This window comes from Marmota monax, unplaced genomic scaffold (genome assembly GCF_021218885.2).
Source record: "Marmota monax isolate L192 unplaced genomic scaffold, Marmota_monax_Labrador192_F-V1.1 WCK01_AAM20220418_F8-fsc00228, whole genome shotgun sequence".
NCBI lineage: Eukaryota > Metazoa > Chordata > Mammalia > Rodentia > Sciuridae > Marmota > Marmota monax.
Genome location: NW_026695240.1, coordinates 1,834,903 through 2,408,697, shown reverse-complemented (window position 1 = coordinate 2,408,697; position 573,795 = coordinate 1,834,903). Strand labels below are relative to the sequence as shown.

At 46.1% G+C, this 573,795-nt stretch overlaps 11 protein-coding genes, 4 non-coding genes and 1 pseudogene across 69 annotated transcripts in view; 7 read left to right on the top strand and 9 right to left on the bottom strand.

The window, feature by feature from the left end:
* LOC124089953 (uncharacterized) overlaps positions 1-56,998 on the top strand; it is a 91,064-nt gene extending 34,066 nt beyond the window's left edge. For 22 of the 35 annotated variants that reach the window (XM_058577643.1, XM_058577647.1, XM_058577640.1 and 19 more), the window contains 4 exons: positions 18,956-19,030; positions 54,416-54,612; positions 55,631-55,773; positions 56,363-56,998. In XM_058577643.1, coding sequence (XP_058433626.1) covers positions 18,956-19,030; positions 54,416-54,612; positions 55,631-55,773; positions 56,363-56,602 — 655 coding nt within the window. In that variant the 3' untranslated portion in view covers positions 56,603-56,998. The other 13 variants (XM_058577664.1, XM_058577661.1, XM_058577660.1 and 10 more) reach the window with 13 other exon arrangements.
* Positions 22,239-22,345, bottom strand: LOC124089980 (U6 spliceosomal RNA). The gene has a single exon (XR_006850898.1). It is a non-coding gene; the product is annotated as a U6 spliceosomal RNA (small nuclear RNA).
* Positions 56,999-63,047: 6,049 nt separating the features above from the next.
* On the bottom strand, positions 63,048-73,383 carry LOC124089872 (ribosome biogenesis protein NOP53-like). The gene is given in 8 exon segments (XM_046440102.1): positions 63,048-63,158; positions 65,344-65,378; positions 69,102-69,213; positions 69,570-69,606; positions 69,608-69,885; positions 70,822-70,917; positions 72,637-72,707; positions 73,059-73,383. Coding segments are annotated over 8 exon segments (1,065 nt in total).
* Positions 73,384-74,824: 1,441 nt separating this feature from the next.
* LOC124089984 (small nucleolar RNA SNORA51) lies at positions 74,825-74,950 on the bottom strand. Its single transcript, XR_006850902.1, has one exon. It is a non-coding gene; the product is annotated as a small nucleolar RNA SNORA51 (small nucleolar RNA).
* A 13,340-nt stretch (positions 74,951-88,290) lies between these two features.
* On the bottom strand, positions 88,291-99,678 carry LOC124089871 (melanocortin-2 receptor accessory protein 2-like; annotated as a pseudogene).
* A 4,102-nt stretch (positions 99,679-103,780) lies between these two features.
* On the top strand, positions 103,781-176,108 carry LOC124089946 (zinc finger protein 573). Of its 3 annotated transcripts, XM_046440245.2 has the most exons (7): positions 103,781-103,845; positions 106,748-106,822; positions 120,056-120,142; positions 121,427-121,559; positions 123,126-123,221; positions 147,113-148,728; positions 173,906-176,108. In XM_046440245.2, the coding sequence occupies exons 3-7, from the start codon at positions 120,134-120,136 to the stop codon at positions 175,235-175,237; spliced, it is 3,186 nt and encodes a 1,061-aa protein (XP_046296201.1). In that variant the 5' UTR covers positions 103,781-103,845; positions 106,748-106,822; positions 120,056-120,133; the 3' UTR covers positions 175,238-176,108. The 3 variants fall into 3 exon arrangements, with proteins under 3 accessions (XP_046296201.1, XP_058433616.1, XP_046296200.1); XM_058577633.1 differs by lacking the exons at positions 106,748-106,822; positions 173,906-176,108 and having other exon boundaries at positions 103,814-103,845; positions 147,113-157,465; XM_046440244.2 differs by lacking the exons at positions 103,781-103,845; positions 106,748-106,822; positions 120,056-120,142; ... (1 more) ...; positions 123,126-123,221; positions 147,113-148,728 and adding exons at positions 164,640-165,363; positions 167,255-167,381; positions 169,784-169,879 and having other exon boundaries at positions 173,799-176,108.
* On the bottom strand, positions 133,292-133,396 carry LOC124089981 (U6 spliceosomal RNA). The gene has a single exon (XR_006850899.1). It is a non-coding gene; the product is annotated as a U6 spliceosomal RNA (small nuclear RNA).
* Positions 176,109-214,379: 38,271 nt separating the features above from the next.
* Wdr87 (WD repeat domain 87) lies at positions 214,380-237,044 on the bottom strand. Its single transcript, XM_046440262.2, has 6 exons — positions 236,555-237,044; positions 226,414-226,534; positions 225,019-225,186; positions 221,809-224,693; positions 220,910-221,175; positions 214,380-220,545 (listed from the first exon to the last, which is right to left on the bottom strand). Exons 2-6 carry the CDS (start codon positions 226,486-226,488, stop codon positions 214,976-214,978), a joined length of 8,964 nt encoding a protein of 2,987 aa, XP_046296218.1. The 5' UTR covers positions 226,489-226,534; positions 236,555-237,044; the 3' UTR covers positions 214,380-214,975.
* A 2,608-nt stretch (positions 237,045-239,652) lies between these two features.
* Sipa1l3 (signal induced proliferation associated 1 like 3) lies at positions 239,653-474,010 on the top strand. Of its 6 annotated transcripts, none has more exons than XM_058577612.1 (22): positions 239,653-239,705; positions 337,317-337,384; positions 376,551-378,362; positions 381,861-381,991; positions 389,106-389,294; positions 390,134-390,308; positions 393,018-393,121; positions 394,656-394,813; positions 401,418-401,994; positions 411,409-411,683; positions 419,641-419,892; positions 421,000-421,137; positions 430,447-430,574; positions 436,664-436,782; positions 438,438-438,865; positions 453,911-454,132; positions 460,462-460,627; positions 461,296-461,542; positions 465,174-465,317; positions 468,182-468,317; positions 469,883-469,964; positions 471,835-474,010. In XM_058577612.1, exons 3-22 carry the CDS (start codon positions 376,859-376,861, stop codon positions 471,976-471,978), a joined length of 5,319 nt encoding a protein of 1,772 aa, XP_058433595.1. In that variant the 5' UTR covers positions 239,653-239,705; positions 337,317-337,384; positions 376,551-376,858; the 3' UTR covers positions 471,979-474,010. The 6 variants fall into 6 exon arrangements, with proteins under 6 accessions (XP_058433595.1, XP_046296041.1, XP_046296037.1 ...); XM_046440085.2 differs by lacking the exon at positions 239,653-239,705 and adding an exon at positions 240,019-240,171 and having other exon boundaries at positions 461,299-461,542; XM_046440081.2 differs by lacking the exon at positions 239,653-239,705 and adding an exon at positions 240,019-240,171.
* Positions 474,011-476,192: 2,182 nt separating this feature from the next.
* On the bottom strand, positions 476,193-489,301 carry Dpf1 (double PHD fingers 1). Of its 11 annotated transcripts, none has more exons than XM_058577605.1 (12): positions 489,219-489,301; positions 483,535-483,695; positions 483,354-483,461; positions 481,793-481,920; positions 481,460-481,549; positions 480,862-480,940; positions 480,472-480,603; positions 479,490-479,540; positions 479,276-479,395; positions 478,041-478,153; positions 477,421-477,532; positions 476,193-477,287 (listed from the first exon to the last, which is right to left on the bottom strand). In XM_058577605.1, the coding sequence occupies exons 1-12, from the start codon at positions 489,248-489,250 to the stop codon at positions 477,217-477,219; spliced, it is 1,197 nt and encodes a 398-aa protein (XP_058433588.1). In that variant the 5' UTR covers positions 489,251-489,301; the 3' UTR covers positions 476,193-477,216. The 11 variants fall into 11 exon arrangements, with proteins under 11 accessions (XP_058433588.1, XP_058433590.1, XP_058433583.1 ...); XM_058577607.1 differs by having other exon boundaries at positions 477,421-477,502; XM_058577600.1 differs by lacking the exon at positions 489,219-489,301 and adding an exon at positions 485,037-485,169.
* On the top strand, positions 481,053-481,124 carry Trnaa-agc (transfer RNA alanine (anticodon AGC)). Its single transcript has one exon. It is a non-coding gene; the product is annotated as a tRNA-Ala (tRNA).
* A 10,626-nt stretch (positions 489,302-499,927) lies between the features above and the next one.
* On the bottom strand, positions 499,928-504,109 carry Ppp1r14a (protein phosphatase 1 regulatory inhibitor subunit 14A). The gene is made up of 4 exons (XM_046440269.2): positions 503,867-504,109; positions 501,458-501,538; positions 500,897-500,929; positions 499,928-500,172 (listed from the first exon to the last, which is right to left on the bottom strand). The coding sequence occupies exons 1-4, from the start codon at positions 504,065-504,067 to the stop codon at positions 500,044-500,046; spliced, it is 444 nt and encodes a 147-aa protein (XP_046296225.1). The 5' UTR covers positions 504,068-504,109; the 3' UTR covers positions 499,928-500,043.
* Positions 504,110-513,422: 9,313 nt separating this feature from the next.
* On the top strand, positions 513,423-540,690 carry Spint2 (serine peptidase inhibitor, Kunitz type 2). The gene is made up of 7 exons (XM_046440133.2): positions 513,423-513,916; positions 532,754-532,924; positions 536,040-536,099; positions 537,304-537,357; positions 538,291-538,452; positions 538,737-538,775; positions 540,113-540,690. Exons 1-7 carry the CDS (start codon positions 513,811-513,813, stop codon positions 540,277-540,279), a joined length of 759 nt encoding a protein of 252 aa, XP_046296089.1. The 5' UTR covers positions 513,423-513,810; the 3' UTR covers positions 540,280-540,690.
* A 9,710-nt stretch (positions 540,691-550,400) lies between these two features.
* Positions 550,401-551,227, top strand: CUNH19orf33 (chromosome unknown C19orf33 homolog). The gene is made up of 4 exons (XM_046440258.1): positions 550,401-550,537; positions 550,634-550,746; positions 550,895-550,969; positions 551,074-551,227. Exons 1-4 carry the CDS (start codon positions 550,516-550,518, stop codon positions 551,206-551,208), a joined length of 345 nt encoding a protein of 114 aa, XP_046296214.1. The 5' UTR covers positions 550,401-550,515; the 3' UTR covers positions 551,209-551,227.
* A 108-nt stretch (positions 551,228-551,335) lies between these two features.
* Yif1b (Yip1 interacting factor homolog B, membrane trafficking protein) lies at positions 551,336-559,512 on the bottom strand. 4 transcript variants are annotated; one of them, XM_046440254.1, is made up of 8 exons: positions 559,386-559,512; positions 554,632-554,870; positions 554,455-554,559; positions 554,262-554,340; positions 554,089-554,146; positions 553,036-553,191; positions 552,863-552,956; positions 551,336-551,661 (listed from the first exon to the last, which is right to left on the bottom strand). In XM_046440254.1, exons 1-8 carry the CDS (start codon positions 559,429-559,431, stop codon positions 551,506-551,508), a joined length of 933 nt encoding a protein of 310 aa, XP_046296210.1. In that variant the 5' UTR covers positions 559,432-559,512; the 3' UTR covers positions 551,336-551,505. The 4 variants fall into 4 exon arrangements, with proteins under 4 accessions (XP_046296210.1, XP_046296209.1, XP_046296211.1 ...); XM_046440253.2 differs by having other exon boundaries at positions 559,377-559,508; XM_046440255.2 differs by having other exon boundaries at positions 554,632-554,923; positions 559,386-559,471.
* Positions 559,513-563,177: 3,665 nt separating this feature from the next.
* Positions 563,178-573,795, top strand: part of Kcnk6 (potassium two pore domain channel subfamily K member 6) — a 12,635-nt gene continuing 2,017 nt past the window's right edge. The window contains exons 1-3 of the mRNA XM_046440166.2: positions 563,178-563,509; positions 571,642-572,037; positions 572,135-573,795. The exon at positions 572,135-573,795 is cut by the window's right edge and continues 2,017 nt beyond it. Coding sequence (XP_046296122.1) covers positions 563,188-563,509; positions 571,642-572,037; positions 572,135-572,358 — 942 coding nt within the window. The 5' untranslated portion in view covers positions 563,178-563,187 and the 3' untranslated portion in view covers positions 572,359-573,795. The remainder of the gene's footprint in view (positions 563,510-571,641; positions 572,038-572,134) is intronic.

The window sequence follows — 573,795 nt, the reverse complement described above, 5'->3', positions numbered from 1 at the left end:
GCCTTGAACTCCTGGTGTAGTTGCATAGATAACAGGAAGCACTTGCATCACAGTGGTCACCTGGGTACTGAGTCATGAGTCACTCAGGGTATGTGTCGAGCTCAAACCTCTATGGCAGTGTGCAGGTGCAGGTTATAGACATTGCAAAGGCACCTGGCTTTAGAATGTGCATTTTAGTGGGTCAAAGCAGGTGGTTGAGTTCAGGCCACAAAGGTGGGATTGGGAGCCTTGTTGGGTCTGGGTGTGGTTCCTAGCATTGGGACTGCATTGGGGATGTGCATGTGACTCTCTTTTGGGGAGTCTTCTTAGTGACTGCACATGTGCTTTGGGGCTGTTTTTCTCCCCGAAGTGATTTAGTGCTTGGGAAGACCCCAGAGCTCAAGGAGCTATGTGCCTAAGTACTGGGTGGGGCAAGTGCACTTCTTCTGGGCCTCAAATCTGTGGGCCTCTGGACCTTATCTGTTACTTCTTTTGCCTTGCAGCTGTGTATGTGATATTTTTTTTGGGGGGAGGGGGGTGTCACTGTACAGTGACAGTTTCCATCTATATCCTGAGTAACATCAGATTCTGGTTTGGCTGCTAGCTACTTCCTATGCACACCTTCTCTTCTGATTTCCGTTCTTGATTGAGGAGGCAGTGCCCAGCATAACTGGTACCCTGTTCAACCCCCTTCCTTTTTCTCTACAGTCTTCTACAGTTTTGTCTTTGGCCACCACCCATTTACTTCTTTCGGTTCTTTCTCTTTCTCTACCCTTTTTAGGGTTCTAAGTGCCTTTTCTTTTTCTTTTTACTTTCTTTTTTTGGTACTGGAGATTGAACCTAGGGATGCTTAACCACTGAGCCATATCCCCAGCCCTTTTTATTTAATTTTGAGACAGAGTCTGGCTAAGTTGCTTGGGCCTCACTAAGTTGCTAAGGCTGAGTCAGCTTTGAACTTGTAATCCTCCTGCCTCAGCCTCCTGAGCTACTGGGATTATAGGTGTGCATCAACACACCTGGCTCTAAGTACTTTTTTAAAAAATTAAATTTATTTTTATATTGCTAGGTGTTTTTTAAAAATTGGAGTCAGCTCTTCATTCTTTAATCTCTATATATTGCCTCTGAAATGTTCACCATCTCTTATCCTTCTAGGATCCCAGTTCCATGTGCTATAATTCATTACTATATACCTTATGCTTATACTTTCTCTTCACTATTTCTATTAATTTTTTCCTCATAAAATGACTGGATGTTATGTCTTCAATTCTAGTAGGTTAATTTACCCTTCAACTGTATTTAATATGTTCTTCAACATGTCTGTTTAATTCATTTTCTTTAAATTTATGTATATACCCTTTGTAGCCGCCGCCTTCCTCCTCCTCCTCCTCCTCCTCTTCTTCTAGGGATCAAACCCATGGCCTCACACTTGTTAAGCAGTCTACCACTGAGCTAAACCCCAAACCCCTGTATTTATTTTTCATAAGAGTTTCTATTCTTTACCAAAAGCATAATGTCTTTTAACATATAATTGTAGTTATTTTTGTATCCATCTGGTTTCTTTAAATCAGCTTTATTATGGTATATGTCAAATGATGCACATCACTTTTACACTTTTACACACATAAAGTTTTCATGTGTTTTGACAAAGGGACCTAAACATAGGGTACATTCACAATTGCTACCTCAAATGTGGAAGCAATGCTTTAGTCCTCAAACCCTTATTGTGAGTTGCCAAAGGTTCATTAGGAAATGATTCATACTGCTTTTTAAATTTAGAGAAGGAAGGGCCAGTGGTATTGGCTGAGGAAAGAGTGTATGTGCAATTTGGATGGAGAGCCCAAGGGCAAATTAGTAAACCTCAGCATAGGATAAGCTCAAGGACTTCTTGGGATTGTTCTAGCTGCAAAGGCGAAATAGTAATAATTAATAATAATAACAATTACAATAAGAGGAAACAAAGAAGGATCCTTTCAACATTATCTCTATAATACATGTAACAAAAACCTGAAGGGAAAGATACATGGGTAACACCAGTATTTCTCATTCACTAAATGATCTGAAGGTATCTGATTTGCATCTTACCCCGCAAGGTTACAATCAAGTCTTTTTTTTTTTTTTTTAAGAGAGAGAGAGAATGAATTTTTAATATTTATTTATTTTTTTTTTTTTTTAGTTTTTCGGCGAACACAACATCTTTGTTTTTTGTATGTGGTGCTAAGGATCGAAACCAGGCCACACGCATGCCAGGCGAGCGTGCTACCACTTGAGCCACATCCCCAGCCCCACAATCAAGTCTTTTAGATGGAAGCAATCAGTTCATTGTAGGAGCTCAGTTTAGTGAAACATAACCAGCCTTCACTGTTATCTTCTCATTCTACATACTAAGAAAACCACTTATCTGACTTAAGTTTCAACAGCCATTCCATACACCTGTTCCCCCCAACCTCCAAAGTATTCTCTCTCTCTCTCTCTCTCTTTCCTCACCTCCCCTCCTTTTTGTGTGTGTGTGTGTGTGTGTGTGGTGGGGGCAGTGGTACTGGGGATTGAACCCAGAGCCTTGTGCAAGCTAGGTAAGCATTGGAACTAGATCCCAGCCCTTTTTATTTTTTGAGACAGGGTTTGACTGAGTTGCCCACGCTAACCTCAAAATTGCACTCCTCCTGCCTTAGCCTTCTGAGTAAGTGGGATTACAGGTGTACCTACCATGCCTGCTCCTACTTTTATTTTCTTATAGAAATTAGAAAATAACTCTTATCAGAATTAATTCTGCTTCTTATCAGAATTAATTCTGCTTCAGTGATTTTTTTTTTTTAACTCTTACCCATTCATCACCTGCCAAGGCTGAATACAGACCAGGTTTACACTTTCTGAGCTAGCATGAGTTTACCAAAGATGAGAAATCCAAGTATTTCCCATATTGAGCTGTGCTTGGTGTTCTGTGCTGTCATGTCTTTGTCTGCTGTGCCTATGACCTATGAATTGGGAAGTAGATGGCAAGGGATATTTTATTCTGGGGAAACTATGCATAGAATTCAAGGTAGTTTTTGAACTCTGGAAGAAATCACAGATTTATTTTCATTCGGTTTTGAAATTTGACATGCTTTCTTTTATGAATGAGGACAACAAATCAGTTATTAGAAATACTTCATTGCAAGAAGAATCGTGTATCTTCATGTCACATTACAGTGTTAAAGATATCTTAAGATATCATTTATATTTCATTACCTTAAGACATCATTTATATTTCATTACTTTGAAACTTAGTAGTTAATAGATTTATTGCCATATTTTCTGTATGTTGATAAACACATAAATTGCAAGGCCTCAAATTTAAAAAAAATTTTTAGGAAAGATATTTAAATTGTTTAATTTTTAGTCATTTGTACATTACAGCATATATTTAAAAATATTCCTGTCTGGCATAATGGCATGTCGCAGTCCCAACTACTAGGAAGGCTAAGACTGGAGGATCACTTGAGCCCAGGAGTTTGACATCAGCCTGGGCAACTTAGCAAGACTCTGTCTCAAAAAAAAAAGACAACAACCACAAATTGCTGACTATCACAGGCTTCACCAGAATGCCAAAAAGAGTTCATTGCTGCAACCTGCATGGCCGAACCCTAGAGACAGGCAGAGGCAATGTGGGATTAAGAAAGACACACAAACATTTATAAAGAGAAAGCTGGGACCAGGTGGGATACCTTCCTTTGATGGAGGAATAGTGACCCAGAGCTGGCATAGCATGTTTATTATGTAGATTTTATTATCAAAAGGCTATTTGTGGGAAAGTTTCTGCAAAGTAGGGAGGCTTGAAGGCTATAGCACTTGCAAGTTATTTTGGTTATCTTGTTATGCTCAGAACTCTGTTCCTGGCAGCTGGTGTCTAAACTCAAGGTCAAGACTGTTATTGTTCCATGCTTTGCATGAAACATTCTGAACTTTTGCACAGAACTTCCTCAGGCAGGGTGCTACCATAGATCCTGGGCCATCTTATCCTGCACCTTTACACAGAATGTTCAGGGCAAAGTGCAGCCACAGCTCTGAGGCAGTCAAAGACCATGGTCCAAGTCTGCTTTCCACAGTTGGTGGAACAAATAAATTGAGATAGTACATGTATGAACAAATTATATAATGAATAAGTTGTGCTTAGCCTTGTACTTGGTGAATTTCTTTCTTGAGGACTATGAAAATGGTCATGACCTAATGAAAATTAAGAATTTATATGTGCTACTTGCTGATACATAATAGAAAAACATGCTGTGAGTTTGAGTGGCATGTTCCTTAGCAGTTTAAGTGGTAGACTATATTGATAATCTGAGATTTTACTTTTTTATGGATATAATGAGTTTAGTATAATCTATTTTATGAATATAACTGTTTAATGTAGGTTGCTTTAGGAGACGATCCTCTACTGCGGGGCGGCCAGCACCCTGCCAAATTTTGTAAGATTTTTCTATCCAAAGGCCTAGCAAGCCTTCCTGATTAGAAGGTGATGAGCCACCTGAGAAAATGAGAGAAAAGAAATAAGAGTCAGAGCCCAAAATTAGGTTCAAAGAGGAGCTGGAACAGAACAATTAGAAAATGGCTCCAGTACTTTATTTAAGGGAGAGTACATCAAAGGCAGAGATAAGGTTTCAGCGGGAGGAGTCTTGCTTCCAGGTGTGCCAGGGGACTTGCAGCAAACAGATTGATTGGCATCTTGGCAAGCCACACCCATCTGAGCTGTGTGGCTATGTAGCTTCAGCAGGTCCAGCGGGTCGCCCCAACTCCAGTGCAGTGCTGAACCTGGCAGAGCTAAGGAGGATATCACGTGTACTGGGCAGTGGCAAATCAGCAGGAGTACCCCTAGGAGTTCCCAGATCCCAGACTTTCCTAGTCAATGGCTTCCGTGTGGATTGGGTTCATGCACATTTCACAGATGGCTCCTAGCAATCCTCAGATACATTTATTGAGGCATATGATAGGAATTAATTTCATTTTTTTTCCAGTTTATACCTGTTTATTGAGTAGAGAAGTCAGCCAACAGGAATTCATTTCTTTGTAAGATTTCTCTATCCAAAGGCCTAGCAAGCTAACCTACTGGGATTTGTGAGCCTTTGATCCAGGGTCACTTAATTTTGGAATGCTGAGTTGTTTAAAATTTAATAATATTTAAGAATAAGAACAAAATTTTTAAAAATAATAGTTGTTCAGCACTTATATTCTAGAATACATATTAAGCACCTAACATTAATTTATGCTGTTTCCCTTCTTCAATTGTATTGACTACTGCTGCTTGGAAATTATAAGACAGTAGAAAGGCATTTAATGTGGAAGACTGGTAAGAAAAAATAGCCAGGAACATTCTGGAAAATTAATAAGAGTAATGCATGATGCTGGGTATGCTGGCTCATGCCTAATCCCAACAGCTCAGGAGGCTGAGGCAAGAGGATCACAAGTTCAAGGTCAGCCTCAACAACTTAGTGAGACCCTGTCTCTAAATAAAATATAAAAAGGGCTGGGGGGCTGGGGTTGTAGCGCAGTGATAGAGTGCTTGCCTAGCATGTGTAAGGCACTGGGTTCGATCTTCAGTGCCACATAAAAATAAACAAATTGAAAAAAAAAAAAAAGGAAGGGCCACACTGCCACTTAAAAATGTATATCTTTTTTTAAAAAAAAGGTAATGCATGGAGTGGAGCCTAGCCCTGCCAGCTATCAATGCATTTTATAATGTTGGGAGTCCAAAATAAATTTGATTATGATGCAGGAAGAAATTGGTAGATCAACAGGACAAAAGAATAGTCAAGAAACAGACCCAAATACATACTGGAACTCAGCCTATGATAAAGTCTGCATTTAAAATTGTTAGGACAAAGGTGGACATTTTTGTTTGTATGAGCTAGTGGGGATTGATGCCAGGGCTTTGTGCCTGTTAGGCAAATATGGATATATAAGTAGATAGTGCTGAGACAACAAGGTAGCTAACTATGAAAAATAATATTGTAAATACCTAAAACTCTGATTAATTAATTACATTTTAAAATCTGACCGTAAAAGAGGAAAACAAAAGATTTTAAAAAATATATTCAAGTGGAAAAAATGATCTCTAAATATAATACCAAAACAGATACCATCCAAGAACAAATTGATAAATTTATATATAATCCCCAATTTCTCAGTTCTAAGAAATCAAAATAAGATAAATAATAGACCAAAGTCTGGGGGGAAAGTTAATACCCCTCATATTCAGAAGTCTTAAGCAATTAGAAAAATAACCCAACACAAAATGACAACAAAAGACATTGTAATCACAGAAATTGTAAGTGGTATTTAAAAATAGGAAAACGTAGATAAAAATGGAAAATTAAAAATATAACATTTGCCACTTAACAGGCTGGCCAAAATAAGAGTTTTAAAAATTGTTTTGAAAAAAGTATGGGGAAATGGGCACTCTACTACATTGTAGAAAGGAATGTAAATCAGTGAAACTAAACAAAGGAAATTTGGCCTTTTATGTATTCATTTATTTATTTATTTTTGCTTTAGTATATTGAACATCTTTCTAATATAAATTATGAGAAAATAATTATAATTCAATGGAAGAGATGCTGAAAGATTCAAGATTAACATCCATTATTAGCATGTAAAACTGAGGGAAAGATCAATGACTTATGCTCGTAGAATCCTGCCTCCATGGGAGACAGGAGGGTCAAGCCTAAAGCCATCAGTGGGAAAGATGGGCTCTCAGAGCAGGGGTTTCTGGCTAGAAGCTGTTCCTTACTCACTAGGTCAATTTTTTCTCCTAGCCCCCCATCAGGCTGAGTCTCTAGGCTAAGATGGTGGAGATCATGTTAGCTGTAGTAGAGAAAGAGAGTGATGGGCTGAACCCAGTGGGAGTGCTGAAAAGCTTCCCGAGTCACATTTGGCTTAGGCTTCTCCAGGGAAGATGGACAGAGGGAAAGGAGGTGATGGAACCAAGTGAGGGCTTGGCACAGGGCTCTGGAAAGTTCAGAGGAGCCGGAGGCCCAGGTGGCAGGACAAGCCTGGATAGATAATGGCCATGAGAGTCTGCAATGCCCATACAATGGACAGCAGTCCAAACCCTATCATGCATAAGCAGATGGAGTCACATGGGGGATGACAAAGACTTGCCCTAACCTGTCTCCCATGTGGGACTGAAATTTGGCCTTTGAAAAACTGCACATATGCACTGACACAGCAATTCCACTTCATGAATATAGCTTTAATATATTTGCATATGGACATTAGCAATATATACAAAGATAGTCATCTCATTTTTATTTCAAGGGATAAAAATATTTATGTACCTCAATAAGGGACTGACTCAATTAACTAATAACACTATGCAGACAGAACACCAATGAGGAAGATGTTCTGTATTTTCTTTTTTAAATATTTATTATTTTGTTTTAGGTGGACACAATATTTTATTTTTATGTGGTGCTGAGGAGTGAACCCAGTGCCTCATAGTGCTAGGCGAGCACTCTACCGCTTGAGCCACAACCCCAGCCCCTGTATTTTCTTTTATACATTTCATTTTCAATAAAGATGTCCTCAAGGAAATCAGTTTTCAAGAATTATAAAATGTAGTTAATTTTTAAGAAAAATTTTTTAGTTGTTGATGGACCTGTATTTTATTTATTTTTATGTGGTGCTGAGGATCAAACTCAGTGCCTCATACATGCTAAGCAAGCACTCTGCCACTGTCTACAACCCCAGCCCAAATGTATGTTTTTTTTTAATCTTTGTTTTATTTTATGTGGTGCACCCACATGTGAGGCAAGCACTCAACTTGTCAACTCTTAATTTAACTAAGCTCTTAATTTAACTGAATTTTGCTTCCCACTTTATATTTGTGTTTAATCTATTATTTTCTTTTTTGAATTTTAAATTTTTCTATTATCAGATGATAAATGATGGGCTGGGGTTGTGGCTCAGAGGTAGAGTGCTCACCTAGCATGCATGAGGCACTGGGTTCGACCCTTAGCACCACATAAAAATTAAAAAATAAAGATACTGTGTGACCACCTAAAACACACCAAAAAAAGAAGATGATAGATGATTTCCTCATCGATTTCAGCTTCCTGGAAGCATTTCCTACTAGAGGGTACGATTGCATTCCATAGGTTTTCAAAGGTGAGATTTTTTTTTCATGAAAACTTCATTTCCTTTAGAATGTTTTCTTTAATCAGTGGTTATTCACAAGTATTATTTAAAAGTATATTTCCAGTATGGGGGATATAAAGCAATTGCCTAGCCCTGGGTTCAATCCTCAGTGCTGCCAAAAAAGAAAAAAGAAAGTATATTTCCAAACATATGGAGAGACTTCTAGGTCATATGTAAGAGATGTTTTGTATAATTTCAGTCATTTGATATTTGTTCAGACTTGCTTTATGGTTCAAGGTACAATAAATAATTTCTCATATAAAAGAATAGTTTGAAAGTTTGGGGAGGTCTATAAATATCCACTCTCTTTGCTTTTTATTTTTTTTTTATGGAGGCCATGTTAATAGTTATGTACAAATAGAGATTATCCATACTCACATTTTTATCTTTAAGTTCCCAGGATACAGGCCAGGAAGCAGCTGTTCTCCCATAAAGCTTCAGTCTCTATGGGTGGGTGACAGTCCCTGGCCAAGTAAATAAAGCTCTCATTGATTTTTTTAAAATATTTATTCTTAAGTTTTAGGTGGACACAATATCTTTATTTTACGTTTATGTGGTGCTCAGGCTTGAACCCAGTGCCTCGTGCATGCTAGGTGAGTACTCTACCACTGAGCCACAAGCACAGTCCCAGCTCTCATTGATTTGAATTCGGACTTAAGAGTGTTTTCTGAAGCGGCTCCCCATAACAGTACCAGGAACTCCCAGTAGTAAACCCCACCAATTTGAGAACGCCTGGTTCATGTGGTATCCTCCCTAGCTCCAGCTCAAGTTCAGCACAGCACCAGAGATGGGGTGACCCACTTGAGCCACATAGCCTCTCAGAGATGGGTGTGACTGGCCAAAATGCCAGTCACCCTGCTTACTGCAAGACCCCTGCCACACGGAGAAGCAAACACCAAACCAAGACTCCTCCTGCTGAAACCTTATCCCTGCCTTTGATGTACTCACTCTTAAATAATCAGCCATTTTTCAGTCATTCAGTTCCAGCTCCCATCAGGACTGGAAGACACTCCCCTTTTCATATCTAATTTCTGGCTCTGTTTTTATTTCTTACTGATTATTTCAGACTTTTTATTTCCTAGGCCGCTCACACCTCCTGAGCAAGAACCTTCCCTCTCGTGATGCTGGTCACCCAGTCAATCCCTTTCACCCACCTTGCAGAGAAGCAGTACTCCTGCTGCTTTCACCAGAGTCACAGAGCAACTAGAAATGCAGCCTTCCTCTAGACCAACATTTGAATTCTCTGCTTTTTCCTTTTTAAGTAATTATCTTTGACAAAATTTTTCAAAAAAAATTTTAAAGAGATATTGGCTTTATTCAAACTTTTTACTGGCCAGGGAATCAACCAGAAAACTTTACATTTTTTAATTTTTATTTTTTGTAGTTGTAGTTGGACACAATAACTTTATTTTATTTTATTTATTTTTTGTGGTGCTGAGGATCAAACCCAGGGCCTTGCATGTGTGAGGTGAGCAATCTACTGCTGAGCCATAACCCCAGCCTCTTCACATATTCTTATAAAATAGTTTATTCTAGATATTTCAAATTTAGTGGTAACTCCAAGGAGTTACAAATTTGCTGCCTGAAATTTTTCTACTTATTCGCATTGTTACATTTCTGTCATTTATTTGTCTTGTTCATACCTGCCAAAATCCAGTCTATATAATAGTTTCTTTGAAACAGCTTTTAGATAAAATTCATTATTTAACTGTTCAGTTTTTCTTTCTTTTCTTTTTTTTTGGTGGCATTTGGAATTTAACCCATGGTTGCTGTACCATTATTCCTCACAGCCCTTCATTCTCCAAGCCAGTTCCCAGGTTGTAACTACCAAATTTGTGGGAAATCTACAGATCTTCACTCACATAAATTACTATAATTCACTCTCATGAAAATTACCTTGTGTGCTATTCAATTAGACTATATAACAGATAGATTAAGGAATGAGGTATTTTTAAAAAACTTATAGCAGGGCTGGGGAATATAGCTCACTTCGTAGATTGCTTGCCTGGCATGTACAAGGCCCTGGGTTCAATCCCCAGCACCACACACACACACACACAAAAAAAAAAAATTATAGCAACTCAAGAGAGGCTGAGGCAGGAAGCTCACAAATTTGAGGCAACTTAGCAAGACCCTGTCCCAAATTAAAAATAAGGGCTGGGGATGCAGTTCAATGGTAGAGCTGGAAACACTGTTCCCCTTGTCTTCACTGACTAAATTTCCTTCCTGGCATTTACCATTTCCTTTTCCATTTGTTTTTGGGGGCGAGTGGCCATGAGCTAGGTATTTAGAATAAAGAGAGGGATATACTGAGTCTCAAAGGAAAAGCCCATGATCATCTGGGATGCAAAAAGTGCCCAAGAGCAACTAACTCTAAGGTGCATGTCCTTGACCCGTGTCCTTATAGAAAAAGGGAAATGTGCAAGCACAGGGAAAACTGGTGCAAAATTGTGCAGCTCCACCCTGGCTCCACCTCCAGTCCAGCCCCTGAAAACTGCCCCTCTGTAAATACTGGAGCTTCTACTCAGGGAGGTGGTGGTGGTGGGGTGCTTCTCACTCTTATGAAATCCCATATTGTCCCTTGAATGTGCATCTACTTCCTAAATGGCTATGCCTTTGACTGGCATGTGCTGAAATTCTTGTTTGTCATGTATATCAGGAACCCCACTGGTCCCCATTTTCTATGGGACCTCCTTGAACTCTTCTTCAGGGATATCTCTTCAAGTCCCATGACAGCTGCTCTGATTTTTTAGGATTCATCAAATTGGACTTCTGGCTAAGGACTCCAGTAACAGTTTTGTTTTTTCTAACATTTATTTTTTAGTTTTAGGTGGACACTATATTCTTCCTTTTGTTTTTATGTGGTTTTGAGACTCAAACCCAATGCCTCATGCATGCTAGGCGAGCACTCTACCACTGAGCCACAACCCTAGCCCCTCCAGTAACAGTTTCTATTTGCCAGTAACTCTTCCAAAATCTTTATCTGAATTAATTCATTTAATCTTCACAGTAAAAGTCAGTTATCTGAAGCACACAGAATTTATATATCTTGGAAATAAAACATAGGTAGCAAACCTTGAAAATACAAAGAAGCTGGAAATGATTCATATTGTAGGTAAAAGCTTTTCTACATTCATAAATCCAACATGGTTGTTTCCCATATATATTATTCTCTATAATTATGATGTAATCAAACAACTACATTTTTATTTTTTCATTTTTCTATGTAAATCCTGATACTGAACAAATTGTGAGTTATGAGGCAAAGGAAATTTACATAGTCACCTTCTCTTCTCTTACAAATTGTTCTATAACAGACAGCTGGAAAATTAATAGTTTCCTACATTAATCATATTATAAATTATATAATGTTGAGTTTGAGAATAGGTCTTTACACACACGTCACTTTAATAATGCTTCTCCCCAGTATACATTCTATTATATAAAAGGAGAGAGAAATTGAGCATGGTGGTGCACGCCTGTAATCCCAGTGGCTCAGGAGGCTGAGGCAGGAGGAAATGAGTTCAAAGCCAGCCTCAGCAACTTAGTGAAGCCCTATGCAACTCAGTGTGAAAGACCCCAGCCCAATAACTTTAGGCCTAGTAATAAATCACCAGGGCTTGCTTCCGCACCTGCACAGACGTCAGATGTATTTTTCAGAAAATCAGTTAAGTGTAACCGATTAAGAAAGGACAGGATGGTTGGGAAAGGAGCCGGCACGGTTGGGCAAATGGGATCATACAATGAAAAACCATACAATGAATAACAAATGGTTTTTATGTGGTTTTTCCAGGAACCTATAGTGAAAAACAAGTTTACCCTTTAAGTGACCTATATGCTGGATTCAAAAGAGCCAATGAGATACCTGTTACTGTGCTAGGAGGGAAACTGACCACTGTACCCTATAAAAGATCTGTACCCCAAAGCCCGGTGTGCCAGTTCACCGAAGCTCCGGCTGAGGTTTCGCTGAGCACCCGCAGGCGCCTGTGTATCAATAAATCGCCTCTTGCTTTTGCAGCCAGTGCCTCGTGCGTCTTTCTTGGACAGGGAATCGGCGGGTCTTTCAAGTGAGACCTTGTCTCTAAATAAAATACAAAATAGGGCTGGGGATGTGGCTCAGTGGTTAAGTGCTCCTAAGTACAATCCTTGGTACCAATAAATAAATAAACAAAAGGATAGCTGGATGCCAGATGAAAGTGTTTCTTACATTTCTGATACTTCTAATATTTCTATCCACAATGTATTTGTTGATGTTAAAAAAGGAGTGTTGAAGACAATATTTGAATACACAGAATTTCTTACTGTGTGTGTGTATTCTATGGTACTTTTTCACCTGTGAAAGACTACATTCCTTACATTCATATGGTTTCTCACCCGTGTGAATTCTCTGGTGTTGAGAACCATCAATAAAAGACTTCTTACATTCTTTACATTCATATGGTTTACCACCAGTGTGAATTCTTTTATTTTTAGTTGTAAATGGACACTATAACTTTATTATTTTTTTATGCAGTGCTAAGGATCGAACCCAGTGCCTCACATGTGCTAGGCAAGCACTCAACTACTGAGCCGCAACCCCTGCCCCACCTATGTGAATTTTTTGATGTTGTGTAAGATGTGCTCTCTATCTAAAGGCCTTCCTATTTTCCTGACATCCTAAGGTCTTTCCTTAGTATAAGTTCTCTGGTGTTGAATAAATGTCGATGAACAGAGAAAAGCCTTCTCACAGTCTTTACATTCATAGGATTTTTCCCCAGTGTGAATTTTCTGATGTTTGTTCAAATTTGAAAGCCAAGTAAAAGTCTTTCTACATTCATTACATTCCTAGGGTTTCTCACCACTGTAAATTCTTGAAAGTCTATTTAGATGTGCACTCTGCCTAAAGGCCTTTGCATTCCTAACATTCATAGGTCTTCTCATTAGTGTGTGTTCTCTGAGGTTGAAAAAATGTTGAACAAGAGATAAATGCCTTCCGCTCTGCCTGTGTTCATAGGGGCTTTCACCAGTGTGAATTCTATGATGTTGAATATGAGTTGAGAGATTATAAAAGGCCTTCCCACATTCTTTACATTCATAGGGTTTCCCACCAGTGTGTCTTCTCTGATGTCGGCTAAAGTCAGAAACACAAATGAAAGCCTTCCCACATTCTTTGCACCCATATAGTTTCTCATCAGTATATTATGTTCAGTAAGGTGGGGATATTTTCTAAAGATTTTTCCACACAGCTAGTATTTATAATTTATTTGATTTTTTTAAAATACAGGACAGCGGAATGCATTACAATTCTTATTACACATATAGAGCACAATTTTCATATCTTTGTATGTAAAGTATGTTCATGCCAATTCATGTCTTTATACATGTACTTTTTTGCATTACAATTCTTATTACACATATATACCACAAAATTTATTTGATTATTAAGTTGGAAGTTATACACAGATTCTCCATCATATATCTTAATATGCCAGTAAAACTGTTGATGTTTCATCTGATTTATGTAAGGTATAAAGGCCTTTTTACACATTTCATCAACTTTGCCACTGATGAATTCTTGCCTGTTGGGTGAGGTTTTCACATTTTTTCTGTGCAGTGTTTCTTTCCAGTGTGAACTGTTTGATTTAGAACAAGAGATGTAGGCTGAATGAATTTGGTTGCTACTTTTTCAAATGTGACTCTCACATGCCAGAAATAGTCTTCTTTAGATTCCTGTTTTTGCTCAAAGAATTCCCTGCATTTCCAATCGTCTCCAAGAAAAAAGTTCCTCAAGGCAAGAACTTCTCTTTCCATTATTTTGTATTTTAACAATTTATTTTTAAAAATGTCATTTTTTATAGATAATACCTTAGTTTCATAACTGGACAGCAAATCTGAAAGAAAATAAATATCCTGTTTTAGGAGAAATTAAATTTTATATTAGAAACAAAGAGAAAATAATGCTCTTAAGAGGTAAATGGATTTAGATAACTTTCAAATATTGACATTCACTTTGGAAAAAAATGGAATGGTTGGGGCTGGGATTGTGGCTCAGCAGTAGAGCACTCGCCTAGCACGGGTGGGACCCGGGTTCAATCCTCAGCACCACATAAAAATAAAGGCATTGTGTTGTGTCCATGTACACCTAAAAAATAAATATTTTTAAAAATGGAATGGTTATATTAATATCAGATAAACCAAACTTTAAGATAATCTATATGATCAAAGATAATCTTATCATAATGATAAATGGTCACTTCATCTGGAAGACAGTGATCAGAAATGTATAGGTTTATCATAGCAGAGACTCAAAATATACAAAGCAAAAATTGACATAAATCAAGAAATAGACAATTTCTACAATTCTACAACTCTGGTTGGAGCAATAACTTATAGAACAAACCAACCTCAGCCCCCAAAAAATGTCAGTAAAGAAATATAGAAAACATAAATAACACTGTCTAACAGTTTCAACTAGTAGATATTTATAAAACATAACATCCAAAACTCCAGAAAATGTGCATTCTGTTCAAGTGCACATATGCATTCAAAATAGACCATATGCTGATCCATTAAAGTTTTAATACACTAAAAAGGACCAAAATCATGCAGAATATGTTCTTTGATCACAATGAAGCTAAATTTGAAATAACTAAATATCTAGAAAAATCTCCCAATATTTCAAAATAAACAATATACTCAGGAAATAGAAGATATTTATAAATGAACCATAACAAATTTAGAGCATATTCAAATGTGTGTAATTTAGCTAAGGTAGTACTTAGACATCTATAATTTTAAATGTTTATATTAGAAAAACACAAAACAAATGATTTAAGTTCTGTAAGACAATAGAAAAAGAAACAGAGACTATATCCTGGGCAAATACTTCCATGGGACAGTTTGGTCAAGGTCTGTAATGTATATATGTCAGCATCTCTATTTCCAGAAATGGTATTGCAAAACATTTTTCAGAATATTTTCATTTTCTGCTTTTCAATTTCTATTTCAAATTGTTTTTTCCTCCTGCTTTCAGGGGTTAGCATGAAAAGCAAAATTAGATAATTTGCTGTTATATCTACTAAAATTTGGTTAATTAGATTTAATAGGCAATAAAATGTATGAAAGGAGGGGGAAATAATGTAACATATTTATCACCTGTGACTTGGTGACATACATCTAAATGTACACACTGCCAATTCTTAGATCTGCCAGAGCAACGAGTTTTCTCCACCAAAAAGGGATAAGAATGTGAGGTGATGGATTTAATTAGTTTGATTTAATCACAATGTAAATAAATATCAAAATATATTATACCCCATAGGTAGATAATATGTAGAATTGTTATTTGGGTCAATTTTTTAATAGTTACTTTCTTTAAAAATACCTATAGCAAGGCTGGACATACATCATGGGACATAAGTATAGGGTCCACGCCCTCAGGAGCTAAAATCCAGTCTTATTTTCTTATTGTAAGCAGATCTAAAAAAGACTTAGTCTCTTGGTAGCTCAGACCTGTAATCCTAGGGCGCTCGCCTTCGTGATCATACTAGTGACCCTTCCAGAGCCTGCTCTTCGCAATCAGGCCAGAAGCTTTGGGAAACTGGGTCCCCCGGCATTTTCTGGACCTCCTAGGACACATCGGACACGTGCTTTTCTCAAACGTCTGGGCCAGAGCAACACGTCTTTGCATCTGCGTAATGCTAGCATAGAGAGAACAAAAATCTCAGGGATCCGGCGCACGGTGGTCCTTACAACGGGCGTCGAATCCCGGGAGAATTTCGGGCGCGGGCTTACTTTTCCCACAAGCCACCGCGGCCAGCGTTAAGCGGACTTGAACTACATTTCCCAGCGGGCAATGGGCACGCTCAATCTATGGCTTCGCTTTCATTTTTGCTTGGTTTTTGTGCTTCTCAAGGTGAGGTGAATTCATCCCAGGATATTTATAGGCCAAGAGTGCTCTCGGTCAGGAGCCTGGGAAACCGGATTAAATTGGAGTCCGGCCTCAATCGGCCGGAGTGGCAGAGGAAGCCCTTAAAGCGTGCAAGTCCCTAACGTAGTTGGTCTGTTGCCGGAGTCTCAGGCCCGCGGGTGCGTGACGGCAAAGCAGCATGGTTGTCTGTGTGTCTTGATGCGGAATGTGTGAGCGCCTCTCTGTGTATGTGAGAGAGACTGCCTGGGAGGGAGATGGGACGTGCCACTTAACTGTAAGGACAGCCGAGAGGCCCCGACAGGTGCGTGGCTGCGCTCGCGTCACAGGCACGTGGGCGGCACGTCCCTCCGGTGTGCGTCACTAGCTGAGTTCTACGGGTTACTATGACCCGCCGGAGGTTCTCTTCGGCTTCCTCCGCCCCCTCTCCTCAGAGCTATTTGGGTCTGACACAGAAATGCCTCAGCGAGGGACATTGGATACTGAAACCTAAGCGAAGTTTTCCAGCAAGGAGGCTTTGACGTGCTCCTGGACTGGGGATGCCCGGGACGTTCTTTCTTTGGGATCTCTGAGGGTAGTTAGGGTGAGCAGGACAGGTGTGGACCTGGCGAGGAGTCACCTAAGTCATTCTGTGATCCTCAAAGGCCGGATAATCATGACTCCCTTGTCCCTCCCTGGCCCTGCCATTCCCCAAAAGGAGCCTGATGAGGTGTAAAGAATTGTTTCACTTCCAAAAATCAACGTTTAGACTAGTTTTTTTTTTCTTCTTAAAATTATTGGGTTTAGGGTATGCTTTCCTTATTCGGAAATATGTGGGAGGCATATTAATCTTGATCTATCCCCTCCCCCCAGTGGATATTGGGTGCCATTGAGATAAATATCGCAGACATTCTCACTTGGCATATCATTCTGATCCTTCCATGTTTTCTTATTGTAAGCAGATCTAAAAAAGAGTCTCTTGGTAGCTCAGACCTGTAATCCTAGAGGCTGGGGAGGCTGAGAGGCAGGAGAATCACAAGTTCAAAGCCAGCCTCAGCCATTTAGCAAGGTCTTAAGCAACTTAGTGAGACCCTATCTCAAAATAAAAGAAAAAGAGGGGATGCTGGGGTTGTGGCTTAGTGGTAGAGCTGCTTGCCTAGCACGCGTGTTGCACTAGGTTCGATCCTCAGCACCACATAAAAATAAATAAAATAAAGATATACACACACGCATATAAAGGGCTGGAGATGTGGTTCAGTGCTTAAGTGCCCCTGGATTCAACCCCTGATATCAAGAATGAATGAATGAATGAATAGAAATATAAAGGGTTGGGGATGTAGCTCAGTGGTTAAGCTCTTGGGTTCCATCCCCGCCAACTGTCCCCCCAAACAAAACAAAAAGGTTTAGACTCTTGTGATCTAGAGTCAAGGACAACAATTTTCTTGTTGTGATTATGTGCAAAATTTGTGCTTAGGATTATTTTAATGATTGATGATAAACCCATGTGGTTAAATATTATGCAGCTAGTAAATTTTATACAGCATTAGATGTATGAACGAAAATATATAGTACATAATGTTAAGCAATAGTCAAATTTATAAGTAATAGTACTCACAAATTAAAATTATATATCAATCCCATTTAATAAGGTGGTTTTGCAAGGATTGAATCCAAATCACATTTTTGGATTTAAATATTTTTTTCCAAATAACATTTTAATTATTTTATTAAAGTAGGGGAGTGATGTGGCTACATTTTATTACCCAAGTATTTTGTACTTCTGCTTTTCATACATTCTTTGATTCAATCTGAAAAAGCATGTTTAAAAAAATTTCTATACTGTTACCTTAAAATAAATTCCTAGAAGTAGAATTTGAATTAATATAATCAAACCTTTACTAATTGCCAGTCATACAGTCTTAATATTGGGAGTGATAAAGAGACTAAAATGATGTAGTTGCCCTTCTTTTGCTTCTAGTAAGAAAGGTCACACCTGAATGGGAATAAATGCATTAAAGCCATTATAGAGATTCAGGTAAAATGTAGGTTGTTTTAAAAAATAAACAATCCTTGGAGAGGCCTTAAGGGTTCAGTGGCACTCTGTAGGGCTGGATATATGGCTTAGTGGTTAAGCACCCCTGGGTTCAATCCTGGTATCAATCAATCAATCAATCAATGAACTTCCCACTTTCTTGGAGCAGCTTTCCCTTCACACACATTCACCTACATATATATTTTAAGTAAAGGCATGGACACTGCATGAGCAGACAAAAAAAAAAAAAAAAGATAAGTACTTTCAACTGTATGAGTGTATAACTTTTTAAAGCTTTTTAATCTGATGTCTGTCAGTTTTTCACATAGATGTTACAAATAGTATCATTTGTACATGTAGTTTTGTAACCTCATTTTCCCACTGACAGTATTCCTAGAATATTTCCGTGGTCCTTAATATTTTCCCTGCGTAACACTTCTTACATGAATATTTTGTAATTTATTAAGCATTTCTTCCAGAAGTAGAATGTGGAACACTGCCTGAACAATTTTGTGTCCTTTCTATTCTGCAACCTTGTTCAACTTCACCTGAAGTCAAGGCCATAAAGTAAGATGTGGTTTGGATGGTGTGGCTCCTTTTCAGCCCTGCAAAGTATGAATGAAAGGAGGAGGATCTGTTCAGGATAAGACTGAGCAGCCTAATCTCAGGCATAAAGCAGGTTCCCCCAAAGGAAGAACTCTAGAAAATTGCCTACTAGTTTTCCTGGGGATTAGGGAAGAATTTAGATTTAACTAAAACTCTTCTAATCCTTTCAAATTATGTGTTTATGGTGTGTAGTTGTATTCAAACTGGAATGAACAGCAAAACATTTAATTTTCTAGGTAGTAACACTAAACTGTGTCTATTTTCTTGGTGTCCTCTTCTGTTCACAGCTCTGGATGCTGTTTATTTTCCCACAGAGGAACTTCAGGAGGACCTACTAGTTTCAATGTGAAACCATGGCATGTGTAAGTTGGTGTTTCCTTCTCCATGAAATATGTTATGTAAAATCTTATCATTAATTATTTTGAAAAGTTCTACCTGTACCCATTTAATTATCAGTTCACCTGTTCCTCCTTTACCAGTGAACAGTGGATCCAAATAACCTAGGTACCCTTTGTGGCCCACTCTTCTCTAACCAGTGTTTATATATTTGACTGGATTATTCATTATCTCTTATGTACCAAATCATATATTAAGATCAATGATAGAACAGTGAAGAAGTCAAGTCCCAGAAAGAAAAGACTTGAACTTCCCTGTCCTTGGATGGATTGGAAAAGAGGATCCCATTTGGCCAAATAGGGGAAGACTGCAAAATTCTCTACATGTATGAGTTATTCTAGGTACATATGATAAAGCCTGGTAATGAATGGTCCTGATCTTAATGTAGGTCAAGATCTATTGCTTTGTGAGGCTTTTAGAATTGCAGAGCAGTAAACATAGGACTTTCAAAATATAGGAAACATGGGGCTGGGAGTGTGGCTCAGTGGTCGAGCATGAGGCTCTGGGTTCTGTCCCCAGATCTATCTATGTAAGTATAATCATTCTGTGGCAATTATATACGTATACATAGTCACCACATATATATGTTTCTTGGTAAGGATCCCTTAATGATGAGTGTCATGGTTATTTTATTTCTGACTAGGATTTACTGACATTAAATAACTCTGATATAATTCTGGATCATCCTACATTATTATCTTCTAACTTAGCAACTAGGAAAGTGTTCAGTGAGAGATTTATGATGACAATGAAAAGTCAATAAAATCATAAGTTGAAAGAAACCAAGAATTGAAAAGTGTTGTCAGAACCTAATATATATAAATCTAATTAGCTACAAATTATTAATTCTCCCAAAACAGGAAGTTGGAACATTATGTAGCCATTAAAAACTATTTTAGAGGAATAAGGTTGATCAAATTATGTTATATGAATGTATACATATGGCATAATGAATTCCATTATTATGTATAATACATTAATAAAAAATTTTAGAACTTCTTATGGTAACATTTACCGTAAAGACAGAAGATTGATGGCATTTCTTAGTTTTAGTCATACCTTGTATCTTCATGACAACCTCTGCCTTCAGTTCAAGTGTTTAGTATATTTACACTTACTGTAATTTTGTTTTTGGTGGGAGGCAGTTGCTGAGAATTGAACCCAAGGGCACTCTGACACTGAACTACACCCCCACCATTTTTATTTTGAAATGGGATTTTGCTAAGTTGCTAAGCCTAGCCTTGAACTTTCGATCCTCTAGCCTTGACTTTCTGAGTATTTGGGATTATAGGTGCTTATCCCCCCATTTTTTTTTTTTAACATCTGTTCATTGTTCCTCTGGTTCTTCTTTTGTTTCTTTTGAATTAAATATTTAAAATTTTACTTTAACTTGCTTTTTGGCTATACTTTTTGCATATTTTTAGTGATCTTTGTGTATTAAAATATATATTAAGGGGCTGGGGATGTGGCTAAAGCGGTAGCGTGCTCGTCTCGCATGCGTGCAGCCCGGGTTCGATCCTCAGCACCACATACAAATAAAGATGTTGTGTCTGCTGAAAACTAAAAAATAAATATTAAAAAAAATTCTCTCTCTCTCTCTCTTTAAAAAAATATATATTAACTATTCACAGTCCACTTAGAATTAATATTGCACATAAAATATAAGAACCTTGCAACTTTATGAGTCCATTTACATTTGTCAATTATAACTATATATATTTAAAACTATAACACGTTTATGGACATGTAGTATGTTGCACATATTTAAATTAAGTGTAACTTTGATGGTACATTTTGAAATGTTGTGTGCCCATGAAGCCATCACCACAACAAGACGAACAAATCCATTATTCCTAAAAGACTTTGTTTTTTTCTTTTTTTTATTAGTTGTTCAAAACATTACAAAGCTCTTGACATATCATATTTCATACATTTGACTCAAGCAGATTATGAACTCCCATTTTTACCCCGTATACAGATTGTAGAATCACATCGGTTACACATCCACTTTTTTATATACTGCCATACTAGTGTCTGTTGTATTCTGCTGCCTTTCCTATCCTCTACTATCCCCCCTCCCCTCCCCTCCCCTCTCCTCTCTCTACCCCATCTACTGTAATTGATTTCTCTCTCTTGTTTTTTTCCCCTTTCCCCTCACTTCCTCTTATATGTAATTTTGTATAACAATGAGGGTCTCCTTCCTTTACCATGCAATTTCCCTTCTCTCTCTCTTTCCCTCCCCCCTCTCGACCCTGTTTAATGGTGATCTTCTTCTCATGCTCTTCCTCCCTATTCTGTTCTTAGTTGCTCTCCTTATATCAAAGATGACATTTGGCATTTGTTTTTTAGGGATTGGCTAGCTTCACTTAGCATAATCTGCTCTCATGCCATCCATTTCCCTGCAAATTCCATGATTTTGTCATTTTTTAGTGCTGTGTAATACTCCATTGTGTATAAATGCCACATTTTTTTTTGTCCATTCATCTATTGAAGGGCATCTGGGTTGGTTCCACAGTCTAGCTATTGTGAATTGTGCTGCTATGAACATCGATGTGGCAGTATCCCTGTAGTACACTCTTTTAAGGTCTTCAGGGAATAGTCCGAGAAGGGCAATAGCTGGGTCAAATGGTGGTTCCATTCCCAGCTTTCCCAGGAATCTCCATACTGCTTTCCAAATTGACCGCACCAATTTGCAGTCCCACCAGCAATGTACAAGTGTACAGTGTCAATTGTTATAAGCAGTTATAGTATAAGTGGAAAGTAATTGAATTTTGTAAAATTTGGATTATACTGATGAACTTCTAGATCATTGTTGATCAAATGTTCTACTCAGACTTTGGATTGTATTGATGATTTGGTTTCTTTATTTCATGCCATTTTACTAAATGAATATAAAATTAATAACCCTGATTAAGAAATCCTCTATGTGTGTTAAAGTTCATTAGAAAATAGAGGTAAGTATGGAGCTGGGGTTGTGGTTCAGTGGTGGAGCACTTGCCCAGTATGTGTGAGGCACTAGGTTCGATCCTCAGCACCACATAAAAATAAATAAAATAAAAGTATTGTGTCCAACTACAACTAAAAAATATTTTTTAAAAAAAGAAAGAAAATATTTTTAAAATATTTTTAAAAAGGAAAAAAAGAAGTAAAATATTTTTATGATGGTTTATGTATAAAAATACAGAATGCTTCATGAATTTGTGTGTCATCCTTGCGCAGGGGCCATGCTCATCTTTTATGTATCATTCCAATTTTAGTATATGTGTTGCCGAAGTGAGCACAAGTAAACTATTTTTTAAAAATTAAAATCTCAAATCCCTACAACTTGTAATACCTTAGTACATAGAAACATAGATATTCTTGTTTTTCTTTTGACCAAAGTTTCACTGTTTTCTCAACTATTTTATAATCTGTCTTTGTCACTGATTTTTCTATTTCTCTTTCTAATGTATTTTAATTTTACTGCATCTTCAAAACCCAAACTGTCCTTGCATTACCCCTTTTGGCCCAGTTTAGTTTGTTCAAATCAGCATCCCAATGCAAGATTGTTCATTTCACCTGGTTACTGCAGTGACAAAATTCTCCTTAGTCTAACACATTCCCTTTATGACACAGACATTTTGAAGTGACAAAACCACTTATATTTTGACATTTGTTATCTTCTGAATGTATCTGGGTATTGTTGTCTGGAATAATTTATGTTTTTCTCTACTCTTTACATTCTTGTAAACTGGGAAGTATTTTTATTCTTAGGGGAATTCACATTAAAGTATTTGTTGCTGAGGTACATAATTGGTAATGCATATTCTGTCAAAAGACAAATCAGTGTTACAATCCAGTATATGTTATACTTTATTAGGATAACAATTGGGTTCCTCCATTGATGTTATCTTTTTCCTGTGATTACTGAAGTCTCCCTGATTTTGTTGGGTGTAACAGTAGAATTCAGTTCTGTTGCAGCTATTCTCACTCTTTATACTTATCTTTTTTTTTTTTCTACTTTGTATTTTTTGGTACCAGGGATTGAACTCAGGCATTTAACCACTGAGCCACATTCCCAGCTCATTCTTTCTTTCTTTTTTAAATATTTATTTATTTTTTGTTGTAGTTAGACACAATACCTTTATTTTACTCATTTATTTTTATGTGGTACTGAGGATTGAACCCAGGGCCTCGCACATGCTAGGTGAGCGCTCTACTGTAAGACCCTACGCTCTTAACAAGACCCTGTCTCAGAATGAAAAATTCAAAGAGCTGGGGATGTGGCCCAGTGGCAAAGTGTCCCTGGGTTCAGTCCTCAGCACACACATAGAAAAGAAGTCTTGGGGGAAGAAAGAATCTGGACAACTTGCACTACCTCAGACATCCTGTGATGCTAGAGTAATCAAGACAGTGTGATTCTGTGTACGGATTTTTAAAAATCTGGTCTGGTCTGAGAAGACGCTTCAGAAACTTTATGCTCAATTGAATTTTTTTTTCTTTTTTTACTTGAGATTTAACCCAGGCACTTAACCAGGAAGCCTCATCCCCAGTCCTTTTAATTTCTTATTTTAAGAGAGGCTTTCACTAAGATGCTAAGGCTGGCCTCAAATTTTTGATTCTCCTGCCTCAGCCTCCCAAGTCACTGGGATGACAATATGGGCCACCCGACCCAGCTTGGCACCTTCTTTTTTTCTGCTTTTGCCAGGACAGGTACCTGTTTTGTCCTCCACTGGATTCCCAGTGCCTGGGACAGCCCAGACACATGGTAAAGGCTCAGCCAACGTGAATGGAAGGTATGCAGGCAGCAGGCAGAGACACAGGTCTGGGGGCTCAGAAGTTTCGAGACCTGGTTTTGCCACACATCCCTTATGTGACCCTGGGAACCGACAGACCTCTCAACCCCTCTCCTCACTTGAGAAATGGGCCTCTGCGCCCTGGGAGATTGTGGAGGTTGTTCTAAAAGCCCTGTTGCTTGGAGGTCTGGACAGCCCAGCCCCAGGGGCAGAGGCCAGCTCAGCTCTGTGTCTGCCAATGGCCTGCTCAGTGGGGCTCCTTTGTAAGAGGGGATGACATGGGGACCCACATGGTGGGAAGCTTCCACTGGACTCTTGCTCCCTGAGATCTTGTTCCGGAGGCCCTCAGTGCAGTGTCTGAGCCGCCGGGAGTCCCCACAGCACCTTAGGGTCTGAGTTGCCTGACCCTGGGTGGCCACTTCCCCAGGGAGGCTCCATTCCCCAGCTTAGAATGGCCTCATCTTCAGGGACGGAGGTTGTGGCTCAGTGGTAGAGAGCTGGGTTCCATCCTCAGCACCACATAAAAGTAAACAAACAAAATGAAGATATTGCATCCATCTATAACTAGAATATATTTTTAAAATAAACAAAATAAAGGTATTGTGTCCATCTGCAACTAAAAAAAATATTTTTTTAAAAATGACATCATCTTCAAACCCACATAAATACAGTTATCTCCTACCCCCTACTGGCAAAGGCACCAAAAACATCTATTGGAGAAAAGATAGGCTCTTCAGCAAATGGTGCTGGGAGAGCTGGAAATCCATATGCAGCAAAATGAAATTAAACCCCCATCTCTCACCTCGCACAAAACTCTACTCAAAGTGGATCAAGGACCTAGGAATTAAACCAGAGACCCTGCAACTAATAGAAGAAAAAGTAGGCCCTAATCTACATCATATTGGATTAGGCCCCGACTTCCTTAACAAGACCCCTAAAGCACAAGAAATGAAATTAAGACTCAATAAATGGCATGGATTCAAATTGAGAAGCTTCTTCTCAGCAAAAGAAACAATCAATGAGGTGAACAGAGAGCCTACGGAATGGGAAAAATTTTTACCACATGCAAATCAGAGCACTAATCTCTAGGAGATATATATATATATCTCAAAAAACTTAACACCAAAAATTAAATAACCTGGGCTGGGGCTGTAGCTCAGTGGCAGAGTGCTTTCCTACCTTGCCTACTTTGCACTAGGTTTGATCCTCAGCATCACATAAAAATTAACAAATAAAATAAAGGCATTCTGACCATCTACAACTACAAAAAAAATTAAAAAATAGCCCAATCAATAAATGGGCTAAGGAGCTGAACAGACACTTCTCAGAAGAGGATATACAATCAATCAACAAGTATATGAAAAAGTGCTCAACATCTCTAGCAATAGAGAAATGCAAATCAAAACTACTGTAAGATTTCATCTCACTCCAGTCAGAATGACAGTTATCAAGAATCCAGACAACACTAAATTTTGGTGATGATGTGGGGAAAAGGCACACTCATACATTGCTGGTGGGACTGCAAGTTGGTGCAACCAATCTGGAGAGTGGTGTGGAGATTCCTTTAAAAACCCGGAATGGAACCACCATTTGACCCAGCTATCCCACTCCTGGGTTCATACCCAAAGGACTTAAAAACAGCATACTACAGGGACACAGCCACATCAATGTTTACAGCAGCACAATCCACAATAGCTAAACTGTGGAAGCAACCTAGATGCCCTTCACTAGATGAATAGATAAAGAAGCTGTGGCACTTATACACAATGGAATATTACTCAGCATTAAAAGAGAATAAAATCATGGCATCTGCAGGTAAGTGGATGGAGTTGGAGAATATCATACCAAGTAAAGTAAGCCAATCCCCAAAAACCAAAGGCCAAATGTTCTCTCTGATAAGTGGATGCTGATCTGTAATAGGGGTGGGGGGGGCATGGGAGGAATGGAGGCACTTTGGATAGAGCAAAGGGGAGGGAGAGAGCAGCGGGAAGGGGGTAGGAAAGATGGTGGAATGAGATGGACATCCTGACCCCAAGTACATGTATGAAGACACGAATGGTGTGGCTCTACATTGTGTACAACCAGAGAAGTGAGAATTGGGATCTATGTGTGTACTATGAACTGAACTGCATTCTCCTGTCAGGTATACCAAATTAGAATTAATTAATTGATTAATTTTAAAAATTAAAAAAAGAATGGGTTCATCTTCAGACGCAGCTCATTCCCCAGGTGGAAGAGCAGAGAAGGAGGGCAGGAGAGCAGCTGCTCAAGTGGGAACTGAGGCCGGGGAGCACGGAACACCAGGAGCTCAGGGAACCAGCCCCAGACCTCACAGGTTGGTGTCCTGGGCAGGGACTCAGATGCCCCTTGCTCTACCCTTGGGAAACGTGAACCATCGTTGCCTTGACTTTCAACCAGGTTGCAGAAAAGAAGGCATTTCAAAAGTGATTATAGCTGGCCGCGGCGGTGCACACCTGTCAACCCAGCAGCTCAGGAGGCTGAGGCAGGAGATTGCAGGTTCAAAGACAGCCTCAGCAACTTAGCGAGGCCCTAAGCAACTCAGTGAGAACCTGTCTCTAAATAAAATATAACAAAGGGCTGAGGATGGGGCTCAGTGGTTAAGCTCCTTGGGGTTCAGTTCACAGAGCCAAAAAAAATAGCCAAAGTGACAATTGCAAGCAGTCTATCAACTGTTTTCCTCACCAGGAAAACTAAAATGTCACCGTGAGGTGCTGGAGGTGTAGCTCCACGGTAGGTCACGTTTTTAGCAAGCTTGATCCTCAGCACCAAAAAGTAAAAATTCAAGAAAGCTCACAATATGTCCATGTTCTCCCTGGATGGCTAAAAGAAAGACTGACAATACCATGTGTTGACAGGGACGTGGGCAACAGAGCTCTCACACACTGCCGGGCAGTGCACAGGACTCTATTCCTTCACTCTAGATTCCACAGAAACTGGGTTAGCAGTATTTTCAAAGGCTGGATGCCTACTACACCACCCGTGCTTCCATTCCTCAGGACACACTCACAGAAACACACCCCAACCACAAAGATGAGAACAGAAGCTGGGGCTGGGGCTCAGCAGTAGAGCGCTCGTGTAGCACGTGCGAGGCCCTGGGTTTGATCCTCAGCACCACATCTCAATATATATATTCTTTCTTTTTTAAAAAAGATGAGAACAATAATGTTCTTTTTTTTTTTAAGAGAGAGGGAGAGAGAGAGAAAGAATTTTAATATTTATTTTTTAGTTATCGGTGGACACAACATCTTTGTATGTGGTGCTGAGGATTGAACCCGGGCCACACGCATGCCAGGCAAGCGCGCTACCGCTTGAGCCACATCCCAGCCCAATAATGTTCTTTTCCTTGGGATTGAACCCTGTGGCATTCATTCTATCATTGAATTACATTCCCACCCTTTTTATTTTGAGGCAGTGTCTCACTAAATTGCTGAGGCTAACCTTGAACTCACAATCCTCCTGCCTCAGCCTCTCAGGTCGCTGGGATTACAGACGTGAGCCACCATGCCTACCTACATGGCGTATTTTTGTTTAATATTTTATTTTTCCATTATAGGTGGACACAATGTCTTGATTTTACTTTATGTGGTGCTGAGGATCGAACCCAGTGCCTCACGCATGCTAAGTGAATGCTCTACCTCTGAGCCACAACCTAAGCCCCATGGCGTATTGTTTAATGAAAATAAACATGTGTTTTCCAGATGAAGTGGGTTGGTGAGGGGCCTGGCATTGCTCATAGTCTTGCCCACCCCTTCCATGTGGCGCTGGCTCTGTTGATGACCTCTCACACAGCTTCTGGAAAATTCCACTGTGACATGGGATGGAATGAAGCCAAAAAGAAGTATATTGTTTTAGCATTATTGTTATTTTTTTGTCCTTTTTTGCACTGGAGATTGAACCCAGGGCTGCTTAACCACCAAGCCACATCCCCAGCCTTTTTTATTTTGAGATAAGCGGGTCTCTCTGAACTGCTTAGGGCCTTTCTAAGTTGCTGAGGCTAGTCTCAAACTTGCGATCCTCATGCCTCAGCCTCCCAAATCACTGAGATTACAGGTGTGGGCCACCAGGCCTGGCACGTTTCAGCATTATTATGAAACTAGTCTTGGCCTCACAAGACTCCTGTGAAAGTCTCAGTGGTTCCCAGGGGACTCTGAGGATGGAGTTTAAGAACTTGGGACTGGGGTTGTGGCTCAGCACACAACCTAGCATGTGTGAGGCCCTGGGTTACAACCACAGCAGCACATAAAAATAAATAAAAGGTATTGTATCCAACTACAACTAAAAAATAAATAAATATATATAAAGGAACAGCTGTTTTGCTGGGCGCAGTAGTGCACACCTGTAATCCTAGTGGCTTGGGAGGCTGAGGCAGGAGGATCAAGTTCAAAGGCAGCCTCAGCAACAGCGAGGCCCTACACAACTGAGGGAGACCCTGTCTCTAAACAAAACACAAACTAGGGATGGGGCTCAGCGGTCAGGTGCCAATGAGTTCAATCCCTGGGACTTCCCTTCCCCCCCCCCCAAAAAAAAGGCTGTTTACAAAATGTGGAAGGAAAAAAAGAAGAAGGGTTTTTGCCATGTGAGGAAGAATCCTAACAACCAAGCGAAAGATGGCAGATGTATTAGTGTTGAAGTGCATACAGGGGGAGAGAGGAAGCGAGGGGAGGAAAACATGGTCCAATTCCATCCACACCAAGTAAAAGCACCCCCATTCCAGGCCTATGGTGTGGAAGCCCGGACAGTGGGGCGGGGGCAGCCAGTGCCTCGCAGTCCTCCCTGGGTGCTGGAGACCGGGAGTGTGGCTCTGTGGACGGACAGTCGTCAGGAGGTATTTTCTGCATAAATATATAGGAAGGGAAGGCAGAGGCCGAGACATGGACATGAGGAAGTGGGGACAGAGCCTGACATGCCCTTGGCCCGGTTCTAGGGACATTAACTGTGTTGTGACAGACCCTAGTGAAGTCACATGCAGGGTTCCCATAAGAAGGAGTTTTTGAGGACACAAGGGTGGGAAGGGTAACCAACCAGTTTTGGGGGGCTGTCCTGGTTTTAGCACTCAAGTCCCGGGTCCCAGGGAAACCAGAAAGTTGAACACATTAATTGGGGACAGAGCATGGACCAAAATTGGTAGCATGTCAATGGAACCTTTGTGGGTAAGAGGTGCCCTGACCCAGGGGTGAGCGGCAGAGATGAAGGCCATCAACTCCTGTCTAGGAGGAGGACGAGGGACCCCGCCACTCAGGAAGCCTGGTTTGCTTCTCCAGCTGCCTGCGTGGCGCAGGCCTGTAACCCCAGGGGCCCAGGAGCCTGAGGCCCAAGGGTCTCGAGTTCAAAGCCAGCCTCTGCAACTTAGTGGGTCCGAAGCAACTTAAGGAGACCCTGTCTCAAAATAAAAATTAAAAGCCTGGGGGTGGCTCAGGGGTAGAGCAACACAGAAACCTTCCCTCAATCGCTGCTTTCTATGACCAAATAAAATTTCCTCTAAAACAAGGGGACTCCACAGCCCTCCCCATTGTTTGTTTCTTTGTGCTTAAACACGAAGCCGCATCCCCTGCCCTTTCTGTTGGTTGATTGGTTGGTTTTTGAGACAGGGCCTCACCAGGTGGCTTACAGCCCTGCTGACTTGCTGAGCCTGGCTGAGAACCCTCCTGTTCAGCCTCCCAGAGCCACTGAGGTCTAGGCGGGCCACCAGGACCGCCCCTCCTCCCCAGGTCCTAAAATGCAGCCAATGAGAAACTAAAGAGCCTTAGTGGACATCAGTTATATCTACCGCTGTTTACCTGTGATCCCAGCTACTCAGGACGCTGAGGCAGGAGGATCACAAGTTCAAAGCCAGCCTCAGCAACGGAGCAAGATCCCTCTCAAAAATAAATTAAAAAATACAACAAAATAAAAAGAACCAGGGCTGTGGCAGGAGCCCCTGGATTCAGTCTCCAACACCCACATCCAGGGGCAGGGGCACAGCTGGGTGGTTAGTGGTTGCCCAGCATGTGTCCACCCTGTGTTCAACCCCCAGCCCAGAAAGAGAAAGAAATTAAACTGAGGAACTAATTTTTTAAAAATATTTTAAGGGCTGGGGATGTAGCTCTGCTGTAGAGCACTCAGCTCCCACCTGTGAGACCCTGGGTTCGCTCCTCAGCACCACATAAAAGTAAATAAATAGGCAAAATAAAGAGATCGTGTCCGCGTATAACTATAAATAAATAAATATTTAAAAATGTACTTAAAATGTGGTTTTAGTTCTGTGTTAATTTTCGAGACGGAGGGGTTGAGACACATCCCCAGCCCTTTTCATTTTTTATTTTGAAACAGGGTCTCGCTAAATTGCTTAGGGCTTCCCTAAATTGTTGAGGTTGACCTTGAATTTGCAATCCTCCTGCCACAGCCTCCTTGTTGTGCTCGAATTCGGGACCCCCCAAAAGACCACCAGAGACCAAGATCGATGTAAGCAGCAAAGAGGTGTTTATTGCGAGCTAGCTCGGTCCTCCATGCGCACACACAGCAACTGGTGACGCTGAGAGGCCCAAGCCCAGGGTTTGCAGCAGTTTTACACATTCTTTGGAGAAGGCAGGGACTTCACATACATCATAGCATCTCTTAGCAAATCATCACACACCGCGGGAAAATCAAATAACAACTCTAAAACATGATTAGCACATTCACTGGCGGGAACAAGTTGGGTAAGGGTGATTGGTCAGTACAAAAGGGGTATTCATTTGAACTGATTGGCTTAAGCCAAGAGGGGTGTTCGTGCTGAACTACAGGGTTTCTCAACACCATAAACTACTGGGAGGGTCATCTGGCATCCCAGGTATTTCCCTGTCTCATGCTGATTGGTGGCTGCTAGGGGATTGCTATGGGTCCCCACCTAGACTGACTGAGTCAGGGACACCTGGCACAGCAGATCTTTCCTGTTATTTGTAGATAAACAACTTAGCAGGGTGGGAATGTGCCTAGGAGCGCTCTGTGGGTCTTTCCAAGGATAAAGGTCATGTCCTTTCCTTGGACAGGCTTTGCTCTGAGATAGAGGCTGGTTTTTCATCCTGAGTCACTGGGATTATAGGCAGGTGGCACTACACCAGCCACTAATTGTTTTGGTGGGTGGGGAAGGGTACTAAGGATTGAACCCAGGTGCACTTACCCACTGGACCACATCCTCAGCCCTTTGTATATTTTATTTGGAGTCGGTCTCGCTAAATTGCTGAGACTGGCTCTGAACTTGTGATCCTCCTGCCTCAGCCTCTTGAGCTGCTGGGATTACAAGTGTGTGCCACTGCCCCCTGCCCGCCATGAATTTTGTGTTACTTTGGACAGCCCAGAGCTGCGAGATTCTTCCTGCCACAAGCAGATGCCAGGGTTCTGCATAGATTCTTGGTAGTAAACCCCTTCCAGAACGTTCCGGGGAATGCCCGGATCATCTCCTCCAAGGGCTCAGGTCAGACACCCTCTCAATAAACTTTTCCCCAGTTCCAAAAATTAATTGACGTGCTGGCACCTTCCTAGCCTTTAAATGCTCCCAAGCCCTGGGACAGTGTTGCTTCCCTGCCACTTCCCCGCCCCCGCTGCCTCCCGCAGGCTGGCTTCTTCTGCCGTCCCCTAGTGGTCGCAGTTCTCCCCAGAGCCAGTTCTCTGACCCTGTCAAGGTCCCATTTAGCAAATGCTCCAATCGTCTTAGGCCAGGCCAGCCCGGGCAGGGCAAAAGGCCATCTGATTTGCAGGGAGGTAGAGGGGGAGTGGGAGGGAGAGGGGAGGGGAGGAGAGGAGGAGGGGAGGGGAGGGGAGAGGAGGGGGAGTGGGAGGGGAAGAGACCAGCTGTAGATGGGAAGGGCGGCTCCCTGGTGCAAGGAAACCTCCTACTGGTCACTGACCCTGAGGGGGGTGTGCACAGAGAAGTTTGCACAACCTGGCTCCCACCTCCAGGTTGACCTTGTCCCCTGTTCCCCGCCCCCAGGCTCAGCAGTGGGCCTCTCCCCCAAGACTGGATGCACTGGAAGCCCTGGGACCTCCCGGATTCCAGGAACCTCAAGCTTCCAGAACTTATGGTTAAGGCACCTCAGGGCGAGAGAACAGGCTTCATCAGTCCCTCCAAATACTCCAAAAGGCAGGAAAACCGGGCACCATGGAGCACGCCCATAATCCCAGCAGTTTGGGAGGCTGAGGATCGCAAATTCAGAGCCAGCCTCAACAATTTAGGGGGACCCTAAGCAACTTAGTGAGACCTTGTCTCCAAATAAAATATTGAAAATAGGGCTGAGGATGTGGCTCAGACTTAAAGGCGGAAAGCTGTTCAGAGAACCATCACTGGGTGGGACTTCTGTTCTGAGCAGACCTTGTAGGTCATCTCTGAGCCCCAGCGGGGCCCAAATTAGATCAGAGGCTAAAACCTTTGTGCAGCCCAGCCCCAGCGGCTGGCAGGACAGATGGTTTTACCCTCTTGTGCAGTGATTGTGTGATTCTTTTTTTTTTTTTTGAGAGAGAATTTTTTTAATATTTATTTTTTAGTTTTCGGCGGACACAACATCTTTGTTTGTATGTGGTGCTGAGGATCAAACCGCGGCCATACGCATGCCAGGTGAGCACGCTACCGCTTGAGCCACATCCCCAGCCCTGTGTGATTCTTTGAGCACTGCTCACCTTCCTCCTTGACCTTAAGTTCTATGAGGAAGGCGCTGCTGTTTACTCTCTGGTTGGACCTCGCTGAGCCTCTGCTCCTGGGGAAATGCATGGTCAATCATCAACAGAGTGAGCCTGTGACCCTAGCAGCTGGGGAAGCTGAGGCAGGAGGATGGCAAACTGGAAGCCAGCTTCAGACATTTAGCCAGGCCTTCCCTCAGAATTAAAAAGGACTGGGAATATAGCACCCTGGTAGGGGTTCCCTGGGTTCAAGTCTCTACCAAAAAAACAAAAGTAAATCAACACATTGCCTGGGTCTCTAAGTTCCTGGGTAAAGAGCCCTCTGTTCTACATCCCTGGGTTCTGTCCTTGGCACTCACAGCCAGCAGCAGTAGCACAGAGCCAGGAAGGAAGGACCCACACTCCCTCCTCCCAGCACCTCAGGGTTTCACACTTGCAAACAGTAGGCGCCACTGTTAAGTGGAATTCAGGACCCCCAAAAGACCACCAGAGACCGAGATTGTGGTAAGCAGCAAAGAGGTGTTTATTGTGAGCTGGCTCGGTCCTCCCTGCATACACAGCAACTGGTGATTTGAACTGATTGGTTTAAACCACAAGGTGAGTAGTGCTGAACTACTACTGAACTACTCCCAACATGTTATCAACCACCATAAACTACTGGGAGGGTCATCTGGCATCCCAGGTATTTCCCTGTCTCATGCTGATTGGTGGCTGCTAGAAGATGGCTATGGGTCCCCACCTAGCCTGACTGAGTCAGGGACACCTGGCACAGCAGATCTCTCCTGTTATTTGTAGATAAACAACTCAGCAGGGTGGGTATGTGCCTAGGAGTGCTCTGTGGGTCTTTCCAAGGACAAAGGTCATGTCCCTTCCTTGGAGAGGCTTTGCTCTGAGGTAGAGGCTGGTTTTTCAACAACAGGGAGTGAGTGGGGTCCTCCTCAGCAGAGGCAGACATCTACTTAGGAAAGCAAGGAACACATGTTCAGGGGAGAATGTGGGCCATCGAGAGAAAGAGAGGGAGAGAGAGAGACACAGGTACAGTGGCACACGCCTGTAATTCCAGCAGCTTGGGAGGCTGAGGCAAGAGGATCGCAAGTTTGAGGCCACCTCTGCAATTTAGCAAGATCCTGTCTCAAAATAAAAAGGTCTGGTTCCTCAGGATCCTTGGGCTGATATGGTCTCTACTGTCTAACCCAGCAGAGATCCTGGGAAGTCCCTTAAATTGCAGGTCATTTAAAATGGCTTATGTCTCTTTACTTGATCTATTTATTGGTGGGCTCGTGGACAGCGCCCAGGGTAATTTTCATAAGTGGGTGATTTTACAGTAACTCTAAGGGTTACAGAGTTCCCAGAAATTGGCCAGTGACAGGCCTAAGGCAGGCAGCACCTCAGATTAAAATGACATTTCCTTGTCCTTCCCGTCTACCTATTTTCCCCACTTATCTCCAAAGCAAAACCAAAAGCAATCATATTACTCCTATGCTCACAAAAGCATCTTTTCTTTTATTGGGGATTGAACCCAGGGGCACTTAATAACTGGACACATCCCCAGTGCCCCCTCCTTTTTTTAAATTTGATTTAGAGACAGGGTCTCATGGAGTTGCTTAGGACCTCACTAAGTTGCTGAGGCTGGTTTCAAACCTGCGACCTCCTGCTCCAGCCTCCCAAACTTCTGGGATTTCAGGTGTGCGCCACCACACTGGGTTCATAGCAGCATTATGCATAAGACCAAAGGGTAGGGAAACCCCTGTGTTCACCCAGAGATGAATGGGGGTTCTGGTGTGGCTCAGTGGTAGAGCACTTTCCTGGCAGGTCCAGGGCCCTGGGCTCCATCCCCAGCGCCAACAAAAAAGTGCTGGGGGAGGGTGTGGAATAGACTTGACCTGGGCAGCCCTGCCCAGTGGCTCAGGCCTGTAATCCCAGCGGCTCTGGAGGCTGAGGCAGGAGGATTTTGGTGTTCAAAGGCAGCCTCAGCAAAGCGAGGCACTGAGTAACTCAGTGAGACCCCGTCTCTAAATAAAACACAAGCTAGGGCTGGGGATGGGCTCAGTGGGCGAGTGCCCCTGGGTTCAATCCCCAGTACCAAAAAAAGAGAGAAAAAAAAGAAGTCACCTGAACTGCTGGGGAGAAGGCACAGGCACCACTTATGCACACAGAACTTTGATGATGTCAACCAAGAATAAAATCAGCGAAGTCTAAAAGAATGGAAATTGCATTCCCTGGGGGCTAATTGGGATCCCAGTCTGGGAAACACAGAAGCTGCCTGGATGGCCCAGTGGCATTTTTACCCCACCAGCACCTGGCTTGTCTTTGAGGTCAAGCTGCCTGGGCCAGGAGTCCCTCTTCAGGTGTGCAGACTGAAGCCAGTCCTATCTGTGCCTGGCCAGTGACCCCAGGTGCCCACCTCATTAAAATAAAATGCAGATATTCCCCCCCTTTATTGCTTTCCCTCCCCCTTTGGCTACATCCTTCCCCCCTTCCCAGGGTGAGGGCTGATGACATGTTCATCTCCCACTCTCTTCTTAGCCAAGAAAGAAACACCCTTTCACTGATCAATCAGTGCGGGATCTTGCCCTTGGCTCTGAAAAGGAAAGAGAACCCAGCACCCCCTCCCCCCCAGTCACCCAAGACTGTCTCCAAAGGGTCCTGGGGATCCTGCAGAGAGCTCAGGCCCAGAGGGGTTCTTGGCAGGGAAGGTAGAACAGAATCTCAGCACACACCAGGCAAAGGCAGAGAGGGAGGTTTATCTGGGAAGTTCAGGTTCATTCAAGGGAGGATGGGGGCAATCTCAAGAGGGTTGCCTTTGGATAAAACAAGGAATGGGCTCTCAGGGGAGAAGGCGGGCCACCTCCAGGGAGAGGGGGCAGCCTGTGGTGTGGGTGTTCATATTTGCAGAGGCCAGTGCCAGGGGCTGGACCAAGGTGGAGGCGGGGTGGGGCTGCACAATTTTATACTGGTTTCCCTGAGTTTCACCTGCCCTCAGGTTCCAGGGGGAAGAAAGGGCTGGTCACTCAGGAGCTATAATGGCTCCTGGGTGCTTCCTGCATTTCAATGTCTTTGGGGTGTTTCCTTTAAGATGCAGCAGCTCTCTGGTTATCCCAAATCCCTATCTCCTTGGGCTCAAAATCAGAGACTGAAGCTGTTTGACAGCAATGCAGGAGGCTCTGGGGTTCAAGTTGCAGGCCAAGCTCAGCAATTTAGCAAGGCCCTAAGCAATTTAGAGAGACCCTGTCTCAAAGTAAAAAATAGGAAGGGCTGAGGATGCAGCTCAGTGGTAAAGCACCCCTGCGTTCAGGGCCCTGTAGCAAAAGAAAAAGAGAAAAAGGGTTAGTTGCTTCCTTCTGGCAACATTTCTGCCAACTTGGTTCTTACCTGTTTTGCTCCAGCAGATTCCAGCCAGAGGACCTCCCTCCATCCACTGGCATCTGGAAATGGGGCCAGGAGGAAGGATTTGAAGGAATCCCTCCCCCACCAGCTATTCCAAATGGTCTCTGACTCTCTGTGTTGCCGAGGGCCAGTCCTTGTCCCATGTCAATCCAATAACGAGGACAGTTTGGAGAAAAAGGGAAAAGAAGGTTTATTGCTTTGGGAGCAAAGAAACACAGGGGACACTCCTGTCCCAGAGGCTGGGATTCTGCCCATCCGCAGGAACAGGGGGCTTTTTAAGAGGTGACTCAAAGGCTCCATTCCAGGGGCTCCCTGTTGGAGCTGGGATTCACCTGTCAATGTGAGAGAGAGGCATTTCTGAGACCTTTCCCCAAAGTCTGCATTACTGGGTTCCTGTGGTGGGTGTGTGCTCAGAGAGAGATAAATGAGCCTCAAATGGAGAAGAAAGGTGATCCTGTTTCCCTGAGATTAGGGAGGGGAGAGATTAGGGAGGGGAGAGATTAGGGAGGAGCAGGGAGAGGGGAAGAGACAGAAACAGTCCATTTCAAAAAAACAGTTGTCAGGGCAGAGCAGCCAGGGCTGTATTGAAAGCATGAGGTGGAGCAGGCATACACAGGTGTCACCTCTTTTCTAAGAGTGTTTACTAAATGGGAGCAGTGTTCGGCTTCATAAGGTGTCTGAGACAGAAAAAAAAAAGATGCTGGCTCCAATTTAGACACAGCCTTAGTTAGCGTCCACAGCCTGAAAATCATTTTACTATCCCCTTATTTATAGACATGAATTAATTTAATTGTCTCAATAGATATTTCTAACAAATGCTATGATGAATGTCAAAATGCATTCATTCCTGTTCACAGGAGGAAAGCATTCTTCCCTGACAAATTTCTTTCTTTTTTTTTTTTAAGAGAGAGTGAGAGAGAATTTTAATATTTATTTTTTAGTTATCGGCGGACACAACATCTTTGTATGTGGTGCTGAGGATCGAACCCGGGCCGCACGCATGCCAGGCGAGCGCGCTACCGCTTGAGCCATATCCCCAGCCCGACAAATTTCTGACAATAAAACTATTCAGTTAGAGGGGATAATGCACGTTTTATCCTCCCACAAATGCCAACAAGTCAACCTCCAAAAATATGAACCAGTACAAAAGCCAGGTGACAGTGCACACCTGTCATCCCAGCAGCTCAGGAGGCTGAGGCAAGAGGACTGCAGCTTGAGGCCAGGCTCAGCAACTTTGAGACCCCATATGGAAACAAAATATAAGAGGGGCTAGGAAATCTGCAGTACTGGGGGTTTGCCGCAGTCTGGCTGGGCACAAATGCCGCAGTCTGGCTGGGCACACAATCACGAGCCACCACACAGCTTGTAGATTCAAACAGCAACTCTTTATTCCCGAGCTCACACCAGCCGTCTACAATCACGTTCTGGGGAAATCCACGTTCTCTGCCCAAAATCACGTTCTCTGCCCAAATTCACGTTCTCTGCCCAAATTCACCTCCACTGGGCTTCTATCTCCAAAATATACTGTCTAAATCCCGTGAGAACTCAAGGGGAACTCAGGCAGCAGGATACGCCCTATTCCCAGCAGGAATAATCTTAAACCTTAAACCTGGAACCTAAACTGGGAACGCCCTAAACAGGATTATCTTAAAACCGGGAACACCCTAATCTGCCTTGGTCCTTGAGCAAGGTCACGTACATTCAATGTCACTGCAACATGTCAGCAACATGGGGTACGCTGGCAAGGAAATTGTCATACCTACTTGGCTAATGGCTCCCAGCAGGGGTTGAGCCCAGGATGGTTCTCCCGCTGATCTGCACTCTTAGCCCTTTTCACTTGTTTAATTTTGAGATAGGACCCTGCTAAGTTGCCCAGACCAGCCTCAAACTTGTGACCCTCCCGCCTCAGCCTACCAGGTCACTGTCATGACAGACATGCCCACTGCATCCAGCATGGAATGTTTTGTTTTGTTTTGTAAGGACCTCAGCCCAGCCCCGTGGCGCACACACCTGTAGCCCAGGTCCTCTGGACACTGAGGCAGGAGGATCACAAGTTCACAGCCATCCTTGGCAACAGCGAGGTGCTCAGCAACTCAGTGAGCCCCTGTCTATACAAAATACAAAACAGAGCTGGGGCTGGGGCTCAGTGGCCAAGTGCCCCTGAGTTCAGTCCCCAGCACCCGCTCCCAAAAAGGAGAGAACTTTCTCTAATCGGCTATTTCATTTTCTCCATATAGAAAAGGCAGGAAGGTGTGTTCTTTTTTTTTTCTAAGTGACATTGGAGCCGACCTGTACCTGTTACAGTATGTGGCCATCCCAGATTCCATTCCTCTCATCACCTTGGAAACCAGGTAAGTTGGCCCAGAGATGATGCTGGTCTTTCCTGGATGTCCTCCCCGCCCCCCCCACCCCCGACTTCTTAACCTCTTTGATATTAAACACTCACACAACACTTCCGTGTTGTAAACATTTACATGCATTACTTCATTTAATGCTAGAAACTTAGTATCTCTCAAGGCACAGAGAAGTTGAGTGACTTACCCAAAGCCACACAAGAGTCGAAGAGTCCAGGATTAGATCCCAGGATCTCTGCAGGGGCCTCCCGGCTGGTCACTGCCCTATAGCACCTTTGACACACCTTCTCCATGCAAGATGCACATTTTACCCCTTTAGCAGAGGAGACCTGAAACCAGGCCCCCACCTCAAAAGCTAGGAGCCAAGAATAGCTTCAGATTCTACCTCGTGGTGGTGGGTGGGTAGAAGGCTCAGTCCAGGCTGACTTCCTGGAGGAGTAGGTCTAGATGTGGTCCCACTGGGACAGACAGCAGAGAGACTAGGGAAGGCAGTGGAGAGGAGGGGGGGGGCATCCGGGCGAATCTTAGACAAGCCTCGGGTTGTGTAGGAAACTGAGTTGTAATTGGCTTAAGCAGTGGCTTCCCATATCTGAAAAGTCCAAGGGAGGGCTTCAGGCACAGTGGGGTCCAGAAGCTCAGGTGGTTTTGCTTGTTGAGAATCACGTCCCACCGTCTCCTGGCTGTTTCCTCCAGGTCCCAACAGCTTCTCTAGACTCACAGGGCTAGAAGGCGGGAACCCCAGACCATCTTGGCTTTGGGACATGTGATACCCCGAGATTTCTTCCCTGGAGTTCACTGATGCCTGCCAGTCCCCAGGGGTTCTGGGTGAGGTGTCAGTCTGGCAATGGGGGAAGGGACAGGATGGGATGCTGTTGGGGCTGAGGCTTGAAAAATGACAAGGACCTGTACACACAGATTGTCCCACCAACTTCTGGCCCCACCCCACCAGTCCCTTCCCCAACTCCAGACCGCTGCCCACCCCCACTCCTCCACTCCCGGGGCTGAGTCCTGGTGGGGGCCAGAGGGGAGGGGGGTTCCTTACCAGATGGAAACAGGAGCGAGGTCTCACCCCCACCAGGAACCCAGAGACCCCCTGAAGGGACCTGTTCTCTCGTGGGAACCCCAGGGCCTTCAGGTTCCTGGCGCGGGTGCCCCCTAGCAGCCACTACCTCCAACAACTCGACCCTCCTTAACTTGGGAGACCCTGCTCTGGGTGGTCCCCCCCGCCTGCCCTTCTGATTGGGGCTCGCTAGCGCTAATGCTCTAGCAGGACCGCAGGTGGCGCCGCCAGCCGGCTCTCAGCAGGTCACTGGGGGCGTCTCCACCATGGACCCTGGGCACTTCTTAAGGATGAGCCCCCTCCTGCCTGGCCCTCCTCTCTGCTGGGACTGCCCTACCCTCTCCACCGCCTCAAAAGCCACCCAACCCACAACCTGACCTTCTCCTGCCGGGTCCCCTGAGTTCATTTACATCACTGACAAGCCCAGTGGTGGCTTGGGCTTAATCTGGAAAACAGGCTACACAAATTTCTCCGCCTGAGTTGTCCCCCCTCGGTTAACCTGTCGTGCGGTTTTGTTGTGGTTGCATTTGTGCATTTTTTGTTGGTGGGTGGATTTTGCCGTGCAAGGGATGAGCCCAGGGCCTTGTGCATGCTAGGCAAACTCTGCCCCCACTTCATCCCCGGTCTCCGGGCTCCTATTTAAAAGGGAAAAAAAAAAAAAATGTTTGCTCCTCCCTGGCCTGGTGGCACGACTGTAATCCCAGCGTGGAGGCTGAAGCAGGAGGATCGCCAGCCTCAAAAAGGTCTGGGGTGTGGCTCAGAGGTTAGGCGCCCCTGGGTTCAGTCCCCAGTAACGTTTATTAAGAGGCAGGGGCGGGGGGTGTTCTTTATAGAAAAAAAAGGAAACTCTGGAAAAAATAAGGAGTAGAACCCTGGGACACCCCGCCCACAGGACTTGGCAGGGGCTTGTTGGATGAAGGCCAGTGTGGACGGTGGAAGGCTCCCCCCACTGGTTCCCACAAAGCCTACTGCAGGGCTTCTGGCCCCTGGGCTGCTGGGCACAGGGGCCTCCCCGAGTGGTGGCGCCTGACCTGGGCTCCATTTCCTTCCATTCTCCGCACCCCGCTTTGCCTTAGGCCTACCCGAGTTCCTGGCGTTTCCTTACAACACTTCCCAGGGGTGAAATCAGCCTGTCAAAGGTCACAGCATTTGGGAGATGTCTCTGGCACAGATGGCAAGTTTCCACTTTATGTTTTCCCTAACCGTGGTTATGATAGCCAACACTCAGGGCTTAAGTGAGTGGGCCCAGCCCTGTCCTAAGCGCTCTCACGCACAGCCTGACTGCACCTTTGTCATAACCCAGCAAAATAGGCACTGCCATGACGTCCATGCTGCAGGTGGAGGCACAGAGAGGTTGAGTAACCTGCACATGCCACACAGCTGGGATTCAAAGTCAGGACTCAGGTCTCAAGTGCAAAGTCCTCATATCTGATGCTGCCATCAGGTGGGCTCCATCCTAACAGCCCAGTCAGGCCCATCGCGCAGCGCGGTGTATGATTTCTTCAGCCATTACCCTGGAGCCCTTCCAGGTAATATATATATTTAATTTTTAGTTGTAGATGAACACAATGCTTTTATTTTATTTATTTTTATGTGGTGCTGAGGACCGAACCCAGGGCCTCACACGTGCTAGGCAAGTGCTCTGCCACTGAGCCACAACCCCAGCCCCCTTCCAACATTTTAACATGACGGTCAGGCATATCCAGACTTGACAGTGCCTGAAGTTTTCCAAGACCCAAGACGGTTCTATTTAGGAGAGATAATACCATGTAGGAGATTCAAAAGGAGCAGGACCTTGGATGGGATTGGGAAGTGAGTGCCCAGAGGCCTTAGCTGCATCACAGCCTTACAGAAGATCCCAAGATTTCCCCCCCCCATGACTCCTGGGAATTTTAAATGTTTTCTGTGGTAATGGGGATTATCCCCATGACGCTCTACCACTGGGCCGCAGGACTCGTCCTTGAGTGTCTGTGGCCACCCCACCGCACCACCTCTGGCCAAGGGCTTCCTCCCCTTCCCGCAGGCTCATTCCCATGTGCATTTCCAGGTGAGAGGCCGCAATCCACCCCCAGCAGGGCCTGGAGGCTCTCCCTTCTGTGTGCTGCTGGGCGAGGGCTTGACCACGAGAGTACCCTCGGCCCCGAAGGCTTTCATTGTCACTTCCACCCACTACCCCTGCCACCTGTCCCACCCCACTCAAACACAGAGCTGTTTTCTTATCTGTAAAACATGTTTTTAAATTGTTTTTTAGGTATAGATGGACACAATATCTTTATTTTGTTTATTTATTTATTTTTCTCTGGTGCTGAGGATGGAACCCGGTGCCTCACACGTGCTAGGCAAACGCTCTGCCACTGAGCCACAGCCCTGGCCTCATATAACATTCCTCTTTATTGAAAATGGGAGAGGGGAAGCCCAGGACCGGATGGGTATACAGCAGAGTTTTACAAAACCTTTAAAGAGGAACTAATACCAATACTTTTCAAGCTACTTCAGGAAATAGAAAAAGAGGGAGAACTTCCAAATTCATTCTACGAGGCCAACATCACCCTGATACCTAAACCAGACAAAGACACTTCAAAGAAAGAAAACTACAGACCAATATCTCTAATGAACCTAGATGCAAAAATCCTCAATAAAATTCTGGCGAATCGGATACAAAAACATATTAAAAAAATTGTGCACCATGATCAAGTAGGATTCATCCTTGGGATGCAAGGCTGGTTCAATATACGGAAATCAATAAATGTTATTCACCACATCAATAGACTTAAAAATAAGAACCATATGATCATCTCGATAGATGCGGAAAAAGCATTCGACAAAGTACAGCATCCCTTTATGTTCAAAACTCTAGAAAAACTAGGGATAACAGGAACATACCTCAATATTGTAAAAGCAATCTATGCTAAGCCTCAGGCTAGCATCATTCTGAATGGAGAAAAATTGAAGGCATTCCCTCTAAATTCTGGAACAAGACAGGGATGCCCTCTCTCTCCACTTCTGTTCAACATAGTTCTCGAAACACTGGCCAGAGCAATTAGACAGACGAAAGAAATTAAAGGCATAAAAATAGGAAAAGAAGAACTTAAATTATCACTATTTGCAGATGACATGATTCTATATCTAGCAGACCCAAAAGGGTCTACAAAGAAACTATTAGAGCTAATAAATGAATTCAGCAAAGTGGCAGGATATAAAATCAACATGCATAAATCAAAGGCATTCCTGTATATCAGCGACAAATCCTCTGAAATGGAAATGAGGACAACCACTCCATTCACAATATCTTCAAAAAAAATAAAATACTTGGGAATCAACCTAACAAAAGAGGTGAAAGACTTATACAATGAAAACTACAGAACCCTAAAGAGAGAAATAGAAGAAGATCTTAGAAGATGGAAAAATATACCCTGTTCATGGATAGGCAGAACTAACATCATCAAAATGGCGATATTACCAAAAGTTCTCTATAGGTTTAATGCAATGCCAATCAAAATCCCAACGGCATTTCTTGTAGAAATAGAGAAAGCAATCATGAAATTCATATGGAAAAATAAAAGACCCAGAATAGCAAAAACAATGCTAAGCAGGAAGTGTGAATCAGGCGGTATAGCGATACCAGACTTCAAACTATACTACAGAGCAATAGTAACAAAAACAGCATGGTACTGGTACCAAAACAGGCGGGTGGACCAATGGTACAGAATAGAGGACACAGAAACCAATCCACAAAACTATAACTATCTTATATTTGATAAAGGGGCTAAAAGCATGCAATGGAGGAAGGATAGCATCTTCAACAAATGGTGCTGGGAAAACTGGAAATCCATATGCAACAAAATGAAACTGAATCCCTGTCTCTCGCCATGCACAAAAGTTAATTCAAAATGGATCAAGGAGCTTGATATCAAATCAGAGACACGCCATCTGATAGAAGAAAAAGTTGGCTACGATCTACATTCGGTGGGGTCGGGCTCCAAATTCCTCAATAGGACACCCATAGCACAAAAGTTAATAACTAGAATCAACAAATGGGACTTACTCAAACTAAAAAGTTTTTTCTCAGCAAAAGAAACAATAAGAGAGGTAAATAGGGAGCCTACACCCTGGGAACAAATCTTTACTCCTCACACTTCAGATAGAGCCCTAATATCCAGAGTATACAAAGAACTCAAAAAATTAGACAATAAGAGAACAAACAACCCAATCAACAAATGGGCCAAGGACCTGGACACTTCTCAGAGGAGGACATACAGTCAATCAACAAGTACATGAAAAAATGCTCACCATCTCTAGCTGTCAGAGAAATGCAAATCAAAACCACCCTAAGATACCATCTCGCTCCAGTAAGATTGACAGCCATTATGAAGTCAAACAACAAGTGCTGGCGAGAATGTGGGGAAAAGGGTACACTTGTACATTGCTGGTGGGACTGCAAATTGGTGCAGCCAATTTGGAAAGCAGTATGGAGATTTCTTGGAAAGCTGGGAATGGAGCCACCATTTGACCCAGCTATTCCCCTTCTCGGTCTATTCCCTAAAGACCTAAAAAGAGCATGCTACAGGGACACTGCTACATTGATGTTCATAGCAGCACAATTCACAATAGCAAGACTGTGGAACCAACCTAGATGCCCTTCAATAGACGAATGGATAAAAAAAAAATGTGGCATTTATACACAATGGAGTATTACTCTGCATTAAAAAATGACAAAATCATAGAATTTGCAGGGAAATGGATGGCATTAGAGCAGATTATGCTAAGTGAAGCTAGCCAACCCCTAAAAAACAAATGCCAAATGTCTTCTTTGATATAAGGAGAGTAACTAAGAACAGAGTAAGGACGAAGAGCATGAGAAGAAGATTAACATTAAATAGGGATGAGAGGTGGGAGGGAAAGGGAGAGAGAAGGGAAATTGCATGGAAATGGAAGGAGACCCTCAGAGTTATACAAAAGTACATACAAGAGGAAGTGAGGGGAAAGGGAAAAATAATACAAGGGGGAGAAATGAATGACAGTAGAGGGGGTAGAGAGAGAGGAGGGGAGGGGAGGGGAGAGGTGGGGAGGGGGGAGGGTGGAGGATAGGAAAGGCAGCGGAGCACAACAGACACTAGTATGGCAATATGTAAATCAATGGATGTGTAACTGATGTAATTCTGCAATCTGTGTATGGGGTAAAAATGGGAGTTCATAACCCACTTGAATCAAAGTGTGAAATATGATATATCAAGAAATTTGTAATGTTTTGAACAACCAACAATAAAAAATTAAAAAAAAAAAAGAAAAGAAAATGGGAGAGGGGGAGGAACAGCAGAAATAGCCCCTTAAAGTCAGGATACTCTGTGGCATGTGGTAGAGGAAGGGGGAAGCCCTGCCTTCTTTCACCTCATCCATTTCTTTTATAAATTGCTTGTTCTTTTTTTATAAATATCTTGTCCTGGAGAAACCTTCTCAAAGACCGTAATAGAACAGGGAAAGACTAACAAAAAACACTGAACACTTCTGCTTGACAAAAGACACTACATACAAAGGAGGAAAAGCAGCCTGGGAGGAATGTTTGTAATATGTATGTTACTGTTCAGATCCACCACAAATAAACAGTTACTTCAAATAAACAAACGCAAACATCCCTGGAGGAAAATGGTCAAAAGGTCTGAACCAGCACAGAGGAGGAAATACAGATGGCCAGTGATGGTGAAGAAACACTCAACTTCATTGATAACCAGGCACAGCAAAGTCACACCGTAGGAAAACTGCCAGGATACACATGGGCTCTGTGCTGTTGGAGAGGAGGACTCCGGCCCAGCCTATCTGGAGAGCACTTGAGCCAAACTGAACAGCCTGTGGCCAACACACAGCAGCCCAGAGGTCCACTTCCAGGTAGTCTTCCTACGGCACAGAGAAAGGGCAGGACACCAAGGCTCACCCCAGCATCACAAGGAGCAGTGAGAGGGCCTGGCCCAGGTGAGTCATGTGCGCACCCCACAGGAGGGGATTCCAGGCAGTTGTGAGAAAGGACAAGGACGCCCTGCCATGTCCAGACACCGAGAGGCCTCCAGATGCACAGTGAGCTCGGGACACTTCCTGGAAACCGAAAGGTCACGTGCGGGTGACTAAATCAAACCCCAGCGAGCAGAATCTCCAGGCTCTGCAGCAGCAGGCACTCCAAGAAGGACAGTGGCAGGCAAAGGCCAGGTGACAGCAGCATTGTGACCGTGACTTAGAAACACAGAGTAGTCTGTCCTGCAGAATGCAGGGTTTAAACATCTCTCACAAGAATAGGAGCAGAGGTTGCACGGTGCCACATGCCGGTGACCCAGTGACTCCAGACTCGGAGGCAGGACACTTTTGTGGAACTATTTTTAGGATTTTTCTTGGGGGGCTGCACAGGGATCGAATCCAGGGTGCCTGACCACTGAGCACGCCTTTCCTGAGCACCACAGTGTCTGGCTGGCTCTGTAGGGAGAGCAGCAGTTGCACCCGGCAGCTGGGTCACCTGGACCCGGCCACACCCGGCTGGACGTGATCACACCTGCCCTGCTGCCCGCCGCCCTGGTCTCCCTCCTCCACCCCGCATGCCTTTCATCAGTGCCTCACACACAGCATGTGTCCTCCACCCTGCACTCTGCCTCCCTCCCCACTCCACCTCACTGACCACCCGTTTGCTTTGCCTCCACGTGAGAAGACATCTGGCCCTTGACTTGGCACTGTCCTGGCAAATGCCAGTTTCATTCTTCATGGCTGAGCCATACTCTACTGTGTACATGCACCACATGCCCTTGATCCACTCATCTACCGACAGCTACCTGGGTTGGCTCCATAGTTTAGCTGCTGTGCTGTGTCCATCTCTTCGCCTATGAAATGGAAATGCTTGTAGCCCCTTAACCAGCAGCAGTGACGCCTCACTATATGAATCTACCTGTTCAAGAACAGCGCAGGGCCCAGCAGCTCAGGAGGCTGAGACAGGAGAATCCGGAGTTCAAAGCCAGCCTCAGCAAGATCGAGACGCTAAGCAACTCACTGAGACCCTGTCTCTAATAATAAATACAAAAATTGGGTTGGGGATGTGGCTCAGTGGTCAAGTGCCCCTGAGTTCAATCCCTGGTACCACCACCCCCCCCAAGAGCACAGGGGCTCAGCCTCTGGCAGCCTCAGCCTCCCTCTCCCCAACAGCAGCTGAGCACCTCAGCACAGGCCCTAGCTCAGCACATCAGGAGTGGTCACCCGCAGCGCCAGCCACACCTGCAGCTTGGCCTGCCCCTCACCTCCCACCTGCAGTTTTCTGACTGCCACCAGCCACATGTGGCTGTCTGTCTGAGGCTCCACATCTTTTCTCTAATGGCTGATGGCCTGACAGAGCCTGAGTGTGCACCAGGCTTTGGTGGAAATTAACACTATGGACCCAACCCCCTGTGCGTGGGGGTGGGGGTGGAGGATGTGCAGAGCCTGCAGGGAGGGGAGCTCCGTGGTGGGGAGAAAGCCATGCAGCCCTGGGGCGGTTGGAGAGACTTCATTTTTTTCACGACTGGGGCCTGAACCCAGGAGCGCTTTCCCACTGAGCAGCATCCCCAGGTCTTCATTTTTTTGAGACAGTCTTGCTAAGTTGCTGAGGCTGGCTTAGAACTTGAGATCCTCCTTCTCAGCCTCCTGAGCCACTGGGATCACAGACAGGCGGGTATGTGTGGCTCAGAGGTGCTTCACCGAGGAGCAGGGCGCTGGCATCAGCCGCTATAACCTGCAGACAGAGGAGAGAGGCTGAGGGAAGATGGGGGGGGTCCCACATCCTTGCCCACTCGATGCACCTTTGGCGACCCACACCCCCACACTTGGAGTTCAGATGCTGGGCTGATCCTCTTTCAGGCCTGGCCAAGGGAGTCTGGGTTTGGCAAGGTCCCTGGGACTGGCAAACGCCCCAGGAAGAAAGGGCCCTTTGGGTTCAAGTAAATGAAAACTGTTTCCATCCCAGCCAGAGCCCAGCCTGCCCCCTCCTTCGGGAAAGGGAGCCACTCACTGGAGCTCGCGGAAAGCCCGCTTCTCCACCAGCTTCACTTTGTACTTGCTCTTGAACCTGGAGAAAGGATGGGGACGTTAGGGAAGATGAGGGACCAGCAACCTCACCATGATCGGGGTCCCACCCCCCGCCCCAGCAGCTGAGCCCGACTTGGCCCACTCCTGAGGCTCGATCATGTTCCTCCTCTGGAAGTTCTTGAAGCTGTCGTCCAGGATGTGGCCCTCCAGCTGCAGGAAGAGAGGGAGCCTGTGGAGTTCCTGGTGGACACAGGGGCTTCGGTGCCTGTGGCACCCCCTGGTGGACACACAGCCTTAGGTGCCTGTGGCGCCCCCTGGTGGACACACAGCCTTAGGTGCCTGTGGCGCCACCTGGTGGACACACTGGCTTCTATGCCTGTGACGCCCCCTAGTGGACACAGGGGCTTAGGTGCCTGCGGAGTTCCTGGTGGACATACGGGCTTAACTGCCTGTGGCGCCCCCTGGTGGACACACAGGCTTAGGTGCCTGTGGCGCCCCCTGGTGGACACACAGCCTTAGGTGCCTGTGGCGCTACCTGGTGGACACACAGTCTTAGGTGCCTGTGGCGCTCCCTGGTGGCCACATGGGCTTCGGTGCCTGTGGTGCTCCCTAGGGAGCTGTCTTCGGGCTGCGGAAGCTTGTGAGGCCCTCACAGTGGAATGTGGGCTTTTCACACAGCGTGGAGAGAAACTGCAAAACTGAAAGCACCAAACCTCTGCTCCCAGAGAGCACAGAGCTCCCAAAGCCACTCAGACTTTTTTTTCTTGATACCAGGGATTGAACCTGGGGTACCTAATCACTGGGCCACACCCCCAGCCCCGTTTTAATATTTTAAAATTCTGAGACAGTTCTCACCAAGTTAGCCTCACCGAGTTGCCTAGGGCCTGAGTTGGTGAGGCTGGCCTTGAACTTGCAATCCTCCTGCCTCAGCCTCCTAGGCCACTGCCACCACAGGTGTGTGCTACTTCTCCCGGATTACTCAGAAAATTGTGAAGCCGAAAGGAAAAGAGGAGAAAGGGAGCTTTGAAAAGAAACGTCTTTTCCAAAGAATGGTGGAAGGTCAGGATTTCATTTTTCAGAAAGACAAGGACAAGCTGACTTTCAGAAAGTCCCAATCAGGGAGAGCTGAGAGAACAGCGTGAGCAGAGGGTCAGTGCCGGGAACTCAGCGAGGAGGACAGCCAGGAGGTTCCCCACGGGCAGCGGGAGGGCTGGGCTGTGCTGGTGGGCAGCAGAGCAGGAACCTGGGCAGGTCTGGTTTCGGGGGTGATGGGCGGTGCATCCACAGGAGGCGAGATACAGGGCTGCCGGTTGGGGCCAAGTGAGGTCTGAATGGGGACCCTGTGCACCCCAGCTTCTGTGCATGGAGGACACTCACCATTTCCTTGGATGAACTGTTCAAAGAACTGTTCCAGTGAGTCTGGATTCTTAGCAAAGTTTGTCCTGCACCAGAAAAAATAGCCAGACACAAGAGCATCTCTGGGATTTCTGATGATATAAATCACCTTAAATGGAAACAGGAGAGAATGAACAGTTAATACCGTCATTTCCACCTTTTTTGATCTTTACCTTTATTTATTTATTTGGGTACCAGGGATTGAACTCAGGGGTGCTTAACCACGGAGCCACATCCCCAGAACCCCCCTGTTTGGTTTTTATTTAGAGACAGGGTCTCACTGAGTTGCTTAGTGTCTCACTAAGTTGCTGAGGCGGTGTCGAGACCCCTCGCCGGCAAGGGAAAACATGACACAGGATTCTTCTTTCAGCAGTTTATTCAGGCCTTGATTCAAGTATCATCTTCTAGTGACCCCCCGCCGAGCGCCCAAGCACAGCCTAATAAAGCCTCCCGCATACCAATCCCAAGCTGCCACATGGATCTCTCTCATAGGGTGGTAAGGGATTGCGCGCCAACTCTCCAAAAAAGGAGTTGTTTATCACAGGCCACAGTGGAAGCCGGCGCCATCTTCTAATGGCGGCCACGGTCTATAAGAATGGCTTACCACAAGGCGGGCTTTGAACTGGCGATCCTCCTACCTCAGCCTCCTGAGCTGCTGGGGTTACAGGTGTGCACTAACATGCCCAGATTTTACCTTTAATCTTGAGCTTTAATTTGCATTAAATGTCTCCTAAATATGAATGAAACATTTTCGTGTGTGTCTGGAAATTTAACACAGCGGTGTGCTGAGTGAAGCTACCTGCCATTTTTATTTTTATTTTGAGACAGGGTCTCCCAAGATTGCAGAGGCCGCCTTAAACCTGCAGTCTTCCTGCCTCCGTCCTGGGTTGCTGGGCTCACCAGTGTGTGCTCCTGTGCCTGGCTGATTGGATGGTCTCAGTGACCACAGTCATTAAAGGGACATGCAGGTTAGGGTTCCTAGGAAATATCACGGTGGCAGGATGGACAAAGGCAAGAGGAACCCCTGGTACGTTCCTTCTCACCATGAGAAGTCTGTGTGCTTTAAGGATCACCGACGGGGTGATGGATAAGTCATGGCATATTTATAGATGCATACAATATACACTCGTTTCCCACCCACGACACACATTCCATTGGGTGAATGAATCCAGATACCTAGGTGCTCACAGCCTGAGTCCATGTGCAGGAATAAAGAACAACCAGAAGTAGTCCACACCTGGGCGCGGTGTGCATCCTGCAGTCCCTGTGGCTTGGGGGCTTTAGGTAGGAAGATCACAAGTTTGAAGCCAGTCCGACCAATGTAGCGTGGCCCGAAGCAACTTAGCAAGACCCTGTCTCAAAATAAAAAATAAAAAGGGCTGTGGATGTGGCTCAGTGGTTAAGTGCCCTTGGGTTCAATCTCTTGCAGAAAAACACAGCAAAACAAAACTAATTTACAGCTGTAACTAAGCATGGTATTTGCCTTTGTGGGGGGGCACTGACTGAGTGGGCACGAGGGAACTTTCTGGAATGGTAGAACTTTCTGGAACAATGCTCATCTGGAAGATGGTTACTTGCTGCAACAGTAGACTTTCTGGAAAGTAGAAGTGTTCTCATCCTATCAGGAAGATAGTAACCCAGCTGTGTACGTATCATCCAGACAATTATTTTTGTAGATGGACATGGTGCCTTTATTTTTATGTGGTGCTGAGGATGGAACCCAGAGCCTCACATGTTAGGCAAGTGCTCTACCACTGAACCCCAGCCCCAGACCTGAGATAGTGTTTGAGATTCACACACACACACACACACACACACACACACACCCCACACACACTCGGGCAGGATCACTTGGAGTTTGAATATCAGAATTTTGCTTTCCGTTTTGCACCAATTCTCCTGTGCATTATTCAAGGCCTCCGTTTCCCAGCCAGTGATTTATTTGCCAGACTCACATAGACACCTGCAGATAGTTGTAAGGGGACAAATTCATTGTTGCTGCACCCACATGACATTTCCAAGAGAGGAGATGACAATGAGGATGATATTCATGCTGGGGATTTCCCTCAAGAGCACTGAGCCACATCCCCTTCCTTTTAATTTTTTTATTTTGAGATAAGTTCTCACTGAGTTGCTTAGGGCCTTGCTAGATCACTGAGAGTGGCCTTGAATTTGTGATCCTCCTGCCTCGGCCTCCCAAGCCGCTGAGATTACAGCTGAGAGTCACTGTGCCCAGCCAACAGAGGAGATTCTGAGGTGATGTTTCCAGATGTAGTTTAAGATAGAAATTAAAAAAAAAAAAATCATACACAAATGAACACCTTCCAGCAAACTGTTTCCAAAAACAGCACACAGTGGGTGGGACCCTGGCTCTCCCTGGTCCTTCTGATCAGCTCTAAGCCCCAGGGAGGCTCACCCGGCTGGTGGACTCAGGCCCCTGCTCTGTGCAGCAGGTGGCCATCCTTAGAGAGAGTGGCCAGGCCTCCAGAGCCACCTGGGCTCCTGCAGCTGATATGACCCAGCTGACTTCACTATCAGGCCAGGCAGGAGACTTACTATTCCTCTTTTAGGGCAGCAAAATCGGGGCAATCTAGAATATAATGCAGCTGTAAATTTAAGGTTGTACTTAAAATGTCATTTTCAAAGATTCTGTTTTTGTCCTTTTACATCAAGCATTTTTTTTTTTTTGTACCAGGGATTGAACCCAGAGGGACTTAACCCTGAGCCACATCCCCAGCCCTTTTTTACACTTGATTTAGACACAGGGTCTGGCTGAGTTGCTTAGGCCCTCACTAAGTTGCTGAAGCTGGCTTTGAACTCTTGATCCTCCTGCCTCAGCCTCCTGAGCTCTGGGGTTACAGACGTGAGCCACTGCACCTGGCTCCACCTTAACTCAGGCTCCAATAACCTGTGGGCCGTCCAGTCCTTGTCCTCAAGCATGGTTCTAGGTGTGGCAACATGGGCCTCACCGGATGCCCGCGGGTCCCAGTCCCTCTCTTCCTGCCCAACGAGAAGGCACCCCCAGCAGGATCTCTGGGGCTTTGGGGGCAGGTTAAAGTCTAAGAGGCATTTGTTAAGCATTTCTACAGCATCAGGCACTGACCGTGCCCTTGGAAGTGAAGAAGGACTTGGGGAAGAGGTGGAAAGGAAGGTGGGAGGTGAAGCAGCGCGGGCCCTCCGAGTCTCCGTCTAACTGCTCGGCGTCCCTTCTCTCTATCCAGGGCGAGCGCTTCCAGCAGGGCACTGATTGAACCCACTTGGGGTCCCCACGTGAGTGAATCAGGCAGAGAATTTCAATCAACCATAGGGTTCCGGGATAAAGAGGGAAAAGTGATGTTCACTCCTTTCAATGTGACCTTTGAAGTAAAAATTATGGTAAAATAGATGAGCTTTCTGCGATAACCATTTAACATTTTTTATATATTGACTTATTTTTTGCAGTATTAGGAATTTCACCCAGAGACGCTGTACCGCGGAGCCCCATTCCCAGCCGTCTTTATTTTTTTTATTTTGAGACAGGTTCTTGTTGGGTTGGTGGTGCAGCCTGTAATCCCAGCAGCTCAGGAGGCTGAGGCAGAGGGATGGCAAGTTTACGGCCAGCCTTAGCGAATCAGAGAATCCCTAAGCAACTTAGCAAGATCCTATCTCAAAACATCCTGGGGATGTAGCTCAGTGGTAAAGTTCCCCTGGGTTCAATCCCCAGTATCTAAAAACAAAACAACAAACAAACTACCCCCCAATCAAAAAAAAAAAAAAAAAAGCAAACAAGAGAAAGACCCTCCCTTCCCTCCCCCCAAAAAACCACAAAAAAACCTGGAGATAGATTCTCACTAAGTTGGCCTTATTTTTCTTGATTTTTTGGGTTTGGTTTACACTTGGTTTGGGATTCTGAGTGTGCGCCACATGTGTGTGTTTGGGTGCCTTGCTGGGGACAGAATCCAGGATTTCCCAGATGTTAACAAGTGCTCATGAGCTACATCCCCAGTCCCTTTGTATTATTTCATTTTTATTAGGAGACAGTTTTGCTAAATTGCCCCTGGTGACCTTGAACTCCTGACCCTCCTGCCTCTGACTCAAGTAGCTGGTGCTCTGCACCACTGCACAGGCCAGAGGAGCCATCTATTTTTGGGAGGGGTGATACTGATGAACCCCGGGGTGCTCAACCTCTGGGCCACATCCCCAGCCCTTTTGTGTATCTTATTTGGAGATGGGGTTTCCCTGGGTTGCAAAGGGTCTTGTGGAGCTGCTGAGGCTGGCTTTGAGCTCACAGTCCTCCAGCCTCACCCTCCTGAGTTCCAGAGATTACAGGCATGCCGCTGCACCTGGCCACAGTGTCCATCTTTGAGGGCCAGGACTTTGTTTTCATGGTCACCACTTTGTTCCCAGCAGGTCCATGAAGTGTGGAAAGGGGTGAGGCGAGGAGCAGTGGCAGTTTCTGTGCTGGGACTGAAGTGGGGACTCCAGCAGCTAGGCAGACACTCTACCTGGGTGGTGTCTCCAGCCTTGGGTGGGGCGTATCCCAGGCAGGACACTGAGCAGCAGTATTAGGTAAGGAGACAGACCTGTCCTAAGAATCTGTAAATGTTTCATGTCATTTTGAACTTGGCTGAGTTATTTTGAGGTCCCTGGTCTGTGACCCCCCTCATCAGTCCCCTTCATCTGAGGCCAGGAGGGACAAGGCCCACCAGCATGGTGATGAACCCAGCCTAATTCCCTCCTAGATTGGGAGCCACCTCGTCACAAAAGTTAATTTCTCTTTTACTATAAATTTCTGTGATTTCTAAACTTGCTTGGAATGCCAGCCCGTGCCTGGAACTCACCATGCCTGGTTTCCCCTGACCACATAAAACCCCCCTCTGAAACCTCAGCTGTGCCTCATAAATTCTGATGTTGGATTCCAGTTCACTCCCTAAGTGCTGAACCCTGTAGACCATTAACCTACTGCCTGCCTTTGGGTTATGCTTGTCAAAATCCTGTTCTCTGTAAGTTCTCAAGACACCCCTTTGCGACGTGTAGTGCTGTAAAGCTGTGCTCCTAGAGAGCTGGGGGGCTGTTCTCTAACCCACAGGTTTCTGGAGAGACAGTCCCGGATGGTTGGAATTACAAGCTTGCTTTAATTTATTTTAAATTGGAGTTGGAGGGTCTTGTCTTTCCGTGGTGGTTTAACGATGGCTGAATCAAACCCAGGGGTCCCTTCAGAATCCTGAAGCCCTCTTACTCCACTCCCAGGAGACCCCGGCAGCCCTCCCTAGGTGCACCCCTGAGCCTCCAGCCCCAGGGCAGAGCAGCCCAAGCCAAGGTCACAGCCTAGGCCTGCAGCCTGCAACTTGGAGAGTGGAGTGTGTCCTTGGGGGACCTGGGAGGAGGCTGGGGGCTCCCCAGGCTGGAGCAGTAGTGACTGGAGTGGGCTCAGGTAGGTGGGTGGTGGACCAATTCCCTGGCCCTAAAGAGATGGGGCTCTGGCCCGGGCGGGAAGGAGGACACCCCGGGAAGTGGCTGGTGAGCAGCTGAGGCTGTGTGGGTGGGTCCTGTTGTTCCCACACAGCAAGCCTCAGCTCCTGGGGGGAAGTTGGAATCCAGCCAGGAAACCCCTCCCAGGGCGGGCCCCAGGGGGCGGGGGAGGTGGGGCTGGGCCAGCCTGCAGGTGGGCTATTTAAGCCTGGGGTCTTGAGGGCTTCGTCCCACTCCTCTGAACAGAGCCTCTGCTGCCATGGGAGAGATGGAATTAGAGGTCGCTGTCCTGGAAGAGATGGAAAGAGAGATCGCTGCCTGGAATGAGGTAGAAACAGCCATTGCTGCCGCGTATGAGTTGGAAATGTGGATTGATGCCTGGGATGAGATGAAAACAGAGATGGAGGCCATGGATGAGATCGAAAGAATTCGCCATATGCTGGGTGAGCTAGTTGGGGGGCCGCGCGGGGCCTGTGCTTGGAGGGATGTCACAGGAGAAGGGCTGTATCTGAAGGGGGGTCCAAGGGGGAGTTCCTGGAGTAGGGGGCTCTGCTTGGGACGATCGGTTTTCTTGGCAAAAAACTCCAACATGCACCATTCAAAGCACAGGCTTCCTAAATGAAGGCTCATTATGTGAGGAACCCTCAGGGAGTTTGAGACAGACTCTAATTACCTTCAAACCAGCTTCACCTACCTCCAGCCTCCAGCTACCTATTAGAGGAGGGAGGTTTATTGAAGAGAGAGAGAGAGAACATATTCCAGGGAGTCGACTTTTTATTGGGGAACAAAACTCTGGGGAAAATCCCATCCAATGAAGATTAAGGGGGCAGTGTCCCAAAGTCAGGGGCGAAGATTGGGTCTTTGGGGTCCAAGTCCCGAGAAGGGTGGGGAAAGCTCTGGAACCAAGATGTGCCTAAGCGCCTCCCTCCCAGCCAGGGAGGTAACTCAAATCACGTGGGAGGATGGCCTCCCACAAGTAAAGAAGGAAGAATGGGGCCAGTCTCAAGCGGGAGACGCCCCTTGGGGGTTCCAAGCTCTTTTTACAGGAAACTTGGTAGCAGGGTTTGGTGACAGGGGCCTATAATCCCTTTGAGTCCTGGCAAGAGCCTCCTGGTTTCTGAGGCTGAGGGCAGTTTACCAAGGCTCTGTGACCTGGCTGGGGAGGGGGCAGTCTGTGGGGCTTGAGTGCTGTCAGACCATGAGTTAAAGCCCAGAGTGCATTTCCCTTTGGTCTCAGTGGTCTCAGACCACTTTTTGCTGAGGCTGGCTTTGAACTCGGATCCTCTTGCCTCAGCCTCCCGAGCCCCTGGGATTACAGGTGAAGGCCTGTAATCACTTCCTGTCCAAGGTGCTGCCGCCCACCTTGCCAGCTGAGTCCCTGTGGCCCAGGGGAGGGCAGTGTCAATGGCAGGTGGCTGGGGATGGTCTGTGGGGCTTCTCTGATTTTCCTTCTTCTCCCAGGTCCATTGGCCCACGATTGGTCTATTTTGATCCTCAGCAAGGAGCAGAGGGAGGAGCTGGAGGCGCACTTCCCTAAACACTGTTTTCTATTGCTGGATGAACTGAAGCCCTCCAGCATCCGCCTAGACCCTCAAAAGGTGGAGGTGAGACTCCACACCCCTACCTTGCCCTGGCTGGGCCACGTCCGTGCTCCCTCTGCAGAAGCCTGGGGCACACAGGGGCCCAAGCTACCCTGGGTCCTCCTGGGCTCTGGCTGGACCCCAAGCTCAGCTTCTGCCTTCTGTGCTACACAACTTTAATCAGCCCAGATGGCTACCCGGTGCCCTTCCAGGACCCAGAACCATGCACCTTCTAAACCCGAGGAGCCCCTGGCAGAGTCCCCCCATCCCTGGGCTCTGGGTCCTCTCCCTCTGGGTTTCTCCCCCTTGCCTTTCACCTCCAGAGCCCAAGGGACCTTTTTGTTTTGGTTCTCTTTTTGCAGAGCTGGGGACAGAACCCAGGGCCTTGGCTCCCAGTGTCAGACCAGCTCCCCACCACCAAGCTGGCACCCCGCCCTTTATTGGATGACCCAGGGTGGCCTTGAGCGCACCATCCTGTTTCAGCCACCCAAATGTCTGGATTAGAGGCCCATGCCCTGGGCCCAGCGCCCTCACCCACATGCACCTTCCCACCTGGGGCCCAGGCAGGTGTGAGAGTTCCTCTACATCTTTCTGTTTTGCCTTGTCTCCCCAGGATTGGCTTCGGATGATGCAGCAATGGATTAAATTCCGCCGCTCCTCCCAGCCCTCAGGCTCCTGCCTGGTGCACTCAACCAGGACAAGCCTGGCCTGGCAACCCCGCTACTGGCCTGACTCATTTTGCACATGTCCATCCACCGAAGGTGCCGGCTCCTGCAGCCCAAGAAACCCCGGAAGCGCTTGCGTTCAGTGCCAGCCCCGTGAGTGCCAGCCCCGTGAGTGCCCAGGAGAGTGAGCCTGCAGCAAAGCGTCCCAAGAGGCCCCGCATCCTGGGGGTACACGGTGACAAACCAGAAGCCACTTGAAGAGCCTTGCACATGACCTTCCAGACGTCCTTGAAGAGGAAGACAAATGAGATCCAAGAGATTTCTGAGTGGGTGGGGGTTCTGCACCTGCCCCATCCCACAGGTCCTCCCTCTGGCCACTCTCCATCTCTTGTTACCCCCACCTGTTTGAGTCACCGGGAGTGTGTCTGGGTCTCTAGGAGTGGAATGGGTGTTCCTGGGTGCACCTCCTTCCCTTCATGCTTCCCCGCACCCTGCCGGAGGTGAGGCTGTGACCACCTGCTGGCTTGTGTCCTAACCACGTTGTCCCTCATGAAGAAAGTCCCATAATAAAGGTTTTTCCCATTCGTGTTTGTTTTCATTTGTAGGATCTGGCTTTTCCAGTTACCTGTTGGAACCCTCTTGAGTGCTTTCTACCAGTGAGTACTCTAGGGATTTACTGGAAATCTCTAGAGGCTGACAGGACTGAGAAGCCTGGTTTTCAAGTGGCCGTGGACAATGTCTGCAGGCTGTTTCCGAGACCACATGGACGGCTCACAGTAGCAGTCAGCAGTGGGGCTTTGGGAGATGCTCGGCTTCCTCCTTTGGAAGTGCCTCAGTTTTTCTTTTGGGGTGGGGATTGAAGCCAGGGTGTTCTGTCACTAAGCTGCCTCCCCAGCCCTTATGTTTTTGACAGAGTGTCCCCAAGTTAAATAGAACCTCACTAAGTTGTTGAGGCTGGCCTCAAAAGGTGTTCCTGCCTCAGCCTCCAGAATCTCTGCCTGGCTGGTGTAGGGATTTTTCCTCCTGATGCAATGGTTTATGGAGAAGCTTATTCACGATAAGTCAAAGGCCCACTCACGCGTGGGTCAGTGTCTAGTAATTGGGCCCATGGTCTCTCTCATTGCATCAATGTGCTCCCTTTCTGTCTTCACCTCTCCCTTCCCCTTCCGTCCCCACGTGGCCACCCTGGTCCTCAAGTGTCCCCACAGCTGGTTCAATGACCCAGTTCTGGTCCCATTTACCAAATGCTCCAATCTTCTTAGGCCAGGCCAGCCTCAGCACAACACAGGAGAATTAGTGGGGATCTGGAGGGACGTGACAGGCTGGGGCTGGAAGTGGGGGTGTGGACATGGTGCCAGGACCCTGACACAAAATACTGAGACCCCACAAGGAGCCTTGAGGGCATGAGGGACAGAGGGGAGAACAGGTTCTCAAAACCAGGGTGGGCTTTCCCCTCCAGCATGTCACCTCCCATGTGACAGTGGGTGTCCCCTGTGCTCTGATATCTGTAAAAAAAAGGTCCTTTGAGGTCCACAGCCTTTAATCCCTTTGCCTGTGGGAGCCTTAGTGTGAGCGCCCTCCACTGTGGACAGGTGGCCCAGCTGGAGAGCCAGCCCACAGCCCCGCCAGCCAGAGTCCTGCAGAGTCCATCTGCTTCCTGGACTCTTTGGAGAAGGACAGAGCCGGACAGCCATGAGATTTTGGGTAACAACTGCTCCTTCTCCATGCCTGTGGGGAGCAGGAGAGAAGAGAATAAGATGGGCAGAAATGAAGCAGAAGAGGCAGAGAAGGGAATTAAGACACACGGACACCAGAGTGTAATAGGAAACAGCACGGAAAAAGAGGCAAGCCGGGCAAAGAGAGGAGAGGGAGGCCACACACGGGGGTGAGCAGATCACAATTATGTGGCCACATGAGGCGAGTAAGGCAACAGGGAAGGGATGGAGGGCACTGGGTTAGGACAAGAGCTGCATAAACAACTGCACCCTCGGCCGGGCACACGCCCAGAGCACTGAAGGAAGCCCTGTGGCTCCTGGAACCTGAACACCTTCAACACCCAGGATGCCAGTTCTGGCTGGAATCTGGTGCACAGGCCTCCTGGGAGCTCAAAATGTCAAGCGAGCTGTGCTTCTAACAGGCCATGGCATTCCCAAGACTAAGACCCACTGGATCCCGGGTGGGTTTCCCAGACATTGGGCCAGCCACCCAGGTTGGAGTGGCGCGCATCTGAGCCAGGACCTCGACCTACTGCATTCCCCTCTCCCTGCCCCGTAAAATGAAGCTAGAATACCCCTCCCTCAAAAGGCTCAGGAGGCAGAAAATTCATTGAACAGGTATTTATTAAGCACCTACTGCATGCCAGCATAGAATGAGGTGCCAGGGCAGATCCTCTGAGCAGAGGAAATAGGTTCAAAGGCAGTCGGGGGGTGGGGGGCGTGCAGTGCTCCCTGGGCAGGAGCTACTAAGTTCGCTCTCTTCTCACTACCGAGGGTCTCTGGATCTCCTGCACCAGGATTCCTGTCAGAGGGAGCAACATCTTCAATTACAGATTCTTTTTAAAAAAATATTGTTTTTTAGTTGTAGTTGGACACAATACTTTTATTTATTTATTTTTATGTGGTGCTGAAGATCGAACCTAGTGCTTCGCATGTGCTAAGCAAGTGCTCTACCGCTGAGCTACAATCCCAGCCCCCCAAATACAGATTCTTATCCCAACAACTTGGGAGGCTGAAGCAGGAGGATTACAATCCTCTTCCAATCTAGGCAACTTAATGAGAACGCTATCTTAAAATAAAATTTAAAAAGGACTGGTGATGTAGCTCAGTGGTAAAGCACCCCTGGATTCAAAAACAAAACAAAGAAAGAAACAAAACCGTAATGCAAATTCCTGGGCCCCTGTCTGAATCAGAACCATGAGGTAAAATCCAGGAAACTTCATCTGTAAAAAGCTCTCTAGGTAATTCTATTGACATTCAAGTCTTAACTACTGAAAGAGGAAGTAGAGGTAGGGGACACCAGGAATTAACAGCCCTACATAACAGGCTTCCCCAGGCTTGTGGCAGGAGGTAATAATTTGGTTTTTCCTTACCCGCCTCTCTTAAATCAGCAACAGCATTTATTTATTTATTTATTTATTTATTATTATTATTATTATTATTTTGTAATTGGCCACAAAACTTTATTTAATTTTATGTGGTGCTGAGGATCAAACCCAGTGCCTCACATGTGCTAGGTAAGTGCTCTACCACTGAGCCCCAGCCCCCATTCACGTAATAATTCCTTATAGAAGATAATCTGTTCATTGCCCGCTTCCCTGTTCACTTCTCTTTGACCATTGTGAGGACAAACTTCTATGTTTCACAGTTGGATTGTGAATAAATCTCACTTCTAACAATGCCTTCTGTCAAGCAGTTTGTCATACTGGTGTGACAATGGGTTTGCTTTTTTTCATTAGTGAAATGAATATACCAATCTTTAATACTTTGCAGAATGGGTGCAAAGATCAAATAAGATTACTCATGTAAAACCCCTTTAAATATACCCTGATGCAGAACAATGACAATTGCTGGTTTTAGGCTGACCTAGTCCTGAGACAGATGACTACTCATTTCCTTTCCTACTTTGTACTTTTCAGTTCCTCTGGAAACATAACAGCTGAGTTTATAGTCTAGCCAGCAGAGGGCAATGGAGGTCAACCTTGCCTGCTAGATCAAGAAAACATCAGCAGTTTAGAGAAATGATTCCTAAAGTGTGTTCCCTGGCCAGCAGCATCAGTATCACCTGAGTACTTGTTAGAAATACAAATTATTGAGCCAAACTCCAGAACTATTGAGTAGGGCCCAACAATCTGGGTTTCAACAAGCTCTGCTGCGGATCTTTTGCACCCTCACATGTGATGTTACTGTTTTTTAGTGTATTAAGAATTCTCAAGCCAATCCCTAAAAAACAAATGCCAAATGTCTTCTTTGATATAAGGAGAGCAACTAAGAACAGAGCAGGGAGGAAGAGCATGAGAAAAAGATTAACATTAAACAGGGACGAGAGGTGGGAGGGAAAGGGAGAGAGAAGGGAAATTGCATGGAAATGGAAGGAGACCCTCATTGTTATACAAAATTACATATAAGAGGATGTGAGGGGAAAGGGAAAAAAAAATCAAGGGAGAGAAATGAATTACAGTAGATGGGGTAGAGAGAGAAGATGGGAGGGGAGGGGAGGGGGGATAGTAGAGGATAGGAAAGGCAGCAGAATACAACAGACACTAGTATGGCAATATGTAAAAACGTGGATGTGTAACCGATGTGATTCTGCAATCTGTATACGGGGTAAAAAATGGGAGTTCATAACCCACTTAAATCAAATGTATGAAATATGATATGTCAAGAGCTTTGTAATGTTTTGAACAACCAATAAAAAAAAAAAAGAATTCTCAATCAGTATGGCCTGGGCCTCCCCAAGCAAGGTCAGTAGAACCCATCCCCCAGGATGACTTAAGTCTCGGTTTGTGTTGCACAGAGACTAGATGATGGGATTTGGGGGAAAGCAGCAAGCAAAGCTTACCATCAGGAGTGGGGGTGTGGCTCAGTGGTAGAGTGCTTGCCTGGCATGTGTAAGGCACTGGGTTCGATTCTTAGCACCACATATAAATAAATAATTAAAATAAAGGTCTATTGACCTTTACTTAAAAAATAAACTACTATCATCATCTTGCATGTATAGAGTGGTAGAGCCCACAAAAAAAAACTTCACATTTATTACATCATTGTTGTTATTATTTTGGTGGTACTGGTACTGGAGATTGAACCAGGGCCTTGAACATGCTAGACAAATGCTCTGCTACTGAGATATATCCCAGACATAGTCTTGCTAAATTCCTAAGGCTGGCTTTGAAGCCTCAGCTTCTTGAGTAACTGATTATGGGTGTACACCACCATGTGTGGTTCCTTAGTTGCTGTTTTTTTGTTGGTTTTTTTTTGGTACCAGGGATTGAACCCAGGGATACTTAATCACTGAGCGCTTTTTGTTTTTTATTTTGCAACACTAAGTTGCTTAGGGTCTTGCTAAGTTGCTGAGGCTGGGTTTGAACTTACAATCCTCCTGCCTCAGACTCCCAAGTTGCCAGGATTATAGGCATGCAATCACTGCACATGGCTTTCATTAGTTGAGGTAATTCTGAGTGGTTGATCTTCTTTTCATTGTACACATGAGCAACATGCACTTGGATGCATTTGATGCTACACAGGGACGATTCAAGACTAAGAGCCATTTCACAATTCTGGATTCTATATTAGAAGAGGACGAGGTTCTGCCAGAGGATACTAAGGAAGCTCTCTGACCCCCAAATCCACTCACAGTGGGAATTGGGGACTTTAGTGTTCCTTCTTTCTCTTTCCATTCTTCTAGGCTGAATGCTATGTTCCTATTTTCCCCCCATTTTCTTTCCCTTCATCTCTACATTCAATACTCATTTGGACGGTCTTTTTTTTTAATTATTTTTTTAGTTGTTGATGGACTTTCATATTTATGTATTTATATGCAGAACTGAGGATGGAACCCAATGTCCCACACGTGCTAAGCAAGTACTTCACCACTGAGCTACAACCCAGGCCCTCATTTAGACCATATTTAAGGAGACAGCATGATCTGCTTCGATCTTGAACATCAGTGGATGGCTATATGGGCCAGCCCAGCCCTATAGCTTGGGCTTACCTCACTAGTTCCTTCTGGAGGCCCCAGAGTTGAAAGTAGTCTTCTATAGCAAATTTGCAGTCACTACCTTTAGTTCTTGTTGTTCCATGTATCTTCTTTGGGTCCTACTTCTGGAACAGGGCTGGGGAGTGGGTTAGAAAAGGCCTTCAAAACCCAGGGGTTTGTGGGTTCAAGTGATTCTCCTGCTTCAGCCTCCAAATTGCTTGTGCCTGACTTGTATCTGTTTAAAAATACCAAGTACTGTGAGTACATATAACAAGAAAACTTGACCGTCCAAAAGGAGGGTGGTGTGTGCTCCACAATTTGAGGTAGGGCCATGCATGGTTTATACAGCCTTGCAGGTAATGTCTCACAGGGTGCAAAGTCCAGCTGACACCAGAATGACCCAATCACAGAAGCAAACTTGGCCTACTCTGTTCTTAAATGACATTATTGCTAAGGAGCCCAAGTTTGTCCCCAGGGCTTTCAAGCAATTTCATAGTTAGGGTTGGGGCCGCAATTAACTTAACCTTATGGAAGGAAACAATTTTCCAGGCTGACAAATACATTAACAGGGTTTGCTAGTTTCTTTTGGGTAGAAGAGTTACCCAGTATCTTTGGGAGTAATGGTAGCTAAATTATGGAATCATGTGAGGAGCCGAGTCCATAGTTAGCACTCAATGCAGGTAGTTGCGGTTATTAGATTATTTTGTGAAGCACTTTGGTTTGTGAAGCAGAGAGACTCAGATTCAGATTTAGCCCAGTGACCTTGGACAACTGACTTCACTTCTCAGTGCCTCGGTTTCTCTATCTATAAAATGGAGAGTTAAATAGCATCCACTTCATAAAGTTGCTTTGAAAATGTATTGAACATACCACGTTTGAAATGCTGAGCGCTGCAGCTGGTATATAGTACTGAGCGGATGGTATCATTTATTCAACGTTTTCCTAGTGGCCCATAAACCCTCTTAGCGTGGGGCTCTGGCTGTAGTCTTGGTTTTCCCAGCGGGTCAGACTTAACACTGGTCCAGTTGATTTCCCCTCCTGTGATCTCAGGTTCTGCGTTTATAAAAATGGACAATAACAGTATCACCCTGAGCAGGTTGTAAGGATTTGTGGAGATTGTATTCCCAGTCTGAGCCATCCCTCACTAAGTAGCAGCCCTTGTGTATTATAATTGTTCTACTTCAATATTCTCCATCTGGCCCAGAGATGCCTAACTGTGGGCTGTGACATGACAGCCCTGAGCTCCCCCTTTCTTTTTCTCCCAGCCTCAGTGTCCCATCTGTGAAATGGTAGTCATAGGACTTTTGTGCCAGGATTGTTCTGTTTTCCAGAAGATAATTCATCTTTGGTGTTTAGCACAGGGCCCAGCACATATTAAGTGCTTAACAAATGTATCGTTTTTCTTTTTTCCATAGTAGGCCCTTTCCTTTTCTGTTTGAACCTAGAGAGAGAGTGGAAATGAGGTCAGTGTTTCTTTCCCTTTCCCCCAAAGAATACTCACCAAGAACTAAATAATGGAACATTCTGTAGTATAAAGGCCCAAGAAGAGATCATGGCGATATGCTATCATCAGTCCCCTGCATATAGTCTTACCCTCCACCCCAGTATTTTCATTCCAGTGCCTTGTTATTTTTTGGTGTTGGGATGGAACCCAGGACTTTGTACATGCTAAGCATGCTATAGCTGAGCTATGCCTTCAGCTCCAGTGCTTATTGTCCCAGAGTGGCCAGCTCTTGACTGTGTCTCAAAGCCACCCTAATCCCTTGAACTCCAGCTGTGGAACCTGTGCTTCCTTGATGTCCACGATGACTGTACTTGGGCACCGTAAACTCAACATGACCAACCTGAACTCCTCCTCTTCTCAGATCCAGTAGTCAGTATCTAAATTAAACATAAAGCCAGGCGTGGTGGCGCAAGCCTGTAATCCCAGTGACTTGGGAGGCCTAGGCAGGAGTTCAAAGCCCACCTCAGCAACTTAGGGAGGCAGTTAGCAACTAAGGAAGACCCAGTCTCTAACAGAAAAAAAGGCTGAGGGTGTGGCTCTGTGGTTGAGCACCGCCATGGGTACTAAAAAAACAAGTGGAGGATGTAGCTCAGTGGTAGAGCACTTGCCCAGCAAGTGGCAGGCACAGGCCCCTGATTCAAACACACACACTCCCCTGTACAAAACCCAACCAAACCAAACCAGATGCCTCATTTAGCCAAGATATCTTTCCCTGAACATTTTCAAAGATAAACTAGATAAGAGAAGGAAATTGTTGGGGGATCAGGGCAAAGGACTCAAGACAAACCCTACCCCCTACACCTGAGCTACTTCCTCAGCCCTTTTTATTTTGAGACAGGGTCTGGCTAAGTTACCAGACTGGCCTTGAACTTGTGATTCTCCAGCCTCAGACCCCCCCAGTCGCTGAGATTACAGGTGTGCAAAGCCATACCCGTGTGTTCTCTTAACAGCTGCAGTGACCTTATTGTGGGGCAAACAGGGTTAAAAGGGATACAGCATCAACAGGACAGATGTAAAGTTGGGCTCTAAACTGACACTGACCAATTCTCAAAGTGATCACGTGGGGAAAAATTTTTTTTTTAAAAGATCTAAACTCCATTAAAATTTCTAAACACACTGGGCACCGTGGCCTTGGTCTCAGACGGCCAAGGTAGGGGGATCTAGAGTTTAAAGCCAGACTCAGCAACTCAGAGAGACCCTGTCTCTAAGTAAAAAATGTTTTTAAATGGCTGGGGATGTGGCTCAGTGATTCAGTGGCCCTGGGTTTGATTTCCAGAACAAAAAACATCCCAATCCCTAACCCACGTCCTATAACCTTACAGATAAGTAAAAAATAGCTTCTCGCTTTGTTTGGGGACCCAGCCTAATTCTATCAGTGTGGTGTCCCCTCTCCTTGAGGCTAAGCCACCCAATTAAAGCCTTACCTGTGTGCTCCTGCTCTCTGGCCCAATGTCATTGTGGTGCTCACTGGGTCAGAAGGTCCCATCTCTGGCATCAGATTTAAGGAGCAAGTGTAGGAGCAGCAATTAGGGGGCAGCGTGAAGTGTGAGTGCCTCATAAATAGAGCCAGTGCCCTCAGAACAACGACCCAAAGCGTAGCATGACCTACTTCTCCCTGGTCCCAGGGTGCCTCTCTGGCCCCTCCAATGCTGCCAAAACCCCAGCTCTACTGAGGTTTCATCAAGGACCTCACCCACAGCCCTGCCTCTGGGCCTTTGCACATTCTGTTCCTGCCCTCTGCCTCCTGCTGGATCTCTGGCGCTCCCTCCCTCCGTGGTTGCAGAGACCCCACCTGGTCTCACCTCGTGTTCACGGGCCATGTCCACGGGTGTCGGTGTCCACGTGCCCTGGTTTTTAACAACCATGTTGGAGCAGAGACCCGCTGTACTCCAATGTGACCTCACCTTAACTAATCATGTCCGTAATGACCCTATTTTCAAATAAGGTCATGTTCAGAGGTTAGGGGTTAGGATTTCACATAGGAATTTTGTGCAGGACACGGTTCAACCCATAACAGTACTGTTCAGAGGGCCCCAGGTGATCTCTCTGTGGCTCTATAGTGCATACCAGTGATGGAGGGGACAAGCAGTCCCTGGGCACGGCTCAGTGGCAGAGCACTGCCAGGACCTCACGAGAGGAGGGACATTCCTCTTCTGTCACTGAGAACAAAGGGGTCCTTGTTGCCCCGCAGGAGAGGTCAGAGAAATCAGTGGCCGCAGGCTGGCACTCATCCGTGCCCTTGTGTGTCTCACACAGCCCCCAGGAGGACACCAGCACCCCTTCCCCCGACTGCAGAACTGCACATTCGCCCAAACCCAGCACAACTGAGACACAGTCACATCAGCACCCGTCTTTATTCAGCCACAGGACACCACGATGGCCTGTCCGTATCCAGCCACATCACGACACATCCACAGGCGCAGCCATCGCCAGCCTGCTGCAGGGTGGGATGGGTGACAGTACCCAGCGCCCAACACACAACACACATGTATCCTCCCAGGAACACAAAGGCCACCCAAACAGCCAGCCCCTGGGACCCACAGTCAGGCACCAAGCACCATGCTGCACAGACTCGATCGCTAACGCCCATGACACACCAGCCCTGCAGAGACACAGCTGCTCAGTAACATGATAGGGCATGCTGTCATTCATCCAGGGACAAGACACACATTGCTGCACTTGGAGGCACACACACACACACACAACTCTCCGAACACACACTCACCCAGACACACTCCCAGACTTTCACATGGATCTCGAACACCGCAGCACAACACAGACCCGCAAACACCACACGGACATGCTCAATAGAGTCGCTGTCACTCAATACCACCATGCATAGGGTCCCCCACTTAGAGATGCATGGTAGCCCTTGGTTCCTGCCTCCTAGGTCTCTAAGTTTATCGAAAATAAATTTTATAAGCCAGTGGCCCACCTCCTGTAATCCCAGTGACTCCAGAGGCTGAGGCAGGAGAATCTCAAGTTGAAGGACAGCCTGGGAAATGTAGGGAGACCCTCAGCAATTTATCAAGAGCCGTCCTCAAGATAAAAATAAAAATAAGAAAGAGCTAGGGATGGAGCTCAGCGTTAAAGTACCCCTGGGTTCAGGACCATCAGGAGTTCCATGGGCCAGGGCAGAGCTTTGTGCCTAAGGTCCCAGCAATATGGGAGGCTGAGGCAGGAGGCTGACTTGAATTCAGGAGCTGGAGACCAGACTGGGCAAGATCCCATCTCAAAATAAATGAACAAATAACTGAAATTTTTGTTTGTTTTGTGGTGCTGCAGATTGAGCCCACAGCCTGGAGCATCCGGGCAAGCGCTCCACCACTGAGCTGCACCCCCAGCCCCTGGCTGTTCTTTTAGATCTTGATTTCCTCTCCAGATCTGATTTCTCTACCTTGTCTACAGCAATCATTGCCACATAATCCCTTGCAATGACGATTCATCTGCACATGGGACGGGGCGGGTGGGGGGGTTGTGGAATGCAAGAAGGAGTTCACATAGAAGTCTGGGGCTGCCGTCCTCATACAGCTCTGCTTGCAAGATCCACTCTGATCTGCTTGCCTCTGGGAAATTTGCTGGTACATGCATCCCTCCATGTCCTAATGATTAGAGTGGCTTGGGCTGGGGACATAGCTTAATTGCAGAGTGCTTTCCTGGCATGTGGGAGATCCTGGGTTCAATCCCTAGAACTGCAAAAAAAGGCGAGATGAGGGTAGGTCAGTGTACCTGGACTGCTCAGAACTGCACACACCTGCTCTCCTCTGGAACATCCAGACACAGGTGCATGGTGACTCCGCCAATGAAAACCTGGGGTACTGAGCTTCTGATGGGCTTCGCTGGGCAGAAATGCAACACACAGATTGCTGTCTTTTCACTGGGGCAGCTAAGCTGCTCTGAGCCACCCACTAGGTCATTTTCTCCTTTAGATCTAGTGCGTGTCTTTATTCTGATACAAATAAATCAACTACATACTGGCTCCCGTAGGCCCTTCTAGAAAATTTCCTAATTTGGAAATGGTTTTGGGGACAAGTAGTCACCCTGCTCAGAGAGGGAAGAATAGGAAGAAAAAGTTAATAAAACACAGCTGTTGCATGCACCTGTATTCTGAGAGCTCAGAAGGCTGAGGCAGGAGGATTGAGAGGTCCTAAGCAACTTAGTGAGACCCTGTCTCAAAATTAAAAAAAAAAAAAAATTAAAAGGACTGGGCATGTGGCTCAGTGGTTAAGCCCCGCTGGATTCAATCTCCTGTACAAAATAAAATAAAATAATAAAATAAATAAATCACAAATCACCCACATTGTTCCTTAAGGATAGAAAGACTCATTTTATAAAATAAAACTTGTATTTACATTAGGGAAAGAAGAATGGACAGTTTTCACAGGTTTGGAATGTAAGGCAAACTCCCATTTTAAAACTTTAGAATTCCAAATTCCTACAGCCTGCTCCCCCTTGGGAGCAGTTCCCACTCAGCCTCTCCAGCTCCATGGCTGAGCTCGCTCAGGAAATCCTGGTGCTAGCCGCTTGCCTGGAGCTCTGCAGAGTCTGCTGCATCTCTGGGATCCACCTATCCCCCTCCCTGTGCTCGGCTGCAGTGGGCTCCGTGCATTCTCTTGTGGGGACATAGCAAACACATTCCCTCAGATTTTCCTCCCATTAAAAATATTGAACTAAGCTGGGGATGTAGCTCAGTTGGTAGAGTGCTTGTTTTGCATGCACAAGGCCCTGGGTTCTAATCACCAGCACCATAAAAAAAAATTGAGTTAAGAATCATTTGGGGGCTGGGGATGTGGTTCAAGCGGTAGCGCGCTCGCCTGGCATGCGTGCGGCCCGGGTTCAATCCTCAGCACCACATACAAACAAAGATGTTGTGTCCGCCAATAACTAAAATAAATAAATAAATAAATATTTTAAAAAAAAAGAATCATTTGGCATAAAATCAGTACTTTTATTGGCGACGCAGTATAAGACATGCACAGAACTTCTCGGTTTTTGCTTTCACTGACCCTAAGTCTTTTTTTTTTTTTTTTAACTGGGGATTTAAGCCAGGGGCACTTCACCACTGAGCCACACCCCCAGCTTTTTTGTGTGTTTTATTTTGAGACAGGGTGTCGCTAAATTGCTTAGGACCTCCCTAAATTGCCGAGGCTGGCTTTGAACTTGCAATCCTCCTGCCTCAGCCTCCCGAGTTGCTGAGATTACTGATGTTTGCCACCACTCCCAGCAGTTTCTGAGGGTCATCTGTACCCACAAAAGAGGCACTGGATGGCGATCCTAAGGAATTCCTGGATCATTTCCATGGAGGGAACTCAACTCAGGACAAGTGGGGTCTTGGACTTTCATGACAGAAAAGAATTTCAGCAGCATCAGTAGAGGCACAGGACTTTATTTAGAAAAGCAAGGAGTACACTGGAAGGTCCATCTCAGAGTGAGAGATGTGTTTGGGATTCCCTGGCTCCACTTTTTCTTTGGGGGTATACCCAGGATTGGACTCAGGGAACTGAGCTCCACCAGCCGCTGGGCCACCTGTGCCTTGATCCCGCACAGCCTGAAGAACTCCTGGTGCCTGAGCCGGGCAGCCCACAGCGACGCCTGCTGCACCCTCTGAGGGCGGGGTGAGGGCTCAGACTCACCACGTGCCCCCCCCCGCCCCCCGCCCTCCAAGCCCACGGCCCAGCCTCTCCTGTCGCCTCCATGCCCATCAGTGTCCCTCACGTCCCTCACTAGTTGTGCTCCGGAATCACCTCCAAAGTCCTCTCTGGCCCTCAGTCCCCGCCATGAGCCCAGGCAGGGGCTGCACCCTGCTCACTGCCCTGCTGCCCCTCCCCAGGGTGGCTGGACGGTCCCAGCTGAGGCAGTGGGTGAGGCCCCAGACAGCAGAACCTGCAGCCCCAGGGCAGAGGAGGGGAGGCCGGGGCGGGAAAGCAGAGGAGTCCAGGAGGGGCCGGGGCAGGGCTCACCAGCCTCCGCGCGGCCTTCTCCCACCACCTCTGCTGCTGTTTCCTTCTCCATGGAGGGCAGGCGGCCAGGTGCCTGTGAGGTCTCCGCGCCACAGGGGGCAGGGGACAGGGGCGGGTGGGGCAGGGGGCTGGGTGTGGGAAGGGGACAGGGTGGGGAGCAGGGGCAGGGGACCAGGCGGGTGGGGCAGGGGGCGGGGCAGGCTGCGCTCTCCTGGGTGGCAGCCTGCTCTGTGGCGGGCAGGGCCACCAAGGGCTCCAGCTTTCCTGCCTCTTTCTTGCGCTGAAGCTCCTCTTCATGGGCCACCAAGAGCAGGGCCTGGAGAGAGTCGGGGGAAACATGAGGACCCAAGGCTCCTGCAAGTCCCAAGCCCCGCTCCAGCCCCGCCCCATGCTCAGGCCCCTGCCACTCCCGAGGGGCTCTAACCGACCCTCACACCTGCCCTGTCCCTTCTGTGGCTGCTACACACTAGAATTTCACCAAGATAAAATGTCCACAATAAACAGGCTCCTAGGCCAGGAAGACTGGGGTTGCCTGAGTCTAGGGGAGGCGGGGACACGGTGGCAACAGCAAATGGGCGGTCAGCTTCTTGCAGGGGTGATGGATGCACACACCCCCCCCCCCCCCCCCCCCCGCACATGCATTCCCACCCCCCACCCCCCCACCACCCCCCCCCCGACATCCTCTCCTCCTGATTGGTGGAGAGGCCGCCTGGCAACTGGACACTTCCCAGCACTGGATCTGCACCTGGGGCAGTGACCCTGAACTCTCTAGCACCCTGTCCCTGAGAGGTGCCCCTCCAGGGAGCACGAAAGGGGCTTTGTCACCTTGGCTCACAATATCTGTGCTCCAACAAATGACTGGGAAGTGAACCTGAACTCAGTCAGATCTCCCCGCTGCCACGCTGCCAGTCTTTGGATCTGAGGCCTTGGCATCTACATCAAGGACTTCCCTCCTGAAAGGGTGCTGGGGTCCCCACCTCAGGCCTTTGCACACACTGTTCCTTCCGCCTGGAAAGCCTACTCCCCTCCTCAGCCTTCTGAGTGCAGACACCCCCCCTTCCAGGCCGCCCCGGCTGGGCAAGTGCCACACTCCCAGCCCCAGGCATCCTGGGTCACTGCTGTCTAGGAACAGACCTCAGAGGGCTCTCAGTCTCATCTGAGTCCCCAGTGCCACCCAGCACAGGGCTGGCACAGCAAACTGACCAAGTAGCAGAGCTGGACCCAGAAGGGCCGGGCTGGGGCCTGCACCCACCTGGTGGTCCTCGAAGGTCAGGTTGTAGGAGGCTCCTGCAGGTGTCACCTCCACAGCAGGTGCCGGGGAAGGCTTGATGTGGAGACCAGGTGGCCACTGAAGGAAGGCAAGGCCGAGGCAGGCTGAGGCCTCAAGGTGTCCCTCAAAACTCACACTGAAGCCTAACTGCCCATGTGATGACATGAGGTGGCAGGGCCTCCAGAAGATGAGCGAGTCCCAGAGTGACTCCTCCTAGAGGGGCTTCACCAGCATCCCCCCTTCACCTTCCGCCTCCTGGGCCATGAAGGCTGGGCTTCAAGATTCCCCCAGGAGGCAGAGACCAGCCCCCACCAGACACCAGACCTGCTGCTGCCTCCATCCTGGGCTCTCAGCCTCTACACTGTGAGCAATAAACCTCTATCCCTTGTTCATCTCCCAGCCTCCGGGGTTCTGTCACAGCAGCACCAAGGGACCAGACAGCCTGGGAGGCCTGGCGCTTGCAACCTCACAACCCAAAGTGCTGGGCCCCAGGGCTGCAGCTGCCTGGCTCCATGGCCGGTGGGACCCAGCATCCCTCCAGTGGCAGACAGGTGTCCTGGGGGCAGGGGAGCTGCCCGCAGGCAGGAATGTCAGCTCTCCAGGTGACAGGCCACATGGTGTCGTCCCCTGCAGTGGGAGTGCTTAGTGGTAGTCACTGCACCTCCAGCTGTGCCACAGAGGCTTGAGCGCCCCCCTCTGGCAGAGCAAAGCATGATGGAAAAATGCTTTCTACAGTCTTGTTGCTCAGCTGGCCTGAGCACCCCAGGGGAGCCCGGAGCTCCTGGGAATGTGAGCCACCAGGACCTGCGTTTTCACAAGGCCACACGTGATTCAAGTGCCCACTGCACTCTCCAGGAGTGCTTGTCCCTCCTCCCCATTAGGTCTGTGTCCCAGCTAAGGTCACTGGTCACAAGAAAAGGGGTCACGAGGATGCCATGAGAGCTCTCTATACCCAGCCCCTGTGAGCCTGCTGCTTCTGTCCTGGAACTCTGTTCTGGTCCCCACCAGCCCATGCTGGCTCAGGAACCACCGAATAACTTTGGCTCCGGGTGAACCTGGCCCCTCGTGCCTGCCCAGTGCCCGCACTGCACTGCGTCCTGCAGGAAACCCTCTGGTGGCCTCCCCAACCCCAGTCACAACAACCCCACCACCTGGCCTGCAGCCCCCCGCTGCACTGGCCTCCTCCAGGCTCCTGCACAGTGCCTGTCCTGCCTGGTGGCCTGTGCACCTGCTGGCCAGCAGTCTCTGCTGGCGCCGCCCCCCTCCGCGTCCCTAGGCCGCTGGCACTGTTCCAGCAAGGCTTCCGGACTCCCACGCGTCGCCCGACCTCCCACCCCTCCCAAGTCTGTGCGTGGGCAGCCCACGCACAGAGACACCACCGGGGAGGAGGGTGCCGCACCCTCAGACTCTGCAGGCTCCCGTGCCTGCGCTGCCGCGCCCAGCAGGAAGCCGACACCCGTCACCTGAATGAAGCTGGACCCCAAGACCCTGGCTCCTAACACTCAGGGTCTCCTTCTCCAGTACAGACGGCCACAAATAAAAAATGCCTAATGTGCTGGCCACAGCGGCTCCATGTCACCTCTAAATTCCCCAACTGCCCTGTGAATTAAGTCCTTCTGCTGCCTGCAGGTGAGAAAGGACGCGGCACATCAGCCCGGCTGGAGCTGGGACAGCAGGCAGGAGCCTGGCCACCTGGATGGCAGGCACTGAGGCAGAGACAGAGACTGCCACCAGGAAGCAGAGGGCTCCTGCCACTCCCACCCCCGCCCCCGCCCCCAGCTGCCTTCCCCTCCTCACCCTCACTCCCTTCTTCTTGGTCGGCTCCAGGAAGAAGGCATCCTGGCCCTCCAGCGGCTTGTCCAGAGGGTCTGCAGAGACAGCGAGCAGCTCTGGGGCTTCTGGCATTGGGACCCCCAGGGCCTCCCTCCAACCCCTCCTCATTTCCAAAAAATGGCTCTGACGCTCAGGTGAGGAAGAGAGATTCACAAACACCAAGCCAGCCCACCGCCACACTGGGTTCAGGCAATGACCCTAACCCCAGGCTGAGGCGCGAGACCCCACAACTGCAGAAAGGGGAGCACAGGGGAGAGGGCACCACTTCAGGGTGCTCAACTCTGCTGGGGCAGCCCTTGGACGCAGTGCTCCCATGCAGCACGCAAACCACACAACTGTCCATGTCAGTCCCAGCCCTGTTTGCAGGTGACACCGAGAACACTCACTGTCCGGGGCCCAGAGGTCATAGAAGAGCTGCTGGATGGTGTCCTTGGGCCCAGGCTTGCTCTTGGCCACAGGAGGGTTGAGAAGCCGGGCCTGGGCCCTGCGCACGTCCCGGGGCAGCTCGCCCTGCTTCGCCAGCTTCTCCCATAGCTGCTCCTTCCGCTGGAGCTTCTTGGCATTGGGGACCTGGAGAGCGAGGATGCTGCAGGGGGCAGGAAGCCGCAGAGGGCAGCAGGTTGGAGGGGCTCCTGCCACCCAGGCAGCCCCTGCCCAGCCCTCCCCAGAGGCACTGCACCTCCCGCCCTTCAGAGGCCTCTTCCCAGCCATGCTCCTGAGCTCGACCCAACAATGCAAGGACCCTGCCCTGGACGTCCCCTGGCACCTCACACCTGCCGGGTTAAAACTCACCTCGGCATCACGTGTCCCCTCTGCAGTGCTGCCTGACCCGCCCCTAGCCAAGTTCCCAGACTCCCCCCAGCCCTGTCCCCTAGCCAAGTCCAGACTGCTCCCCACGGCATGGGCCCAGCAACCTAGCCAGCCTTGACAAGATGGCTCCTGACCTAGAGGGAATTGGGATGGGCTTATCACTAACAAACTTTGTCTTAATTTCTTTTCTTTGTGGTTCTGGGGGTTTGAGTCCAGCGCTTCCTGCATATCAAGGAGGAGTCCACCACTGAGCTGCATCTAAGACCCTGAAAATCCATTTTCTTTAAATCACTTCTCATCAGATTTGTTTCTGCTTCCTTTTACTGCTTGAAGCAAGTCCCTTTCTTTTTGTGGAAGAATAATAAGCATTTAAAGTAAGCGCTCTCCAAAAGGCCCCAGCTCCTTGGATGGTACTCAGCTGGCACGCCTTAGCCAGGATTTTAGTTGAAATGTCAACTCTTGAAGTTCTCATGCATTCCCTTGACACCACATCTCTGTGGAGTGGCCTCAAGCCAATTTCTAATTTTTCATTCTGTTTTACTTATCAAGATTGAAACATAGACATTATGTCCATTTCACAGTTCAGAAAACCAAGACTCACAGACTCACAGTCTAGCGACCCACAGCCATGTCCACGGCAGCACAGTGAGTGACAGCCAACCAAAGGGGCCAGCCTAGGTGTCTATCAGCAGATGAATGGGTGAAGAAAATGTGGCGTATGTACACGATGGAATGTTATTCATCCATAAAGAAAAATGATTATTGGGAATTCCAGTCCTCTTCCCTTAGTGTGTAGATATTGGTCTTTTCCTGTGTTTTCCTATTGTCTTCCTTTGAACATTTCCTCTTCTGTGGTTACCAGTCATTGTGAATTACAGCTAATCCAAAGGGTCATTTTAACCTATTTACCTCTGTAGAGTCTCTGCCTCCAAATAAATTTGCATTCTGAGGTCAACATATGATTTGGGGAAAGGTAATTCAGCCCATGCATCTTGGTTATGAAGATTTCTTTTAAAAAATTCTGTCAAGCACTAAATTACTTATGTCTTTAGGTGTACAAAATGTTCTTATCTAGGTTTCCAATTGCTTCTAAATACTGAAGCTGTAATGTTCTGTTGGCATCAAGTTTTGAATAAAGCTCATTAGAGATTATTCATCAATATATATGTTCACTATTCTGGTGTTAATATATTTCATATCTTTAATATTGTAATCTGAAGGACTGTGGTTGTGTTATAATTAGGTGTGCAAAGTGCCAGAACACTTGTTAATTATTGCACCTAAACTAAATTAGTAGTTTATTTATTTATTTTTTGTTCTTTCTTTCATTTTTTTTCCAACTCCATATTTCCCCATTCACAATGCAGACCAGGCACTGGGCTGAGGTATACATGGGGTAGACTTACTCTGCCTCCTCTTGCTATACAGTCAGTGTAAGAACAGAGCCTGTGGTAAGCATCAGGGGACCCAAATTCATAATTTAATAGAATTTATTTCATCACATTTTTTTTTCTGTTGATCCAGAAAACCAACATAGAAGGGCTCTTTTGTTCCAGGCACTGTCTTGTAAATTAAAAGTGGTCAACATTAGTAATAAGTCAAATGGCTGTAAAATAAGTAAATTGTTGTGATGGTTTTGAAGTGTTCACCAAAGCCCATGTATTAAGAGTTTGCTTCCCAGCCTTTAGGATTATGGGTATTTGTGGAGCATTTAGGTGATGGAGCCTAATGGAAAGAGGTTAAATCTCCTGGGATAAAGTTTTGAAGGTGATATGGAGACCTTTCCATTTGCTCTCTCTCTTTGCTTCCTGGTCACCATGACGTGCCTCTGAGTCAAAATAAACCTTTCCCTTTTAATTTGTTCACCTCAGGAATTTTGTCACAGACAGGCAACCTGACTAACATATATAATTGCTTTAATCTTAGAATCAGATACCTTACCACTAAGTGGGTGATTTTCATAGCTGCACTTCTCCTAAGTAGTCCATGAGGGGCCATTTGTCCTGAAAAGGTAAGGGCCCTACAGATCATGAAAATAGATCACTAGAATACCCTTGGATCAGGCCAGTCACTATTTAATACAGCTTTCCAGGACATAATGATTTTTATAATGCATTATCTAATTATAATTGATTCCATCAACTTAAAAATTAATCTCAGCCTCCTATGTATATTTTAGATGAAGCAAAGTGCACAGATCTTACCTGGGAATAAAGAGGCATGGTGTTATTGCTTTTTATCCTTTTCTTTCTTTTAAAAAAATCTAACCCATATACCCATTCTTAATTCACTCATGTTGTAGCATACTGAAGTAGTAAAACATGGTGATAAGTTTAGTCTCTAGTAACAGAGGCCTTGTTTTGAAAATTTATTTATTTATTTTGTGGTGCTGGTGATGGAACCCAGGACTTCACATGTGGTAGGCAAGTGCCCTACCACTGAGCTACTACACCCTGGCCCAGAGGCTGGGTTTTCTAAAGGAATTATGACGTTGGGGCCATGTAGATTGTCACACTTTGCTAAACAAATAATACCTCAAGATATAATCATACACGAACATGGAAAAAATGATACCACAAATTATTGTAAAGGTTTCTCTGATAAACTAGTTATAAATTCAGATCACCAGTTTAACAAAAATAATCACTCTGTAATTTTTAACTACCATTGTTACGGTTACTTCCCCTGATTCTGTAGGTCACACAACAAATGTCATGTGTAAATGGAGTGGACTAAAAATCTCATGTGGTTGCCCTTTGGAAGAATCATCCTAAAAAAGCAGATGTAAAGGCTATTTTCTTGGAATTATGCAGCAAAATTAGTAGCAACTGCACTAATTTCTCTGACAAAAAAACTTTGTGGTTAATTTTCAATGGCTTTCTTTGTTAAGCAATCCTCTCTCTCTCTCTTTTTTTTTTTTTTAGGCTTTTCACAGGCCTATATTCCAAAGCCATGCTTCTAATGCCCACTTCCTCCAGCCACACCCCTTTGCCTTCAGTTATCCTGCAATTAATCCCCTCAGATGATTAATTCACCAATTGGATAAAAGCTTGCTGAACACAATGATTTCATCTCTGAACCTTCTTGCATTGTTTCACACATAAGCTTTTGGGCGACACATCACATCCAATCCATACCATTTCCCCTTATATTGTCCCAGGGGGGACCACAACCTGGAAACGTATGCCTTCAAAACAAAAGTGTTTTCTGTCATGATGATGAGCTCTTGTGTGTGGTGTGATTTTTTTCCTGGTAGAAGATGCTGGGATATCAGATATTGTCATCAAGATGAAAGAATCATTGACTTTCCCTATTTGTTTTGCAGTGAACTAGGTGAGATTGAGAAATAGATATTGTGAACGATGGTCAACTGTTTGCTATTATTATGCCCTTTTGGTCCCATACAGAGAATTTCTGGCGGAGACCTGAGTAGCTCTTCCTGGACTGGAAACAAATTGAAAAACAAGCACAAGGACATAGAAATGTGAACATATTCAATGCATATTTTAAATATCATAATGCAAGAGAGAAAACATAGTCCAGTCTTCATTGAGTGTTTCCCAAATGTTCTCTCTTTGCTCCGAGATCCCACCCAGGGCACCACATCACAAAGAGTCATCATGTTTCCTTTGGCGCTTCTTAACTGTGATGTTTTATAATCAGTTTTTCTTCTTTCATGACATCAACATTTTTTAGGACTACCTGGTGGGGTGTTTTATTGAATGCCCTGCATTGGGATGGGAGATATATATATATATATATATTTTTTTAAAGTAGACTGGGATCACAGAATTAGAAGAGGAAGGTCATAGAGGTAAAATCCACAATATCTTCTATTATATCATGTGTTCTTACTATTAACATGACTTCCAAGTGATGATTGGAACTTGGTCCTTAGAGCATGAGTCTAATATTTCTGTTGTAAATTTACATTATCCCTCCTCCCTCCCTATATGTGTATAATTTATACATGAACTGAGACCCAAATTCATTTTTGGAACATATTATATAAAGTTCCTTCAGGGTTATTGTACAAAACAATGGGCCTGAATGTTTTAAAGTGTCAAATTGTTATGACAAAAAAATAAAGAGAAGCTGGCCAGATATTTTCTAGATGAAAGGAAAATATAAACTAAGTACAATGTGGATTCTGGATTGGATCCTGGAAAATATGCACACACACACACACACACATCACAATATAATCATATGATTGAGAAAATTGGCTAAGTTTGAGTGTTGATCACGAGTTAGATATAATATATTATTGCCATTCATTTCACTGATTTCTATGATTTTACTTTAACTTATAGGCTATAATATGGTTCTTAGAAAATATACACTGAATTATTTTCTGTGGTACTGGAGATTCATTCCTGGATCTCATGCATGCCAGGTGCTCTATCACTGATCTACATCCCCAGCTCTTTATAACTTCTTTCTTTTTTTTTTTTTTGAGGGAGTGTCTTGCTAAGTTGTCTGAACTTGCAATCCTCCTGAGTAGCTGGAGTTACAGGAAAATGACCTAGTAGATGTTGCAAATGTCAACAAAATTAAATTTGTGTGACCTGAACTGTTGTGTTTGTTACAGTGTTTTGCAAGAGTTTCCTAAGTATGAAGATATTTAAAAATAAAAGTTTACAGTGAAATCAACAGATGTACCCTAAGTATAATTAGTGGGAAGGAGACTGGGTAACCATGAACTGTGACCTCTTTGAGTGTTAAGGACAATAAGTTATGTGCTTTCAGTTTTTAGGGACTGAGGCAAGAGAATTCATATATCTTGTACACTGAAGATCCGTAACAGTGATGGTTTCATCTAACTTGTTTATTTTCCAGTGCAGGCTCGGAGGGTCAATGGCTTCACACATTCATGCAACATGTCAAAGGGAGAAGATGATCCAAGATGCTGGCAATGAGGTAGGATACAGATTTTTACTCCTTCACAGTTTGGAATGAAAGAAGTGAGAGAACAGCAGAACAGAGTGGTGGGTGACAGCTGAGCTTGGTGAAACATTGTTATTCTCTAACAAGAAACTTTCTTTATTTTCAGGAGCTGTCTGCCTGAGATCAAGATCCAGGCTGAGAGGACCCTAGCACATGGAGAACACTGCTAAAGCAGCTAGACATTCTATACCTTTGCACAGAAACTCTCCCAGCAGGTAAGCATGCCCCAACTATGAAGTCATCAGAGATCCCAATCCCAAACCCAAAACCCTTACAAAATCCTACACACAGAGTAAAACACAAACAAGAGGTTGGAAATGGATGAATTGCGATAGAGGAATGTTAAGCAAATGATGATTGTGACCAAATTAAACATCAGAAATAGATAAAATGGCAGGAAGTAATAAACATCTCTATTATAACACTGAATGTAAATGGTCTCGATTCTCCCATTGAAAGACCTAGACTGGCACAGCAGAATAAAAAACAGGATGGCACTAAGCGAAGTTAGCCAATCCCTAAAAAACAAATGCCGAATGTCTTCTCTGATATAAGGGAGGTGACTCAAAACAGAGTAGGAAGGAAGAGCATGAGAAGAAGATTACTACAAAACAAGGAAAAGAGGAGGGAGGGAAGGGAGGGAGAAGGGGAATTGAATGGAAGATGGAAGGAGACCCTCATGGGTACACAAAATACTTATATGATGGCATGAGGGGGAAGGGAAGAAAAAAAAGAGAGATAAGTGTCACAGTAGAATGGGTAGAGAATAGTGATGGGACGGGAGGGGAGGGGGTATAGGGAGGGCAGCAGAATACAACTGACACTAGGATTGCTGTATGTATACACATGGATGCATAACAAATGTGATCCTGCAATCTGTACACGTGGAAAAATGAGAATTCATACCCTATTTGAATCAAATGTATGTCAAGATAATTGTATTGTCTTGAGCAACTAATAAAAAAATAAATAAAATTGAAAAAAAAAAACCAGGACCCAAGTATATTTTGTCTGCAAGTCACTCACTTCATGGGCAAAGACAGCTACAGTTTGAAAGTGAAAGGATGGAAAGATTTTCCATGTACATGGAGACCCAAAGCCAGCAGGAGTTTCAGCTCTCATATTCAGGAAAGCAGATGTCAAACTAAAATCAACCAGAAGAGACAGGAGGATCACTTCATATTGGTAAAGGGACAATCCAACAAGAATATATAATGATAGTAATGATTTATGCTCGAACATTGGCATATCTTGCTCAGGGTGCAATGGAGTCAAAACATGCCAATGCGCTCTAAGAGTGGCATGAGACATGTCAGGGACATTTTATTATCTCTAGTTTAGAGTGAGAAAAATAGGGGTTCAGCATGGTTAAGGGTATTACCAAGTCATGCAACCTCTAAGTGACTCAGCTGGGATTAGAATCCAGAAAGTGTCATTCCAGGGTCTGTTTGTAGTGGGTGGGATTTGGTTCTCCACAAACATATGTCCATCTTCTGACCACTGAAGTTCAGAAATGTGAGCTTGTTTGGAAAGGAGTCTTTGCAGATGAAATTAAGTTAAAGAAAAAAAACTCAAGATGAGATAATTTTAGATTATGCGTTGGGCCCTCAACCCAATATCCAGGGTCTTGTTAGAGGCAGAAGAGGAGAAGACACACAGAGGAAGAAGCCCAGGTGAAGATGGAGGCAGACGTGGAAGGGATGCAGCCACAAGTGCAGAAACACATGCATCCACTGGTTCCTGGGAGAGGCGCAGATGGATTCTACCCTAGAGCGTCCTGTGGGAGTGTGGCCCACTTACACCTTGATTCTGGTCTCTGGCATCAAGAACCACGTGGGAGTAGGCTCCTGTTGTCAGCACCCCGAGTTTGTGGTCCTTTGTTACAGCAGCCACAGGAAGCTAATACAGTGAGCTTTAATCCAGGTTCAGGGCTTCTTCCCGAGCTTGTCAGTCTCCCCTCTTAGTTGACTCCCCCCTTTTCCATTGTTTCAAGCTGAAGTTTTCTAACAAGTTTCAGGACCTCATATTTCCTCAGGGCATCTCTGGGTTCTGGTCATCTTGTGTAGGGAGAATCAAGGACAGTCTCCAAAAAGGAGCACAGAACTCAGATCACCTCTCCTATTCCATTTGATCCTCATGTAGAAACACGAACGAACACACAGTGTGGCCTCTGAAGGAATTTGAGACTTTTCTAAACTTCTTCACACACCAGTCTTGCCCAGGAACCTGCAGAATGGACCCATGTTCCTCCTGGAGAGGCGGTGGTGAGTGCTGGGCAGGGAGGCAGAGGAGGCCTGAGGTCATCCTTGCCCCAGGGAAGCAGTGATGCTCATTTCATGGCACTGCCCAGTGGTGTCACATCTGTGCTCTCAACACAATGTTCAGTTGCCTGAGAAACTGAACAAAGTAGTGAGCTCTGCTTCTCATGTCATTCAACTTAATGGCATGCATGATTCTTATCAATAAACTATATTGTTTCTTTAGATTTTTAAGAGCCAAAAAAATTTTTATTATTGTCTTTCCAAATTTATAGGGACCCTTGCCTGCAACATTGTATGCAGCCAGGTGGATCTTTCAGGGATGACGGACCTCTGCTTTCTCTGGAGGATTTTCCCACAATGCTCTGATGATTCCCACAGCATAACCCCATCTCTGCACCTTTAAGTGGTTTTCTTTCAAGCAATATCCAATGCGGTTTCATCACTTTGAAATAGCTTTAAGCTTTGTCTTAATCTGGAATTCAACCTATTTCTGATGAAGTTATCACTAATCCTTAGGCTCTGTAGACTTTGGACCATGCTGTTTCCTCTTTGTTTATTCCTTGTTCTTATTTTATTTTTGTCTGTTTATTTGCTTGAGGTTAATTTTCTTTGTTCCTTCTTGAGTTTGTGCTGCTTGACCTCTACTGCATCTGAGGAATTTGGGACTGTTTCTAGTCTCTCTTTCATGTTGATCTCATATCCATTTTCTTTTTTAATTGATTTTAAAAATGACAGCAGAATGCATTACAATTCTTATTATACATATACAGCACAATTTTTCATATCTCTGGTTGTATATAAAGTATGTTGCCGCCAATTCGTGTCTTTATACATGCACTTTGGATAATGGTGGCTATCACATTCCACCATCCTTGCTAATCCCCCATGCCCTCCCTTTCCTGCCCACCTCTGAATCATATCCATTTTCTTTATTTCTTTCGTTTTCCTGTGGTGCAAGGGTTTAAACCCAGTGCCCCCCTAATGCTAGGCAAGTGCTCTAGCACTGAGCTATACCTTCCGCACTGAGAATCAGTTTTCTTTGTTATGCCTTCTTCTTCTTTCTCCTCTTCTTCGCCTCCTCTTCTTCTCCTCCTTCTCCTTCTTCTTATTTTTTTTCTTCATACTGGGGATTGAACCCAGGGCATTTAATACTGGACCACATTCCCAGTACCCTCACTCCTTTTAAATTTTAAAACAGGATCTCACTAGGTTGCTCACAGCATTGGAAAGTTGCTGAGGCTGGTTTTGAACCTACAATCCTCCTGCCTCAGCTTCCCGAGCTGCTGGGATTACTGGAGTGTATCACTGAGCCCAGCTTGTTGTCTTTAAGTTATTACTCATCAGTCTTTTTTTTTCCTGCCTTGTTGTACCATTCAAAACAGATCCATTTATTTGCATAGCAGCAAAAGAAGCATTTTAAATAAGCGAGTTCTTGAAAATGGTTTCCCCTCGTTTGATGTTTTATCCACTAACATGTCTTGTCCATAATTCTCGTGTAACCTGTAATTGTCCTTGAAGTGTCCAGTTTTCTTTGACAACAGGCAGTATGGAGTTATCTGAGTGTGGTTTCTAGTTTTCATTCTACTTCACTTATATCAAGATCAACTAGTAAACATTACTGCTCTTTTGCAATTAAGAAAACCAAGACTCACACCAAGGTGATTTGCCTGAACCAGAGACCTGTAAATTCAGGAGCTGGGAATTGCTGTCCTGCCTCAAAATCCAGGAGAGTCAATTCTGCATATGAGGTAGAGTTCAGGTGCTAGAAACTTTATCCTCAGGGTTATATACTGAGGCCTATTGATTTTGGGCTGTGTGATGATTGGCAGGTGATAGAACCCTTCTGTGCCCTGTTTCCCTTTTCTAGGGATGGGATGATGATGGTGTTCACTGCATAAAATTTTTGAAGGAATTAAATGAGCCACGCACAGGAGGTTCTAGGCTGTCCCCTTCCTTGTGGAAATGCAGCTGTTGGTTCTTGGTGTTCAGACTAAGCACCTTTTCTTTGAAGTCGATTTCCCATAATCTTGATAAAGATCCTCTAAATCCAAGGTATGGTCTAAACTCCTTTAATCAGATCTATTAGGTCCAAATTATTTTCATAAATTATTTTCAAATTATTTTCATAACAAGATGGTTTGCTCTTTCAGGTTTATTATTTTATGGATCTGCAATGGTGTTTTCAGGTGCTACGAGATACGTGATGACATAATCACTTAGGGGACTGATAAGACATGTGCTTGTGTATTCTTGTATTTTAAAATCTTCTTCGTTTAAATTTCTTCTTCTTTCCTTTTCTTTTTGCAGATGGCACATTACCAAGTTGCCAAGTCTGGCCTTGAATTTGCAATCCTCCTGTATCAGCCTCCCAAATAGCTGGGATGACTGCCCTTCTTGGTAAATAACATGGTAAATAATGATATATAACTCACATAAACAAAAGGTATTTGGGAACACTATTAGTCAAGATTCTCCGGGAAGCCATAAATAATAGAGTATGTGCATAGAAGTATGAATATACATCTGCATATACACACACAGAGATAGATAAAAGAGAGGTGGTGTATGGTCTAAAGCAAAGGGGGGCAGTAAAAACCCGTCAATTGAGGGGACCCTGAGATCATGCAGAAATCCAAATAAATACTGTCGAAGGGTGCTGGCTTCCTCTTGTGCATCCTGAGACTGCAAGCCAGTCTCATCTGTAGAAAGCTACTTTCTTGCATGTGCACTGGGACAGGCACTCCTTGGGATGCTGGCCACACAAGCACAGTAAACAGCCATTGCTGATGTTGTCACTGCTTCTGCAGCGTAACATGCAGAATCCGTCTTCGAGTGGGTTGGGCATGGAACTGAGGCCACTTTGGAAAGGATATATGTCACCTTCTCCAGGCAGCTACCACCAGACAGGGGCAGAGACACTGTTTGGCACATAGCTCTGTGAGGGAAGGAGTTTCTCTCCTGTCAGTCTGTCAGCACAGAATACTTCCCGAAACAGGGGAAAAAACTGTAGTAAACTTTCTCCAACAAACCACACATTTCCATGCTGTCTCCAGGCATATTCTTTTTCCTGTCTGCAACCTGCCCACTGCCCTGGCACAGCTTGCCTATGGGTGAGACAGGGGGATGACTAGGGGCATTGGCTTTCACATAATTAGGGGAATTCCTGCTCCAACCTTCTGCAAGTTGAAAACCTGGGATTCTGGTAGCATGGCTGCCTCCATGTCCAAAGACCTAATAAACTTGGAAACTGATGGCTCAGAACTCAATGCAAGTCTGACAATCTCAGATGCGTGGAAACTGATTGTGTAACTCTCAGGACATGTGCAAAGGGCTCAGATCCATTGACACTCATAGTGTAACTCTCAGTCCAAGGCCAGAGTCCTGAGACCTGGGCTGGGGATGGTGCAAGTCCTTGAGTCCAAAGACCAAGAACTTGGAGTTCTGATGTCCAGGCCAGGAAAAGTAGGGTGCCCAGCTCTATGAGAGAGAGAGAGCAAGAGGCCCTCTTCCTCTGCAGGTTGTTCTTTGTGGCCTCAGCTGACCAGCTGGTCCCCACCCACACCAAGGGCAGGTCTTCCCCACTCAGTCCACTGCTCAAATGCCAAGGTTTCCAGAAACACCATACATTGCTGGAAATAATTCTTGCAGCTACCGGTGTGCCCTCAGCCCAGTCAAGTTGACTCCTAATGTCAACCACCAAAGGGACGTCAATACAGTTTTTATTTTTATTGATTCTTTATAGTTATATGCAACATTAGGATGCATTGTGACATAATCACAAAAGCATGGAATATAGTTTGCTCTAATTCAGTCCCTGGGGCTCCCCCACCGCCCTCTCCTTCCCCCTTCCCCTGCCTCTGCTCTACTGATCTTTCTGCAATTTAGTTACAGTTTTTTGTTTTTGTTTTTTTAAATAGAGTCTTATGGATGCACTGGGTGCTGGACTAACTGTGGTATATTTGTGTATGTTACATATGAAACTCTGTCAGACTCAGGCCACTCTTTCCCCCTTTTCTGTCTGTCCTTCCTCCTCTATTTCCTTCACCCACTGTGTTGGTCTTTCCTCTATTTTGATGAAATTCCTCCCCTTTTATTCCCTTTCTTTCTTTTCCCTCCCTCCCATCGTTCCTTCCTTCCTCCCCCACCTCGTCTTCTTCTTGCTCTTCTTCTTTTTTTAGAGTCTGTGGGCATCCTGAGGTCAGCTGTCTGACACCTGCTTCACTCAACTAATGCTCCCCCGCAAGACCTGGAGATCCTCCCAGAATCTTCTGGCCACTTCTTCTGGCCTCTTCCCATTTCTTTTGAATCCCGTTGACAAAGTCAATTTTTTTGCCTCAACCGAACCCGTGCCCGCAGGTGCCCGCAGGTTCCCCAAAGCAATTGCAAAGGTGGAGTGGAGCTCCGAGCCGGCTGCCTCACCCTCCTGGGAGCAGTGAGAGACCTTCAGTCTCGCGTGTCCAGCGCCAGGGCTCAGTGAGGAGTCACGGACGGTTTCCTTGGGCTCAGAGCTGGGCCAATTTCTTTCAGCGCTTGGGGCAAGAACAGAAACAGCAGCTTGAGTGCCAGGGAATGTCTGTCTGTCTGTCCTGGCCTAGACTCAAGCCTGAGGAGACAACACGCAGCTGGCTGGTCACAGTGTGGCCCAGGCACTGCTGCTTCTCAGTTAGCAGAGAACCGAAAGATAGGGGCACTGGGGGACCCTAGAGCAGTTGTGCCTGGTGACACAGAAAACAATTCTCATTCTTGGCCAATCAATCTATTTTCAATCCGGAGTTTGCAATATGCTGTGATTCACCGCTGTCCCCTGGTGACCTGGGGTACTGGAGTGCTCTGGCCTCAGGTGGTCTTCCTTTCTGCTGGGCTGTGCTCTGTATTCGACTAGTTACCCCTTGCTGATGCTGAGGTTCTGCCCTGTGCTGGATTGGACCTGATCGGTTCCCGACCCCTGCCAGGCAGATGTGCCTCACTAAGCTGGGCCTGCAGAGCGTCTGCCCCAGTGCTGCACCCTGGTGTGAGTTAAGTGCAGTTACAGAATCTATATTGGTTTTGAGGAGATCCTGCCCTGTTGCCTGGGGTGACCTCAGATGCCTGCCCTATAATGACCCTCCTGCCTCAGCATTTGGCTTCTGTAGTCTTTCATAGAAAAGCATATTTATAGAAAATAAAATTCATTGTTTAGAAAAATATAATTTGTTTACAGCCTGTAGCGTGTGTGTGTGTGTGTGTGTGTATTTTTGCACTACTGGGGATTGAACACAGGAGAGCTGTATACAGAAGCCTTTTTAGTTTTTAGACAGAGTCTTGCTAAGTGGCTGAGGCTGGCCTTCATCTGTGATCTTCCTGCCAAGTCACTGGGATCACCAGCATAAGCCACCATGCCCGACTGCCATTATATAGTTTATTTCTATCATTTGGTGAGGTCATATGAAGGGTAACATTTCTAGTACCAATAGAGGTAAAATTCAAATCTTTTAGACTAGAATTGATGTAAATCATTTAAATATTAGTGCAGTTTGTTTAAGTCATTGCAATTAGGGTCACAATACAATATTAAGACAAATTATTGAGAAAGAAATTTTTATGGAAATATGTATATTTATGTGTAAGTGAAATTTATTTAACTGACAGTGGATGAAAGTTATCTGATCTTTGGCAAACATCTGATCTGGCATGCAAAAAAATGTTTTTGGAAAACTTTCTATAATTCATGGTCTGTGATCTGAATCATCTTAAACAGAAAATAATTCTCATTCTTGGTCAATCAATCTACTTGCAATTCGGGGTGTGCCAGCTCAGCAGAGGCACAGCTTACACAAAGTCTCAGGAGATCTCAGAGTTGTGTCAGAGCGAGTGCAAAGATGATCATCGGCCTCCTGTGCCTCTCCACAACCTCCCTGTACTCCCCTTGGTTAGCGTGGCCTCCTTCAGTGGTGCCATCAAAAGTTCCCCAGGGGGGCTGGGATGTGGCTCAAGCGGTAGCGCGCTCGCCTGGCATGCGTGCGGCCCGGGTTCGATCCTCAGCACCACATACAAACAAAGATGTTGTGTCTGCCAAATACTAAAAAATAAATATTAAAAAAAAAAAAAAAAAAAAAAAAAAAAAAAAAAAAAAAGTTCCCCAGGGAGGACTGATTTGCACTTCAGTGCTGGGAAACAGAGTTACTCAGTATGGAATGGGAGACCCTCCAAAAACTTCTCCCTGAGGTCCGAAATAAGACAAGGATTCCTGAATTTGCCATGACTAATCGGCCTTGTCCTGGAAGTGTAGCCACAGCAATCGGGTAAGAAAAAGAAATTAAAGGCATCCACAATGAAAGAACAGGGAAAACTGTTACTACTCATGGATCATGGTATTTTTTTTAAAAAAAAAATTCTAGACAATCTACACACACACACAAAACAACACAACACACAAAAAAACTGTTGCAGATGATATGAAAGTTGTCATATCCAAGGTAAAACACAAGGGTCGGTTTCATTTCCTTAAACTAGCAATGAGATTTGAAAATTAATTTAAGAAAACTATTACATTTGCAAGGGCATCAAAGAGAATAAGATGTTTAGGAATAAAGTTAACCAAGGAGGTATAAGACTTTCACACTGAAAACAATGAGATATTGTTGGAGCGGATTGAAGGAGACCTACATGAGGGGAGGACACGTCCTGTGTGTGGACTGGAAACACAGTTTTAAGCAGAGGGATCTGAAAGGAGCATGTCAGAAATGATTCCCAGGCTCAGCCAAAATCTAAAGGAAAACGTCAGTTGTAACTAAGGGAAAATACGGCAGAGCCAGCGGCTATGTGCAACCGTGTTACTCTAATAAAATAACTAAACTAAACTCAAATACACGTGTGTGACACAATTTATAAAACAGGAGGAAGGCAAGTTCTAGGCCAGCCTCAGCAATTTAGATGGCCCTAAGAATCTTAGCAAGACCCTGTCTCAAAATGAGAAATGAAAAATAAAAAAGGCTGGGAGGTAACTCAGTGGCAAAGCTGAGTTCGGTGTCCCAGTACCAATAAGTAAGTAAGTAAGTAAGTCAGTCAGTCAGTCAGTAAATAACGTGTCCTATATCATAGCTGACAAAGGACTTGTTCCCAAAATATGTAAAGAACTCTCAAAACTTCAGCAGTGAGAAAACAACCAATTTTCTTTCTGCCCCCCGCCACCTCCCCAGCACTGGGGTGGAACCCAGGCCTCTATGAAGTTAGGCTGGCACTCTACCACTGAGCTGCACCCCCAGAGTTTTTAATTTATTTTTGTTTTGAGACAAAGTCTCCCTAAGTTGCCCACCCTGGCAACAAACTCCCCATCCTCTTGCCTCAGTCTCCCAAGTGGCTGGGGTTATAGATGTGCACCACACCCAGCCCAATTTTTCTTCTTTTTGTTTGTTTTGTACTGGGAATTGAATCCAGGTGCACTTTACCAACAGAGTTACTTACCCAGTCCTTTATTTCTAGGGCTGGGGATGTGGCTGAGTTGTAGAGCACTTGCCTTGCATGCATGAGGCCCTGGGTTGGATCTCCAGCACCACAAAAAGAAAAATAAAAAATTCTGTTTTCTTTCTTTTTTTTAAAAAGGAAGATATAGAGCATATATTCAGTCGGGGTCTTTTTGGGAGGTCTGTGAAACTGGCTTATTTTCTAGAAAAACAGGTGGTTTAGAAATCAGAAGATCAAGCTGGACTTGGGGGCATGAACTTGTAATTCCCCAGTAACTTGGGAGGCTGAGGCAGGAGGATCTCAAATTTGAGGCTAGCCTCAGTGACTTACTGAGGACCTGTCTTAAAATTTAAAAGAAAAGAAAGGGCTGTGGGTGTGGCTCAGTGGTTAAGCATCCTGAGGTTCAATCCCTGTATTAAAAAACAAAACCCAGCAAAACAAAACAAAACAAAACTAACAACCCCCCTCCCCATTAGAAGGTCATCCTCTCCAAAGAAGTAGTTCTCATTCACAAAGCTGGGGATGTCAAACTGCATGAGCCTCTTCAGCTCCTCCTGTGGCCGCCCACTGCTCCTGATGGCTTCATCATTGCTGTTGATGGCAGTGGTGTGGTGACAAGATGCAGGCCTCTCCAAGTGTTCCATTGATGCAGCAGAGACAGACCTGCACTCCTTGAACCCCTGGTGAGAAAACACCTTGTCTGGCTCTGGAGTTTCCAACGTCTGACACAAAGTTGTTCCTTCCAAATCTTTTCTCTAAAGACTCTGTGTTGGGTTTCAGAGGTTAGGGCAGGGTCCACTGACTCCATGGTTCTGAGCCCCAGGTGAGGCAGGACATCATGGTGGATGAGTGTGTTGGGGGGAAGTGACTCGGGACATGGCAACCAGAAGCAGAGTTTTATTTTATTTTATTTTTTGGATACTGGGGATTGAACTCAGAGGCACTAAACCACTGAGCCACATCCCCAACCCTGTTTTGTATTTTATTTAGAGACAGGGTATCACTGAGTTGCTTAGTGCCTCTTGTTGCTGAAGCTGGCTTTGAACTTGTGATCCTCCTACCTCAGCCTCCTGAGCCATCAGCCATCAGGATTATAGGTATGCACCTCTGTGCCCAACTGAGATATATATATATATATATTTGTTGATGGACCTTTATTTTATTTATTTATATGTGTGGTGATGAGAATTGAACACAGTGCCTCATATGTGTGAGGCAAATGCTCTATCACTGAGCCACAACCTCAGCTCCAGAGTTTTATTTTTTGAGACAGCATCTTACTAAATGGCCCAGGGTCTAATGAATTTGCTGAGGCTGGCCTTGAACTTGCAATCCTCCTGCCTTAGCCTTCTGAGTTGCTGGGAATTACAAGGCATATACTCTGAGCCCAGCTTTACAGCCACATTTTCCCCTCACATGTAAAGAATTGGCACATTACAGATGTACATAATGATGGATTTTGTGGTTACATGGTCATGCAGGCTCACAATAGAACAATATAAATTGGCCAATTTTACTTCCAATGCTCCCTCTCCCCACCCTCCTCTCACACTCTGTTCCTTTCCTCTACTGGTCTCCCTCTGATTTTTATGAGATCCCCACCCCTCCCACCTTTCTTTTTCTTTTCGTCTCTAGCTTCCACATATGAAAAGAAAGTATGATCCTTTACCTTCTGTATCTGGCTTATTTACTTAAGGCAATGGTCTCAGTTCCATCCATTCCCCTACAAATGACATAATTTCAACTTTTTTTGCTGAATAAAATTTCTTTTGTAATAAACCCATCTTCTTTATCCATTTTTCTGTGGTTGGACACCTGGGCTGTATTTTGTGTCTGGCTTCCTTTACTCAGAAGGCTCATGGGATTCATGCTCTGTGTAGTATTTCATTGAATGAATTCATCAAAATTATCTTATTCTATATATATATATATATATATATATATATATATATATGTGCATTTGGGAAATCTCTGGTGTGGGTTTATAAATCTGTAGTGCGCCTTTAAGTGTGCCTTTCTGTGTAGAATTAAGTGTGCCTTTCTGTGTGTGTCTTGGTGGAGAATTCTACACCCTGGACTAGAATTTTTGGGTCATAAGATGTGTGTGCCTTTTTCCCAAAGGTGTTCCAATGTGCATTTCCATAAACCATGGTTCTCAATCCTAGTTGAATTGATATTTTCCTTTTAGCTTAACCTACAGTAATAAAAAGAAATATAATACTACTTCTGTGACTTTTCCCTGAGAATCTACCACCTACCCCTGGAAGGAGCCAGGACCAAGCCCTAGTTCGCTGACCCCTGGGACTGGGAAGGTGGGGTGTTGTTGCCTCCTTGTGACCATAGGACGTCTCCCTGAGAGGCATGTGGCTCTGAAGGTCCCTTCTGCCTGAGCCACTGAGAGTGCCTCCTCTTTGATCTGACTCTGCTAATCTTGTGACCTGGAAGTAACAATAAAGCCTTCACTATTAAGTTCTTTTCTGTTGGGAGTGGTGAATGAATGATTGCTTTGAACTGGACAGAGGTGACAGCACTCCTGGGAATTTCTCAGTGGGAAGGAGCTGATCGAAAACTGCCCTGTTGATGGTGACCCCTGTTAAAAGGGAGAACTCTGTGCTTGCCTTAGAATTCTTAAGCTCATAGCTTTGAGTTCAAGTGCCAGTCCTGGGGATACAGGCTCCTGAGCATAGCAAGGTAAGTACAATGTTAGTTTTCAAGCCTCCACTCTGGGCCTCCACTCTGGGCCTCTCTTCCTGGCAAGGTTGGAAAAGTGGGGGAGGGAGGGGGAGAGGAAGTCAAAGTGAGAAAAACGTAGACATGCCCCGTGGTGTGGTCTCTGTATCGGCTTGTCGAATCTAATTGACTTGTCTTTCTGCCCCTCTCTGAGGTGAGTCCAGTGACCATGGCCATCTTTATTTAATTTTTTATTGGTACAGTGTGGTTGTACATAACACGGGTTCATTTTGATAGAATCACCTCTAGATGTAGTTTTGATGTGCCTGTCCTGATTGCCAGAGAGGTGGAATCTTTTTTTTCCTGTTTGTTGGCTGTTGGTATTTCTTTTATATAAATATATATATATATATTGCTGTCAATGATCCTTTATTTTATTTATCTACATGTGGTGCTGAGAATCGAACCCAGTGCCTCACCCATGCTAGGCAAGTGCTCTGCCACTGAGCTATAGCCCCAGCCCTTCATATTTCTTATTTTGAGAAATATCTGTTTAGTTCTTTTGCTCTCTTATTGATTGGGTTTTTTTTTTGTGTGTATGTGTTAAGTTTTTTGAGTTTTTTACATGTTATGGATATTAATCCCCTGTTGGAGAAGTATCTGACAAAGATCTTCTCCCATTCCGTAGATTCTCTCTTCACACTCTAAATCATTTCCTTTGCTGTGCACAGAGTTTTTAATTTGATGCCTTCCCACTTATTGATTCTTGGTTTTATTTCTTGAGCTTTAGGGGTCTTGTTCAAACACTCAATGTCTGCACCAATATGATGGAGTGTTGAGCTATGTGTTTTCTTCTAGCAGTTGCCGAGTTTCTGGTCTAATTCTTAAGTCTTAGATTCGACTTTTGTGCCAGGCGAGAGGTAGGGATCTGGTTTTGTTCTTCTACATATTTGCACCAATCTTTATAACCACTATAACCAGAAATTAATTGGTCATGAATGCTTTCCTATAATATGTCCATTTTGTAGATGAGACAGTAGACTCCGAGAGGTGAAGTAAAGGGGGAGGCATAATTAGGGAGAGATAAGACCTCTGTTTTCTGAGAACCCATCCCGTGATGTTTAGTACCGGGAGCTGGATCACTATTGCACTGGCAACGGGGACCCCATCTCTGGTGGCAGGTGAGAACAGACACCCCCTCCCAGGTGTTGTTCAGTTAAAATTCTCTGCTCAGTCAGTGTGAGATGCTGTGTGTGAAGTACGTGGCATGGCATCCAGTGCAAACTGAGCACCCACTGAAACCCTCTGTATTTATATTTATAGGCGTCATTTGTTTTAGTGCATTTTGCTTTATTGAGGTCAGATTTTCTACTTTTTACAAATTGGGGGTTTGTGGGGGCCTGGGTTGAGCAAGGCTGTGAGTGCTGGGTTCCCAACAGCCCAGGTGAATGTTAACATTTCTTTTCATCAATAAGACACATTGTAATTAAGGTTTGTACATTTTAGACTCAATTCTATTGCACACTTAGTAGATCACAGTATAGTAGTCTACTTAACTTTTTTTTTTTTTTTTTGGTACTGGAGACTGAACTCAGGGGCACTGGACCACTGAGCCACGTCCCCAGCCCTATTTTGTATTTTATTTAGAGATAGGGTCTCACTGAGTTTCTTAGCGCCTCTTGTTGCTGAGGCTGGCTTTGAACTCGTGATCCTCCTGCCTCAGCCTCCTGAGCTGCGGGGATGACAGGCGTGTGCCACTGTGTGCCACCTCACCTGGGGACTTAATGTTTTCATGTACTGGGAGCCAGTAAGTTCTCCGACACCCTTTACTGCTGTGCTCGCTCTGTGGCAGGGTTTGGCATCCACCTGCAGAACCGCCATCCCTGTGCGCTGACTTGCTTTTCCTTTGATCGCTGACCTCGTTTAATCATCTGCCCGAGGTCAGGATGGGTCATCCAAGCCAGGCTCCTGCCAGCTAGGGCCGGGGTCCAGACCCAACCTGCCCCGTGTGCTGCGAGGGAACGTTTTCCCCTGTCCCAGGCCTCCTGCTGAGGTGCACCACATATTGGCACAATAGCTTTGTCTTCATTTCCTAGATACAGAAATGGAGACTGAGGGAACAAAATCGTGTGTCTGGGTTCAGATGTCTTCATGACCCCAGGGACCATTCCCGGGCAGAGGGTGGACCCATAGTGTGCAGCCACTAGGCTCCTTCTGCTCCTGGTGCCACTGTGCATGACAGTCATTTTAAGCTAAAGTCAAGGGGTTTTCTTTTTTAATTTTTTTTTTTTACTTTTATTTTTGGTGCTGGGATTGAACACAGAGGTGCTCCCAGAGCCTTATCTACAACTACTTTTTTTTTTAAATTTTGAGCCAAGGTCTCACTGAGTTGCTGAGGCTGGCCTTGAACTTGGGGTCCTCCTGCCTCGGCCTCCTGAGCTGCTGGGATTATAGGCGTGGGCCACTGCACCCGGCAAGGGTGCTCATACTTCACACGACAAAAACCCTTCCTCATCCCCTGCCGATGCTTTACATGTCTTGATGGCATCAATTATCTCGTCAAACATCACCCTTTCACCACTGAGTGAACCTCCTCCTCCTCCAACTGACCAAATGAGGGTGAGGGCGTAACACCGCCACCCTCTTTATCACGGCCACGATGTGACTGATGGTGTTCCAAGAAAGAGAAGAGAAGGGGCATCTGCGGATGTGGAGAGCCACCCAGAGAGCTGCCCAGTACGCCCAGATGTGGCCCTACCAAAGGACAAAAGCCTCGGGAAGGCTCCTCCGAGCTCATGGCACACCGTGCGCGACACCACAATGATCCCTCAGCGTTTCGTGCAAGCCCAGCCAAAACAAGGTCCCCCACAAATTCCCCAACTCTCCTGGCCCACGTGAATGACCTGATGACTGACAGGGAGAGCCAGGGGTTGATCCCAGGGCTTTCAGGTCCCCATTCCACACATGCGCTCTGAAGTATTGAAAACGCGGTGCACACCGGAGTCCACACCTTTCTCAGCCCTTCTTCCTCTGGACTCACCCTCACCAGCCTCTCGGCCTCACCAGCGTCCAGGCCACACATGCAGACAGCCAGCAGCACCCAGCCCAAACCATGCCTCGTGGCCTCCAAAGGCCTGCAGAGGACATGCACCTGGGCGAGCCTCACCTCCGAGTTTATATTCTGCCTTTCTGCGCCTCCTCCTCTGGTCACTCTCACCCCTACCCTACCACATTTTCTTCCTTGTCCTGAATCTCAGGGTGCTTAAAAATCAGGAACCACCCGTGTTAGGCTATTCTAGAGCTGCATCCTGAAAGCTGATCCCTGGAGCAGCACTGTCACCCTGGGTGGGGAGGGATGTTAACAATGCAGAGCCTCAGCCCCTCCTTGCACCTGCTGAACCTGGGTGGAGCAGCCTGGGTTCAGCAAGCCCTCCAGGGGGTCTGTTGTTGGCTTAAGTTGGAAACCACTGTTTTAGAGGGTGCTACCACGTCCACGTTCTTTCTTATCATTTTCTCCCTCGATGATTTCTACTTTTTAAAAATGAGAGCCTACACCTGTAATCCCAGCGGCTCAGGAGGCTGAGGCAGGAGGATCACGAGTTCAAAGCCAGTCTCAGCAACTCAGTGAGACCCTGTCTCTAAAGAAAATACAAAATAGGGCTGGGGATGTGCCTCAGTGGTCGAGTGCCCCTGAGTTCAGTCCCCGGTACCCCACCCTCCAAATGTTGTGTTGGGTGTTATAATTGTACACAGCAGGGGGTCCATCCTAACATGTTTGGACCTTCATACATGGGATCCAGCACGCCCCTTCCCTTCCCTTCCCTTCCCCTCCTCTCTGGGTCCCTCCTGAATCCCTCTCCTTTGCTCTACTCCTTTCCCTTCCATTCCCAAGATATTCCTTTTTTTAAATTCCTGTTTTGTTCTCCTTAGGTTTTGCATATAAAGGAAAACCCCACCCTTGACTCCTGGCCTGTCTGTTTCTCTGGGTGCTGTCCTTCTATTCCTTCTGTTCACCAGCACTTGCCATTCTTTCTCTCTTCTTAGGGCTGAGTAAAACTCCACTGTTCTGGTGTAGATAGGAGGTGACCCCCAGAGGCCAGTGTGTGAGCAGTGCGAGAGTGTCCAGCCTTTGCGTGACCGGACATCATCCTCTGATGGGATTTCCTTTTTCCTCTTCCTTGCCCTCTGCCATGATGTCTGCCTCCCCTCTGGCCCAGAGGAACAGAATCAGCCATCTATGGACCGAGACTTCTAAAACTGTGAACCTCAAATAAACTCCCCCCTATATTTTTGTCAGGATCGCATTTTCTTTCCCACTCATCTGCTGACAGACTCCCGGGCTGTTCCCAACTCGGCTCTTGGGCGTGGAACACTGTAGCGCGTTGGACAAACGCCAAGGAGTGGGCTCCCTGGGTCGGTTCCGTTCCTAGTGCTTAGATGAATCTCCTTAGCACCAGGTACTCTGCAGGGTGCCAGCCCTTATTTCTCAACATTGGGATCCTGGATGTAGTCAATGTTCAGCCTTAACTCCTGACAGACCCCTAGATAAGACTACTTGCTCACACCCTCACAACACACCTACGAGACAAGCATGACCCCTCAGACCCCAAGCCTTCAGTGTGGACACCTAAGACACGAGAATGACCTTGTAAGGGAAAAGCCATCGCTATTTAACAGCAGAAAACAAATTTGACAGCATTGTAAGATTTCTAGTTTTCCTGTAGCCTTCTAGACATTTGTAATATTACAAAGATTTTTTCAAAATCCGAGTGTGCCAGGAGGTGAATAGGGAACCTGGTACCTTTGAAAAACCAGGTGGTTAAAGAAGCAAAGATCTGTGAAAGCAAAACGAAAGAGAATACACAAAGAAAAAGAAATGGAGGTGACCTTGGCAGCCAGGGTCATTTTCAAGGGGAAGCTCGGCAGCCACAACGAGGGTCTGGGTCTATAGGGTTTTAGCAGAGTCAGGTCTTTGGGAGGAGGTAGCTACTCTTGGTGGGCTTTGGGTGGGCAGGGGGATGTGGGCTGAGTCATAGCAGGAGATTTTTTAGCTGCAGCAGGAGGGAGTCCTTGAGCAACCAGAGGAAGGATGATAGATAAGGGACATTATGATGGTTCAGAGTCCCCAGTTTCCTTTTTCCCTAGAGGGGCTATAAGTTTCCACCTCTTTAATTTGATAACTCGAGCCATAGGATTTATGCCATAAACCCCCATGAGGTACAGGTGCAGGGACAGGAGATCAAGCAGGGAACCAGGTGAGATCCCGAAGTTTCAGACATTATTCCCAGGGGAACAGCCCCTCAGGAAAACCTTTCATCTTCTTCTCGTACAACTTATCAAAGGCTTTGGCTTGGGCCACTGTGAAGTGATTCTTCCAGTCCCCACAGGAGCCTGGCAAACATGAAGCTGAGACTCAGATGAGAGCTACCCACAGGTCTGACCCCAGGACATCTCCCTGATGTGTCTTGCCATCACCTGGGAAGGACTCTGGGGCTAACAGCAGAACGTCCAGGGCTCACCAGGGAGCCGCCTGACCATCACACCCTTTCATACTTTACCCACCTGGAAATGATTTCCTGCCAGCCCTCTTGTCTCTCCTGGCCCAGCCCATACACTATGCACCCTTAATGATGGCAGCCACATCTTCTGATACATCTGGAACCTATCTGCTTCTCACTACTGCCATTTCCACCACCTTTGGCCAAGCCAACGGCATTTCCGACCTGGATGACCGCAGTAGATTGTGAGAGGTCCCTGGGCTCTGACTGCTCGCCTTTACAAGTTCTCCCCAGCATGGCAGCCACTGTGATCTCTCTCCAGATCCAGGGATCCAGCCCCTTCCTGCTCCGTCTCTCCCAACCTGGGTGTGACTCTAGGTGAGGGATCCCTTGTTGTTCCCTTCACTGTCCCTTGTGACTCTCCACTTGCCTTTCACCTGGTTCTCTGGATCAGCCTCATGTCTCCTCCCACCTCCCTTGGGCTCTCTGATAGACCCAACCTGATTTTCTCTCAAAATTGAGAGCCATCTCGCCACAAAGCCATGAAAAGCTAATTATGGCTTTACTATAAATTACTGCAAATTCTGAACCTGCTTGGAATGCCTGCCCATACCTGGAACTCACCCATGCCTGGCTCTCTGACCAGATAGCAGCCCTCTCTGAAACTTTAGTGACACCTCATAAATATTGGCCTTCCCTGGCCAGACAACGACCCTCTCTGAGGCTCTAATGATCCTCATAAATTCTGATGTTGGGGCCAGCACAAAAATGTAAACTACCATTCGTGTGATGCTGTCCGAGTTCTGTTATCTCTAACCCCCCCTTTGTGTAACTTTCTGGGCTATAAAGCTGGGCTGCAGGAAAGCTGCAGCTGCTGTCTTGTTCCCTCGGTTTTGGGTGGGAGATGCAGCCCAGCCGGTCAAAATAATAAGCTTGCTTTAATTTGATTTTAACTGGAGTCAGTGGTCTTTTCTTGCGTCATGGTCTAACATTTTGGAGTTCCCCAGCGAGATGACCCTGCTCGACCAGATCACAAGACCAGACTGCTGGAAATTCTACAGCCGGCCTTCACTCCAGGGCTCCGGGCTGGAGAGCCACTCTAGGGGGTGCGCACCTTGAGATGTTTCAAGGCCTTGGAGTGAGCCTCAGTCCCTGGAGCACTGCAGTGAACTGCCGCACTAAAACTATTAGCAAGCACCTGGTGGAGGAGGCCTCCATAGGTAAGTGGCGCCTTTATAACATCTGGTATCCGGTTAAGGGAGACCTCTTCTGAGGACAGAGAGGTGGCCTGGCGAGGCTCACATATACTCCTGTCCGGGACAGTAACGAGAAATCCTTCTGTCCTCTGTTCTGTTCTGTAGGGAATTCCTCTGGAAGGGTAGAGAGGTGCCGACGGGCATGCACGCGCTCCTACCCGGCAGCTTTAGCCAGACGTTGCATTGCTCCTCTTTTTTTCTGTTTTGGCGCCGGTTTTCTTCTGTGTTCTATGTTTTTTGTTTGTTTGTTTGTATTTGTGCCTTTTGTTGTGTGACTTCTGTGGTAAAAACTTAAGGATATTGGACATGAAAATGGGTAATAAAGCAAGTCAGCCTGACACGCCTTTGGACTGTGATGAACTTTACCCCCCTTTGTTAAGCAGGATGAGAGAAGCCCCTAGCTGGCTGCTGGAGCACACCCACTGCAGAGGGCAATGCCTGCTGGGGATCTAAGAACTGAGTATCTCCCAGATTAACAAGTGAAACTCCTTTAAAACCCCTTGTCCCTCTAGATCAAGAGAGTCACAACCTTTGGGCAGAGTCCCCTGTGTTTCTCCTTTGTTAGCAAAGCAATAAACCTCTCTTTTTCTTTTTCTCAAAACCCTGACCTCATTGTTAAATTGGCATTAATTTTTTTTCAAGTTCAGGAACCGAACTTTCAGTTACAAATTTTGATACCACCCCCCCACCCCCGGAACTTTTTGAGAGCTGACTACTGAAATGTTAGGAGATGGAGTGTGCCTGGGGTGGAACTGAACCAGAGGAATTAATCCTGTAAGTAAAAGTAGGGACTGAGGGACTCTCAGCAGCTGCAGATGCCCTGTTGCTTTGGGGAATTCTCTCCTTCCTTCCCTGCACTGTAAAGATTATGCCACCTCTGTGTTCTTAAAAAAAGAGAAAAAGAAAAAGGGGACACTAAATGCAGTAAAGTCACCATGGAGACCCTTGATTTTACATTTCAGGTTGCCCCTCTGTGAAAACACCTGGTCCCCTTGTGGGGACATCTATGGTGCCACTGGTGTAGGAGATTTTTCTCTTATCTGCCCTGTTTTAAACATTTCTGTCAGCCATAGTCTGGACCTCCTTTCTGTCTGTCCTGTGTCTTTGTTTCTGGCCCCTTAAGACATGTGCAATAGTGTGTTGATATTATAAATTGTTTCTTGGGAATGATCTTGGCTGAATGTGTGTCTAAAAGATGATATTTTATTGTAACAATCTGGTATCTGAATGGGTTTTTGAAGCATTGCACAATCTTGCAGTTAAAAGTTGGGTTTAGGGAATTGTTTAATTTATGATTTCAGATGATTATGCCAGAGAACTTAAATACTTAGGATGGAAAACTAAAGAACTCTACTTCCAAGTTGGCAAGTAACTTCCCAATCATTCAGTTTTTTTCCACCAATTTTGAATTGGGTAGCCTGGGAAAATGTCACTGTGGGTACCAGTGCATTAATTTGGACAAGGATAGTAAATCATAGTATGGTATCTGTTGACAAAACAAGTTGTAAAGATATAAAATTTTGTGAATTGTATCTTAAACTTGTATCATAATTTTCAACATCCGAACCTGAAAATTATGACTATGGTTAAAATGCCTTAGGCCTGAGGTGTCTGCTTAGAATAGCAGTTTTTCCCTGCTCCTTCCAGACCTCAGCCAGGACTTATGTTGAAATGCAAATGAAAGAAGTCTGCAAACTCAGTAGGAGACTGATCTGAGGCCTAAAAAAAAAAAAAAGTAAATTGTATGGCATTTACTAATTACTAGCCAGTCATGTTTTCTAGGACTCTTGTTTTTTTTCTTAGATTCTGAATTTTTTTTCAGCTCATGATTTTGATCCTACAGACCTGGGTTCATGTTTTTTGATCACTTCTATCTTTGACCAACTGTGGAGTTTTTGAAAGATTGCAATGGAGATTTCACCTGTGAAAAGCTACAAGGCCTTTTCTATTGTTATGTTTAATTTGATTTTAATTGGAGTCAGTGATCTTTTCTTGAGTCCTGTTCTAACACTCTCCCAGCAGAGACTCACATCTGGTCATCTCATCTGTCGCCTCATTCAAGTCCAACGCAACCTTCCAAGTGAGGTTTCTCATCACCAGTTTAGAGACGCTCGTCTCCATACTTATTTACTCATAGCAGTGATCAAGATGGACCTGCTCTTCGTGCGGCTCGTGTGTGCATATGGTATGGATTTCTAACATATCAGGAAATCAACATTCTTTAAAAATTGCCTAAGTCTTCATGTTTCAAAGAGTGACAGACATATTGTATATACTCAATAAATAATTACTGAAGGGATTTATGGAAAAACAAGGAGTGTACTAACAACATGGCCATTTTACAGGTGAGAAAAGAAAGTCCTGGGTGGGCTGCCCAGCGAGAAAGCGATGGACGCAGAAACTACGTCCCCCATGTTGATGGGGAAGTCATGAGCACAGCATTATTTTATGTATCCCATAAATTAATTTTGAAATGGTAGGGCAACATGTTAGTTAAATTAGTATGACCTTTAGACTGCATACTAGTCTATTAATTGATATAGATTATATAAATACAAATAGCATAACTCAACTCGAATGAATATAAGTAATAGAGCAGATTGTCTGGTATGTACCTGGTATCCTGTAGATGTTACTCTCATGTTCATCATTATCTTCCTGGTTAGAATAGTTGTTTTTTTTTAGTGGTCAATGGACTTTATTTTATTTATTCATATGCGGTGCTGAGAATGGAACCCAGTGCCTCCCACGTGCTAGGCAAGTGCTCTACCACGAGCCCCAGCTCCAGCCTTAGGTGAGTTTTTGTGGATTTTCTCTGCTCATGTGTTGCCCAGAACATGACTGGCTACTGATGATCCAGAAAGAGGTCCTCCTTCCTAGAATTTTGGTAAATTTAATGTATGGCTTCCCACCCTGAAGCATCAGACCCCGAGGACTTCACAAGCAAGGTGATTGCTGGGCGTGACTCCACCCTGGCTTGTACCTGTGAAAGCTTTTCCACGATAGACCTTGTGAGGAACAGGGTGAAGGAAAGTTCCAAACCACACGTGCTGCACACAGCCGGCGCTTATCTCAGTGCTGCAAACAGAACCTTCCAGGAAAGCTCTGACTCCAGGAGGGAAGTTGGACATCAGCAGGGGAAGCACCTGCGTGTTGTGGTGAGGCTCCTGCTTGCTGGACGCAGGGCGCCTGCTGATCCTGGAGCAGGATGAGGAGTGGGCTGCTGGGGTCGGCTGCTCGGGGTCTGCTCACTGGTGGTTTGACGACTCCGCGGGTTACTTTTCCTTTATCTCACTGTGCTGGTCAGTCAGAGGAGAACCCCGTATTTCACTTCCTGTGCCCCGTGTGTCTGACCAATGCTAATTTGAAATCCTGCGTATCCTGCACGCATCAATTTCTGTTTTTCCTCAATCCTCAGCTGTCAGAAGTCTTACTCCAAATTCTTGGGCGAGGGCTGCCATACCTACACCACCGACGGGGTGGCCGGCAGGGTGGGGTGCTCTTCAAGGAGTGGAGGCTGGAAGTCTGGACGAAGGTTCTGGAAACTTCCTTCTAAGGGTTTCTGGGAGGATTCGTTCCAGGCCTTTCTTCTTGGTGGGGAGATGGTCGTCTTCTTCCTGGGTCTTCAGATTGACCTCCTTCCATGTCTCTGTCCAAATGTCCTCTTCTGAAGGCACGAGTCACAGTGGACCATGGCCCAGTGTAATGGCCTCTTTTTGACCCAGACACCTGGGAAAGGCCCTGTCTCCAGAGGCAACCGCATTCTGAGGTCCTGGGGGCCGGAGCCGACTTTGACTGTGATGTGACAATGGTGTGATGTTTTCAGGAAAGCCCACCGAGCTAAGGGTCTTTTTATCATGTTTACTCTTCTGTGTTAACGACTTGAGCGATTTTGATATTCTGATCAACGGACGTTTGGATGTTATAATGCGGTGGGTAAAGTGTCTCTACCCATGTTCGTGACTGCACTTTAAACTATTTTTTTTAAAAAGTCAACATATGCTTTTATTGATGCCTTTCTGTTGATTTAGCAAAAAATTATTGTAACGTGCCTATTCTGTGATATGTAATAACCAGAGATAGGAATGTCCAGAAATACCCAATAATACAATGGTTCCAGGGTCAATAGTAATAACCAGAGATAATAATAACCACAATTGTCTGGGGAAAATAGGATAGCTGAGGTGTGGAAGTGTCCACCAAAGCCAGAGGTTGGCGACCTTGGCCACTGGGAGGAACCCTGGGTGAAGCCAGGAGGATGTGGATCTGGTGGGAGGGTTTGGGCCATGGGGAAGGCCCTGAGGGCCACATGGGTTCCTGAAGCTCCAGTCTCCCTCTCTGTACACCCAGACCACCAGGAGCGGAGCAGCCCCCAGCCCCAAACAAACTCTTCCTCCTGGAAAGTCGTCTCAGGTCCTTGGTGGCCCATGCCAAGCTGACTAATGGGACAATGATGGCTCCTGTCTACCAGGGTATCAGCACCAGGGGAGATTCTCCGGGGCTGGGCTTGGGATTGTGGTACTAGAAAGCCATGCTAAAGTTTGATGAAGTCTCCTAGTACAGGCATTTGGACAGTCCTTTCTGCCAAGTTTTTGCAATCCTCTTTCCATCATAATATGAAATAGTTAGCAAAGTAATTTTTCTTGATAAGGAAAAAATACGGCATCAGCTGATATGTTTCATAGCAAGAACCATTTTAAGTTATTTGTTGGGTGAAACTCTCCTGGCATTATAAAACGTTCAGCATCTGGCTCTTAGATGATAAATTTTGTTAGCACACAGTCATGTCTCTTTAAATTTTCACCCAGAAATTTTATTTATTTATTTTGTAATATTGGAGATTAAATACAGGAGCAGTTGACAACTGAGCTACACCCCTAACCCTTTTAAACTTTGAGACCGGACCTGGCTAAGTTGTCCAGGCTGGCCTCAAATTTTTGATCCTCCTGCCTTAGCCTCCCAGATTGCTGGGATTACAGAAGTGAACCACCATGCCCAGCCAGGTGGGAACTCTTTGCTACCCTCCCAGTCTGCCAAGGGTTCTCTTTCTGTCCAAGTAAATGCAAGATGCTGGCCTCTCAGAAAGCTAATGTTATCTCTATCCCTCTTCTTTCTCAGGGTCAAGTCTCTTCCCAGTCCTTCTTAGTATTCCCAACCCAGTTCAAAATGCGGAGGATACTAAATGGGTCTTCAAGCTCAGGGGTTGTAGGAGTGCTAGTGTGCCTGAAGACTCCATAAAGTTGCTAGCCCATTCATTTGCTCCTCACCTGTGGATTCTGGTAGCCTGAGAACCTGTACCAGTGAGTGTAGTTGGGTATGGATGGATGAATCCAGAGACTATATCCTGGGCAAATACTTCCATGGGACAGTTTGGTCAAAGTCTGTAATGTATATGTCAGCATTTCTGCAAAACATTTTTCAGAATATTTTCATTTTCTGCTTTTTAATTTCTATTTCAAATTGTTTTTTCCTCCTGCTTTCTGGGGTTAGCATGAAAAGCAAAATTAGATAATTTACTGGTAAATCGACTAAAATTTGGTTAATTAGATTTAATAGGCAATAAAATGTATGAAAGGAGGGGAAAAATGTAACATATTTATCACCTGACCCTTGGTGACTTAAATTAAGTGTCACACTGCCAATTCTTAGCTCTGCCAGAGCAAGGAGTTTTCACCACCAAAAAGGGATAAGAATGTGAGGTGATAGATTTAATTAGTTTGATTTAATCACAATGTAAATAAATATCAAAATATATTGTATCCCATACGTAGATAATATGTAGAATTGTTATTTGGATCAATTTTTTAATAGTTACTTTCTTTAAAAATACCGATAGCAAGGCTGGACATACATATTGGGACGTAAGTACAGGGTCCACGCCCTCAGGAGGTAAAATCCAGTCCTGGGAGCTCGCCTTCGCGATCATACCAGTGACCCTTCCAGAGCACCCTCTTCGCAATCAGGCCGGAAGCTTTGGGAAACTGGGTATTTTCTGGACCTCCTAGGACACATCGGACACGTGCTTTTCTCAAACGTCTGGGCCAGAGCAACACGTCTTTGCATCTGCGTAATGCTAGCATAGAGAGAACAAAAATCTCAGGGATCCGGTGCACGGTGGTCCTTACAACTGGCGTCGAATCCCGGGAGAATTTCGGGCGCGGGCCTACTTTTCCCACAAGCCACCACGGCCAGAGCTAAGCGGACTTGAACTACATTTCCCAGCGGGCAATGGGCACGCTCAATCTATGGCTTCGCTTCCGTTTTTGCTTGGTTCTTGTGCTTCGCAAGGTGAGTTGATTTCATCCCAGGATATTTATAGGCCAAGAGTGCTCTCGGTCAGGAGCCTGGGAAACCGGATTAAATTGGAGTCTGGCCTGAATCGGCCGGAGTGGCAGAGGAAGCCCTTAAAGCGTGCAAGTCCATAACGTAGTCGGCCTGTTGCCGGAGTCTCAGGCCCGCGGGTGCGTGACGGCAAAGCAGCATGGTTGTCTGTGTGTCTTGATGCGGAATGTGTGAGCGCCTCTCTGTGTATGTGAGAGAGACTGCCTGGGAGGGAGATGGGACGTGCCACTTAACTGTAAGGACGGCCGAGAGGCCCCGACAGGTGCGTGGCTGCGCTCGCGTCACAGGCACGTGGGCGGCACGTCCCTCCGGTGTGCGTCACTAGCTGAGTTCTACGGGTTACTATGACCCGCCGGAGGTTCTCTTCGGCTTCCTCCGCCCCCTCTCCTCAGAGCTATTTGGGTCTGACACAGAAATGCCTCAGCGAGGGACATTGGATACTGAAACCTAAGCGAAGTTTTCCAGCAAGGAGGCTTTGACGTGCTCCTGGACTGGGGATGCCCGGGACGTTCTTTCTTTGGGATCTCTGAGGGTAGTTAGGGTGAGCAGGACAGGTGTGGACCTGGCGAGGAGTCACCTAAGTCATTCTGTGATCCTCAAAGGCCGGATAATCATGACTCCCTTGTCCCTCCCTGGCCCTGCCATTCCCCAAAAGGAGCCTGATGAGGTGTAAAGAATTGTTTCACTTCCAAAAATCAACGTTTAGACTAGTTTTCTTTTTTTTCTTCTTAAAATTATTGGGTTTAGGGTATGCTTTCCTTATTCGGAAATATGTGGGAGGTATATTAATCTTGATCTATCCCCTCCCCCCAGTGGATATTGGGTGCCATTGAGATAAATATCGCAGACATTCTCACTTGGCATATCATTCTGATCCTTCCATGTTTTCTTATTGTAAGCAGATCTAAAAAAGACAGTCTCTTGGTAGCTCAGACCTGTAATCCTAGAGGCTCGGGAGGCTGAGAGGCAGGAGAATCACAAGTTCAAAGCCAGCCTCAGCCATTTAGCAAGGTCTTAAGCAACTTAGTGAGACCCTATCTCAAAATAAAAGAAAAAGAGGGGATTGCTGGGGTTGTGGCTTAGTGGTAGAGCTGCTTGCCTAGCACGCGTGTTGCACTAGGTTCGATCCTCAGCACCACATAAAAATAAATAAAATAAAGATATACACACACGCATATAAAGGGCTGGAGATGTGGTTCAGTGCTTAAGCGCCCCTGGATTCAACCCCTGATATCAAGAATGAATGAATGAATGAATAGAAATATAAAGGGTTGGGGATGTAGCTCAGTGGTTAAACTCTTGGGTTCCATCCCCGCCAACTGTCCCCCCAAACAAAACAAAAAGCTTTAGACTCTTGTGATCCAGAGTCAAGGACAACAATTTTCTTGTTGTGATTATGTGCAAAATTTGTGCTTAGGATTATTTTAATGATTAATGATAAACCCATGTGGTTAAGTATTATGCAGCTAGTAAATTTTATACAGCATTTAGATGTATGAAGGAAAATATATAGTACATAATGTTAAAAGCAATAGTCAAATTTATAAGTAATAGTACTCAAAAATTAAAATTATATATCAATCCCATTTAAAAAGGTGGTTTTGCAAGGATTGAATCCAAATCACATTTTTGGATTTAAATTTTTTTTTCCAAATAACATTTTAATTATTTTATTAAAGTAGGGGAGTGATGTGGCTACATTTTATTACCCAATTATTTTGTCCTTCTGCTTTTCATACATTCTTTGATTCAATCTGAAAAAGCATGTTTAAAAAAAATTTCTATACTATTACCTTAAAATAAATTCCTAGAAGTAGAATTTGAATTAATATAATCAAACCTTTACTAATTGCCAGTCATACAGTCTTAGTATTGGGGGTGATAAAGAGACTAAAATTGCCCTTCTTTTGCTTCTAGTAAGAAAGGTCACACCTGAATGGGAATAAATGCATTAAAGCCATTATAGAGATTCAGGTAAAATGTAGGTTGTTTTAAAAAAATAAACAATCCTTGGAGAGGCCTTAAGGGTTTAGTGGCACTCTGTAGGGCTGGATATGTGGCTTAGTGGTTAAGCACCCCTGGGTTCAATCCTGGTATCAATCAATCAATGAACTTCCCACTTTCTTGGAGCAGCTTTCCCTTCACACACATTCACCTACATATATATTTTAAGTAAAGGCATGGACACTGCATGAGCAGACAAAAAAAAAAAAGTACTTTCAACTGTATGAGCGTATAACTTTCTAAAGCTTTTTCATCTGATGTCTGTCAGTTTTTCACATAGATGTTACAAATAGTATCATTTGTACATGTAGTTTTGTAACCTCATTTTCCCACTGACAGTATTCCTAGAATATTTCCGTGGTCCTTAGTATTTTCCCTGCGTAACACTTCTTACATGAATATTTTATAATTTATTAAGCATTTCTTCCAGAAGTAGAATGTGGAACATTGCCTGAACAATTTTGTGTCCTTTCTATTCTGCAACCTTGTTCAACCTCATCTGAAGTCAAGGCCATAAAGTAAGATGTGGTTTGGATGGTGTGGCTCCTTTTCAGCCCTGCAAAGTATGAATGAAAGGAGGAGGATCTGTTCAGGATAAGACTGAGCAGCCTAATCTCAGGCATAAAGCAGGTTCCCCCAAAGGAAGAACTCTAGAAAATTGCCTACTAGTTTTCCTGGGGATTAGGGAAGAATTTAGATTTAACTAAAACTCTTCTAATCCTTTCAAATTATGTGTTTATGGTATGTAGTTGTATTCAAATTGGAATGAACAGCAAAACATTTAATTTTCTAGGTAGTAACACTAAACTGTGTCTATTTTCTTGGTGTCCTCTTCTGTTCACAGCTCTGGATGCTGTTTATTTTCCCACAGAGGAACTTCAGGAGGACTTACTAGTTTAAAAGTGAAACCATGGCATGTGTAAGTTGGTGTTTCCTTCTCAATGAAATATGTTATGTAAAATCTTTTCAATTAATTATTTTGAAAAGTTCTACCTGTACCCATTTAATTATCAATTCACCTGTTCCTCCTTTACCAGTGAACAGTGGATCCAAATAACCTAGGTACCCTTTGTGGCCCACTCTTCTCTAACCAGTGTTTATATATTTGAATGGATTATTCATTATCTCTTATGTACCAAATCATATATTAAGATCAATGATAGAACAGTGAAGAAGTCAAGTCCCAGAAAGAAAAGACTTGAACTTCCCTGTCCTTGGATGGATTGGAAAGAGGATCCCATTTGGCCAAATAGGGGAAGACTTCAAAATTCTCTACATGTATGAGTTATTCTAGGTATATATGATAAAACCTGGTAATGAATGGTCCTGATCTTAATGTAGGTCAAGATCTATTGCTTTGTGAGGCTTTTAGAATTGCAGAGCAGTAAGCATAGGACTTTCAAAATATAGGGAACATGGGGCTGGGAGTGTGGCTCAGTGGTCGAGCATGTACTTAGAATGCATGAGGCTCTGGGTTCTGTCCCCAGATCTGTCTATATAAGTATAATGATTCTGTGGCAATTATATACGTATACATAGTCACCACATATGTATGTTTCTTGGTAAGGATCCCTTAATGATGAGTGTCATGGTTATTTTATTATTGACTAGGATTTACTGACATTAAATAACTCTGATATAATTCTGGATCATCCTACATTATTATCTTCTAACTTAGCAACTAGGAAAGTGTTCAGTGAGAGATTTATGATGGCAATGAAAAGTCAATAAAATCATAAGTTGAAAGAAACCAAGAATTGAAAAGTGTTGTCAGAACCTAATATATATAAATCTAATTAGCTACAAATTATTAATTCTACCAAAACAGGAAGTTGGAATACTATGTAGCCATTAAAAATTATTTTAGAGGAATAAGGTTGATCAAATTATGTTATATGCATGTACACATATGGCATAATGAATTCCATTATTATGTATAATACATTAATACAAAAATTTAGAACTTCTTATGGTAACATTTACCATAAAGACAGAAGATTGATGGCATTTCTTAGTTTTATTCATACCTTGTATCTTCATGACAACCTCTGCCTTCAGTTCAAGTGTTTAGTATATTTACACTTACTGTAATTTTGTTTTTGGTGGGAGGCAGTTGCTGAGAATTGAACCCAAGGGCACTCTGACACTGAACTACACCCCCACCATTTTTATTTTGAAATGGGATTTTGCTAAGTTGCTAAGCCTAGCCTTGAACTTCCGATCCTCTAGCCTTGACTTTCTGAGTATTTGGGATTATAGGTGCTTATCCCCCCCATTTTGTCTTTTTTTTTTTTTTTTAACATCTATTTATTGTTCCTCTGGTTCTTCTTTTGTTTCTTTTGAATTAAATATTTAAAATTTTACTTTAACTTGCTTTTTGGCTATACTTTTTGCATATTTTTAGTGATCTTTGTGTATTAAAATATATATTAAGGGGCTGGGGATGTGGCTTAAGCGGTAGCGTGCTCGCCTCGCATGCGTGCAGCCCGGGTTCGATCCTCAGCACCACATACAAATAAAGATGTTGTGTCTGCCGAAAACTAAAAAATAAATATTAAAAAAAATTCTCTCTCTCTCTCTCTTTAAAAAAATATATATTAACTATTCACAGTCCACTTAGAATTAATATTGCACATAAAATATAAGAACCTTGCAACTTTATGAGTCCATTTACATTTGTCAATTATAACTATATATATTTAAAACTATAACACATTTATGGACATGTAGTATGTTGCACATATTTAAATTAAATGTAACTTTGATGGTACATTTTGAAATGTTGTGTGCCCATGAAGCCATCACCACAACAAGACGAACAAATCCATTATTCCTAAAAGACTTTGTAATCCCTCCTTCATACCCTTCCTCGTTCCTACCCACTCTGCCTCCAGGTAATCCCAATCTGCTTTCTCTTGAAGTGGCTTGGACTATTCTCGAGTTGTATATAAATGGAATTAAACAGCACATACACTTTATGCCTGGCTTCTTCTACTCAGCATTATTATTTTATTAATTATTTTGAGATTCATTCATGTTGTTTAATATATCAATAGTTGATTCCATGGTATTGCTGAGTAGTATTCCATTATGGTGGTACCTCTGTATCCACTAGGGATTGGTTCTAGGAACCCCACCCCATGGGTCCTCAAGTTCCTTATATGAAATGGTATAGTATTTGTATGTAACATTATGTACTTATGTACTTTAAACAATCTCTGGATTACTTAAAATACTTAATATAACATAAACATGAATAGTTGTTATACTATATTAAGGAAAAACATTCTGTATATGTTCAATACAGATGCAAGGTTTTTTTTTTTTTAATTTTTTGGGGTAGTTGTAGATGGACAGAATGCCTTTATTTTATTTGTTTATTATGTGGTGCTGAGTTTCGAACCCAGTGCCTCACACATGTGAGGCAAGCGCCATGCCACTGAGCCCCAGCCCCAGCCCCAGATGCAAGGTTTTTTCCCCAAATATTTTTGATCTGCAGTTGATTAGCTACAGAGGGCTAACTGTATATGGCTGTATCACAATTTATTCATCCTTTCTCCTATAGACAATTGGGTTGTTCCCATTTGGTACTGTTATGAATAGAGCTGTTGGGAACATTCACATACAAGTTTTGGGGTGCTTATAAGTTTTGATTTCTCTTACACACCTGGGAATGAAATTGCTAGGTAGTATGACAAGTGTATATTTGACTTTATAATGAATTGCCATATTTCCAATATTTACAATTATTTTAGCACATGGTAACACAAGCCTGTAATACCAGTGACTCAGGAGGATGGCAAGTTCAAGGCCAGCCTCAGCAGCTTAATGAGACCCTGAGCAAATTAGTGAGACCCTGTCTCAAAATAAAAAATAAAAAAGACTATGGATTTAACTCAGTCCTAAAGCTCCCCTGGATTCAACAATAAATAAATAAATAAATAAATAGAAAATTATTTTAATTATTTTACATTCTCATTAGTACTATTCACTTACTTTTTCCAGTGAGTCTGGAAAAAGTAAGTGAATAGTACTTATTTTCAGTGTTTTGAATTTTATCTGTTACCTCTGAATACTTCTTTGCTGGGTTATATAAATATGTATTGCTTTAGCTTAGTGGTAAAAATACCCCTGGGTTTAATCCCCAGTATGAAAAAAACAAAGACAAAACAAAGAAACAAAAAAATTTTAAAAAACAGCCAGTTTCAGAAATATCTAAGTAATGATTAGAAATATATTCCCAGCCCTTTCTAATTATTTTATATTGAGATGGGGTCTTGCTAAGTTGCTTAGGGCCTTGCTAAACTGCTGAGACTGGTCTTGAACTTGTGATCCTCCTGCTTCAGCCTCCCAAGTCACTGGGGTTATAGGCAAGGGTAACACTATGCTCAGCTATTGTTACTTTTTATTGTGGTAAGATACATATAAGTTATCACCTTAACCATTTTTAAGAATATAGTCCATTAGCATTAAATACATTCATATTGTCAGGCAATCACTACATATCAGTTATCTTTTAAAACTGAAACTCTGTACTCATTAGGCAATAACTCATTAGGCACACTCCTCTCCCTCCCATTGCTGGAAGCCACTGTTCTACTTTCTGTTTCTGTGATGTTAAATATTCTATCTTTTTTTAAAAAATTGTTTTTAATATTTATTTCTTAGTTGTACACAACACCTTTATTTTGTTTATTTATTTTTATGTGGTGTTGAGGATCGAACCCCGGACCTCGTGCATTCTAGGCGAGCGCTCTACCGCTGAGCCACAACCTCAGCCCCCTAACTATCTTATATAAGTAAAATCATGGAGTATTTGTCATCTTGTAACTGGTTTATTTCACATAGCATAATACCCTTAAGGATCATCTACATGATGAGGCAGAATTACTGATATAATAAAGTAATAATTTAAAATAGACATAATAAATATACTTAGAATAAGGAAAGATATTATTGATTTGTATCAGGAATGAGAAATCATTAGGGCTGGGGCTGTGATTCAGTGGTGAAACACCCCTGGGTTCAATCCCCAATACAAAATAAATAAATAAATAAATAAATAAATAACAGAAAAAAGAAAGAAATCATTAAACATTTAAGTTGATATATCTTAGGGATATAAAATATGTCATAATAGCAGGAAGCAAACAACCAAAGATGGCTTGGTGGTTGAAATATATAGTTGAGGGACTTTCACACAAGGCACAGGAAAGAAGAAAAAGATTGAAATTAGAAAACAGAATTGCATAGAGATAGAGGGGGGAAAGTAGCACAAATATGTAGAAAATAGTAACCCCAGAATTAGGAGAAAAAAATAAAGATTAAGAAATAGTCAAGAAAATGATGAAAATTTCCCTTGAATTAATTAAACACTTAAGTCTACATTAGGAAAGTATATATCAGTAACAGAGTATCTGTTGCATCCAGTTTATGAGTTCTTAGAACAAAATGAGCAGACATGGGATGCCAAATAAGGAAAAAGGTATCTAAATAGGAGCCCGGTTGTGGCTCAGAGGTAGAGTGCAGCCTGGCATTCATGAGGCACTGGTCCGATCCTCAGCACCACAAAAAAATAAAATGAAGATATTGTGTCCACCTACAACTAAAAAAAATAAATGTTTTTTTTTAGAAAAAAGAAAAGTGTATTTAAGTAAACCATATTAAAATACAAAGCATGAAAACACCACATCCTAGAAGAATTCTAAAAAGGAGAAGCGTGTAGATCCACTTACAAAGAAGAATCAGATCTATCTTGGATTCCTCAAATAACTATTACATGTGCAAAAACACAATGAATTAATATAGGTAAATATAGAAAACAACTAAGAGATCTAGAATCTTGTAGCTAGTCAAAATTGTTTTGATATGAAGGCAAATTAAAACTACTTCAGATGTTTTTAATTTGCTTATATAAATTGACTTTATAAATCATCTTTTAGAGGAGGAAATACGCAACAAACAGAAAATGAATCCAAGAGGATATTGCAAGAAATGTAGGAGTAAGAATATTGTTTACCAAAACAGCATGGTATTGGCACCAAAACAGACTGGTAGACCAACGGTACAGAATAGAGACACAGAAACTAACCCACAAAATTACAATTATCTTATATTAGACAAAGGTGCCAAAAACATGCACTGGAGAAAGGATAGCATTTTCAACAAATGGTGCTGGGAAACTAGAAATCCATATGCAACAAAATGAAATTAAACCCATATCTCTCACCATGCACAAAACTTAACTCAAAATGGATCAAGGACCTAGGAATTAAACCAGAGACTCTGCATCTAATGGAAGAAAAAGTAGGCCCTAATCTTCATCATGTGGGATTAGGCCCCAACTTCCTTAATAAAACTCTTATAGCACAAGAATTAAAACCAAGAATAAATAAATGGGATGGACTCAAACTAAAAAGTTTTTTTTTTTTTTTTTTTTTTCTCAGCAAAAGAAATAATCTGTGAGGTAAACAGATAGCCTACATCCTGGGAGCAAATCTTTACCCCTCACACATCAGATAGAGCACTAACTTCTAGGGTATATAAAGAACTCAAAAAGCTAAGCACTAAAAAAATAAATAACCCAATAAACAAATGGGCCAAGGACCTGAACAGACACTTCTCAGAAGAGATATACAATCAATCAATAAATATATGAAAAAACGCTCATCATCTCTAACAATCAGATAAATGTAAATCAAAACTACTCTAAGATATCATCTCACTCCAGTCAGAATGGCAGCTATCGTGAAGACAAACAACAGTAAGTGTTGGCGAGGATGTGGGGGGAAAAAGGCACACTCATACATTGCTTGTGGAACTGCAAATTGGTGTAGCCAATATGGAAAGCAGTATGGAGATTCCTTAGAAAACTGGGAATGGGACCACCATTTGACCCAGCTATCCCTCCCCTCGGACTATACCCAAAGGACTTAAAAACAGCATACTACAGGACACAGCCACATCAATGTTTATAGCAGCACAGTTCACAATAGTTAAACTGTGGAGCCAACCTTGATGCCCTTCAGTGGATGAATGGATAAAAAAAGTGTGGCATATATACACAATGGAATTTTACTCAGCAATAAAAGAGAATAAAATTATGGCATTTGCAGGTTAATGGATGGCGTTAGACAAGATAATGCTAAGTGAAGTTAGCCAATCCCAAAAAAACAAATGCCAAATATTTTCTCTGATATAAGGAGGCTGACTCTTAGTGGGTAGGGAGGGGGAACATGGGACGAATAGATGAATTGTAGATAGGGAAGAGGGGAGGGAGGGAAAGGGAGGAGGCAGGATATTAGCAAGGATGGTAGAATGTGATGGACATCGTTATCCAAAATACATGTATTGTACTTTGGGTGTCAACCTACTTTATATACAAACACAGATATGAAAAATTGTGGTATGTATGTGTAATAAAAATTGTAATAATTCTGCTGTTGTGTATTTAAAAAATAAAATGAACTAAAAATATTGTTTACCATTTACAAAAAAGCACATAGAAAAGATAAAACAAATATATATTTTAGTAGCTCATAACTAATTCTTTAGATAACAGAGGATACTGAGAGCATACTAAACTACTTACTGAAAATATGTCAGAATATATAACATTTAAATTAACAATAGAAAACTTGGTCCAGGTAATGGAAAGCTAAGAGCAACAGAAAGGAAATTCAATGAAATATGAAGTTAAATGATAGAAATAAGCTTCATATAAAATACCTAAATTTGTGGATAACACAATAGGTAGAAGGCATTGGATGTTATACAAAGTTTTGAAATTATATTGTCTAACGGGATACAATCATTAATAAATGTTTTTTGGAAGTGGGAAAACATATACTTGAGACACAATGAACCAAAATGAGCTGGAGAAATAATTTTTAATGTGGAACATAAATGAAGGGTTTTTTTTCTCCATTATTATTTTCAGTGCTAGGAATTGAAACCAGATCCTTGCACATGCTGGCCAAACACTCTACCACTGAGCCACATCCCCAGACTTTTATTTCCTTTTTTTAAAATTTATTTATGTGGTACTGAGGATCGAACCCGATGCCTCACATGTGCTAGACAAGTGCTCTACCACTGAGCCACAACCCCAGCCCCCTTTTATTTCCCTTTTAAAATCTTTTTTTTTAAAAGAGCAATTTTAGATTTAAAGCAAAATTGAAAAGACAGAGTTCCTGCATGCCACATGTTTATATACACATACACACAAAGCCTCCCCCACTGTTAGCATCTTGCACAGAGTGGTATGTTTGTTACAGCTAGTGACCTAACACTGACATTATTAATATCACCCAAAATCCATAGTTCACATCCAGTTTGACTCTTAGAGGTGTACATTCTATAGGTCTGGACAAAAATATGGTGACATGTTTCCACCATTATGTTATCATATAAAGCTATTCCATAGCCCTAAAATTCCTCTGTGCTTTGCCTATTCATCTTCTTTTTCTCTAGCCTCTGTTAACTACTGATCTTACTATCTTCATAGTTTTGATCTTTCTAGAATGTCATGTGGTTGGAATTATATAGTAAGCAGGCTTTTCAAATTGGCTGCTTTCATTTAGTAATATGCATGTAAGTTTATTCACTGTCCTTTAATGACTTGATAGCTCTTTTTAGGGCTGAATAATACTCCACTGTCTGGATGTACCAGTTTATCCATGCACTTACTGAAGGATATCTTGACTCTTTCCAAGTTCTGCAAATTATAAAGAAAGCCACTGTAAATATTTGTGTGTAGGTTTTTGTGGGGATGTAAGTTTTCAATTCATGTGTGCAAATGCCAAGGATCATGAATACTAGATCGTATAATAAGAGTATATTTAGTTTTGAATGAAACTTCCAAAGTGGCTTTACCATTTTACATTTCCAGTAGCAGTAAGTGAGAGTTCCAGTTGCTCTACATCCTTGCCACCATTTGGTATTATCACTCTTCTGGATTGGGGCCATTCTAATAGGTATGCAGTGATATAGTTTTAATTTGCATTTCTCTAATGACATTTGTTGTCGTTTTAATTTGCATTTCTCTAATGACATATATGATGTGATAGATTCTTTAACCTGACATGGAGGACAAATAAGAATAATAGCATCCAGTTCATTGTATTGATGCAAAGGCCAAATTTTAGAAAGCTAAGGTTTAAGATCATTGCCCCTGACATTTAAATGGAGTACATACAAACCCTGATAACATTTTTGAAAAGTACATCTTTATATTGCACATTCTTACCCCTTGGTAAAGTACAAAAGGATGGCCTGAGCTTGAAGTTGGAAAAATTCAAAGGTGGGATTGGGGCTGTGGCTCAGTGGTAGCGTACTTGCCTGGCATGTGTGAGGCACTGGGTTCGATTCTCAGCACCACTGTAAAAATGAAACTTTGGAAGTTTCATTCAAAACTAAATATACTCTTATTATACGATCTAGTATTCATGATCCTTGGCATTTGCACACATGAATTGAAAACTTACATCCCCACAAAAACCTACACACAAATATTTACAGTGGCTTTTTTAAAATTTATTTTATAAATAAAAATAAAGATCTAGCAACAATTAAAAAAAAAGAAAGAAAAAGAAAAATTCAATGGCAGTGTGAAAATCGGCCAAATTTTTTAACATTATTTTTTATAACATTTATTTTTTTATGTGGTGCTGAGGATCAAACCTAGTTCCTCACACATGCTAGGCAAGTGCTCTACCTCTGAGCCACAACCCCAGGCCCCCAATTTTGGCATATTAAATTAGTAGCATTCTTAGCCTAAAATCTACATGCACTGTGAGAAAACAACCATATCTGAAAGGTACAAGGGCTTTGCCAGTGACCAAAATACAAAATGTCTCCATTGCCCTGGCTCCAACGTAAGAACGCTGCTGTGAGTGCAGGGTCACTCAGTACTGCCTCACTTACTGCAGGGTGCCCAAGTCCCAGGCCCTGGACACCCCTGCCAGGGGCAGGCCAGAAACGCCACCCTCAGCTCACTGCGCTTGTGCAGACGGGAAATCCCTGAGGCTTGGTGCTGATGTTGGACTCCCACTAGTTTATTAATTCTTGAAAAGCACATTTTTCAGAGGCGACTAAAGCTGAAGTAACCTCGATGTGGGCTTTTTCTGAGTCAGGCAGTGAGATGGTGAGCCACAGATGGTTGTGTCAGAGGAAGGATGACAGGTCATGGGTGTTCTTCAGACCTAAGTTGAAGCCAGACTTGAATCTGCAGCAAAAATGGAGTGCATGATCCTGGAGCTGTGTTCTTGAAGACATCTGGGGTGTAGACAGGATGTGTCACGCTCAGACCCTCCTCTGTATGAGCTGAGGAGCGCAGGAGAGGGATTACTGGGGGTGACCACGGCAGGAGTGAGCGTGCCGTGTGCGTGTCCTGAGTGCAGAATAGCCCAGGACGGGGCTCCAGGACCTTGGATGCGGTTGTGGTTCTGTCAGCGCTTTTATGACTAGGAAGGCTGGCCTTACCATACATGAGTGTGGGTTGTTGGGCTTAGTTGTCACTGAGTTGGTTACTTACCCAGTCCTCCGACCTCTCAATTTACAGTCATTTATGGCTTAAGCAGAGAAACGGCACCAAGAGAGAAGTCACACTTTTGAGCACTAGCATGGGCACAGGAAAGCACACATATCATCTTGGAATAGGAATTTTTAAAGCTGCGAGTTACCTCTAAAACCAGGCTCCTTGGATTAAGCATCCTGTTGGAAACCTTTCCCTTGGACCCTTTCGGTGACATACATCGTGTAATCGCACCATTCCCACAGCTCTGACCCCAGGTACCTCCTGTGGACTCACATACAGATTTTTTCACCCTAATATTTCTCCTCGTTCTGTATGTGAGATCATGACTTACTTTTCCTCTGACCTTGCCTCCTCCAAAAGGGAACCCCAAAAGGAGGAAAGAATTGTTACATTACTAAAATACTAAAGGTAAAGCAATATTGTTGATGCCTAAAAATCAAGATTCAGGTGGGGCTGGTTTGTGGCCTAGCAATAGAACATTTGCCTAGCATGTGTGAGGCACTGGGTTGGATTCTCAGCACCGCATATGAATAAATGAATAAAATAAAAGTCCATGGGGCTGGGGATGTGACTCAGTGGTACAGCACTTGCCTAGGATGTGTGAGGCACTGGTTTTGATTTTCAGCACCACTTAAAAATAAATTAATAAAATAAAGTTATTATGTCCATCTACAACTAAAAATTTTTTTTAAAAAGGTCCATCAACAATTAAAAACTATATAAAAAGATTCAGGTGGATTCGTTTTCTTTTTGTTCTCCAAATTTCTGTTTGGATATGAATATGTTTGATTTTCTTTGCCTGAAGAAACAACCTTAAGCCTTCCTTCTGCAGATACTGACAGAGGATACTGAGATAAGTCCTCCTTCACAGTGGCTATTTTTAGTTGTCAATGGACCTTTATTTTACTTATTTATATATGGTGCTGAGAGTCAAACCCAGTGCCTCACACATGCTAGATAAGTGCTTCACCATTGAGCTACAACCTCAGCCCAAGAAACCACCTCTTGAATATTACTAATTTTTAAGACATGCTTACCTCACTTAGTAATTCATCAGAAATGTCTTTTCTTCATTTGTTGGTGTAGACCAATATAATTTTTGATAATAGCATAGTATGCCAGTATATACTACAAATTGTTGAAGAATACATTACTTGGCATTAGACATGTTTCCAGTTGTTTTATCTATCTATCTATCTATCTATCTGTCTGGTGCTGTGAATCGAACCCAGTGCCTCACACATGCCAGGCAAGTGCTTTACCACTGAGCCACAACCCTAGCCCATGTTTCCAGTTTTTTATTAAAAACTTCCTAAGTTTGGTGGTGTGGTGCACACTTATAACCTCAGTAATTTGGGAGGCTGAGACAGGAGGATCACAATTTTAGGCCAGCCTCAGCAACTTAGCAAGACCCTCAGCAACATAGGAAGACCCTGTCTTATAATAAAAGATAAAAAGGACTGTGAATATAGCTCAGTGTATATAAGTATATATATGAATAAATATATATGCGTTCAATCCTAGTACACTCATACATTCATAGAAATGAAATTTTTCTAAACATATTATTGTGCGTACAATTTATGTATCTCTGTATTTTTATTTCCTTATGGTAAATTCCTACAAATGAAATGTAGTGTCACAAATCAGACATCTTATGCACCTGCAATATTTGTAATCTTATAGTATTTGTAATTGGGGTGATTCAGTGACTAAAAATACTACTACTTTTAAAAGCTGACAATCCAACAAAGGACATAAACTATGAATAGGAGTAAGTATAATGCAGTATTCAGGTGCCATACTTTAAGAATTCATGGAAAGGTGGTATTGGTTGAATTCTGGTCATCATTGTAAGCTATGAACAAGTAGGACTGAGCCCATGGAATTTCTATGGAGGTAAGTGGAATTTATTATATAAGCTCTTAGCTTTTATTTATTTATTTTAAGCAATGTTAGATACAAAGAGGGGCTAATGGGATAAGCTGGTTTTAGCAGTTGTCTGGAAGACATCATGGTTAACTAGCAAAATAAACACACTTTTTTAATTCTAATTTGTTATATATGACAGAATGCATTACAATTCATATTGAATGTATTCTGTTTCTGGTTGTATACAGAGTAGAGTCACACCATTTGTGTCTTCATATATGTACTTAGAGTAATGATATCCATCTCATTCCACCATCTTTTCTACCCCCATGCCCCCTCCCTTTCCCTCCCACCCCTTTGCCCTCTCTAGAGTTCATCTAATCCTCCCATGCTCCCTGCCCCCAACCCCATTATGAATCAGCCTCCTTATATCAGAGAAAACATTTGGCATTTGTTTTTTTGGGATTGGCTAACTTCGCTTAGAATTATATTCTCTAACTCCATCCCTTTAGCTGCAAATGCCATGAGTTTATTCTTTTTTAATGCGGAATAATATTCCATAGAAACATGCTTTTTAAAAATTTTTCAACTTTTTTTTTTAGTTGTGTTGAACATAATACCTTTATTTTATTTATTTATTTTTATGTGGTGCTGAGGTTTGAACCCAGGGCCTCACACGTGCTAGGTGAGTCCTCTACCACTGAGCCACAACTCCAGCCACTGAAACACGCTTTTTCGCATGTACATTTGTGCATATGCACACATCTGTGTGCATGTGAATGTACCTACACATGTATGCTTTCAATTAGAGTGTGACAATATTATAATTATGAAATATACTTTAAAACAAAAAAATCAAGATTACAAATAAAAAAGTAATGGTAGCATAGAATTCTGTAACAAGACAGAACAAATTACTTTTTAAAAATGTTTTTCTAATTGTCAATGGACATTTATTTTATTTATTTATATGTGGTGCTGAGAATCAAATCCAGTGCCTCACACATGCTAGGCAAGTGCTCTACCACTGACCCACAATCCCAGCCCCCCAAATTACTTTTTTTTTTCCTCTTCCTTTTCCTCATTGTTGGGATTCAAACTCAGGGTCTCTTGTATGCTAGGCAAGTGCTCCATCACTGAACTACACTCCCTGTCTATCTGTCTATCAAATCATATTGTGCATTCTACTTTTTAATGTCAATTTTTGTTGACAGTATATTTGAAATATTTTTCATATTCTTACATATATTTCCCTACTTGCATTAAATGACTATTTTATATTATTACACGTAGGTTCCATAATTAACTACACAGCTGGGTTGGACTCTATACAGAACCAGCCCAAGCAATTTCTTCTGGGTTGTGTTGTCTTCCATATGTGATCAACTCCAGCTGATTCTGATGCCATAAGAGGTGTTAGTTTGGGTGATGTGGCCTCTTTCAGCCTTAGAGGATCTATTCATAGAAAGACTGGGGTCTAGATCAACCCCCAAGATGGGGACTTGTCCAAGAAACCTCCTGCTATCATGTCTGGATCTGGTTTCAGTGTAGAGGTGACTTACTTTGCAACCATCTTGTGGGTTTCCTGAGGTTTAGGGCACAGCTTAGATCCATCTTTTTGGTTTTTCCTAAATTATATGTACAGCCGTAGGATAACTAATTTTGGAAGGAGCAATGGAAGAGCAGAAAGATCTTTCTGAACTATGTCATAATGTAACACTAAAAATTTCTTTTTTCTTTCAGCTCTGGATGCTCTGGAGTTTGAATTCTTCTAGTAGTGGAACCCTGAGGAAAACTGATCAGGTCTTTCATTTTTAAAACATGACCTGTGTAAGTTGTTTGTTTATGTTTTCTTGCAATATTATTTTAGGTAAGATGGATTCTTTTCATTAACCTAAATCTTCCTACTTAAGAAGACCTTCCTAGTTCATTTATCTGCTCTCCAGTTTCTCCTAATGCAATGAATTATGAAAGCAAATAACTCAGATTCCTCCCTACAAGTATTTGCTATCCAGTTTGTGTATCAGTTGTCCAATTTACTTATTTTTTTGTGCTTATTCTTCAATCAAATGTTGATAGAACAGTAAAAGAGTTAAGTCCCAGCAGGTAAATATAAGATTCCCTTGTACGTCCCTAGTTTGGTGAATATTGGCCCTATTTGAGTATAACAGGTAGACTTTGAAATAATGCACGTATGTATTCTTATTTTAAAGGCAAATAAGAGGAAATTTGGTTATCACTTGGTCACAGTCTTATTATGTGATGAGATTTCAAGTCCTTTGAGGTTTTTAGAAAGGTTGGACATGTCACGACTTTTGTTAAGGAATTACTGATTGACAAATATATGTATTTTGTGGTTGAATGTATTCTGTTGAATTTGGGTGACATTTATTTGATCATGAGTCATCCTATATCATTGTATACTCGGACAGGGAAGTGTTGAGTGAGAGATGGAGGATGGCAATGGGGGAGAACATTTTCCTATGGAGTAAACATGTGGATTTCCTCTCCTGATTTCTAAAAGGACTTTGAAATTTTTTTCCAATCAAGTAGATAAACATAAAGGATGAATTAATTCTGAGATATCCATAATAAAATGGATTGTTACACAGTAAACCCAAAATTTATCAAAACAAAGAAAATTGCCATTATGTGCTCTGACATAATGATAAACTTGAGACTTGGGGAAATATCTAAGCTTTTCTGTAAAACCTTTTTTGAATATAGAGATTTTTATATTAAATTTGAGAAGGACATACATTTTTGGTTCTTTTTATTTTACTGTTAAAGGTAAAATAATTTAGAAATTTACATTTATTGTTAATTTATGCATTAGGCCTCTAGCAAATTGTGATTATGTCTAATACTTTATTGAATACAGGAACTTGAATTTTATTTCATCCACTGCTCAGCAAACCTAAATTGTTGTGGTTACTCCTAATACAAAGAAAGATTTGCCTGCAGCAATAGAATTCTTCAAGAATGTGTAGATACTCTGCTTTAGTCTGCTACCAGTTATTAGCCTCTTGACTATATCACAGCTTTCCTATAAGGTGCTCTTCTCTTCTGCTATATGAAAATGTTTTTTAAGTTTCATAATACATGGGTTTGTAGTTTCAGGAATTAGTAACATTCGGGGATGTGGCCATAGACTTCTCTCAGCAGGAGTGGGAATACCTGGACCCTCTTCAGAGGGACTTGTACAGGGATGTGATGTTGGAGAACTATAGGAACCTGGTCTTTCTAGGTAAGTTTATTTGCTTGAAGTAATTTAAAATGTGAACTATGATATGTTAACACAATGATTTTCAAATCTCCCTAAGTTCTGCCAGAATGACAATGACACTGCAATTAAGGACCATCATTTTCTCCAACCTTCAATGACATTCACATCTTCCTATGACATTTATAATAGCCTACTTTCTTTAATATACAAGGGGCCAGGATAAAATTCTGCATATTTATTTAATTAATAACCATGATTTCCACGTTTATTCCAAAAATTTCTATAGATGTGCTCTTTCATCCTCTGGTCCATCTGCAAGGACAATATTTAGATGAAGATTTCCTGATTTTTTCTTTATATGAAAAGAACCTCTAACTTATACAGTAGTGGATAAGATGAATAGTATTCGTTAAAACTGAAGAATCATGGCCAGGTATGGGTGTTGCATACCTGTAATCCCAGTGACTTGGGAGGCTGAGGCAGGAGGACTGCAATTTCAAGGCCTGCCTCAGCAATTGACAAGTCCCTAAGCAATTTAGTGAGACCTTGTCTCCTGACCCTCTCAAAATTAACTCACAAAAAACTAAAGTCCACATTTCATTTCCTGTAACCAATTTTTATGATTTATTGTTGAAAGTTTCAGTCCATGAACTTTGCATTTAATTATTGAATGAAGATTTTGTAAGTCAATCTGGATGTTTCTTGTTTTCCTCTTACAGAAATGAAATATTTAAAATTAGTGTTTATTATGTACCAAGCACTTTTCTGGAAAAAAATGAATAAAATGATTCAATCATAAAACAGCTACATTGTAGTAGTAGTATTATACCCAATTTCTTGCCAACATTGGGGAATAGTGAGTTGAAACAACCTGGCCAAATCATAAGATTGATAAGTTTAAGAGGAAGAATTTGTGCCCCAGACCTCTGACTCCAGAGACTTTTGCATTGTTGAACTTTCTCATAAGAGAGAAAAACTGGCTGGGCACAAACCTGTAACTGCAGCAGCTTGGGAGGTTGAGGCAGGGGGATTGCAAGATTGAGGCTAGCCTCAGCAACCTAGTGAGGCCCTATCTCAAAATAAAAAAAGAAAAGGTCTGGATGTAGCTCAGTGGTAAAGTGCCACTGGATTCAATCCCCAGTACCAAAAAAATAAAAAAGGAGAGGGGGGGGGGGCGGAGAGATGAAAAAGAAACAGAGAGAACATGAGAGAGAGAGATGGAGAGGGAAGGAGAGAAAGAGAGAAAGACAGACAACTCCTGGCTGGGCACAGTGGTGCATGCCACCTATATTCCGTTATTTGGGAGGCTAAGGCAAGAGGATTTTCTGAGCCCATGAGCTCAAGGCCAGCCAGGAAAAAAACAACAGGACCCTGAAGACAAAAGAGACAGAGCCTGTGTGAGTTTAAATTAAAATAAGGTTTCACCATACCTGCTTCATTTCTTAAATCATTGCACCCCTCTTTTATCTGAAGTCTTTATCACTAACATTTAATCTTTAGTTCATTGCAAATTTAACTAAAGCTCCAGGGTTTCTGTGACTTTGTTTTTATTTTTAATCCATGTGACGTTTCTTTTCTTGTAAGCAGGGCATTCTACTTCTAAGCCAGATGTGGTTGACTTATTGGAGCAAGGAAAAGAGCCCTGGATGTTTCTAAAGGAAGAAACACAAAGACAATACACAGGTATGGGAAATGGGGAACAGTCAGGGCTGGTAACAACCTGTTTGGTTAGGGAGTCTACAACCTGGTTGTGTTGTAGACTCATGGAACATAGGTCTGTGTCCTGAGAGGAAATAAAGATCTTGGTGTGAGCCAGGGAAGGAACTTCAGCTTTTCCCCATTTATCAATCACCATATTTTTCTTATCTTTCAAACCCATTTTCAATGATGGGGCTCTTTTCCTGGGTTCAGTATTTTAACTATATTTTGGAGTCTACTTTTCAGTTCCCCTTTTGCATACACACAAACACATGTATCAATGCAATGATAGTAAATAAAACTTACAAGGCCCTTGCTTCCCAGAAATTGACATTGCATTAGAGTGAATAGATATGGAAATAAACGGACAACCACATCCTTTTCATATGTCTCTCTCTCTCTCTCTCTTTTTCCTAACCATTTGTTGGAAGGAGAGCAGAGGTGGGGCCATTTAGATAAGGTGACTGACTGGGGATGATTCCTCTTAGGTGGTGGTATTTGAGAAGAGATATTATCTAGAGAAGAATATTCCAAGCTGAAGGAAGAGTTCAGAAGCCTCAGGGGTTTTCTGGGGCAAATCAGGAAAAGTAGATAGAGGGTAAGAGGGAGAGCTATGTGAATTAAAGCAGCATCAGATAGACCAAAATAGAGATCCTGAGAGTGACAAGAAATAAAGTCACACTGTTAGGAGAATCAGATCAGATGAGGAATTGTTGATTTTGAATTATTAGTGATAAGAATGCTTAGAACCAATAATATAATTAGTTTTTCATTTTCATTTTAAGCCATTTTTTTTTTTAAATATCAAATGAAGACAGAAAACAAATGTGTAGCTTAATGGGTTATAGATGTTAAACAACCATGTCACTATACTCAGGAGTTAAAACTTTAAAAAAATTTTTTTTGTTATTATGGTAATTGTTACAATTTTGAGTTGGACTTACTTGTTCTTAACTTTTTCTCCTTTTGTAATGTTTGAGGAAATATGCCAGAAAACCATCGGAGCTTTGAGTTTCTGTTTTCACTTTTCTTCTTTCCTTAGATATATTTACATTTACTTTATAAGTTATTTTTCTACTTCTTTAACTGCATCAAATGTAATTGGATATAAACATACTATCATTACGTTTAAAATCATTTCTATGTGAAAAGTTAGAAAGCATCTTCTTATATCCTGATTGGCTTTTTCCTTCTTCAGCTTTTTATTTTGAAAATTATTAAGCCAAGTGAGAATATTTAAAAATATACATAATTAATTATCCTTCACATAGACTTAACTTTGGTTATTAATAGTTTGCCTTACTTTTCTTTCTGTATATGCAACTTTCTTCTTGGCCCACTTGATAGTAAGTAGTAGTTATCATTGAGTTTTACCTCTTCATTATGTCCATCTCTTAAGAATAAAGGCATTCTTCTACATAACCACAATAGTGTTATGATAGTAATTAAGTCTTACCTACTATAGAATCCATATTTAAATTTTCGAAATGCCACTTATAAAATTTGTTTAGGGGGCTGGAGTTGTGGCTCAGAGGTACAGCACTTGCCTAACATGTGTGAGGCACTTGGTTCAGTCCTCAGCACCACGTAAATATAAAATAAATATATTAAAAAATTGTTTAGGGCCAGGCACAGTGGTGTACACCTCTAATCCCAGAAGCTTGAGAGGCTGAGGCAGGAGGATTATAAGTTCAAAGCTAGACTCAGCAATTTAGTGAGGCACTAAGCAACTCAGAAAGATCCTGTCTCTAATAAAATACAAAAAAGGGATGGGGATGTTGCTCAGTGGTTCATTGCCCCTGGGTTCAATTCCCAGTACAAAAAAAAAAAAAAATGCTTAGGATCCAATCTATGTTCATACATTGCATTTGGGTGTTAGGTTTTGTATCATACTACCATTTTTTTCCCTGTGATTTTGACTTCTTTTAATGTGGTTAGTCCAGTTTTTTTTTTTTTAATTTTTTATTGTTGGTTGTTCAAAACATTACAAATTTCTTGATATATCATATTTCACACTTTGATTCAAGTGGGTTATGAACTCCCATTTTTGCCCCATATACAGATTGCAGAATTACATCAGTTACACATCCATTGATTTACATATTGCCATACTAGTGTCTGTTGTGTTCTGCTGCCTTTCCTATCCTCTACTATCCCCCCTCCCCTCCCCTCCCCTCCCCTCTTCTCTCTCTACCCTCTCTACTGTCATTCATTTCTCCCCCTTGTAATTATTTTTCCCTTTCCCCTCACTTCCTCTTGTATGTACTTTTGTATAACCCTGAGGGTCTCCTTCCATTTCCATGCAATTTCCCCTTCTCTCTCCCTTTCCCTCCCACCTCTCATCCCTGTTTAATGTTAATCTTCTTCTCCTGCTCTTCGTCCCTACTCTGTTCTTAGTTACTCTCCTTATATCAAAGAAGACATTTGGCATTTGTTTTTTAGGGATTGGCTAGCTTCACTTAGCATAATCTGCTCTAATGCCATCCATTTCCCTGCAAATTCTATGATTTTGTCATTTTTTAATGCAGAGTAATACTCCATTGTGTATAAATGCCACATTGCCACATTTTTTTTATCCATTCGTCTATTGAAGGGCATCTAGGTTGGTTCCACAGTCTTGCTATTGTGAATTGTGCTGCTATGAACATCGATGTAGCAGTGTCCCTGTAGCATGCTCTTTTTAGGTCTTTAGGGAATAGACCGAGAAGGGGAATAGCTGGGTCAAATGGTGGCTCCATTCCCAGCTTTCCAAGAAATCTCCATACTGCTTTCCAAACTGGCTGCACCAATTTGCAGTCCCACCAGCAATGTACAAGTGTACCCTTTTCCCCACATCCTCGCCAGCACTTGTTGTTGTTTGACTTCCTAATGGCTGCCAATCTTACTGGAGTGAGATGGTATCTTAGGGTGGTTTTGATTTGCATTTCTCTGACAGCTAGAGATGGTGAGCATTTTTTCATGTACTTGTTGATTGACTGTATGTCCTCCTCTGAGAAGTGTCTGTTCAGGTCCTTGGCCCATTTGTTGATTGGGTTGTTTGTTCTCTTATTGTCTAATTTTTTGAGTTCTTTGTATACTCTGGATATTAGGGCTCTATCTGAAGTGTGAGGAGTAAAGATTTGTTCCCAGGGTGTAGGCTCCTTATTGTTTCTTTTGCTGAGAAAAAACTTTTTAGTTTGAGTAAGTCCCATTGGTTGATTCTAGTTATTAACTTTTGTGCTATGGGTGTCCTATTGAGGAATTTGGAGCCCGACCCCACCGACTGTAGATCGTAGCCAACTTTTTCTTCTATCAGACGGCGCGTCTCTGATTTGATATCAAGCTCCTTGATCCATTTTGAATTCACTTTTGTGCATGGCGAGAGAAAGGGATTCAGTTTCATTTTGTTGCATATGGATTTCCAGTTTTCCCAGCACCATTTGTTGAAGATGCTATCCTTCCTCCATTGCATGCTTTTAGCCCCTTTATCAAATATAAGATAGTTGTAGTTTTGTGGATTGGTTTCTGTGTCCTCTATTCTGTACCATTGGTCCACCCGCCTGTTTTGGTACCAGTACCATGCTGTTTTTGTTACTATTGCTCTGTAGTATAGTTTGAAGTCTGGTATCGCTATACCACCTGATTCACACTTCCTGCTTAGCATTGTTTTTGCTATTCTGGGTCTTTTATTTTTCCATATGAATTTCATGATTGCTTTCTCTATTTCTACAAGAAATGCCGTTGGGATTTTGATTGGCATTGCATTAAACCTATAGAGAACTTTTGGTAATATCGCCATTTTGATGATGTTAGTTCTGCCTATCCATGAACAGGGTATATTTTTCCATCTTCTAAGATCTTCTTCTATTTCTCTCTTTAGGGTTCTGTAGTTTTCATTGTATAAGTCTTTCACCTCTTTTGTTAGGTTGATTCCCAAGTATTTTATTTTTTTTTGAAGATATTGTGAATGGAGTGGTTGTCCTCATTTCCATTTCAGAGGATTTGTCGCTGATATACAGGAATGCCTTTGATTTATGCTTGTTGATCTTATATCCTGCCACTTTGCTGAATTCATTTATTAGCTCTAATAGTTTCTTTGTAGACCCTTTTGGGTCTGCTAGGTATAGAATCATGTCATCTGCAAATAGTGATAATTTAAGTTCTTCTTTTCCTATTTTTATGCCTTTAATTTCTTTCATCTGTCTAATTGCTCTGGCCAGTGTTTCGAGAACTATGTTGAACAGAAGTGTAGAGAGAGGGCATCCCTGTCTTGTTCCAGATTTTAGAGGGAATGCCTTCAATTTTTCTCCATTCAGAATGATGCTAGCCTGAGGCTTAGCATAAATTGCTTTTACAATATTGAGGTATGTTCCTGTTATCCCTAGTTTTTCTAGAGTTTTGAACATAAAAGGATGCTGTACTTTGTCGAATGCTTTTTCCACATCTATCGAGATGATCATATGGTTCTTATTTTTAAGTCTATTGATGTGGTGAATAACATTTATTGATTTCCGTATATTGAACCAGCCTTGCATCCCAGGGATGAATCCTACTTGATCATGGTGCACAATTTTTTTGATATGTTTTTGTATCCGATTCGCCAGAATTTTATTGAGGATTTTTGCATCTAGGTTCATTAGTCCAGTTTTCTTGTGGAATATCTACTTTCTAGGTTTGCCTTTTCCCTTCATGATTAGAATAAGGTTAAACATTTGTGCCATGAATAGTTAAAGGGTGGATATAATTTTCTTTTAATAAACTTTTATTTTTGAACAATTTTAGATTTATGGAAAGTCACAAAGATAATAGAGATTTCTTTATAAGCTGTACACAGTTTCATCATTGTTAGCATCTTATATCATTTAAGCACATTTGTTAAAACTAAGAAACTGAGGCTGGTATTAACTGAACTCTAGATTCTATTTGGATGTCATCACCTTTTCCACTGATGTCTTCTTTCTGATCATATATCCATTCTGGGGTTACCAAATTGCATATATTTATTTGGTTTTCCAATCTCCTTGTTCTATAACAGTTTTTTCCCCCAGACTTTCAATAGGTATTCTATAAAATATCCCTCAATTCAGGTGTGTTGTTTTTCTTATAATTAGACTGGAGATATAGGTTCTTAGATAGTAACAGAGGTGAAATGCTCTTCTGATCACACTATATCCAGGGTATATGACATCCATGTGACAACACTTGGATATCCTTTATCATTTGCCTAAGGTGTGTCTGCCAAGTTTCTGACTTTTTTAAAAATGGTTTTTTAGTTGTAGATGGACACATGTCTTTATTTTATTTATTTATTTTTATGTGGTGCTGAGGATCGAACCCAGTGCTTCACAGGTATGAGGCAAGCACTCTACCACTGAGCCTCAACCCCAGGCCCAATGCTATATTCTTTAGAAGCATTTTGCCAGGTGTGGTGATACATACCAAGATCCCAACAACTTGGAAAGCTGAGGCAGGTGTATCATAAGTTCAAGGCTGGCCTGGGCAATTTAGCAAGATTCTGTCTGAAAAATTTAAAAAGTAAAATAAAAAGGGCTGGGAATGTAATTCAGTGATAGTGTCCAATATCGGAGGAAAGAAAAAATCGAATGTAGAAACAACTCATTAATTCTGGCCCCTCCAGGGTCTAGGTACACTAGAGTGGGAATTTTGGTCGTAGTCGCTCCCGGCTGGGGCAGCAGGCCCCTGTCTCCGTGGCCCATTGATAAAGGGCCGGCTAGCGCCCTCTGCCTGGCGGCACTGTCTGTGGCATTGGGTCATTGTGTCATGACAGTGATGTTGGTGTGCCAGTGTTGTGACAGCATCAGCGGATGCAGCTGTTAAAATGGGCTCCCCCGCTGTCTCTGCTAGCAACCGACCTTCTCTTCCTGGACCCTGAGCAGACACCCGAGAAGACGGCAATGGTGGCCTCCACAGTCTGGACTGCCTTGACCTCGCAGTGGCCCATCAAGGGGATCCTGAAGAACAGTATGTCTGCGACTCCCTCGGTGGTGGCCTCAGCCGAGCAGCCCCATCAGAGTAAAAGAGGAGCTGAGTGAAAAATCCCAGAAGTGGGTGAAATGAATATCCTGGGAACACATCACCCAGCAGAAAAGACTAGGGTTTAATGAAAACAGATGACCCAGGCACTGCTTCCCATAGCATGAGAGGTGACCCCGAAACCACTGACCAGGACTCCTGATGCCTTAGCTAAGAAATTATCTGCTGCTGAAGCCTCGGAACCAAAGCATTGGATTGGGGAACCAGAAAGCAGTGGAGAGGAGGATAGTGACCTCTCACCTGAAGGACGAAAAAAAAAGTGACAATTCAAAAATGAAGAGGTAGCTTCACTACAATGAAGGTCTCAATATTAAATTAGCTACCCCACTAATTTCAAAAGATCTACATGACAATGAAGATGAAGAAATGTTAGAGACTGCAGATGGAGAAAGCATGAATGTTGAAGAATCATATCAGGAATTATTCTGAGTGACCAATGGTTTTTACTTTTGTAAGAACACTGGTTAATTTATATAATATCTTAGAGGTTAAACAACATCTTGGGGGGAAAGAGGAACTAATTTATTTTTATCACTTCTAGATGTGATACCTCTTATGAAAAGTTTGTTGGGTTTTTTGTTTATTTTTATCAAAAGCTGATTGAAACAAGAAGATATATTGGCTGATATATATTCAGACTGAAGGATATTTTAACAATTGTCTTCAACTTGATTTTTGTTTGAGACGGATTATAAGCATTACTGTTGTATTTTTGGGCCTACTATCTTATCTTTGAAATTCCTGTTGTGTTTATAAGGAAAGGATTGAAAAATTTCTCCTCAGAACTAGCTTTTTTCCCACAAATAAATTATCAGGGCTGGGGTTGTAGCTCAGTGGTAGAGCACTCACCTAGCCCATGCAAGGCCCTGGGTTCAATCCTCACCATCACATTAAAAATAAATAAAGGTATTATGTCCAGCTACAACTAAAAAACAAAGAAAAAAACAAATTATCAGGTTTAATTTTCACTAATGTCTGCTCTAACTGCTTGTTTTGGTACACTGAGCAGACCAGATCAGTTGTTTTTTTTTTCCAATAAATATAATCATAGAGCCAGGATTATGGCTCATTGGTAGAGTGCTTGCCTAGCATGCGTGAGGCACTGGGTTCCATACCTGGCACCACATTAAAAAATAAACAAAATAAAAGTATTGTGTCCATCTACAACTAGAAAATATTTAAGATAAATAAATAGATATAATTATAGCTATCAGTGTTTCTTTTACATACCTGTCTTAACCTCCTGCTTTTGTTTTCTGTTCTTTCTACACACAGGCAGATGAATGTAAGGATTGTATTAAAGGATCACAGCGTTGTTGCAATAATGAAAGTCTCATTTTGGCCATTAGTTCTTATTCTTTTTTTTAAAAAAATATTTTTTAGTTGTAGTTGAACACAATATCTTTATTTATTTATTTATTTTATGTGGTGCTGAGGATTGAACCCAGGGCCTTGTACATGCTAGGCGAGAGCTCTATCACTGAGCCACAACCCCAGCCCCTCGTTAGTTCTTAAGATGAAGAAAACATTTGAGTAGCAGCAATGCTATAGGCAGGAAATAAAATTCAACTGCTCAGTTTCTATACCTCTCTTATTGAGAGTGTGCTAATTAAATTGCTATTGTTAGTTCATTTGAGTTAATTAGACCTTAGAAAACCATTGAGCTTTTTTTACATGATGAGAGAATTATATGTAACCAATGATATGATTGTTTCTGAATGTACAAACAGAATCAAGTCTGAATATTTTTCATTTAAAAAAATTTAAATAGTCCATGATTTAAGGGAATATGATGATGTATACTATGACAAATGTACTTTATTCTTCTAACACAGTAGGAGGTATTCAGATTTTTTTTTCCTGAAATGAAGTGCAGTTCTTCTGTGTCCTGGTTTAGTGTTGGTTTCATTTCTAGTCAATTATTTATCTTAATTTTTTGTTAGTACCATTATACAAACAGACTTTTAAAATAGTTTCTGTATATTATATATATGAAATGCTTTTATTGAACAGCTTATCTTTTACTTGCAGGTTTATGGAAATATGAATATGTCAAAATAAGTAAAAAGTGGGAGCTGGGGTTATGGCTCAGTGGTGAAGTGCTTGCCTAGCATGTGTGAGACACTGGGCTCAATTTTCAGCATAGCATATAAATAAATGAATAAAATAACATCAACTAAAATATATATATTTAAGTGGGAGAAGGGCTGCTGGGTGTGTAGCTCAGTGGCTGAGCACCTGCCTAGCATGTGTGAGGCACTGGTTTGATCCTGAGCACCACATAAAAACAAATAAAATAAAAGCATTCTGCCCATCTACAACTAAAAAGTAAAAATTTTAAAAAGTGGGAGGATTCTTGGCTGTTTAAAAATATAAACTACATTTTATAGGGTACAATATCTAATATTACTTGGAGTTCTATAAGAAAAATTGTTTCTTATTTGTTTTTATCAGTGTGGACTGGTATTTATATTTCAAGTTATAGTTAAATATTACATTATTTCTTTTGTTGCCCATATTTTTCCAGCTTTGAATATTGGTAGTCCTTTGCAGTTGGTTCCTATGTCCATTTCAAACCCCCATTCTTTGAATTTTGAGGGGAACTTCTTTCCTAGTACTATTTCAGATTTATCTTATTTTCTTCCTTCCCTGGTCCTTTTACTAGAGAATTGTATTTGGAAATCAAGATCTGGGTTCTGTTATGCTTATAGCTTCTATGACGTCCTAGAGACCTACCAAAGAAAAACGTGTATGCATACTCAGTGATACATACTTACACGTAGGTTTTTCTCTCTGCCCATCTATTTGCATATTAAGCTAAATTTGAGTTCATATTGATGTCTTCAACTCTCATCCAGTACCACAGGGTACATATCTAACTTTTTTTTAAACTTTTCTTTTTTTTTAATTGTAGTTGGACACAATCTCTTTATTTTTATGTGGTGCTGAGGATCGAACCCTGTGCCTCACACATGCAAGGCAGGCACTGTACCACTGAGCTACAGCCCCAGCCCCCGCCTTCTTTAATAATGAGAAAACTGGCTTCCCCCACCCACCATTCATTTATTTACTTGTTCAGCCCCAGTGTACATTTTAGAACTGTTAACCCATACCTCAATGAGAAACAAATGAACTCTATTTTCTCTTTCTAATGTATTTTAATTTTACAATTTCTTTTGTCTATAGCCTTATAATATTCAGTCAAAACATCATTTTCCAAGATTCATAATTATTATCATATTACAGGACACTGTTTATTTAGTATACTTATCACAAGCATTCTTTAATTTCCAATTTTATTTTGTCTAGTCTTTATAATGTTGATTTTAGCATAATTTTTTGTGGTCGGGCTATATACTCTTGTATGATTTTGATCCTTTGAAATACAATGAGACTTTATAGCCAAGTATATGTCAATTTTTTAAAAATATTTATTTTTTTAGTTTTAGGTGGACACAATATCTTTATTTCATTTTTATGTGGGGCTGAGAATCGAACCCAGTGCCTCACGCATGCTAGGCAAGCACACTACTACTTGAGCCACATCCCTAGCCCAATGGTCAATTTTTATAAGCAGTTATAGTATAAGTGGAAAGTAATTGGATTTGTAATATTTGGATTATACTGATGAAGTTCTAGATCATTGTTGATCAAATGTTCTTCTCAGACTTTGGATTGTATTGATGATTTGGTTTCTTTATTTCATGCCATTTTACTAGATGAATATAAAATTAATAACCCTGATTAAGAAATCCTCTATGTGTGTTAAAGTTCATTAGAAAATAGAGGTACGTATGGAGCTGGGGTTGTGGTTCAATGGTGGAGCACTTGCCCAGCATGTGTGAGGCACTAGGTTCGATCCTCAGCACCACATAAAAAAATATAAAATAAAAGTATTGTGTCCAACTACAACTAAAAAATATTTTTTAAAAAAAGAAAGAAAATATTTTAAAAATATTTTTAAAAAGAAAAAAGAAGTAAAATATTTTTATGATGGTTTATTTTTATGATGGTTTATGTATAAAAATACAGAACGCTTCATGAATTTGTGTCATCCTTGCGCAGGGGCCATGCTCATCTTTTATGTATCTTTCCAATTTTAGTATATGTGTTGCCTAAGTGAGCACAAGTAAAATATTTTTAAAAAATTAAAATCTCAAATCCCTACCACTTGTAATACCTTAGTACATAGACACATAGATATTCTTGTTTTTCTTTTGACCAAAGTTTCACTGTTTTCTCAACTATTTTATAATCTGTCTTTGTCACTGATTTTTCTATTTTCTCTTTCTAATGTATTTTAATTTTACTGCATCTTCAAAACCCAAACTGTCCTTGCATTACCCCTTTTGGCCCAATTTAGTTTATTCAAATCAGCATCCCAATGCAAGATTGTTCATTTCACCTGGTTACTGCAGTGACAAAATTCTCCTTAGTCTAACACATTCCCTTTATGACACAGACATTTTGAAGTGACAAAACCACTTATATTTTGACATTTGTTATCTTCTGAATGTATCTGGGTATTGTTGTATGGAATAATTTATTTTTTTCTCTACTCTTTACATTCATGTAAATTGGGAAGTATTTTTATTCTTAGGGGAATTCACATTAAAGCATTTGTTGCTGAGGTACATAATTGGTTATGCATATTCTGTCAAAAGACAAATCAGTGTTACAATCCAGTATATGTTATACTTTATTAGGATAACAATTGGGTTCCTCCATTGATGTTATCTTTTTCCTGTGATTAATGAAGTCTCCCTGATTTTGTTGGGTGTAACAGTAGAATTCAGTTCTGTCGCAGCTATTCTCACTCTTTATACTTATCTTTTTTTTTTTTTCTACTTTGTATTTTTTGGTACCAGGGATTGAACTCAGGCATTTAACCACTGAGCCACATTCCCAGCTCATTCTTTCTTTCTTTTTTTAATATTTATTTATTTATTGTTGTAGTTGGACACAATACCTTTATTTTACTCATTTATTTTTATGTGGTACTGAGGATTGAACCCAGGGCCTCGCACATGCTAGGCCAGCGCTCTACTGCTGAGCCACAACCCCAGCCTCTCATTCTTTATTTTTGAGACAGGGTTTCACTGTGTTGCTTAGGGCCTCGTAGACTGGCTTTGAACTTGTGATCCTCCTGCCTCAGGCTCCTGAGTCTCTGGGATTTCAGGTGTGGACTATCAAACCCAGCTTATACTTATCTTAATAAGCTTGGGAATTGCCAGGTGGTTTTTTAAAAAGCTCTATTATGTCTGCAGATCTTTTTTATTGTGGTAGTAGGGATTGAATGCGAGGCCTTGTATATGCTAGGCAAGTGTTCCACCACTGAGGTGCATCCCCAGCCCTCCATTTTTTAAAAACATATTTCTTTAGTTGTTGATAGACCTTTTATTTTTATTTATTTATACACAGTGCTATGAATTGAACCCAGTGCCTCACACATGCCAGGCAAGTGTGGTACCACTGAGCCCCAGCCCTGTAGTTTTTTTGTTGAAATGATCAACTGAAGCTATTTGGTTACTTTGATACAAGTATGTTGGAGGGAAGGAAAATATATATGATTTTTCTATTATTGACTTGATGTATTGGACTTGATGTATTGAAAATGTTTTCTGGGGCTGGGGCTGTGGCTCAGGGGCAGAGCGCTTGCTTAGCATTCGTGAGGCACTGGGTTCGATCTTCAGCACCACATAAAAATAAACAAATAAAATAAAGGCATTCAAAAAAATTACAAAAAATTTTTTTTAATAATGTTTTCTGTTTTCCAAAAATAATTATGGATTTATCCATTTTTCATTTGCTTAATGTGTTTAATACCACATAATCAGTATACTCAGCTCAATATCCAGACACATGTTTTTTAAAAAAGCCATAAATCTTTTAATTTTCATTACCTTTTAGCCTAAGATCCCAAGATTTATCTTGTATCTTACTTGGTTCCATTCTTTTTTTTTTTTTTGCAGCTTGTTTTTTTTTTTTTTTTTTTTTTTATTGTGGGTTGTTCAAAACATTACAAATTTCTTGACATATCATATTCCACACTTTGATTCAAGTGGGTTATGAACTCCCACCTTCACCCCATACACAGATTGCAGATTCACATCAGTTACACATCCATTGATTTACAAATTGCCATACTAGTGTCTGTTGTGCTCCGCTGCCTTTCCCATCATCCCCCCTCCCCCCTCCCCACCTCTCCCCTCCCCTCCCCTCCTCTCTCTCTACCCCCTCCACTGTATAACCCTGAGGGTCTCCTTCCATTACCGTGCAATTTCCCTTCTCTCTCCCTTTCCCTCCCACCTCTCATCCCTGTTAAATGTTAATCTTCTTCTCCTGTTCTTCGTCCCTACTCTGTTCTTAGTTACTTTCCTTATATCAAAGAAGACATTTGGCATTTGTTTTTTAGGGATTGGCTAGCTTCACTTAGCATAATCTGCTCTAATGCCATCCATTTCCCTGTAAATTCTATGATTTTGTCATTTTTTAATGCAGAGTAATACTCCATTGTGTATAAATGCCACATTTTTTTTATCCATTCGTCTATTGAAGGGCATCTAGGTTGGTTCCACAGTCTTGCTATTGTGAACTGTGCTGCTATGAACATCGATGTAGCAGTGTCCCTGTAGCATGCTCTTTTTAGGTCTTTAGGGAATAGACCAAGAAGGGGAATAGCTGGGTTAAATGGTGGCTCCATTCCCAGCTTTCCAAGAAATCTCCATACTGCTTTCCAAATTGGCTGCACCAATCTGCAGTCCCACCAGCAATGTACAAGTGTACCCTTTTCCCCACATCCTCGCCAGCACTTGTTGTTGTTTGACTTCCTAATGGCTGCCAATCTTACTGGAGTGAGATGGTATCTTAGGGTGGTTTTGATTTGCATTTCTCTGACAGCTAGAGATGGTGAGCATTTTTTCATGTACTTGTTGATTGACTGTATGTCCTCCTCTGAGAAGTGTCTGTTCAGGTCCTTGGCCCATTTGTTGATTGGGTTGTTTGTTCTCTTATTGTCTAATTTTTTGAGTTCTTTGTATACTCTGGATATTAGGGCTCTATCTGAAGTGTGAGGAGTAAAGATTTGTTCCCAGGGTGTAGGCTCCCTATTTACCTCTCTTATTGTTTCTTTTGCTGAGAAAAAACTTTTTAGTTTGAGTAAGTCCCATTTGTTGATTCTAGTTATTAACTTTTGTGCTATGGGTGTCCTATTGAGGAATTTGGAGCCCGACCCCACCGACTGTAGATCGTAGCCAACTTTTTCTTCTATCAGACGGCGCGTCTCTGATTTGATATCAAGCTCCTTGATCCATTTTGAATTCACTTTTGTGCATGGCGAGAGAAAGGGATTCAGTTTCATTTTGTTGCATATGGATTTCCAGTTTTCCCAGCACCATTTGTTGAAGATGCTATCCTTCCTCCATTGCATGCTTTTAGCCCCTTTATCAAATATAAGATAGTTGTAGTTTTGTGGATTGGTTTCTGTGTCCTCTATTCTGTACCATTGGTCCACCCGCCTGTTTTGGTACCAGTACCATGCTGTTTTTGTTACTATTGCTCTGTAGTATAGTTTGAAGTCTGGTATCGCTATACCGCCTGATTCACACTTCTTGCTTAGCATTGTTTTTGCTATTCTGGGTCTTTTATTTTTCCATATGAATTTCATGATTGCTTTCTCTATTTCTACAAGAAATGCCGTTGGGATTTTGATTGGCATTGCATTAAACCTATAGAGAACTTTTGGTAATATCGCCATTTTGATGATGTTAGTTCTGCCTATCCATGAACAGGGTATATTTTTCCATCTTCTAAGATCTTCTTCTATTTCTCTCTTTAGGGTTCTGTAGTTTTCATTGTATAAGTCTTTCACCTCTTTTGTTAGGTTGATTCCCAAGTATTTTATTTTTTTTGAAGATATTTTGAATGGAGTGGTTGTCCTCATTTCCATTTCAGAGGATTTGTCGCTGATATACAGGAATGCCTTTGATTTATGCGTGTTGATTTTAAATCCTGCCACTTTGCTGAATTCATTTATTAGCTCTAATAGTTTCTTTGTAGAGCCTTTTGGGTCTGCTAGATATAGAATCATATCATCTGCAAATAGTGATAATTTAATTTCTTCTTTTCCTATTTTTATGCCTTTAATTTCTTTCATCTGTCTAATTGCTCTGGCCAGTGTTTCGAGAACTATGTTGAAGAGAAGTGTAGAGAGAGGGCATCCCTGTCTTGTTCCAGATTTTAGAGGGAATGCCTTCAGTTTTTCTCCATTCAGAATGATGCTAGCCTGAGGCTTAGCATAGATTGCTTTTACAATATTGAGGTATGTTCCTGTTATCCCTAGTTTTTCTAGAGTTTTGAACATAAAGGGATGCTGTACTTTGTCGAATGCTTTTTCCGCATCTATCGAGATGATCATATGGTTCTTATTTTTAAGTCTATTGATGTGGTGAATAACATTTATTGATTTCCGTATATTGAACCAGCCTTGCATCCCAGGGATGAATCCTACTTGATCATGGTGTACAATTTTTTTGATATGTTTTTGTATCCGATTCGCCAGAATTTTATTGAGGATTTTTGCATCTAGGTTCATTAGAGATATTGGTCTGTAGTTTTCTTTCTTTGAAGTGTCTTTGTCTGGTTTAGGTATCAGGGTGATGTTGGCCTCATAGAATGAATTTGGAAGTTCTCCCTCCTTTTCTATTTCCTGAAGTAGCTTGAAAAGTATTGGTATTAGTTCTTCTTTAAAGGTTTTGTAAAATTCTGCTGTATACCCATCCGGACCTGGGCTTTTCTTATTTGGTAGTCTTTTTATGGTTTCTTCTATTTCCTCAATTGATATTGGTCTGTTTAGGTTTTCTATATCCTCCTGACTCAATCTGGGCAGATCATATGACTTAAGAAATTTATCTATGCCTTCACTATCTTCTAATTTATTGGAGTATAAGGATTCAAAATAGTTTTTGATTATCTTCTGTATTTCTGAAGTGTCTGTTGTGATATTGCCTTTTTCATCCCGTATGCTAGTAATTTGAGTTCTCTCTCTTCTTCTCTTCGCTAGCATCGCTAAGGGTCTGTCGATTTTGTTTATTTTTTCAAAGAACCAACTTTTAGTTTTGTCAATTTTTTCAGTTGTTTCTTTTGTTTCGATTTCATTAATTTCAGCTCTGATTTTAATTATTTCTTGCCTTCTACTTCTTTTGCTGTTGTTTTGCTCTTCTTTTTCAAGGATTTTGAGATGAAGTATGAGATCATTTATTTGTTGGTTTTTTCTTTTTTTAAGGAATGAACTCCAAGCAATGAATTTTCCTCTTAGAACTGCTTTCAATGTGTCCCATAGATTCCGATATGTTGTGTCTGTGTTTTCATTTATCTCTAAGAATTTTTTAATTTCCTCCTTGATGTCTTCTATAACCCATTGATCATTCAGTAACCTATTGTTCATTCTCCAATTGATGTATGCTTTTTCCTTCCTTCTTTTATCGTTGATTTTCAGTTTCATTCCATTATGATCAGATAAGATGCATGGTATTATCTCTACTCCTTTATATTGTCTAAGAGTTGCCCTGTGACATAATATATGATCTATTTTTGAGAAGGATCCATGTGCTGCTGAGAAAAAAGTGTAACTGCTTGATGTTGGGTGGTATACTCTATATATGTCAATTAGGTCTAGGTTATTAATAGTGTTATTGAGTTCTATAGTTTCCTTATTCAACTTTTGTTTGGAAGATATGTCCAGTGGCGAGAGAGGTGTGTTGAAGTCTCCCATGATTATGGTGTGGTGGTCTATTAGACTCTTGAACTTGAGAAGAGTTTGTTTGACGAACATAGCTGCACCATTGTTTGGGGCATAAATATTTATGATTGTTATGTCTTGTTGGTGTATGGTTCCCTTAAGCAGTATGTAGTGTCCCTCTTTATCTCTTTTGATTAACTTTGGCTTGAAATCTATTTTATTTGATATGAGTATGGACACGCCTGCTTGTTTCCGAAGTCCATATGAGTGATATGATTTTTCCCAACCTTTCACCTTCAGCCTATGTATGTCTTTTCCTATCAAATGCGTCTCCTGTAGGCAGCATATTGTTGGGTCTTGTTTTGTGATCCATTCTACTAGCCTGTGTCTCTTAATTGGTGAGTTTAAGCCATTAACATTTAGGGTTATTATTGAGATATGGGTTGTTCTTCCAGCCATATTTGTTTATTTCTGTTACTAAACAGTGTTTGTTTTCCTCTTTGATTATTTCCCCCCCCCCCCTTTACTGTCCTACCTCCCACTGTTGGTTTTCATTGTTATTTTCCATTTCCTCTTCCTGTAATGCTTTGGCGAGGATGTTTTGAAGAGATGGTTTTCTAGCTGCGAATTCTTTAAACTTTTGTTTATCGTGGAAGGTTTTAATTTCATTCTCCATCCTGAAGCTTAATTTCGCTGGATACACAATTCTTGGTTGGAACCCATTTTCTTTCAGTGTTTGAAATATGTTATTCCAGGATCTTCTAGCTTTCAGAGTCTGTGTTGAAAGATCAGCTGTTATCCTGATTGGCTTACCCCTAAATGTAATCTGCTTCCTTTCTCTTGTAGCTTTTAAAATTCTCTCCTTATTCTGTATGTTGGGCATCTTCATTATAATGTGTCTAGGTGTGGATCTCTTATGATTTTGCACATTCGGCGTCCTGTAGGCTTCTAGGATTTGGGATTCTGTCTCATTCTTCAAGTCTGGGAAGTTTTCTTGTATTATTTCATTGAATAGACTGCTCATTCCTTTGGTTTGGAGCTCTGTACCTTCCTGTATCCCAATGACTCTTAAATTTGGTCTCTTGATGTTATCCCATATTTCTTGGATGTTCTGCTCATGGTTTCTTAACAGTCTTGCTGAGCTGTCTATGTTCTTTTCAAGTTGAAATACTTTGTCTTCATTGTCTGATGTTCTATCTTCTAAGTGTTCTACTCTGCTGGTAGTATTCTCCATTGAGTTTTTAAGTTGGTTTATTGCTTCCTGCATTTCTAGGATTTCTGATTGCTTGTTTTTTATAACCTCTATCTCCCTGTATAGTTGATCCTTTGCTTCCTGGATTTGTTTGCGTAATTCGTTGTCGAAGTGATCTTTCATTGTCTGATTTTGCTGTTTAATGTCTTCCTTGATACTCCAGATCATCTGAAGCATGTATATCCTGAATTCTTTATCTGACATTCCATCTGCTGCAGCTGTTACCTCTTCTAAAGTTGCGTTGACCTGCATTGCTTGTGGTCCTTTCTTTCCTTGTCTTTTCATACTGCTTGCGTATCTTTCCTGCAGGTGCGGGCGGCGGCTCTGCTCTCTCCTTATTCCAATTGGGGTGTCGTGGCTACCACGCCAGCAGGTCACTGGGCCTGTTCTGGGAGCTGGTGGCGGCTCTGTTCTGCCCCTACTCCAATTGGGGTGACAAGTGTACCACGCCGGCAGGCCACCGGGCCTGATCCGCCGGTCGGTTGCAGGTTTGCCTACCCTGCAGGCGCGGGCGGCAGCTCTACTCTGCCCCTACTCCAAATGGGGTGACGTGTCTGTCGTACCAGCAGGCCACTGGGCCTGTCCCGCTGGTCGGTCGCAGATCTGCCCACCTTTCGGGCACGGGTGGAGGCTCTGCTCTGCCCCTACTCCAATTGGGGTGTTGTGACTACCCCGCCTGCAGGACGCTGGGCCTGTTCCTGGCAAGGGAGGCGACTCTGCTCTGTCACTACTCCAATTAGGGTGGTGTTTGTACCACGCCGGCAGGCTCCTGGGCCTGATCCGCCGGTCTGTTGTAGGTCTGCCTACCTTGAAGGCGCGGGCGGCGGATCTGCCCTGCCCCTCCTACCACGCCTGCGGACCCCTGGGCCTGATCTGCAGGTTGATCACTGGTCTGCTCACCCTGCGGGCACGGGTGGCGGTTCCGCTCCGCCCCCACTCCAATTGGGGTCACGTGACCACCACACCGGCAGGGCCTGATCCGGGCGTGGGAGAAGGATCTGCTCTGCCCCTACTCGAGTTGGGGTGACGTGTGTACCACACTGGCAGGCCACTGGGCCTGACCCGCCAGGCTGTCACAGGTCTGTTTACCTTGCAAGCCCGAAGGGCGGCTCTGCCCTGCCCCTCCTACCACGCCCATGTACTACTGGGTCGTGGGTCTGCCCACCTGGCGGGTGTGGGTGGCGGCTCCGCTCCGCCCCCTCCCCAATTGGGGTCACGCGGTCACCACGCTGGCGAGCCGCTGGGCCTGCTCCGGGGGCTGGCGGCGGCCCGGCTCCTTCCCTCTGGCTCGAGGACAAATTGAGGAGACTCGGGTGACTGAGCCTCACCCCCCTTACCAGGAGACCAACTGCTTATGTCACCGCTGGTATTGATGAAGATCTCTCCTCCACCGCTTTCTGCTGACATCAGATCTCTGCCATGTTGGTATCCTATGCCAATGGCAGCATTTCGTTCCCCTTGCCGGGCAACCCAAGCAACGGGTGAGTCCTGACCGGCCCTCAGCAGGACCCGGACCGAGACCGGTTCCATTCTTGAAATCAAACATTTCTTGAAGAATTTTCTGATATTAGTGGAGACTAGTCAGAGAAACAGATATTAGTGTTTTTAAGAAGATAATTCAAAGATACAAAGATATTATCCTATTTTAGTGGAGGATGTTTAAAGATAAAGATTTTTATACTAGTGGGGAATATGGAAAGACAATCATGTAAAGGATCAGGGTGTTGAATATTGCTAGACTTTTTTACCTTTTCCTATGAAAATTTGTTAAAGCTTTTTGTCTTTTATTTTTTTCCTTGCAGTACTGGACATTGAACCCAGGTGTGCTCTACTGAGCTACATCCACAGCCCTTTTTGAGATAGGGTCTTGCTAAATAAATTGCCCAGGCTGACCTTGAATTTGTAATCCTACTGCCTCAGCCTCCCAAGCAGCTGGGGTTACAGGTGTGCATCACTGCACTAGGCTGCTTTTTAACTTCTTATAGGGTCAGTTTTGATCAAATACTTTTCTAGAAGATTATTAATATCACCTGTATTTTCAAATTTACTTGCATACTAATATGTTTGTGAGCAATTTTATAAGTCTTCTTTTTGTGGGAGGAGAGTTAGAAATTGAACCCAAAGGGGCTGGGATTATGGCTCACAATAGAGTGCTCGCCTAGCATGTGTGAAGCTATGGGTTTCATCCTCAGCCCCACATAAAAAAAAAAAAAGTAACGATATTGTGTCCAATTATAACTAAAAAAAAAAATTAAAAAAAGAAAGAATTGAACCCAAAGCTCAGCATATGCTAAGAACATACCATACCATGGAACTACTTGCCTTGCCCCATAACTCACTCACTCTTTCTTTCTCTCTCTCTCTCTTTCTTTCTTTCTGTTTTTAGGCTTATTCTTTACACGTAGACATTATTGAGATGTCAATGTTAATCAAAATTTTAAGTGTAATTTAAAAATTTTTTCCCTCTCTCCTTTTTCACTATGTTTAGATTGCAGTTATTTTTCTTTTAAAGGTTATTTTTTTATTTGAATTGGTTTTATTCTTTTCCAGAATTCATTACATACTGATTTATCTCTATTCCTTCTACTTTTGTTTAGTTTACTTTGTTGGTTTTTCTAGATTTTTTTCATCAATTGTTTATTTAATTATGTTGAGGTAACAGCTTTTTCTCTAAGCATTGTAGTTGATTAATGTACTTTTTGAATTGGTTTTCTTTTTACCTGTCTGTATTTCTCTCGTTTCAGTATTTCAGTAGTATAACAAAGAATCTGACTTTTTTTTGTAACTTTATTTTATTTATTTATTTTTATGTGTTTCTGAGGATTGAACCTAGTGCCTCACACGAGAGGCAAGCACTCCACCACTGATTACAGCCTCAGCCCCAAGAATCTGACTCTTTGATTTTTGAATGCTGATAACTTTCAAGACCTGTTCCTCTTTTTTTTAACCCCTTTTTCTTTTTTATGGATCATCTGATTAAAAACCTAGGTGCTCTCTTCTTTGATTCCAGGAGGCAGTTCCAAACCATGCAAGCCCCCTCTCACCTGTAGGAGCTCCATACCCTAAGCATCAATAAAAACTCCATACCAGTCTCAATTATTTTTCAACTTCTTGGAAACTACCTTGCCCTCTCTAGAAAACCTGATTATGCATGTAGTAAACCTTTTCACATATTCTTGGTGTATGCATGTGGCATCTTCAGTCTTGACAACCAAGTTACATTTTTTTTTTGTGAGCATCCATCCTGCTTCTCTGATGTCCATGGTACTTACCAACGTAGCATTTAGTTAGAAAATATTTTTAGATTGAGTGCTCCTCTTTGTTTTTTGATATTGCTGATATTCAGGTTTTTTTTTTTTTTTTTAAGGTTAGGAAATGTTTGTTTCTCTTGTTTTTACACAGTTGAATCACTGAAAAATCCTTATTGCCTTTGACCGTACTCTTTTTATTCTGTATGGATTTTGCTCAGTCTTTCCTGCATCTAATCTGGATTGCCATCCTTCAGTGTATATTTAATATATCCTTTTTTAATGCAGTTCTAGGCATCTGGTACCCTAGAACTTTCCTCTATATTATTATTTATTCTTGCCAGCATTTACAAATGGAAAGAATGCCTTATAATTTTCATCCAAGTATATGTCTGAATTGTCTGATGAAAATTATCAGAATGTTTATCTGGGAAGTACAGAATGGCCAATCTGGACAGTAAGAGAAGGGACATAAGGACGCAGGTAAGGATATGAAACAACACAGATTTAGCATATATAGAGTGGATGTGGCACAATACAACTTAGTTGAAGTAAGTATAATAAGTTATTTAACACTTTGGATATGCCAGGACCTGGTAATTAAGTGATAAAACAATGAGGGATAGTGTCTGCTCTTTAGGAAGTTTAGGGAAGTGTAAATAAGGAGAATACAAATCAGAAAATGATATAATAATTGAAAACAAAGAGACATACTTAGAGTTAGGAGGTACAGCCTTTCTAAAAAAAGAACATTTATCCTTGGACCTAAAGAATGAGAAAAATCCAATCTACAAAGTGTCAAGGAATCTTGGAAGATTAAACCATCCATAGAAAGCATTAATAATGAGGAAATTTGTACTGTTTTCTAAGTGACAAAAAGAGGGAATGTGGTAGAATATAGGGAACAAACAGGTTGCTGTTTTGACACATGGCCTCATAGGTATCAGGAGTCCTGCTGACCTGCTTGGAAAGGGAGGGATTTGATTTTTTTTTCATTTTTGTTCTTTTTTTATTTTTAAAAAATTTTAAAATTTGTTTTAATTAGTTATATATGACAGTAGAATGCATTTATGCACTTTATATATCATACATAGATGAGATATAATTTCTCACATTTAGAAAATGTGTAGAATCAATGTGTAGAAAATGTGTAGAATCACATTGGTCATGCAGTCACATATATACATAAAGTAATAATCTCAGTTTCATTCTACTATTTTTCCTATCCCCACTTCCCTTCCCCTTTCCTCCCTTCACTTCCCTCTACCTAATCTAAGGTAACACTCTTCTTCTCTAGTGTCCCCCACCTTATTGTGAATTAACGTCTACATATTAGAGAAAACAATTGGCCTGTGGCTTTTTAGGATTGGCTTATTTCACTTAGCATGATATTCTCCAGCTCCGTCCATTTATTGGCAAATGCCATAATTTCATTCTTCTTTAAAGCTGAGTAATATCCATTGAATATATATCACATTTTCTTTATCCATTCATCCATTCAAGGACACCTAGGTTGGTTCCATAGTTAAGCTGTTGTGAATTGAGCTGCTATAACCATTGACATGGCTGCATTACTGTAGTATGTTAAGTCCTTTGGGTATACACTAAGGAGTGGGATAGCTGGGTCAAATGGTGGTTCCATTCCAGGTTTTATGAGGAATCTCCATACTGCTTTCCATAGTAGTTGTATTAATTTGTACTCCCACCAGCAATTTTGTATGAGTGTACCTTTTTATAAATAAAGATACTGAAGTTTTTCTCTTCTCACCAACATTTATTGTTGCCTGTATTCTTGATGATTGCCATTCTGACTGGAGATGAAATCTTAGTGTAGTTTTGATTTGCATTTCTCTAATTGCTAGAGATGTTGAACACTTTTTCATATATTTGTTGATCAATTGTATTTCTTCTGTGAAGTATCTGTTCCCTTCCTTAGCCCATTTATTGATTGAGTTATTTGGTTTTTTGTTAAGTCATTTGAGTTCTTTATATATCCTAGAGATCAATGCTTTATCAGAGGTGCATATGGTAAAGATTTTCTCCTAATCTGTAGGCTCTCTCCTCACATTATTGTTTCCTTGCTGAGAAGCTGCTTTTTAATTTGAATTCATCCCATTTATTGATCCTTGATTTTACTTCTTGTGCTTTTGGGGTCTTGTTAAGGAATTCATATTCTAGGCCGACATGATAAAGATTTGGGCCTACTTTTTCTTCTATTAAGCTCGGGGTCTCTGTTCTAGTGCTTAGGTCTTTAATCTACTTTGAGTTGATTTTTGTGCAGGGTGAGAAATAAAGGTTTAATTTCATTTTGCTACATATGAATTTCCAGGTTTTTTTTTTTTTTGAGAGAGAGTGAGAGAGAAATAATTTTTTAATATTAGTTTTCCATGGACACAATATCTTTATTTTATTTGTATGTGGTACTGAGGATCGAACCCAGTTCCCCGCGCATGCCAGGCGAGCATGTTATCGCTTGAGCCACATCCCCAGCCCCTGAATTTCCAGTTTTGCCAGCACCATTTGTTGAATAGGCTATCTTTTCTCCAGCAAATGTTTTTGGCACTTTTGTCTAGTATGAGATAACCACATTTATGTGGGTTTGTCTCTGTGTCCCCTGTTCTGTACCATTGGTCTACAAGTCTATTTTGGTGTCAATACCATGCTGTTTTGGGTACTATAGCTGTGTAGTATAGTTTAAGGTCTGGTATTGTGATGCCTGCTGCTTCACTTTTCTTGCTAAAGATTGCTTTGGCTATTCTTGGCTCTTATTTTTTTCAAATATTTCTATGAAGAATGTCATTGGGATTTTAATAGGAATTGCATTAAATCTGTATAATGCTTTTGGTAGTATGATCATTTTGACAGTATTAATTCTGCCTTTCTCCAGGAGATGGGAGATCTTTCCATCTTCTGAGGTTTTCTTCAATGTTCTATAGTTTTCATTGTAGAGGTCTTTCACCTCTTTTGTTAGATTCATTTCCAGGTATTTTATTTTATTTGAGGCTACTGTGTGAATTTTATTCTAAGAATAAAAGAAATCACTAAAGAAACTTAGAAGGATGGGGCTGGGGATGTGGCTCAAGCGGTAGCGTGCTCGCCTGGCATGCATGTGGCCTGGATTCGATCCTCAGCACCACATACAAACAAAGATGTTGGGTCCGCCGATAACTAGAAAATAAATATTAAAAAAAATTTCTCTCTCTCTCTCTCTCTCAAAAAAAATTAAAAAACTTAAAAGGATGAATTCTTAAATATTGAATCTAAATTAATGATAGATTCTAAATAAAGATGCTGAAGTTTTTCCTCTTCTGAATTATAATTCATTTGGTCTCTAATAGTGCCAAGATAGCAGATTTATAACAAGTCTGTCACAAATTCTGACCCACACCCTAACATTACCTGTTTCCTTGATCAGTAACTTCATTATCTGATATTCAGTCCCATACATCTCTGAATTCTTTTTGGCCTTCTTCACACTTCATTGATTGTGTTTTTAGATTTTTTTGTAAGCCATTCACTTACTAGGAATGTTGCTTATTTCTTTTATACATGTTTTATGTCATCTGATACAGAAATACAAATATTTTTTGTTTTCTTATTTCAGATTGGGGTTTACAATGTGAGATAATCAGCTATCTAGAAATGCCCACTTATGAGAAAGATGTATCTTCTACACAACATCAGAGCATATATAGCAGAGAGAAACTCTATGAATGTAAGAAATGCCGGAAAAAATTTAGGAGTAGCTGCCAATTAATTCTACATCATAGGTTTCATGTTGAGAGACCCTATGAATGCAAAGAGTGTGGGAAGAACTTCCGCAGCAGCTATCAACTTATTCTCCATCAAAGATTTCATACTGGTGAGAAACCTTATGAATGTGTATACTGTGAGAAAAACTTTAAAAGTGGTTATCAACTTACTGTACATCAGAGATTTCATACTGGTGAGAAAACATACGAATGTAGGGAATGTGGGAAGGCTTTTATTTATTCCTCACACATTGCCCAACACGAGAGAATTCACACCGGTGGAAAGCCTTATGAGTGTCAGCAATGCGGGAAGGCCTTTAGTCAAGGTGGACACCTAAAAATTCATCAGAGAATTCATACTGGTGAAAAACCCTATAAATGTAAGGAATGTGGGAAGGCTTTTAGTAGGTGCTCAAATCTTGTTGAACATAGACAAATTCATACTAACAAGAAACCATATGTGTGTGAGAAATGTGGAAAGGCTTTTAGAAGAAGTCATCAGCTTATTGTACATCAGAGTGTTCATACTGGCAAAAAGCCGTATGAGTGTAAAGAATGTGGGAAGGGCTATACCACTGCCTCATACCTTGTTCTACATCAGAGAATTCATAAAGGTGGGAAACTATATGAATGCAAGGAGTGTAAAAAGACTTTTACCTTGTATAGGAATCTTACTCGACATCAGAATATTCACACTGGTGAGAAACTGTTTGAATGTGGGCAATGTGGAAAGGCCTATACTACTGGCTCAAAACTTTTTCAACATCAGAAAACTCATACTGGTGAGAAACCTTATGAATGTAAGGAGTGTGGGAAGGCCTTTAGCTTGTATGGATACCTTAATCAACATCAGAAAATTCATGTTGGTATGAAACGCTTTGAATGTAAGGAGTGTAAGAAAACCTTTACCTTATATAGAAATCTTACCCGGCATCAGAATATTCATTCTGGGAAGAAACTTTTTGTTTGTCAGGAGTGTGGGAGGGTCTACAGTACTCGCTCAAACCTTGTGCAACATCAGAAAACCCACACTGGTGAGAAGCCCTATGAGTGTAAGGAATGTGGAAAGACCTTCAGCTTGCATGGATATCTTAATCAACATCAGAAAATCCATACTGGTGTGAAACCCTATGAGTGTAAGATATGCAGGAAAACCTTTACTTTCTGTAGAAATCTTACTCTACATCAGAGTATTCATACTGACGAGAAGCCTTTTGAATGTAAAGAATGTGGAAAGACCTTTAGACGTAGTTCACACCTTACTGCACATCAGAGTATTCATGCTGATAAAAAGCCCTATGAATGTAAAGAATGTGGAAAAGCTTTTAAAATGTGTGGGTACCTTACACAACATCAGAAAATTCACACTGGTAGAAAACCTTATGAATGTAAGAAGTGTGGTAAGGCCTTTAGTCGTTCTTCAAACCTTGTTCAACATGAGAGAATTCATACCGGTGAGAAACCCTATGTGTGCCAACAGTGTGGGAATACCTTTAGATATGGTTCAGCCCTTAAATCACATCAAGGAATTCATACAGGTGTGAAAGTCAAAGAATAGGCATGGACAAATCACTTTGGTAAGAAATGATTAAATATTAGTTTTATAGGTATGTATTTAGCAAATGAGACTTCATAATACAGTTCTTGACACATTAGAAAGCTTTCAGTATCAGTTCTGTTTTAATGAAATATCTGATTCTTGGCAAATTTAAAACAAAATAGAATTCCCAATTTCTTCATGTCTATATGCCTTCAACGTCCATGGCATGGAATTTTATACTAAAGGGAGCCTTCTCTACTGGACATTAATGGTTGTTACAAATTACCCCAAATTTTAATGTCTTAACACAATAATAAATATTTCTCACAGGTTTTATGGGCCAGAAATTCAGGAGCATTGAGGTTTTCATGAGATGAATCATCTGAAGGCTTGACTGTGGGTCAGGCTCCTGTTCCCCAGGAGTCACACTGGTTACTTTCTTACATTCTATATGGTTTGGATATGGTTTGAAGTAAGTGTCCCCCAAAGGCTTATGTGTTAGAAGCTTGGTCTCCAGTTTGCTAGTGCTACCTTAAAGAGGTAGGGCCCAGTGGGGGGTCCTTATGTCAGTTGAAGGTGTCCTCTCAGAAGTGGCTGTGAAACTCCAGGGACTATATAACCTTAGCTGCTCCTGGGCTTCTTGCTTGGCAGTGTGATGTGATCTCTTCTTCTTCCTACGTGTACCACCATTCTAAGGATTTGGCCATGAGAGCCTCACAAGAGCTAAGCCAATGCCAGTGCAATGCCTTGAACCACCAAAACTATGAGGTAAATAAACCTCTTTTCTTTATAAAGCTAACTTGCCTCAGGTATTTCATTATAGTAATGAAAAACTGACTAATCTATTTGAACAGTGAGAGTGCTAGGAAAAAGCCATCCTCATCTTTGAGGAAATTCTGGACTGAGAATGATGCTGTAAAATGAATAAGAATTGGGGAGCTTCTTGAGCAAATTATGCAAATGTAAATTATTGTATACAGAGTGCCAAGTCCTGGTCCATCATTGTCGGATGGCATTCTTTTTAAATTCCTTAATTTTAAATGGACATAATACCTTTATTTTTATGCAGTGCTGAGGATGGAACCCAGTGCCTCACATGCTAGGCAAGTGCTCTACCACTGAGTCACAACTGCAGCCCCCGGTCCACTTCTGTTTAGTTGTTCTTTAGCTTATCTCAATTATTTTTTAAAAATATTTTTTAGTTGTAGTTGGACATAATACCTTTATTTTATTTATTTATTTTTATGTGGTGGTGAGGATTAAACCCAGAGCCTCGCATGTGCTAGGCAAGCGCTCTACCTGTGAACCACAACCTCAGCCCCTAGCTTATCTCAATTCTTATACTTTCTTTTAAGCAACAAGAACCTAGGTGGCATCTTCAGCATGTCTCTTGGAAGCTTACTTGGCTAAATTACCCAAGTTCATGAGGTATTATTTTCTACTGTTCATGTTATCACATGCAACGAGTTTGCTAGGTTTTCTGCTACTAGTGCATAACATGGTGTGCCACCATGCCTGGCTTGCAGACTTATTTTTAAATCATTACACCTTCCAATACTCAATCATTTATAAACTCTTAAAAATGAGTTGTTGTCTCTAGTAACAGTGTTCGGTTTTCCATAAGTCCTCACTTATTGCCTCCTCAGAACTCTCCAGGTTCCTAGTAAAAGTTATCTTTATCTTCAAGACACTTTTGGCTTTCAATAGTATCCCTGACAAGGTACCAAAATCGGATAATATCATGCTAACATTCCAAAGCTCCCTAAAAATTAGTAGCCAAACTGCCAATAAGTATGTATTTTTCTCACAGTTTCTGTGAGTCAGGAATTTGGGAGCAACTAAGTTGGGCAGTTTAGATCCTGTGTCTCCAGAGGTTGCAGTTATCTAAACACTTGACAGAGGCTGGAGAATGTGCTTTCAAAGACAGCTTAGTTATGTGACTGATAAGTTTTCAGGGGCAATTTGTTTCCTCTCTAATGGGGCCTCTCCTTATGCTTCCTTCTTCCTTTTTTTGGTACTGAGGATTGATCCCAGGAGTACTCTACCACTGAGTGACATCCCCAGCCCCCCCCCTTTTTTTTTTTTTTGAGACAGGGTCTCACTAAATTGCTTAGGGCCTTGCTAAATTGCTGAGGCTGGCTTTGAACTTGTGATCCTCCTGCCTCAGTCTCTGAGCTGCTGGAATTACAGACATGTCCCACCACACCTAGCTCTCCTTATGGTTCTTAAGTGTACCTGTGACATGACAGTTGGCTATGCTCAGAAATGATCTTTTTAATATTCTTGGTTTGGAAGTCACCTCCGCCGTATTCTGTTTGTAAGCAGCATGACAATAAATCTAGCCTATACTCAAGAGGAATTCAGTTCTACATTTTTTAAATGGTATATATTAATTATACAGAATGGTGAGTTCCATTGTGATATATTGGTACATATACATAACATAATTTGATCAGTTTCATTCTTCAGAACCACTCCTTTACCTCCGCTCCTCCCTTTCCTCTCCCCTTATCCCTTTTTACCCACTGGTCTCTTTTCTTCAGTTTCACCTTTAAAAGAGAAGAAGGTCAAAATATTCACAGACATTTTTTGTGTTTGGGGAGTTTATGATACTGGGGAATGAACACAAGGGTGCTCTGCCACTGAGCTACATTCCCAGCCCCTTTAAATTTTTATTTTGAGACAGAGTCTTGCTAAGTAGCTTAGGGCCTCACTAAATTGCTGAGGCTGGCCTCCAACTTGTGATCCTCCTGCCTCAGCCTCTCAAGTCACTGGGATTACATGGGTGTGCCACCATGCCTGGCTTGCAGACATATTTTTAAATCATTACACCTTCCAGTACTCATTTATAAACTCTTAAAACTTATGAATGAATTTGTTAATGTCACATAGGCAGTAATATCATATAATGCATGCCTTATCAGTGCTATTCTCCCACCTTACCTCCATTTGTCATTGTCAAAATAATTATCATCTACAGACATCATTTATAAAATGCTACTCAAGAACCTACATGATAGCCCTATTATGGGATGAAAGTGGTACACATACCTTGGAAGATTATGTGGGCATATGGACTTATACTCAGTAAATATGAGTTATTATCAGATTGTATTGCTGATTAGTTATTATGTAAAGAGTCTAGTTGTGTAATTAGAACACATTCTCAAAGACTCTCATCCATTAAATTTTACAAAATTTTGGAAATAAAAGTATATGATTTAGAGTGTATAATGATTTGATTAATAGCCAACAATTTATATTCTGTGTTCACCATTTAAGATATAGTAATGGGATAGCAAGGAGTAAATTGTCTTCTTGGAGACCTTTCCTAAATTTGTAATTGTATTTTTATTTGATATATAGAAAATTTGAAAGAAATATTCAGCAACTCATGTTTACATTCATGTTATTTGCTGTATCTGTTTCTTTTAACTTTTTATATCTGATTATTGATGAATTGTTTCTGTAGCATTTGAGAATAAGTTGAAGATATTATGACATTTCACCCTTAAATACATGCACTTTTCCTGATAGTCACAATAGAAAAACATTCTTGAAAGCTATTCATCCAGTGATGTTTTTATAGCTATTTATTTTCTAATCAGAATCCACTCTAGGTTAACTTACTGTATTTTAAAAAATTATTCTCTCTTTTCTAAGGTATTACACTCCACTTTTTATGCTTATGATTTTTTTTTTAATCTCAAAGTATATCACTCATTCATGATATGTTACCTGTTGTTCGGTCCCTCATTTTCCCTATAATTAGAACTTAGGTCTAGAGAATTAATTAGGTTGAGATTAGGTTTAGGTTTTTAGACAGACTATGAATGATGGTGCATATTGCTGAAAGCACATGGAAGGTTTTTACATGATTATTAATTCTGCATTGTAAAATATTATTTAAGTGGCAACTCTCAATTTTTCATTGAATACAATCCCTTTAGTGCATTAGAAATCAGGAATAAATGAAAATTTATTCATTTATTTTTATTTTATTCATCTCTGTATCTATGACATATCTAAAATGACTGTTAGATACTACACAATAAACGCTGTGGAAAGAAATAGTTAATTTATGCAATTAGCAGAAAGAAAAACTATAATAATTAAGAAAATATTAATAAAACTAAATATAAAGACTAATGATTATGAAATAAAACTATAGTTTTGGGGTGGGGGGGTGTAGCTCAGGGCAAAATCCTGGGTTCAATTATGAGTACTGCATACACATACACAAACATACACACAAAACTATAGCTTTTTATTCAAATCCCACTACCTCCTCTTCCTGTGGAATATGAACTAAATAAGTAGATATAATCAGGAAAAGGCTTGAAGAAATGAAGGAAATTTTTAAGTTAAAAGTTAACAAAAATATTTAGAAATATTTAATATATATTTTTTAATATTTGTTAGTTGTGTAGTTGGACCACAATGTCTTTATTTATTTATTTTTATATGGTGTTGGGGATCGAACCCAGGGCCTTGCCTGTGCTAGGTGAGCACTCTACCGCTGAGTCACAACCCCAGCCCCCTTTAATATATTTTTGAGGAATTATATTTGTAAAATAATGTAGTTTAACAAACATAACCATGGATATTGTAGGAAATATGAATTTTAAAAAGACAATTGAGCTAGGCACAGAGGCACACACCTGTAATCCTAGCTGCTAGGGAGCCTGAGACAGGAGGATTGTGAATTCAAAGCCAGCCTCAGCAATGGTGAGGCACTAAGCAACTCTGTGAGACCCTGTCTCAAAATAAAACACAAAATAGGGCTGGGGAAGAGGCTCAGTGGTTGAGTACGCTGAGTTCAATTTCTGGCAATCTCCCTCCCCCCCAAAAAAAAGACAATTGAAAATAAGATCTTTGTTATGGAAATGCATAAATGCATAGTCTGATCATTCCTCAGCTAAAACATCAGGAAGGATATAATTTCTTTTCTTTTTTTTTTTAGAGAGAGAGAGAGAGAGAATTGTATTTATTTTTTAGTTTTCGGCGGACACAACATCTTTGTTTTTTTTTTTTTTGTATGTGGTGCTGAGGATCAAACCCGGGCCGCACTCATGCCAGGCGAGCGCGCTACCGCTTGAGCCACATCCCCAGCCCATCAACCACATTTTTTAATATTAGGAACTTGGTCTTGATATTATGGCTTAAAACGCCAAATGTTTTTCCTTTATGTATTCTTATAAACGTTACTGAGAAATATTAAGATACATTTTTAGATTGTTGCTTCCTCCTAGGATACAATATCAGGGCCAGGATAATACTATCCTATCTTAAACAATTCAATAAATGACACTTTTCAGACACTAGAAAGCAAGCAGTTTAAAACCCTCATCCCCATTGCAGAAATCAAGATGAGCACTATTATTTCTCCCAACATAATACATGGAGAGTTTCCAGTCCATATTCCAGGGGTAGTTAATGTAAGCAGAAGCCAGTCCTCTTCCAGAATTGAGACACAATCACTGGAGTTTGGGGATGCCAAAGTATGCAGAAGAGAGCACAGACAGGAAAGACCTCCTGTAGAGCTGTCAGGGAATTACCTAGAATCTTTAGCTAAGAACTGAGCAGTTCATATGTATGTAGAAAACACCCAAAGCTATGGAAAGAAACACTTGTAGTGAGTATAGGGAATAATCCTCGTAGCTCCTATAGATCCAGTAATAGTTGGTGTTATCAGAATAGGAAAAACCTCATAATTCATAAGACATGGGTTACTCAGAAGGATATTGCCTTATTAGGAAAAATTCACATAGAACTAAGGGCTGTTCTGATCTTGCCTATCAAAGCTTACAGTGATCCTTAAGGGACTGGGGTGCAGCTCAGAAGTAGAGCATCTGCTTGGCATGCATAAGGCCCTGGGTTCAATCCCCACCAACACCCCAAAACAAATGCCCTTTGAAAGAATCAAACTGTTCCCAAATAACTGAATTAAATATTTCAGAACAAAGCTCAAAAATATTTAAAAATATATTAGAATAATATATTTAGCATCCAACCAAAGACAAGAAGACACCGGGCATCATCCTCTAATCCCAGCAGCTTGGGAGGCAGGAGGGTCCCGAGTTCAAATCCAGCCTTAACAAGGCCCTAAGCAACTTAGTGAGACACTGTCTCATAAAAAGGGGTAGGAAAGTGGCTCAATGGTTAAGCACTCCTGGGTTCAATCCCTGGTAGCAAAATAAGTGAGAAGACATGCAAAGAACCAGGAAAATATTGATACATAATGAGGAAAAAATTGACTCTCATAATTAATAGGGTATAAAAAATTATAATATTTTATATGATGATGAAGGGTTGATGAAAGGCTGGGGTTGTAGCTCAGTGGTAGAGTGCTTGCTTTGCGCTCGTGAGGCACTGGGTTCGATCCTCAGCATCACATAAAAATATTATCTACAACTAAAAAATGTTTTTTTTAAAAAAGAAAGAAAATACACCAAAATATAAGCACAAGAATAGCAACTCTTGGGAAAGGGAAGATCAAAATCCAGAGTTACTATAGTAGTATATCTAAAATATCCAGCTTTTTAAAAGAATTTAATCTTTATTTTTTATTTATATATTTATTTTTTAATGTGGTACTAAGGCTCAAATCCAGTGCCTCACCTGTGCTAGGCAAGCACTCTACCACTGAGCTACAACCTCAGCCCTAAAACATCTAGTTTTTAACAACAATGAAAAAAATAAGAATTGCTAAGAAAAGGGAAAATGTGATCATGCTTGGGGAAAAGTCTATTGAAATTGTCCTTGAGGAGGCTAGGGCATCGAACACAGCAAAACTTTAAATTGACTATTACATGTACGTTCAAAGATTGAAATGAAACCATATTTAGAAAATTAAAGGGAATTATGCTGGGCACGGTGGCACACGCCTGTAATCCCAGCGGCTCAGGAGGCTGAGACAGGAGGATCATGAGTTCAAAGCAAACCTCAGCAACAGCAAGACACTAAAAAACTCAGTGAGATCCTGTCTCTAAATAAAATAAAAAATAATAATAGGGCTGGGGATGTGGATCAGTGGCTGCATGTTCCTGAGTTCAATCCCCAGTATCAAAAAAAAAAAAGAAAATTAAAGGGAATTATGATAACAATGATTCATTAAGTAGAGAATATCAATAGATTGAAATTAGTTTTTAAAAAAGAACCAAGTAGAAATTTTAGATTTTTAAAAGTTTAATGTCTTGAATGAAAAGTTCTCAACTTTACCAACAGAATGAACTGGCAGAAGGAAGAATCTCTGAACTCAATGATAAATCAATACAAATTATCCAACAAATAGAAAACAAAGATAAGAAGAAGAAAAATTAACAGAATTAAGACCATGGAACCACAATCAAGCATAACAAGCATACATATAATATGCTTGGAATCCACAGGTAAAAGAAGTGCCTTAAAGCAGAGGGTTGAAAGGGGTAGGAAAGTTAAAGAAATAAGTCTCAGGGTTTCTAAATATGATGAAAAACAAATCTGTACATCCAAGAAGTTCAATGAAATTCAACTAGGATGAATAAAAAGCCAAACAAGATTTTCAAGAGTAAATTCTTGAAATCAGCAAGAGAAAAATGACTTAGGTTGGCAGCTGACTTTTCATCAGAAACAACAAAGGCCAGAAAGCAGTGAGATAACATTCAAAATACATTTTTTTCCTCTGTGACTAAAAAGACAACTGCACAATTAATTGTAAAACTACATTAGTAGTCTTAAATAGTGATGTAATATATATGACAGTAACACAATGGGGAAGGAATGGGGGTTCACTGAAGCACACTTCTGTATTTTATTGGAAGTTACTACTAAAACGAAGATTGTTTAGGCAGGCATGGTGACTGTACATGCTTGTAATCCCAGTGATTTTGGAGTTTATGCAGGAAGTTCCCAAGTTTGAGGCCAGCCTCAGCAACTTAGTGAAGCCCTAAGCAACTTGGTGAGATCCTGTCTCAAAATAAAAAATAAAAAGGACTGAGGTTTTTATTGGTGATAAAGCACCCCTGGTTCAATTCCTAGTACAAAAAAATCCAATCAAAAACAGATTGAGGGGACTGGGGTTGTGCACTTGCCTAGCATGTGTGAGGCACTGGGTTCGATTCTCAGCACTGCATATAAATAAAAAATAAATAAAGGTCCATCGACAACTAAAAATATATTAAAAAACAACAGAGTGGGGAGGGAATGGGAGAGAAAAGGGAAATTGCATGGTAAAGGAAGGAGACCCTCATTGTTATACAAAATTACATATAAGAGGAAGTGAGGGGAAAGGGGAAAAAAACGAGAGAGAAATGAATTACAGTAGATGGGATAGACAGAGAAGATGGGAGGGGAGGGGAGGGGGGATAGTAGAGGATAGGAAAGGCAGCAGAATACAACATACACTAGTATGGCAGTTTGTAAAAATGTGGATGTGTAAACGATGTGATTCTGCAATCTGTATACGGGGTAAAAAGGGGAGTTCATAATCTGCTTGAATCAAATGTATGAAATATGATATGTCAAGAGCTTTGTAATGTTTTGAACAACTAATAATAAAAAACAACAACAACAGATTGAGGGGCTGGGGATATATCTCAGTGGTAGAGTGCTTGCCTAGTATGCATGAGGCCTTGGGTTCGATCTCCAGCATCACCCCCGCTCCAAAAAAAAAAAAAAAAAACAACCTTGAATGACTGCTGGATGCTGTAGTGTGCACCTGTAATCCCAACTACTCAGGAGGCTGAGGTAAGTTCCAGGCCAGCTTGGGCAATTTTGAGACCCTGTCATAAAACTTTAAAATGGCTGGAGTATGGATCAATGATTGAACACTTACCTAGCATGTCCTGGGTTCAATCCCCAGTACCATATAAATAAATATTTAGATAGATAGATAAATAGAAGAGATTGTCAGCTTCACAAAACAAAAAATACCCAACTACTTTTTTATAAGAGATATACTTTAGATCTAGATAGACAAGTTGGAAGGAAAACGGTTGGAGAATATACCATGCAGTTATATAGATAACTGAAGTAACTCTACCAACATCAGGCAAAATAGTCTTCAATTCAAAATGAAAGGGGAACATTTTCTAATGATGCAAGGATCAATTTATCCGTAATGTATAACAATTAGAAACTTGAATGTACTTAACAGCACAGCAACAAAATAAGTGGAACAAAAAATGACAAATGAAAAATAAAAATTGTCAACAATAACTGAGATGGGGCTGTGGCTCAGTTATAAAGCACTCATCTAACACATGTGAGGCACTGGGTTCGATCCTCAGCACTACATAAAAATAAATAAAAGTATTGTGTCCATCTACAACTGATGAATTTTTTAAATAAAAAAATAATAATTGGAGTCCTCAGTAGGCAATCATCAGTGTGTGTTATCATCAAGAGAAAAACTTTACGGTAATTTAACAGGGAACAATTAATAAAAGTAGTTAGTACTATATTACAAAGAATTAGAATAAGGAGGGATTAGCCAGCAAATAATAATAAAAAATTTAAGATTAACAGATATAAGAAGTGTTCCTTAATAGGCGCAGTGTTGCACACCTGTAATCCCAGCAGCTTGGGAGGCTGAGGCAGGAGGATCCCAAGTTCAAAGCCAGCCTCAGCAATGGTGAGGTGCTTAGCAACTCAGTGAGACCCTGTCTCTAAATAAAATACAAAATAGGGCTGGGGATGTGGCTCAGTGGCCGAGTGCTCCTAAATTCAATCCCTGGTACAAAAAACAAGAAGTGTTCCTTGAGCCGCATGTTGAGATTGAGAACCCAATTTAGATACTCTACCTTATAAGACTGAGATTCATTCTTTGTTAGAGGGATTGTTGCTGGTGAGTCACTGAAAAAAGTCAATACTATCTATGCATGCTGATACTTGGCTATATTAATTTCTACATAAAATTTTTAATCAGCCTCTTCATTTCTACATACCTGCTGGAAAAGAGATGTTATTCAGTCTGTAGTTCAACAGTCTACAGGTCAACTTGGAAAGTACTGGCATTTTAGGAATCATCTAATCCATATATGTTATATAATCAATAAAAATTGTCAAAGAAAAATGCTTTATTGAATCTGGCATAATAGTGATCTTTTGAGTTGTAAGTAAATAACTAAATATTGAGGAAATAGTGCTCTTCTAAGACTTTAAAGTACACCTATATTAAACGTTTTTTTCTTAAAGGGAATATACCTAGAATATTTATTGAACACTCAAGAGTTTGGTACCTTGCAGGCAATATGATGTTGCATGCTATTTTATTGAGGAAAGAAACTCTGGCCACACACACTCCCATAATCATAGCCATTTGGGAGAGTTAAGATTAGAGGCAGGAGTATCACAAGTTCAAGGCCAGCAACTTAAAGAGACTTATATCAACAACTTATAGAGACTCTGTCTCAAAATAAAAATTAAAAAGGGCTGGGGATGTAGTTCTGTGGTAGAGTGCCCTTAGTTCAATCCCCAGTACAAAGAAAAACTTTATTATTTTGTCTATTCCCTGAAAAATCTTGATATTATCATCTCCCATAAATTACAGAACCTGGTTTAGGTTATCTTTTTCTTGATGAATTGAAAGAATTCTTTATTTAGTCTAGATACAAATTCCTTATCCTATATACAATTTACAAAATTTTCTTTTGTGTTATCTTCTTACTTTCTTGAAGTGAGGGCCCTTGAAATCTAAAGTTTTAAAATTTAATTATGTTCAATTTCTTCTTTTGCTCTTGTTGCTTCTGATTGTTGTGTCATTTTTAAAAATAAACTATTTCTTTCTTGTTTAAAAGCAGGTTTTTAATTTTTTAGTTGTAGATGTACATTGTACCTTCATTTTATTTATTTGTATGTGGTGCGTACGATCAAACCCAGTGCCTCATGCATGCTAGGCAAGTGCTTTTACCATCAAGCTACAACATCAGCCCTTTTGCATCATATTTAAGACATAATTGCTAACTACAGAATCAGAAGAATTATGCCTATATTGTTTCCAAAATTTTTATTGTTTTAACTCTTCGATCCATTTTGGGTTGATTTTGTACACGGTGAGAGGTAGGGATCCAAATTCATTCTTTTCCATATGGCTATCTAGTTGTTCTAGTCTGTTGAAAGCGATGTTTGTTTTTTTTTTCCCTCCCTCCTTGAATTGCCTTGTTTAACATTAGTTGACTATATATATATATGAAAGTTCATTCTTGGACTTAAGTTAATCCATTAATCTATCTGATCTATGTATGTATTCTTCTGTTATACTTCTGAGATTCACTCAGGAGATTCTGGAGCAATGATCTAAGAACTGATTTTTTTTACTATGTGTACTGGTTTTTAAAAAATATTTTAGATGGATATGGATATAATACCTTTATTTATTTTTATGTGGTGCTGAGGGTTGACCCATTGCCTCACCAGTGCTAGGCAAGTGCTCTACCACTGAGCCACAACAACAGCCCCTACTATGTATATTGTTGATAGTGAATTTTTAAACTTTGCTCCTTTTCCTCTTGGGGTATTCACTATTATTAAACCAGAGTGAAAGTAAATTAAGATTATTACCTAACCATACATTTTATGCTACTGTTATAACTATTTCCCCAATTCATTTATCTGAAGGTTTTATTTTTACATTGGCATAATTTGGATATTTATAGATTACTATCAAGATTTATAAAAAATTACCGCCTCAAGTTTCTAAATTAAAAAAAAAAACTTGTTTATATTTAGAAAACCTATTCCAAAACCAAAATATTAAAATTATGTAGGTTTTTTCTTCAGATGATTTTTAACCAAATTTATTAAATCATCTAATGTTGCCAGGGATGAAAAACGTTAATTATTTAAGAATGTAATGGAATTTTACTTTTATGCTCAAAACTCAACCTAACACTTTATATGGCAAGCTAGATCTTTCCGGGGATATTAAAAGTTACTGTTCCATATATATTCAAACAAGCTTGTCCATCGTGTATAACAAATTAGAATAAATTAAAAAAAAAAAAAAAAGCTTGTACTACCCCAGGGCCATAGGGTTCCAGCATCCCACCTTCACTAACTGGCACCTGTCAAGCCAGGAGATCACCTTCGGGTTCACAGCACTGACTACAAGGTGGATCCTCACACATCAGGTTGAGCCCTGGTAACAGAACTGCAGAATTCCCTTCTGAGACTACCCCAATCCAGATCCACCCACACTTGCCTCCTCCGGACCACGAAAACCACTTAGACGGTCCCCGCCTCTCAGGGCAGTGCCTCCAGCACTTGGGCACCTGCGCGTGCGCACTCTAGATGCAGCAGGCCACTCCCAGAAGGCGCCGGGACTGGCGGTGGGCGGGGCGCGCGGTCCTCAGTTTTTCTCGGCCGTGGACTCCATTTCCCACAGGCGGCTGCAGGCCGAGACAGCCTAGTGTGGACATTTCCCACGAGATACGGATATAACTGCGACCTCTGGCTCCGTTCCTGATACCTTTCCTCGCGCGCTGTGAGTTCGTCCCACCTGAGAAATAAGTCGGAGTGGGTGTCTGCAAAAAAGACTCTGCTGACGCAGCCGCCCCAGGCCCTGCGTGACCCGCGAGAGCCTAGTGGCGGGAGGCACTCAAGGCTCGGAGGCCCAGACCGCGCAGGGCGGGTCTGCCTGCCCACGAGGCGGTGGGTGCTGCAGCTGCGAGGAGCGGCGGGTATGTGGCCCGGAAGGTGAGACGGTGCTGCTCTTGACAGGGCCGCGCGTGCCTCGGTGTCGGTGGGTGTGGTTGAGACTGGCAGTGCGTGGTTGTCCTTGTGTGGCGGGGACACAGGGTGCGTGCCCATTACCTGAGCGTGCATTGCTGAGATTGATGAGCTACCCTGTGACCTGAGGCTGCAGGTTCCCTGTCGCTTCCTGCATCCTCTAACAGCCACATTTGACTGACTGCCACAGAGAAATGGTCCCAAGTGGGATATCAGATATTGAATTCTACATAACAGCTTCCAGAAGAAGCTACAGACCTGCGGTTAGGTTGGGAATTGTAAGTCAGGAATTGCCCCAATCAGGCTCCTAGAACTAGATCGGAATAGAATTAGAAATGGGATTCCTACCGGGAGAACTCTGCAGTCTTCTGCTTGACAACTGCGACTTTCCCTGAGCTCTCATTCAAGGAACTACTGTGAACTCTGGTATAGGTTAACCCTTTTCTAACTTCACCCAGGTCTTTGTATGAGGTCAATACAGGCGTAACTAAGGAAGAAGTAACGTAATAAATACTGAGCCTTGTGGTTATTCTGGATCACTCCTCTTTAGGCTTCATTTTCTTTCTCTCTCTCTCTCTCTCTCTCTCTCTCTCTCTCTCTCTCTCTCTTGTGGTTGGTACTGGCGATTGAATGCAGGAGCACTTAACCACTGAGCCACATCCCCAACTCTTTTTTTTTTAATATTTATTTTTTAGTTTTAGGTGCATACAGTATCTTTACTTCACATTTATGTGGGGCTGAGAATGGAACCCAGTGCCTCACGAATGCTAGGCGAGCGTGCTACCACTTGAACCACATCCCCAGCTCTTTTTATTTTTATTTATTTTTTTATTTTGAGATGGAGCCTTGCTGAATTACTGAGGCTGGCTTTGAATTTGGGATCCTCTGTCTCAGCCTCTCGAGTCACTGGGATTACTGGCAAACCCCCACTGCTTCTAGCTCTCTTTTAGGTTTCTATAGTCAGAAGTAACGAAATACGAAGTTAATTATCTTGTGCCCTTGTATTGTAATAGTTTGGCTCCAAATTTGCAGAACAGACGTTCTTAACCAGTTGTCTTTTGTCTCTATAAGTATATAGGGAACCACAGCCCTTGAATTTGTATAGATAATTGCTGTAAATTTGTATTTTTCAAGAGTGTACATAACCCAGAAGATTCAAGACTGGTTTTTGATATAAAATCGAAGATTGTTACATCTTGGTTTTGCACAGATTTTGTCATTGAGATTGTGAGAATAGTTAAGAAAAGCACATAGACTCCATTGGATAGAATATTTTGCAGATAATAAAATGTTCTCTTTATAAAAATTAATCATTTTAAGTAAGAAAGCACAATAAGTTAATGTTAAACAGTCTTCATACATGCATGAGGGTACTCAAGGTAGCTGGACATGGGGACACATGCCTATAATCCCATATACTCAGGCTGAGGCAAGAGAATTGTTAAGTTGGAGGCCAGTTTGGACATGAGACCCTGTCTCAAAATAAAAAGTAGCTCATCAGTAAAGCTCTTGCTTAGCATAAGCAAAGCCCTGGATTCAATCCTCAGTACTAGGGGGGAAAAGAGACTCAATAAAATTTTAAATTATATATGCAGCTTAATTTTAAAAATAGAATTTTGGAAAAAATCTTTTAGAAGTATTGTACAAAATGTTATTTTAATTAACTCTTTAGAGAAGAATAGATGGGGGTGTAGCCACATTTCATTGAGTATCTTTTCTATACCCAAAACTTTTCTGCTTATTTGTCATACACATTTCTTTAGCTTACAAAGGCCATTCTCTCTCTCTACTAATTGAAGAATCTTTGTAATGAAATGTGTCTAATTATATCAGTGCTATGGAGCTAAAGGATATTCAAAAATAGTTAAGTGCCAGGTGTGGTGGCTCATGCCTGTAATCCCAGTGGCTCCAGAACCTAAGGCAGGAGGATCACCAGGTTCAAAGCCAGCCTCAGCAACTTAGCAAGGTGCTAAGCAACTCAGTGAGACCCTGTTTCTAAATAAAATACAAAAAAGTACTGGGGATATGTCTCAGGCCTCTGAGTTCAACCCCCAGGCCAAAAAAAAAAAAAAAAAAAAGTGTTGTTTGGTTCAATCACATTGATTTTTTATGACAGACCTAGTATTTACAGAGATTTTTTTTAATGTCAAAAATTTAGCCTTTTCCAATAATGATATCTTTTAAAGTATTTTTTTAATATTTATTTTTTAGGTGTAGATGGACACTTTTATTTTTATGTGGTGCTGAGAATCAAACCCGGGTCCTGCCCATGCTAGGCGAGTGCTCTACCGCTAAGCCACAATCCCAGCCCTCTGATAATGATGTCTATAAATTTTAATACTTTGGAATATCTTTATGTTGAATTTAGATGACGGAAATAATATAGCTTTGCCAAAAAAAATCATTCCTTAAGGAATTAATGAAGAAGAAAGTAAGACTAGTCTTTTAACCTTTTTATGTTTATATTTCTTTGTGGTTCTGTTTTGACATAAAAGACCTGATCAAATAAAGGAGGCAAAGAGTTCTCTTAATTTGCAAAAGAAATCTGAATCACTCATATACCTTTGTGTATGTTGAAAGAAGCAGCCAAGGATCTCCTTGCTTGAAAAGTCTAACTTTACAACTTTAGGTATTAGAAATGTTATTTTAAACTCAATTAACATATTGACATTCTTTCAGAATTAATAATGTTTTAAAAATAACTTTCGGAAAAAATGTCACCGATATCTGCTGTCAAACTGTCTTGCAAGTACATATAATATTTTCTGAAGACTCTAAAATTTATATTCTCTTAAATCCCCATCTTGTATGGGAGCATAAGATTCTTTTTTTAAGATTCTTCATTTTACCAGATCATGTCCTACAGATTGATGATGCTGAATGAAGTTTGCTCTCCATTTTTTCTAAGTAGAACTCTTTAGCATACTTGAGAAGAAATGATAAAGTGAGTTTGGATATTGATATCCAAAAGGAAACTAAGAAAAGCCATTCAAGTCAAACAACTTAAATTTACAAAGAATTTTCTTAAAGTCTCTTCATTTTGGGAGAACATCTTAAGTTTTTAAGAATACACTACATATTTCAAGTTGACCTCTAGTCATTTTTACAATTATTATGAAAAACTTTAAAACAAAAACATTGTTTATAAATGGCTATATAACCTTCCAGACTTCTGTCTACTGATTTCAGAGGTCTGTTATTTTTTCTCTATTGATTGATATTTTCATATATTTCACATCAATAGTTATTATGTTGGTCAGTATGATTTTTCTCTGGCAGTATATCTGGAATGTTTTCCACATCCTTAAAATTTTTCCCCCAACTTCACATTTTATGTCCACTTTGTATTCTAGTAAGCTTTGCCAGACTTAAAATACAGAGCACTGCCTTTTTATTTCCAATATCTTAACCAACTTCAATTGCAAAGCCACAAAAGAGGTTGTGATTTGGATGATTAGGGCTGTTTTCAGTCTTGGAAGATAGGAATAGAAGGAAGATGATCTGCTCAGATCAATACTCTGTTGTTTAACTTCAGATCTATACATCTGCCTCACCAGACTCATTCAGTGACCAGAAAACTTATGCTAACATATGCTAAGTTCAGTGCAGAAATGTCTCTGTTCTATGATACCCTTGTGATTTAGAACTCTAATCTGCCCAAGTTGTATGTGATAGGAAATAGTTTGGAACTTGGAATGGAAGTACATAACAACAATATTAAGAAACTTACGTTTTGTTAGGAATACTAATGCAAAAGTGGACTCAAGATCTTCCTCTTCTCCCAGCTCTGGCTGTGCTTTCTGATAGAGTAAACCTGAGGACTGATCTACTCTTGCAGACTAAACCATGGCCCATGTAAGTTGATGTTTCTCTCCTTGTTGATTTATATGTGTAGGTAGTTTTCCCAAAAGTTTCCAATCAGGAAAAATTTTCTTCAAATAATCTGCTTCTAGTTCTTGTTCTTTCACAGAACTGTCATGACGAATTACCCAGCATCCTCCCTGAACTTACTTGCTAATCTTAAACTTACTAGTTAGGATATGTGACTTAGTAGTAGAGTGCTTGCTCACCATGTGGAGGCCCTGGATTCAATCCCCAATACTGCAGGAAAAAATAAAAATTCAAAATAAAAAATTAAACTTCAGCTTAGTAAGCCCCTCCACAACTTAGTGAGACCCTGTCTCAAAATTAAAAATAAATAAAGAAAAGGAGCTGGGGATGTGACTCAGAGGTTAAGCAGCTTTGGGTTCAATCCTCAGTACCAAAAAATAAATAAATAAAATTAAATAATAAACTTACAAGTGATCATATAATTACTGACCAATTTTTCAACATATCTTAAGTGCCCATTTACTTATGAAGGGCAGTGATGGACTTAAGTCCTTTGAAGTAAAGATTTATACCTTCCATGTCAAAGTCTAGTTTGGTGAGGTAGACAAATGAAAGTATTGACATACATGAAAAACCTGAAATTTTCACAGACTTGAGATTGCCAAATAGTGAAGATAGAAATTTGGCATTGAATGACCAGATGGCTTTGTGGGTTCAATCCCAGTACCAAAGGAAAAAAGAGTATTCTGGTATTCTGATATTAAATGGGACATACTAACTTGGGTGTTATGTATATTCATTTTCCTTCCTCAGCATTTTTACACACAAAACACACACACACACACACACACATATTTAATTTTTTAGGTATTTAGATGGACACAACACCTTTTTAAAAAAATTATTTATATGTGGTGCTGGGAAACCCAGTGCCTCACAAGTGCTAGGTAAGCACTCTACCACTTAGCCACAACCTATCCCCTAATATATTTTTTATCTATTACTAAATAATAAATTATCTTGAAACCTAATATAGTTTAAAGTAGCAAACATTTATTTCAGTTTCTGTGGGTCAGTTAGACATGGCTAACTTTACCTTTCTGGCTCTGGATCCACCCCACTCATCACCCGCTCTTTTTTTTTTTTTTTAAGTTGTAGGTGAGCACAATACCTTTACTTTTATTTATTTATTTATTGGTCCTGGGGATTGAACTCAAGGGCACTAGATGAGCCACATCCCCAGTCCTATTTTGTATTTTATTTTTTAATATTTATTATTTTTTTTTTTTAGTTTTTCGGCATACACATCTTTGTTTGTATGTGGTGCTGAGGATCGAACCCGGGCCGCACGCATGCCAGGCGAGCGCGCTACCGCTTGAGCCACATCCCCAGCCCCTATTTTGTATTTTATTTAGAGACAAGGTCTCATTGAGTTGCTTAGTGCTTTGCCTTTGCTGAGGCTGGCTTTGAACTCCCCATCCTCCTGCCTCAGCCTCTACGATTCATTGGATTACAGGTGTGTGCCACTGTGCCCCGCCTATTTATTTTTATGCTGTGCCAAGGATTGAATCCAGTGACCCACACATGCTAGGCAAGTGTTTCACCACTGGGCCACAACCCTAGCCCCTCTGGATCTCTTAAAAAGATGATGAAAGTGTTATTGAAGAATGTAGTAAGATTAAGACTCAACTTTGGATGGATGTTTCAAAGCTCACTTAAGTGGTTGTTGATGGTTCCTTGGCAATTTTCTTCAAAACCGTGTATACATTCTGCTTCAGTCCCCTCCATATTATAGATGTGTAGCCCAAAGGCTTGTATTATTGCTTTCTTCATGCAATGCAATCTTTATCTCTTCTGTACCATCTTCACAATGTTCCTTTAATCTCTGCAATAATACACAGGTTTGCCATTTCAGGGGTCAGTGACATTCAGGGATGTGGCCATGGACTTCTCTCAGCAGGAATGGGAATGTCTGAACCCTTTCCAGAAGACCTTGTACCGGGATGTGATGATGGAGAACTATGGTAACTTAGTCTCACTGGGTATGTTTTTGGCCTTGAATAATTTAGGATAACTTAGAATCTGCTCTCTATGTGTTTTTTTAATTCTGATTTTCAAGGCAAGTTTTTAAAGAAACTGGTTACATTTCTTTTCCCTTTTCCCCAAAGAAGCAACTTGAACTTTGTTGGGTTAGAAGAAGAAATTCTATTATAAACATATTCATCTTCCCTGTCTTTCTTTCTTTCTTTTTATATTAGTTGCCCATGACAATACAATGATCTTGACATATCATACATTTGACTCATTCCGTGTCTTTCTTAAGTAGAACACCTTGTCTGGTTCTACTTAAGAGTCGACTCTTCGTTTATGAGAAGGAGCCACATTAGGATTTTGTGACATGTTATATAACAATTATTAAAGGATCCAGGTTCCCTATTTATGTTCAGAATATCTGTCTGATTCATTCACAGGGAGAATAGCTTGACAGAGGGTCCTAAATTGCTCTAATTACTAAAAGAACCTCTACAATTTGTTGAATTAAATAAGTAGAATTCATTTAAAAATGAAGCAAACACATTTCATTTATTTAGGCAAATTTTATCTGATTTGTAGTTAAAAATTGTAATCTGTAAGTATGTTTACAGAGGCAGTGCTCTAAGCACTTTATAATACAGATACCTATGTATACATTTCCCTTATTAAATTCAACCTTATTATTATTCCCATTTCCAAATGAAAATACTGCAACACATTTTGCATAAGTGATTACCCCAAGTTCACACACAGCTAGAAGGTGGAAAGACAGAAATTGTTAATAGGCTTCAGAATTTATATTTTCTTTCTTTCTTTCTGTATTTATTTATTTTTAGTGCTGGGGATTGAACATAGGGGCACTTTACCACTGAGCTACATCCTCAACTCTTTTCATATTTTATTTTGAGACCAGTTCTCAGTAAGTTACTTGGGGCCTCACACTAAATTGTTGTGACTGTTCTCAAACTTGCAATCTTAGCCTGTCTTAGACTCCCAAGTCACTGGGATTACTGGCATGTGTTACAGCACCCAGTAGAGTCTGTATTTTCTTTAATATTTATTTTTTCATTGTAGTTGGACACAATACTTTTATTTTATTTATTTATTTTTTATGTGGTGCTGAGGATAGAACCCAGGGCCTCACATGTGCTAGGCAAGTGCTCTACCACTGAGCCACAACCCCAGCCCCACAGTATTTTCAACCATGATATTATATATGCTATCAAGAAAAAGAGGATACAGCCAGGTACAGTGGCATATGCCTGTAATCACAGCAATTTAGGAGGCTGAGGCAGGAGGATCAGAAGTTCAAATCCAGACTCAATAACTTAGTGAGGCCCTAAGCAACTCAGTGAGACCCTGTCTCTAATAAAATATAAAAAAGAGCTGGGGATGTGGTTTGGTGGTTAAGCACCCCTGGGTTCAATCCCTGGTACCCCGATACCCCCCCCCCAAAAAAAAAGAAAAAGAGGATACAAATGTGTATATTATGGTTTTTGTTTGTTTGTTTCCCAGTATTGGGGATTGGACTCAAGGGTATGTTACACTGAACTACATCCCAGCCCTTTTTGTTTTAATTTTGAGACAGTCTCACTAAGTTACTGAGGCTGGCCTCAAACCTTGTAATCTTTCTTTTCTTTTTTCTTTTTTAAAAGTTGTCATGAGGGGCAAAGACCACATTTATTTGTTTATTTTTAAGAGAGAGAGAAAGAGAATTTTAATATTTATTTATTTAGTTAGTTTTCGGCGGGCAAAACATCATTGTTTGTATGTGGTGCTGAGGATCGAACCAGGGCCACACGCATGCCAGGCAAGCGCGCTACCACTTGAGCCACATCCCCAGCCCTAAACCTTGTAATCTTTCTACCTTAGCCTCCCAAGTATCTGGGCTTACAGGCATGTATCACTGTACCCAGTTTAATGTTTTATTCTTTAATTTCCTTACTTTCTCTTCTTAAAAATCTCATTCAATATCTTTTTTGGGGGTGGGTTCTGAAGATTAAATCCAGGGGTACTTTACCACTGAGCCACACCCCTAATTCTTAATAAGTTACTGAGACTGGCTTTGAACTTAGAATCCTCCTAAGTCACTGGGATTACAGATGTGTACTACAATGCCTGGCTTCAATATTTTTTTGACCTTTAATTTACTTTAGTACAATTTTGGGTTTGTTTAGTTTTGTTGTGGTACTAGGGATTGAGCCCAGATGCACTCTATCACAGACATACATCCCTAACCCTTTTTCTTTATTTTGAGACATGGACTCACTAACTTCCTTAGTCTGGCTTCAAATTTCCTATCTCACCCTTCTGAGTTGCTGGGATTATAGGCATGTACCACCATGCCTGGCAATAATGTATTTTTTTTTTGTATCATGTTGCATTGCACTTTTTTTTTCTTTTTAAACAGGCCATTCCATTTCTAAGCCAGATGTTATCACATTATTGGAGCAAGGAAAAGAGCCCTGGATGATTGTAAAGAAAGAAACAAGAAAATGGCGTAAAGGTAAATAAATAAGAGTAAATCTGGCTATGGAAAGCCATCTACAAGCAGTAGCCCAAGTAGTCAAGGAAGATTCACACTTGAAATGTTGGTTAGAAATATTCATTCATAGTAAAGAAAAGGCTTCTGATGTAGAGAAGAGATAAATACTCTGCATGAGCTACAATGAGCTCCATCTTCACCTTAATTAACCACACAATTTTTTAGGCTCATATTTCCCTCCCCATTCATTAATTCTTTCCTAATGCCCTTTCACTTGTATTTTGGACCCAACTGATTTCCAAACCTGTATTCACTTAGATTTATATATGTGGCTTTATTGCCTAAAAGTGTATTCATTCCTGTATTTGGCAAAGAAATTAATGGAGTTAATATATTAGGGAAGACATATAATAACACTATAAAAAATAGATAAGTAGTATCAAGTAGTGAAATATACTATGAAGGAAACTAACCAAGAATAGGCAGCCAGGTGTGGTGGCACATGCTTGTAATCCCAGTGGCTCTGAGGGCTGAGGCAAGAGGATTGCAAGTTCAAATTCAGTTTCAGCAATTTATCAAGGCCCTAAAAAAAGTAACTTAGCAGACCCTGTCTCTAAATAAAATATTAAAAAGGGCTAAGGTTGTGGCTCAGTGGTTAAGCACCCCTGGCTTTAATTCCTGGTACAAAAAAAATTAATAGGATAAATTTAGGTAAGGTAAGATGATCAAGAACTGTTGATAAGGACTTGGGTTGTGGCTTAGCAATAGAATCCAGGCCTAGCAAATTTGAGGCGCAGGGTTTGATCCTCAGCACCACATAAAAATAAATAAATAAAATAAAGGTATTGTGTCCAACTACAACTAAAATACACACACACACACACACACACACACTAAAAAAAAGAACTGTTGATCATCTCAAAAAGGTAAAGTGTAAGAACTTAGGCCACAAACCCTCTATGCGACTTTGGTAACCAAAACCAGACAAAGACACTACAAGAAACCTATAGACCAATATCACTTATGAATATTGATACAAAGGTCTTCAGCAAAAATACTAGTGAACTGAAGTCAACAGCACTTAATAAGATTATACTCCATGACCAAGTGGGTCTTAATTCTTGAACGCAAGGATAGTGATTGTATGAAATCAATGTTATACATCACATTAACAGGATAAAGGGAAAAATTGTCTTAATTCTTAAGGTACAGGAAAACAATTTAACAAAATTTAGTACACTTTCCTGATTAAAAAACTCAACAAACTAGGAATCTACCTCAATGTAATAAAATCTAACAGTTTGAACATTTTTTTTCCCCTCCAAAACTCGTATTGAAATATGGTTGTTATTGTGCAGTATTGGGAGGTGAGACCTTTTAGAGTTAATTCTGTTAAGAGGGATTAATGCTTTTCTGGAGGAATGAATTAGATAACTGGAGAGCAGGTTGTTGTAAGGCTACCCTTTGTGTTTTATTTCTTCTACACAGTCCAACTTGTTTTTTTTACTTTTCTGCCATGTTATTATATAGCAGGAAGCCTTCACCACACATAGTTATCCAATTTTGGTCTTCCAGCCTCCAGAACCATTTGCCAAAATAAATTCCTATTCTTCATGTATTGCCCAGTTTCCAGTATTTTATACCAACAGAAAATAGGCTAAGACAATGTCACATATGAAAAGCCCATAGTTTACATCATACTCCATGGTGAAAGACTGAAAACACTGCTTTTCCTGCATCCATAAATTTTGGTATGTTCTATTTTCATATTCATTTGCCTTAAAATAATTTCTAATTTCCCATGTGATTTTTTGACCAATTCTTGTCTGAAGCATTGGTTGTTTTGCCCTTCTGTTGTTTTTTTCTAGTTTTGTTCCATTGTCATTAGAAAAGATTCTTTTTTAAAAAATTTTTAGTTGTAGATGGACATAATACCTTTATTTTTTAAAACTTGCTTTTATTTAAATTTATTTTTTCAATTTTTTAATTTGTTCTGATTAGTTATACATGACAATAGAATGCATTTTGACACATCATACATAAATGGAGTTTAACTTCTCATTCTTCTGGTTGTACATGATATAGGATTACACAACCAGTGTAATCCTAATTACCTTTATTTTTTTATTTTTATGTGGTGCTGAGGATCAAAGCCAGTGCCTCACAATGCAAGACAAGCTCTCTACCACTAAGCTACAACCCCAGCCTTTTTTAGAGATAGGGTCTCACTAAGATGCCAAGGCTGGCCTTGAACTTGGGATCCTCTTGCCTCAGCCTTCTGAGTAGCTGGGATTATAGGTATACACCACCATGTTCAGCTGTGGCCTCCACAGTTTCTAATGAGCAAACTCTGATGTTAGAATCATTGTTCCTCTGAATATAAGAAGACATTTTTTTCTGCTTTCAAGACTTTTTTATCTGTATTTTCCAATAGTTTATTTGTCTAGGCAGGTTTTCCTTTCGCCTGTTGTAATTGGCATTCACTGAGCTTTTTTAAAAATACTTTTTTATTTGTCAATGGATCTTTATTTTATTTATTTTTATGTGGTGCTGATAATCAAAGCCAGGGCCTCACACATACTAGGCAAATACTATTCCACTGAGTTACAACCCCAGCCTACTGTGGTTGTAAACTTTTATCAAGTTTAGTGTGTTATCAGCATCATTTCCCCAGATATTTTACCTAACTCAGTTTTTTTAATATTATTTTTGTTGTAGATGGACACAATACTTTATTTTTTAAAATATTTTTAGATGTTGATGAACCTTTATTTTATTCATTTATTTATATGTGGTGGAGAATCGAACCCAGTGCCTCACACATGCTAGGCAAGCACTTTGCCACTGAGCCACACAACCCCAGCCCTACTTTGTTTATTTTTATGTGGTGCTGAGGATCAAACCCAGTGCCTCACACATGCTAGACATGCACTCTATCACTGAGCCATAACCGCAGCCCCAGTCTCTTTTTCCTTTTTATATTCTATTCATCTTTTCTTTATTCTCACATCTTTGAAATTTGTTTGTCGTTTAGTGGTTTTAAATTTTTGTTGTTTTTTGTTTTGTTTTCAGAACTGAGGATGAACCCAGTGGTATACCCAGATCTTTAAAAATTTTGTTTTAAATTTTGAGTCAGTGTCTTGTAAGGTTTCCCAGGCTGCCCTCAAACTTTCAATTCTCCTGCCTCAGCCTCCCAAATAGCTGAGATTACAGGCATATGCCATGGTGCCCAGCTAAACTATTCCTTCTAGATTATTATCCTCCAAGGTAAATGTTTCAATTCCTTTTCATATATTTCCTATCACTCTTCCTCTAGATTCCTGTTTAGATCACTTTCTGTTTTTTGTTTTTTTTCCTCTCTGAAGTACCCAAGAAGCTCAGAATTCCTTAAGATTTTCATTAGGGTATAAACCTAGTATTTACCTGAAAATTCATTGACAGACTCATCTGGGAATTACCAGAACAATCAACCCTGTTTAAAAGGGAAAGTGAGAGAATACCTGAGAAAAAATATGAAGGCATAAAATAGATGAAACACTTGTAGAATGAACAATAAGAAAATCTCAGCAAAGATAATAAAAACTTAGTGCTTCATTTGATATGGAAAACCACAAAAAGTTTACATGGCTGTGCATAGGAAGGAATCATAATATTATTTTTAAGGAGAGATATAATTGGTGAAAAATCAATAAGTAGTTGCTTTTAATATGTTTACATTGTATATGGGAATGATATAGAAGGAATACATTTAATCTCTGTAATAAAATGTGATAAGTGAATGTTATGGAGACATTATCAGTAATAACTGCAAGTTAAAGAGCTGATTTTAGAGTTCTTTCAAGTATTCACCTCTAATTGGTAGCATTTAAAAATCTTTAAGAATCTATAGAACATTTATTTTTTGGCATCCAGGAAGACAAAAGATTTTTATTTCTTTTAGATTTGGAGTCAAGATATGAAAAAATCAGCTCTGAGAAAGTACACCTCTATAGAAAATATTCATCTCTTACTCTACATCAAAGAATTCACAATAGTGAGAAATCCAAGGAATGTGACAAATGTGGGAAGGCCTTCACTCGTCATACAGACCTTATAGTACATCAGAGAATTCATACTGGTGAGAAGCCCTATGAGTGTAAGGAATGTGGAAAGGCCTTCAATCGTGCATCTAACCTGTTACAACATCAGAAAATTCATACTGGTGAAAAACCCTATAAATGTGAGGAATGCGGGATGACCTTTAGTCGTAATATAGACCTTAAAGTTCATCAGAGAATACATACAGGTGAGAAACCCTATCAATGTGAAGAGTGTGGGAAGGCCTTTGGTCGTGCTTCCTACCTGACTCAACATGGAAAAATTCACACTGGTGAGAAATCCTATGTGTGTCATGAATGTGGAAAGGCCTTTAGTAAAGGTGGAAAACTTAAAATTCATCAGAGAATTCATACTGGTGAGAAGCCCTATGAATGTAAGGCATGTGGGAAGACCTTTAGTCAAGCTTCTCATCTTGTGCAACATGACAGAATTCATACTGGTGAAAAACCCTATGAATGTCGTGAATGTGGGATGACCTTTAGTCGAAGTATAGATCTTAGAGTACATCACAGAATTCACACTGGTGAGAAACCCTGTAAATGTAAAGAATGTGGGAAGGCCTTTAGTTGTGCCTCAAATCTTGTTCAACACGAGACAATTCATACAGGCAAGAAGCCCTATGAATGTGAAAAATGTGGGATGACATTTAGTCGTATCTATCAACTCATTCCACATCAGAGAATGCACACTGGTGTGAAACCCTATGAATGTAATGAATGTGGGAAGGCCTTCACTCGTGCCTCAGCACTTATTCAACATGAGAGAATGCATACTGGTGAGAAACCCTATAAATGTCAAGAATGTGGGAAGGCCTTTATTCATGGTGGTAGCCTTAGGACACATCAAAAAATTCATACTGGTGAAAAACCCTACGTCTGTAAAGAATGTGGGAAGGCCTTTGGTCGTACCTCAGACCTTGTTAGACATGAGAGAATTCATACTGGTGAGAAACCATATAAATGTAAGGACTGTTGTAAGGCCTTTAGTCATATTGAAAGCCTTAGAATGCATCATAAACTTCATACTGGTGAGAAACCCTATGAATGTAAAGAGTGTGGAAAAGCTTTTAAGAGTGGCCATCAACTTACTGTACATCAGAGAATTCATACTGGTGAAAAACCCTATGAATGTAAGGAATGTGGGAAGGCCTTTACTGTCTGTGGACGACTTACTCGACATCAGAGTATTCACAGTGATAAGAAGCCTTTTGAATGTAATAAATGTGGGAAATCCTTTAGATTTAGGTCAAGTCTTAAAGTACATCAAAGAATTCATAACTAGAAAAAAACTTTATGGATGAAAGTTCTATAGAAATGCACATATATGCAGTGGGCAGTGTGTAGTGTATCAGTGTATTCATAACAAACAATTTGAAAAGAATGTGGCACAGGCCTGTAATCCCAGGAGCTTGGGAGGCTGAGGCAGGAGGATCATGAGTTCAAGGTCAGCCTCAGCAACTCAGTAAGATCCTGTCTCTAAATAAAAGGTAAAAAGGGCTGGGGATGTGGCTCATTGGTTAAGCACCCCTGGGCTCAATCAAAAAAAAAAAAAAGAGAGAGAAAAGAAGAGAATGTGGGAATGCTTTTAAATATGGTTTTTCTAAGGCATTAAATGGTTTATGGTGTGAAACCCTTCAGAATATAAATAATATTTCAAATTTTTAAGCAATGATCCAAACATTGTTCCTATTCAGAGAATTTCTAATTTATTTTTACGTAGTGTAAGAAAATCTTTATGTTTCTCTGTACATAAATTGTTAGTATAGTCAGTCACCTTAGAGGAAAATTCAGAGAATGTAGGAAATGTGTTTGTTTTTTATGCTTTATTTATAAAAGTCTTCCACCTGTATCAGTTATTAACTCAAGAAAGCTCACATCACAGGAAGCACCTGTTGATCTAACAAAGGTAGAAAAACTTGTGGTTTCCATTCTATTATTTACAGCCTGTATGACATTGGTCACAACGTTTGTCCTTCTGGGAGTCCTGTGCAAAGAACAATAATAAATATATTATAGTGCCATTATTGGAAATGAGAAAAGTTGGAAAGCTTTTTCACATTGTCTCTGTTCAGTAAGTAATAGATACTATTTTATACTATTTATATTACTATGGATGAATTATTATGAGAATAAAGTCCATATACTGATAATAATTTTATAAAAGCTTCATGTAATTTCTTATACTCTGTTATAGTTTAAAATAATCCTTTCTGGTTAAAATATAGTAGAATTTTTTAAAAGAGGATTTAAAACATGAGTTTCATTGGAGTTCTGCTAAAATATATTTCTTTATATAGTGTCTGGTTACTTTTGCATTACTCTAGCAGAGTTGGATAGTTACAACAGAGAATTCTATTATCCGGATTCTAAAATATTTTTTTAAGTTGCTAACTCCTGTTTCAGAGCAACTTCCCTATAATTTTTTATGACTTTGGATTTTTGAAGGGTATAGAATACTTTGTAGATTTTTAAAATTGTTTTTCTTGGGAAGCATTTATCTTTGTTTTTGTGGTGTTGGGAATCAAACCCAGGACCTCACACATGCTTGGCAAGTACTCTACTACTAAGCTAAGCCCCCAGCCCATTTATCTTGTTCTTCTATCTCTATTAGTTCCAGTAAATCTGAGTTAAACAAAAGGATTCATGTAGTTGATGTGTATAAATTAAAAATATATAATGTTGAGTTTTCCCAGTATAGGTTCAGCATCTCAAATCCAGAAATGCAAAATTTGGGGCTTGGGTTGTAGCTCAGTGGAAAAGTGCTTGTCTGGCACATGTAAGGCACTGGGTTCAATCTTCAACACCACATATAAATAAATAAATAAATGTATTGTGTCCAACATCTTCAACACCACATATAAATAAATAAATAAATAAATAAATAAATAAATGGTATTGTGTCCAACTAAAAAAAATTTTTTTTTAAATATCCAAAATTTTCCATACCTAGTGGCACACACAGAACCTTGGGAAGCTGAGGCAAGAGGATAACAAGTTTAAAGCCAGCCTCAACAACTTGGCAAGGCCCCAATTAACTTAAAGAGACTCTGTCTCTAAATAAAAAATGGGCTGGGGATGTGGCTCAGTGGTTGAATGCCTCTGGGTTTAAAACTGGTGCTCCTTTTCTCCCCCCAAAAATACCCAACATTTGAAATGCTTCAAAATCAGAAACTTTTTGAGCACCAACATAATGATACCAGTAGAAAATTTCATACCTGACTTCATGTGACAGGTCAAAATATGTGCATTTAAAATAAAGTCATGATGGGGCTGGGGTTGTGGCTCAGTGGTAGATCACTTGCCTAGCATGTGTGAGGCACTGGGTTCGATTCTCAGCACCACATATAAATAAACAAATAAATAGGGGCTGGGGTTGTAGCTCAGTGGTAGAGCACTCACCTAGCATGTGCAAGGCCCTGGGTTTGATCCTCAGCACCACTTAAAAATAAATAAATAAAGGTATTGTGTCCAACTACAACTAAAAAATAAATACTTTAAAAAAAACAAAGGTCCATCAACAACTAAAAAAATATATTGAAAAAATAAAATAAAGCCATGTATAACTTAAAGGCAGGGATACGTTCTAAGATATGCACCATTAGGCAATTTAGATGTTGTGCAAACATCATAGTGTAGTTACACAAATTAAGGCAGCTATGACATCAGTAGGCAATACTGTCTTATAGGACCATTGTCATATTGTGTCTCATGACTATATTATACAAAATAATCTTTAGGCTATGTATATGGAAAAATGAATTTAGTGGTTAGACTTGGATCCCATCCTCAAGATATCTCACTTATGCATATGCCAGTATTCTAAAATTTTTTAAAAATCCTAAATCTGAAACACTTCTAGTCCCAACCACTTAGAATAAAGGATACTCAACCTGTATTAATGATGCTAGATATTATCACTTGATTACAGAAGTGACTACTTGATTATAAAGATCCATTTTATATTACTAATCATCATGGTGATATTTTGTCACCTCTCTGAAAATTATAAACTCATGTAAAAGTCCTAAAATGATTAAAAATTAATATAGAAATGAGGGCCTATTCCAAAATGCCCATATATCAGAACTTTGGAATGTTGATAGTCCTCTACTCATTGGAAATTCATCTTTTAAAATTTTACAGGTGCCTGGCTAGCTCATTTGGTAGAGCATGAGACTCTTTAAAAGTTTTGTTTATTTTCCTTGAAACCAATGAATATGTCTAGAAGTTTAGGGATTTTGAAATAAAGTAGTAATTTAACCCATGATTTTTAATTTTTTTGCTAAAATATATTATTATCAAGTAGATATTGGCAAATCTGGCCCAGGAAAAAAATAAAAATGATTATATCATGGCATCATTATTTAAGAAAGAGGACATGTTTATAAATAATAGGAGATAAAAATTTCATTATAAGGTATAAGTTTATTTCAGTATATTTAAAAATCTAAAGAGTAAATTATCCTCTTAGGAAAACAATGTGGTTTATCAAAATTGACTTAAAATGATACTGGGGGACTGGGTTTGTGGCTCAGTGGCATAGTGCTTGCCTAGAACATGTGAGGCACTGGGTTTGATCCTCAGCACCACATGAAAAAAAAATAAAGGTTAAAAAAAAAGATGATATTGGGCATTTTTGAAATTTAGGTTTTTTTTTAAATCAAAGAGGAAAAAATACTCTATTTATTTTGTGAGGGGTGTACTGGGGTACTCAACCACCGAACTACACCCCCAGCCCTATTTTGTATTTTATTTAGAGCCAGGTCTCACTGAGTTGCTTAGCACCTTGCTTTTTCTGAGTCTGGCTTTGAACTTGCTATCCTCCTGCCTCAGCCTCCTGAGCCATTGGGATTACAGGCATGCACCATTGCACCAGGCAAACTCCCCTTTTAAAGTGCAGCTCTTATATTATGTACACCCTCAGGTAAGACCTAAAGCAGGAAAATTATTTCTAACAAAATTATCCCAGCTAATTGTTACATGGATCACATATGTATAAAATCTCTATGAAAATAATTCCTAGAAATCAAAAGCTAAATGGTGTTATGAAATTGAGCATAGAAAATTTAAATGTATTATATATGAACTGAACCAGGATCTACCAGAAGAATATGAAATTGAAAAACATTTATGTAGACTATCCAGGACTTAAGTTTTTTGATTGTTATAAATCTTGAAACATGATAAAATCATTGATCCAACTCAAATAAGAAGCCAGCAATCCAGGAGGATTACAAATTCAAGGCCAGCCTCAATTTAGCAAGGTCCTAAACAACTTAGTGAGACCCTGTCTCAAAATTTAAAAAAGCTAGGGATGTGGCTCAGTGGTTAAGTGCCCGTGGTTCAATCCCTGGTCCAAAAAAGAAAGCAGCAGCAACAGCCAGCAATCTATTCTGTGGTCCAACCACCTGTTTTGTTGAAAGAAAAAATTATTGGAATACTGCTGTATTCATTAACATATTGTCTGTGAGTACTTTCTCACTTCAATAACAGAGTTGATTGTTTTAAACTAATAACATTTAGACCACAGGTCAGGAATTTTTTTCATTTCTTAAAGGACCAATAGTAAAGATCTAAAATCTAAAATTGCCAAAAAGTAGGAGCTGGGGATTGTGGCTAAAGCGGTAGTGTGCTTGCCTGGCATGTGCACAGTGCTGGGTTCGATTCTCAGCACCACATACAAATAAAATAAAGATGTTGTGTCCACCGATAAACTAAAAAATAAATTTAAAAAATTATCTCCCTCTCTTTCAAAATAAATAAATAAAATAGCCAAAAAGTAAGTAATTTGGGCTTCTGAACCATGACTACATGGATGTTTAGGATTTGGATCCTAAACAAGATTTTTTTTTTAGATTTAAAAAAATCTTTATTCTTAATATTTAATCTGTGATATAATCTCTTGCATCTTTGACACACAGTGAAAGGAAGGGCTTTTGGGGCTATTTGGTGTCTGCCTGTCCACTGTCAAATCAACTCGCATTAGAATCTGGCACATGAGTAGTATGCAGTGAATATATAGCCATGCACACACGTATATTTCAGTTGAATATACATATGTATTTATACATTTCACACATATTGCTTGTGTTCAGATCATAGCTTTAGTGTGCAGTTTATTTCTAATGTCCAAATTTCAGGAACTGTTCTTCTCTCTACTTAGATATTTTGGTGTTTCCCTTCCCTTATAGGTATAAAAGTTGTTAGAGATAAAACGGCACTGGGGTTGTGGCTCAGCGGTAGAGCACTTGCCTAGCACATGTGAGGCCCTGGGATCGATCCTCAGCACCACATAAAATAAATAAAATAAAGGTATTATATCCAACTTCAACTGAAAAATAAATATTAATAAATGTTCCTTGGAGAGTCATTTCTTGTGAGTCACCGTGAAAAGGCATTTCTGTGAAATTAGAGGATGTGATGTTCAAGGGCAGCCTTGGGGAATGATGCTCAGAGGTTCCTGGTGCATCACCAGAGCCAGGTTGCACAGGTCTATTCCTTCTGTAAGCTGTTGCATTATACCTAGAAGGGCTTGATTCAGAGAATATACTATCTTTTCTCTGTTTCAGTACACTTTTGGAAGGAGGATAGTGAATAGTGCTATCCCACACTTACAGGAGTTTAGTTTTGCTTTCATTTTTCAAATCCTAATTTATATAATTATAGAAGTCTTTCTTAGAAGGACCTTGGAATCTTGGAGACCAACCACCATGGGATGTCCTAAACAAGATTTTTTAATTTAATTATTGGTTTGTGTGTGGTTGTGTGTATTACCCTCATTGCCAATTTAAATTTCAATATAAGTTTTCAGTCTTAACAAGTATTTTTATTATTTCTATTCATGATTTTATTATACATTTTAGTTTTCTAAATAGTCAATCTGCAACATTTGTATTGATTATTTCTTTAATTTTATTGAAATAGGTTTAGCTATATTTTGCATTGGTAATGATACCAGGCTTTCAGTATTTTCCTCTTAGTGGAAATTACATCAACATTTCACATTAGTCTTTACTAAGCATTTAACAATCAGCATTTCTCAAAATACTTTCTCTAATTAAACAAACAATAAACCAAATATTAAATATTTAACAAATTAAACGTCCTTTATTTACTGACCAATTGCAAACCTAACTCTCAGAACATCCATTGAAAATCAGAAACATTATAAATATTTAGTGCTGTTACCATCCTGTTCTGCCAAGTCTACTATGAGGAATAGCAATTGTTTCCCTACCAGAGAGGGCAGACTGTAATCAGAAGCAAGCATGAAAAAAATCCATGCACAGTGGTGTTAGAAATAATGGGCAGCTGGGGGTATGGCTCAGTGGTAGAGTGTTTACCTAGCATGTGCAGTGCTCTGGGGTTCAATCCCGAGCATTGAAAAAATAAAAAGAGATCCCAATGGCAACCTGTCAGGGAATGCCAATAATAGCCTAAGGTCCATATTGGTTGAGGTAATCAACAAAGTAAATCTGACAGTTACAAGATCCAGGGAATCAGCAAAAGAGGGTCTTGTTAATGCCCATATTTCTATGTCAGGAAAGGAGAAAACTGAAGTCCCTAGTTAGCTACTCATTAACCATGAAACTTCAACAACACAAAAAACAAAAACAATGCACTCTTTTTAACTCAAAATTTTAAAAGCATTCCTTAAGCCACGTAAATATAGCTTTTAATTGCAAATGGTAGAAGACTTGACCTATCAAAATAGTATAACCTCTGGCCAATAATTGACTTCAATAATAGAGTTGATTCGGGCAATCCCTGGGAAGCCAGGCTTAAAAATAATAAGAATTTTGAAAATGAGTCAAGAAATCCAAATCTCTGCAATGTGGGGGAAAACAGACTCTTTGTCCAACTCAAACAAAGAGTAATAACTGCCATCCCCAAGGAAGAGAAAATCAAAATCCAGAATAGCTACAACATCTTATGGGGAAATGGTTGTTCTTTTTTTTTTTTTTTTCATGTTTTCTTTTTCTTTTTTTTTTTATTGTGGGTTGTTGAAAACATTACAAATTTCTTGACATATCATATTCCACACTTTGATTCAAGTGGGTTATGAACTCCCACCTTCACCCCATACACAGATTGCAGAATCACATCAGTTACACATCCATTGATTTACATATTGCCATACTAGTGTCTGTTGTGCTCCGCTGCCTTTCCCATCCTCCACCCTCCCCCTTCCCCACCTCTCCCCTCCCCTCCCCTCCTCTCTCTCTACCCCCTCCACTGTATAACCCTGAGGGTCTCCTTCCATTACCATGCAATTTCCCTTCTCTCTCCCTTTCCCTCTCACCTCTCATCCCTGTTAAATGTTAATCTTCTTCTCCTGCTCTTCGTCCCTACTCTGATCTTAGTTACTCTCCTTATATCAAAGAATACATTTGGCATTTGTTTTTTAGGGATTGGCTAGCTTCACTTAGCATAATCTGCTCTAATGCCATCCATTTCCCTGTAAATTCTATGATTTTGTCATTTTTTAATGCAGAGTAATACTCCATTGTGTATAAATGCCACATTTTTTTTATCCATTCGTCTATTGAAGGGCATCTAGGTTGGTTCCACAGTCTTGCTATTGTGAACTGTGCTGCTATGAACATCGATGTAGCAGTGTCCCTGTAGCATGCTCTTTTTAGGTCTTTGGGGAATAGACCAAGAAGGGGAATAGCTGGGTCAAATGGTGGCTCCATTCCCAGCTTTCCAAGAAATCTCCATACTGCTTTCCAAATTGGCTGCACCAATTTGCAGTCCCACCAACAATGAACAAGTGTACCCTTTTCCCCACATCCTCGCCAGCACTTGTTGTTGTTTGACTTCCTAATGGCTGCCAATCTTACTGGAGTGAGATGGTATCTTAGGGTGGTTTTGATTTGCATTTCTCTGACAGCTAGAGATGGTGAGCATTTTTTCATGTACTTGTTGATTGACTGTATGTCCTCCTCTGAGAAGTGTCTGTTCAGGTCCTTGGCCCATTTGTTGATTGGGTTGTTTGTTCTCTTATTGTCTAATTTTTTGAGTTCTTTGTATACTCTGGATATTAGGGCTCTATCTGAAGTGTGAGGAGTAAAGATTTGTTCCCAGGGTGTAGGCTCCCTATTTACCTCTCTTATTGTTTCTTTTGCTGAGAAAAAACTTTTTAGTTTGAGTAAGTCCCATTTGTTGATTCTAGTTATTAACTTTTGTGCTATGGGTGTCCTATTGAGGAATTTGGAGCCCGACCCCACCGACTGTAGATCGTAGCCAACTTTTTCTTCTATCAGACGGCGCGTCTCTGATTTGATATCAAGCTCCTTGATCCATTTTGAATTCACTTTTGTGCATGGCGAGAGAAAGGGATTCAGTTTCATTTTGTTGCATATGGATTTCCAGTTTTCCCAGCACCATTTGTTGAAGATGCTATCCTTCCTCCATTGCATGCTTTTAGCCCCTTTATCAAATATAAGATAGTTGTAGTTTTGTGGATTGGTTTCTGTGTCCTCTATTCTGTACCATTGGTCCACCCGCCTGTTTTGGTACCAGTACCATGCTGTTTTTGTTACTATTGCTCTGTAGTATAGTTTGAAGTCTGGTATCACTATACCGCCTGATTCACACTTCCTGCTTAGCATTGTTTTTGCTATTCTGGGTCTTTTATTTTTCCATATGAATTTCATGATTGCTTTCTCTATTTCTATAAGAAATGCTGTTGGGATTTTGATTGGCATTGCATTAAACCTATAGAGAACTTTTGGTAATATCGCCATTTTGATGATGTTAGTTCTGCCTATCCATGAACAGGGTATATTTTTCCATCTTCTAAGATCTTCTTCTATTTCTCTCTTTAGGGTTCTGTAGTTTTCATTGTATAAGTCTTTCACCTCTTTTGTTAGGTTGATTCCCAAGTATTTTTTTTTTTTGAAGATATTTTGAATGGAGTGGTTGTCCTCACTTCCATTTCAGAGGATTTGTCGCTGATATACAGGAATGCCTTTGATTTATGCGTGTTGATTTTATATCCTGCCACTTTGCTGAATTCATTTATTAGCTCTAATAGTTTCTTTGTAGAGCCTTTTGGGTCTGCTAGGTATAGAATCATATCATCTGCAAATAGTGATGATTTAAGTTCTTCTTTTCCTATTTTTATGCCTTTAATTTCTTTCGTCTAATTGCTCTGGCCAGTGTTTCGAGAACTATGTTGAACAGAAGTGGAGAGAGAGGGCATCCCTGTCTTGTTCCAGATTTTAGAGGGAATGCCTTCAGTTTTTCTCCATTCAGAATGATGCTAGCCTGAGGCTTAGCATAGATTGCTTTTACAATATTGAGGTATGTTCCTGTTATCCCTAGTTTTTCTAGAGTTTTGAACATAAAGGGATGCTGTACTTTGTCGAATGCTTTTTCCGCATCTATCGAGATGATCATATGGTTCTTATTTTTAAGTCTATTGATGTGGTGAATAACATTTATTGATTTCCGTATATTGAACCAGCCTTGCATCCCAGGGATGAATCCTACTTGATCATGGTGTACAATTTTTTTGATATGTTTTTGTATCCGATTCGCCAGAATTTTGTTGAGGATTTTTGCATCTAGGTTCATTAGAGATATTGGTCTGTAGTTTTCTTTCTTTGAAGTGTATTTGTCTGGTTTAGGTATCAGGGTGATGTTGGCCTCATAGAATGAATTTGGAAGTTCTCCCTCTTTTTCTATTTCCTGAAGTAGCTTGAAAAGTATTGGTGTTAGTTCCTCTTTAAAGGTTTTGTAAAATTCTGCTGTATACCCATCCGGTCCTGGGCTTTTCTTAGTTGGTAGTCTTTTTATGGTTTCTTCTATTTCCTCAATTGATATTGGTCTGTTTAGGTTTTCTATATCCTCCTGACTCAATCTGGGCAGATCATATGACTCAAGAAATTTATCTATGCCTTCACTATCTTCTAATTTATTGGAGTATAAGGATTCAAAATAGTTTTTGATTATCTTCTGTATTTCTGAAGTGTCTGTTGTGATATTGCCTTCTTCATCCCGTATGCTAGTAATTTGAGTTCTCTCTCTTCTTCTCTTCGCTAGCATCGCTAAGGGTCTGTCGATTTTGTTTATTTTTTCAAAGAACCAACTTTTAGTTTTGTCAATTTTTTCAATTGTTTCTTTTGTTTCGATTTCATTAATTTCAGCTCTGATTTTAATTATTTCTTGCCTTCTACTTCTTTTGCTCTTCTTTTTCAAGGATTTTGAGATGAAGTATGAGATCATTTATTTGTTGGTTTTTTCTTTTTTTAAGGAATGAACTCCAAGCAATGAATTTTCCTCTTAGAACTGCTTTCAATGTGTCCCATAGATTCCGATATGTTGTGTCTGTGTTTTCATTTATCTCTAAGAATTTTTTAATTTCCTCCTTGATGTCTTCTATAACCCATTGATCATTCAGTAACCTATTGTTCATTCTCCAAGTGATGTATGCTTTTTCCTTCCTTCTTTTATCGTTGATTTTCAGTTTCATTCCATTATGATCAGATAAGATGCATGGTATTATCTCTACTCCTTTATATTGTCTAAGAGTTGCCCTGTGACATAATATATGATCTATTTTTGAGAAGGATCCATGTGCTGCTGAGAAAAAAGTGTAACTGCTTGATGTTGGGTGGTATACTCTATATATGTCAATTAGGTCTAGGTTATTAATAGTGTTATTGAGTTCTATAGTTTCCTTATTCAACTTTTGTTTGGAAGATCTGTCCAGTGGCGAGAGAGGTGTGTTGAAGTCTCCCATGATAATGGTATGGTGGTCTATTAGACTCTTGAACTTGAGAAGAGTTTGTTTGACGAACATAGCTGCACCATTGTTTGGGGCATAAATATTTATGATTGTTATGTCTTGTTGGTGTATGGTTCCCTTAAGCAGTATGTAGTGTCCCTCTTTATCTTTTTGATTAACTTTGGCTTGAAATCTATTTTATTTGATATGAGTATGGACACTCCTGCTTGTTTCCGAAGTCCATATGAGTGATATGATTTTTCCCAACCTTTCACCTTCAGCCTATGTATATCTTTTCCTATCAAATACGTCTCCTGTAGGCAGCATATTGTTGGGTCTTGTTTTGTGATCCATTCTACTAGCCTGTGTCTCTTAATTGGTGAGTTTAAGCCATTAACATTTAGGGTTATTATTGAGATATGGGTTGTTCTTCCAGCCATATTTGTTTATTTCTGTTACTAAACATGGTTTGTTTTCCTCTTTGATTATATTCCACCCCCTTTACTGTCCTACCTTCCACTGTTGGTTTTCATTGTTATTTTCCATTTCCTCTTCCTGTAATGCTTTGGCGAGGATGTTTTGAAGAGATGGTTTTCTAGCTGCGAATTCTTTAAACTTTTGTTTATCGTGGAAGGTTTTAATTTCATCTTCCATCCTGAAGCTTAATTTCGCTGGATACACAATTCTTGGTTGGAACCCATTTTCTTTCAGTGTTTGAAATATGTTATTCCAGGATCTTCTAGCTTTCAGAGTCTGTGTTGTAAGATCAGCTGTTATCCTGATTGGCTTACCCCTAAATGTAATCTGCTTCCTTTCTCTTGTAGCTTTTAAAATTCTCTCCTTATTCTGTATGTTGGGCATCTTCATTATAATGTGTCTAGGTATGGATCTCTTATGATTTTGCACATTCGGCGTCCTGTAGGCTTCTAGGATTTGGGATTCTGTCTCATTCTTCAAGTCTGGGAAGTTTTCTCGTATTATTTCATTGAATAGACTGCTCATTCCTTTGGTTTGGAGCTCTGTACCTTCCTGTATCCGAATGACTCTTAAGTTTGGTCTCTTAATGTTATCCCATATTTCTTGGATGTTCTGCTCATGGTTTCTTAACAGTCTTGCTGAGCTGTCTATGTTCTTTTCAAGTTGAAATACCTTGTCTTCATTGTCTGATGTTCTATCTTCTAAGTGTTCTACTCTGCTGGTAGTATTCTCCATTGAGTTTTTAAGTTGGTTTATTGCTTCCTGCATTTCTAGGATTTCTGTTTGTTTGTTTTTTATAACCTCTATCTCCCTGTATAGTTGATCCTTTGCTTCCTGGATTTGTTTGCGTAATTCATTGTCTGATTTTGCTGTTTAATGTCTTCCTTGATACTCCAGATCATCTGAAGCATGTATATCCTGAATTCTTTACCTGACATTCCATCTGCTGCAGCTGTTACCTCTTCTAAAGTTGCGTTGACCTGCATTGCTTGTGGTCCTTTCTTTCCTTGTCTTTTCATACTGCTTGCGTATCTTTCCTGCAGGTGCGGGCGGCGGCTCTGCTCTCTCCTTATTCCAATTGGGGTGTCGTGGCTACCACGCCGGCAGGTCACTGGGCCTGTTCTGGGCGCTGGCGGCGGCTCTGTTCTGCCGCTACTCCAATTGGGGTGACAAGTGTACCACGCCGGCAGGCCACCGGGCCTGATCCGCCGGTCGGTTGCAGGTTTGCCTACCCTGCAGGCGCGGGCGGCGGCTCTACTCTGCCCCTACTCCAAATGGGGTGACGTGTCTGTCGTACCGGCAGGCCACTGGGCCTGTCCCGCTGGTCGGTCGCAGATCTGCCCACCTTTCGGGCACAGGTGGAGGCTCTGCTCTGCCCCTACTCCAATTTGGGTGTCGTGACTACCCCGCCTGCAGGACGCTGGGCCTGTTCCTGGCACGGGGTGCGACTCTGCTCTGCCCCTACTCCAATTAGGGTGGTGTGTGTACCACGCCGGCAGGCTCCTGGGCCTGATCCGCCGGTCTGTTGCAGGTCTGCCTACCTTGGAGGCGAGGGCGGCGGATCTGCCCTGCCCCTCCTACCACGCCTGCGGACCCCTGGGCCTGATCTGCAGGTTGGTCACAGGTCTGCTCACCCTGTGGGCACGAGTGGCGGTTCCGCTTCGCCCCCACTCCAATTGGGGTCACGTGACCACCACACCGGCAGGGCCTGATCCGGGCGTGGGAGAAGGATCTGCTCTGCCCCTACTCGAGTTGGGGTGACGTGTGTACCACACTGGCAGGCCACTGGGCCTGACCCGCCAGGCTGTCACAGGTCTGTTTACCTTGCAAGCACAAACGGCGGCTCTGCCCTGCCCCTCCTACCACGCCCATGTACCACTGGGTCGCGGGTCTGCCCACCTTGCGGGTGCGGGTGGCGGCTCCGCTCTGCCCCCTCTTCAATTGGGGTCACCCGGTCACCATGCTGGCAAGCCGCTGGGCCTGCTCCGGGCGCTGGCGGCGGCCCGTCTCCTCCCCTCTGGCTCGAGGACAAATTGAGGAGACTCGGGTGTCTGTGCCTCACCCCCCCTACCAGGAGACCAACTGTTTATGTTGCCGCTGGTATTGATGAAGTTCTCTCCTCCGCCGCTTTCTGATGACATCAGATCTCTGCCATGTTGGTATCCTATGCGAATGGCAGCATTTCGTTCCCCTTGCCGGGCAACCAAAGCAACGGGTGAGTCCTGACCGGCCCTCAGCAGGACCCGGACCGAGAAGCAGTTTCCGCGGGCTCCTAGCCCTGGGCCAGGGAAGTTCCGGGAGCCGGAACTCGGCCGCTCCGTGCTCGGTGTAAGCTCCTATAAGTGTAGGCTCCAAGAAGCAGTCCCCGCGGGCTCAGTTTCGGGAGCCGGAATTCGGCCGCTTAGTGCTTGGTGTATGCTCTGATAGGAGCAGGGTCCAATAAGCAGCCTCCGCAGCCCTGGGCCAGGGCGGTTCCGGGACGGTTCCGGGAGCCGGAACTCGGCCGCCCCGCGCTCGGTGTTCGCTCCGATAGGATCAGGTTCTAAGAAGCACCCAGGCACTGAACCCTAGCAATCTGTCTGCAAGCCACAGGCGAATTGCAGCCTGAAATTACCTGTTCTATGGCTGAATGAGCTGCGGTCAGTCGAAAACAGGTATGGTGACGTCAGCTTTCCAACATGGTGGCTGCTGGCCTCCTCTGTGGTCTGACCAGTGTGGAGAACCGAGATGGACCGCTTCCTTCCCCTGTCTCGAACCCAGAATTCAGCCCTGAGTACGGTGCTTGCACGGCTGGCAGAAACTGCAGCGCTGTATCCCTGCGTTGCTATCTCCTCGTTTCCCAGCACGCGCTGCAGACTCTAGCCGCGGGGCGATTTGCTGAATAAGCAGTGTTACCCTCCGTGCGACAAACCTCTCGTGTTTGAGTCCCCGTAGCCGATCCTCGTGCGATGGAAATCCTTCCTCCAGGTTACGGAGCACCCCACTATTGCTGGAAATTCCTAACAAGATATCCTTTAGCCGTCCTGACTTGTCATACTCCCACACAGTGAAGCAGCACACGGGGGCAATGCACTCCCCTCGCCGCCATCTTCAACCTCCATTTCATGTTTTCTCGGTTGTTCTTAATGTGTACAAAAATTTAAAGACTAGCCAACATGGGGGAAGATAGTCAACAGAAATTGGCTCTGAAAGGGCCAAAAGTTGCACTTAGTAAGAAAAGATTTGAAAACAGCTATTACAAATATATTCAAAAATCTAGAGGAAACCTGCTCAAACAATTAAAGAAGTGTATCATGATAATAAGAAATCATATAGGGAATTTCAATGAAGAGAAATTATGTAAAACTAGAAATTCTGGAGGTAAAAACTGAAACTGAATTAAAAATTTTACTAGAGGGGTGCAATAGCAGATTTGCACTGACAGAAAAATCAGCAAACAGGAAAATACTTAGTCAAATGAAGAACAGAGATAAGATGAAGAAAAGTTGAAAGAGCTTCAGAAACCTGTGGGATATTGTTATGGGATGAATTGTAATATTCCTTCAAAATTCCATAACCCCTAACACCTCAGAATATGATGGTATTTGGAGATAGTTATTAAAGAAATAATAGAATTAAAATCAGGTTGTTGGAGTGGGATATCCGATATAACTGATATCCTTATAAAAAGGACATTTGGATGCAGACAGTGGTATTTTTTAATAAGATGTACATTATGATACAAAAGTAAATCATCTCCATTTACTAATGCAGAGGTCCTAAAACCCTTGGAATTTCGGGAACAATGTTTTTTTTTTATGTTAATGAGATGGCTAGTGGCTGGCAGTCCCTAGAGAGTCTTAGGAGGAGGCTGGCATCTAGGATTAAGTATAATTAAAGGAGTGGGGCTGAAAGTCCCAACATCTGGGGAGAATTGAAGGTTGGTTGATGACCAGCAATTTGCTCGGCATGCCTACACGATGAAGTTCATTAAGATTCAAAGGACTAGTTCACACAGTGTCTGGATGGTTGAATACATGCAGTGTCAGGAGGGTGGTGGTATGCATGCTGTGTCCCTTCTGTCATATCTTGCCCTTTGCATCTCTTCCATCTTAATTTTCATTGTAAGCTCTGTAATACTATAAATAATAAACGAGTAAATATAAGTAAAGTGTTTCTGTGAGTTCTGTGAGCTATTCTAGCAAATTAATTGAGCCTGAGGAGAAGGGCATAGGAACTCTGATTTATAGCTGGTCAGTTAGGAGTGCAGGTCTGCTGAAGTTTGGATCTGGAATTGTCTCCTAAGGACCCACATGTTGAACACATTATCTGCAATGCAGCTGTGTCCAGAGGTGGAACTTTGGGGAAGTGATTGGATCATAAGGACATTAACTTCATCTGTGGGTTAATCCATTGATGAGTTCATACCTGAATGGGATATTAGGAGGTAAGACCTACTTAGAAGAAGTAGGTGCTCTGACAGGGTATATCTTGTCCCCAGCCCCCTCCTCATGCTGTCTGCTTCCCAACTGCTAGGAGATAAGCAGCTTTGTTCTGCCACTCATGGCCACCATGATGTACTATCTCACCACAAGCCCACAAACAATGGAGCCAACTGACAATTGTCTGAAACTGTAAGTCAAAATAAATATTTCCTTCTTTTGTTTTTCTCAGATATTTTGTCACAATGATTAAAAGCTGACTAACACTACCAAATTTTACTAATTACTACAGTAACCAAGACAGTGTAGTATTGTAAGGGGAGATAGCTATATCAATGGAACAGAATACAGAGTCCAAAAATTAGTATCAGTTTTTGACAGAACTAATTCAATGGGAAAGGAAAGTCTTATAACAAATGTTGCTGGAACAATTGGATATCTGGCTAGGTGCAGTGGTACATGTCTATAATCCTAGCAGCTCAGGAGGCTGAGGCAGAAGGATTGCAAGTTCAAAGCTTCAGCAACTTATCGAGGCCCTAAGCAATTTAGTGAGACCCTGTCTCTAAATAAAAAATTTTTAAAGTAGAGCTGGGGATGTGATTAAGCCCCTGAGTTCAATCCCTTGCTTTAAAAAGTGGATATCTGTATGAGAAGAGGTGAATCTTGGCCTCTACTCACAGGATACACAAATTGAGATGTATCATAGACCTAAATGTTAAACCCAGAACTATAAACCTAGAAGGAGACATAGATATGTTTATGACATTGGTTGGAGAAAGCAAGTCTATTGAACAAGAGACAAAAAGCACTGAAGCACTAACCATAGAAAAAAAAAGTGATATGTGGAGATTTATCAAAATACAAAATATCTATTCATCAAAAAACATCAGTAGAAAAATGAATAGACAAGACTATTTTTTTTTTGGTACCAGGGATTGAGCCCAAGGGCACTCGACCACTGAGCCACATCCCTGACCCTATTTTGTATTTTATGTAGAGCCAGGGTCTCACTGAGTTGCTTAGCACCTTGCTTTTGCTGAGGCTGGCTTTGAACTGGTGATCCTCCTGTCTCAACCTCCCAAGTCACTGGGATTACAGGCATGTGCCATCATGCCCAGTTTGACTATCTTTTGATCAAAATTTTAAAAAAAATTGAAAGGAGAAGGATCAGAAACAACTTGAACATTTCACAAATTATGTACAAATGGCCAATAAGTACTCGACATTATTCAGTAGCAGTAAGCCACAATGATATATACGCCTATGCTTACTGAAATATCTATGCCTGCTAGAATGGGTAAAAATTTTTTAAAAATGGGGGCTGGGATTGTGGCTCAGTGGTAGAGCACTCGCCTAGCATGCGCAGGGCCCTGTGTTTGATCCTCAGTACCACATAAGAGTAAATGAATGGAATAAAGGTATTGTGTCCAACTACAATTAAAAAAATATTTTAAAATAAAGTTAAAAAGTTTGCTGCCGGGTGTGGTGGTGCACACCTATAATCCTAGCGACTTGGCAGGAGGATTGTGAGTTCAAGGCCAGCCTCAGCAATTTAAGGGCTTTGTCTCAAAAAATAAAAAAGGGTTGGGATATTTCTCAGTAGTTAAGCACCCCTGGGTTCAATCCCTAGTATCAAATAAAAGTTTGCCAGCAAGATTTGTTGACTTTATAGAGCAAGTTTAACTGTCATAGTTTTGACAAGCATAAAATGATGCAAACTCTTTGGGAAAAATATTTCTTATGAGCCAAAATTCCATTTTGAAGTATTCCCAAGAGAAATGAAAAAAAAAATCCACAGGAAGACTTGTGCAAGAATATTCACAGCAACTTCATTCATAATCCTTCTGCTATGGTTTGCATGTACATCTCCCAAAAGTTCATGTGTGGAAGCTTGCCCCAGTGTGGCAATGGGAGATGATGTACCTTTCAGAAGTAGGGGTTAGTGGGAAGCCCTTGGTCATTGTAGGCACTGCACTCAGAGTGAAATGCTGGTCTCCTGAAATGAATTCACCTGAACCCCACCCCTGCATCCTGTTTTGTGATGTGATTTCTTCCTCCTTCAGGCACTATTGCCCTCCTCCTAGGCTTCCATGCATCTTACCTGAGATCTGGTTCTGCCTCCCAGGGTTCCCTGGCTCCTCCAACCTCAGAATTCTTTTCTGCTGGTTTCTTTTATGCTTTACCTGAGTTCTGGACATTTACCCTGGACTTTTTAGCTTCTTTGCCTTGTCAAATCCAGCTATTCCTCTTGGCCTTCAGACACTCTCCTCTAAGATCTCTTATTCCAGGGTTTCTTCCTCATACTCCCAGGCTTCTGATCTCCTGGTCTCCCAGGCTTCTGATCTTCTGATCTCCCAAGCATTTTCTTGGAATACGACACCTCTCAGGTCTCTGTTCTGATGTAAAATTAATGGGCTTTCTTTCTTTTTAGTGCTAAATAAAAATAAAAGGCCAATTATGCCAGACACTCTCCCTCTGAGGAAAGTAAATAGTGGCCAAAGGGAAAAATACAATGCTGGGACAGACTTTTCTGGTTAGGTGATTAGATAGTGGCCCTTGCCCTCCAAAGGATATGTATTCCATTGACAGAAAAAATTGTTTGCCTTAGAACAAAGCATATCTGCATTATCTAGCCATTTTCCAGGGAATTCTAAACTTGGGAGAGGAAGACCCAGAATATTTTTCACAAATGAACAGTGTCATTTTATTCACCAAACAGAAGCAGGTAAACGGAGCTGAATGAACATGAGTCCCCATCTAGCCCCACCTTGAAATGATGAACAAGTAAGGAGGCTCAAAATCTGTGGCCCAAGCTCATTTTCCAGTAGGATCTCAAGGCCAAATCAGAGAGTGGGAGTAGATTCTGGGCAGCCTCTCTAAAAAAGGAAGGATTGACTTGTGGCAGACTTTTCCAGGCAAGTCCTAGGAACCCATACTGGGCAAACCCATACCCAGGTTGGATAGTATGCACCCTATTCTGTCCAGAGAGGAGTACCACATTCTGAAACCTGGAACCTCCAGGAGCATGGGAACTACCACAAACAGGTGGCAGAACAACTGCTCCCCAGGCACTAGATCTGTAGCCTTCAGGGCCTCTTTGTAAATGATGTCTTGGGATTGAGGTTCCTCTCTCAGAAGCAGGTCTTGTAGTAGCCTCTGGATTCGGGGGGACTTAAGCTGGTACAGGTCCATGAGTTGGTGGAACTCTTTTATCCATGCAGTTGTATCACTGGCATATCGCTGCTGAAGCATCCACAAAACATGGTACATGGCCACAAATGTCACCCATTGAGGTACCTCTTCTTCCTCTTTTTTTTTTTAAGAGATGGGCTGTGCCTTCTTCTCCAACTTGGGCAATTTGAGAAACCTGCCCTTACCCTTAAAATCCTATAAGTCCTTTTGAAACATTAGTGCCAGGGTTTGTTTTTCCACAGAGGCATGGGGATCTACAAAAATGTCTCTGGTGGTAGCATAAAAGTGTTGTGTCTCCATCTCTTTGAGAGCATCTGATAACTGCTGTATTCGTCTACTTCTGTAAGGCTGTCCCAGAAGATGCCAATTTATAGCTTTTGGGACTTGAATTCTCTTAGTGGTTGATGGTAGCACTGGTACAGGGATAGTCAGTGCTTTATTCTTTGCCTTATAAATTTTGGGGAGCTCAACCCTCCCCTTCAAGGCTAGAAAGTCCTTCTGGAACATCAAGTCCAGGGGATTTTTATCCACAAGGGGACAGACAGCTGTGGGAACATCATTTATGGTTGGATGAAGGTGATTTTTCTCCTTGACAGCAGTGGGTAACTGTTGTGAATACTTCTCCCCATAGGACTCAGCTAAGAGATGGCACACCTCTTGGTGGCTGATGGTAACCCTGGTTCAGGGATAGAACATGGTTCCGGCCAGCTCTCTCTTTGTTTCCTTCCAATTGGAGGGATCACTTTTAAGTGCATTGGACTCAAAAAATCCCTACAGGGTTGTGATATATCAGTGTGACTTAAGTCTAGGTTCTGCCTGAGGTGTTTAACAATGGCCTTAAGATTGAACAGATGTATCTATCTCAAGTATTCCTTCGAAGTCAAGTCTCTGAGGAGTTGCCTCAATTGATGGAAACTCCCTGGAAAGTTGTTCTCCTGCTTCCAGCCTTATTAAGGCATTGTTAATCCAGTCCTCATCTGAGATACTTGCTTCTGAGTCAGCTGGCCTTTGGTGGCTTTTACCTGGCTTTTCAGGTGAAGTGGCTGGGGATGGGGCTGCTGCTGGACTTGGAGCTGGAAACTGGCCCTCAGTTTTCCCCATCAGAGAATCCCGATCATGCAATAACTGTGGGAGGCCAACCTTACGGGTGACTGAGTTACACTCCCCAGCTGGGTGCTGAGGCGCTCAGTCACAGAAATGGGTGTGTCTTGCTACAGCCCCATGGGTGAAGCTATGCTCACCTGTTCCTTTGTAATCTAACCCCTTGCCCTGTTTAGGATAGAATCTTCCATGGAAGTGCCTTGTGTATGTCCCCTCCTCTTACTGTGCCCTTGGGTGTGGCCTACCCAGGTGTCAATCAACCTGCTGACAGTGGACATCATGAAGATGGACTTAGCCCCCTGAAACCTGACCCCTTGCCTCATTTGAATAGCTTCTCCTCAATAAAGGGGGTCAGCGCGTGCTCTCGCTCTCTCTTTCTGCGGACTCTTAAGGTCAGAGGAGCTGTCACAGCAACCCCAAAGAAAAAGGTATTTGTGTCTCTTGTGTGGTTATTTCGTGCAGCCCAGGTAGCCCAGTTTAACTAGAGTGACCCCTGAGCCTTTTAGTCGCGGGAACGGAAACCCGGCAAATAACCACTCCCCCTTCCACCCATCACCTTTGGGTCTGTTTTCAGGTTTCTGTGGTTCCATAATATCAGGTAATTGGAACTCTGCCCTGTGGAGACCATCTGGGATCTGGGTCTCTAAGCCTGTTTCCATCAATTGTAAAAATATACCCCTAGCTTTGTTCAAGAGCATGTTCTCTCGTCTTCCCAGTGAACCTGTCCTGGGATGAATGCCAAGAACTTGAGTGTCTTGTCTTTCTTTCAGATCCAAATGATCCTCTGGCTCTTTTTTCCCCAGTGCTACCTGGAGTGATATTTTCAAGGGGCTCTGGTCCACAATTCTGGAGTCTTTCTTTCCATCAAGCAAGGTCTCTTTCTTAAAAAGCATTTTTCTTCTACCTATATCCTCCCTTTCCTTATTAGCAAGACCCTTCTCTTCCATCATTAGTTTTGATAAGCCCATTTCTTCCTTTGAGTGCTCTGATTTCAACACTCTCTCCTTTTCTGAAAGCATTACCTCCATAAGTGAGCTCTCCTTTTCCTCCTCTTGGCTCAGCCTCTCCTCCTCCTCCTCCTCAGTCAGCCTCTTCTCCTCCTCACTCAGGCTCTCCTCTTCATCTCCTCACTTAAACTCTCCTCCTCACTCTGCCTTTCCTCCTCCCTCAGGCTCTCCTCTTCATCTCCTCCTCACTCAAGTACCCCTGTCCCTATCAGTAAGGTGCTCTCTCTCTCCTTCTTCTTTCTTCATACTCAGTCTCTCTTTCTCCTTAGTCAGACTCTTTCCCTTCTTTTTGTGGGCCAAGCTCTCTTTCCAATGCTCCTTAGCCAAGTTGTCCTCCAATTTCTCTTCACTCAGGCTCATCTTTTTCTTCTTCTTAACCAAATGTCTCCTTTTCTCTTTCTTGGGAAGACTCTCCTTCTCCTCTTCTTCCTCCTCCTTCTCCTCCTTTATTCCCTTCTTAGTTAGACCTTTCTCTGTTTTCTTCTCAGTCCAGCTCTCTGATATGTCCTCAGAGAGCTTATCTCTGATATTCTGTAATAACCACTTCATCTGGGTCTTTTCTAGTTTGTCCTCCCCAATGTACTTCAGAAGCTCTTCTACCTGCTATTTTTCTAATAGATTTTGCTCCTGGGTTTTATTTAGCATAGTTTCTACCTGGGTTTTATCAAAAAAGAATTCTTGTACCTTCTCTATTAGCTTTTGGTCCTCTTCCAAGTTCTCTTTATAAGGCAGTGTTATTTCTTTGGTAGCCATTCTATCATCTTCTAGTTTTCTCTCTTTCTGAGCCTGTTCCCTCTCTTCTTTTGTTATTTCCTCCTGATCCTTAAAAATTCCCCACCTGTGACCATCAGTTTCACTCCTTTTCATAACAGATGATCTCTCTTCAATTATTTCTCTCTCCCCTAAAGGCATTGAGCCCATTTCTTTAATTACTTCCGCCAGGACCCTCAACAGTTGATTCTTTTTCATTGCTATATTTTCCCCCTAGAACTAACTTCTTTCTCTTTAGAACTAATCCCTCTTTCTATATCCACTTCCTTCCTTGACCATGTTCTTTCCTCTTTGGTTACTTTTCCTCCCTTGGCAGCATGCCTCTTCTTGATTCTAATCTCATAGGCCAATGTCCTTTTTCCTGGCACAATTTATCTTCTTCTTTTATAATTGCTTTGTCTTGGATTATTTTGTGGGTTGCTTTCTCCTTTCTCTTAGTTATATCAATTCCTTCCCTTGCTATTGCCTTTTTTCCCTAGTAATATGCCTCTCTTCCTTGGCCCCTTTTGGGATCAGTCTCTTTTTCCATGTTCTTTTCTTTTTCTCTTTGGTATCCTCCTTTTCTTCCTGGAACCTTTTCTCCATTTCACCAACCTGTTCCTCTTCTTCTAGAAACAATTTCTCTTTTCCCCAGGCCCATTGTTCTTTTGGCTGAACCACTTTCTCCTCTTTCTGACTTGGTATTGTCTCTTTCTGGGCCAGTTTCTTCTCTTGTAGGACGACTTTCTCTTTTTCCTGAGTCTATTCTCTTTTTTTCTCAATTGCTTTCTCACCTTTCCTTACCCATTTCTCCCTTTTCTTAGCTTGTTTCACTTTTTCCATTACCTGCTTCTCTTTTTTTTTTTTTGGAACACTTTCTCAATATCCTCCATCTTTTTCTCCTCTTCTGAGACTAGTCTCGTTTTTTCTCTTAGCCTTTATTTTCTCAACCTCTTCCTTAACTTTTGGAGCCAGTTTCTCCTTTTTCTGGACCCACCTTTTCCCCCCCAAGTCTGTTTCTCTTCTTTCAGTGACCATTTCTTCAGCCTGCTCCTCCTTTTCTTGGTCTTCTTTCTCTTTATTCCAGAACCATTGTATGTTTCTCCTCTCTCTGGGCTCTTCTCTCTTCTCTCCAAGCTTTTCTTGCCTTTTTCCAGGCCCGCTTATCTTCTTGGGATAATTTCTCCCTTTCACCAAACTTTTCATCTTCCTTCAGGTCCAGTTTCTTTCTTTTCTCTTTGGCCTCTTTCTTCTCTTTCTCTGTGTACCTCTCTTTCTGCTCTTGCTTCTCCTGTTCATCCTGTTCCCCCACTTGGGTTTGTTTCTTTTTATGGGCCTCTTTTTCCTCCTTTTTAAAACCATTTCTTCTTTTTCTGGACCAATTTATTCTCTTGTTCTGCCAAGCTCTCCCTTTCCAATACTTGTTTTCTTTTATCCTCAGACAGTTCTTTCTCTTCTCCAGGCAAATGACCCTTATCCAATTTGCCTAGTTCCCAGACCTCTTCCTCCTCTCTTCTTCCTTTTCCTCCTCTTCTTCTTTCTCTTCCTCCTCCTCTTCCTTTTTCTCTTCTTCCTCTGTACCCTCTTCCTCCCCCTCTTCCTCAGGTTTCTCCTTTTCCCAACTGTCTTTCTTTCTTTTTTTTTTTTTGTGGAACCATTTCTTCCTTTCTTCAACTTGTTCCTCAATGTCCAGAATGAGATCCTCCTCTTCCCAGGCCTGGTCTTCATCCCCAGGTTCCTTCTCTTCCTCACCCAGCTCCTCCTCTTCCTGGGTCAGTCTCCTCTCTTGGAACAGCAACTTCTCTTTCCTGGCTCTTATGTCTTCCTCGTGGGCCTGCATCATTTTTCTCCAGTCCCCCTTTCTCCTTTCCAGAGTCTGCTGCCTCTTTGTCCAGACCACTTTCTTTCCTTTTCCAAACAGGTTCTCCTCTTTTCCAGCCATTCTCTTATTTTCTAGGATAGACTTCTACTCTCCCATAGTCAATTTCATTTGTAAAGGAGTAAGTATTTCTTTTCCCCACACAATTTTTTCTTTTGGATGGGTCAGTTTCTCTTTTCTTTGCATTGATTTTTTTCTCAGACTTTGTCAGTTTCCTTTCTTTGTCAACTACTTCCTCTTCTTGCTTGGCCATTTTCCTTAATGCTGTCTTAAATTTCCTTTGATGATCTTCTAAGAAAGCAACTTCCTTTTTCTTTATCTTCTGGAGAAAATTTTGCATCTTTCTTTAGCACATATGTAGCTTCTTGTTCTCTAAATACCACCATCTCTTCATTCTTGACTTCCCTTTTAACCTCTTTTTCTGTTATGATAGGTGGTTCTTCTACTTCTCCTTCATCCAGTTCTGGTGAGAGGGTACTCAAGTCCTTTAAAAGGGGACAGATCTCTTGGAAGAGTTCCCAGCTGGGCTTTCGATCAGCAAGTATCACCTTTACTCAGATCCTTTAACATTCCTGGATGGGAACTTGCTATCCTCAAGGTACCAAGATAACAAATGTCATCCCTCCAAGACCTAGTGTCTGACTGAATTGCATGTCCAGGGGCCCCAGCTAAACCATGTCTCCTCTGTCCAGGTTTCTTCCTTGTACCTTCTTCTAGCTTAGAAACCTCTGTGACTTCTTCTTTGGGCTCTTTTATACTCATTTCTGAAATATCGTTTGTTATGATGGGTTGTTCTTCCCTTCTCTCTTCCCACTTCATTTTTGCTATTCTTTGGCCTTTTTTCACTGACCTTTTCCAAAATCTTTTAATGCGTTTATGTCTTTCCAGCTTTGGGATCACCCCCCCACAATCTTTCATGCTATATTGATCCATGGTCCCTGAGGTCTCTGTGACCTCAGGGGCCTCCTTGGCCTCCATAGCCTCTAGCATAACTTCCTTTGTTTCAGCATCTTCCTGGGGTTTTACTGGGCTATAAGCACTTGGTGGAAGCTCTGACTCCAAGGCAGCATCCTGGGTGTCAATTTGCCCTGATTCCCTGGCCTCACTTTGTTCACCTTCATCTTCTGAGGGAACCGACACAGAGCTAATCTTTTTAAATTCTATCTTTTTGTGCTTCCTAGCAACTCTCAGGGCTTTTTTAACTGTAGAGATAGAGGGAGAAAAATTTAAAAAACATTAAGATCCTAACTGAGACCCTTTGTAATATCTGGTTCAGTGAACTGCTATTAGAGATACAAAGGTAAAGAGGACTATGGAATTGTGATTTAGAAATGTTGTTTCATTTCGGCTTCCATGTCCTTAAGAAATAAGGCCTCCGGGTTGGGGCTGTAACTCAGTGGCAGAGTGCTTGCCTCGAACATGTGAAGCACTGGGTTCAATCCTTAAATAAAATAAAGGCATTCTGTCCATTAACAACTACAAAAAAATATTAAAGAAAAAAGAAATTCAATAAGGCCTTGTTACTTATTGTGGATTGATCTTTCCCAGGAAGGATATATTTTGTGAATAAGATACTCCCATTTAACCGGTCCTCTGGACTGGCCTTCATGCAATTGACCCCAAACATACCCTATACATCATCCCATACATACTAAGATTCTGCTCTTTGCTTCTATATGTCTCTTCCTTTTCTTCAGTTCAGTGGTCTTTTTAGGTTCTGAAGGTAAGAGTGTTTTTTTAGCAATGATTTCAAGTTCATCATCCTCTGGTCTATCCAAAGAAAAACTAAATGGTTTCTCTTTATGTGACAAGGTCAGGTTTTCATTCAGCCGCCATTCCACCAGAGTAAGTAAGCACTGAATATCACTAGCTTGAATCCCCAGCATTTGGCCCAGAGAGGTTTCCCCAATAATTTCAAGTCTACGAAAGATAGTATTGAGATAGTGATAAGACAAAATTGGGGGGTAGGGGGGAGCTACAATGTAAAAGGCAGGAATAAAGCAGTCATTTAAAACAGTCATTCAGAACAGGCTGAAGTAAAAGATGGATAAAGAAGGAAAGAAGATTGGGGGTGTAGTTCTGTGGAAGAGTGCTGGCCTAGCATGTTCTAGGCCCTGAGTTCCATTCCTGGCAGTGCCAAAAAAGAAGAAGAAGAAAAAAAAAGAATGAAGAATAATAAAGTGACACAAAATACTTCCTTGATTGGGGGATTTGTAGATCTGTCTTGAAGAATCTTGAAATGAAGAAATAATGGAGAAATAAGCTAGTCAGTGGTCAGAGGAAAAGAGGTGGATACTGGGGAAAAAGAGAAAATATAAGGAAGGAAAGGGAAGGAAAAGAATAAAAAGGGGGCTGTGGAAAAGGGTGAGAAGCAATCAAAATCAGAAGGAATCAGAAGAGGGGATGATTACCATCCAACTTACTGCATTTCTTGAAGAATTTCTTGTTTTTTCAGCAGGCATATCAACATGGTCTTGGTTTGGATGCCTGTGAATCTTGTCATAAGGAATAAGACCTTAGTCCGCACAATCTTATCACTGTCCATCAAGCCCACAGCCAATGGAATAGCAAAAAGATGGCTTATGAAGTCCAGTCTCTCTAGCATCTCCCAGGCTAGCTCATGGATACGTGGATTGGAATGAGTTGTATCTTTCAGCAGGTGATAGGCTGTCTCAGTGAACAACCTTAATGGTATTTGGTAAGTGGCAAACATTTGTACCAGGATATCAAAATATTTCTTGTATTTCTCTTCAGTTCAATAAACTGTGAGGTTGAGAATGGTCTCTACTGAATTTTCTATGAACTCTTCACTTAATTTTCTTCTCACCAAGTTTTGGTTTGTCATGCTTTTAAGGAAAGCCAAGGAAGTTCTTTCATGCTCCTTGGATTTATCCTTCCGTTCACTCATTGAAACTTTCCTTTCTTCTAGAGTCTCAGGTGATGGTGCCAGGGGTCTTAAGAGTTCAGTCATGTCCCTATCCTTATCAAAGTAGGGTGAGTACAGATCATAGTGTAGGAAGACTGGGGTACCCTTAGGCCAAAGGCGGGCCCAGATCACTGAGCTGGGTATATAGCAATCAGGAGCAAAGAGCCATTGCTGCCCTTGACCAAAGAAACACTGTAACATATGATAGATGTTTAATCCATCCCAGCCAGCCAGCTGTAACTGAGCAGGAAGCACATGTGGATGTCTATTATACTTGGGGTCAAGAGCAGACAAATCAATATCCTTATCCTTCAAAAACTGTTCTTTGGGTCTGTTTTGAATCACAGGGGACATATATCTCTCTTTCTCTACAACATGAGGCACAAAATTATCAAAGGCAATGACCCGTTTGTTGAAAGGGTCTCTAGCCCCTGTAATTCCTGCACCCTTTGTTCTAGATAGACAAATTTAGGTACAAATACCATTTAAAACAAAAAGAAGAAGCTGGGCAGGAAAGGCTTGGGGACTTCTTGTATTTCATCTACATCGTTTAGGCTATCTAGGTAAATCAGCCGAGGTGGAGGGAGCAGTTTTAAACAAGATGCTATGTAGATACTCTGATTGAAAGTGAAAAGCAGGTCACCCCGATTATTGGCAAAGCAGACTGAACCAAAATGCATTGCTGACTCCAGCTCGGTTACAAGTCTACCTTGGAAGTCCCAGACCTGGACTGAGCCATCTATAGCTCCTGTGACAAAAAGTTTCAGGGAAAGGCAGACATCAAATGAAGTGATAGCACACTCATGCAGGCATTTTTTCTCTCCAAATGTCCATTTTTGTTTTGATTCTGATGATGTCAGAAAGTCTTGATAGCACCAGAGACACCAACGGCAGTTCTTACTGATGGCACCTACAGAACCTGGCAAGCATATCACATGTAGTAGGGGAACACCACAGAGAATTTTGTTGATGGGCTTCAGGATTACCTTGCTCACCTGAAGCAAAACCTCTGTCAGGTATACAGTGTTATCTGTGCCACAGGAACAGAGTAAGGAGTTTCTCTGGGAGCCTTCCAGAGTAGACAATGCTAACACTGCCCCAGAGTGAATGGTCTTCTCTGTTCGGGCCCAACTATAATGGGAGAGGGTTCTCACACTGCCACTGTTGGGTCCACATAACATCAGTCCTTCTAGGCCCTTGTCCAAATGAGGCCACCCATAGGCCAGGCATGTTACCTTATCCCCAGGGTTTTCTGAAGTACATACAAGATACTTGGTTGTACACGGATAGCGGGTTGCATCAAACACCAGCATCTCTGAGCCACCTATTGCCACAAAGAGCTCCTCTCTGACTGAGTCATAGGCCCAAGTCACAAACTTATCCATGACAAGTAGAGGCCAGGTAATAACCAGGAGGTCCCCTGTTTTACTGGAGACAAGAAGCACAATAAACCATCCTCAGTGGCACACAGGATCCGAGTCCAATTATGGCTACAGCAGATTCGTTGCATCTGCTGAGAAGTAGAACTACAGACATTGAAGAGGCTATAAAAGTATGGCAGGCAGTACAAGGAGAAAGCAGAATTACAGATTAATAAAGCAGAAAAAAGTGCATTATCAATAAACTGTAATTGTTGCAGATTCTCATCAATATTCAGTTGCCTCAGCAAGTTTCCAGAAGCAAGATTCCACTCCCTCAGTACGCCTTCACTGCCTGCTGTTGGTAAAGTGTGAGCTTCTGGACGACTGTGGACACACATGAGGGATGGGCCTGGAAGCTGTGGAGGAAGTTACCTTGGTCTAAATGCCACGTATGGATCTCTCCAGCCCTGTTTCCAGCATAGAAAGTGCCCTGAGACACACAAGCAAAGGAACAAGTGATGGAGGAGCCACTGGTTACAAGAGTGAACTTCTTTACTTCTTTCAACTGGCCCTGACCCTGGTGGGTAAAGACCCTCACCACATGCTCACACAGAGCCAGCAGGGATCCTTGGGGACCATTCAGGGGAAAACCTTGTACAAATCATGACCTGGCATGGGCACCATTTGAGCTTTCTGGAGGCCCCTGCCATTTGGTAAGATAAACCAGGTAATCACAGCCCCCAAGGTGCCAGACAACAGCATCTCAGTTTCTGAGTCATAGCAGAGGCAACTGATAGAGAAATGACAAGGCACTATACCCAGAGATGTGAACGCTCGAAGGTGATTTCCAAAGAGTCGCAGGCACATGTCATCACAATAAGCAATTAACATGTGGTAGAAACCTGTGTACCATTGCTTGGACAGGTAGCACTTTAGCCATGATATGAAACTTCTTTTTCTCAATTGTTCCTTTCATTTCTGCATCTTTTTTTCTGTATCCAAAGTACTGCCTAAAAAAGGATGATAGATGAAAGCCTAATCATAGGGGCAGATCATCCCAAAAGGGTGTGGTAGGGAAGGGCTGAGTATTTAGTCCCTATTTCCTCTTGTAGATTAATAAAAGTTATGACAGTTTGACTTTGGGAGTTTCCTTGTCCTAGGCACTGGTTATGTGATAGAAGCACTAGGTTTAAGGCCCTTTTCTTGGCCATCAGTCTACTTCATAGGGAATATGAATTCTGTGGCCTGATAACTAGAGATGAGGAAGGAGTACTGCATCTAGGTCAAATTGGGATGTGGAGATGGGTACTAAAATAAACTAATTCCGAGTCATCTCCATCATCCTGAAATGAGGGTAGTTTAGGTATGGTGCATGGAAACTGGATTAAGGAGGAGGAGGAAAAAACAAGGAGCATTACCTGCATTTGTTTTCCATACAGTTCTACCCAGTTTAAGGACACAAAACAGCTGACATCAATGAGTAGTAACAGACAAAAGGCTTGTTCTGGGGATGGTGAGATTCCTGGTATAGTCTCTCAGGCCAGTCACTCAGGACAACTACCTCATTCTTTGATTCTTCATCAATCTGAGAGAAAAGAAGTGACCTTATCTAAGAGGCCTAAGTCCCCACTGATTCATTTACTTAATAAATAGTTATTGAAAGATTAGTGGTCATTTGTTTTTTAGCTACTCAGAATTCATTCATCTGCAGCTGGAAAGCATTGTTTAGGAGGCATCTCTACCCCACCCTCACTTTGAAACAGAATCATTCTTATTGATCAGAACATCTTCTAGGCTTTCTAGACTGAGTTTCCATAAGAAAAGTAAGTCCTAATGTCCTAAGGTTTCCATTCTTTGTAATGAATTAATTTCTCTCCCAGTTACCTAGAACACTACTACTTATGTAACATTGAGAAAACGGCTCCTCAAATAATTTTTTGTGTTCCATGGTTCAGATAAGGAACCACAGTTGAGAAAGGCTGATAAGATCTATAAAAGACACTGGTGATACAGTACTGAGCAAAACAAACATGGTCTTGGCTCTTAAGAGTCCAGAGCTAGAGACGTCCAGTGCCTAGGACAAGGAAACTCCCAAAGTCAAGCTGAGTTCTATCCCTAGAACTGCAAACAACAACAACAACACACACACACACACACACACATACACAAAGAGTCCTGTCCAGGGAAAACAGACAATAAACAAATTAACAACTGAACATATAAAGCAAATAAAGAAAGGAATTCTACACAGTTCTATATGTATGTGACACAGGAATCCAAACATGGCAAATATTCATACCTGTCACAGTTGGAACAACTTTTCAGCACTCCTGCCTACAGCCAAAGGAACACTCCTGTCATAATCACACACGCACAATTTATTGCTTATGGGGAACTCATAATTCACACAAACGTAACAAACACCCACCATATGTGACAACTAGATCTTGTGGCATGCACTACCTCACTATCCTTTTGTGTATCAAAGGGAAAATGTGTGTTATTCATAACATGGGTTTAGCTGTATTTCAGCTCTAAAACTCTGTATTCTGACCTAGTGGAGTGTGTATGTCAAGGGAGATGCATATCTTTTTTCTTTTTCTTTCTTTCTTTTTTTTTTTTTGGTACTGGATATTGAACCCAGAGGTGCTCTACCACTGGGCTACATCCACAGCCCTTTTTATTTTGAGATAAGTTTGCCCAGACTGCCCCAAACTTGTGAATCTCCTGCCTCAGCCTCTGGAGTAGCCAGGATTACAGGTGTGCTTCACTGTACCTGACTATATAAACCATTTAATATGTTACATAGTAGAACAAAATAATATACACTTCCTTCCATAATGTAGCATATATCTGTGATACATGTACATGAACTCCCCATACCAATCAACCTAAACTGAGGCTCCTGAACTGCCCTTCTCAGCAGAAACTTGTGCTACACCTGCCTCCTAAATAGTGCTCCATGAACTTAACTCTCCATATTTCTCTGCATCAGAATTTGTTATCTGACCATATAAGCTGGAAATCAAAATAGTAAACTAAATGGCAGTCTCTACATCTTTTCTTAGAATGTCCATCGTGGCTGCTTCCTGCATCCCTGAAGGATTTGGGACTATACTGAGGTCAATATCTATAACTCAGAATCAGTCTTCTCTCTATATTCCTCATTTTCAAAGCTCAAGGATTTCTAGCACCTATTGTCTTTACTTATTCAGTGGCAGGAGCAGACTTAAGAGAAAGGACCCTCATGTCTGAACTCACAACAGCCCATTCCTCTTCACTGAATCAAAAAGCTCATTTACATATCCTATTCTGTTAGTTAATTGCCATTTCCTTCCTTCTTCCCATTCTTCATATAAAAACTATTCATTTACTCATTCATATATGAAGGCTGTTCTATAAAGGGCTTTAAAAGATGAAAAATATCTTTTTTTAATATTTATTTTAGTTTTCAGCGGACACAACATCTTTGTTTGTATATGGTGCTAAGGATCGAACCGGGGCCGCACGCATGCCAGGCAAGTGCGCTACCGCTTGAGCCACATCCCCAGCCCCGAAAAATATCTTAAACTCAAGCAATGTATCCATGTCTGATATTACTTCTGTGTACTCTGTCATTTCTTCTTCCTTTCCCCTTGTCCTTCCATCCCAGTAAAATTCTGATTTTGTATACAGCGACCATTGCAGAGGGACTACCATGGTACTCCAAGGCTGGTACAGCCTTCCCTCTTCTTCGGACCTGCAATTTGAAGCTTTATATCTGGAAATGCAGCAACTATCTTATAATTTTAAGATAAAAAGTTAACATATTAAGGATGGTAGAAAAGAAAAAAACCCAGGTCCTTGATGTCATGTAAGACAAGGTGCTTCTTATTTGTTTAATCTATGTATGTCCATTTTCTGTTACTTGCAACAAAAAGTATTCTAATTATACCTAATGCTCTAATCTTAATGTAGAAATGAAAACTGGGGAATATGGAGGACCTTTTCAGAGCTGTTCACATCTTGTCCATGCCACAGCCCTGCGCAGCAACAGGCAATTAGTCCAAACCCGTCATATGCATAGCTCTCCTACACATTACCTTTATGCCCTGCAGGGCCTTTTTTATGAGGAGTTTCAAATCCTTCCACTCAGGAATAAGTCTCTGTGTGAAGACGATATCCTAGTGACATTCCAGTTCTTCATAGGCATCTTGGATTATAGAACCTATGAAAGGTAAGGATGACATAATCTCAATATCTGATGGTACACTGGAAATTAGGGGAATTGAGAAAGAGGGAAGAACAGGGTGAGCCAGAGAAGAGAAGGAACATAAGACTTTTCTATCAACAGGAGAAACTTCTTTGATTTAAAAAGACAGGTGAGGGGTCTGGGGTTATGGCTCAGTGGTAGAGCCTATCACATGTGAGGTACTGGGTTCAATCCTCAGCACTGCATATAAATAAAAAAAGTTGTTTTTTTTTTAAAAAAGAGTGCTTTAAAAAGGCTGGGGGAGGTGAATGAAATACTGATACTTACAACAACATGGATGAATCTCAAAAACACTACAAAGCCAGGTATGATGGCATATGCCTCTAATCCCAGCAGTTTGGGAGGCTGAGGCAGGAGGATCTCAAGTTCAAAGCCAGAGTCAGCAACTTAGTCAGGCCTTAAGCAACTGAATGAGACCCCATTTCTAGATAAAATACCAAATAGGGTTGGGGATGTGGCCAAATGGTGCCCAGCTCAGTGGTTGAGTGTAGCAGTTATCTCCCCGCAAAAAATGCAGACACAAAGAGTACATACTATATGAGTTCATTTATGTGGAATTCTAGAAAACAGTAATCTAACCTATAAGGACAGAACAGATTAATGATTATATGGGGCCCAAAGCTGGGGGATTTCTGGGAAAGGATAAAAGTGAGCTTTTGGTAGTGTTGATAATGTTCTATATCTTGACTATGGCAGTGGTTACATGGGTTTATAATTCAGTCAGAATTTATCAAAATGCACACTTCAATTTTATATACTTTATTATGTGTAAATTTATATCTAAATACATTTTATTTTTACAAAAATAGAAGTAAACTTGGAGTTTTATGAAGTCTGGAAACAGGAAAACCTATAGCTGGAGGTAACTGTTAGGTGAGCTTAGGTAAGTCAGTTGTTGTACAGCTGAAATAATACAAGTTCTGGCTTCTCAGTCCTCAACTTCCCTCATGGGGAAGCTCATGTTTGTAAACATAATTGTATGTATTAGCCAATGTCCTTCTTGCCTTCATGAATTTAAAAGTTACTCATTTGTTCAACAAATATTTCTTTAATGCTCAATATGTGCCAGGCTTTATGATGAGCTGAAGATAAATACTGAACAAGAATGATTATCTACCTGCAAGAAGTTAACTATTTAGTATAGAAGGCAGAGAGTGAACAAGTTGACATAGCTGTCCAATTTTGTCAAGATGCCAGATTAAAATAACTTTTTGTTTTCAGTTGGGAATTGAACCCAGGGGCTCTCTACCACTGAGCCCTTTTTTATTTTGAGACAGGGTCTCACAGATTTACCCAGACCGGCCTTGAACTTGTGATTCTCCTGCCTCAGCCTCTAGAGTCACTAGAATTTCAAGTATGCCAAAATGATGCCCAGTTCTAAAATAACCTTTCTGAAAACCTTACACTATGAATTCCCAGAAATTCTGGATAAACTAACAAATAGCTGAGCTCTAGAAGGCAGAAATGAAGAGGGAATGAGAGTGGTGCACCTTACAGAACTAAGTACAAATTGCTGTTATGATGGTCCTGAGGAAATGTACTTATCAGAGCCCCAAATTGACTCTCATAGTTAGTGGCTTGTGTAGTATTACCCTGGAAAAAGAACAGCTAGACTTGGACCCATACAAGTGAAGCCTTGGGATACCTGACAAAAACAAACACAAATATACCTTGTGGTGATGTGGAAAAGAGAGAGAGAGAGATATTAAAGTCTCAAAACCTCCCTAATGTTTCCTCTGATAATTTAAGAATAGGAGTTATGATGACTGGAGAAATGGGGCTTGCCTGATTCTTCATTCTAAATCCAAGGATAAAACTGATGAGGTTTGCAATGAGAGTCAGGCATTTCGCTTTAATCCCTCTTGACTTCCAGGAGGTACTCCTTTCTTTTCCCCTCCTAAAGCATTTAGAAAAACACAAGTAAGATAATGAAATTCAAAAGTTGTTATTATAAAGAATGCAGTATAAATTCAAAATGTTATTACTGTGAAAGGGTCAAGAGAAATGAAACAAATATGAGAGTCAGACTTACATTTATAATTTTAGGTTGTGCCATTTCTCTGTTTCCATTTCCCTTTAGATTTCTCAGACTGAATAGTCTTGTTTCACATATGGTAGATTTCTTAATGAGTTCACTAGAACCAATTCCACTCACTATACTCTCTCCCAATTAAAACCTGTTGTTAACAATATACAATATCATAGGCTTCCCATTCATTTTTCATTTCCTCCTAGCTCACAGGCCTTGAGAGATTATATATATCCCTAATTCCAGAAGAGATGAAACTCTAGTTACAGCTTCTTATAGAAGTATGTCACTGGCTCCAACATCATAATGCAACAGACTCCCCAATCCCCTCCCCCAACACACATGCTGTGTCAAGTGACTAATATTACTAAGGACATGAAAATCCCCATCTGAACTGTGCCTAGTGCTGGGAGGTTGGGGGGATCTAATGTTTTGTGATACGGATAAAAAGTCAGTATATTGCAGTGGTGAGACTTAAACTGACCTTGTTTGTACACTGTCTCTTAACAATGTCTTAAAGTAGAGCTCTAGATAAAATACAGCTAAACTTGAATCTGTTACCCAATTTAATTTGAATTTCACATGTGATTTGTTATACACTTAGTCTAAAAAATTGTGTTTATCCACTGAAATTCAAAAACTGGGTGTCCTGCATTTTTGCTTGCTAAGTAAAATGAGACAATTGCATTTAAAATTACTATTATTCACCATTTTACAAGTGAGGCCACACAGAAAGTGGCAGGACCTGAGAGACTCCAGGCATGTTCTCCAGGCAGACTCCAGACTATTATGCCATTATTGCTGGATATGAGGGGATGTGCGTATAAGGCTCTGGCCTTTGTGATAGAACCCCTGCATCAGCAGCCTACCTGTTCAGCGGGCTCTTTGTGGCTTATAAGGGGGTCTCCAGGCTGCTTTTTACAAGCGCCAGCAATCTGAAAAAGCCTATAAAACCCTATAACAAAAACAATAGAACATACATTACCCTCTACAGAGGCAAATAGTTGGGGCAAGGAGGCCACTGGAAGGCTACGTTGAGAGTCCGGATTCGCCCCATGCTCTTCTTTTTTCGTCTTGATGTGGAAGACCTGGGTGAACCGTTTCCCAGGGAGGGGAACTGGGGTCAGGGACACGAGTCTGGGGCAGATCTATCGCATCCTGCCCGCACACTGTGATAGCCTTGTCTGCAGAGGCCACTACCACATTTTGGCGGGAAAGCACATGTGGGTGCAAACACCTGGAGTGGGACCAGGACGCTCTAGGTAACCGCGGGAAGAGAGCTTCAGAGCAGCTTGCGCGCGCCGACGAGGGGCCGTGCTGTTCGAGAGCCCCGCCCCTCGCCCCGCCCCTGCCTGCCGCGGAGGTTGGGTGGGGCTCTCCGCTCGCGCTCGCTGGGCTGCTGCGTTCGTATACCTCTCAGGCGCTCTTCATCCTTTTTCCTCTGGGCTCCCCTCTCCAGGTCAATACAGGGCCAAGCGCCCGGCCTTCGGAGGCGGACACTAGCAGGAAGGTACAAGGAGAGCAGAGTATAGGTGGTGGTAGGCTGGCGAAGGGAGAAGCAAGCCCCTACCTCTGCCGTAGTGCGAGATTTCCCTGTTTAGGAGACTTCATCCTTACAGCTCCTTAAAACCACGCTCAGCGATGGCAGGAGAACTAAGACTCCCAGTTTGGATGGAGCCGCTAGACTGCATTTCCCTGCGCCCGGGACCCGCGCTCCCAGGGCAGTGTCTGTCTCTCCAGGGGCGTGGCGGCAAGAAGGCTAAATTTTCCACAATACTGCTCTGTTGTTGCCGAGACTGCGGTTTCAGGTACGATCCTACCTAGTTTGTTGGATTTCGCGTTTTCCTTTAGTCTAACCTGACCCCCAGTGTCCCTTCTAGTAGATAATAGGGGGACTAAAGTTTCCATTCTCCCTTAAGTTCGGGACTCCAAGTCCTTCCAGTTAAGCACTGGATTTCACCCATTTCAAAGTTCCTCATGCTTGCAGTTCTCCCACCTTGGAAACAACACCCACACCCACACACTTTTTCCCCTTTGTGATCAGCTACACCATTTCTAGCAGAACTCCCAGGAGATATAATCTATATTTCCTGCCTCTAATTTCTCCTCCTGAACACAACTAGAGTTCTCTACTGAACCCAACTAGAGTTACACTTCAGCACCTATGACTCTTCCAAAACTCCTCTTGACAAGATTATCCATAGCCAGAATAAAAAAAAAAAATACATAGCCAATAATCATCTTGCTAAATTTAATAGTGAATTTTGAATTCTACTTAATTCTGTTAGGAGCACTTGACACAAATGATGACTCCCTCTTTTTAAATACATTTTCTTCTTTTAGTTTCCATAATATCATCCATTCTTGGTTTTCTTTCAGTCCTATTAATAACTCCCTCCTAGTCTCCTATGTTGCTTCTTCCACTTTTTCCTGATCTCTTAATGTTAGAGCTCCTCATGATTAAATCACTAGTCCTCTTTTTTGTCCACACTCCTTCCCTTGGTCATTTCATGGCTTTAGGTGTATTCTATATACCAATAATTGCCACACTTACAACTGTGGTCCAAACTGTCCCTATACTCCTATATTTTATTTCCCCTCTTCCAAAATTGTTCTTCCCGAATCTCATCTCAGAGATCCATTAACAGTCAACCACACCCAAGGCAGAGGCCCAGAATTGACCTATACTCTTTCCCTTATCTCCAAAGTTCTAGCTTTTCTACTTGACAAATTTTTTTCTCAAAATCTCCATTCTCATCCAGGAGTTTGTCTCCTAGGTACATACCTAAGATACAAGAAACATATCCACACAACAATGTATATACAAATGTTCATAGTAAGTAGCATTATAAGTGCCAAAAGGGGGGGTTGTAGCTCAGTGGAAGAGCCCTCACCTAGCATATGTGAGGCACTGGGTTCTATCCTCAACACCACATAAAAGTAAATCAGTACAATAAAGGCACTGTGTCTGTCTACAACTAAAAAATTTAAAATAAATAAATACCCAAAAGTAGAAACAATTCAAATGTTAATGTCATTCAAATGATGAATGGATGAAGTAGGGTGTATCCATACAATTAAATATTATTTGGCAATTTAAAAAAGTGAAGTACTGAGTCATGCTACATGTTGGGGAAGGCAGTAAGAATGGACCTTGGGATCGAATCACTTGTTTACCCAGATATGAAGAACCTACAAAATACCAGTTGTGAACTCAGAAGGTACTACTTTATTCTACTTAAGTGTATGCATCAAGTCCATGACCACTTTGGAGTATTTTAGGCTCCACAGGGGAGGGCAAGGGTTCCTTTTGCTGCCTTCTTTGGCTGATAGCAGTACCCATTAGCCATGGGGAACTGATACACTCTAGAGATGAAGGGTTATTCCATCTAATGCTTGACTCTATTTCCTTGGCAACTCTAGTACCAAGTCGCAGTAATAGCTGGAGTCCTCTAGCATTGGTAATGAATGGTTAGTGTCAATGCTATAATATGAATGAACTTTGAAAACTTAAGCTAAATCAAAGAAGACAGTCACAAAGGTCATATATCTTATGATTCTCTTTATAGGAGATGTCAAGAATAGGCAAATCTACCAGATGCAGAAAGTAATTTAGTGTGTTTGCCTGGGGCTAGGGCTGATGGATTGGGAGATGGAGGGTTCATCATATTTGAGGATAATATTGAAATTGATTGTAGTGTTGGATGTACAATTATGTGAGTATACTAAAAGTTATTGGGCTATTCACTTTATTTTTTGGGGGTATTCACTTTAAATTTATATACTCTATGGTATATAGGTTATTATTAAAGCTGTCCAAAAAAGCTACCAAGGGTGGGGGGGGGGGAATCCTCTTCTATCTCTATACCTTCCACTCCAGTCCATTCTCATCTCCTAAAAAATACTGCATCTAACTCCAGATTCTCCCTGTTCAATTACTTTATACCTAGAAGTCAAAAGGATCTTTAAAAACAGATCTGATTATCCATTAAAGAGACCTTTAAGGCCCTCTATTATCTAGCCCCTTCCAGCCTCCTCAGCTTAATTTCACTCTCACTCTTTCTCTCTGACTCTTCACACTATTTGCTTTTTTTTCTGTCTTCAATATGCCATGCTTTCTCTCACTTCTACATATCCCCCAACTTTCTAACTCCTTTGTACCTTTTAAATCTTATCTGAAACCTCCATCTCCTTAGATGCTGCTGACAGGTTTTTCTGATATATATTCTAATAGTTTCCTGACCTTCCCCATCATTATAGTGCTATTCCACAAGAGTAGAAACCTTGCTGCTCAGAATATTAATGTATATTGAATACTTTGGACAGTCTATCACAGAGTAGAAATTCTCAGAAAATATTTGTTGAGTCTTAGAAAAGATGGTAAGCTGTTAATTTCATTTACAAAATTATTCATAACCAATAATACAAGTATTCAATAAGTAACCTGGGCATAATCCTTGATTCTTTGTTCTCCCTCACCTTTTCTACTTCTCTCTTCACTCATCCACATACCTTGTCATAAGCCATGAACAACTAAACATGTTTCCTTGAACCCACTATTGCCTCTAATCCAGTCTTCTCCCTGTTCTGCTCTTGGGTAATTTTCTCAGAAGTATTTTCTGGTTCACTATTCTCCCTTCACTTGGGTCTAATCTACTACATTTATTTGTTGGTGGTGCTGGGGATCTAACCCAGGGATGCATGCTAGGTAGGCACTCTACCACTAAGCCACATTCCCAGCCCTATTTTATATTTTATTTAGAGACAGGTCTCACTGAGTTGCTTAGCACCTTGCTTTTGCTGAGGCTGGATTTGAACCCACAATCCTCCGGCCTTAGCCTCCAGAGCTGCTGGGATTACAGGTGTGCCCCACTGAGCCCGACACTGTATTATTTTTTGATGACAGTACATTTACTTCATTTACTTTCCAGAATTTCTATTTGGTTCTTTTCAAATATGCCTCAGGTTTTATATTTGTTTTGATATCTGTATGTATGCCTGCATGCATCATTTTTACAAGTTATTTAAAAATCCTGTCTGATAGTTCTGGTCCACAACTGTGGACCTATTTGAACCTACACTTAGTCTTCACCTAGATGTAGATTCTCATCATATCATTCTCTCAAACCCCATGTCCAGTTGGTAGTAAAAAAAAAAAAAAAAAGTGAAAGGGGGAAAAAAAAGGAAGTGAAAGGCATAGGCTTCCCTCCTTTTCTTTCTGTTTTAATGTCAAATGGCCTCACCCCTTAATGTGATCCAATAGTGAAGTCACCAGACAGTAAGGTTAGATCTTGATGAAATTTTTTCCTTTATTTCCTCAACACTCAGTTATTAGGGACTCAAGCCAACAGCATGCAGAGCTATGACTGGGCGAATAAGAGTCAGCTCCCACCACAGGCCCCCAAATACTAAGGGGCAGAATGCTAGGTCGTCTGATTCTAAAATCCATTATTTTTCCACTATATCAATACTTCTTATATCAATGCAAATATACATTAGTTTTTGTGACAGGTACTTTCCATCATACAGTTTTTGTAAGAAGATGGTGGATGGGAGGCCAAGAAGGAAGAGGACAAGGAAAGACTCTTCTGCCTCCACGACTACACAGGGTGAGCACCACTGGATTCTGAGTTTTCCTATTTTTAGAAGTACGTCTGATAAACCTTCCTAGAGAAACAAAGCTTGGACGAAAGGAACACATCAAATCACTTGTGGCAAATAAGAATCTCCTCTTTATTTCCCATATAGAAACTAGTTTCCAGATCTGGGTTGGAAAGGGCTTTGACCTGGTTCTAAATCTTTATGGGCCCTAGCATTGAGGGTCTATATTCTGATTACCAGGCATTTCTCCAGATGAGAATGAAAAGTTCTGACATCCAGCCAGTCCTGAATTAGAGAGTGGGAGTAAAGATGTAGGGCAATTCCTTGGTCAGGTGAATATCAGCCTGGGGCAGGCTCTTCCAGGCAAGTTCTAAGATTCCATACTGGGCAATGCCTATGGAAAGGATAGTATGCACATTATTCTGTCCAGGGAGGGGTATTACACCCTGGAACTTAAGAGGTCTTCTTTGGGTGTGAGAGCCCCCACAAACCAAGCAATAGAATAACCGCTCCCCAGGTACTAGATCCATGGCCTTTAGGGCCTCTTTGTAAATGATGTCTTGGGATCGAGGTTCCTCTCTCAGAAGCAGCTCTTGTAGCAGCCTCTGGATTTGGGGGGACTTAAGCTGGTACAGGTCCATGAGCTGGTGGAACTCTTTCATCCATGCAGTTGTATCACTGGCATATCGCTGCTGAAGCATCCGCAAAACATGGTACATGGCCACAAATGTCTCCCATCGAGGTACCTCTTCTTCCTTTTTTTTAGAGATGGGCTGTGTCTTCTTCTCCAACTTGGGCAATTTGGGAAACCTGCCCTTACCCTTAATATCCCATAAATCCTTTTGAAATATTAGTGCCAGGGTTTGTTTTTCCACAGAGGCATGGGGATCCAGAAAAATGTCTTTTGTGGTAGGATAAAAGTGTTGTGTCTCCATCTCTTTGAGAGCATCTGATAACTGCTGTATTCGTCTATTTCTGTAAGGCTCCCCCAGAAGATGCCAATTTATAGCCTTTGGGTCTATAAACCTCTTGGTCACTAATGGGGGCTTTGGTGTGGGGACAGCCAAAGGTTCTGGCCAACTCTCCTTTTCCTTTTTTTTTATAGGAGGAATCACTTTTAGGCGTTTTTGACTCATGAACTCCCTACTGGATTTTAAGGTCCCTGTGCTTCGTGATTCCATGGCCTGCTTGTGAGTGTACACAATGGCTTCAAGTTTTGCCTGATGCAGCCATTCTAAGTCTCCCTTTGAGGTGAGGTCTTTGAGGAGCTGACACAGTCTATGGAAACTATCCCTGGAAAGCTCTTCTCCTGCTTCCATCTGTTCTAGAACATTGTGGATCCACTCTACATCTGAGAGGCTTGCCTCTGGATATTTCCCAGCCAGGATTTGAGCAAGAGAGAATTGTACCTTAGTCTTTCCAATGAGAGATGGATGACGCTGCAAAAACCACTTCCACTTGGTACGTAGTAGTTTGCGTTTCTGAGCTTCCAGGGTCTCTTTAAATATGTGGGGCTTGAGTGGTGTCTTTATGTCCTGTTTTGGGGACTCCAAAATTTTATCTAAAACATATAGAGATGTGGGCTTATATATTGGTAACAGTTCTTTTTCTTCATCTATCACCTTTATCTTTGGGAATGTTCTAGATGTCTTGAGTACTGTTCCCAAGGATATCTGTTTTTCCAACAGTGGTTCTGGTATCTTCTTTCCCATCTCCAGAGCTTCTGAGATGCTTTTTCTGGAAGGGATTTTTCTGGAAGGGCTTGTGGCCTTTTCTCCCAAGGATATCTGTTTTACCAAAGGTGGTGCGGGTATCTTCTCTCCCATCTCCAGAGCTACTGAGATGCTTTTTCTGGAAGGGATTTTTCTGGAAGGGCTTGTGGCCTTTTCTCCCAAGGATATCTGTTTTACCAACGGTGGTGCGGGTATCTTCTCTCCCATCTCCAGAGCTTCTGAGATGCTTTTCCTAGAAGGGCTTTTGAGAACATCCAACTTCATAGCACTGCCTTTGTCTAGAGGGACACCTTGTACTACAGAAAGGATAATTTTCCTTCCTAGTAGTTGCTTTCCTCTTTCTTTTTGTAACTTAAGTAGTAGTTCTCTTTTTAAGATCTCTTTTTTCTTCACCACTTCTTCCAGTGATCTCTTTTTTTCTACCTCTTCTGTCTTGCTTTCTTCTTCCTTTTCTTCCTCACTCATGCTTTCTTCTTCCTTTTCTTCCTCACTCATGCTTTCTTCTTCCTCCTCAAACCCTCCCTCCTCCTCCTCCTGCTCCTCCTCCTGTACCGCCTTCTTTTTCATCTCCTTCATCTTCTTCCTCTTCTTTTCCTTCTCCTCCTCCTCCTCTTCCATCTCCTCCACCTCCTTTAGCTTCTCCTCTTCCTCTCCTTCTTCCTCCTCCTCCTCTTCCTCCTCCTCTTCCTCTTCTTTTTCTTCCTCTTCCTCCTCTCCTTTTTTCTCCTCTGCCTCAGATAAACTCTCTTGCTCTACTTCATCTAATAAGTTTTCTATTTCTTTAGAAAATATCTCTTCACTTTCCACCTCATCTGTTTGACCATAAACCTGTTCCTTTGGGGTAACAACTCCCTTTACCTGTTTTCTCTTTCTCCTCTCTTCTTTAAGGAGTGCAATTTCTTCTTTTATATCCTCTATTATTTCTTCCCTGTCTTCAGCCTGTGCGATTTCTCTATGTTCCCTGGCTAATCTTCTTTCTTCCTCAGCCGCTCTTTTCTCTAGTTTTCTCACTTTTCTCATCTCCTTGGCCAGTTTTCTCTGTTTCTTAGCCAGTTGCTTCTCATCTGTGGTCATTTCTTCATGTTCCTTAGAAAAATCCCACTCTTTGCTATCAAGTTTCTTCTGTTCCGTGCTCAACATGCTCTCCTTAACAAAGAGTGACCTCTTTAACTTGGTCAACTTTATTTTTTCCTGGGTTAGTTGCCTTTCATCACTGATAAGTTTTTGAAGATCCTTTAAGATTCTGCTGACTTTTCTTGTTTGCTTGGAAATATCCTTCTTTTCTTTCCTTAATGCTTTGGCTAACTTCCTTTCTTCTTCAGCATGTAGTCTCTGCCCTCTAGTATATTCCAGTTTTTCTTTGGCAATGTTCCTTTTCTCTGTAGCCAAAATCCTATCTTCATAGATTAGTATCTTCTCCTCTAGTGACAGTTTCTTCTTCATTTGTGCCATTTCAAGCTCAGTCAGTTTTGCCTGTTCGGGGATTTCTCCCATTGTGGAGAGCATTTCTATCTCATTCAACCTTGTCCTCTCTTGGACTACCTTCTGCATTTCTGTGTTCAATGCCTTTTCTTCCTTAGCAATATCCTGCTCTTCTCTGAGCAGCTTCTTCTCTTGAAACATTGCCTTCTTCTCCTCAGCCAGCTGCATCTTTTCCTGGGCTAATTTCACCTGTTTTTCACCCAAAATTGCATCTGTTTGAATCAGTTTCTTCTCTCTAGCAGCCAGTTTTTCCTTCTTCCGGGCCACTGCCTCGTGCTCCTTTTTCAGCCTCTGCTCTCCCTGAACTATTTTCTCCTTGTACACATCCATCTTAATCTTTAATTGAGCTAATTGCTCTCTCCCCTGGGAAATTTTTTCTTTAATATGGAGGAAATTATTTTTCCTCTGAGCCAATTTTTCTTTTTCCTGAGCCAATTTCTTCTTTTCTTCGGTGAGGTTCTCCTCTTTCTGGACCAGTCTCTTCTTATTCTGTGCAAGTTCTTCCTTGTTATGGTTCAGTGTTTGCCATTCCTGGGCGAGTTTCTCTTTGCTCTGCATCAGTTTCTCCCTTCTCTTGGCCAGGTCTTTCTCTTTCTCAGGCATTTTTTCCTTGTCCTGGGCCAGCTTATCCTCTTCTTGGATCAGCAGCTCTTCTTCTTGAGCCAGCTTATCCTCTTCCATAATCAGATTCACCTCGTGTGAGGCCAGTGTCTCCTCCTCCTGATCCAGTTTCTTCTTTTCTTCAACCAGTCTTCCTTCTTCCTCAATCAGTGGAATTTCTTTTCTAGCCAGTTCTTCCATGTTCCATGCTAGTCCCTTCAATTCTTTGCCCAGCTCCTTTTCTTGCCCTTCTAGACTTGTTTCCTTATAGGTTAGTATGTCCATTTTCTTGCCCAATACATTTTTTGTATCAGCTATTTTCTCTGCTTTCTTGGCTACTTTTTCCTCTTGTTGAGCTATTTTCTCTGATTTCTTGGCCAGTTTCTTCTTTTTCTGGGCTACTCGTTCTGCTTCCTGGTTTAGGTTCTCTTCCCTTTCAGCCAGTTTTTCCTCTTTATAGGCAAATGTCCCCTCTCCCTGGGCCATTTTCCCATCTCTCAGGAACGCTTTCAGATATTCTTGGGCAAGTTTTCTCTCTTCCTGAGCCAGTTTTCTCTCTTCTTGTGCAAGTTTCTCTTCTTCTTTTGCTAATTTTCTCTCTTCTTTGGCTCGTTTTCTTTCATCTTTGGCATGTTCCTTGTTTATCCTGGCTTGTTTCTGTTCTTCCTGGATCTGTCTCTGCTCTGCTGTGACCAACTCTTCTTCTTCCGACTCCTCAGATACTTCTTCCTCCAGGGTCCATTCTTTCTCATCCTTGGATTTGGATGGCATCAATCTTTCCCATATCTGCCTCCACTCATCCCATGTCAGCTTCTTCTTCTTCCCCTTCTGTGTTTCCTCATCTGGCATTAGCTCCCCTTCATCCTCCTCTTCCTGAACATGGCTACTGTCCCATTCTTGCTTCCATTCATCCCAGGGTATCTTCCTCTCATTGTAGGCCTGTCTCCACTGATCCCAGGATTTCTTCCATTCCTGCCATGACAGCTTCCTCTCAACCTTATCTTTTTTTTCTTCTGGCTTAACCACTTCCTTTTTGGGTTTAGCCCTTTTCCTAATTTGTTCAATTACCTCTCTCTCTTCTTTGATCATTTCCCTCTCTTTTTTACTTACTTTCTTTTCTTCCTGACTTTCTTTCTTCTCTTGCCTAGATACCTTCTTAGAGGGTTTTTTTTCGGGTTTCTTTTCTTCTTTCTTTGACTTTGGTTTTCCCTTGACTAGGTCACCTGATTCTAAAAATAAAACTTTCTTCTTTTTGCCTTTTTTTGTTATCACTTCTTCCAAGCCTTGCATGTCCTTTTCTTCCTTTTGCTCTTCTTCTTGTTCCTTTGATATCTCTTCCTTACCTCTAATTACCATGTCTTCTCTAATTGCTTCTTCATGGATAGAAATTGTTCTTTCCTCTGGCCAGACTTCGTCCCAGTCCTCATCCTCAAGTACTTCCTCGCTTTCTTTCTTCAGCACTGGGCAGATCTTCTGAAAGAGTTCCCAGCTAGGTCGCCGATCTGCCAGCATCTCCTGAGCCACAGTCACTAACTCCCTGTTTAGATCTTCTGACATTTTTGTTTGGGAACCAGATATCCTCAGGGTCATAAGACGACACAAGTCATCCCGCCATGTGGAGATATCTCCAGGGATAACCCTCTGGCCAGCCACTCCAGAAGCACCCCACCCAGAGACTTTAACTTTTTTTACAACTTGTTTTTCCACGACAGGATGTAGAGGTTCCTCAATGAACTCTTCAGGTTCTGATCTTTTCTTCTTGTGCACTTTTGTGGTTTTCTGAGCTGTTGCTTTCTTGCCTCTTTTGACACATGTTTTCTTCAGCATCTTCAGGGTCAGAGCAATGTGTTCCTTTGAAGAATCTCTATCTGAAAGTTCAGCCTCTCTTGAGCCTTTTATTAAACTGACAGTTGAAGACCTGGAAATTATGTCCTCTATCTCAACTGGTACCTCTTCACTTTCACCCTCTACAGGACCTGGCTCTATGCCAATCTGTTTAGTGTCTCCCTCTTTCATCCTTCTGAGACTTCGCAACCATTTTCGGGCTGCAAGGAAAATCAGGAGATGGAGGTAAGAAAAGTATAGGAAGCTAAATGAAACTCTTCCCAAATCTAATGTGAGCTAAGAGGAATTCCTATAGAAGAAGTAGCAAGAGAGAAGGCTAGGCCTTTAAAGGGAAGGGGGGAAAAAGCATTCTTCTTGCTATATTCTCAGCATATCCTACAATCCTAGAGAGATAGGCCTTGGAGTCTTCCTGGGTTTGGGCGGATTCTTCCAAAGAGAATTCTCTTCTAGGAAAGATCTTTTCATTTTTCTCTCTTCCCACCTATTATCTCTTGACCCATCATATCCCTAACTACCCTGCCTCTTGGAGACCCCGAGGCTTGGAACCGATCACCCTGTACATACTCTGCTTTCTGCCTCCTCCTCGGCTCCGTTTTGGACCTTTGCTGGGCTTGAATTCATATTCTTCAGAAAATGAAAGATGTTGTGTAGGAGGGTATATTTGTTCAGAAATCCTTGAGACATCCAAAGAAAAATCAGGCTTTTTATCTCCTTTTGCCAAGGTCAGATTTTCATTTAGTCGCTGCTCCACTTGAGTGTGAAGGATTTGGAGATCTGAGGGTCGCATCCCCAGCAGAAGATCCAGGGATTCCTCCCCAACCATCTCTTGCCTATAAAAGTCAAAGGAGAGGAAGAACTTTACTGAATCAAGAATAAGAAGGAAAATAGGGAGGAAAGAACTGCTGTGGAACAGTCAGGGGGTTTGGCGAAGTGACCACACAAGAGAGAGTGTAGGTAGATGTAAATGAAGGCCAAAAAGAAAAAAAAAAAAAAGTTTAGGAAGCCAAGATGGCAGTGACTGGAGGGATCTATATGAGGGCTCTTTCAGGAGCAGAAAAAAATAGAAAGTGAAACTTGAAGGGAGTAGAGGACAGACAAAAATAGGCAAAGAAATGAAGAAGAAGATGGTCTAAGAATAGAAAAAGGTTATAAAGAGAAGAAAGATCAGGACGCGCTAATAAACAGGGATGAGGAAACTCTAGCAATGAAAAGGAAGGGGAAATGTGGGAAGGGGAAAATAAAATAGAAATGTGGTGGTGTACGTCTAAAACCCCAACTTGGGAGGATGAGGTAGGAGGATCAAAAGTTTGAGACCAGCCTCAGTAACTTAGCAAGACCCCATCTCAAAATAAAATAAAAGGGCTGGGGATTAGTTCACTGGCCCTGGGTTCAACCCCCAGACTGAAAATAATACTAGTAGCAGTAGTAGTAGTAAATAATTGAGGAAGGCACAAAAAACTTACTGCATATCCCTGTAAGTTTCTTCTTTCTGGATCAAGTTTAAGAGTGAGGTCTTAGTGTGGATTCCAGTATCGGCCATAAGACTTAGTGCCTTGCTCCTCACTCTTTGGTCCTTATCCATTAATCCTTGAGCCAGAGGCAAGGCAAAGAGATGAGTAATCATTCCTAGACGCTTCAACCCTTCCCAGGCTAATTCTCGGATCAACGGGTTAGAATTGGTCGTATCATCCAGCAGACGATGGGCTGTCTCAGAGCGCAGGGGTGGAGACACCTGATAAGAGGCAAAGATTTGCCCTACTGCACCAATGCAGCATTGGTACTTCAGTGGGACAGCATGGATCATAACACCAAGGATTGTCTCAATCAGGCTACTAACAGCTATTTCATTCATTTCACTCATTTTTCTTCCCAGCCAACTGCGATTTGCTGCATCTGCAAGAAGACCCTCGTTTATATCCCTGATTATTCTTGATTTTATAAGGCTTTCATCCTCCTCCTGTGCAAATTCTCCTAGATCACTTACAGCTCTTCCCCTGCCATGCCAAAAGAAGAATGGTTCGGACTTTTCCCATTCCAATTCCCGCATGGGTGAGTGCAGATTGCACTGTAAGTATATTGGACATCCTTCTGGCCATAGACGGGCACGGATCACTGAGTTGGGGATGTAGCAGTCAGGGGCAAGGAGCCATTTCCTCCCATGACCAAAGTAGCATCGCAATATCTGATAAGGGTTGAGTCCATCCCAGTAAGTCAGCTGTAACTGGGGAGGAGCCACGTAATGGGTATGGTGAGGTTTTTTCATCTCTGTCCCGTCAGTTCCCGTCTTTTCCAAAGTATCATGTGTGGTGGTGCGCAGTAATACAGGGCCTCCATTTTTATCTTCTTCTATGACATGTGGCACAGAATGGTCAAAGGCAATGGCCCGCTTATTGACAAGAGTCTTCAGATCCACCAATTCCTGTTTTCTACGAACATGGTAGATATACTTGGGCACAAACATGGTCTCAAAGGAGAAGAAAAAGCCTGGTATAAAAGGCTTAGGGGCTTCTAGTACTTCATCTGTCATAGTCATAAAGGAAAGGCGGGACAGCACAGACGAGGGAAGCAGTTTTAAGCAAGATACCAGATACAGACTCTGGTTGAAAGTCACAAGCAGGTCACCCCGATCATTAGCAAAGCAGAGTGGGCCAAAGTGCAGTGAAGAGTCCAGCATGGCTATGAGTCTACCATGAAAGTCCCATATCCGGACAGAGCCATCAATACCACCTGTGACAAAAAGACTCAAGGGCAAGCAGACATCAAAGGATGTGATGGCACATTGGTGCAGAGGCAAAGTCTCAATGAACTTTGAGCTTTCCTGTGACACAGAAGACAGAAAATCATGGAACTTCCAGAGACGCAGGCAGCTGGTGTCTGTGATGGCACCCACAGACTTAGGCAATAGTATCAGGTGTTTTAGGTGACAGCTACTGAGAATGCTGGCAAGGGGCCGAAGTTGTACTCTGATCTCAGATAACACAGCTTCTGACAGGTGTATATAGTCATCCATTCCATAGGAACAGAGCAAAGTGTTTTCTCGGCTAGCAAGAATCCCTCCAGACATTGTAGAAAGTGCCAGTACAGCCCCAAAATGCACTAATTTCTCTACTCGGGCACAGCTGTGCTGGGAGAGCACTCTTATCATACCACTCTGGTGCCCAGAGAATATCAGTCCTTCTAGCCCCCGCCCCAGGTGGAAATGCCCATAAGCCAGGCATTGTACAAAGTCATGAGAATCTGGTGATGTGCCTAAAAGATACTTAGCTGGGCAAGGGCAGCGGGTTGTGTCAAATACTAGCACCTCTGAGCCACCTGTTGCCACAAAGAGCTCCTCTTTTCCTGAATCATAGGCCCAATCCACAGCATTGTCCAAGATTGAGAAGGGCCAGGTGAGAATCAGAAGCTCCCCTGTTAGTGGGGACACAAAGCGCAACAGGCCATCCTCTGTAGTACACAAGATCCGGAACCAGTTTTCTCCACAGCAGATTCGACGCACCTGCTGTGGAGTAGAACCACAGACGTTGAAGAGGGTATAGAAGAAAGGCAGACGGCGCAATGAAAAACTATGGGTAGTTTGGCAGAAGAAAGTAGTGTCATCAATGAACTGGAGGTCATACAGCTCCTCACCAAGTTCTAGTCGCCGAAGCAGGTTACCTGAAGTCAGGTTCCACTCCTTGATTGTGCCTTCTCTGCCAGCTGTTAGCAGGGTGTGGGCCTCTGGCCGGCTGTGAATACATACCACTAATGAGGAATGGGCCTTGAAACTGTGGAGGGGATGGCTTCGAGTGAGGTTCCATACCTGGATTTCCCCACTCTTGTTTCCAGCATAGAGAAAGCCCTGATCAATACAGGTGAAGCAGCAGGTGATAGAGGAGCCACTGCTGGATAGGAACTTCTTTGCCTCTCCCAGCTGGCCTTGGCCCTGGTGCTCAAGGACCCTCACTACAGTCTCACACAGAGCTAGGAGGGAGCCGTTGGGGCCATTCAGCACGATGTCCTGGACAACCTCGTCACCAGGCATGGAAAACATGTTGGCTATTTGGAGGCCCTTGCCACTTTGTTCAATGACCCAGGTGACCACGCCTCCCAGGATGCCAGACAGAAGCATTTTCACTTCTGGGTCATAGCAGAGGCAGTTGATATTGAAGCGACAGGGCACTATGCCTAGTGGCTTGAATGCCTGAAAGTGGTCTCCAAAAAGCCGCAGGAGCAGGTCACCACAGTAGACCACGAGGATATGAAAGGAACCTGCGTGGACCATTGACTGAATGGGTGGCAGTCGCTCAGTCATGGAGAATGTTTTTTTCTCAACCATGTCCTCAGATTTGCTCTTCATCCATACTACAGCCTAGAAGATAATAAGATGGAAACTGCCTAGAAACGATAAGAAAGGAGGAAAGGCCCAGATATTCAGCTACTTTTCCCTGTTCTTTTGCTAAGGAGGAATTTTACCCATGGTGATGGTAGGTGAAACTAGGGAGAGGTGGGAAGCTTGGGCTCCTTTTCCTATACTTAGCCTATTTAGAGGACCCCAGAAGTTTACTCAACATGGAGACTGTAATTGGAGGAAGGATGAAAGGGGAATCATGGGTCTAATCATATTTAAGATTGAAAGCTATCTGGGCATGGTCCCTTGAAAAATAGACTAAGAAGGAGAAGAAACGCAGTTTTACCTGTATTTCTTTTGTGTAGGATGTCACCCAAGAGAGGGAGGCAAAGAAGTAGGCCTCAGTGAAGTAATGACATACAACTGGCATATTTTGAGGATAACGAGATTCTTTAAACAGTGTCTGGGACCGGTCACTCAGCACAATTATTTCTTTATTTGAGTCATCTGAAGGCTATAGGGGAGAGAGATATGGCATTAGCAAAGAGGCCAGGGCACACACTACGCACTACATAAATTGTCAAAAAAAAAAATCACATTGACTAGGCACGTTGGCACAGTCCCATAATCCTAGTGACTAGGAAGGCTGAGGCAGAAGGATCACAAGTTTTAGTCCAGTCTTGGCAACCTAGTGAGATGTGTCTCAAAATTAAAATAATAGAGTGGCCCTGTATTTAATTCTCAATAATGCAAAAAAAATGTCACAAATCAATTCCCCAAATAATTTATCCTGCCCCTCCTAACTCCTGCCACATCTACATGTGTACATCTTAGCACTTAGAGGACATCTCCAGTTCACAAGAGTGTAACGGATCTCCTAACACATGAAGGAACCAGACTCCTCTAGGTCCTGTATGAGCAGATTTTATAGTGTGAGCACAAGGAAAAACTATGTTCTTCCCAACCTGAAATTAGCTACACCTGTCCTCACAAAAGTACATGTGTCATTAAAGGCATAACATCTAACAAATTACCCAAGTAAGTACATCACCTTATAGCCATGTGTAATATTACAGTGTCCCCAAAATCAATGCAGCTCTAAGTTATTAAATCTTAAAAATGCACAAATAAGACTTTTTAGGACAACCTATCTTGGCAGAAGAATAGCACATATATGATATGTATTATAGTGATGGAACATGAGCTGTGAAATGTACACCTGGGATCCATTTGTACACAGCCAGCAAATGTCCTTTTAAGGGGCTGGGGATGTGGCTCAAGTGGCAGCATGGTCGCTTGGCATGAGCAAGGCACTGGGTTCGATCCTCAGCACCACATAAAAATAAAATAAAGATATTGTGTCCACCTAAAACTAAAAAATAAATATTTTTTTAAAAATGTGCTTTTAAGAAGTCTGTAAACTTGGGGCTGGGATTGTGACTCAGCAGTGGAACACTTGCTTAGCACATGTGGGGCCCTGGGTTTGATCCTCAGCACCACCTAAAAATAAATGAATGGAATAAAGGTATTGTGTCCAACTACAACTAAAAAATATTAAAAAAAAAAAAAAAGAAGTCTGTAAACTTATTTAGAATTGATGGCCCACTTCCTCTTAAGGGGACAGCTCTCTTGATGGTCTACTCTGTTTACTTCTTGCTTTCATGGAGAGTCTATGACTCTTCTGAAGTGCTTATTACTGTTAAGATAGAGGCTAGCCAATAGCATGTTTATGCCACATTACCTTTTTTTCTTCTATGATGTCATTTACAGCGTTTTTAAAATCCTTCCATGTGGGAATGAGTCGGGGGGACGACATCACTTAGATTTCCCCTTGGTCCTCTTTAGGATTGTTGCTTAAAAATCTGTGGGAATCCAAAAGAAGGTTTTGAATCACAGTTACTTTTCAAGGAACCTAGGCATCAGAAAGCAAGAACTTTGAACATGGGTTTCTTACACACCTTGTGAATGTCAGAAACTATGCGCGAGACATATCTTCTCATTTAATCTTCATTATGCTTCAGTGAGGTAGGTATTACCCCATTTTACAGGTGAGAAAACTGACTCTTGGAGAGGATAAATAAAGGAGTTGGGATTGAATCTTAGCGTTTTCTTATCTAGGATATTCTAAGCAAAGGAAACAAACTTAGAAGAGGGGCTAGGAAAAAAACACCTTCACAGGCAAATGATGGTTCTTTGCTGGTTGTGGTGTATCAGGAGAGCATTTTGTGAGGACTATGGGGTTTTCAAAGTGTGGTCTCTGGATCTCCTGCACCAGGATTCCTGTCAGAGGGAGCAACATCTTCAATTACAGATTCTTTTTAAAAAAATATTGTTTTTTAGTTGTAGTTGGACACAATACCTTTATTTTTATTTATTTATTTTTATGTGGTGCTGGAGATCGAACCCAGTGCTTCGCATGTGCGCTGAGCTACAATCCCAGCCCCCCAAATACAGATTCTTATCCCAGCAACTTGGGAGGCTGAAGCAGGAGGATTACAGTCCTCTGCCAATCTAGGCAACTTAATGAGAACCCTATCTTAAAATAAAATTTTAAAAGGACTGGTGATGTAGCTCAGTGGTAAAGCACCCCTGGATTCAAAAACAAAACAAAGAAAGAAACAAAACTATAATGCAAATTCCTGGGCCCCTGTCTGAATCAGAACCATAAGGTAAAATCCAGGAAACTTCATCTGTAAAAAGCTCTCTAGGTAATTCTATAGACATTCAAGTCTTAACTACTGAAAGAGGAAGTGGAGGTAGGGGACACCTGGAATTAACAGCCCTACATAACAGGCTTCCCCAGGCTTGTGGCAGGAGGTAATAATTTTTTTTCCCCTACTCGCCTCTCTTAAATCAGCAACAGCATTTATTTATTATTATTATTATTATTATTATTATTATTATGTTGTAATTGGACACAAACCTTTATTTAATTTTATGTGGTGCTGAGGATCAAACCCAGTGCCTCACATGTGCTAGGTAAGTGCTCTACCACTGAGCCCCAGCCCCCATTCACGTAATAATTCCTTATAGAAGATAATCTGTTCATTGCCCGCTTCCCTGTTCACTTCTCTTTGGCCATTGTGAGGACAAACTTCTATGTTTCATAGTTGGATTGTGAATAAATGTCACTTCTAACAATGCCTTCTGTCAAGCAGTTTGTCATACTGGTGTGACAATTGGTTTCCTTTTTTTCATTAGTGAAATGAAAATGCCAATCTTTAATACTTTGCAGAATGGGTGCAAAGATCAAATAGGATTATTCATGTAAAACCCCTTTAAATATACCCTGATGCAGAACAATGACAATTGCTGGTTTTAGGCTGACCTAGTCCTGAGACAGATGACTACTCATTTCCTTTCCTACTTTGTTCCTCTGGAAACATAACAGCTGAGTTTATAGTCTGGCCAGCAGAGGGCAATGGAGGTCAACCTTGCCTGCTAGATCAAGAAAACATCAGCAGTTTAGAGAAATGATTCCTAAAGTGTGTTCCCTGGCCAGCAGCATCAGTATCACCTGAGTACTTGTTAGAAATACAAATTATTGAGCCAAACTCCAGAACTATTGAATTGAAAACTCTGAGAGTAAGGCCCAACAATTTGGGTTTCAACAAGCTCTGCTGCGGATCTTTTGCACCCTCACATGTGATGTTACTGTTTTTAATGTATTAAGAATTCTCAATCAGGAGCCGAGTTCCGGCTCCCGGAACCGTCCCGGAACCGCCCTGGCTCCGGGCTGCGGAGCCTGCGGAGGCTGCTTCTTGGACCCTGCTAATATCAGAGCAAACACGAAACACCAAGAGGCCGAGTTCCGGCTCCCGGAACTGAGCCCGCGGGGACTGCTTCTTGGAGCTTACACTTGTAGGAGCTTACACCGAGCACAGAGCGGCCGAGTTCCGGCTCCCGGAACCGTCCCGGAACCGCCCTGGCTCAGGGCTGCGGAGCCCGCGGAGGCTGCTTCTTGGACCCTGCTACTATCAGAGCATACACCAAACACTAGGCGGCCGAATTCCGGCTCCCGGAACTGAGCCCGCGGGGGCTGCTTCTTGGAGCCTACACTTATAGGAGCTTACACCGAGCACGGAGCGGCCGAGTTCCAGCTCCCGGAACTTCCCTGGACCGGGGCTGGGAGCCCGCGGAAACTGTGTCTCGGTCCGGGTCCTGCTGAGGGCAGGTCAGGACTCACCCATTGCTTGGGTTGCCTGGCAAGGGGAACGAAATGCTGCCATTCGCATAGGATACCAACATGGCAGAGATCTGATGTCAGCAGAAAGCGGTGGAGGAGAGATCTTCATCAATACCAGCGGTGACATAAGCAGTTGGTCTCCTGGTAAGGGGGGTGAGGCTCAGTCACCCGAGTCTCCTCAATTTGTCCTCGAGCCAGAGGGAAGGAGCCGGGCCGCCGCCAGCCCCCGGAGCAGGCCCAGCGGCTCGCCAGCGTGGTGACCGCGTGACCCCAATTGGAGAGGGGGCGGAGCGGAGCCGCCACCCACACCCGCCAGGTGGGCAGACCCACGACCCAGTAGTACATGGGCGTGGTAGGAGGGGCAGGGCAGAGCCGCCCTTCGCGCTTGCAAGGTAAACAGACCTGTGACAGCCTGGCGGGTCAGGCCCAGTGGCCTGCCAGTGTGGTACACACGTCACCCCAACTCGAGTAGGGGCAGAGCAGATCCTTATCCCACGCCCGGATCAGGCCCTGCCGGTGTGGTGGTCACGTGACCCCAATTGGAGTGGGGGTGGAGCGGAACCGCCACCCGTGCCCGCAGGGTGAGCAGACCAGTGATCAACCTGCAGATCAGGCCCAGGGGTCCGCAGGCGTGGTAGGAGGGGCAGGGCAGATCCGCCGCCCGCGCCTTCAAGGTAGGCAGACCTACAACAGACCTGCGGATCAGGCCCAGGAGCCTGCCGGCGGGGTACAAATACCACCCTAATTGGAGTAGTGACAGAGCAGAGTCGCCTCCCTTGCCAGGAACAGACCCAGCATCCTGCAGGCAGGGTAGTCACGACACCCCAGTTGGAGTAGGGGCAAAGCAGAGCCTCCACTCGTGCCCGAAAGGTGGGCAGATCTGCGACCGACCAGCAGGACAGGCCCAGTGGCCTGCTGGTACGACAGACACGTCACCCCAATTGGAGTAGGGGCAGAACAGAGCCGCCACCAGCTCCCAGAACAGGCCCAGTGACCTGCCGGCGTGGTAGCCACGACACCCCAATTGGAATAAGGAGAGAGCAGAGCCGCCGCCCGCACCTGCAGGAAAGATACGCAAGCAGTATGAAAAGACAAGGAAAGAAAGGACCACAAGCAATGCAGGTCAACGCAACTTTAGAAGAGGTAACAGCTGCAGCAGATGGAATGTCAGATAAAGAATTCAGGATATACATGCTTCAGATGATCTGGAGTATCAAGGAAGACATTAAACAGCAAAATCAGACAATGAAAGATCACTTCGACAACGAATTACGCAAACAAATCCAGGAAGCAAAGGATCAACTATACAGGGAGATAGAGGTTATAAAAAACAAGCAATCAGAAATCCTAGAAATGCAGGAAGCAATAAACCAACTTAAAAACTCAATGGAGAATACTACCAACAGAGTAGAACATTTAGAAGATAGAACATCAGACAATGAAGACAAAGTATTTCAACTGGAAAAGAACATAGACAGCTCAGCAAGACTGTTAAGAAACCATGAGCAGAACATCCAAGAAATATGGGATAACATTAAGAGACCAAACTTAAGAGTCATTGGGATACAGGAAGGTACAGAGCTCCAAACCAAAGGAATGAGCAGTCTATTCCATGAAATAATACAAGAAAACTTCCCAGACTTGAAGAATGAGACAGAATCCCAAATCCTAGAAGCCTACAGGACGCCGAATGTGCAAAATCATAAGAGATCCACACCTAGACACATTATAATGAAGATGCCCAACATACAGAATAAGGAGAGAATTTTAAAAGCTACAAGAGAAAGGAAGCAGATTACATTTAGGGGCAAGCCAATCAGGATAACAGCTGATCTTTCAACACAGACTCTGAAAGCTAGAAGATCCTGGAATAACATATTTCAAACACTGAAAGATAATGGGTTCCAACCAAGAATTGTGTATCCAGCGAAATTAAGCTTCAGGATGGAGAATGAAATTAAAACCTTCCACGATAAACAAAAGTTTAAAGAATTCGCAGCTAGAAAACCATCTCTTCAAAACATCCTCGCCAAAGTATTACAGGAAGAGGAAATGGAAAATAACAATGAAAACCAACAGTGGGAGGTAGGACAGTAAAGGGGGGGGGAAACAATCAAAGAGGAAAACAAACAATGTTTAGTAACAGAAATAAACAAATATGGCTGGAAGAACAACCCATATCTCAATAATAACCCTAAATGTTAATGGCTTAAACTCACCAATTAAGAGACACAGGCTAGTAGAATGGATCACAAAACAAGACCCAACAATATGCTGCCTACAGGAGACGCATTTGATAGGAAAAGACATACATAGGCTGAAGGTGAAAGGTTGGGAAAAATCATATCACTCATATGGACTTCGGAAACAAGCAGGCGTGTCCATACTCATATCAAATAAAATAGATTTCAAGCCAAAGTTAATCAAAAGAGATAAAGAGGGACACTACATACTGCTTAAGGGAACCATACACCAACAAGACATAACAATCATAAATATTTATGCCCCAAACAATGGTGCAGCTATGTTCGTCAAACAAACTCTTCTCAAGTTCAAGAGTCTAATAGACCACCACACCATAATCATGGGAGACTTCAACACACCTCTCTCGCCACTGGACAGATCTTCCAAACAAAAGTTGAATAAGGAAACTATAGAACTCAATAACACTATTAATAACCTAGACCTAATTGACATATATAGAGTATACCACCCAACATCAAGCAGTTACACTTTTTTCTCAGCAGCACATGGATCCTTCTCAAAAATAGATCATATATTATGTCACAGGGCAACTCTTAGACAATATAAAGGAGTAGAGATATTACCATGCATCTTATCTGATCATAATGGAATGAAACTGAAAATCAACGATAAAAGAAGGAAGGAAAAAGCATACATCAATTGGAGAATGAACAATAGGTTACTGAATGATCAATGGGTTATAGAAGACATCAAGGAGGAAATTAAAAAATTCTTAGAGATAAATGAAAACACAGACACAACATATCGGAATCTATGGGACACATTGAAAGCAGTTCTAAGAGGAAAATTCATTGCTTGGAGTTCATTCCTTAAAAAAAGAAAAAACCAACAAATAAATGATCTCATACTTCATCTCAAAATCCTTGAAAAAGAAGAGCAAAACAACAGCAAAAGAAGTAGAAGGCAAGAAATAATTAAAATCAGAGCTGAAATTAATGAAATCGAAACAAAAGAAACAATTGAAAAAATTGACAAAACTAAAAGTTGGTTCTTTGAAAAAATAAACAAAATCGACAGACCCTTAGCGATGCTAGTGAAGAGAAGAAGAGAGAGAACTCAAATTACTAGCATACGGGATGAAAAAGGCAATATCACAACAGACACTTCAGAAATACAGAAGATAATCAAAAACTATTTTGAATCCTTATACTCCAATAAATTAGAAGATAGTGAAGGCATAGATAAATTTCTTAAGTCATATGATCTGCCCAGATTGAGTCAGGAGGATATAGAAAACCTAAACAGACCAATATCAATTGAGGAGATAGAAGAAACCATCAAAAGACTACCAACTAAGAAAAGCCCAGGTCCCGATGGGTATACAGCAGAATTTTACAAAACCTTTAAAGAAGAACTAATACCAATACTTTTCAAGCTACTTCAGGAAATAGAAAAGGAGGGAGAACTTCCAAATTCATTCTATGAGGCCAACATCACCCTGATACCTAAACCAGACAAAGACACTTCAAAGAAAGAAAACTACAGACCAATATCTCTAATGAACCTAGATGCAAAAATCCTCAATAAAATTCTGGTGAATCGGATACAAAAACATATAAAAAAAATTGTACACCATGATCAAGTAGGATTCATCCCTGGGATGCAAGGCTGGTTCAATATACGGAAATCAATAAATGTTATTCACCACATCAACAGACTTAAAAATAAGAACCATATGATCATCTCGATAGATGCGGAAAAAGCATTTGACAAAGTACAGCATCCCTTTATGTTCAAAACTCTAGAAAAACTAGGGATAACAGGAACATACCTCAATATTGTAAAAGCAATCTATGCTAAGCCTCAGGCTAGCATTATTCTGAATGGAGAAAAACTGAAGGCATTCCCTCTAAAATCTGGAACAAGACAGGGATGCCCTCTCTCTCCACTTCTCTTCAACATAGTTCTCGAAACACTGGCCAGAGCAATTAGACAGACGAAAGAAATTAAAGGCATAAAAATAGGAAAAGAAGAAATTAAATTATCACTATTTGCAGATGATATGATTCTATATCTAGCAGACCCAAAAGGCTCTACAAAGAAACTATTAGAGCTAATAAATGAATTCAGCAAAGTGGCAGGATTTAAAATCAACACGCATAAATCAAAGGCATTCCTGTATATCAGCGACAAATCCTCTGAAATGGAAATGAGGACAACCACTCCATTCAAAATATCTTCAAAAAAAATAAAATACTTGGGAATCAACCTAACAAAAGAGGTGAAAGACTTATACAATGAAAACTACAGAACCCTAAAGAGAGAAATAGAAGAAGATCTTAGAAGATGGAAAAATATACCCTGTTCATGGATAGGCAGAACTAACATCATCAAAATGGCGATATTACCAAAAGTTCTCTATAGGTTTAATGCAATGCCAATCAAAATCCCAATGGCATTTCTTGTAGAAATAGAGAAAGCAATCATGAAATTCATATGGAAAAATAAAAGACCCAGAATAGCAAAAACAATGCTAAGCAAGAAGTGTGAATCAGGCGGTATAGCGATACCAGACTTCAAACTATACTACAGAGCAATAGTAACAAAAACAGCATGGTACTGGTACCAAAACAGGCGTGTGGACCAATGGTACAGAATAGAGGACACAGAAACCAATCCACAAAACTACAACTATCTTATATTTGATAAAGGGGCTAAAAGCATGCAATGGAGGAAGGATAGCATCTTCAACAAATGGTGCTGGGAAAACTGGAAATCCATATGCAACAAAATGAAACTGAATCCCTTTCTCTCGCCATGCACAAAAGTGAATTCAAAATGGATCAAGGAACTTGATATCAAATCAGAGACGCGCCGTCTGATAGAAGAAAAAGTTGGCTACGATCTACAGTCAGTGGGGTCGGGCTCCAAATTCCTCAATAGGACACCCATAGCACAAAAGTTAATAACTAGAATCAACAAATGGGACTTACTCAAACTAAGAAGTTTTTTCTCAGCAAAAGAAACAATAAGAGAGGTAAATAGGGAGCCTACATCCTGGGAACAAATCTTTACTCCTCACACTTCAGATAGAGCCCTAATATCCAGAGTATACAAAGAACTCAAAAAATTAGACAATAAGAGAACAAACAACCCAATCAACAAATGGGCCAAGGACCTGAACAGACACTTCACAGAGGAGGACATACAGTCAATCAACAAGTACATGAAAAAATGCTCAACATCTCTAGCTGTCAGAGAAATGCAAATCAAAACCACCCTAAGATACCATCTCACTCCAGTAAGATTGGCAGCCATTAGGAAGTCAAACAACAACAAGTGCTGGCGAGGATGTGGGGAAAAGGGTACACTTGTACATTGCTGGTGGGACTGCAGATTGGTGCAGCCAATTTGGAAAGCAGTATGGAGAGTTCTTGGAAAGCTGGGAATGGAGCCACCATTTGACCCAGCTATTCCCCTTCTTGGTCTATTCCCTAAAGACCTAAAAAGAGCATGCTACAGGGACACTGCTACATCGATGTTCATAGCAGCACAGTTCACAATAGCAAGACTGTGGAACCAACCTAGATGCCCTTCAATAGACGAATGGATAAAAAAAATGTGGCATTTATACACAATGGAGTATTACTCTGCATTAAAAAATGACAAAATCATAGAATTTACAGGGAAATGGATGGCATTAGAGCAGATTATGCTAAGTGAAGCTAGCCAATCCCTAAAAAACAAATGCCAAATGTCTTCTTTGATATAAGGAAAGTAACTAAGAACAGAGTAGGGACGAAGAACAGGAGAAGAAGATTAACATTTAACAGGGATGAGAGGTGGGAGGGAAAGGGAGAGAGAAGGTAAATTGCACGGTAATGGAAGGAGACCCTCAGGGTTATACAGTGGAGGGGGTAGAGAGAGAGGAGGGGAGGGGAGGGGAGAGGTGGGGAGGGGGGAGGGTGGATGATGGGAAAGGCAGCGGAGCACAACAGACACTAGTATGGCAATTTGTAAATCAATGGATGTGTAACTGATGTGAATCTGCAATCTGTGTATGGGGTGAAGGTGGGAGTTCATAACCCACTAGAATCAAAGTGTGGAATATGATATGTCAAGAAATTTGTAATGTTTTGAACAACCCACAATAAAAAATTAAAAAAAAAAAAAAAAAAAAAAAAAAAAAGAATTCTCAATCAGTATGGCCTGGGCCTCCCAAAGCAAAGTCAGTACAACCCATCCCCTGGTATGACTTAAGCCTTGGTTTGTGTTGCACAGAGACTAGATGATGGGATTTGGGGGAAAGCAGCAAGCAAAGCTTACCATCAGGAGTGGGGGTGTGGTTCAGTGGTAGAGTGCTTGCCTGGCATGTGTAAGGCACTGAGTTCGATTCTTAGCACCACATATAAATAAATAATTAAAATAAAGGTCCATTGACCTTTACTAAAAAAAATAAACTACTATCATCATCTTGCATGTATAGAGTGGTAGAGCCCACAAAAAAAACTTCACGTTTATTACATCATTGTTGTTATTATTTTGGTGGTAGTGGTACTGGAGATTGAACCAGGGCCTTGAGCATGCTAGACAAATGCTCTGCTACTAAGATATATCCCAGCCCTTTTATTTTGAGACATAGTCTTGCTAAATTGCTAAGGCTGGTTTTGAAGCCTCAGCTTCTTGAGTAACTGTGATTATGGGTGTACACCACCATGCGCGGTTCCTTAGTTTTTTTTTGTTTTTTTTTTTTTTTTTTTGGTACCAGGGATTGAACCCAGGGCTGCTTAATCACTGAGCGCTTTTTGTTTTTTATTTTGCAACACTAAGTTGCTTAGGGTCTTGCTAAGTTGCTGAGGCTGGGTTTGAACTTACAATCCTCCTGCCTCAGACTCCCAAGTTGCCAGGATTATAGGCATGCAATCACTGCACATGGCTTTCATTAGTTGAAGTAATTCTGAGTGGTTGATCTTCTTTTCATTGTACACATGAGCAACATGCACTTGGATGCATTTGATGCTACACAGGGAAGATTCAAGACTAAGAGCCATTTCACAATTCTGGATTCTATATTAGAAGAGGATGAGGTTCTGCCAGAGGATACTAAGGAAGCTCTCTGACCCCCAAATCCACTCACAGTGGGAATTGGGGACTTTAGTGTTCCTTCTTTCTCTTTCCATTCTTCTAGGCTGAATGCTATGTTCCTATTTTCCCCCCATTTTCTTTCCTTTCATCTCTACATTCAATACTCATTTGGACGGTCTTTTTTTTTTAAATTTTTTTTTTAGTTGTTGATGGACTTTCATATTTATTTATTTATATGCAGTGCTGAGGATGGAACCCAATGCACGTGCTAAGCAAGTACTTCACCACTGAGCTACAACCCAGGCCCTCATTTAGACCATATTTAAGGAGACAGCATGATCTGCTTCGATCTTGAACATCAGTGGATGGCTATATGGGCCAGCCCAGCCCTATAGCTTGGGCTTACCTCACTAGTTCCTTCTGGAGGCCCCAGAGTTGAAAGTAGTCTTCTATAGCAAATTTGCAGTCACTACCTTTAGTTCTTGTTGTTCCATGTATCTTCTTTGGGTCCTACTTCTGGAACAGGGCTGGGGAGTGAGTTAGAAAAGGCCTTCAAAACCCAGGGGTTTGTGGGTTCAAGTAATTCTCCTGCTTCAGCCTCCAAATTGCTTGTGCCTGACTTGTATCTGTTTAAAAATACCAAGTACTGTGAGTACATATAACAAGAAAACTTGACCATCCAAAAGGAGGGTGGTGTGTGCTCCACAATTTGAGGTAGGGCCATGCATGGTTTATACAGCCTTGCAGGTAATGTCTCACAGGGTGCAAAGACCAGCTGGCACCAGAATGACCCAATCACAGAAGCAAACTTGGCCTACTCTGTTCTTAAATGACATTATTGCTAAGGAGCCCAAGTTTGTCCCCAGGGCTTTCAAGAAATTTCATAGTTAGGGTTGGGGCTGCAATTAACTTAACCTTATGGAAGAAAACAATTTTCCAGGCTGACAAATACATTAACAGGGTTTGCTAGTTTCATTTGGGTAGAAGAGTTACCCAGTATCTTTGGGAGTAATGATAGCTAAATTATGGAATCATAATTTAGCTATCATTACTGTAAAGTGGTAACCAGGCATGTTACACATATTGTTTAAATTCTTAGGATGATTCCATAATTTAGCTATTATCCCCTCTCCCTTTAATACTTTTTTTTTTTGTGGGTCGGGGTACTCGGGATTGAACCTGGGGCACTCTACTACTGAGCTACATCCCCCTTTTTTGTATTTTATTTAGAGACAGAGTCTCACTGAGTTGCTTAGTGCCTTGCTAAATTGCTGAGGCTGGGGGCTGGGGTTGTGGCTCTGTGGTTAGAGTGCTTGCCTAGTGAGGCACTGGGTGCAGTCCCCAGTACCACATAAAAAAATTTAAAATAAAGGTACTGTGTTCATCTACAACTAAACATATTTTAAAAAAATAAATAAATTGCTGAGGCTGGCTTTGAACTCACAATCTTTCTGCTTCAGCCTCCCAAGTGGTGCGTTTACAGGCCTGCACCACTGTGCCTGGCTCTTTTAATATATTTTTAAGAGGTAATGGTAAAAATTATTTAAAACATCCCAAGGGCACTATAAGGAACAGAAAATCACCTTGTCCTGTTTCCTCTTCACAGAGGTGACCCTGGTTGTTTTTCCTGTATCTATCTTTCTCTGTTGGTACTAGATATTGAATCCAGGGTTGCTTAATCATCGAACCACATCCCCAGCCCTTTTTTATATTTTATTTAAAGAGAACATTTCTCTGAGTTGCTTAGGGCCTTGCTAAATTGCTGAGGCTGGCTTTGGACTCAATCCTCCTGCTTCAGCCTCCCAAGCTGCTGGGATTACAGGCATGCACCACCTAACCCAGCTTTCCTCTGTCTTTCTAAAGGTGTTCTGTACATACATAAGCATGTGTGTGAAAACGATTCTTTTTTCTATATGATAGTATACTATGTGCAAGGTTCTACCCATTTTCCCTCATAAGTAGAGATTAACTCATTCATACATATAGCTTTACCTCATTTTTCAAAAGTTGTTAGCAGGAGGGCATTCTACTGTGTGGCTGAATTATTTATTTATCCGAATGTCTATTAATGCACATCAGGCCATTCTATTTTCTTTCAACATATTTAAATATATTTCCATTCTGTGTAACTTGGAATAATATTTTGGATATATTTGGGCTAAATAAGTTATTCAAATTGTTACTTGTTTTATGCAGAATTTAACATTGCACATGTAACTTGCATTACCTTTCTGTGATATAGTACTGCTTGTCCTTGTCACTGTCTGGTGGTGGCCTATATCCCTACTGAACTGAGAGCTCTCTGAAGGAAGGAACTTAATCTGTCAGGCCTCTCAGAGGTGCAGAAGTGCTCTGGAGACGGGAGCTGCACCTGACAATGGAGTAGGTGCTTAATAAATTTTTATTGAATGAATGGGCAATGAATGACCCTCTGCCCACTCCCAGGAAGAAATACATGCTTCCCAGCTCCAACTCGGATGGAGCATCTTCAGCAGGCTGAGGTAGGAAGGGTACTGATGGGCTTCTTGACCACAGTCATGAATTCCAGTCAATTTCCTCAGTAACCCAGATAGAGGAGTGGAAATATTGAAAGAAAGAAAGAAAGAAAAGAAAGAAAAGGAAAGGAAGAAAGAAAGAAAAAAAGAAAGAAAAAAGAAAGAGCGGGGCACAGTGGCGCACACCTGTAATCCCAGCGGCTCAGGAGGCTGAGACAGGAGGATCGCGAGTTCAAAGCCGGCCTCAGCAACCGCGGGGCGCTAATCAACTCAGTGATACCCTGTCTCTAAGTAAAATACAAAAGAGGGCTGGGGATGTGGGTCAGTGGTTGGGTGCCCCTGAGTTCAATCCCCAGTACCAAGAAAAAAAAATCTAATGTTTGATTTTGTGGGCACGTAGTCTAATTTTGGACAAAATTTCCCAGGCTGTGAATACTCAACACCTTCCAAGGGTAATTTAGTTACCAATGAATGAATGGAGAATAAAGCCTGGGCAAGTCCTCTAGGTCGTGGGCCTGAGGCTCTCATGGGTGGAGAGTTCTGCAGCCGCCAAGGCTGGGGAGAGACCACAGACCCAAGGCCCCCAGCACTCGGGCGTCTGGGCCCTCCGAGTTTGCGGGAGGGTAGGCGTGACCGCCTCTTTACCGCAGGGGCCGCGCCAGTTACCTGCGACGGATTCCCTACAAGGGATGGGTAAGACGTGTGTAGCAGCACCCAGGAGCTCCTCAGGGTTCACTAGGAGACCTAGGGGGAGCGTCTGAGAATCTATCTTGCGGATGCTGGGAGAGAAGTTTTTACCATTATCTCAATAAAACGGTCAGCCCCGCAACCCCTCGCACAGCAGACTGAAAGAGGTGAGGGGCGTGAGTGCGCGTGCGCTCTGGCGCGCGTATGCGCTCGGAGGGGTTAAAAAACAACAAAAATCGTCCCGCGTTAATTTAGGCCAGAGTCGGCTGGTGAGCGCGCGTGCGCGAATAGTCGCTCTCGCCCACCTGCCCTCTCCGAGGGGGTCTAGCGCACGGCTTGGCTTCCTTGGCGCTTCTGGAAGCTCGCGCCCTCGGGGTAAGTGACTCACGCCTTGCGGAAAGGAGGGTAGAGGGTTAGCCGAGTGAAGGGACGAGGCTGACGGCTCGGGGGGAAAGGAGAAACAGCTCTGGCAGAGCGACGAGCGCGTCTCTAGGGCTCGCGTCGCCACGAGACGCAACACACACACACGCCCCTCGGGGCTGCGGAAGTTCTCTGGAGACCGGAGCCACACGGAGGCTATCAGTGGACTACGTTTCCCAAAAGGTGGCGCGGTGGCGCGCCTACTGCTCCCGGCAGCCCCCGCGCGCCAACCCAGCTCTTTTTCAGCTCGCTGCCTCTTAGTGAGAAACTACAGTTCCCAGGAGGCCTTGCGCGAGGCGGCTTGGAAGTGGGCAGCCTGGAAGTCACTCGGGCCACTGGAGCTGGCGGCGTCTCCAGCGAGCGGCGCGGAGCTGGACGTCGCGGTCGAGGGCCCCGCGGGGCGGGCAGCCGGGACGCCCAGGTGTGTGGCTTCAGGTGCAGTAGCGGCCTTGCGCAAGGCTGGTGGGGAATTGGAGAATGCTTGGACCCCGGGGGGTCAGTGCGGGCGGGCGACAGGGCGACCGGCTGGGTATGGGCACCGGCTGGTGGGGGGGGGGGGGCGGTTCCGGGATTCACGCCCTCCGGACCCGGCGGGACTCGGGCCGGCATGGCTCAACTTTCCAGAAGTGCAACCCACCTGGCGCTGTGGTGGAGAAGCTTGGAGTCGGGGAGCTGTGGGTGCACGTCCCGGCTCCGCCACTCGGGAGCTGTGGTCCGAGGAAAACGCGCCGAACCTCAATTTTCCCTTCAATAAAACGGGGAAGGAGATGGTCTTTTGCTGGGGATTCTGATGGGATGCTGAGATCCGGCGAACAAAGCATTTGCTTCACAGAATGTACTTATTATGTGTTTGCGTTGTTGGCTTCTGGAGAGATGAGGCAAAGATGGTATTGATTGCATAGGGTGACGGTTAGTTGAGCGTGTTCATGTGAGGAGCCGAGTCCATAGTTAGCAGTCAATGCAGGTAGTTGCGGTTATTAGATTATTTTGTGAAGCACTTTGGTTTGTGAAGCAGAGAGACAGATTCAGATTTAGCTGAGTGACCTTGGACAACTGACTTCACTTCTCAGTGCCTCGGTTTCTCTATCTATAAAATGGAGAGTTAAATAGCACCCACTTTCTAAAGTTGCTTTGAAAATGTATTGAACAAACCACGTTTGAAATGCTGAGCGCTGCAGCTGGTATATAGTACTGAGCGGATGGAATCATTTATTCAACGTTTTCCTAGTGGCCCATAAACCCTCTTAGAGTGGGGCTCTGGCTGTAGTCTTGGTTTTCCCAGCGGGTCAGACTTAGCACTGGTCCAGTTGATTTCCCCTCCTGTGATCTCAGGTTCTTCGTTTATAAAAATGGACAATAACAATATCACCCTGAGCAGGTTGTAAGGATTTGTGGAGATTGTATTCCCAGTCTGAGCCATCCCTCACTAAGTAGCAGCCCTTATGTATTATAATTGTTCTACTTCAATATTCTCCATCTGGCCCAGAGATGCCTAACTGTGGGCTGTGACATGACAGCCCTGAGCTCCCCCTTTCTTTTTCTCCCAGCCTCAGTGTCCCATCTGTGAAATGGTAGTCATAGGACTTTTGTGCCAGGATTGTTCTGTTTTCCAGAAGATAATTCATCTTTGGTGTTTAGCACAGGGCCCAGCACATATTAAGTGCTTAACAAATGTATCGTTTTTCTTTTTTCCATAGTAGGCCCTTTCCTTTTCTGTTTGAACCTAGAGAGAGAGTGGAAATGAGGTCAGTGTTTCTTTCCCTTTCCCCCAAAGAATACTCACCAAGAACTAAATAATGGAACATTCTGTAGTATAAAGGCCCAAGAAGAGATCATGGCGATATGCTATCATCAGTCCCCTGCATATAGTCTTACCCTCCACCCCAGTATTTTCATTCCAGTGCCTTGTTATTTTTGGGTGTTGGGATGGAACCCAGGACTTTGTACATGCTAAGCATGCTATCGCTGAGCTATGCCTTCAGTCCCAGTGCTTTAATTATTGTCCCAGAGTGGCCAGTTCTTGACTGTGTCTCAAAGCCACCCTAATCCCTTGAACTCCAGCTGTGGAACCTGTGCTTCCTTGATGTCCATGATGACTGTACTTGGGCACCGTAAACTCAGCATGACCAACCTGAACTCCTCCTCTTCTCAGATCCAGTAGTCAGTATCTCAGCAAATGGTCCAAACTTGACCCACTTGCCCAAGCCAAAAACTCTGGAGTTGTTCTCCTTCCCCAGCCTTCCCACATCCAATTGATTGGCAATAAGTATGGAGTTGCCATGTCACAGAAACACCATTTCATTGGCTTTCTCCTTGGTCTCCCATATGATGGGCACTAGAAGTTCCTCCAGTCCCCGGAGGTGGCCTTTTCTGGTAGGGTTGAGTTATTTAAGTCACCAAAGATTAACGTAGGTAAACACAGATATTCATAAGGGTCAGAGAGGTCAATATGGACTTGGCTAGACTGCAGTGGCTCAGTGGCTGCTAATGTAGCAGGAAGGCCTGGCTTTCAGGGGTCCCATTTCTTGACTTTTAGCCTGGCAAAGATCAGCTGACTTGTTATTTTCTTTCTGAAAATTTATACTCTTGTCAGATCAGAATTCCAGAAACTTGTCATTGTGATTTTTTTTTTTTTTTTTTTTGGTACTGGGGATTGAACTCAGGGGCATTTGACCACTGAGCCACATTCCCAGCCCTATTTTGTATTTTATTTAGCACCTCGCTTTTGCTGAGGCTGGCTTTGAACTCATAATCCTCCTGCCTGAGCCCCCCAAGCCACTGAGATTACAGGTGTGCGCCACTGTGCCTGGCTGTGATTTCTTTTGGTGATGGAAATGTGTGGTCTCAATCAAATTTGTGATGACCATCAAATTTAAGTTTTTTTGTGTGTGTGAGGAAAGAAGGCGGTGACTTTAAAAATTTTTTTGCTTGGTCTCCATTGTTAGTGACAACAGCATGTGGTTTTTTTTTTTTAGCAGTCTGGGTAGAATGGTTAAAGAATTAAATGTGAGTATGTTTTTCAGACATTGCAGTTGTTAGGTGGTAATCAAAAATGGACTTTAGAATGTGCAGTGATTGGTGCTTTTTTGCTATAAAGCACATTATACAGATGTATTTCAAACTTAGGTTTACTATTTTGTGAAATCTAAATTAAATGTACATATATTTAAATGAAAGAATTCATGGGCTGGGGTTGTGGCTCAGTGGTAGAATGCTCACCTAGCATGCACGAGGCACTGGGTTCGATCCTAAGCACCACATAAATGTAAAATAAAGATATTGTGTCCACCTAAAACTTAAGAATAAATATTAAAAAGAGGAATTCAACGGTTATTTCCTTTAAAGGATTTGTTTTTAGCTGTTAGAATGAGAGGATTGGACCATTTTGTGAACTGATATTTTCTTTAACACTGATGTGACTCCTGTTTTCTAGGATTGCCCTTTCTGGTCATAGCCTTAATTCAAGTATGTATATGAGATTGGTTGAATTTGGCTTTTTGGGGGGTGGGTACGTACCAGGAGTTGAACTCAGGGGCACTCGAGCACTAAGTCACATCCCCAGATCTATTTTTTTTTTTTGTATTTTATTTAGAGACAGGGTCTCACTGTGTTGTTTTTCACCTGACTTTTGCTGAGGCTGGCTTTGAACTTGCGACCCTCCTACCTCAGCCTCCTGGGATTACAGGCATGCATCATTGCTCCTGGCTTGAATTTGGTTTTTAAAAAGCTATGCAAGAGGACTGGGGTTGTAGCTCAGTGGTAGAACACTTGCCTAGCATGTGTGAGGCACTGGGTTCAATCCTCAGCACCACATAAAAAAATAAATAAATAAAAATAGAGGTATTGTGTCCATCTACAACTAAAAAAATTTAAAAAAAAAGAAAGCTATACAAGGGGCTGGGGATGTGGCTCAAGTGGTAGCACATTCGCCTGTCATGCGCAGGGCGCTGGGTTCGATCTTTAGCACCACATAAAATAAAATAAAGATGTTATGTCCACCGAAAACTGAAAAATAAATATTAAAAAAAGCTATATAAGAAATACATGCAATTTATGACAAGTCAAATGATAAGAGATAGAAAAATAATAAGTGCACCCTTCATTCCAAAATTCCCATCCATTCATTCAGATTGAGTATTAATTGTCTATTGTCAGGTTTCAGAGATTCAGAATGAAAAAAAAAATGTTTATGCACTCAAACTACCTGTATTTGTAACTTGAGTTTTTAAATTAATGATTGAGCCTATCCCTTTCAGTTGTTACATATAGACCCCAATCTCAATATTGAGGATTGAACCCAAGGGTACTTTATCACTGAGCTATATCCCTGGTCCTTTTTTATTTTGTTTTGACACAAGGTCTTCGTAAGTTGCCTAAGCTGTCCTTGAAATTGCTATCCTCCTACCTCAGCTTCCCAAGTAGCTGGGATTACAGATGTGGGCTTGACTTATTTGCTCATAGGCTGTACCTGTATTTTAAAAAAAAATTTTTAAGATTTCTTTTTTAGTCGTAGATGGACACAATACCTTTATTTTATTTTATTTTTATGAGGTGCTGAGGATCGAACCCAGGGCCTTATACATGTTAGGTGAGCACTCTGCCACTGAGCCACACCCAGCCTTGTGCTTCAGTATTCTTCAGTATGGAAAGAACCATGTCTTACTGCACCATTCCCCTATTGGTAGACATTGAGGTTGTTCCTGAGATCTCTTATACCTTACCAAACATAAACCCAGTAAGGCCTAAATGGCTTTAAACACAAGCTGTGTGGCATAGTGGCTAAAACGCAAACTCTGGGGCTATATAGCCTCCATTTATTCTGACTTTGCCCCTGTGCTAGTTGTAATACCTTGGGCAAGTCATTAGTCCTCTTGGGTCTTAGTCTCATGATCTGAAAATGAGCATGATACTGGTACTTTCCCAATGAGGCAGTTGTTGAGAGAGGGTTCAGTGAAATAATCTGTGCTTTTAGGGTAGAGCCTGAAACCATTATTACACATGATCTTCCAGTCCCTAAGTAACTCAAAGCCCTCTGGGGCAGGGCTTGCAGGAAGAGCCAGTTATTGGAAATGCCAGGTAGAAGTTAAAAAAAAAAAAAAAAGCAGGAACCTATCTACTTTGAAGATGTTGGGCATCTAGGATAAGAGATCTAGCTGCTCTGGTATGAAGAGAGAAGTGGTCTGAAAAGGAAGGTAGGAGCCAGCAGGGTGGTCTGGTGGGGGTGAGGAGCAGAGGTATAGCATTAGTAGGAAATATCTCTCCTCATATTTACAAAAAGTGTGTAGTGGTTGAAAGGTGGCTTAGGTGACAGACAGATCTGAGTTCAAATCCCAGTACAGCTGCTAATTTGTAAGGTGTGCATTGAACTTTTTTCCCTTCATTGACAAAATAGGTATGATAATAGTCTTTACCTCAGTGGTTCTTGGAGACTGGTGAAGTGTCTGTAAGACTTTAACACACTGGACTCTTGTTAACTATGTATCATTAGCTAGCATTCTTATTGAGTTGACAATTTATTGAGCTCCTGCCTTGTACCAGGTCCTATTCTAGGCACTGGGGATTCATCCGGGAACAGGACAGACAAGATCCATGCATTCATAGGGTTTGCATTTTAGCTGGAGAGACACATAAAAAACAAGATAATTTCAGATATTTTTTAAAATTAAAAAAAGAAAAACTGACCCTGCCACTTTCAGATGGCTATAAGTATGATGGAGAAAATAATAGGGTAAAGACTAGAAAGTGGCTGATGGGCAGGAATAGTGGCAGGGAAGGGGTGATTACTGTAGCTCACATGGTCAGAGAAGGCCTCCCAGGAAGTCATGTGAGCTGAGCTCTGAATGAGCAAGAGGCACTGGTATGCCAGGAGCTGGAAGAAGACCCACCCCTGGGCCTTTACATGTGCTATAAAGGTAAAAGTGCATTTGTGACAAAAATAATATCAGCATGGTTGGAAAAGGGTGAATTTCTGTTTTTCAAGTTTATCCTATTTTAATTTTTGTTAAATAGTAATAATGATAGCACTAATATTTACCAACTTTTACTCTGTGCTAAATGCCCTTCTAAGCATTTCACACATGTCCTTAGTTAATCCCAATAATTGTCCAATCATAAGTTAATTTTATTGAACTCATTTAACAAATGAGGAAACTGATTCCAGGCTCCTGTACTTCACACTCTTTTTCTTCCAAGGCCTTCTTTACTAGGCAGAGGCAAATCGAGGAAGTGGACAAAGCATTTCCTTCCAATATTGTTTGACGGGCAAAGCGCTGCAGGAGCAATCTGGGATGTTGTGGCATCACTTCTGCTGACAAGACATGATAGGGTGGGTTCCTGTTGGAAAGGCTTGTTGGTTGCTTCAAAACCAAAGGCTCTTCAGCAGAGCTGACTGCTTGACCGTCACAGCATGAAATAAGGTGTGTGGTCTAAGAGTGAGCAGGGCTTGTGTCTCATTTAGGTGAATTTTGCAAGGGGACTTGGGCTGCAGGGGACAAGGTGTTAAGCACCTAGCCAACCTTGTGGATTGTTAAAGTATCACACTACAACTCAGCAATTAAAATGATGCCTGGCCCTGCAGGGGTCCCAGGACCCTTATCTAGCACCATGACCCATGTCTGTTTTGATTTGGTGTAGTCTCGGCTTTACAGATTGTTAAATACTTTGAATGAAGGGCAGCCCTGGTTAGATGCAAGGACAGTAGTGGGTGCTTTGAAGACCAGAAGTGTGGAGAGCATCATTCATCCATCCATCCATGAAATGTTTCTTCTAATTAGCCTTTGTGCCAGGTGCCACGCTAGACACTGAGAGCATAAAGTTGAATAAAACACTGGTTCTCAAGGTCCACAGCAGTGCTGTCCATCAGAAATATAATGTGAAGGGCTGGGGTTATAGCTCAGTGGTAGAGCTATGCTTGCCTCACATGTGTGTGAGACACTGGTTTTGATTCTCAGCACGGAATAAAAATAAATAGCTGGGTGTAGTGGTGCACCCCTGCATTCCCAGTGGCTCGTGAGGCTGAGACAGGAGGATCGTGAGTTCAAAGCCAGCCTCAACAAAGTTAGGTGCTAAGCAACTCAGTGAGACCCTGTCTCTAAATAAAATTCAAGATAGGGTTGGGGTTGCGGCTCAGTGGTCAAGTGCCCCTGAGTTCAGTCCCTGGTACCAAATAAATAAATAGTGTCTATCTACAACTAAAAAAAAAAAAAAAAAGGGTGAAGAACTGGGGGTATAGCTCAGTGGTATAGCACTTGCTTAGCATGTGTGATGGCCTGGGTTTGCTCTCCAACACTTTAAAAAAAAAAATGAGAATGTGAGCCACTGATGAGGACCACATTAATGTAATGTAGCACTTTCTAGTGGTCACATTTTAAAAAGTAAAAAAAAAAAAAAATTCATTTTAATGATTCCCCCACCCTCCTTGCAGGGGATGGAACCCAAGCTCAGGCATGCTGGCAAGAGTTCTATCTGAGTTATACTCTCAACCCTAATGGTATATCTTATTTAATCCAAAATAACATTTCAGTATATAATCGGTATACAAATTGAGATTATTTTATGTTTTTTTCTTCACATTAAGCCTTCAAATTACAATGGTTTTGTTTTGTTTGGGATTGGGTCTTAAAATTCCATCAAGCCCAGTACCTCCAACTCCTGGGTTCAAGTGGTCCTCCTGCCTCAGTCTTCCAAGTAGCTGGGACTATAGGTGTGCCTCCGTGCCTGGCTTAAGATGTGTGTTTCACACTGTCAGCACATCTCAGTTTCCACCAGCCACATTTCAAGTGCTTGGGAGGCAGGTTCAGCTGATGGCTACTGCATAGCCCTGGTGTGTGACTCAAGTATATCAAGGGTGGTGGTTGATAGGTCAAAGATGGTATCCTTGGGTTTTGGGCTTTTTGGTTTTTGTGCTGGGGATGGAATCCAGGGCCTAACACATGACCACTGAGCTACACCCCCAGCCCATCCCTGCTTTCTCTTGGTGAAGAAGGGTAAATGAGAGATAGAAAGCATCTTTACCATCTGCAAGCAGCACAGTGGGTCTTATAGCTGCCATCCATCCCAGGTGCCTGTGTACCTGGAACTGTGCTTAGTGTTACAGGTATTACCTGTGTTCTCAGGTAGCAGGTACTATGGTTATTGCCAGTTTATGAGGAAGTTGAAGTATGGACCAAGAGGCTGCTCAGTCAAGGTTGAGTAGTGGTGGAGACAGAATTTGAGCTCAAGTCCAGAGTCCAGACTTTTATGATTGGTTGATTGATGCTGGGGATTCAACCCAAGGGCCTTGTGCATGTGTACTAAGCACAAGTTACACCCTCAGCCTCAGAGTCCATATTTTTAAAATCTGTGTTGTAAATGCTGCATTAGCCGGTGTTTGGGAGGGATGGGATCTGAGTTTTGAGTGAAGAAAGCCATAGGAAGGACGTCTTACATAAACCGGACTCCAGTTTGTCAGCATTGATCCCTGAGTTTATGTTGGTGCTGAGGTGCTGGTTGAGACCTGAGTGACTACCAGAACCATTCCTTAAATTGAGTTCTAGGTTTGCTGGAAATAGAGACTTTACTTCCTAGGAAAGAGGGAAGTTTGGGGAGGAGGGAGGAAAGAGGAAGATGGGCAGGGAGAGAAGAAGGTAAGGAAGCACCATTTGGAAAGCTTATTTCTGATCTCCTTGGGGGCTGGATCCTCTTTCTCCATGTGTCTGCTGATTGCCCCTCGTGGCTGGGGCCCCTGTGGAAGCTGTAGCAGTTCCTCCACAGCTGAGCTTTGCTGTGAGTCTTGCCTTGCCCCAAGCCAGAGATGTCTCTGGGTGGGCAGCGAAAGGATGTCACTGTGGTTCCCTCTGCCAACTCTGTGGGGGTCGCTGTTACAGGCTCTTATGTACTCATGTGGTTCAAGTTCCCCATCTCAGGGGCAAGGTGGATCTGGGCCTCTTACCCAAACAGAGATCTGGGGGTTGAGTTTGTTCTTGCCCCCAGGTGGTGAATCACCACACTCACCTCCTGCTGCTGGACAGCACCTGGCCAGTGCTCAGCAAGAAACTGCTGACTGTGCGAGCCTTACCAGCCAGCTTTCACTGGGCTCCTTATGAACGAGGCACTGTTCTGGGGGCTTTTCATATAAGGATACCTTATTTAATCCATCCGTCCATTCCATGGAGTAGTGTTCCCATTTCTTTTTCTCCTCCAGCATTTTTTAAAAATATTTTTTAGTTGTAGATGGACACAATACCTTTTTTATTTTTAATTTTTATGTGGTATTGAGGATCAAATCCAGTGCCTCCAACGTGTGAGGCGAGCATTCTGCCACTGAGCTATAATCCCAGCTCTCCCGCGTTTTTGTTGGTGTGTTATAGTTGTACATATTGATGGGATTTGTTGTAGCACACCCATTTCTTGTATGGGGAAACTGAGGTTCAGAGAAATTGAAGTCACAAAGCCAGTGAGTCTAAACCCAGGATTCAAACCCAGGCCACTGACTCTAGAGTCCAGGCTCTTAGATGCTCTTAGATGTGGTCTGTTCATGGAGGTCCGATGGAGGGGATGGTGAAGCAGGATTACCTGCACTAGTTCCAGCCCACATGTGGCCTCTGATATCCTGTTCTGCAGAGTCCCACATCAGATCCCAGGCCTCTTTGTGCCTTGAGTCTTGCACATTATTCTGGACATGGGATTTGCCTGTGATTCTGGAACTTGCTCTTCCCCTTGCTTCAGAATAACAAAAATAATCTGGATATTTGGTATTAAGGAATTCTTGATAATTTTTCAGATATGACAATGATACTGTGGTTCCGATTCAGAAAAAAAAGTTATTGTTAATATGTACATTCTGAAATTCTTATGAATAAGCTGTTAAGATGCCTATGGATTTCTTCAAAATCTTTTTGGATGGGTGGAGAGTAGACTGGGGACAATATGAAATGAAACAAGAGCCGTGAGTCAACAGCTATTGAAGCTGGGCAGTGAGAACTTATTATGTGCTTCCTTTTACTTGTGTTTGAAGTATCCCATCATGAAAAGTTAAAAACAAATACAGCAAATTTAACCAAGCATTTGTGTGTTTCAAGCTCAAGTGTATGTGTGGGGAAATTCCCTGCCTCTGCCTAGTTCATTTATATAATAAAAATAGTGGCTGTTTTTTTCCTTTTATGCAAGTCAGTACTTGGCCTGAGGCTCTGGAAAGCCCTTTTGGCACAGCAGGCGGCTGGCTGCAGTGACTACACCCTGCGAGGCTCCTGGGGCTACCACTTGTCTGGAGCTCAGGCCACAGTGGCATGGGCCTTTCCTGAGGTCCCGCTTCCCCGGAGATGTGTTTCCCTCTGGCACTTGACTGTGGGCCCCTCCCGCATTTTTTTCAAAGACTTGTTTCAACTGGAGGCCTCCCTTGCTCTCTTGATTCTCCCCTCAGGACAGACTACAGAGCTCCTCTGATACTGGCCTTCCTCTCTGATGAATCTTTGTTACAGTCCCTCAAGGAGCCAGAATCCAGCCTTTGGTGTTTGCCTGCAGCACTGCAGTGGAAGAACTGGAGAATGCCCTTTTCATTTCTGATTTTTTGTCGATAAGAAAAGGGGCAAGATAAAGCTTGTGACAGTATGTGGGACCTGATAATACCTCAAATAGAGCCTCCTTTACAAGCAGCGTGAACTCCCCATTCACATTAAGGAGAAGCTCCTGTTGCATTTATTATTTTGGGTCTGTAACTTCATAGCCAACCCCTATGCGATGGAATCTTCAGGTGGAAACGGGAGACAAAGGGGAACAGAAGCTTGGGGGTGTCTGGTATGTTTCTCGCAGGTCAGATGGTTGATGTGAACAGGAGTGCGGGTTGGTCTGATCCTGCCAGAGTCCTGGTGCCCTTTGTTACCTCTGATGATTAACTCTTTCCTCCAGTGCCCTGCTGGGCTTAGTTTGCAGGGAGGAGGCAGGGGAAGTTCTGTAGCCTTCTGACTCCCTCCAACTTCTGCTCCTGGGACCCCTTTCATATCTGTCCTTGCTTTTTCTCTCAAAGGCACTTTGTTTTGCAGTTCTTTCAGGAGAGAAGCTCTAAGGTGAGTCTGGACGTTGGGAGCAACATCTCCAGGGTAGGGGGCTTGACTTGAGTCTTTTCTTAGTGTGGACCTGCTCTTGTTGGATCTGAAGGTGGCAAACACCAAGGGCCGACCCTGTGCCTCTGATTTTTAAACTTATTCATTCAGTATGTACTCACTGAGCTGAGCTCTGTTCTAGGTACTAGGGATACAGCAGTGAGCAAGACAGACAACACTTCTCGCCCTTCTGGAGCTCGAGTTCAAGTGGGCAATTGAAAAAAAAAAAAGCAAGATAGCTCTATATGGTGTTAGATGTAATAAGAGTTAAAGGGAAGCTAAAGGGAAGTTTAAAACATGGAAGGGGAGATGAAGAATTAAGGTAAAGGATGTTGGAATTTCAGGCAGAGTAGCCTGAGGACAGGCCCCAAGGAGGTGAGGGAGTTTGAGCAATTGGGGACTTCTGCACTGAGGCTGCAGCCAATGCAAAGTCCCCAAGGCCAGGGGCCAGGGAATGGGGAACTTATCTGAAGGCTCTTGTAGCTGTTAGTAGTATTTTCCGGGCCTGTGGGAGGGATGAAGGACAGCTGACAGGTTTGCATATCTCTTTGGATCCAACACAGATTTGTCTTTTGTCTGATTGAGATGGGAAGATATTGCGAGGTTGAATGATTTATTAAATTTTGAATCATGACCCCAAATGCATGGACCCAAAAGAACAAAAATAAGGTACCCCGTTCCCTTCTCTGGAGGGTACCACAACTGAGCTTCTTGCTGGTGACTCATTCCTTGACACTGCATTATTTAATTTCCCGACTGATATTAGACTGAACCATATGGAACTGCCTTTTTGTGGCCTAGGAATGGCTGAATGTTGGCAGTTTTACAAGGTTCAACCTAATGGCTTCCTTTCAGGAGCAGGAGGCATTTGGTCAATTCTTTCTTGCTCCAGGAGTTGAGGGGCACCCTTCTCTTTCAGTCATAGGCCCAGCCGTGTCTCTGATACCAGTAAGTGAAAACTCCTGCCCCCTCTCTCGCCCCAAACCCAAGCTTTCTGGGAAGCCTGGCAAGGGGCTGCCTCTTCCTACTGGGACCTCACCTGGCAAGTAGCATTAGTCAGTCTTTGACTTTCTGCATCTTGGGACCACCGTTTTGAATTCATGTCTAGCTTCCAGTGGGAAAAACACCTTTGGACTCTTGCTGGATGTTTGGTGTGAATCCCATATTGTGGGAATATGCTCTCTGGGAGCAGGCAAAATTTGGGGCATTTTGACAATCACTGAGCAGAGCATCTTGCACAGTGCCCAGCTTGGAGTGCCTATGCTGGTGTTTCCTAGGACCCTGGTGGCTCAGGCTGTGGGAAGAGGCCTGAGGAGCCCTTGAGTGGTTGTTTCTCGAGAAAGGCTGTCAGTCCGTCCTATAGGTCTTCCTCCTGTGCTGACCAGAGACTACCTTGGGGGTCCTTGTAGAGACCTAAGGCACTGGATTGCAGCCTGACGGGTAAAATAAACTTAAAGGCGGCACGGATCCAGCTGAGGGAGAGCTCAGTTAGGAAGTTATGGACAGTTGGTATGCAGGACTGCAAACACTAATAATAGTAGTAGCAGCAGCAAATAGGTAATTTATATTACCACTTATTTATTTAATTTATTTACCATACTAGTGTATGCCAGACCCCGTGCTAGGCGCTTCTTCGAAGGTGACTTCATGTAAGCCTCCCAGGAATCCCATAAGATAAGTACTCTTATTATTCCTTTTTTGCAGATGAAGCAGCTAAATTTAAATAACTTGCTCAAGGTCACATAGCTAGAAACTGATGGTGACATGATTTGGAGCCAGGCAGTCTGACTCCTGAGGCTGTGCTCTCAAATCCTAAGCCCTGTGTGCTCTTGCAGGGGTTCCCAGACCAGAGGAGCATCACAGTGCCCTGGAGGGCTTACTAAAACACAGACTGCTGAGCTCCACCCTGAATCCAGCTTGAGAATTTGCATTTATAACAAGCCCCTAGATGATACTGGTGTTTCTCATCCAGGAAGTACACTTTGAAAACCCTGATCTATTGTAATAGGAAGCCCACATGAAGTTAACCTGAAATAAGGAGATTTATGATCTCAGATAACAAAAAGGCCCATAGGTAGTAAATAGGTTGACTAAGCAGTTCCCGCTATGCCTGTAAGGACTCTCCTTTCTGCCACTCTGCCATCATGGTGTGCCTCCTGTGTTCTCAGGCTCCCTGCATAGTCATAGATGACAGCCAGGGCTTCAGTTAGCACATCCTGATAGGGTCATATTCAGCAGCAAAAAGAAGGCATCTCTTACTGTGTGTCTCTTTAAAAGTGAGGAATCCTTTCACTGATGCCAAGGCTTCCAGATTCCCCTCATTATCTTATTGGTCAGCACTGGGACACATTACAACAGACACAGTTTGTCCGTGCCTGGACAAATCATAGGCAAGAGCCAATCATGGTTTACTCAATTTAGGCTGAGGCTGGAGCCAGTCTTACTTGAGTGGTACTGGGAGGAGAGTGACTGCAGTAATAAATTCAGAATACTATTTAGGAAAAGACTGGGGAAACAGGGTGGGGATTGGCTAGACAACTGGATCTGTCACAGAAATGAGTGAAACAACTAATTAGAACAAATTTAAAAAATGAGTGAAACAAAATGGAATCCGTGATATCCATGCATTGTTGTTATCTGTATCAACTTTGTTCTGTAATTACCTTAATCAAGACTTAGCTTTTTGTCTTTAATTATGTCCACCTTTGAAAATGTGCAACATAGAGTCCCTGTATCATGGGAACATTGATCTTGTTGAGATACCAAATATTTCATCTGAAAATTTAGGCAGCAGGCTGAAGGGTAGTATGCAGGGTTCTTGCAAGCACTTGCTTTGCTCAGCAACACCTATATCTCCCCTCGCTGCCCCTCCCCCACTCCTGTGCACAGTGCTCACTTTCCCTTCTGAGGACCCTCTGAAAGGATGCAGATCAAGTGCTTACTGCCAGTGCTCAAGACTGCAGGCTCTGTGTGGTTCACTAATTGAATAGTTAAATGTCATTTAATAATCCTTCATTCTCCCTCCACCCCAAAATCTTCAAAAGTTACTTTCCTTTTGTAGATAAGACATTTCTAATTTCTACCCGTGGCAGTCTCTCATGGCCATAATGTGAATCCATGGCCCTGCAGTACTTCAAAGGGGACAAGGAATGTGTGTGCCCTGGGTTCATGTTGGGTTCCTGTAGGACATTGGGCAAGCCACTTAGTCTCACAGTGACTCAGTTTCCATGTCTGAAGGATGGTACTGCCAATGGTACTGTCTCCTAGGTTATAGGTAGGATTCAAGTGCTTGGAAAGCATGTGGAGCGTTTGGGCCAGGCATAGAACACTGCAGTGCCTGGCCCATAGTGAGTGCTCACTGCATGAGTGAGCTGTTAGTCTTTGAATATTTTCTGCCAGTTTCCACAGGGGACTGTAAGTTCCCTGAGGGTAGGGTCCGTGTGGTTCTTATTTAACACTTGTTCCATTGCCTGACTCAGAATAGGCATTCTATTTTGTGTGTGTATATGAAAAGAAGGGTGATAAAAGCCTTTATTAATTCTAAGCCCCATGACCACGAGTTGATAGCTCCTTGTTTTGGAGGTATAAGTGTGGATCGTTTGAATCTGAGAGCAGCATGTAATAACAGCAGCTGATAGTTACTGAACATTTTTGTGGGCCAGAGCAAAGTGCTCACCATGAAGATCTCACTAACTCTCATCCCCATTCCATTTTGCAGATGAGAAAACTGCAGCCCAGTGGGGTACCTGCCTCTCCTCACAAGAGGAAGTCTAGTGTTGAGGTTAAAAGCTGGAATCCCAGAACCACTGTGTCTGGATTGAATCTACACCCTGTCAGGTTTCTTTCTGGGTGACCCTCCAGCCTGTGACTTCTCTGTTCAGCTTTCTTATCTGTAAAGTCGGAATGGTTAATATTACTGAGAGGGTAACTGTAAGGGTGAGGAGAGCTTGTTCACATGAAGTGCTCAGAACAGCGTAGCGAGCACCAGGGTCGTAGTGGTTGTTCTTAGCCAAAGCCATTCCGTGGTGACTCCCAAGCTGGTTCAAGGGGTCCACCAGGGATGTTTAATCATTAAGGTACATTGCCTCTGTGAGCTGGCTCCCTCGAGGTAAGGGAGCCCACCTTTGGCAGGTGAGATGGTGGATGAAGCAGCCAGGTGTGTAAGGGCAGGGCAGGGGCTGCAGGGCACAGATCCAGGCCTGGCTCCTTCTGTGAATAGGTGGCCCTGCTCCTGGGTTGGAGGTGACAAGCTAGCTGAGCTGTCTTTGTTACCTTTGAGCTTTTTCTTAAGTCCATTCAGACTGCCTGGACCACGTGTCCTTTATTTCCCTCCCCAAAGGGACTATTGGCAGAAGCTTTGGGAATGTGCCTGTTCGTGAAGACCAGCCATCTCTTGGGGAACTCCGGTGGTTGGCGTGTTCTTGTGGCTGTTGAATAAGTCCCTGTTAGAAGCTGGCACGGCAGGTTCCCATTTCCGCATTCCAGACACCCACAGCAGCTTGGGGGAGGCACCACCCCAGGTCGGGCTGGGCTTAGGCAGGTGGCCTTCACCTTAAGAAGACCCGGGACAGCAGCCACACCTGGGGCTAACAGTTACCTGCCTATTTTGTGATCAGGGCTGTGTTCCGGGACGCCTTCTAGGTGAGCAGTGTTGATTAACTTTGGTAGTGACTCGTAGAGAAAGTTAATAACGTGTTTCTTTGTGGGATTTAGACCGGTGGATTTTTTGTTCTTGTTTTTCTTCCCTCTTCTGCCATGAAATGTTTACCTGTCTGCTCCTAACTGGAGAAGGGTAGGCGGAGCGTTGAGGAAGTGAGAAGAGAATGGAGGACATTCATCCCGAGAGAAGGAGTCAGTAACTCTTTAGTTGAGCTCCTACTGGATGCAGACTTCTGTGCCAGAGATGGGGGACATCCAGCCTGGTACAGATGAGCTGTGGGGTCCTGGGTGAGTCCTGTTCCCTCTCTGGGCCTCAGTTTCCTCTTATGAAATAGGAAATAGCAGGTCTCACTGAGTCATAATTGTAAAGTGCTCAGAGCCTGGGCACGGAGTGGTACTCACATGTCAACCATCCCTGTGTGTGTTGACTCCCCCCCTGCCCCCAACATTCTCAGTCTGACCTTATCTGTAACTTTGCATCTGCTTGCCTGATACACTCCAGCGACTCTGGCCTCTTGCTCTTTCTCCCTGCATGCCTCTCTCTGGCTCTTCCCTCTGCCTGGAGTTTTACCCCCAGGACCCTCCTTAAGCTGCCTCCCTCCTCCCAGTCTCTGCTCAGATGTCACCTTCCCAGTGAGGCCTTGCTCTTCCTCTCTCTTTCTTTCTTTCTTTCTTTCCTTCCTTCCTTCCTTCCTTCCTTCCTTCCTTCCGCAAGGAAATTAAATAGCACCTTCTTGATCATGTTGATTATGCCCTAGCCCTTCACACTCCTTTATAGCGTTTATTCACACTTGATTTATATTTGTTTATTATCTGGTCCTCAGCTCTGTACTCCATGAAAGCACAGGCCCTTCTGTCTCTGTCCTTGGAGGACAGTGCCTGGTACCTGGTAAGGGCAGGATCAATTATTTTATGAATGAATCTGTGATTAGGTACCCCATTGTCTGAGGGGAAGTGGCTGGCCTCACTGGGGGGTTGATGAGAATGTCAGTATATGGAGGAACCTGTGGTAGTCGAAGAGGTGCACTCCCATGTGCCTTCTCCCCATGGGCACTCAGCAGTTCTCTGGGGTCTTGTGCAGGCTCTGGCCCTCTGGCTTCCTTTTCCTCGGCTCCTTCAGGCTATAGCCCTGACCCTAGCAGTGACTCATCTGAGAATCCTGGGGACATGTGATATGGCACAGAAGTCCTTGGTACTATTGAGTGTGGAGGATGTCCAGTGAATTTCGGTGGGGAGTGAATTTCGGGGTGTGGAAGACATCCCCCCCCCAATATATTCCTGCAGTGTACATGGAAAGTCAGCCTTTATCTCCAGATCCTGCTCGGCACTCCTGCAGCAGCAAGGCCAGAAGATGCCTGGGAAACAGGAATGAACCAGCCAGGCACAGTTTATCGGTCTCCCCTGCTTTAATAGGCAATAATTCTTGCTCTGGGCTGAGCAGGTTTTAATTAAATGGTGAGCTCGAAGAGTCTGGCTGTGTAATAGTTGACACACTCTCATCTGTTTTCTGACTCTTGGTGTCAGCAGTTGATTCTATAAAGATCTCCTGGGTAGGGCTTCCCCGAGCTCCGTGGAGTGAGGTCAGTGGCCCTCTAAGATTTCTCCCAGCAGCATGAGCACTGAGGTGCCCGTGGATGTGGTGCTGCCCTATCACACATTATCATTCTTCAGGACCTGCTGCTATTTTAAGAATGTGCAGGGTGGTAGAGGAGCTGCTCCTACAAGAGGTAACTGTGTCTTCTAAGCTCCAAGTATAGTAGTTTTGGGGTTGAGTTGAGGAAAGACTATTTTATATAATGCATGAGTCCTAGCACTGACTAATCTGTGAGCATAGTACCTGTCTTCTCTGGGCTTCAGTTTCTTTGCCTGGAAAATGGGACTAATTAATAGTACCCGCATTAAGTGAGAAGTTAAAGGGAGATCAGGCAATGTAGCACTGGGTCTAACGCGTGGGAAGACTCAAGAAATGGGAATGGCAATTATTTTTATGAATTGATTTCAAGTCCCTTTTTACTACTTTTACACTGGTCCTTTTTTGTGGGTTCCTTCACTTTACTCTGCTCTCTGGCCCACCTATGTTAGCATCCTCCCGTGTTCTTTGCTGATGGTACCAAGTACTGTAGGTGTCTTTCCACATTTTTCTGTGGATTTTTTTGGTGTGTGTGTGTGTGTGTGTGTGTGCGCGCGTACTATAGAGGAGAAATATTATTCTACGAGGGATAATAATACTTTTATTTTCCGGCATTTTGCTTTCTCAGGTAGCAGTGCTGTGTGGAAATGCCTTTTGAGTCCTTGGGTAGGGTTCAAATTTGCTTGCTTTCTTTCTTTTGTTTTTCAGTGCTGGGGATGGAACGTAGGACCTGGAGCATGCTGGGCAAACACTCTACCACAGAGCTACACCCCCAGCCCCAATTTTTGGCTTAGGCACTGGGCATTCAACCCAGGTCTAGCACATGTTAGGCAAACACTCTACCACCTGAGCTCCAGCCCCAGCTCCAACCCCTTTTTTGATAGAGAGTCTTGCTGATTTGCCCAGGCCAGCCGCTAACTTGTGATCTTCCTGCTGCAGTCTCCCAAGTGACTGTGTGCCACCTTGCTCCACTTAAAACAGTATCTTTTTTCTTTCTTGTTGTTTCTTGGTACTAGGGGTTGGATCCAGGGCCCTGCCCGTGCTAGTCAAGCACTCTACTAATGAGCCCCAGCCCTTTGAATTTGCTCTTTTGAATGGCTGTGTAGCACATGGTGGTGTAGGTATTCCATAATTTATTTGACCAGGGTGTTGCTGATGTGCATTTCTATTCCCCTCTCCCAAAATTATTGTTTTTATTTTTTAATTAGATCACAGATATCCAACTTGCTCAACCACTTTGTTCATCTGAGCTCTAGCCTTTCAGAATGTACATGAAATGGCAGTATAATGATGCTGTGTGTCCAGAGAGGAAGGGTATTTTCTGCAGGTTCTCACCAGGCGCAGCACAATGGTAAACCATCTACTTTAAATGCTTTTTAATTATAGAAATGATGAATAGATTCATCACTCTTATACAGATTAGTTGTGTCTGATGGGCACTTACTGCAGAATCAGAGAGAGGGCAGACTTATGTGTTTTTCTGTTAACCATCTTTGTTAGAAATCAGAATATGCAAGAGATTTTTGTTGGGATGTTTCTTGTTTTAGGTGGTGCTTTAGTTTGGGAATGTCTTTGTATTCATGAGATTTGTGCAGTGTTGTACTTAGATAAGGTTTGCCCTAGTTATCTGTTGCTACACAATGAGCTACCCCCAAACTTAATGCCTTAAAAATGACGACATGCTATGCGAACACTTTACTGCTGACCCACAACCCCAGCCCACCGTCCCATTCTCGAGGTCGAACATGATGTGGAGTCATACTGGTCGCGTATTCATATATGAACATAGGAACATTATGTCCGATTCATTCTACTGTCTTTTCCTATTCCCATCCCCACTACTTACCCTTCATTCCCCTTTGTCTAATCCAATGAATTTCTACCAATCCCCCTGCCCCCATGTGTATTAGCATCCGCACACATATCAGAGAATATTCGACCTTTGGTTTTTCGTATTGGCTTATTTCACTTAGCATGATAGTCTCCGGTTCCATCCATTTACCAGCAAATGCCATAATTTCATTTTTCTTTATGGCTGGGTAATAATTCTATTGTGTATATGTACAACATTTTCTTTATCCATTTATCTGTTGAAGGGCATCTAGGTTGGTTCCATAACTTAGCAATTGTGAATTGAGATGCTATAAACATTGATGTGGCTGTGTCACTATAGTATGCTGATTTTAAGTTCTTTGGGTATATGCCAAGGAGGGGGATAATTGGGTCAAATGGTGGTTACATTCCCAAGTTTTCTGAGGAATCGCCATAGTGCCTTCTAGAGTGGTTGCACCAATTTGCATACCCACCAGCAATGTATGACTGTTCCTTTTTCCCCACATCCTCACAGATATTTATTGTCCCTTATATTTTTGATAATTGCCATTCTGACTGGAATGAGATGGAATCTCAGTGTGGTTTTAATTTGTATTACTCTAATTGCTAAAGAGGTTGCTTATTTTTTCATGTATTTGTTGACCAGTCATATTTCTTCTGTGAAGTGCCTGTTCAGTTTCTTAGCCTATTTATTGACTGGGTTGTTTGGCTTTTTTGGTGTTGAGTTTTTTGAGTTCTTTATGTATCCTGGAGATGAGTGCTTTATCTGAGGTGCAGGTGGCAAAGATTTTCTCCCATTCTGTAGGATCTCTGTTCACATTCTTGATTGGTTCCTTTGCTGGGAAGAGCTTTTGAGTTTGAGACCATCTTATTTATTGATTCTTTTTTAATATTTATTTTTTAGTTTTCAATAGACACAACATCTTTATTTTATTTTTATGTGATGCTGAGAATTGAACCCAGTGCCCCATGCATGCCAGGCGAGCGCTCTACCGCTTGAGCTATATCCCCAGTCCCCATTTATTGATTCTTGATTTTACTTCTTGTGCTTTAGGAGTCTTGTTGAGGAAGTTGGTTCCCAGGTCGTCATGGTGGAGAGACAACAGTTTATTCTTCCTCATGAATCTGTGGTTGACTGAGGCTCAGCTGGATGGCTCTACAGATCTTTCTTGGGGCCTCTTATATGGCTACTGTCAGAGGTAGATGTGGGGGCTGGAATGTTTAAGGTGTTTTTCCTCAATTGGTCCCTTGGGGATGACTGGGTCCATTTTCCCATGTAGTCTCAGATCCTCTTCTGTGTGGCCTTGACAGCCAGTAGCTTGGATTTATAACATGGAAGCTCGTGACTCTCTTAAGCCTTAGGTCTAGAATTGGCCCCAGATCACTTCTATCTCTGTCTATTGGTTAACGTGAGTCATAGTATCAGCCCAGATTCAGTGCAGAAGGGATGATGTAAGACTTGAGTTTCAGGAATTGCGGCCCATTGGGGGCCATCTGTGGGGCTTGACTAGCATGTGGCTCATTTTCTTACAGGAGAAGAGCAGAGCTAGCAGGGTAAGGTCTGCTGTCACCTCTCATGCCCTGGTCCTCTCTATCTGCTTCACCATCATTAATCCCATGGTCATATGGCACCTGCTCCACTTTCAGCCCCAACCCTTGTTATAGGCAGGAAGAAGCACAGTTCTAAGGAAGGAGACAGCACCTCTGTTTAGGAAATCCAAGCCTTCCCTGAAGTCCTGAGCAGACATCTGCTGTGTCTCTTGGGATAGTACTTTGTGACATGACCACCCCTGCTGCAAAGAAGTCTGAAAAATGCAGGTTTTTTTATTTTTAAAATTTTTTTAGTTGTCAATGGACCTTTATTTTATTTATTTATATGTGGTGCTGAGGATCAAACCTAGTGCTTCACACATGCTAGGCAAGTGTTCTGCCACTGAGCCCCAGCCCCAGCCCAAATGCAGGTTATTAATAAGGTATATTGCCACTCTGAGCAAAGGGTCAATAGAAAAGGAAGAGGAGAATAGGATGTTGGGTAGGGACCTACAATGGTCTATTCAGATGACCATAGAAGTGGGGGGCGGGTGGGTAGACTTAGGTAGCATACATTCATCAACTATTTAGTAAGTCCTAGGGTGGGCAAGACACTGGGCTTCTTACAGAGGCAGTAAGGGTCAGGGGAGTGAACACATCGGGGTTAACTGACCAGGATCATTTGTAGGTCTTGATCAGGTAATTGCTCAGTTCCTGTCTCACGTAGACACTCCAAATTAGATTCATGGTCATAATAGTAGCTGATTCCATTAAGGGCTAAACTGCTGTGGTAATACTTGAGTACTTTTCATTAACTGATCTGTAAACTTCACAGTGGCCCTGTGTAATAGATGCAGTTATTATGATCTTTCTCAGATGAAGAAACAGAGGTACAGAGAGGTTAAATAACTTGCTATCTGTCTGCCAGTGAGAGTTGACATGCTTCTCTGCTGGTGTGGCTCTGGAGGTCACGTACTGAACCATTGTGCTATACTATTTTAGTTAATGCATGAAAGGTTTCTTGTTGAAATGGATATGTAAGTGACAGTAGAACAAAACATTACAAACAAGTCACTTGCCTGGGATGGTAGCTCAGTGGTGGAGCGCTTGCTTAGCACATATGAAGCACTGGTTCAACCCTCAGCACCACATTTTAAAAATAAGTAAATAAGTAAAATAAAGGTACTGTGTCCATCTACAACTAAAAAAATTTTTTTTTTAAAAAGAAGCCACTCACTGCTCCATTCCTTCCACTCCCACTTCCTACCTCATTGATAGACCTGACAATAACTTGTTACTTCCTCACCTGTATCTAAAGGTAGCAATTTGCTGGGGATTGAACACGAGGCCTTGCTTGCACTGCTTGGCAAGCACTCTTAAAGCCACATCCCCATCCCTAAATGTATCCAATTTTAAAAACTGACCTTTGGTCATATAAAATTGGCTTAATTATAATCCTTGGTGCATGCTACATTGATGCTTTTGGTTCATGCAAAAATGTATATCATAATAACAAGTAGCCATTAGTTTACTGCCTATATCACCCCCTGCCTATTTTTTTCAGATGTGACCAGTGCCTTGAAGTTATTATTCTTGGTATACAGTCTTTTGGGACTGATGTTTTTCACTTAATGATTTTACGATTGATTCAGACTGTTGGGCATAGCTGTAGTTTGTTCATTTTTTATTGCTGTGTAATATTCTACTGTTTGATACATCACATTTTTGTTTTAGTCATTTCTATGCCAGTTGACATCTTGTTTTTAGATATTTTGTTTTTGTTTGCTTGTTATCCATGAGCTACTGTGAATGTCACATGTATTTTTTGGTGTACATTGACAGGAATTTCTTTTTGGTATTTACTAGATGTAAGATTGCTGAGTTGTTGGGTTTGATCATATTTTAACTTTGCCAGGTACTCTCTAAACATACCCACCAAGGATGTGTAAGAAAAGAAAAACAAAAATAGGGCCATATGAGAGTTCCTGTTGTCCTATGTCTTGTCACACTTGGTTTAATAAAGCTTTATGATTGCTGCCAGTTGGATGGATATGAAATGAAATCTCATTGTGTTTAGTTTGCAGTCCTCTGAAGGCTAGTAGGCAGAATCTCTGCGTTTGTTTCTCCTGGACATTGCTTGTTCATCTGTTTTGCCACTTTTTCCTAATGTTCTTTATCTTCCCTGGGCAGTGATCCTGGGTGGCAGACTGGTGACCCTCATGAAAAATTTGTGGTTCTTAGGTCGTCCTTTCCTTAGTTGTCACCTCTCTCTCGTTCACTGCCAACCTCCAGCTCCCAGTGATTCTTTGAAATGATCTTCGATTTGAGGGTGTTTGTATACATTTGTGTAAGTATGTGATTAAACCTGTTCAATACACTCTGCCACAGATACGTCAGTTAGGATTAATTTTAACTGTAGATAATAGAAAATGGTCTAAAACAAAATAAAAGTGTACTAACGAGGTGGAAGTTTATCTTTCTCTTCCATAAATTAAGGGGCCCCACGTTTAACAGGCCAGAGCTGTACTCTTCAGGGATCCAGGCTGCTTCTACCTTCTAGTTCTGTTATCTTTATCCTGCCACCTCATGGTTCAGGATGGCTGCTCAAGCTCCAGCCATTATATCACAATAAGCAAGGAAAAGAAAGGGATGAAGATGGGCACTCTTGTTTCTTTAAAGAGACTTTATGGAAGTTGCACACAATAATTCCTTTTTATACTTTTGCTCAGAATTTAATCTCAGTAGCCGAAAGGGAATCTGGGAAATGTAGCCTTACATCACATGGTCTTACTCTTGACTGAAAATTTAATTCCATTCTTAAAAAGGGGAGATGAAAGGCATAGGTAGTCAGCAGCTTCACTAGTTCTGCAGTGTTCCCTAAACAATGGAAATTGATTGATTGATTGATTTTTAATATTTATTTTTTAGTGGACACAGTATCTTTATTTTATTTTTATGTGGTGCTGAGGATGGAACCCAGTGCCTCAGGCAGGCCAGGCGAGCGTGCTACCACTTGAGCCACATCCCCAGCCTCTAAGTAATGGAATTTAAAGGAGTCGGCAGACACCAGGATGGTACCTGTACATGATGCCCTTTTTAATTTGTGGATTTATTACATAAATATTTATCAAGCACCTGTTGTATACAGAAGCTATTCCAGGAGCTGGGAAGACGGTAATGAACAAAACAAAGCCTGCACCTTTGCTGAGCTTCCGTCATAAAAGGGCAGAGAGCAACCAAGCTCCGTCAGAGAGGCGGATGCGAAGAATCCAAAGGAGCTGGCGGCATGAGCGCGCTCGGCACAGTGCTGTTTTCCACTTGGTGGCCAGGGAAGGCCTCTTTGATGAGGGGACATTTCACCTCATGAGGGAGCCATGTGGTGTCTAGGGGAAGAGCTCTTGGGACAGAGGAAAGGCTGGTATGCAGGCCTGAGGCCAGATGGTGCCTCGTGGGCTTGAGGGACCCTGTCAGCCACTCTCCAGAGAGAGGACAGTGAGAGTGAGAGGTGACTAGGGCGGATCTTGTGGACCTCATGGGCTGCAGGGAGGGCTTTTGGCTTTATCCAGAGTGAGCTGGAGCTTGGAGAGGGTCCTTAGCTGGAGGGGGACGTGATCTGATAATTAGCACTTGTTAGTGAGAGCAATCCTGAGCTGTCTCCAGTCACCCTCGTTTGTCGTCACTTATGGACACCTTTCAAAATGAAGAAATAGCTTCAATTATTAACTTACAAGCTCTAGACTTTTCTGTATCTGCCTTTACCCTCTCCCCCCTGGATTATTTTAAAGCTAAATAAATAGTATTTTGTCTATAAAAGGATTTTTTTTAAAAGACATAACCACAGGATTATTGTCATGATAAGTAACAGTAACTCCTTAGTCATCCAGTATCCAGTCAGGGTTAACACTTAAGATATCCTAAATATCTATCTAGAATCGGTTTGTCCTGGTCAGGACCCCATAAGTTTCCCACGGATTTACTTCTCATGCTTTTTAAGACTTATTTAATCTGTGGTTTCCTCCCTCCCTCCCTCTGTCTCTTTCTCGTAGTTTATATTTTGAAAAAAGCCACCTCATTTATCCTGTACGTGATCTAATCTGGATCTGACTGAATGTGGCCCTGCTGTGCTGTGTAATGTGTCCTTCTGTCTTGGTGTCTTTCTGTCAGTGAGACTGGATGAGATTCAGGTTTGAGATGTACGTGTGTACACACACACACACACACACACACACACACGCTTACACACTTGGCAGGGAGAGCAGGGCATTCTCCTAGGTGTGGCCCTGTGTGCACTCAGGTCCATTGGAAGGTATGTAAAACTCGTTGTCTCTTTCCATGTTCAGTATGCTAGTGGCCATGGGTGACTCTATTGCCTAGATTCATTATGTCTGTGATTTGCAAAAATTGTGACATTGTAATTCTATCCTCTCTCTATCTATTAGCTGGAATATCTCTCTAGAGAGAAACTCCCCTCATCTATTATTCAGTTACCCTGAGGGTACTGACTCTTCTGACTTTTGTTTATATTGGAAATGAGTATTGAGCAGTTGGGCTGCTGGTTCCTAATCTGCTTATTATTTCCTTTGGTGGTTCAGATCTTGTCTTTGATTTTGGTTCATCCACTTCACATTTACTGGTCTCTGCCTCTGTTGTGCTGTCCTGGGCTTGGGAACTGATAAAATTGCTCCCAGCCTTCTCCTGTGCAGGGTCAGGCCTCACCTTTGAACAGGTGGGGCCTCACTCGAGTTTGTCAGCGAAACCAGGAGAGGCGACTCTAGACTGCTGCTGACATTTCCTTCTCTCTCTCTCCCAGCCATATATTTTCAGACTTTACAGTCTGCAGAGTTCTTGCTCTGTGCCAGGGGATTAATTCTTTATGCTCGGGGCCAGAGGCTTTGGAGCATTTGGATTTTTCTGATCTGACCCTCCATTCCTAGACAAAAGAACAATAAAGGGCTCTGCTGCATTGGAGAGGCTAGTCCTTCTAGTAGTCTGGCCAGGCGTGAGCTCTGACCCCAGCCACCATTGTCTGGGTCATAAATTCTTCAGGGTAACCGCACGCTTGAAATCATTTGGATGCTTTGGGATCGGTTACACATTATATTGCAGGATATCTAAGGACCTCTTGACTTCTGGAGATTACAACACATTCATTCCCTCTGGGAGGAGAATATTTCATGTGCAGTGATGTGCAGTTCATTAATTCGTTTAATTGTTGACCTATTCTGCAAGTATTTACTGAGCATCATGTGATTCAGGGGCTGGGGACCCAGCCTGAGAAAGCCCCTCCTCCTCCTGGAGTTTCTGTTTAGGGTGGGGGACACAGACAGTAAAGAAGCAAACAAATTAATAAGATCATCCACAGAGGGATGAATAATCCTGTGAAGTCACTAAAGCAGAGTGGTGAGCGAGACACACCTGGCAGGTGGAGGGGTCATGAGAGGCTGGACACCTAGGGTGGTTGGGGGAGGCTTCCTTGGGTGTCAGCAGAGACTGGAATGGAACACAGGTGCCAGCCTTGTGGAATATCAGGGAGGAGATGTCCTGGCAGAAGGAGCAGCAGGTGGGAAGGTGCTGAGGCAGGAATCAGTGTGGTGTCTCAGGGAACAGCCCGCAGCGGCTGGAGCCCTGGAGGATGCTCTTGGAGGGTGGGGGAGATGAGGGCCTGGGGAAGTGCCTCTGGCTACTGGAAGATTGAACTGGAGGAAGTAGAAGTGAGGCTGTGGCCAGGAGGCGGCCCGGCCTGGATGAGGAGAGAGGTTTGGCATGCAGCAGCACTGGAGAAAAGTGTGTGCCCAGCTGAACTTCACCAAGGGGTGGACAGCAGGGGAAGGATTTTCCTGGGGGCAGGCAGTGGCCCGCAGGTTCTGGGGGTAGAGATAACAGCCCAGCCCCCTTCCACACGAGCTGGCGAGTTCTACACGCTCCACTATGCGCCTCCTCTTAATCATCATTGCGGTAGGCTCTTATTTCCCATTTTGCGAATGAGGAAACCGAGGCCCAGAGAAGTGAAGCCTTGATCCTTGCCACACAGCTTTGTGAGTTGGAGTTGGAATCTGAGTAGCTCAAGCCATAGTAAGACCTCGTTCCCTTTTTTCACTCCTTCCACCCACAGCCATTAGTGCATGTTGATGACACAGCCCATGCCCAGGAGGAGCCCATGTCCACCCTGGTGGCTTTTCTCCCCTCTAAGCTAGATCCTGACCTGCCTTTTATTACAGTATTTATTACAGGGCAGAAAACAGGGACTTTTCCATTACTGACATAACTCACTTTACACGTGGCCCAGATAAGGTGTGTATACCCCCGACTTTGAACTCCAGAGCCTGCTTAACTGATGGGCTGAGAGTCTCCTCACCCATCAAGTCCTCCTTATCACCTTTTCCAGTGCTTTGCAAGTAAAGGGAACCTGCCTTTCATAGATTATGTTCTATATGGCACCTCACCAGCCAAATTAATTTCTTGCTGTCCCCTAGAAGGGGGGTGTGACCCAGCCCACCACATGTGGCCTCTTTGAAAGGTAGTCTCAAGATTGGTACTGCCTCTCTGCCCACTGTTTGCCCTTTGGTGGCACTGACAGATGCCAGTTATCCCTGCTCCTACTTGCATTTAGGCCTCATGGTAAGAATTTTATATTCAGGGATTTTTAAAAATCATTTTAAAAAATTTTATAAAACTTCCAGAAGCCAACAGGTTCCAACAGGAGAACAGCATGTGAAGCAAGGAAGTTCTTCTTTATCACCTTTTTTTTTTTGTACTGGGGATGGAACCTGGGGCGCTTTACCACTGAACCACATCCCCAGCCCTTTTTATTTTTTATTTTGAGACAAGGTCTTGCTAAATTGGTGAGGCTGGCCTTGAACCTGTGGTCCTCCTGTCTCAGTCTTCCCAGTGGCTGGGATTACAGGAGTGCCTGGCCTCTCTTCACTACTTTGACTCTGTGGCTTGTCTTCCCCACTTTTTCTGCTCAGTGGATGTTAAGTATATACTTTCACATTTTTCTATGTGCAGTGGATTGTTTTGTGAAGAGTCAGAGCACCTGGGTTCAAATCCTGGTTTTGGTACATAACTAACTGAACTTAGAACTTCACTAAATCTCTTTGTGCCTCCATTTTCCCCATCTGCAAAATAATGGTGATGGTCCATGCCTCATAGACTGGTCAGGATTTCGTGTGTTAATGTACGCAAAAGTAGTGCCTGGAGTGCCTTCGCATGTTAGCCGTGTTTTTAAAAAATATATATTTTTTTATTTGAAGATGCATACAATGTCTTTTTTTTTTTTAAGTTGCATATGGACACAGTGCCTTTATTTATTTTTATGCGGTGCTGAGAATCAAACCCAGTGTCTCACATGTGCTAGGCAAGCGCTCTATCTACCACTGAGCCCCAGCCCCGCCCTGTCACCTGTTTTTGTTACCTGTAGCTGTTTGTCCTCTTCAGCTGTTCTGTAGATGGTGCTTTCTTTCTGTAGTCTGTCATAGAGCAATCCTGCCACCGCACAGGGTGAAGGTCTGTGGCATTCTTTTTAATGACTGTGCAGCATTCCATCCTGTCTGTGATTTGCTGCTGGACATGCTGGTCGTTTCCACCTTTCATTATGTGGATATCTCAGGCACACACAAAACCCCTCACCCCTTTGTTTGCATCTTAGATTTTCTTTAGGACAAAATCTTAGAGTTGTAATTGCTGAAACTAAGTATTCTGGAAAGGTTCTTCAGTATCCAGTCCAGTCAGCCTGATTGGGAGTCCAGATCTTCCTAGATCCCCAATAATACGGCTCAGAAAGCTTCTTCATCTTTGCTACTTTGATCAAAAACCAGTTCCAAATAACTTAATTTATTTGATTTCTGGTGAAGCTTGTATTTTATATGTTTATTAATTATATGTATCTCTTTACTAATTATGAGTTTTCATAGTGGAGTATTTTTTCTTTTTGATTTGTAGGAGATATTTATATATTGACGATATGAATCATTTTGTTATATGTTGCAGATTTGAATTCCTGGTTGTTTACCTTTTTATTTCCTTTATGTGATTAAACATATTGAGCCTTTTTAATTTTTATGTAGTTAGAGCTATTTTTTCCTTTGTGGTTTAGCTTTTTGCCTTTATCTATGCTTTGCCCTTTAATTTAAAATGAGATAAATGTTATATTTTCTTCCTAGTTATATGTTTAGCCATAATTTATATCTTTTAAGAAAAATTTTATTGGTGCTGGGGAACTGAATCAGGGCCTTGTTGTACCACTGAACTACACCCCCAGCCGTATGGCTTCATTTTTTAACATTTAGCATCTGAAATTTATTTTGGCTTTAGGTTGAGATAAAGATCTCACCCGCCTCTATGAAGTTTACCAATTGTTCCTTACTTTTGACTGAACAATCCATTCTTTTCTACTAATTTGAAAAGCCAAGCCCTGGTCTAAGTATTCTAATGTGTTCTTTCAGTCCTCTACCCCAACCCAGCGAGGCAGGTTGAGAGTGTTCCCACTCACAGTGAGGAACCCATGCCCAAGCAATGAGGTTGCTGAACATTGAACAACTGGGGTGAGGCAGAGCCTGGCTTGGAATATTGAGGAGTTATATAATAACCAGCCTCATATATATATATATATATATATATATATATATATATATATATATATGAGAGAGAGAGAGAGAGAGAGAGAGAGAGAGAGAGAGAGAGAGTAGTTGGACACAATGCCTTTATTTTTATTTATTTGTTTATATGTGGTGCTGAGGATTGAACATAGCGCCTCGCACATGCTAGGTGAGCACTCTACCTTTGAGCCACAACCCTAGCCCCCCCAGCTTTCTTGTTTTTAATGTGTTTTCAGCTTCTCTTCCTGCATTTCGTGTTCACTAGTCATAATTTTTATTGTCCCATGCTGTGGTTCTGTTTTGAGGCCTGTTCCTTGCCTCTTTGCCCTCCCTGGCCAGGACTTCCATTACTACATTAAATGTCAGTGTTGGCGGTGTGATGTCCTGAATGTTTTATCCTGCAGGGCCCCCTCTATGGGACCTGGTTGTGCAGGGATCAGGATGTTTCTGGATTCCCTTAAGAAGTCCATGATGGGGCTGGGGTTGTGGCTCAGAGGTAGAGCATCCACCTAGCATGTGCGAGGCACTGGGTTTGATCCTCAGCACCACATAAAGTAAAATAAAGACATTGTGTCTACCTATATCTAAAAAATAAATATTTAAAAACAAAAAGAAGTCTATGATGGCCCGGTGCGGTGATACACACCTGTAATCTCAGTGGCCCAGGAGGCTGAGGCAGGAGGATCGCTAGTTCAAAGCCAGCCTCAGCAAAAGTGAAGTATTAAGTAACTTAGTGAGACCCTTTTGCTAAATAAAATACAAAATAGGGCTGGGGATGTGCTTAGTGGTTGAGTGCCCCTAAGTTCAATCCCCAGCATCCACCCCCGAAAAAAGAAGTCCATGATGGCTACTCAGGCAGTGCCCATGTCATGGAGGACATCTGTTCCCATGGCTGATCCAAACCAGGGAAGAAACTTGAATCAAGCATGACAACTTGAGTACTAGCCTCAGTGGGTATTGAGAGCTGCAGCCAAAGCGGCCCCAGCAAACTTACTGCTGATTGGCTCCTCTGTAGGATGCTCACTGGGCTGTTTCCCCGCCCTTTCAGACCACGGAGCTGCTCATTGGGGGATTCTTTTGGCTCCGCCCACGTGACCCAGCCAATCTGCCTCAAGAGGGGGAAAATTGAAAATGACCTAAGAGTTCCGGTTGAGGTGCTCTCTGGAACTGCCAGAGGTGGTGGTTGGGCTCTCTGGGCTCTTGGGGGAATTCCTGGAGAGCTCCCTTGGGTGCTGCGTGGGTGCTAAAAATAAAGTTTGTTCCTGCTTGACAAGTGGCTCCTGAATTGTGCCCAGCCAGCCTGCGGCATTTGGTGCTGATAACGCTAAGGTCGCGAGTTCAATCCCCTTATGAGCCACCAAATGCCCGCAGTCTGGCTGGGCCCAATTCACCACACACGCCGCACCACGGGAGCTCTCCAGGAATTCCCGAGAGCCCAACCGCCACCTCCAGCGAGCACCTCAACCGGAACTCTTAGGTCATTTTCAATTCTACCCCCCCCCCCCCCCAGATGGGCTGGGTCACATGGGCGGAGCCAAAAGAGTCCCCCAATGAGCAGCTCAGTGGTCTGAAAGGGCGAGGAAGAAACAGCCCAATGAGTGTCACCGTAGAGGAGCCAATCAGCTGGAAGTTTGCTGGGGCCGCTTGGGCCGCGGCTCTCAACATCTGGGCAATGTTCTGGGGCTGTTAATATGAGGAAAAAAAGAGAAGAAAGCCCAGCAGACTGAGGGAGCCTGGCAGGAAACTAGCACCGTGAGCCAGGACATGTAGGAGTAGTCTCAGAGCTGGTTGGCTGCTGCCTTGGTGGCATTTGTGGTCCACCTGGATGTCAGGAGGCAAGAAGTCAGACTTCTGGCTTCACATCTCCGCTATGCCTCTTCCTGATGAGGTGAACTTTGGTAATCTGTTTTTCAGTTTCATTTTCTGTTAAATGGGGTGATGGTAGCACCTATCCTAGGTTTTCTTGAGGGTTTAATTAATCAAGCAATGTTAAGTGCTTAGAAGAATGGTTAGCACATATTCCCAAACACCTGCAATATGGCACATAGTGTTAGCTCTGCAGCAGGGCTCAGGGAGGACACAGTCCTCTAGGCTCTTTGTCATTCTAGAAGGGAGGTGGACATTAAACAAACAGATAATGTCATGTTAAGTAGGAGTTTAAGAAATCAGTGAGCAGAGGTTGGGGCTGTGGCTCAGTGGTAAGGGCTTGCCTAGTATGTGTGAGGCACTGGGTTCGATCCTCAGCACCACATAAAACAAACAAACAAATAAATAAATAAATGTATCTTTTAAAGAAAGAAATCAATGAGGAGAAGGGTAGAGAACAACCAAGACGGCTGGTTTGGAGAGGTTATCAGGGCAGGTCTGGAAGGGTAGTGTTTGAATGGAGACCTGAAAGATAAGGAGCCAGCCACGGAACCCTGTGGGAAAGGGCATTCCAGAGCAGAACAGCACAGGCAAAGCCCTGGGGCTGGAACTTGCTGAGTTTTTTCTAAGAAGTGTAAGGAGGCCAGTGTGACTCGAGGGCATAGAGGGAAAGGAAGAGTAGCAGGAGAGAGCCTCAGAGAGGGAGCTGGGCGGGAAGACCTTAGCCTAGGTTATTTTGGTTGAACATAATAGAAACCTAAAGGAATTTTGAGGAGCTTCTTGAAACCTGGGACAGGCATCATCTCCGTCATGAGGAGCAGTAGGCCCAGGGCTCACATGGTTTTTCTCTTTCTACCTCCCACCTCTGCCTCTTCATTCTGCGTCCTTTCCTCTCTGGGGGTTTCCAGGCATTTGATTGTTCTAGAGCTCCTTCCTTGATGGGGTTTCCAGTTCCCATCCCCAGGCAAAGAATTGATTGCCTATCTGCATCCCAGGAAAGAGATCCGATTGGCCCAGCTTTTGGTCAGGTGACCACCTCTCATCCAATCATAGCCTTTTCACCTGTGCTTGTGTCATGAAAAGCTGACTCTAGGAAGCCTTGCAGATCCAATTCTTGCGCTCTTTGGCTAGGGTATCACTCCCCTTCTCATATATGAAGCAATGCTATGGACTGATTCAAAGCTCTGCCACTTGATATCCATGTAGCATCAGGTCATCACTTATCAAGGCCTTAGTCTGCTCTCGTGTCAAATGAGAATGTTAATCTGTTTTGTCACATCATCCCAAATAAGGAACACCTACAAACAGATTGATCAACAAATAAATATACCACTTATGATAACTTTGAAATAATATTTGAGTATTTTTTATGTTCTCAAAATTAGAAAATTGAGGATGTGTTTTAAAGGCTTCTACTTTTGGGGGGCATTAAAAGCATTAAATTTATGTAAAGTACTTAGTCTGAGCCAGGAACATAGTAAGCACTCAGGAAGCATTCATTCTCATCCTTATTTGTCTTTCCTAGGCAGGACAGTGCCCTATAGTTGAACCTGGGACTTGGGAATGAGACATTTGTACTTTTCCCAGCTTCACTACCAGCCTGCTGTGTGGTGTTGGCCAAGTGAATTCCCTTTTAGCCTTGGCTTCTGCATCAGCACAATGGAGAATAACAAGCAGGATGTATGTTTGTTGTCTGAAATTCGGGATGATTGGCAATTCAAGAATGTCAGGGGTACAGTGGTATACACCTGTAATCCCAGTGGTTTGGGAGGCTGATTCAGGAGGACTACAAGTTTGAGACCAGCCTCATCAACTTAGCGAGCGAGGCCCTAAGCAACTTAGTAAGACCGTGTCTTAAAAAAATAAAAAGGGCTGGTGATGTGTCAGTGATAAAGCACCCCTGGGTTCAATCCAAACCCAAACCCAAAACTTATAAATTAAGAGTATCAGAGTTCACAGCACAATTCACAATAGCCAAACTATGGAACCAACCTAAATGTTCATCACCAGATGAATGGATAAAGAAAATCTGGCATATGTGCACAATTGAGTTTTAATCAGATATAAAGAAAATGAAATCATATAATTTGCAGGAAAATGGATGGAACTTGAGGCCATTATGTAGAGCAAACTACATAAGCCAAACTCAGAGGGTCATATATTTTCTCATATGTGGAAGCTAAAGAGGAAAAAGAAAAAGAAAGGTGCATGTGTGGGAGGGGGGGGTCTCATGAAAATCAAAGGAAGATCAGTAGAGGAAAGGGATCAAAAGGTAGGCTGAGGGGAGGGGAGGGAAGGGAGGTGCCGGGGAATGATATTGACCAAGTCATATTGTGTGCATCTATGAATATGTAACAACAAATCCCATCATTATGTGCAACTACAGTGCACCAATAAAAATGTTGAAAGAGGGCTGGGGTTGTGGCTCAGTGGTAGAGTGCTCGCCTAGCATGTACTAGGCCCTGGGTTCGATCCTCAGCACCACATAAAATAAATAAATAAAATAAAGGTATTGTGTTCAACTACAACTAAAAAATAAATATTTTTTAAAAATGTTGAAAGAGAAAATAAAACAAAAAAGTGTCAGGGTTCGGTGCAGCCCTGGCTGTGATCACACCCCATGGTTGTGAGCCGCTGGCGGGATTGATGTTAGGACCCACAGAAGCTCATGTAGGACCCTCGTATACACAGCAGGGAATGCAGCATTCTTCCTGCCTGTGAAGAACAGAACCGGACAGCAGCTTCTGAGGAATGTGTTTGTGTCTGGTCATATCCATTCCTTGGAGAGTGATTTTTAAATTTTTTTTCTCCCCCTTTCCTTCCCACTTCCCTGTTCTCTATCACACCTGCTAAATGAGCACTGGACCTCTGAGCTGCAACCCCCGCCCTAAAGAGGGACTCCTAAGCCTAGCTGTCAGTTAGCCTCACTTGATGATCTTGCTTGGAATTCTCTTGGAGCAGCTGCTTCCGCAGGTGTGTGGTGATCATCCGCTGGTTGGTGCACCCAACAACCATCAGTCATTCTTTTGGATTTTCCTTGGGGGAACTTCTCTTCCACTATCCAGTCCATTCATTTACTGAGACTGCTTCCTCTAGGCATTGGGGCTGTGGCAGTGAATCAGACAGAAAGCCCTGTTGAGAGTGGAGTAAGGTTTGTAAATTAGATAACAGTATTGTATGACTGTCACTTCCTGATTTGGGTACTTGTTCTGGGGTTGAGAAAATATCATCCTTCTTAGGAAGTACCCACTGGCACCTTTGATAGTTAAAACAAGAACAAATTCATGAAAGAAGAGAAGAAACAGTATTGGCTGAACAAACATGAAATGACTAAAATGTTTATCCTTTTTTTTTCAGTTTGTAGGGGATTGTTATGAAGGCTCAGGCACAATGAAATGCTTTTGGTACAGGGGCTGGGTTATGGCCCAGCGGTAGATCGCTCGCCTCGCACATGCAAGGCCCTGGGTTCCATCCTCAATACCACATATAAATAAATAAAGTAAAAAGAAATGCTTTTGGTACAGAATAGAGTTCTATTCAAAAAAATCAATGCTCATGTGCATAGCTTTGAGTGTATATTCTAAAATAATAATAATTATATTATTATTTAAATAATAAGATATTATTTAAATAATAATAGTATTATAATTTAAATAAATATTAATATTATTGTTAATATTACTAGTTTTGAGGTGGATCTTGCTGTATTGCCCAGCTAGTCTTGAACTCCTGGGCTTAAACAATCCTCTGTCTTTAGCTTCTTGAGTAGCTAGGATTACAGGTGCATATGCCCAGCTCCTACAATTCTAAATATTTTAATTATTGGGTTGATTATAGGTTATTTTCATTTTCTTCTTAATGCTTTTTAAAAATTTTTTTAAGTTGTTGATAGGCCTTTATATGTGGTGCCGAGAATCGAACCCAGTACCTCATATATGCCAGGCAGGTGCGCTACCACTGAGCCCCAGCTGCTGCCGCTGCTGCTCCTCCTCCTCCTTCTCCTCCTCCTCCTCCTCCTCCTTTTTTTAAATATTTGGTTTTTAGTTATAGCTGGACACAATACCTTTATTCCATTTATTTATTTTTATGTGGTGCTGGGGATCGAACCCAGAGCCTTGCATGTGCTAGGCGAGCACTGTACCACTAAGCCACAATCCCAGCCCCCCAGCCCTTCTTCTTTATACTTTTATATATTTTTCACATTTCCTAGAAGGAACTTTTAGAACAGAAGGGGAAAACAACTAGAGAAAAGCCCCACCGTGGAGTGTTCTGATCCATGTGGCTTGGATGTAGAACCACCTTCATGGCAGGGATGGGCCATTCACAACATTCCTCCCCTTTCTACCACAGTAATTGGTTCAGGGAGGGCTCAGGAGTCTAGACAGTCCAATCCAGCTCCAGGTGTTTACTGGAGCTGCTTGGGTAGAGGCTGTTCTTGCTTTCTATTGGGGTGCTAAGTTGTCATGCATAAACTTAATGCTGCTGAGAGCCATCTTTGCCCAAAAGGCCAGATGGAAAGGAGATGGATATGATTGGTTACTGATAAATTCTTTGGGTAACTGGAAATTGGAATTACCCCAGAATTTTTCAATAACAGGAACCAAAAAATTGCCTTCTTGCCTCCTTGAGTCAGTTTGAGTTGAATCTCTGACATTTGCAATCAAAAGTAATAAGTAATTCAGTTATTTTAATGGGCCCAAGAATCTGTGGTCTAAAAAATTCTCCACAAGTAATTTATATGAATCAAATGTTTGGGAAATACTTTGCTAGCCTTTTGTGAGTAGTGTTTCTCAAACTTAGGTAAGCAACAGATTTTCCTGGGGGAACTTGATAAAAATACAGAGGTACTGATCCACATTGCAGTAAATTCTGGTTTGGGGCTAGGGCCTGGCCATCTGAGTTTTGAGTAACATCCTGGGGGATTGGGTGTATCAGTTCAGAACCCCTCTGATAAAGTGCATGAATCACATGTATCCTAGGGCCTTATGCATAGAGGGGGCCAGGATCTTTCTTAGATTAATTCAAGTGGACTTTGAATCTAGATCCTTTTTAGAATAAGTCATGCCTTTCCTAACTGTTACCCAGTCTTACACACCAGCCTCTGACATAAAGTTAGCGCACAGCATCGTGTTTTAGGAGGAATTTCATTAGATAGGTGAGCTTTATTAGTATAATGACTTGGCCAGAATGCATCCCCCTCACATAAGTAATTTTGGAAAGAATTGGATGTAGTCCATGCCTGAAATGTTGCTGTAGATTTAGAACAAAGTCTACTCTTGAAGAGGAATTTTGCTAATATGGAAATCATTCAAGAGGATGATCACTGGCTTAGTCCAAGGTAATTTATGGTGAATGCTCTCTCTGTGTGTGTATGTGTACACACACACACACACACTTGGAGGTGAAAGGGAGGGTGACAGCCCTTTTACTTGAATGAAAGAGAATCCTTTGAGTTGATCCACTGGGCCAGAAAATCCCTTTTCAAACACTCTCCTGTAGCAGCTTTGCTTTTGAAGCCCCTGAATGAGCTGGGGGAGAGGGGATCTGAGGCCTGACTGACCCCGCCCTATTGGCCCTACCCCCAAGGCACGTGTAATTTTGCCATTGTAGGAAGCCTCTTTCCCCCAGGATTTGTACCCTGTGCTGTTTCTGCAGCTCATCCCCTAGGAATTAGGACATGGGTTAGCTAGGATTACTCAAATTTAAACTGATCATCTTCAAACATTTTTGTTTGTGAATCCTCGACAGAGTTCTGATAAGCCTGTATCTCCTTGTACATTGTAAGGCTAGCATCTAAAATAATCTTATGTAAGTATTTTTTTTCTTATTTATGAGAGAAAGAAAATAGTACATCATTTGTAAGATGAGTTAAAATGAAGCTGGGCGCAGTGGTCATTCCTGAAATCCAAATGGCTGGGGAGGCTGAGGCAGGAGAATCATGAGTTCAAAGCAAGCCTCAGTAAAAAGTGAGATGCTAAGCAACTCAGTGAGACCCTGTCTCTAAATAAAATACAAAATAGGGCTGGGGATGTGGCTCAGTGGTTGAGTGCCCCTGAGTTCAATCACCAGTACCCGCCTCCCCAAAAAGATTAGTTAAAATGAAGATTGACTAATTGAAATAAATATTGTTAGAAAAAGTGGTTTTCACAGCTGGGCATGGTGACACGCATCTGTAATCCCAGCTATACAGGAGACAAAGGCAGGAGGATTGTTCAAGCCCATGTGTTTAAGACCAGCCTGATTGACATAGTGAGGTCTCATTTTTTTTTTTTTAAAATGGAAAAGAAATGGGGTGTGGGGGTGGGTATGCAGTACCTTACTAATAAAATAGAGCATACAGAATCCAAAAGAAATCACACAAATTTTTCCCTGAAGATTTTTTTCTGGTGACTTTTGAAAAATTTGGTAGCCCTGAAAACCATACTTTTAATTGAGTCAGGGCCACCAGCATATAGTGCTTTGGCTGTTCATGATCCTAACATGAGTCAGAATATTCTGTTTTTAAAATCAAATTTCATATTTGATAGATGTATAAATCAGAGAAGGACAAGCAGTCTGGGGGCTTAAGGAGCTTTATTGTTCTTTAAAGGCAGTTGGTGTCTTCTGTTGTTTAGAGTCCTAGAGGTTCATACACTCCATAGGTGCCATCCATTGGAGAGACACGGAAAGTTGTTACTGCAGGTGAACCCTTGAAAAGAAGGCAGGCTGGAGGATCAGAATATTGTTTCACTTGAAAACATTTCTGTTGGGTCCATTAAAAGTTTCCATAAACCCCCAGAGATAAGCATATCCAAGCCTCAAGACTGTTGGCTTAAATTCAGCATTTTCTTTTGGAGGGGGAAGTCCAGAGGTAGGTAGTTATAGAAATTGTGGTTACCATCATCTATATATGTATGTGTGTGTGTGCGTATATACATACATATATACATATATCACATGTGTATCCCAACCCAGGTACAATTCAATGATTTTTGGTAAATTTGTGAAGTTGTACAACTATCACCACAATCTAGTTTTAGCATATCACCATCGCCTGCCCCCCAAGTTCAGTTCTTATTTTCACACTCATCTATGTCACTACCAGTCTGCTTTTTGTCTCTCTAGATTGACCTTTTCTGAATATTTCAAATATATGGAGTCATAAATTATAGTCTATTTTGCCCCAGGTGTCTGCCATTTAACGTAATGTTTTTGAGGTTCCTCCATGTTGCAGCATGTATCAGTAGTTCATTTCTTTTTATTGATGAATAGTATTCTATTGTGTGCGCATACCACATTTTGTTGATTCATTCACCAGTTGATGGGTATTTGGATGGTTTCCAGTATGGTGCCAGCATGAGTAATGCTGTTATGTACGTTTATGTACCACCACCTTTTGTGTGGATATGTTTTCATTCTGCCCAGGAATGGAACTTCTGGATCATGTAACTCTGTAAGTTTTTAAGAAACTGCCGGATTGTTTTCCAATGTGACTGCACCCCTTTGTGGTCCTATCAGCAGTGAATTGAGGGGTCCATGTTGGGTATCCTCACTGAAATGGCTTGGTACTCCCACCGTCCTGGGGGTGAGCAGCGGTCTCTCAGTGTGGTTTTGTTTTTACATTGCCCTGATGACTAATGGTGTTGGTCATCTTTTTATGTGCTTATTGCCCATCTGTGATCTTCTTTGGTGAAATGTCTATTCAGATTGTTCTCACATTTCTTAGGCCTGTCATCCTTACTGAGTTGGAAGAGTTGTTCATATGTTCTGGATACCACTCATCAGATGTATGATTTCCAAAATTTTCTCTCAGAAAATATTTCAGTTTTCCTAATTTTGTCTTTCAAAGAATCAAAGTTTTTCATTTTTAGAAATTCATTTTTTATCAAATTTTTTATGCATTATGCTTTTGATGTCAATATGGAAGAACTCTTTGCCTAACTCATTGTCATAGAGGTGGTAGCACATGCCTATAATCCCAGCGACTTGAGAGGCAGAAGCAGGAGGATCACAGGTTCAAGACCAACCTCTGCAACTTAGTGAGAACTTGTTTTAAAATAAAAATAAAAAGGACTGGGGATGTAGCTCAGTGATAGAGTGCCCCTGAGTTCAACCCTCAGTACCACAAAACAAAACAAAAAAACCTGGATTTTTCTTATGTTTTCTCTTAAAAGCTTCATACTTTTAGATCTATAATTCCTTTTGAGATCATTTTTGTATATTATGAATCAAAGGTCTAAATTTATCTTTTTACTTGTGAACATCTAATTGTCCCAGCACCATTTATCAAAAAAAGATGATTTTCCTACTTTGAATTATGTTAGCATTTTTGTTGAAAACCAGTTCACCGTTAATCTGATTTATTTTTTAGATCATCAATTCTGATCCATCCTAGACTTGTTGCCCCAGCTGCATAGTAGGCTGAGGAGGGAGGATCACTTGAACCCATGAGTTCGAGACCAGTCTGGGTAACATGGTGAGACTGTGTCAAAATAAAATATATTCTTTAACAGACATTTGTCTGTCCTATTGCCAGTACCACAGTCTTCATTACTATAGTTAGTTTATAAATTAGGGAGTGTAAGTCCTCACTTTATCATTCATTTTCAGAATTGTTTTGGCCTTTGTGGGTCCTTTGTATTTACTTGTAAATTTTTGGATCATCTCATCTTGTCTGCACAAAAACCTGCTGGGATTTCATAGGCTTTATGTTGACTCTGTGTATCAATTTGGTAAGGATACAAACCTGAAGTTTCCAGTCTGGGAACAGGAATGCTTTTCCATTTATTTAGATGTTCTTTAATTTCTCTCAGCAGGCTTGTTTTATAGTTTTTGGTATATAAGTCTTACAATTCTTTTTTTTTTTTTTTTTAAAGAGAGAGAGAGAGAATTTTTTAACATTTATTTTTTAGTTTTTTGGCGGGCACAACATCTTTGTTTGTATGTGGTGCTGAGGATCGAACCCAGGTCGCACGCATGCCAGGAGAGCGCGCTACCGCTTGAGCCACATCCCCAGCCCCTACAATTCTTTTTTAAGTTTATTCCCATGTATTTTTTTCTTTTTGACAATGCTGTGAATAGGTTTCTTAAATTTCATTTTTGATTGTCATTGCAAATACATAGAAATATGATTGATTTTTGTATATTTATCTTAGATCCTTTTGACCTTGTATAGTATTTATAGTTGTATATGTGCGTGGGTACACATATGTATATTCCTTAAGATTTTCTATATACAGGGTCATATTATCTGCAAATATGGACAGTTTTACTTTTTTCTTTTCCAGTTTGACTGCCTTTAATTTTAAACAATCTTCCCCCTTATGGAGGACTACCTGTGGTACGGCACTAAATAGGATGGTCAGAGTAGACTCCCTTCCCTGTTCCTTTTTTTTTTTTTTCTTTTTTAATTTTTTTTCTTGTAGCTATAGATGGACAGAATGCCTTTATTTTATTTGTTTTATTTGAATGTGGTGCTGAGATAGTACCTCATGCATGCTAGGCAAGTGCTCTGTCACTCAGCCCCAGCCCTAGTCCCCCTATTCTCTAACTTAAAGGGAAAAACATTAACTATCATGTTAATTGTAGGGTTTTTTTTTTTTTTTTTTTAAGTATGTGCTTTATTAGGTTGAACAAGTTACTTTTTCTTCCTTACCTTGAGAGGGTTTTTGGTGTTTGGTTTTGTCATTTATTATGAGTGGGTATTTGATTTTGTCAGATTCTTTTGCTATATCTATTGAGATTATCATCCATTTTTTGTTTTTATTGTAACATGTTATATTATTGATTTATAGATGTTAAACCAAGCTTAAATTATTGATTTAGAGCTATAAATACTATTTGCCTTGCTTTAGCAAGGTCCCATAGATGTTGACATGTGGTGTTTTTATTTTCATTCCATTCAGAATACTTTCTAATTTGCCTTACAATTTCTTCTTTGACTCATGAATTATTTACAAGCATCTTCTTTGCTGGGTGTGGTGGCACACTCTTGTTGCCCCAGCTGCTTAGTAGGCGGAGGAGGGAGAATCACTTGAACCCATGAGATCGAGACCAGCCGAGGTAACGTGGTGAGACCTGTGTCAAACAAAGTATATTCTTTAATCCAAATATTTGGAGGTTTACCACATTGCCTTTTTTTCCTTCACTGTAAGAGCATTATAGTTATACATAGGAGTTGGCTTTGTAATGACAAAATCATACATGCATGGAATCTGACCCCACTCCATTTTAATCCCTGTTCTTCCCCCATTTTTAAATTTTAATTCCATAATTAAAATACTTTATATGATTTCAGTTCTTTAAAGCAATTATTTTTCCTTTTATTTTGAAACAATTTCAGCCCCTGAGGAAATTGCAAAAAATACTACATATCGGACTTGGATACTTACTTCATACTATAGATCAGAAGCTTCAATGTAAGAATTAAAACTATAAAACTCTTAGAAGAAATCATAGGAGTATGTCTTTATGATCTTGAGTTAGGTAGTGGTTTCTTAGATATGATACCAAAGGAACAAGCAACAAAAGAAAAAAAGATATATTGGACTTCATCAAAATTAAAACCTTTGTGATTTGAAGGACACCATCAAAAATTTAAAAAGACAACTTATAGAATGGGAGAACATATTTGCAAATTATGTGTCTCATAAGGGACTTGTGTACAGAATATACAAAGAATGCTTATAGCTTGTCTAAAAACAACCCAGCTGGGCTCAGTGGCACACGCCTATAATCCCAGCAACTTCTGAGGCTAAGACAGAAGATTCCAAGTTCTGGGTGAGCTTCAACAACTTGGCAAGATCCTGTCTCAAAATAAAAAAATAAATAAAAGAACTTGGGGTATGCTTCAGTAATAGAATGACCACCCCTGGGTTCAACCCATGTACCAAAAATAAACAAACAAATAAAAACAGCCAAAACATATGAATGGGCATTTCTCCAAAAACTAAATTCAAGTAGCCTATAAATATATGAAAGTGTGGCCAGTATTATTAGTCATTAGGGTAGTCCTAATCAAAACCACAAAATAACATTTCACACCAACTAGGATGTATATAATTTAAAAAGATGAGTAATAACAAGTGATGGTAGAAATGTGGAGAAATTAGAACTCATATATGACTGGTGAGATTGTAAAATAGCATAGCTACTTTAGAAGACAATTTGGCAGTTCTTCAAAAAGTTACACATACAGTTACTGAATGATCTGTTCTAGCTATACTCTCAAGAGAAATATAAACATATGTTCATATACTGTGAACCCAAATGTTTATAGCAGCAATGTTCATAATACTCAAAAAGTAAAAGTAGCTTGGGAGGCTGAGGCAGGAGGATCACAAGTTCAAAGCTCCAGCCTCAGTAACTAGGCGAAGCCCCAAGCAACCTAGTGAGAACCTGTCTGTAAATAAAATATAAAAAGGGGCAGAGAATGTGGCTCAGTGATTGAGCACCTTGGGTTCCATCTCCAGTACCAAAAAAAAAAAAGGGGGGGGTGGGGAATAGTTCTTTAGTTTGACTCTGCTGTGTCTGAGTGCGGATCTCTTTTTATTTATCCTGTGTGGAATTTGCTGGACTTCTTAGATAGTTCAGCATCCATCAACTGATGACTGGCCAAATAAATGTGATATGCAAACAAGGATATACTATTTTGCCATAGAAAGGAAGGAGTACTGATATATTCTATAATGTAAGTAAACCTTGAAAACACATGAATGAAAGAAACTAGAAAGAAAAGACTACATATTATATGATTTGAAATGTTCAGAGTAAGCACATCTATAGAGACGAAAGGAAATTTCATGTTCACCCGTAGCTGAGGATGCTATATAAGAGAGTGATTGTTGAGGATCCAGAATTTATTTTTGGCATGATGAAAATTTTATAGGGTTAGGCTGTGGTGATGGTTCTTAAAAAATCTACTTCTGGCTGGGCATGGCGGTGCACGCCTGTAATCACAGCAACTCTGGAGGCTGAGGCAGGAAGATAACGAGTTCAAAGCTAGCCTCAGCAACTTTTCGAGGTCCTAAGCATCTAGGAAGATCCCGTCTCTAAATATAAAAGGGGCTGAGGATGTGGCTCAGTGGTTAAGCACCCCTGGATTCAATCCCCAATACCCCCTCCCCCCAAAAAATCTACTTCTGATTAATATAAAACTTAGTTCTAGTTAAATATAGAATTTTGCTCTAATATAGCTCCATTTCTCCTCCTTCTTTTGTGTTGCTATTGTTATATATTTTTAAATGTTATAGGCCCTACAATACAGTTTTATAATTATTTTGTAAAATCTTACATCTTTTATTGTTGATTTTGTTTTGGGTACTGGGGATTGAATGCAGGGACTCATGCATGCTAGTTAGGTATTCTATCACTGAGCTACACCCCCAGTTTTAAGATCTCATATCTTTCAAATCAATTGATAAGAAAAGCAAAAAAATTAGTCTTTTATATTTGCCTGTTTTTACCTTTTTCCATGTCAATTGAAGTTATCATATGGTATCTTTCCTTTCAGCTTAAAGGACTTCTGTAGTATTTCTTACAGATCAACTTTGGGAATGCCTTTATTTTACCTTAATTTTCCAAGAACAGTTGTACTGGATGTAGAATTCTTACTTGACAGTTTTTCCCCCTCTCTTCATTATTTTATTTTTGTTTTTGTGGCTCAGGAGATGCCAAGATCTTGTGCATGCTAGGCAACGCTCCACCTCTGAGCTGTATCCCCAGCCTTCTTCATTATTTGAATATGTTATCCTGATGTCCTCTAACCTCCCTGGTTCCTGGTGGAAATGAACTGTTGATTGTGTTGATACTCCCTGTGTGTGAGCTGTTTTTTTCTCCCTACTTTAGAGATTTTTCTGTCTTGTTTTTCATCTGCTTGACTACGCTGTGTCTGAGTGTGGATCTCTTTTTATTTATCCTGTGTGGAATTTGTTGGGCTTCTTGGATGTATAAACTAATATCTTTTATCAACTTGGGCATTTTTGGCTATTATTTATTCAGATATGCTTTTTTCCTGGCCTTTCTCTCCTCTCCTTCTAAGACTCTCATTATACCTATGTGATGGTTGCCTCAGATCTCCGAGGGCCTCTCTATTCTTTATTTTTATTTTTTTTAGTTGTAGTTGGACACAATACCTTTATTTTATTTATTTATTCTATGTGGTGCTGAGGATGGAACCCAGCTCTTCGCACGTGCTAGGTGAGGGCTCTACCACTCAGCCCCAGCCCCAGCCCCTCTCTTGATTCTTATTCAATCCTCTTTGTTTCCATTTGTCCTGTTGCTTATCATTAAGTATTAATTCATTCTTTTTCCATCTCAAATCTGCTTTTGAGCCCCTTTGGTGAACTTTTATCTCAGTTATTTTAATTTTTAACTTCAGAATTTCCACTTCTTTCCCCTAATTTCTATAGTTTCCATATTTCTTTAATTCCTTAATCATAATTCCCTTTGGTTTTGGAGCACACTTATAACAGCTATTTGAAGTCTTTGGTAAGTCTGCACACTCTGAAAACAATTTCTGTAAACTGCTTCATTTCCTGGGTAAAAGTCACACTTCACTATTTCTTTGCAGGTCTCATGGTTTGTTTTGTTTTGTTTTGGTTTTGAAATCTGAACCTTTTAGGTCATAGAACAGCTCTGGATTCTGATCTCACCCTCCCTAGACCATTGTCATTGTTGCTTCTTTTCTTGTTTTGTTTATTTAATGACTTTTCTGGGCTAATTCTTCAGTTTGTCTCCCTGTGGTGTGGAAACTGTTGTCTTAGCTCTTTTCTTTCTTAAACCTTGTTTTAGTTTTAAGCATAATTTACTAGGGATTGCCTGATTGCCCGTGGTTCACTGTGATTTAGTGGGCAGCAGATACTTGATCAGAGGTTATGCTGAAACACCTGGACTAGATCCATCCTTTGCCAGCAGATCTGTGTGTGGGTTGGGAAATTTTTTCAAAGTTCAAGCAGTTTATATGAGTCTGCCCAGCTATTACTCTCTGCTTGTCCATCTGGTGTCTCTCTTACATACATTCAAGATTTGTTCAGCTAGGCGTGTGTAGATAGCTAGGCCCTGTCTAGTCCCTCTGGAGTTTGCCTGCAACCTTGCATATGCATACATTCTTTTAGACCGCAGGGATATAAGGCCCAGTATGGCTGTCTCATTCCCTGGATCTTCCTGCTAAACTTCAGATTCGTCTGAAGGTCTGTTGCTCCCTCCAACAAGTTGTAACCACGGTCTGTCTGTGATGTTCATCGTCTCCTTTTCTGTGCTGCTGTTCAGCAACTTCAAGAGGTGTGGCTTCCTTGCTCTGTTGCAGGTCGAGCTCCCCACCTCCAGCAGCAGAGTTTTCATTGCTTACTGTGCTTTGGTTAAACTGATGGAGCTGGTGTGCGTGATGGGAGCAACCTCAAATAAAACGCCGTGTTCTCCCACTGTTCTTACTTGAAGTTCAGCAGTTTTTCTTGAATAAATGCTTTTTAGATTGTTGTCTGTCTTTGGTTGATTTCAGATAGCTGTGTTTGACAATATTGTCCATTTTATTGTTGATTTTGGGGAGGACAAATTTGGGAGAACAAAAGCACCTCACTTTGCCATTCCAGAGGTCTCCTTGCCAGTTTTGACTTTTGATTTCCTCTTTAAGACATGCCCAGAGGTCCTTCCAGATTGCAAATTTGAAATATATAATCCTGCTTACATATTTTAGTCTGTGGGAAAACTTTGTAAAATTGTTGCTTTCAAAAATATATATTTTTAGTTTTAGATGGACACAATACCTGTTGTTTTATTCATTTATTTTTATGTGGTGCTGAGGATCGAACCCAGTGCCTCACACATGCTAGGCAAGCGCTCTACCACTGAGCTACACCCCCAGCCCCTAAATTATTGATTTTTTTTTAACATTTTACTTTTTATTAAAAACAATTGCAAACATACAGAAGTAAAGCATATATTATTCAGTCATGACTAATCTTAGTTTACTTATATTTTTATTTTGCTGGTTCCCCTGCCCATTGTTTTGAACAAGTACCATACATATATCACATCATTTCACCCATAAATATTTCTGTATGTAGTTCTAAAGGAGATGGTCTGTCTTCAGAAGCATAACAATAATGTTACTAGCACATTAAACACAGCTAAAACTGTGTTTATTACAGCTCAGACAACAGTAATTACTTACAATCATCAGATACACTTGTGAAACCTTGAAAAATGCCCAGTCAAGTGAAATCAGGCTCTCTGGGGGTGAGGCTTGGGCATCAACATATATTAAGCTCCTTAGGTAATTGTGACATGCTCCTGACATAGAAAACCATTGAGTTATCCTTATCCTTTTCCAAATTACTTTAGGGAAATTTGAAAGAAAAATTTTTTTTTCTAATAATGATCAGCTTTTATGAATATTCCATGGATATTTTATACAGATTGAGCCTTATCTGTTTTCTGGCAAAGAGCTTTATATAAACTTTAAAACCCAGTCACCAGTGTGTGTTATGCAAATTCTCTCTAGCATGATTTTGGTCAACTTTATGTATTATTCTTCTGAAAAGAAATAGTATGTATTTCCCACACCATTTATGATTTTGTAAGTTCTCCTTAGGTTTCTAATGACTTTTAAAATAAAACTTTCTTGTTTTTTTTCCAGTTTGGGGGATCAAATCCAGGGCTAGGCAAACATTCTACCAGTGAGCTACAATCCCAGCTCTGTTTTAAACATTTAGATTCCTGTTTTCTTCATAAAATGTTGTCATGAAATGTTGAGGAAAAGAACAGCAGATTGTTCTCTTAGCTCTACCCTCAACCCCACCCCTGCCCCAGTTACAATATAATTAAGGATACATCTCTGGATCCTTCATTACATTTGGAATGTTTTCTGATATCAGATTCATCAAGTGTGTTGGGTGACATCAAATGCCCTTTCAGTCCTTCTGCAGTAGGCTCTGTCTCTCCAAAGTTCATGTCAGGGAGCCAGCCTTCAGTGCATCTGGGCATTGCCACATCCTCAACGACCTCAGAAGCCCCTGTCACGTTTCTGTTTTTTGTGTATGGCGGGTACTTTGGGGGAAATGTGTACATTAGAAGCAGCAAACTAATTTAGCACCTTATTTTGCATGGCCCAAGTGTGTTCCAGGCTCGGTTCTCCACCCCCTCTGTCAGCACCATTTGGTCTAGACACAGAATCCCCCCCACTCCCCTGCTGTGTGATCCGCAGCTTACTGCTTTTCCAGAAATAAGTGCTAATTGGTTTTCAATTCCGCTTGGATTTGAGTGCTGCCCACTGCAGCCTTGGTCCAGAAACACTGATCTGTTTGAAGAAATATTCTTTAGAAGGAGGATTGGCATTTGAGGAAGCTGGTAAGCTCTCTCCTTCCCAGCTTGTCACAGTGGCCTTGGGCCTCTGCCAGCCACATATGCCCCCTGCCTCAAGCTTAGGAAGGGATGTTGTGTAACAACTTGCTTGGGATGGCAAAGGCAGGTTTGGACAGAGTGTCCTTGAGTGTCCTCCTTGTATGGATTTGTGGAAGCGGGAGGAATGTCATTTGACCAGCCTGGAGTGGTGGGTCTCAGACACCTGATCTGTGATCCAAGAGTATCCCCAGGTCTTCTGGATGATCAGTGGCACAGAGCCCCCCACATTGTCCGTCTGGGACTGGCTCTGTTCTCTAGGCTGCTGCAGGAGAGGCTGTGTTGCCTCGTGCCAGCCATCTGGGGCAGGGAGGGGATTTTGATCCGCCTCCACCCTCCTCCCCGTGTTTTCTTCTGCTCAGAACACTGTTCAGGATTGTCCCACTCCAGTGCAGCCTCCAGGAACGCACCCTCCTTCAGTCCCATTCATTCTCCTCACCTGCCCAGGCCCTGGGGGTGGGGGGTGGGGGAGGAAGGTGTCAGGTGGAGAACAGGAGTCATGGAGAGGGGTGGGACAGCTCCCACAAGACAGGGACAACAGTACACAGGCTTCCAGGGAGACAGGCCCAGTACTCCCACTGCTGGCTGGAGAATTTGGAGCAGGTGACCGCACCCCTCTGGGCTTGGTCCTCTTCACAGTAGTAGTTTGCTAGGGCTACCATAACAAAGGCTTAAACAGCAGAAATACATTGTCTTAAAGTACTAGAGGCTGGAATTCCGAGTTCACGGTTGGCTCTTTTTGAGGTCAGTGAGGAAGCCTCTCTCAGCACTCTCTCTCTTGACTCTGCTAGTTGGCTGCTTTGTTTCGTGTTCGTGTTCTTGATTTCTGCTGTATCACCCTATCCCTGTCCTCTTCTTCATGAGGCATTGTCCCTGTGTGCATGTCTGTGTTCAGTGTGTTCAAATTTCTTCTTTTTTTTTTTTTTTACTGGGGATTGAATCTGAGGGCGTCTTACCACTGAGCTACATTCCCAGTCCTTTTTATTTTTACTTTGAGGCAGGGTCTCACTGAGTTGCTGAGGCTGGCCTCGAATTTGTGATCCTCCTGCCACAGTCCTCCAGGTTGCTTAGATTACAAGTGTATGCCACTGTGCCTCGCAAATTTCCCCTTTCAAGGACACCAGTCAGTTTAAATTGGGGCTACCTTACTGGAGCATGACCTTATCCTAACTTCCTGCATCTGCAACAATGTTGTCTCCAAATGAGGTCACATTCTGAGAAGCTGAAGGTTAAGAGTTTGACATATGAATTTGGGGGTGACATGATTTGCTCCATTGCAGAAAAAAAATAGCACTGTTAATAGTATCCATGCACTGGGGTTGTTAACGTTATTAATTCATGCAAGTAAAGTATTTAGCTCAGTTCCTGTTACCTAGCAAGTGCTCAGAAAATATCTAATTAGCCTTTTAAAAATATTTATTTATTTTTTAGTTGTAGTTGGACACGATACCTTTATTCCATTCATTTATTTTTTTGTGGTGCTGAGAATTGAACCCAGGGCCCGGCATGTGCTAGGTGAGCCCTCTACCGCTGAGCCACAATCCCAGCCCCTCTAATTAGTATTATTATGGATTTTGATGCCCTCGTCTCTCAGTAGGACATGAGCAGTCCTCATTGGCCCACTGCTTCTACTCTTGCCCACTCTATTTTGTTCTTCAAAATCAGAAAGCAAATCATGTTATGGGTACCCCATGCATATATGTGCCTTCAGTGGTTTCCCATTTCTAGCAGTCAGGATCATAGAGTCTTAGGTGACAGAAAACCAAACCCAAACTGGCATGAGGAAAAGGAGAAATTATTGGCTTAACAAAATTAAGTCCAGGGATAGTTGCTATAGGTGCCACATGATCCAGAGCTCAAGTAATGTTGTCACCAGAACTTGTTCTCTTTGATTTCTTGGTTGGTTCAAACCTCAAATTGGTTGTTGTGTAGTAGTTACAGGATGATTGGTAACAACTCTGGCTTCGAATTGTGAAGTTCAGGTTCAGAGGAAAAAGAGAGCCCCCCCACCCCACCCCCCACTTTCTTGTGTGGGAACATCTGTAAAAGTGCTGAAACTCTGAGCCAGAGTAGGTCGTCTGTCCAACTCTTACCATTGCTGTGACCACGGAAGGTGGCTTAGTTAGGCCTGGGGCAGGCGGGAAGCCCCACTGACACCTCATAACCTGAAAGTGGAAGCCATCTGGGTCAGAAGTGAAAATAGGATGCTTTTTGGGAAAAGAGATAATGGATGCCAGTGGGGGGCAAATGAATTATCTGCTAATACAATCTAATACTTAAAATAGTATTCAAGGGGAATGAGGGGAGAGAAATACTGGGCAATGATATTAGCCAATTATATTGTTATATTGTGTGCATGTACAAATAGGTAACAGTGAATCCCACCATTGTGTACAACTGTAATGCACCAATAAAAATATGAAAAAATAACATTCAAAAATCCTTGCTGTCGGGCTGGGGTTGTGGCTCAGTGGCAGAGCGCTTGCCTCGCACTTGTGAAGCACGGGGTTCGATCCTCGGCACCAAATGTAAATGAATAAACAAAATGAAGATATATGTAAAATAAAAAAATCTTTGCTATGGCCTGTAGGTTCCCCGTGGTATAACCTTTGCCACCCTTGCCCGGGGACACCAGCCAGTCTTTCATTAAGTTTCTTAAGTCTCACTTTCTTTCTGCTTTTGTTTATGCTCTTCCCTGTGCTCATAATGCTTTTCCTGATTGCCCACTCCTGTTGCCTTAGATCTCAGCTTACATATCAAGTCTTCCCAGAGGCCCTCCTGGACCGTGCTGAAGCTCAGCGAGCTCCTTGTTATTCTTGCCTGGCAAAGCTTCATAGCAGTTATCATAATATTTAATTACATGTTATGTTTGTCTTCACATGTTTAATGCCTATCTTCCCCACTGGGCTGGAAGTCCCAGGAGTTCAAGCCCAGACCTGCTTTTTTTTTTTCCTTTACATTGCAACTACACTACATACTAGATGCTAAAAAAATAATCTTTATTGAATGAGTGTGGTTGAAGTGGAATGATTTATTCACTTAAAATTATGGCTAGCGTGTCACTGAACTGGAGCAGGAATGAAGTCTGGTCAGAAGTTTTAAAAACCCTGGCGGTGAAATTTCAGAGTGAGAGTTTTACAAGATGAAATGGATGCATGTTTTGGCTATATTTTTATAGGCCATAGTTTTTGCATTAGTGATGCCCAAAGTGACCTACCTTCTGGAATCTTGGGACAGTTGAGATAGTTACTATTTCCCAACAATAAAACTTCACCACATTAACTAGAGTACAGTGATTGACACACTTTTTAAACTAGCCTCGGAGTCATCTTCTGTCTGCAGAGGCCAGGCAGAGCATTTTGGCACTTGGTTATTTGAATACCTCTAAGGAGCTACCCGACAGGCTCACACTGTTCTGAATCTCCTCAGTCCATCAAGGATCCTACTGCTGGAAGCCTTTTTCCAGGTCATACTTTTCTCACTGAACCTCTAATTCTCACGGAAGCCATCTGCTCAGCCTCAGTGCAGAGTGAAAGGTCATTAGACTGGCATGACAGCAAGGTGAATGAACCCTCTTCTCCAGCGGGAGGTAGGGGTGGGGACCCTTGAGGATGTGCAGCTGGTATGTCTCATGGAAGAGTTAACTTCAGCCCTCATCAGGTAAAGCCAAAGTGCTTGGAGTTAAGATCTCCTGTAACATTTGCTCAAGATGTCAGGAGTTAGTTGGATATATGTTTGGCTGCTGGACAGACCTACAATAGCAGTGGCTTAAATGAGAGAGCAATTTATTTCTTTTGAGAAACGAAAATGTTTTGAGAGTGAGCAGCCCAGGGCTGACAAGGCAGCTGTACTGTGTTGGGGACTGAGGCCCCTGTCATCTTATTGCTCCCTGTTCCTGGGATGTTGCTATTGGTCCAAAATGATTCCCTATCACCATGTACACATTCTGGCCTAAGTGAGGGGAGGCGATGAGAAAAAGACATGTCCTTCCTTTCTTCCTTCCTTCCTTCCTTCCTTTCTTTCTTTCATATATATATGTATATGTATATGTTGTAGATGGACGCGATATTTTTATTTATTTATTTTTATGTGGTGCTGAGGATTGAACTTGCCAAGTGCCTCACACTTGGCGAGGCAAGTGCTCTACCACTGAGCTACAGCCCCAGCCCACGCCCTTTCTTTCTTTCTTTTTATTTTTTATTTATTTATTTATTTTTTTAAGTTGTAGTTGGTACAATATCTTTATTTATTTATTTATTTATTTATTTATTTATTTATATGTGATGCTGAGGATCGAACTCAGTACCCCACACACGCAAGGCAAGTGCTCTACCACTGAGCTATAGCCCTAGCCCATGTCCTTTCTTTTTAAGGCAGGAGTTTTTGTTGTTGTTGTTGTTTGGTTTTTGGTATCGGGCACTTAACCACTAAGCCACATCCCCAGCCCTTTTTATTTTTTATTTTGATATAGGATCTCACTAAGTTGCTGAAGCCGACTTTGGTTTTGAAATCCTCCTGCCTTTGCCTCTCAAGCGGCTGGAATTACAGAGTGAGCCACTGTGCCTGACTAGGGGGTTCTTATTTTCTTTTTTAAAGATATAATTCATAGAGCATAAAATTTTCCCTTTAAAAATGTACAGTTCAGGGGGTTTCATTTTTGTTTTGGTACTGGTTATTGAACCCTGGGGCACATCTCCAGTGCTTTTATTTTTTAATTTGAGACAGGGTTTCACTAATTAGCTAAAGGTCTTGTTAAGTTGAACTTACTGAGGTTGCCCTTGAACTTGCAGTCCTCCTGCATGAGCCTTTGTTGGCTAAATAATATTATATAGTGTATGGATATATCACATTTTTGGTATTCATTCTTCAACATTTGGATTGTTTCCCCTTTCTGATATTATAAATAATGCTGCTGTGAATGCTTATTTATGTACAAATTGTATTTATTTATTTATTTTTTGGTAGTGGGGATTGAACTCAAGGGCACTCAACTACTGAGCCACATCCCCAGCCCTTTTTGTTTTTTATTTAGACTCAGGGTCTCACTGAGTTGCTTAGGGCCTTGCTGTTTGTTGAGGCTAGGTCCTCCTGCCTCAGTCTCCTGAGATGCTGGGATTATAGGCATGCATTACCCCACTCGACCACAAATTGTATTTTCCAGTTCTTTTGGATATATACCTAAGAGTGGAATTGCTGGGTCATGTGATAAGTATGTATAACTTTTTGAGGAATAAGGCAAAGTTCTAATAATATCTCTGTGCCTCAGACTCTTTCTTATAATCTCATATTTCTAAATTAATAAAACATGAGATTACAAAGGAAACCAGTTGCATTGGAATAGTTTTCCAAGGGCTGGAGTTGTGGCTCAGCGGTAGAGCGCTTGCCTTGCACGTTCGAGACCCTGGGTTCGATTCTCAGCACCTCATACAAAAATAAATAAATAAGTGAAATAAAGGTGTTGTGTTCAACTACAACTAAAAAATAAAATAAAATAAAAAAAGAAAAGAAATTGTTTTCCAAATATGATGATAAATGGCAAAATTCAATGGTTAATCTGATAATTAGTATCATTTCCAAGGAATAAATGACATAAATGCTATTTTGAGATGTCTTATAAGAACTGTAATGTGATGAGAATACCTGCAGTTTCTATTGGTGACAAGTTCACAGGTGTTGTGTTGTGGGTTGTTTATGATCCTAATTAAAGGCAATGCTGAATTTCAGTTAAAGGTTAGTGGAAATAAAGAGGTAATTTTTATGCAGGACCCAGAAGTTACACACACCTCTTCCACTCTCACCCCATCGATCTGAACTCAGTCACTTGCCTATACCTAGCTACAAGGGAGGCTGGGAAATGTGGTCTTCATTCAACTCAGCCATATGTCTATCAGGGTTCTGTTATTAAAGGAAAAAGGGGGAAGTGGGTATTGGAGGTCAGAAGTCAATATTACATTACACCTGCTGTAGCTAGTTTCTCTCCCAGGTTCAGAACCCCAATTTTTTCTTCTGATAAGCACCTTCCAAAGGAGTTTATTTCTCTTTAGAGGCCATGTTGTATGATGAAAAAATTGTGCATATTGAATCAATAGATGCTACTCAAAGTGGGAGCTGGGCCCCTGATGAACCGAGCCTGCCTAAGGCAATGGCATATGCTCGCTGCCCGTCTCCTATTCACACCAGAGCAAGTGCTCATGAAGTGGAATGCTGACATCTGTTCTATTCCACTATTTGTCCTTTAATAAGGAGTGGGGGGTCAGGTACATAATTTAATTTATATGAGGTAGACATTGGATACAACTTCTCTGTGCCTTTTTACTGTAGAATAAGATGTGTGGTTGGCTTCTCAGATGACTGGATGGTGATGTTATGTTCCAACTCTTGACTGTGTTAAAACCTCCTCCATCACCCAAAGCAGAAGAGGCACTGATTGGCCCAGAGTCCTAGAAGATAAGCCACACAAGAGTAGGGAGCTTGGGCCTCGTAGTAGCAAACAGCCTGTAAGGCTCATTGGTAAAGTGACCACCTTATTTCTTGGTTGTAGGGACTGAAGAGAGTGATGCAGAGGCTAATTATGGTAACTGCTGTTCTTTATTGAGCACTTGTTTGTGCCTGGTAGCGTTCACGGGTGAGCGTACTTTACAACAACCTTTTGAGATGCATGCTGCTGGACACCCATCTTCCTAATGCCCAGTAGCTAATTGACCTGCCATAGATTACATACTCATGTTTTTAATGGCAGAAGGGGGATTTGAATGGAGGGCCTGGTTCTGGCCTCTTTGTCCTTAATGAACCTTAATGTTGGTAAGGGTGGAAGATAAGACGCAGGAGCAAGAGACCTGAAATTCTGGACAGGGAAGTTGGTGTTTACTTCATGCTTCTGTTTCCCTGGTGTTTATTTTTAATGATGACTTTAGAGTTTATGTGGTTGTGCCATCCCAGACTCTCTTGCCCCTGTTCCATCATCCAGAGGTGTGTACCCCCTGCTCCAGTGCTACCATTTCAACACCCAGCTCTGTTCTCTCCTTTTCCTTTGATTCTAGGCCAACCCTTCACCCTGGTTTCTGTTTGTAAGCGCCAGTATTTTTCTGTCCTAGTTTTGAACATGAATTTTTAAGAAAGAGTTGGGCTGGGGGTGGAGCTCAGTGGTAGAGCACTTACCTAGTACGGGCGAGTTCCTGAGTTCAATCCCCAACACCCTGAAAATAAATAAATAAAAGGAGTTTGTTTGTTACTCAGCAGATGTTATGCAGTGCCTACCAGGTGCCAGATCTGGGCCTCTGTATGTCATCAAGCAAGTTTCTGCCCTCCTGGAACCAACAGTCTGGAGGGAAGGCAAGAGTCACAGATGTTCTGCAAGTGACTTGAGAGCCCCTCTTGCAGCTGGGATAAATACCCTAAAGGGAAGAGGAAGGGGGCTAGAACATATCTGCACGGGGAACTCAGGCTCTTGAAGTGGGGGTGGAAGTGAGGGTGGTGCAAAGCACACGTCCATGCTGGGGCCTAGAGCACAGCACCCCCAGGCCATCTGCAAAGCCCATCATAGTCCCTACTCCCATGGGAGTCTAAGGAGATGGCCATACATCCAGCCTCCCCCATCTACTAACTGGAACACAGCCTGATCTGTATGAAGAGTGATCAGGGTCATGGTCCTCATTGCATTGATGGATGTAAGGCTTCTCTTGGCAGGTGACACAGGGTTCTATGAATCTTAATAAGTCATTAAAATTTGCTGTGGGACAAAAAACAACTAATAAAAAATATTAACCCAGCCTAGGTCCAAAACCCAAATCAAGTAAGTGCTTGATAGAGGCAGCCCGAAGTGGGGACTTGGTGTTGGGGGGTCAGGGTTGCAGCTGACCAGGAGGCATTCAGGACTCTGGGAGTGGATGCTCTTGATCTCAGAATGAGTAGGGGGTGTGCGAAACCAGAGTTTAGGATCTGGGTGCCAAGGTCATGCTAATGACCTGTAATGCACAGAATTGGTCCAGTAACAAAGGATTGTTCAGCAGCCCATGAGGAACGTGGTCCCCTAACTGTTCCTCTGGTTCGCCTTCCTGCTGTGTCTCCTATTGGGTTTCTCTCTCCAGGGTAGAAGGATGGTTGCTCTTGGAGATGCAGGCTGCCCCCAAATGCCCTGATACTGACTCCTCTTCCTAAAATGTTTATAAGGTGCACATGCACTGTGGCACCTGGAAGCCTTGCCAGCTGGTCTGGCAGAAAGTGTGAAACCAAGTAAGTGATCTTTATCAGTCAGGATTCTTGGGTTGCAAGCAACAGAAACCATCTCAGGTCACCTGTGACCCTAAAAGGAAGCCAAGGGGAAGCCACTCTGGAACCTCTCCAGGTGGATGTTCAGAGGCACCTTTTTAGGGCCCTGCTATCCCAGGGGTGGAGGAGTTCATGGAGAGAGATGAGCTTAAGACTCTGCAGCTGGCCTCCTGGTCATGAATCCCGACCTCACCACTTATAAGTTTCCCAACCTTCCTGCGCCTTGGTTTGTGGGCTGCAAGATGGGGATAAAAACTGGAGGACTGCCATGCGGATTTAATAAGTTGATTCTTGAGGCTTATAGAGCAGTGCCTAGTATAGAGTATGCAGCTAGTCGGTTAGCTGCTATTATCTTTATTTTATTGCTTTTGTTATTCCCATGATTATCAGCAACTTGAAATTAAAATTTCTCAGCAAGAGGAGCTGATTGGCCCAGTTTGGATCATGTGGGTGGGTGAGTTCTATTTATTGCCAATCTCCCTACCTCTGAATTAGGAATGGGGGAGCTGCAGTTTCCCCAGGAGAAGTGGGCTGTTGTCACTAGAAGTTGGGGCAGAGACTCTGGGCTTAGTCTGCAGATGTCCTCCATATTCAGTAATTTCACCCAACAAATATTAGTTACAACACATATAGTTACTGCCTTGTGCCATGGCTGTGCTGAGCACAGTGGATACAGAGGGACACTGATTTGCAAGGTCCCTTCTTCACAGGTCTCAAAGCCCAGAGACAAACAGCTGGAAAATGAAAGTCCTGGTTAAGATCGAGTGCCTAGAACAGTGCCTGGCCTTGAGGACATCCTTAATAAATATTTGTTGAATGAATAAACACAGGGAAATGCGAGGGGTTTATGGGAATACACAACCAAAGCACCTTGCCAGTAATTTGAAAAGAAAATAGTGTTTGAAGCTGCAGCCTCCACAGTGAGGTACAGAGGATCTTCCACCTGCCACCCGCGTGTTCTTGCACACAGTAGGTGGTTAGTAACTAGGAACTGGATGATGTGTCACATGCACAGTCCTGCAGTCTACCTGGTGTGACAGCTGGGGGCAAATCCCAAGTTGGGGAGCTGGCTGGCCATACTCTCTGTTGAACCGGATGTGCAGATGAGGCTCCAGGATGCTTCTCTGGAATGCAGTTCCTAATACAAATGAGCTTGCTTGCTTGCGTCACAGGTGTCTCTTATGTGGACAGTGTTGACGGGGTGGGCTCTTGAGGGGAGTCTCATAACCACACTAATGAATAGGGGTTCCCTTTGAAGGAGGGCTTTCCCCACCAAATGACTTTTTTAAAAACATTTTTTTAGTTGATAGACCTTTATTTTATGGATTTATGTGTGGTGCTAAGAATCAAACCCAGTGCCTCACACATGCCAGGCAAGTGTGCTACCCGCTGAGCTCTAGTCCCCAAATGACTATTAATAACAAAAAAATAGTAACCACCACTTTCCGATGCCAGGAACTGTGCAAAAGGATGAACCCGTGGAGTCCTCACAGCAGATCATTCTTATCCCAGTTGTTCTGAGAGTCAGAGAAGTAAAGTAACTTGTCTGTGGGGTGCAGAGCAAGCGAGGAATTGAGCTAGGAATGTGGCCGTGGTCTCCATAAAAGCTTGGGCTCTTCCCTTCATTCCATGTATAGCCCTTTTACTAACTTCAACACTGTTATTATTTGGGTCAGGTGTGTAGCTCAGTAGTAGAGAGTGCATGCTAGCATGTTTGGCACCAAAACAAAATTTTTAATTAAATTATTTAAATTAATTCGTACATGGTACATTTAAAAATATTCTCCCTTCCACTACTGAGACCTCGACAGAAGCAGCCACTGTGACCTGTTTCTTAAATCTCTGTTTCTGTAAATTCTGTACATACATACAACCAGCAAGTAACCATCGCAAGCCGTACTCAGCATAAAAGGGGTGGCAGACTCTACAGCTCACCGGCTGAATTTGGCCTACTGCCTATTATTGTATGGCTTGGGAGCTAAAAATGGGTTTTATGGTTTTACAAGGTTGAAAAACAATCAAAAGTAGATTTCGTGACATGTCAGATTATATGAAACTCAGGTTTCATTGTCCATAAGTAAAGTGTTATGGAACACAGCTGTGCTTGTTTGGTTCTGTCTTGTCTGTGGCTGATTTTTGGAATTGAGTAGTTGCAACAGAGACAGTATGGTCCCCAGACCTAGGATATTTCCTCTCTGGCCCTTTGTAGAAAAAATTGGCTGATCCCTGCATCCACACTTTTCTTTACTCCTGTGTCTTAGAGATGGTTGGTGCTTAGCATTTTTCTTGCCTCCTGTGTTCCCTCCCCACCCCCTGTCCCCAGGCAGAGCCCAGCTGCAAGCTGTGGGCCAAACCTGGGCGTGTGGCCGCAGGTGGGTCTGTTGCTGCCTCCGCTCACACACTGGCTCTGAGCATTGCTTGGGCACCAGCTGCAGGGCAGGCCCCTGGCTGGCAGCCAGAGCAGGTCCAGGCCTGCCCTCAGGAATTCGCGGGCGGGGCGGGGGCGGGGCCTATCTGGTAGTTCAGGGATGGATGTATTTATTCAGATCTGCTCTCACAGGACTTCTGTGACCCTCCCTCTTGTTCCTGCTTTGTTTTTACTTGGGGCACTTAAAAAAAATACAGCTACGCAGTTATTTACAGCAGAAATCAATTCTGTGTGTGTAAAGATATGAAGAGTGAGAGGTCTCTCTGCTTCCCCTTTCCTTGCCCACCTGGTTCTTCCACCCTTTAAGTAATTATTTATATTGTTTCTTGGGTGTCCTTCTGCAAGTTGGAGCAAATAGAGGGATCTATTTTTATCTTCCCTTCCTTTCACAAACAAAAGGTAGCCTGCTCCACACCCTGTTTGCACTTGCTCTCTTACTCAACAGCACGTCCAGGAGATATCTCTTTATCTTCAGCTTCTGACTGATATTGAAGTGTGGATAGTGTTAATTAGGGGGAAGAGAAAGGTGGGTGGGGGTAGGGGAGAGCATCCTAGTGTGAACAGCAGGAGGGGTGGGGGGCCTAGATGGTTGAGGAAGGGATCATGGCCTTAATTCTGGGAGCATTTAGGTGTGGGGTTCTGCTCTGTTTCCTCTGTGCTCTGCTTTTCTCTGTGGCCAAGCACACATGGCCTTCATTGCATGTGATCAGGAAGGGGCTAAGAATGTCCTTGAGAGCTGGTTATTGACCGTGGTTAATAATGAAAGAATTTCTCCTGCAAGCTGTTCCCAGGAGGGATAATCTTGGGTCTTGAGGTCTGCAGGCCTGTACCTCCCACCCCCACATCCTTTCTAGTTAGCTGACATGGGCGAGTCCCATCACCTCTCATCTTTCAGTAGACAAAGGCCACAGTGCCAGCCATGGGTTGTTTGGAGGTTGATGGGAACACTGCACGGTTGGCCACTGAACGAGTGCTTGATATGTGATAGTGATGGCTCAGGATCTTTTACTGTGACTGGCTTGGGCTCCTACTTTGTTAGCTTAGCTCATTTCAGGGATTACAGGGACAGGCATGGTGACCCACTCCTATAATCCCAGCTACTGAGGAGTCTGAGGTAGGAGGGTCACAAGTTCAAGGCCAGTCTCAGCAATTTAGCAAGAAGGCTGGGGATGTAGCTCAATGGTAGGTCACTTACCTAGCATGGGAAAGACGTTGGATTCAACCCCCAGTACTGGAAGGAAAAAAAACAATCTTTGATTTGGTTCCTGATCACCCGAGTTCCACACCCCCTCTGCCACTTTTAGTGTTGGGCAAATTATTTACCTTCTCTGTACTTGACTTTTGCTATCTGTAAGTGAAGATACGAATACCTGTTTCTTGGTCCTGTGCTGAGGATGAAATAACATTTGTAGTGTTCTGAAAAATCGTGCACAGCATGTAGTGACATCAATGGATGCCAGCTGTTATTATAATTACTATTATTTCACACCCTCTGCTTTCCGTCTGGAGCTCTACTGTACAGTAAACTCAGGGGACTCGATGGCACTGATTTAGCTCATCAGCGTTCCGGGAAGTCAGTGTCCTCCATCAGTGATAGCGCCTCCCCTTTTCTGAAGGACATCTGCAAATGTTTTTCTGTTGAAGGGGGTTGGTAAAGTTAGGATGTGGATATTTAGGGAAGGAGGGCTTGGAGCAGAGGGTTGTCTTGTCAACTCTACCAAACTTCACTTTATGAGTCATTGACTGTATGAAGCCACATGACCATCCTTAACCACGGGGAAGGTCCAGAAATCAAGAGTTACCTAATTAATCTCCCCCTATAGAACGTAATGTCATAATCGCAGTCATGCCAGAAAATATTTGCAAGCACATGAACCATTTACCAATCTACCCATCATGAGGAGCTGTCCGCCCAGTATTTTACACATATATCTGTGTTGTGATCAATTTGCAAAATGTCACCTGTGGTTCTCGGCCAAATACTAGACCCCCACCAGAGTGCAGGAAGAGGACTGTGAGAGACATAGTTGTTCTGGAACCTTGGGAGCTGTATCTTTCTAATCAGGGAAATAATCCTCCCAGATCAAAACAGGCTCTCGGAACCAGCCAGAGAGAGGCTGCAGAACCGGTTTCCTCTGGGCAGGTCTGTTTACCTGTTTGTCTGATAGCCTAGTCCCATTGGTACTAAAAGCCTTCCAGGTCATCTCCTCCCTGTGGCTGGACCACTCTCTCTGGCAAATGATTGAGCCCCTGGGGCCAGGGAGTACCTACTGTGTGTCTAGTGCTGTCCAAGGTACTAGAGATTGTGATAGGTAACACATGCTGAACTCTCACTGTGAGCCCAGCTGGAAGGTACTTGGATTAACTCATTTAACCCTCACAGCATCCCTGTGAGGTAGGGCACTGTTAGGCCCACGGCAGGCCTGAAAACACACCAGGGCTGCTCATCATTTGCTCAAGGTCCCTTAGCTACTTCGGGGCAGTCTCTCCAGTCTGAGTGAAAGCCTTGCTCTTTAACAGCTTAGCAACTTTTACAAGCCATGCACACTTCCTTGGGAGTCTGTCTATAGTGGCTCTTTCAGAAATCCTGACCTGAAAAGTCTCCATAGCAGTTTATGGCTCTCCTAGTTAATGTCGCTAGTGAATGTGACTGCAGAGGAGGTACACAGGGAAACCTGGGCTTTCTCATTGTGACCCATAGCAACCAGAAGAGGAGATGGGTGTCACCATGTATCACTGTATAATTGTCTCAGATATTATGCCAATTATTTTGCAAAAAAAGTGGGGTGCCATCATTATGTGAAGCTTTTTTAAAAAAAGTTGTGCTGGTATTACTCAAAAATTATTTATTACTAAATTGTCTTTGGTGCAAGATTAGGATGCACAGAATACTCATGAATATACATTAATGCAGTGATGAAGATTATGTGGTAGGCAGGCAAGGACATGGGTGGCCTCTCAGTGATGCCTTCCTGGGAGAGATGCTCTCCATCAGGCACACCATAGTGTCCTTGCCTCCTCTCCCCGCGACAGCCCTGGCCGGGCTGTGTGAGTTGCCTTTGCATTTGTCAGTCTTCCTACAAGTGTTTGGAGGGGGAGGGGCCTTGCCTCTACTTTCCTTAGCCCAGTCCTGGTCCTGTGATGGGTTTTAAAACATGGTTTTCTAGGCTTGGTGATGCACAACAGTAATCCCACCTGCTTTGGAAGTCTAGGCAGGAGGATTGAAAGTTTGAGGCCAGATGGCAACTTAGCAAAGCCCAGTCTTTTGGGGGGGGGGGGTTCTTTTTAGTTATACATGACAGTAGAGTGTATTTTGACATATACATACATGGAGTATAATTTCCCATTCTTGTGGTTGTACATGATATGGAGTTACTCTGGTCATGTATTCGTATATGAACACAGGAAGATATGCCCAATTCATTGTACTGTCTTTTCCATTTCTCTCTCTTCCCTCTATCACTCCCCTAATCCAGTGAACCTACACTCCTCCCTCCCGTCTGCCTATTATGAGTCAGCATCTGCAAATCAGAGAGAGAATTCGGCCTTTGGTTTTTTGGTATTGGTTTATTTCACTTAACATGATATCTCCAGTTCCATCCATTTACCAGCAAATGCCATAATTTCATTCTTCTTTATGGCTAAATAATATTCCATTTTGTATATATACAACATTTTCTTTATTCATTCATTAATTGAAGGGCACCTAGGTTGGTTCCATAACTTATTTATTGTGAATTGAGTTGCTATAAACATCGATGTGTCTGTGTCACTATAGTATGCTGATTTTAAGTCCTTTGTATATATGCTGAGGAGTGGGACCACTGTGTCAATTGATAGTTCCATTCCAAGGCAAAACCCAGTCTTAAAATTAAAAATCAAAAGGACTGGGGATTTAGCTTAAATTGTAAAACACCCCTGGGTTCAGAACCCCATTACCACTTAAAAAACCAAAATGAATGAATGAGTCACAAGTGACTCATGAGGCACAGTTAAACAGCCAAACAATTGCTTGCAGTATCTTCTGGACAAATGCCAAACCTAGTTTAGAGAGGCAGTGGAAGGTAGCAGTTGAAAGCTTAGAGCCTGGAGCCATGTGCTGGGTTCAAATCTGACTGTTTCACTTACTTGCTGAGTGACCTTGGGCACGGGACTGTACTTCTCAAGACCTCAGTTTTCCCACCTGTAAAGTGGGATTATAACAGGACCTACCCCATGGGGCAGTTGTAAAGGTTACATATGTTGGAATTTTTAACAGTATACCTGTAAGAGCTAGCTATTGCTCTTCGGTGTTATGTAGCAGTAATAGCTATGAAGAATGATCGAGGGGCTGGGGATGTGGCTCAATCGGTAGCGCGCTTGCCTGGCATGCGTGCGGCCCGGGTTCGATTCTCAGCACCACATACAAAGATGTTGTGTTCGCGGAAAACTAAAAAAAATAAATAAATATTTAAAAAAAAAAAAAAAAAAAAGAATGATCGAGTTGTGGTTTCAGGTGTATGGAAACACAAGCTCAGATTCAGGGGATCTTATGTGCAATCTGTGAGCCTGAGAACCAGTATTTTCTTTTTTCTTTTTTTTTTTTTTAAAGAGAGAGAGAGAATTTTTTTTTTAATATTTATTTTTTAGTTTTCGGTGGACACAACATCTTTGTTTGTATGTGGTACTGAGGATCGAACCCAGGCCGCACGCATGCCAGGCGAGCGCGCTACCGCTTGAGCCACATCCCCAGCCCGAGAACCAGTATTTTAAGTCAAAAAAAGCTGCTAGGCACCAAAGTGAACTTATGAGTCTAACCAGGGTCAATAAGCTTGCCTAATACAGAGTTGGATTTTTGGAGTGGTAAGGAGCTCTGTGTTCTTTGTGGGAGAAAGACACAACCTGGCTGAACCTTCTGAGAACAATGAGTCACTTTTATGGATGCCCCTTCATTACACCTTCAGGGAGCAGGCCCTAGGCTCTATGCAGGGCGGCACATGGCACTGGTTAAGAGCTAGATTTGGAACACACACCTGACCTTGGACAATGAACTAGCCTCTCCAAGCATTGATGATGTTCATCTCCAAAAGCTGAGAAGTTCGAGTCACTTCATCACCAGCTTATTGATGAGCTTTGAACTGGAAGAGCTCTTTGTACAGGTCCTGGCGCATAACCGGTGTGCGTTAATGTTAGGGGTTTACTGTTGTCATAATTGTAGTTACTGCTGTTCTCTAGGTTGCTGTGGATGTGACTGGTCTAGTACTCCACATGTCCTGTAGCAAACTAGAGCATGTGGTCATGGTAAAGCCTCAAGAGAGTACATTTATTTTGTTGGCTTGACCAGAAGCAAAAGATTCATGCTAGGCAAATTTTTTTTTTTTTTTTTTTTTTTTGTACTGGGGGTCTAACCCAGGGCCTTTCCCATGTTGAATAAGCGCTATACCAGTGAGCTACATCTCCAGCCCTTTTTATTTTTTTATTTTAAGACTGGGTCTTGCTATGTTGCCTAGACTAGCCTTGAACTTAGGATCTGCCTGTCTCGGCTTCCAAGTTTCTGGAATTATAGGCATACAGTGCTGCACCCAGCCCAAGCACTGTTCTAAGGCCTAAGTGTATCGCAGACAAGACGGACCGACTGCCTGTTCTCCTGGAATGTGAGATCTGGTAGGGGACATCTATAAGGGGTTGTGCTGTTAAGAAACTAAACCAGGGACTGGGGTGTGGCTCAGCGGTGGAGCGCTTTCCTAGCATGTGAGAGGCCCTGGGTTCGATCCTCAGCACCACATATAAATAAAGGTATTGTGTGCAACTACAACTAAAAAATAAATAAATATTAAAAAAAAAAAAAAAAAACTAAACCAGGAGAATGTGATGTGAATAGTGGTTGTGCGGCTCCCTTAAAGAAGTCAAGGCTGTGTCTAAGGAGGTGACGTTTGACATGAGTGTTAAAGAATGAAAAGAAACAAACCAGTCTTGCCGAGTTGAAGGAGGGAGGTGCCTGTCAGGGGAAGCAGCAAGTGTAAAGGCCCTGAGGTAAGAATAAGCTTTGCAAGTGGAGGACCAGAAAGGAGGTGGCCATGGCTTGAGTTGGGCTAACAAGGGTGACAGTGTGGTGGGAGGGATTGTGGGTCTTGGGTTCACTCCCTGAAGCCTCCATTTTCTTTAACCTGAAGGAGTTTGGGAATAAGTACTATGGGGAAGAACTTTTGAATCTAGAAAAAGACAAATGGGACCAGAGGTCTGGTGCCTGTCTCATTCTAACCAACCTTCTCAAGGTCCTTACAAGGATTGCATATAGGGGGAGGAGACCCTCTGCCCCTTGGGTGGGTTCTGACCTCACAGCTAGGAGTGTGGTTCTCCTTTATGTCCCAACTGTGCTAAAAGTGAATCCACGGTGCTCTGTGCTGTAAGCCTCGTTTCTCCTTCCTTGGAGTCGATCACCTGAAAGCCGTCTGGCCTGGTGAAGCCCCGGAAAACTGCCAGACCAAACTGAGCAAGCTGCTTGGGAGGCTGAAGGGATGGAAATTTCCAGTCTCTTCTTTGGGTCAAGGGAGGAAGGTGTTAGAGCAACAGCATCTAGTGGAATAGAGCAGCTGAGCCGCCTGGATGCCCGCGGCCAGGTGACTCTAAACTGCCTGGCCTTGGCTTTCTCCTCTGTAAGAGGGGGATAGTGGTTTCTGTGCCTAGAAAGGTGCTCATGGAGCGGACCGTGGAAGAAATTACACTCCAGTTTGAAGTCACAATGAGATGAGTTTCTCTCTCCTGTAGTTTCTTGCTAACAGTTAAAAGACACTTGGTTCTGACTCCCATTTCTCCACATTAGCTTCGTTCTCGCCCAGGAGTGTGAAGTCTGGCAGACTTTCTGGTTTCAGGTGCCAAAAAGCAGCTTGCTTCTGGGGGGCAGGTTATTTGATATCAGGAAGTAGATATTTGTTGCCAGAGAATGAGGACCGAGTGGAGCCTCTGTGATGGTGCCTCTCCTGCCTGCAGGGACGCACGCTGCTCTTCAGCTTCTCCATCCTGGCCCCACTCTGGAGTCAGGTGGGTGGTTCTCCTGGACCATTTTTATTTTATTTGGTTTGGAGACTTGCTAAGTTGCCGAAGGGGGCCTTCAACTTCTGTTTTCCTGCCTTAGCCCCCTAGTAGCTAGGGTGACAGATGGCCTCCACCACACTCTCCCCAATGTGTCTTCAGGCTTTTCAATCGCTGGGCCTGAGAATCACCAAGGAATATTTTGAAATGCAGTTCTGAGAAGAGTTTGAGGGGGCTGCTGCTCTCCAGAGCTCAGCTTTAAGGGTCAAGGGCCTAGAAGTTTGACCTGCAGAATCTTGGACAAAATCTGCCTTTTTTCCAACCCCTGTGGTGACTGACTACTCATTAGAGTGTGAGCACTAGACCAGAGTTTCTCAACCTTGACACTGCTGACCTTTGACCTTTGGGTCAGATCATTCTTTGTTGTGGGGAATGGTTCTGTGCATTGTGGGATGTTTAGCAGCACCCTGGCCTCTTCCCACTAGATGTCAGCAGCAATAGCCCCCAGCCTCAAGTCCTGACAATCAAAAATGTCTCCAAGTGCTGGGGATGTGGCTCAGTGGTAGATTGCTTGCCTGTCATGCATCAGTCCCTGGGTGCCATCCCTAGCACAGCCAAAAAAACAAAAAAGGTCTCCAAATGTGCCCTGGAATTAGGGGTGGCGTAGCGACCCAAGTTGAACCAGTGGCCCCAGTGCCCTCAAACTTCACCCTGCTTGGGACTCCCCAGACCAGCAGGTTACAAGCAGCAGCATCCACCAGGGCCCAAAGTCTTGGTCTCAGCCACGTCATTCTGTGGTGGCAGATGCAAGCTCCTGGTGGGTCTCCTATTCCCTGTCCCGGCCCCTTTATTGCCCAGTAAATGGTGGCTGGATCTGGATCAGCAAGCAAGGGAAAGGATAGTAAATTGTGCTGGGTGATTGTGTTGAGAGAGTGGAAATCAAAATGAGGTCACCATAGATTCTTCTTTTAGTAACAGCAGAGAAAGTTCTGGGCTTACTGGTACCATCTCTTCTGAAAATTATCCCAAGTTCACTCACTCCTCCCCTTCCTCTTTACTTTTTCTCCCCCTATGCTGGTTCTTTCTGCCCTCTGCCCCTGGACTCGGGCAGCAGAGGCTGTCTGTGAGCACCTGAGTCAGGTCACATCCCTCCCTGTTCTGAAACCTCCTTAGCTTCCTGTCACTCAGGAAAAGTCAACAGTCCTTTCCATGACCCACAAGGCTGTACATGATCTGCCTTTAACTTCCCCACACCTGCTCAGTGGCTCCTCCCTGTCTTAGAATGCACACATACTCTTCAGGCTTTTGGCGCTGGCTGCTCACCCCATCCCCACCCCCAGACATACTCTTTATCAGCTCCTTCACCTCCCTCAGGGCTCTGCTAGAAGCCACCCTCCCAGTGGGGCTTTCTTTTTAATACCTGTATTTTTATTTATTTATTTTTATGTGGTGCTGAGAATCGCACCCAGTGCCTCACACATGCTGGGCAAGTGCTCTACCAATGAGCTGCCCCTCCAGCCCCCAGTGGGGCTTTCTTTACCTCTCACCCTCCAAATAAAAGGGCAGGTACTTGCTTGCCATATCCTCCCATGGAATCAGTCCCCACCGGAGCACGGAGCTTACCTTTGCCCCCAGGCCCCATAGAGAGCATTGCCTGTCATGCAGCAGGAGCCCCGTTTGTCTTTGGTGAGTGAATGAGTGAGTTGCTGCTGGCAAGTGCCCCTTTTGTGCCTAGTCTTGCGTCTCCTCCCACTGAAACCTCTGACCCCATGGGGCAGGTGCTGCCTTGAGCTCCATGTTACAAAAGAGGAAATGGAGGTTCCCACTGAGAAAGTTCCCTGGGGGCTCCCTCAGATGGGGGGGGTAGCCTCAGGACCACACCGGGCCTCCCTCCTCAGGGTGAATTCCTTCACTGGCCACACCACTGTACTGCTTGTCGGGTGGCACATCCAGATTGTGCTTTGGGTTCCCACCCACCAAGTGATGGGACTGGGGCCTTACTGAGCCAGCCTTCGGAGGAGAGAGGATTTGGGGTTCAGTGTTGTGTTTGTTGATGTTGCTTAGAAAGATAGCCCGTTGGGCCACCCCACCCCCGCCGGCCTGGTGTTGTGTTGGCACAAGTGCAGCCTGTTGTTTGTCTGGGGCTGTCTGGGGCTGGCCGGACTGGACCCTCTCTGGTGTTTCCCCTGTAAGATTCAAGGGCACTGGCAGCTCCCCTCTGGCTCTGAGAACCCTGGGTGTGTTTCCAAGTCATTTTATACTCACGTCTCACTCTCTGACAAGGTGGATGAGATCCCTGGGATGGGGATGGAGACATCTTTTTTTAGTTTCTTTTATGCCTGTTTGGTACTAAGTATTTGTTATACAAGTCCAAAAGCAAACATTCATTCATTCATTCACTGACTAAATGAGGGACAAACATTCATCCATTCATTCATTCAATCACTAAATGAGGTTTGGGAGCTTCACATGTAGGGCAGTGCCTTGGTCCTATGAGGGGCAAGCAAAAAAATTAGATCTTGGGATCACTGGGTGAACATTTATGGGACTCTGGCTGGTACCAGGTCCTGCGGGATCTGGAGCATCCGCCTTACTTTCCTGGAGTTCTCTGGCTGGGGTGGAAATGAGGAATAAACACATACATAGCCAAGTAAGCTAAATGATGACCTCTCTCACAGCTGGTCAGCAGGAACCAACAACCCTGCCCCAACTTGAGGTGGATGTGCCTTTTGCCACTGGTGGGGTTCCTGAAGAGAGTGTGCTTTCCGTTGGCCCACCTTATAGCTGATGGTTGATTGCAGGGTCTCAGAGGCCCAGTGTACATCTCTGAGTACCCACAGATGTGCTTAATTGGGCCACAGTAGCCAATACTTGAAGTATCAGGCCCTACTCTAAGATCCCCATAACAACCCTCTAACGTTGGTTTTTTTTTTCCAGATGAGGAAACTGAGGCACAAAGAGGAGAAGTAGTACATCTGATGTCCCACAGCTAGTAAATGACAAAGTCAGGCCACCTAGTGTCAAAGTCCACAAACACTCATAGAGGAGGGCAGCTGTTCGGACCTGTCTGCTCTGTGGAACCCCCTCCAGGAGCCTTGTGCTCTACTGCAGAGGTGACCCTCCTCCCTGATTTCTTAGTGCCAGAGACTGACTGGTTTCTCTTAGGGGCTTATGGAAACAGGATGGAGATTAGGGACATTTTTGGAGTGTGAGCCTTGGAGCCTGTGGCTAATGGCTTTGGGGTTACCCTATAGGCAGCTGTCCTGGCTCCACCCTGCACTAACTGTGATCTTGGGCAGATGACTTTTACTTCTGAGCCTCCAGCTCTTCATTTTTAAATTCCTACCTCACTGAGTTCTGGGGGGGGGGGGTACAGGGGTAATTCTCTGAGGTCATCTGATGTGAAGTCTAATCCAGAGCCTGACACTCTGTGAGGTTGTCTCTTGGAGGCAATATCACCAAGTGGTTATGGGCCGGCCCTTTGGAACCACCACTTTGCTTTGGATAAGCAGCTTTCACTTCTGTGGGGACTGCATTTTCTCATCCCAAAACAAAGAAAAGAATGTTCCCACCTGGTAAGGGTGCTGTGAGCACTCAGTGAGTCAACACTAGGGAGCACTTGGCTCAGGGGCTGGCACTCACAGTGAGTCCTGGAATCATGAGCCATCATGATGATAATTATCAATTAGGCGTGTGGGCTGAGGCCTAGAGTCAGGAAAGGCTCCATTCAGGTTCCCCTTCATGCTGACTCAGAGGTCAGCTATGTAGAGTGAGAGCACAGAAAGTCACTGGACCTAGGCCCCAGAGGATCCAAGCTCTGTGACCTCAGCAAGAGCCTCAGACTCACTCAGTGTCAGGCAGAGTGCTTGGCACAGCACCCTGCTTGGAGGTCATGCTGGGTCAGTGCGGGTTGTTCTGGGGGCAGCAGAGCAGTGAGGGGGTTGGAGGTGGGCCCCACAGCCATGGTTCTTGCCCTGACTATGTCACTTCTGAGTTGCGACCCCTTGAATCAAGTGACTGAGTCCCCTCTAAGCTTCACTCTCCTCATCGGTGAGATGAGGATGATACCACCCACTTCGTGTGCTCTGTGAGGATCGCGAGTTGTTTTTCATGAAGCCCCCAAAGCAGCAGCCGGTGCGCTGACAGCCCGCAGTGCACGTTGGCTGTTGATATTAACCTGTCCTAGAAAACAGCGCAGGGGAAATGTGGAAGCCCTGGGTGCATTTAGGGGAACAGAGCCTCAGCCGCGGAGCTTGGGAGCCGCATTTGAACCTGTGCATTTGTTTCTAGCAGGTGAGGCAGTGTGCGAAGGAGGGGTTGGAGCCAGCCGGCAGGTGTGATGTCTGCTGCCACAGGGACGGGTTTCCCAAGGTAGAGCATTCCACAGAGTGATCTGAGGTGGTGTATGAACAAACATTTAAGTGTTTAATAGTTGTACTTTGCTTCATGCGTAACAGGAAAAGAATTTAAACAGCACATCAAGCCTAGTATTCCATGGCTGTTCTGCTTTGGGTGGGACTAACGTTGGGATTTAAGCCAAAAATAAAAGTGAGTACAGTTCAAGAGAAGTATGAAGCAAGTCAAAGTATCAGGGGTCTGAGGACAGGGTCAAATGGTACAGGTGCACAGGGGTCCTGGCAGCTGGAGACTCCTGTGCGGTGGGGACAACCAGGTCAGCCTGGGCATTTAACACTTCTGTTTCTCAGCAGAGGAGAGGAGGGCTGTAGCTTCCTCAGGAAGTTGCTGAGCCCTTGGGCGCCCTTTGCCCCTCACCTCCTTGACTCTCGAATGCTACCAAAGGTCTGATCACTGCCACCCCCAGAGTGGACAGCAGCCCTGTAGCTGCAGTTTTCTCTATCAGAGGTGGCAAGATGGGGGATGAGTTGTACCAGGTGTTTGTTGCTGGCACCTTCTCTCCCTGCAGTGAGAGGGATGAGGGAGGTGGTGCCACCGGCTGACCTTTGAAGGTGAGCCGGAGTTCTGCCAGGCCCATAGGTAGGTGGCACAGAATGAACAAGAGTGACTTGGGACAGTGCATGCTAGGTGGGTCACTCAAGGCTCTTTGGGTTGTGAGATGAATTTGTCTTATGTTATTGGGAATCCTTTAGGAGCAGAGGGAGCTTTTAGGTAGCCTGTGTCACTGGGGCTTATCCCTGGTTCTGCTCAGCTTCCCTGTGCTGACAGGTTGCATCCACGTGCAAATCCTCCTGGTTTATCAACCCAGAGAAATGAGGATTTATGGTCAATATATATTTAAATATTGCTGAGTAAAAATTGTATACATTTGTGTTTTTTAGTTTTCTTTCTTTTATTTATTTTTTTGGTGCTAGGTATTGAACCTAGAGCCTTGTACATACTTATGGCTTACACCCTGATGTTTTGGCATATGTATATACTCATTTTGGAATGGCTATATAAAGATGTTTAACATGTGAATCATCTCACATTCGTGTGTGTGTGTGTTTAGAACACTTAAAATGTACTCTCAGCAATTTGCAAATATCATTTTGTATATTGTTAACTGTTTCCAGCATAATGTACAATGGCTCTCTTGAACGAATTTCTCCTGTCCAACTGAAATTTTGTGTTCTTTTTCCAACATCTCCCTAGTCCTTCCACCCCACCCTCTTATTCAATTTTTTAAAATTTCTTTTTAATTGTAGGTGGACACACTATTTTTGTTTTATTTATTTATTTTATGTGGTGCTGAGGATTGAACCCAGTGCCTCAAGCATGCAAGGCAAGCACTCAACCACTAAGCTACAATCCCAGCCCCTCTTCAATATTTTTATGGCAGCTCCAGGGAGAATTAATTTGGCCTTAGACCTATCTGTGAAGGTGGTGTTTGGGATGGAGGGGGCAGAATAAGGTAGACTCTGGGCACACTTTCTCTCTACTTCTTCTTCTTCTTTTTTTTTTTAAACCAGTACATGTGCTACCTATAGCAGGTGCCTTCTGCACTTTAGTTTCTTTGAAAAGTTAGAATAATATAATTGTCTCTACCTCATATGTAGAGTTTGGGGAAGATTCCACATAGTAGGCATTCATCAGTATGGTTAGGGAGAGTGATGGCGTCTTAATGTTAAGGCCTCAAATGGCACTTTACCAGGAGCCGGTATCACCATTTAAACCTAGACTGGTTGGGTTCAAACTCTGGATTTAGCACAAAAGAATTGGAGAACCCTGGGTAAATGGCTTGACTTCTGTGTGCCTCAGTTTTCGTGTCTGTACCAGGGAGAAAAATGCTTAGGGTGCTGCCAAACACATGGTAGACATTAGTCAATATTTTTTTTGATGACTGTGAATGGAAAAGCTGAGTCAGAAGGTACTCAGGGCTTATTAAACCTTTTTGGATTTGCATTTGCCAAGAGGCCTTCCAGAAAGGCATTACTCCGCCACCAGAAGCCAACACAACCCATTTCCCCCACACCCTCAGTTCTGGGTCTTATCTGTTAGGAAGAAAGCCATACTAATTTTGATCAATAACTAAAGCAGCCTAACATTACAGACATGTAAGAAATGTATTTTTCAGAGCTACAAACTGAAATGCATAAAGTTGAAATGACCAAAATCTAGGGTTTGCTTTAAAATACTTTAGTAAGAATGAAAAGTGGGAGGAAGGTATTAATGTATGAGGAATAGATTAAACAAATATGGTAGAATCTTTTTTAAAAAATATTTATTTTTTAAGTGTAGATGGATACAACACAATGCCTTTATTTTTATGTGGTGCTGAGGATTGAACCTGGGTCCTGCCCGTGCTAGGCAAGCGCTCTCAAATATGGTAGAATCTTAACAATTGTTGGATCAGGATTTGGGTTCATTGAATCTTTCTCTCTACTTCTTTTTTTTTTTTTTAGTCGTTGATGGACACAATATCTTTATTTTATTCATTTATTTTTATGTGGTGCTTCATGCATGCAAGGCAAGAGCTCTACCACTGATCCACAACCTCAGCCCTTCTCTCTCCTTTTTTTAGAATATATATATATATTTATATTTTAAAAGCAGCCTTGGAACTGGGTGCAAGCTTGTAATGCCAGCGGCTTGGGAGGCTGAAGTTGGAGGATCACTGACTTCAAAACCAGCCTCAGCAATGGTGAGGCGTTAAGCAACTCGGTGAGACCCTGTTTGTAAATAAAATGCAAAATAGGGCTGGGGATGTGGCTCAGTGGTTGAGTGCCCCTGAATGCAATCCCTGGTACCCCACCCCTCTATACCCCCAGCGTGTGTGCACCTGTACACACACACCGCCTGAAAGTCACACAGTGGTGAAAAGTTCCCCGAGGTCCTGCTGCACATGGGTATCTGGAAGCTCCAAGCCAGGTGGACAGTGGATAAGGACAAACCTGCAGGCTGCGCACCCCAGTCCTCTCCAGGGTTCCCTTTGTGGGGAGCATATTTTCACTCAGCAGCTGCAGGGATAGTGGCTTTTTAGCCAAAGCAGCAATGGTTTTCTCATCTCTTTCCTGGCCTACAGAGGAGACCAGACTTCCCTGGTGATTAATTTGTGGATCCCTCTTGCTGGAGGTCTGGTTCTGCCAGAGGGTGGAGGGAGCCATGATCTGCTTTTCTCTAAGGATCTGTGTGACAATGGCAAAAACATAGCTGGCTGGTCCTCCATGGTGACTAAACACTGACTTCAGCCCCTCTAATCCCCTGGACACAAGCAAGCAGCACTTGCCCATCCACCGCAGCCTATTGTCCAGTTTCACGTGAGCATAGGTTCTCCAGCGCCCCACATCGCCCTTCCACCGCCCTGTGGAAGTGAGGGAGGGACCTTCCTCACATCTGGTGTTGGGTGGGTTGCAGTCAGCAGAGGGTAATCCACCCAGGAACTGACCTTGGTCTCTCCAGTAAGGTCATTGTTTAAGAATGCTTTTTGGGCAGCCCTGAAGGAGACCCATGTGTGCCTGTGGTCAGCTGGAGCTTCCGCCTGTCTCACTTTTGCTGAATTCTAGCAATTTCTCATTTCCTTTAGGAAATAGATTAAGTCTGAAGAGAAGTATGAATAATCATGATGACATACCTGGCAATAGAGATACTGGAAACCTGGCCTTAAGGCTCTTAGTTGATAGCTCATAGTTGACCAGGGAAAAGGAGCACCTGGGGCCAGATGTCCTGGGTTCAGGTCCCAGCAACACCATTCAGTATCTGTGTGACCTTAGGAAAGTCACTTGACCTCTCAGTACCTCAGTTTCCTCATTAGTAAAATGATAAAGAGTACCTCCCTTATAGGATTGTAACGATAAAATTAGATACTATTGTAAAGTATCTGAAATTGCCTCTTCTTTAGTACTTGCCCAGTTAGTATGGACTGTGGCATACAGACTAACCGTGTCCTGTTACGGTCTGCACTAGAAGTTTGGATGGAAACAGAAATTAGAGGAGAGGAAGAAGGAAGCTCCTTCTTTTCCAGTAGTTTGTAGCTTGGGGAAATTAGTTTAATTCCACGATTTAAAAATATCACTTAGGCTGGGGATGTAGCTCAGTGGAACACTTGGCTAGTGAATGCAAGGCCCTGGGTTCAGTCCCCAGCACCATGAAAACAAAACAAAACAAAAATACTACTGTTTTTCACTTGTTCAAACTCTAGGAAAGCCCAGGCAAAGGGGAAGATGTGTCTACCTGGTTCTCTGTCCACACACAGTAGAGGAAGACACTGTAAGGAAATGAGCCAACGTTGTCACAGTGGCTGTCCTTTGGTGGGAGATTATTGATAGCTTTATATTCTTTATTGCACATTTCTTTCTTTCCCAAATTTTCTTGGAATGTATACAAGTGTGTGTTAGTGCACGCACACATGCACACTCATGCTGTACCACTTTCATAAATAGAACTATGTCTTAAAAGATGGGAGGGTTAGTTACCACTGAACCACATCCCCAGTCCTTTTTATATTTTATTTTGAGACAGGGTCTTGCTAAGTAGCTGAGGCTGGCTTCGAACTTGTGATTCTCTTGCCTCACCTCCTGAGTTGCTGGGATCACAGGCATGTGCCATCATGATGGCAGTAACCTACAGTTGAAGTATATAATTTTTTGATATTTTGTTATCCAGTTACACTACTGATATAGTTACTCCCAAAATATCATTTTAACCATTTTTAATGTGCAGTTAAGTACATTCATGTTATTATCCAACCATTATCATCATCCATCCATAGAACAATTTTCATCTTGCAAAACTGAAACTCTGTACCCACTAAATAGTAGCTCCCCATGCCCCAGCCCTCAGCAGCCACCGTTCTTTTTGTCTTTATGGAACTGACTCCTCGGAATATCTCAGCTGAGTGGGATCATGCGGTATTTGTCCTTTCATGCCTGGGTGTTTCACGGAGCATAATGTCTTTAGGATTCATCCGTGGTCAGAGGTCACTTCCTTTGTGAGGCCTGTAATAGTCTATTGTATATAAATACCACATTTTGTTTACCCGTTCAGCCGTTGATGGACACTTGGGTCGCTTCCACCTTTTGGTTTAGTGGATAGTGCTGTGAAGAACATGGGGTTCAGATTTGTCTGAGTCCTTTCAGTTCCTTTGGTTGTATACAAAAGTGGAATTGCTGAATCGTATGGTAATTCTATGTTGAATTTTGTAAGGAACTGTTTTCCATGTGACTGCAACTAATTTTACAGTTATATCAGCAATATACAAGGATTTTTAGTTTCTCCATGTCCTTATCAAGGTTTACTTTCTGATTTTCTTCTTCTTTTTTCTTTTAAATTATATTTTTAGTTGTAGGTGAGCACAGTACCTTTATTTAATTAATTTATTTATTTGTGTGATGCCGAGGTTTGAACCCAGGGCCTCACACGTGCAAGATGAGCACTCTACCACTGAGCCCCAGCCCCAGCCCCTGCCCCTTCTTCTTTTTAAATAATGACCATCCCGATGCTGTGAAGTGGGGACCTCATTTGGTTTACATTTCGTGTCTTCTCATTTATGTCCACTTTAGAGAAATGTCTACCAAGGTCCTTTGTCCATACTGTAATTGGATGGTTTGTTTTTGTTGTTGCTGAGTTTGGGGAGCTCTTCACATATTCTGGAGGTCAGCCCCTCACCTAGATACACTTTGCAAATATTTCCTCCCATTCCAGGTTGCTCTTTTGCCCTGTCAGTAGTGTCTGCTGATTCACAGGAGGTTTTACTTTTGGTGATGTCTGATCTGTCCATTTGTGTTGCCTGCGCTGTTGAATTATATCCAAGAAATCATTGCCAAATCTGGTACCATAAAGCTTTTCCCTTTTTTTTCTTAGAATTTTATAGTTTTAACTCTTACATTTAGATCTTTTATCCATTTGGGGTTAAGTTTGGCATCTGGTGTAAATAGGGGTCCCACTTGATTCTTTTGCCTGTGGGTTTCCAGCATCCCCTGAGAGAGGGAGCCTCGTATTGAAAAGGCCAACCCGAGGCACCTCAGAGGGGCCAGCACTGCCGGCCCACTGCCATGGACACCAGCGCTTATGAGTTAGTTGAAGTCGTGAATAACAGTAAAACAGGACAGTTGGTTTGTTTCTTCAGTAAACATGGATGGGCACCTACTCGGGGCCAGGCACTCGTGAGCAGGGCAGGCAGCTGCTCCTTTAGGGAGCCACAGTCAGGGAGAGAACACAAGAAATGGCAGCGGGCGGATGAGGACTGCGTTCTCAGTGTTCCAAAAAGGAATGGGTGTTTTGAGCAGCAGAACAGGGGCTTCACAGAAGATCCCCAAGGAAGTGTAGTTGACGTATCACAGTCCGGTGCAAATGGAAGAAATGAGCCCGTGTACCTCTCCAGAGAAGCCCCTTCTGAATGCTTCCAGCTGCGGGCAGGGCTCTCCAGATGGGCGTTGCCATGGAAGCATCTTCCACTTCTCACTTCCTGACTGAGTTTATTTCCGAATTTCCCGTGCTGGTGCCAGTTCCCAGCTGTAAATACAGACGTGGCAGGTCCCTTTTTCCTGCTGCCTTGTCACTGCAGGGAGAGCGGATGTGGCTGGAATCCAGCCCGGAGTCTCCTCCCAGCGGAGTGAGTTGTGGAACCTGCATGTCGCAGTTTCTCTTCCACCAGGCACTCTTTCCTTTGTTCCCCCTGGGGACTGTGCCAGCATGCCTCAGCCTGTGTTTTGAAACTTTAGAGCCCAGCTTGTGTTTGGTGGAGAAATGAGCGCAGGAGGGCTTCCTTCCTGACCCAGCTGCTGGAGAAGTTGAGTCAAATCCTCCCACTGAGACTAGATTTTTTGCCACCTTTCTAGCAGAAACGGGGCTAGCTATCCTTCGGTACTTTGAGGAAGGGATTTGCTGACCTGAACAAAGGAACTGCAGCCACGGTGGGGGAAGGCTGTGGCTAATTGCTTACTGTGACTGAGACTCTGGGCTACCCTTTAGTGCTTTAGAATAATACAGTTGTGTCAACTTTGTGGAGCATACTTACACAAACCAAGGCAGTGCAGAATGTCATATGGTGCCTGACCGAGCTTCAGTGTGCTGGGTAGTCTTTAAATCATTCTAATCCCTTTAGCAATTCAGTCTTACGATTATAATTATCTCCCTTTTACAGCTGGAGAAATTGTGGCAGGGGGCAAGTTAAGTCATTAGCCAAATTTCTAAATAGCAGCAGTTCTGGCAAAAAGGAGGGATTTAACCAGAGGATGCTGGAGCAGCCCTGAGGACCAAAGCAAGGCCTCAGGAAGGAGCATGTATAACTCGTCGTCGGTTCCTTGGTCACATGTAACAGAAATACCAACTCAAAGTGATATGAACTCCAGGGGAAAGGATGGGCTCACTCTACTGGAAAGCCCTGCAGTGGAGCGAGTGTCTGGGCTGGTTGGTCCAGGAACTCAGAGCCACTGCCAGTGATCCACTTGCTTTCGTGACCCCTGCCCCCATTTGCCCTTCTGGTGTCGGTGTCATTCTCAAACCTGGCTTCTGGAAGTTGCAGACTGGTTAGCACCACTTGTATGTCCTTATCCCTATTCTGAGAGAGAGGGTTTGTCCCTGACCATAATGCAGAGAAAGCTTCAGGGCTTCTCTCAGATTGGACTAGCCAGGTCATGTGACCTTCCTGGAACCAAGCACTGATCAGAGGGTGGGAATCACAGTAGTAGACTAGTTGCTTCCGCTTAAAAGCACCCATAAGGAAAGGATGGACTAGGTGCTGGGAAGCAGCCAGCAAGTAGATCAGAACCAGAACAAAGAAGCCACTGTCAGGAGTCCCTTCCTCCCTGTTCCCTCCTACCTCTGTATCTTGCTTTATTCGTTCTCTCACATTCACGTGCTCTCTTTCTGCCTTTCCTTGCACTGGCGGGAACCCACACATTGCTGAGCTCTCCATCCTACAGCACAGTCTTTATTTTTCAGTTTTCAGTGGACACAACATCTTTATTTTATTTTATGTGGCGCTGAGGATCGAACCAGTGCCCCGTGCATGCCAGGCAAGCGCGTTACCGCTTGAGCCACATCCCCAGCCCCGGGTCAGCAGTTCTTGAGACGGGTCAGCTGAGACAGGTGCTCTCCCTGGGCCAGTGCACTATAGACAGGGATCAGGTCATTGTTCCCTCTGTCCTCTCCTGGGGCTCTGCCTACTGTATCCTCCTCATTGAATCTCTGAGCTGGCAGTCATTTAATCAAGATCCCAAAAGATGGTGGTTGAATTACACTTCTTGATTATAGTGACACTAAAGCCTCATTTCACCCCCAAGCTCCTAGAAGATGAGGAGTGTCATGTGCATTTTCTAGATTCCTGAAGCAGCCCTCTGTGGAACGCCAGCTCTTCAGCATGGCCCACCAGGCCCAGCATGCCCTGGCCCCTGCCTGCTGCCTGACCCTGGCTTTATCCTGCAGGTCCTGAGTATCCTGCCATCCGGGGTGCCGAGGACCTGCACCCTCAAACACACAGCTTATGTCTTGTGTTTATTTGGTGCTGCTTTGGCTCCCCTGCCACTCCTGCCCTCTCCCTTTCTGGCCTAAGACTGGCTCCACTATTAGGTCTTCCTTTCCATGTTCCTCCAAGGGGCCCACCTGATGGCCACCCACCTTCTCTGAGCTACTCAGGGTCTCCCTACTGTAATGACTCCATAAAGGCAGGAACCAAGTCCATTTCATGAAAAGTAAACCTCTTCCCCCAAACATGAGGCTTACTAAACGCTTCTAAGGGAATGGCTTAGTGATAATGAACATTGAGGGTCTTTTATCCAAAATGCTTGGGACCAGAAATATTTCAGATTTTGAAATATTTACCTATATGTGACATATCTTGGGGGAGGAACCCAACTGTAAACACAAAATTTATTTATGTTTCATATATACCATATATATATTACCTAAGGTAATTTTGTACAGTATTTTTAATGTACTTTTTTTTTTTTTTTTGGTAGTATGAGGATTGAACCCAGGGGTGCTTAACCACTGAGCTACTACCTAGCCCTTTTAATTTTTTATCTTGAGACAGAGCCTCGCTAAGTTGCTTAGGGCCTCAGCCTCCCAAGTTGCTGGGATTACAGGCATGTGTCATCATACCTGGCTAATACACCTGTGTTTTGTCTGCAACTTGTCACATGAGGTCAGGTGTGGCATTTTCAGCACTGTTTCAGATTTTGGAGCATTTTGAATTTCAGATTTTCAGATTAGGGACGCTCAACCTGTAGTTACATAATAAAAACAGTGGCTTCTTTTGAGTGTCTACTTCACAATAGGCACAGTATCAAGCCCTGTTATGTACAGCATTAAATGATTACTCCCATCACCAGAATATTGTAATGAGGATAGTAATTTATGGAATGATGAGCACTGGCCATTGTTGTAAATCCTTTGCTTGTATCATCTCATTGGATCCTTGTAACTACCCTTGGAGGCCAGTGTTGATGTCATCTCTATTGGGCAGTTGAGGTAGTGGGTCAAGAGCCACCACCCGACCATCAGCCATGTTTGGGGGATGGATTTGCATGCCTCTTGCTCTGTATGTGGCTATTTCTGCGAGTTCTGTATACAGCACCGTAATTTTTCCTGTGGGTTGAGTTGCTAATGTGTTCAAGGGCTTGACATTACAGACATATTACAGTCTTGCAGAACTTAACAGTGAGGATCTGTGTGAGAACTGTGTCCTTAGGTGATGTCCTTGTTGTGTGAGCGTCAATACCATGTTCTTAGACAAACTGAGATGGCTACTGATTATGCCACTAGATGACATAATCTTATGAGGCCACTGTTGTATATGCAGCTTGTTGACTGAAATGTCGTTCTATGGGGCATAACTTCTGAGCAAGATTCTTTCTCATCCCTGTCCCCCAGCTATCCAAGCTCCTCTTCCCAGTGGCAGCCACTGTTACCAGTATTTTTGTGTGTACGGGTTGTCCTTCCAGATATATTTCCATACATGTAAGAAATATGTTTGACTATTTTTTTTCTCCCAGGAAGCATTTGATTTTTTCTCACCCTCTCCCTGTCAGGCACGATCAGGCCACGCGTTCATTCAGGCAGCCTCTGTGTTTCTGGTTTCTGCCATCTCGAGTCAGGCTCTAGGTTTATGTCCCTGTGCCTGTTTCTTCTTGGTCCTGAACCCTCTTCCTTCCCAGCACCCCTTCCTGCCCTGTCTGCTGCTTATAGTCTAGGCCAGCATAGGTGATGGCATTGCCACATTTTGGGAAAATTTCACCTCAGCAAAGGTCTGTGAACTCTTGGGTGAGGATTCAGTGATCCTGGAGCCTTGAGAAGGCAAAACCGGGGACCTAGGGCCCAGTTGATGTCCCAGCCCTGCTACACATTTGCTGAGTTGACTCAAACATTCTCCACTCTCCTGGGCCTTCCCCCGGCTGAAAAGTGGGTGCAGTAAGAGGAGAAGCTAGTGCATCAGCGCATGTCCAGAATGTAGCTCGGTGCCCAGCAGAGACATGCTTAGACCGTGGTTCACTATTGGTGTTCTGTGGGGACTTCCCTGAGTTAATGTGGCCTCAGACTCTGGCCTGAGAACACATGAACCTCTGCTTAGAACCTCTTCTACCCACCAGCTCCTGCCCTTCCTGCAAAGGTCAGTGGACACATCCTCTCCCTAGGAAGTGACCTTGACTCCCATCCCGGGTCAAGGCCTCCTTCCTTCATGGCTCTCCCTGCTACCCATGTCCTGCATTCCTCCTTAATGGCGCAGAGCGCACTATGGCTAAATGGATGATTGGGAACAAGTGCAAATGTTTACTTTCTCTCCTAGGAAGGTACATATACTGTTGATTTGTTTACAAACATTTATTGGCCAGTCCTCCAGGCCCAGCCCTATGCTGTGTGATGCTGGGACAAAGCAGTGAACAAGAGCCCCAGAGCCTGTCCTATTGAGCTTACTATTCCAGGGGGGAGGGGGGACAGCAGACAACTGTCCAGAAAGTTCAGGGCGAGGGGAGGGGGGCATGGGGTGGAGTTGGGGGTGCCCCGAGGAAGCGCCTTACCCACTGAGGGGAAGGGAAGGTGTGGCATCAGGGAAAGTTGCCAGGAGACTCTTAAGCTGTGGGCTATGGAGGAGGGAACCAGCCAGGAGAGGGCAATCCGTTATTCATGCTGTATCCTCAGGCCACCCTGTCCTTCCTGAGCATGTGTCTGTCAGTCAGTCCATAAACATGCCCTGACCTCGCTTCTCTGTGCAGGCTTCAGGTAGAGAACTCAGCTCTAAACTAGAGAGTCCTGTCACCACTCTCATAGAGCTTAGTGAGTGTGTGTGCATGTGTGTGGTGGCAGGGGGGAGATGTTAAACAAGCAACTCCCAGATAAACACAAGCTCAATTGTGGAGGGAAAGAATGGGTGCCAAAACGCTATGTTACTAGTTGGAGAGGTGGTACTGAGGCTAAGAGCAACAGTAAGAGTTGCCAATCTGGGAAAGAGGTGGCAGCAGTGGTGATTTCAGGGTATGAGTTGGGGACAGCACATGCAAAGGTCCTGAGGGTGGTGAGGAGCTAAAAGACCTGCACACGGAAATGTTATGTGTGGAGGGGGATGGGCACGACAGAAGGTAAAAGAAGTAGACAGGGCCAGGTCATGCTTGACTGTCTGGGTTTGGACAGAATGTCGGGCTTCAAGCCATTGATATTCTGGGGACTGGGGACTGTAAGGGGGTTTGGGCGAGGAAAGTAGGAGGGCTCTGAATACATGCATGAGAAAACCATCTAGGGAGATGACATGTCTGCCACATTGCCATGGCATTGTCTGTAAAAACAGGAAATGCCTCTTCGACACACAAAAAGATCCTCAACACTGTGCATGAGAGAAATGCCAATTAAAATCATGCTGAGATAATATCTTTCTCCTCTCAGAAGGGCAGAGCAGAAGGCATAGCATGCGCTGCTGTCAGGGGTGTGGGGAAGCAGGCAGCTCATCCACTGCTAGTGGGAAGGGACCTGGAACCGATGCTTGGGAGGGGACATGGATGGTGTCACCCGCATGACTCTGCAGATGCCCTTCCTTTGCCTCAGTGGTTCCGCTCTGGGGATTTTTGCCTACAAATGTTCCCAGGTGTGAGGACTGACGCTTGCTGAAGATTATTCATGACAATGTGCTTATCAGAGCAAAAGATGGGAAATGTCCTACAAAGGGCACTGTGGTTAGGGCTGTCCCTGAGAGGGCACACCGTGCAGCTGGGAAGGTGGAATGAGACCTGTAGTTCCCCGTCTACCAGGTGCCCCTGTCAAGTGTTAGAATGGAAAGGACACCGTTCATTCCTAATCCTCAGTGCAGGAGGGCACAGCGGAAATCGGAGGGAGAGTATAGGTCTTGTGAAGATTTCAATTCCAGTCACCTCTGGAGCACTCCAAACTCTCAAATTCCATCACCTCAGGAATCAGGCACCGTGTGTAGCAATCTGTATGAAGTACTTGTGTGTCTGCGCATGTGTGTGGTACATGTCCATATGCATATCCATGCAAGGACCCAGCCACAAGTACGTACATGTTTGTGTAATTAAATTTAATCTCTTCATTCAGGTCTCTGCCTGAATGGCTGAAATGCTGCCTCAGAGAGGACTGTCTGGAGCAACCCTTCCTGCCACTGTCATTTTCTGCTCCTGCCTTTGCTTCTCTTTGTCTTGCTTGTTGTCAGCTGTTGGGTTTATTTGCCTTCTGAACCATCCTCTTTAGAGCCCGTGCTCGGGGAAGGTAGAGGTCTTGCTGGACCCCTCACGTCTGCACCAAATGTGGCCCATAGTAGCTGCTTATATGTTCTGGGTGACAAGCCTGGATAGGGACCATCGTCCTCACTTTACACAAGTGGGCCCAAGGCCCCAGAGGCCTTTCCCTCTTTGCATGAATTCTAAGAAATGAGGATCAGGGCTGGGGATATAGCTCAGGTGGTAGAGCATTTGCCTCACATGCACAAGGCCCTGGGTTCAATCCTCAGCACCACAAAAAAAAAAGGAACAAACGAAGACCCACTGCTGCTCTGACTGGTCAGGAAAGGGCCATTGGCTGCCTTGTAAGCTAGTGAAGTCCTCCCTTCACTCTCAGCCCCTTTGCAGAGTCCCCTTGAGAGGGGGACACAGGCTGGGTCTCTTCTGCTGGGCCCTGCCTGTGAGGCTCTGAGGGTGCCGCACTGTGCTTTTCCTTTAGCCACCTGGCCAGTCTGGCCCTCTGGCATGATTAATTGATGCTTGTTCCTTGGAGGATAGGTAGAGTCTCAGAAATTTCTTTTCTTTCATGTGCCGGGGATTGAACCCAGGGCTTTGTGCATACAAGAGACGCACTCTACCAACTGAGCTATAGCCCCAGCCTGAGTCTCAGAAATTTCTATGCACGTAGAAATATGTGTCTCTACTTAGTCTTCTTTTTCATTCACTCAATGAAAAGGCATAGGGTATATATAGATGTGTCTTAATTTTTCTAAAAGCTGCAAGAGCCTTTATTTAGCATATATCCTCTGAGCGTCTTGTGGATGCTATGCTGCCCAGGGTCTGGAGGTATCATTGTGAATAAAACAACAGCCCTGCACCCATGGAGTTCAGTGAAACCAATTTTAAAAAAACAAAAACCAACATTTTTGACAAGTGCACTGCAAGGAATAAAAACAAGGTGAAGTAGGGGCCACCTAAGTTAGGGTGCTCAGGGGAGGCCTCCCTGAGAGGGAATAGTTGCAGGGAGAATTGACTGGCAAGAAGCAGTGAGTTATGAGACTAGCTAGGGCAAAATGTGCAAAGGCCCTGGGGCAGCAATAAACTTAAAGAAAAGCAGCTACTGTGCTGGGAGCATTTGAGTGCTGGTAAAGGAGAAAACGAGGTCTTAGAGGCCTTGCCAAGGCTGTCTTCAAGCTCCTAGGCTCAAGTGACTCCTGCCTCAGCCTCTGCAGTGACTGAAACCATAGGCCTGTGCCACTGTGCCTGGCCAAGGTGTCAAAGAACTTTAAGCAAGAAAGCAGCCTGATGTGATTCCTTTTTTATTTGAGTCCTCTGGTTAGCTAGAGAATAATTTCTAGAAAGTCAAGAGCAGACTTTTAGAGATCCTAGCGGGTGATGGCAACAGGGCTTGCTAGTGCAGTTGCTGTGGAGGATGGGAGAAGGAGGAACATCATCAAGTCTATTGTGTGTCTAGCACAATTTGTTGGCTTGCCCCTAAGTGGACTCTCAGGTTGCCTCCCATTTTCTTTCAGATCAAGAGGCTAAATCTTGAAAGATCAAGGGCAAAGGCATTCCAGAGCAGAGGCAGGAGCCCCGTATTGGGGCTGTACAAGGAGCTTCCCCTTCACTTCAGCTCAGGCCAGAGTGTGGGACACAGGGGGCTGGGGAATGTCGGCCATTGATCATGTGGAGTCTGGCCATTTTGACATTCTTTGATGCTCTCCTACCCTTGCCTTCTCCGGAGCTGCTTTCTCATTGAGGCCAAGCCCATGCCTTCTTCCCTTACTCGTCCCCAGGTAGGTCCAGAGTTTGAACCAACACTACAGCCACCCCACCCCAGGCACCCTGATGGCCTTCCTGCCTTAGTCTCTGCACTCAGCTCAGCTTTGTTTTCCCAGGGCTCAGAGCAGTGGCTGGGCAGGCCTTTGGTTCTGGGCCATCACTGGAGGGAGCTTGTCCTGTAGGAAGAGAAGGTCTTTGTGTCCGTGAGCTGGGTTCTCCTACGTTCTTTGTCCTCTGGTTTCTCTGGCCTTATTCTTGTCAGTTCAGCCCCACGGCAGCCTCCCTCTGTCTTTTTGAGGGGCTTTGGGCATTTGGGGAGCTTTAGTTCACTCAGCCAGTAAGAGCAGCTTATCCAGCGTGAGTTTAAAATCACAGCACGTGACCTGAGAGCACACAAGAGGAGAGAGAGCCGCCTTCCCCTCCTCCTGCCACAGAGTCCTCGGATGTCCGCATACCTGGCGCCAGCTCTGGCCTGGCTCTCTCTTCTGTGCTGCTGTTATGTGCCGGCCAGGCCACCTGTCCACACTGGCACCTCTGGGAGTTGGCTTCCCGCCTGCCCAAGAGCCTCGGACTAGGAGCAGTCGCAGGTCACAGGAAGGGGTAATTTGACATGTTTAGCTCTCACCAGGTACAAAAAAAAAAAAAGGTGAAACAACCTTGAAGGAGAAAAATATAGGGCATTAGTGAGCTCAGAAAGTACTCTCCCAAGTTGCTGGGGAGAACGCAGATCACCGAGACCTTTTTAGAAGACATTCTGAAAAACTTTTCTTTTTGTTTTGTTTGATAAGCAGTACATGCATGTGATAAAAAGGACACACAAAAGCATTCAGTGAGAAGTCTCCCTCCCCTGTCCACAGCCCTCCTAGGCAAGACTTCTCAGGTGTGTTCTTCCAGGCGCACATTCAATAAAAAAACAAGTATAGGGGCTGGGGTTGTGCCTACCATGAGTGAGGCCCTGGGCTCGATCCTCAGCACCACATAAAAATAAATAAAATAAAGGCATTGTGTCCAACTACATCTAAAAAATAAATATTTAAAAAGTGTATATTCTTCATGCATATCTGCACCTCAGCTTGGAAATTATCCAAATATAATAGTCCACAGGTAGTCCTCACCCAGCACTGCCCCTCCTGAGATGCTGCCCTACAGACGCACTAGCCCCAGAACAAAGGATGTTTACTGCAGCATTGTTTTCAGTGGCAAAAAATTTTAAAAAATTTTAAAACTCTGGAAATAAAACAAATGCCCATTTTTTAGGGAATGATTAAAAAAAATATGGCACATTCATATTATTGGAATATCAGCTACTAAGAAAGGAGAGGGTAAGAGTGCTCCTAGCTGATTTGGAGGCACGTCCTTGATGTGTTTTGGGGAAAGCAATATTCTGAAAAATTAATATGATCTTGTTTGTAGACAATAGAGTGACAGGAGTCATTGTCATCTTGTTTGGGGTGATGGGTGTTCTAGACTCTCCGGGTCACGTGGTCTACTCAGCCCAGCATTCAGCTGGGGGACTTGGCAGTGTCCTGATCTGTGGTCAAAACAGACCTCCCGGGCTGGGGATGTGGCTCAGTGGTAGAGCACTTGCCTCACGTGCGAGTCGGTACTGGACGCCCAGCGGGGAGGGTGGACGGGCGCAGAGCTCATGGCGTGGGCTCCTGCTCACTGGGCCTCGCAGTCAGGCTAGTGTGTTCCCGTGATGGATGCTAGGGTGAGAAGTGGTTTCTCAGACCTTGACAGGCAACAGTTTGATCCACTTCCCAGTCTTTGGGTGGAATGAAATAAGCAAGAGTTGGTCACCTGTGACCATGCAGTGCCAAGGCTGCCACTCATAGACTGACACGGGAGCCGCGGAGGTGCTGGGTCAAGGCACCAGGTCTGACTGGGTTCCAGTGAAGCCCGGAGGGGCTGGCAACACAGCCACTGCCTACCTCAGTCCTCCCTGGGCCACCACATGGAGCCACCAGGGACCACTTCTCATGCCCCATTCCTAAATGGGATTGCGGACCTGGAAGGAAGGTGGTGGGTGGATGCCCCACAGAACAGTCTCGTCGGACCTCTCCAGGTGTCTTAGCACCGTGGGTCTCCAGTTAGGAGCCCAGGATTGATCTCTGGGGGACTCTGCCTCCTCCCCTTCCCTTCCTACCCCTGCTTCCAGCAGACACATCCTTCCAAGGCCTTGTGTCCCCTCAGACGGCATGTGGAGGTTTGTGGGGTGGCACTCTTGGCCCCTGTAAGTCACAGCTTGCCTCCTGCTGGGCTTCACTTGTTCAGTGCTTGTCCTCATAGGGAAAGGCGTGCAGGTCAATTGAGCCGTTCCCCAGCCTCTGACTAGAACGCCTTTATTCCCAGTGTCCCTCCTGTACCCTCCCCTCACCGAGATGAGAGTCCTTCCTGTCCTGACCGCAGCATCTCTCCCTTCCCCTCCTGTGGGCTCTTCATCAAAGGTCAGAGCTCCCTTCTCACTGGCTTGTCTTTCCTCGGACCCCCTCCGAGGAGGGAGGCCAGTCGGCCTTGGCTCTGTGGTGTCGTCTGGCTCAGGTTGTAGGTGTCTTCAGGGTTGGCCGGGATCCTGGAGGGAAGCCGAGGGCGTTGTGCCTCTGGGGATGTGGAAGAGCCTGCAGTGTGAGGGCTCCATTTACAGAGGTGTGAGCAGCAGGGGAATGATGAGGGGGTGACACTCCAGGACTAGCGAGGCCACAGGAGGGAGGGCAGCCAGTGTTGAGATGCGGGGACTCTCTGGGCAACTGAGTAGAGACACAGAAAGAGCTGGATCCTTGAAGGAGTCAGGCTGAGGTAATATAAAGAAAAGTTGAAAGTGTAAATTATTAGCATGAATTTTACCCTTCATGTCTGTGCTGTGTCATGCCAGTTTTTAATGTGAATAGCAGATTGTTTCATTTGTGTGTGGAATCACTAAATTGCACACTTGGTGTTTCCTGGCTCCGACATGCACGCTAAAATTTCACTCCTACCAGAACAGTGGAAAGGCTGCAAAAACCACTCCAGATGTTTCTGTCTCTTTTTTTTTCGGGGGGGGGGGGCAACACTGGGGGATTGAACCCAGGAGTGCTCTACCACTGAGCCACATCTCCAGCCCCATCATTTTTTATTTTGAGGCAGGGACTCACTAGGTTCCAACTTGCGACCCTCCTGCCTCAGCCTCCCAAGTGGCTGGGATTACAGGTATGTGCCACCACCCCTGGTTTTGTTTCATCTTGATATGTGCCCGTTCTGCCAACACTCTCTGTGGCTTACTAAAAAGAAAAGGAAGTGGGTTGCTGTATCCTTCTCTTTCCATCCCCCTACCTGATTGGCTAATTCAGGGAAATGTGGCTAGTAGGAAAGCTTATGGTAGTGCTCCTTGGTCTTTAGAGTTTAGACTCTCATTCCCTTCTTCCTGTGTCAGACAAGTCCTGGCTCTAAAGAAAGCACCTCTGGGGGCTGATAGTGTCCTCACCTTCTCTTGTGGGTATGACTTTACTTATCTTTCCTTTGCTGGGCCTCTGTGGTCATCAGTCCCCTGAGATCCTGTGCTTGTGGGCATTGGGAATACTCCATGTGAGTGCTGTGGCCAGGAGCAGCGGCTGCAGGAATGCATCCCCTTCACACATGCATGCTCCATTAGCTCTTGGACTTCACCTTGAAAATACAAGTTCAGAGCCAGGGACGCAGCTCAGTGGTAGAGCATTTGCCTAATATACACAAGGCCCTGGGTTTGATTCCCCAGCACTGGGGGAAAAAAAAGGAAGAAAGAAAGAAAAGAAAGTAAGGAAGGAGAAAGGAAGGAAAAAGAAAAAGAAAGAAAGAAGTTTAAAGATAGAATTGTTACAGTTTTCAAGACAGTGACAGTACTAGATCAAGCTGAGAGCCTGTGTAGCTACTTGGTCTCCTGCCTGTGAAGTCGGCCCTCTCTGGGTTTGTCACACCAGGTAACAAATTACCAGTTTGAAATAGGGTTATGTCAGTGCCACAATTTTAACAGACTTAAGTTAATAACATTTAACATTAGGAATTAAAATCATTTAAAGGACAGGTACATTTTTAGTTGACTATACTTTCTTCTTTCCCTTTTTGTGGTGCTGGGGTTGGAACCAAGGGCCTTGCACACGCTCGGCAAGTGCTCTGCCAGAGTTGCATCCCCAGCCCTGATTGCGTTCAGATCAAAACAGCTACTGTCCTCACCTGCACCTGTTTGTCCGAATGAGGGTTCATCTTGACAAATGACAACATTAACCCTCGTTTACTCAGACCAGAAAACATATATATATCTATGAAAAGTCACATCTTGATTGAAAATGCAAAAATGTGCTCTACCAAAAATGAAGCAGCGACTGTTTACTTGGTTCATTTAATAGGCTTTTGGTGAACTGCTCTTGATCTTGGATACAGTTTGAATCTAGCAGAAAACTGCAGAGGGAAACTCATGAGGCTTCTCTCCCTCACCCTGTGGCAGTCTATCAGGAAGGCCGGTTTGTCTGTCACCTGAAATAGATCCTCACCAGCCTCCTCTTCTCCATTCCACTGCCCTAGCCCTGGGCCTAGTAGCCAGCTCAGGGTAGCAGCCACCCCACTGTTTCTGCCTGTTTCTTTTGCACCCCAATGGTCTCTGTGCAACAGCCAGAGGGGTTTTTCAAAAATGGAAATCAGAACTCATCAGTCTCCTCGGATCCTCCTCTTCTGCTTCTCCTCTCCTTTTCTCCTTCTCCTTCCCCTTTAGAGACTTTTATTACCAACCCAGTAATATAGCCTTTCAGCTAACTTTTAATTGAGATATAATTCATACAACTATAAAATTCACCACTTTTTAAGTGTATTCTCGCGTTGTACAACCATTACTAGTATTTAACTCCAGAACGTTCTCATTGACCCAGAAAGGGACCCCATACCCTTTACAAGTCACCCCCCAACTTCTCCCTCCCCAGTCCCTGGTAGTTATCAATCTACTCTCTGTCCCTGTGGATTTGCCAGTTTGGGGAATCGTGTTAGTGGGATCATGATGTTTGGCCTGCTCCTTTCACCCAGCATCGTGTTTTCGAGGCTCATCCGTATCACACAGGATCGGACCTTCTTTCCTTCTTGTGACGGCGTCACGCTCCCTGGTCTGGACGTAGCACATTCTGTTGACCTGTTCTTTTCACTGGCCTCCCTCTCCGTTCTTCTTTAGATCTGGGCTTCATTCGTGCGGTGTCCTGCCCAGTATGTGTTTGCCTATTTATTTTCTGGCCCTTATTCTGGATCAGAAGCTTTGTAATGGCAGGGCCCATATCCTCTCTTGTCCTTCGTATCTGGCCTCCAGCTCCCCCTGTCCAGTGCAGGCTAGTACTTAACAGTTGCTATGAATGGCATAGCGTAACTCTCGTTTCTCATTTCACCTCCTCTTAAGGCAGAATGATTCCAGTCCCATTCTGTGTGAAACGCCATGTCTAGCTTCCATTGGTGTTGAGGAAATGGTTAGGGTCCTGAGGTCCTAAACCATGAGGCCACCTGAAATGATAGCAGTTGCTAGCCGGACCCCCTGGTTGCTTGCCTGCTATGTAAGACCCAGTCTCATTGGAAAGGGGATTTTCCAGTGGTAATCATTTGGCTGCCAGGATATTGAAAAAATGTAACAGAGAGTGGTTTCTCTCGTGAGCAAAATGTCCAGAGAATGGCAGTCCAGGGCTGGGGTGGCAGCTTTATGGTCATCAGGAAAAGCAGGATCCTTTCATCTCAAATCTTTTTGCTTTACCATCCTTGTGACAAAGCTCTCATCCTTATCGTGGCTTCATGGCCCAATGGGGCTGCTGCAGCCACAAGTTGGGGAACTTTCCTCAGAGGTCCACAGCAGCTTCCCCGTACCCCTTGTTAACCATCCCTGACTGCGGAGAAGGAGGGGAAGAGTCTGCATATGGTGGGCAGTTAGCAACTGTGGTAGATCTGTTTCTGCGCAGGTCCCTGGCCGTGGCAGCCAGCTTCTGCACTGGCCTGGACCTTCAGCCTCCTTTATTCCCTGAGCAGTCAGAATCAGAGCAGTGACTTTCTCTGGGTTATCTGGATGGCCAGAAGGTCTTCCCAAGGTCCCACCTGCCCAGAAAATCCTCCATGCCACCAGCAATAAGAATGATGATAGCTCTTATTAGTAAACGCTTACTACAAGCTAGATCCAGCTCTTCATGGAGTTATTTTGTACTTAATCCTCACAACACCCTTGTAATTATCCCCACTTTATAGATGAAGAAACTGAGAGGTTAAGTATCCAGAGACTTTCTCACTATTAACGTTTTTTTTTTCATTCTTCCCTTTCAATATATTATGAATAAGAGGATTAAAAAATAAAGCCTGACCTATTTTGGTAGATTGACCACTGTTCTAACTTCTGTCTGATTAGCTGGGATGTGGAGAATGCTTTGTGGAAAAGCACCCAGCAGTTGAAACCACATTGACAAGCTGTTTTTACAGGAGGGCAGGAAGGGGCTTAACTGTTGGCACATCCAGCAAATGTCTGGTGACAGGAGGAAAAAGGATCCACAAGCTATGCAGGATTTCCCGAGCCCAGGAGCCAGGGGCCAGCAGACCACAGTGCAATTGTGCCAGCAGGCTGGACTTAGCCTGTGAAATGATAGTCACCCCAACTTCTCTTAAAAGTCTGTGGGGAGAAGGAAGCTGTTCCCAGTTCAGGCCCTCTGAGAATTAGTTCAGGTGCCTGGTCATCTCTCTAGATGTCTCTGAACAACTTCACTCAGTGGAAATCTTGGGTTCTCCAAATTCATCTCTGAGCCAAGTCTTTGAGACAACTTTTAGCCCTTGTCAGTGGCCATCAGCCAACTCTCCAGGGTGGGGGCATAGCCTGTGTCACATGACAGCACCTGGAGGGAGAGGTTGACAGGTTGACACCAGCACTGCTCTCTCTTGGAACCCCATGGCCACAGGATGGCTGCTGCAACCATCTTCATCAGGAAGCCAGAGGTTCATCCTTCTCTTCTGGGAAGGGTAGTGTTCTGGGGAATAGAGGGACCTCTCAAATCCAACTGTTACGTCCACATTCTAAGCTTAAAAAAAAAAAAAAAAAACAGACTAATGAGGGGCAACGGGCTGTGTAGATGAGTCTGATCCTTTCTGGAAGGAGAGCAAGCACTTTTCTAGAATCCTTGGGTGAGAAGCCATGACCTACCCCAAGGTTATGAAGATGTGCTCTGTGTATCTTCTAAACACGCTTGTATTCTTCTGTTTACCTTTGGATCTTTGCCCCATCAACATTTGGGGCTCGAGGCTAAGCCCACGCTCTTCACTGCTGCACTGGTGGAGGTTCTGGAACCAGAGCCCCTGCATCAGATCCTTCCTGCTGTGCCACCTGCTTACTGGGTGCAGCTTGCGTGGGCAAATTCTCTCTCTGTGCCTCCATTTTCTGGTGGGCTACCTAGGGATCCTAGTAGAATTTCCATGTTGTTACAGGGTTAAATGAATTGATTTAAAGAGCTGAAAAGGTGCCTGGCATGTAGTAAAATCAAAACATCAACCTGTGCTTGAACCTGGAATGAGAATTTACAAGGCTGCACTTGGGACTGGGAGCTCAGCAAGGACCCTGGCACCAGCCAGTGGGAGAAGTGAAGCGCACCACTGAGGTTCCTCTTTGTCTTTACAAGAACTTGCCAAACTACTCTCCAAAAATGTTTGTTCCAATTTCCACTCCCGCCCACGGTGACTGAGAGTTCCCCTTACTCCACAATTCAGCACATTTGGTGTTGTCAGACTCTGACATTTTGACCAATCTGCTGTATGTGAAATGGTCACAGTGTTTTCCCTGAGCAGCTTCCCTGCAGAGCTCTATCTGCGAGCCACTCCACCATGGCGTTACCTGGGCTAGGCTGCAGGCAGGACAGCCATCAGGCCCCTGGCACAGTGGAGTCCCCACAGCTCCATGTCCTGGGCCCTGCACTGGCCCACTTATCTTTGGAGGCAGGTGAGGTGTTGGGGCATAGGAAATGAGGAAGTGCGATCCTCAGAGCCAGTGACCCAGCCTGAGTGATATTTCATCCATCAGTGAAAGACCCAGTGCTAAATCGTTAGTGCAGGTTATTAATAGAATATAGGTCATAAGAGAAAATATGATTAATTGCAAGATGTTCTCTGTGGCTGTTGAGGGCCTAGATTTTCCCAAAGCAAACTCCTTTCTTCCCAGATCAGCTTTTCTTGGTCGCGGTGTGGGTGGAGGCGGGGATGAGCAGATATTTTCCTAAGTCACTACTTCAAAGACAGGGCAGGGGAAGTCTAGTGGGAATCTTCTCTAAATGAAGCACAAGAAAACCACTTTATTAGTTGGGTAAGTAAACCTCTGACGCCCGACGTGAAGCTCTGGTAACTTCCAAAAAGGAAGCTTGTGGTGGAAGGCCTCCCGGGGTATAGTTCTCCACCACCTCAGATGATCGTGCCTAGACCAGCCACTTCCATAGCGGCTCTGTGGAGAGGAGAGGCCTGGCTGTCCCTCCTCACCACCTGGCAAGAGAGGGTGCCTATGGCCAAGGCGCTCTTATAGGTCACATGGAACTGCCCAGGAGTGTATCCTGCTCCTCGACAGGAAACAGGAAAGAACCTCCTGCCATCTCTGGCTTGACTCCGGCGGGCTAGGAATCCTGCTCATTGAAAGCAGACGCCAGTAACAGTCACAATTCCTGACCAGTTAGATTAGCCATCCCTTCTTCCTCAGGGAGGGCCAGGTAAAGAGGAGTTGTTTTGTAACAAAATGTCTGAGAAAATCCACTTAAAAAGAGGAAAGGTTTATTCTGGCTCAGATTTAGTGGTTTCAATCCATGGTTACTTGGCCTGTTGCTTTTGGGTCTGTGGCGAGGCAGAACATCATGGCAGGACTGTGTGGTGGAGGAAGCTGGCTTCATGTTGGCCAGGAAGCAAAAAAGAGTAAGCCAGAGTCCCATATTTCCCTTCAAGGGTACATCTCCAGTGACTGAAAATCTCCCACTAGGCCTCACCTCTTAAAGGATCCACCACCTTCTAAAGCACCAAGCTGAGGACCAAGCCTCTTTAACACATAGGCCTTTGGGGGTCCAGATCCACACTGTGGCAGGTGTGGAGTGGTGTGAGTGGGTGATCCCTTCCATTGGGGATGAGATGGAATAGAAAAGTCAGGTCTATAAGTACAGGGACAGAAAAGCACGTGTGCTCCCTCGCCTTGGAGTCAGGGAGCAGCGCCCTGGCCAGCCAGGCACAATGCAGGAACCCTCACCAGTTGTGGCCTGTTCAGAGGGTCTCAATGAGGCTCTTAAACCAAGGTCACTGAACCATTACTTGGGAGATTGGTTTTCAGCACATTAATTATGAAATTGTGGAACTGTTTGCAGACACTTCCCTGAAAGTCCATTTTATAAAACAGAAAAAACTGGAGCCAGTGTAGATAAAACAGTGCTCTAGAGATCTAGAGTCTCACTCACTGCCTGTCCTTACCCTCTGAGGAGTTCAAGGTGAAACCTCCTGGGGCTCTTGGCATCCTGCTCTCTTCTCCAGCTGACACTGAGCCCCAAAGAATTCACTTAAGCATCCCAAACCTCAGTGTCCTTATCCAGCAAGTGGAGGCCAGACTAGATCAGAGTAGTCTTCACTCAGTTCCTCTGGACAGGGGTTTCAGAGGTCTTTGACATCTTGAGGTGTGCAGTATTTCTGTGGATTTTTGTTTTGCCTGAGAGATGGGACAGTTTATTTTTTATTTTTATTTTTTTGAAAAGCCATGTACACTCAAACATGAAGCATGAGCACCGTGTTGAGTTTTGAGGTCCCTGCGTGTTTCTGTTATTCCTATTGTAAGTGACAGCATCTCCCAGCTTAAACTGCAAAGGGAAGTTAATGGCTCAGGGACCTGAAAATCCCGAAACTGCCGTAAGTGGAGTCACCACTCAGGTATTCTCATCAGGACTTTGCCGCTGGGAAGCCCTCAGCTCCCTGCCTTCCATCTCATCTCTCTCACCCAGTAATCACAGCAAAATTTCCAGGACCAGCTCTGATTGGCCCTGCTTGGCCCAGTTACCTTTCCCAGAGCCAATCCCTGTGGCCCAAGGGAGGAAACATGTGGCCTAGGAGCCAGGCCAGGAGACTTCCTCATGCCCATTCTTTTTCTGGGATTCTGTTCATGGTATAAACCAGTGGAAAGTGAAGTGCTTGGTCTGTGGGTGTAACGTGTGTGACAGATGAGCCATAGCCATGACCATGCTGGGATTGCCAAGACAACTCCAAGGGCATCCTCCCTTCCCAGTAGTCTCAGGTGAGGTTCTGGAATAGCAGGTCCTGGCCGGACTCTTGGCCTGAGCCCTCCTTTCCACAACCAAGCATTTTCTTTTCCCGTGGGAGGGATCCCTGACTGATGGGTCTCCACAGCCTCCTGCAGGAGGCAGTTCCTGGCCGAAGAGAAGGCACCGTTGACATTACTGCTGATCTGCCTTTACAGAGCCATGTGTATTGCATTAGAGAAAGGGAGAGAAATTAGAGATGCAGAAAAGCAATTTCCGTCGCAATTTTAAAAGCAGCTATTAAAATTTTACAAGAGGTTTATTACAGGGGCTTCCTGATCATCCCAGGAATTTTTTTAATGGAAAGTCTTGTGATAAAGGAAAATGTTCTGGGTGCTTCTGGTTCCCCCTTGCCCTGCCAAACATTTTGAAAATCAAAATTTTTAGGACTTCATACACCAGCTGAGGGACAGCAACTGCTCAAGAGGCTATTTTTGAGTTTTTTACAAGTGTGTTTTTCTGTATTTGCTGTTTCTATGTATAGTAACTATTTTTTAATTTTTTATTTTTACTTTCCCAAAGGCCTGGTGGTGAGTCGTGGGAATCATTGAGAATGGCGGTTGCCTCAGCCCTTCTGTGTTAGTTCAGAATAGTTTGGTTGTATGAACAAATAGAAATTCAGGTCAGCCTGCTTTTGTATAAAAGGAAATGTTTGGACTCAGTAGCCTGGGAGAGTCTTATACGGGCTTCAGGAATGGTGGGATCCAGGGCTTCCAGTGCGATTGCCAGGATCCTTTTCCTTCTACCTCTGGGCTCAGCTTTCCTCTGTGTTGGTTTACTCTCAGGCAGGCTCTGAGTCACCAACATAAGTAGGTCTAACCAGCTTCAGAGGCTCAGGGAAAATAAGCCATCTTTCTTTCCTGTAGTCCCAACGCTGTCCTGGGGTACGTGTTTATTGGCTCTGATCATTTTTGCACCCATGCCAGAAACAGGGAAAGTGATACAGTGGCTTTATTACCAGTCCAGGTGAGTCCCACCTCCACCCCCAACCACATAAGAAATGCCAAGAATGAGAAAAGAGGAGATTCAGAGAGCTGACCCTGGGAGGGAAATGGTGCAGGATGGGCGGAAACAGCCAGCACTTAGGACCTTTCCCATACCAACTTCATGAGGCTGAATCTGGCCCACACTCCCAAGTTTTTGTCTCCTCTTGGAACCTGCTCCATCTTTACCTTGTTCCAAGTTGAGTGTAGGGTTTTGTGTGTGCGTGCGGTGCCGGGGATGAATCCAGGGCCTTGTGCATGATAGACAAGCACTACTGCTACTGAGCTCCAGCCCCAGCCCTAGTTAGGAGGTTCTTGATCTTGGGTGTGTGGACTCAAGAAGTGAAGAGGATCATGAAGTTGGCTGGGAAAAAAACATCACGTCTCTGTTTTCTTTACCATGTCACTGAAATCTAGCATTTCCTTATGAACGAGAGCAACAAACCACAATTGTTAGCAACACCTGTGACTTTGTCACACTGGAAGCCACATATATTTTCGTATGACATTACAGTAATTGCAAGTATCATAAAATGTCACACTCGTTTTTCTGAATCACTGAAGTTATTGTACCCACCACTAGATCTCATAATTTGAAGCGTTGATCAAGAAGCATGGATAGGACCATGTCTCAGATTTGGTTTTGTTTTAAGAGGACTTGATTGGAATTGGTTTCCTTTGTACTCTTGGTATTGTACCCTTCTTCACCAGTCTGCCAACAAGAGTCCCTGGCATAAGAAAGGTTTAAGAACCCCTGTGGGCTTCTCTAGGACCCCATTCTCCAGGAGAGGGATTTTTAAAGAGGTCCTGACTCCTTTGGAGCAGCTGCTCGTTGGGTTTCCTTTCAGGGAGGCTTTCTGGAGGAACTGCCTGGCAGTGGCGTGGTCTGGTTTGGGTGGTGAGGCAGGGAGGCATCGCCAGCCTGTGGTTAGCCCTCCTTCGCTGCCAGAACAGAACGTGGGCCAGCCTGGGGGTCTGGAGCAGGCCCTGGAGTAGGGCTGCCTGGTTCATGCCCAGTGACATAATCAACTTTAGTTACTGACAGGGCAGCCTCCACCAGTGGGTTTCTTCCTCTATGTCTCAGTTTTCTCATCTGTTACCATGGCAGGATTACTCGTTTACCCCTTGGGGCACTGGGAGAGTGAAGTGAGTCAGCACAGGACAGAACCAGCACAAAGGGAGTAAGGGTCATTACCAAGTGGCCATTTCATATAGGGTGGCTCTGGGTTGTTTTAGATCTCATCTTCCTGACTTAGGGCCTGTCCTGTGCTGGTACCTGGAATGTGATGGAGAACAATACCAACCATGGCTCCTCAGCCTGGAGACATTCATTTTTTATGAAGTAGCCATTCAAATATGAGCAAGTGAGGAAGTGAGGTAGCATAGGAACACACCTGCAGTCTCAGTGACGGGGAGGCTGAGGCAGGAGTCTTGCAAGTTCAAGGCCAGCATGGGCAACGTAGTGAGACCCTGTCTCAAAAAATAAAAAGGACTGGGAATGTAACTTAGAGGTAGAACACCCCTGGGTTCAAGTCCAGTACCAATAATAATAATAATAATAATAATAATAATAATAATAATAATGGTGTGTGTTTTAACCATATTAAATATTCAGACATAAATTTATAATATAAAGTTGTAAGTCAGGACAAGAGCTATTTCTTTGTCATTCCTCTGCTCACAGTTGTCTAACGGAAATGTCCTTTATGATGGTCCTCTATCTGTCTGCCCTCATTTCTCACCACTTGCCCTCACTCATCTGGCACCAGCCACTCTGGCCTCCTGGCTGCTCTGGAAGTGTTCCACACCGGCTCCTGCCTCAGGGCCTCTGTACTGGCTATTTTTGTGTCCAGGAGGCTCTTTCTCAAATAGTCAACCTTACTCACCTGTTCAGGTAACTAGCCTCTCCCCATAGAGACCTTCCCTAAGCGCCCCATGTGAAATAGCAGCCCTGTCACTCTTGCCCCCAACCTTGTATTGTGGGTTTGTTTATTGTCTTCCTTGCCACTAGAAGGTCTGGTCCCTGGGGAGAGCAGTTTATCTTGGCCCTGGTGCATTCTCGGTGACTGGCACATAGCAGGAGTTCAGTAAACATTTGTTATGGGAGTCAATATGTGAATGACAGGTGGGTACTATAGCAGGATGACTGAGTTAAGTCAAAGAAATCAGCTCTTTTTTTCCTTCTCTGCGTAGATGCACAGTCTTTGAAGTTGGCTCTCCTGGGACCCTCAAGGCACACTAGTCTCCAGAACATACTAAGGGTGAGTACAGTGTGGCTGTTCATTTGTTTAAATTTTATAATGAGCGTATCTAAACATGTTTATTAAAGGGTATCAAAGGAAAAATGGAAGTGATCTTCATTGTCTTTCCATCACGCGGGAGCCCAGCATTCCCCTTAGAGTGGTTACAGTTGGCTCTCCAGTGGGTGTCCTGCCAATCTTTTTCCCATACAGGAACAATCCTACTTACGAATATATACATTTTTTAAAATTTTAGTTTGCTGTGTAAGAAAAAGGAACTGTGGGGCTGGGGATGTGGCTCAAGCGGTAGCATGCTCGCCTGGCATGCGTGCGGCCCGGGTTCGATCCTCAGCACCACATACAAGCAAAGATGTTGTGCCTGCCGAAAACTAATAAATAAATAAATAAATAAATATTTTAAAAAAAGAAAAAGGAACTGTGCTATATTGATGCTTCTGGAGCATGCTTTCCCCGTCCTCGACAGCAGTGTGTCTTGGAGGTCTTCATAAGCATAAATCAATGTATTGCACTGCTTTTTCTTTGTTTGTTTGTTTGTTTTATTAATTTGAAATTTTACATAGAGTAAAACTCAGTCTCTGGTATACGGTTCTTTGAGTTTAGACAAAGGTATTCAGTTGTGAAACTGCTACTATAGTCAATACAGAACCAGGCCCCGTGGTGCCAGAGGCTGAGGCAGGGAGGATTACAAGTTCAAGGCTAGCCTCAGCCATTTAGTAAGACCCTCAGTAACTTAGCAAGACCCTGTCTCAAAATAAAAAGAATGAAGGTATAGCTCAGTGGTAGAGTGCCCCTAGGTTCAACCCCCAGTACCCAGAAATAAAAAGAGAACGGCCACATCACCCCACTGTGTAAGTGTACTGTTTTCTCTGTAGGTCAAAAATATAATGCAGGTCTTTGCATATAATTAAAATATAAACAGATGGCAAATACCTACCTGTATCTATGGATTTTGAATAGGCTATATTTAGGTTTCTGGGTTTTGGTTTTTTGCTAGTGAACATTCTCCTTTCTCATATCTGTGAGATGGAATCTAAGCAGTGGAGGAGGTCTCGGGCTGTGTGTTATTCCAGCATGGGAGGCATTCCTAAATGAGGATGTCAACCTTTGTTGGCAAGGTGCTTGGTGGGGGTGTTTGATCTTTGAGGGACCAAGAGACCCTAACAACATGGAAGAAGATTCTGGCAGGCAGACTCTGGGCACAGAGTGGTTGGCTGAGCTGCAGAGACCAGTCATGCAAGCTGTGGAAACTGCGTGAATCCACGTGGACTGTCTCTTGGCTGTTCACCGGGTCTCGTCATATTCCTTTGTCCTGCCAGAGCTCTTCCTGGATACCTGGAGTTTATCGTGGGACAATGTGTAGGGGCCAGGTTTCCATCAAAGGATGCTTCTTACCGTAATTTTTATTAACTCTTATTTTTTATGTTATTTTATCTTTTGCAGTATTAGGATTTGAACCCAGGGACATTGTATCAGCTCTCTTTTATTTTGTATTTTGAAACAGGGTCTGGCCAAGTTGTGCAGGCTGGCCTTGAACCTGCAGCCTCCTGAGTAGCTGGGATTATAGCCTTGTGCCACTGCAAGTGGCTAGCTCTCTAATTTTTAAAAAGTTTTTGAATTACAGAAAAGTTAAAAAATGCTATCTACCCTTTCACTAGCTTCCTCTGATGTTCCCATCCTATTCTACTGAAGCGCAATGATCAAAACCAAGAAATTAGCCCTGGTCCAGTATTTTTAATCTGATTACTTAATAATCAGATTTTACCAGTCTTTCTACTGTTGCCCCTTTTTTGTTCCAAGATCTTATGCTGCATTCAGTTGTCACGTCACCTTAATCTCCTCCAATCTGTAACAGTCCCTTCATGACCTTGCACTTTGGATCATTTGGTTAAGGTGGGTTCTGCCAGGTGTCTCCACTGTCAAGCCACTCTTTCTCTTTATAACTAATAGATACATTGGGGGAGATACTTTGAGACTGTGTTATGTCCTGCATCTTAAACTTCCATTGGTGGATGGATCTTTCGTGCAACAGTAATTACTGAAGTGTCTCCCTAAGGGTGATTTTGTGTATTAACTGGAATTCTATAAGGAAAACAGTTATTTCTTTACATTTCTTTATTCAGTTATTAATTTATATTGTACGGACTCAGGCTTTAATCTAGCACGTTCCTTTTTAATGTGGTAGAAGGTTCCAAATTTCAAGTGAATTCCTAGCATTGCCTCTTAAACATTCTGTAGGAATGAAACAGACAAAATCTTTTCCCTGAGTGAGCTGAGATTTTACTGCAGGACAAAACAGTCCAGAAATAAGACATGAGTATAGAATGAGTGTGATGGGATAAGTGCTGCAGAAGTGCAGAGGACAGGGCTGGGGATGTAGCTTAGTGGGTAGAGCGCTTGCCTAAAATGCGCAAGGCCCTGGGTTCAATCCCCAGCACCACAATAAAATAAAATAAATAAATAAAATAAAATAAAGTGCAGGGAAAGGTGCCAGGGGAATTTAGACAAGGTGGTCAGGGAAGGCTCTCAGAGGGGACCCCGACTGAGGCAGTACCAGTTGGGAGATGTCGGACAAATCACCCCACTTATGAACAGGGCTTTAGGAATTGTCCCTGCTCAGTATATAGCTAAATGTAACCCTGTGGAAATGCCAGGTATGTCCAGATCTTATATTCTTTTCCCCATAAAGGAGAAAAATGAGGAATTTTTGCTGGTGCATTGAACCCAAATTGCTGTGTCAGGTCAATTTCATGGTACATGAATGAATCTGGACCCAGCATGATGAATGTGAGCTTAGTCTGCTGCTCTGGGCATGGCCTCTGTGACCTCAGCTGAATCAAACATCAAGACATGGAAACACCAGGCAAATCCAAATGTATCATTTTCATTTCATTTTTTTAAAGTTACTTTTTCTTGTAGCAAAAGATAGCAATTTTCCATTTTTAGTGGCCATAAAGATTCCTTAAAGGTGAGTTGATTTATAGAGATTATTTAGTAATAGTTGCCCAGGTGGAGTACATTGTATTGGCCCAGCCTTCTGCTCTTCTTCCTGTAGACCAGGGGTTCCCAACTGGAGGCCTGAAGTGAGGTTGGCAAACAATGACCATGGGATTGATTTCTCTCCCAGAGCAGCAAACCTGGTGGTTCCTGACTGCCAGCATGAGTTTGGTGGCTGAGTAGTGTCTGTAGATTCTCTTGGCCTTTCCCCTGTGGTTGCAGGGTTGCTGCTGTAGCTGCAGACAGGGAAGGATTGATTCCCATGCCAGGTCTCCATTCTGGACTGCTTAAATACTCTCCAAATCCCCCCAGAAGATTCCACTTCCATCTCATTGGCCAGAAATGTGTGACATAGCCTCCTCTTCTCCAAGGAAGGTGAGAAAGTCCATTCAACTCTCAGCCTTTTCTGAGGAGGCAGCCCGAGAAAAGGGGGAACTGAGTGTCGCATGGGTTGGCCAGCCAAGTGCCTGGTCCCTCAAGGGAAGAAGAGTGATAATAATTGACATTAAGGGGTGCTGACTTTGTGCCAAGCCCTGCTGGAAGCACTTTACATGATGATCTCAGTCCTTACAACCACTTTGTGACGTCACTGCTGTGATATCCATCCCCAGAATAATGACAAGGAAACTGAGGCAGAGAGTGGTGAAGCCACTTGCTGCAGAAAGGACCTGGGGTGGGAACACTTGAGCTGTCTTCAGGACCCTCAGCCACTACCCTGTGTTGCTTCATGAGAGATCCAGGGGTCCCAGTCCACTCTTTGGCCTCCATTTAAATTCTTTCATCCGGAAAAACAAGGCAGGGTATCTTGCTTTGGGGGAAGTTGTGATCATTGACATACCTTCTTGTGACTCACTTCCATCTGTGTGTAACTGTCTCCCTCTGGTCTTGGTCCAGTCCTGACCTTCCTCTTATAATCAGTACCTGTGCTTTTAATGATTCTCCCCAGAATGGGGCTTCCAGCCTTGGCGACTTTCTCTGAAGCTCCGCTGACTGGTTCAACGCACATTTAATGAACACCTTTTCTGTGCTTGCCCCTGAGGTGTCGTGGCGACGCAGGAGTAGCTGGGGTAGTCTTGTGGCTGGATAGCCTGCCCTCCTAGGTTCTTCAGCCAGTGAGGGAGGCAGCCCTCATAGACAGTAGTAGACCAGAGTGGTCACTGCTGTAGTGGGCAAGCCCAGGAGTCTGTGGGTCTGCAGTGGAAGGGTCCAACCTAGCCTCGGGGTAGGAGGTGGGGGGCTCCTTGAAACAGCTTTTTGGGCCATCGAGGAAGAATAGGGATTTATCATGGAGCACTTCCTCCCTTCTTACCCCCTCCCCCTTTTCAGTGAAACTCTTTTCACTCAGTTTGCCTGTCTGAATTTGTGTTGTCTTCTCCGTAAAATGAAAGGTTTGAACTTAGGTTTTCATCCATCCATCTAAGCAGTCAACCAGCAGTGACTGGGCATTTCCCACGTGCCTGGTCCTGTACCGGGCATGGGCCTCCTGGGTCCAGGGTGTTGGCAGAGCCCTGCAGGTGAACAGCCAGATGATGAGCATCCTCACCCGGAAACCACAGGGCCGCAGGAACCCAGATCAGATACTGAGCCTTCACTCGGGGTTTTAGGAAAAGTTTCTCGAAGGAGAAGTTTAAAAAATGAGTTGAGGGCTGGGATTATGGCTCAGCGGTAGAGCGCTCACCTAGCACAGATGGAATCCGGGTTCCATCCTCAGCACCACATGAAAATAAAGGCGCATTGTGTTGTGTCCATCTACACCTAAAAAATAAATATTAAAAAAAAAAAAAAACGAGTTGACATGGTGGCCAAGAGCATGGGCTTCTGTTATCCACTAAGGTTGTTTTGAGGATTAAAATGTGCTTGTGAATTTCAAGTACTTTGTGCCACGGTAGTGTAGGACAGTGAATGGAAGCGCCAGGATAGTGCAGGACAGCTCATTGATCAGTCCCTGCTGTGCGTCAGGGCTGAGGCAGCTTAGTGGCCAGCCTGTGAGGTGGTGTTAGCTGCTGCCGCCATGATCACTGCCCTACCCAGTGTGAGAGTGTCTGTCTGCCTTGTGCTGGCCCTGAGCTAGCAAGGTGCCTGGCTGGAGCAAGACTGCGCTTTGGGAGCAGGACTTCTGCAGCCTGGGCTGGGAACAGAAGTTCCTTGCTGTGTATTGAAAACCACAGCTGTTGGCCTCTCAGTCAGTCCCCTTTCTCATGTAGTCTCGAGGCCTTTCAGCCCTGGCCTCCAGAGCAGTGGGCTGCCCTTGACCTCTGTGGCAGAACGCATGGATGCTCTGCTCAGCCCATCAGCTAAGTCCTAAATTAGACCTGACAGTGTGATTTATTCTCTGGGACAGAGTCGGGAGGGCAAAGCCCCAGTGGGTGATTCTGCGGGAAGGTTGTCAGCCCGAATTAGCCCAGGCCCTTCATGTAGCCTCGCTGGTTCAGCGTCTTCCAGCTAATAGGGTTTCCAGGGTGTCACTGGCTTCTGAACGTCCCCAGGGGCTGGGACTTGGCTGTGATCCCCATGGAGTTGTGTGCCCTGTCTGAAGGCATGGGAGGCTCTTGGGTCCTTTCATCCTCCCCATCAGAGAATGAAAGTGGCAATTCCTGGGAGTAGTTGATCTGTCTCCTTCCCCACTCCTTTCACTGAGGCTCCGTCCTGGCACCTGAAGGCCATTGCCTTGTTCCTCACCCCCCAGTCCGATCACAGCGTCTCTGCCTCTAGCTGCTTTTATTCATTCACCAGAATGTGAGTGATGGGTGAGGCTGTGCTTCAGTCACAAATAATGCTGAAATCCTGGAGGTTAGGCACTAGAAATGACCATTTCTTATTCATGACATGGCAGGGCAGGTGGGAGACTTGCCTTAAAACTCTTCAGCTGAGACATTCAGCCTCCAGGGGTATCACAGCAGGAGGAGAGAACTGGAGGGTCACACAGCAGGGCTTATGAGACCTGAAAGCAACACATTCACTTTTGCTTGTACCTGGAACTAGTCATAGGACCCTGCCTCGCTGCAGGGGGGTGGAAATGTGGGGTTGCCTAGTTCAGTGAGTAATAAATAATCATGGCCATAATAAACAGGGATGGTATTTATTTAGCACCTAGTATATGCTGAGTCTTCTCAGTGCTCTGGAAATAACACTGGGTCTCCATCTTCCTGGAGTTTATAGTTCAGTGGAAGAAACAGAATTTAAGTAAGTAATTATAGCAGCCACCGAGTAAATACATCTTTGCTAAGTGCCTTGACAGAGGAGTCCAGAGGGCTGTGGTAGTATACCCTAGGGAAGGGCTCTTGACATGTTTGGAGAGGTCAGGAGACATCTGTCATGGGTCTGACGTTTGGATGAGTAGATCATAACCGAGTGGGATGAGAAGCAGGGAGAGGGTGCCCAGTAGAGGGAATAGCCTCATAGGGAACAGAGTTGGTGGACTTCCAGACGTGGGAAGAGCCTGATTCTTGAAGGAACTGAAAGAAGGTCACAAGAAGGGGAGAGATAGGTGGGGCAAACTTTGGGTCAGATGGCTATGGGAGGAGCTTGCTATTTGTGGCACCCATCTTTTAGAGCCATTGATAGAATTAAGTGAGCTTAGTCATTCTTTCAGAAAAGGCTGAGTTTCTACTCTTTGGCAGTCATTTCAGGTACTACACACACATCCGTGAGCAAGACCTGCAAAGTATTCCGGTTCTCATAGAGCTGGCATTCTAGAAGGGGAAACAAAATAAACAGGAAAAACAATTTTACCTAGTGAAAAACACTGTTGAGGGCTGGGGATGTGGCTCAAGTGGTAGCGCACTCACCTAGCATGCGTGAGGCATTGGGTTCGATTCTCAGCACCACATAAAAACAAAATTAAGATATTGTGTCCACCTAAAACTAAAAGAAAAATATATATATATATATATAACACTGTCGATTAATAAATAGGATAATGTAATAAGGAGCATGTAGTTTGGAGACATTTGGCTACAGGTAACAAAACCCTTTCTTGTAAGCCTGAATAGGAACTGTCCAGGCTCCCCAACTCCAAGTGCAGGGGTTCTTTGGATCACCTCTGGGCTGGTGCGACAGCAGCTCAGCAGTGGCATTGAGACTCAGGCAGGTTCAGCCGCGGCTCTACTGTCCACAGTGTTGCCTTCACCTGAAGGCAGGTCCTTCCACAGTCATAGAGCATAAGCAAGGGATGACACGGGTGGCCTCAGGGTAGGAGAAGAAGCTTTTTCAAACCCTGAGTGTCCTGAGGATCTTCTGCTAGCCTGCTTTGGTAGCCGGAGAATTCTAGGAGCCAATGAGAGAGTCCGGAGGAGGCCTACAGCCACACCCAGGCAGGACAGTACGTCCAACTTGTGTCTTCTTATAAGCCATGGAGCACTGTTACACGATCCTGTTTATTGGTCAGCAGTTTAGTTCATCATTGATTTCTCAGACTGAAATCCTATGGGAAAGAAACCTGTTTTTTGATCATGGAGCTCTTTTATTTTTGAAAACACATGGTAATTTGTGAAATTTTGCATTAAAAATTATTCTCATCCTCACTGCACATTAGGATCATGAGTTAACTGAGCTTAGTCATTCTTTCAGCAAATGCTGAGTTCCTGCTTTATGAGGCGCTTTAAGAAATTTCAAGGTCTGGGCCTGTCACGATGGGCAAAAGGTGCAACTTATGCAGTTGAGGGGGAGAAATAAAGAGTGTCCACACGCTTCTGCCCTTTTCAATTCTTTAGTCACTCAAATCACTCAATACCATTTCACTTCATAGGTTCTTAATCAAGAAAATGACAATCCTTAATGCTGGGCACTGCAATAGACATAATCAATTCACAGCAAACAATTCTAGATTAATTCTAAGCACTGCAGACACCCTTAATCATGACAGACATTCCTTCTGCCTGCTAAGCTCAAGTGTCAGATCAAAAGTCTCAAGCCTTAGGCTCTAAGTGCAGCAGATGCAGACTCACTCAGACTGTGGTGATCAGATCAGGAGCCAAGGCAGGCTTCTCCTGGGGGTGGAGTTGATGGCTGGCTAAGGAAAAGGTCGAAGGGAGAAGTCAGGGCTCTCAGCAGGGTCAAGATGTGGCTGTAGAGTTTGAGAGCGGTGAGGAAGATGCAGAGGATCAGGCAAATGATGAGAGGAGTTGGGATGTCAGCCCAGGTCCTCACCAGGCTCTCCAGTGTGAGGGCATCAGTGTCGGCGCTGAATGTCTGCTCACTTGCTCCATCACTTATACTAAACTTGAGGGCTTCTGACCACCCTTTCAATCCCTATCAGCTGCCACTGGATTTCTCAGTGATGTCATTTTCCCTGGGGTTAAAACATCTGGTCTGGTGGTACCCATGCTGATTTTCTTGCTTCTCCTTGCTCTTACCAGAGACTTCACTCTGAGTTTGTCAGGGTGGAGAGAAGTGAGAGAAGTGACTTGTGCCTGAGGGCCTTACTGGAGGATTCCGTAGGCGGTGCCTGGTGAGACTGTAGGTTTCAAACTGGAGTTTTTCAAATGGAGTTGCTTAGGCTCAGGCCTAAGGCCATCCTTAAAGGGCCCTACTTCAGACCAATTTAGTTAGAATTACCAATTGCAGGACCAGGCATGGGATATTTGTTTGTTTGTTGTGATTTTTTTTGATTGGTTTGTTCCCTCGCTTGCTTTAAAGCTCCCTAGCTAATTCTAGTATGTGGTTGAGGGTTAAAGGTGCTACTTTATCATTTCCTTGGGTCAACTTCATATTGTAAAACTTTATTGTCTTTCTGCATTTCTGATTATCAAAGTAATACTTGCTTGTTGTTTATAAAAAGAAACCAAAGAACCCAGGTCCCTCAAGATAATAAGTTCTAAAAGCTGAAGTTAGTGTGCGTCTTCCAGATTTTTTAAAATACTTGTTCCAAATTAATAGTGTATCCCAAACCAAGCAGATTCTCTGTCTTTTCAAGGAAAAGTTTTTTTGTTTGTTTTTGTTTGTTTGTTTTTTGGTGCTGGGGATTGAACCCAGGGCCTTGTGCATGTAAGGCAAGCCCTTTACCAACTGAGCCATATCCCCAACACTCCAAAGAACAGATTTTTAAAAGTCTAGTCTTGGGGCCCACTTGAAATGTTAAGGTTACAAATGGCCTAGTTAGCTTCCTGTTTATATTTTTTAATTTATTAGTTTTGTGAGACATTTTAAATCCTGAATCAAAAATGTTAAATTTCAAAATGTTATTTATATTCCCTCACAGATCCTAAACAGCATTATTCCCATTCTTCACAGACATCCTTATCTAGTCACTTGGTGTCACCTACACATTTCCAAAATGCAGGAATGCTTGTGGTGTGGCACTTCCTGAATTTGTATATTATCTTATACTAAATTGTGTCCCAGCCCTTGAGCCACTCATACTCAGGCAGAGCTTTTTAAAAACCCTGTGGGACTGGGGATGTAGCTCAGTTGGTAGAACACTTGCCTAATGTGCCCAAGGCCCTGGGGTTCAAGCCCCAGTACTGCAGAAAACAAAAAGAAAGTATCTCAGTTGTATACTGGTGATCTTGAAGTATAGCCACTAACCTGTTACTTTAAAAAATTATATTACTTAAAAAAAAATATTACTTAACAAAAACTTTGCTCTTGAGGACAGTTACTGGAAAGGAATAAATGGCTGGATAAATGTAAACATACAAAAGCACTTGTTTCTAAATCAGACTAATTATTCCAATATGAATAATAAATAATGACTTAAGAAAATTAAATTTCTCCATTTAAGTTCATCCCATATGGTGGTACTTGGCTCCCAGACATTTTTTCAGTAGTCTCTCACACACACACTTTTTAAAAATTTAATTTAATTTAATTAATTTAGTTTGTTAGTACTGGGGATTGAACTCGGGGACACTCAACCACTGAGCCACTTCCCCAGCCCTTTTTTGCATTTTATTTAGAGTCAGGGTTTCACTGAGTTTCTTAGGGCCTTGCTAAGTTATTTAGGCTGGCTTTGAACTTGGGATCCTCCTGCCTCAGCCTTCTGAGCCACTGGGATTACAGGCGTGTGCTACTGGACCTGGCTAAGTTTTAAAATTCTAGCTAAATGCTCCACTGTATACAGTAAGACTTTTACTCAGGGATTTAAACTTGATTGAATGTTGCTTACAATTATTTGTCTCCCCCACCCCCACCGCCGCTGACTTTTTTTTTTTTTTTTTAATCTTAAAAGGGCCTCTTTATAGTAAGTGACCTGCAACATTGGAAAATTATGGGGCTAAGCCCTTGGGAACAGTTACCATGTCTATGATATATATATCCCTCCTTTAAATTATTGCCAAAACTAACATCGTTTGAGTTTTTAGATCCTAATGTGTCTTTCCCAAAGAGTACTTTGTTAAAAAGAAAACAGTACAAAAGACTCTGAAAGACAACTATCATTTCTGAGGATAATTTTCGGGGGACAGTCTTGCTTTATATTTGGGTAGATCTTGTATCCAAAATAAATTAGCTTAGTCAGACATAAATAACTAGCTCAGTGGTGTACCATCTTCCTGCTGTGAGCTACAACTAGTTGGCAAGACCGAATTCTCCACGTCCCCTTACATTCATTCACATTCATCCCTTGACCTTGATTGTGTGTGTATGGGGGGGGGGGGGTTGTTTTGTGATACTGGAGGTGAATCTAGGACTTTGCACATGCTGGGCAGGGCTCCATCACTGAGCTACATCCCTCATTCCTCATCATCAGTTTTGCTTTCCTAGGTTTCCGTTAACCTGTGGTAAACTATGGCTCAAAATATTAAATGGAAGATTCCAAAAATACGTGATTCATAGGTTTTAAATTGGTTTTATCACACTATATTGTTATAATTTGTCTATTTTATTATTGTTGTTACTCTCTGTGCTTAATTTATAAGTTTATCATAGGTATATATGTAGGTACAGGAAGAAGCCTAGTGTATCTAGGATTCAGTACTCACTGTCTGGTCTCGGGCATCCCCTGGAGTCTTGGGGTGGCATCCCCTGCAGAGAAGGAGAAATACTGTAATCCCTGTCAGCTGTCCTAAGACCCAGGGTAGACAGTCATGAAGAATCCCAGCCCTCCACTTCCAGCTCTGTGCCAAAACACATAGCCTTCCTGTGTCTCAGTTGCTCCAACGGTAAAGTAGGGGAGTCGATGCCACCTAAGTCATACAGTGGCACTTGGGGACTTCCTTCATAGCCCTGATCCCAGGTGGAGTGTGATCCACACTGACATGTTGTCGCTGTAGGAATGATGGCATGGCTTACCAGACTCGGCTGGGTCGCCTTTCTAATCAGATTACTCAGAATTCCAAAATACATCTGGCCCTGGAGGTTTGGAAAGGGATCGTGCAGCTGTAAGTTAAGCCCTTAGCTTGGTTCCTGGCTCATAGTCAGTGTAAATGCTGACAATGTGTTGTTATTAGTATTATTATTATTATTATTTAAAGTAAATACCTCACCAAGCTTAGTCATCATTATGAAAATGCAAATGATAATCACAATGAGGTACCATTACACACCCACCTCAAAAATAAAAAGAGGACTGGAGGAGATGAGGTCAGAGTTCCAAGTGAGGCCTTGGAGGGCCTTTTCCCTGGCTGGCTAGTGGGAGGGTTCTGAGCAGAGGAGGGGTGTGATCTGACCCACATATTAATAGAGTCCCTCTGGCTGTATATGGGGACAGGAGTGGGAGCCAGAAAATTGGGTCAGGAGCACCTTCTGTGGCCCATGGTCCAAGCTGCAGATGGTGGGAGTGGGGAGCAGATCCCACTTATATCTTGAAGGTGGGGCCAACAATGCATTTTACTGGCCTGGATGTGGGATTGAGAGAGACAGCCCAAGGTGACCTTGAGGTTTTGGCCTGAACTCCAGATGGATGGTTGGGGGTGTGGAGTTTAGGAACATCAGGGCCGAGTCTTACAAGGAGCTGCAGAGGCGGGTGTGAAGGATCCAGAATGCAGCCCTGGCTCTGATCAGTGCAAGATAAGTGCTAGGCAGCCAGGAGAGATGGGGAGGACAGGTGGACTTACAAGTCTAGGGTTGAGGGCAGCAGTCCTGGCTAGAGAGGGAAATGGATGGGTCCTCAACAAAGGCAAGGCATTGGAAGCCAGGGGCCCAGGACCTCCACCCAGTAGGGGTGTGAATGGAGATGTTTAATAAACAGATGGTGAGGAATCTGTCAAAGAGGCTGGGAAGAGGACACCATGAGGATGTGGGAGACCAGAATAAGGGGGTCCATGAGGAAGAGGTGGGGGCTCAGCAGTGAGGGGCCCTGTGATGTGACAGATGGCCAGTGGCAGCAGTTTCAAAGAGAACTTTGTGGCCACTTCCCCGGTAGACGTGCATGGTGGGAATGTGTGGCTCTGCCTGGCTAGTGCTCAGGCCACACCTGACACAAAACAGCTGTGCGGTCTGCATGTGTTAAATTGGTGTCTTCCGGGATTGGGGAGAGTTGGGACTGTGAGAGTGCCTCTGGCTTTCACCCCGAGTGTGCCAAAATGTTCTGCCAACCTGGGCTACTGTCCCCGGTGGGCATTAAGGCAAAGGGATGTTGGAAATGCAACCCAAACATCTGGGTGCGCCCTCCCGCCAACTAACAGTTTACTGAGTGCCTGGTGCCATGGGCATCGCCATCTGTAAAATGGGAATAACAACATTGTTGACCTCCTGAAGCTCCTGTAGGGAGTGGAGATCATGCTGTAAAACACTGTGGGTGTTTATAATAAAGTGAGCTGTTGTTAAAAGTAATACTAGCATTACCATCCTTCTGACTTCATGGCCCTTGTCACTTGGGGTGGGGGGTGGATACCAAATAATCACTGAAATAAACACATAATTTACCTGGGGTAATTAAGCCAGAAGGAAAAAGTATAGAGTGCCTTGAGAAAGAAAGGCGTGGGATCTTCTTCCAGGCTGGGTGGGGATAGGGTCTGAGAAGGCTTTTCTGAAGAAGTAGGCTGTGTGCTTACCCCTGAAGGGTGAACAGCAACTCCAGAAGGGATGGGCTGGAAGCCAGAGTGTTCCAGCACCTAGAATAGTCTGCTCAAAGGCCCTGGGGTAGAAAGGAAAAACAAGCCATGTGACCCCCAACAGAGAGAAGAAAGGGAAGGGGTATCAGAACCACAAGATTGGCCACACTGGGCCTGGTGAACCATAATGAGAAATTTGGACTTTGTTCCCAAAGCCCTTGGGAGCCACAGAAGGACTTTGAGGAGAGAAGTGATAGTTTCATTTCAACTCCTGTGTACACTCTCAAGGCCTGATGTCCTGACTCCCTTCCTCCCTAGGACAGCTTGTACTGGGTCAGGGTCAGAGACACCCCTCCAGACCCGCCACATGGCACCTTGAAGCTTCATGCTGACATCTGACCACTTTTCTGCGGCCTTAGATTTTGGTAAAGGAAAAAGGAGGTGCCCTGGTTCCAGACTTATCAATCCAGTCTAGGAAAGCAGCTTGCTGATCCACCCCAAGCCACCTGGAGGGAGGCCTGCAAAACAGGTCCCAACAGTGCTGCCTCTCAGAACTCCTCCAGCCTGCTGTGACTCACAGTCCCTTCCTCTCAGAGAAGGGACCCCGGCCCACTCCCCCAGAGAGGGCCTTGTTTCCTCCCAGGCCTGAAGCTGCCAACTGCCCACCCCTTCCCCTCATTTCCCTATTTCTTTTGTAAAATGCCAACTAATTTGCTTCTCTCGGTTCCCTCTTGTGGGCCAAGCCCTGGAGAGAGGTGGAGCAAGCCAGGAGGGAGTTTCCAGCTTACTTTTGTCTCCTGAGCACCACACAGGAAACGGCTCCTGTGTGGGCCAAGACCCTGTGCCTCCCGCATTCAAGGAAGGCCCACAGGAGCCTGCCAGCACCCGCCAGCCTGGGAATGCAGTTGAATCCCCAGGGTGTGCAGAGGCCCCGGTGCCCTGAGCAGCCCTCTGGTCCTGTGCTGTGGCACCTCCTCTGCCCGAGCAGCCTCTGCCTGTTGTGGGTAAGTGGAGGACTTGGCTTTCCTTCTTCTGCTGTGCCCGTGGCTGCCTTCTCAGCAAGCTAGGCTCTGGCCCTGCAGGGAGGGGCCTTCCCTTCAGGGTGCTTGGGTATGTCGCGTGTGTCTTGGGAAAGCCACTGAGCTTATAGCGGTGGCTTCTTAGCAGTGCCCCCTGAGTGCCTGAGGGCAGCTGGACTCCCTCGCCAGGCCGGCCCCTTGCTGCCATGGGTTATAGGTATTGACTCACTTAATCCTCCCGACAATCCTAGGGGCTAGGTACCACCTAGCTGCTGGGGAAACTGAGGCACAGATAAGTCAGGTCTCTTGCGTAAGCCACACAGGTAGAAGTAGACCTAGGATTCGAACCCAACCTGTCTGGCTGCATAATCACTCTGCTTGCCTCCTGCGAGCCCATGGCCCCTCCTTACCACATCACTCTCAGCACTTACCAGTGTGGATCAGTTGCCTTGTGTGTACCTGTCCATACCCTCAAACCTGTAAGCTCCCGTTGATCATATGACTTGTGCATCTTTTTCATTGCTATATCCCAGCATCTAGACCAGGACCTGGCACATAGCATCTGCTCAGTAAATCATTTTAAAAATATTAATCAGTAAATCTTTATAGAGCGAATGAACTGGAGTTACCAGCAGCAAAGATACAGAGTGCCTAGATCTCTCAAGACACTGCAGGTGGAAATGTGAAATGCTGAACCACTCTGGAAAACAGATAGATGGTTTCTTCAAAACCTAATGGATAGCTGCACAAGCCATCCATAACCAGCCAGTGCACCCTTGGACATTTATCCCAGAGAAATTAGGCTTAATGATCAAACCATTGTTGTACACCATTGTTCGTAGCCCCAAACTGGAAACAGCCCACCTACCCGGTAGCAGATGAATTGTTAGATATAACTGTGGAGTGTCCGGATCATGGAGTGCTAATGGCAATAAAAGGGAACAAAGTATTGATATGCAGAGCAGTTTGGACCAACCTCAAGGAGATTATGCTGAGTGAGAAAAGCCAATCTGAACCAGTTACAGTGTGATTCCGTCTGTCTAACAGTTTCTAAATGTAGAATTATACAAATGGAGTACAGCTTGCTGGTTGTCCCTGGTTAGGAACGGGATTGAAGGGAGGTGGGTGTGGTTGCAAAAAAGCAACATAAGGGATCTGTGCGGTGATAGAGCTGTTTTTTGGTTTGTTTTTTTTTGCGTGTGCTGTGGATGGAACCTGGGGCTCTGTGCACACTGGGCAAGTGCTCTGTAAGTGAGCTGCATCCCCGGCCCCTGTTCCAGTCTCAGTTGTGGTAAATACACAAACCTACTGTGGTGAATTTGCATAGGATATACACAAGCATAGAAAATCTGAATAAAATCAGTAGATTGTGTCACTGTCAGTATCTGTGTTGATGTTACACTAGAGTTTTACACAATGCTAGCATTTGCCAAACTGGGTCAAGTGTATGTTATCTCTCTCTTCTGTGTCCTGTAACTCCATGTGTCTTACAATCATCTCAATAAAAATTTCATTTGAAAAAGTTGCCAGTTAGATAGGGAGCAGGCTGGGAGGGCAGGGCAAACAGAGCACAGGCCTTGATGGCCAAAGGCAGGAAGTTGGACTTGACCCTGAGGCCAGCCATGGAGAGTTTCAGGCTTGGCAGGGACCTGGACAAAACACTGCACTAAGATTGGAATCAGAGAATCAGGTGAGAGAGAGCCGCAGCTAGGGACCCCGAGTGCAGGGAAAAGTCAAGCAACAGGAGTACCTGTAGGGGGACCATAGACCAGTCCCCAAAACAGGATCAGGGATAACTCCTAGGATCCTGACTGGCCTGCCCTCCACTTGAGTTTAGCCACACCACAGCTTGTTGTGCAGGGAAAGTGCCTTGGCTCCAGCCTCCAGATCATGGACCCGTGACCACCAGGAGGCCTCACACAGGTGTGCCTGGGGGACCCTTCTGTGAGCTGAGGAACCTGAAAGAAGAGCCTGGGGGTAGGGAACTAGGAGCACAGTTGGCACATGGATTACACATGACTGCAGATGTGTCAAAATCGATTGAATGTATACTCAAAACGGGCACAATTTACTGTAATTGTACTTCAACAATTAAATAAGTAGATATATACCGAGCAAATAATAGTGCTAATGAAATAGCTGTGTGCCAGCGGCCCTGTGCTGAGCACTTCCTTCCTAGTAATGTGGCAGTTCTGTGAGGAACGTGCTTTATGGACCAGGCAATCCCGTGCTGTCCCTCGGCCACTTGCGCAGAGCTGTCTCTGGGTAAGCAGTGATTGGACCCTGGGCGGGCTGACTGCAGAGTGCGTGCTCCTTTGTCTCCCCACATCTCACTTGCCCTTTATTCTGACAGAGTGACGATGCACTGCAGCCCGGAGGTCCCCTCGCTGAGGTCCTCAGGCCTTGTGTCATTTCAGAGCTCCCAGCAGTAGCCCAGATCCAGAAGTTCGACCTTTGATTCAGGAACAAAGCAGCTGCGGGAGAGCCGGGCCGGGCTTTCTGGTCCCGCTCTAGTCCTCAGCTCCAGCCAGCTGGGGATTAGCCCCCTGCTGGTGTCAGGAGAAACGGAACAGAGGCAGCTGGCTGCAGGCGGCTGCTGTCAAGGAAGACCAAGTCACACGCAGTAACCCACTGCCGAGGGTGTCCTGAGCCTCCTGCACAGAGGACTGTGCAACGACTGTCCTCACGGCCTCTGGGTGGGTAGTGAGACCTGTAGACACTGTCTTTACCTAGGGATTAATTGGCCCTTCCCGTTCCTGCCTCTGATGCCATTTGTTTCTTGCAGAAATTTCCCCTTGTTTGACCAAAAAAAAAAGGCCTGCTTCAGTGTGGGTCTCCGTTAGGATGCCTTCAATTGCAAGAAACCCTGGTGCTATCTGGCCAAACAGCAGGGACATTTAGTATGTTTTGGCAGTCTGGGGTGGGTGGCATCAGTTGGGGTAGGATCAGCAGCTTGTCACTTCTGTCAAGGACTCAGGTACTCAGCTTTAACTTCCTCCTAAGGCTTCTGTACAGGACACTTGGCCCCCAAGTGACATCTAAGGCCACTTGCTTTCTTGTCTGTGGGCATCAGGAGAGGGACAGACAGAAGGGTTAATGTGGGGGTGGGGGAGAAGGGGGGGAGATAGAGCAAGAGAGGAAGAGAAAAGGGAAGCGAAGCTCCTCCCCCCTGGGTTTAAATACTTCCTTTCAGGCTCCAATTGGTCCGGCTTAGGTCATGTGGCCCCACCGAGGAACGCCCCACTGGTTGCCTTTGACCAATTGGAATCCATCTTCCAGGAACTGGGGAAGGGGAAGTGGGCGTTGAGTAGACCACCAGATGCCCATCACAGTGGAAGAGGCCTCTGAAGCCCGGTCCCTGCCCAGTGCTTACTGAGTTAACCAGTTGAATCTGGACCAACAGATTTTGTGGCATTTGAGAACAAAGAAGTGTGGTGTTTTGTTTTAGTAGCAGAGTGACTGTCTGGTTCCTACCTCTTCTACCCTCGCTTGTCCCCAGAAGAGGGGCAAGTGGGTCTGGCAGCCAAAGATGACATGGCTGGAGGTAGAGGGGGAAAGCGAGTGTGCATCGCCCCCCTTGTTGCTGGGTGGGTTTTTATTTTCCTTCTTCAGTCTTCATCCCTCCTTTGTCCCTTGCTCCTCTTGTGTTTGTGCTGTGGTTAGAGCTTTGTACATATCCTTGCAAAATATATGTTGAGGCTTGAGTGAAGAGTCGACTTTCAGAGATGGTTTAGGCTCCATATCACATGATTCTTCTGGTTTTCACCAAATAGCATGTGTTTGAGAGCTGGCCACGTGGTTCTGGGTGCATCCAGCCACTGCAACACAGCTGCAGTGACACTCCTCTTTCCTGGGTGTGAACCCGAGGGATTTATACCCAAGGTCATAGCGTGTCCATGGATGGTCAGGCTTCTGCCCACGAGGCTGCCCTGGCCCGTGCTCCTTGCAGATCATAGGAGGGCCCATCTCCCCCATTTGGTCCTCACTTTGCTGTTACCCTGCTTCTTCTTTTTTTTTTAATAACTTTATTTTATTTGTTTATTTATTTTTATGTGGTACTGAGGTTCAAACCCAGGGCCTTGCACGTACGTGCGAAGCGAGCACTCTACCGCTGAGCCACAACCCCAGCCCCAGTCCTGCTTCTTAATTTGCACCTGATGGATATAAAATGTTTTAATGCACTAATGATTAGTCTGGTGAGTTCTAGGCTCACCTTTCCAGGAGGGACCCAGTCAGAAATGCAGAGATGGGGAGGACACAGTCACCGAGGTCAAATTCTGGAGTTGGATGATCTGGGTTCCAGTTCTGACCCTGCCATTTAAGGCAAGTGGCCTGAGCCCCACAGCTTCCTTAAATACAAAATGGAAGTGATAATAGCATGAGGAATATTGAGGATCTAACAGGGATAAAAAATGTGAAGTGCTAAGACCATGCCTCTTATGTATGTGCTGGGAAAGTGTTAGCACTTACGATCACTGATGATAGTGACCATTTAAAACTTGTCTAAATATCCAAATATTTTATCCTCTCTTAATTCACACCAGAATGTCACTTATGGAGGCATTTGGGCCTGTTCTTAGAAACCATGGAGAGATGGGAGAGTCAGAGTTGTAAAAAGACACATGGAGCTTGGGCATGGCATGCTTTCTCCATGTTTGGGTGGGGTGATGGGTATGCATGTCTATGTAGATGCTTTTTAATTTTTAAAAATGTGAAGCATGGTATGCTTTCCCCATGTTTGGGTGTGCTTTTTAATTTTAAAAAATTGTGGCTCAGCAGTAGAGCACTTGCCTCGCATGTGTGGGGCACTGGGTTTGATTCTCAGCACCACATAAAAATGAAATAAACAAAATAGAGGTATTGTGTCCATTTATAACTAAAAAAATAAAATAAAATAAAATGTGATGTGTAGGGCTTGAGTTGTAGAGTGCTTGCCTAGCATGTGTGAAGCCCTGGGTTCCATCCTCAGCACCACATAAAAAATAAAAACAAATAAAAATAAAGATACTAATTAATTAATTAATTAATTAATTAAAATATTATGTCTGTCTACACCTAAAAAAATATGTATTTTAAAGGGGCTAGGGTTGTGGCTCAGTGGTAGCATGCTTGCCTAACATGTGTGAGGCACTGAATTAGAGTCTCAGCACCATATACAAATAAATAAAATAAAGGTCCGTCAACAACTAAAAAATATTTTTTAAATATATGTATTTTTTAAAAAGTGATGTGTGGGGCTGGGGTTATGGCTCAGTGGTACAGTGCTTGCCTCACATGTGTGAGGCACTGGGTTTGATTCTCAGCACCACATATAAATAATTAGATAAAGCTCCATTTACAACTAAAAAAAATATTTTTAAAAAAGTGATTTGTTTCTTTAAAAAAAAATTAAAAGTATATGAAAAGCCCAGCGCAGTGGTGCATGCCTGTAATCCCAGTGACTGAGGCAGGAGGATTGTGAGTTCAAAGCCAGCCTCGGCAAGTTAGTGAGGCCCTAAGCAACTTAGTAAGACCCTGTCTCTAAATAAAATATAAAAAGGGCTGGGGGGCTGGGGTTATAGCTCAGTTGGTAGAGTGCTTGCCTCACATGCACAAGGCCCTGGGTTCAATCCCCAGCACCACACACACACACACACATACACACACACAGTGTGAGGAGCTGGGAGTGTGGCTCAGTGGTTAAGCATCCCTGAGTTCAATCCCTGGTACCAGTGGGGCAGTGTACCTGTTGGGAAGGCAGAATCCATTCTAGGTGTTTTAGGTGGAGGGAATTGAGTTTAAACAATTTGGTTAAACAGATGGAGGAACAGAGAAACAGAAAGGTGCAAAGAGGAAGCCCCTAAATGAGCAGCCAGAGCTGCAGGGACACAGCCCACAGCCCGCAGCAGCAGACGCTGTCCACGGTGGAGAGCCTGAGGGATGACCTTCCAGAATTTGCTGAAACTAACCAGGAATCCTGAGAAATGTGGTTCCTACAGCGGGAGGACAGATAATGGATCAAACAGGGAGCTTGATCCTTGTTTTATAAATGAGAAAAAACAGAAGGCTTAAATGGCCTGTCGGGTACATAATTTAGTGATAAGCACCACCCCTGACATCCTGGCCCCTTGCTAGGGTAACTTGAGGCAGGTTTGGGCATTGGCTGCCAACTTCGAGGCCCTGCTGCTGTGCAGGCCTCCATGGCTACCAGCTCTTCCTTTGCTGAAGAAACCCACTCCCCAGTCCATGCTCAGAGCAGACACTGACTTTTGCTGTGGCCTTTGGGCTAGGTTGTACCCTGGGCTAAGGAGTCCCTGCCAAGGACACTGTACCAGCAGACAGAGCCCCCTGCTTGCCTAGAGAGCTCCCTAGAGAGCCATGTTCTGCACCAGGAGGGACGCCAGAGGAGCTTTCCAGCACTGAGCAGCACAAGGCGGCGTCTGCAGGCAGCTGTAGACTCGAGTGGGCATTGGGCAAGTGGAGGGGCGGCTTCCTAGAGGCTGGGGCAGCAGGGGGAGAGGTATAGTGCCAGATATGTAAATGAGGGAGCCCAACAGCAGTGTGAGGGCTGGGCAGAAGCATAGAAGCTCAGTTGCCCAGGAGACCCCTGGCCAGAAGCCACGGAGCTCGCCGACACGAGCCTGGCCCTTCTTAGAAAGCAGGCCTTGTTTCATCTCCTTTATACATGTTAACGTGGTTCTCATGACAATCCTTTGAGGTAGGCACACTCACCCCAGAGCAGCAAGTGACTTGCCAGAGATCACACGTGGAGGGGTTGACACACCAGGAGTCCACGTAATAGAGTTGGAGGAATAGCGGCTAAGGCGTCGGGGTGGTTACCGGGCCAGGCTCTGCCCTCGGAGCATCACGTCACCTCATTTCATCTTCACCACAACCCCGTGGAGGAGCGTCTCATTTCCATTTTACAGATGAGGTCACTTAGGGACAGCTTGATCAGTGACTTGTCCAAGGCCCCCTAGCAGAGCTGGGGTTCAAATCCTGTGCCTTGAACTGCTGCTGTGTCCTGCATGAAAGAGAGGACTGCGCACCAGCCCGCCCAGCGCCTTGCGCTCCACGCTTTCTCTTACCCGCTAGAGGCCATCAAGCAACTACACAATGGTCACCATTTGCAGGCAAGGAAACGGTGAGAGGCTGTGGTGACGGCAGCTAACAGGCCTCCCCAGTGGCACTCCAGGTCCGTGCTGAGGGTCCTTGTGTATGATTAGTGAAGCCTGGAGGTCAATACATTTGAGGAAACTGAGACTCCGGGTAAAATGCCTTCTTTTAGAGTAGAGGAAGTGTTGCTGGCACTGAGGTCCTGGTGCCACACTCTAGTGACTTTGTATATGATCTCAGGGGATATAAAGTATATAAATTGAACTTACCCACCAGATGTTGACTGAGAGCCTGCTGTGACAGTCACTGTGCTAGTGCTGAGGGACAGCAGTGGACAAAGCTGTTTTGATCCCAGCCCTCAAAGGAGCTCCCATTCTAGTGGTAATTTAGATACAGGTAAAGCTGCTGTCCTTTCTGATTTCCTGTTGCAGAAAGCTCAACTCACTGTGGCATTTTTTAGCTAGAAGCCAAGAAAGAAGGTAGTTCCAGGATTGGTTCAGCAGCTCCGTATGTCAGGTCCCCAGGTCTGTGCTTCTGAAGTCATCTTGTCCTTTCCTCATGACTACAAGATGGCTGCTATGGCTTCAGGTATCACAACTTCTCACAGTCGTAGGCAGGACAGTAGTATTCCTCTATTAGGAAGCTTCCCAGAAGCTTCTCCCTGCAGGGTTCTTAACTAGAAAAACAGTGGCTTTTTCAGCCTTGATATTGACAGATGCACAAAGGGCAAGATAGTTAGAATACCATAGGGAGCCAGTGAGAGTGTTTGCTCTGGATCAGGAACTAAGCTTTCCCTCCTTGTCAAACCTGACTCCAGGACTATCTTCCTGCCATGGTGGGCTGTGCCTTTATTCATCATGCAAGGCCAGAAAGCCTGCAGGATTTGAACCCACTATTGCTACTCACCAGCTGTGGCTGTGTGCATGTTACTTAAGTAGATTACTCTTCTTCTGTGCCTCGCTTTCTCGTATGTAAAACGAGGGACCATCAAAGCCCATCTTGAAGGATGTTTGAGTTGGTGTTAATACAGGTGCAGGCCTTGGTCTGCTGTGGGGCAGGCCACGCCTATTTGCCTGCCACCTGTGGGGGAGGGACAGTGTGTGCACACAAAGCACCCAACAGAAATGCTTTTCCACCTCGGACAGCCAAACCCTGTCAATAGGCAGATGGGTGAGAGTCCTCTGAATAGTCCACACTTGGGGGTTCACAGGTGGGTATATCACAGGGGAGTCACAGAGAGGAAGAGAGCCAAGAGCAGGCAGTGGCTCGTTCCCATAGGCTCAGCACCAGCAAGGGAGCAGCTGCTCCATCTGCAGAGCCTTTGGGGAGTGTTTGGAAGTCCTGGGAGGTGCTTGCTCTGGGTAGGGAAATTGTCCTGAGACCTAAGTTTAAAAAAAAAAAAAAAAAGTCATCTAGAGTTGGTGACCCCCAATCAGTCACAGGGGAGGTTTTAGGACAGATTTGCTGGACTCTGCCGGGACCGCGGGCCTTGGGCTTTGCTCCCTTGTGGACCTGCATGTCCTGCTGGGAAGCCAGTGTTGTGTCTGTCTTTCCAGGGGAGTAGCAGAGCCTTCCTGGGTCCACTCCTGACTCATTCAGTGGGTGTGTGAGCACTTGCTGTGGGTTCCAGGGGACGGGAGCGAGCAGAGTCCACACTCTGAGAAGCTGGTGCTCTGTGGGGAAGGGGAGATGGACAAACAGGCAACTCATGGAGAAGCAGGAGGACACCCAGGTTCTACAAAGCCAGCGTTGGCAGTTAAGATTCTGGTACTGCCGTGAAGTGCTTAGGAATACAGGATCACCTTCCAGCCTTCTTCCTTCCGGCCTGTATGTGACCTTAGCTGGTGGCCTCCCTACAGAGCTTCAGTTTCTATAAAATGAGAGCGAGAGCATGGTGGGACCACCGTCAGTCAAGATTGCACTCCGCTACATGTAACCGAATCCCAGCGAGCAGAGGCGTGAGCGAGACAATCAGACTGTTGTACCTAGGAAGGAAAGGGAGCGCAGGCAGGCTGGGCAGGGCTGCTGTGGGAGGGCATGGGCCCCTTCCGTTCCTGTCTCCTCACCTTCTGTCCTCAGCATGTGACTTTCAGCCCATGCTCACAAGATGGCTGCCATGCCTTCCAATAATGGCATTCACAGCCAGATACAAGGAGAGGGGTGCAGAGGCATGCCAGCTGACACTGCTCCCCTCTATTAGGTAAGCAGCAGCTTTGCCAGAGGCTTCTTCCCTTGCTCCCAACAGACTTTCATTTACCTTTCTTTGGCCAGAATTGAGCACATAGCTAGCCATAGCTGCAAAGGAATCTGGGAAAGCAAGCTTTCTGGATGGGCATCCCGCTGCTCCAACAGATTTGGACTTCACTCAAGGAAGGAGAGGAGAGTGGCCTTGGATTCCCTCCCCAGCACGCCCAGGCCAGTGGAGGGTGCCAGAGTCACACTCTGAGGGCCAAGTTCCGGTTCCCACATGAAGGAATGCCCTTGCTGTCTGCATTGTGGCCTCATCTGCCCTTGGGAGTGATGCCCCCTGCCCTGGGGTCCGCTGAGGAGCACTAGTGAGAGTAGAGGGACCTGGGCAGGAAGGACTTCTTCGACATACATTCCATCTGGAGGAGGGCCGAGGCTGGCTTTTGTTTGGAAAATTGTCTGATTTTCTTAAAACCAAACCCAGCCCTACCAGCTGACCATTAGAGCCCAACTTACTGGCCTGAAGCGGCTCACTTATCCCTCTCTCCCACTCTGGTCTGAACCGTGAGGGCAGAGCCAGAGCAACGGACACATCTCTGTGGCTAGCACCTTCCCTTCTCTGCATTGGCACCATCCCTACTCAGGGCCAGGCTACTCTTGTCTCCCGCAGGGACATATAGGACAAATTTCCAGCCTCCAAATAGGACTCTTTGCCCCTCATTGGGTAGGTTATGTCCATGGCAGCCAAGTGGGGCCATGGCCCTCCTAAGCCTGTAAACTTCTGGTTCCTAAACCCCCAGGACCTTTGCACCTGCTGTTTGTGTATCTCCTCCCCCCACCAGTGTTCCTCTGTGTGGCCAGTTTCTCATCCTCAGGGCTTGATTTAAACACTGCCCCCCTCTTTTTATTCCATAGTAAGATTTCAGAACTGTTCAGTGAGTAGAATCAGTGGAACCTTCATTGTGTGCCTGAGTATGAAAACACATTTATTGAAAGTAATTTGAAAAGATACAGGAAGGTATAAAGAACACACTTTCAGAAATCCCTGGTCATCCCAGCACCAAATTTGAGAGTATTTCTTTGCAGCCTTTTTGCTGTGACTGTGTCTGCATCTGCACATGTGTGTTGTGGTTCACAGACATGGGACATGCACTCTCCCCAGGCCCCTGGTGCCATTCGTGGGAGATGGTTCTGTTGTGTTGTTCTGTTGTACTTCATATCCAATGCCATGAAATCATATTTTTAAATTTTCTTATTTATTTTATTTCGTACGTGTGTGTATTTAGTTGTAGGTGGACACAATACCTTTGTTTATTTTTTTGTGGTGCCGAGGATCGAACCCAGTACTTCACACGTGCGAGGCAAGCACTCTGCCACTGAGCCCCAGCCCCAGCCCCCCATGAAATTATTTTTTCCTCATCTGCAATTATTTCTTTGGGATCAATTCCCAGAAGTAGCATTACTGGTTCAAAGGGTAGGAACATTTTTTAACACTATTGCCAAATTGCCTCTAGAAAGGTTCCACCAACTGGGAGCAGTTTAAGTCTGTTGTCCTGGGAGAGAGGCTGATTTGCCAGTGTCTTGATCTCCTTCGTGCTGTAGGAATGCCATGCCCCTGTTCTCCTGAGGGCCTGTGTACCTGTCCTATGTGTGGTCCAGGGTGGGGTGTTTGATTATGGAGTTGTACAAACAGCACCATCTGCCAGCCAGTCCTGCGGGCCTAAGAAGAGGCTTTTTACATCCAGTCGAGGATCAGAACTAGGCTCCTCTAGAACCTTCTGTGACATTGCTGCAAGGACAGAGCTGGGATGCACATTCCAGTGGCCTGGCCCCCAGCCCTTCTGCCCACCTGTCTCTTCTGCCTGACAGGTGAATGGCAGCTCTTTCCCCTCTGTCCCCAGCTGTCCTGTGGTGAGCTGCCCTGAGGCTACCTCTGTGGGTGCAGCCCTGCTCTCCCTGCCTGCTCCTGGCTGAGAGAATGCACCTTCCCAGCATGCCCAGGGGGCTGGTGCTCAGGCAGGTGGAGTGTCCCTGCAGGTGTGGGAGTGGAAGCCCTGTGCAGGAGAGAAACGAACCCCCTGCCAGGAGAGGGGGGTGAGGCGGTGCACACGCCAGGTCCACAAAACTCATCCTCTGGGCTTCAAAGAGGGTGATCACACAGCTGAGACTCTTAAAATATATATATGTATTTTTAAAAAATATTTATTTAGTTGTAGATGAACATACAGTATCTTTATTTATTTTTATGTGGTGCTGAGGATCGAACCCAGTGCCTCACACATTCAAGGCAAGCACTTTACCACTGAGCTATAGCCCCAGCCCCACATATGTATTTTTTTTAAGTACCTATCTAAGTAACCTGCACAATACAAAAGACTTTAAAACTTACTGTGGGGGGGAAATTACTGTGAAATGTAACATAGTTAATCAAGAAATGTGTAAAATGTATATACTCAGCCTTCTGTGTCTGTGGGTTCTGCATTGACCATGGAACAAAAATATTTGAAAAAAAAAATTCTGTGCTGAACATGTAGTTTTTTTCTTGCTGTTATTCCTAATAAAAAACACAATACCACAATCTAATAGCTCCCATATTGCTAGGTATTGCGAGTAATCGGGAGGTGGTTTAAAGGGCAAGGAGCTTGAGCACAGGCCAGATGCGGCTTTCTGTATAAGGGACTGAGCAGCTGCAGATTTCAGTGTCCTCCAGCACCCTAGAACCCATCTCTATGGATACTCAGGGACAGCTACATGCCATTTAGTGAAGAATGACAGAGCAAGTGCCCACATCAGCCCAGGTGGAGAAATTCACAACCACCTCACCACCCAGAGCCCCAGGACTGCCTCCCGAACCCACCGCTCTTCAGGCATCTGTGGTCACCATTTGCTGGTCTCTTCCCGTTTGTGAGCACCTCTGAGTGACATGGTTTTGAGCTTCCTGTGAACAGAACCAGAAGCAGTGTACTTGGCTGTCTCTGGCTTCTGGCTTAGCCTTGAGTCTGGGAGATGTGTCCTGGCTGAGGTCGTTTCTGGTCCTAACGCTCATTTTCATTGACACAAGCAAGCTTTACAAATGCTACTCCTTATGCGCTTTGTTTAATGAATGTTAGAAAAAAACAGAATGAATCCAACACTGGTATTATGAAGGCTTTCCTACCTGAGATGTTGAAAAGAACCATTTTTAAGAAAGAGCATAGGCTGTGCTTTGCCTCAGTGGAAGGGAGGTGTTGGGGGAAGTTTGGGAGCCTCAGGGTAGAGAATGGATCTGAAGTCACACTCTCGCACCCTGCCCAAGGAGAACCACCATTAGCCTTGCAGATCATTCCTCCCGTTGACCTAAATATGGAGGAAGGAAAGGGAGGTGAAGAGATTCAAATATGTCACTTAATATTCTTTTTAAATTTTAGTGTGAAAGATTGTGCCATTGTTTTGAATTACTTCGTGGGCTGAGTTTGTTCTCTGATTAAAGCAGCCAGTTCCCTGTAAGATTCTGCTTCAGGATCAGGGTGAGACTGGACCAGGCGCTTCGTGAGTTCTCCCTGGAGTAAATTGGGGGCTAGAACAATGCCTGCCTCTCATGCCAGTGATTGTTTTGTTTAGTGGATGGTTTAGTATCTGCTTCGTCCACCCCACCGCCAAGTAGTCTCTGCCAGTTCCTCAGCTTCCCCCCTCCCTGCAGATGTTGGGAACCTGGACTCCGGGAGAGCTAACGGGGGACCAGGTCGAGGCTGCTCGGCCTGGGCTAGTTGACTGGCTAATTGGTTACTCGACTGGGTTGGATCTTCCTTTTCTTTTTCCTTCCTTCCTTCTTTGGTGCTGGTCTTGAATCCAGGTTCACTCTACCACTGAGCTCCCTCCTCAGACCCTTTTCTATTTTATTTTGAGACAGGGTCTCACTAAGTTGCTGAGGCTGGCCTTGAACTTTCCTCCTGCCTCAGCCTCCCAAGTAGCTGAGATTACAGGGTGTGCCTCCACACTTGGCCTGGGTAGGTTTGTTTGTTTGTTTTCATGGATTCAGAAATTACTTGGGAAGGACTCACCCTGACCTGGGCACTGTTCTGGGTGCTGGGAACAGAGCAGAGATGGTGTCTGGCAGGTGTGTGGGTGTTTGACCAGCCCCCGCCGCTCACCCATCAGAGTGTGAGTGCAGCTGCCATTGTCACTGTTGGTGCTTTTTTAAAGTCTGGAATAAAGATGTATCACTTGCTTGTCAGGTGCCACTTACTGTGCCAACTGCCTCACCAGAGACTTCTCACAGTCTGGGAGGTGTCACTGTCATTCTCTCTGGTACATATTGGGGCTAGAATTTGATCCCAGGTAACCTGTACGGAGTAGGAGCCTGATTCTGCCTAAATCACCAAGGGGTGGCTGGCTGGGTACTTGGGTCCCCACTGTGTTCATGGCTCTGTCCCTGCTTTTTTCCTTTTTTGGAGATGACAGAGGTTATGATGACCGTAGATCCACATTCCTGAACTCAAGTCCCATTTCTGCCTTTCACCTCACTGGGTGACCTTCAGCAGGTAACCTGCTGCTCTGAGCCTCGGTGTTCCCTTCTATAAACTGGAGAGATCCATGGGGCCACCTCCTCGGGCGGCTGCCAGGTTCATGGGAGCCAGGTGTGAGGCTAGAGCTTGCTGCATGGGGCGGCCCTTGCTAGAGGAAGCCCAGGAACCGCACCACCAGAGCAGCCTCCAGCCTGGGCTTTTGGCGCCATAAGTGCCACGGTGTGTCCCCTGTTCTGACAGCTGTGCTCTCAGATGGGGCAGGCCCTGGAGCAGCCCAGCCTGGGTTCAGATCCCAGCTCTTCCTCTCATTCTCTCTGTGGACCTTCTGGACCTTAGTTTCTTCATTGTGAGGAGCCGTAACCTCCCTCAGAGGGTGATTAGAAATCTCGAGCTCAGGGGTTCGTGTTGTGTTCGAGTCATGTGCTCTGCACAAGGCCTGGCTCTTGGCAAACCTGGATCAGGGGCCAGTTATGGTGATGGATGATCACTGCCAGCAGCTGGGTGCCACCCAGGAGAACAAGGCCCAGCCGTGTGCGTGTCCCTTCTCCTCCCCTCCCATCCCCTCCTGTCCCCCTGCTAGAAACCTTCCTGGCCATGGCATTCCTGAGGCCTCCACTGCTGACCCCATCCCCTCTAGTCCAAAATCATCCTCAGGTGAGGACAAGCAGAGCCGGAAACACCCTGAGCCTGGCCCCCTAAGAGCAAGTTGGAAAGAACAGGGCTTTAGCAGATGTTCTTTTACAAGGATTCCCTGACTCTGTTTAATCAAGATTGTCAAATATTGATTTAATCTCCAGGCCCAACAGATGTGATGTTAGCAGGTTTCGGTGGCAATTAGCTGGGATTAGTTTGCAAGTCAGACTCCTCCATGCTGATAAGACGCCATCTCCTACGCAGGAGATTTGGCCTGGCCACGGGAGCAATCCCTGTACAGGGACACATTAAATATTTAACCATCAGTCTGGCCCAGGCAGTGGCATGGCGTCAGGAGCAGATCCCAAAGTGGGATCCCAGCAGCCACAATGGGCCCGCGTGTTGCCTACATGATGATTGTAGGCATCACCTATGTGATTGAACTGGGGGTTCAGGTCTCTACCCATTTGCCAAAAAAAAAGTTCCAGTATTAAAATAAGCCATATAGCCACACCAGTGCCTGTGGCTTGATACTGAACTTGACCAGAGCCAGTGAGATCCCTCAAGGGCAGCCTGGAGCAGTGGTAATACCCCAGTTAAACCTCCCCTGAAGTGATCACCCCTGTCTCGCCTCTCGGGCCCATGGCCTGGCTCCATCACCTCACCCCCCTCCACAGCATGCTGCAGCTCCTGGGTGGGCCTGGCTGTGCGCACACACCAGGAAGCATCCCTTTCCAATTGTACATTTCAAAGTCTCATTTGAAGCAAGTGGGATTGAGCCCAGAATTGGAACAAGATGCTCGAGCCGTATGTGCTTCCGGGAGGCAGCAACTCCCGGCCCCACTCAGAAGGAGACTCAGAGGGCCACCTCCCATTGCCTCAGACTCTGGGGCTGCTGGGAAGGAGGGGTTTGACCCTCTTGTTCAAGGTGAGCCACCTTGAACTGCTTGGCCCTTGAGTCCAGGGGAACAGTAGGTCATTGCAAGGCCACATTTGGTTTGCTCAAAAATATTTTTAATTATTATTACATTATATCACTCTGTGCCAGGGGATGATTTTTTTTTTTTTTTTTTTTGTAGGGGTGGAAGGGATTACAGGCTGTGCTGGGGATATTCTAAGTCTCTATATAAGAGTTAAGCCGTATTATTATTTTTATTTTACAAATGGGAAAACTGAGACATAGAAAGGCTAAGTCCAGGTAGTTTTGCTTCTGTCCACTCTGCTGCGGCTGCCACATCAGGAAAAATCTTCAAGTTCTGAGGATAAGTTAGAAAAGCATTGACGGCGTTAACCCATTAACCCATTGATTTTTTTTTTTTAATTTCATCTATTTACAAGCATGTGATCACATGAGGATATAACTTACATGACTTCATCCAAATGAAAGAACAAAATAAAAACATTATAACTTAAGCATTGGAGTGAGCACAGCCTCTGCTTCAACAGGAGAACATGAACACAAGATGGGGTGTGAACAGGCACAGAGGCTCACGCCTGGAATCCCAGCAACTCAGGAGTCTGAGACAGGAGGACCTCAAATTTGAGGCCAGCCTGAGCAACTTAGTGAGACCCTGTCTCAGAAATAAAAAGGGCTGGGATGTAGCTCAGTAGTAAAGCACCCCTGATTCAGTCCCCTGTACCAGAAAAGATGGGGTGTGAGCATCTCTCCAGACCTTGGAGGAATCTGCTTTTTGGAAAGATGTATGTGTTTGTGTTTCAGTCCGCGGGCCTGGAGCAAAGCCAGTGTGCTAGTGAGCCATGGAGCTAGTGAGTCTCCCATTCAGACTGCATTCTAGAAGGGAAGGCATTTTTTGGGGGGGGTGATTTTAACTCGCCAGAGTTTTCCCTTACATGCTCACTTTTAAAACTAAAAATGAATCCCAGCCCCCAGACATTCTCCCCTTTGCAATTATGAGCAGTTCCTTGCCATCACAGAGAAAGTTCTGGAAGCTTGCAAAACACGCTTACTAGATCTCCATACAAACTGTTCTGCACCTTGCCTCTGTCCCCCTTCTTAAGTGGAGGCCTAGAGTAAATGAGCATAAACCGTCAGGCTGGATTGCCTGGGTTTGAATTGCAGTGTCATCGCTTTCTAGCTGAAAGTGGGCAAGAGTCTGAGCCTCTCTGACCTTCTTTGCATTGGTTTTAAAGTGAGGATGGTGTTGGTCCCTCCTTCCCGGGGCTGTCATGAGAATCAGATGGGTGAGCACATGTAGAGCGCTCTGCATGCTGGCATGCAGCAGGCTCTCGCTAGGCATGAGCTATGCTCATTCACTGCGGGCATCTTGCATAAATTACCCGGGGCTCTGCCTTGCTTTATTACAGTGCCTTGCACCCCCTAGAATAGAGACCCAGATGGTGCCTCCACTGATAGACATTTGGGCTGTTCACAGTTCTGTGTTACAGCAACGTGAGCCTCCCTGTGTCCAGTGTGTGATGGGGTATCTTCCTGAGGGATAGATTCCCAGAGAAAGAAATTGCTGGATTAAAACAAAATACAACGTATACCTCAAATTTCGATGCATAATTCCAATTCATTCTTCCTATTTCCCCCAGGGGGAAGCGTGTACACTTGTAAGCAGGTCGAGTCGCTTGGGACCGCTGACGTTTGTGGGAGTCTTGCCGGTTGGAATGTAACAGCTGTAAACAGCTGTTCTTGCCCTTGTGCAAACCCCCCCTTTCTCTTTGCATGGAAATGAGGGCCCCTCCAGGATGCCAGGGAAGATTTCAATTAGAAACACCAATCCTCGGGTTTTTTGGCATTAAATATGAAAGTGCAGGTTTTCATGACCGTGGTGAGGCCCCGCTCATAGCTCCTGGGCAGATGGAACAGTCTTTGCTGCAGCCCTTCCTAATGAGATTTCTAAGATTTCCATCCATCTTGGTTCCTGAGGGAGCTCTAAAATGGTCCCGGGTATGTGCGAACTCCCAATAAGGTAGGGAAGACATCAAGAAAAAACAAATTCTTAACCTACAGTCACTGAGCTGTTGCTTTCTAGAATTCTGTCCGTGTGAATTAATTTCAGAGAGACTCTCATCACTCATGTGATCCACAATGCACTCCTTGCAGCTGCCCCCCCTCTTTTCTAAAGTGTGGTGGCCAGACTGTCAGGGTTTGAGGCCCAGCTGCTCCACCTAACAGCTGCCTGACTTGGCCACGTCCCCTTCTTCATCTGTGAGGTGGGATGGTGGTCGTCCCTGTGGTGTGGGGTTGTGCGCACACACGAGTCAGCACACGCCGGTGTGTTTCCCTGAGCCTAGCACACAGAGAGCTTATCAGAGTCGGCTTGTCAGGGCTGTCGTTGCTGCTGTTATTCTCCCAGCCTGACCCATGTGCAAGGACAAGGTTAGGTGGGCACTATCCAGAGTCCAGGGAGCACAAAAGATGCCCAGAGGCTTAAAAATCCAGCAGACCAAGTTCAATATACCCGTGGGAACTCAGCAGGGGGAGGGAGGAATTCAGCTTGGGGTATGGAAGGACAAGGACCAGCAGAACGACAGTCAGTGGGCAGCCTGGGGGTCAGGGGTGGGGAGTGTGAACAAGGCTCCCGGGAACAGTGCTTCCCTGAAATAGCTCCAGCAAAGATTGCCAGGGCCCTTCCTACCAGTATGTCACCATGCACAATGTCATACCATAATGTCACCTCTTAGCAGCCACCAGCCTGGTTGACCACTGATACCACAGCTCCTGCCCAGGCTCTGTCACACCTGCTGTCCTGCCTCCCTGCTGCGGATCCTGCTCCAACTCACGTCTGGCTCTCCTCTCCCGGCCGCCCTCTCACATTTACAGTTTCTAGGACTTGGTGTCAGGCCCTCGTAGCTTTGCTCTCTCTTCATTGTGTCCTAAGTGCTGGCTGTTCTAGGATCAGCTGCAGAGATTTTTAAGAGACCCTTGGCCCTGGGTCCCATCCGAGAGCAGCTGACACAAAATCTCTGGGGATGGGGTGTGGACAGACACCTGTATTTTTTAAAAGCTCCCTTGGTGCCTCTGAGGTAGAGCTGGGGGCAAGAACCACTGCGTGCCCAACGCCGTCTGGACGGTGGAATGCACCCTGCCTGCTTTCCTGCCTGTTCTCAGCAGCGGTGCTCACGTGCACATCCAGCGCAAGGTAGATAGTGCTACGATTTAGATCCGGAATGTTTGCCAGAGTCTCATATGCTTAAGTCTTGGTCACCAGCCTGTGGCATTGTTGGGAGGTGATGGAACCTTTAAGAGGTGGGGTCTGGGGGCTGGGGATGTGGCTCAAGCGGTAGTGCGCTCGCCTGGCATGCGTGCGGCCCGGGTTCAATCCTCAGCACCACATACAAGCAAAGATGTTGTGTCCGCTGAAAACTGAAAAATAAATATTAAAAAAAAATTCTCTCTCTCTCTCTCTCCCTCTCCCTCCCCCCCTCCCCCTCTCTCTCTTTAAAAAAAAAAAAAAAGAGGTGGGGTCTGGTACAAGGAAGATAGGTCATGGGATGTGTCTTGAAGGAGATATTGAGACCTGCCCCCTCCTTCCTCCCTCTGTCTCTGTTTCCCTGCCACCATGAGGTTCCCACCACATACCCGCTGCCTGATGCTCTGCCTCACCACCAGCCCAGCAACAGATCCAAGCAGCTGCGGACAGAAATCTCTGAAACAGTGAACCAGAATAATCCTTTCTTCCTTTTGTTTATCTCAGGTATTTGGTCACAGTGGCAGAAAGCTGACTAATATAAGTGCCCTGCCCACAGCAGATCAGTGAGCCTTGCCCACCCCATCTCAAATCATCTGTCTGATTTCCCTGGCATCTCTTCATCTGCTTGTGCTGTATCTTTGGCACCTACAATAGTGGTACAGAGGAGGCACTTAATACTTAACAAATCTAAAGTGCTAAGAAAAGGACCTGGCTCATAGAAGGACTGCATTCATGGTAGCTGCTGTTATAGGTGATGTTTGTGAGTCTGTGTGTGTTATTTTGCTGTATAACTAAAATGTTCCTTGGTGGGCAGTGGAATAGAGCTGGCTTTATGTCCACCTTGATGTGGAGACTCCAGTGATGACTGCAGCCCCCAGATTCTAACTTAGCTCCCTTTACTGATGACGCTTGCCTCCTGGTCACAGGGTGGCTGCAGCGATTCCATCCTTCACATCTTGTCAGAGTGAGAAGGAAAAGCACAGTCTTCAACTCCAGCCTCCCTGGCAAAACATCACCACTGGTTCTGACTGGCTCGCGTAGTTTGTTCCTGAGCCAGGCTTCCCTTATCTCTAGCATGTTGGGTGGCATTTGGAGACAGCAGATTTTCAAAGGGAACTCTGTTGGGAAAGGAGTCAAGGAGGCCATGGAAGCAAACCATACATGTCCACCATTGTAAGACTCATGTTCTCCCCTTCTGCTCTGCCCCTGAGGCTCCAGCAGACTTTGTCCACAGAGCAGCACCTGCTGGAGCGAGGGCACCGGGAGGCTGCAGTGCTTGTCTGCTGTTCCAGTCTCCAGAGTTTGAGGGCCCGCTAAAGTGGGGCTGCTTTCTCAGCTTAGAGCTCTCCAGGTCTGCGCAGGCCCAGCAGCCCAGGAGGCTAAGACAGAAGATTCACAAGTTCAAGGCCAACTTTGGCAACTTAGCAGCACCCTCAAAATAAAAAATAAAAAAGGCTGAGGATACAGCGTAGCAGTAGAGTGCCCCTGGGTGCAGTCCCAGTACTGTAAAGAATTTTTTAAAAATAAGCCCTAATCTGGGAACCCAAACAACTACTGATTGCCTGCTGTGCTAACAGACCCTGGTTAAGTCCCCGCTGGCCCGCAGGTAGTCGGTGTGATCACAGATTATAGCTGTCCCAGCTTCCTTTGCAACTGGAGGGGCTGTGGACCACATTCTGACCAGTGAACCTGAAAGTGCTGAGGTCAGCCTGCTATGATGGTGCACACCTGTGATCCTAGCTACTCAGGAGGCTGAGGCAGGAGGATCACAAGTTCAAGGCCAGCCTGGGCCACTTAGTAAGACACTGTATCAATACAAAGTGCTGGGAATGCAGTTCAGTGATACAGCATTTGCTTTGCATGTGCAAGACCCTGGTTTCCCTCTCCACCCCACCCCTTGCAAAAAAGGGGAAGAAGGAGTAGGAGGTGAGAGATCAGGGGCTGTTCAAGGTCAGGGAAAGATTCTCCTTCCTCCTCCTGGTCAGTCAGATAAGAAGAGCGCTCTTAGACCATCCCTGTGTGTCCCCTTGCCAGTGGTTCATTGAGAAGTGTGGCCGTGAGGCAGCTTATGACCATGAGGCAACAAGACAAAATCGGTTAGCCAGCAGCACACTCAGGGGCAGAAAGGAAAGAGTGCCTTTGCCTGTTGGCCACACCAAGCCTGGAGCCCATATCTGACCTCCAGCGGGCTACATGTTTGCATTGCCCCAACCGCCACTAACTGCTGCGACTTGCCACCAACTGTGCCCTGGCTGACTCTCCACCACTGCCACTTGCTTCTCGCTTTGCTGCTGACTCCAAGGCCACCCTGCTGTTTCCCACCCGCCCTCCTTGCACACAACCCTGAGCTAGCCAGGCTCCTTAGAGGCCAGGAGGTCCCAGGAGCAACCCTAGAGAACAGGTAAGTGCCAGCAAGCACTGGAGGGAAGGAACCTGGATCCCCAGCAAAACTCACACCATGCAAAAGCTCTTGTGAACCTTGCACAGAGCTCACAGGAGGACGCCGAGCCCATTCGTTCTGTCCACCCACCTGTAACTCCATAATTGGGGTAAGAGCTCATACCAAAGATGCACCAAAGAATGGTAATGGAGGTGGCACGTCCTTGTCTGAAATGCTTGGGACCTGATGTGTTTTCAGATTTGGGATTTTTCAGATTGTGGAATATTATATATGCATAATAATAAGATGTCTTGGGGGTGGGACCCATTTCACAGGGTGAAATGCAGGTAAGTTTTATACACACCTTGCTCACATAGCTGGAAGGTAATTTGATGGAGTATTTCAGTTGGCTCCTGAATTCAGGTGTGAAAATTTTCCATTTGTGGAGCATTTTGAGTGATTCTAGATTTTCATATTAGGGACAATCAGCTTGTGATAACTCATGACAGTGAGGTACTTTACAGATTGAAACTGGCTCCATGGCACTCTGGAGTTTGAGCCCAGGGGTCTGGTTCCTGTGTGCAGGTTACTCTCCTCTCATAATAGGGGCTCCCTGTGAGGAAGATGGGTTGTGTTTAGGAAGGGGAGTGCTACATCAGACAGCTGACAAACGACTAGTGTGCACAGTCCCGGAATTCCAGAGGCTATGGGTGCCACTCACTCTCAGAACGTCACAGGGAGTCGGATGCGGTGGCACACCTCTGTAATCCCAGTGGCTCGAGAGGCTGAGGCATGAAGATCATAAGTTCAAAACCAGCCTCAGCAACCTAGCGAGTTGCTAAACAACTCAGTGACACCCTGACTCTAAGCAAAATACAAAAAAGGGTTGGGGGTGTGGCTCAGTGGTTGAATGCCCCTGAGTTCAATCCTGGTACCAAAAAAAAAAAAAGTCACAGGGAGACTGAGCTGCACCTGCTTATGGAAGGGATTTATCAAAGCGACCAGGGTCTGCTAGAACATCTGTATGTGGTCATAGAAGGCGCAAGCGGATTGAGGGTTTCTGAAACCAAATGCCATCAGTAGAGCCTGTCTGTGTGCGGCAGCAAGTCAAGGTCACATCTGGACCACTGGTTTTTTCCACCCAGGCCAAGTGTAGCTCTGAGCCTCCCTCTGCAGCATGCTAGGCTGAGCAGGTGGGGCCACATGCAAGGTGGGCCGCTGATTCGTGCAGTGCCCTCGCCCTCGGCAGGCCAGCCACCCCTGCAGAGTGGGGCTGGGCTCAAGCCTTCTAGCAAGCTCCCTGCTACTCTGGAGCTGACTGATTAGTGGTAGAGGCAACAGATAATGAGACGAACCAAAAAAGAAAACAGCATTTGATTTTTCTCTGGCAAAGCTGTAGCCCCAGTCACTGGAGGTTGCAGAACCAGCAGCAGCTGCCTGACCCCGCCCACAGCATACTTTGTGGACCCTCATTGTTCTTTTGATCAGTAATGTTCTTAAAAAGTATTCAATTATTGACCAGAAATACATGCAAAAGAAATTGGAAAGCAGCCAATGATGTCCAGTGAAAAAAGTAAGACCCTACCTCCCCTTTTTGCGACACACATTTAGGTACTGGGTACACAATGGTGGCTCACATTCACAGGGGGTGGAAGGCCAGTAAATGGATAAGAGAAATAAGCAAATATGTTCATAAGGAAAGCAAAGGGAAAAAAAATGAAACTGAGGAGGGTATGGGAATGAGGGGACAGACACACAGTTCTCCTCACCAGAGGCAACTACTGTTGATACTTTCTTTTCTTTTGTACTGGGGATGGAGCTCAGGACCTCCTGCATGCTAGGCAGGCACTCTACCACTGAGAGCTTATTGTCTAAACAGTGTCTCACTAAGTTGTAGAGGCTGGCCTTGAACTCCCCATCCTCCTGCCTCAGCCTCCAGACCGCTAGAATTCACAGGCATGCACATTGGTGCCCGGCTCAGAAATCCTTCTAGAAATCTATGCATGGTAGTTTATTGATATCGTTATCATTATTTGTTTTGCTTTTCAACTTGGGTGATGTTGAATAGATTTCTAGATCTCTGATTTCTCTTTAAAAATCGGTGATTTGGCATCCTTATTCCTGAAAGGTGCAGTTGGAGGAAGCTGAGGCCCACTGGCTTCTTGGCAAATGGTTCACCATGGGCTTTTCCTGGCCTCTCTCCCTCCCTCAAGTAATCTGACCCTGTGGGTTCCCCTACTTCCACCCCTTTTCTGGCCTGTCTCCTGTATTGCCTTCCTGGATATCTTCAGGAATGTTCCTGGACTCATGGGACACCAGCAAGAGGGGTGTCCCGCCCTCCCCTCACCTCTGGTCCTCACTTCCTCGGAGGCTGTGGGCCTTCTCGCTGTTTTGTCCCATGAATCTGCTCATGCGTCCCTCTTGGTTCCTCTCGCTGGTTCACCATTACCCCTGGACCCCCCCACACCTCGCGTGGTAAGCAGCAGTGGTTGTTGGCCAGGATGGTCATGTCGTGCCTGCCTCTAGATTCCAAAGGACAGAAAAGTTATTGGTTATTTTGAGCCAGTGCCCACCCTTCCCAGCACCCTCCTGCCAGTTGTGTTGGCAGGTGGAAGGGGCAAGGCTGCCAGGGAAGCCAATAGGCTCAGCCTCAGATGGTGAGCCACTTACCCTTGCTCTCCAGAGGGTCCAGAGGGGCGTTTCATCTTCTACAAGTTCAAAGTAAAGACAAAGAGGTGGCCCTGCACAGTGGTTCACACTGCTGGACAGAAGCGAGAACTCCCTCCCCAGAGGCCTGCAGACCAGCATGTGCCTAACCCCACATTAGGAAGAGGCCACCTCTTCACTCATTCATATAAGAAGCAGTGACCAGGTGACCTGGACACCAGTCTGGGTGCAGGGGATCCCTCCGTGAATGGCACAGACAATCCTGCCATGCCGGAGCTGGCGTTAGCCGTGGAGATAGTGAGCAGATAAAGCACAAAATAGTTTTGGCTTTTGACAACTGCTAAGAAAAGTAGAGAGAAAGCTGTGGGTGGTAAAAAGGCTTCGAGGAAGCTTCTCTGTCTGTACCGAGTGGTTCGGGAAGTCTTCATTGAAGAGTTGCCATCACGGGAAGGAGCCAGCCTGGTGGAAACTAAGGAAAGATCCCCAGAAATCCTGGATTTGTGTGTCAGAGGAACAGAAAAGACCAGCCTGGTGGGAGCTGAGTCAGAGATGGGGAGAAATGTCAGGGTGACTGGCGAGGGCCAGATCCTGCGGGCTGAGGGCCAGGGAGAGGAGTGTAGATTTCATCTTAGTGCAGTGAGGAGTCGCCAGGGAGATCTCAGCAAAGCAGCGGTGGGATCCACCTTACTGGGAGGCTCATACCGCCTGTTAATTGCGGAGTTTGCGCTGCGGTTTCCCTCCCCCAGCTCCAGGGGCTCGGCTCCTGGTGACTAGTCCACCCCTTTCACTTCCTTTCTGGCCGCGTGGCTGGTGGGGAGGACTGCAGAGCAGATGGACAGTAGTCTGCCCTCTACATGCCACCGCCAGTTCACAGGAAATACAGGGGAAGAGGAACATGTTAAGTGGCACCGCAGGGATCCCAAAAGTGAAATTACACAGGACAAGTGACCCCATTCCTTCAACCAGTAAACAGCATCAGAATAGAGGAAGGCGGCTGCTTAGAGCGGAGGAGACAAGAGAAATATCTGCCGAGCAAGCAGAGTACAGATCCTGTTTGCATCCTCATCTGAACAAACCAGCGCAACAAAAGACACTTTGGGGTGGGGAGCATCTAATGCTCACAGAGTTGCAAGATAATAAAGAATCTTTGTTAACTTACATCAATATGATAGTACTTATCATGGTTATTTTTTTAAAACCTTTCCGCTAAAGTATTTATGGGTGAAATGATCCGGTGTCTGAGATTAAAATATTGTTGGGGCTGGGGGCATAACTCAGCTGGAGAGCACTTGCCTAGTTTGTACAAGTCCCTGGGTTCTCTCCCCACTACTGAAAAATAAAATATTGTCAAAAACAAATCAAGATTGGCTGGGCAAACAGATAAAAGAAGTGGCAAAGAGCTAATGGTTGTCAGAGCTGGCGGGTGGCTCATTATGATCTTCTCTCTGCTTTTGAGTGTGATTGAAAATGTCCATAATAATTTTTTTTTTAAGTGAGTGAAGGTGTCAAAAAGAAAAAAGAAAATCCATGTTCCCCTTCTGTGGGAGCAGTAGCATGTTCAAGACTCTCACATCTTCCTTTTCTCCCCTTCCAGCATGGCATGAAGGACACCCTTGCCACTGGCCGGCCCTTGCCCACAGCTGCTGCTTGCTCTGACCTGCTGAGCCACTCTGCCTGGAGCCCCTGGGACAGCACCTGCCTCCTGAAGTTGTCCTGGCTCAGCTGTCCACAGCGATGGTGGAGAGCTGGACTCCACAGACTCACAACCTTTGTGTCAGGTTTCAGGGGCCAGCATCCTTCATCCTGGGACTGGCGGCCCTGAACAATGGCTGAAAGCCAGGGGACCCCATAGAGTTGCACCACAGCTTCCTGGGGCCCGCAGCATTCCAGTGCCTGTGGACTATGACCACCTATCGGCCCCTTCCCAGTGATGGCGTGGACCTGGCAGCTGGCTGTGGGGCCAGGGGCTCCGATGTCCTCCCTGGGCCACATACAGGGGACTACACTCCCATGGGATTCTGGGCCCAGAATGGCAGCATGTCCCAGCCTCTTGGTGAGAGCCCAGCCACTGCCACCACCCGCCCCAGCCCCACCACCCCTGCAATGCCCAAGATGGGCGTTCGTGCTCGAGTGGCCGACTGGCCACCCAAGCGAGAGGCCCTGAGAGAGCAGAGCAACCCAAGCCCCTCACAGGACACAGAAGTCACAAAGGCCACCAAGGTGGCCCATTCCATGAGGAGCATACAGAATGGACAGCCCCCTGCCAGCACCTCCGCTTCCTCAGGGTCCAAAGCCTTCCACCGACTCTCCAGGAGAAGGTCCAAAGATGTGGAATTCCAGGATGGGTGGCCCCGGTCCCCCGGCAGGGCCTTCCTCCCTCTGCGACACCGCAGCAGTAGTGAGATCACCCTCAGTGAGTGTGATGTGGAGGACCCAGGGGAGCCTCGCGGGGGCCGGCACACAGGGGCCCTGCCCCTCTTCCGAGAATACGGCAGCACCTCCTCCATCGACGTGCAGGGCGTGCCCGAGCAGAGCTTCTTCGACATCCTCAATGAGTTCCGCAGCGAGCAGCCCGAGGCCCGGGGCGCCCAGACCCTCAGCGAGCTGCTTCGGGCAGACCCTGGCCCTCATCTCTCAGGGGGCGGCTGTGGAGCCAAGGGGGACCCCCGCAACGGGCAGCCCTCCAAAGACAGTCTCCTCCTGCAGCCTCTGAAGGAGAAGGAGAAGACCCGGAAGAAGCCCGTGCGGGGCCTGGGCAGTGGCGACACGGTGGACTCGTCCATCTTCCGGAAGCTGAGAAGCAGTAAAGCTGACGGGGAAGCCGGGCGGGCCCTGGGGGAGGCCGAGGAGGGCCGGAGTCCCCCCGAAGCAAGCAGGCCGTGGGTCTGCCAGAAGAGCTTTGCCCACTTCGACGTGCAGAGCATGCTGTTCGACCTCAACGAGGCGGCCGCCAACCGGGCGACCGTGGCCCAGCGGCGGAACACCACCACCGGGGCCTCCGCCGCCTCCGCCATGGCCTCCGTCACAGCATCCCGGGCCCACAGCCTCGGGGGCCTGGACCCAGCCTTCACCAGCACGGAGGACCTGAACTGCAAAGAGAACCTGGAGCAGGACCTTGGCGACGACAACAGCAATGACCTGCTGCTCAGCTGTCCGCATTTCCGCAACGAGATCGGAGGGGAGTGCGAGCGCAACGTGAGCTTCTCCCGGGCCTCTGTGGGCTCCCCAGGCGGGGCAGAGGGCCACCTGGTGGAGCCCACCCTGAGCGCCTACCGCACCAATGCCAGCATCTCAGTGCTGGAGGTGCCCAAGGAGCAGCAGAGGACACAGAGTCGGCCCCGGCAGTACAGCATCGAGCACGTGGACCTGGGTGCCCGCTACTACCAGGACTACTTTGTGGGCAAAGGTGACCTGGGGGGCGAGTGGGTGGGCCTGCCCCGCCTCATCTCTGAGACCTGCTGCACTCGCATTCACTCTGAGCCAGGCCCTGCTCCCAGCTCCCAGGATGCTGTGGAAATGGGATCTACGTGCCTGAGGACGCTAGGGATTCAGTGAGCCCCGAGTCTGAGGCTGGGTTGGCACTCCATAAACCCAGAGCCATGGGGACTGTAGATGCCCAGTCATCCAGCAAACATGGGCTTGGTACAGCTATGAGCCTGGGGTGTATCTCATGTCAGTTGAGATAGGTAAAGGGTTGGAGGGTGCCATGTGCCACTGAGAAGAGTAACACAGATGTGTGCCAGTCAGGCAGGGCCTCTTCAGAGGTGCCATATAAGTCCTGGGTGGAGGGAGGGAGAGGTGTGCAGCTGGGAAACAGCAAGTACAAGAGTCCTAGAACACTGGAAGAATAGGGAGGAGGCCAGCATGCTGGGACAGTGACTCAGGGAGAGTGGAGGGAGCCGGGACAGAGTGGTGACGAGGACAAATCAAGTGGGATTCTTGTGAGCTGTGGTGAAGATTCATTGATTCATTTCTACCCTAAGATGCAGACACTTAGGTGGACTCTGAACACAGGAGGGTCCTAATCTGATTTGTGCTCCTGGCCCCGCTCTGGCTGTGTTGGGTTGGGAGAGGAACCAGGAGACCAGGGCAAGGCTCTGGAGTGGTTGCGAGGAGGAGATGGTGCACAAGCTCAGGATGGGAGCCCCGGAGTGAGAAGCATCTCATGGACGGGTTCTGGGTCCATTTTGAAGGTGAGGCAGTTGAAGTGAGGGTACCACCAGGGAGAGAGGGGCTTTGTGCAGCATCTGTGCTAAGGGACACTCCCTGAAGGCAGCACAGCAAAGTGCAGAGACCACAAGCCCAGGCAGCAAACGTGCAGAAGGGACCCTGTTAGGCAGGACGTAGGCAGCTCCAGCTCAGCTCCTGCGATTATTGTCCTGCAAGAAAGGTGGATACACCTAGTGTTGCCAGCAGTTGTAATTTTGCAAGATTCTCCTGAAATTCCAATTGTTTAATGAAGACTCTTCTATTTATATTTTTATTTTTTGGTACTGGGGATTGAACCCAGGGGCACTTTACCACTGAGCTACATCCCCAGCTCTTTTTATTTTTCATTCTGAAACAGAGTGATTGTTGGTTGGCCCTCCATAAACCCAGAGCTACGGGAGACTATAGATGCCCAGTTATTCAGCAAACATGGGCTTGGTACAGCTATAGCCTGGGGGTGCAGGGATGACCAACACTCCCATCTTGAACTTGTGTACCATCTCCTCCTCTCAACCACTCCAGAGCCTCCTCCCTGGTTTCCTTGTTCCTCTTCCAACCCAACAACAGGCTAAGTTGCTTAGGGCCTCGCTAAGTTGCTGAGGCTAGCCTCAAATTTGCCATCCTCCTGCCTCAACCTCCTACGTTGCTGGGATGACAGCCATGCTTCACCATGCCCAGCTGACTCCTAATTTTTAAGTTCTGGCAGCTGTATTGAGAATAGCTTATAACTGGTCAGAACTAGTTGAAACAATATAAAAAAGGCCAACATATTTTCTCATATAAAGAAGGCCAGTGATCACCAGCCCAGGACGTGGTATGGTTACTCTTTAGCACCAGTGCAATGCCAGATTTAGTATATGGCCTCCACCCCTCATAGTGCCTGCCCCAAGGCCAAGGTGTCTGCTGAAGGTCCAGCCACCACATCCATTTCCAGGCCGGCAAAAAGAAAGGGAAAGAATATGAAGGCAGATCTCATGTGAAATCAGGCCCCTTTGAAGAGATTTCTCAGAAACTCAATGCAGCTGTTTGTGTTTATTCGCCACTCCTGTCTGGAAAGAGGCTGGAAGTGTAGATTTTTAGCTAGGCAGAGTCTCTCTTTTCATCCTCCAAGAATAGAGGGTTTATTTTATTTTTTATCTTAAAGAAGGGAGGGGGTAATGGATAATGGATAGGCAGCTAGTACTCTGCAGCCAATGATTTAAATTTTTTTTTAAAAAAAGCAGTGTCCCAGCAAACATAACAGGTGTCAACCAGGCCATCCCGCAGGGCTCAGGATGCACCCGGAGTTCCAGCCTGGAGTGAGGCAGCCCTGGGTCTCGGGGTGTGTTCCACAGCTTACGAGCTGTGTGATACGTTTCCCCCTCAAACCATCTGCATGTGAGGAGTGGAGCTGATCCTACTAGGATCTCGTGCCCAGACCAAAATAACACCAAGATTGAAAATAAGAGGATGAAAAAAGAAGTTCCAGACGGTTGCTGATCAGGAGAAAGAAAGCTGATGAGGCAGCATCAGTGCCACACAGAATGGATTTGAGGCTAAAAGTACCATTTAGAGGAACAGGGGGTGGGACTATGGGGGGGAGGCATTTATATTCATTTTTAAATTCACCAAAGATCTGGAAGCTGGGAACCTGGCAGCCTGGTTTAGGGCTGAGGAAGTAACCTGAGAAGGCCGCATGCAGAAGTCGACAGACCTGCAGTGGGCACTCAGTGAACACTGCTAATGACTGAGTCATTTATGAGCTTCCTGGGCTCCAAAGAGCCAGGAGCAGCGGCCCACACCTGTAATCCCAAGGACTTGGGAGGCTGAGGCAGGAGGATCTCAAGTTCCAGGACAGCCACTCACAGGGCCCTTTTTCTGGCAACGGTGGATGCTGACTTTGTGGAGCTGAGATCACAAGCAGGAGACTCGGGGAAGAACTGTCCCCTGAAACAGTTATAAGATAGACAGTGGCAAGTTTTAGGGACAAGGAGAGACGGCTGTCATTGAGCAGAAAGAGCTAGAGACCTGCTGCATGACTTGCTGAAAGCTCTGTCACCTAAGAGAAATGAGCAGGGTTCAAAGAACCGCGGTCAGGTAGAGGTGCTGCTTAGGGTCCAGAAGAAGCATCACACACGCCCTGGGTGGTGCTAGCCAACGCTTCAGTCATGTGGTTACTGAGTGCCCAGCGCGGACGGAGCCTGTCACCTCACTTACTCCTCACAGCTGTCCTTAAACCCATCTTATGCTGAGAAGGCTGTTGAGCAGCTTGGCCTGGGCCATGTATCTTATCCCTCCCCAGATTTGGGCCAGCAGGAGGCTCTCTGGACTAGTTGTAATCATTTCGCCAGGGCTGGCCGGACAAGTGCAAGCTTAATCACAGTGGTGCTGGGTGTGTCACACTCCGTGTGCTGAGCATTTGACATTTATAGCCTCCTTCCACCTCACGTGGGCTCTCTGAACTGTGGGTGGCATCAGGGCCCCTGTTTCTCAGATGAGAGCACCAGAGGTTCAGGAAAGGTCTATGACTTAGAGCAGAGTTGGTGCAGAAAGCTGGGCTTTTACTTCTGGTTTCTCTATTGAGCAGGGCCCCGGGTCCGTAATGAAGCAGGAAATCTGGGTGACCAGGGTCCCGCCCCTCCCCCACCCTCCCATCAGCAGGGTCGGGAACTCTCTTCCCACCAGCTGACCCTGCCCACCTGCTCTTCCTACTCAGAGCATGCCAATTACTTTGGGGTGGACGAGAAGCTGGGACCAGTGGCTGTGAGCATCAAGCGGGAGAAGCTGGAAGACCACAAGGACCACGGACCTCAGTACCAGTACAGGATCATCTTCCGGACCCGAGAGGTAGGTCCCATCGTCATCGTTGTTTTCTAAATCCTGATGAGTAAACTCCTCGTGTCTGTGTGCCCCGAGCCAGGCTCTGGGGTCAGGCACTCCTGCTTCAGCTTCCATTAGCCTCCAGCAGCCCCAGGAGAGCGGTCCTGTTGGCCTCTCACTGAACAAAGGAGGAAACTAAGACTCAGAGCTGACTTGGATGGAATCAGAGAAAAGCCGCCAGGCTTAGATTGAACCCAGTGGTGTGATCCAGAGTCCCGGATTGCAGGTCTCTTTGCAAGAGATTAACTCTAGTTAGCATAAAAATAAAGGGGGGAAGTGAGGGATCATCTCAGGATATGCGGTGTGGCAGCAAGCCCCAGGCCCTGCAGGAATTGGAGGGTCTCAACAGGCCCTGCTGTTGTGCTTGTTAGTTCAGAACCCCCCAGCTGCGTCCTTCCATTCAGAGCAGAGAATTCCATTGCCCAGCTGGGCCAGAGGTCCCCCCAGATTAAAGATTAGCTGCAGCTAGGGAAGGAAGCCTGGACTCTAGTGTGAGTCTAAATTGTGACAAAAATTTTATTTCTTACTGGTTTAAGACAAGACGATTAACAGGTTTGCGTAACTACAAATCCAGGGTAGGGGCAGCTTCAGGTTTGGCTGGACTCAGACTCCAGCAAAGTCTCCAGAGTTCACCTCGTCAGCTCTCAGCTCAGCATGGCTCTGCCTCCTTTAGCATTGCTAGTGTCATTTTCTCCTGCCACCAACAAACTGTCTCCATGTGGTTGGAAAAAGGAGACCAGCTGCTTGGATCTTCTGTAACTTCCCATCAAGAAGGAAGGACTCTTATCTGCTGCATCTCTGGCTGTGGGTGGATCACAAGCTTCCCCAGGGCGGGCAGTCACTGTGGTCAAGGGTGATGGAGGAAACTGACTAGCTGTGGGGTTGTGCTCCACCTGGGGCCAGGCCAAGGGCACTGATTGGTGGTTCCCTCTTCTCTGGGAGCCACCCAGAGGAGGCAGGGCAGATCCTCAGCAAAAAGCAGGTCGGGGAGGCAACAATGATAGAGACTCCCAAAAGGCCTGAGTAGGAGGACCTTTCCAGAAAATGGATAGTCATCAGGCAGGCCACCCAAATTGGGTCTCCCTCAGCCCTGCATCCCCAGCCCTGTGGGCCTGGGCTTGGCTTAAGGGTGGGAGCTCACTAGGTGGCCGCCGCCAAGGATTTTGAGTTTGGGGCCAACCTAGCATTGGACTTCATCCAGGCTGGCAGATGCCGCACCAAGGGTCCTCGCCCCATCCCCTGACGCTGACGTTCACAGAGGCTTTGTGGCAGCTGGGAGTGGGCCCCAAAACCATATGTCCAGGCTGCAGGTGGTCCCCAGCCCCCTCTTCCCTCTGCTCACCTTTCTGGCCAAATGAGCACTTCTTCAGAATGCAAGGCGACAGTTCACACAGTATCAGACTGCGTTAGGACATGTGGACACTGCCGGGTGAAACGACAGCCACGCTCATGAAGTGATACGAGCTGCAGTTGTCGTTGTCACCGCACACTGCTCTAAGCTTGAGTCCAGCATTGTTCGTGTCATTGATATGTATTTACTCATCTCACAGTTCTGTGACGAAGGTACCCTTGTCCTCATGTATATGACAGAACAGACTCAGTGCAGTTGGGAACTTGCCCAAAGCATCCTTCAGTTAAGTGACAGGGCCAGGTGTTGTCTGTGCTCTGGCCACTTCTGGGCTGCCCCTGGAGTCCCCTGACTGCCTAGACTACACGTTAGGCCCATTCGTGAGTCATTAACTCAGCTAACTTGGTGCCAGCATTTTTGTTTTTAATGAAAGAATATGTGGAGCGAGTGTTTTAAATGCCGGTGCTCACAGGTACTGTGGCCTCCGTGCATCCATGCTGGGTCAGCTTGGGATCTAACTGCTGGGCTTCCTATTCAGTAATTGGAAACTGGCTCCGTGCTTTTCCTGGCTGTGCATGCTTCTTCCCACTTCCCACCCCCAGCACCCACCAAACCAGTCTGCAGAGGCTCCAGTCCACCCCATGCTGGGCACAGGGACCCTCAAGTCTCATGGTCATTGGGCCAGGATTCATCCATCCCCCCTGTCAGCCCTCCCTGGGCTTGAGGGTACAGCAGTGAATGAGCAGCAGAGAGGTGCAGCGATGTGCTCCTGTGACAGAGACAAACCTGGCAGAACATTCTAGGTAAAGGGAACAGACAGTGCAAAGGTCCTGGGGCAGGTACATGCTTGCTGTACAAAATCCTGGTCTGTGAATTCTGGTTCTCACCTGTAGCTCTAGAACACTGGGCCTATGGCTTCCTTTCTCAGAGCCTCAGATTCCCTCTTGGCAATCCTAGGCTCACAGAACCTGTATGGACTCAGTGACATGTACACATAAATCAGGCAGTGCTGGGTCTCAGCCTGCTGTCCCCTTGTTCTTCAATCGTGTGGGCTGGCCTGCCCTGAGGCTCATACCCACAAGCAGGCCCTTCTCTGTCTTCGCACACACAGGCCACACGCAGACTCATCCAGGCCCAACCCTGGCAGAACCTCCTGGTCAGGCCTGAGACCTTCATCATCTGGAGTTGGTGGGAGGGCAGTGGCCTCAAGGGTTGCCTCACTCCTTCCTAAGGCCCTTCCCCTCGTGGAGGCAGAGCAGAAAATAAAGGAGCCCAAAGACGGTAGCAGTAGTGACAACTAATAATTACAGCACATGTTAGCAGCAGGAATCGACCCATCCTTCCTCCACTGCACCATGATGGCGGGTAGAGGGCGTCCATCCCATTATTATGTCCATTCCAAAGAAAAGGACATTGGATCTCAGACAGAAAATCATTTGTCAAATCCACCAGCAGCAGAACCAGGACATGGCCCAAGGCTGCCCTGCTCCTGGGCCCTTCGCCACCTCCTGTAGTACCTTTTGGATTAAGTTTGGATTCTGGCTCAGGGATCACACATCCCTGGGGTCAGTGTCTGGTGCTGTCCCTCCCTAATGAGGGCTGGTGGCTTTTCCTTTGTGTGCCTTAATTTCTTCATCTGTAAGATGGGTTGTGAGCTGTGCCTGGGCAGATACAAGGTGCTCTCAGACTGGTTCCCATGAAGTGACAGCAGAGACTGCAGGGCAGCAAGAGCTCTGCTTGCTGGGTGCCATGTGACTGATGGGACGGATGGCTGTCATTCCTTGCCAAGAGGTTGGAGGCCCCTGTTGGGAGTGTGGGGTCCAGCTCATGGACCGACAGGGCTCCGTCCTGTCCACACACGTGTGCCCCTGGCTCTGGTTAACCAGGGTATGGGGTCCAGGCCCCCTTCCAGGTCAGCTGGCTGGCCTGCCCCAGATGGCCACCCCCAGCCGCCAAGCAGACAGTCCCGAGTGGGCCTGCATCTCCCAGCAGATGGGATGTGAGCCTTGGCGGTGCCAAGCTCCCCACGGAGGCGGAGCAGACTGGGAGCTGGGCCCTGGCACCACATGCCCAAATGCCAGCTCCCAGTGAGCCTGGACAGGACGAGGCTGGCCAGGGCTGCCCTGTCCCAAGCCTCCTTGCTGGCACTGGCTCAGCTGGAACACGAAGCACCCCAGCCAACCGGGGCTGCCTGGCCCACTGGGCCCAGTGGCCTCTCTTTGTCTTGCCAAAGGTAAGTTTTTGATGGGCCTTAGTTTTGACAGGAATAGAAGTTTGGGTTTTTATTTTCTTCATCACTTTTTCTTTTTTATGAATAATGTAAAAAACCTTATTGTTAATAATTTAAACAGTACACAGTATGCAAAGTAGAGAGGGGAACATGTTAGTAAGTGAAGAAAGCCATGCCCCGGTGTCTAAAGGGACCCTGTCTGTGTTCAGCAGGTGCATCTGAGTGTGTACGTGTGCGCAGGTATGCGTGTGTGCATGTGAGCTTATCTAAAAAATCCCAAAAGCATACTGTTAAGCAGGAGGAGAGCAAACTGGAGTTTCCTCTTGAGGCTGAAGCATTTCTTGAGTGTCTGTGTGACTTTGTGCGTGTACGTTTGGCACGTCTGCATGTAGTAATGGCTGACACATTTGCACTCTCGCTATGTTCCAGATATAGTGCTGAGCAGTACACGTGGGCTTTCATTTTGAATCTTTGCAGTTCTTTGAAGTAGGCATTCTCATCCCCGTTTTGTCAATGAGGAAATGGGCAGAGAGAAATTAAGCTACTAGTTCAGAGTCACAGAGCAAGGGAGGGGCACTTGAAGGTTATAGCCACCTCCCTGTGCAGAAGGGCAGGAACGCATCTGAGCCAGGAGCGGGTGGAGACTAACCCACACAAATAGTGTCCTTTCTTATGTGGCACTGTGTCTCTCTCACAACTCACTAAACCTCATTGAGATGATGCCAGATGGCCCTGGGTTCCGAGCAGAGACCGGTGACCTGACTGCTCCAGGGGAGAGGATGGGAGTGGGATGGGGTCGGGGAACCCCGGAGGGAGGAGGCAGCCACGTGGTGGGGGATCATGGTGGACACCACCAGGTAGAGGGGGATGGCACTTGTGACCCAACAGTGCCCTACTTCTTTTCCCTAGTGCAGAAGGACGAGCAGGGAGCTTTTTTAAGTAGTGAGTGTTGGTGAAATGGCCAAAGCCAAATATGAGCCTAGGACACCTGCCCGCCACGTGGAGGAATGGAGGTTTGTCGGTTGGTTTTTCAGTTCTGGGAATTGAACCCAGAGATGCTCTCCCAGTGGTCTGCACTCCCAGCCCTTTTTTATTTTGAGACAGGGTCTCATGATGTTGGTGAGGCTGGCCTCAAACTTGCCATCCTCCTGTCTCCGCTTTCCAAGTCACTGGGATTATAGGCATGTGCCACCAGGCCAGAATGAAGATCTCTGGTCCTTGAGGTCTTTTGTCCCCAGCAGAGGGCACTGTGGGACAGTGTCTATAGGAATCAAAGATGCTCATCCTGTTGGTGCATTAATTGAAACCTACAGCCCTGCAGCCACCCAGACTGGCAAGGCAAAGCGCCTGACGTCGTTGCTGTTCAAGACTGCTTTGCTTATGATATGAGAGATTTGTTTGTTTATTAATCAGCGGGGCCAGAACTGGGAACTCCCAACCGTGAGATCATTCCATTCCTTCCATGCTCACCTCTTGCCCAGGTCCTGTTTGGCAAGGGTGGGCTGTGTGCTTGGAGGCGGGGTCATGACACACTTTTGCTGCCTCCCATGTCTGTTGACTTAGGTGAGCAAGTTTTTGCAGTTAACACTGATCTCCTTTAGTGTTTAAAACACAGCTCCAAGTGTGTGTTAGTAAGCCCCTGGGGGAGGGATTTTTTTCCCTGTGATGTGTTTCAGGCTGTTGCCATGCATTCTTGGTATGGTTTTGACCTGCTGTGCCCGGCCCAGTGCATGGCATAACCTCATGGCCAGCAGCACTCTGTGGCTGGAAGCATGGCTGGTGTTAGTGAGGACGTGGGGCAGTGGGGGCTCCCAGACAGGCTAGCAGGATGTAAATTAGTACAGCCACTTGGAAATCTCTTGGCAGTTTAGTAAAACTGAAAATTAGCATGCCTAGAAATTTAGCAATTTCTAGGTGTAAACCCAAAAGAAAATATGTTCATGTGCACCAAGAGGTGCTTCTGTAAATGTTCTAACAGCACCATTCACAGTTGTCAAATACTGGAAGCAGTTGGGGCACTCTTCAGTGGTAGAAAGGAATAAATCCACCAGGGTAAAAACATCTACTTACCTACCTCTTGATACCACACGGTCGAATCTCACATACACAGCGTTAAGAGAAAGAAAACCAGATAACAAAGAATACAGATTGCCCCTGGGGCTGCAGCTCAGTGGTAGAGACCTGTCTAGAATGCACCAGGCCTGGGTTCCACCCCAGCACCATGAGAAAGAAATAAATCGATAAATCTCAGGTGTTTTTTTTTTGTTTGTTTGTTTGTTTTTTGTTTTTTCCTTTTTCTTTATGAAACCATCAAAAAACTAGTGCCTTGGGGCTGGGGTTGTTGGCTCAGCGGTAGAGCACTCGCCTCGCAAGTGCAAGGCCCTGGGTTCCATCCTCACCACAACATAAAAATAAATAAATAAAGTACAAAAATAAATATTAAAGAAAAAAAAAATGGCGCCATGGTTTCATATGTAAGCCGATGCGATTATGCAAGACCAACAGGAGTTCCACATGAGCATTCATGGTAATAACATTTATTTATTTATTTTGGTGCTAGGCATCTAACCCAGGGCCCTCTACCAGTAAGCTACCTCCCCAGTCCTTTTTGTGTTTTATTTTGAGATCCGGTCTTGCTAAGTTCCTGAGGCTAGCCTCCCAGGTAGCTGGGATTGCAGGTGTGCACCACCACACCTGGCTACGTTTGTAACATAATGTTGTTGTGGTGATGACAGTGGGAAGCCGCCTCCTCATGGAGCCTGTTTAACTCCTGCTGTGCTTCCTATAACCCACAGGACAGAGTCCTAGCTCTTTTCCCATTCTTAGAACAGGAATGAGTTAGACATCATTACCATAAGTACATGTATGAAGACAAGAATGGTGTGAAAATATTTTGTGTACAGTGGCTTGAAAAATTGTGCTCTTTATGTGTAATAAGAAATGAATTGCTTTCTGCCACTGTGTACAACAAATTAGAATAAAATTAACAGGACTAGTACCCAGGAGGCAGCATCTGTCATGTGCTGGACAAAGGAAGGCACATGGTATTTCATTTAACCTTCCAACAACCTGTCAGGGTGATTGTACTATCACTGTGCCCATTTTTGTACCACAGAAGAGGACATTGAGGCTCAGAAATCTGAAGTCACTTGGGACTTCAAGATCATGTGGAAAAGAGGCAGCAAGTCTGGCTCTGACCCAAGACATTTGATCAGCCCCTAGAAATTTTTTTCCCCCATAGTCCTGTGGATTGAACCCCAGAGTGCTGTACCACTGAGCTACATCCCTACCCCCACCCCACTGCTTTTTTTTTTTGATAGGGTCTCACTAAGTTACCCGAGCTGGCCTTAAACTTGCATTCCTCTGCGTCGCCTTCCAAGTAGCTGGGATTGCAGGCGTGTGCCGCCATGCCCGGCTTACCTTCAGAGCTTCTAATCCCTCGCACATGCTTCTTGTCTCAAGGCCTGAGAACCTCCTAACCTTCCCTCCTCTTCCTTGAGTAGCTCATCACCCTGCGGGGCTCCATCCTGGAGGATGCGACCCCCACAGCCACCAAGCATGGGACTGGGCGGGGCCTGCCCCTGAAGGATGCCCTGGAGTACGTCATCCCTGAGCTCAACATCCACTGCCTGCGACTGGCTCTCAACACTCCCAAGGTGACGGAGCAGCTGCTGAAGCTCGACGAGCAAGGGGTGAGCAGGGCTCGGGGCGGGCGCACCACCTGCAGTCCCACTCCCAGCCCCTCTTTGCTCCTCATTTTATTTATTGATTGTTGGCAAGTAACAAAACTCACTTGATTTAGTATCAGCAACAGGAAGAATCTGTGATCAGATTCTAGGAGTGGCAAGAACAGCGTCCTGGAAGGGAGACAACCACCAGGAAGTTGGTGCGAGTGTGTGTGTGTGTGTGTCACACATGCACACTGCCACATGAGAGAGGGTGAAAGGGAAAGCCACCTCTGCACACTGGCTCCTGGTGTCTCTCTGGCCCCTCCCATAGCTGCCAGCATTGCTCTTGGACTTCCAGCCACATGCAGACCCCAGCTAGCTGAGTCTCAGTGCCATAGAGTCACTAATTAGCCCCTGTGTAAATCAGATTCAGACTCCATGGTCCAGGGACCAGGAGGATCAAGGATACCAGAAACAAGCATGGTCAGTAGGGGCTATCCCCACTAAAGTAGCCTAGACCTCAAGCCTGGAGCCCCGAGGTTTTGCTCAGCCAATGCCCATCCACCTCCTGTAGGAAGCTGGCCATGCTACCATCTCTGCCTTAAGAGTGACATCGACAGCCACCCTCCGTCCACAGTAGAGAGAGCAGGCGGCAGAGACACCTCCCTGCACTTCTCTGGAAAGGGTGGGTGGAGAGAGACAGCTGGGCTCTGCCCCACATCTCTTTCCTTCCTCCTGGCTATGGCTGAGTTCCCAGGTGGTCACAGCAGCTCCTGGGCTCAGCACCTCAGAACCTCCCCTTATTCCATCCTCTCCCCCCGCCTGGCCAGGCCAGGCCCACACAGCTGCTCTTGCCTCCACAGCTGTGCCGGAAACACAAGGTGGGCATCCTGTACTGCAAAGCTGGCCAGAGCTCCGAGGAGGAGATGTACAACAACGAGGAGGCTGGGCCGGCCTTCGAGGAGTTCCTTGCCCTCCTGGGCGAGAAGGTCTGCCTGAAGGGCTTCACCAAGTACGCCGCCCAGCTGGACGTGAAGAGTAAGTGATGGCCACGTAGATCCGATGGGAAGGAGTTACAGGGACTGGTGCAGCCAAGGCAAGGACATGGGATATGGGACATCTCAGGTGCCACTGGCGGGAGCACAAATAGTGCAACCACTTGGGAAGGCAGTGTACTGTATTCTAGTAAAGTCTGAAGACATCCTGTTGTATGAATCCGCGGTTGCTATCTTAGCATGTGCTCTGCAGGCTCTGGACGTGGCCTCAGGAGACATGGGGCCTGGATTGCGCCCTGCGGAACCTAGGATAGTCACAAGCAGAGCCACACCGGCCTGGAGGAGGGCCGCCTGCCCCGTGTGGCACTAGCAGCAGGTCTCAGGAGAGCAGGCACCAAAGGTGTCTTTCACGTGCCAGTTAGTTAAAACGCATAACAGCATATTGTTTGGGAATTTGTTCTTAAATAGCAGAACTCTAAGGAAACACAAGGGAATGAGAGATGCCACGTCCCAGCCAGTGGGCAGCTCTGCGAGGAACAGGTGGATGTGACCGGAAGATGGTGCTCATGGTAGAGGGTTGGTGGCCTTCTCTCTGCACAGATGCATGTGCACACGGGAATGCATCTGATGTGCAGGAATGAAACGCTTCATGATGAGTGGTTTGGGAACAGGGATGGATGACATTCATGGGTGTCAGAGTTTCCTGGGAAATGGAAATTGTCCTGAGGGGTGGGCTGTCAGTGGGTTAGTGGCTCAGGCTGGAAGTCAGAAAGCCCCAGGATGAGCCAGGAGTGGTGGCACACGTCTGGAGTCCCAGAGGTTTTGGAGGCTGAGTTCAGGAGGATCGCAAGTTCAAGGGCAGCCTCAGCACTTTAGCAAGACCCTAAGTAACTTGGCAAGACCCTGTCTAAAAATAAAAAAAAGGTGGGGGGGCTGGGGATGTGGCTCAGTGGTTAAGCACCCACGGGTTCAATCCCCAGCACCAAAAAGAAAGAAAGAAAAAGCCCCAGAATGCCTGAATCACTTGTTCTCCCCCACACCGCCCCAAGCCTCAGTTTGCTCAACTGGAAAATGGAGGCCCGGGTCAGGAGATCAGTCTGGGAAAGCTAAATAAAATATTAGCCAGCACATGTGGCTGTCATTATCCCTTCACCTGCACCGAAGGAGGCCATAGGAATAAGCATACTGTAGTGTCATTTGCTGCTTTTGTGGTCTTTGGGCCAGTTGGCTTTGCTTCCTCATCTGCAGAGCAAGGGTAATAGTTGCACTTACCTTAGGGGCATGGCGAGAGGTAAATGTGACAAGCAGGTGTTCTCAGAGAACCCCAGAAAGCATAGTGTCCCAGGGCAGAATCTCCCTCACTGAAAGCAGGGATGCCCCTAACTTGAGGAGCTACTTGGAAGTTGCCTGGCTCTGGCATTAGTCAGCTGTGACTTTGGTGTCCCCATCTAACATTAAGAGGTAGCATAGGATGCTGTTTAAAAAAACAGATCGAGAGGCCTAGAGGCCTGGCGCAGCGGCACACACCTGTAATCCCAGCAGCTTGGGAGACTAAGAAAAGAGGTTTGAAAATTTGAGACCAGCTTCAGCAACTTAGTGAGGCCCTATCTCAAAAAATGGGGAGGCAGTGTTGGGGATATGGCTGAGTTGTAGGGTACTTCTGGGTTCAATCCTCAGTACTAAAAATGGAAAAAAAATAGCTCTAGAGGGGCTGGGTTTATAGTTCAGGGATAGAGCACTTGTCTGGCAGGCACAGGTCTTGGGTTCCATCCCCAGCACTGGGGAAAAGCAAAACAAAACCAGGCGTGATTGTGCAGAATGTAGACCCAACTACTGGGGAGGCTGAGATGGGAGCCCCGATGAGTGCGAGGAATTCAATACCAGCCTGGGCAATAGTAAGACCCATCTCAAAAAGAAAAAAAAAAATCAGATCTGGAGTCAGCTAACCTGAATTCTGATCCAGACTCCACCACTCATTGCAGTGTGACCTCTTTGTGCCTCAGTTTCCCCCTGTGAAACGTGGGGTCAATAACCAGGTATGCCTCTCCCCAATCATAACCCCCCCTCCTGTTAGAGATAACCAATATCCTGACTCGAGTGATAATCATTTCTTGCTTTCCTTAGCTTTGCTCCTTTTGTATGCATCCCTAAACAATATAACTTGTCTGGCCTGCTGTTGCATGGAACCATGAACAGAACCATAATGTGTGTTCCTTTGTGTCTGGTGTTTCTCACGCAATCTTATAGGATTTCACCCATGTTGCACCTGTGCCTTGTTCTTTTTCCTGGCTGTATATTTTTCCACAGTATATATATACCACAGTGTGTCGATCCATTCTTTTTGACTGATGTTTGAAGATTCTTGTACCCACATCAAAGGGAATGTGTGCCTAAATGCTGAAAGCTCTGTCCTAGGAGACAAAGCTCTGGGCTGTCAGTTAAGCCTACCATCAGGTTTAAGAGAAATTGCCAAAAGGTTTTCCAGTATGGTTGCACCAATTTATACACCTAACCTGCCACACCAAGGGTTCCAGTTTGTCCACATCCTCACCAACCCTTGGTATTGTCAGACTTTTTAATTTCTATCAGTCTGGTGGGTGTGTAGCGGGAGGTTTCCTTTTTATTTTAATTTATTTTAAAGAATGGATTTAAGTAAAAGCATCAAGTTAAAAACTAGCACAGATGGTACGTGGGATATGGCAAAAACCCAGAGGCTTTGGAAATGTGGTACTAACTCATGTTTCTGTCCCAGCCGACTCCACGGGAACCCACTCCCTCTACACGACGTACCAGGACTACGAGATCATGTTCCACGTCTCTACCCTACTCCCTTACACCCCCAACAACAGGCAGCAGGTCAGTATTTCCATTTGGTGCACAGTTGGGTTCAGGGCATTCTCCCTGCCCGGGACCACTGGCTGGCTGCCCACCCAGCACTGGCTCTCCTGGGGCCATCCTGTGAATCAGAGGGAGGCCCTTGGCCTCAGAGCCCCTCAGTCTCATGGTCACTTCATCTGGGAGCTAGAGGCTAAGCCAGGTGTGAAGTCTGGTTGACACCAGTTCTGCTGTTCCTGGCTGCCCTGCCTGCTTCTACCTATCCCCACTCCTCCAGGGTCTCTTGAGTCATCACTGGCCTCATGAGAAAGAAGAGCAAATTAGCATTGTTTTTCCTGCCAACTCAAACCAAACTGGCATAAGAACAAAAAGTGGGACTTACTGGGTTATATAACTGAGGGAGAAGGCTGGCTTTACATATTGCTGAATCCAGGGCTCAGAGAGTCTTAGGAATCCTCTCATTTCTCACCCCTGCTTTTCTTCGTAGTGACTTTATTCATGAATTTTCCCGAGTAGTGGCAAAGATGCCCCCTAGCAGCCCCAGCTCTATCCCATCTTCTTAGCCATGCCACAGGAAAGAGATTTGTTCCTTCTAGTTGTCCCAGGAACATTTTAGGGCTGAATCTCGCTAAACCATTCACCTGCCCAGGCTCTGGGCCTGGGATGGGGATGGAATGAGCCAACAGGCCAAGCCCGAGGTGCCCGTCCTGGAGGGTGGGTGGGGTCCGCTCAACCTGAGACAGGGCAGAGGTCAGGTGACTTCCCAGAGGGAATGGGTGACTAAAGGGAGAAGAAAGGGTACCAGGTGGACACCAACTGCCAGGAGGCCACCAGTGCTGCCAGCTCCTCTCCTGGACACACCTCGTGGACTGCGCCTGGGAATCAAATTCCTAATTTCTAGGGAACAGAAGCCCCACGGAGTGCTGAGAATTTAGAAAATGTGCATTTTTTCCGTGATGGTACAAGTGACATCATAGGTTTTCCAGACCAGAAGTGGTCACGTATCATTAACTGCGAGGTTACCCTAACTGTAAAGAACATTTGTCTTGGAATTAGACCTTAGTTCTGTCTTTGACACTTACTAGTTGTGCATGACCTTGGTAAGTGATGTCTTCTTTCTTGGTCCCTCCTGTGTCAAATGGTCTGAGCGGTAGCACCATGTCTCGTGGTCCTTGAGAAAGGGCCAGCCCAGGGAGGGTACAGGAGACAGGCAGTGCCTGCTCCCGGGTCTCTGGGGACCTAGTGGGGAAAGCTTGACTGGTAGAGTTCAACAGCAGTGGATGGAATTCTGGTTCTCGCTCTCCATTGTTGGGTGACATAGGACAAGTCACTTAACCTTGTGGCCTGTTTTTTCATCAGTAAAAGAGGGTGAACGATGCTCCTCTGAGCAGGACAGGGACAGGACCTGATTCAGGTGCTCACAGGCTCCCTCTCGCTGCATGCGGGAACCGGCCACGGGTGCAGCAGGAACAGGGAGCTCCTGTGATGGTCCGGGCAGGACCCCTTGATCCAGCCAGTGACGTTTCCTTTCTCCCTTCCGATGCCTGTTTACCAGCTGCTGAGGAAGAGGCACATAGGGAACGACATTGTGACGATCATCTTCCAGGAGCCTGGAGCACTACCTTTCACCCCCAAGAACATCCGCTCACACTTTCAGCATGTCTTCATCATCGTCCGCGTCCACAACCCCTGTACGGATAATGTCTGCTACAGGTACGTGCCACCGTCCCCACTGTCCACGCCCACTGAACACTGGGGCTAGTCACCAGCAGCAGGCAGCACGCAGAGAGGGTGGACAGCCTGGCCAGGCCAGCCACCTCCTGTGCTGCTTGGTAGCTGCCCAGTTGGGGCTCTGTCCACCTTCCCACATCACCTCAGAGGATTCCGGCCCCCAGGGGCACGCTCCGCAGTTCTGATGAAGAAGCCAGCAGGGATTACACCTGACCTCTGCCACACACAGAGGTACGGCATATCTCCAGAGACCTGGGATCTTTTGCTGCAGATGACAGAAAACCCACTTGGCCTGGCTGAGCACAAAGAGGCAGTTGTGTGTGTTGGCTCTAAAAATGATGCGGGGAGGCCCAGCTGGGCATTGCACCTCCCGCACGGCATCCTTGCTCTGGCCGCTCTCAGCTCGGCACCCCCCAGCTGTAGGTCTGGCAGCAAGAGCTCTTCCTTTTCAGGAGTGGAGCAGAAGCCCCATAATGAAGGCCACTGACCTAGCTGGAGACAGGCGTCTTTCCTAGAGCCAAATGATCAACCAGGCCGGGCAGCAGGCTGCAAGAACAGAGGCCCAGGAATGATGGCCTAATGGAAAATCTGGGGACAGGGCAGGCTGACCCCTACAAAGGTAGTTGCCACTTGGGCGGTAGAGTTGAGGGGTTTAATTCACAAATGGACAGGTAGCACAGGCCTCAAACCTATTCTATGTCCTTGTTCTGTGTCCTCCTTGGCACCAGTGCCCTCGGGGAGTGGACAGGAGGGCAACTGTGGTCCTTGGAAACCATGCACTCAGTAACCAGGCCCAAGCTGTCAGCGTGGCCTGGGAGACTTGGAACAGGGCAAGGTGTGCTACTTGCCATTTTTTGAGAGTGATTTCAAATTTAAAAGATGCAAGAGGATGTGCAGATAACAGTCTCCCAGTCAACCCGTCCCCTGCACAGAGGTGGCCAGGTGAGCCCCCGCTTGGGTCTCCCGATGTTCACGCACACAGCAAATACATGTAAATTTCTTTTCCACCTTTTAAACATAAATGGAAGCAGACTGTGCACACTGCTCCATGTCCTGTCTTTTTTTTTAACCCAACATCTTTGAGCTCTTTCCATACCAGTAAAGTGTGTCTTCTCCTTCATGATGCGGAACATCCCATCGCATGGACGCACTGTCTGTTGACAGGCGCTGGGGTTGCTTCCTGGCGCCTGCAGTTGTTTCTGCACCTGTTGCACCCGTGACCAAGTGTGCAGCTGCAGGATAAACTCCTAAAATGGAAGTGCTGGGTCACGGGTGTGTGCACATGTGCACTGATAGTCTTGGTGCAATCACCAGAATTTACCAGATTCTTTTGTGAACTGGGCATGCCTGTGTGGTTGGCTCATTGATGAGAACGACTGCTGGGTGTGCTGCCCAGTGGCTGCTGGGAGCCAACACACTGTGTGGCAGGGCCACCTAACTAGGACATCCAAGGCCTGAAATTTCCTCTCTCCCAGTTCATCTGTTCCCAGGATGTACAACAGCAGCCACAGAGCACCAGCATCTTGGGTTCTGCGAGCAGCAGAGGTCAGGTGGATGATGCCAGGGTTTAGAGGTATTATTGTGCTAGTTAGCTGAGAGGTAGCCCCGGTAAGGGGAGATAGGAGAGGACCACACACGGAGGAGGCAGCCTTGTGCATCAGAGATGGTGATTAGCTTGGTCTGGTGGCCCTTCTCCCCTTCTCCCTTCCTCCCCACTCTGCCTCCCTCCTTCCTGGCTTCTCCCAGTCACCTGTCCCCCCACCTCCCGTGTCTTCAGGCCAGCCTCTGCTCATTTCCAGGTGACTTCTATCTGTTGCACAAACGTTTCTTTCTTTCTTTCTTTTTAACTTACTTTAAAATATTTTTATTAGGGCCTGGGGTGTAACTCAAGGGTAGAGCACTTGCCTAGCACACACAAAGCCCTGGGTTCCACCCCCAGCACTTAAAAAAAAAAAAAAAAAGGATTTATTATGTAATATTTTAAACATTCTGAAAAGTGCAGAAAATAATGTTCCATGTGCCCACCACCAGATTTAACAGATGTTAACATTTTGCTTTAATTTGTTTCATCTCTCCCTCTTCTTTATTTTTAAAGAAAGAAGCTGTTAAGATACAGCCAAAGCTGCCCCTCCCGGAGCCTGTGTCTCCCCTGTGGGAGGGAGCCTGGGGCACCAGCCTGACCTGCCCTCTGCCCTCTCCACCCCGCCTCCCCCTTCATGCAATTCCTGGTTGTCCTTCAAGACTCCACCATACACACCTCTGCCACCCTCCAGTGGGTGCTGCCCACTCTATGCTCTTACCAGACATGTTTCTACAACAGCACTTGTCACAGCATAAAAACAACTGATGTGGCTCCTGCCTCCCTCCAAAATAACCCATGACATATTTACCTTCCTGTACCTATCATGACATGGCACTTAGCACACAGTAGACCCCAAAGGGCTAGCTAGATTAATGTCTGGCTCAGTCACTGAGGTGACTGGGTGCAGTGGCACACACCTGTAATCTCAGTGACTAGGGAAGCTGAGGCAGGAGAATCGCAACTTCGAGGCCAGTCTCAGCAACTTAGTGAGACCCTGTTTCAGAATTAAATGAAAGAGTTGGGGATATGGCTCAGTGGCTGAATGTCCTGAGCTCAGGACATTCAGAGATAGATAGATAGATAGATAGATAGATAGATAGATAGATAGATAGATAATTTTTTTCATGTATATTTTTTTTGGTATTCCTAGTACCAAAAAAAAATCACAGTGAATGTTCTAGAAATACTTGCTGAGCTGCAGGGATCAGGCAGCCTGGTGGTCCCACCATCTCCTGATCTTGTGATGAGTTTGTTTCCTTTCATATTTCAAGTGTGCTGTTGCTGAGTGGCACTCTTGCTTCTTGCCTGCACCCTGTGGAGTGTAAATAGCCCTGTCCCTCTGCTGGAAAGCGAGGGACCAGGCCATTCTGGCTGTCCAGAAACCTTCAACAGCTGCAGTTTCACAATTCTTAAAATCGTGAATCAGGACTATGAGAAAAGCCAAAATCTGTCACTAAGCAGCCAAGTGCTGAATGAAGCTGCAAAGCTCTTCCCATCTGTGAAGCACAATTAGACCACACCACAGACTTGACACGAGGGATTGGCAGGGTCGGGGGATTGGCAAATTCGGTCGGCTCATTCATCCCCTGGCCTGGGGGCAAGTTCATGCCCACAAAAGTTCTCACAGAGGAAGGCCTGCCTGGTTTGCATGGCCTTTGAAGAACATGTGCGCCAGTAAAGGTCATTTTCAGGAAACATTGAGCGCACACCACTCCACATTGGGAGAAATCTTTTTCTTCTCTGTCTGTACAAGTCTCAGTTATTACATGAAAATATCAAGCACCTGCACTGGTGCTAGTTAATATGTTAAGTCCAGGGTGGTACCTGCCCATGCGACACTCCTAGAGTACAAAGGGACACCAGTGAGCACTGGAGGTAGAGAGCCAGGGCGTTGGCTAATCTGCCAGGGTCAAGCAGTGGCAAGTGTGCAGTCTCTCACTCTAGCTTTTGCGCTCTAGTGTGTGTGTGTGTGTGTGTGTGTGTGTCTGTCTGTCTTTTTATTTATTTATTTTTTTTGGGGGGGGGTGCAGGCTGGAGATCAATCCCAGGGCCTTTTACATGCCAAGTAAGTGCTCTACTGCTAGCCCTTCTTATTTTGAGACAGGCTCTCACTAAGTTGTACTGGTTATCCTTGAACTTGAGATCTTCCTGCCTCAGCCTCCTGAGTAGCTGGGGTCACAGGTGTGCACCACCACACTCAGCTCTGTGGTTGCGTCTTTGCGGGCCTCCTGCACTTGTTCTGTTCTCCGTGAGGCAGTCACAGTGATCTTTGCAGGTCGCCAGCCTGTTGTCATAATTGGCCAGCACCTGCATCCAGCAGGGATCTCGCAAGAAGTAGAGGCACCCTCTACCCCCTGACCCCACCTTCAGGAATTTAGGTGAAAGAAATTCGTGAACAGATAACAGAAGTGTGGGTGGGTTAGGGGAATCACTGTGGGAAGGGGAGGCTTCCTGGAACAAGCAACATCCGGGAGCCATTACCCTACCTCCCAGGCTTGATGAGGATGACAGAAGTTTCTGGAAGCTGGTAAGAGCTGTGGCTGTAGGAAAGGGTCCTTTATATAAGGGAAATGCATTGTTGACTGATTTCTCATTATGCAGACATGGTAGGTAGGATGTCTTACCCAAATTGAGGTGGCCATGATGTCACAGGCCATATCATCTTTGTGTGTGTCCTCTCTAAATTTTTATTGGACATCATAATTACACATAACAGTGGGATTTGCCGTGCCATATTTGTACATGCACATAGCTGGGCAGTACAGTTTTATGGGGCTGCCATCATGTGTGGCCCCTCATTGCCCCAGATGTCATGACGTGGTATGTGGCTGTACTCCAACCTCTCCTCCACCTTCCCATCTCCTACATTGGCCAAGCTCAGTTAGAAACCAGAGGTCAGGGGAAACTAGGAGATGCACACTGTAAACATCTTCCTTCCAGAGCAGGGCAGATGGAAAGTGGGACACACCACCAGGGCCCCGTGTGGTCCGGCCCCTGGTGACCTTCCCAGCCTCCTCCTCCTTGCTGTCTGGGCTCTGACCCCCTCAGGCTCATTCCACCCTTTATGTGCCCTTTCCTACCCAGTCACAGCACATGCCATGCCCTCTGTTGGCAGCCCTCAGCTTGTCACTTTCTCAGAAAAGCCTTCCCAGAATCCCCCCCTGTCCAAATCAGGTACTTTTGTTCTGTCGTGGTAAACTTCCTTTGTATAAGTTCGTGTATGTGTTTGGTTAGTATGTTTCTCCTCCTAAAGTTAAAGCTCTGGGAAGGCAGGAACCACTGCATTCCCAGCACCCAACAGAGGGGCATCCAGAAAGCACTCGTCAGACAGACAGTTGCACATTGTACCGTCCCAGTGCCGAGGGCAGGGGACAGGGAATTAGCCAAATCTGAATAAGCATTACATCGTGTTTGGTTTGCATGGAATGTTTTCCAGTCTATAATCCCTTTATTGAAAAAGTATCTTAAGGAGGAAGAGGAGAATAGGAACTTAATACCCACAGACTGAGGCATCCATAGAGGACAAATCTAATGCATGTTGTACTTTAAGGAAAACTTAATTAACTCATCACTTGTTCCCTTCTATCAGCTCCTGTCACTGTGTATGAGAGCCACCTCCCTCACATGAAGACTCTGGCAGATGCCTTGACCTTTCTGCTGACTTTTAGAAATTGTCTACCCACAAACCGCTGAGGATTAACTCCATTTAATCACTAGAATGTCACATCCAAGATATTCATCAAATCTCTAAACTTGACTCTGAACAAATCTCTCCCTGCTCCCAGCTGAGGGCCACTTCCACCTGGGGAGCCTGGCTGGTCCCTGTTTCTCCACCCTGTCCTTAATCGCTGCCAACCTCGGCACACCCTTGAGGTCTTACAGGCAGGAGGCGACCTCAGTCTCCTCCCCACTGTTGCGGCAGCTTGGAGGCCCCTACCTGGGGCCCTGGTGAGGAGAGAATGGGCCTCGCCTCCAGCCCTGTCTCCAGGTTTCCTCCCCGTCTCTGTGATTAGCATAGTGGGTGATGGGGATCAAGAGTTTTGGTGAGCAGGTTTTTAGATCATTTCCCAAGTTGCTATCTGACTTCTATCACAACGGCATCTCTGTCAAAACCAAAGAAGAGGCCGAGGGGTGTGGCTTAATGGTAGAGCATGTGCTTAGCGTGCATGAAGCCCTGGTTCCATCCCCAGAACCCCCCAGAAAAAAATGCTAGAGAAGAAAGAGTCCCATTGTAACTTACTGTTAGTCAATTTTCAAAATAACCTTTGTTGAGATGGTTTATAAATTATACTAGTGTGACATAAGTGTTTAAAAGAACCAAATCACATAAATGTTCCGTATCAGTCAGCTGCTCTACAGTGAGCCTGGGTACCTACCCACCCTGCAACTCCGCAGCTCCGACCATCTCTTTTTGGCTCATGCACTTGCAGCTCAGTTTGGATCTGACTGGACTTGGCTCCAGGCCGGCCCCAGGTCTTCCTCTCCTTCTGAGACCAATAGGCTGGCTGGGGGCTATCTATCCTGTGGCAATGGCAGGAGCACAGGATGGTAGCTTCTCCCCTGACCCCCACACACAGTTCAAGCCTTTTTTGAAAGCCATTGACTAAATCAGGTCACATGCCCAGGCCGAGGATGGGGGTGGAGGGGTGGGCATTTCCTTCTTGAAAAGGTGGAGAGGATGGAAAGAATTTTATTCCAAACTTCAGTTTATATGCATATAAAACAAATATACAGTTTATATGTATATGAAACAAATATAACTGAACTTGAATGGTTCTTGTGAAACCGTCCTTCAGTCTTGGTAGATGTTCAAACGCATACTATATCAACAGTAAAAATGTATGTATGGGCCTAAGACATGTCTTTAAGTTTCTAAACTATTAATTAGATACTGACTTCATAAGAAGGAAACTCCTATTTTTTTTATTTTTTATCATATATTTTCTTTCTAAAGACAGTCTTAGTGCTTTCCTTTCCATATCTAAATGATTTCTTCCTCCCCAGCATGGCTGTGACCCGATCCAAAGACGCTCCTCCTTTCGGTCCCCCCATCCCCAGTGGAACCACATTCCGCAAATCTGACGTTTTCAGAGACTTCTTGCTGGCCAAGGTGATTAATGCTGAGAACGCTGCCCACAAGTCCGACAAGTTCCACACCATGGCCACCAGGACCCGCCAGGAGTACCTCAAGGACCTGGCTGAAAACTGTGTCTCCAACACACCCATCGACTCCACCGGCAAGTTCAACCTCATCTCCCTGACCTCCAAGAAGAAGGAGAAGACGAAGGCGCGGGCAGGCGCCGAGCAGCACAGTGCGGGGGCTATCGCCTGGCGGGTGGCAGCTCAGGACTTTGCCCAGGGGGTGGAAATCGACTGCATTTTGGGAATTTCCAATGAGTTTGTGGTGCTCCTGGACCTTCGCACTAAGGAGGTGGTGTTCAACTGCTACTGCGGGGATGTCATTGGCTGGACCCCGGACGCCTCAACACTGAAAATCTTCTATGGCCGAGGAGACCACATCTTCGTCCAGTCCACAGAGGGCTCTGTGGAGGACATAAGGGAAATCGTCCAGAGGCTGAAGGTAAGAGGGGGCTGAGCAGTGGCGTGTGGTTGGCATGTGTCGTGTGGCTGGCAGAGGCCTCGGGAACCCCTGAAACACTTTTCCTCTCCCAGTTCAGTCAGGCTGATGTGAATCGGCCCTGGGAGCACCAGAATTGTCACTTACACACTGGATCTGGTGGGTCCCGCAGCCCAGCTTCTTCATGGGGAAGGTTTGGGCCAGGGATTTGAGGCTTTCCGTGCCGTCGTCACCTTGGAAAAACAAAAGGCATACTCATTAACCCTAGGAGTTGATGGAAAAATATAAGTTGAAGCTTACGTCAAAGATGCAAAAAAAAAAAGCAAGTGGGGTTGTGGTGTAGCTCCGAGGTAGAGCACTCCACGACAGGTTCTGGGTTCGCGCCCCAGGCACCTTCAAAAAAATAAAACAAAGACTAAAAACCTTACTCCCGCTCTCCTGGTGGGAATCTCAGTCTCAGACCATTGGCCACAGCCAGAGTGGCAATGAGTTAGTACCCAGCTGGCAGTGGCTGCCTGAAGCTCTGTGCCAAGAAGTACTCAGAAAGAAGGTCCACTGTGGGACCCGCGGCAGTTACCCCATGCAGGTGTGACGGAGTGGCGAGTCAGGCGAGCTGAAGCTAGAGGACAGCGTACACAGCAGCTAGGAGCACAGGTTCTAGAGTTCAAAGGCCTGGCTCCAAGTCCTGGCGTTGTCACCTTTCCAGCAGTGTGACCTCCAGTGAGGTACTTAACCTCTGTATGATTCAGTTTCCCTAACTGAGAATTACCTGTATCGAGTGGATGAGCTCTGTTGCCCAAACTTGCCTGACTTGGTGGCAGGGACCTCCGGTGCCACTGTGACTTGTGGCTGACCTCACCTTTCTAGGCCTTTGCGTTCCCATTATGTTCAGGTTAGATTGATGAGCCCTGCTTACAGCTCCCTGACCTCACAATTCACACTGCTTCATAGGAAATAACAGTTGGTGTTTAGATTTCCCCATTAGGAGGTGAGTCTGGGCACTGAGACCACTGTCTCTTTGCCCACTTGCTGGTCTCACATGCTTAAAGTAGGACTGGCACATAGTAGGTGTTCAGTAAACACAGAGTAGTGATTGGTCAATTGGAGGAGTTTTTTGAACGTTTTCTCTGTATTATTCAACGTGCAAATGTCACATAATCTTGACACACACCCTCCAAGTGTAGGTCCTGTTTTGTCCCCTCTTGGTAGTTGTGGAAACTAGGCACAGGAAGGTATTGATACTCATATGAAATCCTACAGCCAGTAGGTGGCAGAACTGGAATCTAAATCCAGTCTCTCTGCCTCTAAAACCTACTTGTGCACAAACTCAAGACTGCTCTCTGTCTGCTTCCTTGGCGCCTCCAGTGGGCCAAGAACCCCTGAAACAGCATGGCTGAGAGCAAACTGGTGTCCCTCCCACCCTCTGGGTTTCCCTATCGCAGTAAAGGACAAGTCCGTCCTTCTGTTTGCTGAGGTCAAAATCTGGACATCAGCCTGGCTCCTCTCTAACCCGCACCCTCACAGCCTGTCGCCCTCCCCGCCGCAGCCTGCACCCAGCCCAGCTGCCGTGTCTCCTGGATGGTCGAGGCCATCTCCGTGCTGGTCTCTTGCCTCCACCTATCCTTCCCTGTATCTGTTGGCAGTGTGGATGTCGGAGGGATCCGGTCACATCACTTCTGTGCTCTAAACCCTCAGCCCCCTCTTGCTAAAAGGCAAAGTCCTTACACTGACCCATGAGGCCCCATGTGCTCAGCTCCCTGCTGACTCCTCTGACGTCCCCCCCCCCATCACTCTCCGCCCAGCCACACAGACCTTTGCTGTTTCTCAAATGTGCTGGGCAAGTGTCCTGCCTCGGGACCTTTGTACTGCCCACAGCCCCTCACTGGAACACTTCCCTCCATACATACCCCTGTGGCTCACTCCCTGCCTTCCTACAGGCCTTTGGTCAGGTGTCACTAAAGGTCTCATTGTCTGAAGATTGCAGACCCCCTTCCTGACTTGGCCCAGAGGGCGTGGCCATCCGCTCCGCCTGCCTCTCCGCCTCTGGACACGGGACTTCCGTATTCTCCGTTCACTGCTCTGTCCTCGGTGCCCAGGCCAGCATCTGGTACACGGAGACACTTAGTAAGGGGAGCTACATGCTATATGGACGCAGGCCGTCCTAGTAACAGCATTAGGCAGCGCTCATGAAGGACCCCCTCCCTGTGTGTCACTCGCTCAGCCCTGTATGTGGCCATGCCTTTTGCTTAGTCAGCTATTTTGCTGCTGTGACTTAAAGACCCAACCAGAACAACAGTAGAGAAGGAAAAATTTATTTGAGAGCGTCTGGTTTTAGAGGTCTTAATCCATAGAAGGCTGGCTCCATTCCTCAGGGCTTGAGGTGAGACAGAACATTATGGCGGAAGAGTGTGGTGGAAGGAAGCATCAGAAAGCAGAGAGAGAGGTCTCCACCTGCCACATACAAATGTGTACCCCAAAGCCATGGCCCTCAATGAACGACTTCCTTCAGCCACGTCTCTCCTGCCTCCAGTTACTGCCAGGTTTCTCTTCTCACGACTAAAAGGCTCAGGGGTCACTCTAGTTGAACTGGGCTGACTGGGCTGCGCAAAATAACCACACAAGAGACTCAATACCTTTTTCTTTGAGGTCGCTGTGATGGTTCCTCTGACCTTAAGGGTCTTCAGGAAGAGAGAGCGAGAGCACACGCTGACCCCTTTTATTGAGGAGAAGCTATTCAAATGAGCCAAGGGGTCAGTTTCAGGGGGCTGAGTCTATCTTCATGATGTCCACTGTCAGCAGGTTGACTGACATCTAGATAGGAACACACAAGGCATTTCCATGGAACATTCTATCCTAAACAGGGCGAGGGGTTATATTACAAAGGAACAGGTGAGCGTAGCTTCACCCATGGGGCTGTAGCAAGACACAGCCATGCAAGAGACACCGACCCTCGCACCCAAGAAGGGTGGGGAAAGCTCTGCCACATTTCTGTGACTGAGTGCCTCAGCACCCAGCCAGGGAGTGTGACTTAGTCAAGTGCAAGGTTGGTCTTCCACAAGCTACCACTCAGTTAATGCCATCAGGGAATAGTTCACTGATTAGGTCAAGGCCATGACCAATCATTTCTCCTCCAGACCTTCTTGCATTGTCTCACACATAAGCTTTTGAGGGACACCACATCTGAACCATTTCTTCCTCACAAACTAGACAGGATAGATACCATTATCCCCATGTCACAGATGAGGAAACTGAGACCCAGAGAGGTGAATGAACATGCCCAGGCCCCAAAGCAAGTGAAGAGCCTGAGCCATTAGGCAATTCCTTCTCCCTAGATCCTAACAGCAGCTCGAGTGCCTTGATCAGGGACCGTGGTAGGCCCCGTGCCAGGTTACATGTTTCACCATCTCCTCCCAGTTCCACTCTGCCCATGCCCGCCCTACTGTCGTGCAGCCCTTTTGGAGCACATTTCTACAACCATCCCACATTCCTGGTCTCAGTACCCAAACCTGCCAAGGAAACATGATGAGGACCTTCTCCTGCAAAGGGGCAGGCCATCTTAAATTCCCATGGCAGTGACCCTGTCCTGTGTGATGTCCGCAGGGTGAGCTGTCCACATCCTCCCCTGGCAGAGCTAGGATTGAGGTGCGGGCACAGCGACTTCACCACCCAGAAATTCTGAACAAGCTGCATCCCTTCCTTTGTTATTGCACAAGTTTTATTTTGTGCTGGCCCTGGCCGGGCGGTGCTGGGACACAACAGCAGTGACCGTAACGGGGCCAGGCCTGCCTTCACGGGACTCCCGCTCTGGACACATGTTGAATAAGCAATGGCAAGTGCCAAGAGGTTAAAAGGAAGGTGTTGAGAACATCATGGGAACCTACCACAGGGACCTGAGCCAGACAAGGAGGTCTCCAGTCCACAGGTTGGCGACAGCTCCAGGCGTACTTGGTTATCAAAGCTGCTGCTGCTGCTGTTGTACTGGGGAATTTATCCAGGGGTGCTCTACCACTGAGCTCCTTCCCTGGCCCTTTTCACTCTTTGAGACAGGGCCTCAATAGGTGCTGAGGCTGGCCTTGAACGGGTGATCCTCCTGCTTGAGTCTCCTGAGTCTCTCAGATTACGGGTGTGTGCCATGACACATGGCCCAAGCTGAACAGCTAGAGGATTCCATATGAATCTGATTTTCTGGCTTCTCTTGAAAATCTGGGGGTCTGGCTACACTAGGCCCACATTTGCAAGGGCAGAGTCAACTGAAGTGGGATAGTGGCTGCCTCCTCAGATGGGACACAAGTGTCATTTGGCCCTGACTCCCACCGCATGCACTCCTTGATGACATTATCCCCAAGCACCAAGCTTGTGAACCAGACCAGGGGGACGCAGAGGGCTGCTCTGAGGAAATGGCTTTTAAACTGAGACTAAAACAATAAATAAGAATTATCCTGGAGCTAGGGCTAGGGCTCAGCAGTAGTGCACTTGCCTGGCATGTGTGAGGCACTGGTTCTCAGCACCACTTATAAAGAAATAAAATAAAGGTCTATCAACAACTAGAAGAGCTTTTAAAAAAAATAATTATCCTGATAAAGAACAAGGGAGTTTTTAAATAATTGCAATTAATGCAATAAATAAAGGAGATGTAGAGGGTGAACAGCACAGCACAGGGGATGCTGGGTCACAGCCAAAGGCAAGAAGCTGCAGCTGGCATCACCCTGGGTTTCCTCCTCTGTCAAGTAGGCAAAATAACTGTCCCTACCTCAGAAGTGAGACATCAGTTACATCAGGCAGAAAAGGGGCTTAACCCAGTGCCTGGCACACAAATCAGCACCCAGAAAAAAGAACTTCAGTGGGGGACTGGAGCGGAGCAGGGTGACTGCAGGACCCAGCAGAAGTTTCTTCAAGTTAGCATGTGGGTTGGGTGTCGTAAGCTGTTCCCTGTGCCCTGTGATCTTTTAAGAACGTCATAAACACCAGGAATCTAATCTCTCTCTTCTTCCTGTGGGCTTCCTTGGATTTGCTACAAAAGCAAAGGAGACAGAAGGTTCAGGATGCTAAGCCAAAGCAGCTCCCCCTTGCTCATGAAGAATGACCCAAAGCAGTGCAGTAGGTACTCACAGGCTGGGCTGCTGAAGCAGACACTGAAACAGGGTAGAAGCTTGTTTCTCTTCTAGCAAGAGCTCTGGATAGTCAGGGCTGGCGGGGACAGCTCAGAGGCTCACATGCCTTCATCTTTTTTTTTTTTTTTTAACATATACTAATTTATTGAATGATTAACCCTGTGAAGTATTATTATTATTGTGTCCATATTACAGATGAGGAAACTGAGGCACAGAGAGTTTACGATCACACAGCTGGAAAGAGAGCAGTCAAGGAATTTCAGTTTAGGAAAGTGCTTCAAAGAGCACTATCAAACAGCCTGGCTTGTGGTAGAACAGTTGCTGTCATAATAGTGTTAAAATTGTCACAAATCACACAATTGTCGCAAATCACACAGCTATGGGACTCACTTACTAGACATGTCTTCCCATTGGGTGATCCCAAATATGAGGTGTTTTTCTGCATCTTAACTGATTCACATGTTAAAAGGAACGCGCCAGGGCCGGAGTTGTGGCTCAGCGGTAGAGCGCTTGTCTAGCATGTGCAAGGCCCTGGGTTGGATTTTCAGCACCACATACAAATAAAATAAAGTTATTGTGTCCAACTACAACTAAAAATAAGACATTTTAAAAAAAAGGAACATGCCTTCATCTTATGCCTCCTCCTTTTCCTCATAATGATGGAGAGATGTATTCTTATCTGCTCAGTCAATGCCAAGTCACCCCATATCCATGTTTCTCTCTACAGGAAGGGAGAGGACATAGTGTGGAGGGCAGGCAGTTTTGTTTTTAATAACCCAAGGTATGCCAGGTGCTGGCCTGTAGTCCAGCTAGGGATGCCGAGGCAGGAGGATTGTGGGAGGGCAGGAGTGAGACTCCAAGGCTAACTTGGGCAACTAGTGAAACTCCAATTCAGTTTAAATAAATAAATAGAGGGGCTGGGGTTGTGGCTCAGTGGTGGAGCGCTTGCCTAGCACATTCGAGGCCCTGGGTTCCATCCTCAGCACCACATAAAAAATAAGTGAATAAAATAAAGGTATTGGGTCCAATACAACTAAAAAGTAAATATTTAAAATAAATAAATAGCTAACCCACCCAAGGTAGACATTCTGTTATTTCAGATCTGTTTGGCCAAAACTGAGCCCTGTGTCCCTCCCCAGCCATAAGGGAAGCTGAGAAATGTAGTCCTCAACAAGGTATCCAAGTGACTATCAAAACTGTTTTCCAGACCAGGTGCAGTGGCACACTCCTGCAATCCCAGTGACTAAGAAGACTGAGGCAGGAGGATTGCAACTTCAAGGCCAAGCTTACCAATTTAGCAAGAACCTCTCTTAAAATAAAAAATTAAAAGAACTGGAGGTGTAGTTTAGCGGTGAAGTGCCCCTGAATTCAATCGCCAGTACCAAAAAGATAAAGATTAAAAAACTATTTTGCTGCCAGGAATGGTGCTGCAGACCAGTAATCTCAACAACTCGGGAGATTGAGGCAGGAGGGTCAGAAGTTCAAGGCCAGCCTGAGCAATTTATTTTTTGATTTTAGTTTTTGTTTTGGTTCTGGGGTTTGAACCTAGGAGCACTTTACCACTGAACTATGTCCCCAGACCTTTTTGATTTTTTTTTTTTTTCTTCATTTTTTTGAGACAGGACCTCACTAAGTTGCTTAGCGTCTCACTAAATTGCTGAGGCTGGCCTTGAACTTGCAATCCTCCTGCCTCAGTCTCCCAAGTCACTGGGATTACAGGTGTGCACCACTACATCCAGCCAATCTGAGCAATTGAGCAAGACCCTGTCTCAAAATAAAAAGGATTGTGGAGGTAGCTCAGAGGTAGAATGCTCCTGGGTTCAATCCAAGTACCACAGACAATTAAAAAAAATTTTTTTGAAACTATTTTGTGGTGGGGTCTTTTTCCCTAAAGGAAGAGAAGAGAGGAGAACAAGAGGGGATGACATTTGACAGTCCCAGCCACGGCTGTGTGTGCCAGCTGTTGCCTACGCTGACTCTGGGCCTCTCTGGAAATTGGGACCTTCTCCATGAACAGCTGGGGCCTCTGCGGATGGGCGTGGCCTAACTGGTCTTGGGCATGGACACACAGAACTTTTTATAGCCCACAGCCAAACTGTTTGGACACGGAATGACTGCTTCAAAGATTTTGACTCTCAAAGCAGAAGCAGTGGGCTAGGATAACTCTGGGGACAGCTTTCTCTTTTGAGATACGCAGCAGTCAGCTTTGTTTTCAAACCAGTTTTACCTTTTAATCATGGAACGTTTCAAACATACATGAAAGTATGACATATGACATGTTGAGATAGGACCTCATGACACCCATCCCCAGTACCAGCTCCACACTTACTCCCTATTTCTTCTTTCTCTCTCTACCCCCTGGTTATTTTGAAATAGATCTTGAATACCATATCATCATTAAATGTTTAAATATTTATTTCTAAAATATTGACTTTAAAAATAACAACTTTGTTATTATCACACTTGAAAAAAATCTTTATTGTCAAAGAGATTGCCACCCCTGAATGGGCTATGAAGTTAATTCATGAGTCTTGATGAACAGTTGTAAAAGATAGTTGTCTTAGTACCTTTGGTCTGCTTTAACAAAAGACCTTAGACTGGATGTGTAAAAGACAGGAATTTACTTCTCACACTTCTGGAGGCTGGGGAGACCCAAGATCAAGGTGCTAACAGGTTTGGATTCTGGTGAGGGCCATTCTCTTTCACAAATGGTACCCTCTTGGGCCTCTCTTATAAGGGCATCCATGTGGCTTATAGTAGTAGGATAGGAAAGAATAAAATGCATCAAAGTATGATCTGGATGTGTTGCTCAATGGTATGGCGCTTACCAGGCATCCGAGAAGCTATGGGTTCTATTCTGGCACCATGAGCAAAAATAAATACTATTTTGTGAGGCATGGTCATACATAAGTCTGTCACTTTCCAAATTCTCACTATGTAAATCAGGACCTAAACAGATTTGGTGACATTTTCAGGTGAATCCGTTGCCACCCAGACTCCTCTTATTATCCACACTCAAGGAAGTGATCAAAAAAATAATAATAATATGATCAATGAAATTTTTTTTTAAAAAAAAAGAATGTGATCAATTTGGATTGCAAGAAATATTTGTGTCTGGACGTGTATTTAAAAAAATGAATGTATAGAGTATTTTGTGACATAGAAAGATCTCGAGTGGTAGTTAGCAGGGTGTGAAAGCCAGCACTCTTAATACCTACATTAAATAGCATGATCTCTAGCCAGGCAGTGGCTTCTCACGGGAAATCTGAACCATTACCTGTTCACTTTCTATAATGTAATTTTAGGAGAGGGCAGGCTGATCTTGATAGAATTTGCTTAATAGCAGTAGCTTCTGAAGTTCATCTTTTTGTATTCCAAGAAAAGGAGGGAGCCTTAATGGCACACAGAGGGCCTCGGGCTCTGTTCAGCAGGGTCTCCTGTCTGACCTTCACAGGTGTCATGGGGAATCTCGACTCAAGCGAAACAGGGAGTGACTGGAGGTGAGACCCTGTGTGGTCTAGTGATAATCACAAAGTAGAAGAATATGATGTGAGCCCCCGAGCTAGAAAAGGTCCCCATGTGGCAGGTCTGTTGCTTTTCCCACTTCGGGTAGGATCTTTGCATCAGTCAGGATGTGACACTAGTGGCTTTAAAGAACAAAGGGCTGAGGCTGGGGCTGTAGCTCAGTGGTAAAGCATCTGCCTGGCATGTGTGAGGCACTGGGTTCGATCCTCAGCACCACATAAAAATAAATAAAGATATTGTGTGTCCATCTACAACTAAAAAAATATTTAAAAAAAAAAAAAGAACAAAGGTTTATTTCTTACTCATACTACATGTCCATCCTGGATTTGGCTGGGGGCTCAGCTCCACATTATTCCCACACTGGGACCCCAGCTCCCAGAGAGCCACTACCCTCTAGAATCTTACTGGTCTCTGTTGCAGAGGCAAAAGACCTGTTCAGGGGCTCACACTGAGGGAAAAAACACCCCACCCCGAGCACATGTCCATTCTACCCACAGCTCACCCACCTGACCACAGTGGCCAAGAGGTACAGTCTCACCACACAGGAAGCCTGAGAGAGGTGGGGACATTGGCAAACACAGCACAAGACTACTCTGTCCATGAGGTGATAAGGCACAGCGTAGCACATCCACATCTCCTTCCAGAAACCAGGCACTGGGTGGGAGGATGCTTACCTGGCTCAGTTGGTGCCCTGGTGTCACCTGGGATGGTAGGCTGGCCTTTCATCTCAAAGGGGAAATAACTCAAACTGTTGAGACTCAGTCCTGCCTGTTGCCCACAGGTGATGACCAATGGCTGGGAGACGGTGGACATGACCCTGCGGCGGAATGGGCTTGGGCAGCTGGGCTTCCATGTGAAGTACGATGGGACAGTGGCCGAGGTGGAGGACTATGGGTTTGCCTGGCAGGCCGGCCTCCGGCAAGGCAGCCGGCTAGTAGAGATCTGCAAGGTGGCTGTGGTCACACTGACCCACGACCAGATGATTGACCTGCTGCGCACCTCTGTCACCGTGAAGGTTGTCATCATCCCACCTTTCGAGGATGGCACGCCCCGAAGGTAAGGGCAACTCCCAGAGGACTAACGCAAGGCCCAAGGCTTCAGTAGAGAGGAGTAGACAAGTCCTGACTCCTCAGGAAGTGATAATGATGCTGGGTGGAAGTGAATGCTTGTGTGCCCATTATTAGTTTAAATTCTTTGTTTTATTCATATGTAATCTCTGGAGCAGCCCCAGGAAGTCGATGCATTTAATTAATTAAATTAATTAATTGCATTTTCTGGGTGAAGCACACAGTGTGAAAAGCAGCTTGCCCGAGGGCACACTACATTCATTTGTTCAGCACTTGTTTATTGAGCCCCTACTATGTGCAAGCTCCATTCACAGTACCCAGGATGCAGTGGTGGACACAGTAAAGAGCCCACTCCCTTGGATTCAGTGTTCTTCGGGGAAAGGCAGGCAATAAAGAAGGAGATGTGTGGGCTGGGGTTGTAGCTCAGTGTAGAGCGCTTGCCTAGCATGTGTGAGGCACTGGGTTTAATCCTTAGCACCACATATAAATAAATAAAATAAAGGTCTATCAACATCTGAAAAAAAAATTTAAAGAAAAGTAGGAGTGTGATACAGGATGGGTAGCAAGCAGTTTTAAGAAAGAAAATGGTCAACAGAAGGGCTACAGTATGACAGGATAGCTGTTTATGGTGGGCAGAGCAGGCTGAGATAGGCTCCATGGCCTAGGCAGCCATCGAATGGTTTCCTGAGTACTAACCAGGGCAGACTCCGTGACGTATGCATGGTGTGGCACCTACCTGGAACACGGGGAGGAGCAAGTGGCTGGAGCAGAGTGAGCCAGGGCGAGAGCTGGTAGAAAAGGACAGGTGGCGGGGCAGATTGTGTGGGGTTCATGGGCCTCTGGACCCCCTTAAGTTTTATTCTCGGTTCAGTGGGAAGTCAGAGGAGGGTTTGTTTCTTTGATTTGTTCTGTTTTGCAGAGCTGGAATTAAACCAGGGATGCTTTAACGCTGAGCCATATCCCAGGCCTTAGTTTTGTATTTTGAGACAGGGTCTTGCTAATTTGCCCAGACTGGCCTCAAACTTGCCTCAGCCTCCTGAGTCACTGGGATTATGGGCGTGCACCTACTGGATTGAACCAAGGCTTTGCACATGCTAGGCAAGCACTAGAGCACTAAGCTAGATCCCCAGCCCTCTTTTTTTTTTTTTCTTTTTTGGTACTGGGATTGAACTCAGGGGCACTCAACAATGGAGCCACATCCCCAGCCCTGTTTCATATTTTATTTACAGACAGGGTTTCACTGAGTTTCCTAGCACCTTGCCATTGCTGAGGCTGGCTTTTTTTTTTTTTTTTGAGAATTTTTTTAATATTTATTTTTTAGTTCTCGGCGGACACAACATCTTTGTTTGTATGTGGTGCTGAGGATCGAACCCGGGCCGCACGCATGCCAGGCGAGCGCGCTACCGCTTGAGCCACATCCCCAGCCCCAAGGCTGGCTTTGATTGAACTCGTGATCCTCCTGCCTCAGCCTGCCGACCACTGGGATTACAGGTGTGCGCCACTGTGCTCGGCCCTAACCCTCATTTTTAAAATGTAGTAAAGGTGTACAGTGGGCCCTCTGCATCTGCAGGCCCTGCATCCGCTAGTTCCATGTTGGTAGATTCAACAAAATGCAGATCAAAATTTTGTCAGGGAGAAGAGGGAGTTGCATCTGTACTAAACACACAGAGACTATTTTTTCTTATCATTTTTCCATAAGCAATATAGTATAACAACTATTTATATAGCATTTGCCTTGTATTAGGTATTATAAGTAATCTAAAGATGATTTAAAGTACAGAAGTCAGGGCTGGAGATGTAATTAATCCAGCATGCCCAAAGCCCTAGGTTTAATCCCTAACGTGCACATGTGCGCACACTCGCACATACATGCACACACATTTTGTGTGTGTGTGTGTGTATAGATAGATTAGATGCAAATACTATGCCATTTTACATAAAGAACTTGAGGATGCTCAGATTTTGGTATCCCAGAGAGATCCTGGAACCAGTCTCCAACAGAGACTCAGGGATGACTGTACTAAGCCCCCAGTTTGAACACTCATTAATGTATGGTCAGTTTTTTGATTGTTTTTATAATCTTTACATCCTTTCCCCTGCCCCACCCCCACCTTATATTATCTAAAACAGTCCAAACCTTGGAATGTATTTTTGCACATTAAGGATCTTTTTAATTACTAAGAAGTTAAAGAGTAAGTAATTGCTTAATATCAGCTATCCAATATTTGTTAATTTTCCCTATTGTCATAAATATATAGTTTTATATAAATATTTTTATATGTTGATGGACCCTTTCTTTTATTCATGTATTTATATGTGGTGCTGAGGATCGAACCCAGTGCCTCACACATGCTAGGCAAGCGCTCTGCCACTGAGCCACAGCCTCAGCCCAGATATGTTTTTTTAAGTTGTTTTATTGATCAGGATCTTCCTGTTGCACTTGGTTGATGTCTCTCTTAAGGTTCTTTTCTGTAAGCGTCCCTTTTCTGTTTATTTATTTATTTTTCTTCAAAGTTTGTATTGGGAAGAAACAAGGTCATTTGTCCTCATAGTTTCCCACTTCTAGGATTTAGCTGGTTGCCTCTCTGTGGTGCCCTTTAACTTGTCCCTTTAGCACAGGTATTTTCTGCAAACTAGAGTTCCAGACAGGGGCACAATCAGGTTTGGGTTGAAAGCCTCTCAGCCGCCATGCTTCCTCAGTGTGTCTCTACCAAAAGGCATTGCAAGTCTTTATCCTTCAGAGAGTGACCTGTGGGTTCCTTTATCCCCCAGCCCTCCACCTCATGGCACAGCAGCCCTTTGTGGTCATTGCCTAGATCCATTACTTCATTACAGGTCACAGAGGAGCAGTGTCTCAATTCTGTCATCCTTCCTCATTGATCAGCTGGCATTCTCCTAAAAAGAACTTTCCATCAGGAAGCATTTGGTTCGTGTAATTTGTACAGGGAAGGCAAGATAAATGCAGTTTTCAGAATGATGAGTTGGTACCCTAGCAACCTCCAGAGATGACCAACAAGAGAGAGAAAATGAATGGCACTGTGTTCTGAGCTCTGGGAACACAGTGGCCACCGAAGACAGTCGAAGCATTGGTCCTTGTGGAGCTAATGAGTGAGTCAGAATAGACCAACAACAAATAAATAAGATAATTTCAAATAGCAAAAGAAAAGGTGGGCTCTGCAATGAGAATGCTTGGTTTGAATCCCAGCTCTTCCCTTTTTATTATTTTTGTATTTATTTTTTGCAGAGCTAGGGATGGAACCCAGGGCCTCGCAGACATGCTGTACAAACGCTGTACTACTGAGCCGCATCCCCAGCCCTCTTCCTCTTATTACCTGTGACCCCTGGGCAAATGGCTTCACCTCCTTGTACCACCTTGTTCATTCATAAAACTGGGAACATAGTAGATCCTTCCCACCAAGGTGGTTGAAAGGCCGGAAGACTCATGAAGCTCCTAGGACAGCACTCAGTCCCTAGGAGCACTGTGGAGACACTGGCTGTGAGATTCTGGCCCTGAGGAAGAAGGGCACAGGAGCTGACAGAGGGGCAGCCCAGGGGGAGAACCAAGGCTCTCAGCCTATTGACAGACCAATGGAGGGCCTGCATGGCCGAGCAGACTGAGCCAAAAGGGGGGCATGGGGTGAGGTGACACTGAGTGCTGTGTTCACACTTAACCTCGGTGGGCTCCCACCAGGACTGATGGGATTCCCACTTTACAGAGGAAATCAAGGCCCAGAGTTGGCCAAGTCACTTTTGCAGAGTACACAGCTAATAAGTAGTGAATTAAAACTCGCATCCTAGTTCGCCAGTACTCTCTGGACTCTAAAAGCCATCTAGAGCTCGGGCATGAAAGTCAAGTTCTCAACCTCCAAGTCCACCTATGAACATGTGCTGGGAAACAGGGCAGGCCCTCAGCCCTGACACCAAGGGCACAGCCGCCTCTGCCCATACCCTGGGTCCCTCAGCCTCAGGTTCCCATCCCGCCCCAGGCATACCCCGCCCCGGCCCTCTTACCATGCACAGAGCCAAGGCTCACCTCTCATTTTTGTTTGCTTGGTACTAGGGATTGAACCCGGAGATCTTTGCCACTGAGCTCTATCCCCAGCCCTTTTTACTTTATTTTTAAATATATTTTTAGTTGTAGATGGACACACAGTATCTTTATTTATTTTTATGTGGTGCTGAGGATCAAACCCAGTGCCTCACACATGTGAGGCAAGTGCTTTACCACTGAGCTACAGCCCCAGCCCCCTTTTTACTTTTTATTTTGAAAAGTTCTCACTAAGTTGCTGAGGCTGGTCTTAAACTTGCAGTCCTCCTGCTTCAGGCTCCTGAGCCACTGGGGTTACTGATATGTGCCATCTCACCCAATGTCAGCTCTCCTATCCCACCCATCCTGTAGGTGACCAAGTCTAGATGAGGTCACCCTATAGGCAAGTTCCTTGGCAGTCTTCCATGCTCCTCGGGCAAGGACAAGACCCCTTTCCTCACTCTGCACACACACTCACTTCTGTGCACACTGTTGTCAGCTCACCTGTAACTGACTCTCCAAAATTTAAGGAACATGAGAGAGGCTGTGGGACATGTAGGGACAGACAGAAGTGGAAGCATCTCTGGCTTTGGGAGACAGGGAGCACGCATCCTCTGGCTTTGGGAGATAGGGAGCATGCAGCCAGACTGGATCTGCCCCCTGATGCCTTCAGAGGTAGCCAGCAGGGGGATGGGATCTCCCGTTTACAGGGCTGGTGTGATTTGGGCCTGGGCAGTTTTTGTTGTTCTTCAAACACAGAGGAAGCCAGCTGACCTCATTTGCAAAGCTGGTGACCTCAGCTCCCCAACCTTCCAGCCTCCTGCAATCCTGGCTTCTGGCTCAAATGTCATAGTAAGCACATGCAGGATGGGCAGAAGTGTACTTACTGCCACCAGCCAGACGGCATGGCATGCCATAAGACCCCGTGCTCCTTAGATGAGGTACCTTGTGCATGCTAAGCAACTGCTCTGCCACCAAGTTTCATCCCCAGCCCAAGGCTGGGAGTTTGTGAGTGAGCCCCTGTTTCTGGGCCACACAGCTTGGGAGAGTGGGCAGATTCCTGAGCCACATAGGGCTGAAGGTGTGGCTCAGTGGTAGAGCACTTGCCTTGCACATGAGAGGCACAGGGTTCAATCCTCAGCACCACATAAATAAATAAATAAATAAATAAATAAATAGAGCTGGGGTTGTAGCTAGTGAAAAAGCACTCATGAGTTCAGTCCCCAGTAACTCCCCCCCAACACACACACTCACAAAAGTAAAGTATCCCTTTCTTTTTACTTCTTGTCTGAATAGGATATTTCTGAAAGAATACTTAAGGAACTGGGATCAGTGGTGCCTCAGTTAGTGAAACTATGGGACAGGGATGCCCTTTTATACCATCTTAATCTCTTAAAAACAGTTCAGAAGCTACACTGGTGAAGTGGGTCTCAGCATCTTTACTACACAGCTCAGTAACATGCAGGATCTCGGGCCCTGCCTCGAGGGAGATTCTCACCCAGGCAATCTGAGATGGAGCCCAGGAATCTGTATTCTTAACTGAACACTAAAAGTGATATAGATGCTGAGTTTTCAGATTACTGGGGAAAGCTAGAGAGGAGTGCTCTCCAAAGCCCATGGTGGGTATGGCTGGGCTTTGGAGAAGAAATGGGAGAATTCAGCCTTTGAGTTTATAGGAAGAACAGATTGACAGGGCACAGAATAATCTGGAGAAGGTGCTGGCCTCAGCTCTTGTTTATTACACACTTGGCATGTGCCCGACCCTGTGCTAATGCTCATAAAATCACAGATTAGGAAACTAAGGCTCAGAGAAGGAGCTGCCTCTTCCAGAGCCACTCGGGGGGTAACCAGGCGTTGTGGCCCATGAGCCTTGCTCTCCACCACTGTGTGCTTCTTTCAAACTGAGTGAATGATATTTTCCTCTTGAAGGTCATTACCAGAGGCTCTTTTAAAAAATATTTTTAAAATATTTTTTAGTTGTAGATGGATGCAATATCTTTATTTTGTTTATTCATTTTTATGTGGTGCTGAGGATTGAACCCAGGACCTCACAAGTGTGAGGCAAGAGCTCTGCCACTGAGCCCCAGCCCCAGCCCCACCAGAGGCTCTTGACCAAAGATGAAGTTGTCAATATGGGAGGAAAAATCAGAGACCCGAGAAATCTACCCACTGGCCCCCAAACCACTCTGTAGTGGGCCAGTGTGCATGATGGTGAAAGGGGCTTTGGAGTCGATTTAATATATTAAATCCAATTTCTACCTCTTGCTGACTGTGTGACCTGGACAGGTTACTGAACTTCTCTGTGCCTTGATTTATTTAATTGAAATGTGACCCACCAATCAGGACTCTGTGCACCAACATTAGAACCAGCCCCAGTGAAGCAAAAAGGAGTCTTTGCCAGTTCGTGCACCTGATGAGATTAGGAGGTAGCAAGGATGAGGCATGGCTGTGTCCAGGGCCTCTGTTGCCCTTCTCAGGAATCTCCCTCTATCACCCTTCTCCTTTTGTGTGTCGTTTTTATTCTCGGGCAGACTTCTGCCTCGTGGGGACACAGCTCTACACTAGAACTGTGCTGTCCCCCAGCTCAGCAGCCCCAACAGAAGTAGATTCCCGCCCCCCAGTCACTCCAGGAATAGCTCCACGGTGATCTCATTGCTCTGACTGGCGCTGTTTAGGGCACATGACAATCCTGTGCTAATCATTGTGTTCAGGGAGAGAGACGTTTCTGATTGGCCAGGCCTGGGTCACATGCTCATACCTGGAGCCAGGAAGTGGGGTGCACCCCACCTGGAGCACACAGCTGTTACCAGGAGAAGCGGGTGTAAAAGCCGGGCAGGCAGGAGCAGCAGGTGAACACCGCCTGGGGAGGATGGCACCTTCCTTCACCTCTGTGGGCCTGGCCTGTCTACAGGCCCTGCCAGACATTTGCGTTGTCATTGTTCCCTGCCTGGTAAGGCACTGACACCTACCGGTCCACAGAGACAACCTGGAGGAACTGCTCTGTCAACTCTGACCACAGTGACACCAAGGGCCTCAGCCTGTTGGGCCCAGTGGCTAGAGCATATCCTTAGGTCACCTTTAAACGATTCCTTAGCAGCCATGTCCAGGGTCACAGCCTGAGTCACAGGGGCTGCCAGATCTTTTGCTGAGTGACTGTGAAGATTCCCTGAGCTCCAGAGAAGCCTCAGAGGATGGGCCAATAGGGGCACGAGGGCTTCTAGGCCAAGCGCTCCCCAGCTCAGCTCTCACAATTGCCAGGAGGTGGATTTCCTGAGCGCGGCCCTCGGGCGCGTGGCCCCTCCTATGCTGTGCTGCAGCATGGTGCAGGATGCCACCAGCCCTCCGTCTCCCCGCCTCGAGCCAGGATCACTGCTGCGCGTACCAGCCCTGGTCTGGGGGGATTCACAGGCCGCTCTGCATCTATTTCAAGGTTCTGGGTTTTGTAGCTTTTTTTTTTTTTTTTTAACCACCCTGCAAAGTAGGTCACCTGCTTCTCCTCCAGCAGCCTTTGAGATTCTTTGGAACAAGGCAGAGACTGTCCTTTGATTCCGAGGGCATCCGCCTTCCCGGCCCCGCGTACTGCTAAGGGGGGCCAAGCCGGCATGCAGAGGGCACTGGCTGACTGGAGGCCTGGGCCAGAGAGAAGGGAGAGGCAGGGAAACTGAGAGAGGGAGGAGGAGGGGACAGGGGATGAGGTAGACAGGTGGCAGGCGCTGGAGCCCCTGTCCTAGGACTCTGAGCTGGTAAGTTTCAGACCCTAACTTGAAGGCCACTGCTTGGCCTTCAAAATAAGCCACCATGGTTCAGATTTAACCAGGACAACCTGGTCCTGTGTAAGCGAGACAGCTGGTCCCTCCCAGGCAGCAGGCACGGGCAGTGCTGGTGGGCCAGGCCTGAGTAATGGAGCTGTTCTTCCCAGGGGCTGGCCAGAGACCTATGACATGAACACCTCGGAGCCCAAGACTGAACCTGAAAGCAGCACCCCTGGGGGCCGGCCCCCCTACCGCAGCAACGCTCCCTGGCAGTGGAGTGGCCCTGCGTCCCACAACTCTCTACCAGCCTCCAAGTGGACAGCCCCGGCCACCCCCGGCCACGCCCAGTCCCTGAGCCGGCTCCCGAAACAGACATCTATGGTACCTTTCCGAGAATCCCAACCACTGCACAGCAAGAGGTAAGGATCCCTGAAGGCCACCCCTTTGGTCCCGTCTTCACCTGCCAGACCTGAACTTCCCCTTCTCGCTCTTCTTTCCGCGTTCTCCATTTCATTTTCCCCTCAGTCTCTCTACCTTCTTTCTTACCCTTCAGTCTCATACTAAAACTGTTTTCTTTTAAGTGAAGGGGCCCAAAATTCAAAATGCAGGACAATGCTTTTTGAGTGACGCAGGGGAGTAGAAAGGGGAGGAGCCACAGGTGGGTGCTACTGCCTCCCTCTAGTCCTTGAGTTGGGTGGGAGCTTCAGGGAGTTTGTTTGATGATGACCTTTGGCTTACTCTTTTGAGTATATCATATATTAAAATATAAAAAAGGCTGGAGATGTTGCTCAGTAGTTGAGTGTGAGGCCCTGTGTTCCATCCCCAGCACCATAAAAAGAAAGAAATATTTAGCTAGCCGCTATGGTGCATGCCTGTAAGCACAGCACCTCAGGAGGCTGAGGGAGGAGGGTCTCAAGTTCAAGACCAGCAGCCTAAGGAATTTAGCAAGACCCTCAGCAAATTGGCAACACCCTATCTCAAAAAATAAAAGAGCCTAGCCAGGCGTGGCAATGCCCGCCTATAATCCTCACAACTCGGGTAGCTAAGGCAGGAGGATCAGGAGCTCAAAGCCAGCCTCAGCAACTAGCAAGACCCTGTCTCTACATAAAAATTTTAAAAAGGGTTGGGGTTTGTGCCTCAGTGGCTGAATGCCCCTGAGTTCATTCCCCAGTACCTAAAAGGGCTAGAAATGTAGTTCATTCGAAAAGCACCCTGGGTTCAGTCCTCACTACCAAAAAAAGAAGAAAAAAAAAAAAGAAGGAATACAGCTTGTCCCAGGAAAGGGTCAAGAACTATCCTCAGCAGTCTCAACTGCAGAAGCTGAGGGTGGGGACCATAGAACCAGTAAGAGGGGGGCCCAAGGGTCAGGGCTTCCCACTGCCCTTTATTCAGCATCCGCCTCACCATTTGAGAGCGGATTGCAGCTGGGGTGCAGATGTGCCTGAGGGAGAGGCTTGTCTGTCTGCTTCTTGAGGGGTACCCTCCCCATTACCCCTGCCTTCTCCATCTCTCCCGTCTCATTCCAGGCCTGTCAGCTTCCCAGAAACCCCTTACACAGCATCACCAGCAGGGGCCGACAGAGTCCCTCCCTACCGACAGCCTTCTGGGAGTTTCTCCACCCCCGGCTCAGCCACCTACGCAAGATACAAGCCATCCCCAGAAAGGTCAGAGTCTCTTCATGCTTCTCAAATTAAGGAATCTGTTGAAAGCTGGGGAGCCTTCTTCTCTAGGAAATGTACTCTCTACACTTTTATTTGCCGTTTTATGGAGTTTCTGGATTCCTGGAGGTCTTCAGAGGTCCCATCAGGGGGTTGTCTTTGTCCACATTAAAATTTACGGTTGGGCATGGCTCTGTTGGGTGGGGTTCTCCATTGGCTTTCTTCGCAGCAGGATTTGGGGTGCCATTTTTTGGACACATGTATTGCTTGAGCAAGACCATCCCCCGTCACCTTCCACCTAACTACTTAGCCCCCACCCCTAAGACTATCCGCATTATCTAGTCCCCTCCCTTGGAGAGATCTTCCCAAACCCTCCATGGCTCCCCAGTACTGTCCGTGCGTCCCGTCTACCAATCAAACCCTTCACCTTTCATTCAAGGCCCTGAAGGATCCAGCTCCAACTGAACTTGTTCCCAACCACCGTCACCTCCAGTGCCCTAGGCTTATCCTCCCCAGGGCTGTGTGTCAAGGGCAACCCCACCAATTGCCTTTCCTCAGGCCAGGACTGTGGGCCTCCTCCTGGATGCCCCCCTCCTCCGCCCCTTGCTGTGGTCCACCTGCTGGGCCTGCAGAGTCTCCGTCCCTGCACTCTCCTCCTCTCCCTGCTGCCCTGGCCTAGCCGCCTCTATGGGCCCCCAGCCTTTGTGTCCGTTCCTCTGGTCCATCCTGCACTCAGTACCTGAGAGCTCTTTCTGTATCTGTCCAGACCCTCCCACAACTTCCCGACACAGCCACAGGCCCCTCATTGTGATCAACCAAGGCCTCTGGCACCTTGCAAGTCAAGTGCAGTGCCACCCGCCAGCCCCACCAGCCACTTCCAGGTTCCTAGGTCCTAGGTGGGCTGTCTGCTCTTCAGAGCGCTCGCTTGTGTCCTGTCCTCAGCGTGGAAGTCCTTCACATTTCCCTCCCACCCAGCCTGCTTCCAGCTTGAGCTCCACTGCGCCCTGGAAAGCTTCCTCGAGCCTCCCCAGCATGGAGGAGGTGCTGCCCTGGGTTCCTCCGCTCCTGCTCCCGGGGAGCTTACTGAACGTGGCCTTGAGCAAGTTAAGAGTACGTGTATGCACGCGTATGTGTATGCACACACATGGGGGCGGCAGCGCACTCAGCATCTAGGAGTGTGCCAGTCTCTCCTCATGTTCTCACCACAGAGCACAGGGACTGACATGTGACTGTCTGTGGTACATAGTTGATGAAAGGACAGTGTGGGCGGGTTTGTTTAAACAAAACCATCTGCTTTTGGTCCAGGACCAGTCCACCAGCCAGAGGTTCTCAGTCTTCAGTCACCTCCATAAGGACTAGTTAAGTACAGATGACTGGGCCTCACCCCGAGTGTCGGCCTCTCTGAGCTAGAAGGTCCACAGTAGAGCACATTGTACCGATGGTGCTCGCCCAGGAACTGGGTACTCCGGAGCTGCCATGCTATGCCATCATTAGATTCTGAGCCTCTGTTGCAAAATTGGAGCAATATACCCACTGTTTCACCTTCCAGTGGCCACCATCCAGCTGTCATTCAGCATGGGCCCAAGAGCCTTCTGTGTATCTGGTGCCAGGAGAAATGTTCAAGCTGCTTGGTTCCAGGTCCAGTGGGCTTCCTGCTGATCGTGGTGGAGAGAAGGTCTTACAGAGCATTTCCACAAAGAAGGAGGAAGCACAGCCCAGGGCCTGAGGTCCAAGTGGGCTGCCTGGAGGAGAGGGCATTTGAACAGAACTTGGGGAGATTAGTAGGAGTTGGCCACAGAGAGGAGGAACAAGGTAATTCTAGAGGAACAAGGCCACAAACAGAGTCAGAAGGATGGCATGAAATGCAGGAGGAACCAGGAAGAATCTGGTCCATATAAGATGTGTCCTGCAAGGACCCCTGGGCCACAGCAAGGTCTCAGCCTAGACATGGCAGTTGGCATGAAGCCAATGATGTAAGTGGCAGAGTTACTGAGGACCATTAGGAGCGTTTCCATCCAAAGTCTTGGTGTTCCCCTCTGTAGTATTTTTTTCAACTCTTCACTTGGAAATAATTGTCTCCTAATGGATTCCTTGTTGTGCCAAGTTGTGTCCCACAGTATGGATGTACCACAGTTGAGCTACTCGCCCACTGGAAGACATTCGAGTGGTCTCTGGGTGTGGGCTATTATGGATATTCATGCTGTGAACATGTACATTCAGGCATATAAGTTTCTATGCAAAAATAAATTTTCATTTCTCTGGGATAAGTGCCCAGGAGTACAATTGCTTGCCATCTGGTAAGTCCATTTTACATTCCCACCAGCAGTGGATGAAAGATCCAGTTTCTCTGCATTCTCGCTACCATTTGGTGTTGTCACTATTTTTCATTTTAGCTATTCTGATGGGCATGTAGTGATATCTCCTTGTGGTTTCAATTTGCATTTCTCTGATGGCTTAGGGTGTTGAGCAGCTTTTCATGTGCTGATTTGCCAACTGCATATTATCCTCAGTGAAATGTCTGTGTATGTCTTTTGCCATTTTCTAATTGGAGTCCATGCTTTGCAGTGTTTGAGAGACTTTTATATGTTCTAGAAGTCCTTTGTCAGACACATGATTTTTCAAGTATTTTCTCCCATTCTTAAGTTTCCTTTTTACCTTCTTTATGGGGTCCTTTGCAGAACAAAACTAAAATTTTTGATGCAGTCCAAATTATCATTTTTTTTTTAATCATGTTTTTGGTGTTGTTTGAGAACCCTGTCTAGTCCTGGATCCTGAAGATCCCTCCCTCCCCCGCCGCTTTTATTCCCTAGAAGTTTTAGGTTTGACATTTAAGTCCTTAATCCTTTTTCGCTCAGCTTTTGTCTATCTAGACAAGAGGTTGAACTTGAAGTTCCTTTTTTTATTTTCTCCAGCACCATTTATTGGAAAGGCTGTCCCTCTTCTACGGCATTGCTTTTGCTCCTCAAAACAAAAATTAGGTGGGCGTGGTGACACACACTGGTAATCACAGTGGCTCAGAGGCTGAGGCAGGAGGTTCAAGTTCAAAGCCAGCCTCAGCAACTTAGAGAAGCCCTCAGCAATTAGTGAGACCTTGTCTCAAAATAAAACATTAAAAAGGGGGGGGAAGGCTGAGGATGTGACTTGGTGTTAAGCACCCCAAATTCAATCCCTGGTATTCCAAAAAATTAATAATAGGAGCATGATTAATTGGGCATATTTGGGTGGATCTGTTTCTAGGTTCTCTAATTTGTCCCATCAAATCTGTATGCATGATCTCAGGGAGTCCTCTGAGCAACTCCATGAGCTAGTTGTTTCACTGTCCCCGTTTTAAAGAGGAGAAACTGAGGGCTGGAGCTGGAGCTCAGGGGTAGAGCGCTTGCCTTGTAGGCATGAGGCCCCGAGTTTGATCCTCAGCACCACATAAAAATAAATAAATAAGGGCTGAGGCTGGGGCTCGGTGGTAGAGCCCTCACCTAGCATGCTTTGAAGCACTGGGTTCGATCCTCAGCACCACATAAAAATAACTAAGTGAAATAAAGGTATTGTGTCCAACTACAACTAAAAAATAAATATTTAAAAAATTAAATTAAATTAAAAATAAATAAATAAATAAGTAAAAATAAATATATGTGTCCTTCTTCAACTAAAAGATTTTAAAAAGAGAGAAACTGAGGCTCAGTGAGGTGAATTAACTTGGCTATGGTCACTATGCCAGGAAGCAGAGTCTGTGACTGTGGCCTGACCCTGACCTCAGAGCTATCCTGCCTTCCCACGGACTCAGCTCCTCCACCTCAAGGCTACATGCGCAGTTCCCTCTGGAATCCTAGTCCACAGAAACCCTCACAGGGCTGTGAGTTTGCATTTCAGGCTCTCTGGCATTAGCAAGTGGGAAAATATCCCTTTTTCTCCAGAATCCAGCTCCTCTCAGCCCACCCCTCTCTTCTAATGCTCAAGAGTCTGCCCTCTGCAACTTAAATCTCAGAATTTTCTATCTCTGGGCTGGGGTTGTAGCTCAGTGGCAGAACACTTGCCTGGCAAGTGAGGGACACTGGGTTTGATCCTCAGCACCACATAAAAATAAATAATAAAGATATTGTGCCCATCTACAACTTAAAAAAAAAATTTAAATTACTGTGTCTGTCAACAGCTTAGTTGGCAGACACAGAATGTTTTAGCACACCTCATGCCCTAAACCCCCAGAACTACCTCTCACAGTCAGTCACCAGCCTGCAGTAAAAGGCCCAAAAGCAGGTCAGAGCTTTTCTAGTAGCCTTGGCCTTAGCTTCTTCCCTCTCCCTATTGCACAGTTGTCTCATGATATCCTGAGCCCATGTGATCCAATCAGACATGCCAGCCCAGCCAGAGATATTTGTCCCCAGTGAGGACCCTCTGTTATATCCAGCAGGCCTACAAGTTGCTGGATGAACTCAAGCTTTTAGGAGCACAAAGGTAGACAGACAGAGCCTGTCTTGTGGCCTGTCTTACTGAGAGACAGGATGACATGATCATTAAGGGTTCAAAACCAGATACAGTCTCTTGCCGGCTGAGTGAGTGTGTGCAGGTCGGTTTGTCTGCATCTCCATATGCTTATCTCCTAGACTGTGGAGAGCACCCAGGAAATTGCGCAGCACGTAGGAAGTGCTCCATAAGGCTTGCTACTGTCAGCACTGAGGAAGGGCCCATGTTGGCAGCTGGAGTGGAGCCTGGTGCTGCAGTCCCTGCTCCCAGAAGTTTGCCACTTGTGTGCAGGATGAGCCCTCAGGTGCCCTAGAGGGTCTTTTTTTTTTTTTTTTTTTCTATTTTCCTCAGCCAACTCCATAAAGAATAGTACATTCCTTAGGAGGCACTTGACCACAAGTGACTCAACCTAACTCAAGAAGACATGAAGTGGGAGGTGCAGTGGCACACCCCTGTAACCCAGCAACAGGAGGATCACAAGTTCAAGGCCAGTCTCAATGACTTAGCGAGACCCTGTCTCAAAATCAAAAGGGCGAGGGATGTAGCTCAGTGGAAGAGTGCTCCTAGGTTCAGTCCCTAGTATAGTTAAAAAGAAAAAGAAGGCATGAGGTGGGTAATTATCATCTCCCACACTCAGGGATGTCTTCAACTATCTGGCTTTACTCATAGCCCCAAGTAAAACCAGTGCCCTGCAAAAGGAGAGGGAAGAACTATTTTTTGTTTTTAAAAATGAAGAAAGTGCTGGGCACAGTGGCACACTTGTAATCCCAATGACTCTGGGAGGCTGAGGCAGGAGGGTCAGGAGTTCAAAGCCAGCCTCAACAACTTAGCGAGACCCTGTCTCAAATTTAAAAAGTTTTAGAAAGGGCTGGGGATGTGGCTCAATGGTTAAGTGCCCCTGGGTTCATTCCCTAGTACCAAAAACAGAAGAAGAAGAAGAAGAAGAAGAAGAAGGAGGAGGAGGGGGGGGAGGGGGAGGGGGAGGGGGAGGGGGAGGGAGGGAGGGAGGGAGGAAGGAAGAGGAAGAAGAAGAATTGAGTCACTTATCCATCCTGGAAGATTGCTTTGGACCCCAATGATTGCCTTTTAAGTTGTCAGGATTTACTCAAGTCATATGACACAGGACTGGTGCCAGAGCAAAATCTGCTCCATCAACAGGGACAAAGAAGGCAATGATTGTTGGGGTGGCTGCTAACAATGACTACATCATCTGTCTACCCTTTTACCCAACCATCCTGTAATTTGATGAGGGTAGATTGACAGAGGAGGCCAGAGCCCTCTGCTCTGGTGAAGCTCATGTTCACATTCACACTTATTTGGTACTTTGCTCTGAGGCTCACTTGGGCACCCCCAGCTCAACTTCCCCAGAGTTGGCACTTCTGGCAGAAGCCTGGAGATGCCCAAAACTGTAGCGAGTAAGTCCCTCATCAAAATTCCAAATCCTTCATCTCCAAAGTGATTTCATCTTCCAAGAAAAGATAGAGTAATTCCTCTAAAATATCTCAGATGAGATGGAAGACAGCCATTCCCTCTCCTCTTCTTCCAGGGACGTTTGCCCAGAGCTGCATGTGCATGGGGAGATGGGCAGATGCCCGGATTTCAGTCAGTTTGTACTTTTGGGCACCCAGTTTGACAGTTATAGCAATGGCCCCAAGTGGGACATTCAGTTCCAGTGAGTGGTCAACATAGGTCCATCCGTTTGACGGGGATAATAGAAAGTCTTATAAGAGAATGGCACTTGATACAGTGCAGATTGTCTTGCTTGAGGACAGTAGCTGAGAGGTGAATTGGCATTGTGTCCAGCTGAGGTGGTCTATCAGGATTAGGCTTAGTTGCATGACATGGAAAGCAGTGATTCAGTGGAGGGTTTCTTTCTTTCTCCCATGTTGTCAGGGATCCAGCTCCTCCTTGATGCATCGCTGTCCTTGGCCTGATGCCTGCCTCCTAGCCCACAGTGCTCAAGCTGTGGCCTTCAGGGCATGACGAGGCAGAGGCACCCAGAGCTCACCTCTGAGGGGTTTTCTGGCTAGAAGCCACATACAGCTCTTTCACTTTGGAGGCGAGGAGGGCACCAGGGATTGAACTCAGGGGCACTCGACCACTGAGCCACATCCCCAGTCCCAGCTCTTTCCCTTTTAACTCATTGGCCAGTGCTGCAAGGGAGCCTGGGAAATGTAGTCTGTTGGTCAATCACTTCACTGTCCAAATACAGCTGGGCTCCTCTCTCCAGGAAAGACGGCACAGAGCAGGTCCTGGGGAGCAGCCCAGCCTGGACCGCTCATGCTTTTCCCTCTTCTCTGGCTCCTGAGAGCCTCTGCCAATGTTTCCCCTTGTACTCGGAATTTGATATTGACTTTTTGGGAAAACGATAAATGTGTCAACACTTCTGTCTCCAGCAGCAGTGGAGACACATTTACTAGGCTGTGGCCAAGTGTGGAGGCAGCCAGGGAAGAAAAGGTCACCTCAGAGCCAGAGCCGCCTTTGTAAAATCCCTTGAATTCCCAAAACTGGGCCCTTAGACGTTCATGAAGAACAGGAAGAATTAGGTTTGTGTTTTGACTCTGTCTTTCAGGTGGTGGTAGAGATCAAAATCTAGTTGGGGGAAGAGAGGTTAATGTGTTTTTTCTTGGCAGGGCAGTGGAATTTCTAGAAATTCCAGTGCCCCCTCTGAAGCAGCCCTCTGCTGTCCTGGGGGAGTTAAGCCTGGCAGTTAGAATGTGGTCTTTGCAGAGAAGCCCTGACTTTGAGCTGGCAGGTGACCCTAGAGAAGTCGCTTACCTACCCTGTTGGACTTGAGTTTATCACCTCTCCTCCCGGACACATCCTCCCATGTTGAAGTCACGGGTGCAAAGGGCCAGGTGGGGGAATCACACCATCAGTGTTATTAGTGGAAGTTCAGGGACACCCCCCCACCCCAGGGCTCATGGTCCACATTAAGGGGGTGCTTCTGGCTAAAAAAACAAAGCCGAGCCCCCTCATACCTGGTAGGAACACGTTCTCCACGGCAGAGGAAGCTCAGAGGCAGGGCAGGCTGCGCAGAGGTTCATCCAGCATCACCACAGCATGAGGCGCGCCGGTCCCTCAGCTCGGCTCTCCCACCTCGGTGTTGGCCTTCCTCTGGCTGCCAGTGGGAAGGTGATAGCTGTTTGTGGTGCTATGTCTGGACCCAGCAACATCTGGAGGAAACAAGGCCATCATTTCTTGTCATCTCTCATAGGAGCAAGGAAAGTTTTCCCAGAAGTCCCCCAGGGGACCCTCTCCAACACGATCAGGTTATGCTGGGTAACAGACACCTGAAGGTCTCTATGACTTAAGTTAACGAAGGCTGAGGGTGTGGCTCTGTGGTAGAGTGTGCGCTTAAAGGTTTATTTCTCTCCCACTCTGCAGTTCCACTGCTAATGGGACAGGAAAGCAGCCGTGAGCCTCTAGTCACTTCCCTGATGGCGAGAACTAGTCACATGACACATCCAACCAGTCTCGAGGGCTTGGAAAGTGCAGCTGTGCAGTGTGTGCAGGTGGAAAGCCAGGAATATTTTGCAGAAGTCTTAATAACTCACAAAACCAACCTGGTGCAAGTGACACACCTGAAATCCCAGAGACTCAGGAGGTTGAGGCAGGAGGATCTCAACTGAGGCCCTAAGCAACTCAAGGAAACCCAGTCTCAAAATAATAAGGGCTGGGGATGTAACTTAGCAGTAAAGTACCCCAGGTTCAATTCCCAGTATCCAAAAAAAAAAAACCTCAAAATCCTCACATATTCTTAGTCACAGTTGTGTGCTGCACCTGTCCTTGAACCAACCTCAGGCAGAGAGGAGAGTTTCTACCACAATGGCTCTGAGCAGAGGTAGGTCAGACATTGGAAGGGATCCACAAGATTGACCCCATGGCATGGAAAATGCCAGTGGCCCTGAGCCCGCAGGGAGAACCATCTGCCGCCACCACCTCCCCTTAAGTCCTTGCCTTGCCTTTGGGTGTCCAGAGCCAGCACCCAGGAGGACCTCTGTCTAGGGGACAATTTTGTTATTTCATCAACTCCAAGAACTTGGGACTCAGGCTGCCTGAGTGGCAGGCGCTGGCAAAGCCAGGTAGTTCACCCCATTCACAGCCAAGGAGCACGAGGACAGGGCACTGCCCCACGTCTCTGCACACTCCTTGGAACTCAGTCAGTACTGCCTTAGTTTTTTCAAGTGGAAAAACAGAGCTCAAATCCAGAAGCACTTGCCCAATCAGGGTCAGGTGGTAGTAAGGGGTGGGCCTGGGGTTTGATCCTAGATCTGCCTCCTTCTGAAGTCTGAGCCCATGATCTCCCCAGGCAGTGCCTTCCTCAGCACAAAAGGATACAGAGTTCTAGCCTGTGGGCTGAGTGACACACATTTCATGTCAGCCCTAGGCTAGGTACTGTGAGGAGGAGCCTGCTGTGATTGCCCCTTGATATCTGGGAAGACTGAGGTTCAGGGCTGGAAGGTGCTGGGCCTTGCTGGACACAGGGCAGTAGTGAAGTGTAAAACCCATCCTACCCTCAGGGCCTCCCATACCTACAGAGGCTGCCTGAGTGGCAGGTCCTGGCAAAGCCAGATACTTCACCCCATTCACAGCCAAGAAGGAACTCGAGGACAGGGCGCTGCCCCACGTCTCTGCACACTCCTTCCTCAGGAGCCCGCCATGCCCTGTGCTCCCTGTACCGCTGCCTCCCTGACTGGGTTCCAGGCAAATGTCTTCCTGAGCCTGCAGCCTGGCCAGCAGCTTCTCGCCTCAGGCCACGCAGAGCCTCTGGGTGTAGAACACACTGTGAGCAAGACTCAGGACAACAAAGTTCTGTCCTTCATCCTGTGCTCTTGTCCCTGTCCTCCCCTGCAGATATGCAGCCGCCCCACACCCATTGCTGTCTTTCGATCCCCACTTCAGCCACGACGGGATGTCCAGCGGCGACTCCTCCTCAGGCGGCCTGACCAGCCAGGAGAGCACCATGGAGCGCCAGAAGCCAGGTAGGGCCTCCCTGACCAGCCATTCCTGGCCCACCTCATCCAGCAGGTCCTCTTACCTACATTTCAACAGGTAACCCCCGCTTCCCTATCAGTGATGAATGAAATACACAAAAAGCTATAAGAACATAGGAAAGGCAGAGGGGTCACCGGGTAGCAGCTGAACCATGATCCTTATGCAGCCAGATAGGGCGTCAGAGATGGTCTCCCAAGAGCTGGAGGAGGGACATGTAACATGGACATGATGGCAGCCGGGAAGGATAGCTGAAGGGGATTGGCAGGGTTGTTCCAAGGGGAGCAGAGCCCACTGCATCCCGTGACTCTCCTTTATGAAACCCTGCCAGGCTGCTTTTCAAGTTTGATGTTCATGTAACATGTGCTGAGGAAAGAGCCCAAATCACGAGCATGCAGTTGATGGCATAAGACAGTGAACACACCCAGGGCAGAAAACAACATGGTCAGCCTCCCAAGGCCCCACATCCTCTGGGTCACCCACAGAGACCACCCCGTCCTGCCTCTCTCGGCCTAAGTTCATTTTGCCTGGTTTTTATTTCATAGAATATACAGTCAGTCTCTATATATTTTGTGCATATGCATCTGGCTTCTGTTGCTTAATGTCTTATTTGTGAGAGCCGTCGCGAGACTGTATAGCAGTGCAAATTCTGAGTAGTGTTCTACTGTCTGAATGAACCATAATTTATTGCTCCATTCTTGTGTTGATGGATATTTGGGTTGTTTCTAGTTCGGAGCTGCTTAGAGGAGTGCCACTGGGAATGTTACTGCACCTGGCTTTTGATGAATGGATGCTCGTTTTTCTGGCAGAGAATGCTCGTTTTTCTTCTAGGTCATATATAAGAAACTGCCCACCAGACACGGTGGCACATGCCTATAACCCCAGCAACTTGGGAGGCTGAGATAGAAGGATCACGATTTTGAGGCCAGCCTCAGCAATTTAGCAGGGCTCTAAGCAACTCAGTGAGACACTGTCTCAAAATAAAAAATAAAAAGGGCTGGGGAGGTGGCTCAGTGGTAAAGTGCCCCTGGGTTCAATCCCTAGTACTTACGTACATACATATTTTAACTAAGTTTTTAATTTTTTTTTTTTTAATTTCATTTCAGCCATTTGAGTGGGCATGTTGTGCCATCACGTTGTGCCTTGTTTTCAGACAGGTTCTTTTTGCTGTGTTACCCAATCCAGCCTCCTAAATAACTGGGATGAAGAGGAGTATGCCACCATGCCCCTGTCACATTGTGTTTTCAATTTGTATTTTCTGATGAATGATGAGATTGAGCATCTTCCCAAATGTTTATTCTCATATAATAAATTGTACTACTTAGTTGAATATTTCAAACATATTCTCATGTAACAAACTTGTAGTCCCTTTGAAGTCTGAGGACCTCCAGATGAATGGTGAGATGGGTTCAAAAGGAAGGGGGAAAAAATGAAGTGCTGGAGAGCACTGACCTCATAGGGGGCGGAGGGGGAGATGTCCTCCTGGAGGACGTTTGAGGATTTCCAGGCAGCTGTGTGTGGTGACGTGGCCCCTCCCCAGCCCCTCCCCAGCTCCTCAGGCACCCTAGGGTATAGGAGAGGTTGCATGCCCAAGGAGGAGGACCCTGGAGAGCTCCTCACACCCCAGGCCAGGGTTCTTTTAAAGCAGGGTCAATGGGTGAACCCCAGGCAAGCAGACCCACCTGTCCCTAGCATTCCTCTGCTGCCTTGGGGCCTTCAGAGGCGGTCCCCCTCCTCCAGTCCCCCTCCTCCACAGCTGATCCTGACTGCAGGTCTGGGATCTTGGTCCCACAACAGACAGATTTGGATCTTTTTTCTTTATCCTCACTCAGTTCAGAAAAAGAAGTGTTGCTTGGCTGTTTCATTACACCAGAGTGTAAGATGGGGAGGGAATGTTTCTAGCATCCATCATAGGCCCCAGATGGGTGTTAGAGAACTCACTGTTGTTCTCCCCCATCCTCCATTTTGTCCCCTAGAGCTTGATTCCCTTCTCGCTTCCTTGGGACTTTGTTATAAGTTGACTAACACCTTCCCTGCCACCGCCCCGCACGTACATGCACACACACACACACACACACAAATTAGAGAATCTGTGTTCAGAAATCATGAGGAAGTCTGTTCTGGAATGTATCCTGGAGCCAAAGAAAAGGTAGTTCAATGGGGCTCAAGAGATGGCGAGGACCAGGCACCATCACAGACAGGCGCTCGCCAGCCCTGGTGCAACGAGCAGCCGTAACCAGCAGCCAGGCTTTGTGTGGTTGTCATGTGCCAGGCGGTGTCCCGAGCTCTACATACCTTCCTAGTGAGTCACCACAGGCACACAGTGGGCATGTGACTGCCCTGTGTAGAGATGAGAGAGATGGCCAAGCACAGAAAGGTTGCTGCTGCTGCTGGTGAGCAACACAGTGGGAATGTGAACTAGGTCTGTTGGTTCCAGGCTCTTCAGACACCACCCCAGTCACCCAGTGTGGACCTGCCACCGTCTTCCAGGCCTGAGAATACCCAGGTTGGGACGGCATCCCCGTGCTCAGCAGCGGCCACAAATTCATGCCTGGCCATCCTGTTAATTGTCCTTCATGTCAAAGATGGGACAGGAGAGCCAGGCCAATCAAAGGGCCCAGTGAAGGGCCAAGGCCCAGGATCAGGGCCTGCTGAGGGCAGAGGCAGGGGCAAGAAGACACTGGACAGCCAGGATGGGAAGGACCTGGCCCTTCACCCTTCCATTCCTTCCCGATGTTGCTGATATGACCAGCCTGGGTGTTGGGAGCAGTAGGAGCCCAGTGGGCACGCTCCCTGCCTTCTTGGGACTAATAGTGGAGAGGCGGACCACACCCAGGGGACAGGGATGACAGAGTAATACCAGTAGAAACTACCAGCGTCCAGAAGGATGGACGGTTTAGGGGAACCACTGAGCAAATCACATCCAGTGGAGGCTGCAAGAATGCAAAGATGTCACCTGGGGCGAGAACGTTCTAGGGAAAGGGAACAGCCCGTCCAGGACCTGAGACAGCATTGAAGCTTGTGTGCAAGGATCAGGGAGGAGGCCTCCTCTGGCCGGAGAGGTGGTGGAGTCAAGGTCAAGGGAGGAGGACGCTATAGGTCTGGTGGGGCCTTGCCCTTCACCCAGGATGGATGGGAGCCACAGATTCAGTCTTCGGAGCAGAGGAGAGATGGGACTTGAAGCTCTTCGCAAAGTCCCAGGGTCCCTCTGGCTGTGGCTTCCTGCCAGGTAGGAGACATGGTGGGACAGAGCCAGGGAGAGGTGGGAGAGTCTGGTGTGGTGTTTGGAAGGTGGAGCTGAGTGGATTTCCGGATGCCTGGGTGCGGGTGAGGCAGGCGTCGAGGGTGACACAGGGATCTGAGCCTCAGCAGCTAAAAGGATGGAGCAGCCATTGAGCAGCAGGAGAGACTGAGAGGTGGGGGTGTGGGAACGGTCGCCGTGAGGTACCCAGCAGCTACTTAGATGTGAGGCGCCTGCAGTCCAGAGGAGGTCCAAGCCAGCCAGAGACAGTGTGGGGTTGTCACCTGAGAGCAGAGTGTCTCAGGCTGGGTGTGACTGCCTCGGCCTTGACTCTGTGGACATGTGGCTCCCCTGCATGGACTGGCCACCTCCCAGGGTATCCAGACATATCCTGGGTATGTAGGACACCCCAAAAGACAAACTGCAGACAAGAGAAGGGAAAGAAGCCAGCCCCGCTTCTTCCTCATATCCGTGGTCCTGAGCAAAAGCCACACAGGCGGCAGCACACGGAGCAGGCCCAGGCTGCAGCAGCCAGCTGTTCTGCAGGCCCTGAGCATCCTGCCTGGCCCCCAGGCACCCCTTCCTCCACAAGAGGGTGGCTTGAGCACCCAGCGCTGCGTTGCGGGCAGCGGAGGTGTGGAGGTGAGCTCGGGCTCCCGGAGGCATGGCACCAAGGTTTTGAGCACGGCTCATGACTCGTCCCTCTCAGCTTCAATCACATCCTACGGGTCTCTCCTTCCAGGGCAGTTCAGGGGTCCAGCGAGATCATGCCCTCAGCGGGGGCAGCCCATGGTTAGGAGAAAACAGACTCCTGCTTCTCAAGCCCTTCCCCTCCGTCACTGCCAGTGCTGTCACTGGTGCGGAGTCCCAGGAGGGTGCCAGGCCTGAGCACAGGCTCTAATACCAGACTGACCTCAGCTGCTCTGTGGCCTGTCCCTTTTGTTGTCACCTTGGATCAATTACTTGACCTCTCTGAGTCTTGATGTTCTGTTGGAGAGGGTACTGAGAGCCACCTGACGGGAGTGTTGGGACACTGAGCGAGATGAAGCATGCGCAGCACCTAGAGTCCTGCCTGACACAGAACACTGCTCAACAATATGATTACAATTATCTTGAACACAGTCGGGAATAAGTGTGGACTTTGGGGTTAGACCTCTGGGTTCAGAGCATGCAGTTGTGCTAGATGTTAACTCCATGCCCTTCATTGATGTTGGTCAGATTTTTAAGTCCCAAGTTTTCAGTTCTGTATAGGACATTGGGACATAGTGGACTTGGAGGCAGAGGCTCAGTTCAGGCCCGCTGCTTAGCCTTGGGAGCTGGACCAGTGTGCACCATCACAGCCTCAAACCTGCTTCCCGTTTGAACCAGCAGTTCCACTGGGAGAACTCAGTCCTGGGCACAATCTCACACTCGCCCCAAGTTGCAAATAGAGGAGAGGCCACTGCAACAGCAAAATTAAGATAAGCTAAATATCAGGGGCTGGGGTTGTAGCTCAGCGGTAGAGCCCACGCCTAGCATGTGCAAGGCCCTGAGTTCGCTCCTCTGCACCACATAAGAATAAATAAATAAAATAACAGCCTTGTGTCCAACTACAAATAAAAAATAAATAGCTTTAAAAACTATTTTTTAAAAATTAAATAAATAAATATCAGGCTGGGCTTGTGGCTCAGTGGTAGAGCATTTGCCTCACATGTGTGAGGCACTGGGTTCGGTTCTCAGCACTACATAAAAATAAATAAAAAATAAAGGTCCATCAACAGCTAAAAAATAATTTTTAAAAAAAAGATAAGCTAAATATCCATCAGTAGACACTGGTTAATAATTGATACAGATTCCCTTGATGGAACACTGCGCAGCTATTAAAAATGCAGCAGCTTCACATTCAGTTGCATTGATGAATTGTGAAGCTGTGAAATGAAAAGCAAGTGTGGAGACGTCATCAGTGAAAATCAAATTTTAGGACATTGTTTATTATGATCACATGTTTGTTTGTTTGTTTTAAATGCCTGTACATTTAACCAACAAAGGATTGCTACCTTTTACTTGTGAAAAACTACCAATAAGGTAAAATACAAAATCATAGAAAAATGTGGAAAGTTCAGGGTGTAGTGGCTCCCACCGTAATCCCAGCTACGCAGGGGCTGAGGCAGGAGGATCACAAGTTCGAGGCCAGCCTGGGCAATTTAGCAATTTCCCTTTATTAAAATAAAATTTAAAGAAGGGCTGGGGAATGTAGCTCAGGAAGTGGTCAAGCACTTGTTTAGCTGCATAAGGCCCTGAGCTCAACCCCCAGCGCTACATAAAAAGGAAAAATGGGGGAAGGAGCTGGCACCGTGACACACACCTGTAAACCCAGCTACTCTGGGGGCTGAGGCAGGAGGATCTCAAGTTTGAGGCCAGCCTCAACAACTGAATAAGACCTTGTCTCAGAATAAAATAAAAAGGGCTGGGGGTGGGACTGGGTGGTAAGGGGCCTCTGAATTCAATCCCTAGTACCACACAAAAGATAAGATAGGTAAATGGATGGACAGAGCGATGGAAGGATGGATGATATAGATAGATAGTGAAAAGAGATGAACAGGTAATTTACAAAAGAGAAAATCCAATGGCCAGTAGGTATAAAAGCGTGCTGGACTTCATTTGGGGATGATTTGATGGTGGTTGTTTGGCTTTGATGATTCCGACCCTCAGGTAATTTATACCCCAGGTGTAACTTGATGGGCCAGGTGAGCAGACAGGCTGGCAAAGCGGGGGCCACCCAGCCATATTCAGGGCCAACTCTTCAGGCCCTGTCTGTGTCCCTCCTAACCACTGGTGTTTCTCCTGTTTTTTTTGCAGAGCCTCTGTGGCATGTGCCAGCCCAGGCCCGGCTGTCAGCCATGGCTGGAAGCAGCATGAGCAAGCACAGCTCCCGGCAGGATGCAGCAGGCAAAGATTCCCCCAACAGGCATTCCAAAGTGAGTCTGGCCCTGCCCTGCCCCGCCCTAGGCATGGGGGGTGGGGCGGCTGGGCAGCTTCCCTGGCCCTTGAACACCTCTAGAGCACATCCTCCACCTCACTACCTTCCCCCAGCAGAGGGCTAAACATCTGGTCTGGAGTTAGAGCTCTTGAGGCTCATGTCCTGGCTCCAACCCTCACCAGCCGGGTCATCTTGAGCCTTAGTATCCTCTTTATTGAACCAATCCTGGTAGATGAACTGCCACCCCTGAGGCTCCGTGACCTCACGCAACAAAATCCAGTTCCCTTCCTGGGACAGTGCAGTGCAGGTATTCAGGGAGCAGCTCCAAGGGTGATAGGACCCAGCCTCCTTCCCTCGTGGGGCTTTGCTGTCACCCCACCTCCCAAGCACCTCGACCTCTCTGCTGGGTCCGTATGTTATTGCAGTGGGGAGTGGAAGGAAAGGGGCTCATGGGGGAGGTGTTGAGGCCAGGCCTGGAAATGGCATGAACCACTCTCAGTTACAGTGTCATTGTACAGTGACAGGACTCTGCCACTGCAGGGGAGACTGGGAGTGCAGCCTGCGGTCAGGAGACGGGCTAATGTGGGGGAGCTCCTGGCAGTCTCTCTGCCTCTGTTAATTCAGTAGGCATTTGAGCATTCAGACCACAGTGACAAAGAGGACAGGTGAGCTCCCGTCAGGAAGTTGACATCCCGGTGCAGACAGTAAGCAGTGAGCCAAGGAACAGAGACGTTTTATACCACTAATGGATCCTCGCTGTGGAAGAGAAACAAAGCACCGTTAAGGAAAAAACCACAAACCCTGCTGTTTTAGGGTCAGCAATGCCCTTTGAGGTGATCTTTAAGCCCAGAACCTTGAAAAAGGTTAGGGGTGACCCCTGAAAATAACCAAGGGAAGAGCACTCAAGCAAATGCAAAGGCCCTGGGGTGGGACTGCGCCTGACATGTTCAGAGAAGCTCAAGAAGAGCAATCTGGCTGACCCGCAGTGACCAAGAGGAACGGGAGGACGAAGTTAGAGACCAGAACAGAGGCCAGTTAGAGACCAGACCTTGAAGACCTGACCTGTGGCCTATAGTGAGGACCCTAGCATACCCCCAGAGTGAGATGGGACCACAAAACAGTTCTGAGCAAGGAAGGGACACCATGTAAACATGGGGGGAACAAAGGTGCGGTGGGGGCTGGAGAGGTGACTGTTGAGTGGCCCAGCAGGAGGCAGTGGTGAGCAAGACCAGGGAGCTGTGGAGGAAGGAGTGCGTTTAGAAGATGGAGCAGAGTCTGGAGTCTGCTGTGGGCCTGGGCAGGAGCGTGAGCAGAGGGTGCACAGGGTGCGTCCCGGGCTCCTGAGTGGGTGGGGCCGTGGAAAGGGAGGAGGAGCCTTGCTGAGAAGGGGAGGAGGCCGGTGTTTCGGTGCCGGGCCTGTTGTTCACACAGCCTCTGCCGCTCCCGAGCCTGGCCAGGCAGGGCTGCGGACCCCACGGCTCTCACAGAGCGGGAGTGAGCTAGAGAGGAGCAGATCACAAGCCCACGCCAACTTGGCCAGTAAGTAGGGAGCCAGGATTTGAAGCTCTCTGGTTTCAGGGCTCACACTGGAATGGAGGAGGGCGGGGCCGAGGCCTCCCCGAGGCTGGGATGACACACCTCCCTGCCTTCCAGGGCGAGCCCCAGTACTCCAGCCATTCCAGCAGCAATACCCTCTCCAGCAACGCGTCCAGCAGCCACAGTGACGACCGCTGGTTCGACCCTCTGGACCCCCTGGAGCCAGAGCAAGACCCCCTCTCCAAGGGCGGCTCCAGTGACAGCGGCATTGACACCACCGTCTACACCTCCAGCCCCAGCTGCATGTCCCTGGCCAAGGTGCCACGGCCCACCAAGCCACACAAGCCCCCAGGAAGTATGGGCCTTTGTGGTGGAGGTCGTGAGGCCACCGGGAGGTCCCACCACACAGACAGACGGCGGGAGGTCTCACCCGCCCCTGCGGTTGCTGGCCAGAGCAAGGGCTACCGACCAAAGCTGTACTCCTCGGGCTCCAGCACTCCCACAGGCCTGGCCGGGGGCAGCCGGGACCCGCCAAGGCAGCCCAGGTAAGGCCCCACCGCAGCCCGGCCCACAGGGGATCCTCACCACCTGTCACGTCCTGGGTGGGGACCCTCAGAAACATGCCAGATACTTGCGCTGACACACCAGTTTGCTTACAGGGTTCAGAGACTGGTAGACCACCCCTGCTGCCCATCCATCAGCCTTTGAGGACCCCGATAGAGGGAGAGAAACCCCTGGCTATCTCTCTGACCTTATCTATCTCGGTTCTCTGACCCTTTATCTCTTTTTCTCCTACTGAGATCAGTGGTTTTTATGCTTTCTGGGAGTCATAGACTGCATCTGTCAGGAGTGCTTTTGGCTATGACTTAAACAATTAACAGTGACCTGAAGTCCAGAGAGGGCAGGGTCAGGCCAGTTCAGGGGCTCAGGGAGGCCTCAAGGATTAGCGCTCTGGAACTTCCTGCTCCACAAAATTTACCAAGCTGGCTTGAGTCGCTAGTCTCAAGATGGCTATGGTGCCTAGCGGTAGCAGGCGGGGACAGAGGAGGGGGAAGAGTTGTCCCTTCTGTGCAGCTCCCCCTTGGTATGGAGAAAGCAAGCACTTTCCCAGAACCCATGGTAGTGGGTGCTGTCAGGTGACATCCTAGCTACAGGGAAGTCTGGGAAGGCACACTTTGAGGAGGCACTAGGGGTGAGAACCCCAGCAGCCTGGAGTCTGAACCACGTGTACCTGGAGGTTCTGCTAAAAGCAGTAAATTACCTCCCAAAAATGCAGAGTAAGAAAATTGGTCCGCTGAGTCATGGGCCCGGTCCCATCCAGGGACCCCTTCTGAGGTGTGTGCCCCAAGCAAAGATTCCTGCTGTGGTCAAATCCCCAGTGCTGGCCCCTCAGGCCACCACCTGCCTCACATTCCTCTACCAACTGACTGGAGCAGGGACCCACTCCCCACTCCCCAAACCCACAGCTTCTCTCCTCTCCGGACTCGTGCCCTCAGGCAGCAGCCTCAGAATGCTCTGCCCACAGCCCATCGCACAGTGGCATCGGGTTTCTGTGTAGAAATACCTGTCTCTTGGCAGATTTAATAGCCACTGAGTTGAGAGTAGCTGTGGTGGCAGTGCTTGCTCTGGGCGCCATCATCCCTGGAGCTCCTGAGTCAAAGAGCCCTGGAGAAGAGCTAAGGCGGAGGAGAGGGAGAGTGGGTTAGGTCTCCTCCTCAGGTCACCTTCCTGTTTAAGTAGTCAATCTTTGGAACTCCTGGACTGCTTTGGACAGCTCCTTCACTCATTCATGTGCTCACTTCATTCATAAATATTTCTTGGGAGCTAGGCGTGGTGGCACACGCCTGTAATCCCAGCAGCTCTGGAGGCTGAGGCAGGAGGATCTCTAGTTCAAAGCCAACCTCATCAACTTACCAAAGCCCTAAGCAACTCAGTGACACCCTGTCTCTAAATAAAAAAAATAAAAAAAAAAGATTAAGGATGTGGCTCAGTGGTTAAGCAATCCTGGGTATAATCCCTATAACAAGAAAATAAAATAAAAAGAAAAATATTTCCTGAGGAGCTGTTCTGTCCCAGACCTTTGCTGTGAGCTAGGGAGAAATAATCAGCAAATGTAGATGGAGGAACGTGGGGCCAAGAGTGTCTAGGACAGGGTGTCTCTGGCCTCGGTTGTGGTGGCCTCTCTTCTGGGCACAGGCCACATTAGTGAACCTGGATAATCTTGGGGTTTTAAAATCAGTGATATATAAAAGCAGCTGTGCCTGGAGTAGGTGGTGACGGAGGCAGGGAGCTGGGTACAAAATTACCCTGTGTCTGAGAAGATTTGCTGAACCCAGAAGTGGGGGGAGTGAAATGGGAGGGGGGCTGCTACAAAATAGGGCCCTGCGGTTGGGAGCTTTAATTTGCATACAGACAATTGATGCTAATTGCAAATCTTTCTTATCTACTCATTAAAGCTGCTTCCTGAAGTTTTCTCCTAGGCAACCAGGCTTTAGTGTGGAACTGCATTTCCCAAAATGGGGTACTAGAGGTGATTCGGGTGGTACTGGGAGGGAAATGTTTTATCTTAAATGGATGTATGTTTGTTTTAATGAGTATTAGGGGAAAAAAAGCCTTTCAAACCCATCCCCTGATTCCACAGATACTGCCTTCTGACAAGTTAGGGGGAATCAAGTAGGTTGATTAAAAGAAATATTCTTGATGGATAAGAGTGTGGGCCCCAGAGTCAGCCCACCCAGATTCAAGCACTGCCTCTGCTGGGCTTTGGCTGTGTGGCTTGGGGAAGTGACTGGACCTCTCTGGGTCTGTTTCCACATCTATGATATCAGGAATAAATCCCATACCTCCTTTATAGGAATGAGGATTCAATGATCCCTTCTCGCGCAGTGCCTCGTAGCGGTCCTCAAGCCTAGCTGTCATTAGAATCAGGGAGGGGGTGGGGTACTGGGCGCAGTGGCATACACCTGTAATCCCAGCTACTTGGGAGGCTAAGACAGGAGGATCACAAGTTGCAAGCCAGCGTAGGTAACTCAGACCCTAAAAAATAGAATAGGAGAGGAGGAGTTCAATGAGACCCTGCCTCAGACTAAGAAGAATTCTTCTGGGCCAAAGCCTCTTACAGGAAATCCTGGGGGCACAACAGGGACTGAGATGGCTCCAGGCCTGCCCTCCCAGAGCTCAAAGTCCATCCCCAAGGGTGACAGCCGGCAGGGGTCGAGGCTGGAGTGGGGAGGCCCAGGCAGAGGGCTGTAGGCCAGTGTGGGGGAGCCCAGCAGAGGTGCTTGGGCTGCCATGAGGGAGCCCAGAGGAGGGGCCTGACCCAGCCATGCAGAGGTTTCCTGGGAAGAGTAGAGGGAGGGGATTAGGAAAGAAGAACGCAGAGAGCAGCAGGTCCCGCTGCCCTGCTCCCCCAGCTCCCCCTGCCGGCCCTCCCCATCTTCCCACTTCAGCAGGCACCAGTTTGAGGCCAGGCCTGGGCCCGGGGAACCCAGGTGCCTCTGCCCCCTGCTGGCCACACTGCCCCTTGCATAGGCAGCCCAGCAACCTTCTGCATCTGTGGTCACCAGTCCAGTCCTTTGGAGGGGTAACCTGCTGCCCATGTGCAGCACCCCGAGGGCACGCGCCCTTGAGCTGACCACGCGTGAGCTCGCGGCCACCGCTGCCTGCACAGCTCTGTGGCGCGTAGCACTTTGTGTTCATTCGTGCCGCTAGCGCCTGATGTGCGCCAGGGCCTTTGCTGGGTGCTGCAACAAAGTGGACAGGACCAGGGGAGACCGCAAGCACACAGTGACCAGTCACTGCTCAGGGACAGCGTCAGAGGAAACCCGGTGGATCTGAGAGTGGCTATGGTGTGGGTCAGAGCTGGCTCTGATGTAGCCTGGTGGCAAGGGTAATGTCCCTGAGGAGGGGTCATTTATGCCAGGGAGAGGGACAGGAGGAGGGAACAGGTTCTGAAGGGGGCTGAGGTTTCAGGGGTGCTGCTCAGGTATCCTGATCCAGGATATAGACATGCAGGTTTGCCTTGTAATTAATGAATGTATGTTAATGAATGTGTGTGATGTTTCATACACTTCACCAATAGGGGCTGCTTTACACTTTTTTTTTTTTTTTTTTTTGGTAGTTGTAAATGGACACCTTTATTTGTAGATGGACGCCTTTATGTGCTTAATATTTTTATGTGGTGCTAAGGATCCAACCCCGTGCCTCACACAAGCTAGGCAAGCGCTCTGCCACTGAGCCCCAGCCCAGCCCCTGTTGAACACTTTTTGAGGGGAGGTACTGGGGGTAAAACTCAAGGCCTTTAGATGCTTTACTACTGAGCTACCCCCAGCCTTGGCTATTTGAAATTTTTAAAAAAGTAAAAAAAAAAAACAGGAAAGATGGAGTATGTAGAGTGTTTACTTCTTTTTTTTCTTTATTATTTATTTGTTTGTTTTGGTACTGGGGATCAAACTCGGTACCCTCTACCACTGAGCTACATCTCTGGCCCTTCTTCTTTTCCTTTTTTAATCTTCTTTTGGTACCAGGATTAATACCAGTGGTGCTTAACTGCTGAGCCACCTCCCCAGCCCCTTTTGTTTAATTTATTTATTTTTTCATTTTAGGTGGATACAATATCTTTATTTTTATGTGGCACTGAGGATGGAACCCAGGGCCTCATGTGCTAGGCGAGCGCTCTACTGCTGAGCCCCAGCCCCAGCCCTTCCAGCCCTTTTTATTTTTTATTTTGAGACAGGGTCTCGCTAAGGTCTTGGGCTGTACTCAAACTTGCAATCCTCCTGCCTCAGCCTCTCAGGGCTCTGGGATTACAGGTGTGCTCACCGCACAGCTAGAGGGTTTACTTCTGAGAGGGAACCACAGGAGTGAAGTCCCTTAGAAGGAGAGTAGGGTGGCACCTTCAGGTCTCTGAGCTCTTGGTGTAGAAACCAAGGGTCGGAGAGGTTATCAGAGGTCAGAGCACTCCCAGTCCTCCTGGCGCCGTCACGGAATGTGGATGGATCCTGCAGCAGAGGAAAGCCAGGCAAGGTTTCAACAGAGAGGGTGACGGGCGGATCTGGGTTTTGAAAGGTAGTTTAACGGCAAGACAAGAGGTAAAGCCTCGAGGGAGGGCTGGCCGAGCTCAGAAGGATTGGGGCCTGGAGCAGGGGACAGAGCAGCTGCATGTGTGCACGTGTGCCCATGTGGTGATGCCCCTGGGCAGGCACACACCCTGTGAGGAGGGAGGCACCCCACGTCTGGCCTGACTCCTGGGCGTCCAGGGCTGCTGCAGAGGGGAGTGCTTGAGATGTTTACAGGAAGAGAAGGCAGGGGGACAGCCCCAGAGGAACAGTCCTCAAGTTCTCTGGCCATGGCAGCGCCCGCCAAGCTGGACGTTGCAGACACTGCTCCCTCCTGTGGCTGACGTGTTTCTTCAGGGAGAGCCAGACAGACAGACAACTAAACCACCATGTGGTGTGCCAGGTGGCAGTGAGTGCAGGGGAGAAAAACCCAACAGAACATTGTGGGGGTCCCAGAAAGCCCCCCGAGGGCGGGGATGTGCTGTAGGAAGCCAGGGCGAGGTCCACCGGGACCCAGGAACCACTCGCTGTGCTCCAGGAGTGCTCAGAGGGCCAGCGGGGTGCAGCGGGGGCCCAAGGGGCGAGTGGCACAAGGTCATGTGGGCAAGGTGGGCAGGAACAGTTCTAGCAGGCTCATGACTATGGTCACGTGCTTGGGGGACTTGGGAGACACTGGAGCCGTGATCTAACTGGTCTTTAAAATGATCGCTTGGGTGTCTGGGAGAAGTGGACTGTTTTGGGGGGAGATGGGAAGAGAATGGAGGGCAAAATCCAAGGGCTGCCAGGAAAGGGATGGGCCCTGCCGTGCCCCAGCAGGGACCCCCACTCGCTTGCTTCCACCCCGGCTCCCGCCCCTGCCATGGAAGCTGCTGCAGCCTGTGCCCATCGATTGACTCCCGTGGCTTCCCAGACCCTCCCCTCAGACGTTCGTCATGGGAGCCCGGCTGCCAGGCATGCTGCCAGGCGCCAGTGCCTGCGCTGGGCACCACAGTGGGCTGGGTGATGCCAGGCGGGCAGCCACCTGGCCCCCGCCCTCCCCCGAGGCAGCTCACGCTTCACAGCTCTCTGGGCTCCACAGCAATTTGTCAGGGCTGTTGAGGGGCAATCAGAGACTCCTCTCCACGTGGAGCTGACGCAGCTGGGCGTTCCCAGCAGGCAGGAAGCACGTGGCCTGGCTTCCCCAGGCTGTGCCAGCAGTCTCCGGGATACCATCTGGGGGCACAGCCTTGAAAGGTAATCTGGGGGCCCTGGGATCTGCTAGGGCCTGCCCTGCCTGTGTGTGTGAGGTCGGGACCACAGATGGCAGACCTGTGCAGAGTCACAATCAGCTTGGGAAGTGGAACTGTTCCAGGCTGTGTCCTAGAACTCAAAGGAATGAGGAGCCAGGCAGAGATCTGTGGAGAGAGGGGGCATGCAAAGGTCCTGAGGTAGAAACGTGTCTGGAATGTTTGCTGGAATGTTTGCTTCCAGGTGGTTGCCACAGAGGAGGCAGAGGGGAGTGGAGGACCTGAGGGCAGGAAGGAGACAGGACTGATGGGAGGTCTCTGGTTTTCTCCCTGAGGGAGCTGGAACCTAAGTCCTGAGCAGAAGAGAGTCCTGAGTGCTGAGGAGGTTGGTGAGGATGCAGGAGGAAGCAGGGAGCCCAAAGAGCAGGCCACTGTGATGGTCTTGGTGAACCAGCAGTGCTTGGCAGGGGGGTGCAGAGCAACTGGATCAGGATCCATTTTGAGCCCCTCTGGGTTTGGTTGGTTGGTTGGCTGGTTGGTTTTGGGGGGTTTTGTTTTGGTTTGGTTTGGTTTTGTCAGTATTAGGAATTGAACCGAGGAGCACTTTACTCCTGAGCTACATCCCCAGTCCTTTCTTTCTTCTTTTTTCTTTCTTTTTCTTTCTCCCTTTTGTTTTTTTTGTTTGTTTGTACTAAAGACTGAGTCCAGAGGCACTTTACCACTGAACTACGTCCCGCTCCTTTTTATTTTTTATTTTGAGAAAGGATCTTGCTAGGTTACTGAGGCTGGCCTCAAACTCGGGATCCTCCTGCTTCAGCCTCCAGAGTCACTGGGATTGCAAGGATCCCAGTGTGCACCACCACAACCGACTCCATTTTGAGTCTCCTCCGTGTCCTCTCTGCACTTCCTGTAAGCCTGTCACTTCTGCTCCTCAAGCCCAGGGCAGGTGTGGCCACTCCATGACTCTTCACTGGAGAGTGATCGTTCCAGCCACATCAGAGAGAGAAAGCAAGACTGGTCCAGCAGTTCAGGCCAGGTGGCCCAGGCCCTCTGGTGGCTCCCTGGGTGTGGGTGTGCAGTGTGATTTCCCAGCTCTGCCCCCAGCCGCCCATGTCCAGATCGCAGCTTCTCCACCTGCCCATTTCCCACCTGTCAGATAGGATGAGGGTGGGAGCATGGTCTAAGGTTGGAAGGATGCACTGAGACCATGAATCTGAAGAACTCAGCCCAGGACCTGAGACATCGCCGGGGCTTGGAGCTATCAGAGCTGCTGTTTGCTTTCATTTACTGTGTGTTCATCATTGGGATTGTTGGGTGTTCAGGGTAGTGGTTAGAAACACTGAAACAGGGCTGGGGTTGTGGCTCAGTGGAAGAGCACATGCCTAGTGTGTGTGAGGCACTGGGTTCGATTCTTAAATAAATAAATGTTAATTGACAACTAAAAAAAAATTTTTTTTTTTATTTTTTGGTACCAGGAATTAAACTCAGGGGCACTCAACCACTAAGCCACATCCCCAGCCCTATTTAGTATTTTATTTAGAGACAGGGGCTCACTGCATTGCTTAGCACTCTGCCATTGCTGAGGCTGGCTTTGAACACGCAATCCTCCTGCCTCAGCCTCCCAAGCCGCTGGGATTACAGGTGTGAGCCACCGTGCCCAGCTAAAAAAATATTTTAGAAAAGAATCACTGAAACAGACTGCCTTGATTTGCATCCTGGCTCTGCCCCTACTGGGTGCATCATTTGGAGCAACTTCTTCAGTCTTTCTGGGCCCCAGTTTCTCCACCTGAAACAGTATCCTGCCCCAGGGGTTGCGGGCAACTAAATGGGGCTGACTGAGCTCAGTGCCACCTGCACTACCACTGCTTTTCCTCCTGAGGGGCCACAGCTCATTCCTTTTGTGCCTGTCACCCACCCAGGACCACTGACCAGGGCCCCTGCAGAGTCCCAGGGCTGGACAGATCAGAGGCACTGCACATACAGATTCTCTACCTAGTCTCTGCCTTTTCCGCTCTTTTGGCAAGCTGCAGAACTGTTTACTGCCACAGAATCTTAAATGCTCCACTGAGATACAAGGCGGACAAGCATATGTCCTCCCTGAGCTTGGAACTGGTCAGGTAGCCATCCTTATCCACCATACCACGCTGCCTGATTTTTTCAGATCCGCTCTGAGGCCACGGGAACACACATGACCACAGCTGGTGTTTCAGAAAGAACCGTTACTCTCTTGATGTACAGACGGGGTCAGGATTCCACCCTGTGCAGCACATGCATGCCTAGCACCTGACACGGCTCATGTTCTATGGGGTGTGTGGGAAGGGGCGCCCCCTCCCACAGAGAGGCTGGATCAAGATACACAGTGTCTTCAGGGGAATAATGATCTCGCCAGGCCCTGTTGAGCTAGCAGGGCTGAAGACGTTGTCATGGGAGTGCTTTCAGCTGCAAGTAACAAAGTCCCAGCTCAACTGACAGAAGTTTGCTTATTATTTTTATTTATTTTCAATTGAAATTAACAATTGCATTTGTTTAAGCAGTACAGCCTGATGCTTTGATTTATGTTTATATTACAAAAGATTCAGTCAGGCTAATTATTAATGTATCTCTTACCTTAAACCAACTTACCATTTTTGTGGAGGGTGGTTTGTTTTGTTTTTTTCTTGGTATTGGAACTTGAACCCAGGGGCACTTTACCACTGAACCACATCTCTGACCCTTTTTATGTTTCATTTGAGACAGCGTCTCACTCAGTTGCTTAGGGCCTCACTAAGTTGCTGAGGCTGGCAAGTAACTTGTGATCCTCCTGCCTCAGCCTCCCAAGTCTGGGATTATAGGCATGCACCGTCATATCCAGCTCCAACTTACCTTTGTGTGTGTGTCTGTGTGTGTGTGTGTCTGTGTGTGTGTGTGTGTGTGTGAGAGAGAGAGAGAGAGAACATTAAAAATTACTATTTGAGCAATGTTAAAATATACATTATTTTTAAAATGTATTTATTTTACAATAGAATGCATTTTTAAAAATATTTTTTAGTTGTAGGTGGTGCACACTATCTTTATTTCATTATTATGTGGTGCTGAGGATCAAACCCAGTGCCTCAAGCATGCTAGGTGAGCACTCTACCACTGAGTCACAACCCCAGCCCCCAATAGAAAGCATTTTGACACATTGTACACAAATGCAGCAAAATTTCTCCTTCCTCTGGATGTACATGGTGCAGAGTCACTCCAGTAATGTAATCACACATGTATATAGAGTAATAATGTCTGTCTCATTCTACTGTCCTTCCCATCCCCACAGCCCCAGCCTCCCCTCACTCCACTCTACATAAACCAAAGTTCCTTCATTCTTCCCTGTCCCCCTGCCCCGCTGTAGATCAGCATCCACTTACCAGAGAAAACATTCAGCTTTTGGTTTGGGGGGATTGGCTTATTTCACTTAGCATGACATTCTCTGGTTTTATACATTTACCAGGAAATGCCATAATTTCATTCTTCTTTAAGGCTGAGTAATATTCCATTGTGTATATACACCATAGTTTCTTTATCCATTTATCTATTGAAGGGCATCTAGGTTGGTTCCATAGTTTAGCTATTGTGAATTGAGCCGCTTGCTATAAACATTGATGTGGCTGTGTCACTGTAGTATGCTGATTTTAAGTCCTTTGGGTATAAACCAAGGAATGAGATAACTGGGTCAAATGGTGGTTCCATTCCAAGTTTTCTGGGATATCTCCATACTGCTTTCCGTAGTGGTTGCACCAATTTGCAGTCCCACCAGCAGTGTATGAGTATACCTTTTCCCCTACATTCTCACCAACATTTATTATTGCTTGTATTCTTGATAATTGCCATTCTAACTGGAGTGAGATGAAATCTTAGAGTAGTTTTGATTTGCATTTCTCTAATTGCTAGAGATGATGGTCTGAATCCATCCTGTTGTTCAGGAAGTCAGGTCCTAAGCTGACATGCTGAAGATTTGGGCCTACTTTTTCTTCTATTAGGCACAGGGTCTCTGTTCTAGTGTCTAAGTCTGTGATCCACTTTGAGTTGATTTTTGTGCAGGGTGAGAGAGAGAGGTTTAATTTCATTTTGTTACATATGGATTTCCAGTTTTCCCAGCGCCATTTGTTGAATAGGCTATATTTTCTCCAATGTATGTTTTTGGCACCTCTGTCTAGTATGAGGTAACTGTATTTATGGGGTTTGTCTCTATGTCTTCTATTTTGTACCATTAGTCTATGTCTATTTTGGCACCAATACTGGGCCATTTTTTGCCATTGCTCTGAACTGTACATTATACATGGTCACTGTGCAGTGCAGTAGATCACTAAAGTTGACTCCCCCAGTCTGAAACTTTGTCTGTTGTGATCAATATTTTCCCTTTCCCCAATTCTCTCTCCTGAGGCAAATGTATCACCTCCCAGAACTCAAGGTCAGAGAAGGCCCCAAGGTTGGGGCATTTATTGACTCCAGGACCCAGGTTCTTTCCCTGTCTTGTTTTGTTTTGATTTTTCCGAGGTTGTGGAACCCAGGGCCTACGCATGCTAGGCAGGTGCTCTACCACTGAACCACACCTAGACTGAGGTATCAGGTGGCCACTTCCTGTTTGCCCTGTGCCGAGTTTATACGGTTTAACCTGACTTGTGTCATTGACACCTCCCCAGTATCATTCCCTTCAGACGTAATCAGATGGTGTACACTCCTCCAGAGATTTTTCTCCAAACCTGTACCCACCCAGTTCTTTGAAACATTTTGACCATTCCCCAAAGTAGAAAAACATTTTACATTATAACCCAACACAGACATCTGGAATTTTCACTAAATACTTAACTTATGTGATCACACTGACATATTTTTTAGTCTATTTCTTTTTTTTTTTCCCCTGCTCAGAACTGCTAAGACCTGCACCGGGTATGTGTAGCTCAGTGTAAAGTACTTGCCTAACGTGTATGTGGCTCTGGGTTCTATCCCCAGAAGCTAAAAAAATAAAATAAAAGAGTAGAACTGTTAAGACCTACCAGGAACAATGTCACACGCGTATCATCTAAGCCATTCAGGAAGCTGAGGCAGGAGGAGCCCAAGTTTGAGGCCAGCCTGGGCAACTTAGCAAGACTCTGTCTTAAGATAAAATTAAAAGGACCGGAGATGTGACTCAGGAGTAAAAATCCCCTGGGTTCAAACCCCAGTACCACCAAAAAAACAAATTAAGACCCACTAAGTCTATTTCATGACCTACAGTTGGAGAAGCACTGCTAATTTCCTTTCTATAAAAGAAAAAAATCATAACCGTATTTCATAAATATACATACATATTATATATAAACACAAGTATATGTGTGTATGTATATATAGATTTTTGTCTGGCTGGGTGTAAAAAGGGCTGGGGATGTAGTTTAGTAGTACACTGCCCCTGGTTCCATCTCAATCATTCAGACCATTTCTACCTTTTCTTATCATTTTGGTTTTTTCCCAGTTTTTCTTGATCATAACAGCACTTCTATGAGCACCCCCGTGTATACAAATGAGTATTGTGCAACTTTTTCGTGGTGTGGTTTGTGGGGGGCCAAACACTAGGCTGACACCCTTGGGTCGCTTCTGAGCTCAGAAGCCCTCGCCTCCTTGGGGAAGCCTCCCTGCACCTCTGTAGTGTTATGAGGTCCATGCTCATGGTGATGCGCTTCGGGGCTTCCTGGATATCTCCTCACAGTGTGCAACCTTTGACAATTAATAAACATTGCTGAATTGTAGAAAGCATATGTTGCTTTTTAAATCCAGCTTACAAGTCTCTGCCTTCTGAGTAGAGTGTTTAGACCATTCCCTTTTTTCTTCTTTTCTTCCCTTTCGTGGTATTAGGGATTGAACCTAGGGCCTTGGCCAAGCTAGGTAAGCAAGCTCGGGTGAGCTGTATCTCCCAGCCCTTTTTATTAGTATTATTTTATTGAGACAAGCTCTCACTAAATTGCCCATACTGACCTCAAACTTGCAATCCTTCTGCCTCAGCCTTCCAGGTAGCTGGCATTACAGCCATGCATAACCGTGTCTGGCTAAACTATTTTTTGGTTTTGTATACTGGAGGATTGAACCTGGGGATGCCTGAGTCACTATTATAGGCATGTGCCACTGCACCCCACTAAACCATTTACATTATTAATTAATTTAACTTTTTTGGTACTGGGTATTTAACCCAGGTGTGCTTTATATATCCCCAGCCCTTTTATTTTTTATTTTGAGATAGTGTCTTGCTAAGTTACTTAGAGCCTTTCTAAATTGCTGAGGCTGGCCTTGACTTTACAATCCTCCTGCCTCAACCTCCTGAGTCACTGGGATTACAGGTATGAGCACTGCGCCTGGCTTAATGTAATTATTGATAATAGTTTTATACTTGATACTTTGCTACTTGTTTTCTTTATGTTTACTATCTTTCTTGCTTCTGTTTTTCCTTTATTGCTTTAGACTGTGTAAATTTAATTTAGTGTGTCATTTGGAAGTTCACTCATGTACCTTTTTTTTGTTGTTTTTGTTGTTGTTATTACAGTATGTATCTATCAGTGTGATTCAGGTTAATACTAACTTCATTCCAGTAATACATGAAAATTTTTCTCTAGTATAGCCCTACTCCTTCCCCTTCTTTGTGCAGTTTTATCACATATATGATATAAACCCAACAACAGAGTTAATTATTGCCTTTGTCTATAAGTAAGGGTGAGAGAAGAAATGTGAAAGCATAAATCTATAGTCATTTTTAAAAAACTGCATGTTAAAGGCTGAGGTTGTGGCTTAGCAGTAGAGTGCTCGCCTAGCAAGTACAAGGCCCTGGGTTCGATCCTCAGCGCCATGTAAAAATAAATAAATAAAGGTATTGTGTCCAACTACAACTGAAAATAAATATTTTTTTAAAAAACTGCGTGTTGTGCTGGGATTGTGGCTCAGTGGTAGAGTGTTCACCTTGCATGCGTGAGGCACTGGGTTTGATCCTCAGCACCACATAAATATAAAATAAAGATATTGTGTCCACCTATAACTAAAAAAAAATTTTTTTAATTTAAAAAACTGCATGTTAATTATCTGGATTAATTTCTTTTAGTGTGAGGACTTCCTGTATTGTTTCTTATCAGGCAGATGTGCTAACAATACACATTTTCTCTCTTTCTCTTTGTTAAATGGGAACATCTTTAGATTGCCTTTACTTTTTTCAAGGGTAGTTTTTCTGGATATAGAATTCTTGGTTATAGAATTCTTTCAGTGCTTTGAAAACGACATTTTATTCCATTGTTTCACATGAAAAGTCAGCAGGTAGTTTTATCAGTGTTTCTCTGTAAGTGATGAGTCTTTTCTCTGGATACTTTCAAGATTCTTATCTTAGTATTTTACTTTCAGGTGTTTTTTAAGATGTAGGTCTCTTTATTTATTATACTTGTGGTTTGTTGAGCTTCTTAAATGTTTAGATTAATGATTTTTAAAAATCAGATTTAGGAAATTTTCAGTCATTATTTCTTCAGATATTTATTTCTTCTGCCCCTTTCTCTCATCTCCTTTTGAAACTCTTATTATATGCTCTCTTTTTGGTATCAGGGATTGAACTCAGGGGCACTCAACCACTGAGTCCCATCCCCATCCCTATTTTATATTTTATTTAGAGACAGGGTCTCACTGAGTTGCTTAGCGATTCGTCGTTGCTAAGGTTGGCTTTGAACTCTCGATCCTCCTGCCTCAGCCTCCCGAGCTGCTGGGATTATAGGCGTATGGTGCACCACTGTGCCTGGCTTTTTGTTGTATACTCTTAATGTCTCCTTGGAACCACAGATTCCCTAGGTTCCTACCCACTTCAGCAGTTTGTCAAGCTTAGTGCTTTCCAGATTGTTGTATGCCTTTGGTCATTTTTCAGATTGCTTGAAAGGGTTTTGGGTTTGTTAGTTTGAGCCTCTTTGGGAAAGGATTTGCCAGTCTCCTCCTCTGGCCACAGTCAAAAGTCTCATCCACTAAATCGACCTTCAGAAAGGATTTACTAGCTTATATTTCAAAGGTATCTTCTATTTTGTCATTAAATATCTCTTATTTGGAATGGAATTTCATTAAATTTTTTTCTTTAATTGACCAGGCACAATGCTGTGCACCTGTAATTTCAACTGCTTGGGAGGCTGAGACAAGAAAGAGGATTGCATGTTTGAGAAACTTAGTGCAACCCTAACTCAACATTTTTTTAAAAAGGGCTGCGGATGTAGCTCGGTATTAGAGTGCTTGGCTAGTACGTGTGTGGTCCTAGGTTGAATTCCCCGTACCACCCCCCAAAAAAAAAATTAAAGTTGATTTCCTGGGCTGGGGATGTGGCTCAAGGGTAGCGCGCTCACCTGGCATGCGTGCGGCCCGGGGTTCGATCCTCAGCACCACATACAAACAAAGATGTTGTGTCCGCCGAAAACTAAAAAATAAATATTAAAAAAATTCTCTCTCTCTCTCTCTCTAAAAAAAAAAATAAAAATAAATTTAAAAAATAAAGTTGATTTCCTGCAGCATTTGTGTCCCTAAAGTTTAGGTCCAGTTGATATCAGTAGGTCGTTGTAACAGTAATTCAACAAAAATCTAATATTTAGCTTAGGGAGCTGTAGTCTTAGACTAGCTAACTATAGTATCTGACATGTACTCAGTGCTTCAAAAAAGCATACATAGCAAAATATATTCTTTTTAAGAGAGAGAGAGATAATTTTTTAATATTTATTTTTTAGTTTTCGGGGGACACAGCATCTTTATTTTATTTTTATGTGGTGCTGAGGATCGAACCCAGCACCTCATACATGCCAGATGAGTGCACTACTGCTTGAGCCACATCCCCAGCCCTGCAAAATATATTCTTAAAAAGTTATACATAGCCTGTACAAGATCCTGGATTTGGTCCTCATCACCTGGAAAAAAATATCACAAGTTACAGAATAATCGGTATGATCCCAATAATGGAAAGGCAAAATCCTCCTACCTCCCCTCCCCCAAGTAAAAGCCACCTTCTCTGTGTACACACGGCTGTTTTTAATGCCCAGTTGAAAAGGAAGGAAATAGAGCAGCCATGTCACCTAGAGACAGGTGGGCAGATGGGATCCCACCTTCAACTGCGTAGTTCGCACAACAGGGCCGGGGGGTGCCTTTTTAGGTTCCCGTGGAGAGGGCAGATGTGCTGGGGCATTGCTGGAGTGGGACGGGTCTCTGCAGGGACCCCCTTTTCTCTAGGCTTCCGTGTCGTGGAACATCCTGCAGCAGTACAGCCCAGGGTGACGTGTTTAGGGTCCGTGAACTTCTTCCCTTCATTCTTTCTTTGCAGTGACATGGGCTCACGGGCTGGCTTCCCTGCTCAGGTTTACAAAACTGCCAGTGCAGAGACTCCTCGGCCCTCCCAGCTGGCCCAAGCCAGCCCCTTCCAGCTCTCCACCTCTGTCCCCAAGTCCTTCTTCTCCAAGCAGCCTGTGCGCAATAAGCACCCAACAGGATGGAAGAGGACGGACGAGCCCCCGCCACGGCCTCTCACCTTCACCGACCCCAAGAAGTAAGTGCCTGGGTGGGCGGTGAGGCCAGGTGGGTGGCTCTGGTCCGCGAAGAGAGTGACGCTCACTCGATGAGAAGCCAAGTCCACCCACTGGGGATGGCTGGGAACCTGGCCGAGGTCCCCACTGTCGGGAACTGATGCTCAGGTCTGGGTGAGGGGCGGAGGGCACGTGGTGGGTCAGCAGGGGCTCGGCTATGGTGGTATCTGCATGAAGAGCTTTGGTCGGCAGAAGGAGGCAACAGTCAAGACCCCGAGGTGTGGCCCTTGGGAGGAGGGTCCAGTAGCAGGAACCCAGTGAGCAAGGGGAGGGTGTGGGACATGAGGTCAGGGTAGCAGTGGGGCAGATGATGGTGAGTCTTGTGGCCTCGTGTAAGGCACTTGGCATCTGCTCTGACCAACACGGGGCTGTGGAGGGTGTGGCACGGTGAGGAGATGCTCTGAACTGCTAATAGATCCCTGTGGCTGCATGTGGGGAACATCCTGGAGGAGCACTGTCAGGGTCCACTGGGACATTGGGACGGGAGCAGGGCAAGAGCCACCAAGGCGAGGAGGGCAGGCTCGGGACGGATGATCTGGAACTGCAGCAGACAGGGCTTGCTGGCAAGTTGGAGGTGCTGGGAGAGAAGAGGACAGGTGGCCAGTAGCCCTCCACCTGGGACGGCTGCTCTGGAGGACTGCGGGGCTGGAGCTGCCCCTGCAGACAGCTGGCTCTTTGGCACCAGAGCCTCGCGGCCTGGCACAGCCACCATGGGCCGCTGCACAGTGCTGCCGCACATGAGTGGTCATCTCCAGAAACCAAGGAGGAGATGGGCCTTGGAAGAGCTTCTGCCGTCACCTCAGGGCCTACCACAGGGCAGGGTGCTGACCGGGAGGACCCCAAGCAACCTCGTCCAGAGGCGACCCCTTCACGTGGGGCCGTTGGGGGCGTGAGGTGAGGGAGTTGGGGCCTGGGAGAGAGGGCGCTCCCCAGGTGGGTGTGGTATCGCGGCCCCACCTGAGCGCACAGCCCTACAGGTCAGAGGATGGTGTCTTGGCTCCATGTCACCGTGATAGAAGCTCCTGGAGGGTCAGTCCCTCACCTGGAACGCACAGGTGGTCCTCAGTCCTGTCCCACGGCTGCCATGAGGAATTCCCATGGTCCCTATGAAGCACCCGGCCATCCCAGCTGAGGACCCAGGGCGCTGGGTGCTGTGTGTAGAACACAGCTTTCACCACAAGCACAGCCCGGGGTGACGCAGGGCAGCAGGTGGACGTGGGTTGAGTGTCCTCGACTTCCTGCGCCCCAGTTTCCCCAGCCGCAAAAGGAAGAAAGGCGCGCCTACGTCCCAGGGGTGGTGCGAGGGTGCCCAGGGCTGGTGGGCGCTGGTGCCGGTGCTCCCCCTGGCACACAAGTCCAGAGGCCCTTGGCTCTGGCTCAGGAGAGACCAGGGAAGGCCTGGTTCCACAAGCCCAGCCCCAGCGCCCAGCGGGGCTGTCCCCGCCTCTGCTCTCTGGCCTCTCCCAGCCGCCCTTCCAGGACAGCGAGCCCACTGCCTGGGGCACAGCTCAGCGAGTCTCCTTGCCAACCGCGTTGGCAGAACCCCCAGCTCAGCCGGGCTGACAGCGGGCAGTGCTAATTAGCTTAATTAACCAGGGCCCGAGGGAGCCACCCCAGTTGGAGACCAGAACTCCAGTCCTCTGGGACCAGCCCAGCCATGTCTGGCCACTGGTTGCCTTCGGCTCCTGGCCTGACTGTGGGAGGAGGAGCTGCTGCTGCCTGTCCTGACTGCACAGCCGTCGCTGCAGCCTTCCTTCCTTCCTTTTCTGCCCCGGAGCGTCCTGCGCCATGGCAGAGTGCACCCTTAGACAGCATGGGTGAGTCAGAGGTACTCTGTCTGGTTCCATTAGAAAGGATCTTGGAGACGTTCTCTTCTTTTATGCTTTGAAAGGTGAACCGCAGTTAAAAAAAAAATGCACAAAAGGATTTGTGTTGAAAAATAAGCCTCTCCCCCAACCCCGTCCCATAGCTCCCTCCTAGAAGCAATGTTGTTTCATTTCTTGTGCCTCTGGAAGGACAGATGCCTGAGAAGACCCGGCACAGGTGACATGCTCTTCCCTTGCGCCCCCTGGCATCAGCATGGCCACCTGTCTTCTGCCTTCCTCCCTTGCTCTTTTCTCTTCATATCTCTTGGCACTGGTCCAAATTAGGGCATAGAAGGTGGCCTTGCCCTTGTCAGCAGTCAGAGAGCAGCCCATTTTATCCCCAGAGGTCATTAGGATTTGACAGTTATGGAGACCAGAGATCTAGAGAAAAAACAAGATTAGGAATGTGTAGGCCTAGTTTAGTTTGGTTTGGCTTTTTTGATGCTTAGCATGCAGGAGGCCCTGAGTTCAACACCCAGCACCAAAAAAAAGAAAGAAAGAAAATAGCCAGGCACAATGGTGCACACCTGTTATCTCAGCAACTCAGGAGGCTGAGGCAGGAGGATCGCACTTTTGAGGCCAGCCACAGTAACTTAGAGAGACCCTATTTCCAAAAAGAAGGCGGAGAAGGGAGAGCATTGGAAATGTGTCTCAGTGGTAAAGTGTCCCTGGATTCAATATCTAGTACCAAAGGAAAAAAAAAATCTGAAGATTCTTCAGAAAGAAGAGGATAAGAAAAGCAATACCAGCACCTTGGGAGGCTCAGGCAGGAGGATCACGAGTTCAAAGCCAGCCTCAGCAAAAAGAGAGGCGCTAAGCAACTGAGTGAGACCCTGTACAACATAGGGCTGGGGATGTGGCTCAGTGGTTGAGTGACCCCTAAGTTCAATCCCCATACCAAAAAAAAAAAAAAGGAAAAACAAAAGTGGTCAACTAAGGGCTGGGCCACAGCTCCGTTGGTGGAGCACTTGCCTGGCGTGCACAAGGCAAGCCCTAGCACTGCAGAGGGGTGGGGGGATAACTGAGCTGGATTTGCCGTGCTTCTCCCCTGTAGGCGTGTTCTCAGCAGCCCCCCAGGAGCATCAGAACACAGGCTGCCATAGGTGGGATGGTGCAGATGGAGGGTCACAGGAGAAAGTTCTAGCATGATGTCCTCTAGTGAGCCAGCCTTCCTCCTAAGAACTAGGAATGCCTTGTTGAGAATACTAGAGTTCCTGGAGTCTGGGAAGTTGATTTTAGGAAATGAACATAAATGAAATAGAACAGGGAAGGAGAGTGTGTCCGTGTGTGTGTGTGTGTGTGTGTGTGGTTTTGGTGCTGAGGATTGAATCCAGGGCTTACCAGGACTCCAACACTGAGGCCAGACCTACTACCTCTCCAAGGCAGGGGCCTGTGCTGAGGGAAGATTCTGGAAAATGCCAAAATCAAAGGTGGGGGAAAAGGAGGCCCCTTTCATCTTCCATGGTGAAGGGGTGTGTGCATCTCTTTCTGTCTCTGTGTCTGTCTCTCTGTCCTCCAGACCTAAAGCTTCTCATCTGCCTGGAGAATACACTTGCCTAATCTGGGTGGAGCCAGTATTGCCCCCACCTGAGCTCTAGGCTGGGGAGGGATGTGACCTGATAAAAAAAGAAAACTTGGCACCTTCTCTTCTTCCCTTTGTTAAAAATCCCAAGGCTGGCAACTGAGAAAGAGAAAGAAAATGCAGACTTCAAAACCCTCAGGAGCCCAAGACATCTTATTTCTTCTGTAGGCTCAGAGGCTCTTTCTTGTATTACAAAACGATGAAGGTCAGGCATCAGCCTTTTTAAAACTAATTGTTATTATTTTTGTTATCATCATCATCATTAGTATGGTGAAATAAATTCATAGTTCAAAGGGTGTTAGATGTAAAGTAAAAGTCCCACTTTCCTACCTCCTACTTCCTGGAGGTAATCATGGTCCATTTCTTCCAGAAATTTTTTTTTTTTTTTGCACATAAAAGCATATCTTTTTTTTTTTTTTTTGAACAGTTATTTTTTGGTTGTAGTTGGACACAATACCTTTATTTCACTTCCCCTTATTTTTATGTGGTTCTGATGATCGAACCCAGGGTCTCGCACATGCGAGGCAAGCGCTCTACCACTGAGCCGCATCCCAGCCCCAGAGGCATATTTTTAATCAAACGTGATCATGTTCCATGCACTGTACAGGTTTTCATCCCACGTGTGATGTAAACATGGTGGTCAAGGTGGCTGGGTTTGGAAGAATAACAGGGTCCTCAGTACCCTTGATTATCATTTTAAGCTTTACTTGATGATGCTGTTCCGGGTGGGGTTTCTTTTTGGAGCAAACCAATTCAGCTCTGCTACCTAGAAGGTCACAGTGCTCACCAATGCTTTTGTTTTCTATCCCTGCCATCAGAAGACACCAGAGAAAAAGGTGGTTTTCACCTGGAAGGGAAACGGTGGGGCAGCACGGCACCTTCCCGGTGTCCCATCATCGCTGTCTCTGTCCTACAGTTACATGCATGGCCACTGACTGTCCTCCCACCCAGGGGACATAATGCCAGCATCATGATGATAGGCTCCAAAGACTTAGAAATACCGGCTACCCTAGGCTGTTTGGCAGGACAGTTGCCAGAGTAAGTGGGGAGCATGAGAGGGCAAGAAATTCTAAGACGACACAGGGGTCTGTCAGTCAGTGAGGTTTCTAGAGAGTCTGGGTCATGTTAGGACAGCTCACACAGCTGGCTTGTTTAGGATACTCCTTTATGATGTTCACCATGCCCATATAAATTCTAAGTTGATATTATCTCTCTAGATGTTTCTGGAATTTCTATAGTTACAGTGGTCTGATCAGAAATGTTTTCAAAAAGTGCATGCATTTCTTATCTTTTGAAGGCATAAAACTTGTTAATCAAAAACAAAAAAAAAACAAAACATGGCAGTCAAGCTTGGTGGTGGCAACTGTAGACTCCTCAACCCATTGCCTTAATTTGAATCCTGACTCCTCCCTCCACAAACTCTGTGACTTTGGACAAGTGGCTTAACTCCTCTGTGCCTTAATCTCTTCATCCATGAAATGGGATCTGAGTAGGGCAGCTTGGGGGATTCGCATATGTGCCCAGGGAGCCGGGCCTTGCTATGCTGCTGCTCTCTTTCTGCTCGGCTGACAGACCAGAGACAAAGACAGCTACAGGTCACAACAGCTGCTGTAAGAAAGGGAAAGGGGACCGTGGTAGAAGGCACGGCCAGTGTTACAGGCTCCCACCTCCTGCCTCAGTTCCCATCTGTGAAATGGGAATGATCAGAAGAGGGGCTCCCTGTGTGGTGTCCGGTGAGGATGATGTACCTGGTCACTGTCATTTTTTCTCTTAGGGGTGGCCGTGCCTTAGGTCAGGTCCTCATTTCACCAGGAAGCTTGAATGTTTTTACCAAGAAGCTCAGACTTGAGCCCAGAAGCTAGGCCACAGTCTAAATGCAAGAGGCCCGGCCCTGGGGGCCGCTGAGTGGAGGACAGGGGGCGGCCTTGTCAACCTGGAGCCACAGGGGACAATGGTGGAGCCCCGCCCACAGCAGGAACACAGGCCTGAGCATCTCAGAGGTTAGGGGCCTCTTGAGTCCATGTCAGCTGTCACAAGGGCACCTCATGTCCCCAGTACTTGCAAATTGGGACCTAACACTCCTCAGCTCAGAACCTGCAGGGCTCCTCAGATGCAGTCCCAAGTCCCCATGTCACTCAAGTCCCACACATCCGCCCCTGCTCCCCGAGACCTCACCTCCCACCTCTTGCCCCCTCGTCCCCCATTCCTCCAGCTCACCAAGCTTGTCGCCCCTCATGGCCCCAACTCTGGCTCTTTCCTCCACCTGGAAGCCCTTCCATGGGATTCCTTCCTTCCAGACCCCGGCCCCCAGGTGTCACCCTTGACAACAGCCCTCCCTGGCTCCCACCCCGGTACCTGGCTTTGTTTTTCTTCAAAATATTTCCCTCAGCCAGGTGCGGTGGTGCAAGACCATAATCCCAGCATCTCAGGAGGCTGAGGCAGGAGGATTCCAAGTTCAAGACCAACCTCAGCAACTTAGTAAAACCCTCCTATCTCACAAAGGAGGCTGTAGCTCAAGGGTGGAGCACCCTGGGTTCAATACACCCAGTACTGCAAAAAAAAATCTCTCTAGCTCACCCACGGGGTCCCTCTGTTCGTTTGGTCAGTGTTGGTTGCCCTTCCTAGAAGTGGGCTCCATCACAGCTGTTCCCCAGTCCCTGGAACAGGCTCAGTCAGAGGTGTTCCCAAGAAGTGCCTGGATGATGAGTATACGGAGTGGGCAGGGCTCTGCTGTGCGCCTTGGCCAGGTGGAGTAGGTGTAGCCGTTCACCAGAGGCAGCTGGCTGTGAGTTCCCACAGCTTTGGAAGGAGCTCGCGGCCCCTGACCCCCGCGCTCTGCTTGCAGGCAGGTGGACGCCAACACAAAGAACGTCTTTGGGCAGCCGCGGTTAAGGGCATCCCTGCGAGACCTCCGGTCCCCTCGGAAGAACTACAAGTCCACCATTGAGGATGACCTGAAGAAACTCATCATCATGGACAACCTGGGGCCAGAGCAAGAGAGGGACACAGGGGTGCGTGGCCAGGTGGCCTGGGGCAGGGCGGGGAGGAGGGAGCGCATCTGCGGCCCTGTTGGGATGTGTGAGTGAGGGCCCTGTTTTGATTAGGAACAGAACTGGGGTTTAAGCCATCTCAGGCAGGCACCAGGAAGGCCTGACTCACATCCTTCTCCCAGAGCCCAGGGTGGAGCAGCTGCCCCCCGCCCAGAGCTCGGGGTCCTGGAGTGGAGCAGGGGTCCCAGGGGAAGCTCTGGCACGCTCTCATTCCCCAAGGACAGGGCAAGGCCAGAAGAGCAGGCACATGGTGGCTCCATTGTCATCTCGTCCTTGCCTGCCCTAGATAGCCTCACTGTCAGGCAGGCACATTCTGAGGGGACTGAGATGGCCTCAGGCTCCCTAGGTTGTGTCCCACCAGCCCAGAGCACAGGGGAAGAGGACACTGGTGCCTGCTGGAGTCCCGTGTGGCCCGTGTGGCTCACTCCCTCCCCTACCCTGCCCGGCCTCAGCCTCGCTTGCCTGGAGCTGGTCAGCCCGCCAGAGGCCATGGGCTGCAGGTCAGGGAAGGGAGCCCAGGGGAAGCCAGGTACTTTCATTGGAGATGGAGGCTAGGTGGGCAGGAAGCCCTTGAGGACTGACCGGGGCCCCCTATGACACTGACCCCATGTTCCCCCCTGTACTGGCAGCAGTCCCCCCAGAAGAGCCTGCAGCGGACACTGTCAGACGAGAGCCTGTGCAGCGGGCGCCGGGAGCCCAGCTTTGCCACCCCTGCCAGCCTGGAGCCAGGCCTGCCCAGTGACGTGCTCTTCACCAGCACCTGCGCCTTCCCCTCCAGCACGCTGCCCGCCCGCCGCCAGCACCAGCACCCACTCCCTCCCAGCGGCGGCCCCAGCGCCATCCCTGCCACTGGCAACGGATTCCCAGAGAAGAAATGTAAGCCTGGGCACTCTCCTGGTCGCCTGGTGGTTATCTGGGTCAGTTACCTGAGGGAGGGGACTGGGTTGCCCGTGAATTTCAGAAGTGCCTGATGGTTGGGCACTGGGTGTCACCCCAAGAGCAGAAGGTGCTTGCCAAGCATCAGGGAGTTTCCTGGGATTCTCCTGAGACCAGACAGGGCCTCAGCCCCTCTGGGTGCAGGCCTGAGGGCAGGGATTGCAGCAGCTGCCCCCAGCTCCACCCTGCAGCTCCCAGTTCTGGTACCAGGCAGTTTGGTGAACATTTATTAACTGACAGGGCTCCCCCAAGTTTGCCATAGTGGGGAAGGTGCAGGGGTGAGACTTTTCCACACCTTTATTTGTCTTTAGTATCCCCAGGAGCAGGACGGTATGCGCACCACCCCCATCAGGCCACAAAATGGGGCCTGAGCTCCTGTCCCAGGCCTCCACCACCAATGGGACTTCTCTTTTTCTTTTTTTGGTGGTGCTGGGGATCGAACCCAGGGCCTGTGCATACGAGGCAAGTACTGTACCAACTGAGCTCTCTCCCCAGCCCCTCCAGTGGGACTTCTCCGTGCCTCAGTTTCTTTGACTATAAAATATCACCAGAGGAGTCAGGTGCAGGAGGAGCCAGGCGTGGTGATGCACACCTGTAATCCTAGCTACTCTGGAGGCTGAGGCAGGAGGATTGCAAGTTCAAAGCCAGCCTTAGCAATTTGTCGAGGCCCTAAGCAACTTAGCGAGACCCTGTCTCAAAATGGAAAGGAGAGGGCTGGGATTGTGGCTCAGTGTTAGAGCCCTTGCCTAGCATATGTGAGGCACTGGGTTCGATTCTCAGCACCACAAATAAATAAATTAATAAACAAAAGTCCATTGACAGTTTTAAAAAATATTTTTAAAAATATAGAAAGAAGAAAGGACTGGGATGTGGCTCAGTGGTTAAGCACTCCTGGGTTCAATCCCTTTGGCTTTTATGGGGTGGTTCCTGGGATTGAACTCAGGGTTAGGGTAAGGGTTAGGGTTAGAGATGCACAATCTCACCAGAGGACTGAGGGTAAAGCTCAGGGGTGGAGCGCTGGCCTCGCCTGTAAACCCAGCAACTCTGGAGGCCGAGGCAGGAGGACTGCCTGGGCAACTTAGCAAGACTGTCTCAGAAGCAGTGGGAATGAAGTTTAGTGGTAGTGTTATCTAGGGTGTGAAGCCCTGATTTTGACCCTCACCACTGAAAAGATAAAGATAGATAGATAGATAGATAGATAGATAGATAGATAGATATTAGCGTATAGCAAACCCAGCGTAACATCTAAATGTGTCATTAGTACTGAAAATCTACTGGCTGCTTATTTTTGTTGATAGTGGGTTTGGGGGATTTTGTTTTTTATTGTTGTGTTGCGTTGTGTTTGAGGCACTGGGGATTGAACCCAGGAATACTCTACCACTGAGCTACATCCCCGGCCCTTTTTATTTTTTGAGACATGAGCCCATTAAATTATCCAGGCTGGCCTCCATTTTTTTTGCAGGGAGGGGGTGGTAGCAGGGTTTGAACTCAGGGGCACTTAACCACTGAGCCACATCCCCAGCCCTGTTTTGTATTTTATTTAGAGACAGGGTCTCACTGAGTTGCTTAGGGCCTCGCTAAATTGCTGAGGCTGGCTGTGAACTCAATCCTCCTGCCTCAGCCTCCCAAGCTGTTAGGATTACAGGTGTGCGCCACCATGCCCAGCTAACCTCCAGTTTTTTTTAATGGAATTTATATATTTATAGGTGGACACGATATCTTTATTTTTATGTGGTGCTGAGGATCGAACCCAGTGCCTCACGCATGCCAGGCGAGCACTCTGTCACTGAGCCATAACCCCAGCCCTGGCCTCCAATTTTTGAGCCTCCAGAGTCACTGGCATATGCCACCAACTTGTTAGTGTTTTTAATTTTTTATTTTAATTATTTTGTGTATGTGATTCTAGGGATCAAACCCAGGACCGTGGTCATAGTAGGCAAAAGTGTACCACTGAGCTTTATTTTTCAACTGATACATAAAGACATAAGGATTGTACATAATACTGGGGTGCCATGTGATATTTTAGTATACATGTGTCTGCTCTACCATCGATCATTTCTCCATGGTGAAAGCATTCAGTATCCTTTCTTCTAGTTTTGGAGGGTATATAGTACATAATTGTGATACAGTCACCCTGGTGTGCAGTACCTCACCAGAGTTTCTTGCTGCTTACAACAATTTAGTCCTTATTGGTCAGCTTTTTTCCATCCCACCTCCCCGCTAGAATGAGCATCATGAGACAGGTTTGCCCCTTTAGACTAGAGAACAAGGGTTAAAACACTAGGAGCCTGGACTTTCCAAACCTTCTAGGCCCGTGGGGTCTGGCTCCAAGCAGGACTAGTCCCCACCACCACTTCAGATCCCAAATTCCAGCCTTGGTTTTCCTGCTCCATACGTGGAGGTCATAATGCCACCCTCCCTTCCCCCACCACGGCAAGGCTTTGAGATGACCCCCTGACCCCCAGCTTACCCCGCACAGAGGAAGTATGCTGGGGACATGGTGCAGGCCTGGTCAGGCCCCTGACCCCTCTCTGCCTCATTATCCTCCTCTGTCCCTTCCCTTTGAGGGCTCCAGAGTCAGGCCCAGGACCTCAGCCTGGCACACAGGACTCGAGCTGCTGCTGGCACGATGCTCCTGCCGCCTGCCATTCCCAGAACCTTGAGGCCTCAAGGCCTCTTCCTCTGCCAGTTATGTCAAATCTGACCCACCAGGTCTCCCCACAGTGACCCTGCCACATCTCAATACTGTCTATAAACTGGTGCCCCGAGTTTCTGCACCCCGACACTCCCCACAACTCTAGGCTCCTCTGGCGGGCCTCCTCCCACTGCTGCCTTGTGGGTGTCTTAATGGCATCTGTGCCTGATGCCTCCACCCCAGCCTTCCCCACTTGAAACCAATCCACTGGCTGTGCCCAGACCCAGCAGAACCTGATGACATCCTAGACCCTTCTCTTGTCTCACACCCACGTCCACTCTTCAGACTTTGGGGGCTCCACCTGAAGAATGGATCCAGAACCTTTTCACTTGCCCCCCCACCCACCACCCACAGCCTGCCCGGTCCCACCCCTGGTCCCTTCCGAATCCCACAGCAGCCTCCCGCCATCTCATCTCCCTGCCCACTCCTCCTGCCCCCCGCCACACAGTCTGTCTACTGCCCTCCCTCCAGCCAGAGGGAGCCTCCCAGCCTGCCACGACAGGGTGGCACTTCAGATAACAGGGTAACAGCTTGGTCAGGACTCACAGGGCCCCACAGCCCTGTCACCTCTGACTTAACTTGCCACAGCTCTCCTCGTTCACCCTGTCCCAGCTGGACCTCCTCAGTATTCCTTAAACCTGCAGCTTGTTCCTGCCCGGGGATTTCGCCCTGGCTACTGCACCTGCCCTAAATGCTCTTCCCCAGATCTGCTCAAGGGTCACCTTCTGAGCAAGGCGTCTCCACCACCCTGTTAAAAGTTGCACCGCACAAGCTCCAATTCCCTCACCCACTGGAGGTTTCCCTCACGGGATCTTCTGATAAGCAGTGGAAAGTATTCATTTGCCTCTCACGTTGTGCTCAACTCTCCCCACCTAGCTGCCATCTCCACCTCAGAACTTTCACTGGCTGATGGACGGGACCGGCCCTTGCGGCGCCTGGACCCCGGGATGATGCCCCTGCCTGATACAGCTGCTGGTCTTGAATGGTCCAGCCTGGTAAATGCAGCCAAGGCCTATGAAGGTAGGTGCCTCCACCCCACCCGATTGGAGCCTCATCTCCGCTGCACTAGAAGGATCAGTTGAGGGCCTGTGGCTTCGCAGGCAGTTGCACCCAGGTCCCAGAATTGGGGAGCCACATTACTTATTCACTGTGTAGTGTTTTATCTCTGCTCTCCAGTGACCTGGTGCGCTTCCAAGAAGAGGCCCCACTCCATCCAGCACTTAGCACTTGGCAAACTCACCTCTTCTCGTTCTATCTGAGGACTATATTAGGACTCCCATGTGCAGATGAGGAAACTGAGGCTGAGTTGCCACAAAGTTAGCTGTGTTTTGTCACCTGACACATGGGTCAGGATTGGAACCCAGGACTGCACATCCTCCAAATAAAAATAGGCATAGGGGGCTGGGGCTATAGCTCAGTTGGTCAAGTGCTTCCCTCACCTGAACAAGGCCCTGGGTTCAATCCCACACCACACACACACACACAAAATAGGCAGAGGTTTGGCACTGTGGTGTATGCCTATAATCCCAGCCGTTTGGGAGGCTGAAGCAGGAGGATCATGAGTTCAGTATCAGCCTCAGCAACTTAATGAGACCCTGTCTCAAAATATGAAAAGGGCTGGGGATGCAGCTCGGGGGTAAAGCACCCTTGGGCTCAGTCCTCAGAACCAGAAAAACTGCCGAGGTGGGGTCTGATGACACTGCCAGGGAGAGTGAGAGAAGGTGTGCATTGTGACCTGGGGACAATGTCAGTTGCTTGCCAGCCCCTCCATGGAAGTCAACTCTTCCATATCTACTAAAAATTTTAAATGTGCACACCCCGTTTGCCCAGCAATTCTAAGTTCTTAATAATTTTGGCTTGCGTGGGCATGCTAGTGGCACAACCTGTAATCAGTGACTCGGAAGACTGAGGCAGGAGGATTGAAAGTTCAAGACCAGCTTCAGCAACTTAGCAAGAACTTGTCCCAAAATAAAATAAGATGGGCTGGGGTTGTGGCTCAGTGGCAGAGCACTTGCCTAGCATGTGTGAAGCACTGGGTTCCATCCTCAGCACCACATATAAATAAATAAAAAACAAAGGTACAAACAACAACTAAAAAATATTTTAAAAAATAAAAATAAAATCAGAAAAGCTCAATGGCAAAGTGCCTTGGGTTCCATCCCCAGTACCAAAAACAAAACAAAGAAAAAAGTTAACAATGAAAATAAGAGCCAGGCACAGTGGCACATGCCTGTAATTCCAGTGACTTGGAAGGCTGAGGCAGGAGGATCGTGAATTCAGAGACTCTCAGCAACTTAGTGAGGCCCTAAGCAACTCAGTGAGACCCGGTCTCCAAATAAAATATGAAAAAGGGCTGGGGATGTGGCTCAGTGGTTAAGTGCCCCTGGTTCAATCCCCAGTACCAAGAAAATAAATAATAATAGATGAGCCACAGAAGGTTGGGAAAGAGAGATGAGAATAGAGCAGAAAGGCCCGGAAGAAGCCTGGCATGGTGGCACAGGCCTGTAATCCCAGCAGCTTGGGAGGCTGAGGCAGGAGGGTCTCAAGTTCTAGGACAGCTTGGGCAACTTAGCTAGGCCCTGACTCAAAAGAAAAGGGCTGGGGATGTGGCCCAGTATCAGGGCACCCTGGGTTCACCCTCAGCAGCACAGAAACAGAGAAAGAGTCAGGAGAGGAGGAGGACACCCCAGCTCCCTGGAAGCAGGGGAGGGCCTGCAGTGGGAGGGAGGGAAGGTGGCTCCAGCGCACTGCAGAGCTCGGTTTTGTTATTGTTCTGTTTTGCGGTGCTGGGCATGGAACCCGGGCCTCGTGCTAGGTGAGTGCTCTGCCACTGAGCGCCACCCCTGCAGCGTGTTCTACAGTGGTTCAGGGAGAAGGTAAACTGAGATGGGAAGAGGAGAAAGCCAATGTGGCAGCAGGGAGTGGCTCTGAGGAAAGCTCCTCCGGTCTTCACTGTGCTGTTGTAGAGAGAGTGGAAGAGGCTGAGCTGGGAAACCCTCCAGACCCAAATGGCAGCGTCCACCCTCTTCATACCTGGCACAAAGTCACCTTGTTCCTGATGCCCCCGAGTGTTCCCTTGCATGGCCGACCGTGGCTCACAGTCCAGTGATAAAGGACACTGCGGCCGTCACCAGTTCTTGCTGTTACAGAAAGAGAACCCAACAGTCGTGTTTAAGAACGCGCACGTCTCGGGCTGCCCTGACCCAAGTCAAGTGCTGGGGGCCGGGGACTTCGCTTTCCCTGGCGGCCCCATGACGTCCCCTCTCTTCACTGGGCCTCTTCTATTTGACTCTTTCATTTTGCTGGAATTTTGTAAACCTTCCCGGAAGGAAGTGGAGTAGTGCAGTGAGTCTCATGGACCCATCACCCAGCTTCAGCCCCATCCACTTTGGGCTACTATTTTCAGACCCTTTATTTGCTAACAAAACCAGGGCATTTATACCAAGAATGTACGAGCTCTGAATCTGGCCACTGCCCCGCAGTGTCCTTGAGCTCGCTTATCTGTGCCTTCAGTGCTGTGTAAACGGCAGTTGGATCTAGAGGCTTGACCCCCTCAGGACGGGATCTTATCGCTTGTGTTCTCATTTTATTTGGTTGGGTTTTTTGGCAAAAATCCATCCTAAATGCCCTCACGATATATCAAAATGAAATTGAAAATGTCAGACAGGGTCTGGGGGCGTAGTTCAATGGCAGAGCGCTTGTCTGGCATGTACAAGGGCCTGGGTTCCATCCCCAGCACCACACAAAAAAAGAAAATGTCATGGAGGTTTGGGCAGGAGGTTTGTGGGGTGGGGGGCATGGTCAGTCAGCTGGAAGAAATGGGAGCCCTGCCTTCCCACCCATGAGAACTCAGCCCCTCTCCTCTCTCTCCCTCTCCCTGGCAGTGCAAAGAGCCGTCTCGCTCTTCTCTCTAAACGACCCAGCCCTGAGCCCAGACATCCCACCTGCACACAGTCCTGTCCACAGTCACCTGAGCCTGGAGCGGGGGCCCCCGACCCCCAGGACCACCCCTACCATGAGGTGAGGTTTCCTTGGAAACATCCAGTGACCCAGCAGCCCAGGTCCCTACAGGCAAGAGGTCTGTGCAGTGAGGAGGTGGCTGCTGTGGGTCACCCCCACCACTCCCTGGGCAGGAGGTCCCCTCGCCTAACAGGATGTCAGCGTTGCACTGGGGACCAGCTGTGGCCAAGACTCCTCGCCTGCCTTGTGGATCTCTCAGTCCACTGGCAAGGGCACTTTGCACAACCTCGCACAATTATTTTACTTCCAACTTTGAAAAATGTTAAGTAGCGTCCCACAACCGCCCTACTCATCTGTCCCCTCCTGGTCTCCTGTGTAGATCCCCAGGTGGCGCAGACTGGCACCCAACACCTTTCACATCTGCCCTGACAAGGCCTAAGCCAGGCTATATATGAGGACCCCTGCAGTGATTGAGGCCAGGCTCCGCCCTCTGGAGTCTGGTGGGGAGAGGACAGAGCGGTGTCTCACTTGGCCATGGCACACGGGGCTTCTCACCGTCAGTGCGGTGTGTTGGTTCTGGGAAGGAGGCAGAGAATGTAACAGCGCTCTGCCTGCGTGACATGTTGACGTGCATCTGTTGGCCTCGCAGCACAGGGCCCCAGGTACCACACAGCACCTGTGTGCTCTGTGGGCAACGGGAGCCTTTTTTGAGGGTAATTTTGATTCTTGGGTGTTTTCTGCTCCACACACTGGCCCCAGCCCAACCTCCATGGAAAGTGGGACCCACTGTAAGGATGAGATGGGCACCCAGCGCTGGTGCTGCAGGAGCCATGGTGTGGGATGTGGCAGGACCTGTGGCCCCTGGGCTCACTGCTCAGTCACCTTGAACCCCAAGGTGACGACCTCCCCTCAGCCTCCCACCTCCCCCTGCAGGTCCCTAAGATAGAGAACCATGGAGGAGGAGAAAGGGAGGGAGAGGCAGGAGGCCAGGCCCCACCTCTTTCGCCCCTGTGCAGCTCACCCGACCCCATCCCCTGCACCCCATCCTCTCAGCCTTGTGAGCCCATGGCACCTGCCCACAGGTACCTCCCTCAGACCTGCTCTAAGCAGGGAGGGAAGCCTCTTTCTCCCCTGCAGTGCCAGGCGAGCTCAGAGCTGGAAGAATCTGCAGCAGAGGAGGAGCCTCTGGCAGTGGGGTTCAGATCCCAACACCAGCACAAGGGAGGAAAGTGGGTGGCGACACCCCCTCCCCAAGCCCAGGCCTCCTCCTCTGTTTCACGTGAGGTACCCTCACAGGACAGTGGCTGAGATGCTTAAATTGCTCACAAACTGCTGGGTGGCACAGGGCTTGGCCCACAGCAGTGGGGATAGGGGCTTGTCATCATTTCCAACACTGTGGTTGGTCCTGACCATAGTAGGCCCTGTGTCCGTTTGTCTATCCTCCTCCTTCCTGTGCCTGGAACAGCGCCTGACCTGCAGATGCTCAGTAGTTGTTCGGGGGTGGACTTTTGTATCCCATGGATACAGAGAAGAGATTCTCCCAAAAAGTCCCAGATACGGCCCATCCTTGGGGCAAACGCCCGCTTCAGGTGCCACACGGCTGACCTTGTCCTCCCTCTCTCCAGTGAAGAGCCACCCCTGGATCTGACGGGCAAGGTGTACCAGCTGGAAGTGATGCTGAAGCAGCTGCACACGGACCTCCAGAAGGTGAGGGCCCGCGCACACACCTGCTGCCCCTCCCCAGACCCTCCTCCCCAGACCCGCCGAGGCGCCTGCCGAGGCCACTCGGCCCCTATCCACCCTCCTTCCTGCTACTCTTGGGTCTAGGCATGAGTAAAACAGAGAAAGTGACAATTCAGAAGGCAAGGGAGCTCACGGAGACACTCTTAGACGTTGGAGAACAAATTGGTCCAACCTTTTTGGACAGCGATTGGGCAGTATTTACCAAAATGTAATCGTAGAGCAACGTGGTGGTGCACACCCATGATTCCAGCAACTCAAGAAGCTGAGGCAGGAGGATCACAAGTTCCAGGCCAGGCTTAGCAACTCAGTGAGACCCTGTCTCAAATTAATCAGTCAAAAGACTGAAGATGCTGCTCAGTGTGGGAACACCCCTGGGTGCGCTGCCCCGCTGGGGTGTGGGGAGTGTAACTGGAGGTCTGGAACTACATTACAGCTCAGTGATAAGAGTGCTTGCCCAGCATGCCCGAGGCTCTAGGTTCAAGCCCCAGCACCACAAAAAAGAAATGTAATCGTGGATCTAATTGACCCAGCAATTCCACCTGTGGGAATTGGTGAGAATCTCCAGCTTGGGTACAGAGAGATCCATGAGCAGAGATGTTCATTGCTGCACTGTTGGCCATGAAAATGGGACCAGATGGCTGTCCATCAAAAGGAGAAGGGTAATGTAAATCACGGACACCCATGCAGCAGAATGGTCTGCATCCAATTAAAACAGCAAATCTACCCCCTGACTGACGTGCAGGAGAAGGCCCAGAACTCCGGTGCAAAACACAGCAAGCTGCAGAACTGTTTCCTAGAACTTTCTCATATATATATTTTTTTTTTTTTTTTTGGTCTTCTCCACACTGGGGATGGAACCCAGGGCTTCACACATGCTGAGCAAGTGCTTTCCCCTGGAGCTATGTCCCAGCCCAGTGTGCTTGTTTTGTTTTTAATTATTAACAACCACGGGTTAAGAGGGACATGTAGGGCTTGGGATGTGATTCATGGTAGAGTGCCTGTTTGGCTGCACGAGACCCTGGCTTCCATCCACTGCACCACACAAAAAAAGGAGGGACACTAGGCGATGGCATTCCAAATGGACTGTCCCTAGGGTGTACAAGAATGAGGAGAGACAGGGCAGAGGAGACTTTTGTCTGTCATTTATATACTTTGAGGTCAAAATTAAAAAGCAGAGCATAAGGGGCTGGGGTCGTAGCTCAGTGGTAGAGTGCTTGCCTCACATGCATGAGACTATGGGTTCGATCCTCAGTACCACATAAAAATAAATAAATAAATAAAATTAAATATATATATAAATAAAAAGAAGTAGAGCACAATGTACTCCTCCAGCCCAGGAATCACAGCGGCCCAGGTTCAAACCCTGCCCCACCCTTAGTAATATGTGACCTTAAGCAAGTCACTGGCTTAGCCAGTGTTCTGTCACCCAGGAAGAGCCTCTTAGAATAGGTGATAGGGCCTGCTCAGGCTGCCTCGCTCTGTGAAGCTTGGTTCCATCTTCCAGAAAAATGAGGATAATGACCGTCCCCTGGCCCTTGGGTGGGGGGTAGGATGAGGTGATGACAGTATCGCGATGCTCGTCAGTTACTCCTAGGCAGGCTATGTTCTGGGCTTTGCATACCTCAGGGACCCCTCGGAGCCACCCTGTCAGAATTGAGGGAACAGAACCCACAGACAGGATGTGACGGGCCAGGGTTACTCAGCTGTGGAAGCAGAGCTGGGATTTGAACCCCTGCAACTGGTTCTGGCCTGGGCTCACAGATCCCCAGGGCCACTGGCTGTTCTGGGGACTACCAAGGCCACCGGCCTGATGCCCAGCCCTCCCCCCTCACAGGAGAAGCAGGACAAGGTGGTGCTGCAGTCAGAGGTGGCCAGCCTCCGGCAGAACAACCAGCGGCTGCAGGAGGAGTCGCAGGCCGCCAGCGAGCAGCTACGCAAGTTCGCCGAGCTTTTCTGCAGGGAGAAAAAGGAGCTCTGAGGCCGAGGCCACCAGGCCCTGGCACCTTGCCTGCAGGCAGGCCGTGGGCTCCTGTCCTCCTCTCTCTTTCTGTAGGCCCCTGGTGGCCGGCATGACAGGTCACTTAGCCAGGCCTGGTACCTACTGTCCCCGCAGCTCTCCACGTGGACTCAGAAACCCCAGCTAGCAGTGGGGCCTGCAGGAGCCTCCCCAGGCTGTGAGTCAGGTCAACTCCTGGTCTCAGGCCTCTGCACTGACCCCCTGTGTCCCTGGGGTCACCCAGACTCTGCCTAGGACCCGGCTGTGGGAAAGTGAGGGGCTGCAGAGGTCAGCATCCAGCCTCCACAGCGCCCAGGACCCACACGCCAGGTTTCTTCACTGCACCCAGCAGCCTGGCTCGTGGGCAGAGCCCCTGCATGAAAAAATATGGCGTGAAATGAGTCTTTACCCCCACACCCCAAAGAAGCAAGTGCCCTCAGGGCGACAGACTAGGACCCTTTGGTCCCCAGTGTACTAGCTCCAAAAAGCATGGATGTCATCCCTTCCCAGCCCCCTCTTTCCACAAAGCAGCCAGGAGCACTTTCATAGAGTTTAAATTATTTTCTTGGAGGCCCTAGGATGGAGAGAAGAAATTCCAGCATCCAGAGGCCACTTCTTTGAGAGAAAAACTATTTGTACAAACAGGACAATTTATACGATCTTTTTCTATCAGTTCCTCTCCCACCAGAGGCCACATGCCTGGGCTTGGGTCCCCCAGGTCCCTCCACCTTTGAGCTACTGACCTGGCCGGGCCAGACCGCCCGGCTCTCTCTCCTCCCAGCACGACCAAGCCCTGACCAGCAGCCAGTCCGCCTCTGGGCTCCAGAAGGCTCCCTGGGAGCCTTGGGACAGGGCTGGACAACAACAGCCTTCATCTCCTGTCTGGTTTCCTTTTCCTTCGCAAGCCCATCTTGCAGGCCCCCAGCGACGGCCACCCAGACACACTCACTGTGCTCCCCGGGGAGCACTCGCAGTGCGAACCCCAGAGACGCTGTTCTAAAGGCAATAAGGGGCAGCTGGCGGGCAGCCAGGCCAGTGTGGTACTACGCTGTTCTCCCAGGAAACACGAGTTCCTTTTTTTTTCCTTTAAAAACAAACAAAATATATATATATATATACATATATATTTATTTTTTCATGTAGAGTTGCGCCAGAACAAGTCTGGATGGCCACAGTCTGTGGATTCCCACAACCTCAAGCTGAGGATCGAGGCGTGTCCCCCATGGGCAGGGGGTCAGCAAGAGGACCCAGAGGGACAGTCAGGGTGGGGGGAAGGCGGCTTCCCTTTCTGGGAAGCACCAGGCAGGAAGGAGTTGGCAGCGTGGGCTGGGCTTAGAGCCCGAGCCAGGCAGCTGGCACTTGTCCAGAGACCCCCTAGGTTCTCTTCAGGCCCAGGAACCCCGGCAGATAGGCGTTTCTGGGACTGCATAGATCAGGCACTCAGGGAGGTGCCAGGCTGGAGGGGCGGGGGCCCGAGAAGAGGGTGTTCACTGCGTCTCCCTATGATCTGCCTCTGGCCGCCAGCATCCCCCAGTCTTGAGAGTAAAACCTCAGCCCTGCCACCTCCTCTCCCCACAGCGGTGGCGAGAGGCCAGCCTGCCCAGCACCCTCCCCAGCCCTGGCCAACTACTGTGATGTCTCCTTCCCTGGTCCCCTTCTCGGGGGTTCTCCAGGCCCCCGCCCCACCCCCCCTCCTCAGACCCTAACCTGGAGCCTTTATTTTTTTTTCTCATATCTTCAGATCATTCGATCATTTTGGGGACCTGATCATGCACACTGACAAGTGTAAATTATGATTTTGGTTTTATTTTGTTATTTTTAAAGAATTTCTGCACAACAAATCTATTTAATTTGAGGTTGGTGTTCTGATGGCTGAGATAGTAGGCTTTTTTTCATGTTGATTTGATTCATTTGGTTAATTATTCTTTATTGTCTTTTTCCCCCTCCCATCCCTGTCTTGAGATTTTCTGGCATGTTTCTGGAGGTTTCAAAGGAAATAAATGTTTCATAGAAATGGCTTGTGTGTTCACTAGCTGGGCGGCCGCCCAGTCCACATCAGCCCCCTCCTGCCGGAAGCCAACCTCAGAATGTGAAATGACCCCAAATTTAAAGGAGTGAGATTCTGCTGGGCCTGGTGGCACACCACTGTAATCGCAGAGACTTGGGAGGCTGAGGCAGGAAGACTTTGAGTTTGAAGCCAGCCTGGCACCTTAGCCAGACCTTGTTTCAAAACCAAGAAGGCTGGGGGTGAAGCGCCCCTGGGTTCAATTCCAAGTATTGGGGACAGGGGGAGAGGACACTTTTCCTTTTGGTGCCTAGTCTTCTGTGGCTAGACTCTGCCTCTTTAGGCAGATGGCACATCCCAGTGCCAGCTCATTTGCTTTTTTTTTTTTTTTCTTTTTGTAGTATTGGGGGGTTGAACCCAGAGGTGCTTTACCACTGAGCCACATCCCCAGCCCCCTTTAATTTTTATCTTGAGAGTCTGGCTGAGTTTCTGAGATTATTTGCATCTCCTGCCACAGCCACAGCCCTTCTCTCTGTGCTGGTGGAGGGGTCTCCCTCTGCCAGCCGTCTAGTGGGCAGCGCGGGGTCAAGGCTGCCCCTTCTTCCTGCAAAGGGGAGGCAAAACATGGCTTCCCTTCCCTCCATGTGAGAAAGACAACACACCCTTGCGACCTCAGCCAGAGCAAGGCCTTCCTTTGGGGCCCTTCTAGCTGAGGAGGGGACTTGAACTTATGGTCCCAGATCTGCATCTGTTGAAGTTGGGTGGGAATTTGGATAAACTGATTTTCAGTTCTGGGAATTCCATGTGAAGATCCAAGGCCTAGCCTGTGTGGGAAGTCTTAGCTCTGCTCCTGTGGGTTTCACAAAGCCTCTGGAAGGGGCTGGCCATGTGGCGGGGTCTGTGCACCCCTCCTCGCCGCCCACTTACCTGTCATCTCAAAACCCATACTTCTCCGACTCAGGCCCCTCCCCCCAAGTATATTTTTCCAAAAGTGTGGGGAGTAGGTGGCGGGGAGAGCAGCCATTCCCACTAAGCAGTCTAGAGTCCACTTCTCCCTTTCTCCACCCTCTTCCAGGCCCCATCCTTAGGCCTTGCTGCCCTCCCCCCACCAGCAGGGGCCAAGGGGGGTGGGACCTGGAACAAACTGTTCTCACATTGTCCCCTGGAGCCAGCAGACACCAGCAGCTCCCAGCACCCCGCAACCCAAACACAAGGCCAGCCCCTAGAGCGCCTCAGCTGCACCCCGCCCACCCCAGCTTTCCTCACTCGTCCTGGCCCCCAACTCACTGACCACCCGCTCCAGCCGAGCCTCTGCCCAGGCTCTGAACTGCCTCCACACCTCTACCCATCTCCAGGTTTCTCTGCTGCTCCCCTAGATTCTGGGTCTGTCCCGCCCCCAGAGGTCCACACCACTGTCTCGTCCAGGGACCTTGCTGTCCCCATGTGGGCCTTCCTCCTCCCCCCTCTCCTGGGGCGCGGCCGCCGACGCTCCATCACTCCTGGGTCCTCTCCCTCCAGACCCCGCCGGCCTCCCCGCCTGTCTCCCCGCGTGGCTGCTGTTTTTATTACTATGATTTCCTCCCTCACTAAATCTCTGTTCTCTCGGGGCTCTCTTCCCTAATTCCTGTGGCTTTCTCCTCATCTCTCGGTCCTGTTCTGTCCTCTTCTGATTCTCTCAATAAATTTGTGACTCTCAACCTTTCTCCCTCTCACCCCGCCTACCCCGACCCCAGTCTTTCTCCTCCTGTCCCTGGGTCTAAACACTCCTCCCACCTCCTCTCCCACCCGTCTTCTCCCCTTCCCCACCTCTTTGCCCATATCTAGGACAGTGGGACTGAGGTGCCTCCCGACACCCCCACTCCCCACTCTGGCCTGGGAGGGACCGCCAGGCTCCCATCCCTCCCTTCCCCCATCCTCACTCCCGCCTCCCTCCTGCCTCCCGCTGCAGCTGCAGCAGTCCGTTGCCAGGGCAACCACAGCTGGCTGGGCGGGAGCCCCCTCCGCCCCATCCCCCTCTTCTCCTTTCTGGCAAGGCTGGGAGGAGCTGGGACAAAGCCAGAGGGAGGCGGGGTGCAGGGGAGGAGGTGGTGGTGGAGGTAGAGGCCCTGCAGTTGCTTCTCCCCCAAGGAGGCCCCAGCTCCCCTTCTTGGTGACGCCCCAAACCAAGCTGGAGAAGGAGGCAGTGGTGGGCAGAGGGGTCAGGCCCAGTTTAATACACAGAACAAGGTATTTCACAGCAGAGGCAGGCAATGAAGGAGACTCGGGTACAGGGAGGGTTCTCCTGGACTGGGGGGACCCCCAGACCCACCCCCACCTGCAGTCTCAATTTCCCTTTTTTAAACCCGAACAACAAACACACACAACCACAAGAAACAACTGCGCCACCTTGCTGCCCCCAAAATGGCCAGCAGGGTCGGCGGGGGCAGCCTGGCCTGGCCAGGCGGGGACGGGGAGCCGGAGGAGGAAAAAAAATGAGTCCTTTGCAGGTCTGTGCTTCTCGTCCCAGCGGGCGCTGGGTAGGGCCGCCTCACGCCACGGTGCCCATGGCACGGCTGGCACCGGTGGGCACGGGGTGGGGCTGTCAGGGAGGGGCAGGAACAGAGTTCAAAACCATGGTTCACATCATGCAGTATCCACGGTGGGCACCAGGAGGGGGCGAGGGTGGACACCATGCCCACCCACCCTGGGCACAAGGGGAACGGTGCCCACCGTAGGTGGGGAGGTGGGACAACTGCGACTCCAGAAGTGGGGGTGGGGCGCCAGGCAGGAAGCTGGCCTAGAAGGGTGCCCAGTGGACGCTCAGCAGTGCCCTTCACCCAGCCAGGCCTCACAGGACTCTTCGTATATATTAATTTCTTTTTTTTTCTTTTTCCTTTTTTTCTTTTTTTTAGTTTTTGTCTTTTTCTTTAGAAAAAGGCTCTGTCCATGCCCCTGGCTGGCATCACTACCCCTCGTGCCCGCCCAGAGGCGGGGTATGGCTTTGAGGGGAGCAGAAGCCCCGGGTGCTCATTTGCCAAGGGATGGGGGGGAAGGGCGGGCGCCACCCACCCACAGGGCCAGCATCTCACTGGCAGGGGACAGGCCAGCATCTCACTGGCAGGGGACAGGCAGCCCAGCCCCGGGGCGTCACCCTCTCCCCTCACACTGGGGCGCAGGGTGGGGCGAGAGGCAGGTGGGCAAGCACCACCCTGGAGTCCGGAGAACCAGAGCCAGGCCTAGGTGAGGGTGATGTAGGCAGAGGCCTTTTCTTTCAGGTGCCGAAGGCAGAGGTGACAACTCCAGCTCCCTGTGGGGCAGGCGGGTGGCAGAGGGCCGAGTTAGGCACAGTGCGGGAGGGTGGCCTGCCCCTTCCCACCCAGAGGGTCTCCACCAGGTGCAATTTTCCGGCCCACCCACCCCCACGTCGTCCCTTCTCTCACCTTCTGGGGGCTCCGCCATAGGGGGGCTCAGGCAGTACATGTGGTAACCCCGATCGCAGTCATCACAAAACAGCAGCTGGTCCTGGGGGGTGAGACCCGCCCAGCTGGCACCCTGGGGGCACGGGCACCAGAAACCGGGGTGGGGGGCTGGGGCAGGGGCGAGGTGGAAGGGGCTGGGGGAGGTGGCCCCTTCCCGAGAGCAGGCTCTGGGGCCTGCATCATGGGCCACGCACAGACACCCCTGGGGACTGAGCTCAGGGTCGAGGTCTCTGGGCCTCGCAGACTGAGGAAGACGCTAAGACACCCTGATACCAGCTCTGGGAGGGAGTTGTGGTTCGCATCCCAGGTGACCTCAGGCAGGCCACATCCCTCTCTGAACTCGGCTTCTGCTCCGTAAAGTGGGAACAAGAGCACCTACCTCGCGGGTGGTTGGGAGGTGTCAGAGATGAGGAGTATAAAGTGCCGGGCTCAGTTAATGGACACTAACAATGACAATGATGCGCGTTACTGGTGTTCCCCAGGAGCAGCTCTGGGAAAGGCTTCCGGCTCCACAGGCAAAGTGAAGGGGCCAGGTGGGGAGGGTGGCTGGGGTAGGTCCCCTGGAGGCGGCAGGCACTCACGTCGTTCTCCGAGGTGCCACACAGGCTGCAGGACTTGCACTCGATGCACTGCCAGCGGTAGGTCCGCACAGCCGCTGTCATGTTCACCGTGAACTGTAAACACGAGGGGTGTCCTGGGGGCCGAGGGGCAGGAATGTGTGGTTAGGGAGTCACTGTGATCCCAGGGGCTACTGACCCCTGTAGGGAAAATGGCTCTGACCCCACCCCTGGCTCATAAGACCAAGAAGAGCCTCAGTGGTCCACAGCCTGACCCCAGCCCTGCACACCCTGCCGGGGACCTGCCACACACAACCAGCAGGACCTTGGCCCCCACAGCTTCCTGCCCAGCCACCACGGCAACCACACTCTGCTCCCCAGAATACCATGGCAACCGCATTCCATTACCCGCAGTGCTGTGGCAACCACTTTCTACCACCCACAACACCGTGGCAACCACAATCTGTTAACCACAGTGCTGAGAAGCCACATTCCATTACCCACAGCAGAGTGGCCAGCCAGGCCGGCTAACCACAGTGACATGGCAACCACGCTCTCAGCCACGACGCCGTGGCAACCACCTTCCACAACAGGTCCCATACCTTGTTCCACAGCCAAAGCCCGTTACAACATGATGCCCCAGCAACCAAACTGTCGCCAACAATACTTGCACTCCAGTGCCCCGGTGCCTACAGCCAGGGCCATGGTGCCCAACACTCATAGCCACTACCTCCAGTGCCTGACACCCCCAGCCACTGCCCCAGCACCATGACAACTACATTCCATTATACCAAATTGCCATGGCAACCATATTTCACTCTCCAGGATACCATGACAACCACAATTCATTACCCAGTGTGTGAAGCAACCTGTCCATTACACAGTCCACCATGGGGACCCACATTCGTCAACCACAGTCCAATGGCAAGCACATCCTGTTACCCACAGGACCCGTGCAGTAGCGATCCATCACTCCCGCGTCTCAGCCCCTACCCACAATGCCTTGAGCCTTCTCACTGCTCTACATGCCAGATAAGCATGTGCCACTGTGTGCAATGCCACGACAACCAGGTCCCATCATTCCACTGACCCAACTGTTCCCTGTGGTCACCATCACCTGTGTCAACTCCACTGCTCTGCTTAGCTGCAGCCCAGGGATGGGCTGGGTCCCCAGGAACCTCACTCCTCTGCCCCCATCCTCCAGGTCTGGACTCCTGGATGACCCCCCCTTGCCAGAAAACTCTAGTGAGGGTTGTCACCTGATCGCCCACAGTCTGCACAGGAGATGAGGTCCTCAGGACACCCGGTCTTCTTGGAGCCCCCCAGGCAGAAGTCACAGTAGCCGTTGGGGATGACGGTGCCGTCAGGCGCCTTCTTGGCTGAAAGACAGCAGGCCCGGGGTTCAGGTGGGGCAGGCGGGGGCACCCAGTCGAAGGTGGCTGCAGAAGTAGGAGTGGAGGGAGGCGTCCCTACCTGTGTGTTTCCTTTGTGCCTCGGGGACCCAGGCCAATTCTTTGTAAAACTCTGGGGTGGGGGGGACAGAGAGAGGGGCTCTCACCATAGGCAAGGCTCCACCTGCCCCCAGCCTCAGCCCCAGGGGTGGGCCCTCAGTCCAGGCATAGGGGAAGTGGAGAGAGAGGAGCTACCCTGATCTGTGGGCAGCCTGGGGAGGGGGGCAGATAACTCTCATCAGGACCCCAACTCTGGGCAACCGATGTGCCCATATTTATTTATTTATTTATTTGCTTTTGTGGTGCTGCGCTGGAACCCAGGGAGGGGCTCTGCTGCTACACCCAGCCCCGTGTCCTCTTTACTGGATAATAAATCTGGCAAGTGAATTCAGCCTTAGGAGGAGCCCCGCGCCCCTCAGGACCCGTCCACCGGCAACACCCTGAATAGGCCCTGCCCAGCTAAAAATCCGTTGGGTACCGCTGGCCAAGGCCTGGGGTGGAAAAAGACACCCGAAGAAAAACTGAGAAGCGCCCGGGCAAGCACTGGGTCTGCGAGGACGCTGCCCTGCCCCCCGACAGCTGGGGGCCACAGTTCCCTCCCCGGCTGGGCCGCGGGGTGGGGTGGGCACCGCAGTGTGGGGTGGGCACCGGGCGCCGCCAAGGGCTGCAGGTCACCCACCCTGGCCTCGGTCAAAGCCCAGCCGAGAGGAGGAAGCGAGGCCCGGGAGGGAGGGGATCATCTATCACCCCCTCCCCAAGCTCTAATTGAAACAATAAATCAGACCCAGAAATATTACGCCCGGCCGAGAGCGAGGGAGAGATGGTTGGTTGCCATGGCAACGCCAGAGCCAGCATCCCCCATGGTCGGTGGGGGAGGGAACCGCCGGGCTGGAGATTTTCCAGAAATGTCTGAGGGCCCCCACCCCCTCCCAGGCCGCCACCAGGCTCCTCCCGCCCCCTGCCCACCCGGGGCCTCACCACCCACGACCCAGCCTGGGGCTCACGTTTGTGGTTGTTTTTCCGGTGGAAGGGCAGGGCGTGGCGCTCGGCGTGCTCCTCCCCCTCCTCCTCGGCCAGGTGGGTGTGGGTGTAGTGGTAGCTCAGCCCCGGCCGGTTCTTATACCGCTTCCCACAGACTGGAGGGCAGGAGCGCGGGTCAGCCTCCGCCTCCACCCGGCCTCCGTCAGCCTCCACCGGGCCCCCTCCCTGGAGCCCCATCCCATCCCCACCCTGGGACAGGAGGGCACCGCAGCCAAGCCAGGGGAGAGGTCTCTGGGCCACTCTCTCTCTCTCTCTCTCTCTCTCTCTCTCTCTCTCTGTCTCTCTCTCTCTCTCTCTCTCTCTCTCTCTCTCTCTCTCTCTCTCTCTCTGTCCCCCTCTTCAGAAGGACTCACTATCACAGACATACGGCTTGTCTCGGTCCTCCAGGGAAGCGGTGTCCTGGCGTTTCCGTAGACCCCCGATGCCATATGCCTGGGGGAAGGGTCAGGAGTGAGGGACCCCGAAAGCGAGGAGCCCTAGAGAATGTTCATCATTTGTGCTTGAACATCAACTTGCCAAAATACAAAATTCTGTTTTATGGGGCTGGGGTGTAGCTCAGTGGTAGAGCACTTGCCTAGCATGCAGGAGGCCCTGGGTTCTATCCCCAGCATAATAATAGATAATAATAATAATAAATAATAAATCTCCCCCAAGCAACTTGTGAACTTGCTAGTAATGCAGACTTGGACCTCTGAAGTTGGGTTTCCTCACCTGTAGTACAGATATGAAGACAATTTTAACCCACCACATGAACTCTGCTTTTCAAATAGTTTAATCTACATGAACCTCAGTTTCCTCAACTGTGAAACAGGTATAAAATCTCCTACCCCTTCAGACTGCTCTAGGGATTGAATGAGGTCAGACTTGCGGCAGGGGCTGACCACCATGCACACTCAATAAATGGGATCTGTCGCTGTAGGGACGGGGCAAGAAGAAGCTGTGGGGTGATACCTTTCCTTTGGCCCTGTTCTTCCTCCTGGGAATGTCATCCTCCAAGTCTTCCACCTCAAGATCATGTGGGAACTCCAGCAACTGCTGTTTCTGGGCACCAGGAGAAGGGCGATTAGCGTCAAGGGAATGGGGACCCTGATCTGCTGCAGACTGGGGGTCAGAGGGCAAGTCAGGGGTCTTCCCAAAAGTCAAGGAGGTCTGAGAGGATGGAAATTTAAGGAACCCAAAGGCCCTTGGGAGTTAGGGGAGGTTTCAGGGCAGGAACATGACATGCCAGGGAGGTAACAGGGGTGAGAAGAGATTACAGCTGGGGTCCCCAAAGGGCAGTCCCACCTGACAGTCCATAATGGTCTCCTCCTCCTTCAGCTCGACCTTCTTCTCCCCTGTCTCAGCACACAGCAGAGCCTCGAGGACTGGCCCTTCTGGAAGGCCACCTTCCTTCTTCAGGGGTGTCTCACAGTCTGGAAACAGGGTGCCAGGTAAAAGGGGTGTCAAGTGAAGAGATTGTCCTCAGATTGCCCAGGCTGGGGGACAATGGTCTTTCCCACACAGAACCAGCAACCAACACAAATATTCAACACATAGCTAGGGGAAGGATGGGGGCGGGGGACAACCACACACAGCCACACCCTCACATCTACTGAATACACTTAGGTCAGAATCCTGGGTACACAGAAACTCTTAGGCACAACACAGACCATGGGACGTGCCCAGAGCCTCACAAATACCTACATCCACTAGGGACCCCAGCCAGTCCCTCAGATACACTCAAACAGATCCATAACTACAACAGGATACACATAGACATACACAGGGAAGATGCAGACAGATAAGCTGCAACAGTTCAACCCCCAAAGGAAGGGTCACAACCAGGCTCTCAAATACACCCAGACACAGCCAGACCCTAGATATATCTGGACACATGAGGAAGATAGATCCAGAGACACCCAAAAAGAGATAATTAGACCCACAGATATACTTCACTCTCCATGGAAAACACACAGCCAGGCCCTACAGTCCACCTAGACACATACAAACATGCCCAGGGAGACTCTCTCAGATGGACAAACACACATAGACATACAGACAGTCCCAGCAAGGCAGTCAGACACAGGCAGAGACACAGACAGATGAGCAGTGCAGTAATCCTGAGGACATCCAGACACTTGGAGACACCAGGACAGAGGAAGAAAAACCACTGGAGTCTTTGATTTCCTGGATCCATTCAAGAAGTGCTCAGTCCAAACACTCTGTGAACCAGCATGCACGTGAGGAAATACACGTAGTAGGACAGACGAAGGCACCAATGGAAAGAGATCCCCCAGACATGGGGAAGCATCGGACCCCCACAGGAAGAGACAGCCCGATGCCCTGATATGCCCAGAAACCTTTAGAGCTGGCTGTGCTAATGCACCAGACATGCCCAAGAAGAAATACACCGTTGGACACACCTGGAAACACCTAGAAATAGATACCCACGGATACACTCCACTGTGGATGGAAAATTATGGCCAGGCACTGACATATCTAAACACACACACACTCTCATGCACACGTGGAGATAAATAGCTGGATGCTCTGAGGCATCCACAGAAGGAAATACTGCCAAACTCAAATGCACCCCAGCTCCCAGGCAAGGAGATGTAGTCAGAGACTTGATACATTTAGACACACCTAACACACACCTCTATGTCCTGCATACCAGGCAGGTATAAGAGGAGACACAGTTGGAAGTTCAGTGACTCAAAGAAAGCTGTAAAACCCAAGACTCCGGAGCAGACGCCTCCGGCTATTCAGACACTTAGGAAGATAAAAAGCAGTGCTCTCACGCACTCATCAGGGGGTTGGGGGCATTGATGGGGCCACAGCAGGCACAGGACGCAGTTCCACCCACCGATCTTGTACTCGCAGGGCCGGAGTCTGGGGTCCTCTAGGATGTTGAGTCTCCGTTTCTTCCTCCAACAGCGGGCGGGATAGGTGTAGATCTGTCCTGGGGCCAAACCTAGAGGAACAGGGGCGGTAAGAATGCAGCCCGGAAGCTGGGCTCCGCCCCACCCCTCCCTCCCAGCAGGTACCGGGCCCGCGGTGGGTCTTCTCCATCCAGATGTAGCAGTTGTTCTGGGCCACACCGGTCTGCGAGTCGAGGAAGGGCAGGCGCAGGCTGCGCTCGGCGCACAGGCGCGCGTTGTAGCTGCGGCAGTGCTCGATGGCCTCGCGGTAGAAGTCCTCGCCTAGGCTACGGGGCGAGGAGCGGGCGGGCAGCTGTCAGCAAGGGCAGGAGCAAGGAAACCCAGTACCCCGCCCCCGGCCTTGAGCTCCCGCTGGTCTGGGAGGGGTAGACAAACCCCTGCAACCTCAAATCTCCCCTCCCGTCCCTCCAGAACCCCGGGTGGGGGAGGGGACCCCCAACCTAAGACTCCTGCGGGCCTCCAGCTAAGGAGTGGATAATATAGAAGCAGACAAAACCACACGGGGACCCATCCATACATGAACACATAGAAACTCACAACATAAACCGCACAAAGTCACACGAGATTCACACACAAAGAGAGACATATCCCAATACTCACAAAGGAGAAACAGACAAATCTCACACACGTGCACACACAAATATCTCCTGAAAAACACAAATAATCCAAGTTACACAGTGTAGAAAACTACACAAATATTTACGCACAAATACACATCACATATCCAAATACACAACACTGAACAAATCACCCACACCACAAAGACCCACAAGCACATCACACACACTCATCCAAAGAACACATATAGTTACACAAATGCCAAAAGACAGGGACTATAGAAATAAATTACGCACATATGCACTTACACACATATCCAAAGACACAACACAAATCACACATACGATATCCAGGCACAAAGAAATCACAGAGATTCACACAGGTACACACATATTCACAAAGATACACAACATAGAAACCAATATCTAAAATTCATATCCAAACACATACAGATACACACATATAAAACACAGTAGCAGTCAGATCCACTCATTCACACAAAAACTTACAAATACATACATACCTACATATCCAAAGGCACAAGACACAAGACAAACCCGTCGTTCATATGCACACACTCAAAGACCCAAATATCCGAAGACATGTAGTGTAGAATAAAAGAGACCATATTCATAACCACACACAAATCAAAAAAAAAAAAAAAAAAAGAGCACAAGTCATACATACTCCATACACTCCACATCCCAAGACAAAGGTAGTGTGGACTCCACTCGAGTTTACCAAGGCCCTGGCATCCCCAGCCCATTTCACCCTCTCCCAAACCCAGGGTTTGCGGGGCAGGGACGATGACCCCCTTTCCCAAAAAGGACCCAGAGTCCCTCCACGCCCTCCACCCCTCCAGGCAGCGCGTCGGACACCATTCTTGCCACAGACCCATAGTCACACACACTCGCACCCCCGCACAGCCCGGCACACGGTGACAGCCCCCTTGACACCCCATCGGCCCCACCCCCAGCCGCCACACAGACACACACAAGCAGGCGCAGACCCGCGCGCGCCCTCCCGCGCCTCCCGCCGGCCCGCAACACCTCAGGGGGCTGGGGATGACCGTGGCCATCTTGCTCCCCGGGTCCTGCCCCCAGCAGGTCCCCGGCGGGTCGGTCCTCCCAGCGGTCGGGCGGGCGCTGAGGCCGCCCATCCATTCATTCCCGGGGGGCGGGACCATGCGGACCACAGCCAATCACGGCGGCGGGGCGGGCCCGCCCGAGCCATGCTGGGAGCCGTAGTCTCGACCCGGCCCCGCGGAACCCGGGGGGAGGGCGGAGCTCGCATCACTCACACACGCTCACTCACACACATCCTCGTCCCACGTGCACACGCTCGCACCTGCACACCTGGCCTAGCGCACACCCGCACATCGCAGTTTACACATACATTCGCAGCCTCCCGCACACTCCCACTCACGCCCTTTCACAGGCACTCACACAGCTACTCGCGCACACCCACTTTAATATCTCGCAGGTGCCCGCACAGACGCCTGGCTCGCTGGCACCTAACCCACAACTTAGAGAACCCTGCCCTGCCCCAGGGTCCTCGCTCACCCCAGCCACCGTCAACCACCCCACCCTGCTAACTCCTCCCGCTGGCCCGACAGCAGCAGTCCTGGTTAGGAGCTGTAGCCACACCTCTGGGTTCAGATCCCAGCTCTGCTACTTGCTGGCTTGGGATCTTGGACAACATTTCTGGGCCTCGTGCTCACGGACTGTCATGAGGATTAAATGATAAACATGAATAAAAAATGTTTTAGCATAAAAGAGTAGGATTTATTCAAGTGAGAAGAAAAGAGAAAGAGCTCAGGCAGGGAGAGAGGGAACCAGAGAGCGGTTGCACAAAACATGGGTAAAGTGTTTTTAAAGGGACCTGGGTGCGGCTCAGTGAGTATCTGAAAGCTCTGGGCTCTGGCCCAATCCCCAGCACCAAAAAATAAACACATAAATAAACAAGTAAATAAATGCAATGTACCCGGCAGGTAAAAAGTGCTCAATATATTCATGTATTCCCCCAGAGAGGATCTGAGATGTACAGAAAGGATCTGATATAAAAATCTGAGATATAAAATGGTGATACCTTATTAGAAAGAATAATGCCTGCACTTGGTAGATGCTCAATAAATATATGTTGAGTAAATACATGGAGCACCCACCATGTGCAAGACAGTTCTCTTCATTTCTTTTTAATTTTTTTTTTTTTTTTTGTACTTGGAATTTAACCCAGGGGCACTTTACCACTGAATTACATCACCAGCCTTTTTTATTTTCTATTTTGAGATAAAGTCTCACTAAGTTACTGAGGGCCTGGCTCAGTTGCTAAGGCTGGCCTTAAAATTGAATGTGAGGAAGGGGACTTTACATGCCCTTAGGTCCTAGCAGCTGTTTGAAGATGGGACTGAGGAAAGGACTCACACACTCAGACATCCATTCCCAAGGGACTTAACCTTCTTTTCTCTCCCACTATCACCCATTCAGACTCTAACCTAAAGGATCCCCAGAAAATGAGCTGACCTACTAAGTCACACAAAGCTCATCCAGTCTTTACACACACACACACACACACATACACACACACACCCCATAACCTGTAGATTTCCACAAACTCCCCCCGCCCCCCAGGTAAGCCAGGTAAGACTTTGAATTGTCCCTCCTCAATCTCATGAGGGGGTAGGTGTTGGATTCACTTCCAGCCCAAAGTGACAAGAGGATTGAGTGAGAGATATATGCATCCCCTTGATCACTCTGGTCTCTGGTCCCTCTAGTAGCCACCCTACCCTATTCACCATAAGACCCACCCCAGATACACTGTTGGGCTCAGAGGGTGACCTTCGCCTTCCTCTCTCCCCTCCCATCACCCTCCAGAACCCCAGCACATCCCCCTTCGCTTGCTCCCCACACCTCAGGCCTCAGAAGCTCCAGCTCACTCCGGCTCCACCCCAGTGTTACAGCTTCCAATCCACCAAGTGGAGCCCAGTATAGACACTCCATCACCTGCCCCTTGTAGAGGACTCTCCCTCCCTTTCCTTACCCTGTCATCTTCGCAGACCCTTTCCCATACACTTCCCCGTGAACTTGACCTCACAAGTCAATTCTCAAACAATCTCCCAGCCCCAGTCCCAGTCCCCTATGTGGGAGTTGGCCCATAATAGAAATCAGTATTGATTAATCTATTTATACTACTATCAGTAATCACTGCTACTCTGCAAGTAGCACCTGTAATCCCAGTTACTGGGGGTGGGGAGGGAGGCTGAGGCAGGAGAATCACAAGTTCAAGACCAGCCTCAGCAACTTAGTGAGACCCTGTCTCAAAATAAAATAAAATAGGAGGGGGGGGGGGCTGGGACAAATCTCAGTGGTAAAGTGTCCCTGGGTTCAATCAATCAATTAATGTCCTTTAAGCCTCACCACCACCCCATGAGGTATAATAACTGTTAGACTCCCCAATTCACAGATGGTAATGCTGAGGCTCAGAAGGAGAAAATTAATGGTTCAAGAGAGAGTGAATTCAGGCAACTCCAGGCTCCAGCTCCCACGGGAATTTGACTCCAGCATTCTTTGGGAGCAAATGGGTCACCTTCACCCCTGTGGAACCCTTGGAAGGTGACCTAAGTGTGGCACTCTCCCTCTCCAGGGCCCCCAAGGCCAGCATCCAGCTGGCTCCTGCTCTTGGCCTCCAGGACCCTGCAGCTGACACCACGCCTCCTCCAGCGCAAACGTGTAGGTTTGGTCAGTCTGAGGGGCCTGGATGTCTGGAAAGCCACCAACTGCCCGGACAGTTTGGGGGCCCCTCACAGGAAAGTCATCTGTCTGGGTGTGGGACATAGGGTGAGGGAAGCAGAAGTATCACCACTTCCACCAGCTCACACTGACCTAAGCCCCAGACACCTCTCCCCCCCTCTGCTCACAGAAAAGCCACCTCAAGTGTAGGCACGTGCCTGTAAGTCCCCGCCCCCCGGGCCCCTACCCTAACTCCCACCCCAACCCTATCCACCCACTCCAGAAACCAGAAGTGACTGGGGCCTTTGATCCCGCCACCAGACACAGCCCTCCTAGTGAATGAGTGGGGGGCGTTCCCCACCCACACGTCCATCCCAGCACTGTGTGCTCAAGGTCAAGGCAGCCAGCGCACGGGGCTGGGGGGGAGGGGGGAGGTCGCCCCGGCCCCTTTGTGCGACGCCGCGGGCGCTCGCTCTCCGCCTATTCCAGCAGGCCCGGGAGGAGGGGGAGGGGAGTGCCGCGCTCGCCTGCGGGGGAGAGGGCGGGAGTGGCCGTGAGCCTGTCACTCGGAGCCGGCTGTCACCGCCTGGGAAAGGGGGCGGGGGAGCGCTGGAACCCGGGAGTCCGGGATTCCGAAGAGGAAGGGAGAGAGGAGCCGGAGAGAGGAGTGGAGAAAGCATGGGATGGCCAGGAGCGGTGGGAGGGGCTGGGCTCGGACCCAGACGGACGAGTTCCCAGCCGCTGGGCCGCAGAGGAGCTAACGTTCGGAGGAGAGGCGCAGGCACTGGGAGAGGGAGGGAATCCCCGGAGACTGAGGGCGCTCCCAGCACCCCTCCCGAGGCACCGTCCCCAGGGGATAGGCAGGAGGTGCTCTCTTTAGATGTGCATGGGCGGAGAGAGGGAGGGATGCCCCGCTCCAAGCTGACCGCGGCGTCGGGGCTTCTAGGTCCTGGAGACCCGGGGAAGGAAGAGCGGAGACCATAGGGATCAAACGAGGGATCCCCGACGTCTCAGCCCCCACCCTGCGGCCGCACGGGTCGAGGTCCCCGGAGAACGAGGGGGAAGGAGAAAGATGCTCTGACGGGAGGAAGAGGGTGATGGAAACCCTGGAGACCGAGGTCCGGACTTCGGTGTTGGTGCTTCCAGCCCCGTCTGGGGCAGGCCCCCTCCCCCAGAGACACTGAGGAGGAGACATGGAGGAGAGGGAAGCCCCTACCCCCACTCTGGGTGGGGAAAAGGCCTCCGCCACCCCCTAGCCCGCGCCACATTCCTTCACTGACAGCGACAAAGAAGAGGCGCCCCCGCGACCCTGGAAGGGCTCCCGTCCCTAACCCCAAGGGACGACTGGGGGTGGCAGGCCCCCAGAGGCGTGGAGGCGATCTGGGGACCCCCATTCAACTCCCATCCGCGAGCTGAGTCCCCCTCCCCAGCCCCAGGGAGGGCGGGGGAAGGGCTCCTGGAGATGGGGTCCGGACGCGGGGCGGGGACGGCGGGGACACTCACGACTTGAGCGGGTTCTGAATGGCGGTAGCCATGGCCCGCTCGGCTGGGCCGCCTCCGGCCCGGGGCGCCGCTGCCGCCGCGCGCGGGCCCAGCCCGGCCTGCGCCGCCCGCTCTGCCGCCCAGCGCGCTACGATTTCATTCATTCTTGGGGCTGCGGCGCGAGCCGAGCGGGGCGGGCCGGGGGCGGGGCTCAGCCAATCCCCGCGCCTCCCGGCGCACGACGGGACGTGGAGTCTAGGGGCGAGCGGCTGCGCCCGAGGGCGCCCCTGCAGGGACTACACGTCCCAGGGGGCGTCGGGAAGACAGCGCGCCCATTGGCTGCTGAGGATACAGGGCGGGGCGGGGCTCCTCCCCACCACAGCATCCTTCCCGCCCCTCCCTGGAGGTGCCCGGTTCCCAGCAGGGGCTCTTTCCTTCCTCCTGGCACCGCGGACGCGGGAGCAGGTTGTCCCCAGATTGTGGGTCCCCCCAGGGTATGTGGATGACCCGTGGGGTCTGTCGTGTATTCTCGTCTGTGCCTTCTTGCCTCTAACGTGTAAACCAGCATGGAACAGGCACAGATTTAATCAATGCCTTTGTTTATTTATTGAGCACCTGCTATGTGCCAGGCATTCCACTAGACCCTAAAAGTACAGCAATGATCAAAACAAAGTCTCTGCTATCAAAAAGTTGAGGAAGACAGAGGACAAAATGGAAATTAATTAGATACGATTGTTTCAGAGTGATAAGTGCTATACAGAAAATAAAATTGAGTGATTTGAAGAAGTAGTTTCTGAACTGACATTTGAGCTGAAACACGGAAGTTACCAGCTCTATACTACAGGGGGCGGGGGGGGGGACATGTCTGACACAGAGATCATCCAGTGCAAAGGCCCTGGGGTGAGAAAATGCTTGGCATGTTCAAAGTCTGCTAAGAATGCTAATGTGACTGAAGCAAAGTGAGAACAAGACAAGATGGGGAAGAGAGTGAGCACCCAGATCATGTAAGGGCTTGCAGGCCAGTATAACGAAAATGGATGTTGTACTAAGTGCAATAAATCATCTTTGACTCCTTTTCCAGAAACACACCAAGCCCATTCTATTATTTCTATATTCACAAAATAGACCCAGGATGGGCCCACTCTCCTCCACTCCGTGGCCTCAACCCTGGTCCTGTCCATCATTGTCACCTGCCTGCACAGTCCCAGCAGCTGCATCCGTGGTCTTTCTCCCTGCCCACCAAATCTGTTCACACATAGCTGAAGCAGGTTGTGCAAAACATTTATTGCATGAAACTGTCAAAACTTCCAATGGCTTCTGACACACTTAGATTAAAATACGGAGTCTTAATGCCCTCCAGGCCCTGCTCCAACCTTCCCCAACACCCATCACATTTCTGACCTCTTCTCCCTCCTTCCTTCTCCAACTTCCTTGGCTAACTTTACACACCAGCCTTCACCCTGTTCCCAGAATATTCCAGCTTCACTTCAGCCACAGGACCTTTGCATTTGCTGTTCTCCTGCCTAAAATGCTCCTCCTATTATGTCCTCATGGCTCTATTCCTCACATCATTAAGTTCTAGGATTCAATGTCACCTCCTCAGACACAACCCTGGGTAAAATAGCAGCCCCCATAACTCTGTCTTCTGAAATACCATGTTTTTCTTCTGAACATATATCATAGTCTGTTACCACCTTATGTGTATATTTAGTCCTTTAGCCTGCCTCCACACAGTAGGACACGGTCTCATCCCCACTACCCAAAACAGGACATGAAGTCCTACTCGGGAGGCTCAGGCAAGAGGATCCCTTGAGCCCAGGAATTTGAGGCCAGCCTCGCAAATATAGCGAGATCAAGTCCCCACTCCACCCCCCCAAAAAAGCCATGATAAATAGCAGGTATTCCAAATTATTTGATGAACAAACAAATGTCCCATTTAGTCATAATGCTCCATGTCCCTCCCTGATGTGCAGCTCCAAGCCAGGGACCCAGCAGGGAGAGAGGGTAAGGTGGGTCTCAGGCTGTGGACAACCTGAAGTGGCTGGGGGTCCTTGACGGACACCCTCCAGCAGAGGATCTAGAGCTGTCACTTCAAGGTGGAGAGCTGGGAGAGATCAACAGCACGTTCACTATTCCTAGACCATTATAGTTGACAGCCCTGTGGGCACGTTCTGGGATCACAGCTGTGATGGAGGTGACCCCAGACTCTGCCACAAGCTCCCAGTCCAGTGGGGTGACAAATATATCACCTGGCAATGGCAGCCACAGATCTCAGGGACCTGGGAGGTACAGGAGGTGGTGGGATCCCAGAGGCAGCTCCTGACCCATTCTGAGGGTCCTGGAGGCCTTTCTAGAGGAGGGGACCCCTGATCTGTGTGCAAATCATCCTGAGCCCTGACCCCTGACCTGTCCAGATACCAGGCAGCATCTCTGCTCTCACCTCCTGGGTCTCTGATGCCTGATCTAGTCCTGGGAATACACCCAGATCCCAGCAGTCAGCTCAACCCCCGAACCTAAGGGTGTGACCACCAGAGGGCACTGTGCTCCAGTCTTTGGCAGAGGCAGCTCCCCCATCCTCGGACAGGGGAGAGCTGGAGGAAGCCTGGGGCCAGGAGGGTAGACACTGGCCCTGCATCCTGAGCTTCCAGCCCTGTCCAGGACCTGGCTCCAGACTCTCTCTCTCTCTCTCACCTCTCTGTCTCTCACCTCTCTCCTCTCTTCCCTTCCCTTTCCTTCCCTTCCTCCCTCTCTCTCTCTCTCTCTCTCTCTCTCTCTCTCTCTCTCTCTCTCTCTCTCTCTCCAGTGGACCTGGAATCCCTAGGAAACTGTCCCAGACAGCATGGGCATTGGAGCCCAGCATTTGCTGACCCCCACCAGTCCCTCTAATATTCAGAGGCTGCAGCCCTGATTGCCTGAGCTGCCCTTGGGACACTGAGACCGGCTTTAAGAGCTCTTCTGCCTAGAGAAGGCACTAAGAAGGTGGGGCTGGTGTGGCACACGGTACTGGGGCAGCAACAGTAAAGTAACAATAACAATCAAGGCCACTGCTTAACGTTTCCTGAGCCCCAGCATGGGACAGAGTTTTTTTTTTTAATAAGTTTGAATACTGAACCCCACAGGTCCCCTCACCACCCACCCTGGGCAGCAGGACTCAGTTCCCCAGGGACCAGGGAGGAAGCTCTGGCTGATGTGGGCCAGGCCCTCATCCAGATTTAGCATCCCTGGGGACAGGGAGAAGCTAATACCTTGGGGGGAGGGGGGGCTGCAGACTTCCTGTGCCAGGAAAATGCCATCCCTGCCCATCCCCCACCTCCCAGTCCTGTAGATTCAGGGTGTCCAAAGGCTGATCCCAGAATCTGTCCTTAGTAAGTCCCCCACCCTTTCAAAGGAACCCAAGGGCCTGAGACTCTGGGTTGGTGTCCAGAGACAAACAGAAGAAACAAAGATGCCATGGTGCCAGCCTCCGGTGGGCTGGGCCGGGTAGGGGGCTGCCATAGAGCCATAAAAGGGCTCAGCTTCCTGCGATCCCTCCAGGCTCTGCTGAAATTTGCTGATACTCTGGGGTCCTTTCGGGTTCTCCCTGTAAAGTGGGAGTAAGAGTTCTAGCCTTCTGGATCCAAGGTGAGGACACTGGGGTCAAGCACTTAGAATAGTGCCAGAAGCTTGGGGGCACCTGGAAACTATCTGCTGTGATCATTGTCCTCCCAAGTCCCATGACTGAGCGCCAGCTATGGGCTGGGTGTGCGGCTCAGTGTTTTATGTTCATGTCAATAACCCAGAGGGATAGATACTGCCAATCACCACCCCCCCAAAAAAAATGATGAAAAAAGATCTGGGCTGTAGCTCAAGGGTGGAGCCCTTGCCTAGCATGCTAGAGGTTCCAACCCCAGCACTAAAAGAAAAGAAAATCCTCACAAAGGGGCACAGTCTCTGGTTGGAGATCGTAAATAAATCGCAAGCCTTGCCAGGTGCGGTGGTGCACACCCCATAATCCCAGCAGCTCAGGAGGCTGAGGCAGGAGGATCTCAAGTTCAAAGCCAGCCTCAGCAATGGCGAGGTGCTTAGCAACTCAGTGAGATGCTGTCTCCAAGTAAAATACAAAATAGGGCTGGGGATGTGGCTCAGTGGTTGAGCACCCCTGAGTTCAATCCCAGGTACCAAACCAAAATAAAAATCAACTGGAAGCCTTACACTTGAACTGCTGCAGGCTGACCCCAATGCACAGGCTCCACTCTTCCTACTGCCAGGCATGAGGGGAGGATCATAAGTTCAAGGCCAGCCTCAGCAACTCAGAGAGACCATGTTTCAAAACCCAAAATAAAAATGGCCAGGAGTGTAGCTCAGTGGTAGAGCACCCCGAGAGTTCAATCCCATACCAAAATAAATAAAAAATAAGAGATGTGGCTCCACAGTCGCGTTACCTGAGTCTTACTCTCCTTAGAGATAACTGAGCTCTCTGTGCCCCGGTTTCCTCATCTGTCAAATGGAACAATAACAAGGTTCACTTCAGTCATTTATTCATCTGTTCTAACACTGCCTAACCAACTGGGAACCCAGACAGAAATCCAAACCACGTCCTGCTGGGAGGGACAGACAATGAAAGTATTTGAAATAAGTTCTGTGCCTCTGTGAATTCCTGACCCACAGATTTGCGAGCACAGCAAAGGGCTGTGGCACCATCTCACTCAAGGTAAAAGGACACAGTCCTTATTGTGTGCCAAAACGCCCCACAGGATCTGGCCCCGTTGCTGCGGGAAGCTCTGTCCTTGGTGGGGTGCTGTAATTCACCTGTTAATTTGGGAGAGAGATAGTCATTTCTGAGACCCTCTGGTATCATCCCCAAAGTCTGGGTTATTGGTTCCTCTGGTGGGTGTGTGCTAAGGACAGATGAATCTGCCTAAAATGGGGAAAATAGGTAATCCAGTTTTCCCTAATCTCAGATTGGGGAGGTGGGGAGATGAGGAGGAGAAGGGAGAGAGGAAAAGAAACATGTCCATTTTTTAAAAAAAAATTTTTATTTTTTAGTTGTAGTTGTCAATACCTTTATTTTATTTATTTACTTTTATGTGGTGCTGAGGATGGAACCCAGGGCCTCGTATGTGCTAGGCGAGCGCTCTACTGCTGAGCCCCAGCCCCAGCCCAGAAACATGTCCATTAAAAAAACTTTTCCCTCATTTCCTCTTTCTCAGCCACACAGGTCTCCTACCTCAGAGCCTTTGCACTGGAGGCTGAGGCAGGAGGATCTCAAGTTCAAAGCCAGCCTCAGCAATGGTATGGTGCTTAGCAACTCAGTGAGACGCTGTTTCCTCTACAAAATACCCTTCCTCCAGATATTCACGTAGCTCACCCTCTCCTCGCCTCAGTTCTCTGCTCGAATATCATATTCCTAATGACTCCTCTGGACCACTTGCATTTGTTTTCTAAGTTTGCTGTAACAAACTGTCACAAACTGAGAGGCTTAAACTTCACCCATCATCTATGGTACTAGGGTCAGAGGTTTGGAATGATTTTCATTGTCTCTGAAGGCTGTCTGGGAGGACCCACGTCCTGGCCTTTTCTAACTTCTAGAAGCACCACTCACACTTGTGCCTCTGACATCTCACCTCCTCTCTCTCAAGCCAGCCCTCTTCCCCCACTCTTTAAAAGGCTTTCAAAGCCAGGCATTGTGGCATGTGCCTGTAATCTCAGTGACTTGGGAGGCTGAGGCAGGAGGATCATAAACTGAAGTGCCCCCGAGTCCAATCCCTGGTACCAAAAAAAAAAAAAAGAAAAAGAAAGGCTGGTGTGAAACAGGGATTAGGGATAAAGAGGTGAGGTGTACTGAATCTCAAAGGAAATGCCCATGAGCCATTGAGATGCAAAAAGCACTTGGGAACAATTAGGGCTCCTGAGTGACTGCTCTTGGTCAGTGCCCTTGACCTACGCCCTTGAACGTGAAGGCCTTGTGTAATCCGTGTGAAATTGTGCAGCTTCCCTGGCTCCATCTCTAGTTCAGCCCTAGCCCTGGCCTCTGTCAGTGCTAACACCCACTCCGCAGGTGACTCTCACACTGGAGATGGCCCACATTTTCCCTAAATAAACCTCTGTCCAAGCCACTGGGGTAAAAAGCAGGAGGGGCTGGGGAGTTAGCTCAGTGGTAGAGGGTCCCTGGGGGGTCCAATCCACAGGAGTGTGTGTGTGTGTGTGTGTGTGTGTGAGAGAGAGAGAGAGAGAGAGAGAGAGAGAGAGAGAAGACACATTGAATCTGTCAAAGTTTTCATCTTGAACTTCCCAGCCTTCAGAACTAGAAATAAATGTTCATTGTTTAAGGCACCAGGTCTCTGGTACTTTGTTATAGACGATTGGCTGCAAAGCACCCTACCCTAACTTTAGTAGCTAAAACAATCATTTATTGTCTCAAACAGCAAGGGGAAGAAGGATGGCTTGTCAGAGTCGTTCTCCTGTGGGATCTCCTGTTGTCACACCACGGCAGTCTAACCAAATCCAAGGCAGAGTCCCCTCACTTTCTAGCTCACAGCATCTGGTAGCTGGTGCTGCCTGTGGGCTAGGACATAAGATGGTTTCTCTGTGCCCTGGGCTTCCTCACAACTTGACCACTGGGTTCCAAGAAGAAGTGTCCCAAGAGGACCAAGCAGAAGCCTTTTTTGACCTAGCCTCAGAATTTACTCAAAACCACTTCCTCAGGTCTATTTGTTAGAAGCAAGTCACTACGATGGCCTTTATTCAAGACAAGGAGCACAATATTCCCCTCCCTTTTTTTTAATGAGGTAACTTTTTTTTTCATAGATTTATTTTATTCATTCATTATTTATGTGGTTCTGAGGATCAAACCCAGGGCCTCACACATGCCAGACAAGCATCCACCACTGAGACGCAGCCCAAGCCCCATGTAATGTTCTGTCCCTACACATACCTGGGTCAGTGGAGAGCACTTTACTTTGTTCCTTTGGTATCTGCTTCTGTCTGGTACAAATCACACTGTTCATCTCGAGAGCTTTGCAATGTATCTCCATATTGGCCGAGAAGCCCTCCCTCTCCCTTTTAATGTTGAATTAACTATTTGAACAACTTTACTCCTCCAAGCAAGCTTTAGAATAAGTTTATTGAGTGGGGGAAATATCTCAACTACAACTCTGATTGAGATTGCTTTGGATTTATGAATTAATTAAGTGACAAATGAATATTTAGATATCCTAACTCAGGACAAAGATGGTTTCTTTTTTTTTTTCAGATTATCTTTATATTGTTTATTGGTAATGTTTTTCCCATCAAGATTTTATGCCTCCTTGGTTAAGTCAATCAGTAGCCAGTCGTTGTGACACATGCCTGTGGTTTCAGATACCCAGGAGGCTGAGGTGGGAGGAGCACTGTAAGACCCAGGTTCAAGACCAGCCTGGGCAACATTGCAACAACCCATCACACACACACAAAAAAAGTTGTTAGATACTTTTTCATTTTTTTTGCTCTTGAGAACAACCTGGTTTTAAAAAATTATGTTTCAATTGATTATTAATGACAGTGTTATCAAAATGATACTGATTTAAAAATTTTTTTTAGTTGTTGTGGACCTTTATTTTATTCATTTATTTGTATGTGGTGCTGAGGATCAAACCCAGTGCCTCACACATGCTAGGCAAGCGCTCCACCCCTGAGCCCCAGCCCCAGCCCCAATAGTGATTGTCTTGATAGGCTGATATGTCAACAATAAGAAACCCTCCCTAAGACCTTCCTGTCCTCTTTGTTATGAGAGTAAGAAGCATTTCTGGGATACTTCAGTCCATGGTGAATCCCAGTCATATCTTCAAGGACGGCCTGACTCTAAGATCCTCTGAGTCTGGTGTTGATCAGAGGTGAAGATGGATGAGTGGTTGGGCGCAGTGGTGCACACCTGTAATCCCAGCAATTGGGGAGTCTGAGGCAGGAGGATCACAAGTTCAAGACCAGCCTGGGCAACTAAGCAAGACCCTGACTCAAAATAAAAAATAAAAAGCACTGGGATATGATACAGTGACCCTGGATTCAATGTCCAGTACAAAAAAAAGAAGAATGGATGAGTGCCTTGCAGCATCTACCTCTGGAACTCACTGCGGTTTTTTGTTTGCTTGTTTTGTTTTGTTGGAGGTTTTTTTTTTTTTTTTTTTTGTTATTTTTTTGTACTGGACATTGAATCCAGGGTCCTGCATTACTGAACTATATCCCCGTATCCCCACCGCTATTAATTTACTTATTGAGTGCTTAACCACTGAGTCAAACCCCAGCCATTTTTATTTTTTATTTTGAGACAGGGTCTCACTAAGTTGCTCAGAGCCTCCGTAAATTGGTGAGGCTAGCTCTGAACTGGCGATCCTCCTGCTTTGGCCTCCTGAGTCAAACGGTGCTTGAGCTCTTCTTTTGATGAAATGGCAACAGCTGGGAGAACTCTGCAGTATCTCGCCGCCCGCGTGTAGTTTAACACCGCTTCACACGGCCACGAGGGGGCGCCGTTACCCACCCGTCCACACAAGAAGGTTGCAATGCGGGGTGTGACCACCAGGGGCGCTGTTCCCGCAGAAGTACCTGCTGTGTGCTAGGCGCTGGTCTCCACGCTAGCAATTCAAAGGGACCTCAAAGCCGGCGAGGAGTGTGTATTCTGTAGACGCGGAAGTGTAGACAGACCATAAAATAAACTCATGGATCATTTCAAATTTAACAGAAAGGCGGGGCGCGGGGGACGCATGCCTGTAATCCCAGCAGTTTGGGAGGCTGAGGCAGGAGGATTACGAGTTCAATGAGCCTCAGCAATTTAGCGAGGCCCTAAGCAACTCAGCAAGACCCTACCTCTGAATACAGTATAAAAAGTGCTGGGGATGTGAGCACCCTGGGTTTAATCCCCAGTACCTAAATAAATAAATAAGATAAAAAACGGTGATCTTTGGCAGAAAGAGGAACAGGGAATGGGGCGGATGGAGACTGGGGGGGTGCAGTGGGGTGTGACAAAAAGTGTCATCTTGCTGTGGTGCGGGAAGGAGACCACAGACTGTGGGAGGGAGGCACTAGAGCGGCCTCAGTGTGGGGGCGGTGGGGCAGGTCCACTGTGTTCCTTGGGGCTTTTCCATATCAGAGGGCCTCCGACTCAGTGTTTCCAAATCTTGCTGTGGGATGGCGGCTACAGGAGCTAATGACCCACCCCTCCCCCCAGTTATGAAGTCGATAACAATGCGTACTGTTTGCCTGACCACAGTTTCCTCCTAAGTTCCCATTTCCCAGATGAGGAAACTGAGAAGTCCAACAGTGGTACCCCAGGACTTTAGAACCTGGTTGGTGGGGAAGGTAACTGGGGATTGAACCCAGGGGTACCATCATGGAGATTCATCCCCAGCCCTTTTATTTTATCTTGAGATAGGGTCTTACTAAATTGCTGAGGCTGACCTCAAACTTGAGAACCTCCTGCCTCAGCCTCTGGACTCACTGGGATCACGGCCTGTGCCATTGCACCCAGCAAAACCTGGGTTGCGAGCACATGTTGTCCCCACAATGAAGAGGAACCAAAAACAGGTTCTGTGAGAGGGAAGTAGAAAGAGATCCCTGACCCAAGGTGGGTGTTCTGGGACATGGACCCAGTTGATGGTGGGGGACTCCTCCATTCTCACATTCTCTGCATTTATCTGAACAGACAGGGAAGCTTTGGTGGCTGTGTGCAGGGACAGAGTGGCCTCCTGCTGGACTGGACCAGCCACTCCCAGATGCTCTTCTGGGCGGCCCAGCCTCCAGGATGGCTGCTGATCCTGGCTGGATGGCTCAGGAGGGGAGAGGAGAGAAGAGAGATGCCCTGGCTCTGGCCCTGCCCAGGCTAAGCCCTGCCACTGTCTCTGAACTGATCCAGCTGGAAACCACTCAGGCAATCGGCCTCCTGAAAATTTGCTAGCAGCCACTAACCACTTCCCAGGGCCAGCCCCTCCCCTGACCTCCAGCCTCCCAGCCATCAGGAGGATTTAATTAACCCTTGCTGAGGGGGAAGTGGTCTGTCCTGGTTGGAGGAAGGCCCTGCCAATATCCAGTATTTTCTCTGGCTCAGCACCAATGTCCATCCCCCTTCCCACAAGTTGAGGGTCCTCAAGATACCATGTCACCCATCCTCCAAAGTCTGGCCTTCAAGTTCCTCCAGGATTTTACCATCTCAAGGGGAAATGGCTTCTCCCAAGTGCCTTGGGCCATTCAGTGTACCTCCCTGAGACCCAGGTGCTGCTCTCTGACCAGTGAGTGAGCACCTTCCGGCCACCAAGAGTAGACTCTGGGTGGTTTCAGTTCTACACCCGGCACACAGTGACCGCCCAGCACACAGTGACCACCTGGCACACAGTGACCGCCTGGCACACAGTGACCACCGGCACACTTCATGCCCTTGTGAATGACTCCTTTGCTCTGTGACCACCCGTGCTGGGGTGATGAGGGCCACACTGGGTCGTGTGTATCTCCCCTGGCCCAGAGGTCTAGGCTGTCATTGCCCCCAGCAGTCCTGGGCGGCCCACAGGGACCCTGCTGGCTGGGACTGGGCCAGGCGAGGGAGGGGAGGCAGGGAGGACAGGATGTGAGTCCCAAGGCGCGGCCGGGTCAGCAGGGCCTGTTCTCAGGCTCTCTGGCCAGGAGCGAGCCTCCATCTGGCGGGGCCAGCTGTGGGCGCTGGGACACAAGGCTCCAGCAGGAGAGAGGGAGGCTGGGGCAGGGGCTGCAGGGACACGGGGGCAAACACCGAGAGGAAAAACAGGCACGTGGTGTTATTGTCACAGAACCATTAAATACAACTTATCCACAAGCTGGGGAGCTGGGCAGTGCTGGGGGGAGCGCGGGGTCAGCGAGGCCAGGAGGGTCAGGGGGGTGCCGTCCGGGTCTGGTCCTGGAGGGGGCTCAGACTGCCCTCGTCGGAGGGGCTGGGCTGGCGGAGGCCGGGCTGTTTGTGGAGGCCCCGCAACTTGGCCAGCAACTCCTGGACGAAGTCCTGGGGACAGGGTGGGGGTGCTGAGACTCGGGCAGGGGCCCTGCGCATGGGGCTCTCCTCTGCTTCCTGCTCGGTCAGTGGGGGCCAGAGGGGGGCGGTTAGGGAGGGACGGCTGGGAAATTAAGAGGCAGAGATGGGGCAGGAGGAACCCGAGACCCAGGGAAAGAGACAGAGACGGAGAGAAGGAGAGAGACCGAGAGGGAGAGACACAGAGACACAGAGACATGAGATGTTTCGCAGGCCAAGAGATGACCAGGAGGGTCCCCAGAGACAGAGGCCTGAGATAGTTCCAGGCCAGACTGACACAGTGATGTTTGTCCCTCAGGCTGCCCGGAGCTGGTTGGAGAAACATGAATATTTTTCCCTTTTAAAGCAGGGAAGGAAGTGGGAGGAGCTGGAGGTTCAGCTTCGGGGCCTGGAGGAGGCACTGAAGGGAGAGAGGCTGAGCTCCCGGCAGCAGCCCGAGGGCAGGCCCAGCAAGAGGCAGGGACGGGAGACAGATGGGGAGGCGCTCAGAGGGAGCCTATAATGGAGCCCCCATGGCAGATGGGGAGAGGAGGGAGGAGGAGGAGGAGGAGACAGGAGGAGACAAAGGGCATCAGTGGAGAGCAGAAGAGCTGGGGGGGGGGGGCTGAGCCCCACTGGCCAACCCCACTCCACTCCCTCCCCCAATATCAGGGTGCGGGGGACCAGACCAGGCCTGGGACTCCTGACAAAAACTCACCTCTGTGGGGTTCCTGCATGACTTCAGGAGTCCCTAAAAAAACCCACCCCACAAAAAAACCCCAGTAAATATATAATACTTATTCCTCTCCAACCCCTTCCCTTTCCCAACAGAGCCCCAAGACAGCAAGACAAATGGAAGTCAGATCCCAGGGTGGACTTCCCACCTGTTTCAAGAGAGGAACACTGCCTGGGGGACTTCACAGAGTGAATGGGGGCAGGATTGAATCACCAGATCCAGGGGGTGAGAAACTCATGCATTTTCTAACCCTGGAAAAGTGAAGACCAAAAGGATATGGCTGCCAGACTGCCTGAGTTTGAATCATAGCTGTTTTCCTACTGAGCTGTGTGACCCTGGGCAAATGATCTCACCTCTCTGGGCCTCATTTTCCTCAATATCTGGAGATAACAATTGCACCTGCTTTCTAGGGTTTTGTGGGGATGAACAGTTGGTAACTGTACAGTGTGTGGCACACAGTAAAGTGCTCAATGAACACATCAACTAGGGCTATTCTTTTTAGGGCCAAAGTGGAAGACAGGGAGGCAGCTCTCCCCCACCTACCTGGATTTTCCGGCTTCTCTCCTCTTCACTCTCCAGTTCCAATAATTCATCAATATTGACCTCATCGGGCATATCTGCCTCCTAAGGCAAGAGAGCAGGGCTGGTCAGGGCCCTTCCCTCCCTCCCTGCCTTTGTCCAGGGCTCTGGGGGAGCCCCACCAACATAGGGCCCAGCTGGCGGATTCTGGAGCAATAATGTGGCAGTCAGGGACAGCACCACCAAGGCGGAACATCTGGGTGCTGGGGGGGAGGGGTGACAGACGGGTTGATGGAGGCCCAGAGTCCTGGACCAGCCCCATGCCTAGGCCCCTGGGCCCCTGAGCCTCAGGGCTGGCACAGGTCTCTCCCCTTGGCCACAGTTCCTCCTGTGGAAAACAGGCCTGGTCAAGTCTTGGAATGTCATATTCTGGGACTCAGGAGAGGGGCTGGCTTGTGCCCTTTCAAGGAAAAGTCTTAGCACTAGGTGCCGGGGGAGGGGAGCCTGAGGGGGCGGGCCCCTTCCCCCAAGGGACACAAGTGGGAATAGGGCCCAGGGCCAGCCCATGGGGCTAGAGGCCAAAGTGCAACCGGGTGAGTCCAGGAAGATGGCCACCCAGGCCTCCGGAGGTGGGCGGTGAGATAATCAGGAGTGAGCAAGAGTGTTCGGCCTCATTGGGCAGTGGCCCAAAAGATGTCTGGCTCAGGACCCCTGCTGGGAAGAGGGCCCAGCTGTCCCCAGCAAGGGATCCCTGTGCCTACAGTCTCTCCTCCCCACCCAAAGTCCTGCTGTCTGGATGGGTGACGGGTGTGAGTTTGGTCCTGCCACAGAGCTTGATGCCAAGGGTCCAGGCTGGCTGAGGCACAGAGGTTGGTGGCATCATCTGGGCCATTTCCTACAAGAACCTGTTGGTCTTGAGTGAGTGTCCATCATGTGGCTGGGGCTTGGGTGTATTTGTCTCATTGTTACACATCCATGGCCAGTTGTGGGACTGCTGTCCATTATTATTATAGGATGCCACCACCAGCAACGGAATGCCTGATCACCCGTGAGTCCACACATGTGTCTGAGGATAGAGGTCCTTGTATCACTGTGAGGGGACATGGCTTCTACAACCTTCCTGCTGTGTGCTCGTAGGACCACTGGGAACCTGGGGCTATTTTCTGCATTCATGACTCTGAGCAGACTCAAATGACAAAGTGCCCTGTCTGCTATGTGTGGACATATGGAGGGGTGGCTGATGCTCTTGCGTGCCCAAGGGCAGCTGCAATTCTGTGTCTGGGTGCACCTACAGCTTATTCAATTTTGTGTAATGGTATAACTTGTATAATGGTATAATTTGTGTCATGGTATAACTATAATTGCTCTAGATTTGTGTCTGTGAGTGGTGGTGGTATTTGTCATTGGATTTGTAGGTGGCAAGAATTTTTTTCTTTAGAAGATAATGGATGCAGTTGAGTGGGGTGGCACATGCCTGTAATCCCAGATGCTCAGGAGGCTAGGCAGGAGGATCATGAGTTCAAAGCCAGCCTCAGCAATTTAGTGAGGCCCTGTCTCAAGATTAAAAAAAAAAAAAGGCTGGGATGTGGCTCAGTGGTTAAAGTGCCCCTGGGTTCAAACCCCAGTACCAAAAAAAAAAAAAAAAAAAAAGTAGAAGAAGTAATGGATGCGTGTGCCAAGGATACAGCTCAGTTGTCAGAGGCTTGCATGTGTGAAACTCTGGGTTCAATCCCAGGAACCAAAAAAAAGAAGAGATGATGATAATAGACACATGTGTGTAACTTGAGTCACTCTGTGTCCTAGACTAGCTATTGGAGCTTGCATTGTCTGTGTGTCCCTACAGCTTTTACCACGAACACTTTGTGTTGAGTGTGCTTGTGTTGAGGGTGTGTGTTTGGGTGGCCAAGGCAAGTGTGTCCTGGGTGGGGGGTGCAGCTCCTGGCGAATGCCGATCCACAAGTGCCCACATCTCCTGTCCTCGTGAGTTTGCAAGTGGCTGTCACTTCTGTTTATGCGTGGCTGCAGCTTCTATCACCGTGCACATCTGTGTACACTGCTGCTTCCTTTGCTGTGCGTGTCCCTGTGGTCCTATCTCCTCGGTCACGATGTCTATGTTTGGCTTTAAGACACCCCTCCCCCCACCCATTCGCCAGATATGGTGGCCCTGGTTCCTCAGTTTTACCTCCTCGCCTCCCGTAGACGAACCCCCTGGCCCTTTCCAGGTGTTTGGACACATGTTTGGGGACCCAAGTGTGTCTCTGTCCACAAGCAGAGTGCCCTGCCTGGAGTGCAGGCGAGTGAGTGCCTGGATGAGTGCTGCCCGGGGGCGTGCGACCTCCGGTGTGGAGCGGGATGCGCGTGCATCGCGGACCGGACCCCGCACCCGGGCCACCCACCCCGCTGCAGCCCGGCCCGGGACCCTCCGCGTCTCACCCTGCCGCGGTACATCTCCTCCAAGCGCCCGTCGATCCACTTCTCCACGTCCAGCCGCCGCTGCAGCTCCCGCCGATCGTACTTGACGGTGACACGTGCGTGCCGTTTCTGCAGCCCCCCGGGGCTGCCCCCCGGCCCGCGGGCCCGCGATGGGGACTGCAGCTTGCTCAGCACCCGCTTGCCCAGCCTCTGCGCTGCCATCCCGCAGCCGCCGGCCAGCGCCGCGCTGTGGCCTCCGCCGGGCGCCTGGGGGCCTCTTACCGGAGGGGCGGGGCCGCGGGGCGGGGGCTCGCGCTGGGGGGGGGTGCGGCCCCGCCCCCTCCGCCCGGGCCTCAGTTTCTCCGCGCGCAGCGGCGAGGACCGGCCACTTCCGGGTCTGGAAGCCCGCAGACGTGACAGCCTCAGGTATGGGTAGGGTCCGGAAGCCCCGCCGGGCCGCTGGGGCTCCCCAGACCTGCATCCCGGGGGCGGGGTCCCGGGACGGACTCGGGGACCCGGGCAGTCTATGCCCTCTGGTGGCCGCGGCTGGTCGTGCAGGAGCCTTCGCTACTGGGGGGCGGGTCAAGCCTTAAGACTTCGAGCCATCTTTCCTTCTATTTTCCTTTTCTCTCTCTCTCCCCTGTCTTTGCGGTGCTGGCCTATCGTATTCTAGGCAAACCGCAAAACGGTCATTTGCTCGTTGGGTCATTCCTTCACTCACTCATCCACCGTCCATCAATTTATTCACTGGCCCCAGTCAACACATATTGAGCGCCTTCTGGGAACAAGAGGTGGAACAATGAAGCCCGGGCTTCGTGGAGTTGGCGCTCGGTGGAGACAGATAGTAAATATAATACGTAAAAAGCCTGTCCTGGGGGGCTGCGCTTGTGGCTCAGTGGTCGAGCGCTTGCCTAGCAGCGTGTGAGGCACTGGTTTGATCCTCAGCATCACATAAAAATAAATAAATGAAATAAAGGCATTAAAAAAAAGAAGAAAAAGAAACTTGGCTTGGTGGCACAGGCCCTTCAACCAAGTTTCTTGGGAAACTGAGACAGGAGAACCTCTAATTCAAGGTCAGCCTGGGCAACATTGCAAGAACCCGTCTCAAAAATAAGTAAGTACAGCATGTTATGCACTTTGCTATAGTGCGATAAGCTTCGTGGAGAACTACAAAGCAGAAAAGGAGAAACAGAACCGGAGTGAGGGAAGGCTGGGATTTAACAAGGGTGATCAGGGAAGCCCCTCACTTCACAGATCTTCTAACTTTTGATTATAAGCAGCAAGAATGTTACTTTAAAACTTAGATTCTGGGGCTGGGGATGTGGCTTAGTGGCAGAGGACCTGCCTAGCATGTAGAAATCATGTAATAATGGATAAAATAATAATAATAATACAAATTAGCAAGAATGTCTCAAAAAATAAAAAGGACTGAGTATGTAACTCAATGGTAAAGTGCCCCTAGGTTTCAATCCTCAGTAGGGGGAAAAAAAAAAGCTGAACACCATTAGCCATCAAGGAAATACAAATCAAAGTAGGGTGACTATTTGTGTGTGTGTGTGTACACGCACGCGTGCACACGCACGCATGTACATGTGCGTGGTACTGGGTATTGAACCCAGGACCTTACACGTGCTAGGCAAGTACTGTTCCATGGAGTTTCATTCCCTGCCCTATTTTGTACTTTATTTAGAGACAGGGTCTCACTGAATTGCTTGGCGCCTCACTATTGCTGAGGCTGCCTTTGAACTCCTCCTGCCTCAGCCTCCCAAACTGCTGAGATTACAGGTGTGCACCACCACACCTAACCTATAATTTCTAAAACATGGTAAATAATAAAGAATGGCAAGGATTAGAAAAATTAGGACCCTCATAAATTGATGGTGGGAATGCAAATGTGCAGCTACTTTGGAAAACAGTCTGGCAGCTCTTCAAAAGATTAAATTTGCTGCCGGGCACGGTGGCGCATGCCTGCAGTTGGGAGGCTGAGACAGAGAGTTGTGAGTTCAAAGCCAGCCTCAGCAACTGCGAGGCACTAAACAACTCAGTGAGACCCTGTCTAAAAGGTTTCTTTTAGGGATAATGAAATTTTCCAAAATTGATCGTAATGATAAAACCTTTGGAATATATTAAAAAACATTGAATTGTGAGGTGCAGTGGCACATACCTGTAACCACAGCTACTCAGAAGGCTGAGGCAGGAGGATCCCAGCCTGGACAACTTAGTGAGACCCTGCCTCAAAAAAAAAAAAAAAAAGTGAAAAGGGCTGGGGACGTAGCTCAGTAGAAGAGCACCCCTGGGTTCAATCTCAGGTACCAAAATATAATAATAATAATAATAATTATCATCATCATCATCATTATTATTTACTACTTTAATTTATTGTCTATTTCCCAACTAATGGTTTACCAAAGGCAGGGTGGTAGCAGGGATCCATCCTGGGTACAGGCAAAAGGGAATCTGGACTGGGGATGTGACTTAGTGGTAAAAGCTTGCCTAGCATGCACCAAGCCCTGGGTTCAATCCCCACCACACCAAAAACAAAACAAAGCAATCAGAAGGGGGAAAAAAAAAAGGGTGGAGTGGGTAATACCATCTGTGGATAACATAAAGATAATGATAAAACTGATCAACACTCGGTCTAGGTTTCATTAAACCTTTCAATGACATTGACAATTTCAAACAATGTCAGTGCTAAAAGTGTCTTTCCAACTTAAGGAAAAAATTATTTTGTTGGTGTGCTTGCTAATAATAGATGCAATTATAGTAGAGTTTTTTTTTTTTTCTTTTCTGGTAACCTCATTTTAATAATATGTATGCAAGCTTCAAATGAGATATTTTAGTATTCTGTCCTTTAGTAAAAACATTGCATTTGTGTTAGTTTTGTATTGCTGCATAACAAATTAACACAAACTTAGCAGGTTAAAACAAAACAGGTTTATTTATTTATTTTAATTATTTTGGGGGGATGGGGCCTCCCTGTGTTCTCAGGCTGGCCTTGAACTCTGAGTCAGCCTCCCCAGTAGCTGGAGCTTCAGGAACACCACTATGTCTGATTGAGGCTTTCATTTTCTTCCGGCCATCAATCAGGGCCCATCACAGACCCTGTGGTAGGTTCGCTCCCATGTGGCCCCCTTCATGGGTCCTCTCCCACTCTGGCAGCTAACTTCCTGAAGCCAGAACAGTTTCTATTTCTTTTTGGTCTCAGGGATTAAACCCAGGGGCCCTTAACCACTGAGCTGAATTCCCAGTCCTTATTATTATTTTGAGACAAGGTCTCATAAGTTGTTTAGGGCCTCACTTGGTTGCAGAGGCTGGCCTTGAATTTGCTGTCCTCCTGCGTCAGCCTCCTGAGCAGCTGGGATTACAGGCCAGCCACTGTATCAGGGTTCATGGCATATCTTATTTATTTACTTACTTATTTTTGATACCAGGGATTGAACCCAGGAGTGTTTAACAACTGAACCTCATTTCCAGCACACTTTTTATTTTGAGACAGCGTTTTTCTAAGTTGTTCAGCACCTCCTTAAATTGCTGAGCCTGCCTTTGAACTTGCAATCTTCCTGCCTCAGTCTCCTAAATTGCTGGGCTTACAGGCTCTCCACGGCACACCTTGATTGCATCAAAAGGCCAGACAAGTGATCAACCCTTGCCATCTGGGTTTGTGCTCTGTGATATTTGCACAGTGACAAACGATGCATTTCTCAGAACAAATCCCCATAGTTGAAACAATGTGCTGGGTGTGTTGGCACATGCCTATAATCCCAGCAACTCAGGAGACTGAGGCAAATGGGTTACAAATTGGAGGACATTCTCAGCAATTTATTGAGACCCTGACTCAAAATTTAAAAAGTAAAAATAAAGTGGGATGGGTATGTGGCTCAGTGATAAAGAGCCTCTGGTTTCAATCCTCCAGCACCAAAAAAAAAAAAAAAAAAAAGAAAAGAAAAGAAAAATTGCTGGGCAAGTTGGCACAGAAACTCAGGAGGCTAAGGCAGGAGGATAGCAAGTTCAAGGCCAGCCTCAGCAATTTAGAGGGATCTGGTCTCAAAATAAAGATTAAAAAAGTGTTGGGGATGTAGCTCAGTAGTAAAGCACCAAAGCACCCCTAGATTCAATCCATAGTACCAAAAATAAAGACTGTATAGAGAATTCCCAGGTATACAGTTGACCCAACATATACAGCCATATGTGTTCTTTTTGAAAATATGTTTCTAACACTTTGGACATTTGGGCTGAGTCTCAGGCCTCTGACTCTTGTGTATTTTTCCATTTAAATAAGATTAGAAATAAAAATAATAGCACTGTGGTGGTAAAGATGAAAAGAACTATTCAGCATTCTACACATTCCTTTGGAGTTTTCATGTTTAGAAATTTAAAACAGGGTTGAGAGTGTGGTTCAGTGGTTACAGTACTTGTCTAGCATGCATGAAGCTCTGGGTTTCATGCTCAGCACTGAAAAAATACAAACAAAAAGGTAAAAGTGGAAAAGGATGTGAACTTTGATGTATAATATTTTTATTTTGGTAAGTGCAAACTTTCTTTCATACATAAAATATTTTACTGAATTTGAGTAACATCTTTTGTTAAATAAAAATGACAGGTGATTGTTTTCAACTTGGCCCCAACAGAACAGGCTAAAAGTAAAAATGGGGGCCTGGGGTATAGCTTAGTGGTAGAAGACCATTGGGTTCAATCCTCAGTAACACATCCACACCCACACACACAAAAGGAGTAACTCATGCTGAAGTTCCTTGTCACCAAGCTGAAACTTAAGCTGTTTATCTGACCTTTGAAGAAAGGATGATTAGAAAGTTTCAGCCAATTTTTACAAATAGGCTAGTTTCAATTGAAATGATAATGAAGTTAATGCTATACAAAATAAGTAACCAGAAATAACCATATCTTAACTAAAGGGTTATTTTCCTATTGTCTGTCTCCCTGTTCCTGTCTAATACGTAACTTTGAAATAACAGTCCATTTTGTTCTTTGTTTCTGCTTTCTTCAGCCCTTCTCTGTCTACAAAACCAACCTCTTCTGCTCAGTCCTTCAAAACACTTATTCTGCTTTATGGAATGAAACGTGGCCCAATTCTAGAATGAAAATACAACAAATTAAGATATTTAGGAAAGAAAAAAATATTTAGGGTTGTAGGCTGGGCATGGTGGTGCATAGCTGTAATCCCAGCTACCTGAGAGACTGAGGCAGGAGGCAAACAAGTTCCAGATCAGCCTGGGCAATTTAACAAGATCCTGTCTTAAAATAAAAAGGGCTGTGGATTTAGCTCAGAGGTAGAGCACTCTTGGGTTTAGTCCCCAGTTGTTCAACACCAGCGCTGGAAAGACCCTAGTGGGCTGTTTTCTAATCCCAAAGTAAGAATTTGGTGGCCAGGCATGGTAGCTCACGTGTGCAAACTCTATGACTTGAGAGGCTGAGGCAGGAGGATCACAAGTTTGAGGATAGCCTTAGCAATTTAGCAAGGTTCTGAGCAACTTAGTGATCTGTCTCAAAATAAAAAAGGGCATGGGGAGGTAGCTCAGTGGTAAAGTGCCCCTAGGTTCAATCCCTAGTACCAAAGAAGTTGGTGGCCTCAATGGAGAGAGGTTTTTTTTTTTTTTTGAACCAGAGATTGAACCCAGGGTCGCTTAACCGCTGAGCCACATCCCCAGCTCTTTTTTGTATTTTATTTACAGACAGGGTCTCCTGAGTTGCTTAGGGCCTTGCTAAGTTGCTGAGGCTGGGTTTGAACTCAGGATCCTCCTACCTCAGCCTCCTACAGGTGTGTACCGCCATGCTTGGCTAGTTTGTGCATTTTATTATACACACTCTCCTAAGCAGCAACAGGCCAGGATACAATGGAAGTCCATCCCACACCTAGAAGCAGGGGACAACATATACAGGATAGATTGCATGCCAAGCACCTATGGGTTTCTTCATGTGTTTTATGAGAACATGAATTTACAACCAAGAACATGACTTTTCTTCTACTTTGATCCCCACCTAAATACTGGAGATAAGAGAAGGCACCATCTTCCCTCCTCCTTGTTCCCTCCAACACATTCTTGGGAATTTTCTTAGCTCACCTTCAGAAACATTACACCTTCTATGCACTGACTTGTGTTTACTCCAACACCAGTACCACCGCCACACACAAAAAAATTTAGAGCCAGGCACAGTGGCACACTCCTGTAATCCTAACAGCTCTAGAGGCTGAGGTAGGAGGATCGCAAGTTCAAAGTCAACCCTAAGCAATTTATCACACCCAGTCTCAAAATTATAAAACAAAAAGGGCTGGGGATTTGGCTCCATGCTTAAGCCCTTTTGGGTTCAATCCCTGGTAGAAAATAAAATAAAATTAGAATTTATTAATTTATCATTGCTAATTATTTTAAAACTAAAGAGCAAAATGAAATATGGTTCTTACATGATTATACTTTTTGTAGTGCTGGGGAATGAACCTACAGGTGCTTAACCACTACAACCCCAGCACCATCCCCTTTTTTTAAGTTGTAGTTAGATACAATACCTTCATTTTATTTATTTATTTTTTTATGTGATGCTGAGGATCAAACCCAGTGCCTCGCACATGCTAGGCGAGAGCTCTACCACTGAGCCACAACCCCAGGCCCCCAGCCCTTTTTATGTTTTATTTTCTCTCTCTGAAGTTGCTGAGGCTGGTCTGGAACTTGGGATCCTCCACCTCAGCCTCCTGAGTTGTTGGGATTACAGGTGGGTGACATGAAGTCTGGCTACAAGATTATTTTTGCGAATTATTTTCTGGTAGAGAAGAGAGGTATTTTTAAGAGCTCACTCCAGGTCTTAAATATGCTACCTCTACTATTTCCCCCAAGTTTATGTTGCATTCTGACAGGGCGGGAATTTTGCTTTGCTCATTCCCTTAGCTTCTGCAGTAAGTTCAATAGTACCTGGCTCAAGGCGGGTGCTAAATGAATGCGCTGAATAGTGGACCTGTGAGTGAGCGAGTGAATGGAGAGCCCTGTGTTTTCGCCAGCCTTGACCTGCCACAACTTTCTTCTCTGTCTTCATACCTAAGCTAGGGCTTATTGGGAGACAGTAGAAATGGAGGATTCAAATGCTGGCAGAAACATTCAGACTATTGACCTTGAGTCTCAAGACCTCACTGTGAAACACCAGATTTGCTGGTTCTTTGTCTTTTAATTTTGAAGAATGAAATCTGTAGCTATGAAGGGTGAAAGCAAAGTAACAGGATTTATTAAAGTAACAGAAAGAAAGCCAAACTCTAGCAGGGGAGGCAAGGTTTTTGCTGGGTGAATGTTGTCGATGGGTTTATACAGTAAGGTTAGAGGGGAGTTAAGTGGCCTTGAAGACCATAGGCTAGAGATTTTAAAGAAGTGGGTCTTTGAGTCCAGTCATACCAGGCACCTAGTGTTTATTTGCCCAATAAACAGGATGTCAATCATGCTCCACTCTGGCTGGAACAGGGACTGGCTCACGATTCCTTCAGGCTCTGGAATCACTGGCTACTAGCTGTCTACTTCATTTGTAAGCTCCTCAGGCTGGGGGACCCTTAACCCTCTCTGCCTAACACATGTATATCTCCTGCTCTCAACAGCAAGATTTTAAAAAGTGGCTGGCACTGTACCTGTAATCCCAGTGATTCAAGAGGCCGAGGCAAGTTCGAGGCCCACTTATTCAATTTAGTGAGGTTCTAAGCAACTCACTGACTCTGTCTCAAAATAAAAACTAAAAAGGGTTGGGGATATGGCTCAGTGGTAAAACACTACTGGGTTCCATCTCCAGGAACAAAAAAAAGATGACTGGCAAAAAAACGAATTGTAAACACTAAGGTAAACACCATACTTGATAACTCAGTTAAGGTTCTTCATATATCATGCCACAGAGGAGGCTGCACACTGGGAGTGTCTCTGACTCCTGGAACACACTGATGACTGTCCCCTTAAGACCTTAGCATCTGTGTTCCAGATGCTCGAATACTTGTCTTTGTCCCTTCTTGTCTTTCAGAGTTCATTATCAAAGGCACTTCCGTCAATCTCTTTCTCCACATCCCAATTCAAAAGGTCTCTTGCTGTTTTACATCCCAGCCGTCAAATTTAAGTCCCACTTCTTCTTAAAATATTTTTTAGTTGTAGATGGACACAATGCCTTTATTTTATTTATTTATTTTTATGCAGTGCTGAGGATCGAGCCCAGTTGCTAGGCAAGTGTCTAGCCCCGTCCCACTGTTTTTAATAAAGACAATGTTTTCTTTCTTTGTGTGTATGTGGTACTGGGGACTGAACCCAGGAGTGCTCTCCAACTGAGCTATATCCCCAACCTTTTTATTATTTTATTACTATTTCAATACTGTATGTTGAATGTCCTCTACTTCTATGTCTGCCCCTCCACACTGCCCCCCCACCTTTTCTTTTTTCCTTTTTGGTACAGGGATTAAACCCAGGAGCGCTTAACCATTGAGTCACAATCCCAGCCATATATATATATATATATTTTTTTTTTTTTTTTTTTTTTTTTTTTTTGGAGGGGGTGGGTACTAGGAATTGGATTCATGGGCACTTGACCACTAAGCCACATCCCCAGCCCTTTTTTGTATTTTACTTAGAGGCAGGGTTTTGCCGAGTTCCTTAGGGCCTCGCTAAATTGCTGAGGCTGGCTTTGAACTTGAGATCTCCTTGCTTCAGCCTCGGAAGCCGCTGGGATAGGCCCTGTGGGTGTGTGCCAGCGCGCCCAGCTTCTCCATCCCACTTTAACAGTCAGCTCATACAGCCCCACCTCCAGAAAGTCCTCCCTGACCACCAATCTGGGTTGGGTGCCTTCTTTTTTTTTTAATATTTATTTTTTAGTTTTTTTAGGTGGACACAATATCTTTATTTTTATGTGGTGCTGAGGATCAAACCCAGTGCTTCACGCATGGCAGGCGAGCACGATACCACTTGAGCCACATCCCCAACCTGGGTGCCTTCTTTGGCTCTCCCCTTTTCAGGTATGATCACTCTGCCTTGAGCTTCCCCAGCCCAGCTCTGATGCCTGTCTGTGGCTGGCTGGTGGAATATTTCTCTTCTTACTTGTACTGGGCTCCTGGAAATGGGGTCCATCAGCTGCCCTGGTATTCTACCGTCCCAGCCCCTGTTCACTAAACCCTAGGCTTTCTGCAGCACGGTCCTAATCACTCTTGTCATCACTACTCCAGACTGCTCCTGTCTAGTGAGCGAGAACCACAGGTGGGTCCTCAGGCGCTCAGTGAATGTTGAATTTAGGAATAAACCCTTTTCCCACGAAGGAAGGCTAAAGCAAAAAGGGCAGAATGCAACAGGTTTCCAAGAAATATTTGCCTCCCACTCAGAGGCCTAGGGTGAAAGAGAAGGCACTCAGAGGTCGTCGCCAAAGCCCAACCGCAAATGTGCCATAAGTCTTGGCACTCAACCAACCTGAGCCCCCACCTGCCCGCGTCCCATCAGGGAGGAGCCAGCGGGAGCCCTGCCCCTTTCCCTGCGCCAGGGGCGGGCCCAGGTGCGCCAAGGGCGGGGGAGCATCTCCTCAGGTGCCGGCCCTCTGCGCCTGCGCTGTGCTCGCCCCGCCTCGCCAGGTGCGCCCCGCCCGCCTGCCTGGCTGCCTTCTTCCAGCCGCTTCCAGGCTTCCGCCATTGGCTCTAGCGCCCCCCTGGGAGTTTGGCGGTGTGGCGCAGTTCTGAGTTGGGAAGGGTCCCTGAGTACCTACCGCGAGGGGCAAAGGGACGCGTGAAAAGCGGACTGAAGCGGTGCGCTCGAAAACAGTGTCCGGTCACCGAAGGTCTGAGAAAGGACTTTCGGAGCCGTGGGCACCTCGCGGATCCCGGGGGGTGGGGGGCGACCGCACCTGAGCTTGTGGACCTCCAGCGCGCGTGCGCGCCCAGGGTCTTCCCGCACCTGATCGCGAGACCCCAACGGCCTGCGGCTCGAGGCCTCGGCGGCGCATCCCAGGCACCCGTCATGGCGCAGCTGTGTGGGCCGCGGCGGTGCCGGGCGCTCCTCGCCCTGCTGGCATCGCTGCTCCTCTCCGGGGTCGAGGTGGCCGACGGAGGCCGAAGCATCCACGGTGAGGGCCTGATGGGTGTCCGGGGAGGAATGGATAGCGGGAGCCGGAGGCGGGACCCGGGGGGCAGGGACGGGGGTGAAGTGGGTCTGGGCCTGGGAATTGAGGGGGGTAGAAATTGGGGGCTACTTGGAGGTGGTCGGGGCGTGTAGGGCGAGCAGCTGGCCCTAGCGATTGGTCCTTCAGGAGGTCTGGGGGCCCTTGGGAGTGAACGGCGGGCGGAGGAGCAAGGACAGGAAAGTTCCTTCGGAGGAGGGAGGGGACGTTGGGTATTGACCAAGAAGGAGTGGCCTTGGCCCTTCCTGTGGCAGGAAGGGGTTGAGGAGCCGCACCGAGTACTCTTCGTGACAGCGGAAAGTTCCTCGGCCAAAGAAAGCCAAGGGAGGCAAGGCCTCTGAGGGTTGTGGCTTGGATTTGGTGACCTGGTGGCAATTTGTGCTTCGAGGAAGAAGCCCCTATCCTCATCTCTTTGGATATTGGGCAACAGTCTCCAGAAATTTTTCTAGATCAGTTGCAGTAGGTTTGGTGGCCAGAAAGAAAGGGTTCTCAGTGATGGCAGAAGAAAAGAAAGGAAGAGAAGAGGAGCAACTGGTGGAGGGGAGAGACCTTGCCAAGGTGCAGGGACGAAGGTGCCTTCCAGCGAGACAGCATTGGCAAGCAGCCGCTGGGGTTGGCTTCTTCAAGTGTTGTTATAACCTTAACCACTTCAGACAAGTACCAAAGGGTTTTGAAAAGAGCTCTCTGGGAAGAAGAATCCATTGATTCAGCGAACTTAATCCCTGCCATGTGTCAGAAACTGCTGGCAGTGGTGACAACAGTTGATTCCATAGGCCTGGTTCTTGGCGCTCACAGAGCTGGTAGTCCAGCGGGAGAGATGGTGTATGTTTAAATAAAGAGCACTGACCATAAGATTAAATGACTAAGAGGTAAACAAAAAGGGTGAAATACAGGAACATCATCATCTGATGATGATGGGGGCTCCCTTAGCTCCAGTGGTCAGGGGAGGTCTCTCTGAGGAGGGTGGCATCTGAGCTCCGACATGAAGAATGAGGAAGTGGCAGCCACACACAAAGACCTTGAACAGTAGTGTTCAGTTTTCTGGATGAATGAGTACAAAGGCCTTGAGTGTGGAACAAGCTTGTTGTATTCAAGGAAAAGCGGGAACCCCCAGAGCTGGAGCCGAAGCGAGAAAGGGGAAAATGGGAGGTGGGAGAAGTGGGCAGGAACCAGGTGGCCCAGGGCTGTGCAGGCCAGCACATTGGGTGAAAAGAGAAAGGAAGCAGGATGTGTGCCTGCTAGGTCCTCATCCCCTGTGGTAACTTCTGGAAAATGGTTAATTGCCCTATTGTTGAGGCAGGGAGGAAATTAAAAAGTTGTCAGGTGCCAACGGGGAGAAGCACATTCCTAGAGGTCACAGTATGAATCAGAATTTGTCAATTCTGGGCTTTTTCAGATAAAGAAATGTTAAGATTTATCTCCAATTACCTGGCCTGCGACTGCATGTGGTTACAGCTTACTCTGAGCTTGTAGGTATTGTTTAATCCTGGATGTAACCTGGCGTGGCGGTGACATGACAGGCCTGCTTACACGGCAGTCATTGACAAAGCCAGGTCTGACTGCAGAGGACCTCTCTGTTCTTCATGTCTCCCTCTCCCCATCCCACTTTTCCCCTGATGGCTGCAACTGGCTGGACCTACTGACCTTTCAGAAGTTCTAGTGTCTGGCTGGGTGAACTGCTGCCCTCACTTATCTGAAGTGCTGTTTGAAAGCTCAAACAACTTCATCTGAGGCAGGAAGCAGTCCAATTGCTTTGGTTTTCTCACACAGAAAGGCCACCTGCTGAGTGAGGTGTTTCTCCTGGTACATGGAACTGCACAGGTGCTGCCAGGTGAATATGTAGAGAGACGAGAAGAGGGAATGTGTTTATGTTTAAGGGAGTGATTATAATGGTTGGTGATGGAACTTATTCTGGGTAAAGACGCGAGCAGGCTGAGGAACATGAGAATGGTAGGGCCAACAGCTTGTTGCAGTTGAGGTTCTAGGGAGAATGAACTAGAGAGTAGGACACAGTGGGCGGTGACTGTGGTAATGAAAGTGCGGTTCTGAAGAGCCTGGTGTGTTGGAGACAAGGTCTAGGGTGACTGTAAGAGTGAGGAGTTGGGAGGACAAGTTTACTGGAGGAGAGAAAGTCAGGAACTGAGGCCAGAGGATCATCTGTCTGGATATTGCCTGCTAAAAACAGCCTGAGAGGTGGTGAACCCAGATAAAGATTATGGAGCAGGGAGCAGTAGGGACCTGAGTCAGATGATACACAAGGTGGGCAGTGAACAGTCTGCTCTGATAATGTGACAAGAATGTTCAGAGAGGGGGCTAGGGTTGTGGCTCAGGGGTAGAGAGCCTGCCTAGCACATGCTGTTTGATCCTCAGCACCACATGAAATAAAATATAGGTATTGTGTCTGTCTACAACTAAAAATATATTGAAAAAAAATGTTCAGAGAGTCAGATATAGCTCAGTTGGTAGAGTGCTTGCCTCAAATGCACAAAGCCCTGGGTTCAATCCCCAGCGCCACCACCAAAAAAAAAAAGAATGTTCAGAGAATCAATTGAAGAAGCGAGCTTTTGCTAAAGGTAATCCAGAGGGTCCAGGAATTGGGAGATGGAGATAGGACAAAACAGGCTGTGTGAGGATGAGGATTAATTCCGAGTAGGCTGTAGGCTGTGTTTTTTTTGTTGTTGTTGTTGTTTGTTTGTTTTTGGTACTAGAGATTGAACTCAAGAATGCTTTACTACTGAGCTACATCCCAACTCTTTTGATTTTTTTTATTTTGAGACAGAGTCTTAGTTTAAAGGGTCTCATTCAGTTGTTGAGGCTAGTCTTGAAATTGTGATCCTCCTGCCTCAGCCTCCTGAGTCAAACTCTGGGACTTCTTGTCTGTGATCAGTGTATCCTGATCTGAGACTGACCATGTTGGTGAGGCTCTTAAGTGGTGGAGGGCAGTGGGAAGGGTGTGGCAGGTACACACTTGAAGGCCTGGAGGAAGAGTCCTCCTGACTCCAAACCTGCAGACAAGTAGGGAAACTTGGTCTTGTGCTAGATTTTCCAGAATCAGGGACAAATTTGTATTCCAAAGAAAGTGGCCTCTTCTGGGAAGCTTCATATAATCTTTTGGTGACTTTTAAGACATTTGGCTTTTGGCTTTGCCTGAAAAATAGATCTGGTGGAACCTGACCAGAACACAGGCCTGTATTATTCCCACATGGCACTCATGGACTGGAGCCCCGAGCCTCTTGGGAAGGATATATTCTACCCCAGTCTGTAATTATCACATTGATTTACCTGCCTGCTTTTTTTGTGGTACTGGGGATTGAACCCATTTTTAATATTTTTATTTCTCTCAGCCTCCAGAGTAGCTGGGATTACGGGCATGCACCACTGTGCCTAATTTATTTGCCACTTTTTATAACTGTAGGCCTTTGGGATGTATCCCCCACCTTGAGGATATGCTTTATTTAGTAAAAGGAGATAGATAACACCTAACAGCTTTTAGAAATTGTGCAGTACTAGTGCTATAAGGAAGGTGGAAAAAAAAAAAACACTTTTGTCATACAAATAGGCATAATTTTTTTTCCTCTTCTTTCCATGTGATGAATCCTGATAGTTAGGGTTTTTTGTTTTGTTTTTGATGCCAAGGATTGAACCCAGGGATGTTTAAACACTGACCAACATCCCTCGCCTTTTTAGTTTATTTTTTGTTTTATTTTATTTTAAAAATATTTTTTAGTTGTAGATGGACACAATGCTTTATTTTTTTTATTTTATGTGGTTTATTTATTTTATGTGGTTCCGATGGATCAAACCCAGGGCCTCACACATACTAGGCAAGTGTTCTACCACTGAGCTATAATCCCAGCCCTCGCCCTTTTTATTTTTTTGAGATAGAGTTTCACTGAGTTGCTTAGGGCCTCTCTAAGTTGCTGAGGCTGGCTTTAAACTTGTGATCCTCCTGCCTCACCCTCCCGAATTGAGATTACAAGTGTGTGCCACCATTCTGAGCTTAAATCCTGATATTTAAAGGCCCTGAAGTACATACTTTTGATCAGTACAATATTTCAGAGTTTAACCTTGGAAATTGCTTTAGGAGCTATCCTTTAAGTGTACTTCCCGCTGCCAGTAACTTTCTGTCTGGCCTTGGGCATCAGCTTGTGTTAATGGTTACTTGACTTAGGGTACTTTGTGGGTTGCTCTTGGGAATTTCCACTGAAGCATGGCAAGTCAACATTCACTCCACGACCTCCACTGGCTTCCAAGCCGATCTTCAGTTTCCATTAACCTCTTGGGTTAATTACAGCTTTCCCAGCCTTTCAACACAAGGTGGACTTTCCAGAAAATCTCCAGGGACCACTCCTTTCCCTTCCTCCTTATTCCCACAGGTAGTTGTGACAGGTGGTCAAACTTAAGATGACATGTAAGAGCTAAAGTGTGCGTAGAGTTAGTAGCTGATCAACATCTTATGTAACATTTGTCCTTTATGGAAGAGGTGCTTGACCTGCTCAAAGGCAAACCATGTTGAAATGCTTATTCACTGATATAGCCAACAATTTTTTCCTCAGTACTGGGATTTGAACCTCAAGAAAATTTTACTTCTGAGCTACATCCCATCTATTTTTTTTTTTTTTTTTTTTGAGACAGAGTTTCACTAGGTTTCCCAGGTGGGCCTTAAACTTTCTGCCTCAGCCTTTACCTACCAGCTGGGATTACAGGTGTGTGCCACAATGCCTGGGTAGTCAGCAAATATTTATTGAGCACCCACCAAGTGCCAAGGCACTGTTTTAGGTTCTTGAAATAGAACACTAAACAAAACACACACGCCTGGCTGTTTCGCCATAATGAGAGGAAGATAGTGAAGTCAGGTGAGCGTGTGTGTGTGTGTGTGTGTGTGTGTGTGTGTGTGTGTGGTGGTGGTGGTGAGTGCCGTGAGGTGAGTACCGTAGGGTTGCTATGCTTCTAGGGTTGCTATGCTTCGTGCTGACAGCCGGGCTTTGGGAGCTCACGGGTTACAGTCCCTACAGGATGACGAGGGCCTTGACTTTATTTATTTATTTATTTATTTATTTTTTAGTTTTCTGCAGACACAACATCCTTGTTTGTATGTGGTGCTGAGGATCGAACCCGGGCCGCACGCATGCCAGGCGAGCGCGCTACCGCTTGAGCCACATCCCCAGCCCCTCACAAGCTGTTTCTGACAAGATTTTTTTGGAAAACTTCTTGTGAGAGAATGAAATGCCAGAATGTTGGATGCTGAGGCCCAGGAACTTAAAAGTTTAATTACTTTGAAGTTTATTTGAAATCCATTTCTCATTGAAAGCCATTTTACCTTTTTTCCTTTTTTTTTTTGTAGTACAGGGGTTAACCTAGTGGCACCCTACCACAGAGCTCCTTTCCCGGTTCTTTTTATTTTAAGGCAGTTGCTGAGGCTGATCTCAAACTTGTGATCCTTTGGCCTCAGCCTCCTAGGTCACTGGGATTTCAGATGTCTGCCACTATGCCTGGCTCACAGTAACTCTAAACCGGGTCTGGGTCCATGGCTTCAGAAAAATAAATGGCGTAAATTAAAATAATAAAATTTCATGGGTTGATTAGAAAAAAAGTATCTAAAGAAGCTCCTTACAGGAGTGATGGTGAAAAATAAAAGGTTGAAAATCATTGTTCAAGTTTCATTAGCCTTCACTAATTTCAAAACTGGTTCTTGCTTCACAAAAGGTTAAGAACCTGGGGTTGTGGCTCAGTGGTAGGTAGAGTGCTTGCCCTAGCATGTTTGAGGCCCTGGGTTTGATTCTCAGCATCACAAATAAATAAATAAACAAACATTAACAGCGTTAAAAAAAAAAGAAGAAGGCAGCTCTGGGTTTGATTCTCAGCATCAGCATATAAACAAACAAACAAACAAACATTGACAGCTTAAAAAAAAAAAAAAAGAAGAACCCCTGAATGAATTCATAGCATGGGAAGGACTTGGAAACAACTTGTTTCCTTCCAAGTACTCTGATGGGCTACTCAGTTCTTGCTGTGGACTTTGGTAAGGGTAGAATTTATAGTCCTTTTTCAGTGATAAATGTGAAGTGATGGTAGGAGTAGTGGTTTGCTTTGTGTTGATAGTTTATGAAATGTAAAATTTCATACCTAAACATGTCAAAATTTTTTTTTTCAAAGAGAGAGAGAGATAGAGGTAGAGAGAGAGAGAATTTTTTAATATTTATTTTTTAGTATTTGGCGGACACAACATCTTTGTTTGTATGTGGTGCTGAGGATCGAACCCGGGCCGCACGCATGCCAGGCGAGCGCGCTACCGCTTGAGCCACATCCCAGCCCCAACATGTCAAAATTTTATATCTAAAACACCAAGATTTTATAACCCTTATAATTTAACTTAGATTTGTCATTGTAAATGTTCTTACCTCATAAATAGAGGTTGTTTTAGAGTTTCTGAATTATTTGTCCTAATAATGACAATTTGCAGACACCCAAGCCTAGAGGTGATAGGTAGGTAGTATAGCTTTCTGTACTGAAAACTGAAGCGCTCAAATATGTACAATCTATTCACCTAACCAAAATGGGTGGCTTCATAGAGCACTGTAAACTAAGTCTGATTATAAAAAAGTTTTGGAATTTTGCCTGGTAGAATTAAAACAGCCTTTTGGGAGGCTGAGTTTGGAAGATCATTTGAGCCCAGGAGTTTGAGACCAGTGTGGGCAACGCAGCAAAATCCCATCTTAAAAGCAAAAGCCAGAAACAGCCCGAGTACCTCCTTGGTGTTCTGTACTCTTCATTCACACAAACCTTGTGTTTCTCATTCTTTAGGGAAAAGGCACTCAATGTTCAGATGGGTAGAGCATAATTGTTTTTACTCCCACTGTGCCACTGAGCTGCATCCCCAGCCCTCCCCCACCTCCTGATGGTGTTTTGGTGCAGGGATTAAACCCAGACAGGCTTTGCCACTGAGTTGCATCCCCAGGCCTTTTTGTTATTTTGAGACAGGTTTCACTAAATTGCTCACTCTGCCCTGGAAATTGGGATCCTCAAACTTCAACCTTCTGAGTCACTGGATTACGTGTATGTGACACCACTCTGGGCTGTTTGTCCCTTCTTATTCTGATCCCTGGAGGCTCTGCAGATGGTTGTGCAGCAAGAAAATCAGGGGATGGGTGATGCATGGTTTGATGTCCTCAGTCACCATGTTTGGTTGCACTTTTTAGTGAAATGTTTTGTTCTTCATCGTCATTCCCTCCATTCCTAAATTAAAGTCCAGTGTTCATAAAATACAGCATCTACTATTTATTAAAAGCTATTGCCTGGCTGGGGTTGTGGCTCAGCGGTAGAGCGCTCACCTAGCAGGGGCAAGGCCCTGGGTTCGATCCCCAACACCACATAAAAATAAATAAAGATATTGTGTCCAATTACAACAGATAAATATATATATATATATATAGCTCAGTGGTAGAGCACTTGCCTAGCATGTATAAGGAGGCCTTGGGTTCATTCTCTAGTATTGGAAAAAAAATATTTTGCCAAATATTATTTTAAGCACTTATAATGGATTAAAAGCTCCTTTAATCTTCAGAACACTTAGGATGTTGGTAATTTGTGTTAGAGAAAAACTTCCCATTTGCATGGTTTTTAAAAAATGAATCTGCAAGCTTGCAGTATGGGGCCTGTGGAAGAGAGCCAGCTATCTCCTCACTTTGTTATTTACAAGTGAATTCAAGTTACAGATTCTGTGTGCTAATTACCCCAGACTGCCCAAGATTGATCTGGGGATGTAGCCCAGTTGTAAAGCACTTGCCTGGCATAAATGAGGCCCTGGGTTCAATCCCCTGCACTGCAGAGATGGAGGATGGGGAAATAGCCCAAGATTGATAGGGCATTCCACAGTAGAGAGGGAAGGAAGGAGATCACAAAAGGCAATTTTTGTTGTTTCTTTTTTTCTTTTTTGCATTAGTGGGGTATTCTACCATTGGGCTACTTCTCCAGCACACACACACCCAGTTATTTTTTAATTATTTTTTTTTTTTGAGACAGACTCTTACTGAATTACCCACACTAGCCTCAAACTACTTCCTTTTTTTTTTTTTTTTTTAATACCAGGGTTTGAACCCAGGGACATTTTACCCACTGAGTCAGATTCCCCAGATACCTAGATCTTTTTGTTTTGAGGCAGAGTCTTGCTAAGTTGCTTAGGGCTTCAACAAGGTCCTGAGAGGTTGGCCTTGAACTTTTGATCTGCCTGCCTCAGCCTCCCAACCTGCTAGGATTACTGGTTTGTGCCACCACACCCAACTCTAGCCTCAAAATTTCTATCTTCCTGAGCAGCTGGGGTTACAGATGTGCACCACTATGCCCAGCCAAAGGGTAGTATTTGCTAACAAACGTGCCAAGAAATACTTTGGTGCTAACTAGGTTCAAATACATGTAAATCACGTAAGGAAGGCCTTCACCTCAATTTAGGCCCATTTATAATGTCTTAGTTGTCTAACATTCCCAGCCTTCACCCTAATCCAGAGGGACATGGTGGTTCCATAATCAGAGCTTTGCTTTAGCTTCAAAGCCTCTAAAATCTGCTTGCTTGCTTTATATTTTGAGATGGGTCTCACTATGTTCATCAGGCTAGCCTCGAATTTTTGATCTCCTGCTTCAACCTCCTGAGTAGCTGGGATTACAGGTTTGCGCCATCACATTTGGCATATTTTCCTATTTTTAACAGTTCCAAGTATTTCCTTTTGTGGATGTCTTATTTAGCCAAACAAGATGTCATGGTGGTAAATTTTCAGCTGTTTTAAATCTGTGAACACCCAAGCCCTTTGTGTATGTGAGAATACTTGTCCTTGACTTTTTTTTTTACTTTAATTTTTTTTATTGGTTGTTCAAAACATTACAAAGCTCTTGACATATCATATTTCATACATTTGATTCAAGTGGGTTATGAACTCCCATTTTTACCCTGTATACAGATTGCAGAATCACATCGGTTACACATCCACGTTTTTACATATTGCCATACTAGTGACTGTTATATTCTGCTATCTTTCCTATCCTCTACTATCCCCCCTCCCCTCCCCTCCCATCTTCTCTCTCTACCCCATCTACTGTAATTCATTTCTCTCCCTTGATTTTTTTTTCCCTTTCCCCTCACATCCTCTTATATGTAATTTTGTATAACAATGAGGGTCTCCTTCCATTTCCATGCAATTTCCCTTCTCTCTCCCTTTCCCTCCCACCTCTCATCCCTGTTTAATGTTAATCTTTTTCTCATGCTCTTCCTCCCTGCTCTGTTTTTAGTTGCTCTCCTTATATCAAAGAAGACATTTGGCATTTGTTTTTTAGGGATTGGCTAGCTTCACTTAGCATAATCTGCTCTAATGCCATCCATTTCCCTGCAAATTCCATGATTTTGTCATTTTTTAGTGCTGAGTAATACTCCATTGTGTATAAATGCCACATTTTTTTAATCCTTGTCCTTGACTTTTTTTTCCCTTTTTTAATTTTTTTTTTAGTTGTAGATGGACATGATACCTTTATTTTGTTTATGTATCCATTTTTATGTGGTGCTGAGGATCGAACGTAGTGCTCCACACGTGTGAGGCAAGTGCTCTACCGCTGAGCCACAACCCAAGCCCCATTTTTTTTTCCTTTTGATACTGAGAAGGCCTGTTATCTGTCTTTTCTGTATAAAATACGATTTCCAAATATGTGATGATTATTGTAGCAAATAACCTCCTTTTGGTGGCTTTTCTGAAGAGTAGTGTTTAGCAGTGAATAGGTGTGCTGCAGCATTTTTGGCATAGGAGGAACCTGAGGAATGTGTGGTCTAAGGAATATGAACTCCAGGAATCTGGGCTATAGGTTTGGTCCCACAGAAGAGACTTAGAGAGTCCATCTGAGCAGTGTTCTTATAAACCTTCTCTCAAGAAGGACTTAGCAAACTGCAGCTTGTAATGCCCTCTAATGTGGCCTGTGAGTGAGAGGTCTGATTATTACTTATTTTTAATGGTTGAGAAAAATCCAAAGAAGAACATTTTGTGGCATTTGAAAATTTTATAAAATTGGTTTTTAGTGTCCATAAATAAGTTTTATTGGAACATTGCCATGGACATTCATTTACATATTGTTTATGGTGCTTTTTATGTCATAATGAGCACAGCTGCAACAGAGACCCTGTGACCCACAGAGCTACAATAAAGGCACAGTTTTCAGCATATGAATTTCATTTCCCAACTCCATTAAATTACCTCTGACCCCTAACAGCAGGGCTCAAATTTCAGTTACCACAGTGACGATTTGGGTAAAGTAGAATTGCCAGCTGCTGGCCTGTAAATTATACCCGTGTTAGTGAGAAGTAGCCTCATAGAGCCTGGCCACTGCATGTCATCCCTTGTTTCATATGTTCACAGCAGAGCGTGTAGTTGCGTGTTTTGTCTCCTTGTCCCTATGATAAAACCCAAGAGTGCAGCAAAGAGAAGAAGTGGTAACTTCTGAAGGTGAAATTCCAGCCAAGCATAAATGAAGCGACAGAAGACCTGCCAGTTGTGGGAATGTTGACACTGCTGCCATTTCAGAGGCTGTGGCTATGTGGCCAGAGGAGTTTAGTGACTACTTCACAGAAACCAGGAAGGTTACTTGTGGGTGATGTTCCAAAGCAAGTCATGCCAGTAAACACGTACAGGGAAGCAACTCTTAGGAACACAGAAAGAGCAAAGGATAAAATGCTGGAAGCCAGTGCAGATCTAGAAAAGACTACAGTGTTGCTGGCTCCATGTCATTTGAGAATCATACTGCAAACATTGTTCATTGGGGGAGAAGAAATTAAACACTTTTTAATTCTCATAATTCAGCATACTGTGTACTAAATACTCATTTCACACTTGTAACAAAGTTTAATAATGTTTTGACAACCCCCCACATACCTTTTTCAGTTTTTATTCTGAGTCAGGGTATAGCTAAATTAGGCAAGCTGGCCTTGAACTTTGTAGTTCTCCTGTGTAGGTAGGATTATAGACAAGCCCCGCTACACCCAGCTTTGAAGGCCATGGAACAGCCTCCATTGATTGAAAGATTGCTTTGCTTGACCCCAGCACTACAGGTTACTGCCTGTATTTACTGTTTGGCCCTGACCCATGCTCGGAGGAAACAGATATTGCTGGGTGAGATGGGGCACACCTGTAATCCCAGCTGTTTAGAGGCTGAGGCAGGAGGATCCAAAGTTCAAAGCCAGCCTAGGGTATTTATTTATTTATTTTTAGTGTGTGTGTGTGTTGGGGGGGGGTTGAACATAGGGTGCTTAACCACTGAGCCATGTGTCCCCAGCCCCTTTTATTTTTAATTTTGAGACAGGATCTCACTAAATTGCTTTGGGCCTTACTGAATTGCTGAGGCTGGCTTTGAATTTGAGATCCTCCTGCCTCAGCCTCCAGAGTCACTAGGATTATAGGCGCATGCGCCACCATGCCTGTCCAGCCTGGGCAATTTAGTGAGATGCTGTCTTAAAATAAGAAAAGATAAAAAGGGCTGGGGCCAGGCATGGTGGCGCACGCCTGTGATCCCAGGAGTTTGGGAGGCTGAGACAGGACGATTTGAGTTCCAAACCAGCCTTAGCAATGGTAAGGTGCTAAGTGACTCAGTAAGACCTTGTCTCCAAATAATTTACAAAATAGGACTGAGGATGTGGCTCAGTGGTTGAGTGTACCTGAATTTAATCCCTAGCACCCCCCCAAAAAAGGGGGGCTGGGAATGTACCTCAGTGGTAAAGTGCCCCTTGTTTCAATCCCAGGTACCTCAAAAAATAACAATGAAAACAAAACAGCCAGGTATAGTGACATACATTTGTAACTCCAGCAGTTTGGTAGTCTGAGGCAGGAGAATTGAAACTTCCAGGCCATCCTGGGTAATTTAATGAGACCCCGTCTCTAAATAAATAGGTCTGGGGATGTAGTTCAGTAGTAGCACCCCTAGATTCAGTCTCCAGTACTGCAAACAAACAAAAACCAGATGGGCAGAGTGGAAATAGCCGAAGGACCTCTTCATGATGGACTTCAGGCTAGTGAGATGATCCAGAGCTGGGTGTGGTGGTGCACGCCTGTAATCCCAGGAAATGTCATGTATGTCAGACGAGAAGACCTTGTGCTTCAGTTTTTAGCACCCATGGGAGTAAAAAGTGTATTAAAGACTAGAACCCTAGGAAAGTTATCTTTGCTTGTTTTTAAAAACTTCGGGGTTAGGGTAACTCAGTGATAGAGCACTTACCTAGCATGCTGAGTTACTGGGTTCAATCCCCAGCAATCCCTTCACCACACATCAAAAATAAAATAACATACTCTGAATGGATAACATGAGTAAAAGATAACAACAAGTTCAAGTTGATCATTAATTTGGGACAGAGAAAGAACAGGCAGGATTGAAGTGAGAAATATATGGTTTCATCTCTGTTCATGTTTTAGTGCTTTCAAAAGTAGAATTTGTACTTTGCAACCAAGTAGGCACAACTCCAGCTGTGCTTTTTTATTTTTGGGGGACAGGATCTCCTTAAGTTTCTGAGGCCTTGAACTTGTGAACCTCTTGAGTAGCTGGGATAAACAGGCTGCATCACTAGACCTGGCTCCAACTTGCCTTTTTGAAGAATGATTAGGTACTATCTTCTCAAGCTTGCAAAATAAAATTGGATTGGTAGTGCCCCGGAGCCAAAAATTCCAGTAATATCCTTGTTAGAAGGTGACAGCAGATCATTCAAGCTGGCTGTGTTGAGTGAATTTATCTGAGCCTGGATGCATTGGTTAATGCTCTAGTGACTGCAGAACCAGAGAAACTTGTTTTCCATGGTATCATTTAGCAATTGAGAAGACCAGTCTGTTTCCCAATTTGATAATAGCCAATGTTCAAAATGCCTGCCAGGATTTTAAGTTAGGGTCATATTTTAGATAATATGTTTTTTTTTTTTTTTTGGTGCTGGGGATCAAACCCAGGGCCTTGTACATGCAAGGCAGGCACTCCACCAATTGAGCTATATCTCCAACCTAGATAATATGTGATTTTTAACTATGCTTTTGTAAAAGAATGCTACTGTTTTCTAAAGATGAATTCCATTTTTATTTCACATATTATGAAGTGAGTACTTCCAAATTTGGTTCCCGAAGCTTTTTCCTATTCTTCCTGTTTTTTTTTTTTTTTTTAATTTGCAGTATTGGAAATTGAACTCAGGGGTGTTCACTACTGAGCTACATCTCCACTACTTTTTAAATTAAGACAGGATCTTGCTAAGTTATCTAGGCTTGCCTCAAACTTGTCATCCTTCTGCTTCAGCCTCCTGAGTTGCTGAAATTACAGGCATGCACCATGCCTTGCCCTTGCCTATGTTTTGAAGACATGTACTTAATTTTGCATTTGTGAGTATAGAAATAGGACTTGACATATCATTCATGATTGCTTCTCAGTAGTATTCTAAGACCAATTATTTATTTTTTATTGTTAGATTTTTTTTTTTTTTCTTTCTAGCAGGTATTAAACCCAGGGCACTTTACCACTGAGCTATTTTTTATTTTGAAGACAGTGTTTCACTGAGTTTTAAAAAGTAAGGTTCGGAGGCTGGGATTGTGGCTCAAGTGTTAGAGCGCTTGCCTAGCACTGGCAGGACCCGGGTTCGATCCTCAGCACCACATATAAATAAAGGCATTGTGTTGTGTCCATCTACACCTAAGAAAACAGCTGAGTGATAGAGTGCTTGCCTGGCATTCCTGAGTAACTGAGTTCAATCCCCAGTATTTTTATTTTTTTATTATTTTTTTAAATTTTGAGACAGTGTCTCACTAAGTTACTGAGGGCCTTGCTAAGTTGCTGAGGCTGGCTTTGAACTTGTGATTCTCATGCCTCATTAAGGTACTGGGATGATAGGTGTGTGCCACTGCCCTTGGCTGTTGTCATTTCTTTTCTTTTTTTTTTAAATATTTATTTATTTTTAGTTGTAGTTGGACACAATACCTTTACTTTATCCATTTTTATGTGGTGCTGAGGATCGAACCCAGGGCCCCCCACGTGCCAGCCGAATGCTCTACTGCTGAGCCACAACCCTAGCCCCTGTTGCATTTCTTTTTTTTTTTTTTTTTTTTAATTTAATTTTATTTTTTTTAGTTTTTGGCGGACACAACATCTTTGTTTGTATGTGGTGCTGAGGATTGAACCCGGGCCGCACGCATGCCAGGCGAGCGTGCTACCGCTTGAGCCACATCCCCAGCCCCTGTTGACATTTCTTAATAGAAGAACTCATTAAGGAATAGCTTCCTGAAATTATGTCCAACCAAACCCCCCACCCCACCCCCAGCCTCGTCCAGTGCTTTTGGTATGTTGCTGTCTGTGACCCTGTCATTTAAGTGTGACTGAAACCAGGCCCCAAAGAGACCTCTGAAGAAGGGAATTGGCCTTGGTGAGCCCTCAGACTGTGATAACAGCCCTGAGGAATTCTTTGGCTTTTAGGCAGCTCAGTTCTGTGTTTCTGCTGCCTTTGAAGGGACGGTCCCTACCTTAGCACTCAAGTGCTCTGAGCAGATGAGTGGAAATTTAGACCCCAGCTCTATTTATTTTTTGCCTTACTTTATCCACCCCCAAGGCTCAGAGTCCTTATTTAAAAAGTAGGGGTGTTGCTTTGTGGTTCGTTTTCTTTTTTTCTTTTATTTCTTTTTTTTTTGAGGGGGGGGTACCAGGGATTGAACCCTGGGGCATTTAACTACTGAGCCCCTTTTTTAAAATTTTATTTAGAGATAGAGTCTCACTGAGCTGCTTAGGACCTCGCTAAGTTGCTGAAGCTGACTTTGAACTCATGATCCTTGGCCATGGTTCACTTTTTTTTTTTTCTCATTAGTTATAGATGGACACGATGCCTTTATTCTATTTGTTTATTTTTTATGTGGTGCAGAGAATCAAACCCAGTGCCTCACACATGCTAGGCAAGTGCTCTACCACTGAACCACTCACTACCCCAGCCCCCATGGTTTACTTTTATTGTGACCATTAGAAATAGGCACATAACATGAGTGGCATAATGTTAGGTGGAGGCAAATAATTGGGTGTCAAAAAGTAAGTAATGCTCTTCATTTCAGTTCTTTTCCTTTTTCCTCCAGTATTGGAGATCGAACCTGGGGGCATTCTACCACTGAGCTACATCCTTGACCCTTTTTGCATTTGATTTTGAAGACAACCTTACTAAGTTGCTGAGGCACACCTCAAACTTTTGATTCCCCCCCCCCCCCCGCCAGCCTTCTGAGTTCCTGGGATGATGGGTGCATCTGTATGCCTGCTCATTTTTTAATCTGAATTTGCCACGGTACTTTAATTTAAAAAAAAATTTAAGAAAGATGACAAATCATAGAAATCATCATAAATACCAAAATATTTCTGGCTTTTATAAAAGCTTTTTGGAGAGCAATGAAAGAAAAAGTTCATTGGTGTTATTTGTGGTGAAGTGAAGACTGTATGTTTTATGACGGAACACTGCCTCCTTTTAAGCAAATACACAGACTAAAACAAAATTGCTTTCCATGACCTCATTTCTCTCAAGCCTACAGAATAAAGGTTTATGCCACGCAAGTTTAAAAGCAATTTAGTAGCCAGGCGTAGGGGTGCTCTCCTATGGCCCTAGCTATTTGGGAGGCTGAGGCAGGAGGGGCAGGGGTTGTGGCTCAGTGGTAGAGTGCTTGCCTAGCATGTGTGCACTGGGTTCGATCCTCAGCACCACATAACAAATAAACAAGTAAATAAATACATTGTGTCCATCTACAACTAAAAAATATATTAAAAAATAAAAAGAGACTCCTCATTTTGAGACACTTCCTTTCATACTCACAGAAAGGAGTCTTTCCCTAAATGGGAGCTTGAAGCCAGCACCTCACAAATGCTGGGCAGGCACTCTACCAGTAAGCTACAGCCCCAGCCCTCTTGAGTTTTCTCTTAATACAGATGTTTCTGTCTTCCTCTGGGACATCAGGGAAGTCCTTTCTTCTCTCCTCCTCGCCCAAGCAAACCTGAAAACAAGGCTGCTTTTTGGATCTGGGAAGTTGGTGTGCAGCACTTTAGAACAGATTGAGCAGGTGCTAGCGCATCCAAAGAACGTTTTGCAGTCCCGCGGGGTGCTGGGTAGCCCTGAGGTAAGAGGTGTCTCTGAGGCAGACCCTGATGCTGGGGGAGCCTCTGTTCCATTGCTGGATCCCCTTGGTGAGAACAGCACTAGAATTATTCAGCTAACGTCATTATTCCGACTGCAGGTGGCTCCCAGTGACCTGCTGCATGTCAGCCTGGTTTCCCAGGTGGTGTGCTGGCAAACACAAACATCTGGTGTGCTCCACTGTGGGTTTTCTTCTTGGACGTGTTACTTAGTGTCTAGGTTTCCTGTATCACCCCTGTGCCTTGTTAGCTCTGTCAGCATGCCCGTGGCCCGTGGTACACCTGCAGATCTGAACCTATAACATGAGGGCTACATTCTGGGCAGCGCAATTCACTCATCCTTAGGTAGATCTTTTTTGTCACCCCCTCCCCTTTTTTTTTTTATTTTTGTAATTGTTCATTGACACAGTGCCTCACATGTGCAAGGCAAGCGCTCCACCACTGAGCCACAGCACCAGCCCCTGTTTTTCCTCTTTATATACTCTAGGCTTTTGTTTCCCAGCACCTAGCATGTAGCCGTCACCCTTGCTTATTTAAAGCCACCAATTCTACCATTATGCCATGGTCTTGTGGTGTCTGGTGGTTCCCTCCTGGTTGCCTTGAGCTTTATCGGCCCCTCCCTCTGGACTTTGGTCTTTGCTTAGAGATTTAATTCATGTTCTATGGGATTCATCCATTTAAGGCAAACAATTCCTCCCTCAAGTTTTTTTTATTACCAGTAACTGCTTAGAAAGTGTGACTGACATAAAGCAGAGTGATTGCTCAGTGTGGCAGGGCCTTTGGTAGGCTGTGGCTGCTGCTGGCCGCTCCCTGCATAGGTGATGTTTTCAGTTTGGGACTGTAGCAGAATCCGGTGTTGCCTCTGGGGTTTGACGGGTGTGAGTTGGGCTGCTTCCCCTGGGCCTTGTTAATCCTCTGTTGAGTGACCTTTGGGCACATCGTCAAAAATACCTGCTGCAGGTAGAAACCAGATGGTTCTGGTTCTGGTTGACTGGGTCCTGTTATGTTGCCCATGCTGGCCTCAAAATCTTTGGCTTCTGCCTCCCAAACAGCTGAGGCTACAGAGGCACGCCACTGCACCGGGTCCCCTGTTTTTGTTTTTAATTTACATACCATAAAGTCACTCATTTAAGTATACATTCCAAAGATTTTTACATTTTACAGATTCATGCAGCTATCACCACAGTCCAATTTTAGAATATTTCCATCATCCCCCAAAGATCCCTGTGTCCATTTGCAGTCACTGCCCAGTCCACCCCCAGCACCAGAGAATCACTAGTCCACTTCCTGTCCCAGTCAATTTGCCTTTTCTGGACATACTGTGTGATTTCATTCCATGAAACGTCCAGATAAGGAGCGTTTTGACAGATTTAATGGATGGTTGCTTTTAGACGATAACTTCCTGCTTGGGAACATGCCTTTTCTGCAAATTAGTTACCTGGGACTTCCTGGCTTGTGTGGGAGCTCCTGGGGAAGGGAGTGTGCTTTTTGCACAGTAGCAGCCTTCTTCACGGAGAGATTGGTATTTCGAGAAACATCTGGTTTCATGCCTATCAGGGAGTATTTTAGAGACACAGCAGTCCTGTATGCTTTCAGAGGTTAAATAAGCCAGTTGGTGAAATAAGCCAGGCAAACGTGGAAACAACTAGAGAGAGGTAAAATGACCCACCTTGGCCTGGTTAGGTGGCACAGCATCCACAAGGGTCCTGGAGTCTGTGTTTGCCACCCTGGATGCTTGCATGGAGACCTGGTTATCAAGCACCCTTGTGCGGACCCTATGCAGATCAGCATTAGTGGGGACTAGAGTGCAGGGAGGTGTGGAATCCAATGATCAAGTTATTTTTGGTGGTTTCCTTTCCTGGGAGTCATCCAGAGAAAGGTGATTCTTCTAGGCTAGTTTTTTTCTCCCTTTCTGAGAGGCCAACCTCTAGCCTTTTATATGCAAATAATCTGGTTGGAGTTTTATAACATTGTTTTTTATTTCCCTTTGATTAGAGCAGGGCCAGATTTTGGGACTCCTTGAAACCCGGGTCTATCTCCTTGTGCTCAAATGGAAACAATGGTGGTGTGGCCTACATTGCCAATGAGAGAACTAGAGTTAGGAAGGTTGTTTCTAAGGCTTTTGTAATTTGAGTGGCCTGTCTGGTTTGGGAGAGGACAGAAAAAGTTAGGGAAGGTGCCCCTGGGGGTGCTGTACTCACCAGCAGCACATCTCCTTCCTAGCCTCACTTCGCCAGCTCTGATCTCTCAGGGCTAAGCTTCCCTTGGCCTGGTTAGGTGGCACAGCATCCACAAGGGTCCTGGAATCTGTGTTTGCCTTTGCAGGTCATTTTTCTATATTGGTTGTGTATGTCTTGATAAGGGGGGCCAGGGGCAGAAGCAGTACACAGCTGAACCACAGCCGGGTGGGTAGATGGCTCCTTCTGGATGACATGGTTCTTCCTGTACAAGGAAGGACTCGCCAAGCAGGCCTGAAGGCAGCTCAGGCTTTAGAAACAGCTCACAGAAGGACTGGCTGGATCTTAAGGCTCTGGTGCTCTTGGAGATAGGAAGATCGTGGGCCTCCTCCTACAGGAATGTGCATGTCCTTTGAAGCCATATTGCCCTGTCACAGCAGCTGGGTTCTGCTTTGTGTTTCAGACTTTTGCCGAGTTGCGAAGGTGGTGGGGCGATGCCGGGCCTCCATCCCCAGATGGTGGTACAATGTCACTGAAGGGTCTTGCCAGCCATTCGTGTATGGTGGCTGTGAAGGTAATGACAACAATTACCAGAGCAAGGAGGAGTGTCTTGAGAAATGTGCTGGTGTTACAGGTGAGACCTTGGTAGTATGGGAAATTTTACTGTTTAAAAATAGTTTATTGGATGTGGACACTCTCTGCTGTATGCTGCTGCTTCACTGCAGAACCTTCCAGAGATTTAAAAAGCTGAACAAACTAGCTCAGTGCGCTGCAGCCTCACAGTTGTTCACAGGTCTCACCTCTTCTTCCTGAAAGGGAGAACAGACCTCTTCTGATTGAAGGTGCCCGCCTGCACAGTCCTAGAGGATGGAACTTTCAACTTGCTCACAGGCTGCCCTCCGTTCCCTGGGCCTTTGGGTTATTTTTAACTCTTGGACAAATGACACAAAAGTTCATACAGCCAAATTATGAGTTAACACTGGAATGTGGGTCATGGGATCAAGATAATGTTGATCCTGACAGCCTAACAGTTAAATAAAAACCTAACATACTGCCAGCAGGCCCTGGCCACCCCCAGCCTGGGAGGACTCCTTGAGAGCTAATGGCAGGGAGGTGTTGGCATCCTGGGACCTGATCCTTCCCAGGTGTTCCAGAGCCCGCAGATGGGGCTTTCCAGACACTCTTTTTTTGGGGGGTGGGGGGTACTAGGCATGGAATTTGGCACTCAACCACTGAGCCACACCCCCAGCCCCGTTTTGTATTGTATTTAGAGACAGGGTTTCACTGAGTTCCTTAGCGCCTTGCTTTTGCTGACACTGGCTTTGAAGTCGTGATCTTCCTGTCTCAACCTCCCAAGCTGCTGGGTTTACAGACATGGGCCACCGTGACTGGCCAGTCTTTTTTTTTTTTTTTTTTTGTGGATACAATATCTTTATTTTATTTTTATGTGGTGCTGAGGATCAAACCCAGTGCCTCATGCATGCTAGGTAAGTGTTCTACCTCTGAGCCACAGCCCCAGCCCTGGCCAGACAGTCTTATAAGTACTATCTTAATGTTAGTATATGACTTCATGCAGGTTTTTTTTTTTTTTTTTTAGTTGTGTGTGGAAGGAGGATTGAACTCGGGCACTCGACCACTGAGCCACATCCCCAGACCTATTTTGTATTTTATTTAGTGACAGGGTCTCACTGAGCTGCTTAGGACCTCACTGTTGCTGAGGCTGGCTTTGAACTCTTGATCCTCCTGCCTCAGCCTCCCAAGCCTCTGGGATTACAGGTGTGTGCCACCAAGCCAGGCTCATGCAGGTGACTTGGCTTTGAGGCTGGGACTCTTCAGTGTGGACCCTGTGTTGTCTTCTCAGCACCTACTGTCAGCCCCTGAGCCTGTCCTGCCTGTCCTTGTCTGGTGCTCACAGCTTTCTGTTTGTCACCCACTGGCTATAATCCCTCTTTGCTTTGAGCTATGCATTCAGAGATCAGATAAGCTTAAAGAGAGGACAAAAGTGGCCTTGGCTGTGACCTCAGGTCTAAAGCAGTGCAGGAGCACACAACCCAGCAGTGCACCCCTTGGGGGGCAGTTTGCCTTTCTCTCAGCAATAGTCTGGAGAGCTGAGGAGGCAGAGTGTGAGCTGAGATCAGACAGGTCAGTCCCTCATCTCTGGGGGTAACTGGAACTTCCCAAGATGGCAACTGAGGGAAATGTCATTTATTTTTCCATCATCAGCAATGATGCCATGTGGGGAAATTTACCGCTGTGCTCTCCCCATCTTCTCAGGAGGAGGATTGAGGTGTTGGGGACACACAGGGGACCAATGGATGTAAGAAGAAACGTTGCTACTTGGGGCAAGGGTTGTGTTTTGCTGGGAGAAGGCAGGTTTGCTGACTTCTTGGAGCTGGGCCAGGGCCTGGCACCAGCTGCAGGGACCTAGAAAGTTCATGTGTGGCACCAGCTGTGACTCTCGGGTTCTCTCACAGCAGCCTGAGAAGAGCTGGAAACTGCCAGAGCCACAGTCCTGGGAGTTCTTGCCAGCGTGTCCGCTCTCCTAGGTAGGCAAGCTCTGGGGAGCCAGATAAGAATGTTTATTAATTTATAATGAGAACTAGAACGCCTAGGGGACAACACTCATGTCCCTCTGCCCACGCTTGAGTCCACGCAGACAAGCCTCTCAGCCAGATTGCTGGGAGGTTGCTTGGTGGGGAGAGAGGCAGAACAGGGGAGCTGTTTTGTGAGGTAATTGTCCAGCGGCATCCGGATAGGTAGGCCAGCCCTGATCCTCTCCAAGGTCACTCCCAGACCAGCCAGCCTCTTCACCCACCCCCTTAACTTGTGTGGGGGGTGGTGGGAATAAAAGGTACTTCACATAAAACTGGCCATTTGAACCTTATTTTCTTTTTTAGGCAGTATTAGGGTTTGAACCAAGGGCCTTGCACAGTTAAGCGTATACCACTGAGCCATGTCCTCACCCTTTTCTTTATTTTTTCTTGAGACAGGGTCTTGCCAACTTGCCTCTGTTGGCCTTGAACTTGTGATCCTTCAGCCTTAGTCTTTTTTAAAATATTTTTTAACTGTAGGTAGACAAAATATATTTATTTTTATGTGGTGCTGAGGATCAAACCTAGTGCCTCACACATGCTAGGCAAGTGCTCCTCTGCTGAGCCCCAGCTCCAGCCCAGCCTTAGCCTTTTGAGTAGCTGGAATTACAGGAGTGTGCCACACACCTAGCACTGTTTAAGTTTACACCGTTGTAGGCCTCTTAACCTTTTAATTTTTTTTTTTTTTTTTTTTTTTTTTTTGAAACAAGGTCTCCCTAAGTTGCCCAGGCTGGCCTCTCTGTCCGGCCTCTCTGCTTTTTAAAGTCACTCAGCATGTCTTTGCTTTGACTTCCTTAAAGTTGAATTCTCAGAGCCAGCCTGGGTTCTTCATGTCAAAATCAATCATGCGACTGAACACACCATCCACAGAAGAAATGAGCTAGGCACACGCCTATAACCCTAGCACCTCCAGAGGCTGAGGCAGGAGGATCGGGAGTTCAAAGTCAGCCTCAGCAACTTCGCGATACCTTGTCTCAAAAGATAAAAAGAGCTGGTGATGTGATTCAGTGGTCAAGAGCCCTTGATTCCATCCCCAGAACCAAAAAAGAAGAGATAGGAGCACCTGAGGGCACCAGGACCACCCACACCTGCTGGCCTTTCTTCCCACACAGTGGGGAGGTGCACTGTCTTCTGCATTGTTTATTTGTTCCCTTGCAGAAAATTCCATTTATGATCTGGACTCCAGTAGGAATGGAGGAGCTTCTTCTGTCCCAAGTGGTAAGTTCTTAAAAGGAAGGGAATGAGGGCCACCTGGATGGCAATTGAGAAAGGACATTGTAATTTCGGAGTTGTAGAGGGCTTCCACCTCCTGGTCCTGTTGGCTCAGAATCGGTAAATATGGCTCTGCCAGGGCAGCCGGCTTTGGGCTGCGACATTCTGCCACTGGGGAGCTATCCTGTCCTGCGCACAGGAGGGTTAAGGGTTCTGTGGTGCTTCCTGGCTGCCCAGAGGAGGCTCAGGTCCCTGCCTGTGGGCCTCGCCCCGCTATGCTGTCTCCCCCCCCACCCCAGCTTTCTCGCCTGTTCTCCCTCCTCTGCTTCCTGTTATGTTGCTGTCTCCCGGGCTCCATCCTTTGCCGCCCGCCCGCCTCTTGGCCTGCTGCAGTCCTGATCTCGAGCTTGGCGTTAGCTTGCTTTGTAGTGCTCACAGCAGCCGCCCCACTCCTCCTTTATACTTAAGGACTCTGCAGCAGGAGCCTGGGTGAGTGGTACCTGCACTAGCAAAGGCACCTCAGGGGCCAATCCCCAGGCAGTGGGCTGGGGGCGGGGCAGAGAGACCTGCCATGCAGGGAGGGAGGACTGTGCCCCGTCCGTTCAAGGAAGAAATCCCGGGGTGCCCACCACTAATTGTAGTCTGGACCTTGCCTCTGACTCACACAAGTGCCACACTTGTGCCACATGAGAATGTTTTAGTTAGGTGGCTGTGAGAGGTCGCCTGGCTTGCAGCATGCCAGGGTTAGCTAGAGTCGCTTTCCGGTTGTGCTAGGCCAGGAGTCCTGTACCTGTTCCGGCACTTCTCTGCCTGGATGCACTGTTCACTCCCTTGGCTGGCCTCTCAAGCTCATCCAGAACCTGGTCCCGCCATAACAGGATGGAAACCTGGTAACTTAGGTTTCCATCCTGTTTCAGAAAAATTTCCCCAGGAGAATGAAATTTCTAGTTGCATCAGAAAGTAGGAACAACACTGTCCTGATGGCACCGGAAATGGTGTCTGGGTCAGTTTCCATAGTGATCTCTAGGTGGTGGGATTGTTCATTGACACTGTCCTGTGCTTTGACTAGGAGGTGCTGTAGTCCACACCCTTCCTTAAAGGTGACACTTATGTCTCTGCTCTCTTAGTGGGCCCTTATAGACTTAGTCCCCACTAGGACATGTGTCTTGTGTCCATCCCAGCTTCCCTGACAAAGATGTTTGTGTTTCAGTTCCCAGAAGGCAGGATTCTGATGACCTCTCTGATGATGTTTTCAACTATGAAGGTATAACTTTCTAAAGAAAAATTATGCATGATTTCTTGCTAAGGGGCAATTAAATCATCTACTGAGGGAGGGCCAGGGATGGGGTCCAGTGGTAGAGAACTTGCCTAGCCTGCATGAGGCCCTGGGTTCCACCCCTAGCACTGCAAAAAAAAAAGAAAGAAAGAAAAGTAAAAGAATTGCAACTGGGCGCAGTGACACACACCTGGAATCTCAGGCTTGGGAGGCTGAGGCAAGAGGATTGCGAGTTCAGAGCCAGCCTAAACAACAGCGAGTGCTTAGCAACTCAGTGAGTCCCTGTCTCTAAAAATACAAAACAGGGCTGGGGGTGTGGCTCAGTGGTTGAGTCCCCCTGAGTTCAATCTCCAGTACCAAAAAAAAAAAAGAAAGAAAGTAGAACAGAGCTTTTTGGCCTTTCTGGGTAGTGGCATTGTGGACTAGGATGGGAGGTGACAGTCCTCAGCAAGTGCTCCACGCTAGCATTGAAAGGATGTGCCAGGGGAGAAGATTTACTGGAAAGGGAGTGGAGTGGAGTTGTAGAATTTACCTTCTGCTCTGCCTCCCACCTGCTGTGGGACTGTGGGTGAGTTGCTGCAGCTCCACCTCACAGTTCCTGGGTATGCAGAGAGGGTCCAGGACAGATATGGTGGAATCTGAGTCAGTATTCGGAAGGTGCTGGGAACAGTCCCTGGCACCTTTCCCGTAGTGTCATCTGTACGGGAACCCAGTCTTGGCTGTGAAGAAGCTATGTGAGGATGTAGGGCAGAGCGGCAGCTGGGAGAGTGGCCCTGTCAGTAACTCACCCAGGTCCTTTACTCTGAGAGAGCTCTCCACCGGAATTTCTCCACCTGGTCTGCTGAGGCACCTTCTAGCTCTTCCCCTTCTCTGGGGTCCTGCTGACTGGTGCTGCTGTGACGCTCCTGCTCTTGCCTACAGAATACTGCGCTGCCAAGGCCGTCACAGGGCCCTGCCGGGCAGCCTTCCTACGCTGGTACTATGATGCTGAGAAGAACTCCTGTGACAACTTCATCTACGGGGGGTGCCGGGGCAATAAGAACAGCTATCTCTCCAAGGAGGCCTGCATGCAGCGCTGCTTTGGTGCGTCCACCTGACCCAAGTCCAAGACAGAGTTAGGTGGTTGGCCCTCCCCAAGGACTCGAGTCCCTTTTTCCTTCCCTCAGAAGAGAGCTGTGGGAAGGCTGTTCTTTGGATCCCACCAGATGGCAAGGCCTCAGCCCCACAGTTAGAAGTCCCTCAGAAAAAGCTCCCTGCGAGGACCCCAAGGCTGAGAGGAGCCTGAGGGGCAGCCTGGGTTGGTGGCCACTCCATGAGCTGGGAAGGGCTGTGAGCTGACCTCTCAAGAGTTGTGTGTTCTCTTCCAGGAAAGGAGATGTACCCTGTTCTGCCCCTTGCGACCAAAGGTTAGTGACCTCTTGCTGTCCTCCAGCTGCCTACAGCCTTCCTTCCTCCGCTGAGCTCCGTCTGCTCAGCTGCGGTTTCTTTAGGCTCGTGTTGTCTTGCCCACGTTATCTTTTCACTCTAAACATCTTTTTGGTGGAAAGCTCTTGTCTTTACATGAGATTGGAACATGTGGTGGCCATTCGCCCCAGCACACTTTGTACACAGATAGGCTGGTGTGAGTCAATAATTCCAGAGGCCATCCCTGCCCAGGCAGCCGGGGGGGGGGTAGGACAAGTCTCCACCACGAGGCCTGGGGGCTCTGCCACCTGAGGCTGACCTGAGGGTTGAAGAGAGCTCTACTGTTGTAGGGTATAAACAGTTGGTCAGGGTTTCCAGAGAGGAGAGCCGCATGAGCGACAGGCCAGTTCCACTGTCCCCCAGCAGTCTGGCCTTTCGTGGAGGCTCAGCATCCTCTCACTTTTGTTTCTGAGCCCGAGTTGTGAATCTTGGCGCAGATGACTTGCCACACTGGTTTGGCCTCGTTCTTGACCTGTTTACCAGCCAAGGAGCCAAGACCTGGCCTGCAAGTCTGCCTGGTTCTAGAAACTGGAACCTGGTTTCCCGGGTGTGGGGGTGGGAAGCTGCCCAGGCCTTAAGAGTTGGTCGGGGGGTTGAGGTGGACGGGAATGCTCCAAAGCCAGAGTCTGAAGTTCTTTAGCCAGTGGAGGAGGGGAAGTCAAGAGGCCACACAGGAAGTCACACACCTTAGACAGAGCCCTGCCCAGAAAGAAAGCATCCTCACTAAGCAGTGGGACGAACAATCGATCCATTGTTACATCTACCCAGCAATTAGGAGCACCTGGGTCCCTTCCAGCGCCTGCTCCAGATGTACCCTTAGCTCCACCCTGGCGTCACTCCACCAGCAGACCTTTTGGGCACCTGCAGGGTCACATTTTTCTCTGCTGGCCAGGAGTATGTGTGGACTTGGAACCTTTGGGGTTTTATGTTACACACTACAGGTAAGAGTTTTGCACCCCTGGTGTGCATCTGTTGCCTGAGGATCCCATACAGTTTGCCCCAACTGGTGGCTGGGGATTGGGAGTAGAAGTGGTGTTTTTCAAAAAGGAGGAGCACAAAGAGCCACCGTGTGCACATGGCACGGCACCTCCTCTTTTCAGGGGCTCTCCTTGGTTGACCTCCCTGCAGGCTGTCTCCCTAGTTCCAATTCTGCAAGCCCTTCTGGGTCGTGAGAAGTTCTGTTCCTTGTCCTGCTCACTCAAGGCTGTCATGTGTCCCTGGGGAGCCGCCTGCTTCCTCTCTGCCTCCTTGCCTCACTGGTCTCCTATCTTGTCCCCAGCGGTGGTCCTGGCAGGTCTGTTTGTGATGGTCCTGATCCTCCTCCTGGGAGCCTCTGTGGTCTGCCTGATCCGGATAGCACGCAAGAAGCAGGAGCGTGCTCTCCGCACTGTCTGGAGCTCGTCAGATGACAAGGAGCAGCTGGTGAAGAACACATATGTTCTGTGAAGGCCTTGTCGCCAGGAGAACGGGGGAAAGGAGGGGAGAATGTGTGCTTTTTTTAAAACTAGAGTGATTGATTATATCTGTGAGATCATTAGGGCTTTGGTCTGTCTGTTGCTTGGACGCTGAAGTGCTGCTTCTCCACCCCACCGCACCCCACGGTGGTGACTTCTTTCTGTGCCCCAGGTGTAGTTTTCTATGCTCATGTTGAACTCCACTGCCTCTTTGCCCACCACGAAAGCAATGTTTTAATAGTTTCCTTGGTTTGTTTGATTCATGGTTGTTGTTGTTGTTGTTGTTGTTTTTAAGTAGAAACAAAAGGGTGTTTTTTTGTTTTTTTTAAGAAATTAGGATTCTGAAAGGAAGAAAACAAAACATGTAAGTTTAATAAAAAAGGGTCTTCCCTTTTAAAGTGAATTTGAGCATGTGCTTTATATCTTAATTGATCTACAAATTTATACTCCACCAAAATTATATTAAGACTCGATGTGGGATATCCCATTCCAGATACTGACCCTTTAAGTATCATCTTTCAGATCTTTTTGATCTGAAAAGATGTGAAATAAATTTTACATTACTAAGTGCCTGTGAAGTTTCATCAGACAACCTTCAGCCTTACCATCTGTGGACAATTCTGATACTGACGCCAGGCACATCAGTGCACCCCTGTAATCCCAGTGGCTCTGGAGTCCAAGGCGGGAGGATCATGAAGTCAAGGCCAGCCTTGGCAACATAACAAGACCCTGTCTCAAATGAAAAAAAAGTTCCAACCCCAACTACCAATTGATTGCTGTGACCCACCAATGGCTGTGACCCATCCTTTGAAACACTGCCTTGGAGGGCACCCGAGGATGAGAATAGTGAGCCTCCTGTCCAGGGAGGACCTGCCTGAGAGTGCAATGGTTTCACCAGAGTTACTTGGTGTCTGAGTTTGTCTCCTCAGTTCTGCAGTCTCTCCTACAGGAGGGGAGGGAGCGGCTTTTCCTTCTGGAACTCTTCTTTCTAGGCTCCCACATGCCCCTGTGTTGACACAGAACAGAGTCCTGCTCTGCTGAGTTGGGTCTCCAGCCAGGCTCAGTCCTGCTGCCTCCCTGTGACTTTCCCTTCTGGACTGGAAGCCCCCTTCTTCTCTTCTCTTTCCAAACAAGGTAGTCCTCAAGGTCAGGCGGGCATTCTGTGCCCCAGTCCCCCCCACCCCCCCCCCCCCGCATGGGGATGGGCGCCTGGCCCTCATTCCTGGGTGCACAGTGCGGCATGACACTTTGAGATGTTGCTCTGGACTCTTCTTGCAACAAAAGGACTTGGCGTCCTTCCCTTGGCCCTTCCTAGAACTCCCTTAAAGCCTTAAAACCAATTCCAAAAGCAAGCTGGGCAGACACCTCATGGGCTCCTTCCTGGCCCCTTTGCCACGGTGGATGTTGCTGGTGGACTCTGGCCTTCTCCCCACTGGGCCTGGCAGCCTTAGCTGCCCATCCAGGCATCCATGCCAGTTGGCTCCGAGCTGGTGAGCAGTGAGACCTGCTTGCGGCATCCCCAGCACGTGGAGAGCCCAGAGCTCCTGGAGAGCTGGGTATGGGAAGAGATTTGGCCAGGGGTTCTCCAGCTCCCTGTGTTGTTGGAAGAGCCACCTGAGCACACAGAAGCAGGTCTCCTTGGCCAGCAGGGGATCCTCCCTCAGGCTGCCCTGGCTGCTGCTTCTCACAGGATACCAGGGGGTCTGGCCATGGTGGGCACTGGCCTGGTCACAGGGCTGCTGTTGCAGGTTGCTCAGGGGACTCCCACATGCCCTCAGGACACTTGGAGCATAACTGTCATGCTTTCAACTTTCTGCACCATTTCCTGGCTGATAATGGTGTTTCATTGTTTCAAAGGCTGCCCTTTGTTTCAAAGGCTGCCCAAAGTGGCCAGTAGCTACAGCATTCAGTGAACATTTCACACTCTCTGTCATCCCAGGCTGCTGGCATCACTGAGAGATAGGATGGGCTCTTAAAATATCAACCAAGCCAGGCTATGGTGGTCCACGTTTGTAATCCCAACAATCCCAGGGAGAAGATGCAAATTCAAGGCCAACCTCAGCAATTTAGTGAGGCCCTGAGCAACTTAGTAAGACCTTGTCTCTAAGTAAAAAATATAAAGTACAGGGGATGTGGCTCAGAGATAAAGCACTCTGAGAGTTCAATCCCCAGTACTGTCCCCCCAAAATCAACTAGGTCTGTGTTCCCAGTGACTAGGGAGACTGAGGCAGGATGATCCTAAGTTCAAGACCAGCCTGGGTTCAATTCCCAGTACTCAGGAGGAGGTGATGGCAAGGGCTGGGAATGCAGCTGAGTGGTAGAGAGGTTCCCTGGGGATTGAATTCAAGCACAAGACCCTGGTTCAATCCCCAACACCTCTACACACAAATCAGATTTCTCACTCTTCCTCCTCCTTCTGCACACATTTAACTAAGGCAGAGAGTGTGGCTGTTCCCAGAAAGGGTTTCACCCAGGTCATCTGGGTGAGGATCAGGATAAAAGGATTGAGGTTATATAGAATTTTTTGTTTGGGTTTGGGGTATTGGGAATTGAACTCAGGGGAATATTACCACTGAGCCACATCCCCAGCCTTTTTTAAATTTTATTTTGAGATAGAGTCTCACTAAATTGCTGAGGCTGGTCTCGAACTTGTGATCCTCCTGCCTCTGCCTCCCAAGTCACTGGGATTACAGGCATGTGCATCACGCCTGGCTAGAGTACTTTTAAAATCTGGGATTCTACCCCTATCGTTCCTGAGTGTGATAAGTCTTTCTTTTCCCTAATATCAAGCCTTGACTCGAAGGGTATCTGATCAGCTCAGGTCAGCCTTGAAGACAATGACCACTCAGGTGAGTGTCCTGTTTGCCAAGACCCCCACGTGGGCCAAAATTGGAGCTATAATGAGGTTCGCCAACAATGGCAGCTTCTGAATGTGGGACCCACCCCCACCAGGTGGTTTCTAAAAGCATGTACTGGCACAGCCTTGTTCGACTTTTTAAAAATTTTTATTTATTTTTATATCTTGGATTGAACCCAGGGACGCTTAACAACACTGAGCCACATCGCCAGCAGCTTTCGTTTTTTATTTAGAGATGGTCTAGGTTGCTTAGGGCTTAAGTTGCTGAGCCTCCCAAGCTGCTGGGATAACAGATGTGTTCCACCACACCCAGCTACCTTGTTCCAATTTTGTTTATGCAAAGTCATGTTTCTGACCCCTGAGGAGTCCTGGGCAATGGCATTCACAGGGCACCTGAGACCATCTCAGTATCATTACCCAAGTTTCCAAGTCAAGTTTAACAATTCCAGAGCCAAAGGACCCTGTGCCCCTCCCTGCAGGTTTTGTATATGTGCTTGGGGGCTGGGCCACAGAATGTCTCTCTGCTGGGAAAGACGGTTGCCTTTTGGCCCTGTGGTGACACTAAAGATCTATAGGTAAGTCTAAACTCCCTTGTGTGGGGTCTACATTAGCATTAGGCACATCCAACCTATGAAATAAGACCTGGACCCTCCCCAGGATGCTGGGTGGCATGCTCCAGGCTTAGTATGCCTCATGGTGGTCTCCTGCTGCTGCCCGGGTTCCTGTTTATACTAGCTGTGGGAGACAAAGCAAACAAATTTGGTCCCAGCCTCTGGTGGTCAGATTCATCAGTGACCAATATCATGGCACATTCTTGAGATTTCACCAGAAGCCAATGTGCTGTAGGATTGAGGAGCAGATTCTTAGGAGAAACAGCCTTCTCACAGCATTTCTGCTCCTGTAGGTCTTGGGTGGGCGAGAATGTGTAACCCTAGCCAGCGCAGTGGCGCATGACTGTGATCCTAGCAGCTTGGGACAAGAGAATCATGAGTTCAAAGCCAGTCTAATAAAATATGAAAAAGGGCTGGGGATATGGCTCAGTGGTTGAGTACCCCTGGGTTCGATTCCCAGTACAAAAAAAAAAAAAAAAGTGTTTCTCTGACCGTTCTTTACCCAGGATTGGGTTTGTAGCACTGTTTGAAACACTAACAGGCCAGCATATTAGTTGATAAGTAATAAAACCCATCCCAGAGCTGACAGCTGGGTGGAGGCCAAGCTTGGACCTCCCCAGCTGGATTGGCAGTCCCTTGGCACTTTCCAAAGAAGGGCCGTCCAGATTCTCTGATTATTGGTAAGTATCCGAGGACCTAAGGGCCAGACCAGATGGGTTGCAGGCAAAGGCCAGTGCAGCGTTTGCTGAGAAAGGAAACTGAGTCTCTGCAGACGGTGTGCGTCAGGTCACGAATTCGCTCGGATGTGGTTGATTTCAAAGAAAACATTCCCGGATATGGATCCTGATGTTTATGGACCGGGCAGTCCACTCTCGTAAACTCCAGGAAAGACCAGACCCAGCTGGCTTCAGATGCTCTTGCAGTCAGCTGCGGCTGGCCCCAGATGCACAGGCCAACGAGGCCAAGAGGCCTGCCCTTCCCCAGCCCACACCTGGCTTCCCTGTTCTCCAGGTCGAATCCAGAAATCTCTTCCTAAATTGCAGCAATAAAGGAAAAGCCTCAGAACTGTAGTGACCCTTTGAGGATGTCTGCTTCCTTCAGGTGACACGTTTTTTAGAAAGGATGCTGACCCAAGGAGTCAGTATCTGTTTCAGTTTGGATCTGGACTGTCCCCCAAAGGCCGGGTCCCCATCTGGTGATGCTACTGAGAGGTGATGGGAACTTCAGAAGGCAGGGCCTGGTGGGGGTAATAGGTCCCTGGGGGCATGGCCTTGAAGGAGGTATTGTGTCACCAGCTCTGTCCTTGTGATGGAGCTCTGTCTTCTGGCCATCACTAGGTGAGCAGCTTTGCTCCACCACGTGCTCCGCACCATGGTGGCCAGCATCACCACAGGCCCAGGGACGAGGGAGCCAAGAGACCATGAGCTGAAACTGTGAGCCAAAGTAAACCTTTCCTCCTGTACATGGGTTTTCTCAGGCATTTGGTCACAGTGATGAGAAGCTGACGACACAATATTGCTGCAGACCCGTCGGGATGCAGGCCCCTTTTTCCTGCAGAGAGAGCCTCTGCTCCAGGGCATTTTATGTGGAAATGATAGGGAATGAGCAGGGGAGGGCAGGCCTGTCAGATGCCAAGGCTCGGCCAACAAGGGAGTTCTATACCTGAGATGAGCAGAGGCCAAGGCCAGACGGGCCTGGGACAGACAAGCTACTGTCCCTGGCTTGTTAGCCATGGCAGACGACAACTGAGTGGTGAGGAGCTGGCACTTTCCAAACAGCAGAAGGCTGGCTGGCCTTTTTTGTCTTTGGACCTCACACCTGTTTCTCATCCATCTCCCCAGCTGGCCACCATTTGTAAACCTGAAGTCGGCAGAGCAAGGGAGAAAGGGGCACTCACTGCCACTAACGCTACCAACAGGGAGTGACAACAGAGATGGGATCCCACATCCATTTCTCCTTTATTTCAGTAACAGAAGCCCCCAGGTTTTTCCTGGGCACAGCTGCCCAGCTAGGAATGATATTTCCCAGCCTCCCTTGCAGTTAGATGTAACCATCTGTCTAAGTCCTGGCCAATGGGTTGTGAGCACGTGGGTACATCTGCCTTCCTGGTCATCAGGATTGAACCAAGGGTGCTCTACCACTGAGCTGCATCCCCGGCTTTTTAAATTTTTGAGTCAGTCTCCCTAACTTGCCAAGCCTGGCCTAGAACTTGCAAACCCCATGCCTCAGCCTCCTGAGTAGGTGAAATAGTGCCCAGGGCCTTGAACATGATAGGGGAGAGAGAGCTCTACCATGGAGCCACACCCCTAAGCCCTAGGTCAGGTGGTGCTCCCCACCTGCCCTTTTTCTTCCCAAGAACCCAGTGGTAGAAGCCGGCTGCCATGGGCAATAATAAAGGGAAGGAGCCCGGGTCCCTGGACGATCTCCTGGAGCACCAGCTCTGATTCCCCTCGACTCAGACTTTCCTGTGAAACAAAATGGCACCATCTTGCTAAGCCTCCATCTTTTAGGTCTCTGTAAAAGATTCCAGACTCAGGTCCTAACCATAATCCAACAGTGAATGAGAGGCGGACAGGGCCACGTTCCCCCTGTGCCCATTCACCCGCCTTGAAAGGAGCAGGGAGCTTCATCTTGGGAAGGGCTCCGTCGCTGGGTCACAGCTCACTAGCGGTGTCTGGGGCAAGAAGCTGCACTGCTTTCAGGCTCATCGCCTCAGATAAACCTGAGGATCCTATTGCCAATTTCATGATCAATAATAAGGTTTTGGGAAATAATTATAAAGACTAACCTTTATTGGGCTTCCATCGACCTGTGCCAGGCAGACTGTGCAAAACTTGTGAGACCAGAAAAGAGAAGTCGGGGGCTGCTTACCACCGAGCAGTAAGGGGCGGAGCAAGGACGCCCCATCACGACTGACCTCAGGACCCAAACTGGCCGGTCTGTGCTGGCTCTAACCTGCCATTAGCACGCTCCCTGGCCTCAGGTAACCTCACTGATTCACCAAATGATGGTGAGCAGCGAGGCTGAGTCACACAGATCCGGTGACAGCACCGCAGACCAGGTCCCCACCCTCATGGAATTCATGCTCCCACCAGGAGAAACACACTCTCATATCCTGCCCTCAGCTGTGGGCAAAGCCACACTCACTCAGCGGGAGAAAGAACCATTTACAATCCCCACCCCACCCTGCCTCCTCTCCTCACCTCACTGCTTCATCTCCACCCTCTGCCTTCTGTTCTCCACTCTGACCTCCTTGCAATGCCTTGGACACACAGGCACATTCCCACCTCAGGGCCTTTGCACTTACGATTCCTCTGCCTAGAGCACTCTTCCTCCATATCTTTAGTTTTTTTTTTTAAATATTTATTTTGTAGTTGTATTTGGATATAAAAAAAGATAAATAAAATAAAGGTATTAAGAGAGAGAGGGAGAGAATTTTTTTTAACTAAGAGTTATGAGACCAGCCTGGGCAACAGCAGCAGGACCCTTCCTCTAAATAAAACAAAACAGCTGGGCTCGTGGCTCACACCTGTAATCCCAGCAGTTTGGGAAGCTGAGGCAGGAAGATCGCCAGTTCAAAGCCAGCTTCAGCAACTTAGCAAGACCCTGTCTCTAAATAAAAAATAAATAAAAAGGGCTGGGGATGTGGCTCAGTGGTAAAGTGCCCTTGGGTTCAATGAAATTAAAAACAAAATATTCAGTGACGCTTTCCCTGGTGACTTTAAATCCAACCCTTCCCCATCATACCAAATAATTATTACTCTTTCCTCTTGTATTTGTCTTTTGTTTTTTTAGATATATTTCTTAGTTGTAGTTGGACACAGTACCTTTATTTATTTTTATGTGGTGCTGAGGATGGAACGCAGGGCCTCACACATACTAGGTGAGTGCTCTACCATTGAGCCCAGCCCCTTGGGGCTTTTGTTTGTTTGTTTGAGACAAGGTCTCCATGTTGACCAGGCTGGCCTCAAACTCCTGGGCTCAAGTGGTCCCCCTGCCCCTCAAGTAGCTGGTACCCAGGGCTCATGGGCCTGCCCTCAGCTGCATTTTCTTATTCTGTTTTTGGTACTCGGGGGCCACTGAGCTGCACTCCCAACCCTTTTTAATTTTGAGATAGGATCTTGCTAATTGCCAAGGTGGCCTTAAACTTGCAATCTTCTTGCCTCAGCTTCCGGAGCAGCTGGGATAACAGGCATGTGCCACTGTGACTGGCCATTTTTTTTTTTTTATTTTATATACGAATGCTTTTATTGAGGTATAAGTTACATAAAACTCACCCAATTCAAATATATAATTCAGTGGGGTTTTTTGGTACCAGAGATTGAAACCAGGGGTGCTTAACCATTGAGTCACATCCCCAGCCTTTTTTGAGACAGGGTCTCACTAAGTTGCTTAGGGACTCACTTAGTTACTGAGGGTGACCTCAAACTTGCAATCCCCCTATCTCAGCCTCCAGAGTCACTGGGATTACAGGTGTGCACTACCATGCCTGGTTCAATTCAGTGATTTTTAATAAATTTACCAAGTGGTGCAACTGTCACTATGTATCAGTTTTTAGAATATTTCCACAATATGGCTGGATTTGGTGGTGCACACCTGCAATCCCAGCCACTCTGGAGGCTTAGGCAGGAGGATGGCAAGTTTGAGGCCAGCCCTGGCAACTTAGTGAGACTTTCAACAACTTAACAAGACCCTGTCTCAAAATAGCATGAAATGAAATAAAGGACTGGAAATTGGGCTGGGAGGTAAAGCACTCCTAGGATTCAATTCCCAGTACACCCCCCCCACACACACACAAAAAAAAAGAACATTTTCACTTTTCTATATGGTCTCACTATATTGCCTAGGCTGGACTCAAATTTCTGAACTCAAAGGATCCTCCTACCTCAGCCTCCCAAGTGGCTGGAACTGTAGGTGTCATTACCATACTCTGTGCTATTTAGAACATTTTAATTACCTCCTGTGCATTTATAGTTAATCCCCAGTCCCCCCTCATCAGCCCTCTAGCAACCACTAACTACTGTCTCTGTAACTGCCTTCCCTGAACATTTCACATAAACGACATCAGGCATTAGAGTCTTGCATCTGGCTGCTTTTCCATAGCATTGTGTGCTTGAGGTTCATCCGTGATGCAGGGTGTCAGGGGCTTGTTCCTTATCATTGCTGCGTATTATTCCACTGATAGGCATGCCACATTTTGTCCATCCATTCACCAAATGACAGACATTTTTTTAGGTTTTTCCTTAACATACTATGTACATTTTACTCTGCTTTCCTCAGTACAATTGTCAATTCCATGAGGCTGATTTTGTTCACTTCTGAACCCCTAGCCCTTGAACTGTACTAGATACCAAAGGTGCTCAATTAAATATATGCCAAAGGAATAAAGAATGAAGATAACCTCAGATGGTGGTAAGCAGGGGCTATGCCGGGCAGGAGAAAGGGATGGAATGACAGAGACAGGGCAGGCACCTCTGAGGACATTTAGAGCAGATATCTGAGGGTACAGCCACTATTCCTGCCTAGAATCTCCCTTTGTGCAGTCAGGACACCCACTGTCACAGAGGCTAGGCCCCCATTCCTCTCCCAGTCTGACTCAAGCCTGGTTCAGGGGTAAAAAGGCTGGGCTCAGCTGGACACCCCTTCAGTTTAGAGTCCCCAGGGTGAGTCAGAAAGCCAAGCTGAGCTTTGACTTCAGCCACTCTGCCAGAGCCTGAACCCCTGTTCACCCTGCATATTACTGTTACTCCCTCTGCCTTCCTATCTGAAAATAAGTAGTAACAGGGCCTGCTGTCTGGGCTGGATGCTGTTCAAGCTCAGTCTCCATCGTGATGGTATTTGGAAGTGGGACTCTAGGGAGGTTGTGAGATCAGAAGGGTGGAGCTCACAGGAATGGGATTAGTGTCCTTAGATCTGCCTCCCCAATCCCAGGGGCACTGAGGAGGCAGAAAGAAGGCAGCTGTTCACAGGCCAGGAAGTGGCCCTTAGACACCATCTCTGCTGTACCTTGGTCTTTAACTCCCAGGGTCCGGGGACTGAGAGATGCACTGTCGTGTAAGCAGCTGGATCTGTGGTGTATTTTTTATAGCAGCCCAAGCTAGGACACCTGCCTTTATTCAAAACAAAACCAAAGGCACCACATCATATCCTCCATGTGCATTATTCCATCTGTGCCAGGCTCCAGTCTAGGAAACCAACCCACCCAGATCTCATAGCCCCAGCGGCAGCTGTCACTCACAGGCCAGCTGTCACTCACAGGCCGGGAGTGAAACAACTTTCTGGAAGTCTCTCTGCTGCTGACACAGCTGGGCCTGGAATGCACAGGCCCCATCCAGCCTGGGCGCCTCACCCCAGCCAGTTTCTCTCCAGGCGGGAGAGGGGCTGTGAGCTTCAGTTAAATAGTGAAGACCCTGGCGGCCTGCATGGGCATCCCTCCAGGGCAGCCATCTGACCTTTTGAGGGGAAGCTCACAACAGCTCTCCATCCTCTCCCCAGAAACCTGCAACTCCCCGACACCCCTGACCCCAGCCCATCCACCGGTGGCCTGGATCAGGAACAGGCAATCAACTGTCCGCCTCCCCCTTTCCTATGGAGGAAAGTGTGGGTGGGGCCAGGGAGGGGCGGTGAGTCAAGACCTATTTGCTGCAGGGCAAAGGTTGGGAGGGTGGGACTCCTCGGAATTCCTGGGGCTACAGGTCCAGCGCTCCTCCTCCTCCCTGCGGGAACTGCCCGCTCCTCCGACCCACCTTCACTCACCACCATGGAGTTCGACCTGGCAACAGGTGCGCTCCGGGCGGGGGTCCCCGTGGGTGGGGGCAGGCTCAGCGGGGCCAGGGGTTCCAATACCCCCAACCCACCCAACTTCTTTTGTGTCGCAGCCCTGAACTCTAATTCCAAGAAGCCAGCAGGGACAGGCCAGGTGAGAGACGCCAGGCACGGTCCCTCCAAGGCTCAGGGCCCGCCAGAGGCGGGGGCACCTCGGAAACCAAGGGTAAGTCACCTCGCCACCAGGCATGCAGGGGGATGGGGCGACCTGGATTCGACTTTGGCCCTTAGACCTTGTCGCACCTCGGCTTTCCGACTTGGGGTGGGGGTCTGGGAAGGGGTTCCCCGCCCTCACTGTCATCCCTGTCCCCCAGCATGGCAATGGCAGCTCCTCAGACTCCAGCAGCAGCAGCAGCAGCTCCTCCAGCGACTCGGATGCCGAGGGGAAGGTAAAGGGCTGCCCGGGCCAAGGCAGGCCAAGGTGGGGGTCAGCGCTGGGCGGGGCCGGTCCCAGGACAGCCTGGACATCTCCCCTCCCACCCGCTGCCCACAGTGCCACGCTGCGGGCGCCAAGCAGCACGAAGCCACCCCGGGCCAGGCCAAGAAACTCAAGGTGAAGAAGAAAAAGGAGGAGAAGAAGGACAAGAAGGAGAAGGGCAAGGAGAAGGGCAAGAAGTCCCCTCACTGATTAAACCCTCCCGATGGTGGCGCTGTGTCTGGCTCCCGCCCCGTCCCCGTCGCTCCGCTCCCTGGCCCGGCGCTGCCCCCTGCCGGGCGGCCAGTCCCCTGCCCGGCGTCCCAAGGACAGAGGCGGCCCCAGTCCATCAGGCTTTATTGTTTCGCTGTGCAGCTGGAGATCTCAGCACCTTGGCGGGGAGAGGGGCGCGGGCGGGCGCGGGCGGCGGCCCTGCCCGGAAAGGCGGCCCGAGGCGGGCGGAGATGAGCGGCGGCAGCGGGCGGGCGGCAGGCGGCTGCGCGGGCGCCCTCACCGCACCAGGTGGAAGGTGAGCCAGTACATGAGCAGGGGCTGCGCCGCCGCCACGGCCATGGTCAGGTACATGCGCAGCTGGTTCCGCGCCCCGCGCACCGGTACTCCTTCAGCCGCCGCCTCGGCCAGGATCTTCAGCCGCAGCGTCCGGATCTGGGAGGGGAGGGGAGACGGGCGCTGGGTTTACCCTCGCCACCAACCCGCCAGGGGCGGGAGGACTGGGTGGTGGGAGGACTGGGCGGACTTCTAGCCTCTGCCCACAAGAACCCGCAGCCTGGCCAAGATCCTGCCCCTCTGGGCCCGTGAGCAAAAATGAGGGTTCCAGACTCAAATGCCAGTAAGACAGCTTTACCAGCCACGGTTTTTTCCCCTCTTGGTGCTGAAATCAAATGCAGAGCCTCTCCGTGGTAGACAAGGCACCCTCGGTGATGACCATTTTTAAAGACAAAGTAGATCCCCAACTCTGCCTCCCCAATCCCAGACTGAACCCAGACACAGTCTACCATCGAGCTATACTAGCAACCTTTTTGAGACAAGGTCTCACTATTGCCCGGGGTGGCCTTCATTCTCCTGCCTCGGCCTCCGGTAACTGAGATTATAGGTGGGACTGACACTGCCTCAGGCTGCCCCCACCCCACCTCAGCTTTTTTTAAATGGGGTCTCCCTATGTTGCTGAGGCTGGCCTCCAACTTGAGATCTCCCCACCTAAGCCTCCTAAGTAGCTGGAATTACAACTAGAAATGTGCCCAGCTAGAAATGCTATTTTCTAAAATATTTAAAATGTATTTTTTTAACTTTGAAATGATGACATCAGCGTATCTGCTCATGGGTCATTTACAGCCCAGTAGCCCTGCGCCCCATGTGCACCCTGGGCTCTGACCTCTCCCAGCACCCTGACATGCAGACATCACCATCCCATTTTATAAAAGGGGAAACTGAGGTTTAACCCCAGAACTGATCTGAGGCATGAAATTCGGGTCAACCCAAGCCAGGGCCCTTTGCCAGCACCCCCACTCCGGATGGAAGGGCTCTTAGAGAATCTCCTTCCAGGGAAATTTTGGTGGGAAAGTCCCCCACATAAGGGGAAGGGTGGGGACCCAGCCCCCAGCCTGGGTGGGGATCCTCACCGCAGCCCCAATGCCAGCTCCTGTGGCTCTACCTGACCCAGCTTGGATACCTCCTCTTCTAAGAAGCCCTCCTGACCCCGGCTGGGGTAGTTACTCCATGCCCCTCAGTTTGGCAACAGCTCTCGTCTAAATTCCTTCTCTGACATCCTCTGCTTGGATGCCCCAGGGCCCAACTATGTCCAGGAGGCCTGTGTCCTCAGCCTTACCCACCCTGAGCCCCAGCTCACCATGAACACGAAGATGGACACGCAGCACCAGCCCAGCACCAAGTAGTAGCCAGTTTTCCCAAAGAGCAGGCCCATGAGAACCCCGCCGATCATGCTGGAGAGAGGGAGAATGGAGGCTGATTTGAGGACAGGGCCCAAGGGCGGGGCTGGCAGGCAGGTTTGGGGGTACTCACCCGACATATTTGTAGCCCAGGAAGGCCACCAGGTCGATGGTGGTGAGGTCGGTATTGACAGTGACCAGGTAGAGGCTGAGCAGGATGGCCAGCACTTCCAGGGCCAGCCAGGCCAGTGCTGAGCTTGCCTGCAAGCCCAGGAGGTCTGGGGAGAACCTGTGGGACCGAGCTCTGTCATTCAGCTGCTGGCTCAGACCCCCCCTGAGCACTGGCCTAGAGACAGCCCAGCAGTGACCAAGAGGGACCTGGGCCTGCCCTCCTAGACATCCCATTCCAGGATTCCAGTTTGTCTGTTCCCAGGCAGTGACACCCACAAGGGTCAATCACAGGTGTGACTCACAGGGGGCTGTGGCACACAGGCCGGAAGGGATGGCAGAAGGGGCTTCCCAGAACAGAGGACAGCTAAGCTGAGGTCTGAAGGAGTAAGCAGTGGTCAGAGAAGGGCCGGGGTCTCTGCCCTATCCCCAGGGCCCAACAATTAATCAACTGCTTCTAATGACAGTTGTTTTCAGTGCCACAAAGGAAAGGACCAGGGACTATGAGGGAGAGACAGGGGCTCGCCCTGGAGGAGAGGCATCAATGCTGGGTGGGGCATGAGCAGGCGACATAGGGAAGGAGCCTTCTGAGCCAAGGTAACAGAAGTGCCCAGGCCCTGGGGCAGCACCAGGCCCTCTGGAGTGGAAAGGGACAGAGTGGCACGGCAGAGGGAGCAAAGGGGATGGAGATGCCAGGCTGAGGAGCTGGGGCTCAATTTGGGGGCTTCTGGCAGCTGTATGGGTCAAGGTGGGGTGCGGCCCGGCCCACAGCTCACATAAAACCTTCCCAGATGTCCCTGGAGTGAGGGCGGCAGGGGCAGCGTGCTCAGGAGAGTGAGGATGAGGACAGATCTCAGGTGGAGGCTAAGAGGAAGGATGGATTTAGAGGGTCCCCCCGCACAGGGTGTGATGGGCTGCATGTGGCTGGGAAAGAGAGGGGAGGCAAGGGGACAGTGAAGGTGATGGACTGAGACCTCCCTGATGTGCCTTGGTCCCCAAGACCACCCCACTCCCTTACCTATCCTGTGTCCCCAGTGCAAGGCCAGCCACCAAGATGTAGGTGATGAAAGCCATCGCTGTAGGAGAAGACACAAGACAGAGGTCAGAGGAAGGGCTGTTTTGGGCCTCTGCACCCAAACCTCTGCCCAGCCAGAGGGAGGGGGGTGTGGGCAGGGCTGGGCAAGGTGAAACCTGGAATATAGAGGTCAGGAGCGTTGATGTCAAAGCGGGGGGCCACTGGGGTGTCCTGCTGGTACTGCACCTCCCAGTCCTGTGGGGAGAAAGGGGGAGTGGGCAGGATCCCCAGAGCAGGGCTCCTCCCGCCTTGCTTACAGCGGCTGACCCCAGGACCCCGACCCCGACCGCCGGGCAGCGCAGTGCCAACCTGGTGCAGATAGGGGAAGACGAGCAGGCCCAGCTTTTTGCCCACATACACGGTGTCCACGGCAAAATAGTACTTGAGCTTGGTGACAGGGATGAAGCGGTCAATCTGCAGAGGCAGAGCTCAAGCCTGAGACCCTGCAGCCCCTGCCATCCCGCCCCCCAGCCCCGGTCCACTCACGTTCTTGTCCACCAGCTCCTTGCCCTGTGCAGCCAGGCTGCTCCCGTAGGCCATGGCCATGTTGGACACAGGATCTGCCAGGAAGGCCGCCTGTGCGGAGGCAGAGGTGTTGGGGTAGCCCAGACCACCAGGTGCCCGCTGGGCCCCATAGCCCCGGTTCTGGGCTGAACTCGTGTCATCAAAAAGCTGGTGGGGGTCGGCCATGTCCGGCGGGGAGGCCGGAGTCCTCCGCTTCGAGGCTGCAGGGGAAGAGAGTGGATGCTCCCTCATTCTGCAGCTCTCCTTCTTGCTCCTGCCAAATCAGGGGCTGGAGTCACCAGCAGAGTGCTGATATCACATGGGCTCTCAGGCGCAGGCTCTACCTATCCATCCACCATCCATCAATCTACCCCTCCACATCCACCCATCCCTCCATCATCCATCTGTCATTACCCACCCATCCGCCACCTATCTACCCATCCATTATCACCTACCTATCACCCACCCATCATCCACCCATCCATCTTTGTCACCCATCCACTCATCTACAAAATAATAAATAATAATGGTGACATGGACAGCTACTCTGGGGTCTAATACGCACCAAGCCTTTTATAAACAAGGGCTCTGTCCTTGTCTCCCACGCTCTCCCTCACTCAGGGAAAGTGGTTCAGGTCCAGCCACCTTGGCCTTTCAATGCTCACCAGACATACCTGCTACCTACCTGGCACACACCTACCTCAGGGCCACTGCACTAGCTGTGCCTCTGCCTGGAATGCTCTCTCCACCATGCGCACACAGTTCCCCCTCTCTGCCTGCGGATGGGGCCTTCCCTGATCACCCCGGGCGGTACCTGACCCACCTTCCCTACTTCATTTTGACCACGGAACTTGGCACCAGCTGACCGATCAGCTGTTTTCTTTATTTTACTCACTGTCTCCCCACTGGACTGCGAGACCCTGGGGTGGGGACCTTCACCATGTTCATAGCTGAACCTCAGAGCTAAAGCAGGTGCTCAGTGTGAATAAATGGCCACCCCCATTTGACAAATGTGAAACCAAGGCACAGAGAGCAACATGGCTTGTGAAAGGACCAAACAGAGTTGACTGGCATGGAGTCCGGCCCAGGTCTCTCTGGCAAAGATGACAATGATTAAACCCTGACAGATAGGCACCATGATACATTCCTGTAATCCTTGTGACTCAGACCCTGAGGCAGGAAGATCACAAGTTCAAGACCAGCCTGGACAACTTAGCAAGACCTGATTTGATAAAAAATTAAAAGGGCTGGGGGTGGAGTTCAGTGGTAGAGTCCTCGCCCAGCACACACCAGATCGTGGGTTCTAAGCAGCACATGCACACATGCACACGCACACAACTCCACAAAATGTCCCCTCTGGCTTCATGGGAGGGGGGGATGGTGGAGGAGCATGGGCAGGAAAAGGAGACTGCTGAGGTGGCCCAGAGAGGAGCAGTGGCAGGACCCCAGGGGGGTGGGGTATGGGGATGAGCTGTTTCTGGGTACATCTCCCAGGTAGGAGGGACGGGGACTTGCTGGAGGTGGTGAGGAAGTGGAAGAATCAACGCTGAGCAGTGGGGTGGATGGGGGGGGGGGGGTGGAAGACCAGCAACCTGGCCCTGGGCTCCTGTTCCTGGCCACAGAGCAGTGCCACCCAGCAGACATATGCTGAGAACTGCTACACGCCAGGCACTGCTTTGTGCACAGAGGACAGGAGATAAGGCCATGCTGGGATGTGGGAGAAGAATCAATTATCCATGTCACAGCCTCCTCTATCCCTGGGTTCTCCCCTCTGTAGAATGGAGTTAACTGTTGTCCCCCCACCCACCCACCGTGCAGGGCTGGTGTGAGGCAAAGTGACCACTCACAAACTGCTCAGCTGCATAAATCCATGTTCCCAGCTCTTCCTCTCAATTTTTCTTTCCTTTTCCCCCCTCTGCAGAGCTGGGGTGGAGCCCAGGCCTTCGCACGCGAGGCGGGGCTCTAGCCCCGGCACTAGCCCCTTCTCAATTCCTCAGTAGCCTAAAAACACAGACCAGGTCTCTTTAATTGTGAAGGAAGCAGCACTGGCCCTGACCTTCCCCCTTTCCTCCTTCCCTTTTCCCTTTCACCTCTGGCCAGATGAGTGACTTCCTGAAAGTTCAGGGCGAGTCTTCCTCCCTCCCTGTCATTCCCTTGGCACTAGGTATGTGGGGCTCTGCTGTCACAGGCCTAGGCCATTGTTCCACTCTTATCTAACTCGATCCCCTGGAAGCTTTTGGTGTCACTGCCCCAAATGCCAACCTCCAACTCTGTGGCTTTTGCGACACTGCATGCACCTGTTTCTCAAATCTGTCAGACCTCGCAAGCATCTGCGGAGCAGAGCCCGCGTGAGAGGCCCTGTTGCGGGCACAGCGCACACAGCACAGGCAGGGACAGAACCACTCCTGCCTCCAGGAGTTCACAGGCTCCCAAATGGTCCCTCCCTGAAATGTGTGACCCAATTTTCCATTCTTGCCCTGTCTTCCGCCTCTCACCTAAGGCAATCCCATCCACAGTCAGCTCTGACCACCACAGGGTGCCTTCGCTTTCTGGGCTCAATTTCTAGCCACTGATTTTCCATTGGCACCAGATCCAGGTCTAACCTCTTCCCAGAATTCCCTCTGGCTGCCTGCCCCTGGGTCTTGACCTCAGTGTCCAAATCTTGATTCCCCTCTGCCTCACAACCAGTCAACAATTCCTTAGTTCTCAGACACTATGTCCCAAGGTCCCCCTCTCTGACTCTGTCACCTCCCCCCTGATTTAAATGTCTTCCCCGGTGCAGCCCTGTCTTAGTCCACCAACCTTCCTCTAATGGGCAGCCAGTGAACCTTTCAAATGCACGCAGCAAGCCACAATGTCCTCTGCCTAAGATCAGTGCCCCTTGTGCTGTGAGTCAGCTCCAAACATGGAATGGCCCTGTGTGACCCGCTCTGCCAGACACCTCTGTCCTAGCCACAATGGTCTCTTCAGGCCCTGTCCACGCAGCCCCTTGCCCTGCAGGCTTTTGGATGTGCAGTACTGTCACCTGGGAGCACTTCCTTCCTCGGCCCCTGCCAATATCACACCCAGTCCTTGGCCTAGAGGCTTCCTTCTCACAGTCCTGGTACAAAGCAGGAGCCCTGCCTGTTCTGTCCTCCCTTCGGAGTGCACATCTCAATTTCTAAGCAGATACTCACCTACTTGTGTCCTCAGTGCAGGCCTTCAGTGCCTTCCCCACTCCTACAAGTCTCCTCCTGGATAACTCATCATTACACGTACCCTCTCTGGTAGAGAAGCTGCACTGACCCCCCAGGCCAGGCCTCCTCTGGGCTCCTGCCAACACCTCCATCCCGGCCAAGCCCCCTCTGCCTCCCATCCCTGTTCTGCGCTGCTCTCATCATATCTCCATTACTTCACGCTGCCACTTCTGCTCTGTAACTAGCAGCTCCATGAGGGCAGGAACAAGTGCTCTCTGGACACTGGCGTTATCTCCTGCATCTCACACCACAGGGCCAGCCAGGAACTTACCAAAGGTTGAAGAGGTGAAGAGACATTGCCCTCTCCCCCAAGAGTCCTCCTTAACCTGTCACATCCTGGACTATGTACCCCCCAACCCCAGTACTAGGGATTAAACTTGGGGCCTAGAGCACTGATCTACATATCCAGCCCTTCTTGTTAAATTTTATTTTGAGACAGGGCTTGTTAAGGTGTCCAGGTTGGCCTTCATTTTTCAATCTTCCTGACTCTGTCCTCATTACAATTATAGGTACAGGGATTAAAGGTGTGCCTGGGGCAAATTATTCTTTTTTTTTTCAATTTTATTTATTTTATTCACTTTAGATATATTTGTGTGTGTGTGTGTGTGTGTGTGTGTTGCTGGGGACTGAACCCAGGGCCTTGTGCATGCAAGGCAAGCACTCTACCAATTGAGCTATATCCCCAGCCCTCATTTTTGTTATTGATGGACCTTTATTTTTTATTTATATGTGGTGCTGAGAATGGAACCCAGTGCCTCACACATTCGAGGCAAGTGCTGGCTGTACCACTGCACCACAACCCCAGCCCGAGGATTATTCTCTTTATAGCTCTTTTTACTCCCCAAATTATCTTGTTGCTTCGTTTGCTTTTTAGTGTGTCTGCCTTTCCACTGAATTCTGAGCTGTTAAGACAGCAAGGACCAGAGTCCTCAAACCTACTTTTGAGTACCCAAATTCCAGCATAGGGCCTGGCACGGGGGAGCTTAGGCAAGGTATGCTGAATGAAGAAATGAAACGCACTGCGCTCATATGGAGATGAAGAGGAATTGAGAGATACAAATTCAACGGTGGGAAAAAAGGAGATTAATAGTACAATCAGTACAAGTTCAATTTTAAATGAGCGTGAACATGATCCTCTCACGGAGGGCCCTGAAGGCCGTAGTAAGAAGCACGGGCGACAGCTCGTGGGCACTGGGGAGCCACGGAAGGGTGGGGAGCAGGGGAAGGCAGACCGCTAACTCCAAATGAATGAAAGTCGCGTTTCTCCGCACAACACACAATATCCTACTCCAAGTCGTTTTCGTCCACAGCAGTTTCCTAAAGAATCTACCCACAAGGCGCCCCCTACCCGGACCTGGCATCCCTGAGCTGTGCACACCTCCAAATTCCAGATCCTCAATCTCGTGACCTCCGACCTGCAGTGACCTCTCCAACCGCCGCCGCGGCCCCGCCACGCCCCCGCCCTCCCGAACTCCTCGGTCAGCCACGTACGCCACTTACGCAGCCGGGGCGTCCCCGCCGCCGCCGCCAAGCCTGCCGGGTTCATCCTTTGCCGCCGCCACCTCAGCCGCGGTTCGTAACGTGGCCGCCCGGCTCCCGTAGCCACGCCCCAGCGGTGACACGACAGCCAATGGGCTTCAAGATTGCTCAGATGGCCGCGCCCCCTCTCTCTCACGGAGGCGTGGACGAGTGGGCTGGGGTTTACGTAAGAGGCGGGAACTGGGGCTCTCCGGCGTAAGGCGAGGGGCGGAACCTGAGCGTTAGGGAGGCGGGGCCGGGAACAATCCTAGGAGTAGGCGTTGTTGGGCATGACGGGAAATGTAGATGTCACGTGTTGAGCGAAGAGGGCGATGGGAAATGGAGTTCTCTGCAGCTTGGGACTTTCTTGGATAGCTGAGAGCACCCGGAGTCAGCGAAGGGTGTGAAGGAGCGGAGAAGAGGTGCACTTGTGTTTCCGAGGGGCTGATCGGAGTTGTGCGAGCTCTGAAGCTTGTACCGTTTGGGCACTCTTTAAGTATTATAGTGAATATTTAGAGTAGGAAGAAAACACCCAACAGGTTAGGTGAGAAGAACCGGTGTCTTTCTTGGAAGACAGCTTTAGGCAGTTTCCCAGAAATTTATTAAAATGTTCTCTCAACTAGGTTTTCTCTAAAACCAAAGAGGCTCTCTAACTTCCACTTATCTCCGGCAAAGACAACGGTGGGGGTGACATCTGGGCAGTGATAGCGCTCCGGAAGGATGTCAGCTGGGGACCCTATCATTGTGGCTTCCCCTTCCTCCTCGGAGATGTGGGTCTTTTCTGGGGACCTTGAAAGGCTGCCCCTAAGCTTCTCAATAACGAGTCCAGGCTGCACTGAGGTCCTTCTGTATGAGATGTCCCATTTCTCTTCTCACCTCGGGTTTAGAATCTGCCCCTTCGGCTTCACCGCCGTTTTCTCCTCAGCCTCAGCCCTTCCTGTTGCGTCGAGATCCATCTCTTTTTGGGGAATGGGGGGAGCACGAGGATTGAGCCCAGGGGCACCTAAACCACTAGCCACACGCCCATCTCTTTTGTTGGATTTTATTTAGAAACAGGGACTCGCCAAGTTACTTAAGGCCTCGCTCAAGGGCTGCGGCTGGCTTTGAACTCGCGATCCTCCAGCCTCAGCCTCCCTAGCCACTGGGCACCACTCACCCGGTGGGCACCACTCACCGGCAAGATTGATCTCTTCTCGACTATTTTTTAATTATTATTAATAAAGTATTTTGGCTTCCTATTGGCCTCTTGTGACTATAGTCATCCTTCTATATCTGTGGAGGATTAGTTTCGGGACCCTGTAGCTACCAGAATGCTCAAACACTCCAGCCCTTTATGTAAAACAAGGTAAATTACGTCTGTAATCCCAGCGATCGGAGGCTGAGGCAGGAGGATTGAGAGTTCAAAGCCAGCCACAGCAATTTAGTGAGGCCCTAAGCAACTCAGCAAAACCCTGTCTCTAAATAAAGTATAAAAAAACTCTGGGGATGTGCCGCAGAGGTTAAGCGCTCCTGGGTTCAATCCCCGGGGCGGGGGGGGGGAGTAGTTTTTGTGTAAACATAGTCCTGTATACTTTGTTTCTATTCTTTTGTGTTGTGTTGGGGATTGAATCCAGGGTGCTCTACCACTGAGCCACACAGCCCTTTTTAATTTTTATTTTTGAGACAGGGTCTCACTACCCAGGCCAGCCTTGAGCTTGCAGTCCTCCTTCCTCATCCTCCTGAGACACCTCCTGTATACTCTAAATAATAATAATAATAATAATAATAGTTATTATTATTATTAATATGTAGTGCCAAAGATCAAAGTCAGGGCTTCATACATGCTAGAAAGTGGCAAGCACTCTATCAATGCACTACACCCAGCCCCTTAAATCACTCTATATTACTTCTTGGAGTTTTTTTTTTTTTTTTTGGTGGTGGGGATACTGGGTATTGAGTCTCTGGGTGGCACACCCAGATCATTATTTTTCGGGGGTTACTGGGGATGAACTCCAGGCTGCTTTACCACTGAACTACATCATCACACATACATCCTTTTTTGAGACAGGGTCTTGCTAAGTTGCAGAGGCTGGCCTTGAACTTGTGATCCTCCTGCCTCAGCATCCTAACTCATGAGATTACAAGCATGCTCCACAGTGCCTGACCCAGTTCATTGCTATCTTGATTAACAGGTATCTCTTCCTGTGGATTTTCAACCCAAAATTGGCCTCCGTCCCAAGAATTGCCATGGTTTTTATAAACAGAACCAGCTGGCTGGGTCTGATCTGGCCCGGAGCCCTACTCCTCTGTGGTAAGATGGGGTTGGGATTCTGGGCTGCCTCCCAGAAGGCTGCCAGGAGGTACTCATTTCTGGCTGCAAAGGGATGTAGGGAGACCCTCAGGAAGGACACTGAAGGAATGTTGTTGATGATGTTGTTGTTACAGGGATCGAACCCAGGGCCTTGCTCACGCTAGGATGTGCTGTACCACTGAGCTCCACCCAGCCCTCCCTCCCAGGTATATATTTATGATTCCTGTCTATCTTTTTGTGGTGGGGCACTGGGGATTGAACCCAGGGGCACTTTACCACTGAGCCACATCCCCTGCTCTTTTTATTTAGAGACAGGGTCTCCCTAACTTGATGAGGGTCTTGTTAAATTGCAAAGACTGGCCTTGAACTTGGAATTCTCCTGCCTCAGCCTTTGCAGTCACCTGGCTGTTTTTTCTCTTCTTTGCTTCCTTTCATATATATATATTATAGCTGGACACAATACTTTTATTTTATTTATTTATTTTTATGTGGTGCTGAGAATGGAACCCAGGGCCTCGCACAGCTAGGCCAGCGCTCTACCACTGAGCCACAACCCTACCGGCCTCTTTTTTTTTTTTTTTTTTTTCAGTTCTGGGATTGAACTCAGGGCTTCATGCAATATTTTTGAGTCTGGCTCACAAAGACCCTGTCTCACTCCTAGTCACTCTTCGTGTCTCAGCTAGGATGACCCCCTTCTTCAGGTCACTCTCTTGACCTCCCTAAGCTGGGTCATGGCTTCCTCTGGCTTCCTACATCCTACCCCTGATAATCTTGCCTGTGCTTCCCATGGGCTGCGGGACCTGTCACCCTGGGCTGTCACTCTACTGATCTGTCAGTTTCCCCTAATATACTGGGAACCCAATGAGGGCAGGGTCCAAGACTGCTTTGTTCTCAGTACTACCCAGAACAAAGTGCGATCTGAGCAAAGATGTGGTGAATGGGTTAGGATCCTCGCTCTGTCCAGGAGGGCACAGGGGACACCTGACCCTATCATGTCTGCCTTTGTGAACTAGACGTTCCTACAGGGTGGTGGCCATCCCATCTAGGGCGCAAGACTTGGCGAGTAGGGTGAGAAATGGATTTCAGTCTGCCCCTGAGCCTAGCCACGCTCTTTGATGCAGTGCACAACCTGAGCAGACTCGCGCAGCGGCGCCGAGGAGTTGGGGAGCGGCTGTTCCATCCACCAGGAGAGTTTGACCCTCTCCAGTTTGGGGAACCGCGATCTCCTCACCCTCTGGTCCTGTCGGGCTCCTGGCCAGGAGCGCTGGGCTCCGCCCTCGGTGCCCTGCAGAACACCTGGAGTTGGGCGTGCCTCAGTTTCCCGGAGGCTGGGCGTTCCTCCAGCCCCGCTCCTCCCCTTTTTCCTCTTCCTCTTGGGGCATCAGTGGCCCAGCGTCGGACTCCCGGAACTGAACCCAGGCGGCGGGCGGCGGCGGCGGCGGGGGCCACGTCAGCGGGCGGCCCGGGGCTGTGCGGGGGCGGGTGGCGGGCGCCATGCGGCGGGGCGCGCTCCTGGCGGGCGCCCTGGCCGCGTACGCCGTGTACCTGGTGCTGGGCGCGCTGCTCGTGGCGCGGCTGGAGGCGCCGCACGAAGCCCGGCTCCGAGCCGAGTTGGGGACGCTGCGGGAGCAGCTGCTGCGGCGCAGCCCGTGCGTGGCGGCCCCGGCCCTGGACGCCTTCGTGGAGCGAGTGCTGGCGGCCGGACGGCTGGGGCGCGCCGCGCTGGCCAACGCGTCGGGGCCCGCCAACGCCTCGGACCCCGCCTGGGACTTCGCCTCGGCGCTCTTCTTCGCCAGCACGCTGGTCACCACCGTGGGTACGTGAGCGCGCCCCGCCGGCCAGCCAGCGCCCGGATCCCACCTGGTCCTGGCCCTTCGCCCCCCGGGTCCTTCGAAACGCCCCTCCCTCCCGGGCCTCGGAGCCCCTCAACCCCCGCCCACCGGTCCAGACCCCTGGGGACCCTCAGCCAGGCCTTTCCTCCTAAGCGGGAAACACCCCTCCAATTCTGCAAGCGTCCAGGACCTCACCGCCCCGAGACCTCACCTCCCCGTCTTAACCCCCATGAGGATTTGGGTCTCTCCAGATCCCTCCTGCCCTGGAGGCTTAGAGACCAAGGAGGACCTGGAAGCCTCCACCTAAGATCCTGTCCCCTCTGGCTGGGAGCCTCCTGCAGGCTAGAACCTATCTCTGGGCTGCTACAGCCATTGCTTCCAACCGTGTCTCCCGACTGTCCCTACACCCACTTCCTCCTGACCCCAGCCAGGACCCTGCTGCCCCACACCATCACCAAAGACCTGCCTTCCAGGGGGACACTGGCAGGAACCTGTGGCTGCTCTGGGACTCCCAACCCTCTGGCCCTCCATCACTCTCTGCATGGGTCCCAGATAGGACAGCCGCCATCCCTGTGGCCTCATATTCCCCTGCTCCAGGACAGGACCTCCCACAGCCATCCTGACAGCGCCCCCAGCATTGCAGGGTTTCCCCCCAGCTGGGATTCTCTCTGTTCCTTCTGGACCTGTGACCCCAATTCAGTAGCCCCAACAACTGAGTGTGTGAAAGGGACCCCCCATGGAGGGAGGCAGAGCACCCTCTAGGAGGAGCACAGACTGTCCAACCAGAAGCCCACTCCCAGACTCCCACCGCTCTGTCCTCTAACCACCTCCAGCAGAATTCTAGCCCTTTGAAACCCCAGGAGTCTCCACGAAGTCCTCTTTAAACCATGAACTGAGACTCCCACCCCCCCGGACCCTGAAACCCCTCAGTGAGAGCCCCAGAACCACCAGGACCTCCCATGGGGACCCTAGCGCCCCTCACACTGTTGTGGACAGCAGAATCCGCCTCCCTGGCCCCACAAGATGCCAGCCCAGATGTCCTCTCCCACCTCTGTCTTGGCGCTGAGGTCCCCTGCCCTCTGTGGATTTCCCAAACAAGGGGATCTCCTGGGCACTTGGGAGCCCTCTGACCTTTTCCAGACTCACAGCTGGGACGTCCCTTTCCACCCAACTGCCCCAGCCTGTGTTGTCTCTGAAATTCTCTCCATGAAGGCTGCGCCAGGCCTCTGCACAGGACCTTCCCCAGCACCATGTCTACCCTGGACGGTCAGCAAGGGCCTGGGACACTGCCCTATCTCTTAGCAGCATCTCCCTTACCACCTGCCCTCAGGTACCCTGGGCTTCACAGCCCTCTCTGCCTGAGGACTTCTCTGCCAGACGTCACCAGCTGCTGCTGGCCCTTTGACCCAGGACCCCAGGATTCATTTCAAACAAGGACACTGGCCCTTGATTTAAGATGGACCCCTAGACTCCCTGCTCTGAGCCCTCATTCAAGTGGGACCCTGGGACCCCACCCCCAACCCTTGAGAACCCTGGCCCCGGGGAAGTCCCTTGTCCCCTCACAGACCTGGGAAGTCCCTCTGCCATCACGCTCTGCTGCTCCCCAGCCCCTCCCCAGCCACCAGCTGCCCCTTTGGGAACGTGGAGGAGGGTGGTCCAGAATCCTGACTGCCTCCAGCAGCAGTAAGGGGTGGCATTTGTCCCCCTTGGTGCCCCATCCTATGGATCAGCCAACAGAGGCCACTGGCGGCAAAGCGGGATGATTTCCTCCCAGACTAGAATTAGCCGCCTTGCCTGGGGCGTGCTCTCCCCGACACTGCGGGGCCTGCCAGGGCCGGCCCGACCAGCCTCTGACCTTCCCTGGGTCAGCGCCTTGCTGTCTCCTCATAGATGCTGGTTTCTGCATCATCCTCCCTGGAGGAGGAGCAGGTGAGGGAGGCCAGACACCAGGCAGACACAGTTTGGCTTGGCATCCTGGCTTTGCTGCTGCTCCATGTCCTCCCTCATCTGGAAAATGGGGTAATAAAGCTGGGTGCGGTGGCCCACGCCTGTGATTGCAGTGACTCAGGAGGCTGAGGCAGGAGGATCCCAAGTTCGAGGTCAGCCTCAGCAATTTAAAACAAAAGCTGGGCATGTGGCTCAGTCGTAGGGCACCCCTGAGTTCAGTCCCCATTAGTGAAAAAAAAAAAAGGAGAGGTAATAGCACTCTGCATAGTAATGCCTGGAGAGAGAGAAAATGTGTGTGAGAGAGAGAGAGAGAGTGTGTGTGTGTGTGTGTGTGTGTAGCTGAGGCACAGAGAAGTTGGTCCACTGGCCCAAGGTCACACAGCTGGAAAGGTACAGAGATTTGAACCAAATCTCCAGAATCCAGTGCTCTTACCCAACATACCACTCTGCTACTGAGCAAGGGCTCGCTGCCCGACCTTTCTTTTTTACAAAAAGAAAGAGCTTTATTGAAGGCCAAGAGCAAGGAGGCGGGAGGCGCATTCAAGTCCATTTCCCAGATTGGACTGGCCAGTAGGGGAGGAGCCTGAGTGGCTGGGGATGGGGTTTGACAGTCGGCTGGTCCCGGGGCACTTGGGGATGATTCTGGTCTATTCTGCCTCTGTTGACAGTGGCCCTTGCTGGTCTAGTCCAGGGCTGGGGGCCTGTTTTCTGGTTCTGCTCCTCAGAGCCTGGGTTCCTCCAGGCTGTTGAGGCCATCTTAGGTCAGATCCCAGGGTCCCGTGCCAGTTCTGAAAAACAGCCTGACGTGCCTTTAGGAACAGGGAAGTCGCCATTCGATGGCTCTGTTTCAACACTGCATGGCTTGGAGAGGGCGATGTGTGCGTTTCCTAGAGGAACTCAGATGTGAAGGCAGCGGAGCGAGGGGTCGGGTGGGAGGGACAGGGCAGGAGGCTTCCCCGACTGGGCTGGACAGTTCCTTTTCTCTGGCGTTGGGGATGAGGCCAGGGCCCTGCACATACCCGACAGCACTCTACCTCCCAAACCCAGGCCAGTCAGCCACACGTGGTGCCCACACCTGGGGTCCCAACTCTTCAGGAGCCTCAGGCAGAAGGATCATGAGTTCCAGGCCAGTTGGGGCAACATGCCGAGACCTGTCTCAAAAGAGTGGGAGGGGGTGAAAAAAGAGGGAGGGGGAGATGAGGCTGGGTGTGGCGACACCTATAATCCTGGCTACTCAGGAGGCTGAGGCAGGAGGATCGAAAGCTGAAGGCCAGCCTCAGCAATTCAGTGAAGCCCTAAGCAACTTAATGAGACCCTGTTGCAAATTTTTAAAAATTTTAAAAATTAGGGGTGTAGCTTAGTGGCAAAGCACTTCTTCTGGGTTCCATTCCCAGTACAAAAAAAAAAAAGTGTGAGATGAGGAATTTGATGCAATATCCAGGGTGGGGATTCTTAGGAGTCTTGTAAGATAAACAGCGCTCAGAGAAAGCTGGCTGGAGTTTGGTCAAGGAGGCGTCCTTGCCAGGGTGAGCTGGTACAACTCATGTTGACAGAGCCTCAGTCACCCCGATGGTTCTGGGTGGGGCCAGGAACCCCAAATGTACCTGGAGCCTTGGAATACAGACTGGGTGTCCTTCCGAGAGACCTGTTTCTCAGTGTCCCTCATTTTGTCACAGGCCCAAATCTAAGACCTAGTAAGAAGTTGAGGCCAGGTGTGGGCAGCGGGGATAGGGAACTGGGACCAGGGAAAAGGAAGTCAGGCTTGTGATCACTGTAGCTGGCTGCGGGCGGAGCTCCGTGGTAAAGCAGGTGCCTCGCATGCAAGAGGCCCTGGATCCACCCCGAACACACATGCACACACACACACACACACACACACACACTGATTGTAGTACCACATCACCACGACCCTCTCCACACTTGCGCTGGGTGCTGAGCACCGCCCCTGCCTGGTAGGATCACTACCACATTTGAGGAGGGGATTATTTATTGAGCCCTTTTTCTTTTTCTTTTTCTTTTTTTTGTTGTTGGTTAGAAAATAGAGGCTCAGAAAGAAGGCGTCTCTTAGCCAAGGTCATGCAGGAAAAAAATGGAAAACACTTATTTCAGACTCAGCTCTTTGAAGTAGTAAGTGGAGGCCTGCCAGCCCCATTCAATCCCAACTCTGGTTTTCTTGTTTATGAGGATGTCCTGTGGCTTGCAAACCGGTTGTGTCAGCCGGGTCAGGGGAGGTTCTCCACCAAACCCTCGTTTTGCTGGGTGTGGTGGCGCAGGCCTGTAATCCCAGCTACTTGGGGGGCTGCGGCAGGGTGATTCCAAGTTCAAGGCCAGCCTGGGCAACTGAAGGAAAACTTGTCCAAAAAATGAAAAGGGTTGGGGTGTGACTCAGTGGTCGAGCACCCTGGTTTCAATCCCCGGGAACACACACATAACACAAAGCCTTGTTTTATTTTTTTATTTATTGATCTTGCTCTGTTACCCAGGCTGTGTGAACTGCTGGGCTCAGGGTCCTCCTGCCTCAGCCTTGAGTGACTGGGACTGCGGGTTGCACCACAGCACCCAACTAGAACCTGTGTTCCTGAGGGTTGGAGTCATGAAGGAGAAGCTCCCAATCACAGTTGCTTAAATAAGATGGATGTTGACTCCTTGCTCACATTCGAGGTGGTCAGTCCAAGACCAGAGGGGTGCTGGGGGTCAGAGACCCATACTCCTCAGCAAAACCCTGCTCCCCTGTATCTGCTCTGGACAGTTTCTGTTTCCCAGGTCTCTTCATAGTCCAAAATGACTGCTGCACTCCAGCCTTCATGTCTGTGTTCCAGTCAACAGAACAGGAAAGAAAAGGGATGATATGGGGATCACCCCTCTCCTTCATGACCCTTCCTGGAAGTCCCTGAATTAATTAATTCATTCATTCTTTCTTTCTTTCTTGAGTAACAGCATGAGGTTATTAGAGGAGACAGAAAAGGGGAAAACGGAACACTCTCAAGGGAGAGAGTGGGTCCTCTCAGAGAGAAGAAGGACCTGGATTCTTTCATGATAATTCATGGTCCAGAAATTAGTCACAGAGTGACATCTGGCTACAAGGGAAGAGGAATGTCCTTATTCTAGGTGGCTGAGGGCATCTGCCAGACTCGGTGGCCCTGCCTGTAATCCCAGCAGCTGACCTTGAACTTGGAATCCTCCTGCTTAGGCCTCCTGAGTAGCTGGGGTTACAGGTGCGCACCACCACACCTGACATCCTTTTTTCTTTTTTCAATTTTTCTGATACAGTAGACATAACATAAAATGTACTATCTGCACCATTTTTAGAAATATTTTTTTAGTTGTAGAGGGACACACAATATCTTTGTTGATTAATTTATTTTTTATGTGGTGCCGAGGATCGAACCAGTGCCTCCCACATGCTAGGCCAATGCTCTGCCGTTGAGCCCCAGCCCCAGGCCCATCTTCACCATTTTGAAGTACGTAGTTCAATGTCGCTGATCACATTCAATGTTGCGTACCCCTCCCCATCATCTACTTCCAGGACTGTTTTCATCTTGCAAAAGGGAAACTCTGATGCCTGTAATCCCAGTGGCTCGGGAGGCTGAGGCAGGAAGGTTACAAGTTGGAGGCCAGCCTCAGCAATTTAGTGACACCCTGTCTCAAAATAAAAAAGGGCTGGGGATATGGCTCTGTGGTAAAGTGCCCCTGGGTTCAATTCTCAGTGCCAAAGGAGGAAAAAAACAAAAAAACAAAACCCGGACACTGTGCCTTCCTGGAACAATAATTCCCTGATGGCCTCTCCCTCTGAGCCCTGGTAATCACCATTCTACTTTCTCTGAATCTGACCTCCTACCTGCCTTACTGAGGGGAATCATACAGAACTTATCTTCTAGTGACTGGTCACTCAACAGTTCTCAGAGATAATCCACGTTACAGCATGTATCAGAATTTCTTCTTTTCAAGGCCGAATATCAGTGTGTGCTGCATTGTGCTGGTCCATTAATCTGTGGATGGGAACTTTAGTTACTTCCTCATTCTAACTATTGTGAGCAGTTCTGTCTTCTAGAGCTTGCTTTTGGTTCTTTGAAGTATATATATATATTTTAAAAAATGGGATCAGCAGCTGGGTGTAGCTCACAGCACTTGCTTAGCAGCCCTGAGGCCTGGGTTCCATCCCCAGTGCTGCAAACAATCAACCAACTAAGCAAACAAAAAAAATACAAAGGAAAAATAAAAAACCTGGGATCCCTTTGTTTGGGAAGCAGGCTCAGTGAACACCGGCTGGTGCAGGTGTCCACACTTCATTATGCATGGCAGTGCTGGTCTGCAGCCTTTTAACTGTGGCATAACTGGGTCCTCATCACCCAGTCATAGATCTGACCCTTTGGTTTGTTTATTAGGGAAATAAAAAGAGATTTAAAATTGCTCTTTGTCACTCATTGGTCAGTGCCCCCACATCTGAGGTCCTCTTTGACATATTTCTGCTTGCAGAACTCATGTCCCCGCGGGCCTTGCTGTGTTCCCATAGTCCTCCAGGAGTCCACTGGAGCTTGTCACACCCTTTTAAGAGTAGGGGAAACTGAGGCCAGGCATAAGCCTGCGTTCTTCATGAAGTACCCACATGATCATGTGCACAGCAGGGACAGAACAGAATCCGCTGCCCTCCTGGAACTGATGCCCTCGGGGAGGCAGTAACCAAATAAGAAAACTGGGGTGTGGGAAGGCAGGAGTAAGAGGGTGTTACAACCTAGAATAAAGTAGTCAGAGGAGGCATCACTGAGAGGGTGACATTGGATAAAGATCTGAAGGACTGGAGAGAGGGGAATCCGGGGATGTATGGAAAGAGCTTTGGCCCCGAGCAAAGGCCCTGAGGTAGGAGCATACTGCCCCTTTGGGTTGGGTGAAGCCTTTGTCCTTCAGTCTGAGTGAGGTGGACAGATTGTGGGGTCTGGTTAGAAGAAAAGGGAGGTCTGGGGGAGGCTGCTGTGGTAGGCGGGACAAGGGCAGGGCCATGAGGCTACGTTAGGGGGAAAGGTAGGTGGCTGTGGGTCTGTCTGAAGGCTGAGATGACAGGCCACGCTGACACATGGAATGTGATGTTCATGAAGTCCTGGGTGAAAGTGCAGCTGGCCAGTCACTGAAATGAGTTTTGCAAGAGAGTTACTCACGGGGATTGGTGTGGAAAGTGTCTCAACTTTAATGTTAAGGCTTCCCAGAGGAGAGGGTCTGGGGACATTTACGGGAAGGAAGCAGGGTGACATAAGATATGGAAAAAGGTGACTGGAGGTGAAGCCATTAGTGGTCTGCATGTGACTAATCAGTCTTTCTGGCTCTTTATGGGACATATGTTCGGAAAATGGAAGCATTAGCATGACCTGAAGGGGAAGTTTGCCCCTTGATATCAAAGAGGTCACCTGCATGGGCCCAAGGCAAGAGTCAGGGTTTTAGCCAAAGCGGCCTCCAAGTCCCACAGAAGTTACCTGGGCAAACGTGAGCATCATGACCCACACAGCAGAGGTGTCCTCTCAGCAGAGCTAGCAGGAGACTAATAATGTATTACTTAGCTGTGTGACCTCTAAAATTACTGATATATGTATTTTTTTCAGTGCTGGTGATGAAACTTGGGGCCTTGTACATACCAGCAGGGACTCTATCCCTAAGCTACACCCCAGTCCCCAAGTCAGTGGTGGGGAGGTACTGGAGACTGAATCCAGGGTACCACTGAGCTATGTCCCAGCCCTTTGTATTTTTTTATTTATTTTGGTATCTGCTGAGCCACACCCTGGACCTTTTTATTTTTTATTTTGAGGTGGGGGGTGGCTAAGTTGCTTAGGGCCTCCCTAAGTTGCTGAGGCTGGCTTTGAACTTGTGGTCCTCCTGCCTCAGCCTCCCAGTCGTGGGAATTCAGGTGTGTGCCACGTACCCAGCTCAAATCAGTGATCTTTATCCTTAAAAGTAAGTAACTGAAAGCAAATGTGGCCAGTGGGGCGGGGCTTTCCTCGGGCCTCCCCTGAGTTTGCAAGCAACCCCGGCTCTTGGCTTGGGTGGGGGGTGGTGGCCACTCCAGGGACAGGAGGCCCTGCAGGGGAGTGGGTTGGGCTGCAGTCAGCTCTGGTTCGGTTGTCCCCCGCCACCTGGGCCAGCTCCGTGGAGCACTGGGTGGACAGCAGCCCCCTCCCCGCAGGCTACGGCTACACGACGCCGCTGACAGACGCGGGCAAGGCCTTCTCCATCGCCTTCGCGCTCCTGGGCGTGCCGACCACCATGCTGCTGCTCACCGCCTCGGCCCAGCGCCTGTCGCTGCTGCTGACCCACGCGCCCCTGTCCTGGCTGAGCTGGCGCTGGGGCTGGGACCCGCGACGGGCCGCGCGCTGGCACCTGGTGGCCCTGCTGGGCGTCATCGTGACCGTCTGCTTTCTGGTGCCGGCCACGGTCTTCGCCCACCTGGAGGAGGCCTGGAGCTTCCTGGACGCCTTCTACTTCTGCTTCATCTCTCTGTCCACCATCGGTCTGGGTGACTATGTCCCCGGCGAGGCCCCCGGCCAGCCCCACCGGGCCCTCTACAAGGTGCTGGTCACAGGTGAGCTGGGCCTGGCTGGCGCCGAGGGCGGGCGGGTGGCGGGAGGGCTGCGGGGGACAGCCATGGGCGCGCCAGCCGACCCTCCCCGTGTCCGCAGCCTACCTCTTCCTGGGCCTGGTGGCCATGGTGCTGGTGCTGCAGACCTTCCGCCACGTGTCCGACCTCCACGGCCTCACGGAGCTCGTCCTGCTGCCCAGCCCGTGCCCCGCCAGCCTCGGCGACGACAGGGACGATCGGGTGGACATCCTGGGCTCCCCGCCCGAGCTGCACCAGCACCTCTCCGCTGGCGCCCGCGCCGACTACGCCTCCATCCCCAGGTAGCGGGCAGGCGGTGGCTGCGGGCCCAGGGCAGGACCCGACGTCCATGCAGGTGGAGCGGAGGCAGGGGCTGCTCGGCCCTCGGGCCCTGGGGCTCCGGCGGCACCTCGTCGACCTCCCCCCTGCCCCCTCCCCCCTATTGTCCCCTCTCCCCCTTGCCCCACCCTCTGGCTTTCTGCTTTCCTGACGTCCGTCCTTCGACCCTCAGTCTCCATGTTCCATCAGCCGCTCACCCACCCGCTCCTCCAGGGAGGCTGTCCCAGACCCGGTCCCGGACCTGTTTCGCGCAGGTCAGGTGCTCAGTGGCAGCCCTCTCTGAGCCTCGGTTTCCTCGGCTGTCAGAGAGCCGTCCGTTCACCCCCAGACCCTGCCTCTGTGCTGGCCCAGGGCTACACAGTTCTGGGGACACAGGAGTAGTGGAGGTGGCCCTGTTCTCTACTTTCATGGGACTCACAGCCATGTCCCCACCTGGTGGAAGTCCCAGAGGGCACAGGCAGAGTGAGTGGTCAGGGCACCAGCCAGCTGCAGCTGGAAGGTCAGGAGAGGAAGTGACAGGACTGAGAACGGAAATGTGAGGAACGGTCAGAGGAAGAAGGTGTCCTTGATTCACGTTCCCAGGTACCTTCAGGGACCAGGGCCTGCGTGGCCATCCTGGGGCAGGCCGGGTGGCAGGACCTCCCTCAGTATCTCAGCCCAGGTCCCCCTTCACCGAGCCTGTGGGCTCCCTCTAGCCCAGCCGTGTCCTGCCCAGGTCCTTAGGCAGTTTCTCTACCTCTCAGACTGTTCCTATAAAATGGCAACCAGGATAGCACCACTTGCAGAGGTGATGTGGCCGGGACTGCCCTGTTACTCTGTGACACTCTGGCCAGGCTCTCTTCTGGATACTTTACAGGAAGGGAGATAATGTTGGTTATCTCCTTTCCACAGATGAGGAAACTGAGGCAAGGGAAGGTGGTCCCTTGACCCAGCCACAGGCGAGGAAGCGATTGGTTGTAGGTTTAAGCCCCTCGGATCTGCCCCTCCTGAGACGGGCTGTCGCAGAGCCTCCTGCCAAGGGTCCTGGACTGAGCTCCTAGCTCTACCACACCCTGTGCCTCAGTCACAGAAGGGACCACGGGACACTGGAGCCAGGCAGGGCAGGGCAGGCAGAAGCAAGAGCCTGCCCAGGCCTGGCGCTGGGGCATGTGGGCAGCAGCTTCTGGCTCCTGTGCCTGGAATAAGGCAGGGACGAGGGAGGAGCTGGTCTGAGTCCTGGAGTGACTCCCCGGGTGGCCTCATCCGGAGGGCACTGGAGAGGTATGGAGGGGTTTGGACCAAGAAGGGGAGTCGTGGTCAGATTTGGACTTTAGGAAGGCCCCCCAGCTGCGTGTGCAGGGAGATAAGTGGGGGAAACTGAGGCAGGATGCTGGGGGAGGCTGGGGGAGAACAGAGAGCATGGGC

Coding starts and splice junctions, on each gene's coding strand:
- LOC124089946 (XM_046440245.2), top strand. Junction 121,560..123,125: donor TAGGAACCTGGTCTTTCTAG/GTAAGTTTATTT, acceptor TCTTGTAAGCAG/GGCATTCTACTTCTAAGCCA. Junction 148,729..173,905: donor ATACCGGTGAGAAACCCTAT/GTGTGCCAACAG, acceptor GAGAAATCCAAG/GAATGTGACAAATGTGGGAA.
- Wdr87 (XM_046440262.2), bottom strand. CDS start 226,488: ATGTCGTCCCCCCGACTCATTCCCACATGGAAGGATTTTAAAAACGCT. Junction 225,187..226,413: donor ACATCATAGAAGAAAAAAAG/GTAATGTGGCAT, acceptor TCTCCCCTATAG/CCTTCAGATGACTCAAATAA. Junction 221,176..221,808: donor GAAACTTACAGGGATATGCA/GTAAGTTTTTTG, acceptor TGACTTTTATAG/GCAAGAGATGGTTGGGGAGG.
- Sipa1l3 (XM_058577612.1), top strand. CDS start 376,859: ATGACCACCTATCGGCCCCTTCCCAGTGATGGCGTGGACCTGGCAGCT. Junction 390,309..393,017: donor CGCCCAGCTGGACGTGAAGA/GTAAGTGATGGC, acceptor TTTCTGTCCCAG/CCGACTCCACGGGAACCCAC. Junction 454,133..460,461: donor ACCTTCACCGACCCCAAGAA/GTAAGTGCCTGG, acceptor CTCTGCTTGCAG/GCAGGTGGACGCCAACACAA.
- Dpf1 (XM_058577600.1), bottom strand. CDS start 485,146: ATGGGCGGCCTCAGCGCCCGCCCGACCGCTGGGAGGACCGACCCGCCG. Junction 478,154..479,275: donor TGCAGACTGTGGGCGATCAG/GTGACAACCCTC, acceptor CTCGGCCCCCAG/GACACCCCTCGTGTTTACAG. Junction 477,288..477,420: donor TATGGCGGAGCCCCCAGAAG/GTGAGAGAAGGG, acceptor CCTGCCCCACAG/GGAGCTGGAGTTGTCACCTC.
- Ppp1r14a (XM_046440269.2), bottom strand. CDS start 504,067: ATGGCAGCGCAGAGGCTGGGCAAGCGGGTGCTGAGCAAGCTGCAGTCC. Junction 501,539..503,866: donor AGGAGATGTACCGCGGCAGG/GTGAGACGCGGA, acceptor CTCTTGCCTTAG/GAGGCAGATATGCCCGATGA. Junction 500,930..501,457: donor AGAGAAGCCGGAAAATCCAG/GTAGGTGGGGGA, acceptor GGGTTTTTTTAG/GGACTCCTGAAGTCATGCAG.
- Spint2 (XM_046440133.2), top strand. CDS start 513,811: ATGGCGCAGCTGTGTGGGCCGCGGCGGTGCCGGGCGCTCCTCGCCCTG. Junction 513,917..532,753: donor CGGAGGCCGAAGCATCCACG/GTGAGGGCCTGA, acceptor TTTGTGTTTCAG/ACTTTTGCCGAGTTGCGAAG. Junction 538,776..540,112: donor TCTGCCCCTTGCGACCAAAG/GTTAGTGACCTC, acceptor TCTTGTCCCCAG/CGGTGGTCCTGGCAGGTCTG.
- CUNH19orf33 (XM_046440258.1), top strand. CDS start 550,516: ATGGAGTTCGACCTGGCAACAG. Junction 550,747..550,894: donor GGGCACCTCGGAAACCAAGG/GTAAGTCACCTC, acceptor CCTGTCCCCCAG/CATGGCAATGGCAGCTCCTC. Junction 550,970..551,073: donor ACTCGGATGCCGAGGGGAAG/GTAAAGGGCTGC, acceptor CGCTGCCCACAG/TGCCACGCTGCGGGCGCCAA.
- Yif1b (XM_046440253.2), bottom strand. CDS start 559,431: ATGAACCCGGCAGGCTTGGCGGCGGCGGCGGGGACGCCCCGGCTGCGT. Junction 554,560..554,631: donor AGGAGCTGGTGGACAAGAAC/GTGAGTGGACCG, acceptor CTGCCTCTGCAG/ATTGACCGCTTCATCCCTGT. Junction 552,957..553,035: donor CTGGGCTACAAATATGTCGG/GTGAGTACCCCC, acceptor CCCTCTCTCCAG/CATGATCGGCGGGGTTCTCA.